This window comes from Somniosus microcephalus, chromosome 13 (assembly GCF_052327205.1).
Source record: "Somniosus microcephalus isolate GS21.2 chromosome 13, FLI_Smic_1.0, whole genome shotgun sequence".
NCBI classification, from domain to species: domain Eukaryota; kingdom Metazoa; phylum Chordata; class Chondrichthyes; order Squaliformes; family Somniosidae; genus Somniosus; species Somniosus microcephalus.
The window spans coordinates 183,654,825-184,148,729 of NC_140999.1; the positions used below are offsets into that span (position 1 = coordinate 183,654,825).

The 493,905-nt window shown below is 48.4% G+C and overlaps 4 protein-coding genes across 5 annotated transcripts; all 4 read left to right on the forward strand.

The window, feature by feature from the left end:
- The first annotated feature begins 122,651 nt into the window (after positions 1 to 122,651).
- id1 (inhibitor of DNA binding 1, HLH protein) lies at positions 122,652 to 124,259 on the forward strand. Its single transcript, XM_086005776.1, has 3 exons — positions 122,652 to 123,154; positions 123,334 to 123,395; positions 123,691 to 124,259. Exons 1-2 carry the CDS (start codon positions 122,789 to 122,791, stop codon positions 123,373 to 123,375), a joined length of 408 nt encoding a protein of 135 aa, XP_085861902.1. The 5' UTR covers positions 122,652 to 122,788; the 3' UTR covers positions 123,376 to 123,395; positions 123,691 to 124,259.
- A 65,922-nt stretch (positions 124,260 to 190,181) lies between these two features.
- On the forward strand, positions 190,182 to 206,268 carry pxmp4 (peroxisomal membrane protein 4). Of its 2 annotated transcripts, XM_086005777.1 has the most exons (4): positions 190,185 to 190,398; positions 194,906 to 194,968; positions 199,811 to 200,009; positions 202,872 to 206,268. In XM_086005777.1, exons 1-4 carry the CDS (start codon positions 190,286 to 190,288, stop codon positions 203,130 to 203,132), a joined length of 636 nt encoding a protein of 211 aa, XP_085861903.1. In that variant the 5' UTR covers positions 190,185 to 190,285; the 3' UTR covers positions 203,133 to 206,268. The 2 variants fall into 2 exon arrangements, with proteins under 2 accessions (XP_085861904.1, XP_085861903.1); XM_086005778.1 differs by lacking the exon at positions 194,906 to 194,968 and having other exon boundaries at positions 190,182 to 190,398.
- A 12,527-nt stretch (positions 206,269 to 218,795) lies between these two features.
- On the forward strand, positions 218,796 to 259,858 carry LOC147108861 (transcription factor E2F1-like). Its single transcript, XM_086005779.1, has 7 exons — positions 218,796 to 219,369; positions 235,189 to 235,279; positions 238,741 to 238,960; positions 248,461 to 248,619; positions 251,280 to 251,394; positions 254,301 to 254,517; positions 257,284 to 259,858. Exons 1-7 carry the CDS (start codon positions 219,064 to 219,066, stop codon positions 257,532 to 257,534), a joined length of 1,359 nt encoding a protein of 452 aa, XP_085861905.1. The 5' UTR covers positions 218,796 to 219,063; the 3' UTR covers positions 257,535 to 259,858.
- An 11,177-nt stretch (positions 259,859 to 271,035) lies between these two features.
- On the forward strand, positions 271,036 to 486,964 carry LOC147108862 (N-terminal EF-hand calcium-binding protein 1-like). Its single transcript, XM_086005780.1, has 13 exons — positions 271,036 to 271,424; positions 378,217 to 378,241; positions 379,462 to 379,570; positions 393,054 to 393,079; positions 396,439 to 396,536; positions 441,449 to 441,585; positions 448,190 to 448,311; positions 460,706 to 460,785; positions 462,686 to 462,739; positions 472,946 to 473,058; positions 475,043 to 475,120; positions 476,554 to 476,645; positions 486,168 to 486,964. Exons 1-13 carry the CDS (start codon positions 271,317 to 271,319, stop codon positions 486,197 to 486,199), a joined length of 1,074 nt encoding a protein of 357 aa, XP_085861906.1. The 5' UTR covers positions 271,036 to 271,316; the 3' UTR covers positions 486,200 to 486,964.
- The last annotated feature ends 6,941 nt before the right edge of the window (positions 486,965 to 493,905 follow it).

Consider the following 493,905-nt stretch of genomic DNA (forward strand, 5'->3'; position numbering starts at 1 on the left):
GTGGGTGATCGGGTCCAACAAGGAGGAATACCAGCCAGTCGACTACCTTTATACCTGGGCAGGTAGGTGGAGCCATGGGCGGAGTCGGAGGTGGTCAGCCCAGGTATAACAGCGCGACAAGAGGCGACCTCGTATCGTGATACAACAGTGATAACGGTGATAACAATACAACAGTGATAACTATAGTGTAACGATAAAAGTGGTTTACCACATTCACCCCTTGTTTAGATTTGAGTCCGGCGGGGTGAAGTGTACTACCAGTTCTGGTATGTCAGTCTGTCCGGAGGCCTCGTAAGCCTCTCCGATCGTCGCAGCGGCGGTGCTGCATTATCCGGTGTTAGTGCTGGTGTCTGCGTGGTCGGCGAAGGCTCGTGGGGTTCCGGCATGCCGTCTACCTGGGCTGGAATTGGGGGGGTGGTGGGGGGGGGTAAAGGTGGTGTCTCCGGAGTGCCCGAGGGTGCGAGGTCTCGTAAGGAGACAGTGTCCTCCCGCCCGTCTGGGTAAGCCACGTAGGCGTACTGGGGGTTGGCGTGCAGGAGGTTCACCCTCTCGACCAGGGGGTCTGTTTTATGGGCCCTCACGTGCTTTCGCAGCAAGACGGGCCCCGGAGAGGTCAGCCAGGTTGGTAGAGTGGTTCCCGTAGTCGACTTCCTGGGGAAAACAAACATTCGTTCATGGGGGGTGGCGTTAACGGCAGTGCAAAGTAGTGACCGGATGGAGTGCAGCGCAGTCGGGAGGACTTCCTGCCAGCGGGAGGTTGGGAGGCCCTTAGACTTTAAGGCTAAGAGGACGGCCTTCCATACCGTCGCGTTCTCTCTTTCCACCTGGCCGTTCCCTCGGGGGTTGTAGCTGGTGGTCCTACTTGCTGCAATACCTCTCGCTAGTAGGAACTGACGGAGTTCCTCGCTCATGAAAGAGGAGCCCCGGTCACTATGTATATAGTTTGGGAACCCGAACAAGGCGAAGAGGTCGTTCAGGCATTTAATGACTGTGGTACTGGTCATGTCTGGGCAGGGGAAGGCAAAGGGGAAACGGGAGTACTCATCAACAATGTTGAGGAAGTACACATTACGGTCAGAGGACGGGAGGGGCCCCTTAAAGTCGATGCTCAGGCGCTCGAAGGGGCGGGTGGCCTTGATCAGGCTTGCTCTGTCCGGCCTATAGAAATGCAGTTTGCACTCGGCACAGGTCTGGCAGTTCCTGGTTATGGTCCTGACCTCCTCGATGGAGTAGGGCAGGTTGCGGGCCTTAATGAAGTGGTAAAGTCTGGTGACCCCGGGGTGGCAGAGGTCGTTGTGGAGGGTCTGAAGTCTATCACTTTGCGCGCTGGCGCATGTAATTCGTGACAGAGCATCGGGGGGTTCGTTCAGCTTACCTGGCCGGTACAAGATATCATAATCGTAGGTGGAGAGCTCGATTCTCCACCTCAAGATCTTGTCATTCTTGATTTTGCCCCTCAGCTTGTTATTAAACATAAAAGCGACCGAACGTTGGTCGGTAAGGAGGGTAAATCGTTTGCCTGCCAGGTAGTGCCTCCAGCGTCGTACCGCCTCCACAATCGCCTGGGCCTCCTTCTCGACCGACGAGTGTCGGATCTCAGGGCCCTGTAGGGTCCTTGAGAAGAAGGCCACCGGTCTCCCCTCCTGGTTAAGGGTGGCGGCTAGGGCGAAGTCGGATGCATCGCTCTCGACTTGGAAGGGGATGGACTCATCCACTGCGTGCATAGTGGCCTTGGCAATGTCTCCCTTAATGAGGGAGAAGGCTGCGCACGCTTCCTCCGTAAGGGGGAAGGATGTGGACTTCATGAGGGGTCTGGCTTTGTCCGCATAATTGGGCACCCATTGGGCATAGTAGGCGAAGAGCCCCAGGGTTCTCTTAAGTGCCTTAGGGCAGTGGGGGAGGGGTAGCTCCATGAGGGGGCGCATTCTTTCGGGGTCGGGGCCGATGAGTCCGTTCTCTACTACACAGCCAAGGATGGCAAGGCGCGAGGTGTTAAACACACATTTCTCCTTATTGTAGGTGAGGTTCAGCCGTAGGGCTGTACGGAGGAATTTCTCCAGATTCACGTCGTGGTCCTGCCGGTCGCGGCCGCAGATGGTGACGTTATCTAGGTAGGGGAATGTGGCCTGCAGTCCGTTCTGGTCAACCATCCGGTCCATCTCCCTTTGGAAGACCGAGACCCCGTTGGTGACACCGAACGGGACCCTAAGGAAGTGGTATAGGCGCCCATTCGCCTCGAAGGCGGTGTACTGGCGGTCCTCGGGGTGGATAGGGAGTTGGTGGTAGGCCGACTTAAGGTCGATGGTCGAGAATACGCGGTATTGTGCAATCTGATTGACCATGTCAGATATGCGGGGAAGGGGGTATGCGTCCAGCTGGGTGTATCTGTTTATGGTCTGGCTGTAGTCGATGACCAGGCGATTTTTATCGCCGGTCTTAACGACCACGACCTGGGCACGCCAGGGGCTGTTGCTCCCCTCGATGATGCCCTCCTTCAGGAGACGCTGCACCTCAGAGCTAATGAAAGCTCTGTCCCCAGCGCTGTACCGCCTGCTCTTGGTAGCGACGGGTTTGCAGTCGGGGGTGAGGTTAGCGAACAGGGAAGGTGGCGGCACCTTGAGGGTGGATAGGCTGCAGGTGTTACGCGGTGGGCGGTTTAACCTTCGCTGGTTGTCGACTGTAAGTGGGGGGAGGGGTCCACCGTATGCTAGGGTTACACTTTGGAGGTGGGATTGGAAGTCCAGCCCTAGTAGGACGGCAGCGCAGAGCTGGGGGAGGACGAGGAGTTTAAAATTTTTATACTCTGTACCCTTAACCGACAAGGTCACAGCACAGTAGCCGCTAATGTCCGTGGCGTGGGACCTCGATGCCATCGAGATTCCGTTGCGCGTTGGCAGGACAGGGAGGGAGTAGTGGCTCACCGTGTCTGGGTGGATGAAGCTCTCCGTGCTTCCGCTGTCGAACAGTCAGGTCGTGGCGTGGCCGTTTACTTTGATGTCCATCATCGACTTGGACAGGTGGTGTGGGCGGGTTTGATCCAGAGTGACGGAGGCTAGTGTGTAGGTAAGCGAGTCGTTGTCGTCTGCGGGCGAGGCGGTCGTCGGGTCCGGGGGCCCGGTGGCAGTCGGGCGTGGTGGGTAAAATGGCGTCTCCCACGAGGTAGGACAAAATGGCGGAGAAGATGGCTGCCCCCATAACTCACATGAGGCACTATTGGGGTCGGTTGCCTTGATCAAAGATGGCCGCCCCCATGACTCACGTGTGGGGATGCTGGCCTCAGTTGCCGTGAAAGAAGATGGCCGCCCCCACAGTTCGCATGAGGCACTGCTGGCCTCTGAAGATCTGCTCCTGCAGGCCTTAGAGAAGTGGCCTTTCTTCCTGCAGGTTGCGCAGGTAGAGTTCCTGGCTGGGCAGCGCGACCTCGGGTGCTTCTCCTGGCCGCAAAAGAAGCAGCCGGCGGCCCGATCGCAGGTGCCCGATGTCGGAGCCGGTACCGGGGGTGGCGGGCCCGGTCGGGTCCGGGACGCCGACGCTGAGGTAGGTCCCGGGGGCGGCGCTGCGAAGGGTATTGCGGTAGGGGTCGGGCCCGAGTCCCAGGGTCGCGAGCAGTACCTGGAAAACGCCTCCTGGTCCTGATGGGCCACCTCCAGGGAGAGAGCGAGGGCTTCAGCTTTGTCCAGGTCGAGGTCTTTAGCTTCAAGCAGTCTTTGCCGTGAGTAGTCGGACCGTAGGCCTTTCACAAAGGCATCGCGGATATTATCTTCCGTATTTTCAACAGCCGTCACCGCTTTAAAGTCACAGTTCCTGCCGAGTGCTCTTAGCGCCCGTAAAAATTCAGCTACAGACTCTCCTGGCTGTTGCGGGCGGGATCTTAGGAGGTGCCTGGTGTACATGTAATTTACCGGGCTGCGGTACTGCTGTTTCAGTAGGTTGATAGCGGCCTCGTATGTAGTCGTGTCCTGGATGAGTGCGTATACTCTCGGGCTCGCTTGGGCGTTCAGAAGTCTTAGTTTGGATCTCTGCGGGACGCCGGATTCTTCCAGGTAGGATTCGAAGCAGTCCAGCCAGTGTTTGAAGTTGAGGGCTGAGTTTGCTGCCTGTGGGTTTAGATCCAGGTACGGTGGTTTGAGGGCTTGCAGCCAAGCCGGCTGGTGTGGCTGGCGTAGCCCGGTGTCTGAAAGCTGCTGTGGCTGTGCTTCTGGGAGGGCTTCTGGCTGGCCAGTAGTAGACATCTTTAAAATTTAGTCAATAAAATTGATATACCTATCAATTCGTCCAATAAAAGGCGACGAGTTAGGAACGTAACTAAAGGTTTTTATTGACTAAATAACAGAGCCCACCCTCGTGGGTGATCGGGTCCAACAAGGAGGAATACCAGCCAGTCGACTACCTTTATACCTGGGCAGGTAGGTGGAGCCATGGGCGGAGTCGGAGGTGGTCAGCCCAGGTATAACAGCGCGACAAGAGGCGACCTCGTATCGTGATACAACAGTGATAACGGTGATAACAATACAACAGTGATAACTATAGTGTAACGATAAAAGTGGTTTACCACAGAGACGAAGTCCTGTCTTAATGTTGAGGATACCCTCCACCGTGTTGTGTGGCACTACCACCGTGCTAAATGGGACAGATTTCGAACAGATCTGGCAACTCAAAACTGGGCATCCATGAGGCGCTGTGGGCCATCAGCAGCAGCAGAATTGTATTCAACCACAATCTGTAACCTCATGGCCCGGCATATCCCTCACTCTACCATTACCATCAAGCTGGGAGATCAACCCTGGTTTAACGAAGAGTGCAGGAGAGCATGCCGGGAACAGCACCAGGCATACCAAAAAATGAGGTGTCAACCTGGTGAGGCTACAACACAGGACTACTTGCATGCCAAACAACGGAAGCAACATGCGATAGACAGAGCTAAGCGATCTCACAACCATCGGATCAAATCAAAGCTCTGCAGTCCTGCCACATCCAGTCATGAGTGGTGGTGGACAACTAAACAGTTAACAGGAGGAGGAGGCTCCAAAAATATCCCCATCCTCAATGATGGTGGAGCCCAGCACGTGAGTGCAAAAGACAAGGCTGAAGCATTTGCAACTATCTTCAGCCAGAAGTGCCGAGTGGATGATCCATCTCGGCCTCCTCCTGAGGTCCCCAGCATCACAGATGCCAGTCTTCAGCCCATTCAATTCACTCCATGTGATGTCAAGAAATGGCTGAAGACACTGGATACTGCAAAGGCTATGGGCCCTGACAACATTCCAGCAATAGTACTGAAGACTTGTGCTCCAGAACTAGCTGCGCCCCTAGCCAAGCTGTTCCAGTACAGCTACAACACTGGCATCTACCCGGCAATGTGGAAAATTGCCCAAGTATGTCCTGTCTACAAAAAGCAGGACAAATCCGACCCGGCCAATTACCGTCCCATCAGTTTACTCTCAACCATCAGCAAAGTGATGGAAGGTGTCGTCGACAGTGCTATCAAGCGGCACTTACTCAGCAATAACCTGCTAACTGACGCCCAGTTTGGGTTCCGCCAGGGCCACTCAGCTCCTGACCTCATTACAGCCTTGGTCCAAACATGAACAAAAGAGCTGAACTCAAGAGGCGAGGTGAGAGTGACTGCCCTTGACATCAAGGCAGCATTTGATCAAGTGTGGCATCAAGGAGCCCTAGCAAAACTGAAGTCAATGGGAATCAAGGGGAAAACTCTCCATTGGTTGGAATCATACCTCGCACAAAGGAAGTTGGCTGTGGTTGTTGGAGGTCATTCATCCCAATCACATGACATCACTGCAGGAGTTCCTCAGGGCAGTGTCCTAGGCCCAACCATCTTCAGCTGTTTCATCAATGACCTTCCCTCCATCATAAGGTCAGAAGTGGGGATGTTCGCTGATGATTGCACACTGTTCAGCACCATTCGAGACTCGTCAGATACTGACGCAGTCCGTGTCCATATGCAGCAAGACCTGGACAACATTCAGACTTGGGCTGACAAGTGGCAAGTAACATTCGCACCACACAAGTGCCAGGCAATGACCATCTCCAACAAGCGAGACTCTAACCATCTCCCCTTGACATTCAATGGCATTACCATCACTGAATCCCCCACTATCAACATCCTGGGGGTTACCATTGATCAGAAACTGAACTGGACCAGCCATATAAATACTGTGGCTACAAGAGCAGGCCAGAGGCTGGGAATTCTGCGGCGAATGTCTCACCTCCTGACTCCCCAAAGCCTTTCCACCATCTACAAGGCACAAGTCAGGAGTGTGACGGAATACTCTCCACTTGCCTGGATGAGTGCAGCTCCAACAACACTCAAGAAGCTCGACACCATTCAGGATAAAGCAGCCCGCTTGATTGGCACTCCATCCACCACCTTCAACATTCACTCCCTCCACCACCGGCGCACTGTGGCTGCAGTGTGTACCATCTACAAGATGCACTGCAGCAACTCGCCAAAGCTCCTTCAACAGCACCTTCTAAACCCACGACCTCTACCACTTAGAAGGACAAGGGCAGCAGACGCATGGGAACATCACCACCTACAAGTTCCCCTCCAAGCCACACACCATCCTGACTTGGACCTGTATCGCCGTTCCTTCACTGTCGCTGGGCCAAAATCCTGGAACTCCCTTCCTAACCGCATTGTGGGTGTGATATACCTATCAATTCGTCCAATAAAAAGCGACGAGTTAGGAACGTAACTAAAGGTTTTTATTGACTAAATAACAGAGCCCACCCTCGTGGGTGATCGGGTCCAACAAGGAGGAATACCAGCCAGTCGACTACCTTTATACCTGGGCAGGTAGGTGGAGCCATGGGCGGAGTCGGAGGTGGTCAGCCCAGGTATAACAGCGCGACAAGAGGCGACCTCGTATAGTGATACAACAGTGAGAACAGTGATAACAATACAACAGTGATAACTATAGTGTAACGATAGTGAACGATAAAAGTGGTTTACCACAGGGTGTACCTACACCATATGGACTGCAGCGGTTCAAGAAGGCGGCTCACCACCATCTTCTCAAGGGCAATTAGGGATGGGCACTAAATGCAGGCCTAGCCAGCAACGCCCACATCCCATCAATGAATAAAAAAAATAATTAAAAAAATCTCTCCTCATAGGACAATCCCCCCCCCATCCCAGGAACCAGTCTGGTGAATCTTTGTTGCACTCCCTCTATGGCAAGTGTATCCTTCCTTAGGTAAGGAGACCAAAACTGCACACAATACCCCAGGTGTGGACTCACCAGGGCTCTATATAATTGCAGTAAGAATAAAGGCGCTATATAAATGCAAGTTCTTCTTCTTCTTCTTGTTAGCTAACTCTGCCCCGACTGGGAATTGAACCTGAGACTGTGTGTCGCGAAGTGAAAAGATGCAGATTCACTGTGGGACCAACCCCTATAGTTTCATCCAGCAGACTGCTCGGGTGTGCCGAGTGGAGGGAAGACACTTCCACTGATTGGGGTGGAACATTACAGCAGAGGTAAACCGGTGCGGGTCCCTCGTGAAGCACCAAAGTCTCGTTCAGGGAGTGGCATAGTCTAGAGATGAGTTTGTGGGCAATTCCTGGGGGGATGGTGCGCTGGGGTTGGCGAGAGAGTGTGGAATAAATCTAAAAGAGGCATAAGGCTAACAGTGAAGAGAAAGGCACAGTATTGACAGAATGACGAGGGGAATCCAACACTGGATGGCTTATATTGTGTAATTAAAACCACGTTATGTTGAAAAATACAAAAATAAATTCAGTAAGTGAAAGGTTAAGGCGACCAGATGCTGATTGAGTCTTCCATCTCCTCCACCCGCCCCTCTCTGTATCAAGTGATTTTAAAAAAGGGTGAACCTTAGATATTAATAAAAAAAAACAGAGTAAAGCAGAAATAGATGGTTTCCTGAGTATATTTGGAATTCATTGCTCTTGGGACACATTTTTTTATATAAAAAGGAAAATTTTCAGGCTAGATTACAGTGTGTATTTACACAGAGAGGTTCTCCGGGATCTGGAGCCTTACAGTGTGGGTCAGCACTGAAAGGATTGCCAAGGAACAAATCATCCTAATTTATTCAAGAAAATATGAACTTGGTCCAATTTTATTTGCTGTGTCTTATTTCAGGACCCTTAATGTCTCTGTTTATATTATTTTTGTCTTCCCCTTTCCTTCTAAAGTGTCATGGAGTCATCGAGTTCTACAGCACAGAAAGAGGCCCTTCGGCCCATCGTGTCCGCGCCGGCCATCAAGCCCTGTCTATTCTAATCCCATTTTCCAGCACTTGGTCCGTAGCCTTGTATGCTATGGCGTTTCAAGTGCTCATCTAAATGCTTCTTGAATGTTGCGAGGGTTCCTGCCTCTACCACCCTTTCAGGCAGTGAGTTCCAGATTCCAACCACCCTCTGGGTGAAAAAGTTTTTTCTCAAATCCCCTCTAAACCTCCTGCCCCTAAACTATGCCCCCTGGTTATTGACCCCTCTACTAAGGGGAAAAGTTCCTTTCTATCTACCCTATCTATGCCCCTCATAATTTTGTACACCTCAATCAGGTCCCCCCTCGGCCTTCTCTGCGTCTGTGTCTGCGTCAAAGTGTCTGCATCCAACAATTCTTTCAAAACAGGGCAACACCCCTCTGCTTTAGCAGTTGCCTATTGGGGGTAATTTTACCTTTTGCCATGTCCCAACTGGCATCAGGCCCCGTTCTCCCATCACCCCGCCGTGCTCGCTGACCTACATTGGCTCCCGGTCCGGCAACGCCTCGATTTTAAAATTCTCATCCTTGTTTTCAAATCGCTCCACGGCCTCGCCCCTCCCTATCTCTGTAATCTCCTCCAGCCCCACAACCCCCCGAGATCTCTGCGCTCCTCCAAGTCTGGCCTCTTGCATATCCCCGATTATCATCGCTCCACCTTTGGCGGCCGTGCCTTCAGACGCCTGGGGCCCCGAGCTCTGGAATTCCCTCCCTAAACCTTTCCGCCTCTCTCTCCTCCTTTAAGACGCACCTTAAAACCTACCTCTTTGACCAAGCTTTTGATCACCTCTCCTAATATCTCCTTCTGTGGTTCGGTGTGAAATTTTGTTTGACAATCGCTCCTGTGAAGCGCCTTGGGACGTTTTACTACGTTAAAGGCGCTACATAAATGCAAGCCGTTGTTGTTGTGTAAAACAGGCGATATTGGATTGTCTGCCTGTTGTAAACCTTGTCCGATTTTTCTTTCCTTTGACCGTGATCCTGCCTCATTCCCCCCGTGCTTGGTTCAACAGCCCACTGACACTGCCAAAGGCCACACAGCAAGAACAGTCACTTAAGCCAGGGCGCGTGATGCCTGAGGAACTGTACCCCAGCAAGGAAGCAACACCGAGAGCACAGGAGGGACAGAAGATGGAGAGAAAAAGGAGGGGGAGGGAACTGGCACAAATTATAGGAACAAAAAGAACTTGTAATAAAGGGAAAAGAAAGTGAGCATCAGTAGTAAGTGACACTGACAAATTAGCGTCCTGAATTTTTAAAAATTCTTTCTTGGGATGTGGTGTCGCTGGCATTTATTGCCCAACCCCAGCTGCTATGAGAAGGCGGTGGTGGGCCAACTGACTAGCTTGCTAGGCCGCTTCAGAGGGCAGTTGAGAGTCAACCTCGCTGGTGTTGGTCTGGAGTCACATATAGGCCAGACCGGGTAAAGGATGGCAGATTTCCTTCCCTAAAGGACCTTACTGAAGCAGTTAGTGACATTAGTGACAATCCGACAGCTTCATGGTCGCTTTCACTGATATCATCATGGTCAGTTCTATGGCGTGAGTTGGTGTCCACCAGGAACTGCAAGGAGACTGTCAGACGTCAAATGGGACTTAAATTCAGGGAACTTCTTGACAAAAGGACCAGAGGCGGCATGAGGAAACATTTTTTTTACGCAGCGAGTTGTTGTGATCTGAAACGCACTGCCTGAAAGGGCGGTGGAAGCAGATTCAATGGTAGCATTCTAAAGAGAATTGGAGGGAAATACTTGAAGGGAAAACATGTACAGGGCTGCGGGGAATGGGATTAATTGGATCGCTCTACCAAAGAGCCTGCACAGATACAATGGGCTGAGTGGCCTCCTTCTGTGCTGTATCATTCTATGATTCGAAAATTGTGTCTCCTGTTTCGGTGAATATAACCTGAACTGGACAGATCCAAGGTGACCACTGGGTCCGAGTGAACTGCCTGGTGTTCTGGACCCGAGACCAATTCGAGGCACTTTTTATGTTGAAAGATGGCAAGCGCCCGGTTCCCCCACCATCAACAGAAACTCGTTGGTGTAAAGCCAGGGACCTCCGGCTGGGCGCATGTTTCAGGGGGGTCTCACAAGCTGCCGTCAGATCTAAACTTACCCGCGCGGGCCCCAACTAGAAGTGGCAGCAGAAACCAAACAGGGGAAAGCAGTGGACAGAGGTTACGGATTTCCCTTTGAGCGTCCCTCTCCTAGGAACCCCCTCCTTGAGCTACAGAAGCGCTTTGAAGTCCTGTCACTCGGCGACAGGTGTCTGTCGTCCAGACTCCTTCAGCACCACGCTTGCAGAATCATTTTGGCCCTGGGGGTTGAGCCTATCACTAGACAGACTTCCGGTGGCCTCTGCTTGAAAGTCCGCGGGTACGCCAGAGGGCTGCCGGCACCGGTGGAACTGTCCAGCCACGGGAGTCATCACCATTCAAGAGAGGAATGGGGAATTCAATTTTTAAATGCTGGGAAGAGTTAGTAAAGAAAGAACTTGCATTTCTGGAGCGACCTCGGAACGTCCCAAAGTGTTTCACAGCCAATGAAGCACTTTTTGAAGCGTAGTCGCTGTTGTAACGTGGGAAGCGTGGCAGACAATTTGCGCACAGCAAGATCCCTGAACAGCAATGTGATAATGACCGGATAATCTGTTTTTGTTATGTTGATTGAGGGATAAATGTTTGCCAGGGCACCGGGGAGAACTCCTCCTGCTCTTCTTCGAAACTTCGACAAGAAGTTGGTGAATTGACTGTCAGTGATAATTGACCGGTTGTTTATGTTTGCTGACAATGTGTGGAATTCAAGACCCATTATTACCTCATAATCATTGTCACACATGCTGTTATCAGCTGAAGAGAGACTGCCTAATTTCATCAATTAAAAATATCAAACCAGAAGTGACAACCTTGTGTACAGGATCTCTAACGTGATGTTCTCATTTCTGTCTTCATTTTCCGTTTTCTTTGCTTGTGTCAGCCAGTGGCTCAGTGGGCAGCACTCTCGCCTATATGAGTCAGAAGGTTGTGAGACTTGAGCACAAAAATCCAGGCTGGCACTCCAGTGCAGTGCTGAGGGAGCCGCTGCACTGTCGGAGGTGCCGTCTTTCGGATGAGACGCTAAATCGAGGCCTCGTCTTCCCTCTCAGCTGGACGAGAAAGATGAATTTGCGCACAGCAAGGTTCCACAAATAGCAATGTGAAAATGGCCAGTTAATCTGTTTTAATGATGTTGTTTGATGGATAAATATTGACTCAGGAGAATTCCCTGCTTTTCTTTGAACAGTGTCAGGGAATCTTTTAACTGGGAGGGCAGATTTGTTTAATCACTCGTTAGAAAGGGAGCACCTGTGACAATACAGTACTCTCTCTGTACTGCACTGGAGTGTCAGCCAGGATTATGTTGCTAAAATTCTGGAGTGGGGCTTGAACCTCCTGACTTAGAGGTGAGAGTGCTACCACTGAGCCAAGGCTGACACCATCACCCAACTCAGCACAGACTGGGGATCACACTTGGGCCTTTTCCTGTTTGCATGGCTCAAAGACAAAGGGGTAAGAACATAAGAAATAGGAGCAGGAGGAGGCCATTCGGCCCCTCGAGCCTGCTCCACCATTCAATGAGATCACGGCTGATCTTCTATCTCAACTCCACTTTCCTGCACTATCTCCATATCCCTTCATTCCTTTAATGTTCAAAAATATATCGATCTCTGTCTTGAATATACACAACCACTGAGCCTCCACAACCCTCTGGGGTAGAGAATTCCAAAGATTCACCACCCTCTGTGTGAAGAAATTTCTCCTCATCAGTCCTAAATAGCCGACCCCTTATTCTGAGACTGTGACCCCTGGTTCTAGACTCCCCAGCCAGGGGAAACATCCTCCCTGCATCTCCTCAAAGGAGAATCCCCCCATCCCAGGAATCAGTCTGGTGAACCTTTGTTGCACTCCCTCTATGGCAAGTATATCCTTCCTTAGGTAAGGAGACCAAAACTGTACACAATACTCCAGGTGTGGTCTCACCAGGGCCCTATATAATTGTAGTAAGACTTTACTCTTATACTCCAATCCTTTTGTAATAAAGGCTAACATACCTTAATTTTGACTTTGGGCTGTGTCGATACCTCTTTAAATAGTAGGTAGAGTATTAACATTTTATTAAGTATTTAAAATAACAAGTAAACTTACAGGAGTTGCATGAGCTCCACGAGGCTGCTCTTCAACTGGACCACACACGCACACAGGAGAGAGAGAGAGAGGATAAAGGAATCACATGACGAATCACATGATGACTCAGACACCATGCACGTACAGCAAACATGCGCCCCCGCGTCACACAGGCGATAGTGTAAAACCGGCGATATCGATTCAGCCGCCCGTTATACATCTTCGCCCATTTTCATTTCCGTTGAAGTCACGAGTTGAGGGATGTACAACAGGCGGCTGAATCGACATCGCCCGGCTTCCGCTATCGTCCAAAGTCAAAATTACCTCCAACGTCTTGACCTCGAAGCCCCATGGAGACACTCTGAGAGAGCGGCAGACACATACAGCACCAGGCACAGCAGTTCAGTTAGAGACTACAGCACAGAAACAGGCCATTCGGAACGACAGATCCAGGCTGATGTTTATGCACCACACGTGCCTTCTCCCAGCCCTCTTCATCTCATCCCATCAGCATATCCCTTCTATTCCTTTCTCCCTCATGTGGTTAGCTAGCTTCCCCTTAAATGCATCTATGCTATTCACCTCAACCACTCCACGTGGTAGCAAGTTCCACATTCCAATCACGCTCTGGGTGAAGAAGTTTCTCCTGAATTCCCTATTGGATTTATTAGTGACTATCTTATATTTATGGCCCCTAGTTCTGGTCTCGCCCGCAGTGGAAACATCTTCTCTGAATTTGGATGATCAGCCATGATCGCATTGAATGGCGGAGCAGGCTCGAGGGGCTGAATGGCCTACTCCTGCTCCTATTTTCTATGTTTCTATGTTTCTAGAAGCAGGAAGGATGTTCCCGATGGTCGGGGAGTCCAGAACCAGGGGTCACGGTTTAGGGATGGGGGGTGGGCCATTTAGGACTGAGATGAGGAGGAATTTCTTCACCCAGAGAGTGGTGAACCTGTAGAATTCTCTACCACAGAAGGCAGTTGAGGCCAATTCATTAAATATATTCAAGAAGGAGTTAGATATATTTCTTAAAGCTAAAGGGATCAAGGGATATGGGGAGAAAGCGGGGACAGGGTACTGAATTTGAATGATCAGCCATGATCTCATTAAATGGCAGAGCGGGCTCGAGGGGCCGAATGGCCTACTCCTGCTCCTATCTTCTGTGTTTCTATGTTTCTCTACGTCTACCCTATCGAACTCCTTCAGAATTTTAAAGATCTCTATCAGGACACCCCCTCAGCCTAATCTTTTCCAGAGAAAAGAGCCCCAGCCTGTTCAATCTTTCCTGATAAGTATATTCTCTCAGTTCTGCAATCAGTTGCCACCATCTTATCAGTTTTTGTGCTAATTCTGTTCCTAGGACACCCTCAGCAGTTGAGAAATCAATCAATCCGTTCTTTACGGACTGCGGACCGTCGTGGCATTTCCTGGACTAAAGGGAGTCGTTATTTACAACAAAAGAAAATACACAACATGTTCAGGAAATATTTTTATAAATATAAAGGCTTCTTCACGGCCTCCCTCCCCTTCAGGAAATGCCAGCAGATGGTGTTGAGCTCGCAGAGAGCAAGTTTATTTAATTTTTTTCTGCAACTGAGAGGATCTCGGTGTTTGCGGTTAATACTCTCCGTTCCTAAGGTAGCTGTGGCTTGACTTCACGAGCTCCCCACCCTCCCCAACCAGTCCTGTTACAATCAGGCTAAGTGATTTGATGAACTGCAACGCAGCCCGTGAAAAATTCCCCCTCAGTCCCCCGTATAGCAGAATTTTTGCAGCCAGTGAACTTCAGTCTTCTTGGAAGAGAAGCTGCCGTATTTCTGAGCAATAATTGGTTGTCGTTTATAATATTTGTACTGCAGTGGGCTAGGCCATAGTTTTGCCTAGTAATCTGCAGGAATCTTGCTTCTGCGCTTGCTGACCTACATTGGTTGCCGGTCCACCATCGCCTCAATTTTAAAATCCTTATGCTCTTGTTCATATCCCTCCATGCAATGTTCCCTGTAAGCTGCACTTTATTCTGCGCGGCCTGTTTCTTTTAATGCGTGGTCCCTTTAAATTTCTGCACATGCACGGTATTTACAATGAAATATCTGGTGAGCGGCCCCACACGGGACCTTTGAGATTATTGCGTGGCCACACGGCTCCGCACCTTAGTGAGAACATTGCCTCTATGGCCTGGACCCCTCCTTATCTCTGCAATTCCCTTCAGCCCTAAAACCCTCCGTGAACTCTGGCCTCTCGCGCAGCCCCCACTTCCTTCGCCCACCAGTGGCAGCCATGCCTTCAGCCGTCCAGGCCCTAAAGCTCTAGAATTGCCTCCCTTAGCTCTCCACCTCTCTTTCCTCCTTTAAGACGCTTCTTAAAACCTACCTCTTTGACCAAGCTTTTGATCACCTGTCCTAATGTCTCCTTATGTGGCTTGTTGTCAATTTTTGGCTAATGTCGCTCCTGTGAAGCGCCTTGGTAAAACGTCCCAGGGCGCTTCACAGGAGCGTAATCAAACAAAAATTGAACCGAGCCAAAGAAGGAGATATTAGGACAGGTGACTAAAGTTCGGTCAAAGAGGTAGTGATGTAAGAAAAAGGAGTCTCACACATTAAGTAACTTTAAGGTAAGCTTTAAGCAACTTATAATCACACTATATACAGGAGAGGTCTTCACCATGCCTCTGGTAGAAGCCCCTTACAATACTGAGGAGTTCACTATTTATAGCAGTCCAACAGGAAGTGACATATGACAGGAAGTGATGTATGTACAAAGTTCGCAGTTCATAGTTCACAGTTCACAGGAAGTGATGCACATAACTTCCCGGAAGTTATTATTATCATCACAGGTAGGTTTTAAGAAGCGTGTATTTTAAAAACCTGGGTGTATTCATTATGGAGGACTTAACGTGGTCCCATCACATCGACGTTGTAACCAAGAAGGCATGCCAACGCCTGTTCTTCCTCAGGAGACTGAAGAAATTTGGAATGGTCCCCAGATTCTCACCAACTTCTACCGGTGCACCATCGAGAGTATCCTGTCTGGCTGCATCACTACCTGGTATGGCAACTGCACCGCCACAGACCGCAAGGCTCTACAGATGGTGGTGAAAGCTGCACAACATACTATAGGAATTAAACTACCTGCTGTGCAGGATATCTACCCCGAGAGGTGCCGGGGGAAGGCCCTGAGAATCATCAAAGACGTGAGTCACCCCAGCCACAACCTCTTCGCCCTGCTCCCGTCCGGTAAGAGATACTGAAGCATACGGTCTCATACCAACAGATTTCGAAACAGCTTCTACCCCCAGGCCATAAGACTCATGAACGATTAATTTATTATTATTTATTACTGTTGTTTTATTTATTATTACTGTCTTTCTATTAGTATTTCTATTAGTATTTTTATCATTGTTATGCCATATTTATTCCAATGTTGGGAGGACTTGTAAAAATCAACATTTCATTGTGCAGTACACACGTCTGCTGCATATATGACAAATAAAATTGAATTGAATTGAATTGAATTGAATTGACAAGGTAGGTTTTAAGGCGGGATCATAAAGGAGGAGTGTGAGCTGGAGAGGTTCAATCCTGAGCAACAGAGACCAGAAGATCCCAGGTTTGAGCCCTGGCCTGTGCTGAGTTAGCTGATCATATGCGGGGCAGCGATGGAGGCGCTACAATTGGCCTTAGCAGCCTGGGTTGGGGAGAGGAAAGATTCGCCAGGCATCGTATTCACCTTCGCTATCCCGTGACCCATGCGGGCAAAGTGCACGTGTGGGCAGGATAGGTGTGATGCCTTCAATAGCCCACAGACACTCACCGCCGAAGCTCAGACAAGAGTGGAAACTTGGGAGGAATTGCTGGAGGGCGATGGAACCATATCCCAGCCAGTGCCAGCACCTCAGGAGCGGAGAGGAGAGACCATTGGAAAATAGAATTTTAGAAGGTTAAGGGGTGATCTGATTGAAGTTTTCAATATATAAAGGGGCACAGATGGGGTAGATAGAGAGAAACTATTTCCGCTGGTTGGGAAGTCTAGGACTAGGGGGCAGAGTCTAGAATCCAGACCTTTTAGGAGTGAAATTAGGAAACACTTCTACACACAAAGGTAGGAGTTTGGAACTCTCTTCCGCAAACTGCAGTCGATGCTAGTTCCATTGTTAATTTTAAATCGGAGATTGATAGATTTTTGTTAACAAAAGGTATTAAGGGATATGGGCCAAAGGCGGGTATATGGAGTTAGCTCACAGATCAGCCATGATCTCATTGAATGGCGGAACAGGCTCGAGGGGCTGAATGGCCTCCTCCTGTTCCTATGTTTCAAGAATGTTGTGTTTGAAAGTAATGTATCTCCTGTACTTAATCTGGGCCAATGGATGGGACGTACCTTGCTGCCTGCATAATACTAAAAGGGAAAATGAAGATCTGTAAAATTGATTTAAGGTGGTTTCCTGATCATTTTTCTCTTAAAACAGTCAGGGGCTCATCTTGACTCCCTGCTCTGTATCGCTACTCATGCTGGGAAGGATTGGGTTACTCACTGAGTACAAGCAGAGGCGTGGGAACCATCCTGAGCCTCACCACAGGCGCCTGCATTCAGTAGCATTTGCAGGTCCAAGCAGATCCCAACAACACGTATTAAGATGTTGCTATGTGTGGTTACACTGATAATTCACAGCAATTAGCTTAATTATTGGAATTCAGCCGTGCAAGAGGAAAATTAAATACGGTGTAGACGATTGTGTAAGATATAGACAGCAACCGGGGTGGGGGGGAAGGTGGCGCCAGTGGGTAAAAGGCTGGCACCAGAGTTGTCAACTGTCTGAAAGTTTTCACGGAATGCGGAATGCATGTAACTAGATTTGGTTCAAGAAAGTGAAGCTCTGCGTTTGTATGTTGCGAGAGTCTATTATTACCGAGTGTGTCAGCCTGGCTCAACTAGTAGCACTCAGCTTTGGGTCAAAGGATTGCAGGTTCAAGCACATAATCAGGGGTAACACACCTATGAGGGAATGCTGTATTTGGCGTGTTAGCTGTGGCTCATTGGTAGCAACCTCGCCGCTAAATCCGGGGACTTCGACACAAAAATCTAGGCTGACACTCCAGTGCAGTGCTGAGGGAGCGCGGCGCTGTCGGAGGTGCCGTCTTTCAGATGAGACGTTAAACTGTGGCCCTGTCCGCCCTCTCAGGTGGATGTAAAATTTCCCACGGCGCTATTTCGATGAAGAGTAGGGGAATTCTCCCTGGTGTGCTGGCCAATAGTCACCCCTCAATCAACATCACTATCACATTGCTGTTTGTGGGAGCTTGCTGTGCACAAATCGCCTACCTCGTTTCCTACAACAGCGACTTCACTTTCATTGGTTGTAAATCATTCTGGGACGTCCTGAGGCCATGAAAGGCTCTTCATAAATGCAAGTTCTTTCTTACATTATTGCAGTTGCTGTCCCTCGAATGAAATGGCAATTTGAGGTGTTTGTCATCAGAGCATAGCGTTACTGGAAGAAGCGATTGTTAGAACATAAGAAATAGGAGCAGGAGTAGGCCAATCGGCCCCTCGAGCCTGCTCCACCATTCAATAAGATCATGGCTGATCTGATCCTAACCGCCAATCCACTATCACAGAACCATCTCCTGAATCTAACAGAATTAGACACACGAAATAGGAGCAGGATCAGGCTACACGGCCCCTGGGCCCGCTCCGTTACCCACAGGGCCATGACCGATCCGAACCTAGACTCATGTCCAAATTCCTGCCCGCTCCCCGTAACCCTTAATTCCCTTTACTTCTAGGAAACTGTCTATTTCTGTTTTAAATTTATGTAATGATGTAGCTTCTACAGCTTTTTGGGGCAGCATATTCCATGGACCTACCATCCTCTGAGTGAAGTAGTTCCTCCTCATCTCAGTTTTGAAAGAGTGTCTTGGCCAATATTCTTCCCTCAACCGTTGGCACCGAAATGAAAACAGATTATCTGGCCATTATCACATTGCTGTTTGTGGGAGCTTGCTGTGTGCAAATTGGCTGCCGCGTTTCCCACATTGCAACAGTGACTACACTTCACAAAGTACTTCGTTGGTTGTAAATAAAGCGTTTTGGGACATCCTGAGGTGGTGAAAGACGCATTCTTATTACATAAGAACTGTCACAACATTTCAACACAAATTCATTGTGCCAAAAGTTTGTGCCATGGTATGGGTGGCATATAAAAAAGCAAGAACTTTTAACCTGTGCCAAAAGGGACAGAATAAGAGTGATGGCACTTGCCAATCTGAAAAGGATGAGGAGCTTGTATTTGTCCATTTTTTTAAAATTTGCTCTGGGCAACACCATCAAGGCAGTATTTATTGCCCATCTCTGATAACCCTGAGTCCGCCACATAGTGTGGGACTGGAGTCACGTGTAGGCCAGACTGGTCGGGGTGGCAGCTTCCCTTCCCAGAAGAGCACACCGACCGAGAGAGAAAGAGCTACACGCTAGGGTTGCCACCTCTGATTGTTCCATATTCCAGGAGGTTTCATCACACAGAATCATAGAAATTCACAGCACAGAAGGAGGCCATTCGGCCCATTGCGTCGCGCCAGTGAAAAAGAGCTCTCCAGCCTAATCCCACTTTCCAGCTCTTGGTCTGTAGCCTTGTAGGTTACGGCACCTCAAGTGTGTATCCAAGTACTTTTTAAATGTGACGAGGGTTTCTGCCTCTACCACCCTTTCAGGCAGTGAGTTCCAGACCCCCACCACCCTCTGGGTGAAAAAAGTTCTCCTCAACTCCCCTCTAAACCTTCTACCAATTACTTTAAATCTATGCCCCCCTGGTTATTGATCTCACTGCTAAGGGAAATAGGTCCTTCCTATCCACTCTATCTATGCCCCTCATAATTTTATACACCTCAATTAAGTCTCCCCTCAGCCGGCTCTGTTCCAAAGAAAACAACAACAATTATAACTTTAGAATTCAGCAACAGAGGACCAAGAAATTGATAAGGAAAGAGAAAAAAGAATATGAGAGTAAATTAGCAAGAGACATAAAAACAGATTGTAAATGTTTCCATAGGTATGTAAATAGGAAGAGATTAGTGAAAGTAAACGTGGGCCCATTAGAGGCAGAGACAGGAGAAATTATAATGGGCAATAAGAAAATGGCAGAGACATTAAACAAATGTTAAACACGGTGGCATAGTGGTTAGCACTGTTGCCTCACAGCGCCAGGGACCTGGGTTCAAATCTGGCCTCGGGCGACTGTCTGTGTGGAGTTTGCACATTCTCCCTGTGTCTGCGTGGGTTTCCTCCGGGTGCTCCGGTTTCCTCCCACAGTCCAAAGATGTGCGGGTTAGGTTGATTTGGCTATGATAAATTGACCCTTAGTGTTAGGGGATTAAATACGTGGGGTTACGGGGATAGGGTGGGATATGTGTCGGTGCAGGCTCGATGGGCCGAAATGGCCTCTATCTGCACTGTGGGGATTCTGTGATTCTGTGAATACTTTGTATCTGTCTTCACAGTAGAAGACACAAAAAACATTCTGGAAATAATGGAGAACCAAGGGTCTAGAGAGAATGAGAAACTTAAAGAAATCAGTATAAGTAAAGACACAGTACAAATTAATGGGACTAAGTGGCGACAAATCCCTTAGACCCGACGACCTGCATCCTAGGGTTATAAAAGAGGTAGCTGCAGAGATTGTTGATGCACTGGAGTACTGTGTGCAGTTTTGGTCTCCTTACCTAAGAAAGGATATACTTGCCATAGAGGGAGTGCAGCGAAGGTTCACCAGACTGATTCCTGGGATGGCAGGACTGTTGTATGAGGAGAGATTGGGTCGATTAGGTCTGTATTCACTAGAGTTTAGAAGAATGGGAGGGGATCTCATTGAAACATATAAAATTCTGACAGGGCTAGACAGACTGGATGCAGGGAGGATGTTTCCCCTGGCTGGGGGGTCTAGAACGAGGGGTCACAGTCTCAGGATACAGGGTAGGACATTTAGGACAGAGATGAGGAGAAATTTCTTCACTCAGAGGTTGACAAACCTGTGGAATTCTCTACCACAGAAGACTGTGGAGGTCGAGTCACTGAATATATTCAGGAAGGAGATAAATAGATTTCTAGACACAAAAGGCATCAAGGGGTATGGGGAGAGAGCGGGAATATAGTATTGAGATAGAGGATCAGCCATGATCATATTGATTGGCGGAGCAGGCTCGAAGGGCCGAATGGCCGACTCCTGCTCCTATTTTTCTATGTTTCTATGTAATTCTTCCAGAATTCCTTAGATTCTAGAACAGTCCCCAAGGATTGGAAGGTAGCAAACATAACCTCGATATTTAAGAAAGGAGGAAGAGAAAAAACGGGGCACTATAGGCCCGTTAGCCTGACGTCAGTAGTAGGCAAAATGCTAGAATCTATTATTAGGGATGTGGTAACAGGGCATTTAGAGAATCATAATCTGATTAGGCAGAGTCGACATGGTTTTATGAACGGGAAATCGTGTTTGACAAATCTGTTAGAGGTTTTTGAAGATGTAACTAGTAGAATGGATAAGGGAGATTCACTGGATGTAGTGTATTTGGATTTTCAAAAAGCATTTGATAAGGTGCCACACAAGAGGTTATTACACAAAATTAGGACTCATGGTATTGGGGGTAATATATTAGCATGGATTGAGGATTGGTTAATGGATGAAAAACAGAGAGTAGGAATAAGCGGGACTTTTTCAGGTTGGCAGGCTGTAACTAGTGGGGTACCACAAGGATCAACTATTTACAATCTATATTAATGACTTAGATGAAGGGACTGAGTGTAACGTATCCAAGTTTGCTGATGATACAATGTTAGGTGGGAAAGTAAGCTGTGAGGAGGACACAAAGAGGCTGCAGAGAGGTATCGGCTGCTTGACTGAGTGGGCAAGAACATAGCAAATGGATTACAATGTGGGGAAGTGTAAAGTTAGCCACTTTGGTGGGAAAAACAAAAAAGCAGAATATTTTTTGAATGGTGAGAGAGTGGGAAATGTTTGCACTCAGAGGGACCTGGGTGTCCTTGTACCTGAATCACAGAAAGTTAACATGCAGGTACAGCAAGCAATTGGGAAAGCAAATGGTATGTTAGCTTTTGTTACAAAGGGATTAAAGTATAAGAGTAAAGAAGTCTTACTTCAATTATACAGGGCATTGGTGAGGCCACACCTGGAGTACTGTGTACAGTTCTGGTCTCCTTACCTAAGGAAAGACATACTTACCTTAGAGGGAGTGCAGCGAAGGTTCACTAGACTGGTTCCTGGACGAGGGGATTGCCCTATGAGGAGAGAGTGAGTAGACTAAGCCTACATTCCTTAGAGTTTAGAAGAATGAGAGGTGATCTAATTGAAACATATAAAATTCTTAAGGGGCTTGACAGGGTAGATGCTGGGAAAATGTTTCCCCTGGCTGGGGAATCTAGAACACAGGGTCAAAGTCACAGAATAAGGGGTCGGCCATTTAGGACTGAGATGAGGAGAAATTTCTTCACTCAAAGGAAGGTGAATCTTTGGAATTCTCTACCCCAGAGAGCTGTGGATGCTCAGTCGTTGTGTATATTCAAGACAGAGATTGATAGATTTTTGGGAACGAAGGGAATCAAGGGATATGGGGATTGGGCGGGAAGGTGGAGTTGAGGTAAGAGATCAGCCGTGATCTTGTTGAATGGTGGAGCAGGCTCGAAGGGCCAAATGGCCGACTCCTGCTCCTATTTCTTATGCATGTTCTCACACACCGACTGAGCACTAAACAGCGAATGAGATGCCTTTGCCCAGTAAACCATCAGGGAATCAGGAGACAGGAACATAGGAAGAACATAGGAACAGGAGGAGGCCATTTAGCCCCTCGGGCCTGTTTCACTATTGATGCGCTATCAATTACTCATAAAAGACTAAGAGTTAAGAGAGTAACTAAAGGCTTTTATTAACAAAAGAATGAAGGTCTGCCTCGAGTGGTCGACCGGTCCAGAAATACAAAGGGCTGGGGAGCAGTCACCTTTATACTAGGACTTGTGGGAGGAGTCAGCCGAGGCATGTCCAGGCATGTACACAGTGGAATACAAACAGTGGTTTACCACATTCACCCCTTGTTTAAAATTGAGTCCGGCGGGGTGAAGTGTATTAAAAGTTAGTGTATTGGAGTCTCTCCGGAGGTCTTGTCTGCCGCTGTGATCGGCGTGGCGACGGCAGGGGTAGTGGAGCTTCCGGCGTCGAGTCCTGCGTGGGCTGTGGCACAGGCGTGTAGTCCTCGTAGATGTCGAGCGGGGCCCAGGCCTGCCGTCTGCTGGGGCTGGATATCGGATCGTGGGGGGGGGTGGTAGTGAGTAGTGGGTTACTGCGGCCCCCAAGGGTGCAAGGTCTCTTATGGAGACTGTGTCCTCCCGCCCGTCCGGGTATGCAATGTAAGCATACTGGGGGTTGGCGTGGAGGAGGTCGACCCTCTCGACCAGGGGGTCCGTTTTATGGGTCCTCACGTGCCTTCTCAGTAGGACCGGCCCTGGGGACGTCAGCCATGGCGGTAGCGATGTCCCCGATGTGGACTTCCTTGGGAAGACAAACATTCTCTCATGAGGGGTGGCGTTAGTGGCAGTGCAGAGCAGTGACCGAATAGAGTGGAGCGCATCGGGGAGCACATCCTGCCAGCGGGAGGTTGGAAGGCCCCTAGACTTTAAGGCTAGCAGGGCGGCCTTCCAAACTGTCGCATTTTCTCTTTCCACCTGTCCGTTCCCCCGGGGGTTGTAACTGGTGGTCCTGCTTGTGGCAATACCCCTAGTTAGCAGGTACTGACGGAGTTCGTCGCTCATAAACGATGAGCCTCGGTCGCTATGGATATAGCTGGGGAAACCGAACAGGGTGACGAGGTCGTTCAGACATTTAATGACCGTGGCACTGGTCATGTCCGGGCAGGGGATGGCGAACGGGAAACGGGAGTACTCATCAATAATATTGAGGAAGTACACATTGCGGTCGGAGGAGGGGAGAGGCCCTTTAAAATCAACGCTCAGGCGCTCGAAGGGGCGAGTGGCTTTTATCAGGTGGGCCCTGCCTGGTCTATAAAAGTGCGGTTTGCACTCAGCGCAGACTTGGCAGTTCCTGGTCATGGTCCTGACCTCCTCAATAGAGTAAGGCAGGTTGCGGGCCTTGATGAAGTGGAAGAACCTGGTGACCCCCGGGTGGCAGAGGTCATTGTGGAGGGCCCGCAGTCTATCGATCTGCGCGCTGGCGCAGGTGCCACGCGATAGCGCATCCGGGGGTTCATTGAGCTTCCCGGGCCGGTACAAGATCTCGTAATTGTAGGTGGAAAGTTCGATTCTCCACCTCAAGATCTTGTCATTTTTGATTTTGCCCCTCTGCTTGTTGTTAAACATGAAAGCAACTGAACGCTGGTCAGTGAGCAGGGTAAATCGTTTTCCGGCCAGGTAGTGCCTCCAATGACGCACAGCCTCCACAACCGCCTGGGCCTCCTTCTCAACAGCGGAGTGTCTGGTCTCCGGGCCTTGGAGGGTTCGTGAAAAGAAGGCCACGGGTCTCCCCGCCTGATTGAGGGTAGCGGCCAGGGCAAAGTCGGACGCGTCGCTTTCCACCTGGAAGGGGATGGATTCGTCCACTGCGTGCATGGTGGCTTTGGCAATGTCCTCCTTGATACGGTGGAAGGCTAAGCGGGCCTCTGCCGTCAAGGGAAAAGAGGTGGACTTGATCAGCGGATGGGCCTTGTCCGCATAGTAGGGGACCCACTGGGCGTAATAGGAGAAAAACCCTAGGCACCTCTTCAGGGCCTTGAGGCAGTGGGGCAGTGGGAGTTCCATAAGGGGACGCATCCGGTCGGGGTCGGGGCCGATGACCCCGTGTTCCACAACACAGCCAAGGATGGCGAGGCGGTTTGTGCGGAATATGCACTCCTCCTTGTTATATGTCAGGTTCAGGAGTTGGGCGGTGCGGAGGAATTTTTCGAGGTTTGCGTCATGGTCCTGCAAGTCATGGCCGCAGATGGTCACATTGTCCAGATATGGGAAAGTGGCCTGCAACGCATTTTGATCTACCATCCGGTCCATCTCCCTTTGGAAGACGGAGACCCCGTTGGTGACGCCAAAGGGAACCCTAAGGAAGTGATAGAGGCGGCCGTTTGCCTCAAAGGCAGTATACTGGCGGTCCTCAGGGCGGATAGGGAGCTGGTGGTACGCTGATTTCAGGTCAATGGTCGAGAAGACGCGGTACTGCGCGATCTGGTTGACCATATCAGCTATGCGGGGGAGTGGGTAGGCGTCCAGCAGGGTGTAGCGATTTATTGTCTGGCTGTAGTCGATGACCAGGCGCTGCTTCTCGCCGGTCTTAACGACCACAACCTGGGCTCGCCAGGGGCTGGTGCTGCCCTCAATAATCCCTTCCTTCAGGAGCCGCTCCACTTCGGTTTTAATGAAAACCCTGTCCCCGGCACTGTATCGCCTGCTCTTTGTGGCGATGGGCTTACAGTCGGGGGTGAGGTTAGCAAACAGTGGGGGGGGGGGTGACTCTGAGTGTGGAGAGGTTGCACCTGGTGCGCGGCGGGCAATTTGGAAGCTGCTGGCTGCGGACTGTGAGTGGGGGTAGGGGTCCACCGTACGCCATCGTAACACTTTTAAGGTGGCACTGAAAATCTAACCCCAGCAGGACGGCAGCGCAGAGGTCGGGCAGGACCAGAAGTTTAAAATGATCGTACACAGTCCCGTCTACTACGAGTGTCACCACGCAGTAGCCGCCGATGTCCGCCGACTGGGACTCGGAGGCCATAGAAATCCGCTGGTGCGCAGGCAGGACTGGGAGAGAGCAACGCCGCACCGTGTCGGGGTGGATGAAGCTCTCCGTGCTCCCAGAGTCAAAAAGGCAGATTGTATCGTGACCATTTACCTTAATGTCCATTGTGGAACTGGCCAGCTGGTGCGGTCTCGCTTGGTCCAGTGTAACGGATGCCAGCGTAGGGGTCGGTGTGTCGCTGCGGGTATCAGATGAGGCGGTGTTGGGGGCCTGCTGCGTTCCGGCTGTCGTCCAAGATGGCGGTGTCCATGATCCCCATGTGGCTGGAGGCGTCCAAAATGGCTGCTATACCGGTGGTTCGCACATGGCCGGGGAGGCCCAAGATGGCGGCCCGCATGGCCCACACGCGACGCTGCTGGGGTTCGGGGTGGCTTTGGCCCTGCAGACGCTAGCGTAGTGTCCCTTCTTCCCGCAGCCCGAGCAGATCGCGTTTTTCGCCGGGCAGCGCGCTCTGGGGTGTTTTGCCTGGCCACAGAAGTAGCATTTCTGGCCTTGGGGGACTGCTGTCTGGCCTTGGGACACTGCTGCGGTAGTTGGGCCGTTGCTGGGGTGTGGCTGGGGTGGCACGGCGCTATGAGGCGGTCCTACCGTGTCCCAGGCTGTCATTCCCCGCGGTGTCCACGGTGCAGAGGAGTAGGCATCCGTGCCCCGGTAGGCTGCATCCAATGATAGTGCGAGTTCAGAGGCCTTGTTGAGGTCGAGGTCACTCTGCTCCAACAGTCGCTGTCGGGTGTAATTGGATCTGTGGCCCGCTACAAAAGCGTCCCGGATAAGTTCCTCTGTGTACACGGCGGCCTTTACATCCTTACAACCACAGGCCCGGCCAAGCACAGACAGTGCCTGAAGGTATTCCACGGTCGATTCCCCAGGTTGTTGTTTACGACTCCCCAGAAGGTGCCTGGCGTACACTTCGTTCACTGGGCGCGTGTACTGGTCCTTGAGGAGCTTGATAGCGTCCGCGTACGAGGTCGCGTCTTGGATGACCGAGTACACTCGGTGGTTCACTTTGGAGGTCAGGACATCCAGTTTGTCCTCGTCCGATTTGATTGCTGCGGAGGCGGTCAGGAATTTTTCGAAACACTTAAGCCAGTGAGTAAACTTGGTGGATGAGTCCGCCTCCCGATGATCTAAGTCCAGGCATGCTGGTGTGAGGATCTTCTCCATTATAAAAATTTTGTTAATAAAATTGATGCGCTATCAATTACTCATAAAAGACTGAGAGTTAAGAGAGTAACTAAAGGCTTTTATTAACAAAAGAATGAAGGTCTGCCTCGAGTGGTCGACCGGTCCAGAAATACAAAGGGCTGGGGAGCAGTCACCTTTATACTAGGACTTGTGGGAGGAGTCAGCCGAGGCATGTCCAGGCATGTACACAGTGGAATACAAACAGTGGTTTACCACAACTATTCAATGAGATTATGGCTGATCTGCGACCTAACTCCATATACCTGCCTTTTCCCCATATCTCTTAATACCTTAGGTTAACAAAGATCTATCAATCTCAGATTTAAAATTAACAATTGACCCAGCATCAATTGCCGTTTGCGGAAGAGAGTTCCAAACTTCTACCACCCTTTGTGTGTAGAAGTGTTTCCTAATTTCACTCCTGAAAGGTCTGGCTCTAATTTTTAGACTATGGCCCCTAGTCCTAGAATCCCCAACCAGCGGAAATAGTTTCTTTCTCTATCTACCCTATCAGCCCCCCTTAACATCTTAAAATCTTCGATCAGATCACCCCTTAACCTTCTAAATTACAGGGAATATAACCCTAATTTGGGTAATCTCGCCTTGTAATTTAACCCTTGGAGTCCGGGTATCATTCTGGTAAACCTACGCTGCACTCCCTCCAAGACCAATATATCCTTCCTAAGGTGTGCTGCCCAGAACTGCTCCCAGTGCTCCAGGTGTGGTGTAACCAGGGCTTTGTATAGCATGACTTCTACCCCCTTGTACTCTAGGATAGACTAGGGATCGGTGCCCTTACCCATTGAACCCGCAGAGGGAGACTCACTAAAAGAAGGATGACTTCTGTTGGGTTTTGTGGGCCTTGCTTGGCGGAGTGCTTGTTGGGTTGTTCGTCCAGTGACGTTTTGCACCTGTGGGCTGACAGTGGGTTAATTGAATATTGTAACATTTTATTGTAACATTAAGGCACCAAGCGTTCTGAGCATTACAATTTGATCCATTCAATACAAGGTACCTGGAGTAAGAGGGAGGGTGGGGGAATGCCCTCTGTTGACGGCGAGGGCTTGTCTCTTCAAATCTCCGTCATGCCGATGTAAACTCATTTCTCTCTGTGTGTCCAAACAAGTGAACATTTTGGCTGCCGCTCCAGTTCGAGACCAGTACTGTACTTTGATCTCCTTTTCTTCCTCTCTTGCCCCCTTTTGGGCTCTTCACCCCTGTGTCCAACTCTTCCTGTTGTCCAGTCATGCCATCTATCCTCTTGGGTACAGGAAACTTTCTTTTATCCGGCACGGACGGGACCGACGTGGTGCCGGTTCATCAAAAATTCCGGATAACCGAACGCTATAGTAAAAGATACGGAGAGCTGAGAGCTCCATATAAAGCAACAAACCCTGTTGCTTAGCAACAAGTGCAGAACAATGGCCACAAGTTGCAAGCATCTCTGTAGCTTAGCAACAGCTGCAGCCACACCCTTGCACAGCAACAGATGGAGAAAGGCAAGTCAATATGAAGTAAAACCTACTCCTGAATTTTGCCGGTTAACTGAGATTTCCGGTTATTTAGGTGCCGGTAAATCGAAAGTTTCCTGTGCTTTGCCTTCCCCAATAAACAACAACTTATATTTATATCGCGTCTTTAATGTAGTAAAACATCCCAAGGCGCTTTTTTTGTTTTTTCTTCCCTCCCAAGGCAGCTGTCCTTCATTCTGCCAGCGCAATTCACACTCCATCTAGAGCCATCCTTATTCTGTCCCATTACCATCTCCTCTTGCCTTGAATATCTCTTAATGCCTCTTTACTTCTCCTGCCTTCCAGCCTATCACTGACCTTCCCTTTTGTTCTTTCATCCCCTCCCCCATTTCCCAGCCCCTAAACTTGCTTTAAAATCTGCTCCCTTTCCTGCTTTTTTTCCAGTTTTGACGAAAGGTCTTCGACCTGAAACGTTAACTCCGTTTCTCGCTCCACGGATGCTGCCTGGCCTGCTGAGTTTTTCCAGCGTTTTCTGTTGTTATCGCAAGGCGCTTCACAGGAGTGTTATAAGACAAAACATTGACACTGAGCCACATAAGGAGAAATTAGGGCAGGTGACCAAAAGCTTGGTCAAAGAAGTAGGTTTTAAAGAGCATCTTAAAGGAGGGAAGAGAGGTAGTGAGGTGGAGATGTTTAGGGAGGGAATTCCAGAGCTTAGGGCCCAGGCAGCTGAAGGCACGGCCACCAAAGGTTGAGCGATTATAATCAGGGATGCTCAAGATGGCAGAATTAGAGGAGCGCAGATATCTCGGGGGGTTGTGGGGCTGGAGGAGATTACAGAGATAGGGAGGGGCGAGGCCATGGAGGGATTTGAAAACAGGAATGAGAATTTGGAAATCGAGGTGTTGCTTAACCGGGAGCCAATGTAGGTCAGCGAGCACAGGGGGTGATGGGCGAACGGGACTTGGTGCAAATTAGGACATGGGCAGCCGAGTTTTGGATGACCTCAAGTTTACGTAGGGTGGAATGTGGGAGGCCAGCCAGGAGTGCGTTGGAATATTCAAGTCTAGAGGTAACAGGCATGGATGAGGGTTTCAGCAGCGGATGAGCTGAGGCAAGGGCGGAGATGGGCGATGTTACGGAGGTGGAAATAGGCGGTCTTAGTTATGCCACGGATATGTGGTCGGAAGCTCATTTCAGGGTCAAATGTGACACCAAGGTTGCGAACAGTGTGGTTCAGCCTCAGACAGATGCTAGGGAGAGGGATGGAGTCAGAGGCTAGGGAACGGAGTTTGTGACGGGGACCCAAGACAATGGCTTCGGTCGTCCCAATATTTAATTGGGGAAGATTTCTGCTCATCCAGTACTGGATGTCGGACAAGCAGTCTGACAATTTAGAGACCGTGGAGGGGTCGAGAGAAGTGGTGCTGAGGTAGAGCTGGGTGTCGTCAGCAGGTTAAAGGCGCGATATAAATGGAAGCTATTGTTGATAGCAATGAGATGTCTGCATGAAACAGTCGGGTTGCTCTCTTATTAGACCTTCCTGATGCAATGTTGCACATGGGCAAAGCTTAGTTCACACCAGGGGAATTTCCCGGTGTTTCACTTGTCGAAATGTTGGAGCTGTGACTTATGTATTATTAATGCCACAATGATGTGAGCTATTTCATTCAAAGCTAATAAGCAGTTGCTGTCACATTATCTAGTTTCTACGTACTGTTAACAATGAGCCCATGTGTAACTTAATTAGTACCTTGAGAGAAAAACCCCTGTATCCTGACTCATTTCCAGATCAATCAATCTGGCTTGGTCCCGTACACAGTTTCTCTCTGACAAGCGAGTTCTATACGGCACTAAACTTGGCCTTGCTTAGTTTCGTGTGGTGTGATTTTAATTGCTCCACCATCGGTGGCTGTGCCTAGGGTCCTAAACTCTGGAATTCCTTCCCTAAGGTTCTCCGCCTCTCCGCCTCTCTCTCCTCCTTTAAGACGCTCCTTGAAACCTCCCTCTTTGACCAAGGTTTTGGTCACCTGTCCTGATATCTCCTTATGTGACTTGGTGTCAAATGTTGTTTGACAATCGCTCCTGTGAAGCACCTTGGGACGTTTTACTAGTTTAAAGGCGCTATCTAAATACAAGTGGTTGTTGTGTGGCCCCATGTTTTGTGTGGTTGGGATTATTTCCAATATGGCTATACTGATGGATAGTCTCCATAAAACAGCTCTTGTTCTATTCTGTCTTGTGCTTCTTCCAAACCTTGTGACTATATGGGTATCAGATTCTATCCTGACAGAGTAAGCTTTGCAGGGTTCCCCAGTACATTTTTCCAACTGGTCACGGTTGAAGAATATTGACCGATATAATTGAGTTTTCGCTCAATCGCGTTGGGAGTCTGGGGGGCAACTTAACATTGTCTGCGTTGTGAGGCCCTTGAAGGAGGAATAGCCAGCGGGCACTCACTGTCAAGGGGGTTCACACATGGACGCAGGGCTGAGGCTGCACAGCAATGCTGGTGCTAATGTAACGGTGTCCTAACAAAACTTCGCACCTTTAAGAGAGGAGGGAAGGAAGGATAGGAAAAAAAAATGGCACCGGCAGCAACCAAGCAAAGGAACTCATGCCTACAGTAGGGACTTTAACAAGTTGTCAGCCGCGGCTCAGTTGGTAGCACCCTTGCCTCTGGTCTACAGGGCAGCAGTGATACCCGCCCTGCTGTATGCCTCAGAGACATGGACCATGTACAGCAGGCACCTCAAAGCACTGGAGAGGTACCACCAACGCTGCCTCCGCAAGATCCTGCCAATTCATTGGCAGGATAGGCGCACCAACGTCAGTGTTCTTGCTCAGGCCAACATCCCCAGCATCGAAGCTTTGACCACGCTCGATCAGCTCCGATGGACGGGTCACATTGTCCGCATGCCCGATACGAGACTCCCAAAACAAGTGCTCTACTCGGAGCTCCGGCGCGGCAAGAGAGCCCCAGGTGGGCAGAGAAAACGCTTCAAGGACACCCTCAAAGCCTCCTTGAAAAAGTGCAACATCCCCACCGACACCTGGGAATCCCTGGCCCAAGACCGCACAAAGTGGAGGAGAAGCATCCGGGAAGGCGCCGACCACCTCGAGTCTCTTCGCCGGGAGCAAGCGGAAGCCAAGCGCAAGGAGCGCAGGCAGCGCACGTCAACCCAAGCACCCCACCCACCCGCCCCTTCAACCACCGTCTGCCCCACCTGTGACAGAGACCGTAGGTCCCGCATTGGACTCATCAGTCACCTGCGAACTCATTTTTAATGTGGAAGCAAGTCATCCTGGGTTCCGAGGGACTGCTGAAGAAGAAGAAGAAGAAAAAAAAAGCAGAATCATTTAAATTTTCCAAAAATAATTCACTCACCAGCAGACCCTGTTTATTGTGCACTGGGAGTCTCGCCGCCAAGTTGTGCAAAGGCTGCTTGTGCTTTTGGCCATTGCAGGAGATGAACCCAGGCTTAGTCAGCTCCTGTGCTCAGGAACTCGCTTGTCATTAACAGAGATAATGGCTGTCGGTTGCCATTTACCGGGAATTGGGACACAACATGTTCCTGTTACTATCGATCCCTCTGCAACCCTGCAGTAAACATGCCCTGCGACACAGTTTTCAGGAAAGCATGCATAACATGACGTTTTTATCCGTGGTTTGTTTTACTGGTGGATTAGGGTTTAACCGCAGGCACCTTAATCCTGCCCTCGAGTCAGCCTCGACCGCAGCGCTTTACCTGCTATTTGTGAGGTAAATATTGGAGGAGGGCCCATCAGCAACCTGCCTGCCTGCAGACTCGGTGATTCTCTTATTGCATTACCCTCCGCCCTCTATTGACACACCGCCCCATTACAGACAACCTGCCCAAGCAAGACAGCAAGTTGGGAAAGAAAGGACAAACGAACAAATGTGCATTTATATAATTCAGGCCTTTCAGGATGTCCCAAAGTGCTTTACAGCCAATTAATTACTTTCTGAAGTGTAGTCACTGTTGTAATGTAGGAGACGCGACAGGCAATTTGCGCACAGCAAGCTCCCACAAACAGCAATGTGATAATAAGCAAATAATCTGTTTTAGTGATGTTGGTTGAGGGATAAATATTAACCAGGACACCGTGGAGAACTCCCCTGCTCTTCTTATAGTACTGTGGGATCTTTTATGTCCACCTGAGAGGGCAGACGGGGCCTCGGTTTAACGTCTCATCTAAAAGACGGCATCTCCGACAGTGCAGCACTCCCTCAGTGCAGCACTGGAGTCTTACAGCACAGAAACAGGCCGTTCGGCCCAACTGGTCCGTGCCGGTGTTTATGCTCCGCACAAGCCTCCTCCCACCCCCTCTTCATCTCACCCCATCAACATATCCTTCTATTCCTTTCTCCCTCCTTTGTTTATCTGGCTTCCCCTTAGCCTAGGTTTTGTGCTTGGGTCTTTGGAGCGGGACTATGAACCCACAATCTTCTGACTCAGAGGCAAGAGTGCTACCCACTGAGCCACTGCTGACACTTTAGGGCATTCTAGTAATTACTAAAGCTTTATTTACTCTTCAAACAGGTTCAATAACAATGCCAGGAAGATCCTGGATTTGATCCCAGGAATGTGCTGATTTAGCTGATGTGGGCTGAGGGCAGGCGACAGCCAGCTACAGTTAGCATCAATATGCCTGGGTTAGAGCGGGGAGGGGACGGGAGGAGTGGGGTGGGGACGGGGGCAGTGGGGGAGGGGACGGGGGCAGCGGGGTGGGGACGGGGGCAGTGGGGGAGGGGACGGGGGCAGCGGAGAGGGGACGGGGGAGTGGGGGAGGGGATGGGAGGAGCGGGGTGGGGACGGGGTCAGCGGGGTGGGGACGGGGGCAGCGGAGAGGGGACGGGGGCAGTGGGGGAGGGGACGGGGGAGTGGGGAGGGGACGGGGGCAGCGGGGTGGGGACGGGGGCAGCGGGGAGGGGACGGGAGAGTGGGGGAGGGGACGGGGGAGCAGGGAGGGGATGGGGGAGCGGAAGTGGGAGTGGGGGAGGGGAGGGGGGAGCGGGGGAGGGGAGGGGGGAGCGGGGAGGGAACGGGGCAGCGGGGGAGGGGACGGGGGAGGCGGGGAGGGGAGGGGGGAGGGGACGGGGGAGAGGGGAGGGGAGGGGGAGGGGACGGGGGAGAGGGGAGGGGAGGGGGAGGGGGGAGGGGGCAGGGGAGCGGGGGAGGGGACAGGGGGGCAGGGAGGGGACGGGGGAGCAGGGAGAGGACAGGGGAGTGGGGAGGGGATGGGGCAGCGGGGGAGGGGACGGGGAGCGGGGAGAGGACAGGGGAGCGGGGGAGGGGACAGGGGAGGGGACAGGGGAGCGGGGGAGGGGACAGGGGAGCGGGGAGGGGATCGGGGAGGGGACGGGGGAGGCGGGGAGGGGACAGGGGAGCGGGGGAGGGGATGGGGGAGTGGGGAGGGGATGGGGCAGCGGGGGAGGGGATGGGAAGCGGGGAGAGGACAGGGGAGTGGGGGAGGAGGCGGGGAGGGGACAGGGGAGCGGGGGAGGGGACAGGGGAGCGGGGAGGGGATCGGGGAGGGGACGGGGGAGGCGGGGAGGGGACAGGGGAGCGGGGGAGGGGAGTGGGGAGGGGATGGGGCAGCGGGGGAGGGGACGGGGGAGCGGGGAGAGGACAGGGGAGGCGGGGGAGGGGATGGGGGAGTGGGGAGGTGACAGGGGTGCGGGGAGGGGACGGGGGAGGCGGGGGAGGGGATGGGGGAGTGGGGAGGTGATGGGGCAGCGGGGGAGGGGACGGGGGAGCGGGGAGAGGACAGGGGAGGCGGGGAAGGGACAGGGGAGCGGGGGAGGGGACAGGGGTGCGGGGAGGGGACGGGGGAGGCGGGGAGGGGACAGGGGAGCGGGGGAGGGGATGGGGGAGCGGGGAGGGGACAGGGGAGCGGGGGAGGGGACGGGGGAGCGGGGAGAGGGCAGGGGAGCGGGGGAGGGGACAGGGGAGTGGGGAGGGGACGGGGCAGTGGGGGAGGGGACGGGGGAGCGGGGAGAGGACAGGGGAGCGGGGGAGGGGACGGGGGAGTGGGGAGGGGACGGGGCACCGGGGGAGGGGACGGGGGAGGCGGGGGAGAGGACAGGGGAGCGGGGGAGCGGGGAGAGGACAGGGGAGCGGGGGAGGGGACGGGGGAGTGGGGAGGGGATGGGGCAGCGGGGGAGGGGACGGGGGAGCGGGGAGGGGACAGGGGAGCGGGGGAGGGGAGTGGGGAGGGGACGGGGGAGCGGGGGAGGGGACAGGGCAGCGGGGAGGAGCGGGGAGGGGACAGGGCAGCGGGGAGGGGACGGGGCAGCGGGGGAGGGGACGGGGCAGCAGGGAGGGGACGGGGCAGCGGGGAGGGGATGGGGGGAGCGGGGAGGGGATGGAGGAAGCGGAGGAGGGGGCAGGGGAGCGGATGGGGAGGCGGGGAGGGGAGGGGGAGTGGGGAGGGGAGGGGGGAGTGGGAGAGGGGACGGGGGAGCGGGGAGGGGACGGGGGAGGCGGGGAGGGGAGGGGGAAGCGGAGGAGGGGGCAGGGGAGGGGATGGGGGAGGGGACGGGGAGGCGGGGAGGAGGTGGGGAGGGGACAGGGGAGGCGGGGAGGGGACGGGGAGGTGGGGAGGGGACGGGGGCAGCAGGGAGGGGACAGGGGAGGCGGGGAGGGGACAGGGCAGCGGGGAGGGGACGGGGGCAGCAGGGAGGGGACGGGGCAGCGGGGAGGGGACAGGGCAGCGGGGAGGGGACGTGGGGAGCGGGGAGGGGAGGGGGGAGCGGGGAGGGGACGGGGGAAGCGGAGGAGGGGGCGGGGGAGGGGATGGGGGAGGGGACGGGGAGGCGGGGAGGGGAGCGAGAGTGGGGAGGGGAGGAGGGAGTGGGGAGGGGACGGGGGAAGCGGGAGAGGGGATGGGGTAGCGGGAGAGGGGACGGGGTAGCAGGGGAGGGGACGGGGCAGCGGGGAGGGGATAGGGCAGCGGGGAGGGGACGTGGGGAGCGGGGAGGGGAGGGGGGAGCGGGGAGGGGACGGGGGAAGCGGAGGAGGGGGCGGGGAGGGGATGGGGGAGGGGACGGGGAGGCGGGGAGGGGAGCGAGAGTGGGGAGGGGAGGAGGGAGGGGGAGGGGATGGGGGAAGCGGGAGAGGGGATGGGGGGAGCGGGAGAGGGGACGGGGTAGCAGGGGAGGGGACGGGGCAGCGGGGAGGGGATGCCTCTTGCCGGGATCTCCATCGCCAACGCAGAAAATTCTGGTGGCGTTGCGGCAACACTGCCGGTGCAACAAGCGACGAGGCAGCGGGGAATTCTAATGAGGGTGGCGGTTGGATGCAAGCAGAACGATTATGGTAGCCATCGGGACAGCAGTGGTAAGCACCCAAAATCAATGCATGGAGAGGGAGGGTCGAGTAGTGAGTGGCCTCTTCTCCCTCCATAGTGACGCAATAGATTTACCTTTTCAGGTCCTGATCTTTACCGAGGCCTTAAAAAAAGAACCCTGGGTTCCACTTCAGCACTCTTGCAGTAGGTTGGGGGGAGACAGTGGTGGTAAGAAAGAACTTGCATTTCTACAGGATGTCCCAAAACGCTTCACAGCCAATGAAGTACTTTTTGAAGTGTGGTCACTGTTGCAGTGTAGGAAACGCGGCAGCCAATTTGCGCACAGCAAGCGCCCACAAACAGCAATGTGATAATTATCAGATAATCTGTTTTAGTGAATTTGGTTGAGGGATAAATATTGGCCAGGACACCCCTGTTCTTCTTCGAAACAGTGCCAGGGGATCTTTTACGTCTGCTTGAGAGAGCAGACGGGGCCTCGGTTTGACGTCTCATCCGAAAGACGGCACCTCCGACAGTGCAGCCATAACTTTTGTTCCCTCTGTACTGCAGCGGAGCGTCGGCCTGGATTTTGTGCTCAAGCCTCTAGAGCAGGGCTTGAACCCACAGCCTTCTAATTCAGAGGCAAGAGCGCTACCCAGTGAGCCGCGGCTGACACCAGGGAACGAGGCGGCTTGATGGGGGCCCCAACGGCTTTTAAATGCGGCGAAGGGGTAACCAGAGGCAGGGGGCGAGGGGAGAAATACTGAGGTTGGGCGGGAATATGTTGAGTAGGCCTCAGCATCCGACTTTGCCCTGTCGAGCGCCTTTATCATGCTTGATTTTGGGGGAGGGGGGGAAGATAACAGGGGAATATCCTACCCTCAAATCCAGGCTCATATGTGCAAATGATGGCCTAGAAATTTGGGTGTGCAGGAGATGGGGGCTGATAGCCGCCTCAGGGCAAACCAACCTTGAAGTGGGAGACTCAAACCCCGTTAGGCCCCTTATTTGCATAAGCTAAGAGGCTAACACCTGCTTGAAGCGTGGGTAAAGGACGCCTATTTTTTTTCTTTCCCAATATGGCGGGCGGCACACTTCCGGCTGGAAATGCCCACGCAATTCCTGCCCGCCATATTTGTGGTGTATGTAACCGTTCCACCTTTAAGAGAACTATTTTAAGAGTGGCACTACTTTATCTTGGCTGCTGTATACTGTAATACCGGTGGTGACCACACCGGTATATAAGTGCTGTATAATGATTTATTGGGCAGTTCCGCCCTGACCTTCAACTAGTAAAGACCTGTTAAAGTTTACTCTTGTGGTCTGTGTAGTAATTCTCAATATAACACACAGACTTAACAGTGGCGACGAGTACGATCTTACCCTGCGGCAGAGATACATCCAAGGCAGTTTAACGGGCGTCGAGAGGAGGCATCCGCCCTCATCATTCTGCTGAGAGAAGACTCGGGTCTGCAGAGCAAAGGAAGAATTCTGACACGAAGCCTTCCATCAGCAACAGGCAGTGATCATCCCTTCTATCACGGTGGTGGGTAAGCCGATCAGCGACGAGCAGCAAGTCGGCCACGTTGGCTGTGAAGTAGGGGAGGGAAAAACGGAGGATATAAGGGCGGAGAACTCGACCACGGCCGGGGGGGAAAAGAGCCGGACAGAAGTCGGGGCCAGAGGCGCTGAGACTGGGGCAGCGTAAGGCACGGGAGCCGCGGTGAATGCAAACGCAGCCGGTGCGAAAGACCGGGCTGCAAGCGGGCTGGGAGACGCAACAGCGTCGAGAGAGAGCTCGACCGCGACCGGTGAAAAAGGCCGGGCAGCTACCGAGGACGCGAGGCGCAGCGACCAGGTCAGCGTAAGGCGGGAGAAAATTTTAAAAAACCGCGGAGAACTCAGCCGCAGCCGGGGGAAAGGACCGGACTGCAAGAGGGGCTGGGAGGCACGATTGAAAACCGCTGGGGAGGGCGAACGCAGCAATACGGCAATCGCCATTACAGCCAGCGGGGGAGAAAGGCAAACACGGGAAGCCGCCATTTTCGTAGGCGGGGGAAGAAGACAAGCGCGGGAAAACCGCCATTTTGTAAAAAAAAAAAATTCTTTTTGTTTCTCAAGAAGATCGCGAGGATACCTAAGCGGGGTAACATCAACGATTTCGATCCCGATGTTGAAGATTGGGCCACGTATGTAGAACGTATAGAGATATATTGTAAGGCAAATAAAATATCAAATGAAGATAAAGCACTAACCTTACTAAACTCAATGGGTGCGAAGACATACGGGCTATTGAAGCATCTTCTATCACCAGCTAAACCGGCGGATCAGACTTTCGCTAATATTGTTGCTGTCCTGAAGAATCATTTGAACCCCACACCGCTGATGTTAGCGGAACGATTTAAATTTTATGCGAGAACGCAACTGAAAGAGGAAAGCAACGCGGAGTATTTAATTGAACTGCGTAAGCTAGCGAAATACTGTCAGTTTGGGGAAAGTCTGACAGAGGCACTGAGAGACAAATTCGTGTGTGGATTGTCAAAAGAAGGAACACAAAAGCGGCTGCTTGAAGAGAATGATCTTACACTTGATAAGGCTGTCACTATTGCAGCATCGCACGAAGCCGCAGCGAGAGGCACTGCGGAAATGCAGCTGAAGGCAGCGGTACTCAGCGTAGATCAAATGGCTTTGGGTACAACGAAATGTTATCGTTGTGGAAAGACAACACACGATCAGAACCAATGCTGGTTTAAAAACCAGGAATGTAGAAAATGTGGCAAGCTTGGTCACATAGCTAAAGTATGCCGGTCAGGAAAGAAGACCAGCAACAAAAAGTCACCGCAGGAAAAGTGCAGAAAGGTACATAAGGTGGCTGAGAAGAGTTCGGATGAACAGAATTCGGATTCAGACTCCAACAGCAAGGAACTGGGTAGTCTGAGAATTCACAATGTGAGTAAGGAAGCTGACCGACAAACTATCTGGGTCACACTTCAGATAGCAGGAGTCCAAGTGAAGATGGAATTGGACACCGGATCGGCGTTGACGGTCATGAATAAGCAAGATTACAAAAGGTTATTCACACATATTCCCCTACGGGATACGGAGATAGTATTGCAGACATACATGGGGCAAAAAGTATACCCCATCGGAAAGATAAAAGTCAAGGTGGTACACAAGGGCAAAGAACACCAAGGAATGGACATATATGTACTACCTGAGGGAGGTCCACCACTTCTGGGACGGGAGTGGATCAGGAAAATAAATATGGACTGGCACTCCCTAAAAGCAATGACGGTAGATTCCGGAAAAAAAGAAGTCAAACCTGAACGATTGTCCAGAATATTGGATGAGGCTAAAGAGGTGTTCCAACAGGGACTGGGAACACTAAGAGGAAATAAGGCAAAAATCAAGATTGCAGAACATGCAAACCCAAAATTTTTCAAAGCCAGACCGGTACCTTATGCGATACGACCTGCTGTGGAAGCTGAGCTGGAAGGGCTAGAACGTTCAGGAGTACTGTCTAAGGTGGACTGGAGTGAGTGGGCCACGCCCATTGTTCCCGTCATGAAGCGTTCATCGAGTAACAAGCCAGGGGAACCGGGGAAGGTCCGCATCTGTGGAGACTTCAAGATCACAGTTAATCCGGTGCTTCACACGGTGCAATATCCGCTTCCGCGGATTGAGGATATCTTTGCTTCATTGTCTGGTGGGAAACACTTCACCAAGATAGACTTGGCGCAAGCGTACTTACAGATGGAAGTTGAGGAAGAGCCGCGCCAGTATCTCACAATCAACACGCACAGAGGCTTGTATCGATATAATAGACTGGTTTTTGGAGTGGCTTCGGCTCCAGCCATTTGGCAGAGGGCCATGGAGCAGGTATTACAGGGAATTCCAAGCACTCAATGTTACTTGGACGATATCCTGATTACAGGAGATGACGATGAGGAACACCTTGCAAATTTGAAACTGGTGCTCACCAGGTTGAAGGAATATGGCCTTCGAGTTAATCGCCAGAAATGTGAGTTCTTTCAGAAACGGATCTCATACTGTGGTCATGTCATTGACCAGGAGGGGCTGCACAAGTCACCTGACAAGATCGAAGCTGTTGTGAAGGCTCCCGCTCCGGAAAATGTATCCCAGTTGAGGTCGTTCCTAGGGTTGATTAACTATTACCATAAGTTTCTGCCAAATCTATCCACGGTGCTGCACCCGCTGAATGCTCTTTTGCAGAAAGAAGTACCATGGAAGTGGAGCGAGGACTGTAAGAAGGCCTTTCGCAAAAGCAAGGCATTGATCACCTCAGAGGAAGTGTTGGCTCACTTCAACCCAACACTACCCATTCGTTTAGCTTGTGATGCTTCTCCTTATGGTATTGGAGCAGTACTCTCACACAAGTTGCCAAATGGCTCGGAAAGGCCAGTCGCATTTGCATCCAGATCATTGACCTCCGCTGAGCGCAACTATGCTCAGATAGATAGGGAGGCTCTCAGCCTGGTGTGGGGAGTAAAGAAGTTTAATCATTACCTGCAGGGCCAGAAGTTTACACTGCTGACAGACCACCAGCCGTTGGTATCCATATTCAACCCTAAAAAGGGCGTTTCCATTATGACAGCGCAAAGGCTACAGAGGTGGTCCCTTTTCCTAGGGGCACACCAATATGACATAGAATACAAAGGATCAAAACAGCATGGGAATGCTGACGGTTTATCGCGCCTACCGTTGCCAACGGTAGAAGAGGCGCCTACAGTGGACCCAGTGGAGATGTTCCACTCAACCATAGTGGAATGTCTACCAGTAACAAATTCTACCATCGAAAAGGAAACGAGAAATGACCCGACTCTCTCACGAGTCTACGATTTAACGGTGAAGGGATGGCCAGCACATGGCGAACCACTGTTGCCAGCATTCTCGCAAAGAAGAGAACAGCTGTCAGTGTGCCGAGGAACTTTGATGTGTGGATCCAGAGTGGTGATTCCACCCAAACTCCAGCATAAAGTGCTAAAGGAGCTTCACGAGGGGCATCTGGGTGGAGTGAAAATGAAGAACCTAGCCAGAGCGTTTGTATGGTGGCCAGGTATTGATGGAGACATCGAAGAAATGACCAAGAGCTGTCTAGGATGCCAGAAGGTCCAAAACGCCCCACCACAAGCTCCTCTACATCCATGGGAGTGGCCCTCATCTCCATGGCAAAGGGTACACATCGACTTTGCTGGTCCATTTATAGACTCAATGTTCTTAATCGCGGTGGATGCACACTCCAAGTGGCCGGAGGTAATAAAGATGTCCTCCACCACCACGGAAAAAACCATCACAGTATTAAGGACCATATTTGCCAGGAATGGGCTGCCGGAACAGATCTGTTCTGATAATGGACCGCAATTTGTGTCCGAAGAATTCAGGAAGTTCTTAAAAAACAATGGGGTTAAGCACTACACGTCCGCCCCATACCATCCCGCCACCAATGGATTAGCTGAAAGGTTTGTCCAGACCTTCAAGAAGGCCATAAAGGCCATGGGTAATGAAGACATAAATCTACAACATAAGGTAGATAACTTCTTGTTGGCGTACAGGAATGCAACACATGCGGTTACAAACCAAACTCCCACCATGATGTTTTTCAATAGAAGACTAAGATGCCGGCTGGATTTGATCAAGCCAAACATCAGAAGGGACGTGGAGAACTGGCAATTTCAAGGCATGAATGAAAGGCCAACTAGAACCTTCCAGATAGGTCAACAAGTTTTGGCCCGAGACTACCGTACCGAGAAATGGCAGCCTGGAACTATTTGCACACGACTAGGACCGCTGATGTATACCGTGGACATTGGTGAAAGCATAATAAGGCGCCATGTTGACCAGATCATAGAGTCATCCGAAAAGGGACAGCCTACTCCACAACTCTATACGCCTAACGATGAAGCAGAGATACCCATAGTATCTACCTCCGATCCGGTGATACTGGAATCAGATGAACCCGACACAGGCATTCAAGCCGAATCGACCTTGCCAAAAGAACCTACTACACCACCGAAAACTACTACACCACCGAGGCGTTATCCGGACCGAGTCAGGAAGCCTCCAGAGAGACTGAATCTGTGAACTGTTTTTACATGAAGTTGTGTATATATGTTCTTATGTTATGTTAATGGGGAATATATACTGTTAAGCTAAAAAGGGAGGATTGTGGTGTATGTAACCGTTCCACCTTTAAGAGAACTATTTTAAGAGTGGCACTACTTTATCTTGGCTGCTGTATACTGTAATACCGGTGGTGACCACACCGGTATATAAGTGCTGTGTAATGATTTATTGGGCAGTTCTGCCCTGACCTTCAACTAGTAAAGACCTGTTAAAGTTTACTCTTGTGGTCTGTGTAGTAATTCTCAATATAACACACAGACTTAACAATATTGGGGGTAGTAGGCCAGTTAGCGCCTGAGGAACGGGCGCTGCGCTGCTGAATTTATAGACCCATGCCACTCGGTGGTGGCATTGCCTGGCTACTGGCGCCCATGAATTCGTCCTTCAGCAGAGGTTGGCGCCAACAGTGGAAAATGGGAGAAGGGGCATGAAAACTAATGAAAAAATCTCTCGCCTCTGAGTCAGAAGTTTGTTCAAGTCCCACTCCAGAGACTTGAGCACAAAAATCTAGGCTGATCCTCCAGTGCAGTGCTGAGGGAGTGCTGCACTGTCGGAGGTGCCATCTTTCAGATGAGACGCTAAACCGAGGCCCTGTCTGTTCTTTCAGGTGGACGTAAAAGGTCCCATGGCCACTATTTTGAAGAAAAGCAGGGGAGTTATCCCCGGTGTCCTGGCCAATACTTATCCCTCAATCAGCATCACTAACAACAGATGATCTGGTCACTATCGCATTGCTGTTTGTGGGAGCTTGCTGTGCGCAAATTGGCAGTCGCATTTCCTACATTACAACAGTAACTACACTTCAAAAAGCACTTCATTGGCTGTAAAGCGCTTTGTGACATCCGGTGGTTGTGAAAGGCGCTATATAAATGCAAGTCTTTCTTTCTTTTTAAAAAATGTGTCCAAAATTGCCATTCCAAATTTCTACACCCCTCCCCCCCTTTTCTCGCTGGGGTACAATCCAACATTAATTGTCGCAAAAGTGTCATCCTAAATATTTAGTACCAGCAAGCTATTCAACAGGGAAGTGCATCGCAGCCATGTTCGATCCTGATTTCACCCCATGTCCCACCCACGCGTGTACTTTGCAGCAGGTATGGAGGTGTTATAGTGGCGTATTATGGCACGACAATGATATATATATATATATATATGGTGAGTTGGTGGACAGCCCAATAGATTAAAATGGAAAAATACTGACCTCATTACGAACCTCTGCGCTGCTGAAAGACTGCTGTAGTCACCCAGCATTACTAATGAGATGGATGTTGCATTGTTAAACGGAGCATTGGGATGACATAGTGTGTGCCAGATGTTGACTCGGGCTTTTTCTCTTAATAAGAAGTTACAGAAATACACACACACACACACACACACACACATACATACACACACAGCTGGCGCAGGTCGGATCTCTCACCCTGGGAAAATGAGGCGAGCTCTTGTGATAAATTCCAGCCTCGCGGACTCCTTCCTCTCTGCTGGCTCCATCCTTTCGCAGATCAGACCAGTTGGAGCCACAAGCTACTTCCTTTGATTTTTCTCTCGCATCCTGCCACACCTCACTGATTGGGTTTTTTACAGCCTGCAGTTTCGGCTGACTTCCTGTAGGGCAGATGCCTCATGGAACTTCACTGAAAACATCTGGTCAGAAAGAGAGTGTCTCTCTCTGTGGCGTCAACATCTTTTTTTTGTGTGTCTGATTATGGCTTTTTTTTTTGTTTTGTTTTGGTTTCTGTGTCTTCCCTTTTCCCCTTCTCTTCTATTGAAAGCTCTGCGTCTTGCAAGGGCGCGAGGCCACGGACACCAGCTGCCATCAGATGCCACCCGTCAAAGTGGCTTTTGGTTGTTCAAGACAACAACAACAACCACTTACCATTTATTTAACGTCCCAAGGAATGTTATCAAGCAAAACGTGACACCGAGCCACATATTAGGGCAGATGACCAAAAGCCTAGTTAAAGAGGTAGGTTTTAAGGAGCGACTTAAAGGAAGAGAGAGAGGTAGAGAGGCAGAGAGGTTTAGGGAGGGAATTCCAGAGCTTAGGGCCCAGGCAGCTGAGGACACGGCTGCCAGTGGTGGAGCGATGAAAATCAGGGATGTGCAAGAGGCAAGAATTGGAGGAACGCAGAGATCTCGGGGGGTTGTAGGGCTGGAGGAGGTTACAGAGATAGGGAGGGGCGAGGGCCATAGAGGGATTTTAAAAATAAGTATGAGAATTTTAAATTCGAGGCGTTGCCGGACCGGGAGCAAATGCAGGTCAGCGAGCACAGGGGGTGAACGGGACTTGATGCGAGTTAGGATGCGGGCAGCAGAGTTTTTAGTTGAGATCTGGTGATCTGGTTCTCACCCAAACCCTCTTCTCTTCTTGTCCCTCGGAACCGAGGATGATTTACTTCTACATTAAAAATGAGTTCTCAGGTGACTGATGAGTTCAATGCGGGACCTACAGTCTCTGTCACAGGTGGGGCAGACAGTGGTTGAAGGGGCGGGTGGGTGGGGTGCTTGGGTTGACGTGCGCTCCTTCCGCTGTTTGCGCTTGGCTTCCGCTTGCTCCCGGCGAAGAGACTCGAGGTGTTCGGTGCCTTCCCGGATGCTTCTCCTCCACTTTGTGCGGTCTTGGGCCAGGGATTCCCAGGTGTCGGTGGGGATGTTGCACTTTTTCAAGGAGGCTTTGAGGGTGCCCTTGAAGGCGTTTCTTCTGCCCACCTGGGGCTCTCTTGCCGTGCCGGAGCTCCGAGTAGAGCGCTTGTTTTGGGAGTCTTGTATCGGGCATGCGGACAATGTGACCCGTCCATCGGAGCTGATCGAGCGTGGTCAGAGCTTCGATGCTGGGGATGTTGGCCTGAGCAAGAACACTGGTACGTTGGTGCGCCTATCCTGCCAATGGATTTGCAGGATCTTGCGGAGGCAGCGTTGGTGGTACTTCGCCAGTGTTTTGAGGTGCCTGCTGTACATGGTCCATGTCTCTGAGGCATACAGCAGGGCAGGTATCACTGCTGCTCTGTAGACCATGAGCTTAGTGCCGGGTTTGAGGTCCTGGCCTTCAAACACTCTCTTCCTCAGGCGACCGAAGGCTGCACTGACACACTGAAGGCGGTGTTGGACTTCTTCATTGACGTCTGCCCTTGTTGACAGTAGGCTCCCGAGGTATGGAAAGTGGTCCACGTTGTCCAAGGCCTTGTCATAGATTTTGATAATCGGGGGGCAGTGCTGTGTGGCGGGGGCAGGTTGTTAGAGGACCTTTGTTTTACGGATGTTTAGTGTAAGGCCCATGCTCTCGTACGCTTCGGTGAAGGTGTTATCGATGGTTTGGAGTTCGACCTCCGAGTGTGTGCAGACGCAAGCGTCGTCCGCATACTGTAACTCGACGACAGAGGATGGGACGACCTTGGATCTGGACTGGAGGCGACCCGTTTGTTCTGTGAATTAGCTCCACTCCAGCGGGGAGCTTACTGAGGGTAAGATGGAGCATTGCCACAAGGAAGATCGAGAAGATCGAGAAGAGCCCAAACCCACACACACTACGGCCTCGGCTTTTACGGGGAAGGGGTGGGGGGAGGCAGGAATGGTGTCCGCGTGGTCCCGATAGTAGGTGGCGCACCTGGAGAGTTCGAGGCTGGGGAGGCCCAAGGACTCCTGAGGGGCCTGGGGTGGGAGGTGTGAGTGCACTCCTGCTCCTCCTGGCCCACAAGGAGTTGAAAGAGAAGAGCATTTTTCAAACTTACCATGGCCTCTTCTGGTGAGTCGCCATGTTTCTGCTGCCAGGTATCGGGCGGTACGGGCCTTCCCCTGGCTTGATGTTAATACTACATCGTGGCGCCGATGACGTCATCAGACCGTGAATTTTGTATGTTAAGTAGCCTGCTTTTAGAGGGTGCCTCGTCTAGGCTTGAATCGCCCCCTTTAATATTACGGCGGTTGGGAACACGGTGGGTTAGAGGCGGGACTTCGATTCTCAAGATTTTTAACCCCTTGCCCGACCCTTTCCTGCCCATCGGGAGTGGTGGAGGGGGCGGGGGGGGGTGGATTTACAATCGAGGCCTATCATTCTAGTGGGGGGGTGGGTGGTGGGGTGGCGGGGGTTCACTGAAGAGCACTCAGGAGCTGATTCTCTCCGCCCTCCCCATAAATTTTGAATCGTAGAATCATAGAAGTTTACGGCACAGAAGGAGGCTATTCGGCCCATCGCGTCTGTGCCAGCCGAAAAAGAGCTCCCCAGCCTAATCCCACTTTCCAGCTCTTGGTCCCTAGCCCTGTAGGTTCAAGTACATATCCAAGTACTTTTTAAATGCGATGAGGGTTTCTGCCTCTACCACCCTTTCAGGCAGTGAGTTCCAGACCCCCACCACCCTCTGGGTGAAATAAGTTCTCCTCAACTCCCCTCTAATCCTTCATTACCAATTACTTTAAATCTGTGCCCTCTGGTTATTGACCTCTCTGCTAAGGGAAATAGATCCTTCCTGTCCACTCTATCTAGGCCCTGCATAATTTTATACACCTCAATTAAATCTCCCCTCAGCCTCCTCAGTTCTAAAGAAAACAACCCCAGCCTGTCTGAATGTTACTTTTTATTAAAACTATTTAACAAAATCAAACTCTGGCACCAGACGTGAGTAGTGACACCAGCATCTTATTGCTGCGACCTGCTTGCAGTCACGGTGAAGAGTTTTGAAGGCACATTATCAGGGCAGCAATAGCTCAAGGACCAATTGTTGGGGAGTGAAAAGTTAACTCTGATAAGTTCAAGAACTAGTCCTACTTGGCAAGCAGAGGGTAACTTGAACCAGGTTCCAGGCCTGAATTACTGCAGACAGTTTTTGTCATCGGACATCTGCAATAGGGATCGTCGGAACATTTCTTTTTTTGTTCAAAAAAATAATAATTTCTCGCTTCCACAACTCCTCTTTAACTCCACAGATGCCACAGATCATTCTCCAATCCAACGGTCTCTTTGTCAGCAGGATTTTATGATTTATAGATTTTTCTTAGGTAAGGGTATTAAGGGCTACGGAACCAAGGCGGGTCGATGGAGTTACGATACAGATCAGCTGTGATCTAATTGAATGGCGGATCAGACTAGGGGGGGCTGAATAGCTCCCTCCTGTACCTATTTTCCTATGTTAATCCATGCACTTTCCCCATTTTTATATTGTCATAAGGGATGGTGAGGGCAGTAACGATGGTGAGGGCAGTAAGGATGGTGAGGGTAGTGAGGATGGTGAGGGCAGTGAGGGTGGTGAGGGCAGTGAGGGTGGTGAGGGCAGTGAGGATGGTGAGGGTAGTGAGGATGGTGAGGGCAGTGAGGGTGGTGAGGGCAGTGAGGATGGTGAGGGTAGTGAGGATGGTGAGGGTAGTGAGGATGGTGAGGGTAGTGAGGATGGTGAGGGCAGTGAGGATGGTGAGGGCAGTGAGGATGGTGAGGGCAGTAAGGATGGTGAGGGCAGTGAGGATGGTGAGGGTAGTGAGGATGGTGAGGGCAGTGAGGATGGTGGGGCAGTGAGGATGGTGAGGGCAGTAAGGATGGTGAGGGCAGTGAGGATGGTGAGGGCAGTGAGGATTGTGAGGGCAGTGAGGATGGTGAGGGCAGTGAGGATGGTGAGGGTAGTGAGGATGGTGAGGATGGTGAGGGCAGTGAGGATGGTGGGGCAGTGAGGATGGTGAGGGCAGTAAGGATGGTGAGGGCAGTGAGGATGGTGAGGGCAGTGAGGATGGTGAGGGCAGTGAGGATGGTGAGGGTAGTGAGGATGGTGAGGGCAGTGAGGATGGTGAGGGTAGTGAGGATGGTGAGGGTAGTGAGGATGGTGAGGGTAGTGAGGATGGTGAGGGCAGTGAGGATGGTGAGGGCAGTAAGGATGGTGAGGGCAGTGAGGATGGTGAGGGTAGTGAGGATGGTGAGGGCAGTGAGGATGGTGAGGACAGTGAGGATGGTGAGGGTAGTGTGATGAAATATGCCATTCATCACTCATCTGTATTCTCTGTGTGATTGTGCCTGTGACTGTGGTTTAGTTTCAGTTTCATTTCCCTTACCTCAGTTCCGTTTCCTCGCCTTGTATTGTATTGTGTGTAGGGCTCCGCCCATACCTGGCCCCTATGTAAGCAGGCTCAGCGTGCCTCACATCCAGTACTGCAGACCTCTGGATGGAAGACACCTCTCCACTGTGTGTTACCTTCTAAGTTAATAAAAGCCTTGTTTTGTTCCGCTAACATTGAGTCTCTGATTTATTGAGGCACATCAGGCAGTAAGGATGGTGAGGGCAGTAAGGATGGTGGGGGTAGCTGTGCTCGAACGGAGTCCCTTGTTATCCATGGCCCGTGCATTCTTATCTGCTGCTGGTCTACTCAAGGCCCATTGGAGGCCAGAGACCCACGATTCCCACAGCCGGAAGAGAGGGATTCAGCTCTGTGCATTTGGTTGGGTGACGGGAGCTCACATATAGATCAGGGTCTCTGGTGGCATCAGGTTTCCAGTGGCCTGATCCTTTACGTTAATGTTTGCTGTGAACGGACCATGTATCGGCCATCAAAGGCATGCCCTCATTGTAAAGGTAGCTTCATTTCCCAGAATTCAATGTGGCTGGGCACAACCCAGAACCATTGCTGACATCATTATCTTGTCACTGTTCGTGGGAGCTTGCTGTGCGCAAATTGGCTGCCGCGTTTCCTACATTGCAACAGTGACTACACCTCGTAAAGTACTTCATTGGCTCTGAAGCGCTTTGCGATGTCGCCTTATAAACGCAAGATCTTTCTTTCCTTTTATAAGCGGAGGCCAGACAGCAGATTACTCATCCTGCCCTCATTGATAGAAAATTTCTGTGGTGCAAGGGGGACTTAAAGAGAGGGTGAAAATTCAACCTCGCAGTTGGGTGGGAGAACACACACAGGCAGGAGGGCCGTGATTCCGGGGGCAAGTACCTACGGACTAGGGTCGCCAACCCTCCAGCGTGGCTCTGGAGTCTCCAGGAATTGAGTAGACTCGGCCTATATTCTCTAGAGTTTAGAAGAATGAGAGCTGATCTCATTGAAACATACAAAATTCTTACCGGGCTTGACAGGGTAGATGCAGGGAGGATGTTTCCCCTGGCTGGGGAGTCTAGAACCAGGGGTCACAGTCTCAGGATAAGGGGTCGGCCATTTAGGATTGAGATGAGGAGAAATTTCTTCACTCAGATCACTCAGAGAGTGGTGAATCTTTGGAATTCTCTACCCCAGAGGGCTGTGGAGGCTCAGTCATTGAGTATATTCAAGACAGAGATCGATAGATTTTTGAATATTAAGGGAATCAAGGGATATGAGGATAGTGCAGGAAAGTGGAGATGAGGTAGAAGATCAGCCATGATCTTATTGAATGGTGGAGCAGGCTCGAGGGGCCAAATGGCCTACTCCTGCTCCTATTTCTTATGTTCTTATGTTCTAATTAAAGACTAGTGACATGAATCTTGTCATTCATGTGGAAATGACTTATGAAGTAATACTGGGTGGCCTGCTGGTGGCGCTGTCCAGGGAGAGTATAAATACTCAGGCATGGGCCCAGCTTGTGCAGGACATTCTTTAACAGGAACTAGTGAAGGACACAACTAGAACTCCATGTTGAAAAACAGTTGATTAAAGCTTTGTTTAATACTCAGACCAAGTGCCTAGTAGTTTTCTTACGTCAACTAGTCTCCAAGTCACTGCTGCGAGCAGCCCCGGAGAAAAATCATAGGTGCACTAAAAGAAATGGACCTAGAAATTCAGTATAGCCACGTTTGGGGCGCTACAGCCGGGCGGCCGCTAAAGTTTGCGCCCGGTGCAACTTCGCGCCACCTTCACCGATATTCAGTGGCATCGCCCCAAGAGGTTGCTGCTGCGCTAAAACAGGCGATGCACGACTATCATTAGGCGCTAAGCCGGCGGCCCGGGGCGATACCCCCGAGGGCGGGCGCAGCGCAGGTGCAGCGAGTTGCTGATTGACGGCAGACACTCTGGCGCCGGTGAGCTCTTAAAGGGGGAGGGTGGATTTGTTTGACTGCCACTCTCTCACGGCGTCTCTGAGTCCTTTGAATGCAATGGAGAAGGCCAACGTTTGCACCCATTGCAGCCCCCATTATATGTTTCCAATCAATGATATGGCTCTGAAGTTAAAGACAAGTGCAAAGCTGTGGCCTGAAGCCACAAGTACCTGTGCGAGTGTTGAGCCAAACCAGAAAGCTCTCTACCTTTGTCTCTCTGCAAAGATCCGTCTCTCACAAAGAAGGAGTGTTGCAAAATGGCTGCCTTTTCTACTGCAGGAGGAGTGCCCTTTCATTTGCGCCCCCCGCGCCCCGCAGCGACTGAGAACCGTTCCCCTCTACCAGTCGCTAGGGGCGCCAGGCGCACAATAGGCCGGCGCCACTGAATTTCCGGTTTGGGGCGAACAAAGGGCGTTGCACAATAAAATGACGTCAGGATCTGCGCGCGCAGCTGAGCGCGCGCAAAGGCTTTGCGCTGCCGCTAAATCTTTACTGAAGTTGGGGAGAGGCGCAGATCGCGCTGCGCCCGGCCGCTAGCCACCTAGCGCCCAACATCTCCTCCTCCTAAGGCGCTAGCGGCTGGCGCAAACAACTGAATTTCTAGGCCATGGTGTTTTTAAAAAAAAAAATGTTTTGAACACTTCTGTTTACTCGTTATAAAGGTATTGGACATGAGAATAAAGGCTGTTGCCTGACCGTCAGGAATCGTCCAATCGGGTAATGAAGAGTCCATTCGCTTTGCGATTGTTGAAGGAAGGCGGTGCGCTGTGAGGATGGACATGTTGGGCGTCCAATGGCAGGAGTATGAGGGGGCGGGACTTGGAGGCAGTAGGTCATGTGATGATACCTCCAGGAATATGTCCAGCCAGAGTTGGCGACTCCTACCGCCCAGGTTCTCCCCCCGTCGGGCCCAAGGTAATGACAAAGAGATCGGACAGACTCGGTCTGCCATGGTCTGGTAATTTGCCGTGAGTGCGTACAGCCCAGTATGTTTGGCACAGCACCCACAACTTTGCCAGGCACACGTGTGGCAACTTTGCCACGCAGCCCGGGGCAGAGAAAACCCACTGAATCTTCTGCTTCTTCTTCTTTCGTATGGTAGTTGCAAAGCAAATCAGATGTCAATCTCTAAGTTGGATATCCAGGCCAAAGCTTCCGGTGTAACAGCGTGGATATCTTGTAGGCTGCCTGCGAATTTCCTCTGAGGGCAGTGCTCAATGATGGGCTCTAGGGTCTGATTAGGAGCTCCACAGTCGCATGATGGGGGATGCTTTAATCTTCCATCTGTGGAGAAGGTGGCAGCATCCACCATGACCAGTTCTGAGGCGCTTGATAGTTGTCCACTGTTTGCGAGGAAGGTTTGATCCTTCAGGTTGTACTGTGGGTGACGCAAGAAAACTACTAGACACTTGGTCTAAGCGTTAAACAAAGCTTTAATCAACTGTTTTACAACATGGAGGTCTAGTTGTGTCCTTCACTAGTTCCTGTTAAGAATGTCCTGCGCAAGCTGGGCTCGTGCCCGAGTATTTATACTCTCCCTGGATAGCGCCACCCGCAGGCCGTTCAGTTGATTCATGTCAGTGGGGTCCTCTATAAGGAAACTATCCATTGAATGAAAGCTGCATAGTCATGCTGCAGTTTCTCAGTTCCCCAGAATTCATCGTCTGCCAGCACAACCCAGAACCACTGTTGACGCCACAGTAAACCCAAAGTCCCCCTCAACATCGCCATATAAGGAAGCGCCGTTGCCGGCTCCTTAGAGATACGAATGAATGTAAACAAACAGCAGACAGCAAGGGAGTATCAAAGATGGAAGCAGTCATGCAAGTAAGACTCCAGTAATCTTTTTTTTGTACAGTAGTGGTGATCTTGGCTGTTCTCCTTGTTTCTTAAAATATACAGTGAGCTCACAGCAGCAGCACATCACTGCAAACACCAGAATTCCTCAAATGTCTAATTTTAAAGGGACACTCGCATCGTGGCTGACAGGAGGGTCGATCACCAGAGGACACAGATTTTTTTTAAAATTGGCACAAGAACCAGAGGGGAGATGAGGAGAATTTTTTTTTAACAAAATGTTATGTTCTGGAATGTGTTGCCCGAAAGGAATTGTATAAATACTTGAAGGGGAAAGATTTGCAGGGCTATGGGGAAAGAGCAGGGGGGAGCGAGACTAATTGGACAGCTCGTTCAAAGAGCCAGCACATGCACGATGGGCCGAATGGCCTCCTTCTGTGCTGTATCATTCCATACAGCACAGAATGATGTATGAGGAGAGATTGGGTTGATTGGGCTTGTACTCGCTGGAGTTTAGAAGAATGAGAGGGGATCTCATTGAAACTTATAAAATTCTAACAGGACTAGACAGACTAGATGCAGGAAGGATGTTCCCGATGGTCGGGGAGTCCAGAACCAGGGGTCACAGTCTAAGGATAAGGGGTAAGCCATTTAGGACAGAGATGAGGAGTCTTAGACTGGGTATTATGTAACGAGAAAGGATTCATTAGCAATCTTGTTGTACGAGGCCCCTTGGGTCGGAGTGATCATAATATGATCGAATTCTTCATTAAGATGGAGAGTGAAGTCGTTAACTCAGAGACTAGGGCCCTCAATTTAAATAAAGGAAACTACGATGGTCTGAGGAGCGAGTTGGGTAGGATTCATTGGAGAATGGCACTCAAAGGGTTGACAGTGGATAGGCAATGGCAAACATTCAAAGACCGAATGGATGAGCTACAGAATTTGTTCATCCCAGTTTGGCATAAAAATAAAACAAAAAAGGTGACTCAACCGTGGCTAACAAGGGAAATTAGGGATAGCATAAGATCCAAGGAGAGAACATATAAATTGGCCAGAAAAAGCAATAATCCTGAGGATCGGGAGCAGTTTAGGATTCAACAAAGGAGGACAAAGGGATTAATTAAGAAAGGGAAAATAGAATATGAGAGTAAGCTTGCAGGGAACATAAAAACTGACTGTAAAAGCTTTTATAGATATGTGTGAAGAGAAAAAGATTGGTGAAGTCAAGCGTAGGTCCCTTGCAGTCAGAATCAGGGGAATTTATAATGGGAAACAAAGAAATGGCAGACCAACTAAATTCATACTTTGGTTCTGTCTTCACAAAGGAGGACACAAATAACCTCCCAGAGATGCCGGGGAACATAGGGTCTGATGAAAGGGTGGAACTGAAAGAAATCAGTATTTGTAGGGAAATGGTGTTAAGAAAATTGATGGAACTGAAGGCCGATAAATCCCCAGGGCCTGATAATCTACATCCCAGGGTACTTAAGGAAGTGGCCCTAGAAATAGTAGATGCATTGCTGGTCATCTTCCAGAACTCGATAGACTCTGGAACAGTACCCATGGATTGGAGGGTAGTTAATGTTACCCCACTATTCAAAAAAGGTGGTAGAGAAAAAGCGGGGAATTATAGACCGGTAAGCCTGACATCGGTAGTGGGGAAAATGCTAGAGTCTATTATAAAAGATGTAATAGCAGAGCACTTGGAAAGCAGTGACAGGATCGGACAAAGTCAACATGGATTTACAAAAGGTAAATCATGCTTGACTAATCTACTGGAATTTTTTGAGGGTGTAACTGGTAAAATAGATAAGGGAGAACCAGGGGATGTGGTGTATTTGGACTTTCAGAAGGCTTTCGATAAGGTCCCACATGAGAGATTATCGTGCCAAATTAAGGCGCATGGGATTGGGGGCAAGGTATTGACTTGGATAGAGAACTGGTTGGCGGACAGAAAGCAAAGAGTTGGAATAAACGGGTCATTTTCCGAGTGGCAGGCAGTGACTAGTGGGGTACCGCAAGGATCGGTCCTAGGACCCCAGCTGTTCACAATATATATTAATGATCTGGACGAGGGAATTGGATGTAATATCTCCAAATTTGCAGACGACACAAAGCTGGGTGGGAGGGTAAGCTGTGAAGAGGATGTTGTGAAACTCCAGTACGATTTGGACAGGTTGGGTGATTGGGCAGAAACATGGCAAATGCACTATAATGTGGATAAATGTGAGGTTATCCACTTTGGTGTCAAAAACAGGAAGGCAGATTATTATTTGAATGGCAATAGATTGGGAGAAGGGGAAGTGCAAAGAGACCTGGGTGTTCTTGTGCACCAGTCGCTGAAGGTAAGCATGCAAGTGCAGCAGGCGGTTAAGAAGGCAAATGGTATGTTGGCCTTCGTAGCAAGAGGGTTCGAGTACAGGAACAAGGATGTCTTGCTACAGTTGTACAGGGCCTTGGTGAGACCGCACCTTGAGTATTGTGTGCAGTTTTGGTCGCCTTACCTGAGGAAGGACGTTCTTGCCATGAAAGGAGTGCAGCAAAGATTCACCAGGCTGATACCTGGGATGGCAGGAATGACGTATGAGGAGAGATTGTGTCGATTGGGCTTATACTCACTGGAGTTTAGAAGATTGAGAGGGGATCTCATCGAAACCTATAAAATTCTGTCAGGCCTGGACAGACTAGATGCAGGAAGGATGTTTCTGATGGCCGGGGAGTCCAGAACCAGGGGTCATAGTCTAAGGATAAGGGGTAAGCCATTTAGGACTGAAATGAGGAGGAATTTCTTCATCCAGAGAGTGGTGAATGTTAAGTATGTGTATTGTATTGAACAATTAACACAAGACTTAAATGTATAACTCAAACAGGTCTTTACTGGTTGGAGGTAGGGACTATACATAGGTCTTTACTTCATGCCCACAGGCGGGAACTGAGGGGAGATCAGTACCCACAGTACTATTTATACCCCTATGGCCAGGAGTGGTACTGCGTATCACTACGCCCAACAAGTAGTGCAGTCCTGTCCATAGGTTCAAAGTAGCACACATATTACATACACAACATTCCTCCCTTCCTAGCTTTACAGTCATCTCCCCATTTAACATAACGTAATAACATATATACATATATAACTTCAGGTTTACATAACAGAATAACATAGATACATAGATAACTTTATGTCAAAACAGATCACAGATTCAGTCTCTGCGGAAAACAGTTCACAGATTCAATCTCTGTGGTGGAGTCGGTTCACGTTGCTGGAGTGACTCATTCAATAGTCCTTCCATGGATTTAACAGTTTGAACTTCCGAACTGAATTGGCTCCGTTCGGAGGGACCACGTGTGTGATCTGGTAGAGGTAATAATGGTTCAGATGGGTCATCTTCTGTTTCGACTTTTCCTTTTCTGCTTCTTGGAGACTCTCTGGGCTCCACTGTCAGCTGCCAGCTGCATGCGCAGTTCCTCCTTCTCTCCCTCCTTTTTCCGTAGTAGAGCCACCTTCTCCCGATGTCCGTAGACTTTCGGTGCTCCTCCATGATTTCTGTATGGTGGGAGTCGAAGTTACAAGTTGGGCAGGACAGGACATAGTAATATTCGGTGTCGTCCTGATCTAGGCCAGCGAGAGGGTCTTCTATTTCCTCCATACCCAGCTGGGCGTTAGCCAGCTTTTGTTCCAAGTCCAGACATCTTTCCTGAAGAGACTTCTTCATGCGTACCTCTTCATCCAGCTTTTTCTGGGCTTTCAGCAAGTCGTTTACTAATGACCTCATTTGAGATTTTACTACTTCAACTTCTTTTGGAGATTGATTGATCGGACTATTCAATCCCTCTACCGGAGCAGCTGTTTCAGCGGTCTGTTGTTCTACGTTGACGTGAGTCAGCGTACTTTTGGCATCCAAGGGCTGCTCTGTTGCAGTCATCTCAGTCTGTGTTGCCACCTCAGCTCTTCCAATAACCTTTGAGAGCTCCGAACCCCTTTCGTTTGAATATTGAAGTTCGTGTTCAAGTTTTTCCCATTTCAGAGTCCTGTCCTTCAGCATATGCAGGAGTTGGCTGACCGTTAACTCCTCTGACATCAGACGTTTTGTGTGCTCCTGCTCCATTTTCTCCATCAGCTGCTTCTGTTGTCTTTCCAGATTCTCCAACTCTATATCAAAGAACTCTTTCGTTGCATTCAACTCTTGCTCACAACGGCGAAGCATTTGTTCTAATTGCTGTTGTAGTTTGAAATGGAGTTGAGTTCGAGCCCGGTGTCCCTCAGAAATGGGCACATCAGTAGACTTGCCAGACTCAGAATCCACAGTTAAACTATGTTGTTGTTGCTCAGTGGAATTCTGTGCTGAAACTTTGTCTTTTGCACCTGAGTTGGGCTTACCATCATCCGTTCCAGAGTCTGGGCTGATTATCTGCACCGAGTTCTCACTCTTTATGGCTTTTAGCGAATGCCAGTCCATATTTATGTTTCTAAACCACTCCCGGCCTAGTAGTGGTGGACCTCCCTCCGGTAGCACATATAAGTCCATTATTTGACTTCCTTCGCCCTTGTTGGCCACTGCAACCTTTATTGTCCCGATGGGGTACACTCTCTGCCCCGTGTAGGTTGTCAATATAATCTCCGTATCCTGTAGGGGAATATGTTGGAATAACCTTCTGTAATCTTTCTTATTCATGACCGACAATGCCGATCCAGTGTCCAATTCCATTTTTACTTGGACTCCTTCTATCTGAAGAGTAACCCAAATTGTCTGGAGGTCTGCACCCTTACCAACGTTGAGTACCCTTAAGCTAGCCAGTTCAATACTGCTTGCGTCTGAATCGGACTCCTGTTCGGCCACCTTGTGTACCTTTGCGTATTTCCCTTGCGGTGACTTCTTGTTGCTGGTCTTCTTCGCTGACCTGCATACTCTAGCTATATGTCCAAGCCTACCACAAGTTCTACATTCTTGGTTTTTAAACCAACACTGGTTCTGATCATGCGTTGTCTTTCCACAACGATAACATTTGCCAGAACTCACACCCAATTTGTGTGCACTGAGCTCCGGTGACCGTAGCTGCATTACTGCCGTGCCTCTCGCTGCGGCTTCGTGTGCTGCTGCCATAGTGACCGCCTTCTCAAGCGTCAGCTCATTCTCCTCGAGCAGTCGCTTTTGTGTATCCTGTTTAAATAAACCACACACAAATTTGTCTCGAAGTGCCTCTGTCAGTCCCGTTCCAAACTGGCAATATTTAGCTAATTTACGCAATTCCAGCAAATATTCAGCATTGCTTTCATGCTGTAGCTGCCTTCTGTCGTAAAATTTAAATCGTTCCGCTAGCATCAGCGGCGTGGGGTTTAGATGATCTTTCAGGACAGTAACAATCTCATCGAACGTCTTATCCGCCGGTTCATCTGGTGATAACAGGTGTTTCAATTGCCCGTATGTCTTCGCACCCATTAAATTTAATAATGTTAGAGCTTTATCTTGGTCATGAATTTTATTGGCCTTACAATAATTTTTTACTCTTTCAACATATATGGCCCAATCTTCGAGGTCACTATCAAAGGTGCTAATATTCCCGTGTTTAGGCATTGTAGATTTGCAATTTCTCAGATTTTATTTTCTTTACTTGTTATCAAAGATGGCGGCTTCCCGCTCTTGCCGTCGTCCTCCGCCCACAAAATGGCGGTTTTCCCGCGCTTGGCGGTCTTCACCCGTCCCCCGACGCCGTCTCCCTTCAGCCCCCGAGTGCGGCCCTTATCTTTGGTTCCGATCGCTGGCCCGCGCTGCGCCTCGCACTTGAAGCGGCTCCCGGCCTCTGGCTCACCCGCTCGCGCGGCTCTTGCTCGCTCCCTCCCGGGCTCTGGCTTACCCGCTCGCGCGTTTCACCGCGGCTCTTATCAGGGATTGCGATCGCCCTTATCTTCTCCAACTTCCCCAGCCCTGTCTTTGCAGCCAACACTGCACGGCTTACCCCACCACCTAGGTTGAACAAGGAAACTGCAGAAAGACTTCTGTCAGTCGCTGGAAGCTGTCAGGATGTTTGCTGCACTCCAGTGCTCAGTCGCTGATGGAGGCTTCAGAGTCCTAAAGCCTGTCGCTTCTAGTGGGGTGGTGATGTTTGAAACCTCTCTTCAACTGCCGCAGGGTAAGAACCTGACTCGTCGCCAGTGTTAAGTATGTGTATTGTATTGAACAATTAACACAAGACTTAAATGTATAACTCAAACAGGTCTTTACTGGTTGGAGGTAGGGACTATACATAGGTCTTTACTTCATGCCCACAGGCGGGAACTGAGGGGAGATCAGTACCCACAGTACTATTTATACCCCTATGGCCAGGAGTGGTACTGCGTATCACTACGCCCAACAAGTAGTGCAGTCCTGTCCATAGGTTCAAAGTAGCACACATATTACATATACAACAGTGAACCTGTGGAATTCTCTGCCACAGAGGGCGGTGGAGGCCAGTTCATTAAATATATTCAAGAAAGAGTTGGATATATTTCTTGAGGCTAAAGGGATATGGGGAGAAGGCAGGGACAGGGTACTGAATTTGGATGATCAGCCATGATCGCATTGAATGGCGGAGCAGGTTCGAGGGGCCGAATGGCCTACTCCTGCTCCTATCTTCTATGTTTCTATGTTTCTATGAATTTCTTCACCCAGAGAGTGGTGAACCTGTGGAATTCTCTACCAAAGAAGGCAGTAGAGGCCAATTCATTAAATATATTCAAGAAGGAGTTAGATATATTTTTTAAGGCTAAAGGGATCAAGGGATATGGGGAGAAAGCAGGGACAGGGTACTGAATTTGGATGATCAGCCATGATCTCATTGAATGGCGGAGCAGGCTCGAGGGGCCGAATGGCCTACTCCTGCTCCTATCTTCTATGTTTCTATGTTTCTATGAACTTGGATCAGCAATTTTATTCTCCTCAATTTCCTCCACTCCTCTCCTGAAGGTGCGGACACACACTGAGGTATGGGCCTAAGGGCATCGGGGGCCATCCAGCATCTGCATGCGAGGTGTCCGGTGAGGGTGGAATTGGGCCTAGATGTGCTGCCGTACACGGTCAAATAGCCTGCCGACACTCACTGACTGGGCTCACGTATGAACGTCTGAGGAGGGGCCACTTGGCAGGCACCCGTGGTGGGCGGGGGTGCCTGGAATACGGGAGAAAACTGCTGGCAAAGATACATATTGAAGCAGTGTGTGGCAGGAGAGGACTCAGCCAGAGTACACGCAAAGAAGGCTGTACTTGCTGCGCGTGGTGTCACCTGAACCCCGAGATTAAGTTACCACCTGGCAATCTCTTCCGACCTTTCATTATGCTGGAAGAAGCTGCAGGGTATCGCTGCTCCGTTAACACCTTATTCCCTCTGCGTAATGAATGAAATTCCATATCTGTGGGACAGAGCTGTTTGTTATCAGAATGGGAATGAGCTCAGTGGGCAGGCGGATGTTCAGAAAGACCGAGGAGCCTGTTTCCATTTATAAGATGCAACCTCACTCTTAATTGTTGCGCAAACAGGCTTGAGGAGAAAGTAGAAATTTGCATCGCAGATGAGCAACTACCATTTCATCAGTTCCCCCAAAACAACAACAACTTGCATTTATATAGCGTAGTAAAATATCCCAAGGCGCTTCACAGGAGCGTTATCGGACAAAAATCTGACACCGAGCCACATAAGGAGATATTAGGAGAGGTGACCAAAAGCTTGGTCAACGAGGTAGGTTTTAAGGAACGTCTTGAAGGAGGAGAGAGAAAGAGAGACGGAGAGGTTTAGGGAGGGAATTCTAGAGCTTAGGGCCCAGGCAACAGAAGGCACGGCCACCAATGGCGGAGCGATGAAAATCAGGGATGCACACAAGGCCAGAATTGGAGGGGCGCAGAGATCTCGGAAGGATCGCCAAAGGTGGATCCTGAATCTACCTCCGTTCCACTTTGGGTTGAATACGTTGCTGCTTGGCTGGATACCATACTGCCTCAGAAAGCGACTGCTGCTCCCCTCCCCCCCCACCAGGGTTCAGCTATTTTATCTATTGAATAGCAGAGCCATACAGATCAATGGGTTCCCAGATTGAATCGTCAGTTTATGCTAAGTCAGAAAAAAAAAGAAAGACTGGCATTTATATAGCGCCTTTTCAAGACCTCAGGACGTCCTGAAGTGCTTTCCAGCCAGCGAAGCACTTTATGAAGTGGAGTCGCTGTCGTACTGTCGGGGGACGCGGCGGCCAATCTCAGGACGCCAGGTAAGCTGAGATTCAGCCTCCACTCCAATGCTACCCACGGTTGGATAGCCTGCCAACAATCACTATCGGCGCTCGTATGTGAGTCATGACCATGTGTATGAAGCACCTAAAGGCGGCCGTGCAATGGGTATCCCAGCAAGGAGTCGACATGGCGGGGCGGGGAAGAATTGGCAAGAAAAGAAACACACAGAAAATCTAAAATTAATCGGCTGAAAAAGTTGTTGCAGTATCAGAGCTGGTACCGCAGCACACATCCTGTGAAAGGAGCAGCACTCCTTCCTGACTCAGCCTAAGAATACACAAAATTTAAACAAATCTGCTCCAATAGTCTCTGACTTACCAGATCCAATTACAGACCCTCAATGCAGATCAGCACTTAACTCTTTATATTATTATTTTTTTCAATTGTGATTCGATAAATTCAGCATAATGTATCGAGGAATCATGAATAATTATCGAGCCCACATTTTAAGAAAGCTCATTGCGTGTGATGTTTTTTTTTACAATTGCGTCTCTGTGACTCGGTAGTGGTAAATATGGTAAACATGGACCATGTACAGCAGGCACCTCAATGCACTGGAGAGGTACCACCAACGCTGCCTCCGCAAGATCCTGCAAATCCATTGGCAGGATAGGCGCACCAACGTCAGTGTTCTCGCTCAGGTCAACATCCCCAGCATCGAAGCTTTGACCACGCTTGATCAGCTCCGATGGATGGGCTACATCGTCCGCATGCCTGATACGAGACTCCCAAAACAAGTGCTCTACTCAGAGCTCCGACACGGCAAGAGAGCCCCAGGTGGGCAGAGGAAACGCTGCAAGGACACCCTCAAAGCCTCCTTGAAAAAGTGCAACATCCCCACCGACACCTGGGAATCCCTGGCCCAAGACCGCACAAAGTGGAGGAGAAGCATCCGGGAAGGCGCCGAACACCTCGAGTCTCTTTGCCGAGAGCAAGCGGAAGGCGCGCACGTCAACCCAAGCAACCCACCCACACCCGCCCCTTCAACCACCGTCTGCCCCACCTGTGACAGAGACTGTAGGTCCTGCATTGGACTCATCAGTCACCTGAGAACTCATTTTTTTAATGTGGAAGCAAGTCATCCTCGGTTCCGAGGGACTGCCTAAGAAGAAGGAGAAGAAGTGGTAAATTGTACAGCTTATGGGCTGGATTTTCATTGAGGAGTCGGGTAGGAGGCGGGACTACAACTTTCGGGGTTGTAGTCCCGCCTCCATCGAGTTCTAGCCAACCCACGCAATCTTGACTTGATTGACCTTTTTGAGCCCACCCAGCAGGCTCAGCAGGTCAATTAAGGGCCTCCCGGCAACAGGTGACGTCACAGATTGATATTTCATCTCAAGACCTTTTGACAGATGAAATATCAGTGTTTCACAGCTGTTTGAAGCTAACTTGGCATGGTTTGGAGCCGTCGGGAATCCCACATTTCAACAATGAAAATAGGGATTAGGCTAAAAACTGCCCGTTAACTACCTGTTAACAGGCAGTTAATTGGCACTAATCCCCTTCCCGCCTCGGGGAGGCGGGTCCCAGTGCGGGGCGGGTACCCACCTCCTTTGAAACTGGCATGGAGGCGGGTTGGGGGCGGGATGGGTTTGTGCCCCCCCCCCCCCGATTTCGGGATTTTAACCCCCCCCACACGCCTCCAATCCCGCCTCCACGGCCCAATGAAAATCCTGCCCATTGTGTTTTTATCAAGCTGAAATTGAACATACTTTTCTGACTTTAAAACTGCTGATCAGTGGTAGTTAACAGTCAGTGGGTACCTGATTAGCTGTTAATTGCTGGGGCTGGCTGCTAACTGACTAGAATCATAGAACAGCACAGAAGGAGGCCATTCGGCCCAGCGAGTCTGTGCCGGCTCTTTCAAAGATCAATCCAGTTAGTCCCACTCCCCCCCCCCCCGCTCCCCTCCCCCCGCTCTTTCCCCATATCCCTGCAATTTTTCTCCTTCAAGTATTTATCCAATTCCCTTTTGAAGGCAGTTTCCACCCCCCTATCAGGCAGTGCATTCCAAATCCTAACCACTCGAGTAAGAAATGTTTCCCTCACGTCGCCTCTGGTTCTTTTGCCAATCACCTTAAATCTGGGTCCTCTGGTTATCGACCCTTCAGCCACTGGAAACAGTTTCTCTTTATTTACTCCATCTGAACCCTTCATGATTTTAAACACCTCTGTCAAATCTAGTTGTAACTCGCGTGTTGGTAAATGGTATAAGAGGGGTATCTGTGACACACGAGGTGTGCGCACAGAGTTGGGAGGATCTACTAAACAGTGGCTTGCTAAACAGAGTGGCAACGGGAATTCGGTGAGAGGGGGCATTTGGTGAAGGAGGAATTTGGTGAGGGGGGACTTTGGTGAGAGCGGGAATTTGGTGAGAGGGGGAATTTGGTGGGAGGGGGATGTCGGTGAGATTGGGAATTTGGTGAGAGTAGGAATTTGATGAGAGGCGGAATTTGGTGGGAGGGGGAAGTCGGTGAGATTGGCAATTCGGCGAGAGTGGGAATTTGGTGAGGGGGAAGTCGGTGAGAGTACGAAGTCAGTGAGATTGGGAATTTGGTGAGAGTGGGAATTTGGTGAGAGTTATAATTCGGTGAGAGGGGGAATTTGGTGACAGTGGGAATACAGTGAGAGTGGGAATTCGGTGAGAGTGGGAATTTGGTGAGAGTGGGAATTCGGTGCTGAGGGGGAAGGAGGTGCTAAGAGCTAGGGGAGCGGTTTAAACTAAGAACTAGGAACCTGTAACTTGCTAATACTTTATTACATTAACACTCCACATTATTAAATTAACATCCGCTCCATCAACTCTCTGCTCTTTTCCCTCCGTGCTCTAGGAAGGGCAGTATGCTGAATGCTCTTATAGGGGCTTTTCTGCCCCCTGGTATTGAGCAATGTGGCCCCAGGATTCCAGAAAATGCCGGAAACCCAGGGTGGGTTTCCCCTGGTCTGAATATTAAAAGAAAAAGACTCCAGGACCCCGGCAAAGAAATCAATTCAAGTCAGGCCTTCACTCTGCCTGACTGGAGCAATCCATTAAGTTGTTCCCAGCATATCGCAGCGCCGGCTGAATTCTTGACTTTATTCAATTATTGTTTTTGGAAGGGTTTCTTGGATCCTTCTTTTAATTTGCAGGAGATTGATCCTCACCAGGGGCAGCCCTGATTCAGAACCTGTGATGTTGAAAGGGGTGCAAGTAGAGTTGCCAATTCTCCAGGATTGCCCTGGAGTCTCCAGGAATTAAAACTAATCTCCTGCGAGCAACCCGGGAGATAAATCATAGAAAATGTTGCGGGTTTTTTCATTTCCTTTGGACACTTTGGTTTATTAGTTATTCAAATAGTGGAGATGGGGGGAAAAAAAGTTTGATTGGGCAGTGCGGGTTGGATACGGGAGGTCATGAACCTCCAGGAATACATCCAACCAGAGTTGGCAACCCTAGGTGCGAGACAATGATTGCTCATTTACTCCCCACCGTCCTGATCGTGTCTTTCAAACAACTGAACGTGGCAGATTTTTTACATGCATGGTTGTTGACGTAAGAAAACTACTAGGCACTTGGTCTAAGCGTTAAACAAAGCTTTAATCAACTGTTTTACAACATGGAGGTTTAGTAGTGTCCTTCACTAGTTCCTGTTAAGAATGTCCTGCGCAAGCTGGGCCCGTGCCCGAGTATTTATACTCTCCCTAGACAGCGCCACCCGTAGGCCGCTCAGTATTATTTCACAAGTCTTTCTTTCATGAATGACTGATTCATGTCAGTTGTTTTAGAATCATAGAACAGTACAGCACAGAAGGAGGCCATTCGGCCCATCGAGTCTGCGCTGGCTCTTTCGAAGAGCAATCCAGTTAGTCCCACTTCCCCGCTCTTTCCCCATATCCCTGCAGTTTTTTCTCCTTCAAGTATTTATTCAATTCCCTTTTGAAGGCTACTATTGAATCTGTATCCATCGTCCTATCAGGCAGCGCATTCCAAATCCTAAGCACTCGAAGCGTAAAAAATGTTTTCCTCACAGCGCCTCTGGTTCTTTTCTTAGTCTGACTTTAGAAGTTAATATTCTGAGGTTATCATCTTAGCTAAACCTTACGCTGATTTAGTCCCAGCTATGGAGGAATGTTGCTATTGTTGACCCAAGTTTGACTCTTGTTCCTATTTCAACTGCTCCAACTCCGCACTTTTCACACACTCCACGGGGCCATCTAGCCAGGATTTGAGGGACAGTTCCGTTCACCCAACGCCTGTGTTCACTGGCCTACACTGGCTCCCAGTCCGGCAACGCCTTGATTTTAAAGTACTCATCAGTACCTTCCCTTCCCTACCGTGGGGGCAATGAGGCTAATTGTAGCAGCCCCCCCCCCCTGCTGTTCTGCCCCTTGCTGAGGTGGCCTAACTCAGCACAGACCAGCGAGTGAACCTGGAGCCTTCCTGGTCTTTATCCCTCCGCCAACCTCGCCAAAAAACAGATTAACCGGTCATTGCTGCTGTGGGAGCTTGCTGTGCATAAATTGGCTGCCATGTTTCCCTACCTCACGACAAGTGACTACCAACGTTCCACCTAAGGTGCGCGGCCGCGCATCAATCCGGAGGTCCCGCGCGGGCCGTTCACAAGCTGGAAGAGATACCGCCCAGCACATTTAAAGGGACCACGCACGAAAAAAAATTTAGAGGGAACATTAGTGACTATACTTCAAAAGTACTTCATTGGCAGTAAAGCGCTTTGGGATGTCCTGAGTTCGTGAAAGGCGCTATAAAAATGCAAGTTCTTTCTTTCTTTTAGAGAGAAAAGGCCTATCTCAGAGCCAGCGGAGGAGAGTACAGGAAACTCTCTTTTAACCGGCACCTAAATAACCGGAAATCTCTGTTAACCGGCAAAATTCAGGAGTAGGTTCAGGTAAGTTTTACTTCATATTAGTGGCAGTTCCTGGATCTGTGGCCGTGTAACTGGGGTTCGTGCACTTGTTGCTAAGCAACAGGGACACTTGGTCTGTGACCGGAGTTCATGCACATGTTGCTAAGCAACAGGGAAGCCTGGATTTGTTGCTGTGTACGGAGCTCTCGTACCTTTTAACTATATCTCTCTGTAATCCGGACTTTTTGATAAACCGGCACCACGCCGGTCCCATTGGTGCCGGATAATAAAGAGTTTCCTGTACATAGAATTACATAGTAAGTACAGCACGGAACCAGGCCATTCGGCCCAACTGGTCTATGCTCAGTTTATGCTCCACACGAGCCTCCTCCCACCCTTCTTCATCTCACCCTATCTGCATATCCTTCTATTCCTTTCACCCTCATGTGTTTATCCAGCTTCCCCTTAAATGCATCTACGCTATTCACCTCAACTACCCCTTGTGGTAGCGAGCTCCACATTCTAACCCCTCTACTCTTGGTTTTTTGGGGGTTTTTTCTGGTCCTTCGAAGCTCTCAAAATGTCATTAGTGAGGAGGAGAAAGCTATCGGAAAATTAAATCAGGTTACACAAAAACAACTGCAGCAGTGGGAAGATCTACCAGCCTGACCTAGATGCTCACCTGCAGAATCGGAACAAGCCCTACATTCACAGGACAGGCAGCGTCTCCAGCACAAACAGTATAATGTTACAATAAGCTGAATACAGATTGAAGCATTATTGTGACATCAAATCCCCCCTCGCCCAGGGACACGTTGAGGAAAATACATGAAATAAAGCAAGCTGTTTCTAGTTTCATGTCTCCTGTGAAATGCTGAGTGCAGCCCCCTCCTCCCCTGGAAATAATCCATGCCGTGCCTCACAGGTGGAATCAGCAACTCTATAACAACAACAACAACAACAAATGCTTGTATTTATATAGCGCCTTTAACGTAGTAAAACGCCCCCAAGGTGCTTCACGGGAGCGTTAACAAACAAAATTTGACACCGAGCCACATAAGGAGAAATTAGGGCAGGTGATCAAAAGCTTGGTCAAAGAGGTAGGTTTTTTAAGGAGCATCTTAAAGGAGGAGAGAGAGGCGGAGAGGTTTAGGGAGGGAATTCCAGAACAGCTGGAATACTGTGTGCAGTTCTGGTCGCCACACTATAGGATGGATGTGATTGCATTGGAGAGGGTGCAGAGGAGATTCACCAGGATGTTACCTGGGCTGCAGCGCTTCAGCTATGAAGAGAGACTGGACAGGCTGGGGTTGTTTTCCTTAGAACAGAGAAGGCTGAGGGGGGACCTGATTGAGGTGTGCAAAATTATGAGGGGCATAGATAGGGTAGATAGAAAGGAACTTTTCCCCTTAGTAGAGGGGTCAATAACCAGGGGCATAGTTTCAAGGTAAGGGGCAGGAGGTTTAGAGGGGATTTGAGGAAAAACTTTTTCACCCAGAGGGTGGTTGGAATCTGGAACTCACTGCCTGAAAGGGTGGTAGAGGCAGGAACCCTCACAACATTCAAGAAGCATTTCACTTGAAACACCATAGCATACAAGGCTACGGACCAAGTGCTGGAAAATGGGATTAGAATAGACAGGGCTTGATGGCTGGCGCAGACACGATGGGCCGAAGGGTCTCTTTCTGTGCTGTATAACTCTATGAGCTCGATTTTGTCAATGGGGAGCTTTTGGAGGCGGGACTCCCACTTTTTGGGTTGTAGTCCCGCCTCCATCGACTTGTGGCCAACCCACGCTATTTTCCCTTGATTGACCTTGTTAAGCCCGCCCAGCGGGCTCAGCAGGCCAATTAAGGGACACCCGGTTACAGGTGACGTCAGCGATTGACATTTCATCTGTCAAGAGCTTTTGACAGATGAAAAATCAGCGTTTGACAGCTCTGTGAAGCTGTCAAACACTGACAATCTGTCTTCTAACTTGAGTCCTTCTCCACAGACTCAGTTAGAGAGCTCTCCAGACCAGAAAGCAGAGGCTGCAGCTTTTGACAGTTCAGCGGCCATTCTGCTTTCTGTGCCGGTGAGCTCAGGGACTCCCGAGAACTGAAGGAAGGAAGCCTGCAGGAGAAAGTAAAGGTAAGGAAAACTTATTAAAACACTTTACACTTACCTCACACACTTACCCCTGCACACATGCACCCATCACTCACCTGCACAATGGACATCTCGACCCCTCCAAACCCTGCAGACCGACGGTCCGCCTCGCTAACTTGGCATGGTTCAGAGCCGTCGGACAGCCCACACTTCAGGGCTAAAAATAGGGATTAGGCAAAAAACTGCCTGTTAACTACCTGTTAACAGGCAGTTAATTGGCACTAATCCCCTTCCCGCCTCGGGGAGGCGGATCCCAGCACAGGTCGGGTACCCGCCCCCTGGGACATTGGCACGGAGGCGGGTTGGGGGCGGGATGGGTTCCTGCCCCCCGAATCTGCAATTTTCCCACCACTCTCGCCTCCAAACCCGCCTCCTCAGGCTTGGAAAATCGAGCCCTATGACTCTATAACTTAGGGCCTAGGCAGCTGAAGGCATGGCTGCCAATGGTTGAGCGATTATAATCAGGGATGCTCAAGAGGAGAGAATTAGAGGAGCACAGATATCTCAGAGGGTTTTAGGGCTGAAGGAGATTACAGAGATAGGGAGGGACGAGGTCATGGAGAGATTTGAAGACAAGGAATTGAATTTTAAAATCAAGGCGTTACTTAACCGGGAATTTTCAGGGAATTTTTCTTTCCTTCAGGGTTCCCTCCTCCCCTCCTGTACTGTGGCTCAGTGGGTCGCCTCTGAGTCAGAAGGTTGTGGGTTCAAGTCCCACTCCAGGGACTTGAGCACATAAATTTAGGCTGACACTCCCAGTGCAGTGCTGAGGGAGTGCGGCACTGTCGGAGGTGCCGTCTTTCAGATGAGACGTTAAACCGAGGCCCTGTCTGCTCTCTCAGGTGGACATAAAAGATCCCACGGCACTATTTCGAAGAAGAGCAGGGGAGTCCTCCCCCGGTGTCCTGGCCAATATTTATCTCTCAATCAACATCACTAAAAAACAAATTATCTGGTCATTATCACATTGTGGGAGCTTGCTGTGCGCAAATTGGCTGCTGCGTTTCTTACATCACAACAGTGACCGCACTTCAAAAAGTGCTTCATTGGCTGTAAAGTGCTTTGAGACGTCCGGTGGTCGTGAAAGGTGCTATAGAAATGCAAGTCTTTTCTCTTTGAGGGCCAGAGAGATGTGCTCGGGTTAGGGTTGCCAACCCTCTGCCCAAATTGGGCGGGATATTGCCAGAAAACGGGGTACGGGCAGGCGGGCAGCGAGGCCTACAGCCGCATTGCTAGCCGAAGCTGGATCTTCCTACCGCCCGCCTCCCGCCCCTGTAGGTGGGGCTGCCGCTTCTCCGCCCACCACGTGTTAATGCTGGCGGGGGGGAGGCCAGCGGTCCCAGTCGACTTCCCTCCTTGCCGCCGCTGCCTCCGCCGGCCTCAGGGGACAGCCAGGAGAATGGTGGAGCTGGGCATCTTGGGATAACACCAAGCAGCTCCTTGGGAAGTTGGATAAGCAGGGAAAGGATCAAAGCAGCGAGGAGCAGAGAGATTCAGGTGTCCCTGTACACAAATCACAGAAAGTTAACCTGCAGGTACAGCGAGCAATTAGGAAGGCAAATGGTATGTTAGCTTTTGTTACAAAGGGATTAGAGTATAAGAGTAACTACAATTATACAGGGCATTGGTGAGGCCACACTTAGAGTACTTGACATGAATCAACTGAGTGGCCTGTGGGTGGCGCTGTCCAGGGAGAGTATAACTACTCGGGCATGGGCCCAGCTTGCGCAGGACATTCTTAACAGGAACTAGTGAAGGACACAACTAGACCTCCATGTTGTAAGACAGTTGATTAAAGCTTTGTTTAACGCTTAGACCAAGTGCCTAGTAGTTTTCTTACGTCAGTACTGTGCCCAGTTTTGGTCTCCATACCCAAGGAAGGATATACTTGCCTTAGAGGTGGTGCAACACAGGTTCACTAGATTGATTCCTGGGATGCGAGGGCTGTCCTGTGAGGAGAGATTGAGTAGGTTGGGCCTATATTCTCCAGAGTTTAGAAGAATGAGAGGTGATCTCATTGAAATGTAGAAAATTCTTATAGAGGGATCGACAGGGTCGATGCTGAGAGGCTGTTTCCCCTGGGCTGGAGAGTCTAGAACTAGGGGCCATAGGCTTAGGTTAAAGGGTCGGCCATTTAGGACTGAGATGAGGAGAAATTTCTTCACTCAGAGGGTGGAGAATCTTTGGCATTCTCTACCCCAGAGGGCTGTGGAGGCTCAGTCGTTGAGTATATGCAAGACAGAAATCAATAGATTTTTGGGCACTAAGGGAATCAAGGGAATAACAACAGAAAATGCTGGAAAAACTCAGCAGGCCAGGCAACATCCGTGGAGAGAGAAACAGAGTTAACGTTTCAGGTCGAAACCCTTCGTCAGAACTGAGAAAAAAGCAGGAAATGAAACAGATTAAAAGGCCAGTTTGGCGGCTGGGAAATGGGGGAGGGGATGAAAGAACAAAAGGGAAGGTCTGAGAGGTGAAGAGACATTAAGAGATATTCAAGGTGAGACGAGATGGTAATAGGACAGGTAAAGAGACAAAGGACGGCTCTAGATGAAGTGTGAAAGGCGCTGGCAGAGTGAGAGACAGTTGCCATGTGGGAGAGAGAAAAAAAGGAAAAGGCACAAACCAAAGGTGTGGATAAAAAATATATAAAAATATAATAGGGGCCGAGGTTATGATCTGAAATTGTTGAACTCGATATTGAGTCCGGAAGGCTGTAAAGTGCCTAATCGGAAGATGATCGCAATCAAGTGATATGGGGATAGGACGGGAAAGTGGAGATGAGGTAGAAGTTCAGCCATGATCTTATTGAATGATCATATTGCAGACAACAGAACTGAATATCAGGCACTGCTTATAACGGGCGGTCGGCCCGATGCCGCCCGTTCTGCGTCATCGCCCGAGACGAATTTCTAGGCCTGTGTTTTTTTTGCAAATAAAACAATGTAAATTGCAGCCTGTGAGCATCAGTGCGGGGCACCAGTCACTCTCCGACATAGACAGAAAAGCTGCAAGTGCTGGAACTCTGAAATAAAAGCAGAACAAAACCCATCTGAAAGGTGTGGAGCCAGTTCTAACAAAGGGTCCACACTTGAGATGCTGACCTGTCTCTTCCCTGGACAGATGCTAAAGAAAGATTTGCATTCATTTAACACCTTCACGACCTCCGGGCGTCCCCAAAACACTTTACAGCCAATGAAATACTTTTGAAGTCAAGTCCCACTGTTGTAGTGCAGGAAACGCAGCAGCCAAGTTGCGCACAGCAAGCTCCCACACACCATAATGAGATATCTGACCAGTTTTTTAGTGATGTTACGTAGAATTTTACAGCACAGAAACAGGCCATTTAGCCCAACAGGTCTATGCCGGTGTTTATGCTCCACACGAGCCTCTTCCCACTCCTCTTCATCACATCTTATCAACATATCCTTCTATTCCTTTCTCCCTCAAGTGTTTATCTAGCTTCCCCTTAAAGGCATCTCTGCTATTCGCCTCAACTACTCCCTGTGGTAGCGAGTTCCACATTCTCACCACTCTCTGGGTGAAGAAGTTTCTGCTAAGTTCTTTATTGGATTTATTAGTGACTATCTAAGGATAAATATTGGCCTGGACACCGGGGATAACTCCCCTGCTCTTCTTCGAAATAGTGCCGTGGGATCTTTTACATCCACCTGCGAGAGCAGACGGGGCCTCGGTTTATTGTCTCATCCGAAAGACGGCACCTCCGACAGTGCAGCGCCCCCTCAGCACTTCACTGGGAGTGTCAGCCTAGCTTTATGTGCTCAAGTCCCTGGAGTGGTACGTGAACCCACGACCTTCAAACTCAGAGGTGAGGGTGCGGCCCACTGAAAGAAAAAAGAACGACTTGCATTTATATAGCGCCTTTCACGACCACCGGTCAATTACAGCCAATGAAGTACTATTAGAAGTGGAGTCACTGTTGTAATATGGGAAACGCAGCAGCCAATTTGCGCACAGTACAGCAAGCTCCCACAAACAGCAATGTGATAATGACCAGGTAATCTGTTTTTGGTTATGAGCCACGGCTGACTGATCTGCTGAGTATTTCCAGCCTTTTCTCTCTTCAGTAGAAATACTGATGCAATCAGACCAATGGGCAGAGAAGCTCAGTGACGTGGAGCGCACATTGTCCCAAAGGGTACGATAGCAAAATACTGCAGATTCTGGAAATCCGAAATAACAACAGAAAATGCTGGAAAAACTCAGCAGGCCAGGCAACATCCGTGGAGAGAGAAATAGAGTCAACGTTTCAGGTCGAAACCCTTTGTCAAGACTGAAAAAGCACAGGAAATGAAACAGATTAAAAGGCCAGTTTGGGGGCTGGGAAATGGGGATGAGAGAACAAAAGAGAAGTGAAGAGACATTAAGAGGTATTCAAAACCAGACGAGATGGTGGTAGGACTAGTGGAGACAAAAGACGGCTCTAGATTAGGTGTGAAATGCGCTGGCAGAATGGGAGACAGCTGCCATGTGGGCGAGAAAAAAAAGGGGGAAGGGCCAAAACAAAAGTGTGGATAAAAAATATATATAAAAATGTAATAGGGGCCGAGGTTATGATCTGCAATTGTTGAACTCGATATTGAGTCCGGAAGGCTGTAAAGTGCCTAATCGGAAGATGAGGTGCTGTTCCTCGAGTTTACGCTGAGCTTCCGTGGAACAATGCAAGAGCCCGAGTACGGTGAGGTCTGAGTGGGAATGGGGCGGTGAATTAAAATGACAGGCGACCGGAAGCTCGGGATCACCCTTACGGACTGAACGGAGGTGTTCCGCAAAGCGTGATTCCGCAAAGCGTGTCCCAAAGGGTGATTGAGTATATTGGAGTTTAACAAACCGGTATCATAGCCCATGTGTGCTATCAACGCAAGACACATCCTCCCAATCATCACCAGATGTCAAACACATCTGCATGGCATAGTCACTTAAATTGGAGGATGCTAAAAAAAAAAGGTGGATGCTTCCTCACTTATGGTGAAGATAAACAACTTGTCTAAAGTGTGAAAAACATTAATTGGAGATTGGTAGCTAATGACTGCGCACTTGAACAGTGTTTATCAAAGCAACAGGAAATGCGGGCCAGTCCACAACAGTCAGTAAACACTTAACATTTGTAGCTTGTTGTCTGTTGTGCCTTCAGACAATACCAATGAAATGAAATATCAGTTATTTTAGTCTTATCGGATACTCAACGTGTTTATAAATAGCTTCCGCACTTGTTCCAGTTCCACTGGGCGCCGTGTGTCTCAGGTCTTGTTCACTCAACAGTCCAATTAGTTTGTGCTCTTCCGTCTTAAAGGGGAATTGTCTCAGGGCTGACAGGATGGAGTTCCAATGGCCACGCCGTGAAGTGGTGGTAACGCCGAGTCAACAGAAACTTGCACTTATATACAGGAAACTCTTTTTTATCCGACACCGACGGGACTGGCGTGGTGCCGGTTTATCAAAGAGTCCGGATTACAGAGAGGTATAGTAAAAGGTACAGAATGGTGCAAGTACAACAACCTCTCCCTCAACATCAGCAAAACAAAGGAGATGATCGTGGACTACAGGAAGCGGCAGGGGGAGGGACACACCCCAATCTTCATCAAAGGGGCTGAGGTGGAGAGGGTCAGCAGCTTCAAATTCTTGGGTGTATTCATTACGGAGGACTTAACGTGGTCCCATCACATCGACGTCGTAACCAAGAAGGCATGCCAACGCCTGTTCTTCCTCAGGAGACTGAAGAAATTTGGAATGGCCCCCCAGATTCTCACCAACTTCTACCGGTGCACCATCGAGAGTATCCTGTCCGCCTGTATCACTACCTGGTATGGCAACTGCACCGCCACAGACCGCAAGGCTCTACAGATGGTGGTGAAAGCTGCACAACATACTATAGGAATTAAACTACCTGCTGTGCAGGATATCTACTCTGAGAGGTGCCGGGGGAAGGCCCTGAGAATCATCAAAGACACGAGTCACCCCAGCCACAACCTCTTCGCCCTGCTCCCGTCCGGTAAGAGATATCGAAGCATACGGTCTCGTACCAGCAGGTTTCAAAACAGCTTCTACCCCCAGGCCATAAGACTCATGAACGAATAATTTATTATTATTTATTACTGTTGTTTTATTTATTATTACTGTATTTCTATTAGTATTTTATCATTGCTATGCCATATTTATTCCAATGTTGGGAGGACTTGTAAAAATCAACATTTTATTGTGCAGTACACATGTCTGCTGCATATATGACAAATAAAATTGAATTGAATTGAATTGAATTGAAAGGTACTAGAGCCCCGTACACAGCAATAAATCCAGGCTTCCCTGTTGCTTAGCAAGAGATGCAGGCACCCCGGCCACAAGTTCCAGGCGTCCCTGTTGCTTAGCAACAGGTGCAGGAACTCCGGCCACAAGATCCAGGCGTCCCTGTTGCTTAGCAACAGGTGCAGGAACCCCAGTTACACAGCCACAGATCCAGGAACGGCTACTAATATGAAGTAAAACTTACCTGAACCTACTCCTGAATTTTGCCGGTTAACAGAGATTTCCGGTTATTTAGGTGCCGGTAAATCGAGAGTTTCCTGTAGCATCATTAACACGGTAAAATGTCCCCAACGTCAGCTGTGGCTCAGTGGGTAGCACACTCACCTACTGGGTTAGAAGGTTGTGGGTTCAAGTCCCACTCCAAGGACTCGCTAGCACGTACATCTAGGCTGACACTCCCAGTGCAGTGCTGAGGGACTGCTGCACTGTCGGAGGTGCCGTCTTTCGGATGAGATGTTAAACCGAGGCCCCGTCTGCTCTCTCAGGTGGAAGTAAAAGATCCCGTGGGCACTATTTCAAAGAAGAGCAGGGGGGCAGTTCTCTCTGGTGCCCTGGCCAATATTTATCCCTCAACCAACATAACAAAAACAGATTATCTGGTCATCATCACATTGCTGTTTGTGGGAGCTTGCTGTGCGCAAATTGGCTGCCGCGTTTCCCACATTACAACAGTGACTCCACTTCAAAAAAGTACTTCATTGACTGTAAAGCGCTTCGAGACATTCGGTGGTTGTGAAAGGCGCTATATAAATGTACATCTTTCTTTCAATCAAGGCGTTTTACAAAGAGGGTCCATATACCCTACATAAACTTGAGCTCATCCAAAGCTCGGCTGTTCCGTGTCCTGACTCGCACCAAGTCCCGTTCACCTGGCACTCACTGACCTACACTGGTTCCCAGTCGAGCAATGTCTCCATTTCAAAATTCTCATCCTTGTTTTCAAATCCCTCCATGGCCTCACCCCCTCCCTATCTCTGTAACCTCCTCCAGCCCTACAACACCTTCGAGATCTCTGCGTTCCTCCAATTCTGGCCTCTTGCGCATCCCTAATTTCAATCGCCTGGGCCCTAAGCTCTGGAATTCCCTCCCTAAACCTCTCCGCCTCTCTACCTCTCTTTCCTCCTTTAAGACGCTCCTTAAAACTTACCTCATTGATCAACCTTTTGGTTATCTGCCCTAATATCTCCATATATGGCTGGGTGTCAAATTTTGCTCCTGTGAAGTGCCTTGGGATGTTTTACTATGTTACAGGCGCTATATAAATGCAAGCTGTTGTTGTTATTGAGGGTCGGGGAGGTGACTGAGGGTCCATACACCCAGTAGGAGTTTGCGAGGCGGGTAGGGGAGGTGACTGAGGGTCCATACACCCAGCAGGAGTTTGCGAGGCGGGTAGGGGAGGTGACTGAGGGTCCATACACCCAGCAGGAGTTTGCGAGGAGGGTAGGGGAGGTGACTGAGGGTCCATACACCCAGCAGGAGTTTGCGAGGAGGGTAGGGGAGGTGACTGAGGGTCCATACACCCAGCAGGAGTTTGCGAGGCGGGTAGGGGAGGTGACTGAGGGTCCATACACCCAGTAGGAGTTTGCGAGGCGGGTAGGGGAGGTGATTGAGGGTCCATACACCCAGCAGGAGTTTGCGAGGAGGGTAGGGGACGTGACTGAAGACACGGTTGAAGGGGTTGGTTACGAGGAAGCTTTTGAAAATGGGGGAGAAGTGGCACTACGGAGTGCTTTGGGAAGGGAGTTCTAGAGTGCTGTGGTGTGATGACTGAAAGCTCTTCCACCAGATGTGGAGTGGAGGGAATGGGCTACACACAGGAGGCCAGAGTCAGAAGAGCAGAGGGCATGAACTGGCATATGTGGCTGGAAGTTGCAAAGGCCGTGAGGATCGAGGGAACCTGTAAACAAGGATGTGAATTTTGAATTCAATGAATTGGAGGACGAGGAGCCAAAAGGGGTTGGGAAAGTCAGGGTGATGAGTGAGTGCAAGTTAGTGTGGGATAGGATATGGAGGATAGAATTAGGAAGTTGGGAACATAGCAGGAGTAGGCCATTCAGCCCCTCGAGCCTGTTCCGCCATTCAATGAGATCATGGCTGATCTGTGACCTAACTCCGTATACCCGCCTTTGCCCCATATCCCTTAATACCTTTGGTTAACAAAAATCTATCAATCTCAGATTTAAAATTAACAATTGACCCAGCATCAACTGCCCTTTGCGGAAGAGAGTTCCAAACCTCTACCACCTTTTGAGTGTAGAACTGTTTCCTAACCTCACTCCTGAAAGGCCCGCCTCTAACTTTTCGGCTATGTCCCCTAGGCCTTGACTCCCCAACCAGCGGAAATAGTTTCTCTCTATCTACCCTATCAGTTCCCCTTAATATCTTGAAAACTTCGATCAGATCACCCCTTTTTCTGGATGAGTTGGAATTTATGTGAGGCGGAGCTCGAGAGGCTGGTGAAGAGAGTGCTGGAGAGGTCAAAGTCTGAAAGTGATGAAGGTGGGATAAGGGTTTCAGTGGAATTGGAGTGAGGTAAGAGTGCAGGCGAGCAATGGTGTGCAGTTGGAAATAGCCGGCCGCGGATGTATTTGGAGCTCAGTTCAAGTTCATATTGGACAATGATGTTGTGCACCATTAGACTCAGTTTGAGTCAGCGGCTTGGGACGGGATGGAGTTTGGCTTGAAGTTGGACAAGCAGGTAGACAGCACAGGGATGGTCAGGGAGTCGCAAATGATGGCAGAGCGTGGTGTTGTCAACATACATAGGGAGGCTGATCCCCTACCCACAGATGATGTCACCAAGGAGCAGTTTGTAGATTAGGAGTAGGGGCGAGAGGATCAACCAAGGATGGTGCTGCCGAGCTATACTGTGAAGGAGACACTGGAAGAGAATGGAGTGGTAGACCAAGGATTCCTGCTGGAGAAGTGAGCCTGTGTGTAGGGAAAGGATCAGGTTCAACTGAAGGCTCCGACTATAGTTGAATAGCTTGTTGACATTCCCTGCCCAGTCTCACATGTGGGGAATGACCACTTGGGCAAGATGGTGGAGGACCACAATCCCACCCCCCCAAAACCCCACCCCCACGCACAGCTCCCCCCACAACCCTACAACCCCACCCTCACAACCCCACCCCCATAACCCCACCCCTCCACAACCCCACCCCCATAACTCCACCCCCCACAACCCTACAGCCCCACTCCTCCATAGCCCCACCCAACCCTACAATCCCACCCTCACAACCCCACCCTCACAACCCCACCCCCATAACCCCACCCCCCACAACCCTACAACCCCACTCCTCCAAAACCCCACCCCCACGCACAGCTCCCCCCACAACCCTACAACCCCACCCTCACAACCCCACCCCCATAACCCCACCCCTCCACAACCCCACCCCCATAACTCCACCCCCCACAACCCTACAGCCCCACTCCTCCATAGCCCCACCCAACCCTACAACCCCACCCTCACAACCCCACCCCATAACCCCACCCCCATAACCCCACCCCCCACAACCCCACCCCCATAACCCCACCCCCATAACCCCACCCCCCACAACCCCACCCCCCAAAACCCCACCCCATAACCCCACCCCCACAACCCTACAACCCCACCCTCACAACCCCACCCCATAACCCCACCCCCATAACCCCACCCCCCACAACCCCACCCCCATAACCCCACCCCCCACAACCCCACCCCACATAACCCCACCCCCCACAACCCCACCCCCCAAAACCCCACCCCATAACCCCACCCCCACAACCCTACAACCCCACCCCCACAACCCTACAACCCCACCCCCACAACCCTACAACCCCACCCTCACAACCCCACCCCATAACCCCACCCCCATAACCCCACCCCCCACAACCCCACCCCACATAACCCCACCCCCATAACCCCACCCCCCACAACCCCACCCCCCAAAACCCCACCCTCATGCACAGCCCCCCCCACAACCCTACAACCTCACCCTCACAACCCCACCCCATAACCCCACCCCCCACAACCCTACAACCCCACTCCTCCAAAACCCCAACCCCACGCATAGCCCCACCCAACCCTACAATCCCACCCTCACAACCCCACCCTCACAACCCCACCCCCATAACCCCACCCCCCACAACCCTACAACCCCACTCCTCCAAAACCCCACCCCCATGCATAGCCCCCCCCACAACCCTACAACCCCACCCTCACAACCCCACTCCATAACCCCACCCCCATAACCCCACCCCCCACAACCCCACCCCCCATAACCCCACCCCCACAACCCCACCCCCATAACCCCACCCCCACAACCCCACCCCCCAAAACCCCACCCCATAACCCCACCCCCACAACCCCATAACCCCACCCCCATAACCCCACCCCCCACAACCCCACCCCCCATAACCCCACCCCCACAACCCCACCCCCCACAACCCCACCCCCCAAAACCCCACCCCATAACCCCACCCCTCCACAACCCCACCCCCCAAAACCCCACCCTGACGCACAGCCCCACCCCCCCACAACCCCGCCCCATAACCCCACCCTCCACAATCTCCCCTCCCTCCCCCCCCCCCATTTCACGCAAAGGCTGGTAGAAGTTTGGAACATTTACCATTGTAATTGCTATGTCAACATGTCCCATTCAATGTTGCCATGTCATCCAGCTGTCACAATGTAGCTGAAGGCTCTGGCCACTAGATGACTCTGCAGAATGAGTTTCTGAAGTCTCACTCCCAAAGCCGTTGGTTTATTCTATATATATATAATAATTAAAAAACGTATATCCATCAACTAACAATAATAATAATAATAATAATCAACTTTATTGTCATTGTTAGTGCACAAGTGCAGTACAACGAAATGTAGGCTTGCGGCTCCCGAGAGTGTACATTTAGATTAAGACATTTAAACATTCAACATTCATTTGGCTTGTAATACATAAACATAAACACAATAAAGGGCAACACTAGGGGCAATTTGCTAGTATTTTGTAAAGTTCCAGACAGCCCGCCCAAAATCTAACAGGCGGCAGCCCTGATCATTGTACTTTCAATACATAAAGAAAGGAAACACTGACATGTATATAGCGCCTTTCACAATCTCTGGACGTCTCAAAGCACTTTAGAACTATAATTGCTTTTGAAATGTAGTCACTGTTGTAATGTGGGAAACACAGCAGCCAAATTGCACACAGCAAACAGCAATGTAATAGTGACCAGACAATCTGTTATGCGTGAATAAAAACAGATAATGCTGGAAATACTCAGCAGGTCAGGCAGCATCTGTGGAGAGAGAAACAGAGTTAACGTTTCAGGTCTGGGACCTTTGAAGGGTCATCGACCTGAAACGTTAACTCTGTTTCGCTCTCCACAGATGCTGCCTGGCCTGCTGAGTATTTCCAGCAATTTCTGCTTTTATTTCAGATTTCCAGCATCCGCAGTATTTTGCTTTTGTAAATCTGTTTTAGGGATAAATATTGACCAGAACACCTGGGAGAACTCCCCTGCTCTTCTTCATAATACAGGAAACTTTGGTTTATCCGGAGGTTGTATGTCCGGAATACTCGATCTAACGGCAAAAATCAGGAGCCGTTTTCTATAAGTTTTTTTAGATCTCGTTCTTTTCTTTTCCCAGTCAGGCACTGCAAGGTCTGTAGCTATAGCAACAGCTTCAGCTAGAGACGCTTGCAGCTGCAGCCGACTCTTTAGAAGCTGTTGCTAAGCAACAGTGTTTGTTGTCAGATACGGAGATGAAAACCTCCGTATGCTTCAACATTAACTTTGTATGTCCGGCAGTTTTGATAGATCGGCAACACGCCGGTCCCGTCGGTGCTGGATATCACAAAGTTTCCTGTAGTTCCGTGGGATCTTTTACATCCAGCTGAGAGTGCAGACGGGGCCTCGGTTTAACATCTCATCTGACAGACAACACCTCCAACAGTGCAGCACTCCCTCATTACTGCACTGCAGTGTCAGCCTAGATGCTAATGTCTCTGGAGTGGGACTTGAACCCACAACCTTCTGACTCAGAGGCAAGAGTGCTGCCCACTGAAACACAACTGCCACATAGAGGCCAGGTCACCTATGAAGAGCACATGAAGACTGTAGTGTAACCAAGCTGGAGATTTTAGCTCCTGTGGGGGGAAATCACAGTTGCACTGCTTCCTGATCTCTGAGAATATATCAACAACAACTTGCATTTATAAAGCGTCTTTAATGTAGTAAAGCATCCCCAAGGTGCTTCACAGGAGCAATATCAGACGAACTTTGACAACGAGCCACATAAGGAGATATTAGGACAGGTGGCCAAAAGCTTGGTCAAAGGGGCAGGTTTTTAAGGAGCGTCTTAAAGGAGAGAGAGAGATAGAGAGGCGGAGAGGTTTAGGGAGGGAATTCCAGAGCTTGAGGCCTATACTCAGGCATGGCCACCAATGGTGGGGTGAAGGAAATCGGGGATGCGCAAGAGACCAGATATGGAGGAACGCAGAGTTCTCGGAGGTTTGTAGGGTGCCTGGAGGAGGTAACAGAGATAGGGAGGGATATGAACACAAGGGATGAGATTTTTACATTAATCAACTCCTACCAATTGTTCGTGACCTTCTAGGAAGGGGGACTATCCATTTATCAAGCTCCTGTTGACTTCAGTGCTGAACAGTTTATCTATAAGAATATGATGGCTGCTAAGGTCAAACACCTGTTTGGAATGAAATTGGCTTGGCTGAATCACCAGTAGATGATCCAAGCTTTTCCAGGTCAGGAGTCCAGCTGGGGATAAGATCCAGGAGATTCATCATGGTTGAAGAACTTTGGTTTACTCTGAAGTTGATTTGTGGTGGGATGACTGGACTTTTGTGCAGCTGGGGTCTCTGACTGGAGATGGAGAGAGATTGGCCTCAGGTCAGGATGCTCAATTTCTCTGGCGGGAGGGAAGTGGGATCACATTTGTCATCTTTCCCGTCAGTGGTATTCAGTCATCAATCAGCAGTGGTGGCTTGGAATAAGCCTGGGGGTGGGGGGAAGATGAAGATAGCTGCAGGATGATTCATGGTGCAGTGTTAATGCCAAGAGCTTGTGGCTTATTCACCTGTTTCTCCAGCTGAAGTGCTGTGGCAAAGAGAGAAGGAATGCAAGGGAGAGTGACAAATGATGCACCTGACTAGCAATTAGAGGCAGAACGAGACAGTAAAACAGGGCGTCATCACCAGGATTCCCCATTAAGCAGGAAGCCTTACCTTTTGAATCCTTTTTTAAAGTGGGAAACCTATCATCAGGATCTCTCAGCACCAGAACCCCTTTTACAGGGGGTCTCAGCAACTGGACTTCTTCCACACGGGGTCTCATCATCAAGGGGCAACCAAACCCCTTTTGACTTTTAGGTCTCCATTTAAAAAAGAAAACCAAAGTTACAAAAAAAAAGGGTAGGGATTAGCTTTGAGATCAATTTGTTTTTTTATTACGATAGCAAAATACTGTAGATGCTGGAAATCTGAAATAACAACAGAAAATGCTGGAAAAACTCAGCGGGCCAGGCAACATCCGTGGAGAGAAAATAGAGTCGACGTTTCGGGTCAAACCCTTTGTCAAGACTGGACGTGCACAGGAAATGAAATAGATTAAAAGGCCAGGCTGGGAGAGAACAAAAGAGAAGTGAAGAGACATTAAGAGGTATTCAAAACGAGATGAGATGGTGATAGGACTAGTGGAGACAAAAGACGGCTCTAGATTAGGTGTGAAATGTTCTGGCAGAATGGGAGACAGCTGCCATGTGGGAGAGAAAAAAAGGTGGAGGGGTGGGAAAGGGCCAAAACAAAGGTGTGGATAAAAAATAAGTAAAAATGTAATAGGGGCCGAGGTTATGATCTGAAATTGTTGAACTCGATATTGAGTCCGGAAGGCTGTAAAGTGCTTAATCGGAAGATGAGGTGCTGTTCCTTGAGTTTACACTGAGCTTCCGTGGAACAATGCAAGAGCCCGAGTACACTTCTTGCAATCTAGTATACTGTATTCGCTGCTCACGATGTGGTCTCCTCTACACTGGGGAGACCAAACGCAGATTGGGTGACCGCTTTGCGGAACACCTCCGTTCAGTCCGTAAGGATGACCCCGAGCTTCCGGTCGCCTGTCATTTTAATTCACCGCCCCATTCCCACTCAGACCTCACTGTACTCGGGCTCTTGCATTGTTCCACGGAAGCTCAGCGTAAACTCGAGGAACAGCACCTCATCTTCCGATTAGGCACTTTACAGCCCTCCGGACTCAATATCGAGTTCAACAATTTCAGATCATAACCTCGGCCCCCATTACATTTTTACTTATTTTTTATCCACACCTTTATTTTGGCCCTTCCCCCCCCCTTTTTTTTCTCCCCCACATGGCAGCTGTCTCCCATTCTGCCAGCGCATTTCACACCTAATCTAGAGCCGTCTTTTGTCTCCACTAGTCCTATCACCATCTGGTCTCGTTTTGAATACCTCTTAATGTTTTTTCATTTCTCTTTTGTTCTCTCCCAGCCCGGCCTTTTAATCTATTTCATTTCCTGTGCTTTTTCAGTCTTGACAAAGGGTTTGACCCGAAACGTTGACTCTATTTTCTCTCCATGGATGTTGCCTGGCCCGCTGAGTTTTTCCAGCATTTTCTGTTATTTTTTTTTTTTATTACTCTGTTCTTGCTGATTTAAAAACATAATGCTGGTCAATCTCTGGCACAGGGGACGTCAAGACCAAATGTAGTCTTCAGGTGAAGTGGTTAGAAGTTGAGGATAATTAGACAAGGGCGAAGACAAAATTTAGTCCCCGGTTAAAAGTCATAGGGGGAGAAATTCGGTATCGCCCCGTGACGTAAGAAAACTACTAGGCACTAGGCCTAAGCATTAAACAAAGCTTTAATCAACTGTTTTACAACATGGAGATCTAGTTGTGTCCTTCACTAGTTCCTGTTAAGAATGTCCTGCGCAAGCTGGGCCCGTGCCCGAGTATTTATACTCTCCCTGGACAGCGCCACCCGTAGGCCGCTCCAGTATTATTTCATAAGTCTTTCTTTCATGAATGACTGATTCATGTCACCCCGTTTGGGGCGCTAATTTTTGAAATGATGAAGTAGTGCCAGGCGCTATGGAGTCTGAGCTTCTCCTAAATTGGCTGGTAGCGCTCCAGAAAAGACCCGGAGCGCTAAATCAAGCGCTAATGACCTCAGTAGGGCGCTACAGGGGCGCTACCAGCTGATCAATAATGAGTTTCAGGTGCAATGCAATCGGGAATGATCCTTCACACTGGCTCCTTCCAGCTCTTAAAGGGGAGGTTGCATCATTGTGCAGGTCCTCATTATCAGCAGTGCTGGCTGTGAAAGCGACCTTCAACCAACTCAATCTCCCGGTCGTGATTGGCTGATCCCAGTCCCAGGGAAAGAGCTCGTCGTTTCACGGACGAGGCATTGGGTCGCGGGATTGGAGCGAAGGAGGGCAGTGCTGTTCCTGGACACTGGAAGGAGGCCATTGCCCCAGGTCTTCAAGGGCAATGTGGAGGGAAGTGGCCCAGGAGGTCTTGGCCAGTAGTGTGGTCGTACGCAGTCTGACACACTGGCGGAAGAAATTCAACCACCTCACTCGGGTGGTCTCCCCAGTTCTGACGAAGGGTCATCGACCTGAAACGTTAACTCTGTTTCTCTCTCCACAGATGCTGCCTGACCTGCTGAGTACTTCCAGCATTTTCTGTTTTGATTTCAGATTTCCAGCATCCGCAGTATTTTGCTTTTGTATCCACATCTCACGCCTTGCCTACAATCACAGCTATTCAACTATGACAGGCATATCTCCCAAACACATAGTTGGACCAAGATGGCCCACAATAGGAGGGAGCAGCAGAGAACAGGCAGGGGTGATGCGCAGCTCCAGCAGCTCTCAGATCTTGAGGAGCAAGTGCTGCGACTCATTGGGCAGCAGGTGGTGGGTGCCATGGCCCTCAGCAACGTCGACCCCCTTGGAGGCAACAAGGGTATGTTCATCCCCTCACCTTCTCTCATCCCACTTCCCCCTCACACCACAAGCTTTTCCCACTTTCCAGCTCCTGATACTGTCTGCATTCCTTGCTCCCTTCCTGCCCCCCTGCCCCCCCCCTGCTCTCACCTTATCATGAGTCTTGTGCCTTTATGCTTTCAGAGAATCAACAACCAGATGACCAGCCTGTCCCTGAGCCCCCCACTGAAAGTGAGGAAGGAGAAGGGGAGGAGGAGCAAAGCACCGCGTCACTGCATCTCTCGCCCGCAGACAGCACCTCAGATACTGGCACTACACGATCTTTAGAGGCAAGTTTAGTAGAGGGGTCTGCACTGGGTGATGCACCGGGGATGAATGGGCTGCAGCAAGGCCAGGGGGAAAGGGTAGCTCGGGAGCCAGCTCCCCGGCGGGCGAGTTCGCACGTGTGAATTTTCCTGCACAGGACTCAGATGAGGACCTCGATGAGGAGGCGTTCACAAGAAGGGTGATGGGCATGCACTCCGAGATGATAGGTGCAATGGCAAGGGTGTCTTAGAGCCTCTCGCCTTGGTTTCATCACATGACGTACCGCCTCACCCAGTCAAAACAGCCGTTTTTCCCCATCTTCAATATTTTTATAACTGATCGACAAAAGTGTTCAATAAAAATGAAAAAATACACCCTTTTCTTTAAACACCCCTCTGATTTTTCTCCCAGGTGCTGCTCGCAGCCGTGCGTCTGGGAGATTAATCTTCAATTCCTGGAGACTCCAGGGCAATCCTGGAGACTTGGCGACCCTAAACCCCATGTCGCCTCCCAAATCCGTGCCCATCTTTCCCGCAATTCCAGGTTTGGATCCCTCCAAGCAGGTTTCCGCCCCTGCCACAGTACCAAAACGGCTCTCATCAAAGTCACAAATAACATCCTTTGTGACTATGACAAAGGTAAACTATCCCTCCTCGTCCTTCTTGACTTGTCTGCAGCCTTTGACACGGTTGACCACTCCATCCTTCTCCAATGCCTCTCCACCGTCGCCCAGCTGGGTGGGACTGCACTCGCCTGGTTCCATTCTTATCTATCTAATCGTAACCAGAGAATCACCTGCAACAGCTTCTCTTCCCGCTCCCACATCGTTACTTCTGGTGTCCCCCAAGGATCTATCCTTGGCCCCCTCCTATTTCTCATCTATATGCTGCCCCTTGGTGACATTATCCGAAAACACAGCGTCAGTTTCCACGTGTACGCTGACAACACCCAGCTCTGCCTCACTACTTTTTCGCTCGACCCCTCCACGGTGTCTAAATTGTCAGACTGCTTGTCTGTCATACAGTTCTGGATGAACAGGAATGTTCTCCAATTAAATATTGGGAAGACCGAAGCCATTGTTTTCGGTCCCCGCCACAAACTCCGTTCCCTAGCCACTGACTCCATCCCTCTCCCTCTCTCCCTAACATCTGTCTGAGGCTGAACCACACTGTTCGCAACCTTGGTGTCATATTTGACCCTGAAATGAGCTTCCGACCACATATCTGCAGCATAACAAAGATCTCCCACTTCCACCTCCGTAACATTGCCCGTCTCCGCCCTTGTCTCAGCTCATCCGCTGCTGAAACCCTCATCCATGCCTTTGTTACCTCTAGACCTGACTACTCCAACGCACTCCTGGCTGGCCTCCCACATTCCACCCTACGTAAACTTGAGGTCATCCAAAACTCGGCTGCCCGTGTCCTAACTCGCACCAAGTCCCGTTCGCCAATCTCCCTTGTGCTCGCTGACCTACATCGGCTCCCGGTTAAGCAGCACCTCGATTTCAAAATTCTCATCCTTGTTTTAAAATCCCTCCGTGGCCTCGCCCCTCCCTATCTCTGTAATCTCCTTCAGCCCCACAACCCCCCGAGATATCTGCGCTCCTCTAATTCTGCCCTCTTGAGCATCCCTGATTATAATCGCTCAACCAGTGGTGGCCGTGCCTTCTGTTGCCTGGGCCCTAAGCTCTGGAGTTCCCTGCCTAAACCTCTCCGCCTCGCTACCTCTCTTTCCTCCTTTAAGACGCTCCTTAAAACCTACCTCTTTGACCAAGCTTTTGGTCACCTGCCCTAATTTATCCTTATGTGGATCGGGGTCAAATTTTTTGTCTTAAAATATTCCTGGGAAGCGCCTTGGGACGTTTTACTACGTTAAAGGCGCTATATAAATACAAGTTGTTGTTGTTGATTTTACCCTGTGTGACGCTTTGATTTGGTCACAGGCTGACTCTTGCTGGTGATTTCGCAGAAAGCTGTGGTTTTCGTTATCCTTTCAAAGGTTAAACATTTCAAAACCACTTCTGATTGTCCCAGGCAGCAGCCAAACTCTGCGAAACCTTCATTAACAAAAAAAAAGAAATGTCCCTCAAGGGGTTGGTTGGGGGGGGGGGGTTGGTGGGTGGTGGAGGATTCATTAATAAAAGATCGGAGCCCTCCATTGCACACCTTAATTCGAAGTTGCGCTGCTTTTCACAGTGTCTCTCCCTCATTTAAATCTGGCAGGGTAAAAAGAAGACTCACCACTGGTTCCTTGGCTTCTGATATTGTGAACCTCAAATTCTTTCATTATGTTGATAAAGGCCAGTTTGTGTCTCCAGCTTTCCCATCATTGTTATGCTAACAGAGCAGTGAAACTTCCCCCATTTGCATTTGAAGTGAGCTTAGCATCTGAAGAATAAAACTTCCTTGTGGTGGAGGCATGAGAAAATATTCCCTCCTTTGGTTATCGCCATCTGGGAAAACCTCTTGTCAGTTTCACAGGCGCTCAAAGAGAAGGGGGAAAGAAAAGATATTTCAGTGAGTAAATGCTTCTGAACTTAAGAAAGAGTGAGAGAGAGAGAGAGGGGGACAGAAGGGGAGAAAGGAAATAGAAATTTTGGCGAAAAGAAAAGGTGAGGCAGCTCTTCAGCTCAGGCCAGTGGATCTCCCACATGGATTTTTTTTAACAAGCAGCAAAAATAGTTAGTTTAAAGAGAGAGTCACAAGGCCTGTAAGTGAAGGATGGCTACTCGGGTGAGGAACCAAACACTGCTGCGCCCTGTGGAACCGGGCCTGCGGCCTGTGGAACCGGGCCTGCGCCCTGTGGAACTGGGTCTGTGGAACCGGGCCTGCGGAACCGGGTCTGCAGCCTGTGGAACCGGGTCTCCCGCCTGTGGAACCAGGCCTGTGGAACCAGGTCTGTGGAACCAGGTCTGCAGCCTGTGGAACTGGGTCTCCCGCCTGTGGAACCAGGTCTGTGGAACCAGGTCTGCAGCCTGTGGAACTGGGTCTGTGGAACCGGGCCTGCGGCCTGTGGAACCGGGCCTGCGGCCTGTGGAACCGGGTCTCCCGCCTGTGAAACCGGGTCTGTGGAACCAGGTCTGTGAAACCGGGCCTACGGTCTGTGGAACCGGGTCTGTGCCCTGTGGCACCGTGCCTGCGCCCTGTGGAACCGGGCCTGTGCCCTGTGGGACCGGGCCTGCACCCTGTGGGACCGGATCTGCGCCCTGTGGAACCGGGCCTGCGGTCTGTGGGACCGGGCCTGCACCCTGTGGAACCGAGTCTGCGCCCTGTGGAACCGGGTCTGTGCCCTGTGGGACCGGGCCTGCACCCTGTGGGACCGGATCTGCGCCCTGTGGAACCGGGCCTGCGGTCTGTGGAACCGGGTCTGCGCCCTGTGGGACCGGGCCTGCACCCTGTGGAACCGAGTCTGCGCCCTGTGGAACCGGGTCTGTGCCCTGTGGAACCGGGCCTGCGGCCTGTGGACCCAGGCATGCGCCCTGTGGACCCAGGCATGTGCCCTGTGGACTCAGGCATGCGCCCTGTGGAACTGGGCCTGCGGCCTGTGGACCCAGGCATGCGGCCTGTGGAACCGGGCCTGCGGCCTGTGGAACCGGGCCTGCGGCCTGTGGAACCAGGCCCCAGCAGGAGTCAATGCCTTCGGGAGATGAGCGGAAGGGGGTGGAGTCAGAATTATATTTTAAATACCAATTTTCTTTATCGAGGCAGTTAGCTAAAAATTCCCTTATGAAAACACTGTGAGCCTAACATCATTTGCGGCTCCCTCAGTTTTTAGGGCTTTGCTAGACAAGAGTGCAGGTGTCAGTGCTCTTACACTATAGGAGCGATTCTGTGACCCACTCTTCAGTCTAGTGAAGCTCCTCACTGGCATAATTACCTTTTATCTTTCAAGGTATGTTGAGACTATTAATATTCACTCAAATATGCTTTGCCCGAAGACTTTGCTAATTCTCTGATAGTTATTACACTTCCAGAGAGGTCTGGAGCTCCTCTGAGAGTTTAGTGGGTAAATCAACACTCATTGAGGTACTGAGCCCTGCAGACCAGAAGATCTCAGGGTCAGTTTCTCTTCTGTGCTGATCATTTGGGCCAGTATAATTGAGCCAAATTTCCCCACACTAGGGAGGGAGAAAAATCAGCTCACGTCCCTGCTCCTAATCGTTATCCAATGACCCCCCTCACCATCCCACTGGGAATTGTGTCTGTGTTCGCAACCTTGACGTCCTACTTGATCCTGAGAAGAGCTTCCGACCACATATCCGCTACATCACCAAGACCGCCTACTCCCACCTCTGTAACATTGCTTGTCTATCCCCCCCTGCCTCAGCTTATCTGCTGCTGAAATCCTCATCCATGCCTTTGTTACCTCTAGACTTGACTATTTCAACGCTCTCCTGACCGGCCTCACATCTTTCACCCTCCATACTCTTGAGCTCATCCAAAACTCTGCTGTCCTAACTCGCACCAAGTCCCGTTCACCCATCACCCCCTGTGCTCACTGACCTCCATTGGCTCCCGGTCCGGCAACGCCTCGATTTGAAAATTCTCATCCTTGTTTTCAAATTCCTCCATGGCCTCGCCCCTCCCTATCTCTGTAACCTCCTCCAGCCCTACAACCCCTCGCGATCTCTGTGCTCCTCCAATTCTGGCCTCTTGCGCATCCCCAATTTTCGTCGCTCCTCTATTAGTGGCCGTGCCTTCAGCTGCCTAGACTCTAAGCTCTGGACTTCCCTCCCTAAACCGTAAGGATCGTTCGGTTGCATTTCATTCAAATCTAAACTCAAGCTTTTATCCCTACATTAAAGGCGTTATATAAATGCAAGTGGTTGTTGTGTCAATGTTGGATATGGACAGCATCAGGCTGTGATAATCTCCTTGGTTGAATAGCCTGCCTAGTACACATTTACAAAAGGGCCTGCAAACTGTTTACTACATAAATCTATTTTTTTTTAAATCTACACTTTAGAATATGTACTAATTGAGAATCATAGAATGGTACAGCACAGAAGGAGGCCATTCGGCCCATCGTGTCTGTGCCGGCTCTTTGAAAGAGCGATCCAATTAATCCCACTGCCAATTATAAGTTTGCGTAAAACTTGCCTAAATGCTGGTTCCCTTGGTTGAAGAATGGAGCCTGGCCTGGGATGGATGACATGAAGGCAGAAGAAAATAACAATAAGCAATACGGATAACAAATGAAATACAATCTCCCCTGGTGACTCAGGCGTAAATGTACCATCCGATGTGATATTGAGCTAAATAATCCAGGAGGTCCCGCGCTCAATCCTCAGCCTATTGGATGGCTGATCGCAGCTTGGGTGCTTATTAGGGAGCTACAATTAGTCTCACTGCCCCATGGCTAGAGAAGGGGCAAAAGTCAGCCAGACATACCACCCCTATCTAAAAAGAAAGACCTGCATTTATATAGCACCTTCCACAACCTCAGGATGCTTTACAGCCAATGAAGTACTTTTGAAATGCAGTCACTGTTGTAATGTAGAGAATTCCCCTGCTCTTCTTCAAATAGTAGCCATGGGATATTTTACGTCCACCTGAGAGAGCGGAAGGGGCCTGGGTTTAACGTCTCATCCAGGGTTGGAGGATACTACAGAGAGATCGTTTGAACATAAAAATTAGGAATTTATTAATAGAAAAGAAAGAACTTGCATTTTTTGTGTCTTTCACGACTTCAGGATGTCCCAACAGCTAATTACGTCGTTTTTTGAAGTGTAGTCACTGTTGTAATGTTGGAAACGCAGCAGCCAATTTGCACACAGCAAGCAGCAATGTAATAGTGACCAGATAATCTGTTTTAGTGATGTTGATTGAGGGATTAATAGTGGCCGGGACACCGGGGAGAACTCCCCTGCTCTTCTTCAAAATAGTGGCCATGGGATCTTTTACGTCCACCTGAGAGAGCAGACGGGGCCTCGGTTTAGCGTCTCATCCGAAAGACGGCACCTCTGACAGTGCAGCGCTCCCTCAGCCTGCATTATGTGCTCAAGCCTCTGGAGTGAGTGCTACCCACTGAGCCGAGGCTGAGACACGCGAAGGTCCCCGGTCAGTGCTGAGTAAGAAAGAAGAAAGGAGGACTTGTGACATGAATCTTGTCATTCACGGGAAATGACTTATGAAATAATACTGGGCGGCCTGCTGGTGGCGCTGTCCAGGGAGAGTATAAATACCCGGGCATGGGCCCAGCTCGCTCAGGACATTCTTTAACAGGAACTAGTGAAGGCTCACAGCGCCAGGGACCCGGGTTCGAATCCGGCCTCGGGCGACTGTCTGTGTGGAGTTTGCACATTCTCCCCGTGTTTGCGTGGGTTTCCTCCGGGTGCTCCGGTTTCCTCCCACAGTCCAAAGATGTGCGGGTTAGGTTGATTGGCTATGATAAATTGACCCTTAGTGTTAGGGGAATTAAATACGTGGGGTTACGGGGATAGGGGTGGGATATGTGTTGGTGTAGGGGTTACGGGGATCGGGTGGGATATGTGTCGGTGCAGGCTCGATGGGCCGAAATGGCCTCTATCTGCACTGTGGGGTTTCTGTGATTCTGTGACACGACTAGATCTCCATGTTGAAAAACAGTTGATTAAAGTCTTGTTTAATACTCAGACCAAGTGCCTAGTAGTTTTCTTACGTCAACTTGCATTTCTATAGCGCCTTTGCATGACCACCAGATGTTCCAAAGCGCTTTACAGCCAATGAAGTATTTTTTGAAGTGCAGTCACTGTTGGAATGTAGGAAACGCAGCAGCCAATTTGCGCACAGCAAGCTCCCACAAACAGCAATGTGATAATGACCAGATAACCTGTTTTAGAGGTGTTGATTGAGGGGTAAATATCGGCCAAGACACCAAAAACAGCACCATGGGATCTTCTACATCCACCTGAGAGAGCAGACGGGGCCTCGGTTTAACGTCTCATCCGAAAGACGGCACCTCCGACAGTGCAGCACTCCCTCAGCACTGCACTGGAGCGTCAGCCTAGATTTTTGTGCTCAAGCCTCTGCCGTGGGACTATGAACCCACAACCTTCTGACTCGGAGGTAAGAGTGCTACCAAACTGAGCCACAGCTGCCGCTGAGCTGATCTCAGGGAGGGCAGCAGTAGGGATGCTCAGTGTCTCCATGATCCTTGCTGGAAATTGCGTGTGTGTGTGTACATTGAACGAGATTCAAGTTAGCTCTGAATCTACCTCTTCTGTGGGCAAATAGCCGCACTGTGGAGGCCTACACATGAAGAATGGCCACTTGTGTGAGTTATAGGAAAGGGTGTCCCAAGCAAGAGATCAACACCATGAGGAGAGGAGGGGAGACGAGGTGAAAGGAATAGAGGGGAGAAGAGAAATGGGAAAGGGGGCGAGAGGAGAAAAGAGGATGTTTTAAAATAAATCAAAGATTTGCTCACTGTTTAAATTGTTCTCTCTTCTCTTTTAGTATCGCTCGCCTTTCCTTTGACATCCCTCTCTCCCTGTACAGAATTGGCACAGCTTTTCCTGACTTGATAACCCATCCAAGATCAGAAGCGTAATAGTGAAATAGCGAGCACACACATATCATCACACTCCATGTCACACTCCACCTGATCTGCGGTCCTACTGTGTGTCACTTGTGTGCCAGCTTTCCCCCAACCTCTGCTGTATTCATGACTTGTGCTGGGATACTATTTCGCCTTCCTCTGATTCCCTGCCCAAGTGGCCATGCGTGAACCTAAACACTGAATGTTGGCAAGCTATTCGGCAGTGTAGAGCATCACGGGTGAGCTCACCTAACATCCAACAACAACACCAACAACTCGCATTGATATAGCACCTTGGTAATGCAGTCCCACGGCGCTTCACAGGAGCGATTATCAAACAAAATTTGACACCGAGCCACAAAGGGAGATATTAGGTCAGGTGACCAAAAGATGGGTCAAAGAGGTCGGTTTTAAGGAGCGTCTTAAAGGAGGAGAGAGATGCGGAGAGGTTTAGGGAGGGAATTCCAGAGCTTAGGGTCTAGACCGCCAATGGTGGAGTGAAGAAAATCGGGATGCGCAAGAAGCCAGAATCCATGGATGTTAACAGCAGTGGTCACCAATGTGCTCATTAAGGCCGCGCAACGATCTGGAGGTCCCGCGCAGACCGCTCAATGGCTTTATAATGGAAAAAAACGCGCATGCGCGATAATTTGAACGGGCTGCACAGCCCCGTAAAAGGGCTGCACACCCCCAAAAAAATGAGTGGGAGCATTGGTGATCACATGACTAGCAACCAAGAGCAGGAAAACCTGGTTAATTTCACCCCCGCCCCCACACCTCCCCCCCCCACCCCTGTTTTAGAGGAAAACGCCCAGAGCCGCTAAAGCCACCCGTAGCAGCCCAATTAGCAGAATGAGCTCGAGGGGCTGAATGGCCTACTCTGGTTCCTGTGTGCCTAATTTCCTCTGCCGAGACCAGTTAACCCAGCGCAGTCCAGGAATCGAACCTACAATCGTGTGCATTGAAATTTTTTTGGGTCCCAATTCATACTTATTTTTATGTGGGGGGAGGGGTTTACTTGGTGGAGAAGCAAAATTAGAAATAAATGGGGCAGGGGGGGGGAAACACACACTTAAAACCTGTCACAAGTTCCAATTAAAAAATCACAGTGCCTGAGAACCAAAGGGCTTGTCCTGTGTGGTCCAGACTGGTAATGAAAGGGGCAAGTTACTAAGCTGTAAGTTCCATTGGATGCGGTTTACTCAAAGGCTTTAGAATCAATAGCCAGCTACCAACCTTTCCACTGGGAAAAAAACTATGATCTCCCTTTTGGAGCAGAGCAAGTGCCATATGGAGTGGGACTGCCGCTCGCCACTGGGATCAGGCAATCCTTTCCCAGAATTCAGATGGTAATTAAGCCGTTAGTCTTTCGCACCGAGGAAGTCCCCGAGCCTCAGACCCGTGCCCCATCAACCCCACCCCCCTCCCCCAGCGCCTTCCTGCCCCTGGCCATCTCCGACAGATTGCTCAACTCTGCCTTGAACACCTGTTCCATTTTCCCAGGGTTTGCCTGAGCTGGGTGGGGTTCCCCCATCAAAGGCAGTGATCTCACATTGTGTGTGTGTGTGTGCGTGTGTGTGTGTAAAAAAAATAATTCAATCAGTTACCAGCTAAAAGGCAGGTGGCTGCAACAGATGATACACGTAAGAGCTGTAAGAATGCCTAGTCACTGGCTTTGTTTTGATTGCAATGCAGATGCTGAAACCCAGGTTTAACGTGTCACCGACTCACAACCACAGTGTGAAGCCGTATAGTTTTAACCCTTTCATTGCCAGAGCATTTACCTTATTCGCCAATCCCATTTTTTTAAAACTTCCGAACGATTGGCCACTTTTTCAGTTTTGAGGTTGCGGTATTTTGGGGGTACAGACTACTCCGCAGAGCCCTAGTGGTGCCCTGGTGTGGTTGCCTGATGGATACGTTCAGTGGCATTTTACTACGATAAAAGTGATATCATAAAGGGCATGGCTGAGGTACTAAATGAGTACTTTGCATCGGTCTTCACTAGAGAAGAAGATGCTGCCAATGTAGCAGTAAAGGAGGAGGCAGTAGCGATATTGAATAGGATTAAAAATAGATGAAGAGGAAATACTTAAAAGGTTGGCGGTCCTCAAAGTAGAAAAGTCATCTGGTCCGGATGGGATGCATCCTAGGTTGATGACGGAAGTAAGGGTGGAAATTGCAGAGGCTCTGGCCACAATCTTCCAATCCTCCTTAGATATGGGGGTGGTGCCAGAGGGCTGGAGGATTGCAGATGTTACACCCCTGTTCAAAAAAGGGGAGAGGGAGAAACCCGGCAAGTACAGGCCAGTCAGCCTAACGTCAGTGGTGGGGAAACTTTCAGAGTTAATAATTCGGGACAAAATGAATTGGCATTTGGAAAAGTATGGGCTAGTAAATGAAAGTCAGCACAAATTTGTTAAATCATCTTTGACTAACTAGATCGAGTAACGGAGAGGGTTGATGAGGGTAGTATGGTTGATGCTGTGAATATGGACTTTTAAAAGCCGTTTGACAAATTACCACATAATAAACTTGTTTGCAAAATTAAAGCCCAAGGGATTAAAGGGACAGTAGCAACATGGATACAAAATTGGCTAAGGGACAGAAAGCAGAGAGTAGTGGTGAACGATTGTTTTTCAGACTGGAGGGAGGTTTACAGTGCTGTTCCCCAAGGGTCGGCATTAGGACCACCGCTCTTTTTGAAATATGTTAATGACCTGGACTTGGGTATACAGGGCATAATTTCAAAGTTTGCAGATGATACAAAACTCGGAAATGTAGTAAACAACGAGGAGGACAGTAACAGACTTCAGGAGGACATAGACAGACTGGTGAGATGGGCAGACAGATGGCAGATGACATTTAACACAGAAGTGTGAAGTGAAGCATTTTGGTAGGAAGAATGAGGGGAGGCAATGTGAACCAAATGGTCCAATGTTAAAGGGGATGCAGGAACAGAGAGACTTGGGGGTGTACGTACACAAATCTTAGAAGGTGGCAGGACAAGTTGAGAAGGCTGTTAATAAAGCATATAGATCCTTGGCTTTATTCATAGAGGAATTGAGTACAAAAAACAAGGACGTTATACTAAACCTTTATAAAACACTGGCTAGGCCTCAGCTGGAGTATTGTGCCCAATTCTGGGCACCGCACTTTAGGAAGGATGTCAAGGCCTTGGAGAGGGTACAGAAGAGACTTACTAACTAGAAGTCCAAGGATGAGGGACTTCAGTTATGTGCAGCAATTGGCGAAACTGGGGTTGTTCTCCTTAGAGCAGAGAAGGTTAAGAGGAGATTTGATAGAGGTGTTCAAAATCATGAATGGTTTTGACAGAGTAAATAAGGAGAAACTGTTTCCAGTGACAGAAGGGTCGGTAACCAGAGGACACAGATTTAAGGTGATTGGCAAAAGAACCAGAGGCGAGATGAGGAAACTTTTTTACACAGCGAGTTGTTGTGATCTGGAATGCACTGCCTGAAAGGGCGGTGGAAGCAGATTCAATCGTAACATTCAAAAGAGAATTGAATAAAAACTTAAAAGGAAAAAATTTACAGGACTATGGGGAAAGAGCAGGGGGAGTGGGATTAATTGGAGAGCTCTTTCAAAGAGCCGGCACAGGCACGATGGGCCGAATGGCCTCCTTCGGTGCTGTATCGTTCTATGATTTTATGATTCTATATAAATGCAAGTTATTGTTGTAGCAGGACTGGATCTGCCAGATTTCTCTTCCCCGACCAAGTGATGGAATGAGCTGTGCTCCATCTGGTGAGCTGGCAAACTCCCCTCACATGGCAAGCTGCCCTAGCAAGAAAGAAGCTGAACTTGAATGTGGTTCGAGCAGGGTAGCCAACTCTGGTCGGACATATTCCGAGAGGTTTCATCACATGACCTCCCCAACTCCAACCACCCTACCCACACGATCATGCCATCTGTCCATCCTTGTGGCACACGCCAATCGGAAAGCGAACTGTCTCTTTGTTATCCGATTGCATGGTTCTCGACTGTCGGTCAAACATCCTCTTGTTCCCATCTCCGGTTTGTTTGTTGCCTCTATGACTTTTCTCCCTGGTTGCTCACTGGAGGGTCTAGGAGATTAGTCTTTAAATCCTAGAGACGCTAGGACAACCCAGGAAGGTTGGCAAGTTACCCCAGGTTGGCGGCTGGGTCTTAGGCTTGGATCCTCCAACCAGGGCAACAAGGGGCTGAAAGTGCAGAGTTCCCTATTCCCAGGCACTGTGACTCAGTCTTGCTCTGTACAGCCCAATTTCGCATTGAGCAGTGCGTTTGCCCACCAAACCAACAGGGGGACTTCTCTGTATGTGCAGACCATAATACGCAGCCATTGCATTGGTCAGTATTCAAATCTGTCAAGTCTTTCCAATATTAAAATGGCATGATGTGTGCTGAGTTAGCTGACCTTCTGCCTGGGTAGCATTCGGGATACTGCAATTGGCCTTAGCATCCCTGGGCTCGCCAGGGGAACAGCAAACTGCCTTTTATCCCATTTAAATGAATTCCCAGGATCTGGGCGCCGCTGGCAAGGCTAGCAATAATCGCCCATCCCTAGTTGCCCTGGGAAGGTTGTGGTGGTGGGCCTTCTTTTTTGAGATTTGGTACGAATGAGTGTCTCGCTCGGCCACTTCAGAGAGCAGTTAAGAGTCAACCACGTTGGTGTGGGACTGGAGTCACATCTAGGCCGGACCGGGTAAGGACAATAGTGAAGTAACAACAGAAAACGCTGGAAAAACTCAGCAGGCCAGGCAACATCCGTGGAGAGAGAAACAGAGCCCACTGTCCAGGGCCCCAAACACCCCTTCCAGGTGAAACAGCGATTTACTTGTACTTCTTGCAATCTAGTATACTGTATTCGCTGCTCACGATGCGGTCTCCTCTACATTGGGGAGACCAAACGCAGATTGGGTGACCGCTTTGCGGAACACCTCCGTTCAGTCCGCAAGGGGGACCCCGAGCTTCTGGTCGCCTGTCACTTTAATTCACCGCTCCACTCCCACTCAGACCTCACCGTCCTCGGCCTCTTGCATTGTTCCACGGAAGCTCGGCGTAAGCTCGAGGAACAGCACCTCATCTTCCAATTAGGCACTTTACAGCCTTCCGGACTCAATATCGAGTTCAACAATTTCCGATCATAACCTCGGTCCCTATTATATTTTTATATTTTTTATCCACACTTTTGGTTTGTGCCTTTTCCTTTTTTTTCTCTCTCCCACATGGCAGCTGTCTCTCACTCTGCCAGCGCATTTCACACTTCATCTAGAGCCGTTGTTTGTTTCTTTACCTGTCCCATTACCACCTCGTCTCACCTTGAATATCTCTTAATGTCTCTTCTTTCATCCCCTCCCCCATTTCCCAGCCCCCAAACTGCCTTTTAATCTGTTTAATTTCTTGTCTTTTTTTCTCAGTTCTGACGAAGGGTTTCGACCTGAAACGTTAACTCTGTTTCTCTCTCCACAGATGTTGCCTGGCCTGCTGAGTTTTATCCAGCGTTTTCTGTTGTTATTTCGGATTTCCAGCATCCGCAGTATTTTGCTATCATAATAGTGAAGTAGTTGGGTTTTTAAGGACAATTTGACAGCGTTGTGGCCACTTTTACTGATACCAATTCTCAAACTGCCGTGGTGGGATTTGACCTCATGCTCTCAGGATTATTAGTCCAGGCCTCTGGATTACCGATCCAGTAACATAACCGCTACCAATACTCCCTTTAAGCACCGCGGCCGCGCAGCGCTCTGGACCTCCCGCGCAGCCGGTTCACCGGCTTTTCAATGGGAATAACCGCACATGCGCGGCGTTTTGAATGGGCCGCGCACCCAAAAAAAAAATTAACGGGAACATTGACCGCTACCCTGCCGGACAGTCCAGTGACCCCTGCTGGATGACAGGCGAGGACAGTATCGGACTCAGCTGCGATGCAGCCCACGGTCGAATAGACTGACAGAACCTAATCACACGTGAAGATTAGCCACTTGAGTGAGGTACTGGAGGACTCCTGTCACGCGTGGACCTGTACCCCTTCGAGGGCATGCAATCAGGAGAGAAGGGAAGGAAATTTGTGGGTGGGTGTGGGGGGGGGGGTGGTGCCGGGGGGGGGGGTGGTGTGTGGGGGGAGGCGGGCGGGAAACACAGAAAAGAAAAAAAGAACTTTGTAGAACATTCCGCAAATCAGAAATAATGACTCATGATAAGCAGGTGCGAGATTAGTTTAACTGTGCAATGAATATGAAAAAGTTTCCATATTGCTTTGACCAGCCATTGTACGAAGATCACTGCCTATGTGGTAATGAGTACATTTAACTCAGTCATTAAGCTGGTATTAACTAGATTCAGTGTTGTTTATGGCGCTGAAGAGTGCAGTTACTGGGCTGTCTACATGCAATGACACTGGGTCTCATTGTACACAGATCCCCCTGATATTGTATTAGCACCAATTCTCTAGGCAATGGCCACTGGAGTGTAAAGCATTCCATTGCACAATATCCCTCCTCTCAATAGATCTGGGCATACCATCAGTGCACAGCTACAGAGTCCTGCTACCAGATGGCGAGCTAATTATAAGCTATTAAGAGCTTTGATAGCTGTGTGGGAACTGGGCTCAATGAAGGTGCTGTGAATAGGGATGCAAGCTGTTGAACCACCTACCCTGGGACTCTTGTGTGCGAGGGGTCAGCCTGACTGAACCGTTGCTCAGCGCAGTACACAGTACAGTACGGAAGGACCGCTGACTTTGTGACACGAAGGGGGGTGGGTGGGTGTGGGGGGCACCTACTAAACCCTTCCTTGGTCCAGTTTGTACTTTAGTTCAGACGATTCCACAAAAAAATCGAACTATTGTCAGCTTGTTTTTTTGGGGGAATTAAGACTAAAAGAAAAATACATGTATACATAAAAGGATCTGGATTGCTGCCAAAGAAACACAAGGCGGTAATGGGATGGTGGTTTCATGTAGCTGTTTATACATCGCCCCCGAGAGTGCCGCTTGCGCGTGATTTGAGCAGCCAGCACCAACTCCGATGTAAACCTGTCCACCTCGCTAAGACCCGCCACTGGGAAAACCCGTAATCTCCTAGGAAGGTTGGCTGTGTTGGGGTGTTGTCTTCTCCTAACCCTAACCCTAACCCTTTTCCAAACACTTGTCTGTTGCACCAGGTGAGGTGTGGGGGCTTAGAAAGGATGTTAAGCAAGCCAGAGAAAATATATCTCCAGTAAAACCAAATGGAAGGAGAAAGTAGTAATAGAAAAAGAGAAAGAAATAATTGCATTTCTATAGCGCCGTTCACGACCTCAGGGCATCCCAAAGCGCTTTACAGCCAATGAAGTACTTCTTTTTTTGAAGTGTAGTCAGTGTTGTAATGTAGAAAACGCAGCAGCCAATTTGCGCACAGCAAGCTCCCACAAACAGTAATAAGATAATGACCAGATGTTTTAGTGATGTTGGTTGAGGGATAAATATTGGCCCCAGGACACTGGGGAGAACTCCCCTGCTCTTCTTCGAAATAGAGCCGTGGGATCTTTTACGTCCACCTGAGGGGACAGTTTGTTTGTTCTTTCTTTAAAAGCAACCCTAAAGTTAATTTCTAATTATCAGTTGCATTATTTTGTCAGCTATTGTAGGATTAATGGGTCCGCAGTTCCGCAGGTTTATCGTGTCACCTTTTAAAAAAAAATTAAATATATATTTTTAAAAATAGGAACAATTTATCAGGAATGAGGGTGTCATCCTTAAAATCAAGTTGGCTGAGTTCGAAGGTCTGTCAACAGTCCTGCTTGGAGCTGGTTTTTTAGCATATCTCTCTTCTTCTTAGGCAGTCCCTGGGAACCGAGGATGACTTGCTTCCACATTAAAAATGAGTTCTCAGGTGACTGATGAGTCCAATGCGGGACCTACAGTCTCTGTCACAGGTGGGGCAGACGGTGGTTGAAGGGGCGGGTGGGTGGGTTTCTTGGGTTGACGTGCGCTCCTTGCGCTGCCTGCGCTTGGCTTCCGCTTGCTCCCGGCGAAGAGACTCGAGGCATATCAGAGACATAGAAACATAGACATAGAAGATAGGAGCAGGAGTAGGCCATTCGGCCCCTCGAGCCTGCTCCGCCATTCAATACGATCATGGCTGATCATCCAAATTCAGTACCCTGTCCCTGCTTTCTCTCCATACCCCTTGATCCCTTTAGCCTTAAGAAATATATCCAACTCCTTCTTGAATATATTTAATGAATTGGCCTCTACTGCCTTCTGTGGTAGAGAATTCCACAGGTTCACCACTCTCTGGGTGAAGAAATTCCTCCTCATCTCTGTCCAAAATGGCTTACCCCTTATCCTTAGACTGTGACCCCTGGTTCTGGACTCCCCGACCATCGGGAACATCCTTCCTGCATCTAGTCTGTCTAGTCCTGTTAGAATTTTATAAGTTTCAATGAGATCCCCTCTCAATCTTCTAAACTCCAGCGAGTACAAGCCCAATTGACCCAAACTCTCCTCATACGTCATTCCTGCCATCCCAGGTATCAGCCTGGTGAATCTTCGCTGCACTCCCTCCATGGCAAGAACATCCTTCCTCAGATAAGGCGACCAAAACTGCACACAATACTCAAGGTGTGGTCTCACCAAGGTCCTGTACAACTGCAGCAAGACATCCTTGTTCCTGTACTCGAACCCTCTCGCTACGAAGGCCAACATACCATTTGCCTTCTTAACCGCCTGCTATTGATGTATATGCTTTGGTGAGGTTGTTTAAATCACAGGTCGTTGTATATCGAAGGGGTTAACCCCATTGATGTCAATGCTGAGCATCTTATCCAGACACAATCAGACTGCAGTGTTAAAGCAGTTAAGTCATCCACTAATGGCATTTGTATGATGGACATTGAACAATTGAGGTTGGAAATGCAAGAATTTTGCTTTCTTTTTTGACCTTCGTGGTTTCTTCTCATTTTGGGGAAGCGTTCCAAGGTTTTCTGTTCTTTTATTTATTTAAGGTAAATGTAAGAAGTCACACAACGCCAGGTTATAGTCCAACAGTTTTATTTGAAATCACAAGCTTTCAGAGCGCTGCTCCTTCGTCAGGTGAAGTGGAGAGATGCCTTGTTCCACAGTCGATCTCTGGAAGCTCTTTGAATCGGAAGGGTTCTCTCTGGTTGGTGCTCACAATCCTGTGCTGGTTCACTTACTGTTGTTGCTCAGTCTACAATCGCTGTTTACTTCGAGCTGAGCACCTTCCTCAATCACAACATCATTCACCGGGAGATCGATCAACCCGCGCCGCCCAGCACTGTAAGGTAGCGGAAGATTGTGTGTGGGGGTGGGAGGGGGGGGGCGGTGTTTAGGGAATCTTTTTTAATGAATTAATTCACGGGATGTGGGCGTCGCTGACAGGGCAGGCATTTATTGCCCATCCCTAATGACCCTCGAGAAGGTGGTGGTGAGCCGCCTTCTTGAACCGTTGCAGTCCGTGTGGTGAAGGTACTCCCACAGTGCTGTTAGGGAGGGAGTTCCAGGATTTTGACCCGCCGACAATGAAGGAACGGCCGATATATTTCCAAGTCAGGATGGTGTGTGACTTGGAGGGGAACTTGGAGGTGGTGGTGTTCAACATCCCCCCTGAGCTGCACTGCCCCCTGACATGAATCAGTCATTCATGAAAGAAAGACATGAAATAATACTGAGCGGCCTGCGGGTGGCGCTGTCCAGGGAGAGTATAAATACTCGGGCACGGGCCCAGCTTGCGCAGGACATTCTTAACAGGAACTAGTGAAGGACACAACTAGACCTCCATGTTGTAAAACAGTTGATTAAAGCTTTGTTTAACACTTTGACCAAGTGCCTAGTCGTTTTCTTACATCATCCCCTACGCGGCCTGCCTCCCCAATGCGCGGCTCATTCAAATTTTTTGCGCGGAATCTACAATGGAAAAGCTGGTGCGCAGCCTGCGCGGGACCTTGCGGATGACTGCGTGGCCGCGCAGCTTAGCGGAAACATTGGTGGTGTTCCCATGCGCCTGCTGCCCTTATCCTTCTAGGTGGTGGAGGTCGTGGGTTTGGGAGGTGCTGCCGAAGAAGCCTTGGCGAGTTGCTCCAGCGCATCTTTCAACGTTTTATGAAAGAGGTGGTCTGATGTTAAAATAAATTTTTTTGGACCTTCCAAATTCTGGTTTAAACTAACGTGACCTGTGCAGGACCACGCTCTGAGTTGTGCTGGCAAAGGCCCCTCTTTTCCTTTTGGCCAGGACCCAGCTTCCGCCCACATCTGAACGCTGGATATTGGGCCTAAGAGGCGCCTCCAGCATTCGAAGAGTGCAAATGGTGGGAAATACGGTGCAGGCTGTGTTTCTCTCATTTGCGTGGACTTTTCCACTCACCTGCCCCATTTGGTGCGTCCTGATGGGACCGGCCTGTGGAAAACGGCTGGGAAGTGGGAGAAGCGGTGAAGCGCAGGACTGAATGTTGACAGTCTAGTTAAATGTGGGATGGGGAATCATCTGACGTTCACACTCATTTTCCAGTAAAGGTAGGAAATAAAAGAAGGAACCTTGGCATTGGACAGGGGCCGAATGGTATGTTGGCCTTCGTAGCGAGAGGGTTTGAGTACAGGAACAAGGATGTCTTGCTGCAGTTGTACAGGGCCTTGGTGAGACCGCACCTTGAGTATTGTGTGCAGTTTTGGTCACCTTATCTGAGGAAGGATGTTCTTGCCATGGAAGGAGTTCAGCGAAGATTCACCAGGCTGATACCTGGGATGGCAGGAATGACGTATGAGGAGAGATTGGGTCGATTGGGCTTGTACTCGCTGGAATTTAGAAGAATGAGAGGTGATCTCATTGAAACTTATAAAATTCTGACAGGACTGGACAGACTAGATGCAGGAAGGGTGTTCCCGATGGTCGGGGAGTCCAGAACCAGGGGACACAGTCTAAGGATAAAGGGTAGGCCATTTAGGACAGAAATGAGGAGGAATTTCTTCACCCAGAGAGTGGTGAACCTGTGGAACTCTACCACAGAAGGCAGTAGAGGCCAATTCATTAAATATATTCAAGAAGGAGTTGGATATATTTCTTAAGGCTAAAGGGATCAAGGGATATGGGGAGAAAGCAGGGACCAGATACTGAATTTGGATGATCAGCCATGATCGCATCGAATGGTGGAGCAGGCTCGAGGGGCCGAATGGCCTACTCCTGCTCCTATCTTCTATGTTTCTATGAACTGTAGCTCCTCACCACTGCACAGCCTGCGGTCAATGGCAGCCAGTGGCTCTTGCCTCTGAGTCAGAAGGTTGTGGGTTCAGGTCCCCACTCCATTGAAACTTGAGCCCACAAATCTAGGCTGACACTCCCAGTGCAGTGCTGAGGGAGTGCTGCACTGTTGGAGGTGCCGTCTTCCGGATGAGACGTTAAACCGAGGCCCCGTCTGCGCTCTCAGGTGGCCGTAAAAGATCCCATGGCACTATTTTGAAGAAGAGCAGGGGAATTGTCCCTGGTGTCCTGGCCAATATTTATTCCGCAACCAACATCACTAGAACAGACTGCCTGGTCATTATCACAGTGCTGTTTGTGGGAGCTTGCTGTGCGCAATTTGGTTGCTGCGTTTCCTACATTACGACAGTGACTCCACTTCAAAAAATGTACTTCATTTGCTATAAAGCGCTTTGGGACATTCGGTGATTGTGAAAGGCGCTGTAAAAAGGCAAGTCTTTTACTTTTTTCAATCAACACGGCTCAGGCCTGGGCTCCTCCTGGTCCATGTGCCTTGGCCAATCATCCAGGATTGGCCTGGAGTCTCCAGGAATTGAAGATTAATCCCCTGGACACTGCTGCGAGCAACACCCGGGGGAGAAATCATAGGGTGTTTCTTTTCCATTTTCTTTGAACGCTTTTGTATATTGAATATAAGATTATTGGAAATGGGGAGAAAAAGCTTGTTTTACTGGGCAGGGCTGTTGGAGGCAGGAGGTGATGTGATGAAAGAAAGAAAGACTTGCATTTATATAGCGCCTTTCACGACCACCGGACGTCTCAAAGCGCTTTACAGCCAATGAGGTACTTTTTGAAGCGTAGTCACTGTTGTAATGTGGGAAACGCAGCTGCCAATTTGCGCACAGCAAGCTCCCACAAACAGCAATGTGATAATGACCAGATTATCTGTTTTTGTTATGTTGGTTGAGGGAGAAATATTGTCCCCAGGACACCAGGGAGAACTCCCCCTGCTCCTCTTCAAAACAGTGCCGTGGGATCTTTTATATCCACCTGAGAGAGCAGACGGGGCCTCGTTTAACGCCTCATCCGAAAGTCGGCACCTCAGACAGTGCAGCACTCCCTCAGCACCGCACTGGAGCGTCAGCCTAGATTTATGTGCGTAAGTCCCTGGAGTGGGACGTTGAACCCACAAACCTTCTAACTCAGAGGCGAGTGTGCTACCCACTGAGCCACAGCTGAAACCTCCGGGACTATGTCCAACCAGAGTTGGCAACCCAAGCACCACACCAGGTGGCACACTTACCAACTCGACCATCAGGGGATTCCAGTTGTTATGTTTTAGAAACTCCATGGCATCACTGTTGCTGAGCTGCAAGAAGTAAACATATATAAAAATTACGGACGCCTATACAACAATAAGTTATATACTGTAAATAGATTTCCAATCAACTACTTCTGCACTTGATAAAACTGTCAATAATTGACTAACTGGAAAGGTTCCCACAGCTTGTTAAGAAGGAAGCTCCTGATGTTTGGACTTTTGGCCCTGATCTCCACACCTGCCTGTCACTGGCATTTACTGTATCTCTACCTTTATCGCAAGGATGGTTGGAGTTTGTAACATAAACAGTTGTAATCACTGTACTCTGTGATACACTCGAGCGCCTCTGCGACCTGGAATGTTGTGGGCTGCCCGAGAGACTCTAAAATGATTGAAAGAACTGATCAGGGTGCAGCGGCTAACAACGCACATTAGGGAGAACGAATTTCCGATTTTACTACTGAAAGAAAGAAAGACGTGCATTTCTATAGCGCCTTACACGACCACCGGCCGTCCCAAAGCGCTTTACACCCAATGAAGTACTTTTTGAAGTGTAGTCACTGTTGTAATGTTGGAAACGCGGCAGCCAATTTGTGCACAGCAAGATCCCACAAACAGCAATGTGATAATGACCAGATTAATCTGTTTTTAGTGATGTTGGTTGAGGGATAAATATTGGCCAGGACACCGGGGGTAACTCCCCTGCTCTTCTTCGAAAGAGTGCCATGGGATCTTTTACGTCCACCTGGGAGCGCAGACGGGGCCTCGGTTTAATGTCTCACCCGAAAGACGGCACCTCTGACAGAGCAGCACTGCAGTAGTGTACTGGAGGGTCAGCCTACACATAACGCACAGATGAAATCTCCCACACAGCTCTTGCAAACGGGGTTTTGAAACAGATGGCATTTGCTTCAAAAGATGGCTTCTGGTCTTTGTTATTGGGAATCTAATCCTAAGTAATTAGTCTAAAATGCTAAGTGCATATGGCAGGTCCTGTTACGATAGCAAAATACTGCAGATGCTGGAAATCCGAAATAACAACAGAAAATGCTGGAAAAACTCAGCAGGCCAGGCAACATCCGTGGAGAGAGAAATAGAGTCAACGTTTCGGGTCGAAACCCTTTGTCAAGACTGGAAAAGCACAGGAAATGAAATAGATTAAAAGGCCGGGCTGGGAGAGAACAAAAGAGAAGTGAAGAGACATTAAGAGGTATTCAAAACCAGACGAGATGGTGATAGGACTAGTGGAGACAAAAGACAGCTCTAGCTTAGGTGTGAAATGTTCTGGCAGAATGGGAGACAGCTGCCATGTGGGAGAGAAAAAAAGGGGGGGGAAAAGGGCCAAAACAAAGGTGTGGATAAAAAATAAGTAAAAATGTAATGGGGGGCCGAGGTTATGATCTGAAATTGTTGAACTCGATATTGAGTCTGGAGGGCTGTAAAGTGCCTAATCGGAAGATGAGGTGCTGTTCCTCGTGGGCCATCGTGGGACATCGTGCTCTCACTGCCACTGGAAGCCATTGTATTGACTCTCTGAACGCGGCGTTGTATGAATAGCTGACGCGTCCCTACGGGGAGTAAGCATTTCATTGTAATTGTACTTGTACTGGTTACATATGGCAAATAAAATTCAATTGAATTGAATTGTTCCTCGAGCTTATGCTGAGCTTCCGTGGAACAATGCAAGAGCCCGAGTACGGTGAGGTCTGAGTGGGAATGGGGCGGTGAATTAAAATGACAGGCGACCGGAAGCTCGGAAGGATCCTTACGGACTGAACGGAGGTGTTCCGCAAACAGGTCCTGTTTTTGTGTTTAGCAGGTGTTAATGGGATGAAACTCTGTAAATTGACCTCAGTCATTCTATTCAGATTAATGTAAGAAGTCACACAACACCAGGTTATAGTCCAACAGCTTTATTTGAAATCACAAGCTTTCGGAGCGCTGCTCCTTCTTCAGGTGAAGTGGAGAAATGCATAAAGACACAGCTTATATAGTCAGAGAATCATGTCAGATGTTTACAGGTAACCTTTCCAACTGCCATTTATCGCACCTCGGCAGAGAGATAATCACAGCAGTCAAAGGTGTGAATGGTGTCCAAACAGGTCAGTCAGGGAAACATTACATCAAAGAACAATGAGGTGGGGTCACAAGGGGTCAAATATTGCAGATGCTGGGGTCTGTATGAAAAACAAAAAAACAGACAAAAAACATTTTTTTTGGCTGGAAATCACAGCAGGTCCGGCCGCATCTGTGTAGAGAGAACAAGCCAATGTCGACTCGAGTCTGGATGACCCTGCATCAGGTGGGGTTACATGTAGCGTGACATGAACCCAAGATCTCGGTTGAGGCCGTCCTCATGAGTGCGGAACTTGGCTATCAGTTTCTGCTCGACGATTTTGCGTTGTCGTGTGTCTCGAAGGCCACCTTGGAGAATGCTTACCCGAAGATCGGAGGCTGAATGTCCTTGACTGCTGAAGTGTTCCCCGACTGGGAGGGAACACTCCTGCCTGGTAATTGTTGCGCGGTGTCCGTTCATCCGTTGTCGCAGTGTCTGCATGGTCTCGCCGATGTACCATGCTCCGGGGCATCCTTTCCTGCAACGTATGAGGTAGACAACGTTGGCCGAGTCACATGAGTATGTACCATGTACCTGGTGGGTGGTGTCGTCACGTGTGATGATGGTATCTGTGTTGATGATCTGGCATGTCTTGCAGAGGTTGCTGTGGCAGGGTTGTGTGGTGTCGTGGTCGCTGTTCTCCTGAAAGCTGGGTAATTTGCTGCGAACGATGGTCTGTTTGAGGTTAGGCGGCTGTTTGAAAGCAAGTAGTGGAGGCGTGGGGATGGCCTTAGCGAGGTGTTCGTCGTCATCGATGACATGTTGAAGGCTGCGAAGAACATGGCGTAGTTTCTCCGCTCCGGGGAAGTACTGGACGACGAAGGGTACTCTGTTGGTTGTGTCCCGTGTTTGTCTTCTGAGGAGGTCTATGCGATTTTTCGCTGTGGCCCGTCGGAACTGTCGATCGACGAGTCGAGCGTCATATCCCATTCTTACAAGGGCGTCTTTCAGTGTCTGTAGGTGTCCATCGCGTTCCTCCTCGTCTGAGCAGATCCTGTGTATTCGCAGGGCTTGTCCATAGGGGATGGCTTCTTTAACGTGGTTAGGGTGGAAGCTGGAGAAGTGAAGCATCGTGAGGTTGTCCGTGGGCTTGCGGTAGAGTGAAGTGCTGAGGTGTCCGTCTTTGATGGAGATTCGTGTGTCCAGGAATGAGACTGATTCTGAGGAGTAGTCCATGGTGAGTTTGATGGTGGGATGGAACTTGTTGATGTTATCGTGTAGTCTTTTCAGTGATTCTTCGCCGTGGGTCCATAGGAAGAAAATGTCGTCGATGTATCTGGTGTATAGCGTTGGTTGGAGATCCTGTGCAGCGAAGAAGTCTTGCTCGAACTTGTGCATGAAGATGTTTGCGTATTGGGGTGCGAATTTGGTCCCCATGGCTGTTCCGTGTGTTTGGGTAAAGAACTGGTTGTCGAAGGTGAAGACATTGTGGTCAAGGATGAAGCGGATGAGTTGTAGGATGGCATCTGGAGATTGGCTGTTGTTGGTGTTGAGTACTGAGGCTGTCGCAGCGATGCCGTCATCGTGGGGGATACTGGTGTAGAGTGCCGAGACGTCCATCGTGGCGAGGAGTGTTCCTGGTTCAACTGGTCCGTGGGTGCTGAGCTTCTGTAAGAAGTCTGTAGTGTCGCGACAGAAGCTGGGGTTTCCCTGTACGATGGGTTTCAGGATGCCCTCGACATATCCAGAGAGGTTCTCACACAGGGTTCCGCTGCCTGATGCGATAGGACGTCCAGGTGTGTTGGCTTTGTGTATCTTTGGGAGGCAGTAGAAGTCTCCCACGCGGGGAGTACGTGGGATGAGAGCATGTAGGATGCTTTGAAGGTCTGGATCGAAGGTTTTGATCAGTCTGTTGAGTTGGCGGGTGTGTTCTTTGGTCGGATCTGCGGGTAACTGTCTGTAGTGTTCCTGGTTGTCCAGTTGTCGGTATACTTCTTTGCAATAGTCCGTTCTGTTCTGTATGACGATGGCACCTCCTTTGTCTGCTGGTTTGATGACGATGTTGCGGTTGGTCTTGAGAGCGTGGATGGCGTTGCGTTGTGCTCGGGTGACATTCTGGACTGTCTTGTGAGTGCGGCTGATGAATCTGGCATTGATGCATCTCCTGACAGCTTGAGCATACATGTCAAGCTTAGGGCAGCGACCCTCCGGAGGGGTCCAATTTGACTCTTTCTTCTTCGGTTGCTGCACTGCGGATCCCTCTGTCTGCTGTTCCGGATCATTGATTGTCTCATTGGGTTCGCTGCTGACATCTTGGGATTTGTGGAAGAATTCCCGGAGCCTCATTCTCCTGATGAATTCCTCTGTGTCTGCCGCGAGACCGATGGGGTCCATTTTGGTGGTGGGGCAGAAATTGAGCCCTCGGCTGAGAACTTCAATTTCGTCTGGTTGAAGGGTGTGGTCGGACAGGTTGACGATGGATTTCCCTGTGGTTTCAACCGTGGTACCGGGGGAGGTTTGGTTGCTGCTGCTGGTGATGCCAAGTTTCTCAAGCTTCCTGTTCTTGGTGTGCATGTAGGTAGCGTAGTTCCGTTGCCTTGTTTGTTTGGCGGTGTCTCGTAGCTGGTCTGCTGCGTCCTGAGCACAGGCTGAGAACATGGACTCCATCTCGGTTTCGGGGTTGCGGCGTCTGCTGTAGAGCTGGTGTATGAGATGGTTGAGGAGTGTGCGAGAGGTACGACGGCAGAGTCTCTCAGCGTAGTCTGTGTTGTAGGTCGACTTGAGTGGGTTAGTGATCTGTAGTCCTTTCGGGATCTTGTCTGCTTTCTTGCATCTCTGTAGAAACTTGATGTCTGTGTCGATATGCGCGATCTTCTTGGAGATCCTCTCCACTTTGAGCCGGCAGTTTGTGGTGTCGATAGTAGCCATGGTGTGGAGATGCCGGAGTTGGACTGGGGTGGACAAATGTAAGAAGTCACACAACACCAGGTTATAGTCCAACAGCTTTATTTGAAATCACAAGATCATCAACACAGATACCATCATCACACGTGACGACACCACCCACCAGGTACATGGTACATACTCATGTGACTCGGCCAACGTTGTCTACCTCATACGTTGCAGGAAAGGATGCCCCGGAGCATGGTACATCGGCGAGACCATGCAGACACTGCGACAACGGATGAACGGACACCGCGCAACAATCACCAGGCAGGAGTGTTCCCTCCCAGTCGGGGAACACTTCAGCAGTCAAGGACATTCAGCCTCCGATCTTCGGGTAAGCATTCTCCAAGGTGGCCTTCGAGACACACGACAACGCAAAATCGTCGAGCAGAAACTGATAGCCAAGTTCCGCACTCATGAGGACGGCCTCAACCGAGATCTTGGGTTCATGTCACGCTACATGTAACCCCACCTGATGCAGGGTCATCCAGACTCGAGTCGACATTGGCTTGTTCTCTCTACACAGATGCGGCCGGACCTGCTGTGATTTCCAGCCAAAAAAAATGTTTTTTGTCTGTTTTTTTGTTTTTCATACAGACCCCAGCATCTGCAATATTTGACCCCTTGTGACCCCACCTCATTGTTCTTTGATGTAATGTTTCCCTGACTGACCTGTTTGGACACCATTCACACCTTTGACTGCTGTGATTATCTCTCTGCCGAGGTGCGATAAATGGCAGTTGGAAAGGTTACCTGTAAACATCTGACATGATTCTCTGACTATATAAGCTGTGTCTTTATGCATTTCTCCACTTCACCTGAAGAAGGAGCAGCGCTCCGAAAGCTTGTGATTTCAAATAAAGCTGTTGGACTATAACCTGGTGTTGTGTGACTTCTTACATTTGTCCACCCCAGTCCAACTCCGGCATCTCCACACCATATTCAGATTAAGGGATTGTTTATATGAATGGCGTCATTGTGCAACATCAACCTCCAAAATGTAGTTTTTTTGCAGTTGCATGTTAAAACTGGTAAAGTGGTACGTGTGAAAATGGTTTGGATTGGTCTTAATGTATGAGGTGTTAGTCCATTGTGTGTTTGTCTTGTCTGTTTTCCTCCCTCGAAGAAATTAAACAAATAAAAGCAATTTCTACCTGCATGCTGTAGTTCTTGCTGGATTTTGAAGGATGTTCAGTCTAAAACGAGCCATGATTTACATATTTCATGTGAAACTCCCTACCTGAAGAATGAGAGGGGATCTTATTGAAACATAAAATTTTTAAAACAGTGTCAGCTGTGGCTCAGTGGGTAGCACCCTCGCTTCTGAATCAGAAGGTTGTGGGTTCATAGTCCCACTCCAGGAACTTGAGTACAGAAATCTAGGCTGACACTCCAGTGCAGTGCTGAGGGAGTGCTGCACTGTCGGATGGTGCCGTCTTTCGGATGAGATGTTAAACCGAGGCTACGTCCGTGCTCTCGGGTGGATGTAAAGGATCCCATGGCACTATTTCGAAGAAGAGCAGGGGCGTTATCACTGGTGTCCTGGCCAATATTTATCCCTCAACCAACATAACAAAAAACAGATTATCTGGTCATTATCACATTGCTGTTTGTGGGAGCTTGCTGTGCGCAAATTGGCTGCTGCGTTTCCCACATTACAACAGTGACTAAACTTCAAAAGTTCTTCATTGGCTGTAAAGTGCTTTGAGATGTCCGGTGGTCATGAAAGGCGCTATATAAATGCAAGTCTTTCTTTTTTTAAGGGGCTTGACAAAGTAGCTGCTGGGAGGTTGCTTCCTCTGGCTGGGGAATCTAGAACTATGGGTCACAGTCTCAGAATAAGGGGTGGGCCATTTAGGACTGAGATGAGGAGAAATACCTTGACTCAATGGGCTGTGAATCTTTAGAAATTCTCTACCCCAGAGGGCTGTGGAGGCTCAGTAGTTGAGTACATTCAAGACAGAGATCGATAGGTTTTTGGATACTAAGGGAATCAAGGGCTTTGGAGATAGTGTGGGGAAGGTGGAGTTGAGGTCGAAGATCAGCCATGATCTTATTGAATGGCGGAGCAGGCTCGAATGGCCGACTCCTGCTCCTATTTCTTATGTTCTTATATGGTTCTAATGGGACAAGAAAAAAACTGGTCAGTTAGCATTTGTTGTGCTAGTTCTCAGGGTTTTGAAACAGTTTTTAAATCCAAGTCCATTCTAACTGTTAAATGAGGGATAAAGAAAGACTTGGGGGGAGAAATTCGGTTGTTAGCGCCACCGATTAACGCCTAAAGAGGCCGAGAAGTGGGGCGCTAGCCAATTTCCGGGCGGGCGCAGGGCGCCTAGCGCCTCACCCCATATTGAGCATACATTTAGCGCCGGCGCTAGCGCCCGCTCATGGGCGCAGGCTGATTATGACGTCATTTGAGTGTGCAACGCCTTTTGGGCGCCCCGGACCGGAAATTCAGTGGCGCCCCCCTCCGTAGTGCCTGGCGCTAATAGTGACAGCTTACCTGAAACCTTACCAAGTCGCTCTCGGGCTGGAGGAGCGTTATTTTAAAGGGACTGGTGTGGTTTAAAAGCGGCAGCCATTTTTGGATCACAACTACCTCGAGAGCTACAAAGAGTTGCTGAGCTGCACACTGAGAGCCATTTGACCACTGAGCCAGCGCAGGCAGACGATCATCAGCCTTCTGACCATCACCTTGCTGTTGGTGAGCCTTGATAATGGGGAACCTTCCTGTGGGCACTTATTATGGGGGCTGCATTGGAGGGGAACGTCCTGCTGCTGAATCATCTGGAAAGGGCACTGAGACGCTGGGAGAGGGGGGCGGGCATGGCCAGACGGAGGAGGGCCAACAGATGTCGCCACAGCAGACCTTACGCTGGCAGGGTTTTCTGACAGCAGTTTTCCAACATGAACATGCCGGAGGAGCAGTGTGTCAGAAGGCTGCGATTTAGAAAGGAGGTGGTGACTGAGCTGTGCCAGCTGCTTCAGCCAGATCTGCAGCCTCAGATAAGATGCAGGACATCTCTGTCGGTGGCTGAGAAGGTGCCTGCTGGCCTGAACTTCTACGCGAGCGGCTCTTCTCAGGCTGCGCGTCAGAGGCTGATCAGAAGTAGCTTCTAGGCCCCTCTCACGGAATGCTTGCTGCCATTCCAAGAACAGGAATGGAACCGGTCTGATACCCCCAAGCCTGTGAAGGGCAAGATGCATGTAAATAGCAGGCATGGCCATTGCAAATGAAGGAAGTGTTTCATTACACAAAATGTGGTTCCTTCAAACATGAGAAAGCTATGGCAACAGAAAGCAAAACTAATACACTGACACCTAACTGCTTCTCACACCCGGGAGACTGTCCAAAACATAAATCACATTCCAACCATCTTCCTTGGCCTTGATTCCACTGCGCCAACCAAAGCATCCAATGCCCCATCAGTGAGGCGTTCTGCCCTCTGCCTCACCCTTTCCATGTCTTGCTAGGCTGGTGCGCCACAGGTAGGCTCCCACCGCTTTGAAGGCCTACAAGGCAGTGAGTGTGTCTGGTGATGCCAATTGACCTGCCCCTTTAAGAGCTGGCCGGCGCCAGTGTGTCTCAGGGAAAGTGATTATTGACAGCACCCTCGCTGCGCCCCGCCGTGGCGAAATTGGGTTTGCGCTGCCGGGTTAGCGCCTTAAGAGTAGCGTGCAGCGCCTGATTTAGCGCCGCAATCACCTTTAGGGGCGTTGCAACCCAATATCGCGCTAGGTGGCGCTAAATTGCACCGGGCGCTAAACTTTGCGCATCGCCAGGACTAGCGCCCCAAACGCGGCTATACCGAATTTCTAGGCCTTGCGTTTATATAGCGCCTGTCACGACCAGCGGAATTCTCAGCGCTTAACAACCAATGAAGTACTTCTGAAGTGTAATCACTGTTGTAATGTGGGAAATGCGCCAGCCAATCTGCACACAGCAAGATCCCACAAACAGCAATGTGAGAATGACCAGATAATGTTTTTTATGCTGGTCGAGGGATAAATATTGGATGATGAAAATCCCAATGAACTGGACATTATAAATCATAGATATTTTATCCTCTAGCATTATTCTATTCATTGTATTTATTACTCTGCCTGGTTTGATTTAGTTATAGAGTCATGGAAACTTACAGCTCAGAAGGAGACCATTCGGCCCATCGTGCCTGTGCCGGCTCTTTGAAAGAGCTCTCTAATTAGTCCCACTCTCCCCTGCTCTTTCCCCATAGCCCTGCAATTTTTTTTCCTTTTCAAGTATATATCCAATTCCCTTGTGAAGGTTACTACTGAATGTGCTTCCACCTCCCTTTCAGGCAGCACATTCCAGGGGAAAAGTGGCCACGGATCCTGCTCTTGGTCTCTTTCCCGATCAGGTATATGGATACGATAGCAAAATACTGCGGATGCTGGAAATCTGAAATAACAACAGAAAAACGCTGGAAAAACTCAGCAGGCCCGGGCAGCATCCGTGGAGAGAGAAACCGAGTTAACGTTTCAGGTCGATGACCTTTCGTCAGAACTGGAAAAAATGCAGGAAATGGAAAGCAGGTATGGGGGCTGGGAAAAGGGGGAGGGGATGAAAGAACAAAAGGGAAGGTCAGTGATAGGATAGAAAGCAGGAGAGATTAAGAGACATTGAGAGATATTCAAGGCAAGAGGAGGTGGAAATGGGACAGGTTAAGGAACAAAGGATGGCTCTAGATGGGGTGTGAATTGCGCTGGCAGAATGAAGGACAGTTGCGTGAGGGAAGAAAAAACAAAAAGGGCCAAACAAAAATTGTGGATAAAAAAAAAGAAAATATTTATATGTGATAGGGGCCGAGGTTATGATCTGAAATTGTTGAACTCTATGTTGAGTCCAGAAGGCTGTAAAGTGCCTAATCGGAAGATGAGGTGCTGTTCCTCGAGCTTACGCTGAGCTTCCGTGGAATCCGTGGTATATGGATCTCGGGCGAGGTCTGCATTGGTTCACCTGTGGTGCCCTCCATGGTCAAATAGTTTGCAGGCGCCTACTGTCAAGCCTAGGACATGACTAATAGGCAAAGTACAGGAGAGTTCCTGACTGCTGTGGAACCATACACCAACAAGGAATCCACGCCTTCAGTATAGGAGAAGAGAGGCGAAGTTTAAAAAATAAATTGATTCTTTTTAAAAATGTCCTTGTCCCGTCCAGTGAGTAGCTGAATAAGACAGACCAGGAATGTCATAGAAACAGAAACATAGAAGATAGGAGCAGGAGTAGGCCATTCGGCCCCTCGAGCCTGCTCCGCCATTCAATGCGATCATGGCTGATCATCCAAATTCAGTACCCTGTCCCTGCCTTCTCCCCATACCCCTTGATCCCTTTAGCCTTAAGAAATATATCCAACTCCTTCTTGAATATATTTAATGAATTGGCCTCTACTGCCTTCTGTGGTAGAGAATCCCACAGGTTCACCACTCTCTGGGTGAAGAAATTCCTCCTAATTTCTGTCCTAAATGGCTTACCCCTTATCCTTAGACTGTGACCCCTGGTTCTGGACTCCCGACCATCGGGAACATCCTTCCTGCATCTAGTCTGTCCAGTCCTGTCAGAATTTTATAAGTTTCAATGAGATCCCCTCTCATTCTTCTAAACTCCAGCGAGTATAAGCCCAATCGACCCAATCTCTCCTCATACGTCATTCCTGCCATCCCAGGTGTCAGCCTGGTGAATCTTCGCTGAACTCCTTCCATGGCAAGAACATCCTTCCTCAGATAAGGTGAACAAAACTGCACACATACGTTCAATTCCCAGTCTGTAGTAAGTTAGCTGACCTCTTCCGAAGTGCGAGTCGGGCCACAATTGGCCTCAGCACCCTTGGGCTAGTGAGGGGAAATTCCGTCAGGCTTCCCACTCAGTGAACCACTGATTGAAGTATTCATGTGTGGTCAACAACAACTTGCATTTATATAGCGCCTTTAACATAGTAAAACATCCCAAGGCGCTTCACAGGAGCGTCATCAAACAAAAATGTGACACCGAGTCACTTAAGGAGATATTAGGAGAGATGACCCAAAGCTTGGTCAGAGAGATAGGTTTTAAGGAGCATCTTAAAGGAGGAGAGGTACAGGAAACTCTTTTTTATCCGGCACCGACGGGACCAGCGTGTTGCCGGTTTGTCATAAAGTCCGGATTACAGAGAGTTATAGTTAAAGGTACGAGAGCCTCATACACAGCAATAGATCCAGGCTTCCCTGTTGCTTAGCAACATGTGCAGGAATCCCGGTTACACAGCCACAGATCCAGGAACGGCCACTAATATGAAGTAAAACTTACCTGAACCTACTCCTGAAGTTTGCCGGTTAACAGGTGCCGGTAAATCGAGAGTTTCCTGTAGCAAGGTTTAGGGAGGGAATTCCAGAGCTTGGGGTCTGGACAGCTGAAGGCACGGCTGCCATTGGTGGGGTGAAAGAAATCGGATGCGCAAGAGGCCAGAATTGGAGAACATTAAGTTAGACTGTAATACTTCCCACTGTTAAATTGCCTGCCAACATTCAGTGTCGGGGCAGCAGAGAACCCCCTGGCACCTATAGAACCCAATGCCAGCAAAAGGTCAATTGCCTTCTGGGGGGCAGATAAATACGCTTCCTCCTCTCTCCCATCCCTCAGATTTTCTACACTCCTCTCCTGAAGCTGCTGAGTTCACGCTGGGGTTCTGTTTAACAAGCACTGGCAGCCCTCCAAGATCCCACCTGATTTGGCCATTCTCCCTGTGCAAGGCCAGACAGTGGTGGCTGTGCTTTCCAACAATTGACATTTTGTACAACGCTGCTCAGATAGAGGGCAGGGGCTTCGGAGCACTTTACAGCAAAGGTGCACACCGAGCATCAGAGGAAGAAGGTGCGGGGGGCAGGGGGGGGCGGTGCGCAGGGGCGGGGGAAACAGGCGACAGGGATGCGAGGAGAAATCACAACACAATCAAAGAGAAGGACTTTAAGGAAGCATTTGGAAGCAGGAAATAGAGTCATAGAGTTATACAGCACAGAAACAGGCCCTTCGGCCCATCGTGTCCATGCCGGCCATCAAGCCCTGTCTATTCTAATTCCATTTTCCAGCACTTGGTCCGTAGCCTTGTATGCTATGGTGTTTCAAGTGCTCATCTAAATGCTTCTTGAATGTTGTGAGGCGGAGTGACATGGGATGGGGTTAGGCGGGATGGGCGTATTAGTGGCTGCAGGAACAGCCACCGGGGTGGAGGGGAGGGAACAGGGAATGTGAAGTAGTCCATTCCAAGGAGCGGAGGATGCATCCGGGGCTGGAGGATACTACAGAGAGACCAGTTGAACATAAAAATCTTATTAAGTGAAAAGAAAGAACTTGCATTTGTTGTGTCTTTCACGGTCTCAGGACGTCCCAGCGCGCTTTACAGCCAATGAGGTAGTTTTTTGAAGTGTAGTCACTGTTGTAATGTGGGAAACACGGCAGCCAATTTGTGCACAGCAAGCTCCCACACACAGCAATAAGTTAACAACCAGATAATCTGTTTTAGTGACGCTGGTTGTGGGATAAGTATTGGTCAGGACACCCGGGAGAACTCCCCTGCTCCCTTCTCTCCTTCGTAATAGTGCCGCGGGCTCTTTTACACTTATCTGAGAGGGTAGATGGGATCTTGGGTTAACTTCTCATCCGAAAGGTCAGCACCTCTGCCGGTGCAGTGTTCCCTCAGCACTGTGCTAGTGTGTCATCCATGGATTAAGACTACTACCCACTGGGCCATGGTTGGCACAATGCAGGGCAGCAAGGAGAGAGTTTGAGGTCAAGCCTTGAGGTGATGAAAGCATAGACTAGCATCACTGCAGCAGAGGAAGAAGTAGTTTGGAGGCAGGAATTATTTCAGAGGTGGAAAAAGGCAGTCTTGGTGATTAATTGGACTTGGCGAAAGCACGATATTGAGGCTTTGCTCCTCTGGTCTAGGCCTGAGGTGACAAGTAGGAAGGTTGGGTAGCGTCCAGTGTCACAGTATGGAGGTGCACAGTTTGGGTCTCCTTATCTGAGGAAGGATATACTTGCCTTAGAGGCGGTGTAACGAAGGTTCACTAGATTGATTCCTGGGATGAGAGGGTTGTCCTATGAGGAGAGATTGTGTAGAATGGGCCGATACTCTCTGGAGTTTAGAAGAATGAGAGGTGATCTCATTGAAACATATAAGATTCTGAGGGGGATTGACAGGGTAGATGCTGAGAGGCTGTTTCCCCCTGGCTGGGGAGTCTAGAACTAGGGGCCATAGTCTCAGGATAAGGGGTCAGTCATTTAAGACTGAGATGAGGAGAAATTTCATCACTCTGAGGGTTGTGAATCTTTGGAATTCTCTACCTCAAAGGGCAGTGGATGCTCAGTCATTGAGTAAATTCAAGGCTGAGATCGCTAGGTTTTTGGACCCTGGGGATTCAAAGGATATGGGGATTGGTCAAAGATCAGCCATGATCTTATTGAATGGCGGAGCAGGCTTGAGGGGCCGAATGGCCGACTCCTGCTCCTAATTCTTATGTTCTTATGAGAACCAAAGAGCATGGCTTTAATTTTACTTAAGCTTACGACTCATCCAAATCTTAATGCAGAGCTTAACTTGTGCAAGCAATCGTGGTGGAGACAAAGGTGCAGATGGAGCTGTAAAGTGCTTGCACGGGAGTTCATGGCATACTTATAGATGATGATGCTGCATGTAAACTCAACCATCAGGTGCATCTCAGCTAAACCTAAGCCCAAATCCACATGGACATCCTTCAGCAGGAACCCCTGAACACTGGTCAGGAGTGAGAGTTGCGGCTAGGTTGCCCCCTCCCAGCCCGGAGACTCTGAGACCACTCACGTTGCCACCCCAGCTAAGATTAATTTACGTGCCATAGAGGGAGTGCAACGAAGGTTCACGAGTACGATAGCAAAATACTGCAGATGCTGGAAATCCGAAATAACAACAGAAAATGCTGGAAAAACTCAGCAGGCCAGGCAACATCCGTGGAGTGAAAATAGAGTCAACGTTTCGGGGCAAACCCTTTGTCAAGACGGTTCACGAGATTGATTCCTGGGATGGTGGGACTGTCGTAAAGAGAAGAGATTGAGTAAACTAGGTCTGTATTCTCTTGAATTCAGAAGAATGCGAGGGGATCTCATTAAAGCATACAAAATTATTACAGGGTTTGATAGGGCGGATGCTGGGAGAATGTTTCCCTTGGCTGGGGAGTCTAGAACCAGGGGCCACAGCCTCAAGATAAAGGGTAGGCCATTCAGGACTGAGATGAGAAGAAATTTCTTCACAGAGGGTGGTGAATCTTTGGAATTCTCTACCCCAGACGACTGTGGAGGTTCAGTCATTGGGTATATTCAAAACAGAAGTCGATAGATGTCTGACTGGTAAGGACATCAAGGGATATGGCGATAGGGCCGGTGAATGGAGTTGAGGCAGAAGATCAGCCATGATCTCATTGAATGGCAGAGCAGGCTCGAAGGGCCGAATGGCCTACTCCTGCTCCTATTTCTTATGTTCTATTGTTCTTAGACCAGAGTCAAACCCGGGACCTTCCTGAACCACGTGGCTACTAAAAGAAAGAAAAGAACTTGCATTTCTACAGCGCCTTTCATGACCTCAGGACGTCCCAAGGCGCTTTACAGCCAATGAAGTATTTTTGAAGTGTGGTCACTGTTGTAATGTGGGAAACACAGCAGCCAATTTGCACACAGCAAGCTCCCACAAACAGCAACGTGATACTGGCCAGATAATCTGTTTTTTAGTCGTCGTCGTACGTGTCTTCATACTGTTCCCTTTGAGGAACTGTATGAAGTGGTGGAAGGATTTCTGGCCGCGATTAACGCTCCTTCTGTGACCGTAACCATCTTCGTACCAGCCATTAGGGTGGTTAGTCCTATGGCGGGAGGGTTTTACGGGCTCCCACAACCCATACGAGGGGGGGGGGCCACCCACACCCACAGACGCGAGTATCCCGCTGGATGTCAACCCAGAATTTAGAGCCGGAGCTCCGACTCCACTTGCCGGGACTGTCTGGAGCGGGGCTCGAAACCCTACGCCTTCTGGCCCAGCGGCGGGGATGCTACCGCTACACCAAAGGCCTACTCCACCATCTGTTTTAGTGATGTTTGTTGAAAGCTAAATATTGGCCAGGACACTGGGGGGGGGGGAACTCCCCCGCTCTTCTACTCTCAGGGACACAGAAGCAAAATACTGCAGATGCTGGAAATCTGAAATAAAAACAGAAAATTGCTGTAAACACTCAGCAGGTCAGGCAGCATCTGCGGAGAGGGAAACAGAGTTAACGTTTCTGGTTGATGACCTACTCTCGAGACTAGGCTAATGATATCCTTGACTCAGCTGATGGGAGATCTGTGACTCCGGTGTAGTGTGACCACTCTTCCTGTTAAGGTGCGTGGCTGCGCCGTCATCTGCAAGGTCTCGCGCAGGCCGCTTTTGCACTGGAGATACCGCGCCTGTGCAAAAATGTCAATGGTGCGCGCAGTGGGGGAGGCGGGCCATGCAGGAGGTAGTGCGGTTTCCGGGGGAACATTGAATGTGACACGCCCTCAAACTGATGATTACAGTTAGGTGGTGGGCGAAGCATTTCGCCACAGGGTCAGAGGTCACATGAATGCCCTTTTCATTAATTCGTCCTGACCCCCCCACCCCGACCAAAATTTTCTCCCCTGCTCTCCTGCAGTTGCTGACATTTGTGGGGAGTCAACAACAACAACTTGCATTTATATAGCGCCTTTATAATGTAGTAAAACTTCCCACGGCTCTTCATAGGAGCGATTATCAAACAAAATCTGACACCAAGCCACACAAGGAGAAATTAGGGCAGGTGACCAAAAGCTTGGTCAAAGAGGTGGGTTTTAAGGAGCGTCTTAAAGGAGGAGAGAGGTAGAGAGGCGGAGAGATTTAGGGAGAGAATCCCAGAGCTTAGGGCCTAGGCAGCTAAAGTGATATATTCAGGGATGCTCAAGAGGGCAGAATTAGAGGAGCGCAGATATCTCGGGGGGGTTTGTGGGACTGGAGCAGAGTACAGAGCTGGGGAGGGGCGAGGCCATGGAGGGATTTGAAAACAAAGGATGAGACATTGCTGATATTCGACCATGGAAGGGGGATTCGCAGCCACCCCAGTCCTGCCCTGAAGTTTGTCTAGACCCAGCAGCGGGGAGGGGGGGGGTGGTCACCGGATAGCAGTCAGGAGTGGGAGGCCTTGGCTGATTTCCACCTACCCTTCCAGCATAGGGCCGCTGATGCCAATCGTAGCGCCCGAACTGCTAACTCAGCATAGGAGCAGGATTGAGCGAGGAGGCCTTAGCAACCAGTTCTGCTGGAGCATTGCCAGAGACCTTGAAGCTTGTCTACAACATGTCCTTCTTGGCTGGGGAAGGTGCATATAATGTATTTCAGGAGAGGGAAGAATCATTATTTATATATATTTTAAAAAGTTTTTTTCCCCTCTCTCTAGGTAACAGGGCACTATAACTTTAAGAATAATCCAACCATCACTAATTAGCCTTCCTAATAGGTGTGCCTGCAGAACTTTTTCCTCTTGCCTCTGTCAGACTAAAGTGTTTCATTTTTTTTTATTTTGTCTGATGTGCTGTAAACAAGATTAGTTTGGAGAGGGAGACCCATCTGGCTGGGTCATTGTTAAAGGGCAGTAGGAAACGCTGATAGTTTTTGCAGTTGAACAAAGAAGGCTGAGGAGAGCAAAGAGGAGGCTCAGACAGAGCGTCGCCAGCCTGAAAATCTCCCACAAACTCGCTCCTTATCCCCTATTGTTCTAACTGCCCTGCAGTCCCGGGCACAGCCTGTGAGCTATGACCTGAAACAGGGCTAGCAAAATGCAACCGGACGTGAAAGTTAAGATTTAAGTTTTCAAAGCTGGAAGTTACCAAAAAAAAACTTTGAAGAAAACTGCAGTGTTTTCACGAATTAATAATACATTTTCTTATTAGCCAGGTCAAATCCTATTAATAAATGTTATCTTTTTTAAAATTCGTGTCAATTTTAATAATAGAACTACTAATATAATCATACAATAAGTACCACACATTCTTGTGATTTTTTAAGGATAGACCCGAAGTAGATTTGCAAATAATATTAAATAGCGAAAGATTTGACAATACAGTTTTGAAATTCAATGGGAGAAAGGTCTAAAGATAACTAAAGGGAGACACTGATGTCAATTTAAGGTAGCATTTTTGTCAATTTTAACTCCCCTGTCTGATTTTATACTTTTAATCTAAAATACTAACTTTTAACTTTCTGTTTTGGTATTCAATTTGATTGCGACACATGCTGCATTAAAAAGTTTGAACCATATTGTTACTACTTCTGTCTCTCAGTTGTGTTGCAATCATATTTGGAAAATATGATTTCCACATTGACTCAATACAAAAAAAAGAACTGTCATTTCAACGATACCCAAAAAAAAAGCTGAAAATGCTTTTCGTAAAACTTAAATGTTTTATTTTTCACGCGCGATATATATAGGGTTCCCCCCATCCCCACACACACACATTAACACTCAGGGCTATTCTATAACGAGTACATTCCATGTTCACAGATGTAGGCAAAGCAAACAGATGTGTTCTAAATATTCTTCCCTCCCAACGTGTTTTCAATTTGTGTCTGTATTGGAATTGTACAGTTGCACGAATCGTATTATAGAATATTATATATATATATGTTGCAGTATTGCCTTTAATTTACGGTTTAAAACGTACAGCGGACTGCAAAGAAATAAAAAAAAGGGTAATCTCTTTATAATGTGTTAACTGCTGTCCTGCAGTGCGAGGTTCTGCAGCTGGTTTATGTATTGCAATGCAAATTGAACCATAAGCTTTCAATTGAGAATGTCTCTCTTCCCACCACCACCCCCCCTTTTCCCCGTCTAGCTGCAAGCATTTAGCAACTGCAAAAGCATTCGAGTCATGCGAACTCTTGCAGCCCAAAACACAAGCAACAATACGGCTTTGCAGGTGTGCGGGGTGTAAACTTTTTAAGAGGGGTTAAGGTGACAAATTAAAGGGCGATTTATCAGGGTGCAGATGATTGCCAGTTAATTGCTGGCTGCGCGGCGCCCTTGTAGTGCGGTTGATTGGCGTGCGGGTCGCCATGGTGACCGCCTGCGCGGCGCCAGCTTGACAGGCGTCAAGGCTGTATGAATGGGTGACGTCACGGGGCTGGCGCCTGCCAGTCTGGAGGCACTCGGGCTTGTTTGGACGCTGTTAAAGGGAAACAGGCTGAGAGTGGGAAAATGCTGCTTTTCCCTCGAATCTGCCCCCAAAAAATTGCTTAATTTTTGCAACACAAAAAAAAAATCACAAATTTGCAACAAAAAAATTAAAAGTAATTAGGTCTGCCAGTTACTCTAACGACCCCCCTCATTAAAAGTCTTTATTACAAATTGCAAAAAATTGCCTGAAAACTGATTAGATCTAACGCGCCCCTAAAAGCCTTACTGATTCGAAATTGCAAAAAATTGCCTTACAAGTAATTAGATCTGCCAGTTACTCGAATGCATATCACTGTTTAATAAATTATATTCCCTCTAAAAACTTTTGCTACCGTCTCCCAACTCTGGTATTACGAGAACAAGACAAAACATATTTTGTTTTGAGGTCTTTAGTTCAGTTTTAATTCTGAAATAGAAGTTTGCAGTTTTGCTCACAATTTTACAATAAATACCAATTTACTTACCTATTAACATCGTTATTATTAAAGGTATTTATTTATAATAGAACGAAGTTATCCGTAACAAAATGACCCATTTCTGGAAAACGGCAAATCGTGTTAAGACTCCCATTTTCCCACATGGTTATTTTATTAAATCTGTTGTGCTCAATTGCTGAACATGAATCTTTAAGCAAACATTTTTAAACAATCTCAACTGAGTTTGTAAATGGACCACATTTTTCATTAAAATGCCCAGTCTTTCAAGTGTATAGAAGACCAAATGATAGCAGAGCTATTCTCGAATTCCTTCATATTCTGGTTTGTAACATTCCGTTACATTTCAAGCCACTTTCAAAATTCCTCCAGTCTGAGATGAATTTGTAATGCAAATACTGTGTTATGCACTAATTACATTAAAGTTATGTTATGTGTGGGGGGGGGGAAGAGAGATATCAATCTTGCATTTTAATTTATTAAGAGTATCTTTCTGAAAAAAAATGAGTCCCAGTTGGGATTTGAGCGAGTTATTTTTGGCCCTCCTGGTAATGTGAAAAATAAGAGAGATCTAGAAATAATTCGAAAACCTTCATTGCACATCTGATGAGTGTACATTCTCATGAATTATTTCTCCACCCACGCCCCGGAGCGACCCCCACCTGCAAACACAAACAGCTGCATTCCCACATCTTCACCGACATATGTACATTTGTTTCCATTTGCGAGTTCTCGCTGCTTCCCTCCCCCCCCCCCCCTCTCTCTCTCTCTCTCTCTCTCTGCTTTGACAGATTTCAAACCCTGATACAGCCAGGGATTTCCATTGGCCGACTAGGGCCAGTAAGCTCCACCTAGTCCTGTTCCTGAGCCCAGATGTGATTTGCTGGAGACAAACGCCTTGGCTCCTGGTTTGGAGCCGCCCACTTTGCAAGCAATGACCATAAAAGCTGGCGTACAACAGCCAGAGTTGCCACAGCAATTTTTGTCTTCCTTCCCAAGTTGCCTTCTTGCAAGATAAAAAAAAGGCTTAAAGTCAAGACCCGTAAGGACGTCTGGTACAATTTTGTGTTCCCACTCTTCAGCCAGAATGAAAGTTGTGAGCGCCGCCTGTTCTTTGAAACGCCAGGCATGCAACGAGGACGTGGTGAGGTGTCTCTCGGAGCAAAGCATCACCATCGCCAAGTGCAAGATGCCCCCGCTCTTGGACGAACAGATGAGCATGTTCCTGTACGACATGAACGGTTGCTACAGCAAGCTGAAGGAGCTGGTGCCCACTCTGCCCCAGAACAAGAAGGTCAGCAAGGTCGAGATTTTGCAGCATGTCATCGACTACATCTGGGACTTGCAGCTGGAGTTGGACGACCAGCCAGGCATGGGCTGTCAGCAAGCCGCCGGTAGCACAGCCCAGTCCCGGACTCCGCTCAACACAGATGTGGCTGGAATCACCGCAGAGGTAAATACAGTACTGCCACTTTAGAACTCTTTCTATTCATCAATCTTAATGAATTTCATAATCTGCATTGCAAGTCTTTAAAAATTCACATTATTAACTGAAGTGAAAATATCTTAATTGTGTCTGCGATATGATGGAAGGTTTGGTTTAACCATTTCTCCCTTTTTTTAAATCTATAGGCTCCCTGTGTTAGCAGTGATGACAGAATCCTGTGCCGCTGAAAGGATTAACTGACTTACAGGTATGTACAATAAGTTAAGTCACTTCCAAAACAAAACTCAACTTGTCTAGTGTGAGCGTCAGGTTTCTGTCGATTGCCCAATGTTTACAAGATGTTGCTCATTGCAGTCAATTTAAACCCAAAAGTTCTTCTTTAAAATGTTGGGGCTGATTTTAATTATTGGGGATGTAAATATTAAGCATTTGTACATGTCCCAGTTTTGCTATATCTAGCAAATGTGCTAGGTGGGTTATTTCTAAAAGTTTTGTGAATGGAAAATTAATGGATGTCTTTCCCCCCTCCCATTCTGCTGTAGGTATTCAGATGACAAGTACTAGATGATGCTGGAGTAACAGTACATCCATCCCGCAGTCCCTGGGAGGAAAAAAGAGGAGCACCGCCAGAAACACAAACTCCATGTTATTGGGACTCGTTCGCGCCTTTGATTACGGCGTCAGCAGAGCGGGCATTGCAGTGATCGCCAGGCTTCAGGAACCTCGGGGGGCCCCTTTTTTTTTAGTCTCCATCCCATCCAGGTGGACGCGGAAACTAGGAGGAAGCAAAGCAGTTTAGTAACTCTCCTAGCGACACGCCTAGCGACAGATTTAACAGCGATTAGCCACGCCATCCTTCAATGTGTGTGTGTCCCTGAGGCCTGATGCCAACATCACACCACAGGCTATTAACAAGAGACATTTGTTGGGGAGTCTAGAATTGTGAGATTGTATGTAAACATCCTTAGAGATCTATGGGTGATTCAGTTGTAAATCTTATACTTTGTAAGTGTGTATTGAAATGTTGACAACAATGTTGTACTAAAATCGATTTTTTTTTTTAATTATGATTTTTTTGGGAACTTTTGAATAAAACTAGTCAAATGATAAATCTTGCTTGCCTTGGTGTATTTTCTAAAAGATTTGGATAGGTATGAAAAGGGTTTGGAAGCTGTGGACAGTGACCAGACTGAAAACTTGAATTTCTACTGTGTCTTTCACATCAGGATGTCCCAAAGCACTTTCAGCCAATGAAGCACTTTTTTTTGAAGTGTCACTGTTGTTAATGGAGGAAAAGGATGTCTAGATTCCTGCAGTAACTGCAGGGGAGTATTAACTGGCCTGGATCCTATATATATGAATGTTGAAAGAGCAGAGGGTAAATTCAAGACCATAATATCCCCAATTTCGATTTATTTCTGGTAGATAACCTACTTTCGATGAATCGAGGGTACAATTGAAATAAACAATTTCTAAATAAAACGGTAGTTTTCCAGTGATGCATTCCTCTTTCATTTTAGTTTTAAAAAAAAAACAAATTTAGTAAAATAACAAGGCAAAAACAAATTTAGTAAAATAACTGAAGGCGGGGGGAGCAGTTTATAAATCCATGCGGTAGCGGGTAGTCAGATCAGTGAGTAATGTGTGTGTGTGACGATAATATTAGCAACATAATGATCAGCGGTTCTAAATACCTGGGCACCCAGAGACCGGAAACATTCACTTACAATGGCTGAAAGCAGTTTCAACAGATGTGAGAAAGGGGCGGTGCTACAATCCAATCTGCCAGAGACCGACCATACATAATTATTTTGCACAAGATTACTGTGGGAAGGGAGTTAATGCTCCATGTAATTGATTCATGGTTTTCCTCCCCTTGTATACAGTGTATATGTTTCAAGGGGGGGAGGGGCTAATCAAGATTAGAATTTCTCTAATGACAATTATGAATGCCTAATAACTGGTGTATTAGAGGAATTTGCATCGATGGAACAAGATTTTCAAACGCCCATTAGTTTAGTAAATCTTTTTGACATCCACAACTTTCTAGAAAGAAACCGGGACATAAAAGGTGGCCCTTCATCGCGAATGGGGAGTTAATTTGGATTGCTCACATGTAGCAAGCTCATACAGTTATCCAGGCAAGGAATTTGTCTCATTTTGACCCATTTCTAAGAATGTTATGAAGTGGGTAAATTCGGGGCCATAATATTCCCCACACCTTAACTGGCCACTTGCCTTTTCAATCCTAACCCGACAGGTCAGAAGAAATTTCCCAAAAAAAAAATCGGGGAAATAACGGTAAATACGTTTTAAGATTCGGTGCAAGATCGACAAGCAACAAAAACTTAATCGAACATCTGATTCAGAACACGGGGGGAGGAGGGTGAACGTTTTGATACCATTAAACTGCTGGTTGAGTGACAAGGGCTCACACACACACCCCACTGACACAATGGTAAGGGACTGTTATAAAGACTACGTAATCTATGTAATATATCAATACGTGTGTACATATATATATTATTACTGTGACTTTGGCGAACCCCGTGACCCTTGTACCTTTCTAATATCCAGAGATAAAGTCGAAACAACATCTAATCGCATCACAATTGTAACAATGAAAGTATCGTGTGGTGGCATCTGCTGCAATCTCTCTTTCTCAACTTTTATTCCTAAACTTTTTGAGCGTTTTAAAAGTTTAAAAGCATAATCAAATGCTCTGATTATTTGGTTTATCTTCAACCCCCCCCTTAAAGAATTTAATGACAACACAGGTACAAATATGCCCATCAATGAATTTTTGATCACAACTTTGTCCAAATTTTAAAAAAACTGTTAAAACAAAACTTCCTTCTCCAGTCAAAAAGGTTTAATAATCTTTTTCCACCACCCTTCCCGCCACGGGGTTCGCCAAAATCACTAATATATTTATTGCCTTTACGCGAACACTTCTGGGAAGTGTGTTAAAAAAATACATTTGACCTTATATATTCAATATAGACATTAAAAATTAATTAAAGCGGATTATTTTGTTACAGCCAGCCCCCTTCCATCAAAAAAACGAGATAATTGGTTAAAATTCTGTGCAAATCCTTCACAAAATTGCAATTCATATTTTTTTAAATTATGCATTTATGTATTGCTAAAATCTTAATGAACTTTCACGTATTTTATTAGATCATAAAACAATACATTTCTCCTTCCTACTTATTCTTTGCGAGAGAGAGAAAGAGTGGGGGGAAAAAACGGTTCTAATTGTTTTAAAAAAGAAAACTTTTTAAAAAAATGTGCCGCAGGCTGATTTGAGCCGGGCCTGGTGTCACACTAGGACCACATCTGCTGACAAAAGATTAGTATATTTAATCCTGTGAATCAGCTGTGTGTATAGGAATGCAGTTAACCTGAACTTCTCCAGGTGTTCCTCGGCGCCAGCCAGTCTGGCCTTGCCTGCCCTTCCCTGCCCTTGACACAAGCACAGAGCCAACGGAGCGTTGACTCTACCACTCGCTGACGACCAGCTGCAGTCCCAACACTCCCAGCAAAGCATGGGAACTCCCTTAAAGCGAGATTGCACCATGGAGATAACCGGGCGGCCAAAAAAAAAGTTTTTTTTTTCCTTTCCTCCAGATTTTAAAACAAAAGAAATCACGATTTGGAAATGTTTTTCCTTTTATTTCCCCCTCCTTTCAGACAAGACACAGTAATATTTTACAACTGCCTTATAGTTTTCTATACATTTAACCCTTTGGAGGACTGAAGTGTATTTTAAAGTAAAATAAATCCAGTGGCTACAATTTGCTTTCAAGTGCCACTGGGTTAATATTTACCCCCTCAATCAACACAACAAAAACACATTATCTGGTCAAAAACACATTAAATGTATTCAAGAAGGAGTTAGATATATTCCTTAAGGCTAAAGGGATCAAGGGATATGGGGAGAAAACAGGGACAGGGTACTGGATTTGGATGATCAGCCATGATCTCATTAAATGGCAGAGCAGGCTCGAGGGGCCGAATGGCCTACTCCTGCTCCTATCTTCTATGTTTCTATGTCATTATCACATTGCCTTGTGAGTGGGAGCTTGCTGTGCGCAAGTTGGCTGCTGCGTTTGCCGCGTTTCCCACATTACAACAGTGACTACACTTCAAAAAAAAAGTACTTCATTGGCTGCAAAGCGCTTTGGGATGTCCTGTGGTCGTGAACGGCGCTATATAAATGCAAATTCTTTCTTTTTTTTCTGGTCTAGGGATAGGAAAATCCACCAGGGTTCCTGTTCCTGGCTGCTTCCAATCCAGTGGAGAATTAAAAACTCTCCAGTGTGCGACTATGGTCACCCGGAACAGAGCATGGAACATATAAACGACCCAACGCCCCATTCACAAATACGAAGGAGGTATTACAACAACAAGAAAAGTGTGTTTTACAACAACAACAACTTGTTATACTTGTATAGCGCAGTGCTATACTTGTATAGCACATAGTAAAACATCCCAAGAAGCTTCACAGGAGCGTTATCAAACAGAATTTGACAGCGAGCCACATAAGGAGGTTTTAGGACAGGTGAGCAACAGCTTGGTCAAAGAGGTAGGTTTTAAGGAGGGGGTCTTAAAGGAGGAGAGAGAGGTAGAGAGGCGGAGAGGTTTAGGCAGGGAATTCCAGAGCTTAGGGCCTCGGCAGCTGAAGGCACGGCCGTCAATGGTGGAGCGATTATAATCAGGGATGGTCAAGAGGTCAGAATTAGAGGAGCGCAGATATCTCGGGGTGGGGGTGGGGGGTTGTAGGGCTGGAGGAGATTACAGAGATGGGGGGGGGGGGAGGCCGTGGAGGGATTTGAAAACAAGGATGAGAATTTTAAAATCGAGGCGTTGCTGAACCGGGAGCCAATGTAGGTCAGCGAGCACAGGGGTGATGGGCGAACGGGACTTGGTGCGAGTTAGGACATGGGCAGCCGAGTTTTGGATGGCCTCAGGTTTACGTAGGTTGGAATGTGGGAGGCCAGCCAGGAGTGTGTTGGAATAGTCAAGTCTAGAGGTAACAAAGGCATGGATGAGGGTTTCAGCAGCGGATGAGCTGAGGCGGGGCGGAGTTGGGTGATAAGTTAACACCACACCACAACAACAACCTGCATCTCTATAGCGTCTTTAATGTAGTAAAAGGTTCCAAGGTGCTTCACAGGAGCATTATCAGGCAAAAATTGACACCAGAGCCAAAGGAGATAGTAGGACAGGGCTTGGTCAAAGAGGTAGGATTTAAGGAGCGTCTTAAAGGTGGGGAGAGAGGTAGAGAGGTTTAGGGAGGAAATTCCAGATGTTTGGGCCTCGACGGCTGAAGGCACGGCCGCTAATAGTGGGGGCGAAGGATGTGGGGGATGTACTAGAGGGACAGAGTTGGAGGAACGCAGAGTTCTCGGAGAGTGGTAGGGCTGGAGGAGGTGACAGAGATAGGGAGCCCAGGGAAGGAATTGAAAACGGGGGTGAGTCTTTTAAAAAGCGAGGAGTTGCCGAACCGGGAGCCAGTGTAGGGCAGCGCGCACAGGGGTGATATGGGCGAATGGGATTTGGTACAAGTTAGGATACGGGCAGCAGAGTCTTAGATGAGCTTAAGGGAGAAAACTAAAAAAAAAAATTGCATTTGCTCATTTCTTTTTCTCTCTTGCCTTTATCTTACTTCCTCTCTCCCTCCAGCGGCTCTATCAGTGGTGGGGAGTACTGGATGTACTTGTCCTCCAGTTTCCCCACAAACAGCTGATTTGGCAGGAAGCAAACTTTTTGCTGGTGTGCAGCGATCGGCCGTGCAGCTCTGCTGATCTCCGCACAGCCCAGGACTGGCTTTTTACAATGTAAAATTCCACACCATGCTGTGAACGGGCTGCGCAGCCCCCTTAAAAAGGCCGCGCACCCCCCCGCCCACACCCCCAAAAAATTAGGGGGTGCATTGAGGGTGTGGTATAAAATGGATAAATTACTGGCCGCACTGTGACATCAGCAGCCCATTACGTTTTTACCCACCCGCCGTGAGCCCGAGCCAAAGGAAATGGTGTCAGCCCAGGCTCAGTGGGGTCGCACCCTCGTCCTCGCCTCTGAGTCAGAAGGTTGTGGGTTCAAGTCCCCGCTCCAGAGAGCTGAGCACAAAATCCATGCTGACACTCCCAGCGCAGTGCTGAGGGAGCGCCGCACTGCCGGAGGTGCCGTCTTTCAGGTGAGACGTTAAACCGAGGCCCCGCCTGCCCCTGTCAGCTGAACATAAAAGCTCCCACGGCCACTATTTCTAAGAAGAGCAGTGGGAGTTCTCTCCGGCGTCTTGACCAATATTTATCCCTCCAACAACATCACGAAAACTGATGATCCGGTGGTTATCACATTGCTGTTTGTGGGAGCTTGCTGTGCAGAAATTGGCTGTCGCGTTTCCTGCATTACAACAGTGACTACACTTCAAAAGTACTCAATTGACTTTGGGACGTGAAAGGCGCTAGATAAATGCAAGTCTTTCTGATTTTTTTTCTCTCCGAGGCCCAGCTAAAAGCAGCTATCGGGCACACCAGCAGTTTAACAATGGGACAGGGCCAGTCGTCCCAGTCTGCTCCTGTGATTGAACGCTCCACTGCCCCAGTGCGCCATCTGCTGACGATGCTGAGTACTTTCTGGACCTTGCCCCCTCGGAAACTGACAAATAATAAATTGCTATAAGCAGTCAAAGTGAGGATGCGAAGTTAGAAATCTCACACACTCCTCTCCAAAAGCTACCGACCGGGCTGGTCGTAGCTGGACGGACTCCGGGCGGGTTACCGGGTGCTCTGTGCCGGTTCAAGTCCTGCATTTCCCCTGTGCCCATTTGAGAATCCCGACTCTTTTTTAAAAATCTTGCCAGCTTGCATCTAATTCTCTGAATTTAGACAAATGGGAAGTGTCCCTACGGGGAGAGCGAGCATGCACTGATAGGAGAAAGCAAACACTCCATATTAGGCAAACTGAGGTGTTTGCGATGATTAAAGGAGTTGATAGGGTAGATACAGAGAGACTATTTCCTCTGGTGGGTGGGGGGAGTCCGGAACAAGGGGGCATAACCTTAAAATTAGAGCCAGGCCGTTCAGGGGGTGATGACAGGAATCACTTCTTCACACAAAGGGTAGTGGAAATCTGGAACTCTCGCCCCCAAAAACCTGTTGAGGCTGGGGGGGCAATTGAAAATTTTTAAACTGAGTTTGGTAGGTTTTTGTTAGGTGAGGGTATTAAGGGATATGGAGCCAAGGCGGGTCGATGGAGTTAAGATACAGATCAGCCATGAACAAATTGAATGGCGGAACAGGCTTGAGGGGCTGAATGGTCTACGCCTGTTCCTATGTTCCAAACGGAAACTCTATTTATGTGGATTCCAGTGCGGTTCAGTTTGAAGACACTGACACACGGTCATTACATAGAATTGCACACAGTCTGCAGCACAGAAACAGGCCATTCGGCCCAACTGGTCCGTGCCGGTGTTTCTGCTCCACACGAACCTCCACTCGCCCCATTTCATCTCACCCTATCAGCATAACCTTCTATTCCTTTCTCCCTCCTGTGCTAATCTAGCTTCTCCCCTTAAAGACATCTTTGTTATTCGCCTCAACTACTCCATGTGGTAGAGAATTCCACATTCTAATCACTCTCGGGGTAAAGCTGTTTCTCCTGAGTTCCCTATTGGATTTATTAGTGACTAGCTTATATTGATGGCCCCTAGTCTGGACTCCCCTGCAAGTGGAAACATCTTCTCTACATCTATCCTATCAAACTCCGTCATAATTTTAAAGACTTCTATCAGGTCACCCCTCGGCCTTCACTTTTCTAGAGAAAAGAGTCCCAGCCTGTTCAGCCTTTCCTAATAAGTATATCCTCAGTTCTGGTATCATCCTTGTGAATCTTTTTTGCACCTTCTCCAGTGCCTCTATATCCTTTATATAATATGATGGGGTTTGTGTGTGTGAGTCTGTGTGTGTCTGTTTGTGTGAGTCTGTGTGTGTCTGTGTGAGTGTGTGTGTGTGTGAGTGCGTGAGTGTGTGTGTGAGTGAGTGCGTGAGTGTGTGTGTGTGTGTGAGTGTGTGAGTGTGTGTGTGAGTGAGTGCGTGAGTGTGTGTGTGTGTGAGTGTGTGTGTGTGTGTGTGTGAGTGAGTGCGTGAGTGTGAGTGTGTGTGTGTGTGAGTGTGAGTGTGTGTGTGGGTGTGTGTGAGTGTGGGTGTGAGTGCATGTGTGTGGTGGTGAGTGTGAGTATGGGTGTGAGTGTGTGTGTGAGTGTGTGTGGGTGTGAGTGCATGTGTGTGGGTGTGAGTGCGTGTGTGTGAGTTTGTGTGTGAGTGTGAGTTTGGGTGTGAGTGTGTGTGTGTGGGTGTGTATGTGGGTGTGAGTGCATGTGTGTGGATGTGAGTGCATGGGTGTGAGTGAGTGTGTGTGTGTGTGGATGTGAGTGCGTGTGTGTGGGTGTGAGTGTGTGTGTGTGAGTGTGAGTGTGGGTGTGAGTGCGTGGGTGTGAGTGTTTGTGTGTGAGTGTGAGTGGGTGTGAGTGCGTGGGTGTGAGTGCGTGTGTGTAGGTGTGTGAGTGTGGGTGTGAGTGCGTGTGTGGATGTGAGTGTGTGTGTGAGTGTGGATGTGAGTGTTGAGTGTGAGTGTGAGTGTGGATGTGAGTGTGAGTGTGGATGTGAGTGTGTGTGTGGGTGTGAGTGTGGGTGTAGGTACGTGTGTGTGGGTGTGAGTGTGTGTGTGAGTGTGGGTGTGAGTGCGTGTGTGTGGGTGTGAGTGCCTGTGTGTGTCTGTGTGTGAGTGTGAGTGTGTGTGGGTGTGTCTGTTTGTGTGATGTGAGCTAAAAAGAAAAATCGCTAAACTTGCGTTAGTTCACAATGAGGAACACCCACCTGGAGCCGATCCCAGAGGGCTGCAGGTCAGTGCAGCGTGATTGAGCACTTTATGTCTTCATGTCGAAAACACAACTCACTGTGTTCTCATTAAAACTATTTTTGTTGCGTTTAACTTTTGATATATAGTAGGTGAGGGAAATGGCAGAAGATCACGAGTCCTATGCAGCTGTTTGGAGCACACTAAGCAATGGGAGGGGTAGATTCGGTAATGAGGGGCACGGAATGGGACATGGCAGCATATTTTTGGGAGCGGCTGTGCCAATATTACCATACATTTTCATACACCTGATGACGTAATAAAGACTCACTACGCACTGGGTTGTACATAAAGCAAGGCTTTAATCGACTTGTAACAAAACATGGAGGTCTAGTTAGTAGTCACTAGCTTCCTGTTTCCAGATTGTCTCTGGCCAAGGTGGGCCCACGCCCGAGTATTTATACTCCTCGGACGGCGCCCTCAGCTGGCCATTCAGTAGTACTTCCTGAGTTACTTCTTGTAGAAGTTGCGATTTATGACACCTGATTTTTATTTACTTTATCTTCTCTGCAATTTTTCTCTGGTCATTTGCTCTGCCCCCACCCCATCTCTCATGAAGGTGTTGACTCCTTGTTGGCAAGGCGACCGTGTTGCCCCTCCAGTGCTTCAGCCAAGTGTGTGAGCTGTGACAGTGAGTGCCAGCAAACTATTTGACTGCGAGAGGGGTGGGAGTGGTGTATTAGTGTCAAGCCCTCTCCTGTCGGGCACTGTCCAACAGCGTGCTAGATAGGAGCAGGAACCCTGATCGATCTTGCCTTCTCTGACCCAGGAGTACCGAGACCAGTTGTACATCCCTGCCTCCCGGAGATCCAACCTGGAACCTCCCTGGTCATTACATGACGTATCCATGTGATGACAGAGGGCACACACTTACTGACGTAAGAAAACTACTAGGCACTCGGTCTAAGCGTTAAACAAAGCTTTAATCAACTGTTTTACAACATGGAGATCTAGCTGTGTCCTTCACTAGTTCCTGCCAAAGAATGTCCTGAGCAACAGAAAATGCTGGAAAAACTCAGCAGGCCAGGCAACATCTGTGGAGAGGAAATAGAGTTGACGTTTTGGGTCGAAACCCTTTTTCAAAACTGGAAAGGAAATGAAATAGATCGAAAGGCAGGGCTGGGAGAACAAAAGAAGTGAAGAGACATTAAGAGGTATTCAAAACGTGACGAGATGGTGATAGGACTAGTGGAGACAAAAGACGGCTCTAGATTAGGTGTGAAATGCTCTGGCAGAATGGGAGACAGCTGCCACTGGAGCCGTCTTTTGTCTCCACTAGTCCCATCACCATCTCGTCTGGTTTTGAATACCTCTTAATGTCTCTTCACTTCTTTTGTTCTGTCCCAGCCCTGCCTTTCGATCTATTTCATTTCCTATCCAGTTTTGAAAAAGGGTTTCGACCCGAAACGTCGACTCTATTTTCTCTCCACGGATGTTGCCTGGCCTGCTGAGTTTTTCCTGCATTTTCTGTTGTTATTTCAGATTTCCAGCATCTGCAGTATTTTGCTAATGTCCTGAGCAAGCTGGGCCCGTGCCCGAGTATTTATACTCTCCCTGGACAGCGCCGCCAGCAGGCCGCCCAGTATTATTTCATAAGTCATCTCCACATGGATGACAAGATTCATGTCAGTCACTGTGACTGTCTCGATGTTCCTTGTCCTTATTATGGTGTCAGCCGTGGCGCAGCGGCTGAGTCAGACGGCTGTGGTTTCAAGTCTCACTCCAGAGACACGAGCACAAAACCCAGGCTGACGCTCCCGGTGCCAGTACCGAGGGGAGTGCTGCACCGTGGGAGGTGCCGCCTTTTTGGATGAGATGTCAAACCGAGGCCCCATCTGCCCCTCTCAGATGGACATGAAAGATTCCCACAGCACTATTTGAGCAAGTTCAGGGGAGTTATCCCCGGTGTCCTGGGCCAAAACTTTATCCCTCAACCAACATCACTGACATGAATCAGCCATTCATGTGGAAATGACTTATGAACACGCGCGGAAACGTCAGGACGGAAGACCAACCAAGTCGCGAGATCACGCTCAGGGTAAAGCTAGCGAAGTCAACAACGAAAGCCCACCTTGCCGGGCTCACGACCAGGCCGACCGTCCAAAACAATTGAAACAACACAACTCGGACTTTCAGCACACCACTTTGTGTGAGGCCTACAGGGTTTTTCGGTGTTTTTGCATCAGGCTGAGCTTGCGCACGCACACACGCGCGGAACCGTCAGGACGGAAGACCAACCAAGTCGCGAGATCACGCTCGGGGTAATGCTAGCGAAATATGACCTTTTTTTTATTAGCCACCACCACCACCAACAATCGCTTTGTCTTGCTGGGCATATGGTCTCCCCATGACAGGGAGGTTGGTGCCGGGTAGACTAGACTGATACCTGGGATGGCAGGAATGACGTATGAGGAGAGATTGGGTCGATTGGGCTTATACTCGCTGGAGTTTAGAAGAATGAGAGGGGATCTCATTGAAACTTATAAAATTCTAACAGGACTAGACAGACTAGATGCAGGAAGGATGTTCCCGATGGTCGGAGAGTCCAGAACCAGGGGTCACAGTCTAAGGATAAGGGCTAAGCCATTTAGGACAGAGATGAGGAGGAATTTCTTCACTCAGAGAGTGGTGAACCTGTGGAATTCTCTACCACAGAAGGCAGTTGAGGCCAATTCATTAAATATATTCAAGAAGGAGTTAAATATATTTCTTAAGGCTAAAGGGATCAAGGGATATGGGGAGAAAGCAGGGACAGGGTACTGAATTTGAATGATCAGCCATGATCTCATTGAATGGCGGAGCAGGCTCGAGGGGCCGAATGGCCTACTCCTGCTCCTATCTTCTATGTTTCTATGCTTAGACCAAGTGCCTAGTAGTTTTCTTACGTCAATCACTATAAACAGATTATCTGGTCATTATCACATTGCTGTTTGTGGGAGCTTGCTGTGTGCAAATTGGCTGCTGCATTTCCCACATCACAACGGTGACAACACTTCAAACGTACTTCACTGTAAAGCGCTTCGGGACGTCCTGAGGTAGTGAAAGGTGCTGTAGAAATACAAGTCTCTCTCTCTTAGTGACATGCAGTTCCTTTGCGGGACCTCAATAAGGCCTCACGAACAGCAACACTGCCGGCTGCACTTCAACCAGCTCTGTCCTCCATCAGCTAGCCCAGCATTAAGGACCCTAAAACATCATTGCAATTGCAATATTTGAATGAGTGCTGTGTTGTGTATGTGAAGCATTATTCAGAGGTGCTACAATTAGCCTGTCTGCCTCTGGGCTAGCTAGGGTGAAATTGGCCAGGATTTCTGCTGCTAATTACTATCTGACAAACCCTGCTGGAAACTCCTGTGTGTGAATGTCAGATGCAGGCCCGAGCGGGGTCGTCGGTGATGCCCCTCCTGACTGGATAGCCTGCTGACAATTAATGTGAGTTAAGACTCACATGTGAGGTGACAATTTGGACAAGGCAGTGGAGGGTGCACCCCAGCAAGAACCCGATTTTGACCTTGCGTGCTAGTGTAAAGCGGGCGGTAGCGAGTCGTCAGCCCGTTTTACTTCTGTCCCCATTTTTACTTCCATTTTACTTCTGTCTTTCGGATGAGACGTTAAACCGAGGCCCCGTCTGATCTCTCTCAGGTGGACGTAAAAGATCCCATGGCCACTATTTTGAAGAAGAGCAGGGGAGTTCTCCCCGGCATCCTGGGGCCAATATTTATCCCTCAATCAACATTGCTAAAAAACAGATGATCTGGTCATCATCACAGTGCTGTTTGTGGGATCTTGCTGTGCCGCATTTTCCATATTACAACAGTGACTACGCTTCAAAAGCACTTCATTGGCTGTAAAAGGCTTTGGGATGTCCTGAGGTCGTGAAAGGTGCTATAGAAATGCAAGTCTTTCTTCCTTTCCATTGGAGAGATGTAAAACAGGATCCCAACTCGCTGTCGCCCCGTTTTACACTGCCGTGCAAAGTCAAGATCTCCCCCCTGTGTCTCTGGGAGTGGAGGCGAGGGGAAGGGGAGTAAATCGATGAGAGAGAGAGAGAGAGGGAGAAATAAAAACCCCACAGCCGGCATGGCATGTATCCTTGGATGTCAACTTGATTCCTCGCGTTTTGCTGTTAAGGTGTCTATTGCTAGCTGGCCTCCACATACCAAGATCTGGCTCAGCCCCTCATCTATACTGTGTAAAACCCCCTGGACGGAGCCAAGCGATTGGGAAATGTGTGCTTCAGTTGTCTCCCAGTGATGCCATGGCTCACTGGTAATGTTTCAAATGTGGCTCGACCTCTGTTTGTGTGCACTCAGTATGGTTATTTTCAGAGGGTGTCACTGGGTGGGAACTTTGACCTCACTGAAACACGCCCAGAGGACGGCGATATTTTATTGGAACCGGTTGTTAGTTTTTTTCTTGGGTAAAACAACTTGTGTTATTATGTCTCCAAGGTTTCTGAGCAGACACTCACCAGCTCATTGCACCAGACACCTTCTCAGACTGAATTACACGCTGGGTGCAGGTTTGAAATTGTTTATATGATTTAGTTAAACACAGATGCCACCGTTAGATATATTGTCGATTTTCTTTTTCTGTTACATTGGCTCCCGGTTAAGCAACTCCTCGAATTAAAAAATTCTCATCCTTGTTTTCAAATCCCTCCATGGGCCTCGCCCCCCTCCCTATCTCTGTAACCTCCTCCAGCCCCGCAACCCCCCCCGAGATCTCTGCGCCCCTCTAATTCTGGCCTCTTGAGCATCCCCCGATTTTAATCGCTCTACCATTGGCGGCCGTGCCTTCAGCTGCCTCGGCCCTGAGCTCTGGAATCCCCAGCCGAAACCTGTGTGGCTTGATGTCTAATTTTGCCTGATTTACTCTCCTGTGAAGCACTTTGGGACGTTTTACTATGTTAAAGGCGCTACATAAATGCAAGTTGTTGTTATTGACGGTACTACCAGTCAACACTGAGAGCCGCTTAGCGATTAAGTAACCAAGCCATCCCCAGAAAGTGCCCACGGCTTCGGGCAGATGAGCACTGGGAGGAAAGAAAGAACTTGCATTTCTATAGCGCCTTTCACAACCTCAGGACATCTCAAAGCGCTTTACAGCCAATTAAATACTTTTTGAAGCGTAGTCACTGCTGTAATGTAGGAAACGTGGCAGCCAATTTGCGCACAGCAAGCTCCCACAAGCAGCAATGTGATAATGACCAGATAACCCATCTTTTAATAATGTTGATTGAGGGATAAATATTGGCCCAGGACACCGGGGATAACTCCCCATCTCCTCTTCAAAATAGTGGCCACGGGATCTTTTACGCCCACCTGAGAGAGTAGGCGGGGCCTCGGTTTAACGTCTCATCCGAAAGGCGAAAGGGAGGGTAGTCGGACTGTTGGTGGAGGAAATGCCATCAAAAGGTGATTCTTGAATTAGTAAACAACGCCCGCAGGCTGCAGGCCGTGACGCAGTCACAGTACAGAACAAGTCAATGAAAGAGCGACCATGGACAGTCTGAAACACAACATCAGGGTTCAAGCCCCTGACTTAAAGAGGTGCGGAGAGCAGTCACAGGAGCTCCGACCATAGTCGAATGATGATGAAATGGGAGTCTGCCCGTGTAGGGCATTGGTTCCACGGGGAGGCATAACTTGGGTTCACACCTGTAATTCAATACAAATTGTGTTCCTGATCTTGGTTGGGCTGCGTGCATGTTTGTGGGAGTTCGGCATGATAGTGGTAAGAAAAGTTAGGAATGAAACCGTTTCTTATTTTAAATTAAGGAACAGAAGTGTAGGGTGAGACTCACCATAGAGGAGAGCAGGAATGGAACGGAAAGACAAGAAGGAGCTTCTATTTATATAGCGCCTTTCACATCCTGAGGGCGTCCCAGATCGCTTCACATCTCATGAATCACTTTTAAAGTGTAGTCACTGTTGTATGTGTAGACAAACGAGGCAGCCAGATTGTGCGCAGCACGATCCCACAAACAGTAAATGAGTTAACCAATTGATCTGTTTGGGTGGTGTTGGTTAAGAGAGGAATGTTGGCCAGGACCCTGGGAGAAGTGCAGTCGGACAAATACCATGGGATCTTTTACATTCACCTGAACTTGCAGACAGGGCCTTGTCTCATCCAAAGGACAGACAAGAAGAAAAGACAGGACAAGAAGCACTGTCAAGCTTGAATCCTCAAAGCCTGTAGAGATACCTTCAGATGCCTGGGCCCGAAGCTCTGGAATTCCCTCCCTAAACGCCTCCGCCTCTCTCTCCTCCTTTACAGACGCTCCTTAAAACCTCCCTCTTTGACCAAGCTTTTGGTCACCTGCCCTAATATCTCCTTATGTGGCTCGGTGTCAAATTCTGTCTGATGACGCTCCTGTGAAGCACCTTGGGATGTTTTACTACGTTAAAGGCGCTATACAAATGCAAGTTGTTGCTGAGAGAGAGACTGGGTGAAGCTGTTTTTAAAAAAAATGTTGCCGCTATTTTAGTTCGGACTCCAGCAAACTGGCATGTGCGGGCCGGCTCCTGACTCGTACGTTTACTGAATCCTCTCCCTTAGGCCGGCGGCATCTTCATGGACCCCGCCCACCCCCTCCCCTCCCCTTGGTCCCTTGGAGTCCAGACTAAAGCAGCAGCTGTATGCAAGCAAATGCAGTCTGTCTCGCAGAGCCTCCTAGTGGTCAGACGCAGAACAGTGGGGGTTCATTTCCAGAGGGATAGAATTGAAAAGGGGAGAAGTGACGTTAAGCTTGTGTAAAACCTTGGTTAGACCACACTCGGAGTGCTGTGTGCAGTTCTGGTCTCCATGTATTAAAAAGGACATAGAGGCACTGGAGAAGGTGCAAAAGAGATTTACCAGAATGGCACCATAGAAACATAGAAGATAGGAGCAGGAGTAGGCCATTCGGCCCCTCGAGCCTGCTCCGCCATTCAATGCGATCATGGCTGATCATCCAAATTCACCCTGCTTTCTCCCCATATCCCTTGATCCCTTTAGCCTTAAGAAATATATCCAACTCCTTCTTGAATATATTTAATGTATTGGCCTCTACTGCCTTCTGTGGTAGAGAATTCCACAGGTTCACCACTCTCTGGGTGAAGAAATTCCTCCTAATTTCTGTCCTAAATGGCTTACCCCTTATCCTTAGACTGTGACCCCTGGTTCTGGACTCCCCGACCATCGGGAACATCCTTCCTGCATCTAGTCTGTCCAGTCCGGTCAGAATTTTATAAGTTTCAATGAGATCCCCTCTCATTCTTCTAAACTCCAGTGAGTACAAGCCCAATCGTCCCAATCTCTCCTCATACGTCATTCCTGCCATCCCAGGTATCAGCCTGGTGAATCTTCGCTGAACTCCTTCCATGGCAAGAACATCCTTCCTAAGATAAGGCGACCAAAACTGCACACAATACTCAAGGTGTGGTCTCACCAAGGCCCTGTACAACTGCAGCAAGACATCCTTGTTCCTGTACTCAAACCCTCTCACTACGAAGGCCAACATACCATTTGCCTTCTTAGCCGCCTGCTGCACCTGCATGCTTACCTTCAGCGACTGGTGCACAAGGACACCCAGGTCTCGTTGCACTTCCCCTTCTCCCAATCTATTGCCAGAACTGAGAGGTTATACCTAGCGGGAAAGATTGAAAAGGCTGGGGGGCTCTTTTCTCTAGAAAAGAGAAGGCTGAGGGGTGACCTGATTGGGGTCTTCAGGTTTATGAAAGGGTTTGATCGGGTAGACTAGAGAAGATGTTTCCACTTGTAGGGGGAGACCAGAACTAGGGGCCATCAATATAAGATAGTCACTAATAAATCCAATAGGGAATTGAGGAGAAACATCTTTACCCAGAGAGTGGTGAGAATGTGGAACTCGCTACCACAGGGAGTGGTTGAGGCGAATAACATAGATGCATTTAAAGGGAAGCTAGATAAACACACGAGGGAGAAGGGAATAGAAGGATGAGGTTAGATGAAGAGGAGAGGGAACATAAAATCCAGGATGGACCTGTTGGGCCGAATGGGCTGTAAATTCTTTGTAATACTTTGTAAGTACAATGAACGAATTTACCTATAATGTCACGAATGAGTTGTGTAGATGATCTTCACTAGCTGTTGTGGATTCCGTCCATACTACCAGCAATTTTTAGTAGCACCGTAAATTCTTTCGTATCCGGCATCTACGGGACCGGGATGGTGCCGGTTGATGAAAAATTCCGGATAACAGAGAGGCAGGCAATTTTTAACAGAAAAAAAAATAAAAACCACGGCCTAACTCGGCCACCGCGGGAAACACGGGCTCGGAAAAACGAAAAATTGATGGATTCGGCCAGATTACCGGTTATCTATTTTGCCAGTTATTAAAGGATGATTAAGTGCCGTTTAAACCAGAGTTTACTGTAGTGAGTTTTAATGGTGAATTTTGTGGACACCGAGGCGGAATGATGGCGAACGCTGCCAGCTCGCTGTCATTCCGACTGCAAATTCCGGGCCAATAGGTTAAAGGTAGCTGTTAATACTGTAGTGATATAAACCTGTTCGTGAGTACGGTGTATTTTACCTATAGCGCCCTCTTGTGTTAAGGTTTCTCCAGCAGGGAGGATGCTAAACTCTTGTCCAGGACCTATTTAGCTCCCAATTTTCAAGAATCTCCCTGTATTTCCTTAACTGTCTTAGATTCTGGACTGGTCTAGTTTTCTTCCCCCAGTCAGTGTTAACTGCAAAAATAAAATGTTGTGCCTGATTTAGGTCGAGCTCAAAACCTTTGCTCTTTGAAAGTGTCGTTCATGATTTTCCAGTGCACTGAATATGAGCAACATTTCATACAGTGGTAGGAGCAGGTCTGGAGGCGCTGCTCATGTGCAATTGAGATGTCATGAAGACAATTTCAACAATTCCGTTTGCTGTGGGTTCATGTCCCACTCCAGCCGCTACTACCACAGCACTGAAACGGCCCTTATCAAAGTCACAAATGGCATCCTGCGTGACTGTGACCATCATCAACTGTCCCTTCCCATCCTTCGCGACCAGTCCGCAGCCTTTGAAATGATTGACAATACCATCCTCCTCCAAAGCCTCTCCTCCGTTGTCCAACCTGAGAGGGGCAGACGGGGCCCTGGTTTAACGTCTCATCCGAAAGACGGCACCTCTGACAGTGCAGCGCTCCCTCAGCACTGTACTGAGACTGTCAGGCGAGATTATGTGCTCAGGTCTCTAGGAGCGGGACTTGAACCCACAACCTTCTGACTCAGAGGCGAGAGTGCTATCAAAAACCAAGCTCGGTCTTGTCCTCACCTTGTGGGGGACTACGGTCTCCCGCGTAAAGAAATAGGCAACACAGCGAGCTACAAGAAATAGGTCTTTACTCCAACTCTCACAATACAGTACTGAATTCGTGAAGCCCGCGAACCTGTGATGACTCACGGATTGGTCACCTGCTGGAACCTGATTGGTTTTCCTTCTATCAGCAGCAGGCAAGTCTGAACGTGCCTTATTCCTCTCAGCTTGCAACTGTCTTGCGGGGGGAGGGGAATACAGCAGTTAAAAGGGGATTATACAGGTTTATCTACATAATACACACAGTGTTTCCCCAATGTGGCAACGCCACAACCTGACATCTAGGCACATGCACTTCCAGTTGCGGGGGGTCAAAGGGTAGCAATCAGGAGTGGGTACCCGAACTGGTTCTCAATCGGCCGTGCTGAGGACAATTATAACACCTCTACTGCTTTCCCAGTTAAGGTCAGCTAACTCAGCACAGCCCAAAGATTACCTTAGCAAAATACTGCGGATGCTGGAAATACGAAATAACAACAGAAAACGCTGGAAAAACTCAGCAGGCCAGGGCAGCATCCGTGGAGAGAGAAACAGAGTTAATGTTTCAGGTCGAAGACCTTTCATCAGTGTCCAGATTAGGCACTCTACAGCCCTCTGGACTCAACATAGAGTTCAACAATTTCAGATCATAACCTCGGCCCCTATCACATAAATATATATTTTTTTATCCACACTTTTTGTTTGGCCTTTTTTTCTTCCCTCCCACATGGCAGCTGTCCTTCATTCTGCCAGCGCAATTCACACTTCATCTAGAGCCATCCTTTGTTCCTTAACCTGTCCCATTACCATCGCCTCTCGCCTTGAATATCTCTTAATGTCTCTCAATGTCTCTTAATCTCTCCTGCTTTCTATCCTATCACTGACCTTCCCTTTTGTTCTTTCATTCCCCCCCCCTTTTCCCAGCCCTTAAACCTGCTTTCCATTTCCTGCTTTTTTTCCAGTTCTGACGAAAGGTCTTCGACCTGAAACGTTAACTTTGTTTCTCTCTCCACGGATGCTGCCCTGGCCTGCTGAGTTTTTCCAGCGTTTTCCGTTGTTATTCCAGAGATTACCTTTATGACCTGTAGAGTTACTAATCAGGTAAAGCTGTTGGGCCATATAGGGAATCAAGGTGAGGTTTTCAGTTGATATTGTGTATTCAGTGAATTCCAAATCTCGGTGTTGGGAGGGGAAAGGCAGATCTAATACGGCGGGAGGGGGGGAGGCGGGTAGATCTTGACTGCATATAGTGTAAAACATCCACTAACGAATCGGCAGCCCGCTTTACATCATGTTCGATTTTTATTTCCGCTAACTTTAGTGGGATGTAAAACGGGCAGGCGATTGGCTATCAGATGTTTTACACCACCGCACAAAGGCAGAATGACCCCCAAGATCTTTTCCAAAAAGCAAAAACACCAGGGATGCTGGAAACCCTGAAATAAAAACAGAAAAGTTTCAAATACAAACAGGACCTGAAACGTTTGATTCTGTTTTCTCGCTCCACAGAGGCTACCTGACCCTGCTGAGTATTTCCAGCATTGTCTGTTTTTTTTTTACCCCAAGATCATTTCGCTGGGTGCAGGGGGAGAGAGAACCCACATTGCACATCTCCCAGGGGCTGAATTCGGACCACTGTCGGCAGATGGGGAGGGGGCAGGCCAGCCAACCGACCCTAGGGCGAGAGAGATGCACACGGCAAACAGAATGGGGAACGACAGACCTTAGAAGCAGGGGAACCTTTTGGAATAACAACAGAAAACACTGGATAAAACTCAGCAGGCCAGGCAACATCCGTGGAGAGAGAGAAACAGAGTTAATGTTTCAGGTTGAAACCCTTCTTCAGAACTGAGAAAAAAAAGCAGGAAATGAAACAGATTAAAAGGCCAGTTTGGGGGCTGGGAAATGGGGGAGGGAATGAAAGAACAAAGGGGAAGGTCTGAGAGGTGAAGAGACATTAAGAGATATTCAAGGCGAGACGAGATGGTAATAGGACAGGTAAAGAGACAAAAGACGGCTCTAGATGAGGTGTGAAATGCGCTGGCAGAGTGAGAGACAGTTGCCATGTGGGAGAGAGAGAAAAGGAAAAGGCACAAACCAAAGGCGTGGATAAAAAAATATATAAAAATATAATAGGGGCCGAGGTTATGATCTAAAATTGTTGAACTCGATATTGAGTCCGGAAGGCTGTAAAGTGCCTAATCCTCGTGCTGTTCCTCGAGCTTACGCTGAGCTTCCATGGAACAATGCAAGAGGCCGCGGACAGTGAGGTCTGAGTGGGAATGGAGCGGTGAATTGAAATGACGAAATTGCATTTCAAAGCCGATTTTACGTAAGATTCAGTGAAATGCTTGGAAAGATTATCAGCATCAAACGTGTAACGCGATAACGACGAGGATGGGATTCAAACCGACGCCTGCAGCGCACAATCGATTAGCAGTCCAGCGCCTTAACCTCTCGGCCACCTCGTCTCATGGAGCGGTGAATTGAAATGACAGGTGACCGGAAACTCGGGGTCCCCCTTACGGACTGAACGGAGGTGTTCCGCAAAGCGGTCACCCAACCTGCGTTTGGTCTCCCCAATGTAGAGGAGACCGCATCGTGAGCAGCGAATACAGTATACTAGATTGCAAGAAGTACAAGTAAATCGCTGTTTCACCTGGAAGGAAACGCATAACGGACAGGAACTAGGCTCAGGAGCAGGAGGCAGGATTCTGATTTTAATATCCTCTTAACATAAACCCAATCAAATAAACCCTGGTTAAAATCTACTGCAGCTGTAAACCTGATGCTTTCGTCTTTTGAAAATCACAGTGGAGTGACTGATGAGTCTCTATTCTGCTCAGTGAAGCCCATTGACGTTTTAATGAGAATGCAGATACCAAGGTACAGACTGAAAGGAAATTTAATTAATGAAGTGTCAGGTTCCTGATGCAGGTTGGAAGTCATTCTTCCTAGAAATCTCACTATGTTCTTATCATTAGGACAGAATATTGTGTATAGCAAAGTGTTGCTTCAGCACAAAGTACAAGAAACATAGAAACATAACATAGAAACATAGAAGATAGGAGCAGGAGTAGGCCATTCGGCCCCTTGAGCCTGCTCCGCTATTTAATGAGATTATGGCTGATCATCCAAACTCAGTACCCTGTCCCTGCCTTCTCCCCATATCCCTTGATCCCTTTAGCCTTAAGAATGAACAGAGACCTTGTTAAGATACTTGATAACATTTCTTCAGGTAAATACAAGTCTTGCACATTTTTACTCTCCCACTCTTTGGGCGGGGACGTGCTCTCATCTTCGCTTAAATCCCAAATCCCAATGTTCTCCTCTCCTCTCCTCTTGTTTATAGAAAGCGGTGTCAGCTGTGGCTCAGTTAGTAGCACTCTCGCTCCTGAGGCAGGAGGTCGCGGGTTCCAAGCCCCACTCGCGCAGACGTCTGCACAAACTCTGGGTCGACGCTCCCAGTGCGGTGCTGAGGGAGTGCGGCACTCATGTCAGCTTTGGGATGAGACGTTAAACCGAGGCCCCGTCTGCTCTCTCGGGTGGACGTAAAACATCCCACGGCCACTATTTCGAAGAACAGCATTAAAAGTGAGCTCGCATGTGACTGATTAGTCCAATGCGGGACCTACAGTCTCTGTCACAGGTGGGGCAGACGGTGGTTGAAGGGGCGGGTGGGTGGGGTGCTTGGGTTGACGTGTGCTCCTTGCGCTGCCTGCGCTTGGCTTCCGCTTGCTCCCGGCGAAGAGACTCGAGGTGTTCGGCGCCTTCCCGGATGCTTCTCCTCCACTTTGTGCGGTCTTGGGCCAGGGATTCCCAGGTGTCGGTGGGGATGTTACACTTTTTCAAGGAGGCTTTGAGGGTGTCCTTGAAGCGTTTCCTCTGCCCACCTGGGGCTCTCTTGCCGTGCCGGAGCTCCGAGTAGAGCGCTTGTTTTGGGAGTCTCGTATCGGGCATGCGGACAATGTGACCCGTCCATCGGAGCTGATTGAGCGTGGTCAGAGCTTCGATGCTGGGGATGTTGGCCTGAGCAAGAACACTGACGTTGGTGCGTCTATCCTGCCAATGGATTTGCAGGATCTTGTGGAGGCAGCGTTGGTGGTACCTCTCCAGTGCTTTGAGGTGCCTGCTGTACATGGTCCATGTCTCTGAGGCATACAGCAGGGCGGGTATCACTGCTGCTCTGTAGACCATGAGCTTAGTGCCGGGTTTGAGGTCCTGGTCTTCAAACACTCTCTTCCTCAGGCAACCGAAGGCTGCACTGGCACACTGAAGGCGGTGTTGGACTTCGTCGTCGATGTCTGCCCTTGTTGACAGTAGGCTCCCGAGGTATGGAAAGTGGTCCACATTGTCCAAGGCCTTGTCGTGGATTTTGATAATCAGGGGGCAGCACTGTGTGGCGGGGGCAGGTTGGTAGAGGACCTTTGTCTTACGGATGTTTAGTGTAAGGCCCATGCTCTCGTATGCTTCAGTGAAGGTGTTTACGATGGTTTGGAGTTCGACCTCCGAGTGAGCGCAGACGCAAGCATCATCTGCATACTGTAATTCGATGACAGAGGATGGGGCGACCTTGGATCTGGACTGGAGGCGACGGAGGTTGAACACTTTCCCGTTTGTTCTGTAAATTAGCTCCACTCCAGTGGGGAGCTTACTGAGGGTGAGATGGAGCATTGCAGCAAGGAAGATTGAGAAGAGCGTTGGTGCGATGACACAGCCTTGCTTGACCCCGGTTCGTACGTGAATTGGGTCTGTGGTGGAGCCATTGGTCAGGATCACAGCTTGCATGTCATCGTGAAGCAGGTGGAGGATAGTGACAAACCTTTGAGGGCAGCCGAATTTGAGGAGGACACTCCATAATCCCTCACGGTTGACAGTGTCGAAGGCCTTTGTGAGATCAAAGAAGGCCATGTACAGCGGTTGGTGCTGTTCCCTGCATTTCTCTTGTAATTGACGTGCGGTGAAGATCATGTCCATTGTGCCCCTTAGTGGGCGGAATCCGCATTGCGACTCTGGGAGTCATAACCAACACCTTGTTCCGTCAGAGAGACAAGTACAAGGCTTCATGGCAGTACCCTCGTTCCAAGCACTGGCATCTGCTGGACTACGTCATCGTCCGAGTGAGGGACCGCAAGGACGTCCGCATCACCCGCGTCATGACAGGAGCTGATGACTGCTGGACAGACCACCGCCTAATCCGCTCTGTCATCTCCATCAATGTAGCCCCAAAACAGCGGCGGCAACAGAAGCAATGCCGCAGGAAAATTAACGCTGGGGCACTCAAAGACCCCGCTAAGAAAGCCCTATTCAGCCTGTGCCTCACAAACAACCTGTTGACTCCCAGTGATGCAGAGACACAGAGTGTCCACAGCGTCTGGTCTGCACTCAAGGCCTCCATAATCAGCACCTGTGAAGAGACGCTCGGTCACTCAACCAAGAAACACCAAGACTGGTTCGACGAGAATGACCAGGAGATCCAGGAGCTAATAAGCCGCAAGCGCAAGGCATTTCTGATCTGGAAACAGCAACAGAACTTGAGAGCAAGAAAGCAGCTCTACAGGAGCCTGAAGGCCGAGGTCCAACAAAAAACTCGCGACCTAAAGAACAGATGGTGGGTGGAGAAAGCGCAGGAGATCCAGCAGCTAGCCGACAACCACGACGTGCGTGGATTCTTTAGCACAGTCAAGACCATCTACGGCCCAAGCACCCAAGGCCCTTCCCCACTGCAGGCCAAGAATGGAGAGGTACTCATCAAGGACAGGGAAGCAGTCAATGCCCGCTAAAAGGAGCACTTCGAAGATCTCCTTAACCACGACTCTGTCTTCGACACGAGTGTCCTCAACTCCATCCCAGAGCATGCTACCCGCCACCATCTCAGCACAACCCCAGCCTGGCATGAGGTTGAAAAGGCCATCCGACAACTGAAGAACAACAAGGCCTCAGGAGCAGATGGAATCCCCGCCGAGGCACTAAAGCATGGCGGAGAAGCACCACTGGCGCGAATTCATGAACTCATTTCTCTTATCTGGAAGGAGGAGAGCATGCCAGGGGATCTCAGAGATGCCGTAATTGTGACCATCTTCAAGAAAGGTGACAAGTCCGATTGCAGTAATTACAGAAGAGTTTCCCTGCTATCTGCTACAGGGAAAGTCATCGCAAGAATCCTCCTCAATCGCCTTCTCCCAGTGGCTGAAGAGCTCCCCGGTATAACAACAGAAAACGCTGGAAAAACTCAGCAGGCCAGGCAGCATCTGTGGAGAGAGAAACAGAGTCAATGTTTCAGGTCGAAGACCTCTCGACCTGAAACGTTAACTCTGTTTCTCTCTCCACAGATGCTGCCTGGCCTGCTGAGTTTTTCCAGCGTTTTCTGTTGTTATTTCGGATCTCCAGCATCCACAGTATTTTGCTGTTGTATTAGTTCTCCCGGTGTCCTGGCCAATATCTATCCCTCAATCCACATCACTCAAAGAAACAGATTATCTGGTCATTTATCTCTTGCTATTTGTGGGAGCTTGCTGTGCGCAAATTGGTTGCTGTGTTTCCTACATTACAACAGTGACTACACTTCAAAAGACTCTTAGGGCTGGATTTTCATTGAGGAGGCAGGTAGGAGGCGGGTCTACAACTTTCGGGGTTGTAGTCCCACCTCCATCGAGTTGTAGCCAACCCACGCGATTTTGACTTGATTGACCTTGTTGAGCCCGCTGGGTGGGCTCAGCAGGCCAATTAAGGGCCACCCGGCAACAGGTGACGTCACAGATTGATATTTCATCTGTCAAGACCTTTTGACAGATGAAATATCAGCATTTGACAGCTGTTTGAAGCTGTCAAATACTGACAATCTGTACTCCAGGTTAATTCCTTCCTCTCAGGATGATTTAGAGATCTCTCCAGAACAGAAAGCTGAATGCTGCAATTTTTGAAAGATCACGGCCATTCTGCTTTCTGTGCCGGTGAGATGAAGGACTCCCGAGACCTGAAGGAAGGCTGTAAAGGTAAGTAAAACTTCTTTAAACACACCAAACACACTTACCTCTGCACTCATGCACCCATCACTCACCTGAACACCGGACATCTTGAACCCTCCAAGACCTTCAGCCCGACGGCCCGTCTCGCTAACTTGGCGTGGTTTGGAGCCGTTGGGAATCCCACACTTCAAGAATGAAAATAGCGATTAGGCTAAAAACTGCCTGTTAACTACCTGTTAACAGGCAGTTATTTGGCACTAATCCCCTTCCTGCCTCGGGGAGGCGGGTCCCAGTGCGGGTTGGGTACCCACCTCCTTTGAAACTGGCATGGAGGCGGGTTGGGGGCGGGATGGCTTCGTGACCCCTGATTTCAGGATTTTAACACCCCACACGCCTCCAATCCCACCCCCACGGCCCAATGAAAATCCTGCCCTGAATGTCTCTTAATCTCTCCTGCCTTCCATCCTATCACACACCTTCCCTTTTGTTCTTTCCTCCCCTCCCCCCTTTCCCTGCCCCTACACTTGCTTAAAAACCTGTTCCATCTCCAGCTTTTTCCAGTTCTGACGAAGGGTCATCGACCTGAAACGTTAACCCTGTTGCTCTCTCCACAGATGCTGCCTGACCTGCTGAGTATCTCCAGCATTTTCAGTTTTTATTTCAAAAAAGTACTTCATTGGCTGTAAAGCGCTTTGGGACATTCTGAGGTTGTGACAGGCGCTGTATAAATGCAAGTCTTTCTTATAGATAGATAGACAGATAGATATAAAAAATCTTATTAAATCAGTGGCATTACAGGTTAAAAAAAAACCTGCCAAAAGGTTAAATTTATATGCACATGATGATAATTACATAAACTGGCAACGGCAATGATTAGGTGTCAGCGCTGAGTGAAGAATTTCTCTCCAACCTCCACTCGCTAATTCAATTTAAATGCTTAGTTCACTCAAGCAATAAGCTGAACATCAGACTGACAAATATTTCCACAACACATGAATTTTACAACCTTCTCACACAGAGAGAAAAAAAAATCACTTTGACACCTTGCCTGGGACAGCGAATGACGAGCACGTCTTTAACTAAAAGAGCCAAATTCAAAAGCTCTACCCTTCAATTCTTGAGTGTCACCACCGCTCCCCCCCCCCCCACCCCCATCTCTGGAAAGAAGCAAGTGCAGAAAATGGTCTCCGAGTGTGCACTCTATATCGGGCAAGCAGAAACTGCGGATTTTTCAATAAATTGGTTAGGAGACACTTGAGCTTGATGATGGGTTTGCGTGTGTGTGTGAGATACCTCGGTAATCAAAAAAAGGGTCTATCGTTTAAAACTGAGGTTCAGTAATTTGATTTTAGCATCATAGACCACTAAGCTCCTGATCATTTTTAATCATTTCATTTATTTAAATTCCTTACACAGGTTATTAATCAATGCGGTTGAAAACAGATGGTTTGCAATGGAGCTATTTAAGTGAAGCCATTGTGAATCAACTCACTTCATGTCAACAGTTTTTGTTGATTACTTATTTAGTCCTTTGAATAAATTGCCAGAGGCCAGCTTGTTCACCAAGCTAACGGTAAGTGACCAATGCTTTGGTCTGGTCAATCTTCTTCTTCTTCTTCTTCTTCTTCTTCTTCTTAGGCAGTCCCTCGGGACCAAGGATGACTTGCTTCCACATTAAAAATGAGTTCTCAGGTGGCGGATGACTCCAATGCAGGACCTACAGTCTCTGTCACAGGTGGGGCAGACGGTGGTTGAAGGGGCGGGTGGGTGGGGTGCTTGGGTTGACGTGCACTCCTTGCACTGCCTGCGCTTGGCTTCCGCTTGTTCCCGGCGAAGAGACTCGAGGTGTTCGGCGCCTTCCCGGATGCTTCTCCTCCGCTTTGTGCGGTCTTGGGCCAGGGATTCCCAGGTGTCGGTGGGGATGTTGCACTTTTTCAAGGAGGCTTTGAGGGTGTCCTTGAAGCATTTCCTCTGCCCACCTGGGGCTCTCTTGCCGTGTCGGAGCTTCCATACCTCGGGAGCCTACTGTCTGGTCAATAAACTGGTTGTTAAGGTGGTTGTCACCACCTTCACTCAGAGCCACCTTCACTCAGAGGTTGGTGAACCTGTGGAATTCTCTACCACAGAAGGCTGTGGAGGCCAAGTCACTGAATATATTTAAGAAGGAGATAGATAGATTTCTAGACACAAAAGGCATCAAGGGATATGTGGAGAGAGCGGGAATATGGCATTGAGATAGAGGATCAGCCATGATCATATTGAATGGCGGAGCAGGCTCGAAGGGCCGAATGGCCTACTCCTGCTCCTATTTTTCTATGTTTCTATGTTGATAGAGTCAGCCATGGCTCAGTGGGTAATCCTCCTGCCACTGACGTAGAAGGTTTGTGGGTTCAGTGCCCCACTCCAGAGACTTGAACACAAAATCTAGGCTGACACTCCCAGTGCAGTACTGAGGGCTGGGCGCTACACTGTCGGAGGTGCCGTCTTTCAGATGAGAGGTTAAACCAAGGCCCCGCCTGCCCGGTCAGGTGAAGGTAAAAGATCCCACAACACTATTTTGAAGAAGAGCAAGGAGGTTCTCCACGGTGTCCTGGTCAATATTTATCTCTCAACCAATATCACTAAAAGGCAGAATGGCCCAGAAATTCGGGTCGGGGGCTTCCCGCGGGTGCAAGCCCCCGACCTACGCTTACATAGCGCGCCGACAGTTGAGGCCTGGGCCTGCATGGATTTCCGGTCTGTGGCCCGGTTCAGCTCCCGGCGCGCTGTGCTTGCGTGATCCAGCGGCGTACTTAGTTTGATGCGTCGGCTGGGATCACGTGAGCACTGGGCAACCAATCGGAGGATGCAAAAGTCCATTCATGAGTTAGACATAAGACCTGTCAAACTCATGAAAACTCCGGGCGCCCAAAACAATACATAACCTTAAAATAATTTTTTTTTTAAATCACACTATTTAAATCAACTATAAATAACATTAAATAACCATTTTAAACAATAATTTTAATTTTTGAAAAAAATAATTTAATAAAAAATCGGAGCTAAAAATACACTTACCTTACTGTAAAGTATTAAAAAAAAATAAACCTGTGGAAAAAATGTTCTAATTTTAATTAATTGACCACTTACCTTTTAAACTGAAGTCCTTACGTCTGCTTTCTTAATGTGTAAAAAGTGCAGGCCTTCATGCACGGGTAAACCTGTCAAAAAAACGGAAGTTCAACGCGCACGCGCTGCCTCATACGTCGCACGCGTTTCACCTCTTAACCCCTCCTTTCGAGATTTTAACCCCCCCCCACACGCCTCCAATCCCGCCTCCACGGCCCAATGAAAATCCTGCCCTATGAGTTCAAATCCCACCACAACAACTGGGGAATATTAAATAAATCTGGAATAAAAAGCTAGTATCAGTAATGGTGACCATGAAACTGTTGGATTTTTGTATAAACTCATCTGGTTCACTAATGCCCTTTGGGGAAGGAAATCTGTCGCCCTTACCCGGTCTGGCCGATATGTGACTCCAGACCCACAGCATTGTGGTTGACTCTTAACTGCCTCTCTGAAATGGATTAGCAAGCCACTCAATTGTACAAGGTGGCTCACCACCATCTTCTCAAGGGCAATTAGGGATGGGCAATAAATGCTGGCCTTGCCAGCAATGACCACATCCTGTGAATGAATTAAAAAAAATAAGCTGAAACACATTTAATGTTCCACGTATTAGATTATATCAAGCTATTTTTCATTCTTGGAACACAGGCAGCCAAGACTTGAGCTGTGCCAAGATGGTGCGAATGATCAGAAGAAATGCAGTTCAATCCCTGTTGTCTGTTGATTTAACTGATACGAGCAGGAGTGGACTATTCAGCCGCTCGAGCCTGTTCTGCCATTCAGTGAGATCATGGCTGATCTGTATCTTAACTCCATCCACCTGCCTTGGCTCCATATCCTTTTATACACTCAGCTAGCAGAAATCTATCGCTCTTAGATCTCTGCGCTCTTAATTCTGGCCTGTTGAGAATCCCCGATTTTAATCGCTCCACCATTGGTGGCCGTGCCTTCAGCTGCCTGGGCCCTAAGCTCTGGAGTTCCCTCCCTAATCCTCTCCGCCTCTCTACCTCTCTCTCCTCCTTTAAGATGCTCCTTAAAACCTACCTCTTTGACCGAGCTTTGGGTCATCTCCCGCTATGTGGCTCGGTGTCAAATTTTGTTTGATAACGCTCCTGTGAAGCGTCTTGGGACGTTTTACTACATTAAAGGTGCTATATAAATACAAGTTGTTGTTGTTAAAATTATTAATTGAGCTAGCATCTACTGCTTTTTGTCGGAGAGAGTTCCACACTTCTACCACCCTTTGCGTGAACTGTTTCCTAACTTCTCCCCTGAATGGCCTGATTTTAAGGTGATGTCCCCTTCTCCTGGACTCCCCTACCAGTGGAAAAAGTTTCTCTCTCTCTACCCCTATCAATTCCTTTCAAAATCCTAAAAACCTCAATCAAATCACCCCTTAACCTTCTCTATTCCAGGGAATACAAGCCTAGTTTATGTAATCTCTCCTCATAACATAACCCTTACAATTTACTATTATACATTACTTTGTAATTTACCCTTCAATTGCATCTTTTAAGATCGAAGAGCTAAAGTTTCGACAGTCTTTCCTCATAATTCAATCCTTTGATACTCTTCATGGGGTTGGCTGTATCGCCGGTGTTAACAGGGCGGTAAGGCTACCGACTCCATCTGAGGCCGTTAATGCCCTGACATGAATCCTGTCATTCATGTGGAAATGACTTATGAAGTAATACCGGGCGGCCTGCTGGTGGCGCTGTCCAGGGAGAGTATAAATACTCGGGCATGGGCCCAGCTTGCTCAGGACATTCTTTAACAGGAACTAGTGAAGGACACAACTAGATCTCCAAGTTGAAAAACAGTTGATTAAAGCCTTGTTTAATACTCAGACCTAGTGCCTAGTAGTTTTCTTACGTCATGCCCCATTAACAACAGGCGAGGGTAGTCAAAATCACCCCCGTGTGTGTGTGTGGATACTGGGTGAGGACACATCTGGGCTTGGAGGTAATGACTCCCATAGGGATACTCACCTTCGAGGTTCAAATGTTTGAGTGAGTGCATTCGTGAGGTAACTGTTGCCTATATTTCAGAATGCTGCAGTGGAGCGATGCTGCAGATTGGGTAGGACATGCCTTCACTGATGTGCAGCACGTTCCTGACTCGAAGCCGGCCCACAGAAAAGTAGGGAAATCCCGATGACCTAGCAACGGATCCCTTAACCCGGGCTTGAAGTTGGAGAGAGTGGTGCGTGGGACTTGAAACAGCAAAGGGGGCTAAAAAAAGAAAATGGGCATTCAACAAATGAAAGAAAGAAAGAAAGACTTTCTATAGCGCTTTTCACCACCATCGGATGTCCCAAAGCGCTCTACAGCCAATTAAGTACTTTTCTTTTGAAGTGTAGTCACTGTTGTAATGTAGGAAATCGCCACAGCCAATGACCTTCCCTCCATCATAAGATCAGAAGTGGGGATGTTCGCTGATGATTGCAGAGTGTTCAGTTTCATTCACAACTCCTCAGATAATGAAGCAGTCCATGCCCGCATGCAGCAAGACCTGGACGACATTCCGGCTTGGGCTGATAAGTGGCAAGCAACATTCGCGCCACACATGTGCCAGGCAATGACTATCTCCAACAAGTGAGCGTCTAACCAACGCCCCTTCACATTCAAAGGCATTACCATCGCCGAATCCCCCACCATCAACATCCTGGGGGTCACCATTGACCAGAAACTTAACTGGAACAGCCACATAAATACTGTGGCCACAAAAGCGGGTCAGAGGCTGGGTATTCTGCGACGAGTGTCTCACCTCCTTACTCCCCAAAGCCTTTCCGCCATCTACAAGGCACAAGCAAGGAGTGTGATGGAATACTCTCCACTTGCCTGGATGAGTGCAGCTCCAACAACACTCAAGAAGCTCGACACCATCCAGGACAAAGCAGCCCATTTGATTGGCACCCCATCCACCACCTTAAACATTCACTCCCTCCACCACTGCAGCAACTCGCCAAGGCTTCTTCGGCAGCACCTCCCAAACCCGCGACCTCTTCCACCTAGAAGGACAAGGGCAGCAGGCGCATGGGAGCACCACCACCTCCAAGTTCCCCTCCAAGTCAAACACCATCCTGACTTGGAAGTATATCGGCCGATCCTTCATCGTCGCTGGGTCAGAATCCTGGCACTCCCTCCGTAACAGCACTGTGGGAGCACCTTCGCCACACGGACTGCAGCAGTTCAGAAGGCGGCTCACCACCACCTTCTCAAGGGCAACTAGGGATGGGCAATAAATGCTGGCCTTGCCAGCGATGCCCACATCCCATGAACGAATAAAAAAAAGCTCATTTGTGCACAGCAAGCTCCCACAAACAACAATGTGATAATGACCAGATACTCTGTTTTAGTGAAGTTGATTGAGGGATAAATATTGGCCGAGACACCGGGGAGAACTCCCCTGCTCTTCTTCGAAATAGTGCCATAGGATCCTTTACATCCACCTGAGAGGAGCAGACGGGGTCCTCAGTTTAACGTCACATCTGAAAGCCAGCACCTCTGACAGTGCAGCACTCCCTCAGTATTCCACTGGAGTACAACACAGACAATACAACATAGCTGATTACCTGACCATGGTAAAGGATAACAAACTGAGAAGAACCTTGACAAGGTACAGACTTAGCGAACATAGCCTAGCGATCGAAAAAGGCAGACACAGGCAGACCAGGCTGCCAAGAGAAGACAGGATATGCTCTCACTGCAGTCAGGGAGTAGTTGAGACAGAGATGCACTTCCTCACAGCCTGTGGAAAATATCAGGGCATCAGAGAGAATTTCTATCAAAAATTCTCACAAATATGCCCTGAATTCAGAAATCTGACTGACAACCAAAAACTCCCATTCCTACTGGGGGAGGAGAGAAGCTGTGTAACACTGGCGGCACACTATGTTACAGCTTGCCATGAACAGAGGGACAACCAGTAAACTAAGACAAGAGTATATATAAACAAGGCGAAAATATATTTATAAACTCAGGGATATACCTGTTTATACACTGTATGAATGGAACCGCGTTTATGTGTTCAACCATAAATGTATTTTGATGCTTTGGCAACATAAGATGTACCTTATCATGCCAATAAAGCGATTTGTATTGTATTGTATTGTCAGCCTAAATTTTTGTGCTTAAGTGTCTGAGAGTGAGACTTGAACCCACAACCTTCTTGCCTCAGAGGCAAGGGTGCTACTCACTAAGCCACATATTTATCAAGTTCCAAAGAGTAGGAGGAACACACATAGCTACATCACCCCTCCTTGCCGTTAATATCAGTATCTTGAAATAATCCAATTTAAATGACTAAGTCATTTTAGTGAAGGTGTCTGGTGGGAATTAATTAATTATAATGGGTTTATTTTATCACAGCACAGCTGGGTCACAACAGTAGCCAAGCATAAATTCATTAAAATGAGATGTTAAGATCATTATGTATGGGGAATATTAACTCAGTGAACTGTACTGTAAACAGCACAGCAAAGACCGGGTTCTATTCATCGTGCCAGAATGAAACACGGGCCCCAATTTTCTGCCAGCCGTCGGGCGGCTTTTCAGGCGGGCGGGGGCCGAAAATCGCCGAAATAGGGGGTCGCGACCCCCCCCCCCCGCCTGATTCCCGGCCCCATCCGACTTTCGGACCGCCGTTTCTCTCCGACCCGAATCAGTCCCGCCCGCCGCTGGCGGGACTGGCCGTCGGGACCCTAATCTCCAATTATTGGCATGTTTAATGCCATTTTAGGGTGCCCTTGCGATTTTCAGGGGTTCCCCATGCTAAACACGCCTGCGGGGAACCCCGCTGATGAAAGCTGGCATGAAGCTTGCCGGCTTGCTTGCTCTCAGCTGCAGGTCATTCGGGAAAGCTGCGATTTAATCGGAGAGCATTTGTATGTTGAAGGACCTTGTTGTTGCAGGCTTGGGGCTACTTCTTCAAGGCTTAGGCACAGCTGTGGAAGGTTGGAGCCTCACACACTTCTCCAATGTGATCTCCTGGGAAGCCCCTCTCGCCACCCTCACTCAGCGCTTCCTCAGCGAAGGCATCTACTAGAAGCATGGGACGCCTTTTCTTCCTTCCCTTCTTGCCATTAGAGGATCTCCAGCAGCAGAGGCGGCAACAGCAGAACCAGGAACAGCAGGATGAGCACCAGGAGCACCAAGCTGCTGCTCACTCACCTGAAGCTGCACAGGCCAGAAGGGGCCAGCGCTTGGAAGTGGCTTGAGAGCACCTTGCTGCGCTTTAGGGGGCCAGTGGGACCCGTATCTGCACTGGCAGTCCTACTCAGAAGGACTTCCATGAAGGTCTGGTTTCTCTGTTCAATAGATGGCCAACGCTCCTTAAGAGATGTCATTCTCTTATGAGCACTCACCATGTTTTCCGTACCCTGGCGAGTTATCTCCTCCATGGAGGTTGCCAACCTTTCCATGGTGATGCGTTCCTGCGCCAATGACTCCACAAAGGCTCTGCTCATGGTCGCTATGGACTCCTCCATTCGCTCCACACTCGCAGCGACCCTGGAGACAAAACCTGCCAGAGACTCCTGCATCTGTGCATGGAGATCCATCACCTCTTCTCTTGCGGATGGACCCAGAGGCAGAGGGTCGACATGCAGCGCAGCTGAGCTGAGCTGGCAGAGTCCTGCGCCCTCCGACGAGGACTCTCCACTGCTGTCCCTGTCTCCAGAATCTGCTGAGGCTCACTTGTGAGCTGTGAAACACCAGGTGACAACACTACTCTATGTCCCGAAGGTCCCCCTGAGGTGTGAGTGTCTGCGCTGGTGCTGGGTGCGCTTACTTCTGCTGACGCTGCGCCCTCAGAGGTTGGAGCTTCCTCTGAGGAGTCTGGCTGCACAGCCTCTTCCTCCTCCACAGTGGGGACGGGGGTTCTGGATGGTCCTGTGGGGGAGTAGAGGAAGGAGGTAGAGATGTGATGCCAAGGTTACATGCACATTCGAGTTGACATCTGCTGACACCTGCATCCATGCAGCCTTGGTCTCAGTGGGAGGCCTTTTCCTGCCTGACCTAGGGAAGAGGACCTCCCTGTGGGCCCTAACCCCATCTAACAATGCCTGCAGTGAAGCTTCGTCGAATTTGGAGGCAGCTCGGGGTCTGGCACTGGCCACAGCTGCTGCAGGCTCCTCTGCCATCCTGTATGGTTCGTTTGGAAACCAACAGAGGAAGCAATGCTTGCTGTGGACCTTGAAAGCACCATGAATGATGACATCATACTGTGGGGCTTCCTGACTGGAAATGGACTAATTAGCAAGGCTGCCCACACGCTGGGAATTAATTGGTCACTTGAGGGAAAATTGCGTGCAGCTGGCTGACACATTTTTTTGTGGGTCAGAACCCCACATTCGGGGAACCCGACCATTTCCCACACAATCCACAAAATCGGGCCCACGGACTTCAAGGGTTAAGTTACGAGGAGAGATCACACAAATTAGGGTTGTATTCCCTAGAATTTAGAAGGTTAAGGAGTGATCTAATCAAAGATTTCAAGATATTAAGGGGACCAGATAGGGTAGATAGAGAGAAACTATTTCCGCTGGTTGGGGATTCTAGGACTAGGGGACATAGTCTAAAAATTAGAGCCAGACCTTTCAGGAGTGAAATTAGGAAACACTTCTACACACAAAGGGTGGTAGAAGTTTGGAACTCTCTTCCGCAAACGGCAATTGATGCTAGATCAATTGTTAATTTTAAATCTGAGATTGAAAGTTTTTTGTTAACCAAAGGTATTAAGGGATATGGGTTAAAGGCGGGTATATGGAGTTAGGTTGCGGATTAGACGTGATCTCATTAAATGGCGGAACAGGCTCGAGGAGCTGAATGTCTTCCTCCTGTTCCTATGTTCCTATGTGCCACAGTTTAAATTAACACCCATTCGAAGGAGGTTGGGGGCAGGGGGGAGTTTTTCCCTCTGCAGCAGACAAATTTCAGGACTTGTTACTTGTTTGCTTTTCCTTATCCCTTTGGAATCTCTCACATACTTTCCCTGACAGTTAGGTACCTCCCCAGATAGGGAGTCTCAGAGAGGGTTTAGAGGGGCCTCCCTGATACAGGAGTGTGAGAGAAGGGTTAGAAGGACCTCCCCAGATACGGGAGTGTGAGAGAGGGGTTAGAGGGGCCTCCCCTGATACGGGAGTGTGAGAGAGGGGTTAGAAAGATCTCCCCAGATACGGGAGTGTGAGAGAGGGGTTAGAAGGACCTCCCCAGATACGGGAGTGTGAGAGAGGGGTTAGAGGGGCCCTTCCCAGATACGGGAGTGTGAGAGAGGGGTTAGAAGGACCTCCCCAGGTACGGGAGTGTGAGAGAGGGGTTAGAAGGACCTCCCCAGGTACGGGAGTGTGAGAGAGGGGTTAGAAGGGCCCTTCCCAGATACGGGAGTGTGAGAGAGGGGTTAGAAGGACCTCCCCAGATACGGGAGTGTGAGAGAGGGGTTAGAGGGGCCTCCCCTGATACGGGAGTGTGAGATAGGGTTAGAGGGGTCTCCCCAGATATGGGAGTGTGAGAGAGGGTTAGAGGGGTCTCCCCAGATATGGGAGTGTGAGAGAGGGGTTAGAAGGACCTCCCCAGATACGGGAGTGTGAGAGAGGGGTTAGAGGGGCCCTTACCAGATACGGGAGTGTGAGAGAAGGGTTAGAAAGATCTCCCCAGATACGGGAGGGTGAGAGAGGGTTAGAGGGGTCTCCCCAGATACGGGAGTGTGAGAGAAGGGTTAGAGGGGCCTCCCCTGATACGGGAGTGTGAGAGAGGGTTAGAAAGATCTCCCCAGATACGGGAGTGTGAGAGAGGGTTAGAGGGGTCTCCCCAGATACGGGAGTGTGAGAGAGGGGTTAGAAGGACCTCCCCAGATACGGGAGTGCGAGAGAGGGGTTAGAAGGACCTCCCCAGATACGGGAGTGCGAGAGAGGGGTTAGAAGGACCTCCCCAGATACGGGAGTGTGAGAGAGGGTTAGAGGGGCCTCCCCTGATACGGGAGTGTGAGAGAGGGTTAGAGGGGTCTCCCCAGATACAGGAGTGTGAGAGAGGGGTTAGAGGGGTCTCCCCAGATACGGGAGTGTGAGAGAGGGGTTAGAAGGACCTCCCCAGATACGGGAGTGTGAGAGAGGGGTTAGAAGGACCTCCCCAGATACAGGAGTGTGAGAGAGGGGTTAGAAGGACCTCCCCAGATACAGGAGTGTGAGAGAGGGGTTAGAAGGACCTCCCCTGATACAGGAGTGTGAGAGAGGGGTTAGAAGGACCTCCCCAGATACGGGAGTGTGAGAGAGGGGTTAGAAGGACCTCCCCAGATACGGGAGTGTGAGAGAGGGGTTAGAAGGACCTCCCCAGATACGGGAGTGCGAGAGAAGGGTTAGAAGGACCTCCCCAGATACGGGAGTGTGAGAGAGGGGTTAGAAGGACCTCCCCTGATACGGGAGTGTGAGAGAGGGGTTAGAAGGACCTCCCCTGATACGGGAGTGTGAGAGAAGGGTTAGAAGGACCTCCCCAGATATGGGAGTGTGAGAGAGGGGTTAGAAGGAGCTCCCCAGATACGGGAGTGTGAGAGAGGGGTTAGAAGGACCTCCCCAGATACGGGAGTGCGAGAGAGGGGTTAGAAGGACCTCCCCAGATACGGGAGTGTGAGAGAAGGGTTAGAAAGATCTCCCCAGGTACGGGAGTGTGAGAGAGGGTTAGAGGGGTCTCCCCAGATACGGGAGTGTGAGAGAGGGGTTAGAGGGGTCTCCCCAGATATGGGAGTGTGAGAGAGGGTTAGAGGGGTCTCCCCAGATACGGGAGTGTGAGAGAGGGGTTAGAAGGACCTCCCCTGATACGGGAGTGTGAGAGAAGGGTTAGAAGGACCTCCCCTGATATGGGAGTGTGAGAGAGGGGTTAGAGGGGTCTCCCCAGATACGGGAGTGTGAGAGAGGGGTTAGAGGGGTCTCCCCAGATATGGGAGTGTGAGAGAAGGGTTAGAGGGGTCTCCCCAGATACGGGAGTGTGAGAGAGGGTTAGAAAGATCTCCCCAGATACGGGAGTGTGAGAGAAGGGTTAGAAGGACCTCCCCAGATACGGGAGTGTGAGAGAGGGGTTAGAAGGACCTCCCCTGATACGGGAGTGTGAGAGAGGGTTAGAGGGGTCTCCCCAGATACGGGAGTGTGAGAGAGGGGTTAGAAGGACCTCCCCTGATACGGGAGTGCGAGAGAGGGGTTAGAAGGACCTCCCCTGATACGGGAGTGTGAGAGAGGGGTTAGAAGGACCTCCCCTGATACGGGAGTGTGAGAGAGGGGTTAGAAAGATCTCCCCAGATACGGGAGTGTGAGAGAGGGGTTAGAAGGATCTCCCCAGATACGGGAGTGTGAGAGAGGGGTTAGAAGGACCTCCCCTGATACGGGAGTGTGAGAGAGGGGTTAGAAGGACCTCCCCTGATACGGGAGTGTGAGAGAGGGTTAGAGGGGTCTCCCCAGATATGGGAGTGTGAGAGAGGGTTAGAGGGGTCTCCCCAGATACGAGAGTGTGAGAGAGGGGTTAGAAGGACTTTCCCAGATATGGGAATGTGAGAGAGGGTTAGAGGGGTCTCCCCAGATACGGGAGTGTGAGAGAGGGGTTAGAAGGACCTCCCCAGATACGGGAGTGTGAGAGAGGGGTTAGAAGGACCTCCCCAGATACGGGAGTGTGAGAGAGGGGTTAGAAGGACCTCCCCAGATACGGGAGTGTGAGAGAGGGGTTAGAAGGACCTCCCCAGATACGGGAGTGTGAGAGAGGGTTAGAGGGGTCTCCCCAGATACGGGAGTGTGAGAGAGGGGTTAGAAGGACCTCCCCAGATACGGGAGTGTGAGAGAGGGTTAGAGGGGTCTCCCCAGATACGGGAGTGTGAGAGAGGGGTTAGAGGGGTCTCCCCAGATATGGGAGTGTGAGAGAGGGTTAGAGGGGTCTCCCCAGATACGGGAGTGTGAGAGAGGGTTAGAGGGGCCTCCCCTGATACGGGAGTGTGAGAGAGAGTTAGAGGGGTCTCCCCAGATACGGGAGTGTGAGAGAGGGGTTAGAAGGACCTCCCCAGATACGGGAGTGCGAGAGAGGGGTTAGAAAGATCTCCCCAGATACGGGAGTGTGAGAGAGGGGTTAGAGGGGTCTCCCCAGATACGGGAGTGTGAGAGAGGGGTTAGAAAGATCTCCCCAGATGCGGGAGTGTGAGAGAGGGGTTAGAAGGACCTCCCCAGATACGGGAGTGTGAGAGAGGGGTTAGAGGGATCTCCCCAGATACGGGAGTGTGAGAGAGGGGTTAGAAGGACCTCCCCTGATACGGGAGTGTGAGAGAGGGGTTAGAAGGACCTCCCCTGATACAGGAGTGTGAGAGAGGGGTTAGAAGGACCTCCCCTGATACGGGACTGCGAGAGAAGGGTTAGAAAGATCTCCCCAGATACGGGAGTGCAAGAGAAGGGTTAGAAAGATCTCCCCAGATACGGGAGTGTGAGAGAGGGGTTAGAAGGACCTCCCCAGATACGGGAGTGTGAGAGAGGGGTTAGAAGGACCTCCCAGATACGGGAGTGTGAGAGAGGGGTTAGAAGGACCTCCCCAGATACGGGAGTGTGAGAGAGAGGTTAGAAGGACCTCCCCAGATACGGGAGTGTGAGAGAGGGGTTAGAAGGACCTCCCCAGATACGGGAGTGTGAGAGAGGGGTTAGAAGGACCTCCCCTGATACGGGAGTGTGAGAGAAGGGTTAGAAAGATCTCCCCAGATACAGGAGTGTGAGAGAGAGGTTAGAAGGACCTCCCCAGATACGGGAGTGTGAGAGAAGGGTTAGAAGGACCTCCCCAGATACGGGAGTGTGAGAGAGGGGTTAGAGGGACCTCCCCAGATACGGGAGTGTGAGAGAGGGGTTAGAGGGGTCTCCCCAGATACGGGAGTGTGAGAGAGGGGTTAGAGGGACCTCCCCAGATACGGGAGTGTGAGAGAGGGTTAGAGGGGTCTCCCCAGATACGGGAGTGTGAGAGAGGGGTTAGAGGGACCTCCCCAGATACGGGAGTGTGAGAGAGGGGTTAGAAGGACTTTCCCAGATACGGGAGTGTGAGAGAGGGGTTAGAAGGACCTCCCCTGATACGGGAGTGTGAGAGAGGGTTAGAGGGGTCTCCCCAGATACGGGAGTGTGAGAGAGGGGTTAGAGGGGTCTCCCCAGATACGGGAGTGTGAGAGAGGGGTTAGAGGGACCTCCCCAGATACGGGAGTGTGAGAGAGGGTTAGAGGGACCTCCCCAGATATGGGAGTGTGAGAGAGGGTTAGAGGGGTCTCCCCAGATACGGGAGTGTGAGAGAGGGGTTAGAAGGACCTCCCCAGATACGGGAGTGTGAGAGAGGTTTAGAGGGGTCTCCCCAGATATGGGAGTGTGAGAGAGGGGTTAGAGGGACCTCCCCAGATACGGGAGTGTGAGAGAGGGGTTAGAGGGGTCTCCCCAGGTACGGGAGTGTGAGAGAGGGTTAGAGGGGTCTCCCCAGATACGGGAGTGTGAGAGAGGGGTTAGAAGGACCTCCCCAGATACGGGAGTGTGAGAGAGGGGTTAGAAGGACCTCCCCAGGTACGGGAGTGTGAGAGAGGGTTAGAGGGGTCTCCCCAGATACGGGAGTGTGAGAGAGGGTTAGAGGGGTCTCCCCAGATACGGGAGTGTGAGAGAGGGGTTAGAAGGACCTCCCCAGATACGGGAGTGTGAGAGAGGGGTTAGAGGGGTCTCCCCGGATACGGGAGTGTGAGAGAGGGTTAGAGGGGTCTCCCCAGATACGGGAGTGTGAGAGAGGGATAGAGGGGTCTCCCCAGATACGGGAGTGTGAGAGAGGGGTTAGAGGGACCTCCCCAGATACGGGAGTGTGAGAGAGGGGTTAGACGGACCACCCCAGATACGGGAGTGTGAGAGAGGGGTTAGAGGGGTCTCCCCAGATACGGGAGTGTGAGAGAGGGTTAGAAGGACCTCCCCTGATACGGGAGTGTGAGAGAGGGGTTAGAAGGACCTCCCCTGATACGGGAGTGTGAGAGAGGGGTTAGAAAGATCTCCCCAGATACGGGAGTGTGAGAGAGGGTTAGAAGGACCTCCCCTGATACGGGAGTGTGAGAGAGGGGTTAGAAAGATCTCCCCAGATACGGGAGTGTGAGAGAGGGTTAGAAGGACCTCCCCTGATACGGGAGTGTGAGAGAGGGGTTAGAAAGATCTCCCCAGATACGGGAGTGTGAGAGAGGGTTAGAAGGACCTCCCCTGATACGGGAGTGTGAGAGAGGGGTTAGAAAGATCTCCCCAGATACGGGAGTGTGAGAGAGGGGTTAGAAAGATCTCCCCAGATACGGGAGTGTGAGAGAAGGGTTAGAAAGATCTCCCCAGATACGGGAGTGTGAGAGAGGGTTAGAAGGACCTCCCCTGATACGGGAGTGTGAGAGAGGGGTTAGAAAGATCTCCCCAGATACGGGAGTGTGAGAGAGGGGTTAGAAGGACCTCCCCAGATACGGGAGTGTGGAGAAGGGTTAGAAGGACCTCCCCAGATACGGGAATTTGAGAGAGGGGTTAGAAGGACCTCCCCAGATACGGGAGTGCGAGAGAGGGGTTAGAAGGACCTCCCCAGATACGGGAGTGTGAGAGAAGGGTTAGAAAGATCTCCCCAGATACGGGAGTGTGAGAGAGGGTTAGAAGGACCTCCCCAGATACGGGAGTGTGAGAGAGGGTTAGAAGGACCTCCCCAGATACGGGAGTGTGAGAGAGGGGTTAGAAGGACCTCCCCAGATACGGGAGTGTGAGAGAGGGGTTAGAAGGACCTCCCCAGATACGGGAGTGTGAGAAAAGAAAGAAAGAAAGAATGATTTGAATTTCTACAGCGCATTTCACAACCTCAGGACGTCGCAAAACACTTTACAGCCAATGAAGTATAGTCAATGTTGTAATGTAGGAAACGCTGCAGCCAATTTGCGCACAGCAAGCTCCCACAAACAGCAATGTGATATTGACCAGATAATCTGTTTTTGTGATGTTGATTGAGGAATAAATGTTGGCCAGGACATCAGGGATAACCCCCTGCTCCTCTTCAAAATAGTGCCATGCGATCTTTTATGTCCACCTGAGAGCAGACAGGGCCTCGGTTTAACGTCTCGATCCGAAAGACGACACCCCGACAGTGCAGCACTCCCTCAGCACTGCAGTGTCAGCCTAGATTTATTGTGCTCAAGTCTCTGGTAGTGGGACTTGAACCACACAACCTTCTGACTCAGAAGCAAGAGTGCGACCCATTGAGCCACAGAGCTAACGGAATTGAATGGGTATTGAATTGTACCATGAGTATTGAGGTGACGCTGCGGCCTGTCAGTGTAATAATAGCTGCGTGGTAGGCACAAGGGCCTGTGTCTGTATTCCAGTCAGGTCTCAGGTTGCAGGCTGAGATTCCATTTCGCATTTATTAGATAATATCAGAAATTTAATTTCCTGCTCGGTCTCTGCACGCCCGCTGACTGTAAACTTGGAGCAATTACAGTGAGGCTCTGCGCTCCTTAGTACCGGCCCCACAGACCCCCTTATTGTAAGCTGGTGCTGGTAATGTCTGCTAAGCTGATTACAAGTCTAACATTACGACTTAGGTCTGCTCATATATATATATAATAAAATTATATATATATATATACTGTATATATATTATCCGGACGTTGCTTAATGTTTGTTTTCTGATCCTTAGGAACTGAAATGAAAGATAAAATGGCACTGAACGATTTTCAATTGATCCGCAGGTTCCCATGATAGATGGAATAACAAGATAGTAGCGAGTGAATTACAAGACTGTAAAATCGCCTTGACTGATGATTACACCTTCAACCCCCACGTGTTAGGCAAGGCGGAGCGGCGCTGCAATTTACCCGAAGGGGATAGTCAAATTCTGTTCACATGCCACATGTCGATGAAACAGCCATCATTTTACTGAGCACACCAGGGCTGGGGCTCTTTTCTCTAGAAAAAGAGAAGGCTGAGGGGGCGACCTGATAGAGCTCTTTAAAATTATGAAAGGGCTTTAGTCGGGTAGACGTAGAGAAGATGTTTCCACTTGTGGGGGGGCGGGGGGGGGGGATTCCAAACCCAGAGGCTATAAATATAAGATAGTCACTGACGTGAATCAGTCATTCATGAAAGAAAGACTTATGAAATAATACTGAGCGGCCTACGGGTGGCGCTGTCCAGGGAGAGTATAAATACTCGGGCACGGGCCCAGCTTGCGCAGGACATTCTTAACAGGAACTAGTGAAGGCCACAACTAGACCTCCATGTTGTAAAACAGTTGATTAAAGCTTTGTTTAACGCTTAGACCAAGTGCCTAGTAGTTTTCTTACATCAGTCACCAATAAACCCAATAGGGAATTCAGGCAAAACCTCTTTACCCAGAGAGTGGTGAGAATGTGGAACTCGCTACCACAGGGAGTGGTTGAAGCAAATAGCATAGATGCATTTAAGGGGAAGCTAGATGAGGGAGAAAGGAATAGAAGGATATGCTGATGGGGTTAGATGAAGATGGGTTGGGAGGAGGCTCGTGTGGAGCATAGGGTACGGTAGCATAGTGATTATGTTATTGGACTAGTAATCCAGAGGCCTGGGATAATAGATCCAGCGACATATAGTTCAAATCTCCACCATGGCAACTAGGGGAATTTAAATTCAGTTAATTAAATAAATCTGGAATTTTAAAAACAAAAGCTATCAGTCATGATGATCATGAAACTTACCAGATTGTCATAAAACCCACCTGGTTCACTAATGTCCTTCAGGGAAGGAAACGCTGCCACCCTTACCCGCTCTGGCCTATATGTGACTCCAGACCCACAGCAATGCGGTTGATTCTTAACTACCCTCTGAAATGGCCGAGCAAGCCACTCAGTTGTACCAAACCACTGTGACAACGTCAACACTGTGGAAATACCTTCAGCTCCACAAGGACTGCAGTGGATCAACAAGGCAGCACACCGCCACCTTCTGAAGGGCAATAAATGCCGGCCTTGCCAGCGATGCTCACATCCTGCGAACAAATAAAGACCAGTTGAGCCGAATGGCCTGTTTCCGCGCTTTACATTCGATGTAAATAAAACACGCTTTTAAAAACAAAACAAACCGGGAAGCGGTTCCTGTCGCCGCTGCAGGTCTGTTTCAGTGAGGTGATACGGTGGGTGCAGAGTGTCAGAGCCGCGACACTCTGCACCGCAGATGCACCGCAGAACCTGTTCCGTTGGGGGAAATGATTGATGAAGCGTCCCCAGAAATTCGGTGTCTGCCTAAAAAGGAACCTGCCCTTCTATAGCGCGCCTTTCACCACCTCAGGACGTCCCAAAGCGCTTTACAGCCAATGAAGCACTTCCTTGAAATGTAGTCATAGAAACATAGAAGCTAGGAGCAGGAGTAGGCCATTCGGCCCTTCGAGCCTGCTCCGCCATTCAACGAGACCATGGCTGATCATCCAAACCCTAGCACCCGGTCCCTACACCGACAGCCATCCCACCCAAGCCCTATCCCCGTAACCCCGTAACCCCACGTATTTAATCCCCCTAACACTAAGGGCCAATTTTTATCATGGCCAATCAACCTAACCCGCACATCTTTGAACTGTGGGAGGAAACCAGAGCACCCGGAGGAAACCCACGCAAACACGGGGAGAATGTACAAACTCCACACAGACAGTCACCCGAGGCCGGATTTGAACCCGGGTCCCTGGCGCTGTGAGGCAACAGTGCTAACCACTATGCCACCATGCTGTTGTAATGTAGGAAACGCGGCAGTCAATTTGCGCACAGCAAGATCCCACAAGGAGCAATGGGATAACGACCAGATAATCTGTTTTAGTGATGTTGATTGATGAATAAATGTTGGCCCCAGGACACCGGGGGGATAACTCCCCCACTCTTCTTCGGAATAGAACCATGCTCATTTTTTACGTCCACCTGAGAGAGCAGACGGGGGCCTCGGTTTAACGGCTCATCCGAAAGGCGGCACCTCCGGCAGTGCTGCACTCCCCTCAGTACTGCAGTGGACTGTCAGCCCAGGTTATGTGCTCAAGTCAGCACATGTGAAACTATGTTCTAGGATGAGTCTTATGGAGAGGAGCAGAAAAAGATGGAAAAATTGGACAGGAAATAAAAGTACTGTACTGTACTACTATTCTGGAGGTAGTAATGGGGAGGGAATGTTAAATGTTTCCCTTTCGTCCTCAGAAAAATAAACTGCCTCAAATACTAAACCAGCTTTCTAAAAAGACAAATACCTTAACACCAGGTGTCGGTGTGTTGGTCGTGTCACCAGAATGAATTGTGGGTTCAAATAACAAACCCAAAGAACCTGCTATAATCAGATGTGAGTCAGCTTACGCCACATTAGCTGCATTTGATGAACTACATGAATGTTACAGCTCAATATATCCCTTTTCTGTAATGAGCTAGGTGAAGGTCATAGATGAATGGGTGCCAATATATCTCATGTCTTGGTGTTTAATGATCTACCTGAAAATTATGGGTCAACAAGAAGGCATGGATTTAATGGCCTTGAGAGTTAGATCACTCTCCAGCAGCTTAATGATCTTGACGTTACTTAGACTCAGCTCTGAGGCTTATTAATTAATGCTCTTAATGTACGAGATACGATTGTTTCAGCTTACGTTTTTGAATATGTGCAGGAACAGAGAGACCGGGGTGTGGGGGGGGTGGAGTTATACACACAAATCTTTGAAGGTGGCAGGACAAGTTGATAAGGCTGTTTAAAATAAAAGCGTACAGAATCCTTGGTTTTATAAATTGAGGAGTAGAGTACAAAAGCAAGGAAGAGATGCTAAACCTTTATAAATCACTGGTTAGGCCTCAGCTGGAGTATTGTGTCCAATTCTGGGCACAGCACTTTAGGAAGGATGTCAAGACCTTGGAGAGGGTGCAGAGGCGATTTATTAGAATTATACCAGGGATGAGAGACTTCAGTTATGTGGGGAGACTGGAGAAGCTGGGGTTGTTCTCCTTAGAGCAGAGAAGGTTAAGGGGAGATTTAATAGAGGTGTTCAAAATTATGAAGGGTTTTGATAGAGTAAATAAGGAGAAACTGTTTCCACTGGCAGGAGGGTCGGTAACCAGAGGACACAGATTTAAGGTAAAAGAACCAGAGGGGATATGAGGAGAAATTCTTTTACGCAGTGATGTTATGATGATCTGGAAAGCGCTGCCGGAAATGGCGGTGGAAGCAGATTCAGTAGTAACTTTCAAAAGGGAATTGGATAAATACTTGAAAGGGAGCGATTTGCAGGGCTACGGGGAAAGAGCAGGGGGGAGTGGGACTAATTGGACTGCTCTTCAAAGAGCCGGCACAGGCACGATGGGCCGAATGGCCTCCTTCGGCACTGTGTGATTCTATGTGAAAATGAAAAGGAAGCTGTTTTAAAAAAAAAAAATGAGCAGATCCTGTTGAAAGAGCCAACAGCTGTAGTTCTGGCTGAGGAATCGGCACAGGCTCAAATAAACTCCTTGACTGAACTGTGCCTTTATAATTATCTTCACAGCGGCCATTATTCTTCGTATAATGCTGGCGGGATAGCGTTTGCTCGCTGCTCCAGGCTACAAGTGTACGATGGGGTTTAATTTCCTCTCTGGCGCTATTTTTGATGCGCTGGTAAAGGTGTTCAACATAAATTCCTGACTGCGCTATTTTAAGAGAAGTTCACAAGGGTGTTGAAACAGCGCATTTAATTCAAATGTGTTAACATGTGTGCTAAAAATTGAGTCAATTAAACCCCAATGTGTTTTATAATGTACGGGCCGGTACATGTCTGAGGAGGCCTGATTGTGTCAGCCCCGGCATATATATTAATTATAAAAATTTGACCCTCAAAATCTTTTATTATTTTCTTCCCTGTCTGACTGGTGACCTATTTCTAGGCCACCGCTAACCCTAATCCGTGGTGAGGTGCCTCGATGTATGCGAGTGGAAGCAAGCCATTTGGTCTCCAGTTTTTAACCTCTGTTATGTCTGAATAAGCACTCAAATTGGTGTGGTAATAACTAGCTGCTTTTATTTCCAGACCCTCTCACATCTTCCCATCAATGAATATCCAAGCAATGCCCAAGAGACCATGCACTGTAACTACTATAATGTGCATACTCCCAACAGGGCCCCATCTAGTTTTCAGTTAACAAATCCGCAAGTGCCATACACATCAACCTCAATCTCTGCGTTAGGAGACACGAGACTGGATTTCCCTCCTCCCCCAGAGGGGGCTAGGGGTGGTACTTGCGCTCGCTGCCCCCAACCCCGACTTATTTTCCTTGGTCAGGGTGGTTTGTCGGTGGAGGGCAGGGTCCCTGTGGGATCCCCGTCTGCCAGAGGGAGTCGACCACAGATCAGGGAGCAACACTCCCCTGGATATTCGCTGCAGCACCAGTAGAGGTGGATCATAGAATCATAGAATAGTACCGCACAGAAGGATACTGGAGGGAACATCCATTCTATCATCTCAGCCTAGGGACAACTTGAATTGGGAAACTGGCCACTGGACAATAGCGGGCATTCATGTTGCAAACCTTCGTTTATTTGATCCATCGAAACATGTAATGTAGCGCTGCTTTGATGCATTTCAGTGAGGAACTTGACAGGGTAGATACTGAGAGGCTGGTTTTCCCTGGCTGGAGAGCCTAGAACTAGGGGGCACAGTCTCCGGATAATGGGTCGGCCAATTAGGACTGAGATGATGAGGAATTTCTTCACTTTAAGGGTTGTGAATCTTTGGAATTCTCTACGCCAGAGGGCTGTGAATGTTCAGTCGTTGAGTATATTCAAGACAGAGATTGATAGATTTTTGGACTTTGGGGAATCAATGGATATGGGGATAGGGCGGGAAAGTGGAGTTGAGGTCGAAGATCAGCCATGATCTTATTGAATGGCGGAGCAGGCTCGAGGGGCCGTATGGCCGACTCCTGCTCCTAATTTTTATGTTCTTATGAACCTCTTAACCCCAGAGGCCTCCAAAGCCAGTTCTTTTTTAAATCTTTGTTTACCTCTTTAATTGTCTCTCTCGCTCCTCCTCTTGTGAACGCATTGACTCTCTCACTGGGTCAGGTTCCACAAGCAGAGCCATGGACCAAATGGCTATTATCCATGTGTACGGCTTGACAGCAAGTGCTGGCAGCCCGCGGGGGGATTTCCAGCCAGGTCTGAGCCTGTCCTCACCCAGTATCCACAGGCACTTCCAGCTGGCATCACGGTTACAGTGAGTTGGGCGCTCTGGCCCATTGAACGTGTCCCTATCACTGCCTTGGCTAAGATTAGTTTATTCAGTGATGGCTCAAAGCCACTTCTGTGGTAAGCTTCCAGTTTTCTCTTTTCTTTTATACCCATTTATCTTTGGTTCTAAATCTACATTTATCTTTTGCTTCTGTATTAATCAGATTGATTTTACTGACTTACTCCTCTCCTCCCCTCCCTTCCTCTCCCCTCCCCTCCTCTCCCTTCTCCTTTCCTCTCCCCTCTCCCCCTCTCCTCCGCTCCTCTCCTCCCCTCCTCTCCTCCCCTCTCCCCTCTCCCCCTCTCCTCTCTTCCCCTCTCCTCTCCTCTCCCCTCTCCTCCCCTCTCCCCGCTCCTCCCCTCCCCTCTCCCCCTCTCCTCTCTTCCCCTCTCCCCTCTTCTCCCCTCTTCTCCCCTCCCCTCTCCTCCCCTCTCCTCTCCTCTCCTCCCCTCTTCTCCCCTCCCCTCTCCTCTCCTCCCCTCTCCTCTCCCCTCTCCTCTCTTCCCCTCTCCCCTCTCCTCTCCCCTCTTCTCCTCTCTCCTCCCCTCTCCTCCCCCTCCTTTCCTCTCCTCCCCTCTCCTCCCCTCCCCTCTCCTCTCCTCCCCTCCCCTCTCCTCTCCTCTCCTCCCCTCTCCTCTCCCCCTCTCCTCTATTCCCCTCTCCCCTCTCCTCTCCCCTCCCCTCTCCTCCCCTCTCCTCTCCCCTCTCCTCCCTCCCCTCTCCACTCCACTCTCCTCTCCCCTCTCCTCCCCTCCGCCCTCCCTCTTCTCTACACCATACGCTGCTTCTCGGTCAAGAGTCAGGCAGGTGCTGTGCTCCAAACCTCTCTCTTGATCTGATGGTGAGGAATTGCATGACAACGGGCCCAGGGCGGTGAGTACCCTGATTTTACCTCTTCAAGTGAGATCCTGATCAAGAGACTCTAAGTTTGTAAAAAGAAATTCTCACTTCCTTCCAAGGTGCTAGTCCTGCGGGTTCCAAGGGTGTCAGCCACAATGCAGCTCCCTCACTGGCCCAGAGGTAAAACCAGTTCTCTGAACTGTGCAGATTAGGAGGGTCTGACATTTCATCTCCACTCTATACTGGGATAACTGATCTCAAATTGGGGCAATGGAAGGGGAGCTCAGGAAGGATAAGGTGATTCTGAAGGGGCTTGGCAGGGTAGATGCAGAGAGGATGTTTCCCCTTGTGGGGGAATCTAGAACCAGAAAACATAATTTCAGAACAAGGGGGCACCCATTTAAATCGGAAATGAGGAGGAATTTCTTGTCTCAGAGGGTCGTGAATCTTTGGAATTCTCTTCCCCAGAGAGCTATGGAGGCTGGGTCATTGAATATATTTAAGTTGGAGATAGACCGATTTTTGAATGATAAGGGAGTCGAGGGTTATGGGGAGCGGGCAGGGAAGTGGAGTTGAGGCCAAGATCAGATCAGCCATGATCTTATTGAATGGCGGAGCAGGCTCGAGGGGCCGAATGGCCGACTCCTGCTCCTACATCTTATGTTCTTTTGTGATAGGGAAAGACTATTCACTCTGGTTGGGGAGTCAGTGACAAGAGGTCATAATAAGATTGGGAGAAATGTCTTTATACAGAGGGTTGTTGGAGCATGGAACACTTTGCCACAGGTAGTAGTTGAGGCAGAGACCATTACGTCCTTTAAAAGAAGAATAAACGTTTGAAGCAGTGGAATATATTGTGAGAGAACCGGGCAGTGGGATTAGTGTTGGATTGCTCTCGCAAAGAGCCAACACAGGCATGATGGGCCGAATGGCCTCATTCTGTGCTATAAAATCCTATGGTTCTGTTCCATCGTGCCTGTGCCGGCTCTTTGAACGAGCTCTCCAATTAGTCCCACTCCCCTGCTCTTTCCCCAGAGCCCTGCAATTTTCTCCCTTTCAAGAAATTATTCAAATCAAATCAAATCAAAATCAAATCAACTTTTATTGTCATTGTTAGTGCACAAGTGCAGTACAACGAAATGTAGGCTTGCGGCTCCCGAGAGTGTACATTTAGATTAAGACATTTAAACATTCAACATACATTTGGCTTGTAATACATTAACATAAACATAACCATAATAAAGTGCATTGGCAGATGTGCAGGCTTTAGAGTTTATTTGTGGAGTTCAGTAGGATGACAGCCCTGGGAAAGAAGCTGTTCCTAAATCTGGTCGTTCGGGTGTGAATGCATCTGTAGCGTCTCCCAGATGGCAGGAGGGCGAACAGACTGTGGCTGGGGTGGGTAGGGTCTTTGATGATGGACCGTGACCTCCGTAAACAGCGTTTCTGGTATATGTGCTCTATGGTCGGTAGCCGGGTGCCGGTAATGCGTTTTCACTTCCCTTTTGAAAGTTACTGTTAAATCTGTTTCCACCTCCCTTTCAGGCGGCACATTCCAGGTCATAATAACTCGCTGCGTGAAAACAATTTTCCTCATCTCACCCTCTGGCTTTTTTGTCAATTACCTTAAATCTGTGTCCTCGGGTTACCGACCCTCCTGCCAGTGGAAACACTTTCTCCTGACTTACTCCAGCAAAACCCTTCATGATTTTGAACGCCTCCATTCAATCTCCCCTTAACCTTCTGTGGTCCAAGGAGAACAATTCCAGCTTCTCTTGGCTCTCCACGTAATTGAGGTCTGAAACCCTGAGTTGGGGAGGGGAAAGTCAGCCAGGGTTCCCTCTCCTGCTCACTGTAATTTTGTGTGTGTTTGGAAGTTGGGTGCGGGTGGGATTTGGCTCACCTGTGATACATAGAAACATAGAAGATAGGAGCAGGGGTAGGCCATTCGACCCCTCGAGCCTGCTCCGCCATTCAATGAGATCATGGCTGATCATCCAAATTCAGTACCCTGTCCCTGCCTTCTCCCCATATCCCTTGATCCTTTTAACCTTAAGAAATATATCTAACTCCTTCTTGAATATATTTAATGAATTGGCCTCCACTGCCTTCTGTGGTAGAGAATTCCACAGGTTCACCACTCTCTGGGTGAAGAAATTCCTCCTCATCTCTGTCCTAAATGGTTTACCCCTTATCCTTAGACTGTGATCCCTGGTTCTGGACTCCCCGGCCATCGGGAACATCCTTCCTGCATCTAGTCTGTCCAGTCCTGTCAGAATTTTATAAGTTTCAATGAGATCCCCTCTCATTCTTCTAAACTCCAGTGAGTATAAGCCCAATCGACCCAATCTCTCCTCATACGTCATTCCTGCCATCCCAGGTATCAGTCTGGTGAATCTTTGCTGCACTCCCTCCATGGCAAGAACATCCTTCCTCAGATAAGGCGACCAAAACTGCACACAATACTCAAGATGTGGTCTCACCAAGGCCCTGTACAACTGCAGCAAGACATCCTTGTTCCTGTACTCGAACCCTCTTGCTACGAAGGCCAACATACCATTTGCCTTCTTAACCGCCTGCTGCACCTGCATGCTTACCTTCAGTGACTGGTGCACAAGGACACCCAGGTCTCGTTGCACTTCCCCTTCTCCCAATCTATTGCTGTTCAGATAATAATCTGCCTTCCTGTTTTTGCCACCAAAGTGGATAACCTTGCATTTATCCACATTATACTGCATCTGCCATGCTTCTGCCCAATCACCCAGCCTGTCCAAATCATACTGGAGTTTCTCGGCATCCTCCTCACAGCACACACTCCCACCCAGCTTTGTGTCGTCTGCAAACTTGGAGATATTACATCCAGTTCCCTCATCTAGATCATTTATATATATGATGTGATGATCTCCACAGTCAGATAGGCTGCCAGAATAATATGTGAATAATGGCCACTTGGGTGAGTGCTTTCTGTTTTTTTATTTATTCGTTCACGGGATGTGGGTCTCGCATCCCTAATTGCCCTTGAGAAGGTGGTGGTGAGCTGTTTTCTTGAACCGCTGCAGTCCGTGTGGTCAAGGTCCTCCCGCAGCGGTTTGGTACAACTGAATGGCTTGCTAGGCCATTTCAGAGGGCAATTAAGAGTCAACCACATTGCTGCGGGCTTGGAGTCACATATAGGCCAGACCGGATAAGGACGGCAGATTTCCTTCCCTAAAAAGACATTAGTGAACCAGTTGGGTTTTATACGACAATCCAATAGTTCATGGTCACCATTACAGATACTTGCTTTTTAATTCCAGATTTATTTAATGAATTAACTGAATTTTAATCCTCCAGTTGCTATGGTGTGATTACTAATCCAGTAACATAACCACTAGGCTACCGTACCCCTTGTGAAACCATAGCCCAGTAAATAAGTTAGTGGCTCTAGGAGAAGAAGGGATGGGGCGGGAAGAATATTGGAGAGCAAAAAAAAAGAGATGAGTTAATCATTTTTTTTTTAAATGGCTGAGCTCGGGGCCTGGGGCAGACACTGTAGCTAGTCAATAAAACACAGTAATTTAAGAGTACTGGCTGAGTCAGAACATTAGGGGGAAAATTCAGTTGTTTGCGCCTCCTGTTAGTGCCTTAAGAGGGCACTAATGGGGCACAAAGCAACTAGCGCCCGGGCGCAGTGATGTTTGCACCGCTCGTGAAATTAACTAGACATTTTGTGGCGGCGCTAAACACTACCGCCACGATCTCCTGCGCCGGCAGATCGTGACATCAGTCGAGTGCGCAACGCCCCGTTAGTGCCCCGGACCGGATATTGAGTGGCGCCCCCTGCCTTACCGCCTGCCGCTAGCAATGACAGGTTGAGGGGAGCGTTTTGCTGTCAGAAAGGGACGGGGGGAGCGCTATTTAAAGGTGACCGCTTCCTGCCTTTTTTTGTCGGTGACATTTTTGCACCACGCATTCTGAGAGAGAGAGAGAGAGACTTCTGGAGAGATTCAACGCTGTGTGAAGGAGTTTTGGGGACTGAGCAGCACTTTGAAGGTTTATTTTGATTTGCCCTTCCTTGCTTCGCCAGTGCTCTGAGGTAGCACCTCGCTCCTTGGCCTTTGCACCTTACGACAGGTGTGAAGTGCCTGATTTAGCGCTCCAATCACCTCCAGGGGCGATAAAAGCCAAGTATGCTGTCGGAGGTGATAATTAGCGCCAGGCGCTAAACTTTGCGCACGGCCGATAATGGCGCTCCAAACGGGGCGATAATGAATTTTTCCCCCATTATGTTTAATCGAATGAGACTGAGGCCAAGGAACCACACACACAACATCTATCAAACTCATCGAGGTGAAAAAATAAACAACCACCAGAAAAAAAAATCCTCAAATGTAAGGGAGAAAGTAAAGTTTATAAAGTCAAATTATGAATCAAGGGTAACATTTTTTTTACAAGATCACAAAATAGACCTGGACCAGGGAAGTCGATGGCTTTATCTCTGCTCATTCATCCAACAAACTCCAGTGGTTTTAACTAATTAAACTCCAGCAAAAGCACTGTGGTGGGTCACCAACCTTTGAGGATTGCCCTGGAGTCTCCAGGAATCGAAGATTAATCTCCTGGACACGCTGCTGTGAGCAACATGAGAAAAATCATAGGGCGATTTAAAAAAAAATGTTTTTTTAATTTCCTTCCTTATCTGAGGAAGGATGTTCTTGCCATGGAGGGAGTTCAGTGAAGATTCACCAGACTGATAACTGGGATGGCAGGAATGACATATGAGGAGAGATTGGGTCGATTGGGCTTGTACTCGCTGGAGTTTAGAAGAATGAGAGGGGATCTCATTGAAACTTATAAAATTCTGACAGGACTAGACAGACTAGATGCAGGAAGGATGTTCCCGATGGCGGGGGAGTCCAGAACCAGGGGTCACAGTCTAAGGATAAGGGGCAAGCCATTTAGGACAGAGATGAGGAGGAATTTCTTCACCCAAAGAGTGGTAAACCTGTGGAATTCTCTACCATAGAAGGCAGTTGAGGCCAATTCATTAAATATATTCAAGAAGGAGTTAGATATATTTCTTAAGGCTAAAGGGATCAAGGGATATGGGGAGAAAGCAGGGACAGGGTACTGAATTTGGATGATCAGCCATGATCGAATTGAATGGCGGAGCAGGCTCGAGGGGCCGAATGGCCTACTCCTGCTCCTATCTTCTATGTTTCTATGAACAGTTTTGTTTATCAGTTATAAAAATATTGGAGACAGGGAAAAAGAGGCTGTTTGACTGACGGTCAAAGGAGTCATCCAGTCAGGCAACAGAGAGTCTGTTCGCTTTCCGATTGGCCGTCGGCAGGCGGGGCGCAGCGAGGATGGACCTGTCGGGCGACCAATGGCGGGAGTGTGTGGGGGCGGGACAAGGAGGTCATGTGATGAATCCTCCAGGAATACGTCCAACCAGAGTTGGCAACTCAACGCTGTGCACACTTAGTGATGGGTGTGTGTTGGACAGCTGGCTAAAAATTACCTCTACTGTCTTACCTATCAGCTTGTTCCATGTTTTTATCCAGTCTTTGTATGATGAACTTCCTAACATCATCAGTCCTAAATTTGCCTTTTGTCAGTTCAAACTTGTGCCTCCTTCACCTACTGTCACAGTTTGATTTGAAGTCATGTTTTTGCATTGATCTTTTTTTCTATACTCCCTGGTTCTCTTCTCTCCTCTCCTGAATGCACTGACCCTTTTTGGGATATGGCTGCACAGACAACAGGTGCCCTCCTATAGCCTGTCCAAGTAGCCATTCTAGACAGTGAGTCTTGGCAAGCTATTTGGCTGTGGGGAGCACCACAGCTGAGCCCGTGGGATCACAGAAATCACAGAAACCCCACAGTGCAGATAGAGGCCATTTCGGCCCATCGAGCCTGCACCGACACATATCCCACCCGATCCCCGTAACCCCACGTATTTAATCCCCCTAACACTAAGGGTCAATTTATCATAGCCAATCAACCTAACCCGCACATCTTTGGACTGTGGGAGGAAACCGGAGCACCCGGAGAAAACCCACGCAAACACGGGGAGAATGTGCAAACTCCACACAGACAGTCGCCCGAGGCCGGGATCCTGAGGAAAAATACAGATTTGTTTTTTCACCCGTGTGTATCTCTAACAAAGCCTACAGGGGAGAGAGAGAGAGAAAGAGAAAGGTCAATTATTGAACAGGTTTTATTGCAGCCTTGACAATCAGCTGAGTAAAGTGAATCACTGAACGACTCTCTTATCTGTTCCTCGTAGCTGTGCTTGGCCTTTGTCCCCAGCTACACTTTCAAGCAGATCACTTACACTTTCATTCTGAATCCACGGTGCACAAGAATTCCAATCTGAGTAGAAAGGGTTTATACTGCTCGAAGGAATGGGCCAGATGATGCTGTTGATTAGATATGAGCGTACCTGCAGTGATCCCCGAGCTGAGAATATGGCCCTAATTCCTTGTTTTAGCACCTTAGAGCAGAGAAGGTTGAGAGGAGATTTGATAGAGGTGTTCAAAATCATGAGGGGTCTAGACAGAGTAGATAGAGAGAAACTGTTCCCATTGGCAGAAGGGTCGAGAACCAGAGGACACAGATTTAAGGTGATTGGCAGAAGAACCAAAGGCGACATGAGGAAAAACATTTTTACACAGCGAGTGGTTAGGATCTGGAATGCACTGCCTGAGAGGGTGGTGGAGACAGATTCAATCATGGCTCTCAAAAGGGAATTGGATAAGTACCTGAGGGGAAAAAATTTGCAGGGCTACGGGGAAAGGGTGGGGGAGCGGGACTAGCTGAAGTGCTCTTGCAGAGAGCCGGCATGGGCTCGACGGGCCGAATGGCCTCCTTCTGTGCTGTAACCATTCTATGATTCTATTGATAAATTCTTTTCCTGTAAATGAATACAGGATGCATGAGGCGCGCTTTCGTGTCAGCACATTATGGTCGTGCAGCATTCCCTTCCCTTCCCGTTTCCCAATTTTCTCCCTCTTCTCGTTATGCCGGATTACGGTTCTCACAAGTTCTGGTCACCCTCCAACACCTCACTCTCGTGGCCATTTTTCACATGTGATTCCAGACAGTGCGTGATGATGTGCTATTTTACCATGTGTGGCATCACAGCCGCGCCCAATCCTGCCCTCACCCACAGATGCAGTTTCCAGCAGCGATCATATGAATAGCGATCAGGAGCAAGAACCCTGTGTGACTCTCCCTCCTTCATTCCCCAGCCAAGCTACACCGAGGGCCATTGAAGCAAACCTATTAGTGCCTCAGCTGTGATCACCACTTTTGTATAGAACTTAATAGTATTTTACGGCAATTTATTTGGTCAGTTCTTTGCCCAATCAGGAATGTGAGTTGCCCGTGTGAGACATAGAAAGAGGGAAGGAACTTGCATATATATAGCATCTCATTACATCCTTAGAGTGTCCCAAAGTGCTTCACAGTCAATGAGGCAATGTTGTTCCGTTGGCAAATGTGACAGCGAAACATGCACCCACATATAGAAATGTGATAGTGACCAGTCAATATATTTAAATAATCAGAAATTGAAAACAGTACATTTTTACACTTACAACTTATCCTAAAACCATCAAACTTTGAAAAGACAAGTATTTTTAAAACAAAACAGGCACTCTTTTGACTCCAGGATGCAGTTGGGTTGCCAACACTGTTTGGACATACACAAAAGCAAAATAATGTGGATGTTGGAAGTCGGAAATAAGAACAGAAAATGCTGGAAATACTCAGCAGGTCAGGCAGCATCTGTGGAGAGAGAAACAGAGTTAACGTTCCACGATTACAGTTATTTAAGAGTGTGGTAAACCAAAGCTCTTCGTCCTGCCACATCTCTGGGCTGCCGTTCTGCTGGGGTTGGACTTTCATTGTCACTTTAAGAGTGTCACCTTGACATACGGTGGACCTCTTCCCCCACTCACTGTCTGCAACCAGCAGTTTTTAAATTGCCCACCGCGCCCCACCTGTAGTCTCTCCACCCTCAAAATCACCCCCCCCCCCCCGTTCGCTAACCTCACCCGCGACTGCAAGCCTATCGCCACAAAGAGCAGGCGATACAGCACCGGGGACAGATCCTTTATAAGATCTGAGGTGACGCGGCTCCTGAAGGAGGGGATTATTGAGGGTAGTACCAGCCCCTGGCGAGCTCAGGTGGTAGTCGTTAAGACCGGCAACAAGCAGCGCCTGGTCATCGACTACAGCCAGACAATCAACAAGTACACCCAGTTGGACGCATACCCTCTCCCCCGCATAGCCGACATGGTTAATAAGATAGCGCAATATCGCGTTTTCTCGACCATTGACCTCAAGGCAGCATACCACCAAATCCCTATCCGCCCTGAGGACCGCCAGTACACAGCTTTCGAGGCAAACGGCCGTCTTTTTCACTTCCTCAGGGTTCCTTTCGGCGTCACCAACGGTGTCTCCGTCTTCCAGAGGGAGGTGGACCGGATGGTCGACGAGAATGCGTTACAGGCCACGTTTCCCTACCTGGACAACGTGACCATCTGCGGCCATGACCTGCAGGACCATGACGCCAACCTTGATAAGTTCCTTCGCACGGCCCAACTCCTAAACCTCACGTACAACAAGGAAAAGTGCATATTCCGCACAACCCGCCTCGCTATCCTTGGCTGCGTGGTGGAACACGGAGTCATCGGTCCTGACCCTGACCGGATGCGCCCCCTGATGGAACTTCCCCTGCCCCACTGTCTCAAGGCCCTCAAAAGGTGCCTGGGCTTCTTTTCCTATTACGCCCAGTGGGTCCCTCATTATGCGGACAAAGCCCATCCACTTATCAAGTCCACTTCCTTTCCCCTGACGGCGGAGGCCCGCTCAGCCTTTCACCGTATAAAAGATGACATTGCCAAGGCCACCATGCACTCGGTGGATGAGTCCATCCCCTTCCAGGTGGAGAGCGATGCATCCGACTTTGCCCTGGCCGCTACCCTTAACCAGGCGGGAAGACCCGTGGCCTTCTTTTCACGAACCCTCCAGGGCTCCGAACTCAGACACTCCTCTGTGGAAAAGGAGGCCCAGGCCATTGTGGAGGCGGTGCGCCACTGGCGGCACTACCTGGCTGGAAAACGATTTACCCTGCTTACTGACCAGCGTTCAGTCGCTTTCATGTTCAATAATAAGCAGAGGGGCAAAATCAAAAATGACAAGATTTTGAGGTGGAGAATTGAACTTTCCACCTACAATTACGACATCTTGTACCGGCCCGGGAAACTCAACGAACCCTCAGATGCTCTATCGCGAGGCACATGTGCCAATGCGCAGATCGATAGACTACGGGGCCTCCACAACGACCTCTGCCACCCGGGGGTCACCAGGTTCTTCCACTTCATCAAGGCCCGCAACCTGCCTTACTCCATCGAGGAGGTCAGGACCAGGAGCTGCCCAGTCTGTGCAGAGTGCAAGCCGCGCTTCTATATGCCTGACAGAGCAAACCTGATCAAGGCCACCCGCCCCTTTGAGCGCCTGAGTGTCGACTTTAAAGGGCCCCTCCTCTCCTCTGACCGTAATGTGTACTTCCTCAACATAGTTGATGAGTACTCCCGTTTCCCTTTCGCCATCCCCTGCCCGGACATGACCACCGCTACGGTCATTAAATGCCTGCACAACCTCTTTGCTTTGTTCGGTTTTCCCAGCTATATTCATAGCGACCGGGGCTCGTCCTTCATGAGCGACGAACTCCGTCAGTACCTGCTCATGAGAGGTATTGCCTCAAGCCGGACCACCAGCTACAACCCCCGGGGGAACGGACAGGTTGAAAGAGAGAACGCGACGGTCTGGAAGGCGGCCCTCCTAGCCTTAAAATCTAGGGGCCTTCCGGCCTCCCGTTGGCAGGATGTCCTACCTGATGCGCTCCACTCCATCCGGTCACTGCTGTGTACTGCCACCAACGCCACCCCCCATGAGCGAATGTTCGTTTTTCCCCGGAGGTCCACATCCGGTACCTCACTACCACACTGGCTGACGTCCCCAGGGCCCGTCCTGCTGAGGAAGCATGTAAGGTCCCACAAAACGGCTCCCCTGGTAGAGAAGGTTCACCTCCTCCATGCCAACCCCCAGTACGCCTACGTGGCATACTCGGACGGGCGGGAGGATACAGTCTCCATTAGAGATCTGGCACCCTCGGGGTCCACTGACCCGTCACCATTGCCCTCCACCACGACCCCCTTCGACACGGCCCAAAATTCAGTAGACCCAATTCTCACCCCTGTCCATTCCACCCCAGTAGACGGCATGCCGCGACCCCAGGACCCGCCGGAGTCCACTCGCCCACCCAACACCAAAGGGGACGATACGCCGGTGCTCGATCCCGTTCAAGATGCGTCGTTGGAAGGTGTACCATCTCAACCGTCGCCACGAAGATCTCGACGGCAAACGAGGCCGCCCGACAGACTCACCTACTCGAACTTTTGATACACTTCACCCCGCCGGACTTAATTTTAAACGAGGGGTGAATGTGGTAAACCACTGTTGTTCACTGTGTTCACTATTGTTGTTGTTGTTGTTGTTGTCGTTCACTCTTGTTTCACTGTTATACCTGGCTATGCCTCAGCTGACTCCGCCCTTGGCTACCTGGTATAAGGACGGCTGCATGGCAGCTCTCTGCCATTCGGTCGTCCACTAGAGGCATAGTCCTGATCTGTTTGTAGTTGCATTCAGTAGTTAATAAAAGCCTGTTGTTCTGAACTCTACTCAGCCTCTTATTAGAATCGATAGCGCATCAAAGAGTAATTAAAATACATTGTTAACACTGTGTCTCTCTCCATGGATGTCGCCTGACCTGCTGAGTAGTTCCAGCATTTGCTATTCTGATTTCTGTTTGGACGCTATTACGATTACTATGTAGGAATGGTCAAATTCCTATCTAGAGATTGGGTTCGACGCAGGCAATCAATCAAAAAGGTTTTTAATGTCAAACTAACGAGTTTAAACAGATTGATGCAAGAGAACTATGAATACAGGTCTTAACAGGTCGGAGGCTCCACGAGGACTGCCTGGGCGGTCCCGTGGATGGCGTCATGACGTCATCACGTTTTTCCAGCGTTTGGGTGATCATGTGATTAGCGACATGACGTCATCGCGTTTGCCCGTGCTTTTAAAGGGACCGCGCACTGTACATGCAAACAGTATATACAATGGTACAGATTTAGTCTGTAGCTAACACATCGTTAAAGGGAATTATGTACAGTTGTTCAGAGTCCCTCAGTGTCTCTGCCACATGCGCCCCCCCAGAATTGTCTTTAACGGAAAAAGTCAAACGGTGAGGGGGTCTGACAAGCCTGTCAGAACAACTCCTGTATTCCCGAAGCGGAAGCTGTTGGACGGCGGGCGGTCTGGCGGGTGGTTGCACTTGTTCTGGCGTGACGACGGTGGGCCGACCTCGTCTCGGTGGCTGTGCGGTCTCGACGGGACGGTCAAGGTCCAGGTGTGCTGGCTTCAAATGGTCGATCGAAATGTGGTCCGGTTTACCACCGACATCCACCTTGAAGGTTTTGTCTCCTGCCTCTAACACATGGAAAGGACCAGTGTATGGGGCCTTGAGCGGATCCCGGTGAGCATCGTGGCGGATGAACACGTAGTCGGCTTGTTTCAGCTCCGCTGGAACGTGAGAGCCCTGAAACCCGTGATGCGATGTGGGAACCGGCGCGAAACATCTGGCTGCTTCCTGGTGACTGATAAGCTGGCGTGAGGCGGACCATGGCTCCGTTGGTGTTGGCAGGAACTCCCCTGGCACTCGCAGCGGCTGACCATAAACGGGCTCTGCCGCGGAAGAGTGAAGATCTTCCTTGGGGGCCGTGCGAAGGCCCAACATGAGCCACGGCAGCTTGTCCGCCCATCCAGCGTCTTGGAGGCTGGCCCTCAGTGCGGCCTTAAGCGATCTGTGAAAACGTTCGCACAGACCGTTCGCTTGTGGGTGGTAGGCTGTGGTGTGGTGTAACTTGACACCGAGTCGTTGAGCCACCGCATTCCAGAGTTCGGAGGAAAACTGCGGTCCCCGGTCCGAAGAGATGTCAGCAGGCACTCCAAAACGGGCGACCCATGAAGAGATGAACACCCTAGCCACGTCCGCCGAAGTAGTAGATGACAGGGGAACCGCCTCCGGCCATCTGGTGGTGCGTTCTACTATGGTCAGGATGTGCGTAAAACCATGGGAAGGTGGAAGTGGTCCTACCAGGTCCACATTAACGTGGTCAAACCGTCGCTCAGGAACTGCAAAGGTGGCCAATGGAGCCTTGACGTGGCGCTGTACCTTGGCCTTTTGGCAGACCACGCAGGTGTTGGCAGATTTAGTCTGTAGCTAACACATTGTTAAAGGGAATTATGTACAGTTGTTCAGAGTCCCTCAGTGGCTCTGCCACAACTAATACTATTATTTTATTCATTTATGGGATGTGGGCGTTGCTCTGTTCTTTTGTTTATTAGTTATATACCTGGAGGTGCCATCACATGGTCTCCTGCTCCCAATTGCCCCGCCCCAAGCTCCTGCCATTGGTCTCCCGACAGGTCCATCCTTGCAGTGCCCTGCCTTCCCACACCAATTGGAAAGCAAATAGACTTCATTAATACGGGCTCGGCTTTTAAAGTCAGAGATGAGGAGAAATTTCCTCACTCAGAGGGTGGTGAATCTTTGGAATTCTCTACCCCAAAGGGCTGTGGATGCTGAGTCGTTGAGTATATTCAAGGTTGTGATAGATAGATTTTTGGACTCCTGGGGAATCAAGGGATATGGGGACAGGGCGGGAAAGTGGAGTTGAGGTCGAAGATCAGCCGTGATTATATTGCTTCTAATTCTTATGTTCTTATTAACTGATTGGATGATTCTTGACTGTCGGTCTAACAGCCTTTTTCCCCATTGCCAGTATTATTTTACAACTAATAAAAAGAGTTCAAAGGTTTTTTTTTTTAAACGCAATTTTCAAATGCCCCCTCCCTATGATTTGTCTCCTTGGTTGCTTGCAGCAGGAGATTAGTCGTTAATCCCTGGAGACTCCGGGAGGGTTAGCAAGCTTGGGATGCAGCAGCTTCTGTAAAGTCTGTGGGTTGTGCAGTTAATAAATACACAGACTTCAGAAGTAACAAACAAACAGGTCTTTACTATTCGAAGGTCCGGGCGAATCTGCCCCAGCAATCCTGCCACAACACTTATATACTGGTGTGGTCACTATCGGTATTACAGTATACAGAAGCCAAACAAATAGTGCCACACCTAAAGTAGTTCTCTTAAAGGTGAACGGTTACATACAATAGTTTCCTTAAAGGTAGACGGGTACATACACTACAATCCTCCCTTTTTAGCTTTCAACATACTAAGTCCATAGTGAACATACATTCTAACATATATACAGGTTTATGTAAGACAGTTCATAGATTCAGTCTTTCTGGGGGTTTCCGGATTCTGTCCGGATAACGCCGCAGTGGTGTCGTCATTTCAGGCGGGCTAGGAGGTGCTTCTGGCAAGGTCGATTCGGCTTGAAAAGCCGTGTCAGGTTCAGCTGACTCCATTATTATTAGATCGGAAGTAGGTGTTCTGGGTATCTCAGTCTCGACCTTACCCGGATAAGGTGGTGAAGTCGGTTGCCCATTTGTGGCGGACCCTATGATTTGGTCAACATGGCGCCTTATTATATTGTCTCCAATGTCCACGGTGTACATCAACGGCCCCAGCCGTTTCCCAATAGTTCCAGGCTGCCATTTCTCAGTACGGTAGTCCCGGGCCAAAACTCGTTGACCGATCTGGAAAGACCTAGTGACCCTGTCGTTTATGCCCTGGAATTGCCGGTTCTCTACGTCTCTTCTGACGTTCGGTTTTAGTAAATCCAGCCGGCATCTTAGGCGTCTATTACAAAACATCATTGCGGGAGTTTGATTTGTGACCGCATGTGTTGCATTTCGGTATGCCAACAAAAAGCTATCCACCTTATGTTGTAGACTTATGTTTTCATTACTCATGGCCTTTACGGCCTTCTTGAAGGTCTGGACAAACCTTTCAGCCAATCCATTGGAGGCGGGATGGTATGGGGCTGACGTGTAATGTTTAACCCCATTGCTCTTTAAGAATTTCTTGAATTCTTTGGACACAAATTGTGGTCCATTATCAGAACAGATCTGTTCCGGCAGGCCATTCCGAGCAAACATAGTCCTTAATACGGTAATGGTTTTTTCCGTCGTGGTGGTGGTCATCTTAATTACTTCCGGCCACTTAGAGTGGGCATCCACCGCTATCAGAAACATCGAGTCCATAAATGGACCAGCAAAGTCGATGTGTACTCTTTGCCAAGGCGATGAGGGCCACTCCCATGGATGCAGAGGAGCCTGGGGTGGCGCGTTCTGAACCCTCTGACATCCTAGGCAGTTCTTCGTGATCTCCTCTATGTCTCCATCAATGCCTGGCCACCACACAAACGCTCTTGCTAGATTCTTCATCTTTACTCCACCCAGATGTCCTTCGTGCAGCTCCTCTAGCACTTTCTTTTGGAGTTTGGGTGGAATCACCACTCTAGATCCACACATCAGGGTTCCTCGACACACTGACAGTTGTTCTTTCCTCTGTGCAAATGCTTGCAGTGTTGGTTCGCTCTGTGCTGACCATCCCTCCACCGTTACATCATAGACTCGTGAAAGAGTCGGATCATTCCTTGTCTCATTCTCAATCATTGAGTTTGTTATCGGTAGACACTCCACTATGGATGAGTGGAACAACTCTACTGGGTCCACTATACTCGCTTCTTCTACCATCGGCAATGGCAAGCGTGACAACCCATCAGCATTTCCATGCTGTTTAGACCCTTTGTACTCAATTTCATATTGGTGTGCCCCAAGTAACACGGACCACCTTTGTAACCTTTGTGCTGTCATGGTGGAAACGGCCTTATTTGGGTTGAATATGGACACCAACGGCTGGTGGTCTGTCAGCAATGTGAACTTCTTACATTGTAGGTAATGGTTGAATTTCTTCACGCCCCACACAAGACTGAGGGCCTCCCTATCTATTTGGGCGTAATTTCGCTCCGCGGGTGTCAATGATCGGGACGCGAAAGCCACTGGCCTTTCCGAGCCATTTGGTAGCCTGTGCGAGAGTACTGCCCCAATTCCGTACGGGGAAGCATCGCAAGCTAGACGAAGGGGTAATGCTGGGTTGAAATGAGCCAGCACTTCTTCAGAGGTAATCAACTCCTTGCTTCTGCGAAAAGCCTTTTTGCATTCTTCACTCCACTTCCATGGTGTTTCTTTCTGCAACAGGTCATTCAGCGGATGCAGCACCGTGGATAAATTTGGCAGAAACTTGTGATAGTAATTAATCAACCCCAAGAATGATCTTAACTGTGATACGTTTCCTGGAGCGGGGGCCTTCACGACCGCTTCTATCTTTTCAGGTGACTTATGCAGTCCCTCTCGGTCAATGACATGACCGCAGTATGAGATCCGTTTTTGGAAGAACTCACACTTCTTGCGATTAACCCGAAGGCCATACTCCTTCAACCTGGTGAGTACCAGTTTCAAATTCGTGAGGTGTTCTTCCTCATCTTTTCCCGTGATTAAAATGTCATCTAAGTAGCACTGCGTGCTTGGAATTCCTTGTAACACCTGTTCCATGGCCCTCTGCCAAATTGCTGGCGCCGAAGCTACCCCAAAGATCAGTCTATTGTAGCGATACAAGCCTCTGTGAGTGTTGATGGTAAGGTACTGGCGTGACTCTTCCTCGACCTCCATCTGTAGATATGCTTGAGCCAGATCTATTTTCGTGAAATGCTTCCCTCCAGCCAACGAAGCAAAGATATCTTCAATCCGCGGAAGCGGGTATTGTACCGTGTGAAGCACCGGATTCACAGTAATCTTGAAATCTCCGCAGATACGGACCTTCCCCGGTCCCCCTGGCTTATTACTTGGTGAGGACTCCATGACGGGAACAATGGGCGTGGCCCACTCACTCCAGTCCACTTTTGACAGAACCCCTGATCGTTCAAGTTCTTCCAGTTCTGCCTCCACAGCTGGTCGTATTGCGTAAAGTACCGATCTGGCCTTAAAAAACTTTGGGCTTGCATTCTCTGCAATCTTAACCTTTGCTTTAATTCCTCGCAGTGTTCCCAGTCCTTGCTGGAATACCTCCTTAGCTTCGTCCAATATTCTGGACAACCGTTCAGGTTTGACATCCTCTTTTTCGGAATCCACCGTCATGGTGTTTAGTGACTGCCAGTCCAACTTTATTTTTCGGATCCACTCCCGCCCCAGAAGTGGTGGTCCTCCCTCAGGCAATACATACAGGTCCAACCGGTGATGATCTTTATCCTTGTATCTCACCTTGACTTCTATCTTTCCGATGGGGACTACTTTGTGCCCCGTGTATGTCTGTAATACTAGTTCCGTATCCCGTAGTGGAATATGCTTGAAAAATTTCTTGTAGTCATGCTTATTCATGACCGTCAACGCCGATCCGGTGTCCACTTCCATTTTTACTTGGACCTTTGCAATCTGTAGCGTTATCCAGATAGTTTGTCGGTCAGCTTCATTGCTCACGTTGTGAATTCTCAGACTGTCCAGTCCTTTGCATTTGGAGTGTGAGACCGACTTCTGTTCCCTCAGACTCTTCTTAGTCACCTCTTGCACCTTTCCGTACCATTTTTGTGGTGACTCCTTATTGTTGTACATTGCTCCTGACCGGCATACCTTAGCTATGTGCCCGATCTTGCCACATTTCCTGCATTCTTGGTTTTTAAACCAGCATTGATTCTGGTCGTGTGTTGCCTTCCCACAATGGTAGCATTTTATTGTGCTCGACGTAATTTGGTCCACCCCTAGTGCCGCCGCCTTTAGCTGCATTTCCACCGTTCCTTTCGCTGCGGCTTCGTGCGATGCAGCTATGAGGACAGCCCTGTCCAGTGTGAGGTCATTTTCTTCCAGTAGTCGCTTCTGCGTTCCTTCTTTGGACAATCCGCATACGAACTTGTCACGCAGTGCCTCTGTCAGATTCCCTCCGAACTGGCAGTATTTCGCTAGCCTACGCAGTTCGACCAAGTATTCCGCATTGCTTTCGTCTTTCCTCTGCGTTCTTGCGTAGAATTTGAATCGTTCAGCCAGCATCAACGGTGTGGGGTTCAAGTGATCCTTCAGCACTGCTACCACATCATCGAAAGTCTGATCTGCCGGTTTAGCTGGTGAGAGAAGATGCTTCAACAACCCGAATGTTTTCGCACCCATCATGTTAAGTAAGGTTAAAGCTTTTTCATCCTTAGCTATTTTGTTAGCCTTACAATGTATCTCAATACGTTCTACGTACGTGGCCCAGTCTTCTATCTCCGGATTGAACTCATTGATGTCCGCCCGCTTAGGCATCTTCCTTTCCTTGGGTACAACACAAGTATTTCTTTAAATATTCTTATTTATTTGTTTATTTCTAAGATGGCGGTTTTCCCGCGAAAATGGCGGTTTCCCGCTCTTTCCTTCTCGCCCCGCCCACTTCAATGGCGGTTTCCCGCTTCTGTCGTCTTCTCCGCCTAATGGCGGCTTCCCGCGTTTCTTCCCGGTGGAAGGGGTACGCTTCCCCCACAGCGGACAGGTTCAGCCGCTGGCTGGCCTCCGCACAGCTCCCCTTACTCGGCTCTGTCTTTTCCTCCCGCCCGCACGGCTCTACCGGCGCTGGGTACACCCCGTTAACGGAGGACAGTTCAGCCGCTGGACTGGCTCTCGCGCAGTCTCTCTCTCCGTACCCGGCTCTGTCGCTCTCTCTCCCGCACGTTCGGTTCCACCGGCTCTGGGTACCCCGTTGGTGGAGAACAGCTCAGCCGCTGGACTGGCTCTCGCGCAGTCTCTCTCCCCTTGCTCGGCTCTGTCTCTCTCTCCCACCCGCACGGTTCCTGTTCGCCTCCCAGCCCCCTCGCAGACCGGTGTTTCCCTCCCCGGCTGCGGCTGGGTTTCTCTTCCCGCGCCTACTCCCAGTCTCAGCGCTTCGTGGCTGTGGTCGCTGCCCGGCTTTCCCCGCCGATCGCGGTCCGACTGTCTCACGACGCCGTTGGACCCGACTTTCTGACCGGCTCCGTTCCCCCTCGACCGTGGTCGAGTGCACAGCCCTTATCCTCCGGATATTCTCTACCTCTTCCCCTACTCACAGTCTCCGCGGCCGCCTTGTTTCCTGCTGATCGGCTCACTCCACACCGTGGTAAAAGGGTAGTCAGTGCCTGTTGCTGATGAACTTTTGTTGCTAGTCTGCTTCCTTTCTGTTGCTGCCGCCTCGTGTTTTCTCCCAGCAGCACGACGAGGGCGGTTGCCTCTCTTCGACGCTCTTCGCTGCTTTGGTAGTCTTGCCGCAGGGTACGATCGGACTCGTCGCCACTGTAAAGTCTGTGGGTTGTGCAGTTAATAAATACACAGACTTCAGAAGTAACAAACAAACAGGTCTTTACTATTCGAAGGTCCGGGCGAATCTGCCCCAGCAATCCTGCCACAACACTTATATACTGGGGTGGTCACTATCGGTATTACAGTATACAGAAGCCAAACAAATAGTGCCACATCTAAAGTAGTTCTCTTAAAGGTGAACGGTTACATACAATAGTTTCCTTAAAGGTAGACGGGTACATACACTACAGCTTCTGACAGCAGCAGGGGTTAGGGACCAGGAACTATTGTTCTGGGCAGTTGTGTTCCAGTCGGAGGAGATTGGGGGCTGGACCGATTTCCGGTCCGCCGCTGTTACTGGTCCGCCTGTGATGGGGAATGAGGAGCTGCTGCTGCGGGTGATCCGGGCGGTGAACCGGCTGCTGAGGGAGCGTCGGCTCCGCACCGCCTTGGCGGCCGTCAAGGGATTCCGCAACGGGGTGGTGTGAGTGCGGGGGACCGGGGGAGGGGAGGCGGTAAAGGCTGGAGGTGGTTTATTACTGGGCTCAAACCTACTGTAATGGATTGAGGTGGTTTATTACTGGGCTCAAACCTCATCTAATGGGTGGAGGTGGTTTATTACTGGGCTCAAACCTCATCTAATGGGTGAAACTGGTTTATTACTGGGCTCAAACCTACTGTAATGGGTGGAGGTGGTTTATTACTGGGCTCAAACCCCCTGTAATGGATTGAGGTGGTTTATTACTGGGCTCAAACCTCCTGTAATGGATTGAGGTGGTTTATTACTGAGCTCAAACCCCCTGTAATGGGTGAAACTGGTTTACTACTGGGCTCAAACCCCCTGTAATGGATTGAGGTGGTTTATTCCTGGGCTCAAACCCCTTGTAATGGATTGAGGTGGTTTATTACTGGGCTCAAACCCCCTGTAATGGGTGAAACTGGTTTATTACTGGGCACAAACCTCCTGTAATGGGTGAAACTGGTTTATTAGTGGGCTCAAACCCCCTGTAATGGGTGAAGCTGGTTTATTACTGGGCTCAAACCCCCTGTAATGGGTGAAACTGGTTTATTACTGGGCTCAAACTCCCTGTAATGGGTGAAACTGGTTTATTACTGGGCTCACACCCCCTGTAATGGGTTGAGGTGGTTTATTACTGGGTTCAAACTCTCTGTAATGGGTGAAACTGTTTTTTTACTGGGCACAAACCTCCTGTAATGGGTGAAACTGGTTTATTACTGGGTTCAAACCCCCTGTAATGAACGAAGCTTCACAGACGTAATCAGACTAAAATGTACACCAAGACAAAGAAGATATTCGGAGGGATAACCATAAGATTGGCAGGTTTTAAAGGAGGAAATGGAGGTGGAGAAGAGGTTATAAAGGAGGGATTTCCAGATTAATATGACTAGGCGACTGATGGCGAGGGATGCACAACCTAGGTCCCTTATTATTGCTCGTGCTCCTACTAGCTTAACATCTTCTGGGGATCAAACACGCCATCCCTCTGACCTATATGGCTTCGCTACTTGCTCGGTAAAGGCGCTGCACCATTGCGGGAGCAGGCGGTGTTTTTTGTTGATGAATCAAGTTTAAAATGTTACGTTGATTGTGGCTGTGTTCTGCCAGGATTATTTCTGATGAATTGGTTGAGCTCTGCTTTCTCGTTCATTGGTAGTTGGGTTGTCATGGGAATGGCATGTGGGTCAATACACTCTGCGGGTTTATTTATTGTAATTGGGGGATAATGCTGCCACTCCATGGCGCGGCAGGGGCCTGTAAAGCTGCTGGAGAATGTGCACTAATCTGAGGTAAGTCTCCTCTGCAGCTGCAGTCCTGCTGGATTAAATTTGGGGTCTTCTGTGCTCGACTACCAGGGGGAGTGGGTCATGATGGAAGCTGCAAGACATTGTGGCAATCACTGGGCTTTTTTCCTAGTATATTGGCACCATATTCTGCAGGAGATTGTACTTTTATGTCACTACATTTTAATGTAGCAGTCGGCTTCTAAATTCATCAATTCAATTTGTTTCCATCACAGCCACAACCTGTGTTAGCTGTGGCTCAGTGGGTAGCACTCTCGCCCCTGAGTCAGAAGGTTGTGGGTTAACTGCGGCAGGCAATTTGCTAACAGCAAGCCCCCACAAGCAGCAATGTGATAATGACCAGATAATCTGTTTCTCGTCATGTTGATTGAGGGATAAATACTGGCCAGGACACCGGGGAGAGCTCTCCTGCTCTTCTTCAAAATAGTGCAATAGGACCTTTTACGTCCAACTGAGAGCAGACGGGGACCTCGGTTTAACGTCTCATCTGAAAGACGGCACCTCCGACAGTGCAGCGCTCCCTCAGCACTGCACTGGAGTGTCAGCCTAGATTTTTGTGCTCGGTGTCAGCTGTGGCTCAGTTCGTAGCACCACTGCCTGAGTTAGAAGGTTGTGGGTTCAAGTCCCACTCCAGAAACGTGAGCACAAAATTCTAGGCTGACACCCCAGTGCAGTGCTGAGGGAGCGCTGCACTGTCGGAGGTGCCGTCTTTCGGATGAACCAAGACCTCGTCCTACAATAGCTGACAAAATAATGCAAATGATAATTAGAAATTAACTTTAGGGTTGCTTTTAAAGAAAGAACGAACGAACTGTCCGCTCAGGTGGACTTGAAAGATCCCACGGCTCTATTTTGAAAAAGAGAAGGGGAGTTCTCCCCGGTGTCCTGGTCAATATTTATCCCTCAATCAACATCACTAAAACAGATTATCTGGTCATTATCACATTGCTGTTTGTGGGACCTTGCTGTGTGCAAATTTGCTGCCGCATTTCCTACATTACAACAGTGACTTCACTTCAAAAGTACTTCATTGGCTTTGGGGAAGGCTTGGGTCATTAAAGGCACTATATAAAAGTAAGTCTTTCTCTGAGAGAGACTTGTAACCCCAGACTCTGTTAGAGCTATTGTCAGGCAGTTCAAAGTGTGCTTCCACACGCAACTCGGGGTAATATAATCTGTAACGTAAATGTACAGTTTAAGTGAATGCAGTACAGGTTCAGCGTCCCAAATCCGGAGTTCTGGAATCTGGAATGTTCCGGACTCCGGGACGATTGGTGGCAGGGGTCTGGAATCCGGACACCCTGAGGGAGGCTTACCAAAAACGCAACCTGGGCACCAGGCATTTCCGGACTCGGCACGTGTTTCTGACGTCTGAAGTCCGGAAATATTGCAACCTGGGCTCGGGCGTTTCTGGACTTCGGATATCAGAAACATGTTCCGAAGTCCAGGAAAACCCGAAAGCCGGCTCGGCCTCGGTCCCGAGGTTGCCGGACTCGGGACGCTCAACCTGTACAACAATTTTGCAATCCCCCCATTACACTTTATTAAAACCTGAGTGACAGTGCTGAAGTACCTAATGCAAACCTGGATGTGCAGGAATTGTATTTTTTTTATTTGTTCGCAGGATCTGGGCGTCACCGGCAAGGCCAGCGTTTATTGCCCGTCCCTAATTGCCCTCGAGAAGGTGTTGGTGAGCCACCTTCCTGAACCGCTGCAGTCCGTGTAGCGGTTTGGTTTAACGGAGTAGCTGGCTAGGTCACTCCTAACGAGATGGGTTTGGAGACTAATCGCTCTGTTAGCTGTAAAGAAAATGGAGCTCACTAACTGGAACTTCAGATTTTATTTAGTATTCACTGCCTCCCTCTGCCCCAACATCGCCCCCCTCTCTCCCATGCCCATACCTTTCTCCTTTATCCCCCCCCCCCCCCCTCAGTCTGATACAAACATGATTGACAATTATCTAACTGGTAGAAGTGGGAATGGGGAGCCGCTGAAGTGTTTGGGAGTGTACAAACCCCAAGTTTCAACTAAAAATTTGTTCAGATCCAATTGTTAAGAATGAGATGTATTTTTACCTTCACTGAAGTCAGCCTGTCCACGTGCCTGTCTGGCAGCATCTGCGGAGAGAGAAACTGAGTTAACGTTTCAGGTCAATGGCCCTTCGTCAGAACTGGAAAAAAGCTGGAGATGGAACAGATTTTTAAGCAAGTGTAGGGGCTGGGAAAGGGGGGAGGGAGGAAAGAACAAAAGGGAAGGCCTGTGATAGGGTGGAAGGAAGGAGACAAAAGGGATGATGGTGCAAGGCAAGAGGAGATGGTAATGGGACAAGTTAAGCAACAAAAGATGGCTTTAGATGAAGTGTAAATGGCACTGGCAGAATGAAAGACAGCTGCCATGTGAGAGAAAAAAAATGATGATAAAAAAAGATAGGGGCCGAGGTTATGATCTGAAATGTTGAACTCGATGTTGAGTCCAGAAGGCTGTAAAGTGCCTAATCGGAAGATGAGGTGCTGTTCCTCGAGCTTACGTAAGCTGTTTTTATTTCAGATTTCCAGCATCCGCAGTATTTTGCTTTTGCCACGTGTCTGCCTGTCTGTCCTTTTTTTGTTAATAAAGGAATGACGGGTTTAAGTGGCTCTCACAAACCTGGTATTTCTGTGAAACCCCACTTCCATTTTTGAGATTGTGTTTCACCTGTTTCTTTTTCCGTACTGGTGTTCTTTTGAGATGACTGGTTTTAGGGTTGGCTATTTTTTAAAATTTCTTGCCCCTTCCCATCCCTTCCCCTAGTTATTGATTGCATGCACTGGAGGGGGTGGTTGGGGTGCCCCAGACATTCCAGGAGAGCTGGTTGACCCGAGGTCAGGGCTGCTTCAATCGGAGGTCCTCGTGAGTGGCAGGAGCAGAGATGGGCTGACGATTCTGGATATAGTCAACAATTGTATGCGAAGAAAATAGGGGCCCTGACGGCTGTAGTAGGTGATTTTTCTTTTGGAGGAAGGTAGATGAGAATCAAGCCGATACCTTGAGTATTTATAAAAAGTACATTCTCGGGATGTGGGTGTCGCTGGGAAGGTCACCTTCACGCTAAAGGCTTCTTCACAGTGGCTTTCCGATCCCGTCAGGTTTGTGAGCACATTTTCAATTATGCGCATTTTTTTTTTTAGGTATGGAGCCAAAATCCGAGCCCCACATGCTCTTGTGATGACATTCCTGTTCAAAAGTGGAAGGTAAGGGCAGCGTGCACGCTGTCTTTATACATAGAAGATAGGAGCAGGAGTAGGCCATTCGGCCCCTCGAGCCTGCTCCGCCGTTCAATGAGATCATGGCTGATCATCCAAATTCAGTACCCTGTCCCTGCCTTCTCCCCATACCCCTTGATCCCTTTAGCCTTAAGAAATATATCTAACTCCTTCTTGAATATATTTAATGAATTGACCTCCACTGCCTTCTGTGGTAGAGAATTCCACAGGTTCACCACTCTCTGGGTGAAGAAATTCCTCCTCATTTCTGTCCTAAATGGCTTACCCCTTATCCTTAGACTGTGACCCCTGGTTCTGGACTCCCCGACCATCGGGAACATCCTTCCTGCATCTAGTCTGTCCAGTCCTGTCAAAATTTTAAAAGTTTCAATGAGATCCCCTCTCATTCTTCTAAACTCCAGCGAGTATAAGCTCAATCGACCCAATCTCTCCTCCTCATACGTCATTCCTGCCATCCCAGGTATCAGTCTGGTGAATCTTCGTTGCACTCCCTCCATGGCAAGAACATCCTTCCTCAGATAAGGCGACCAAAACTGCACACAATACTCAAGATGTGGTCTCACCAAGGCCCTGTACAACTGCAGCAAGACATCTTTGCTCCTGTACGCGAATCCTCTCGCTATGAAGGCCAACATACCATTTGACTTCTTAACCGCCTGCTGCACCTGCATGCTTACCTTCAGCAACTGGTGCACAAGGACACCCAGGTCTCGTTGCACTTCCCCTTTTCCCAATCTATTGCCGTTCAGATAATCTGCCTTCCTGTTTTTGCCACCAAAGTGGATAACCTCGCATTTATCCACATTATACTGCCTCTGCCATGCATCTGCCCAATCACCCAACCTGTCCAAATCATACTGGAGTTTCTCTGCATCCTCCTCACAGCACACACGCCCATCCAGCTTTGTGTCGTCTGAAAACTTGGAGATATTACATCTAGTTCCCTCGTCTAGATCATTAGTATATATATTGTGAATAACTGGGGTCCTAGCACCGATCCCTGCGGTACCCCACTAGTCAGTGCCTGCCACTTGGAAAAAGACCTGTTTATTCCAACTCTTTGCTTCCTGTCTGCCAACCAGTTCTCTGTCCAAGTCAGTACCTTACCCTCAATCCCATTAACTTTACACGCTAATCTGTTATGCGGGACCTTATCAGAAGCCTTCTGAAAGTCCAAATACACCACATCCACTGGTTCTCCCTAATCTATTCTACCAGTTACATCCTCAAAAAATTCCAGTAGATTAGTCAAGCATGATTTACCTTTTGTAAACCCATGTTGACTTTGTCCGATCCTGTCACTGTTTTCCAAGTGCTCTGCTGTTACATCTTTTATAATGGACTCTAGCATTTTCCCCACTACCGATGTCAGGCTTACCGGTATATAATTCCCCGTTTTCTCTCTACCACCTTTTTTAAATAGTGGGGTTACATTAGCTACCCTCCAATCCATGGGAACTGTTCCAGAGTCTCTAGAATTTTGGAAGATGACCAGCAATGCATCTACCATTTCTAGGGCTACTTCCTTAAGTTCCCTAGGATGTAGATTATCAGGCCCTGGAGATTTTTCGGCCTTCCATCCCGTCAATTTCCCTAACACCATTTCCCTACAAATACTGATTTCATTAAGTTCCTCCCTCTCATTAGACCCTATGTTCCCTGACATCTCTGGGAGGTTATTTGTGTCCTCCTTTGTGAAGACAGAACCAAAGTATGTATTTAATTGGTCTGCCATTTCTTTGTTTCCCCATTATAAATTCCCCTGATTCTGACTGCAAAGGACCTACGCTTGACTTCACCAGTCTTTTTCTCTTCACACATCTATCGAAGCTTTTACAGTCAGTTTTTATGTTCCCCGCAAGCTTATTCTCGTACTCTATTTCCCCCCTCTTAATTAATCCCTTTGTCCTCCTTTGCTGAATCCTAAACTGCTCCCAATCCTCAGGTTTGCTGCTTTTTCTGGCCAATTTATATGTCCTCTCCTTGGATCTTATGCTATCCCTAATTTCCCTTGTTAGCCACGGTTGTCACCTTTTTTGTTTTATTTTTATGCCAAACAGGGATGAACAAATTCTGTAGTTCATCCATGCGATCTTTAAATGTTTGCCTTTGCCTATCCACCGTCAATCCTTTAAGTAATGTTCCCCAATCCATCCTAACCAAATAGTGCCTCATACCATCGTAGTTTCCTTTATTTATATTCAGGACCCTAGTCTCTGAGTCAACTAGTTCACTCTCCATCTTAATGAAGAATTCTATCATATTATGATTGCTCCTCCCCAAGGGGCCTCGCACAACAAGATTGTTAATTAATCCTTTCTCATTACATAATACCCAGTCTAAGATGGCCTGATCTCTAGTTGGTTCCTCGACATATTGGTCCAGGAAACCATCCCGTATACACTCCAGGAATTCCTCCTCCACAGTATTGTTACTAATTTAGTTAGCCCAATCTATATGTAGGTTAAAGTCACCCATGATAACTGCTGTGCCCTTATTGCACGCGTCTCTAATTTCCCGTTTAATGCCATCCCCAACCTCAGCATTACTGTTTGGGGGTCTGTATACAACTCCCACTCACGTTTTCCGCCCTTGGTATTTCTCAGCTCGACCCATACAGATTCCACATCATCAGAGCTAATGTCCTTCCTTACTATTGTGTTAATCTCTTTAACCAGCAATGCTACCCCACCTCCTTTTCCTTTTTGCCTGTCCTTCCTGAATATTGAATACCCCTGGATGTTGAATTCCCAGCCTTGGTCACCCTGGAGCCATGTCTCCGTAATCCCAATTATATCATATCCGTTTACGTCTATTTGCGCAGCTAATTCATCCACCTTATTACGAATGCACCTCGCATTAAGACACAAAGCCTCTTCAGGCTTGGTTTTTTAACACTCTTAAACCTTTTAGAATTATTATTTACTGTGGCCATGTTTGATTTACACCCTTGATTTCTCTGACTGCCACTTTTGCTTTTTTCCTTCCTGTCTTTTGCTTCTATCCTTGCTTCCCTTTCCTCTGTCTCCCTGCACAGGTTCCCAACCCCCTGCCATTTTAGTTTAAACCCTCCCCAACAGCACTAACAAACACTCCCCCCTAGGACATCAGTCCCGGTCCTGTCCAGGTGCAAACTGTCCAGTTTGTACTGGTCCCACCTCCCCCAGAACAGGTTCTAATGTCCCAGGAATTTGAATCCCTCCCCCTTGCACCATTCCTCTAGCCATGTATTCATCTGAAATATCCTTCTATTTCTACTCTGACTAGCACGTGGCACTGGTAGCAATCCTGAGATTACTACTTATAAGGTCCTACTTTTTAATTTACCTGCTAACTCCCTATATTCAGCTTTTAGGACCTCATCCTGGTTTTTACCTATATCGTTGGTACCTATATGCACCACGACAACTGGCTGTTCACCTCCCCCTCCAGAATGCCCTGCAGCCGCTCAGAGACATCCTTGACCCTTGCACCAGGGAGGCAACATACCATCCTGGAGTCTCGTTTGCGGCCGCAGAAACACCTATCTATTCCCCTTAAAATAGAATCTCTTATCACTGCAGCTCTCCTCTTTTTCCTCCCGTCCTGTGCAGCAGAACCATGCATGGTGCCAGGAAGTTGGCTGCTGCTGCCATCCCCCGATAAGCCATCTCCCTCAACAATATCCAAAGTGGTATATCTGTTTGAGAGGGGGGTGGCCACGGGACCCCTGCACTACCTGCCTGCGCGCACTACCTGCCTGCGCTTACTACTCTGCCTGGCGGTCACCCATTCCCTTCCTGCCAATGCAGCCTTTACCTGCGGTGTGACCAACTGATCAAACGTGCTATCCACGACGTTCTCAGCATCGCGAATGCTCCAATATGTATCCATTCGCAGCTCCAGCGCCGCAATGCGGTCTGCCAGTAGCTGCAGCTGGATGCACTTCCCACACACATGGTCGTCAGGAACACAGGAAGTGTCCCTGATTTCCCACATAGTGCAGGAGGAGCATGCCACGGGGCCGAGCTCTGCTGCCATGACTTACCCTTTAATTAATTCAAATTAAATTAAATCAAATCAATACTGCTAATTACACTACAATTAAATGATATACTCAAGGGCCCTTGTTTACTAGCACTCCCCGCTACACAACAGAGACCGTAGAAACTATAACCACAAAAATTAAGACCTTCTAAACTTTATAAACTATTAACCTTAACTGTCAAACTATAGAGTAGTATAAATACTCACCCAATCAGCTGCTTCCTCTTGCCCACGTCACTTTGAATCGTGACGTGGCTCTGGAAAACCGCCGCCGGTCTGCGAGATTGGTAAGCCTCTGAAAAAACCCGCGAAAGTGAGTTTGAATACTCACTGTACTCTCCTGCTGCTCCCGACACCGGCCTCTTCCTACAGGGTGAATAGTTAGGAAAAACAAAGGCGAAGCAAGGGAGCTCCTCCTTCCACTCCTCACCTAGCTCCGACTCACCCAACTCGCAGCACTCTGTTCAAACCACACGTTGGCATTGCTGTGCCCATTTCTAATCGGAGAGCATTGTTCCAAAACTGAAATTGCCAGTGATTCAAAGGGGTTTTATTCCTCACAAAAATGTGAATGTATTTCACCCTGGTGCACATAACTCTGCCAGAGCTTATAGTGTATTTTGATCATAAATATTGAATCTGCCCTGCACACGAGTCTCGTGCAGACGCTGGACCTGCCCCGCGCGCGAGGCGAGATTAGGATGCAGGAAATGAGGAGAATTGAGGGGGGAGGGGAGAAAATGTGCTGGCAGTAATCCTAATGTATGTTTGTTGTGCGTTCAGCCTATTAGACAAACTGAAAGCCATCGCACAAGCTACGTACACTCATTCCCGCAACCTGGCCATCTTCGTCTTTACGTACAAGGGACTGCAGGCAGCACAGCAATGGCTGCAGGGTGAGAAGGCGCAGTTCCATTCGTTCTTGGCAGCTTGTGTGGGGGGCTGGTTAGTGTTTGGAGACAACAACCACATCAACAGCCAGGTAAAAGGGGAAAAAAAAAAAAAGTTCTGTTTTTTTTTCCTGCCCTTCCCACGCCTGTAGAAGTGGGGAGGACAACCTGCACTTGGGCCTCTTGGCAACTGTACTTTGGATCTGGCTGCTGGGGAGGGCCCGAGAACTGCGCGTACCACCTCCGCATTACCCTTCTTTACCTGAAGGTGGCGGCTTGTGCTGCCGCACAGTTCTGCCAGCTGAGTCATCTCATCCAATTGGCCATTTTATGTCTGAATCGATGTTCCTGCTAAGGTGCGCGCACGGCCGCACAATAATCTGAAAGGTCCCACGCAGGCCGCTCACCGGTTTTTACGTTGTAAACACCGCGCATTCGCAGAAATTTAAAGTGACCGCACATTGAAAGAAACAGGCCACACAGAACAAAGTGCAGCTTACAGGGGACATTGGTCTGAATGTTTAATTATACAGTGGTATAATATATATTTATGTATATGTCATGTGTATATGTGTTATATAAGAAATAGGAGCAGGAGTAGGCCATTTGGCCCTTCGAGCCTGCTCCGCCATTCAATAAGATCATGGCTGATCTTCTACCTCATCTCCACTTTCCTGCACTATCCCCATATCCCTTGATTCCCTTAATGTTCAACAATCTATCGATCTCTGTCTTGAATATACTCAACGACTGAGTCTCCACAGCCCTCTGGGGTAGAGAATTCCAAAGATTCACCACCCTCTGAGTGAAGAAATTTCTCCTAATCGCAGTCCTAAATGGCCGACCCCTTATTCCGAGACTGTGACCCCTGGTTCTAGACTCCCCAGCCAGGAGAAACATCCTCCCTGCATCTACCCTGTCAAGCCTGGCAAGAATTTTGTATGTTTCAATGAGATCAGCTCTCATTCTTCTAAACTCTAGAGAATATCGGCCTAGTCTACTCAATCTCTCCTCATAGGACAATCCCCCCATCCCAGGAACCAGTCTGGTAAACCTTCGTTGCACTCCCTCTATGGCAAGTATATCCTTAGGTAAGGAGACCAAAACTGTACACAATACTCCAGGTGTGGTCTCACCAGGGCCCTATATAATTGCAGTGAGACGTCTTTACTCTTATACTCAAATCCTCTTGTAATAAAGGCCAACATACCATTTGCTTTCCTAATTGCTTGCTGTACCTGCATGTTAACGTTCAGTGATTTGTGTACAAGGACACCCAGGTCCCTCTGAACACCAACATTTCCCAGTCTCTCACCATTTTAAAAAATACTCTGCTTTTCTATTTTTCCTACCGTATGTATGCATGCATGCATGCACTGGCCAATATTTATCCCTCAACCAACATTACTAAAAACAGATTATCTGGTCATTATCGTAATGCTGTTTGCGGGAGCTTGCTGTGTGAAAATTGGCTGCCGTGTTGCCCACATTACAACGGTGACTACACTTCAAAAAGGACTTCATTGGTTGTAAAGCACTTTGGGATGTCCTGAGGTCATGAAAGGCGCTATATAAATGCAAGTTCTTTCTTAATGGTTTAACCAGTGATGCCATTAGTGTTGATCTTGCTTGGTTTTTTTACACAGTTGCTGTAAGATCTGATGTATCCGGCATGTGGCTGTAAAAGATATACCCAAGGATTCTTGCGCTAGTTGGACAATCTCACGGTCACTCCAGCTGTAGCTCTTGGTTTACAGCTTCTGAAAATCCGTGTGAATCCACGGGCTGGACCCTGGATTTTGTACACCCTTCAATCTTTCCATTTCTCCTTTCCTGGCAGACCTTCGCCACCATGGGTGCCAGCATCCCCTTCAATACGGAGGGTGGGGAGGGGTTTATTTGTGAACCTAGACAGCAAGTGCAGTCGGTGGAGGGTCTCGCACCTGAGCCTGATTCTGTTCTTGTTGGGTGTCCATTTTAGACAGGACAGCTGTTGCGATTGGGATCTGCACCCCAACAGGAATCTGCACCTTCAGGAAGGAAGGAAAAATTGGGGGGAAGAGCAAATTAATAAGAAAAATGGCAATGGTTGGGCGGGTTAGGGGTGGGGAATAGTTGTATTGTGCTGTTGTATAACATTTTAACCATTCTGGACAATTTAATAGACTTATATCCAATGTTCCCGTTTAGCTGCGTGGCTTCGCAGCTGTCTGGAGCTCCTGCACAGGCCGCTTGCCAGTTTCTCGATGGAAAAACTGCGTGTGCATGGAAATGTGACTGGGCCGTGCAGCCCGGCTGCACACTCCAAAAAAATATTAGAGGGAACATTGCTCTTATTTGCCCTTTAGGCAGTTTGTCTAGGTGCATTTGGATCTGTTGGATGAGATTTTAGGACCAAAGTTAAATGTTACTGCCTGGAAGGTGTGATTTCAGGAGAATCTTTACATTCCGCTCAAATTAAAAGTCGCTTCATTGGACACCAAAATGGTCGCCGAGTACAGGCCCCCTGCAGCTGTGGTAAGATGTCTGTCTTTTGACAACCACCGTCGTCTCTCTCGAACAAAAGTCTAGGCTGACACTCCAGTGCAGTGCTGGGGGAGTGCTGCACTGTCGAAGATGCCGTCTTTCGGATGAGACGTTAAACCGAGGCCTCGTCTGCTCTCTCAGGTGGACGTAAAAGATTGCATGGCACTATTTTGAAGAAAAGCAGGGGAGTTCTCCTCGGTGTCCTAGCCAATATTTATCCCTCAATCAACATCACTAAAACAGATTATCTGGTCATTATCACATTGCTGTTTGTGGGAGCTTGCTGTGCGCAAATTGGCTGCCACCTTTCCTACATTACAACAGTGACTACACTTCAAAAAGTACTTCATTGGCTGAAAAGCGCTTTGGGACGTCCAGTGGCTGTGAAAGGCACTATATAAATGCAAGTCTTTCTTTTTTCCCTACAGATAAATATGTACCTGTTGTCTCGCGTTCTCTTTGGCCTTTCACGACTGGCGGTCGAAAAGGGTTACTTTCCGGAGCCAAAGCGAGACACTTTCCCGCTGTTCGCCATGTTGGTGTGGGGTGTCGTGCTGTGGCTGTTTGAGCACCATCCACACACACTACAACCATCACTGCAGTCTTCCATGACCTACCTCTACAATGACAGCAACGTTTGGCACGATATATCGGACTTTCTCGTTTATAACAAGAACAGTGGTAAATGAGTAGGTTTTTGAAAAAAAAGTAAAACAACTTTTTTTTTAGCAAGGTGATATTAATTCAGCTTTCCATTAATTTTCTCTTCTGTCCTGAAGACCCCATTTGCTGTAAGTGATTTAGCGCTTTGACCACATGCTCAGCGGAGTCTCTGGCAGTCGGAGGTGATGTATCAGTGAGGTCAGAAGCAGTCGTTCTGTGCGTTTTTGTAAATAGACTTTCCCTTTCAGAAATTGAACCAAGCACAGTGGACGACGAGCTTCCCTTGTCCTCGATTTAAAACGGTTACCAGTCTACTGGAGTGTTCCGACCAGCCTGGCAGGCTCCTGCTGCTGTAGTTGAAGAGGAGGGTAAGAGATGGCTAACGACTCCGTTGGACCTGGACTCTTGCTGCTAGAACTCTGGAGTTGTTCTGCTTTACCTAGCCGAGCCTTTTAACATTGCTAGCAGAGAAACCCGCCAGTCTCTCTGGGAGTTCTTTGTAGCAAGAGTGCGGGCTGTGTGCGAGAGAATTGATATGAGAGATGGCCTTGCAATCCTGTGATTCTTGCCTACCTAATTAAAACATGTACATCTCCCGTCACTTTTAATCCAGCCTGCGTTTTTTGATTGCCTGAAAAATAACCTGTTAAGTTAACCGTGCGGAAATACAGACAGATAGAAAAAAAGTAAGCTAGCAGCTGACACAACCAATCTAATTGTAGAAACAACTTGTTCCCAGTTTTTGGCGGGGGGGGGCAAGTTCTTTCCTGGGCCGTGCAAAGGCCCTCCAGCTGAGTTTTAAGCTCCCTCAGAGGTATTTTTTGTCAAATGCCTATTTGCAGCCCCTGCTGTTCGCAGTGAGTTCCCGGCCTGACCTCTCCCAGTTTTTCCCCAGCTCCGAGTACTTCCTGGTGTGTCACAGTTTGGGTCCGACCACATTCTTTCTCCACCTGCCCCCACCCCCATACGCACGGGCACGCAATGTTTCCTGGCCCATCTTTACTTCTTCCCAAGCCTCCCCCGTCTCCCATCACCCCTGTGCCTGCTGACCTCCATTGGCTCCCGATGCAGCAACACCCCAGATTAAAAAATTTTCATCCTTGTTTTCAAATCCTTCCATGGCCTCGCCCCTCCCTATCTCATTATCACATTGCTGTTTGTGGGAGCTTGCTGTGCGCAAATTGGCTGCCGCGTTTCTTGCATTACAACAGTGACTACATGCCAAAAAGTACTGAGTCATAGTCATAGAGTTATAAAGCACAGAAAGAGGCCCTTCGGCCCATCGCGTCCGTGCCGGCCATCAGACCTTGTCTATTCGAATCCCATTTTCCAGCACTTGGTCCGTAGCCTTGTATGCTATGGCGTTTCAAGTGCTCATCTAAATGCTTCTTGAATGTTGTGAGGGTTCTTGCCTCTACCACCCTTTCAGGCAGTGAGTTCCAGATTCCAACCACCTTCTGGGTGAAAAAGTTTTTCCTCAAATCCCCTCTAAACCTCCTGCCCCTTACCTTGAAACTATGCCCCCTGGTTATTGACCCCTCTACTAAGGGGAGAAGTTCATTTCTATCTACACTATCTATGCCCCTCATAATTTCGTACACCTCAATCAGGTCCCCCCTCAGCCTTCTCTGCTCTAAGGAAAACAACCCCAGCCTGTCCAGTCTCACTTCATAGCTGAAGTGCTCCAGCCCAGGTAACATCCTGGTGAATCTCCTTTGCACCCTCTCCAATGCAATCACATCCTTCCTACTGCACACAGTATTCCAGCTGTGGCCTAACTAGTGTTTTGTACAGCTCCACCATAACCCCCCTGTTCTTGCCTTCATTAGCCGAGGCATAGAATATAAGTATCTCATATGCCTTTTTAACCACCTTATCTATCTGTCCTGCTGCCTTCAGGGATCTCTGTACATGCACACCAAGGTCCCTCTGATCCTCTGTCCTTCCTAGGGTCCTACCATTCATTGTGTATTCCCTTGCCTTGTTAGTCCTCCCAAAATGCATCACCTCACACTTTTCAGGGTTAAATTCCATTTGCCACGGTTCTGCCCATCTAACCAACCCGTCTATATCGTCCTGTAGCCTGAGGCTTCCCTCCTCGCTATTTACCCCTCCACCAATTTTCGTGTCATCTGCGAACTTACTGACCATACCTCCTACATTCATATCTAAATAATTTAATTACACTTTATTGGCTGTAAAGCGCTTTGAGGCGCCTGGTGGTCGTGAAAGGCGCTATAGAAATGCAAGTTGTTGCCCCAACTGAATCCTGGTCTTGCCAGGCTGACTGAACCGCTTGCTCTTCCTGGGAAAGCCCCCTCTGTGCCTGCCCACCTCACCCCACTCTCCCACCCCATTCATTGCAATCCCCCTCCAGTGCTGCGGCTCTGCTCCCAGCTGATGTCCACGACTGGTCTTTGTGATGATGTGCAACTACTGTACCAACCAGAGAGGCATTTCGATTTAAAGATGAACTCCACGGGTAAACTGTGCCCAAAGAAATACAGATACAGCATAAAAATTTCTGTTGTTCTTAGTGCAAAGTAGGTCCTCCAGTGATGTATACAATTTATTTCCTATCCCCATTTTCTTGCTCTTCGTATCCCTCAGCGAAGCAATTCTGACTCTAATAATTTCATTAGTGCTCGAACTGCTGAACTGGATTTAATAGCAGTCTATATATTCCTCCCTTCCGCCAGTACACACATTACTCTGAGACATTACGGCCTCTGTAATTTCACTTTTTTCTTTAACCGAATAACCTCTTGCAACTCTGCCATGTCATTTATTGGATTAATGCCGGAGTTTCCCTTTAATAAAAAAAACTAAAAGGTAAAGTCGTGTAAGTTGAAGCATTAAAATTCTGTCACACTTGCAGAAAGTTAGGGTGAAAATGTCACTTCCTGCTACCACATGATTGCAAGCCACACATGAAACTTCAGCGTGGTTCTCCTGTCCATGTATTTTAATTTTAAATCTTAAAAACTGAGCTGTTGCAAGATATTTACTGTAATATAAATTGCATATTCAGGTCACCGAGGGGTGGCTTATATACGGAGCCTATCATAACAATCAAATCTGCCTCTCTGGATTTTTTCTGTTAAACTACTGTTTTCTGTTGCTTGTCCTAATATTTAATACAGATTATTATTGCAGTGAAAATGGTTTACGAATTTTTCTTGTGTTTTTGGCTAACTGATTAATGTGGTTGATTTATTGGCAGGGCTGATGGTAAAAGCTTCCTGGGTGTGCATTTTACAGGCTGTGACTTTCAGGGTTGGTGGTCCTGATTTTGGCCGGGTTGGGGGGGGAGGGGCGATTGGGAGGGGGCGGGGAAAGGGGACAGAAGGAGACTTCCTTTCCGAAAAGAATGATGGTGCTCGATGCCCAGTCTGTGCTGAGTTCACTCATCTCAGCCATGGTGTGAGTCAAGGTGGCACCATTGGCTTTTGCTCGCCCTCGAGTTGCCAACCCTTCAGGATTGCCCCGGAGTCTCCAGGAATTGAAGATGAATCCCCTGGACACTGATGCGAGCAACACCTGGGAGAAAAATCACAGGGGCCATTACTAAAAAAAAAAAAAAAAAATCGTGCATTTTCTTCGAACATTTTCGTTTATCAGTTATAAAAATGTTGGCAATTAGTAAAAGGCTGTTTGACTGAATCATCCAATCAGATAACGAAGAGTCCGTTTGCTTTCCAATTGGCTTGGAAGGCACTGCCCCATGAGGATGGTCGTGTCGGGGGACCAGTGACGAGAGTGTGGGGGTGGGGTGGTTGAAGGTGGGTGGTCATGTGATGAATCCTCCAGGAATAATTCCAGCCAGAGTTGGCAACTCTAGCTGCCCCAGCTTAGGGAGAGGAAAGTTGAGCAGGGTTCCCCCTTTTGACCGTCATTCAGTCAAACTTGCTACAGCCGCACGTACGGATGTTGGGTGAGGGCAGGTTTGGCCGCGGTTGTGACGCACCCCATGGCCCAATAGCCTGCCGACACTAAATGTCGAGGCTCACGGGTGAAGTAACCATTTGGGTGAGGTGCCGCAGGAGACTGATGCCTCTGGCACTGCTCCTCAAGCAACTTGAGAAGAGAACGGGGATTTTTGAGAGTTTGGGCAGTGTAGCGATCTTTCACAGAAACCCCACAGTGCAGATAGAGGCCATTTCGGCCCATCGAGCCTGCACCAACGCATATCCCACCTGATCCCCGTAACCCCTACACCAACACATATCCCACCCTATCCCCGTAACCCCACGTATTTAATCCCCCTAACACTAAGGGTCAATTTATCATAGCCAATCAACCTAACTCGCACATCTTTGGACTGTGGGAGGAAACCGGAGCACCCGGAGAAAACCCACGCAAACACAGGGAGAATGTGCTTTCCCTCGTGTTGGAATCCACTTCAAGCTGCTGGGAGGAAGTTCTCGGCTCTGGATGTTTGAAACTCATTACAATCCTTTGCATCCGCGCTAACTCTTCCCAGCGGGCATGTGTCTGCAGGGTAAGAGGTCATTAAAATGGCACCAGGGAAGAGAGGCTATAGCTATGATGAGAGACTTAGACAAACTGGAGCTGTATCTAGTGGAGCAGAGAAGGTTAAGGGGGGATCTAATAGGAGTGTTCAAATTTATGGAAGGGTTTGTGAGGTTAAATAGTTTAAGGGTTGTTTCTAATGTAACCAGGCGTAAAATTAGAATTAAAGAGCAAGGTGAGCAATGTTCCCTCTAAGCTGTGTGGCCGCGTAGCAGTCCCGCGCAGCCCGGGACCGACTTTTTCAATGTGAGATTTCGCACATGTGTGAAACTTTGAATGGGCCTCGCAGCCTGTTAAAGAGACCGCGCACCCAAATTTAAAATTGAGGGGAACATTGGAGGTGAGTAGAACTATTTGTACGCCAAGGTTTGTTAGTATATAGAAACATAGAAACATAGAGATAAGAACAGGAGTAGGCCATTCGGCCCTTCGAGCCTGCTCCGCCATTCAATGAGATCATGGCTGATCTTCGTCTGAGATCATAGCTGATCTTACCAGTTCAGTACCCCGTCCCCGCCTTTTCTCCGTAACCCTTAATCCCCTTAGCCTTCAGAAATATATCCAATTCTCTCTTGAAAATATTTATTGAATTAGCCTTCACAGCCCTCTGTGGCAGGGAATTCCACAGGCTCACCACTCTTTGAGTGAAGAAATTCTTCCTCATCTCTGTTTTAAATGATTTGCCCGCTATTTTTAGACTGTGGCCCCTGGTTCTGTGCTCCCCGGCCATTGGAAACATTCTCTCTGAATTCAGCCTGTCCAGGCCTGCCATAATTTTATATGTTTCGATGAGATCCCCTCTCAATCTTCTAAACTCCAGTGAGTACAAGCCCAAACTATTTAATCTCTCTTCGTAGGTCATTCCCGCCATTCCAGGTATCAGCCTGGTGAATCGCCGTTGCACTCTTTCCATGGCAAGAACATCCTTCCGCAGATGGGGCGACCAAAACTGTACACAATACTCCAGATGCGGTCTCACCAGCACCTTGTACAGCTGTAGTAAGGTATCCCTATTCCTATACTCGAACCCCCTTGATATGAAGGCCAACATACCATTTGCCTTCTTGATCGCCTGTTGCACCTGCATGCTCTCCTTCAGTGACTGGTGCACAAGAACACCCAGGTCCCTCTGCACTTCCCCATCTCCCAATCTATTGCCATTTAGATAATAATCTACCCTCCTGTTTTTACCCCCAAAGTGGATAACCTCGCATTTATCCACATTATAGTGCATCTGCCACGTATCCGCCCATTCCCCCAACCTGTCCAAATCGCACTGTAGCCTCCTGACATCCTCATCAGAGCCCACCCCTCCTCCTAGTTTAGTGTCGTCAGCGAATTTGGAAATATTGCATCCAATTCCCTGATCCAGATCATTTATATATATTGTGAACAGCTGGGGTCCCAGGACAGATCCTTGCGGCACCCCGCTGGTCACTGCCTGCCACTCCGAAAACGAGCCGTTTATTCCAACTCTCTGTTTTCTATCCGCCAGCCAGTTCTCTATCCACGTTAATACTTTGCCCCCAATCCCATGAGCCTTAATTTTGCATGATAATCTTTTGTGTGGAACCTTATCGAAGGCTTTCTGGAAGTCAAGGTACACCACATCCACTGGCTCTCCCCCATCTATTTTACCAGTTACTTCCTCAAAAAATTCCAGCAGATTAGTCAAACACGATTTACCCTTTGTAAATCCATGTTGACTCTGTCCGATCCTTTCCCCATTTGTCAAGTGCTCCGCTATTTTATCCTTAATAATGGACTCTAGCATTTTGCCCACAACCGATGTAAGGCTTACTGGTCTATAATTCCCTGCTTTCTCTCTACCCCCCTTTTTAAATATTGGGGTAACATTAGCTACCCTCCAATCCACGGGTACTGTTCCCGAGTCAATGGAGTTCCGGAAGATGATCCTTAGAGCATCTGCTATCTCCAGGGCCACCTCCTTAAGTACCCTAGGATGTAGTTTATCAGGCCCCGGGGATTTGTCGGCCTTCAGTCCCCTCAACTTACCCAACACCATATCCCTAGAGATACTAATTTCTGTCAGCTCCTCCCTCTCATTAGTCCCTATGTTTGCCGATATTCCTGGGAGGTTATTTGTGTCCTCCTTTGTGAATACAGAGCCAAAGTATGAGTTTAATTGGTCTGCCATTTCCTTATTCTCCATTATATATTCTCCCGAATCGGACTGCAAGGGACCGACTTGGGATTTTACCAGTCTTTTCCTCCTGATATACCGATAAAAGCTTTTGCAGTCTGTCTTTATGTTTGCTGCAAGTTTACTTTCGTATTCTATTTTCCCCTTCCTGATTAATCCCTTTGTCCTCTTTTGCTGTATCCTGTACTGCCCCCAATCTTCCGGTCTGGTGCTTTTTTTTGCCAGTTGATATGCCCTTTTTTTTGATTTTATGCTGTCCCTAATTTCCCTCGTTATCCACGGTTGAGTCACCTTTTTAGGTTTATTTTTATGCCAAACCGGTATAAACATGTTCTGGAATTCTTCCATTCTATCTTTGAATGCTTGCCATTGTCTATCCACTGTCAATCCCCCCAGAAACACCACCCAATCAATCTTACCCAATTCCCGTCTCATACCCTCGTAATTCCCTTTATTTAAGTTCTGGACCTTAGTCTCTGATTCAATTTCCTCACTCTCCATCTCGACTGAGAGCTCGATCATATTATGATCGCTCTGACCCAAGGGGCCTCGTACAAGAAGATTGCTGATAAGTCCCTTCTCATTGCACAATACCCAGTCTAAAATGGCCTGATCTCGAGTCGGCTCCTCGACATATTGGTCCAGATAACCGTCCCGAAAACATTCCAGGAATTCCTCCTCCTCAGAATTTTTACTAATTTGGGTAGTCCAATCAATATGTAAATTAAAGTCACCCATGATGACAGCTGTGCTCTTATCGCACGCTTCTCTAATTTCCCTTTTTATGCCTTCCCTCACCTCCATATTACTATTTGGAGGCCTATATATCACACCCACTAACGTTTTCCTCCCCTTGCTATTTCTCATTTCTACCCATACAGATTCCGTTTCATCCGAGTTAATATCCTTCCTTTCCATTGCATTAATCCCCTCCTTTACCAGCAATGCTACCCCACCTCCCCTACCTTTTTGCCGATCCTTCCTAAATATTGTATATCCCTGGATGTTAAGTTCCCAGCCTTGCCCACCCTGCAGCCACGTTTCTGTAATCCCAATCAAATCATACTTGTTTACCTCTATTTCCACAACTAATTCATCCACCTTGTTCCTAATGCTTCTAGCATTAAGATACAAAGCCTTCAGGCTTGCTTTTTTCACACTCTCATTATGAATTAGTTTGGCCCTTTGTGTTTCTCTCCTTTGCTTATTGCTTCTCACCTTTCTACCATCTATTTCTGACTTCATATGACTTCCCTCTTTTCCACTACCTAGGTTCCCATCCCCCTGCCAAATTAGTTTAAATCCTCCCGAACCGCCCTAGAAAATATTACCCCGAGGACATCGGCTCCCTCACAGTTCAGGTGTAGACCGTCCCCTTGGTACAGGTCACTCCTCCCCAAGAACTGGTTCCAATGCCTCAAGAATTTAAATCCCTCTCCCTTGCACCACTGCTCAAGCCACGTATTTAGCTTATCTATCTTTCTCTAAACTTATTAGCTCGTGGCACTGGTAGCAATCCAGAGATTACTACCTTTGAGGTCCTACTTTTCAATTTAGCTCCTAACTCCCTAAATTCAGCTTGTAGGACCTCCTCCCTCTTTTTACCTACATCGTTGGTACCTACATGTACCACGACAGCTGGCTGATCCCCCTCCCCCTCCCCCTTCAGAATGCTCTGCACCCGCTCCGAGAAATAAGTAGCTTACCTTATGAGTTGGTCACTGTTCTAAATCATAAATCATTCATGATCACTCCTAACTCATTAGGATGTAGTGTTTACAGGTGTCAAATATACCACATGCTTGGAGCACACAATTTTAAAGTAGTTTTATTCTTGCCTAATGTCTTATTTAAGGAAGCTGTTGGTAAAGATCAATTGGTGTTTGTTTTCAGGATTTGTTACAGGCATGTGGTGTTCAAGGTGGAAGATGGACTAAAATGCACTTTACCATAATGCAATTTTTCAGGCTTTACATCAGGATAATGTAACCTGAATGCAGGAGAGATGAGGCACTTCTTGTCCCCAAACTGGGAATGGAAAATGAAGAATACCTGCAGAGATGATGGTACTTTTTGGTAGTGAATGATGAGCAAGGTTGGACACGGGGAAACTATCTTCCCTAAAGCATACTTGTCGTCCGCTTCCAAGATTTGAGAGATTCGCTCTAAATTGTGAGGTTTTCAGCCTCTTAAGGACTGGTGAAAGATAGTCAAAGCAGCTTCTAATACTGGACCCAATTCAACCGTCCCTCGGGTGAAACACAGCCCCATGCCACAGCTCTCCAGGTAAGCTGGAGTAGTGGAACACCACGTTTGCAAGTAGTTCATCTGCAATGTAAGGTCAGCTGCTAAATTTCTAGTGCAGTTGCCTAATTGGCCAACTCGAGCACAAGAACAACTAAATATGAAAGCCTCTGCTGGTGAATCTATTAATTAGCACCACTGGCACAAGTCTTGCCCCAACCGTTGAAATCCTGAGGCTTTGAGTTATTGATACGACTAAGCGTTGTGTACAATTTCTCTGGGCAAAGTGTTTTCTGAGTTGGGAATTGGCTGAGAATAGCACGCAATGTATTCCAAACTGGTTGGAGCCCATTAGGTAGGAAGGGTGAGCGGCATGCAGTTCCTCCCGCACTTTACCCAGAGAAATTGTCTATAACACTTCGAGAGAAAGACTTGGGGTTAGATACAACACTACGGTGTTTAGCAGCAAGTAGGTATTAAGGAGCAAGAGGCCAACTGGGGGTGATGATGTGATTGAATTTCAAATCATGCAATGGGCTGACTGTTCTTACTTCCATGGTTAGAATCATAGAAATTTATGACACAGAAGGAGTCCATTCGGCCCATTGTGTCTGCGCCGGCCGAAAAAGAGCTATCCAGCCTAATCCCACTTTCCAGCTCTTGGTCCGTAGCCTTGCAGATTCCGGCACTTCAAATGCATATCTAAGTGCTTTTTAAATGCGATGAGGGTTTCTGTCTTTACCACCCTTTCAGACAGCAAGTTCCAGATCCCCACCACCCTCTGGGTGAAAATAATTCTGCTCAACTCCCCTCTTCTACCAATTTTTTAAATCTATACCCCTTTGGTTATTGACTTCTCTGCTAAGGGAAATAGGTCCTTCCTCTCCACTCTATCTAGGCCCCTCATAATTGTTATACACCTCAATTATGTCTCGGAGAATCCTGAGTATATTTCCAAGTTTCTCCAAAGGCAGAAATTCAAATGCTCCTGAAAGGATTATTTTTTTGTGGAAAATTCTGAGCATACAGTAGTTTCTCCAATATGGCTGTGCATATCCAGTGATTATCTGAGCCAGACACGCCAGGAAAGCCCCAAGTTCAGTCCCTGTCTTGTGCTGATGCTGGCTAAGGCAGCAGTACAGCACAATAAGTGCCTTCGGCTCCTTTGGGTTAGGGAGGAGAAAATCAGTCACCGTACCTGGTCACTGTCCAGCGAGCTACTGGAAGTGCGCGTGTAGATGTTGGCCGGGAGAACTTCCCTGCTCCTCTTTGTGAGATCTTTTGTCCCTCTGAGAGGGCCTCAGTTTAACATCTCATCCGAAAGACAGCACCTCTGACGGCGCTGCACTCCCTCAGTACTGCACTGAAGTATCAGCCTAGATTATACGCTCAAGTCCTGGAGTAGGGCTTAAATTCATGACCTTATGATTCCAAGGTGAGAGCACTGCCACTGAGCCAAGGCTGTCACTAATCCCAAATCGGAGTTTCCTTCCCCCCCCCCCCCCCCCCCCCCCCGCTTTCCCAACTCAGTGGGGGAAAGTGCTTGGTGAAAAAGAGACACTTGTTCCACTACTTGGTGATGCAGTACGATGGAATACCATCATGGATCCCAAACGATACTTCCTTTAAAATCCTTAACTCAAAGTCCATCCATTTATTCCTTTTGACTTGTTTTACTGTCCTCCGTGTTGTGTGCTCAGCTGCTGCCTGAACCTTAAAACGTTTACGCGCCCTAGCTGGGGAGGCCGAGGCACAGACTTTCATATCGTGTCTGTTGCCCAGTTGCAGCGGTGTGCACACACCGCCCATGCCTCAATCAGTGAAGCTACAGCTAGCCTGTGCAAAAGTGAAAGAAGATTAGAGCTGCTGTTGCTGAACTATACACCAGATAACGCAGTGTCCTTTCCAAGGGCTCAGCCTAGCAACAGCCAAGCAGGTTTTTATCGGCGAGCAATGATCTCTAACAGCTGACCTACATCAGCTGTGGGCTTGTGGGTGATGCCCAAACCCAACCAGACAGTGCTGTTCAGTTAGTAATCATAGAAGAATCATAAGAGGCGGCCTTTCGGCCCCAGCTTTCTCCCCATAACCCTGCAAATTAATCCTCTTCAAGTACATGTCCAATAGCCTTTTGAAATTTCCTGTGGTATTTGTTTCCACCGCCCTTAATATTTTTAGGATCTCTCTGGTGGATTTTTAAAAATATCTTTTGTGCAAAATTATTGGATGTGAATGGCTATGCTGTTGGTAGATTTACTGCGTTGTTCCTCCAATAATCTGACGTAATTAGCAAGTGGAGCTGCATTTATAAATAGAGGCATAGAGTGCAATAGTCAGGAAGTCACGCTAAACCGATATAAAACACTAGTTCGACCCCAGCTGGAGTATTGTGCCCAATTCTGGGCACCACACTTTAGGAAGGACGTGAAGGTTTTGGAGAGAATATAGAAGAGATTTACAGGAATGGTTCCAGGGATGAGGGATTGCTGTTAAGTGGATAGACTAGACTAGAGAAGTGGGGGGTTGTTCTGCTTGGAGCAGAGAAAGCTAAGAGGAAATTTGATAGGTGTTTAAAATCATGATGGGTTTAGATAGAGTAAATAAAGAGAAACTGTTTCCAATGACTGAGGGTCAATAATGAGAGGACCCAGATTTAAGGTGATTGGCAAAAGAACCAGAGGCGAGATAACACGAGGAAAAACCTTTTTACGCAGCGAGTGGTTAGGATTTGGAATGTGCTGCCTGATAGGGCGGTGGATACAGATTCAATAGTAGCCCTCAAAAGGGAATTGGATAAATACTTGGAGAAAAAATTGCAGGGATATGGGGAAAGAGCGGGGGAGTGGGACTAACTATTCTATGTTTGAGCAGAAAATGGGGCAGTTCCACGAGAAAAAGGATAGAGATTCAAGCTCCCACTTTAGCATCCTGCACAGGGAGGTGGTGGCGGGAGTCTCTGGGCTCGGAAACGTGTAAAGCTGGTTAGGGCAGAGGGGGCAAACCTTTTGAGATAAAAAGGCTGGAGGGTGAGGGGGCTGGGTAAAAGGGTGCCTGTCCCCATTGGGTATATGGAGTTAGCTCACAGATCAGCCTCATGATCTCATTGAATGGTGGAACAGGCTTGTCGAGGGCTAAATGGTCTCCTCCTGTTCCTATTGGAAAGTAACAAATAAACCCACCACTAGAGCAGCCACGGCTAGACGGAGAATCCTGATTGCAAGTTCCACATTTGTAAGCTGACCACTTATTTCTGGCATCGAGCGATGAAGCGTCGGATACAGACGGCGCACTATTGCTTTGGTCATCCTTACCCAGACTGAAGAGAGTTGTTAGGAATGCAATTTTAAAATGAAACCAATGCCTGCTAGAAGGTGAGGCGATACAATGAAACTCTGTTCCTAATTTACTAAATACTATTTTAAAGTGTTCTTATATTGGAGGCTAAGTTCCTAATCTAACTGTGAAACTCCATCTTAATCAGCTTGCACTGTATCTGATTCTCTCCCTGCTGCAGCTTGAACCCTTCTGCTTGAAAAATCTTCAGTAAAAACTATACTTCAAAGAAGTTGTATAGTTTGTGAATTTTTTATCAACATCGATATTCAGTGGACAATGCGATGACGGAATGTACACCCTTGCTAATAAACTTGATCAAAGTGGCCTTCAGAGTCTTCTTTTTCCTCGCGATAATCAACCGCCTTAAATCTGGTGTCTGTGAAAGGTACAGTACGTAGAATGTACCCCTCCAGAACTGGAGTTGCGTTTGGGTACGTGGGATATTTTATTGCTTTTCAGGTCTCCAAGGCACCAGTAGCAGTCCACTAATGAATGCAGCTCCTGAGGTAAGTGCTTGGAGGTGTGCAAGAATTGCTGATGTGTAAGCTTCTCCCTCCTCTCGGGTTATTCCCTGTAGTCAAGCACACATGCTGCACCTCCCATCCCGAGACTGCAAATTCACCATCTTTGAATCCCTGGTGTTAATCTACAATCCAACATTATACCAGCCAGCTGTCTCATTGGGAGGCCTAGAGATGGGAGTCTCATTTTAAATCATTCTTTTTGAGCTTTTTTCTTAAGCCAGTGCTGTAGAGTCTGAGCAAATATTTCAACATTTCTCTTAACATTAGAATCAAAGCAGAGACATCATAAGTAAAGATGGCTATTTTGAATATTTAAGTTTTATAATGATTGGCGCTCCATTGTTTGCATATTTGTTCACAAGCTATTAAAACATTACGTACAGGGTCTCTGCATCTTATGCATAAGACATGATCCTTGCCTGTGGTTTAATGTGTTGAGCAAGCCAACTGTGGAGGAAACATCTGGCCCTGCACCCTGCACAATTGTTGCAGAATGTCAGAGTCTGCACTATAGGCTAGGTTGGTGTGGAGGGAAAGTGATTAGTTTTTGAGGAATGGGCCACAGCTCTGTTACATGACATGCTGCTCTGCATTGCAAACAAACATTTGGAGGGGACAGAATCTAGGGTTATTATACTAGTCTACCTAAGAGAAGTGAAAGATTGTAATTCTAATAGTGTCAGCCAGCTCAGGTGGTAGCACCCTCGACTCTGAGTCAGAAGGTTGTGGGTTCAAGTCCCACTCCAGAGACGTGAGCACAAAAATCTAGGCCGACACTCCCAGTGTAGTAGTGAAGGAGTGCTGCACTGTTGGAGGTGCCGTCTTTCGAATGAGACCTTAAACAGGTGGATGTAAAGATCTCGTGGCACTATTTCGAAGAAGAGCAGGGGAGTTATCCCCTGTGTCTTGGCCAATATTTATCCCTCAACCAACATCACTAAAACAGAATATCCGGTCATTATTACATTGCTGTTTGCAAATTGGCTGCTGCATTTCCTACATTACAATAGCGACTAAAGTTGGCTGTAAAACGTTTTGGGATGTCCGGTGGTCATGAAAGACGTTATATAAATGCAAATCTTTCTTTGAGAGTTACTTTAAAAAAAATCAGAATATAGAAATTGTAGTAATTGCATATATAATCAAAGAACAAGTGCAATAAAAGGCGATTATATAATTATAAAATAATCACTGGTGGAAAGTTACAGCCACTTGTATTCAGTCCAGCAGGCTTTTAGAAAGAAAGACTTATATTTCTATAGTGCCTTTCACGACCTCTGGATGTCTCAAAGTGCTTTACAGTCAATGAAGTACTTTTGAAGTGTCGTCATTGTTGTAATGTGGGAAATGCGGCAGGCAATTTGCGCACAGCAAGCTCCCACAAACAGCAATGTGATAATGACCAGATAATCTGTTTCTCGTCATGTTGATTGAGGGATAAATATTGGCCAGGACACCGGGGAGAGCTCTCCTGCTCTTCTTCAAAATAGTGCAATAGGACCTCTTACGTCCAACTGAGAGCAGACGGGGACCTCGCTTTAATGTCTCATCTGAAAGATGGCACCTCCGACAGTGCAGCGCTCCCTCAGCACTGCACTGGAGTGTCAGCCTAGATTTTTGTGCTCTGTGTCAGCTGTGGCTCAGTTTGTAGCACCACTGCCTGAGTTAGAAGGTTGTGGGTTCAAGTCCCACTCCAGAAACTTGAGCACAAAAATCTAGGCCGACACCCCAGTGCACTACTGAACTGTCGGAGGTGCCTTCTTTCGGATGAGACGTAGGAACAGTAATCCATTCGGCCCCTCGAGCCTGCTCCGCCATTCAATGCAATCATGGCTGATCATCCAAATTCAGTACCCTGTCCCTGCTTTCTCCTCATATCCCTTGACCCCTTTAGCCTTAAGAAATATATCTAACTCCTTCTTGAATATATTTAATGAATTGGCCTCCACTGCCTTCTGTGGTAGAGAATTCCACAGGTTCACCACTCTCTGGGTGAAGAAATTCCTCATCTCTGTCCTAAATGGCTTACCCCTTATCCTTAGACTGTGACCCCTGGTTCTGGACTCCCTGACCATCGGGAACATTCTTCCTGCATCTAGTCTGTCTGTTCTATGTTTTCTATCTCTCTACCACAGAAGGCGGTGGAGGCCAGTTCATTAAATATATTCAAGGAGTTGGATATATTTCTTAAGGCCAAAGGGTAACTTTTGTCCGAACAGAGGGTAACTCTTTTGTTAGGGATCAAGGGGTATGGGGAGAAAGCAGGGCCCGGGTACTGAATTTGGATGATCAGCCATGATTGCATTGAATGGCGGAGCAGGCTCGAGGGGCCGAATGGCCTACTCCTGCTCCTATCTTCTGTTTTCTATGTCTATGTTTTCCGATGTAGTCCTGTTAGAATTTTATAAGTTTCAATGAGCTTCCCCTCTCATTCTTCTAAACTCCCGCGAGCATAAGCCCAATCGACCCCTCGTACGTCATTCCTGCCATCCCAGGTATCAGTCTGCTGAATCTTCACTGAACTCCTTCCATGGCAAGAACATCCTTCCTCAGATAAATGGAAGTCTTTCCCTACCCACCCTAGTCTCTGCAGTGGGACTTGAACCCACCCAGGATCTTCTGATGCAGAAGGCGACAGAGAGAGAGAGTGCTACCCAATGAGCCATGAGGGGTGAGGAGGAGGGGAGGGCTGTGTGCTCCACTTCCTGGTTTTCCCCTCACACGCTGATTGGACGGAGCCGGCTGCCTATCCGCGGGCGCGCCGTGGGGTCGCAGCCAATGGGCGGCGGGGGGCGGTCGGCCGCTGGCCAATGGGGCGGCAGGGGGGCGGGGCCGGCCATTGTTACGCAGCCGGGCGCTGTTTCGCGGCAAATATTTGGCGCGTAAAAAGCTCGCTGTTCTGTGCGGCTTCCTGGACCCAAGTGTCCTTTTAACCTGCATCAGTTACCCGGGATAACTACTGCATCGCCCCGGGGGGGAGCTGCAGAAGCACCCGGGACACCTCTCTTTTAAAAAAAAAAAAATTAATAACTTGCTGCTGGAAAAAAATAATATTTTAAGACTTCTTTTTTCTTTCTCTCTTGCAGTGGGAAACCAGGACAAAACAAAAAAATTGCAACAACAGCAAAAAAAAAAAAAAATCTATATATATATAAAATGTCCAAAGGAATGGTCCCGGTTGCGATAAAGCCGGAGCCCGGGACGGGCACAGTGACTGTGTCTTGCTGCGGAGCCGAGGGGCTGGTCGGGCCGGGGCCAGGGCCGGGGCCGCCGCCGTCGCTGCTGCTTTTCTCTTCCCCAGAAAGTGGCCGAGCTGAACCTGTGCAGAAGGCAGAGCGGACGGGGGCGGCGGAGGAGGAGGAAGAGGAGGCGGCGGTTCACAGGGTGCTGCTGTTTGCTGCGACTCCTCAGGGTGCCGGGTCAGCCGAGTGGGGGCAGCGGCCGTCTCTGGGACGCCCACCGGTAATCTGATCTGGTGATATTTGGAGTGTGTGTGTACAATGCTGGCTGCACCAGCATCCACCAAAGGGAACATACTTACATGTAGATGTATGATTGATTGTGGCTGAATATTATTGTACCTTTTAGTTACACTTGACTTTGTGTGTGTGTGTGTGTATGTATACTGACTTATGTGCCCTATCTATATGCGTGTGTGTGTGTCCCTATCTATATGCGTGTGTGTGTCCCTATCTATATGCGTGTGTGTGTCCCTATCTATATGCGTGCGTGTGTGTGTGTCCCTATCTATATGCGTGTGTGTGTCCCTATCTATATGCGTGTGTGTCCCTATCTATATGCGTGTGTGTGTCCCTATCTATATGCGTGTGTGTGTCCCTATCTATATGCGTGTGTGTGTCCCTATCTATATGCGTGCGTGTGTGTGTGTCCCTATCTATATGCGTGTGTGTGTCCCTATCTATGTGCGTGTGTGTGTGTCCCTATCTATGTGCGTGTGTGTGTGTCCCTATCTATATGCGTGTGTGTGTGTCCCTATCTATATGCGTGCGTGTGTGTGTGTCCCTATCTATATGCGTGTGTGTGTCCCTATCTATATGCGTGTGTGTGTCCCTATATATGCGTGTGTGTGTGTCCCTATATATGCGTGTGTGTGTGTCCCTATCTATATGCGTGTGTGTCCCTATCTATATGCGTGTGTGTGTCCCTATCTATATGCGTGTGTGTGTCCCTATCTATATGCGTGTGTGTCCCTATCTATATGCGTGTGTGTGTCCCTATCTATATGCGTGTGTGTGTCCCTATCTATATGCGTGTGTGTGTCCCTATCTATATGCGTGTGTGTGTCCCTATCTATATGCGTGTGTGTGTCCCTATCTATATGCGTGTGTGTGTCCCTATATATGCGTGTGTGTGTCCCTATATATGCGTGTGTGTGTCCCTATATATGCGTGTGTGTGTCCCTATCTATATGCGTGTGTGTGTCCCTATCTATATGCGTGTGTGTCCCTATCTATATGCGTGTGTCCCTATCTATATGCGTGTGTCCCTATCTATATGCGTGTGTCCCTATCTATATGCGTGTGTCCCTATCTATATGCGTGTGTCCCTATCTATATGCGTGTGTCCCTATCTATATGCGTGTGTCCCTATCTATATGCGTGTGTCCCTATCTATATGCGTGTGTCCCTATCTATATGCGTGTGTCCCTATCTATATGCGTGTGTGTCCCTATCTATATGCGTGTGTGTGTCCCTATCTATATGCGTGTGTGTGTCCCTATCTATATGCGTGTGTGTCCCTATCTATATGCGTGTGTGTGTCCCTATATATGCGTGTGTGTGTGTCCCTATATATGCGTGTGTGTGTGTCCCTATCTATATGCGTGTGTGTGTGTCCCTATCTATATGCGTGCGTGTGTGTGTGTCCCTATCTATATGCGTGTGTGTGTCCCTATCTATATGCGTGTGTGTGTGTCCCTATATATGCGTGTGTGTGTGTCCCTATCTATATGCGTGTGTGTCCCTATCTATATGCGTGTGTGTGTCCCTATCTATATGCGTGTGTGTCCCTATCTATATGCGTGTGTGTCCCTATCTATATGCGTGTGTGTGTCCCTATCTATATGCGTGTGTGTCCCTATCTATATGCGTGTGTGTGTCCCTATCTATATGCGTGTGTGTGTCCCTATCTATATGCGTGTGTGTGTCCCTATCTATATGCGTGTGTGTGTCCCTATATATGCGTGTGTGTGTCCCTATATATGCGTGTGTGTGTCCCTATCTATATGCGTGTGTGTGTCCCTATCTATATGCGTGTGTGTCCCTATCTATATGCGTGTGTGTCCCTATCTATATGCGTGTGTCCCTATCTATATGCGTGTGTGTGTCCCTATCTATATGCGTGTGTGTCCCTATCTATATGCGTGTGTCCCTATCTATATGCGTGTGTCCCTATCTATATGCGTGTGTCCCTATCTATATGCGTGTGTCCCTATCTATATGCGTGTGTCCCTATCTATATGCGTGTGTCCCTATCTATATGCGTGTGTCCCTATCTATATGCGTGTGTCCCTATCTATATGCGTGTGTCCCTATCTATATGCGTGTGTCCCTATCTATATGCGTGTGTCCCTATCTATATGCGTGTGTCCCTATCTATATGCGTGTGTCCCTATCTATATGCGTGTGTCCCTATCTATATGCGTGTGTCCCTATCTATATGCGTGTGTCCCTATCTATATGCGTGTGTGTCCCTATCTATATGCGTGTGTGTGTCCCTATCTATATGCGTGTGTGTGTCCCTATCTATATGCGTGTGTGTCCCTATCTATATGCGTGTGTGTGTCCCTATATATGCGTGTGTGTGTCCCTATCTATGCGTGTGTGTGTCCCTATCTATGCGTGTGTGTGTCCCTATCTATATGCGTGTGTGTGTCCCTGTCTATATGCGTGTGTGTGTCCCTGTCTATATGCGTGTGTGTGTCCCTGTCTATATGCGTGTGCGTGTCCCTGTCTATATGCGTGTGCGTGTCCCTGTCTATATGCGTGTGCGTGTCCCTGTCTATATGCGTGTGCGTGTCCCTGTCTATATGCGTGTGCGTGTCCCTGTCTATATGCGTGTGCGTGTCCCTGTCTATATGCGTGTGCGTGTCCCTGTCTATATGCGTGTGCGTGTCCCTGTCTATATGCGTGTGCGTGTCCCTGTCTATATGCGTGTGTGTCCCTATCTATATGCGTGTGTGTGTCCCTATCTATATGCGTGTGTGTGTCCCTATCTATATGCGTGTGTGTGTCCCTATCTATATGCGTGTGTGTGTGTCCCTATCTATATGCGTGTGTGTGTCCCTATCTATATGCGTGTGTGTGTCCCTATCTATATGCGTGTGTGTGTCCCTATCTATATGCGTGTGTGTCCCTATCTATATGCGTGTGTGTGTCCCTATCTATATGCGTGTGTGTGTCCCTATCTATATGCGTGTGTGTGTCCCTATCTATATGCGTGTGTGTCCCTATCTATATGCGTGTGTGTGTCCCTATCTATATGCGTGTGTGTGTCCCTATCTATATGCGTGTGTGTGTCCCTATCTATATGCGTGTGTGTGTCCCTATCTATATGCGTGTGTGTCCCTATCTATATGCGTGTGTGTGTCCCTATCTATATGCGTGTGTGTGTCCCTCTCTATATGCGTGTGTGTGTCCCTGTCTATACGCGTGTGTGTGTCCCTGTCTATATGCGTGTGTCACTGTCTATATGCGTGTGTCCCTGTCTATATGCGTGTGTCCCTGTCTATATGCGTGTGTCCCTGTCTATATGCGTGTGTCCCTGTCTATATGCGTGTGTCCCTGTCTATATGCGTGTGTGTCCCTGTCTATGTGCGTGTGTGTCCCTGTCTATGTGCGTGTGTGTCCCTGTCTATGTGTGTGTGTCCCTGTCTATGTGTGTGTGTCCCTGTCTATGTGCGTGTGTGTCTCCCTGTCTATGTGCGTGTGTGTCTCCCTGTCTATGTGCGTGTGTGTCTCCCTGTCTATGTGCGTGTGTGTCTCCCTGTCTATGTGCGTGTGTGTCTCCCTGTCTATGTGCGTGTGTCTCCCTGTCTATGTGCGTGTGTGTCTCCCTGTCTATGTGCGTGTGTGTCTCCCTGTCTATGTGCGTGTGTGTCTCCCTGTCTATGTGCGTGTGTGTCTCCCTGTCTATGTGCGTGTGTGTCTCCCTGTCTATGTGCGTGTGTGTCTCCCTGTCTATGTGCGTGTGTGTCTCCCTGTCTATGTGCGTGTGTGTCTCCCTGTCTATGTGCGTGTGTGTCTCCCTGTCTATGTGCGTGTGTGTCTCCCTGTCTATGTGCGTGTGTGTCTCCCTGTCTATGTGCGTGTGTGTCTCCCTGTCTATGTGCGTGTGTGTCTCCCTGTCTATGTGCGTGTGTGTCTCCCTGTCTATGTGCGTGTGTCTCCCTGTCTATGTGCGTGTGTGTCTCCCTGTCTATGTGCGTGTGTGTCTCCCTGTCTATGTGCGTGTGTGTCTCCCTGTCTATGTGCGTGTGTCTCCCTGTCTATGTGCGTGTGTGTCTCCCTGTCTATGTGCGTGTGTCTCCCTGTCTATGTGCGTGTGTGTGTCCCTGTCTATGTGCGTGTGTGTCTCCCTGTCTATGTGCGTGTGTGTGTCCCTATCTATATGCGTGTGTGTGTCCCTATATATGCGTGTGTGTGTGTCCCTATATATGCGTGTGTGTGTGTCCCTATCTATGCGTGTGTGTGTGTCCCTATATATGCGTGTGTGTGTCCCTATCTATATGCGTGTGTCCCTATCTATATGCGTGTGCGTGTCCCTATCTATATGCGTGTGCGTGTCCCTATCTATATGCGTGTGCGTGTCCCTATCTATATGCGTGTGCGTGTCCCTGTCTATATGCGTGTGCGTGTCCCTGTCTATATGCGTGTGCGTGTCCCTGTCTATATGCGTGTGCGTGTCCCTGTCTATATGCGTGTGCGTGTCCCTGTCTATATGCGTGTGCGTGTCCCTGTCTATATGCGTGTGCGTGTCCCTGTCTATATGCGTGTGCGTGTCCCTGTCTATATGCGTGTGTCCCTGTCTATATGCGTGTGTCCCTGTCTATATGCGTGTGCGTGTCCCTGTCTATATGCGTGTGCGTGTCCCTGTCTATATGCGTGTGCGTGTCCCTGTCTATATGCGTGTGCGTGTCCCTGTCTATATGCGTGTGCGTGTCCCTGTCTATATGCGTGTGCGTGTCCCTGTCTATATGCGTGTGCGCGTCCCTGTCTATATGCGTGTGCGCGTCCCTGTCTATATGCGTGTGCGCGTCCCTGTCTATATGCGTGTGCGCGTCCCTGTCTATATGCGTGTGTCCCTGTCTATATGCGTGTGTGTCCCTGTCTATATGCGTGTGTGTCCCTGTCTATATGCGTGTGTGTCCCCCTGTCTATATGCGTGTGTGTCCCTGTCTATATGCGTGTGTGTGTCCCTGTCTATATGCGTGTGTGTGTACCTGTCTATATGCGTGTGTGTCCCTATCTATATGCGTGTGTGTCCCTATCTATATGCGTGTGTCCCTATCTATATGCGTGTGTGTGTACCTGTCTATATGCGTGTGTGTCCCTATCTATATGCGTGTGTGTCCCTGTCTATGTGCGTGTGTCCCTGTCTATGTGCGTGTGTGTGTCCCTGTCTATGTGCGTGTGTGTCTCCCTGTCTATGTGCGTGTGTGTCTCCGTCTATGTGCGTGTGTGTCTCCCTGTCTATGTGCGTGTGTGTGTCCCTGTCTATGTGCGTGTGTGTGTCCCTGTCTATGTGCGTGTGTGTCCCTGTCTACGTGCGTGTGTCCCTGTCTATATGCGTGTGTGTGTCCCTGTCTATATGCGTGTGTGTCCCTGTCTATATGCGTGTGTGTGTCCCTGTCTATATGCGTGTGTGTGTCCCTGTCTATATGCGTGTGTGTGTCCCTGTCTATATGCGTGTGTGTGTCCCTGTCTATATGCGTGTGTGTGTCCCTGTCTATATGCGTGTGTGTGTCCCTGTCTATATGCGTGTGTGTGTCCCTGTCTATATGCGTGTGTGTGTCCCTGTCTATATGCGTGTGTGTGTCCCTGTCTATATGCGTGTGTGTGTCCCTGTCTATATGCGTGTGTGTGTCCCTGTCTATATGCGTGTGTGTGTCCCTGTCTATATGCGTGTGTGTGTCCCTGTCTATATGCGTGTGTCCCTGTCTATATGCGTGTGCGTGTCCCTGTCTATATGCGTGTGCGTGTCCCTATCTATATGCGTGTGCGTGTCCCTATCTATATGCGTGTGCGTGTCCCTATCTATATGCGTGTGCGTGTCCCTATCTATATGCGTGTGCGTGTCCCTATCTATATGCGTGTGCGTGTCCCTATCTATATGCGTGTGCGTGTCCCTATCTATATGCGTGTGCGTGTCCCTGTCTATATGCGTGTGCGTGTCCCTGTCTATATGCGTGTGCGTGTCCCTGTCTATATGCGTGTGCGTGTCCCTGTCTATATGCGTGTGCGTGTCCCTGTCTATATGCGTGTGCGTGTCCCTGTCTATATGCGTGTGTGTGTCCCTGTCTATATGCGTGTGTCCCTGTCTATATGCGTGTGTCCCTGTCTATATGCGTGTGTCCCTGTCTATATGCGTGTGTCCCTGTCTATATGCGTGTGCGTGTCCCTGTCTATATGCGTGTGCGTGTCCCTGTCTATATGCGTGTGCGTGTCCCTGTCTATATGCGTGTGCGTGTCCCTGTCTATATGCGTGTGCGTGTCCCTGTCTATATGCGTGTGCGTGTCCCTGTCTATATGCGTGTGCGTGTCCCTGTCTATATGCGTGTGCGTGTCCCTGTCTATATGCGTGTGCGTGTCCCTGTCTATATGCGTGTGCGTGTCCCTGTCTATATGCGTGTGCGTGTCCCTGTCTATATGCGTGTGCGTGTCCCTGTCTATATGCGTGTGTGTGTCCCTGTCTATATGCGTGTGTGTGTCCCTGTCTATATGCGTGTGTGTGTCCCTGTCTATATGCGTGTGTGTGTCCCTGTCTATATGCGTGTGTGTGTCCCTGTCTATATGCGTGTGTGTCCCTATCTATATGCGTGTGTCCCTATCTATATGCGTGTGTGTGTCCCTATCTATATGCGTGTGTGTGTCCCTATCTATATGCGTGTGTGTGTCCCTATCTATATGCGTGTGTGTGTCCCTATCTATATGCGTGTGTGTGTCCCTATCTATATGCGTGTGTGTGTCCCTATCTATATGCGTGTGTGTGTCCCTATCTATATGCGTGTGTGTGTGTCCCTATCTATATGCGTGTGTGTGTCCCTATCTATATGCGTGTGTGTGTCCCTATCTATATGCGTGTGTGTGTCCCTATCTATATGCGTGTGTGTGTCCCTATCTATATGCGTGTGTGTCCCTGTCTATATGCGTGTGTGTGTCCCTGTCTATATGCGTGTGTGTGTCCCTGTCTATATGCGTGTGTGTGTCCCTGTCTATATGCGTGTGTCCCTGTCTATATGCGTGTGTCCCTGTCTATATGCGTGTGTCCCTGTCTATATGCGTGTGTCCCTGTCTATATGCGTGTGTCCCTGTCTATGTGCGTGTGTGTGTCCCTGTCTATGTGCGTGTGTGTGTCCCTGTCTATGTGCGTGTGTGTGTCCCTGTCTATGTGCGTGTGTGTGTCCCTGTCTACGTGCGTGTGTCCCTGTCTATATGCGTGTGTGTGTCCCTGTCTATATGCGTGTGTGTCCCTGTCTATATGCGTGTGTGTCCCTGTCTATATGCGTGTGTGTGTCCCTGTCTATATGCGTGTGTGTGTCCCTGTCTATATGCGTGTGTGTGTCCCTGTCTATATGCGTGTGTGTCCCTGTCTATATGCGTGTGTGTCCCTGTCTATATGCGTGTGTGTCCCTGTCTATATGCGTGTGTGTGTCCCTGTCTATATGCGTGTGTGTGTGTCCCTGTCTATATGCGTGTGTGTGTCCCTGTCTATATGCGTGTGTGTGTCCCTGTCTATATGCGTGTGTGTGTCCCTGTCTATATGCGTGTGTGTGTCCCTGTCTATATGCGTGTGTGTCCCTGTCTATATGCGTGTGTGTGTCCCTGTCTATATGCGTGTGTGTGTCCCTGTCTATATGCGTGTGTGTGTCCCTGTCTATATGCGTGTGTGTGTGTCCCTGTCTATATGCGTGTGTGTGTGTCCCTGTCTATATGCGTGTGTGTGTCCCTGTCTATATGCGTGTGTGTGTCCCTGTCTATATGCGTGTGTGTGTCCCTGTCTATATGCGTGTGTGTCCCTGTCTATATGCGTGTGTGTCCCTGTCTATATGCGTGTGTGTCCCTGTCTATATGCGTGTGTCCCTGTCTATATGCGTGTGTGTCCCTGTCTATATGCGTGTGTCCCTGTCTATATGCGTGTGTGTGTCCTTCTATATGCGTGTGTGTCCCTGTCTATATGCGTGTGTCCCTGTCTATATGCGTGTGTCCCTGTCTATATGCGTGTGTGTCCCTGTCTATATGCGTGTGTGTGTCCCTGTCTATATGCGTGTGTGTCCCTGTCTATATGCGTGTGTGTGTCCCTGTCTATATGCGTGTGTGTGTCCCTGTCTATATGCGTGTGTGTGTCCCTGTCTATATGCGTGTGTCCCTGTCTATATGCCTTTGTGTCCCTGTCTATATGCGTGTGTGTGTCCCTGCCTATATGCGTGTGTGTGTCCCTGTCTATATGCGTGTGTGTCCCTGTCTATATGCGTGTGTGTGTCCCTGTCTATATGCGTGTGTGTCCCTGTCTATATGCGTGTGTGTGTCCCTGTCTATATGCGTGTGTGTGTCCCTGTCTATATGCGTGTGTGTGTCCCTGTCTATATGCGTGTGTGTGTCCCTGTCTATATGCGTGTGTGTCCCTGTCTATATGCGTGTGTGTCCCTGTCTATATGCGTGTGTGTGTCCCTGTCTATATGCGTGTGTGTCCCTGTCTATATGCGTGTGTGTCCCTGTCTATATGCGTGTGTGTCCCTGTCTATATGCGTGTGTGTCCCTGTCTATATGCGTGTGTGTCCCTGTCTATATGCGTGTGTGTCCCTGTCTATATGCGTGTGTGTGTCCCTGTCTATATGCGTGTGTGTGTCCCTGTCTATATGCGTGTGTGTGTCCCTGTCTATATGCGTGTGTGTCCCTGTCTATATGCGTGTGTCCCTTTCTATATGCGTGTGTGTGTCCCTGTCTATATGCGTGTGTGTGTCCCTGTCTATATGCGTGTGTGTGTCCCTGTCTATATGCGTGTGTGTGTCCCTGTCTATATGCGTGTGTGTGTCCCTGTCTATATGCGTGTGTGTGTCCCTGTCTATATGCGTGTGTGTCCCTGTCTATATGCGTGTGTGTCCCTGTCTATATGCGTGTGTGTGTCCCTGTCTATATGCGTGTGTGTGTCCCTGTCTATATGCGTGTGTGTGTCCCTGTCTATATGCGTGTGTGTGTCCCTGTCTATATGCGTGTGTGTCCCTGTCTATATGCGTGTGTGTCCCTGTCTATATGCGTGTGTGTCCCTGTCTATATGCGTGTGTCCCTGTCTATATGCGTGTGTGTCCCTGTCTATATGCGTGTGTGTCCCTGTCTATATGCGTGTGTCCCTGTCTATATGCGTGTGTGTGTCCCTGTCTATATGCGTGTGTGTCCCTGTCTATATGCGTGTGTGTCCCTGTCTATATGCGTGTGTGTGTGTCCCTGTCTATATGCGTGTGTGTCCCTGTCTATATGCGTGTGTGTCCCTGTCTATATGCGTGTGTCCGTGTATATGCGTGTGTGTGTCCCTGTCTATATGCGTGTGTGTGTCCCTGTCTATATGCGTGTGTGTCCCTGTCTATATGCGTGTGTGTCCCTGTCTATATGCGTGTGTGTGTCCCTGTCTATATGCGTGTGTGTCCCTGTCTACATGTGTGTGTGTGTCCCTGTCTACATGCGTGTGTGTGTCCCTGTCTGTGTGTGTCCCTGTCTACATGCGTGCGGGTGTCCCTGTCTACATGCGTGTGTCCCTGTCTACATGCGTGTGTCCCTGTCTACATGCGTGTGTCCCTGTCTACATGCGTGCCCCTGTCTACATGCGTGTGTCCCTGTCTACATGCGTGTGTCCCTGTCTACATGCGTGTGTCCCTGTCTACATGCGTGTGTCCCTGTCTACATGCGTGTGTGTCCGTCTACATGCGTGTCCCTGTCTACATGCGTGTGTGTGTGTCCCTGTCTACATGCGTGTGTGTGTCCCTGTCTACATGCGTGTGTGTGTCCCTGTCTATCTGTGTGTGTGTGTGTATCTGTGTGTGTGTGTCCCTATCTGTCTATATGCCTGTGTGTGTCCCTGTGTGTGTGTCCCTGTGTGTGTGTCCCTGTGTGTGTGTCCCTGTGTGTGTGTGTCCCTGTGTGTGTGTCCCTGTCTGTGTGTGTGTGTCCGTCTGTCTGTGTGTGAGTGTGTCCCTATCTATCTCTGCAACCTATACATTTATCTAATTCATAAAAAATCCATATGTACATAGCTTTCTATATGCTACATATACTCCTGTACTGACCAAAATATATAACTTTTGGTATTTTTTCATTGAATTTATACTATTTTAAGTTGATGAGGGCAGCACTATTTAGTGGTTTAATATGTTTGCATTCAAACTTTTTCTAGAGTATTCTACATGATTAGAGCTGGGTGTTTTAGGTGCTGTAAAGTTTGTATTTGGTCATTTTTTTTCAGATGATCTGAGTTTTTTTAGAATAAGTTTTGTCTGTTAGCGGGTTGGTAAATTATCTCCCACCAGCATTTTAAGCATGTGACCTCATGTCATTAAGTGTGTGATAATGGCCTTGCCTCTAATCTTGCAGTGAAACTGTTTTGGGGTTCAGTGTTGCCGTACAAGCTGCCCGTCTAATCTAATAGCAGATCATGCCTACCTATTCCCAGTTAATCCCCTTGGCTGCAAAATCCCCTGATGGTGATTGCAGCAGTGCCACCTCACATAAAAAACCTGATGGCAGTGCATTCAGGTGCTAGAGAGAGCAGCACTGACCAGGACACCATGGTTCAAAACCCTTGTCCCTGACCCTTCCTTTCAATCATACACACTTCCCCCCCCCCCCCCCACCAAAAAAAACCTGGGGACCTCAAGTTATGGGTCTTTGGTCACAGAATCTAGAGAAGCAAAAGTTCTGGATCACAGAATGGAAAACGTTCTGTGGGTGCCGGTGGCCCAGATACTGTTTAGGCCCTAAGCTCTGGAATTCCCTCCCTAAACCTCTCTACCTCTCTCTACTCCTTTTTAAGATGCTCCTTAAAACCTACCTCTTTGAGCAAGCTTTTGGTCACCTGTCCTAATATCTCCTTATGTGGCTCGGTGTCAAATTTTGTTTGATAATCGCTCCTGTGAAGCACCTTGGGACGTTTTACTACGTTAACGGTGCTATCTAAATGCAAGAAGTTGTTGTTGAGGCGATTGCTGTCCCCGGATACCATGCACTTTGAATTCTCATCTCTGTAAGGCTAGCTAGACAACAGTAGAAATTTGTGGCCTGAGAGCTAGTTACAGAACTGCATTCATAGAGGCCTAACAGCAGGCTGGCTGCTGCGAGCACTGAGCTGAGAATCGGTGCCTCACAGACAGGGAAAGTAAACAAAGAGCCCTCGATATAACAGTTATGTAGGGGGGGAGGGACGCCCAGGAGAAAAAGTACATCCCTTTCCACTCTGCTCCCCCGGTGATGTGCCTGAGAATCAATTGGCTATCATGGAAGGAAACACACACACAGACACACACACTCCTGCTTTGTGGCATAGCGTGCTTTGAAATAAAATAAAATTCATTTTAAAAAGGTTATTCAGTCACCATCAGTTTTATTGCCAAAAAAAAAAATTTGATCATTTACCCAGCGCTTCAACTTATTAATTGCCGCAGTTTTTCCCTTTTTAAAAAGCGACCCCACCCCTTCCCCAGTTTACTTATCGAATTGTTTTAGTCTAATTCCAATTATTTACCGTTTAAATGTTAAGAGCTAGTGCACTGTGTACAGTTTTGGTCGCCACATTACAGGAAGGATGTGATTGCACTAGAGAGGGTACAGAGGAGATTTATGAGAATGTTGCCAGGACTGGAGAGATTGGATAGGCTGAGGTTGTTTTCTTTGGAACAGAGGAGGCTGAGGGGAGACCTAATTGAGGTGTATAAAATGATGAGCAGCCTAGAGTGGACAGGGAGGACCTATTTCCCTTAGCGGAGAGGTCAATAACCAGGGGGCATAGATTTAAAGTAATTGGTAGAAGGCTTAGAGCGGAGTTGAGAACTTTTTTTCACCCAGAGCGCGGTGGGGGGGCCTGGAACTCACTGCCTGAAAGGGCGGGAGAGGCAGAAACCCTCATCACATATTTAAAAAGTACTTGGATATGCACTTGGAGTGCCGTAACCTACAAGGCTACGGACCAAGAGCTGGGAAGTGGGATTAGGCCGGATCGCTCTTTTTCAGCCGGCACAGACACGATGGGCCAAATGGCCTCCTTCTGTGCCGTAACTTTCTATGATTCGATGACCTGGTTCGTAGGAGTTCCTGAGACCATCTCTCAAATCCCTGGGCTAATGATGCCTCCTTGACGTTGAGGCCTTGGTAACTCCTTCCTGTCACTTCCTCTGGTGTTGTTGGCAGCACTTCTTTTTGGTGGGGGGGGGGATATTTTCCTTTTTAATTGGTGAAATAGGCTGTTTTATATATTTTTTTAAAGTGCCCTCGGGCTTTAAAGTGGTTGAGTGCGTAAACTGCATGGCGTGGGCCTGAGTCATGCAGACCTGGAAAGGGACCCATGTTTGATGACTGACGTGCCGAGGTCGTTGAATTCAGCCAGCGGGGGCGAGGGTTGTAATTTGCTGCTGGGCTCGGGAGGAGACAGATCGGCCAGTGTTCCTGTTCCTGACTCTTTTTTTCCCCCCCCTGTGAAGTCTGCTGGAAAGTGCATGTGACTTTAGCGTGAGGCCTTAGCTGTGACATCCTCACGGCCGAATAGCAGGCTCGGGCACAGGCCCGACGGGCCGAATGGCCGCCTCCTGTGCCGTAAATTTCAATGAGTCCATGATTCAGACACTTGTCGGGCTAGGCTCACGTTAACAGAATACAAATGGTCATTTCAATTACGTAGCGGACGACCTGTGGTATTGTATCTCAATATATTCATGACCTAAGAAATAGGAGCAGGAGTAGGCCATTCGGCCCCTCGAGCCTGCTCCGCCATTTAGTAAGATCATGGCTGATCTTCAACTTCAACTCCACCTTCCTGCACTATCCCCATATCCCTTGATTCCCTTAATATCCAAGAATCTATCGACCCTGGGCGGGGGGGGCGAGGGGAGAGTTAGGAGTCAGGATAGGAGTGGTTTGTTTAACTGGAGCTAATATTGCATGTCTATGGCCCAGAGTTTGAAAAGAAAAGTCTTGTTGGCGGAATACTTGCAGTCTTCGAGACTCCCAAGAGTCAGCTGTTGTTTTGAGGGCTCGTGGGCATTTTGACAAGGTTTCTGATTGACACCACTCTAGCCATAGGATACTCATCATGTATTTAACAGGGACTAATGAGATGCTGGACCCATAAGAACATAAGAAAGAGGAGCAGGAGTAGGCCATACGGCCCCTCGAGCCTGCTCCACCATTCAATAAGATCACGGCTGATCTTCGACCTCAACTCCACTTTCCTGCCCGATCTCCGTATCCCTTGATTCCCCTAGAGTCCAAAAATCTATCGATCTCAGCCTTGGATATACTCAAAGACTCAGCATTCGCAGCCCTCTGGGGCAGAGAATTCCAAAGATTCACAACCCTCTGAGTGAAGAAATTCCTCCTCATCTCAGTCTTAAATGGCCGACCCCTTATCCTGAGACTATGCCCCCTAGTTCTAGACACTCCAGCCAGGGGAAACAACCTCTCGGCATCTACCCTGTCAATCCCCCTCAGAATCTTGTATGTTTCAATGAGATCACCTCTCATTCTTCTAAACTCCAGAGAGTATAGGCCCAATCTATTCAATCTCTCCTCATAGGACAATCCTCTCATCCCAGGAATCAATCTAGTGAACCTTTGTTGCACCGCCTCCAAGGCAAGTATATCCTTCCTTAGATAAGGAGACCCAAACTGTGCCCAGTACTCCAGGTGTGGTCTCACCAAGGCCCTGTACAATTGTAGCAAGACTTCCTTACTCTTATACTCCAACCCCCTTGCAATAAAGGCCAACATGCCATTTGCCTTCCTTATTGCTTGCTGTACCTACATGCTAGCTTTCTGTTTCTTGCACGAGGACACCCAAATCTCTCAGAACACCAACATTTGAAAGTTTCTCGCCATTTAAAAAATATTCTGTTCTTTAAGAAAGTGGCCCTGTAGCCCCTCGCTCCCCAGGAATGTAGTCATACTTCTAGTAATTTAACCTTTTACGCAGCGAGTTGTTGTGATCTGGAATGCGCTGCCTGAAAGGGCGGTGGAGGCAGATTCAATAATAACTTTCAAAAGGGAATTGGATCACTACTTAAAAATGTGAAGGGTATGGGAGTAGAGCGGGGGGGAGTGGGACTAATTGGATAGGTCTTAAAGAGAGCCGGCACAGACGCACTGGGCCGAATGGCCGCCTCCTTCTGTACTGTAAAATTCTGACCTCCGTTCCGCTGCCCGCACGGCCTAATTTAATCGCAATAGACTTGAGCTGTGTGTTATCACCCGCCGCGACCTCCCGGGTGAGGTTCGGGACGGTGACGGATTGGCTTGCTGCCCCATCTGTATCTCCCTGCGGACTGGGCAGGAGGTGGGGCCTGCTGGGTTGGGGGATGTGTGGCTGAAGCGCCGATATACTAGGCTGCAACTTGGTGGGATGTGGAATTGGTTGTGTGGTCTTTCCCACTGGTGACTCCGACCCCTCTCTTTTCCCCCCCCCCCCCGCCCCAAAAGACATTGCCATGCAATGAATTTTCAACCATGCCAAAACGGAGTGCAGATGTTTGAAGGGGTCGGGGGGGGGGGGGCGGCAACGACTGAGCGGAGGTTGTACTAGGCTGTGCTCTAGCCTCTGGTTGGCGTGGCATCAATAGAAGCCAAGAGTAGAGCAGCCACCAGCTGCCTCGGGGGGTGAGTGATAAGATGCTCGGCAAAGCTTAGCATGGAAGGAGCAGGGAGAAGCATTGCCTGAGTGACGGAAATCAGCCCCTCCGTAAGGATAAGATGACACAGTTTAAAAAAAAACATATGCTGTAAATCCCTTTTTTTTTAAAAGAAACACGTTGCACACTCCTTTTAATATTTAAACAATTTAGCCACTCCCTCTGGCGATGTCACTGGAGTAGCTCCATCCTGACGGTGCTGCCATCTCCTCAGCCTGCGACATCTCTCAACACGGTCTCCCTTCCCATTCATGTGAACTGAGGCCAACAAAGGGGGGGAATTCCTTCTCCGCTCTTCAGTACTGGGTGCTCAGAGAGATTCTTTTTGAAGCTGCGGTTTTGACACAATTTATCAGCGTCTGCTGAAGGGTATCCCATCTCGGATACCTTGGGTGTGTGTGGGTGGGGTGTGCTGGGCAAAGTCGGAACCATTTGATACCAACTTCTTTCTACCCTCAGTTTACCAGCTGTGAAATGAGGTGCACAGGATTCGATTCCCACGCAGTGAGTTCACCTCTAAGCGATGAGGGGAGCTGCCTGTGTCGTTAACATGCGGGCACCCGCAAAAGTAGCGGGTTGGTTTGCACACACTGTTTTACAGTTCGCAGTTGCAATGATGGAGTTCTCTCTAAGGTGCTTGGCCAAGAGGTATGAATTCAGAAGAATGCGAGGGGATCTCATTGAAGCATACAAAATTATTACAGGGCTTGATAGGGTGGGTGCTGGGAGAATGTTTCCCTTGGCTGGGGAGTCTAGAACCAGGGGCCACAGCCTCAGGATAAAGGGTAGGCCATTCAGGACTGAGATGGGAAGAAATTTCTTCACACACAGGGTAGTGAATCTTTGGAATTCTCTACCCCCAGAGGGCTGTGGAGGTTCAGTCATTGGGTATATTCAAAACAGAAGTCGATAGATTTCTGACTAGTGAAGGCATCAAGGGATATGGCGATAGGGCTGGTGAATGGAGTTGAGGCAGAAGATCAGCCATGATCTCATTGAATGGCGGAGCAGGCTCGAGGGGCCGAATGGCCTACTCCTGCTCCTATTTGTTATGTTCTTATGAATCCAAAAACAGCGGCCGTCATTCTCGGTGTCCACCCCCCCCCACCCCCGGGTATCCATGAGTGGGCTTTGACGGAGTTTCTTTTGATGCTCTGCAGGTGAAGAGGAAATTGGAGTTGGAGAGCGATCATCAGTATCTGGCTGTGGAGATGGAGACCCCCAAAGGGAAAGGGAAGTCGTCTGGGCGAGGTACGGTGCGATGTCGCAGAACTGTGACCGTGCCATTTCAAAACTTCTTTTTTAAACGCACTAAATTCCCCTGTCCAGGAGGACTTGAGCCCGCCAGTCTAAGCTCCTCCTCTCCTCGAACAAGCCATGGAAAGCACATGAACATTATCTTGGCTCTTTGCAGCACTCAGCCACAAAGCCTCTATGGCGAAGGCCTGGGATTGGGCGAGCCTGGCTGCCCTTCTGATTGGGGCGTGCAATGTGGTTGGGGGGGGGGGGGGACTTCGTAAAATGGCCAGCTTTGTTTCCCTGGCAGATGTGAGTGGAGCGGACTTGTGTACGATGCCAGCTCTGCTTATTCTATTCCACGATAGTTTGCCAGCTTCGAGGGCTGATATCCTCTCTGACGGCCCTTGTACCACTCCTCCAAGAATCTGCTGCTGAAACCCTCAGCCACGCCTTTGTTACCTCTGGTCCCGAATCCCACCTACCCCCCCCCCGCCCCCTCCGTAATCTTGAGCTCATTCAAAAACTCTGCTGCCTGTATTCTAACTCGCGCCAAGCCCCGCTCACCCATTGCTGCTGAGCTGCAGTGGATCACGGTCCACACCAACGCTTCTATTTAAAATTCTCATCCTTGTTTTCAAACTACTCCATGGCCTCGCCCCACCCTATTTCTGTAACCTCCTCCGGCCCTACAACCAACGTTCCCGTTAAGCTGTGCGGCGGTGTGGAGGTCCCGCACAGGCCGCTCACTGGCTTTTCAGTGGGAATAACCGCGCACGCGCGAAGATTTGATTGGGCCGTGCAGCCAGTTAAAGGGCCCCGTGTGCCAAAAAAAAATACAAGTGTGAACATTGCTGACAACCCTCTGAGATCTCTGCGCTCCTCCAATTCTGGCCTCTTGAGCATCCCCGATTTTCTTCACTCCTACCATTGGTGGCCATGCCTTCAGCTGCCTAGGCCCTAAGCTCTGGAATTCCCTCCCTAAACCTCTCCGACTCTCCACCTTTCTCTCCTCCTTTAAGACGCTCCTTAAAACCTACCTCTTTGACCAAGCTTTTGGTCACCCGTCCCAATATCTCCTTATGTGGCTCGGTGTCAAATTTTGTTTGTTAACGGTCTTGTGAAGCACCTTGGGACGCTTTACTATGTTAAAGGCGCTATATAAATATAAGTTGATCGATTTTGCACGGTGGGATATTTTTCCCCCCTCCTCTCCTGAGGCTGTAGAGTTGTGTTGGGATGGGGGGTTCCCTGGGGCACCAGCCACTTTGGTCCCTGAACCAAAGTGTCCAACAATGGGGAGCGTCGGAGCCGAGCCCGACCCTGTTCACGCGTGACAGCTGGACACATGCACTTTCCATTGGGTGGTTGTTGCATCGTGATCGGGAAACAAAAAAAACCCCATTCTTCCCCCTAGCCCAGGGATATTGAGGAAAATGATCGCACTCTTACTACTACTACTGCCCTTGCTAAGGTTCTCGGGGACGTTGGGTTCAACCTGGTCTGGAGGATTCAGTACCACATTACATGGTGGATTTACCTCCTTTCAAACTATTCTTTAAATCGGAGTGACGCTGGTAAGGACACGACCTGCCCTTCCCTAGTTACCCCGAGTAGCTTATAGAATAGATTCATATAAACTTGCAGCACAGAAGGAGGCCATTCGGCCCGTCGTGCCTGTGCCGGCTCTGTGAAAGAGCAGTCGCGCTCAGCCCCACAAACCCCCCGCTTTTTGTCCGTAACCCTGAGAGCTCCTCATCCTCCAGAACCCGTCCAACTCCCTTTTAAAATTATTTATGGAATCAGCTTTCACCACATTTTCAGGCAGAGCGTTCCAGATCCCGACAACTGAGTGGAAAAAAAATTCTCCTCATCTCCCCTCTCGATCTTTTGCTGATGATTTTAAATCTGATCATCTCTGGTTATTGACCCACTCGCCAGAGGGTATAGTTTTTCTCTCTCTACTCTATCAAAACCTCTCATCTTGAAAACCTCGATTAGATCACCTCTTAACCTTCTCTGTTCCAAGGAGAACAGTCCTAACTTTTCCAACCCCTCCTCATAACTGAAGTCCCTCCTCCCTGGTAACATCCTGGTGAACCCTCCTCTGCACCCTTTCTAAGGCCTTTACATCGTTCCTGAAAATTAGTGCCCAAAATTGCCCACAATAATCCAGCTGAGGCCTGACCAGTGATTTATAAAGTGCGAGCATGATCTCTTTGCTTTTATATTCTATCCCTCTATTTATGAAACCGAATAACCCAAATGCTTTTTTGGCCATATTAGTCCTCCCAAAGTGCATCACTTCACCCTTCTCCACATTGAACTGCATCTGCCGTGCCTCTGCCCATTTCACCATCCTGTCTGTCATCCTGAAGCCTCTAACTCTCCTCATCATGATCTACTACTTTGCCAAGTTTCATATCATCGGCAAACTTTATAATGTTGCTCCCTACCTCCGAATCTAGGTCGTTCTATAAAAATTGCAATAAGCAATAGCTTGTTAGGCCACTTCAGAGGGCATTACTGGCCAATCATATCCAGGCCAGACTGGGTAAGGGTGGCAACTCCCCAATCTGGAGGACATTAGTGAACCGGTTGGGTTTGACCTCGCGACCTCTGGGTTGCTAGTCCAGTTCCATAACCACGACACCACCTATTGGCCCATTGGGGAATCCGTAAAGGTTTTTAATTTGGTTGCTGAATGAACAATTTAATGAACTGCAATTCACAGATCGGGAGTGCGCCTGTGGTCCTGGTACGAGGGTGGCAAGATTCTTGTCCTCTCTTCCTCAGAACTTGCCAGTTACAGTTGCAAACAGGGGGTAGCACACTCGCCTCTGTGTCGGAAGGTGGTGGGTTCAAGTCTCACTCCAGACATTTGAGCCTATAATCCAGGCTGACAGTGCAGTGCTGAGGGAGAATTGCACTGTCGGCGGTGCCGCCTTTTAGATGAGACGTTAAACCGAGGCCCTGTCCACCTTCAAAGGTGGACGTAAAAGATCCCGTGGCCACTATTTCGAAGAAGAGCAGGGGAGTTCTTCCCGGTATCCTGGCCAATATTTATCCCTCAAACAACACTTAAAATCAAACAGATTATCTGGTCATTATCACATTGCTGTTTGTGGGAGCTTGCTGTGCACAAGTTGGCTGCCGCGCTTCCTACATTACAACAGTGATTACACTCCAGAAAAGTACTTCATTGGCTGTAATGTGCTTTGAGACGTGCTGAGGTTGTGAAAGGTGCTATGTAAATGCAAGTTATGGAGTAGTTGAGGCGAAATAGCAGAGGTGCATTTAAGGGGAAGCTAGAGAAACACATGAGGGAGAAAGGAAGAGAAGGTTATGCCGATGGGGTGAGATGAAGTACGGTGGGAGGAGGCTCGTGTGGAGCATAAACACCGGCATGGACTAGTTGGACCGCATGGCCTGTGCTGTAAAATCTGTGTAATTCTATGCAAGTTCTTTGGTCTTAGGCCTGAAGTCCCCAGTGGAGAAGACTCGATATGACACATCCCTGAGCCTGATCACCAAGCGATTTATCCAGTTACTGGGGCAGTCTTCGGATGGCGTACTGGACCTGAATTGGGCGGCACAAGTCCTCGAAGTGCAGAAGCGCCGAATCTACGACATCACCAACGTACTGGAAGGCATCAAGCTCATCACCAAGAAATCCAAGAATCACATCCAGTGGCTGTAAGTGTTGCAGCCGGCGCAGAACAAGCGGCATTTAAAGCGGCGGAACCCTAGCATGATACGGCACCGAAGCAGGCCGTTCGGCCCATCGTGCCCGTGCCAGCCCTTTGGTAGAGCTGTCCAATTGGTCCTGCTCCCCCTGCCCATTCCCCACAGCCATGCAGATTTTCCCCCTTCAGGTATTTCTCCAATTCCCTTTTGAAAGTTACTATTGAATCTGCTTCCCGATCATCATAAGTCGCTGCGTTTATAAAAAAAAAAAAAGTTTCCTCGTGTCGCCTCTGGTTCGTTTGCCAATCACCATAAATCTGTGTCCTCTGGTTACTGATCCTCCTGCCACCGGAAACTGTTACTCCTCATTCAGTCTATCAAAACCCTTCATGATTTTCTCTGCACCTGGCCTGTGGCTGAGCATAAGAACATAAGAAATAGGAGCAGGAGTAGGCCATTTGGCCCTTCGAGCCTGCTCCGCCATTCAGTGAGATGGAGTCATAGAGTTTTACAGCACAGGAAGAGGCCCATCGTGTCTGCTCCCACCATCAAGCCCTGTCTATTTTAATCATGGCTGATCTGCCTCGACTCCATTCACCGGCCCTATCGCCATATCCCTTGATGCCCTTACTAGTCAGAAATCTATCGACTTCTGTTTTGAATATACCCAATGACTGAGCCTCCACAGCCCTCGGGGGTAGAGAATTCCAAAGATTCACCACCCTCTGTGTGAAGAAATTTCTTCCCATCTCAGTCCTGAATAGCCTACCCTTTATCCTGAGGCTGCGGCCCCTGGTTCTAGACTCCCCAGCCAAGGGAAACATTCTCCCAGCATCCACCCTATCAAGCCCTGTAATAATTTTGTATGCTTCAATGAGATTCCCCCTCATTCTTCTGAATTCAAGAGAATACAGACCTAGTTTACTCAATCTCTTCCCATACGACTGTCCCGCCATCCCAGGAATCAACCTCGTGAACCTTCGTTGCACTCCCTCTATGGCAAGTATATCCTTCCTTAGGCTTAGGTTGGTCCCCAACCCGAGCAGCACCATAATTGGCCTTGGATGCCCTGGGTTTGGGGGAAGGGAGGGTGGGGGGAGAATCGGCCACGCTCCTGCGCAGTGCCCAGTAGCTACTGCTGGATAATGTGTGGGAGAATGTCTGACGAAACTAGACTCGCCTGCGATTGCGCCCCCCCCCACCACCCTCACCCAAGGTCAAGTAACCTGCTGACATTAGGCTATTGTATGAAGAATGGCCAGTTGTGTGTGGCACCGGAGAGCTTGCTGCTGCTGCATCACCCAGGAGCTGTGCCCCAGGAAGATGAGGTCACCGCTGGGGAGGGGGGGGGGGGGGGGGCGAACCAAATCAATACTAAATGATTCAAAATGGCAAGAAGCTAGGAACTGTGGATGATCAGAGAAAAAAAAAAAATACTTCATTTCTATAGCGCCTTTCACAACCCCTGGACGTCCCAACCAATGAAGTACTTTTTTGAAGTGGAGTCACTGTTGTAATGCGGGAAATGCGGCAGCCAATTTGCACACAGCAAGCTCCCACAAACGGCAATGTGATAATGACCAGATCATCTCTTTATAGTGATGTTGGTTGAGGGATAAATATTGGCCTAGGACACCGGGGAGAACTCCCCTGGTCGTCTTCGAAATATGATCACCATGGGATCTTTTACATCCACCTAAGCGAGCAGATGGGGCCTCGGTTTAATGTCTTATCCGTACAGAAATCACTAAAAGCTGGTGGACAGGTACAAAAGATAATTAGAAAAGGCTAATGGAATGTTGGCCTTTATCTCACGGGGGCTGGAGTACAAAGGGGTTGAAGTTATGCTACAGTTGTATAAAGCTCTGGTCAGACCCTATCTGGAGTGACTGCGTTCAGTTCTGGGCCCCGTACCTCAGGAAGGATAGATTGGCCTTGGAGAGGGAGCAGCGCAGATTCACCAGAATGATACCGGGATCAAAAGGGTTAAATTATGAGGACAGGTTGCATAGACTGGGCTTGTATTCCCTCGAGTACAGAAGATTAAGGGGTGATCTGATTGAGGTGTTTAAGATGATTAAAGGAGTTGATAGTGTAGAGAGAGAGAAACTCTTTCCTCTAGTGGGGGGAGTCCAGAACAAGGGGGCATAATCTTAAAATTAGAGCCAGGCCGTTCAGGGTTGAGGTCAGGAAGCACTTCTTCACACAAAGGGTGGTGGAAATCTGGAACGCTCTCGCCCCCAAAAAGCTGCTGAGGCGGGGGGGGGGGGGGGGGGGTCAATTGAAAATGTCAAAACTGAGACTGATAGATTTTTGTTAGGCAAGGGTATTAAGAGTTACGGAATCAAGGCGGGTCGATGGAGTTAAGATACAGATCAGCCATGAACAAATTGAATGGCGGAACAGGCTCGAGGGGCTGAATGGCCAGCTCCTGATCCTACATTTTTTAAATGCCCATACAATGGGAATGAATCAAAACGGGGAATAATTTGTGATACTTTTTTTTTGTCTGTAAGCTTCTTGGGAGCTGTTGTCACTAAAGATTGAGGTCAGCTGTGGCTCAGTGGGTCACACCCTCGCCTCTGAATCAGAAGGTTGTGGGTTCAAGTCCCACTCCAGGGACTTGAGCACAAAAATCCAGGCTGACGCTCCCAGTGCAGTGCTGAGGGAGCGCTGCACTGTCGGAGGTGCCGTCTTTCCTATGAGACATTAAACCGAGGGCCCGTCCGCGCTCTCAGGTGGACGTAAAAGATCCCGCGGTGATCATTTTTCGAAGAAGAGCAGGGGAGTTATCCCCGGTGTTCTGGCCAATATTTATCCCTTAACAAAAAAAACAGATGATCTGGTCGTTATCACATTGCTGTTGGTGGGAGCTTGCTGTGCGCAAATTGGCTGCCGCGTTTCCCACATTACAACAGTGACTACACTTCAAAAGTACTTAATTGGCTGTAAAGCGCTTTGAGATGTCCGGTGGTTGTGAAAGGCGCTACATAAATGCAAGTCTGTCTTTCTTTCTTATATTTTGCTCCTTTGAGTGCTGCACACAATTCTGTGGCCACAGGATGGCAGATGGTGTTCTCCTAGGCCCGGTGCTGAGTCACATACGTTGGTGTTTCTCCTCTCCTAGCTTTGGAAACTCTTCTCTTCTGCCCAGTCCAGCACTTGCTGAAATTGAGAATCCTCCATTAGGAAATTAGCACAATACAGGAAACACTTTTTTTTATCCAGCACCAACGGGACCGGCGTGGTGCCGGTTGATCAAAAAGTTCGTATTACAGAGCGGTATACTTACCAAGGTACTAGAGCCCCGTACACGGCCACAGATCCAGGCGTCCCTGTTGCATGGCAACAGGTGCAAGAACCCCGGTTACACGGCCACAGATCCAGGAACCCCGGTTACACGGCCACAGATCCAGGAACCCCGGTTACACGGCCACAGGTGCAGGAGCCCCGGTTACACGGCCACAGGTGCAGGAGCCCCGGTTACACGGCCACAGATCCAGGAACCCCGGTTACACGGCCACAGATCCAGGAACCCTGGTTACACGGCCACAGATCCAAGAACCCCGGTTACACGGCCACAGATCCAGGAACCCCGGTTACACGGCCACAGATCCAGGAACCCCGGTTACCCGGCCACAGATCCAGGAATCCCGGTTACACGGCCACAGATCCAGGAATCCCGGTTACACGGCCACAGATCCAGGAATCCCGGTTACACGGCCACAGATCCAGGAACCCCGGTTACCCGGCCACAGATCCAGGAACCCCGGTTACCCGGCCACAGATCCAGGAACCCCGGTTACCCGGCCACAGATCCAGGAACCCCGGTTACCCGGCCACAGATCCAGGAACCCCGGTTACCCGGCCACAGATCCAGGAACCCCGGTTACCCGGCCACAGATCCAGGAACCCCGGTTACCCGGCCACAGATCCAGGAACCCCGGTTACACGGCCACAGATCCAGGAACCCCGGTTACACGGCCACAGATCCAGGAACCCCGGTTACCCGGCCACAGATCCAGGAATCCCGGTTACCCGGCCACAGATCCAGGAACCCCGGTTACCTGGCCACAGATCCAGGAACCCCGGTTACACGGCCACTAATATGAAGTAAAACTTGACCGGCAAAATTCAGGAGTAGGTTCAGGTTAAGAGAGATTTCCGGTTATTTAGGTGCCGGTAAAAAGAGAGTTTCCTGTACAAAGCTCCCTGGTGCCAGCCTGTGGTGCAGTGTGTTGCCACGGAGATGCCCTGCACTGCTAGGCTTTTGTTCCCAAACCATCGGAAGTTCCTGCAATGAACCTTCCCACCTCTCTCTCTGCACCCCTGCCAATAGAATGGGGGTCCTCCCTGTCCCCTTTCCCCTATGCTTCTCCTCCAATCATTTGGGTTTTATCTTAGTCTAACCACAGCACCACCCATTCTACACATGGGCACTCGGATGCAGAGAGTTTGTAATAAAGGGGCACTTTCTGGCCTCGCCAATGCTAAATACGGACCTCTTAATGTATTTGAGGGTGTTGAGCTTTTTAAAGTATGATCATAGGAACAGGAGGAGGCCATTCAGCCCCTCAAGCCTGTTCTGCCATTCAGTGAGATCGTGGCTGATCTGTATCCTAACTCCAGCCACCCTCCATGGCTCCATATCCCAAAATAACCTTAACAAACAAAAATCTATCGCTCTCCGATTTAAAATGATTAATTGAGTTCGCATCTACTACTATTTGTGAGAGTGTCCAACACTACTTCTACTCTTCGCGTGACGAAGTGTTTCCTAACTTCTCTCCTGAATGGCCCGGCTCTGATTTTAAGGTGATGTCCCCTTGTCCTAGACTCCCACCCCCCAGCTGAAAATTATTCTGTCTATCCACCCTATCAATTCCTTTCACAATCCTAAAATCCTCAATCAAAGCAGGGAATACAAGTCTAGTTTATGTAATCATTTAATAGGATCAGTAAACTGCGCAGTGCTGATTGGAAATAGAAATCATCACTAAGCCAATGAGGATACCTAAGTGTCAGCCTTGGCTCAGTGGTATCACTCGTTGAGGTCGTGTGATGATGCCCAACTGGAGCACCTAATCTCGGCTGACACTGAGGGAGCGCTGCACTGTCGGAGGTGCCGTCTTTCAGATGAAATGTTAAACCGAAGCCCCGTCTGCCCCCTCGGGTGGACGTAAAAGATCCCGCGGCCACTGGAACAGGGAAGTTCTCCTGGTATCCTGATCGGCATTTATCCCTCGACCAGGATGATGCCGGGGATGAGGGACTTCAGTTATGTGGAGAGACTGGAGAGGCCGGGATTGTTCTCCTTAGAGCCGAGAAGGTTAAGGGGAGATTTAATAGAGGTGTTCACAATTATGTGGGGTTTTGTTCGAGCAAGTGGGAGAAACTGTTTCCTCTGGCAAGTGGGTTGGTAACCAGAGGTCACAGATTTAAAATAATTGGCAAAAGAACCAGGGAGAAATGAGAAATTTTTTCACAGAGGGTTGTTATGATCTGGGACGCTCGACCTGAAAGGGGGGTGGGAGCAGATTCCAGAGGCACTTTCGAAAGGCAATTGGATATGTACTTGAAGAGGACTAATTTACAGGGTTATGGGGAAAAATTTGGGGTGTAAGAAAGACAGACTTGCATTTCTACAGCGCCTGTCACGACCACCGGATGTCCCAAAGTGCTTTACAGCCAGTGAAGTACTTTTTGAAATGTAGTCACTGTTGTGATGCAGGAAACGCGGCTGCCAATTTGCGCACAGCAAGATCCCGCAAAGTGGGACTGAATTGGACATCTCTTTCAAAGAGCCGGCACTGGCATGATTGGCCGAATGACCTTCTGCGCTGTAAGGTTCTAATAAAAAAAAAATCTAATTGATCCCATTGATGTTTGTGGGAGCTTGCTGTGCCCAGATTAGCTGCTGCTTTTCCCTACATTACAACAGCTTCAAAAAGTACTTCATTGTAAAGCTCTTTGGGACGCCCCGAGGTTATGAAAGGCGCTCAAAACTCGAGCACAAGTTTGATCTTCCTTTTGATGTTGTCGTGCTTTCTTGGGCTGGTTTCCTCTCCGACCCCAGACATTCAACTGGTCCAGGAGAGAAGGCAGAAGAGGGAGGGCTGTATAAAACCCAATTCTGACTGGCAGCGATGGACAAAGTGCAGAGTCATAGTGGGGTGAGGCGGCAGAGATTCTGTGAACTTGCCAAGTGGGCAGTAGGTGAAGGGTTGTCATTTGACCTTGCCATTCAGCTTGTGTGCTTGTTTGATTTTTTTTTTTGCTGAATCTAAAATTGTGACTAGCCTGTCCCTTCGTTTAGACTGACTCAGCCTGTGTGTCCTGGTTAACTGCAGTGCTGTTGTGCAGAGGACTTTATTGATCGATTTAATCTTTTTCGTTGAAGGGGGTGGGGAGAGGTATGGGGCAATAGGTTTACCAGTCTTAGCTGGGCCATTGAGGGAAGAAAAAAAAGCATTGCCCGGGTGGCTGCAACCCTTGACGTGGCCATCTCCCTGTGTTGAGCAAGGAGCATTACTGACAGGGCTGTGCGAAGATAACCCTGGGGTTGAATCATTCCCGATCCTGGAGAGATGTGTAAATGCAAAGGACAGGAGAGAAAAAGATTCAGGGAAGCCTGCTGAGATCTCTGCGCTCCTCTAATTCTGGCCTCTTGCGCATCCCCGATTTTAATCGCTCCACCATTGGCGGCCGTGCCTTCAACTGCCAAGGCCCTAAGCTCTGGAATTCCCTCCCTGAACCTCTCCGCGCCCCTCTCTCCTCCTTTAAGACGCTCCTTAAAACCTACACCTCTGACCGAGCTTTTGGTCACCTGTCCTAATATCTCCTCATGTGGCTTGGTGTCAAATTTAGTTTGATAATTGCTCCTGTGAAGCGCCTTGGGACGTATTACAGCGCTAAAGGCGCTATCTAAATACAAGTTGTTGTTGTATTCTGGCAGGAGTCTTAACATGGGCGCTTAAAGTGACAGCATCACCGGGCAGCGTCTGTGACTGACGTGCTTTTGAGGTTTTGGAAAGCCAGTTGCACAAGCGCTTCCTGAATGAAAACGGAAGTCCCTTTCTCACTGGGATTACGCCATTGTGTGTGTGCTCGCTCCTTGTGACCCTGCACTCGCAATGTTAATAACCTTCAGTTTCTGTGTCATTGCCCATTTTGTACATTGAGGGGGGGGGGGTGGAGGTCCAATTAACCGGCTCCCTCTCTGGTATCTGCCAGTGACGCTTGTTCCCAGGCACAGGGCAGAGCAATTTTCAATCCTGCTTTCACCTTCCTGTGCCTCAGCAGGGACTGAAATAGGAAACTTGGAATGGCGAGACTGAACACCAACGGCCCCAGGCTCTTCACAGGGAGGGGGGGCGTTAGCAAACAAAACAGGGTGGACAAAGGTGAGCCAGTGGATGTGGTGTATTTGGATTTCCAGAAGGCATTTGATAAGGTGCCACATAAAAGGTTACTGCATAAGATAAGAGCTCAGGGAGTTGGGGGTAATATATTAGCATGGATGGATAGAGAATTGGCTAACTAACAGAAAGCAGAGTTGGGATAAATGGGTCATTTTCCGGTTGGCAAACGGTAACTAGTGGGGTGCCACAGGGATCAGTGCTGGGGCCTCAACTATTTACAATCTACATTAATGACTTGGATGAAGGGGCCGAGTGTAATGTAGCCAATTTTTCGGATGATACAAAGATGGGTGGGAAAGCAAGTTGTGCAGAGGACTCAAAGAATCTGCAAAGGGATATAGACAGGCTATGTGAGTGGGCAAACTTTTGGCAGATGGAGTATAATGTGGGAAAGTGCGAGGTTATCCACTTTGGCAGGAAAAATAAAAAAGCAAACAATTATATAAATGGAGAGAGATTACAAAATACTACAGTTCAGAGGGATCTGGGTGTCCTTGTACATGAAACACAAAAGGTTAGCATGCAGGTACAGCAAGTAATCAAAAAGGCAAATGGAATGTTGGCCTTTACTGCAAGGGGGTTGTAGTATAAAAGCAGGGAAGTCCTGCTACAACTGTACAGGGTATTGGTGAGACCACACCTTGAGTACTGCGTACAGTTTTGGTCTCCTTATTTAAGGAAGGATATACTTGCATTGGAGGCAGTTCAGAGACGATTCACTAGGTTAATTCCAGAGATGAGGGGGTTAACTTATGAGGAAAGGTTGAGCAGGCTGGGCCTATACTCATTGGAGTTTAGAAGAATGAGAGGTGACCTTCTTGAAACATATAAGATACTGAGGGGGCTCAGTGAGGTAGATGCAGCGAAGATGTTTCCCCTCGTGGGAAAATCTAGAACTCGGGGGCATAGTTTCAGAATAAAGGGTCGCCCTTTTAGAACAGAGATGAGGAATTTCTTCTCTGAGGGTCGTAAATCTGTGGAATTCTCTGCCCCAGAGATCTGTGGAGGCTGGGTCATTAAATACATTTAAGGTGGAGATAGACAGATTTTTGCAAAATAAGGGAGTGAAGGGTTATGGGGAGCGGGCAGGGAAGTGGCTTTGAGCCCAAGATCAGCCATGATCTTATTGAATGGCGGAGCAGGCTCGAGGGGCCAAATGGCCTATTCCTGCTCCTATTTCTTATGTTCTTATTTGGCTGAGTGTTCACCCTCATACAATTCCTCTCATGTTGGTGGGCCGTGGATTTCCATTTCCTGCACAATAGTCACATTGACGTGGCAGCCTTTGAGTCCGAGGTTGTGGGTTCAAATCTCACTCCAGAGTCTTGAGCAACGTTCCCGCAAAGCTGCCTGGCTGCGCAGCGGTCTGGAGGTCCCGCGCAGGCCGCTCACCGGCTTTTATATGGGAGAAACCGCGCACGCGCAAAAGTTTGATTGGGCCGTGCACCAAAAAAAAAAGAGGGAACGTTGGTCTTGAGCACATAATCGAGGCTGACACTTGAACGTAGTATTGAGGGAGTGCTGCAGTGCCAGAGATGCCGTCTCTCTTTAGATGAGATGTCAAACCAAGGCCCCCCTGTCTGCCCCCTCAGGTGGATGTAAAAGGTCCCCTGGTGTTATCTGAGAAGCAGGGGAGTTCTCCCCGGCATTATGGCCAACATTTATCCCTCAACCAACATCACCAAAAGAAGAATATTTGGTCACTTATTCCACTGGTGTTTGTAGGGGCTTGCTGTGCACAAATTGGCAGTCACGTTTGCCTACATTGCAACAGGGACTACACTTCAAAAGCACTTCATTGGCTGCGAAGTGCTTTGGGACATCCAGAGACGATATAAATGCAGGTTGTTGTTGTAATGCACTGCCCAGGGAGCCAGTGCAGCCGGATTGTGTTGGTAAATTCAAGAAGGGGGAAGCCGGACGGACGTTTGGTGAGGGAAACGATTGGGAGGTGATGAGTGGTTGGATGCCTTTTGGCCGTCGGGTGCGGAGCGATGACTGCTAATCGTCTCCTCCGCTCCTCCTATATTCTTGCTCCCGCCCGAGGCGGTTGTGTGGTGACTCTCTCGTGTTCCTTTGTTCCCCCAGGGGTGGGAATCAGTTCCTGGACAGTGCGATGGTTGCCCAGTACCAGGCCCTGGTGAAGGAAATTGCTGAGCTGGACGACAGCGATCGGAAGCTGGAGGAGCTGATCCAGAGTTGCACCCTGCAGCTCAAGTTACTGACCGAGGACTCGGAGAGCCAGAGATATCCTTATGCTGCTGCTCGGGAGAGCCGTACCAGCCCCCCAATCAATGGCATTGGCTCCCACGTGCTCGTGGATACTTCGTCTTCTGTCACCGCGATTGTGTGCTTCGCCCAGAGTGTCCCTTCTTCAGCAGCGCAACCGACGGTTTTAAAATTCATTCTCTGGGATGTGGGCGTCGCTGGCCACCTCTAGTTGCCCCTTGAGAAGGTGGTGGTGAGCCGCCTTCAAGAACTGCTGCAGTCCGTGTGGTGAAGGTACTCCCACAGTGTTTTTGGGTGGGAAGTTCCAAGATTTTGACCTAACGGCGGCACATTTCAAAGTCATGGTAATATGTGACTTGGAGGTGATGGTGATCCCATGCACCTGCTGCCCTTGTCCTTCTAGGTGGTAGAGGTCGCGGGTTTGGGAGGTGCTGCCGAAGAAGGCTTGGCAAGTTGCTGCAGTGCATCTTGTAGATGGTACACACTGCAGCCACGGTGCGCTGGTGATGGAGGGAGGGAATATTTAAGGTGGTGGGTGCGGCGCCAATCAAGCAGGCTGCTTTGTCCTGGATGGTGTCGAGCTTCTTGAGTGTTGTTGGAGCTGCACTCATCCAGGCAACTGGAGAGTATTCCATCACACTCCTGACTTGTGCCTTGTAGATGGTGGAAAGGCTTTGTGGAATCAGGAGGTGAGATACTCGCTTCTGAACTCTGACCAGGACATCTGTGCCAGCGAGGTGCGGATCAGGGGGCCGCTCTCGAGCTGCCAACTTGCGCCCTCTGCTAGTAAAAAAGAAACAAAAGTCAGTTCAGACCATCCTTGAGTTTTATTAGAGCAGAATTCAAAGCCAGTGGTTTAGAGGGCAAGGGGCTGTGGAGAGAGAAGCCTGTTTTCTTCTGTATCTTCCATCTGCACACAAGCGCCTGGCGCATCCATGTGGGCTGAAAGCGTTCTAGTGCCACAGAATTTACAGCACAGAAACAGGCCGTTCGGCCCAACTGGTTTATGCTTCACACAAGCCTCCTCCCGCCCATCTTCATCTAATCTTACCACCATATCCTTCTACTCTTTTCTCCCTCATTTACTTATCTAGCTTCCCCTTAAATGCATCGTTACTATTCGCCTCAACTACTCCCTGTGGTAGCGAGTTCCACATTCTCACCGCTCTCTGGGTAAAGAAGTTTCTCCTGAATTCCCGATTGGATTTATTAGTAACTACCTTACTGATCCCTAGTTTTGGACTCCCCTCACAAGTAGAAACATCGTCTCTACTTCGACCCTGTCAAACCATCCACAGGGACTTGCGCTGGATGGGGTGAGGTTTGTGTGACTGTTCAGTCAAAGTGAGGGGGGGGGGGGGGAGGGGGAGTAAAATAAATTGGCGGAGAGAAACGAAGGAAAATACCGGTTTAGTAACGCTGGTGGAAAATCTGATTGTACCTAAGCAGCAGCTGTACGAAGCACCGAGAATCTGAAGACTGGCCTGGGGCACATCTGTGTGAGTGGGAGGGCGGAGGATTGGGACAGAAAGAAGCACAGTCAGATAGGAGGCTCTCAAAATCAGCTGCGTAGCAGTAGATTAATGGTCTGTTTGAAAATCAGAAAAGTAAATCTCCGCCATCCCCCTGCCGTGCGAACCCAGAGTCACTGTTTCGCAGTGAACTAAAGAGAGATCTGATGTTTGAGGTCAACAAGGTGAGAAATCCCTGAGGTGACAACAGTAGGGGTGCGGGCAAGTGCTGTGCCAGAGATGGGATGTGATGGGCTGGGATTGGAGTTTGAAGCTGAACTCCCGATGGGTTGAGTCGGAGCGAATAGCCGGGGAGGGAGATGGATTCGGTGCCTGGAAATGGAGTACGACATTGATGGGAGGAGTGGGATGGAAGAAGAGGAAGCAACGTTCCCTTCAGCGCATCTTTGGCAGTTAATAGAAACACTTTTGGGGGGCGGGGGGCAATTTGAAGCTAACCCACCTGCCAGGGATCTGACGGGATCGGGCGCGACGCTGGGTTTTACTCTCCGCCTGATTCCACTCACCATTGAAGTCAACAGAGTATTATTGGGCGGGGTGTAAATCCCGTGGGATTCCCGCCCGGCGAGTTAAGTTAAAGTTCCCCACGGAAGTGTGAGCGGTAAAACTGATTCCATCGAATGTTCGGAAGGTCTCGGGGGTCCACAGGTGTAACCGGATCCAGAGCAAATGCTGGATTTATAGAGAGGCCGAGTTCTCCTGTCTAATCCTTGAATCTCGAATGTGGGTCGAAACCTCAGCCCTAACTGCTGGGATGCAAAATTTCCCTCTTCTCCTCCTCGTCCGCCCCCCTTCGTCTCCAGACAATGCACATTGTCACGTTGGCCCAGTTACCGTCACTCTGCATCGACCCTGCGCTGTAACACCCCCCTGCCCCGATGCTGATAATCAATGCAAAGCACTCCATTCCCCAGTGCTGATGTTACTCATTTTGATGGAATCACTTCTGTGTTTTAACCAGAGCACAGTAAGTGCTACTGGGACTTGTTGGCACCACACGGGGGGACCTCCGTTAGATGCCGTGTTGGGACCAAGGCTGCGTTTGGTTACGGTGCAGAGGTGGTCGTGTAGGCTTCAAAAAGCACGGGTACAGAACATATTGTTTCTGTCGTACCAAGATTATTCCTTGACCTTTCCTTATCGCACGTTTGCCTACGTAACTTGCCAAGACTTGCGCAGCATTGAAGACTTGGCTGAAGAGATGGTGATGGTGATTAAAGCCCCAGCGGACACCAAGCTGCAGGTGACGGATCCCAATGAGGTAAGGAATGCTAACGGAAATCACTCGAGTACTTCGAAGGGTCAAATTCAACCAGCACTCTGGCCCAAACCCTAACTCACTAGGGTTGCCATCCCTCCAGGATTGGCCTGGAGTCTCCAGGACACTGCAGGGAGCAACTCCCGGGAGAAAAATCATAGGGACTTTTTTTTGCATTTTTTTGAACATTTTCATTTATTAATTATAAAAATATTGGAGATGGAGATGGGGGGTGGGGTGGAAGAAAGGCTGTTTGATTGACAGTCAAGAATCATCCAATTGGGTAACGACGAGTTTGTTCGCTTTCCAATTGTCCGTGGGAAGGTGGGGCACCGCGAGGATGGGCGTGTGGGGTGACCAATGCCGGGAGGATGGGGCGGGGCAATTGGAGGTGGGAGGTCATGTGATTAAACCGCCAGGCACCAATGCATCCAACCAGAGTTGGCGACACTAATCCCCTCGCATTCCCACAACTCGGTCCCCCATCTCCCCCCCCCCCCCCCCCCCCTCCACAGCCGGAGAAGGGGGAGTGGGCGGGGTGGCGCGAGCTGGTAAATGCCTGTGTGCTGTGCCTCAGCCATACTGTGACTAACCCCCACCCTAGTGTCTGGACCAGGTAAGGCAGATGCTCAGTAATGGTGACTAGCTGCTGCTTGTTGGGAGTGGGAGAAATGGTGGCCGAGTCACTCTAGACCCTCACCACCGCCCCCCCTCCTGGCACACAGTTCTGGAACAGCACCGGGCAAAGCAATGGTGCAAACCAGAAGGTGGGAGGGGCGAGGGAGAATCGCAGAGTTGACGGACTGTAATGTTTCTGATGCAAAAATGCTGCAGCAGTCATTAGGTTAACCGTAATCCAGTGTGTGCGTTGCGAGCTCGGTTTGTGACGTTCCATGTCTGATGGATTTTATTTGGAGCGGTGGAGGAGATCAAACTATTTTGCGGGGGTTTTTTTGCCTCCCACCCCAAGGTTATCTGGCTCTCCTTATCCCATCTCCATTCGATTCCTATCTGAAAGGTGACCAACATTTGGCACTAATGCTGCCCGATTCCCCTCCTGTTCCCTGCCTTTTATAAAAAATTAAAAAAAAATGTCCCGCAATGTGGGCGTCGCTGGCAAGGCCAGCATTTATTGCCCATCCCTAGTTGCCCTTGAGAAGGTGGTGGTGAGCCGCCTCCTTGAACCGCTGCAGTCCGTGTGGTGAAGGTACTCCCACAGTGCTGTTAGGGAGGGAGTTCCAGGATTTTGACCCAGCGACGATGAAGGAACGACCGATATATTTCCAAGTCAGGATGGATGGTGTGTGACTTGGACTTCTCAAGCGCCTGCTGCCCTCGTCCTTCTAAGTGGTAGAGGTCGCGGGTTTGGGAGGTGCTGTCGAAGAATCCGGCCTCGGGCGACTGTCTGTGTGGAGTTTGCACATTCTCCCCGTGTTTGCGTGGGTTTCCTCCGGGTGCTCCGGTTTCCTCCCACAGTCCAAAGATGTGCGGGTTAGGTTGGTTGGCTATGATAAATTGACCCTTAGTGTTAGGGGGATTAAATACATGGGGTTACGGGGATAGGGTGGGATATGTGTTGGTGTAGGGGTTACGGGAATCGGGTGGGATATGTGTCGGTGCAGGCTCGATGGGCCGAAATGGCCTCTATCTGCACTGTGGGGTTTCTGTGATTTCTGTGAAGCCTTGGCGAGTTGCTGCAGTGCATCTAGTTGGGGTATTGGCAACAGTTGCCCTCTGGTCTCGCCCAGTTGACTACTCGTCAGGTCCTAGCCTGGACTGAGAGCGTCAGCAGGCTAGTGGGACCCGCGGGGTGCTTTGTGGCCAAGGTTGGTACTGTTGCACTGGTGTCACCCACCCTCTGGTAGCTTACCCAGGTGATGGTGGATTAGAGCCGGGCCTTTCAGGAGTGAAGTTAGGAAACACTTCTACACACACACAGGGCGGTAGGAGCTTGGAAAACCCTTCCACAAACGGCAGTCGATGCTAGGTCCATTGTTAATTTTAAATCGGAGATTTAGATTTTTGTTAACCAAAGGTATTAAGGGATATGGGCCAAAGGCGGGTATATGGAGTTAGGTCACAGATCAGCCATTGAATGGCGGAGCAGGCTCGAGGGGCTGAATGGCCTCCTCCTGTTCCACTGTTCCTATCACATGGCAGGCAGTGTCAGCTGATGCCCGTATACCAGTAGAGGGTCATTGGATCGTGATCAAGAGTAGGCTGAATATTTTTCTTGTCCCCTCCCTCAACCCCCCCTCGCTTCTTCTCTTCTCCCACCCCCCCCCCCCCCCCAAAAGCATTGAAGCCACTTGTAATGTCCCGAATACAGCCTTACCCGAGATCAGATAACTCCGGAACATAGGAACAAGAGGAGGCCATTCAGCCCCTCGAGCCTGTTCCACCATTCAATGAGATCATGACTGATCGGTATCTTAACTCCCATCTACCTGCCTTGGTTTCATATCCCTTAATAACCTTTTCCTGACAAAAATCTATCAATCTCAGTTTTGAACTTTTCAGTTGCCCCCTCAGCCTCGGCAGCTTTTTGGGGGAGAAATTTCCACCACCCTTTGTGTGCAGAAGCGCTTCCTGCCATCACCCCCGAACGGCCTGGCTCTAATTTTAAGGTTCTGTCCCCTTGTTCTGGACTCTACCACCAGAGGAAATAAGTTTCTCTCTCTCTCTCTCCTTACCCTAACAAGCCCTTTAATGATCTTAAACACCTCAATTAGATCACCCCTTAATCTTCTGTACTGAAGAGTAGGGGTCGGACTTGGCAACATTCCTGCTCGCTCGCTCTCGCACTCTCTCTCTCTGGCTCTTTTCCACGTTGAGCCACTGATGTAACTTGTGGTAAATTGGTTCACCTGGTGCAATGTGTAACCGTGTGTTTGTGTCTCTGTCTGAAGGCACTGCAGATCTCGTTGCAAAGCAGCAAAGGACCCGTGGATGTGTTCCTTTGCCCCGAGAGCGGCTCAGGCACCTGCAGCCCTGTGAAGACCCTCAGCAGCCCCGTGAAGGTCAGTCCCATCAGGACCGGCAGCCTTTGTAAAGTCACCCATCAGGAGCTGTTGGGAAGCACTTCCCAGGGCACGACCCTCTCGTCGTCTTCGAGTCATAACCAAGGTCTGTATAGTTCTTCTTTTATCTAAACCCCCCCTCCTCTTTAGATCCTCACACCATGCCTTGTGGCTCAGTGGGCAGCACTCTCTCATCCTGCGTCAGAAGATCGCGGGTTCAAGTCCCACTCCAGGGACTTGAGAGTACGTAATCCAGGCTGACACTCCAGTGCAGTGCTGAGGGAGTGCTGCACTGTCGGAGGTGCCGTCTTTCGGATGAGACATTAAACCAAGGCCCTGTCTGCTCTCTCAGGTGGACGTAAAAGATCCCAGGGCACTATTTCGAAGAAGATGAGGGGAGTTATCCCTGGTGTCCTGGCCAATATTTATCCCTCAACCAACATAACTAAAAACAGATTATCTGGTCATTATCACGGTGCTGTTTGTGGGAGCTTGCTGTGTGCAAATTGGCCACCGCGTTTACTACATTACAACAGTGACTACACTCCAAAAGTAATTCATTGGCTGTATAGCGCTTTGGGGCATCCTGAGGTCGTGAAAGGCGCTATATAAATGCCAGTCTTTCTTTCTAAAAGTGCCTTATGTCAGGGGTTCTCAACCTGGGGTCCTCGGCCCCCTAGGGGGGAACCACGTGAGGGTTTCAAGGGGTTCGCCCAAAGTAATTACAGGATATAGATCCTCATTTGAAAATGGAAATTCCCATCAACGAGTCCCGGAATCTGTTACACCGTAACTTCGTGTCTCTCTGGCTACAGGAAGTGTCTCTTTTTTTTAAATTTGCCAAACTGCTATATTTCCCTCGGTGATCTTTCTCCAATCACCAGAAATATCCTCAGTAAAGCTGTTCCGATTGTTTTCGATATTACTCGAGCACCTTTTCCCCGTCTCCCTCCCCCCCCCCCCCCCCCACTACATTTACTGTTTCCTGTAAGTTTATCAAAACCCAGCCACCTCTGCTTTTTAAAAACAAAAACAAAAATGTTGGATTAGTTGTACCCCCTCTAAAACTTGCTTTTAACTTGTGCCTTTTTTTTATCAAATCATTTTCTTCGGGAGGGAAACGTGCTCTTTCCCCTCCTTCCTTCCTTCCTTCAGCTCGCAGCCGAGTGTTCCCACACTTTTAATCTGTGTCTAGCGATCTTTGATCACGAGTTTCATCGCTTTTGTCGCCGCAGACACTTTTTTGGTTTCAAGAATCTGAACGTTGTCTCAGAATTTACCTGTGTGAGAATAAAACTCAACACGGGGGGGACCAAGCCCAACAAATCTGTCGATCGATTTTTAGTTCTCATTGCCCCAAAGTCTGGCTCCTGTTATATATTTTTTCTCAATCCAATTCATTTGTTCTTTTCCCAGATGAAACAATCTCCCCTTTCACTCATTCTCTTTCTCTCATTGGGTTTTCTCTTTCACTGCCGCCTGAATTAACACGAGCAGCTTTCGCTGAGTTTGTATTTGCTTTGAGGCGTGCCCAGTAAACAGTCGACTACATATAAAATATACGTAGGGGATAAAGATGGGGCTTAACTACTGGTACAAACAATGCCAGATGTGATCTAGGAGCTCCTGGCTTGATGGGGAATCTATGCAAATGGGTTTAAGAACATCAGAAATAGGAGCAGGAGTCGGCCATTTGGCCCCTTGAGCCTGCGCCGCCATTCAATAAAATCATGGCTGATCTTTGACCTCAACTCCACTTTCCCGCACTATCCCCATATCCTTTGATTCCCTTAATAACCAAAAATCTATCGATCTCTGTCTTGAATATACTCAACGACTGAGCCTCCACAGCCCTCTGGCGTAGAGAATTCCAAAGATTCACCACCCTCTGAGTGAAGAAATTTCTCCTCATCGAAGTCCTAAATGGCCGACCACTTATTCTGAGACTGTGACCCCTGGTTCTAGACTCCCCAGCCAGGGGAAACCACCTCTCGACATCTACCCTGTCAAGCTCCTTAGGAATTTATACGTTTCAATGAGATCGCCGCTCCTTCATCTAAACTCTAGGGAATATAGGCCTAGTCTACTCGATCTCTCCTCATAGGACAATCCCCCCCCTCCCCCCCCACCAATCCCAGGAATCAGTCTCCTGAAAGTTTTCATAGAAGGTTGTGTGTGTGTGTATATAGGTTAGGCACATATTTTTGCATAATTTTGGTAACAAAAATCGAAGCCGCTTGTTGTGATAGTCCAACCAAAGTAATGCTTGGCAATGCATCCTGTTCTTCTGCAGCACTGTCCTGCCTCAGTAACACCCAAACATAATAAGTATATATGTGTTCAATTGTATAACTAATCTTTATACAGGAAAAAAATACTTGTGCCATTTTACAGGCTGTCCGTGGACTTTTTATAACACGGGAGGGGAGCCTCCGAAGCAGAAAGGCTGATAATCCCTTGTGTGATATTTCCAACCTATGCAAATTATGGGATGCTTTGGATCAGTGCAATGCAAGTCTTAGACCAGCCCTTGCCCCAAGCATTGACTTGTAAAGGTGTCTTTGTTTCCTTTTTGAAAGTTTACTTTTTAATTTTGGTTCGTTGCAACTGTCAACACTTTTTTTTCAACTTGATGATTTCTCCTTTTTTTTAGGTGTTTATGGGATGCTGGGGCGGGGCTGCGGAAGGTCCAATCAAGGGGGGTGAAAGGTTATCGGGGGTAGGCGGGAATGTGGAGTAATCGGATCAGCCGTGATCTTACTGAATGGCGGAGCAGGCTCGAGAGGCCGAGTGGCCGACTCCTGCTCCTAATTCGTATGTTCGTATTTCCATTACTTTCTACCGACGCCTAACTTTTTTTTTGTATTCGCAGGGTCACACCTCGCAAGTAATACATCCTCGCCATTAGCGGGCGTTGTGGACATTAACCTTTCACCTTTGACCTCGGCTGCCACCCTACTACAGCAGACGGAAGACGTCCTTCCCTCGATCCCGTTTGACGACACGTTTGTCAACCTCTCCCCCCCGCTCTTTCAGGACTACCATTTTGGTTTGGACGAGGGCGAGGGGATCAGCGAATTGTTTGACTGTGACTTTGACACGCTGCACCCTTTGGAGTTCTGAAGGCGAGTGTTTGTAGGTAAGTTAAACGCGCGTCTGTGTGGCGTCCCTGCGCCTGGAATGTTCGAGAACACTTTCCCACCCCCCCCCCCCCCCCCCATTCCCTCACGTTACCCCCATCCCCACCTCTCGGCATTGGCTGGATTCACCCGAGTTGCTCTGTAGACCACTCCAGGACAAAGATTCCTTGCTCTGTATCTATTGCAGCCTGTGCCTGTCGAGGGCGTCTGAGGAGCTGTTGGATGAATATTTCTGGTTGGCGAGATGCTTTCTTCTACGTACAAAGGAGCCCCTCCCAATTATGTGTCTCTCTTTTTCCCCCCCCCCCCCCCCCCAACCTCACAGGAGCACAAAGAGCATTTCTTCCCCTCCCTCCCCTTTCCTCGTCTCTCCCCTCCCCGATTGTCTTCACACCATCTGCACGGAAAGGCTCAGCCTCACTGAACGCCGCCACGCTCCGAGGCTGGGACTGGCTGTGGAAGCAGGAGCCTCGCTCGTGGTGAATTCCTCCCCCCCCCCCCCCCTTGTGGGGACAGGCTTGACCTCTGCTCAGCACCTTGAGGGAACTCTGCATGTAAACGATGGGTAGAGGGGGGTGGGGGTATTGCAGTACGTGTGCATGTGGTGGTGTAAACTAAAAATTACTTTTAAAGGTGCCTGGTTCAACGTTGCCTGCTCTCGAACCTATTCCCTTTTAAGCCCCTGCTCCGGATTCCCCGCCCCTGCTCCGGATTCCTCGCCCCCTGCTCCGGATTCCTCGCCCCCGCCCCCTGCTCCGGATTCCCCGCCCCCTGCTCCGGATTCCCCGCCCCTGCTCCGGATTCCTCGCCCCCGCCCCCTGCTCCGGATTCCTCGCCAATTTTTAACTGGCTGCCTGGAGCTTGTGGAGTTGCTGATTTTTTTTTAATTAAAGTTTTTTGAATTATGATAAAACGTTTTGGGGAATTTAAAAATTGAAAATATGCAAGAGGAAGCAAAACCAAAAAAAACAAACCCTTCCGCTGATTGCTGTGTCTCTTTCCCCCCCCTACCCACCCACCCACCCACATGGCGAAGCTCCGGCCTCCCTACATGTCCCGTTCACACCTGAGAGCAGCGGTGACCATTTACGTGATGTCGGTGCTGAATTTGGTGTGAGCCCTCGCTGGAAACTGGTGGAGACTGACTTAACTTGTTCTCACTAATGCTGCTTCCGTTACGTGGCGAGATCTGGGTGTGGGAGCCTTGTGTCAAACTTCAGATGTTTTGAGCCCTTTCCAAACCCCCCACGGCCCCCATTCCACGTGCGCGCCCCCATTTTCTCACGCACACCCTGTTTTCACACGCCCCATTCTCCCCTCCACACACAATGGATTGCTCTTTGTGCTTGTGTGGGGTCGATTATCCTGGTGGTTCCCCCTCCAGAGACCCAGGGGTATTAGCCCAGGCGCCAATGCTGGAAGGGCTGCCATTATCGCCACTGGCTGCACTTCACATGAGCGTGGACGTATTGACGCGCAGGACCCTGGCGCGCAGCAGGAGCGCCGATGCCTTTCCGTGGAGTCAAGCAGCCTTCCCCCGCACCAAGGGAGCAACCCAGCGAAGGACGGCAACAGACAAACCCGATCGTTCAACAGCCAGCGTTTACTGGCTTGACTCCCGAAACGACTCGACGGGCCCTGCAGTCCGGATCGTCGCAGGTCACGCCGACAGATGCACCGGGATTGGCGCAGGTCGATGGGCAGCTCGCCATTCACTGAGGGCACTGAAAGCAGGTCTCCTGGACTTCGCACGTTGACACGAACTTTTTGTTCTGTGAGTCTTTTTGTTGCGACAGTGGTTTTTTAAAACTCCCCGACAAATCCCATTTTATTTTTCCTGCTGTTTATTCTCCATCCAGTGACTGATGTCCCCCCCACCCTCCCCCTCCCCCCAGGTGCTAAGCGAGTTTCCAAATTTTCCTGGTGTATATTTTTCAGGAACTGTCCCGCGAAACGGCTTGACTGGGGACTGAGTCCCAGAAACACAACGATTCACTTTATCAGGAGAAAGCTGTTCCTGTTGCCCAATGCACTTCAATCTTTATAACAACAGCAAACGCTGGAAAAACTCAGCAGGCCAGGCAACATCCGTGGAGAGAGAAACAGAGTTAACGTTTCAGGTCGAAACCCTTCTTCAGAACTGAGAAAAAAGCAGGAAATGAAACAGATTAAAAGGCCAGTTTGGGGGCTGGGAAATGGGGGAGGGGATGAAAGAACAAAAGGGAGGTCTGAGAGGTGAAGAGACATTAAGAGATATTCAAGACGAGACGAGATGGTAATAGGACAGGTAAAGAGACAAAAGATACAAAAAAATCTACTTTGAGTTGGGGCGAGATGGGAAAGACTGCTGCGCCGCTTACCCTAGCAGTGCTGATGCTGCGTTGCCGTGGTAATACAGCTCGAGCGGCCTGCTGCTGAGGGAAGCTGCCCCATCGGCGTGGTTGGGCCCCCAGTCACCGCGGTAACCACGGCGCTTTAAAAGTTCCGATTGGAAGCCTGCTCGGTGGAGGGAGGGCAGTCGCCTGTTTCCAGCGGCAACACCTGGTTATCGCCTCCGGAGGCTGTGACGGACATAGAAGATAGGAGCAGGAGTTGGCCATTCGGCCCCTCGAGCCTGCTCCGCCATTCAATGAGATCATGGCTGATCATCCAAATTCAGTACCCTGTCCCTGCCTTCTCCCCATATCCTTTGATCCCTTTAGCCTTAAGAAATATATCCAACTCCTTCTTGAATATATTTAATGAATTGGCCTCCACTGCCTTCTGTGGTAAAGAATTCCACAGGTTCACCACTCTCTGGGTGAAGAAATTCCTCCTCATTTCTGTCCTAAATGGCTTACCCCTTATCCTTAGACTGTGACCCCTGGTTCTGGACTCCCCCGCCATCGGGAACATCCTTCCTGCATCTAGTCTGTCTAGTCCTGTTATTAGAATTTTATAAGTTTCAATGAGATCCCCTCTCATTCTTCTAAACTCCAGCGAATACAAGCCCAATCGACCCAATCTCTCCTCGTACATCATTCCTGCCATCCCAGGTATCAGCCTGGTGAATCTTCGCTGCACTCCCTCCATGGCAAGAACATCCTCAGATAAGGCGACCAAAACTGCAGCCCTTGTGTGGTGGGGGAGGGGGCGGGGGGGTGGGCCCAGCCCCGCCCCTGTCCCCACCTATCTGCCAGGCCTGATGAGGCGGTGGTGGCAGCGCCCGAGGCTTATAGGCAGTATCCCGTTGCGCCCGGGGGGGTGGCGATGGCCTACAGACCGTTGCGGTTCTGCCTCCGAGCTTGTGCCGGATGTGTTTTAACCGGCGAGCTAGAGAGAGAGAGAGAGAAACGGAAATAACAACAGGAAAATGCTGGAGATACTCGGCAGGCCAGGCAGCATCGGTGGAGAGAGAAACAGAGTTATGTTTCAGGTCGATGACCTTTCGTCAACTGGGGGGAAAAAGCAGGAAATGGAACAGGTTTAGGGGCTGGGAAAAGGGGGAGGGGATGAAAGAACAAAAGGGAAGGTCAGTGATAGGATAGAAAGCAGGAGAGATTGAGAGATATTCAAGGCGAGAGGAGGTGGTAATGGGACAGGTTAAGGAGCAAAGGATTGCTCTGGATGGGGTGTGAATTGCGCTGGCAGAATGAAGGGCAACTGAAGGGAGGGAAGAAAAAACTGGATTAAAAAAAGAAATATATATATATATATAGGGGCTGAGGTTATGATCTGAAAAGAGAGAACCGGAACTCGCCTTTAAAAGAGCGCCTCTCAGGATGTCTCCACGTGCTTTACAACCAGTGAAGTACTTTTTTCCAAGTGTAGTCACTGTTTTACTGTAGGAAATGGCAGCAGCCAATTTGCGCACAGCAAGCTCCCGCACACCACAACGTGATAATGACCAGATCATCTGTGTTAGTGGCATTTGGTTGAACGATTTTTTAAAATATTGGCCCTGAGCTTCCGAGTGGCGGAACGTTCTGGAGTGGCTCAGCGTGACTGCCCGGTGCTGAGCTCGCCTCTGTTTTCTGCCTTGAGTGATTTTTACAGTTGTCTCTCTTTTTCTTTCTGTTTTTCCTGTTTTAAGCGAGGTGCGGAGAGAGAGAGAGAGATCAAAATCCAAGCAGAACCTTTCCTGGCCTCCTTGACTGATTAAAAATCTGCCTGGTTTCCGATATGCTGCTTTATCCAGCCGGAGTCCGCAGGATCTCAAAAATACCAGACACCTCCCTGCAAGGTTTCTGGTTTCTAACCGTGTTGCAAACTGACTGGATTTAAGTATTTATTTATTTTCTCTTTTTCCCCGCTAACTTTTAAAATAGTGAGGGGCACTTCTCCCATCTCTCTCTCTCTCTCTCTCTCTCTCTCTCCGTTCCCTGGCAACAGCAGTAATGCTCTCTTTTCGGCCCCCCCCCCCCCCCCAAGGCAGCTCCTGGGTGATAGACGCCAAGCCCGTTTCCTCAACAGTATTTCTCGATGGAGCGGAAGCTATTTGGTGGAGGGGGGGGGGGGGGGGGGCATGGGATTCTCGAACGGTGCTTCAGTATTGTTTGGGAAGAGCATATTCAATGGATGCACTTCCAGCACAGGCACAACGGGCCGAATGGCCTCCTCCTGTGCTATAAGGCCCTATGATTCCATGTTTAACTGATGGCTTCCAGGTTTGGCGATGTGTCTCTCCCACTCAAGCTGGCCTGCCCCTTCCAAATGACCAATAATTCAACCCCTGAAGTCTCTCCGCTCCCTGCCCGCTTGTCACGCACTCGCCACTTTAGAGAAATGATTATTTTGGGATGCGTAGTCTTGAATAACATCAGGTTGGTTTTATGGTGTAATTGCCGCCTGTCTACCCCGGTGTCTTGCGTCGTCTCCTGTCCGTCCCCTATGATTTATTTAATGGGCATTTCTTGTGAGCTTTCATCTGAATTTCATTTTCTTGCACTTTAACCTGAGAGAATGCTTCCTAAACTGCTTCCTACATCGTTTCCCACAGCAGCTGGTCTGTGGAGTGACAGCAAGGCGCTCCCTGTACTTCAGTTAGGAAAAAGTCGTGGAATATCACTGACCCCACCCTCGATTAGACTTGAGGGGAAAGTCCAGAGCACAAACTGTGATGGCAAGCCTGTCTTGGACAGGTTTTTAAAAAAAATCTTCCTGCTCAATCAATCAATCATCAGTCCATTTTTTCCTCCTTCCTCCTACTCTACTGAAGGAAGTGACTCCTTTATTAAAGTCCATTTTCATAGCAGGACATTCCACTGTGGGGAAAAGCATTACAGCTGAGCCCCCCGCTCATGTAAGGGTCCTCGCACGTACACTTTCCAGCAGAGATGGCTGGATAGCAAAGGGGACTGGGGATCCCTCCACTCCCTCCTGCCCCGGCTCCGAGGCCCATTGCGGTATCCCAAACTGAACGGTTAACCTCGCGCAGACTGGGGGACCAAACCAGTTGGGGGGGGGGGGCCGTCTTTATTCGAACCGTATGGCTCGAATAAAGAGAGAGGCGATGTTTCCACTCGCGGGCGAGACCCGAGCTAGGGGCCACCAGGATAAGATAGTCACTAATAAATCCAACAGGGAATTCGGGAGAGACTTCTTTGCCCAGAGAGCGGCGAGAATGTGGAACTCGCTACCACAGGGAGTGGTCGAGGCGAATAGCATTCAAGCATTTAAGGGGAAGCTAGATAAACACATGAGGGAGAAAGGAATACAGGAAGCTCTCGATTTACCGGCACCCAAACAACCGGAAATCTCGGTTAACCGGCAAAATTCAGGAGTAGGTTCAGTTAAGTTTTTCTTCATATTCGTGGCCGTTTCTTGATTCTTGGCTGTGTAATCCGGGCTTCTTGCAACTGTTGCTAAGCAACAGGGAAGCCTGGATTTGTTGCTGTGTACGGAGCTCCCGTACCTTGTAACTATAACTCTCTGTAATCCCGACTTTTTGATAAACCGGCACCCCGTCGGTGCCGGATAAAAAAGAGTTTCCTGTAGAAGGATATGCTGATCGGGTGAGATGAAGAGGGGTGGGAGGAGGCTCGTGTGGAGCATAAACACTGGGAAGAATGGCCTGTTTCTGTGCTGTACACTCAATGTAGTCGGTGGAAATCCACAAACCAGTCTTTATGAGCGGGGAGTAGGCCGTACGGCCCCTGTAGAATTGGGTCGAGCCGCAGAGGCTTCAGGTTTTTCCTTTTATTATGGAGCAGATCCTCCTTTTCGTCTCCTGTGTCAACGAGGTACAGGATGTCGTCTGTCTTTACAGACACAAGACCATCGACTGTCCGCTCCTTTTTAAGAAGTGTTCAGCTCTACAGACAAGTGGTATTAACCAGCTATTCGCTAATACCCAATGAAGCCTGTAGGGGAAGACAGTGAATGACGTTGAAGTGGTTGCCCTTGTAGGATCCAAATGACTACATTACATAGAATTTTACAGCACCAATTTTGGCCCAACTGGTCCGTGCCGGTGTTTATGCTCCACACGAGCCTCCTCTCACCCGACTTCATCTCAACCCTAACAGCATAACCTTCTATTCCCTTCTCCCTCGTGTGTTTATCCAGCTTTCCCTTAAATGTGTCTACACTCTTTGCCTCAACCACTCCCTGTGGCAGCAAGTTCCACATTCTCGCCACTCTCTGGGTAAAGAAGTTTCTCCTGAATTCCTTGTTGGATTTATTAGTTATCTGTGGCCCCCTAAAATAATGATGATCTGTTTTGTGTTACTGACCTCTGTTGGCTGAAACCCGGCACTGCAATGCTGAGTTTGGCTGCTTTTTCCTTTTGCCCTGGAAGCACTGACTTGTGTACAGTGCCATGGCTCCCAGTAAACCCTCTGCTACTTGGTTGGGCTGCCTGTTCTCCGTTTGTCAGTCTGGACCGCGAGTGATGGAGGGTGTCATGGCTAGTCCTGTTCTCGCTTGATGCACGCACCCCACCCACGCACGCACCCTGCGCGCCCGCGCCACACGCACGCACCCCACCCCCACCAAACGCACACGCACCCCACCCTGCCCTGCAGGTACAGCACAGGTTTAGATACTGAGTAAAGCTCCCTCTACACTGCCCCATCAAACACACCCAGGGCAGTAAAACATCCCAAAGCGCTGCACAGGAGCATTATAAAACACAACTTGACAGCGAGCCACATAAGGAGATATTGGGGCAGATCTTGGTCAAAGAGGTAGGTTTTAAGGAGCGTCTCAGAGGAAAGTGAGGCGGAGAGGTTTAGGAAGGGAATTCCAGAACTTGGGGCCCAGGCAGCTGAAGGCACGGCCGCCAACGGTAGTGTGATTGAAATCAGGGATGTGCAAGAGGGTAGAATTGGAGGAGCGTAGCGATCTCGGGAGGGGTTGTGGGGCTGGAAGAGATTAGAGATAGGGAGGGGCGAGGTGATGGAGGGAATGGAAAACAAGGATGGGAATTTTGAAATCGAGGTGTTGCTTAACCGGGAGCCAATGTAGGTCAGCGAGCGCAGGGATGATGGGTGAATGGGACTTGGTGCGGGTTAGGACACGGGCAGCCGAGTTTTGGATGACCTCAAGTTTATGTAGGGTGGAATGTGGGAGGCCAGCCAGGAGTGTGTTGGAATAGTCAAGTCTAGAGGTAACAAAAGCATGGATGGGGGTTTCCGCAGCGGATGAGCTGAGGCAAGGGCGGAGACGGGTGATGTTCCGGAGGTGGAAGTAGGTGGTCTTTGTTATACAGAGTGAAGCTCCCTCTACACTGTCCCATCGACCACTCCAAGGGCCAAAGATTATTTGAGGCAGGCTACCAAAAATAACGACCAAGTCATCAGACTGAACAATCTCCAAAACTGATTTTGACCCCACTACTGCTGCTGTCCTGAGGTTTAAAATCCCTGCCCTGCTGCCGATGTTCTTGATCTGGCCACTAGGTGGGGCAAACGTGCAGCCTGGGACCAGGTGCCTCGTACATTTTATTTTATGCAGAAATTTGCTCTCGCTCTCGCTCTTTCTCCTTTTCACTTTCTCTCCACCCAACCCATTGGAATTTCTTACTAGCTATTTACTATGTTGCCATGACTGCTGTCGTGTTTAAAGAACCAAGTCGAGATTCTTTGTGACTTTATTGGGCCTTAATAATAGGAAAAAGAGATTAAAAAAAATATATATATATATATATAAAACCAGTGTTAAATGCATCCAGCAGCAGTCGGCTGCTGATTTCCCCCCCCCCCCCCCGCCCCTCCTTTAGCCCAGGCTTACTGAGACCAATTGCGGGGCCGTGACTGAGATCAGATAACTCAGCACATTGAACCTATGATCTGTGGATCAAGACTGCTAGACCGTGCACCCGTCGGTGAGCCACTGTGGGTTTGGCTCTGTTGGAAAGTGCACAACCCATTGTTGAGCTCCTCGTTAACCTTAACTTATTCTGTTGTAAATTTATACGCGTTATACCTCATCGATGCCTTGAACTGACTCGAAGGGAGTTGCTGCAACGTCGTAAGTGCCGTCTTTCAAATGAGACGTTAAACCGAGGCCCCGTCTGCCCCCTCAGGTGGACGTGAAAATTTGGGGCTTCAGAATGAAGGGGATGGGTTTGTAATCCTGCACTGGGCAGTGAGGGAGGGAAGTGACATTAGGAAGTGTGTATGTGTTTCAATTTTCTCTCTCTCTCTCCCTCCTTTCTCTCCTTCCGCCCGCCCCCCCCCCCCCACCGCAACCAGTAGGTGCTGACTTTTTGTGCCTGGGTACAGTTTCATGGGGCGGCTGGCTGCCCTCTTGTGCCTCGCCCAGGTAGGCATTCTTCACGTGCCAAGCGCAGGCGGTGGGGCTATTCGACTGTGGAGTGCCACCACAGTCCTTGTCCTTGCCCAACATCTGCCCGCATGCTTTTCGGGAAGCCCAGTTGTTTGCTAAGTATATTTTTGTTGTCTCCCCTGCTCTTTTCCCTCCTCTGCTCATCGACCTAATGGGCTTGACGTCATTATCCCAGACCTAAAAAGTGCAGCTTTCTCCCCCCCTGCCCTCCGTGTATTGCAGCTTTCACCGAGGGTCTGTAAAGCAACGGGGTCTGTTTTTGGACTTGGGCGTCTGTGTCGTCGGGCTGCTTGTCCGACATCCAGTTCTGGATGAGCAAAAATGTCCTCCAGAAATATTGGGAAGACCGAAACCGTTGTCTTTGGGCCCTCGCCACAAACTCCGTTCCCTCTAAGCTGCACGCGTGCGTGGCCGCGCAGTAACCTTCAAGGCCCCGCTCGCAAGCTTTTCCGTCGAGAAACACCGCGCGTACGCAGAAGCTTAAAGGGACTGCGCATTGAAATAAACAGGTCGCGCACAACAAAGCGCAGCGTAGAGGGAACTTTGGTCTGAACTGAGTGGCAGCGAATGCTCACTGACTATCTGTGTTCTTTAGAACGATCCATGCGTATCTCGATTAACTGACTCTCTCTCTCCCCAAAGTTTTATTTTCCACGAGTCACTGATTGAAGCTGACAACTTGACTGTTCTCATCCGAGTTGATTCTTCTGCCTTTGTTGAGATAAGAAAAAATCTGTTGCTTGTGTATGTTTGTGTGTGTGTGTTTATGAGTGTACATGTACATATATAATATATTTTTGTTTGTATAAAGTTTTAATATGAAAATTAAACAAAAACAAAGTGAAAATGAAATCTGTCTTGTATTTTTAACACTAATTTGCAGACAGCAAGCTCCCAAAAACAGCAGTGTGATGATGATCAGATAATCTTTTTTTAGTGATGTTGATTGAGGGATAAGTATTGGCCAAGACACCAGGGGTAACTCCCCTGCTCTTCTTCGAAATAGTGCAGTGCGATTTTTATTTTAATTTTTTTTACGTCCACCTGTTTAACACCTCATCCGAAAGGCGGCATTTCCGACAGTGCAGCGCTCCCCTTGAGGGGTCAGCCGAGATTATGTGCCCAAGTCTCTGAAGTGGGACTTGAACCTACGACCTTCTGACTCTGAGGCGAGAGTGCTACCCACCGAGCCAAGTCTTGACGCGAGGACCGTGGCTCGTGAAACCAGGCCAGCACTTGCTGGGCCTGTTCACTGGAGATCAAGGGCTCGGCACAATTAGTAGACTAGCACGACCTCCACTATTGTAAGGTATTTGTCAGTCTGTACAGGTGCCGTAACCTCTGGAGTCCCCCAAGGATCTATCCTTGGCACCCCCCCCCCCTCTATTTCTCAACTGTATGCTGCCCCCGTCGGCGACATATCCGAAAATATGACATCAGGTTCCACATCTACGCTGACGTCACCCAGCTCTACCTCACCACCACTTCTCTTGACCCCGCTGTATCGTCAGGCTGCTTGTCCAACATCCAGTTCTGGATGAGCAAAAATGTCCTCCAGAAATATTGGGAAGACCGAAACCAATGGGCCAGAACTTCGGGTCCCCACGGGTGAGTACGCGCTGGGCACTCGCGCATAGGCCCAACGAAAGTGGCAGTTCCGTGCATGCACTGCGCATGCACGGGAAACCGGAACTTCCGTTCCCTTAAAGGAAGGGGTTCACAGGTCGAACGCGTGCGCCGGAGAGGCAGCGCGTACGCCTGGAACTTACGTTTTTTTTGCAGGTTTCTCCGGGAGGGTAAGTCTCCAGGAGCTACGCTTGTAAAAAGCAGTCGCAAGGCCTGCTTTTAACCAGGTAAGTGGTGAATTAAGTAAAATTAAAACATTTTCCTCACAGGTTTATTATTTTTAAATACTTTAAAGAAAGGTAAGTTTATTTTTAGCCCCGTTAGAAACTAATTAATTTTTTCAAAAATTTAAATTATTGTTTAACATAGTTATGTAATTTATAGTTATTTTAAAAATGTGATTTAAAAAAAATTGATTTGCAGTTTGTTTTGGGGCTGAATTGTATTCATAGATTTGACAGGTCTTCCTGTCAAATCTATGAATACAGATTCCCTGCTACCATTGGCTCTCCATAGCCCACTTGATCCCAGGGGACGCTTCGAACTAACTGCGCCCCTGGGATACGCAAGCACTGCGCGCCGGCAGTTGGAGCAGGCCCAGGTTCGGAATCCCACGGGGGCCCACAGCTCAACGGCGGGCGCGCTAGGTAAGTGCAGGTCGGAGGCTTGCGCCCGCGGGAAGCCCCCGACCCGAATTTCTGGGCCATTGTTTTCGGGTCCTCGCCACAACCTCCGTTCCCCGAGCGCCGACTCCATCCCTCTCCCTAACATCTGTCTGAGGCTGAGCCAGACTGCTCGCAACCTTGGTGTCGTATTTGACCCTGAAATGAGCTTCCGACCCCATACCCTCACCAACACCAAGACTGCCTACTTCCACTGCAACCCTCATCCATACTTTTTGTTACCTCCAGACTCGACTATTCCAATCCTGTCCCGGACAGCCTCCCGTCTTCCACTTTGCATAAACTTCAGCTTCTCCAAAACTCGACTGCCCGTGTCCCAACTCGCAACAAGTTCCGTTTGCCCATCACCCCCTTTGCTTGCTGACCTACACTGGCTCCCGGTCCAGCAACCTCTCCACTTCAAAATGATCACCGTGTTCAAATCCCTCCATGGTCTTGCCTCTGTAACCACGTCCAACCCTACAATCCTCCTAGAACTCTTATCCATCCCCCACTTCTTTTGCCTCGCCATTGGAGGTTGTGCTTTCAGGACCGCCTACTTGGGATGGGCAATAAATGCTGGCCTTGCCAGCGACGCCCATATCTCATAAACCAATAAAAAAAAACCTCCACCTCCGTAACATCGCTCATCTTCGCCCCCGCCACAGCCCATCTGCTGCTGAAACCCTCATCCAGGCCTTTGTTACCTCCACACTCGACTATTCCAACGCTCTCCTGGACGACCTCCCATCTTCCCTCCCCCCCCCCCCCCCCCCCCCCCCGTAAACTTGAGCTCATCCAAAACTCTGCTGCCCGTGTCCTAACTTGCACCCAGTCCCCTTCACCCCTCACCCCTGTGCTCACTGCCCCGTGTCCTAACTCGCACCAAGTCACATTCACCCATCAGCCCCTGTGCTCACTGCCCCGTGTCCTAACTCACACCCAGTCCCATTCACCCATCACCCCCTGTGCTCACTGACCCGTGTCCTAACTCGCACCAAGTCACATTCACCCATCACCCCCTGTGCTCACTGACCCGTGTCCTAACTCGCACCAAGTCACATTCACCCATCACCCCTGTGCTCGCTGAACTACATTGGCTCCCGGTTAAGCAACGTCTCGATACTAAAATTCTTATACCTGTTTTCAAATCCCTCCATTGCCTCACCCCTCCCTATCTCTGTAGCCTCCTCCGGCCCCCCTCCCCTGCGAGATATCTGTGCTCCTCTAATTCTGGCCTCTTGAGCATCTCCCATTTTCATCGCTCCACCATTGGTGGCTGTGCCTTCAGCTGCCTCGGCCCTAAGTTTTGAAATTCCCTCCTTAAACCTCTTCGCCTCTCTATCTCTCCACTTTTAAAATGCTCCTTTAAAACCTGCCTCTTCACTATCCTAATATCTCCTTATGTGGCTCGTGTCAAATTGTGTCTGATAACGCTCTTGATAAAGTGCCTTGGGTCGTTTTTACTAGGTAATGATGCTATATAAATGTAAGTTGTTACGTACTACCCTCACGTTCATCTTGCGTAATTAACCATATAAAAGGTAGTGCACACCGGTGCACTTTAGGAACTGTACCTCGGCTTGCATAGGGTGGTCAGTGGATGCAGATTGCAAACCCTCAAGAGTTCGTGAGTATGAGCGATGTCGACCTCCTGACCACGGCATGTAATGAGTTGTATTCGGGTGTTTATTAATAAAGGTTATTAATCAGACGTATCTCCAGCTCTTGAGTCCATGTGCCTGTTTTGAAGTGAAGAGTAAAGAGTATCCTAAACCCAACACTGACTAAGGCCGGGGAGACAGTCCCAAAGATGCAGATAATTCTTTTACTTCACCCCAGTGGCTATTCCTCATGGGTGACCCCAGACAGTGAGGTCCAGTGAGCTATTTTACTATGTCCTCACCTAACATCCACACAAGTCTACTTTCTAGCACTGGACAATGATCAGGATGGGGAACTCTGATATCTCCCCCCAACCTCAACCCCACCCCCCGAAGCTTGGAGAAAGGTTAATTGTAATGCTCCCAGCACTGTTTTCTGTGGGCTGAAGTTTGTAACATTACACAATTTTTAAAAAAAAAAAGTGGGTTTGGGGAATAAATAAAATGGTCAGTCTCTGCATTTTATGTTTCTTGTCTGGCATCAGGCTCTCGCTGAGTGCGTTGTTTAATATCTGATGTTTCTGTGTCGGTAGGAATCCTCTCCCTTTAAATGTCTTCGCAGGAGGCAGTTAAATCCTATAATCAGATGCACCAGCCAGTGTGCCGAGAGCTAGGATGATTGACAGTCAAAGCAAAGCATTGGCCATCCAGAACTGCATCTAGAGTACAAAGGGAGAGCCAATCAGCACGGCCAGGGAGGATGGGCATTGAGCCTGAAAGTTCTACTGATGCTGAGTGTTTTGAAGGTGGATGTGAGGGAGAAGAGAGCGAGAGAGAGAGTGTGTGTGCAGTGATCAGCAGCTCACACTTCATTCTCTACACAAACACACACACACACACACACACACACACACACACACACACACAATAGCCAGGAAAGGCTTCTGAACCTGAAGAGTTGCTGAAAATAGAAGAGGGGGAAAAAAAATAATCCAGGGGAAAATTGATCTGATTTTATTTTTTAAATTGGGAGGGATTTCTTGTGGGTTTTTTTTTCCGAAGGCTCTTTTCTTTGCCTTTGCTTTCCTTCGATTCGGTCCCGAGATGATGGCTTGTACTGAAATGATCACGCGGTGTCTCCAGGCAGGGAAATACGCAGAAAATAACTCTGCCAGCAGCCAAGCCGTCGCGGGTGTGCCAGTGTTCATCGACGTGAGTATAACTGCAGGTCGCCACGGGTCTTGGAACCGGTCGACATTCTTATTTCTAAGTAATCTTTTGGTATTTTCTTTTAACCAAAAATGACTCCGAGTTGATTTAAAGGCGTGCGAAGCCTCGTTGATATTCCCAAAGCGTTTGAACAATTTCGTCTGGTTGTAAATCAATGTGGTTGGTACAGTCGGGAAACATGTACTGATCCCGGTTTCTTTTCTCTTCATCTCTGCGTTGCGTCTGACTGAACTCTTCTGAGCTGCGTTCAAAGCACTTGCAACTCACGGTGAAAGTTGCATCCACAAGGGGTGGAACTGTTACCAAAATGTAATAACTCACTTTCTTCAGATGCAGTCATAGCTTAATATCAATCTTTAAGTTTAAAAAAAATTGACACTTTTCGGGGCTGTTTTCTGTTCCTCCGCCACACCCCAGGATAAGGTGTTGGAGAAAGTGACGAGCCGGAGGACCTGGTGTTTGTTTGTCTGACCCCCTTGGGTGAAACAGTGTATTTATCTCCCACTGCCACACATCTAGTGTGCTTGCATGACGCTGTGACTATTTGATTTAATGCAGCATTTACTGTGAAAGTGCCTATGGGCAGCCAGTAAGGAAAATATTGTGGCAGATTTAACCGTACCCTGTTAAAGGATCCAGGAATGTTGCCCAGGAATTTTTCTTCTTTCGAGTCAGCTCTCCTATCTCTTTGCTCAGTGTCAGCACTCTCGCCTCGGAGTCAGAAGGTTGTGGGTTCAAGACCCACTCCAGAGACTTGAGCACAAAATCTAAGCTGACGCTCCCAGTGCGGCACTGAGAGAGTGCTGCACTGTCGGAGGTGCTGTCTTTCAGATGAGATGTTAAACAGAGGCCACATCTGCTCTCTCAGGTGGATGTAAAAGATCCCGTGGCACTATATCAAAGAAGAGCAATGGGAGTTATCCCCGGTGTCCTGGCCAATATTTATCCCTCAACCAACATCACTAAAACAGATTATCTGGCCATTATCTCATTGCTGTTTGTGGGAGCTTGCTGTAAGCAGATTGGCTGCTGCAATTCCTTATATTACAACAGTGACTATACTTCAAAATAAGTGCTTAATTGGCTGTAAAACACTTTGTGACATCCTGAGGTTGCGAATTGCACTATATAAATGCAAGTCTTCTCTCCCTGGTTTGTACTGATCTCTGAAAGCAGCTGCAATCTGTCCTGCGTCATGTGTAAGGGTGAGATTTAAGTGAGAAGGAACGGAGGGGGGAAGATGGTCAAAAAACCCTCCACGACTTGTCTTCCAGCCTTGCAAGACGCCACGTTCCTGACAGGCCCGACGCCACGTTCCTGTCAGGCCCACCCCCCCCGCCCAGGACATCCATGACCTGCTCTTCAAGTGGGGATAGTACATGGGTGAAGAGTGGGCTTCCTCCGGTGGCTTCTTGCTCCCTGAGCGGCCTCAACCTTCAAGGAAGAAGGAAGCGTGTCAGTAGTGAGATGTTTTGAGGACGTGCAAGTGAAGGTAGAAATAGTGTTGCTGGTGTGTGCAAGATGGCTGAGGTATGAGGAGGTGAAAGCAGTAAGAGTGAGGAGAATATCAGTTGGAATGGGAACAGAAGGAGGCGGAGTGAAGCATGGTCCGGTGATTATAGCAGAGCGCTGGTCACCGAGGGAGAGAAGGGGCAACAGGCTACTAATAATGATAGCTACGAGGTAAGAGGCTTACCTTGGTTATCCTCGTAAGGTCGTTGATCCTCTTCATGCATTGCAGCCATGCGGTAAAGGCGATAGACCTGGCACTGACCCGCTCTGCCACCTCTGCACTGTTCTGCCGGGCAGCTTGCCTGGAAATCCTCCTGCCGCCTGGTAGCGAGAAGATGTCCCTCCTCCTGCTGACTTCCTTCACCAAAAGCTCCAAAGCAGGGTCCGAGAACTGGAGTGGGAGTGGGGGCTAACAATTTCTCCTGTGCAATATATAGATTGACATATATAGATAGACAGTTTTTTGAAAGGTAAGGGAGTCGAGGGTTATGGGGAGCGGGCAGGGAAGTGGAGTTGAGGCCAAGATCAGATCAGCCATGATCTTATTGAATGGTGGAGCAGGCTCGAGGGGCCAAATGACCTACTCCTGCTCCTACGTCTTATCCTTTTACAACTGTATAAGAACATAACTGTTAGTTCTGTAACGTGCCACCCACAAATTTTTCAATAGAGAAAAGAAAGAACTTGTATTTCTTTCGCACCTTTCACAACCTCGGGACATCCCAAAGCACTTTAAGTCTTCTTACATAGCAACATAGAAGATAGGAGCAGGAGTAGGCCATTCGGCCCCTCGAGCCTGCTCCGCCATTTAATGCGATCATGGCTGATCATCCAAGTTCAGTACCCTGTCCCTGCTTTCTCCCCATATCCCTTGATCCCTTTCGTCTTAAGAAATATATCCAACTCCTTCTTGAATATATTTAATGAATTGGCCTCTACTGCCTTCTGTGGTAGAGAATTCCACAGGTTCACCACTCTCTGGGTGAAGACATTCCTCCTCATTTCTGTCCTAAAAGGCCTACCCCTTAGACTGTGACCCCTGGTTCTGGATTTCCTGACCATCGGGAACATCCTCCCTGCATCTAGTCTGTCCAGTCCTGCCAGAATTTTATAAGTTTCAATGAGATCCCCTCTCATTCTTCTAAACTCCAGCGAGTACAAGCCCAATCGACCCAATCTCTCCTCATACGTCATTCCTACCATCCCAGGTATCGGCTTGGTGAATCTTCTCTGAACTCCTTCCATGGCAAGAATATACTTCCTCAGATAAGATGACCAAAACTGCACACAATACTCAAGATGTGGTCTCACCAAGGCCCTGTACAACTGCAGCAAGACACCCTTGTTCCTGTACTCAAACCCTCTCGCTATGAATGCCAACATACCATTTGCCTTCTTAACCGCCTGCTGCACCTGCATGCTTACCTTCAGCGACTGGTGCACAAGGACACCCAGGTCTCGTTGCACTTCCCCTTCTCCCAATCTATTGCCATTCAGATAATCTGCCTTCCTGTTTTTGACACCAAAGTGGATAATCTCACATTTATCCACGTTATACTGCATCTGCCATGCTTCTGCCCACCCAACCTGTCCAAATCATCCTGTAGTTTCTCGGCATCCTCCTCACAGCACACATGCCCACCCAGCTTTGTGTCGTCTGCAAATTTGGAGATATTACATCTAGTTCCCTTGTCTAGATCATTAATATATATTGTGAGTAGCTGGGGTCCAAGGACTGATCCCTGCGGTACCCCACCAGTCACTGCCTGCCACTCTGAAAAAGACCCGTTTATTCCAACTCTTTGCTTTCTATCTGCCAACCAGTTCACTATCCAAGTCAATACCTTGCCCCCAATCCCATGTGCCTTAACTTTACATGCTAATCTCTTATGTGGGACCTTATCGAAAGCCTTCTGAAAGTCCAAATACACCACATCCACTGGTTCTCCCTTATCTATTTTACTAGTTACATTCTCAAAAAATTCCAGTAGATTAGTCAAGCACAATTTACCTTTTGTAAATCCATGTTGACTTTGTCCGATCCTGTCACTGTTTTCCAAGTGCTCTGCTATTACATCTTTTATAATGGACTCTAGCATTTCCCCCACTACCAATGTCAGGCTTACCGGTCTGTAATTCCCTGTTTTCTCTCTACCACCTTTTTTGAATAGTGGGGTAACATTAGCTACCCTCCAATCCATGGGTACTGTTCCAGATTCCATCGAATGTTGGAAGATGATCAGCAATGCATCTACTATTTCTAGGGCCACTTCCTTAAGTACCCTAGGATGTAGATTATCAGGCCCTGGGGATTTATCGGCCTTCAATCCCATCAATTTCTCTAACACCATTTCCCTACAAATACTGATTTCTTTCAGTTCCTCCCTTTCATCAGACCCTATGTTCCCTGACATTTTTGGGAGGTTATTTGTGTCCTCCTTTGTGAAGACAGAACCAAAATATGTATTTAATTGGTCTGCCATTTCTTTGTTCCCCATTATAAATTCCCCTGATTCTGACTGCAAGGGACCTACGCTTGACTTCACCAATCTTTTTCTCTTCACATATCTATAAAAGCTTTTACAGTCAGTTTTTATGTTCCCTGCAAGCTTACTCTCATATTCTATTTTCCCTTTCTTAATTAATCCCTTTGTCCTCCTTTGTTGAATCCTAAACTGCTCCCAATCCTCTGGATTACTGCTTTTTCTGGCCAATTTATATGTCCTCTCCTTGGATCTTATGCTATTCCTAATTTCCCTCGTTAGCCACGGTTGAGTCACCTTTTTTGTTTTATTTTTATGCCAAACTGGGATGAACAAATTCTGTAGTTCATCCATGCGGTCTTTGAATGTTTGCCATTGCCTATCCACCGTTAACCCTTTGAGTGACATTCCCCAGTCAATCCTGCCCAATTCGCGCCTCAGACCAACCAAGTTTCCTTTATTTAAATTCAGGACCCTCGTCTCTGAGTCAACTACTTCATTCTTCATCTTAATGAAGAATTCGATCATATTATGATCGCTCCGACCCAAGGGGCCTCGTACAACAAGATTGCTAATTAATCCTTTCTCGTTACATAATACCCAGTCTAAGATGGCCTGATCTCTGGTTGGTTGGTTCCTCGACATATTGGTCCAGGAAACCATCCCGCAAACACTCCAGGAATTTCTCCTCCACAGTATTGTTACTAATTTGGTTAGCCCAATCTATATGTAGATTAAAGTCACCCATGATGACTGCTGTGCCCTTTTTGCACGCTTCTCTAATTTCCCTCCTTGAAGTGTAGTCACTGTCGTAATGTAGTTGAAACGTAGCAAGGTCCCACAAAAAGCAGTGAGACTGAGAATTGGTTTTAGTGATGTTGGTACAGGGATAAATGTTGGCCAGAACACCTGTGATAATCCGCTGCTCTTCTTTGAAATAATGCCGTGGGATCTTTTACGTCCACCTGAGGGAGCAGACGGGGGCCTCAGTTTAACATCTAAGAACATAAGAAATAGGAGCAGGAATAGGCCACTTGGCCCCTCGAGCCTGCTCCGCCATTCAATCGTAATCATAATCAACTTTATTGTCATTGTTAGTGCACAAGTGCAGTACAACGAAATGTAGGCTTGCGGCTCCCGAGAGTGTACATTTAGATTAAGACATTTAACATTCAACATTCATTTGGCTTGTAATACATTAACATAAACATAACCATAATAAAGTGCATTGGCAGATGTGCAGGCTTTAGAGTTTATTTGTGGAGTTCAGTAGGATGACAGCCCTGGGAAAGAAGCTGTTCCTAAATCTGGTCGTACGGGTGCGAATGCATCTGTAGCGTCTCCCAGATGGCAGGAGGGCGAACAGACTGTGGCTGGGGTGGGTAGGGTCTTTGATGATGGTCCGTGACCTCTGTAAACAGCGTTTCTGGTATATGTGCTCTATGGTCGGTAGCCGGGTGCCGGTAATGCGTTGGGCAGTTTTGACTACCCGCTGCAGGGCTTTCCGGTCATAGTAGCTACAGCTGCCATACCATACTGTGATACAGTTCGTCAGGATGCTCTCTATTGTGCAGCGGTAAAAGTTAGAGAGGATCAGGGGTAACAGGTTACATCCCTTCAGCCTCCTTAGGAAATATAGTCGCTGCTGGGCCTTCTTCACCAGAGAGGAGGTATTGAGGGACCAGGAGAGGTCTTCCGTGATCTGGACTCCGAGGAACTTAAAGCTGTCCACCCTTTCCACCACAGCCCCATTGATGTGGATGGGGATGTGACTTCCGCCTTTGGACTTCCTGAAGTCCACAATGATTTCTTTGGTTTTCTTGATGTTAAGGGCCAGGTTGTTATCGGCGCACCACTTCACGAGATGCTGGACCTCCTCCCTGTAGGCTGACTCATCGTTGTTGGTGATCTGGCCTACTACCGTGGTATCATCCGCAAACTTGATGATGGTGTTGGAACCATGAATAGCCACACAGTCGTGGGTGAAGAGGGAGTAGAGGAGGGGGCTCAGCACACATCCTTGTGGGGCCCCCGTGTTCAGGGTCATGGGGGGGGGGGGAGGTGTGGTTACCTAATTTGACAGACTGGGGTCTGTTTGTTAGGAAGTCCAGGGTCCAGTTGCAGAGGGAAGTGTTCAGGCCAAGAGTGTGGAGTTTGGTGGCCAGCTTGTTGGGGACGATAGTGTTGAATGCTGAGCTGTAGTCTATGAACAGCATTCTGATGTCGGTCTCTTTACCATCTAAGTGATTCAGTGCAGAGTGTAGAGCAGTTGTGATTGCATCCTCCGTTGATCTGTTTGCACGATAGGCAAACTGGTGTTGGTCAAGAGAGGCGGGAACACTGGCTTTGATGTGGGCTAAGACCAGTCTCTCGCAACACTTCATTATGATGGGTGTGAGTGCGACAGGTCGATAGTCGTTCAGGCACGTCACAGCCGTTTGCTTTGGCACAGGAATAACGGTAGCGGTCTTGAAGTATGTAGGGACTACTGCCTGGGCCAATGACAGATTGAAGATGGCGGTGAAGACATCAGCCAGCTGATCAGCACATTCCTTGAGTACCCATCCAGGGATGCTATCCGGTCCAGCAGCCTTTCGTGTGTTCACTCCGCGTAGAACACCCCTTACGTCGGAGGTCGACAGAGTGAGCACCTGGTCTTCCGGGGGTGGCAAGGCTTTGGTAGCCGGCTCCCTGTTGTCCCTGTCGAAGCGAGCATAGAAGTTGTTAAGCTCCTCCGGAAGGGAGGCATCACTAACCGGGGGGCTGGTGTTTTTGCTCTTGTAGTCAGTGATGGACTGGATGCCTTGCCACATGCGCCGGGGGTCCGAGTTGTTGTGGAAATGATCCTCTATCCGCAGTGTCTGTTTCCTTTTGGCAGTCCTGATACCCTTTTTTAGGTTGGTCCTAGCTGCACTGTAAGCCGCCGCGTCACCAGCTTTAAATGCTGCGTCGCGTGCTTTCAACAGCGAGCGGACCTCTCCGTTCATCCAGGGTTTCTGGTTGGGGTATGTCCTGATATTTTTATGGGTCGTGACGACCTCGACGCAACTGTTAATGTAGAATAGCACTGTGGATGCGTATTCCTCGGTCATTATGGGCAAACATGCCCCAATCAGTGCGTTCGAAGCAATCCTGAAGCTCCGAGACTGCCCCCTCTGGCCATACTTTCACTGATCTCACTGATGTTCTCACTCTTTTGATGAGCGGTTTGTATGCCGGGGCTAGGAACAGGGAGAGGTGGTCAGACTTCCCAAGGTGGGGGCAGGGAATGACCTTATAAGCATCTACAATGCTCGTGTAGACTTGATCCAGAGTGTTCTCCCCTCTTGTGGGGCAGGAAACATTCTGGTGGAATTTCGGTAGTACAGATTTTAGGTTTATGTGATTGAAGTCCCCCGCAACGATAAAAGCTCCGTCTGGGTGCGCAGTTTGTTGTTCGCTGATGGCCCTGTAGAGGTCTTTCAGTGCTAGTTTGGCATTAGCGTGTGGTGGGATGTAGACCGCAGTGATGATAACAGCCGTGAATTCCCGAGGCAGGTAGAAGGGTCTGCACCTTACCATGAGGAATTCCAAATCAGCCGAACAGGATCTATCGATTATGTCAGTGTTAGTGCACCAGGCATTGTTAGTGTAAATGCACAAACCGCCTCCCTTGCTCTTACCGGAGTCTGCAGTTCTGTCAGCGCGGAAAACCGTGCGTCCTTCTAGCTGGATGGTGGTGTCAGGGATGCCGTTGTTCAACCAGGTCTCTGTGAAGATCATGGCGCCGCATTCCTTTGTCCTTTTCTGTGAGGAGAGATCAAGTTTGATCTCATCCATTTTATTTTCTAGTGACCTGACGTTGGCCAGGAAAATACTTGGGAGGGAGGGTTTGTGTGGGGCCCTCTTCAGCCTATTTTGGATTCCGGCCCTCTTACCCTGCTTCTGCTTGCGTTCTCTGACCTACTTCTTTGTCAACGTCTTTGACCATGGCTGATCTTGGGCTCAAAGCCACTTCACTTCACTGCCTGCTCCCCATAACCTTTCACTCCCTTATCTTGCAAAAAATCTGTCTATCTCTGTAAAGTCTGTGGGTTGTACGGTTAATAACGACACAGACTTCAGGAGTAACAAACAAACAGGTCTTTACTATTCGAAGGTCAGGGCGAATCTGCCCCAGCAATCCTGCCACAACACTTATATACTGGGGTGGTCACTATCGGTATTACAGTATACAGAAGCCAAACAAATAGTGCCACACCTAAAGTAGTTCTCTTAAAGGTGAACGGTTACATTCAATAGTTCCCTTAAAGGTAGACGGGTACATACACTACAATCCTCCCTTTTTAGCTTATTACTTAGAGTCCCCGTTAAACATGCATATCTTCAACTTCCTATAAAACAAATTACAGATATAATCTCGGTGGAGTCAATGTCATATAAAACAATTTACAGATATAATCTTGGTGGGAACAGTTCACAGGTTCAGTCTCTGCGGAAACAGTTCATAGATTCAGTCTCTGATCTTGACTCGTTCCAAACAACATCTCTTTGGTGTAGCCGGTTCACATGGCTAGCGTGACTCCTCCATAGCCTTTTTCTTGACGTAACAGCTTGAACTTTCGTCCTGTTGAACCAGCAGTGCGGACTTTTACAACCAACTGGCTGTCTTGATCTTTTCCAGTTTTTCAACTAATTTAGTTCCTTTCGTAGTGTCCCGCCTGAGATGGTAGAAGTGCTAATATTTTAGACAGTTATTATCTTCTGCTTCTTCTTTTCCTTTTCTGCCTTTTTGACACTCTCGGAGCTCCTTTCTCGGCTGCCAGCTGTAGCGCCACCAACTCTCTATGTTCCTTAGACCTTAAGTGCTTCATCCGGATTTCAGCACTTTGGGAGTTTTCATCACAAACTGAGCAGACCAGATCCTCATAATATTCAGTGTCACTCAACAGGTCATGGTAATATTCGGGGTCGTCCTGAGTTAGGCCAGTGAGAGGCCCTTCTACTTCCTTCTTATCCATCTGGACGTTAGCCGACGGTGGTTCCTTCCCTAACCATCTTTCTTGAAAAGACTTCTTCAAACATTCATATTCATTCCGCTCTTCCGGGGATGTCTGCCATTCCTTCACTGCTGGCCTCATTTGTGAGTTCAATACCTTCCCTTCCATCGGGGATGTCGTTGTCAGGCTATTTAATCCTTCTACTGGAGTATCTGTTTCCACCCCCTTCTGTTCCCCTTGACGCAATTCAGCGTACTTTTGGCATCCTTGTAACAGCTGTGTTGCCACCTCAGCTATCTCCGTGACTTTTCTCCGAATTCTTTCCCTTTGAACCCTGAAACTCGTGTTCCCATTTTGGAGTCTTGTTCCTCAGCGTGTGTAAGAGCTGGCTGGCCGTTAACTCTTCTACGGGGACACTGTGGATTAGAGTCTTCTCCATTTCATCCACCTTTCCCTCCAATGTTTTCACCTTCCTTTCCTCCGGTACTTTGGTTTTAAGCGCTCGAAGAAGTTGTGCCTTGATGTTCTCTAACTCCTGTTCAGGGGCCATTCCTACAGTCTCTGTGATCCTTCCAGTTGCCTTTCCTTCCACTGCCCGGATTCCTAGTTGAATATGTTCTTCAAGTTGTTGAACCTCGGCCATTGCCGCCTCATATTTGTCCTGGGTTGCCTTCAATAATTTAATGAGTTCTTGGACATCTTGAATTTCATGTTCTGCTATGTCTTCCACCTCTAATTTTTCCTCGATGGATGGAATCTCTACCGATGAGTCTGTCTTGGCCTGGAGCTCCTCAAACATTTCCTGCAGCCTTTGTAATTCTCGCTCATGTTCAACCTTTAGCTGTTCAGATGCTTTCACTAAAACTAGCTTTTCGGAGGTTGCCGAGTTAACCCCTTCCAGGATTGTAGCCTGGGCCTGTTCATACTGTTCTTTCAACTTGTTACACTCTGCTTGCAACGAGTCGTAGAGATGAACTGGGATAAAATCCTGGCTTCCTGAAGATTCCTCTTCCTTTGGTTCGTTCTGTAAATATTCTAGTTCCTGAACAGCATCAGGGGAATGTGATTGGTATTTGGCCACGATGGCTCTATGGTCGCTCTCTGCTTGAGCTAGCTGTCTCTGATGTCTTTCCAGGTTCTCCCATTCGGTGTCCCAGAACTTTTCCATATTTTTCATCTCTTGTACGAGACGGTCACTCAACTGTTCTAATTGTTGTCGTACTTTGACATAAGTTTGAGTCCGAACTCGGTGTTCTTCCGTCGTGGATGAATCCTTTGCTTGAACAGGCTCAGAATTCTCTGTCAACCTGGAGTTCTGCTCTGCAGCTTTATTCTTCTTGGTAACATAAGTCCTTCTGCATGTCTTCGTTTCCTTCCCCATCGTCGGCAAGTCCCTTTTAGCCTTGTCTTCCATATTTGAATTGGTCTTATCGTCATCCATTTCAGAATCTGAGCTGATAGCTTGCACCGAGTCCTCCCTCATTATGGCTTTTAGGTAGTGCCATTCCATATCTATTTTCTTAATCCACTCCCGTCCTAGAAGTGGTGGTCCTCCTTCAGGTAATACGTACAAGTTCATTCTTGGGTGTTCTTTACCCCTATCTCTCACCTTGACTCTTATTTTCCCCATGGGGTATACGTTATGCCCCGTGTATGTCTGTAATACGAACTTGGTATTTCTTAAAGGTATGTGAGAGAATAGCCAGTGGTAGTCCCTTCGGTTGATGACTGATAGAGCTGATCCAGTGTCCAGCTCCATCCTTACTTGGACTCCAGCTATTTTTAGTATGACCCAGATGGTTTGTAGATCCATTTCTTTACCCACATTGTGGATTCTCAGACTACCCAGCTCCTGGTTGTTTGGGTCTGAGTCTGAATTCTGTTCGTCTGAACTCTTCTCAGCCACCTTGTGTACCTTGTTGTACTTTTCTTGTGGTGGCTTCCTTTGATTGTTGGTCTTCTTCCCTGACCGGCATACCTTCGCGATGTGACCCAGTTTGCCACATTTCCTACACTCTTGGTTCTTAAACCAGCATTGATTCTGGTCATGCGTTGTCTTCCCACAACGGTAGCATTTTGTTGTGCTTGAAGTAATTTGGTCCACCCCGAGTGCCGCCGCCTTTAGTTGCATTTCTGCCGTTCCTTTCGCTGCGGCTTCGTGCGATGCAGCTATAAGGACAGCCCTGTCCAGTGTGAGGTCGTTCTCTTCCAGTAGTCGCTTCTGCGTCCCTTCTTTGGACAATCCGCATACGAACTTGTCCCGCAGTGCTTCTGTCAGATTCCCTCCGAACTGGCAGTATTTCGCTAGCCTACGCAGTTCGACCAAGTACTCCGCATTGCTTTCGTCTTTCCTCTGCGTTCTTGCGTAGAATTTGAATCGTTCAGCCAGCATCAACGGTGTGGGGTTCAAGTGGTCCTTCAGCACAGCCACAATCTCTTCGAAGGTCTGATCCGCTGGTTTATCTGGTGCTATTAGATGCTTCAAGAGCCCGTATGTTTTTGCCCCCATCGAGTTTAGCAAGGTTATCGCCTTGTCGTCTTCCTCTATTTTGTTGGCTTCGCAATAGATCTCTATGCGTTCCACGTACGTGGCCCAGTCTTCTATTTCAGAATTAAAGTCGTTAATATTCCCTCGCTTAGGCATCTTTCTTCCCTTGGGAGCAGCACCAGTATTTCTTTAAGTATTCTTATTTATTTGTTTATTTCTAAGATGGCGGTTTTCCCGCGAAATCGGCGGTTTCCCGCTCTTCCTTTCTCTCCCCGCCCACTTCAATGGCGGTTTCCCGCTTCTGTCGTCTCCTCCGCCTAATGGCGGTTTCCCGCGTTTCTTCCTGGTGGAAGGGGTACGCTTTCCCCACAGCGGACAGGTTCAGCCGCTGGGCTGGCTCTCGCACAGCTCCCCTTACTCGGCTCTGTCTTTTCCTCCCGCCCGCACGGCTCTACCGGCGCTGGGTACACCCCGTTAACGGAGGACAGTTCAGCCGCTGGACTGGCTCTCGCGCAGTCTCTCTCTCCGTACCCGGCTCTGTCGCTCTCTCTCCCGCACGTTCGGTTCTACCGGCCCTGGGTACCCCGTTGGTGGAGAACAGCTCAGCCGCTGGACTGGCTCTCGCGCAGTCTCTCTCCCTTTGCTCGGCTCTGTCTCTCCCTCTCCCGCACGTTCGGTTCTACCGGCTCTGGGTACCCCGTTGGTGGAGAACAGCTCAGCCGCTGGACTGGCTCTCGCGCAGTCTCTCTCTCCTTGCTCGGCTCTGTCTCTCTCTCCCACCCGCACGGTTCCTGTTCGCCTCCCAGCCCTCTCGCAGACCGGTGTTTCCCTCCCCGGCTGCAGCTGGGTTTCTCTTCCCGCGCCTACTCCCAGTCTCAGCGCTTCGTGGCTGCGGTCGCTGCCCGGCTTTTCCCGCCGATCGAGGTCCGACTGTCTCACGACGCCGTTGGACCCGACTTTCTGACCGGCTCCGTTCCCCCTCGACCGTGGTCGAGTGCACAGCCCTTATCCTCCGGATATTCTCTACACCTTCCCCTACTCACAGTCTCCGCGGCCGCCTTGTTTCCAGCTGATCGGCTCACTCCGCACCGTGGTAGAAGGGTAGTCAGTGCCTGTTGTAGATGGAAGCTTTTATTGCTAAAGTCTTCCTCCTTCCTCCTGCTGCAGCCTCGTGTTTTCTTTCAGCAGCACGACGAGGGCGGTTGCCTCTCTTCGACGCTCTTCGTTGCTTTGGTAGTCTTGCCGCAGGGTACGATCGGACTCGTCGCCACTGTAAAGTCTGTGGGTTGTACGGTTAATAAATACACAGACTTCAGAAGTAACAAACAAACAGGTCTTTACTATTTGAAGGTCAGGGCGAATCTGCCCCAGCAATCCTGCCACAACACTTATATACTGGTGTGGTCACTATCGGTATTACAGTATACAGAAGCCAAACAAATAGTGCCACACCTAAAGTAGTTCTCTTAAAGGTGAACGGTTACATTCAATAGTTCCCTTAAAGGTAGACGGGTACATACACTACAATCTCCACCTTAAATGTATATACATTAATGACTTGGATGAAGGGACCGAGTGTAATGTAGCCAAGTTTGCAGATGATACAAAGGTGGGTGGGAAAGCAAGTTGTGCAGAGGACCCAAAGAATCTGCAAAGGGCTATAGACAGGCTAAGTGAGTGGGCAAACATTTGGCAGATGGAGTATAATGTGGGAAGTGCGAGGTTATCCACTTTGGCAGGAAAAATAAAAAAGCAAATTATTATTTAAATCGAGAGAGATTACAAAATGCTACAGTTCAGAGGGACCTTGTGCATGAAAAACAAAACGTTAGCATGCAGGTACAGCAAGTAATCAAAAAGGCAAATGGAATGTTGGCCTTTATTTCAAGGGGTTTGGAGTATAAAAGCAGGGAAGTCCTGCTACAACTGTACAGGGTATTGGTGAGACCACACCTTAAGTGCTGAGTACAGTTTTGGTCTCCTTATTTAAGGAAGGATATACTTGCATTGGAGGCAGTTCAGAGACGATTCACTGGGTTGATTCCTGAGATGAAGGGGTTGATTTATGAAGAAAGGTTGAGCAGGTTGGGCCAATAATCATTGGAATTTAGAAGAATGAGAGGTGATCTTATTGAAACATATAAGATACTGAGGGGGCTCGACAAGGTAGATGCAGAGAGGATGTTTCCCCTCGTGGGGAAATCTAGAACTCGGGGGCATAGTCTCAGAATAAAGGGTCGCCCTTTCAGAACTGAGATGAGGAGGAATTTCTTCTCCCCGGAGGGTCGAAAATCTGTGGAATTCTCTGCCCCAGAGAGCCGTGGAGGCTGGGTCATTAAATACATTTAAGGTGGAGATAGACAGATTTTTGCAAGATAAGGGAGTGAAGGGTTATGGGGAGCGGGCAGGGAAGTGTCTTTGAGCCCAAGTTCAGCCATGATCTTATTGAACGGCGGAGCAGGCTCGAGGGGCCAAGTGGCCTATTCCTGCTCCTATTTCTTATGTTCTTATGAACGAGAACCAGATCTGAAACAGTAACAATCCGAAGTTGGCAGCTTTGCTTAATGGAGTCCTCGTGGAATGCACATAATATTGATCAAAGACGTTGACAAAGAAGTAGGTTAAAAAATCTAGGTCTGCAGGTAGGACCTATTTGAGCAGGATGGCAATATTCTAAGAGACAGTTTTGGTCACCATATTGTAAAAAGGTATAGAGGCACTGGAGAAGGAGCAAAAAAGATTTACAAGGATGACACCAGAACTGAGAGGTTTTTTTTATTCATTCGCGGAATGTGGCTGTCACTGGCTAGGCCAGCATTTATTGCCCATCCCTAATTGCCCTGGAGAAGGTGGTGGTGAGCCGCCTTTTGAACCGCTGCAGTCCGTGTGGTGAAGGTACTCCCACAGTGCTGTTAGGGAGGGAGTTCCAGGATTTTGACCCAGTGACGATGAAGGAATGGGCGATAGATATACTTCCAGGTCAGGATGGTGTGTGACTTGGAAGGGAACTTGGAGGTGGTGGTGTTCCCATGCGCCTGCTGCCCTTGTCCTTCTAGGTGGTAGAGGTCGTGGGTTTGGGAGGTGCTGCCGAAGAAGCCTTGGTGAGTTGCTGCAGTGCATCTTGTAGATGGTACACACTGCAGCCACGGTGCACCGGTGGTGGAGGGAGTGAATGTTTAAGGTGGTTGATGGGGTGCCAATCAAACGGGCTGCTTTGTCCTGGATGGTGTCGAGCTTCTTGAGTGTTGTTGGAGCTGCACTCATCCAGGCAAGTGGAGAGTATTCCATCACACTCCTTACTTGTGCCTTGTAGATGGTGGAAAGGCTTTGTGGAGTCAGGAGGTGAGACACTCGCCGCAGAATACCCAGCCTCTGACCTGCTCTTGTTGCCACAGTATTTATGTGGCTGGTCCAGTTAAGGTTTTGGTCAATGGTGACCCCCAGGATGTTGATGGTGGGGGATTCGGCGATGGTAATGCCTTTGAATGTCAAGGGGCGGTGGTTAGACTCTCGCTTGTTGGAGATAGTCATTGCCTGGCACATCTGTTGTGCGAATGTTACCTGCCACTTATCAGCCCAAGCCTGAATGTCGTCCAGGTCTTGCTGCATGCGGGCATGGACTGCTTCATTATCTGAGGAGTTGCGAATGTCACTGAACACTGCAGTCATCAGCGAACATCCCCATTTCTGACCTTATGGTGGAGGGCAGGTCATTGATGAAGCAGCTGACGATGGTTGGGCCTAGGGCACTACCCTGAGGAACTCCTGCAGCGATATCCTGGGGCTGTGATGATTGACCTCCATCCACCACAACCATCTTCCTTTGTGCTAGGTATGACTCCAGCCAGTGGAGAGTTTTCCCCCCAATTCCCATTGACTTCAGTTTTACTAGGGCTCCTTGATGCCACACTTGGTCAAATGCTGCCTTGATGTCAAGGGCAGTCACACTCACCTCACCTCTGGAATTCAGCTCCTTTGTCCATGTTTGAACCAAGGATGTAATGAGGTCTGGAGCCAAGTGGTCCTGGCGGAACCCAAACTGGGCGTCAGTGAGCAGGTTATTGGTGAGTAAGTGCCGCTTGATAGCACTGTCGAAGACACCTTCCATCACTTTGTTGATGATTGAGAGTAGACTGATGGGGCAGTAATTGGCCGAATTGGATTTGTCCTGCTCTTTGTGGACAGGACTTTCCACATTGTTGGATAGTTGCCAGTGTTATAGCTGTACTGGAACAGCTTGGCTAGAGGCGCGGCTAGTTCTGGAGCGCCAGTCTTCAGCACGATAGCTGGGATGTTGTCAGGGCCCATAGCCTTTGCTGTATCCAGTGCGCTCAGCTGTTTCTTGATATCACGCGGAGTGAATCGAATTGGCTGAAGACTGGCTTCTGTGATGATGGGGACCTCAGGAGGAGGCTGATATGGATCATCCACTTGGCACTTCTGGCTGAAGATGATTGCAAACACTTCAGCCTTGCCTTTTGCACTCGGGTGCTGGGCTCCACCATCATTGAGGATGGGGATATTTATGGAGCCTCCTCCTTCCGTTAGTTGTTCAATGGTCCACCACCATTCACGACTGGATGTGGCAGGACTGCAGAGCTTTGATCTGATCCATTGATTGGGGGATCTCTTAGCCCTGTCTATAGCATGTCACTTCCGCTTTTTAGCATGCATGTAGTCCTATGTTGCAGCTTCCCCAGGTTGGCACCTCATTCTTATGTACGTCTGGTGCTGCTCCTGGCACGCTCTTCTACACTCCTTATTGAACCAGGGTTGGTCCCCTGGCTTGATGGTAATGGTAGAGTGAGGGATATGCCGGGCCATGAGGTTACAGATTGTGGTGGAATACAATTTTGCTGCTGCTGATGGCCCACAGCGCCTCATGGATGCCCAGTTCTGAGCTGCTAGATCTGTTCGGAATCTGTCCCATTTAGCACGGTGGTAGTGCCACACAACACGATGGAGGGTGTCCTCAGTGTGAAGATGGGACTTCATCTCCACAATGACTGCGGTGGTCACTGCTACCAATGCTGCCGTGGACAGATGCATCTGCGACAGGTAGACTGGTGAGGGCAATGTCGAGTAGGTTTTTCCCTCGTGTTGGTTCTCTCACCACCTGTCGCAGGCCCAGACTGGCAGCTATGTCCTTCAGGACTTGGCCAGCTCATTCAGTAGTGGTGCTACCGAGCCACTCTTGGTGATGGACATTGAAGCCCCCCACCCAGAGTACATTCTGTGCCCTTGCTACTCTATCAGGAAAGATTGAACAGGCTGGGGCTCTTTTCTCCAGAAAAGATAAGACTGAGGGGTGACCTGATAGAGGCCTTTTAAAATTATGAAAGGGTTTGATAGGGTAGACGTGGAGAAGATGTTTCCACTTGTGGGGGAGACCAGAACTAGGGGCCATAAATATAAGATAGTCACTAATAAATTCAATCGGGAATTCAGGAGAAGTTTCTTTACCCAGAGAGTGGTTAGGATGTGGAATTCACTACCACAAGGAATAGTTGAGGTGAATAACATAGATACATTTAAGGAGAAGCTAGATAAACACATGAGGGAGAAAGGGATAGAAGGATATGTTGATGGGGTTAGATGAAGAGGGCTGGGAGGAGGTTTCACAGAAATCACAGAAACCCCACAGTGCAGATAGAGGCCATTTCGGCCCATCGAGCCTGCACCGACACATATCCCACATGGACCAGTTGGGCCGAATGGCCTGTTTCTGTGCTGTACATTCTATGTAAATCTATGTAAATGATGTGCATTGATCAAAGTGACCTGGAGCCATTGATGAACTGGACGTACGAATTGCGAGTGGCGTTTCGTACTGAGAAATATGAAGTCATTTGTACTGGTGCCATAAATGGGACATCTGATGACACAACGGTGGGGGTGGGTAATATTCCACATGACCGCCCGGGCTATAACCTTGGAGGAGCAGCTCGCCCGAACATCCACTGAGTTACCGCCCAGGTGGGGGAATTGGAAATGACCACCACCACCACCCCCCCCCCACCCCCCCCCCCCCCAACCAATGAATCATTAAAGAGGAGTGGCAGGGAGACATTGTTAGGTGTGGCTGATTGGTCAAATGTTGAGAGCGTCATGACGCTTTAGGGGATGCCAAGGCAACGGAATATTTGGGGAGGTCACAGTGTGCATGTCCAAGGAGGTCAGGCTGCCCTTTGAGAAGAAGTAGCACCTGGTCAGACTGTTATCTAACCTTGGCCACCATAATACTGACGAGATAGAGAGGCAGGCCGAGAGTTTCCACTTTGGACGCAATCGGCAAGCCTGGCGCAAATTGCGCTCAAATTTGGTCCCGTTTTGAGAAGTAATTTCCCCCCCCCCCCCCCCCAAGTTTCCGCTCAAACTCATTTGCATATCGCCAGGGCAGTTGGGCAGCGTTTTATGACCTAATTTTTAAAAAACAAAACAATTTTGCATTAAAAATACGTTCCTTGATATATTTAAGAGTGGTAACCTGGTAGATTTTCATTAATGCAGCTGAAAATGGGCTTATCACAAAAAAAACAAGCATTTTAGTCACAGTCCAGTCCACCACCTGGGAGTAACCCGATATTAAATGACTGAAAATGACATTAAGAAACTATACAGGATCATTTCCTAGTTACATTGGTGTACTGTAGTCAGTTTCTTAGTAAGTTTTAAAAAAAATTATTTAAAAGGTGTCCTTGCACCTCAAAAAAAAAGCTTAATTTTAGGAGCCTCCTCGAAGGCCCGCAAACGGGCGCGATTAGCGGAAACTCGCCGCGGTGATTAATTCGATCCGGGGGCGCGGCCAGTTTTGTGGGCGGGGCCGGCTTCTCGCGCGATTTTTTTTTTTTTTAAACTAGTGCAAAAGAGCGGGGACACTCGATTCGCGCTGGACATGCGTCGCGCTTAAAATTCCGCGAGTTTGTTCTGCGCTGGTTTGGCCGATTTCGGGCGAGTTGCGCTGAAAGAGCCCGCGCAACCCGCCGGAAACTCCAGGCCACGTTGTTTATGATTCCGCGGCCAGCAAGTTTAGGAAAGCCCTGAGCCCCTGCATCCAGGGTTGTGTAGAGGCCCGTCACACACAGTCTGTTTTTGGAGTAAATTGTTCGTTATTTTAATTTCTAATTGATCTGCACCACTGCTGTGGCTAACAGTGGTGCTGCTAAAAACACTAGAAAGTCATAGAATCATAGAATGGTTACAGCACAGAAGGAGGCCATTTGGCCCATCGAGCCCGTGCCGGCTCTCTGCAAGAGCGCTTCAGCTAGTCCCGCGCCCCCGCCCTTTGTAAGGTCTTAATGATCTCTGAGGTCTTGGGCAAGACACCAATAGGCAGCAGCCAGTATGTTGGAGTAATAGATCAAGATTGATTAAGCATACAGCGTAATATACTTAATATTAGGCGATAGTTTTAACGAGTAGCTCACAGCCCTTGGTCCCTGGAACCTCTCGGACACAGATGATGTCGTCTTAAGCCTGTTCCTTTGTTCTCGCAGTACGTCTGTGTAAAGTTGTTCTTTGAGTATCGAGGTTTTAACCCATTTCTTATCAACAGTTCGTTTGGCCAGTGTCCATATATGGTCTTTAACAAAATCACCTTTATCGTGATTGCAAATTTTTTTCTTTCAGATGCTTATACAATTCCCTTTTGAAAGCCGCTAAAAAAAGGGGGATTGGATAAGTACCTGAAGGAAAAAAATCTGTAAATGTCATATGTAAATGTGTAAAAACTGTATGAAGGCACGGTGTGGAACGTTTCTGACAGTTTGATGGTTAACAGTTAAGTCTTTAGGCAGTTTATATGAGGGCAGCCTGTCGTATGTTGGCGTTATGTAGTAATTAGTTATCTAAATTACTGATTACTGATTGAATGTTCAGCATTAGAATTTTGAACGTCTTGTGATGAAAATGATTTTACAAAAGCAGAGTGATTATACTTCTGGAAATGTAATTCTGCACTCCAGAAATAAGTGAGTTGTTGGGGAAAAAAATGTAAAATCTTACTAAAGGGGTCAAGAGGTATAGAGTACAAAAGCGTGGAAATTATGATGAGCCTTTATAAAAAAAATTGGATTGGCCCCTGGAGTAATGTGTCCAATTCTGGGCACCGCGCTTTAGGAAGGATGTGAAGGCCTTAGCGAGGGTGCAGAAAAGATTTATGAGAATGGTTCCGGGAATGAGGGACTTCAGTTACGTGGATAGACTGGAGAAGCTGGGGTTGTTCTCCTTGGAGCAGAGAAGATTGAGAGGAGATTTGATAGAGGTGTTCAAAATCATGAGGGGTCTAGACAGAGCAGCTAGAGGGAAACTGTTCCCATTGGCGGAAGGGCCGAGAACCAGAGGACACAGATTTAAGGTGATTGGCAGAAGCACCAAAGGCGACGCAAGAAAAAACTTAATTACGCAGCGAGTGGTTAGGATCTGGAATGCACTGCCTGAGAGGGTGGGGGAGGCAGATTCAATCACTGCTTTCAAAAGGGAATTGGATAAGTATCTGAAGGAAAGAAAGTTACGGGGAAAGGGCGGGGGAGTGGAACTAGCTGAAGTGCTCTTGCAGGGAGCTGGCACGGGCTTGACGGGCCGAATGGCCTTCTTCCATGCTGTAACCATTCTATGATTCTATGAAATCCCTTCCCAGTGAACTGAGAAGAGACTGGGAGACGAATCTTTTATATTGGGGGAAAAAAGAGTTGGTGGAGGGGATTTGACCCAATCTTTATTGGGCAGTGGTCAGATGGAAATGGAGGAATTGTTTGTGCCAGGAAAAAAGCTAAAGAAATGTCAAGCTGATCTTCATATAGGTTTGTCCCCTCACCCCTCACCAGCTCCTGTACCATCTGACCTAGAGAGGCCAGGCAATCTCTTCCCAGGGGTCTTGTCAATTGTCTTCCCAGGGGTCTTTGCAGCTAACTACAGGAAACTTTTTTTTTATCCGGCACCGACGGGACCGGCGTGGTGCCGGTTTATCAAAAAGTCCGGATTACAGAGAGGTATAGTAAAAGGTACGAGAGCCCCGTACACGGCCACAGATCCAGGCGTCCCTGTTGCATGGCAACAGGTGCAGAAACCCCGGCCAGAGATCCAGGCGTCACTGTTGCATAGCAACAGGTGCAGGAACCCCGGTTACACAGCCACAGATCCAGGAACGGCCACTAATATGAAGTAACACTTACCTGAACCTACTCCTGAATTTTGCCGGTTAACAGAGATTTCCGGTTATTTAGGTGCTGGTAAATCGAGAGTTTCCTGTACTACAGGTGAGCATCAGTGGCCAGGGAACTGATCGTTCTTCCAATTCTGCCTCCCCCCCCCCCCCCCCCGGCCTGTGAGGAGGTACCGTGCCTCATAGGCCAGGATCTGTGGTGCCCCATGATTCTGCAGTCATGGGAATTACCATGGGATTTAGTGCCCACTGTGGAATTCAACCCCTGCCATTTTATTACCTTGCTTTCGTTCCAATTGGAACCAGTGCCTGGCGTATCAATACCAGTATCAATATTAATACCAATATCAATACCCGTTGTTTGGATTCCAAAGGGTGTCAATCTTCTAATTGCCAATCATATGGGGTTACATACTCCTCCATGTATTGCAGTCAATTTTTATCTTCTGCCTAACATTCACTCTGCACACAAACAGAAGCTCATGCAGAGAACTGAGCGAGCCTTTCACTGCTGGATAAGAGTGGATTATCTGCGCTGACCTGGTGTGTACATTGAATATTAATTAATTGCTCAAAAACTACCATTAAATTCTCCACTAATTGCCACTGACTCAGCAATTCCCACTTGGAAGCTATAACGGTAACCAACGTGGGAAGTGGAAATGTCAGACAGTGATGCGATATCAAAAACTCTCTGGAGGTTAATTGGTAAGACATGTAATGGAGTTAATGAAAAGGAGCTCCGCATTGCATTCAGCTCGCACCGTGTCTGGTGCACAAATACAGGATTTGTCAGTTGGTTGAGAGGGGAACAAAGATGTACTTCAGAAGCTTGTCAAAAAAGGGATTTAAAAAATGGGGACAGATTGACAGGAAGAGATTTATCGAGATGGATTCATAGGAACAGGATTAGGCCATTCAGTCCCTTGAGGCTGCTCCACCATTCAATTTGTTCGTGGCTGATCTGTATCTTAACTCTATCTTCCCGCCTTGGTTCCGTAACCCTTAATACCCTTACCTAACAAAAATCTATCAATCTCAGTTTTGAAGTTTTCAGTTGACCCCCAACCTCAACAGCCTTTTGTGTGGGTGGGTGGGGGGGGGAAAGAGTTCCAGATTTCCACTACCCTTTGTGTGAGGAAGTGCTTCACAGCTGATGTATTGTCAGCTGTGGCTCAGTTGGCAGCACACTCGCCTCTGAGTCAGAAGGTCGTGGGTTCAAGTCCCACTCCAGGGAATTGATCACACAAAGCTAGGCTGACACTCGAGGGAGTGCTGCACTGTCGGAGGTGCCGTCTTTCGGATGAGATGTTAAACTGAGGCTCTGTCTGCTTTCTCAGGTGGACGTAAAAGATCCCATGGCACTATTTCGAAGAAGAGCAGGGGAGTTATCCCTGGTGCCCTGGCCAATATTTATCCCTCAACCAACATAACAAAAAGAGTTTATCTGGTCATTATCGCATTGCTGTTTGTGGGAGCTTGCTGTGCGCAAATTGGTTGCTGCATTTTCCACATTACAACAGTGACTCCACTTCAAATAGTACTTCATTGGCTGTAAAGCGCTTTGAGACGTCCGGTGGTCATGAAAGGCGCTATATAAATGTAAGTCTTTCTTTCCTGACATCACCCCTGAACGGCTGAGCTCTAATTTTAAGGTTATGCCCTCTAATCTTCCATTGAGAATCTCTGAGGGGCCTTGGGTACTGTAGAGTGGGGACATAGCGCACAGGAACCTCTTTCTATGCCTGCGATTTTTATAAATCATTTCTAGTTTACTAATGCGCTTCACCCCATAGGGGGGACCTGATTGAGGTGTACAAAATTATGACGGGCGTAGATGGGGTAGATAGAAAGGAACTTTTCCCCTTAGTAGAGGGGTCAATAACCACGGGGCATAGTTTCAAGGTAAGGGGCAGGAGGTTTAGAGGGGATTTGAGGAAAAACTTTTTCACCGACGGTGGTTAGAATCTGGAACTCACTGCCTGAAAGGGTGGTAGAGGCAGGACCCCTCACAACATTCAAGAAGCATTTAGATGAGCATTTGAAACACCACAGCATACAAGGCTACGGACCAAGTGCTGGAAAATGGGATTAGAATAGACGGGGCTTGATGGCCGGCGCAGACAAGATGGGCCGAAGGGCCTCTTTTTGTGCTGTAAAACTCTATGACTCTATCTATGACTCCGTTTTAAGAGGAAGTTTCCACACCGGATAGAAAATGTGCACCGTTCCCTTCCAGAGTCAAAGGGCAAGCGGCTAAAGGAGGAAAATATTACTGAAAGGAAAAAAAATAGTGGTTTAAACATTGAATTTTATTTGCAAATCACTTTTATGGGTTAGCTTTTTATTTTCTAAAAAATATTTATCTGACAGTTGATGTGGGTTTTGATGGTGGCGTTCTCCATCTTGATGAGCACAGCTGGGAAAGGTCAGCCTAATTCTGACAAAAGGTCATCGACCTGAAACGTTAACTCAGTTTCTCTGTCCACAGATGCTGCCTAGCTCGGTCCTGAATTTGAGTTTGAAACTGTGTCCCATTAGCAGCATGTCGGGTCATTCTTTAGACATGTACCAGACTGATACCTGGGATGGCAGGAATGATGTATGAAGAGAGATTGGGTCGATTAGGCTTATATTCGCTAGAGTTTAGAAGAATGAGAGGGGATCTCATTGAAACTTATAAAATTCTAACAGGACTAGACAGACTAGATGCAGGAAGGATGTTCCCGATGGCAGGGGAGTCCAGAACTAGGGGTCACAGTCTAAGGATAAGGGGTAAGCCATTTAGGACAGAAATGAGGAGGAATTTCTTTACCCAGAGAGTGGAGAACCTGTGGAATTCTCTACCACAGAAGGCAGTGGAGGCCAATTCATTAAATATATTCAAGAAGGAGTTGGATATATTTCTTAAGGCTAAAGGGATCAAGGGATATGGGGAGAAAGCAGGGACAGGGTACTGAATTTGGATGATCAGCCATGATCTCATTAAATGGTAGAGCAGGCTCGAGGGGCCGAATGGCCTACTCCTGCTCCTATCTTCTATGTTTCGAGAGTCCAGAACAAGGGGGGCATAACTTTAATTTTTTTTTAAATTCATTCACGGGATGGGGGCGTCGCTGGCAAGGCCAGTATTTATTGCCCATTAGAGTTAGGCCGTTCAGGTGTGATGTCAGGAAGCACTTCTTCACACAAAGGGGTAGCGGAAATCAGGAACTCGCTGATGAGGCTGGGGGTCAATTGAAAATTTCAAAACTGAGTGATATTTTTGTTAGGTAAGGGTATTAAGGATTAGGGCATCAAGGCAGGTAGATGGAGTTTAGATACAGATCAGCCATGATCTAATTGAATGGTGGAACAGGCTCGAGGCCTACTCCTGTTCCTATGCTGTACTGGGGGAGTGCTGCATTGTCGCAGGTGCTATCCTTCAGATGGGATGTTAAACTGAGTTCCTGTCTGCCATTTTTCGGTTGTTCCAGTATGTGCCAAAGATCCCCAAAAAGAGCAGCGTTTTCATGGTATCCTGACCTGCATTCCTCCCTCAACCAACACCAAAAAAAAGAACGGTTTTGATAGACTAAATAAGCAGAAACTGTTTCCAGCAGCAGTAAAGGTCAGTAAACAGAGGACACAGATTTAAGATAATTGGCAAAAGAACCAGGGGCGACACGAGGAAAAAAAACAGTGAGTTGTTGCCATCAAGGGGGGAGGTATAAGGGCATGTGTTGCATCTTGCAACACCTGCCCTTTTACCTCCTCCCTTCCCACTGTCCAGGGCCCCAAACAACCCTTCCAGGTGAAACAGCGATTTACTTGTACTTCTTGCAATCTAGTATACTGTATTCGCTGCTCACGATGCGGTCTCCTCTACATTGGGGAGACCAAACGCAGATTGGGTGACCGCTTTGCGGAACACCTCCGTTCAGTCCGTAAGGGTGACCCCGAGCTTCCGGTCGCCTGTCATTTTAATTCTCCGCTCCATTCCCACTCGGACCTCACCGTCCTCGGCCTCTTGCATTGTTCCACGGAAGCTCAGCGTCAGCTCGAGGAACAGCACCTCATCTTCTGATTAGGCACTTTACAGCCTTCTGGACTCAACATAGAGTTCAACAATTTCAGATCATAACCTCGGCCCCTATCACATATATATTTTTTATCCACACTTTTTGTTTGAGCTTTTTCTTTCTTTTTCCCACATGGCAGCTGTCTTTCATTCTGCCAGTGCAATTCACACTTCATCTAGAGCCATCCTTTGTTTCTTAACCTGCCCCATTACCATCTCCCGTTGCCTTGAATATCTCTTAATGCCTCTTTTCTTCTCCTGCTTTCCATCCTATCACAGACCTTCCCTTTTGTTCTTTCACCCCCTCCCCCATTTCCCAGCCCCTAAACTTGCTTTTAAATCTGCTCCATTTCCTGCTTGTTTCCAGTTTTGACAAAAGGCCTTCGACCTGAAACGTTAACTCTGTTTCTCTCTCCACGGATGCTGCCTGGCCTGCTGAGTTTTTCCAGCGTTTTCTGTTGTTGTTTCAGATTTCCAGCATCCGCAGTATTTTGCTATTGTGTTGTCATCTGGAATGCGCTGCCTGAAAGGGCGGTGGAAGCAGATTCAATAGTAACTTTCAAAAGGGAATTGGATAAAGACTTGAAGGGAATTATTTTTCCAGGGCTATAGGGAATGAGCAGGGGGGGTGGAGTGGGGCTAATTGGACAGCTCTACCAAAGAGCCGGCACAGGCACGATGGGACGAACGGCCTCCCTCTGTGCTGCATCATTCCATGACTCGATGAATATCTCGGCAATCGTCTCATTGCTGTTTGTGGGATCTTGCTGTGGACAAAATGTTTGCTGCACTTGCCGACGGAACAACAGTCCCTACAGTTAAAAATAATTCATTGTATGTGAGATGTGCTGAAATATTTTTAGAAGGATGTGATTTCTTAAAAAAATACTGGATATGTGAATTTTTTTTAATGACTCATTTGGTAAATTTTTGAATGCTCCTGACCCTGTGACACTGGTAGGCGTGCTCCAGAAGTGCTGATGGTTGTCCCTGAAGGATTAATTAAACCTTCTGTTTCTACAGGCACTATTTATGGAGCCCGCACTTCCACGCTCCAGCAACTCTAAAGCTAATACAAACATGATTCAGCTCTGTTAAAATGCGATTTATTCTATTTTACTTTTGCTGTCAAGTTCTTCTGTGAGAATTATGACTTCTCATCAATAAATGCTTAACATCTGATCTATATATACACACTGCGGCAGAGCCAAGAGCAAGTGTAGTGTTCAGGTGAAATTGCAGTTAGTGGGCGGGATATGGTTGGAAAAAGGTGCACAGATATGATTCGATCACTCGCTGCAGAATACCCAGCCTCTGACCTGCTCTTGTAGCCACAGTATTTATGTGGCTGGTCCAGTTAAGTTTCTGGCCAATGGTGACCCCCAGGATGTTGATGGTGGTGTATTCGGCGATGGTAGTCATCCATCCTGTCCTTATTTTTTTATACGATACTTTGATTTTATATTAAGTAGTTAAACAGCAAAAGGGGAAGCAAAGAAGTGAAATTAGTTGAAGCATAGAGGGCGGAGGAGCTGGGTGATGCAAAACTGAGTCATTGTGTTCAGTTCCATTCGCAACTCCTCAGATAATGAAGCAGTCCATGCCCGCATGCAGCAAGACCTGGATGACATTCAGGCTTGGGCTGATAAGTGGCAAATAACATTCGCGTCACACAAGTGCCAGGCAATGACTATCTCCAACAAGAGAGAGTCTAATCACCGTCCCTTGACATTCAACGGCATTACCATCGCCGAATCCCCCACCATCAACATCGTGGGGGGGTCACCATTGACCAGAAACTTAACTGGACCAGCCACATAAATACTGTGGTAACAAGAGCAGGTCAGAGGCTGGGTATTCTGCAGTGAGTGTCTCACCTCCTGACTCCCCAAAGCCTTTTCACCATCTACAAGGCACAAGTCAGGAATGTGATGAAATATTCTCCACTTGTCTGGATGAGTGCAGCTCCAGCAACACTCAAGAAGCTCGACACTATCCAGGACAAAGCAGCCTGCTTGATTGGCATTCACTCCCTCCACCAGCGGTGCACCGTGGCTGAAGAGTGTACCATGTACAAGATGCATTGCAGCAACTTGCCAAGGCTTCTTCGACAGCACCTCCCAAACCCACGACCTCTACCAACTAGAAGGACAAGGGCAGCAGGCACATGGGAACACCATAACCTGCAAGTTTCCTTCCAAGTCACACACCATCCTGACTTGGAGATATATCGCCGTTCCTTCATCGTCACTGGGTCAAAATCCTGGCACTCCCTCCCTAACCGCATTGTGGGAGTACCTTCACCACACAGACTGCAGCGGATCAAGAAGGGGGAGTCCAGAACCAGGGGTCACAGTCTAAGGATAAGGGGTAAGCCATTTAGGACTGATGAGGAATTTCTTCACCCAGAGAGTGGTGAACCTGTGGAATTCTCTACCACACAAGACAGTTGAAGCCAATTCATTAAATATATTCAAGAAGAAGTTAGATATATTTCTTAAGGCTAAAGGGATCAAGGGACATGGGGAGAAAGCAGGGACAGGGTACTGAATTTGGATGATCAGCCATGATCTCATTAAATGGCGGAACAGGCTCGAGGGGCCAAATGGCCTACTCCTGCTCCTATCTTCTATGTTTCTGTGGCTCAGTGGGTAGCACCATCGCCTCTCAGTCAGAAGGTTGTGGGTTCAAGTTCCACTCCAGAGACTTGAGCACAGTCCTGGCCGACAGTCCAGTGCAATACTGAGGGAGTGCTGCACTGTCAGAGGTGCCATCTTTCGGATGAAATGTTAAACTGAGGCCCCGTCAGCCCTCTCAAGTGGACTTAAAAGATCCCATGGCATTATTTCGAAGAAGAGCAGGGGAATTGTCCTTCCCAATATTCCTCCTTCAACCAACATCACTAAAACAGATTAGCTGGTCATTATCTCATCGCTGTTTGTGGGAGCTTACGATGCACAAATTGGCTGCTGTGTTTCCTACATTACAACAGTGACTGCACTTCAAAAATGTACTTCATTGTCTATAAAACGCTTTGGCAAGTCCTGAGGTTGTGAAAGGCGCTATAGAAATGCAGGTTCTTTCTTTCCTACTTATGTGGAGTTTTCAGCAGTTTGATTTGGAAACTCCTAATCACGGCGATAGGCTTCTGCGAGCTGGACACCTGGCTGACCAAAAACATTAAAGAGATACACCTCGTAAAGTACAACATTTATCTGACTGACAGACTTGGAATAGCTCGCAAATGATAAAGTAAGCAGCAAGAGTTACATCAATAGGCTTCCTCCCTGGCTACTTTTTCCCATGTTTCTCTTTACCTCGTGCATGGCATCAACTGTTGTGCTTCACCTAGTCACATCTGAAGACATCTTTCTCTACATAAGAATCCCAAAGGGAAGCAAGTTGTTGCTGGGTTGCAAACCAAAATGAATCTGGCAAAGGAGCCAGAAGTGAGATGGGGAGACTTTTTTTTGCACAGCGAGTTGTTGTGATCTGGAATGCGCTGCCTGAAAGGGTGGTGGAAACAAATTCAACAGTAACTTTCAAAAGGGAATTGGATAAATACTTGAAGGGAAGAAAATTGCTGGGCTGTGGAGAAAGAGCAGGAGGGAGTGGCACTAATTGGATAGCTCTGTCAAGGAAACAGAACAAGCACGATGGGTCAACTGGCCTCCTTCTGTGCTGTAAGATTCTATGAACACAAGTAATAAATTTTATAGCTTACAGAGCACAGCAGTAGGAGCGAGGTGAACCTATTGTTCATTCCAATGCTGTAAGACATAGTGAGGTCAGGCTATGCTCAACCAAAGCAGCAAATGTAATCATTGCTCTAACAATGTCACAGCTGTGAATACAGAGGACCTGTTAATTGGCTGGTTCAAGTCCCCTGCTCATTGGTGGCAATGTGGTTGCTAAGGCAACGTTTGTTCTGTGCAGGAATTTTTTTGTGTGTTTTGCAGATGAATGGGAATCAGTTGCTAATTTAAATATTCACTGCTTTGTTATACTCCTAAAAGGAACAGAAATTGTGCTGTAGAAATCCGTCCTTGACAAGTGTTATCTCATGGGTTGAACAATGCAATCTGTGCTCTAACTTGAGCTGGTTATAGATTAGAAACATAGAAACATAGAAGATAGGAGCAGGAGTAGGCCATTTGGCCCCTCGAGCCTGCTCCGCCATTCAATGAGATCATGGCTGATCATCCAAATTCAGTAATAACAGAAAATGCTGGAAAAACTCAGAAGGTCAGGCAACATCCGTGGAGAGAAATTTGAGTTGACGTTTCGGGTCGGAACCCTTTTTCAAAACTGGAAAGAAAAGAAAATAGATCGAAGGCAGGGCTGCGATCGACAAAAGAAGTAAAAGAGACAATAAAAGGTATTTGAAACCAGACGAGATGGTAATAGGACAGAGGAGACAAAAGACAGCTCAGATTAGGTGTGAAGTGTACTGGCAGGATGAGAGACAGCTGCCAGAAACAAAAGGAAGGGGGGGGGGGAAGAAGGACCCAACACAAAGGGGTTGGAAAAATTTTTAAGTAAAAAAAGTAATAGGGGCCGAGGTTATGATCTGAAATTGTTGAACTCGATATTGAGTCCGGAAGGCTGCAAAGTGCCTAATCAGAAGATGAGGTGCTGTTCCTCGAGTTTACGTTGAGCTTCCGTGGAACAATGCAAGAGGCCAAGGACGGTGAGGTCCGAGTGGGAGTGGAGCGGTGAATTAAAATGACAGGCGACCGGAAGCTCGGGGTCACCCTTACGGACTGAACGGAGGTGTTCCGGAAAGCGGTCACCCAATCTGCATTTGGTCTCCCCAATGTAGAGGAGACCGCATCGTGAGCAGCGAATACAGTATACTAGATTGCTAGAAGTACAAGTAAATCGCTGTTTCACCTGGAAGGGGTGTTTGGGGCCCTGGACAGTGGGAAGGGGGAGGTATAGGGGCAGGTGTTACATCTCCTGCGCTTGCACGGGAAGGTGTCAGGGGAAGGGCTGTTTGGGGTGATAGAGGAGTGGACTAGGTTGTCTCGGAGGGAGCGGTCCCTACGGAATGCTGAAAGGGGAGGGGAAGATATGTTTGGTGGTGGGATCACTTTGGAGGTAGTGGAAATGGCGGAGGATGATCCGTTGAATGTGGAGGCTGGTGGGGTGAAAGGTGAGGACAAGGGGAACCCTATCGTGGTTCCGGGAGGGAGGGGCAGGGGTGAGGGCAGAAGTGTGGGAGATAGAATGGACACGGTCGAGGGCTGTGTCAACCACGGTAGAGGGGAATCCTCGGTTGTGGAAAAAGGAAGACATGTCGGAAGCACTGGTGTGGAAGGTGGCATCGTCGGAGCAGATACGGCGGAGATGGAGAAACTGGGAGAATGGAATAGAGTCCTTACAGGAGGCGGGGTGGGAGGAAGTGTAGTCCAGGTAGCTGTGGGAGTCAGTGGGCTTGTAGTGAATATTGGTCGATAACCTATCCCCAGAGATGGAGACAGAGAAGTCGAGGAAGGAAAGGGAAGAGTCAGAGATGGACCATGTGAAGGTGAAGGAAGGGTGGAAATTGGAGGCAAAGTGAATGAAATTGTCTAGTTCGGGGCGAGAGCAGGAAACGGCACCGATACAGTCATCAATGTATCGGAAAAAGAGGTGAGGGAGGGGACCTGAGTAGGACTGGAACAAAGATTGTTCGACATATCCCACGAAAAGGCAGGCATAGCTAGGACCCATGCGGGTACCCATAGCAACACCTTTGATTTGAAGGAAATGGGTGGAGTTAAAGGAGAAGTTGTTCAATGTGAGAACAAGTTCAGCCAGGCGGAGGAGGGTGGTGGTGGATGGGGACTGGATGGGCCTCTGTTCAAGGAAGAAGCGGAGCACCCTCAGGCCATCCTGGTGGGGGATGGAGGTGTAGAGGGATTGTACGTCCATGGTGAAAAGGAAGCAGTTGGGGCCTGGAAACTGTTAAAGTGGCGGAGGGCGTCCGAAGAGTTGCGGATGTAGGTGGGAAGAGACTGGACAAGGGGAGAAAAGATAGAGTTGAGGTAGGAAGAGATAAGTTCCGTGGGGCAAGAACAGGCTGAAACGATGTGTCTACCAGGGCAGTCCTGTTTGTGGATCTTGGGAAGGAGGTAGAAGCGGGCTCTGCGGGGTTGGGGAACGATGAGGTTGGTGGCAGCGGAGGGAAGATCTCCAGAGGAGATGAGGTCAGTGACAGTCTTGGAAACGGTGGTTTGATGTTCGGTAGTGGGGTCATGGTCCAGGTGGAGGTAGGAGGAGGTGTCGGAGAGTTCAACAATTTCAGATCATAACCTCGGCCCCTATTACTTTTTTACTTATAATTTTTTCCACCCCTTTGTTTTGGGTCTTCCTTTCCACCCCCCCCCCCCCCCGCCTTTCCTTTTGTTTCTGGCAGCTGTCTCTTCAATTCAATTCAATTCAATTCAAATCGCTTTATTGGCATGACAAGGTACATCTTCTGTTGCCAAAGCATCGAAAAACATTCATGGTTGAACACATAAATACAGATGCTAGTACACTTCACACCTAATCTCAGCTGTCTTTCGTCTCCACCGGCCTATTACCATCTCGTCTGGTTTTGAATACCTTTTATTGTCTCTTTTACTTCTTTTGTCGATCGCAGCCCTGCCTTCGATCTATTTTCTTTTCTTTCCAGTTTTGAAAAAGGGTTCCGACCTGAAACGTCAACTCAAATTTCTCTCCACGGATGTTGCCTGACCTGCTGAGTTTTTCCAGCATTTTCTGTTATTTCGGATTTCCAGCATCTGCAGTATTTTGCTATCATCCAAATTCAGTACCCTGTTCCTGCCTTCTCTCCATATCCCTTGATCCCTTTAGCCTTAAGAAATATATCCAACTCCTTCTTGAATATATTTAATGAATTGGCCTCTACTGTCTTCTTTGGTAGAGAATTCCACAGGTTCACCACTCTCTGGGTGAAGAAATTCCTCCTCATCTCTGTCCTAAATGGCTTACCCCTTATCCTTAGACTGTTCTGGACTCCCCGACCATCGGGAACATCCTTCCAGCATCTAGTCTGTCTAGTCTGTAATGATATCAGCAAATAGTGATGTTATTTGCCTGTTTGATTATGATGCCTTATCAGCATGTTTGCATGTATTGATTACTTATGCCTGACCAGCAGAGGTCATGTGAGAGACAAGCAGTTTGGTTTAGTTTCAGTTTCGCTTTAGATGGATTTCTAACATGATGTCTCCTGTAATGCTGTTAAAAGAGTTGAACAAGACTTTAGATTAAAAGACATTCTCTTTCATAAATGTCTCGTCATTGAACGCACAAAGAAATCAAGACATGGTGTCAGAAGTGACTGAAAGAGATGAAGAGGAAAAATCTGAAGTTAAATCAGCTCTCCACATATTAGCAAGCCAAAAGAGAACATCGTTACTTACCATTAGAGAATAGCTAACGAAGTGAAAAATGGAAGGTTTACTCCCACCGGCGAAGCTTCAGTTGACAGGTAATGTGGCTGAAAATTGGAGGAGATTCAAACAACGTTTACAGTTGTATTTAGCGGCAATCGGAGCTGACGAGAAAAGTAATAAAAGGAAATCGTCACTGTTCTTACATGTCGTGGGTGATGAAGCGCTGGAGGTGTATAATAACTTCACATTCGCTGCTGATGGAGACAAAATGAAGCTAGATAAAATAATGGAACAGTTTGAGGCCTACTGCATACCTAAACGTAACGTGATGTTTGAGAGGCACAGATTTTTCACATGTGTACAGAAAACGGGAGAGACTATTGATCAGTATGTGACTGAACTGAGAAACCGAAGCAAATCGTGTGAATTTGGGGGACTGACAGACTCGCTGATAAAAGACAGACTGGTGTGTGGTATTCCAGATAATGGTCTAAGGGAAAGACTGCTAAGAGCAAGATCTAGACCTGGGGAAAGCCATAGCACTGTGTAGGGCTACAGAGACTGTGAAGTTGCAGGCAAAGGAGCTGTTCAGTGACGATAGCTGCAATGTGGATGCAGTGAGAATGAACGGACACAAACCGGTTAACAAAAAGAGCGCCAATGTGAAAAAAGAGGCGTGGCCAGCGAACGAAAATGAAAGGGACAATCGAAAGTCATGTAGTCGATGCGGTACACAGCATCCACCAAAAAAGTGTCCAGTATATGGTAAAACATGCAATAGTTGCAACAAGAACAACCATTATGCCCGTTGCTGTAAGAACCAAGCACAACAAAGCAAGGTCCATACAGTAGATGAAAGCGAGATAGAGGAGTTCAATGTAGATGTTGTGTCTGAAAACAAAAAAGAAGAAAGAGACTGGATGTTGACACTAAAAGTGAATGACATACACATTCCATTTAAATTGGATACTGGAGCATAAGTTAATGTGATATCAGAGACTGATTTTAAGAAAATTAGACCCAGACCAAAGATACATGGAATAAAAGTGAAAGTGACAGGATACTCAGGTACTGATATACCAGTGAAAGGAAGATGCATTGTCAAAGTAACACACAAGGACAGAGAGCACACGCTAGCATTAATCATGGTGCCAAAGGATGTGCAAGCCATACTAGGTTTAAAAGCCTGTGAGAGACTGAACCTGGTAAAGAGAGTCCTCGTTGTGGAAAGCGAAGGAGAGACAGTCTATGATGAACTCATGAAAGAGTACAAAGACCTATTTAAGGGTCTAGGCTGCATTCCAGGAGAACACACGATCAGAGTAGATAAAAGTATGACACCGGTCATACATCCATGCAGAAAAGTTCCGTTTGCTCTTCAAAAGCAACTGAAGGCAGAGTTGGACAGGATGGAAAGCCTGAACGTGATTCGGAAGATGGATGAGCCAACTGAGTGGGTGAGTTCCCTCGTCGTTGTGGACAAAAAGAATGGAAAGCTCAGAATTTGCCTGGATCCAAGAGATCTAAACAGAGCAATAAAGAGAGAGCACTTCAAGCTTCCGATACGCGAGGAAATCATGTCACAGTTTGCAAATGCAAAGTATTTCAGTAAGTTAGATGCATCATCAGGATTTTGGCAGATGAAACTGAATGAGGCAAGTTCAAGACTGTGCACGTTCAACAGTCCATTTGGCAGATACAGATTCCTAAGGTTACCATTTGGCATTGCCTCAGCTCCTGAAGTGTATCACAAAACTATCCATATGATCTATGAGCACCTGGAGGGAGTTGATACATCAATGGATGACATCATAGTATGGGGAACCACGAGAACTGAGCATGACAAGAGAAAAGTGCTGGAAGCAACAAGGAAAACAAACCTGAAGCTGAATAGAGAGAAATGCCAGCTCGGGGTGACAGAACTGACATTCGTGGGAGATATCCTTAGCAGTGAGGGCATCAGACCAGATCCCAGAAAGGTGTCCGCCATTGAGAATATGCCAAAGCCACAATGCAAAAAGGACGTGCAGAGGTTTAATGGAATGATCAACTACATGGGTAAATTCATATCCAACCTCTCAGAAAAGATGGCGCCACTGAGAAGACTAACTGAAAAGAACATAGAATGGGAATGGAATCATGAGCATGAGAAGTCATGGAGCGATCTGAAGAAACTGCTCACAGAGGAACCAGTTCTGAGGTTTTATGACCCAGCGAGACCCATCAAGATATCATCAGATGCATCACAGAGTGGGCTCGGTGCCGTTCTTCTGCAAAAATATGACTACTGGCAACCTATTGCATATGCATCGCGCTCAATGACAGACGCGGAGACGCGATATGCTCAAATAGAAAAGGAGCTGCTCAGCATCACATACGCCTGTGAAAGATTTCACCAGTTTGTGGCAGGACAAGCAATCAGTGTAGAGACTGACCATAAGCCCTTGATTGCATTGTTCCAAAAGCCACTAAATAGCTGTCCGCTTAGAATACAAAGAATGATGATCAGGCTGCAACGCTATACACTGAATGTTGCATACACACCGGGTAAGTTGATGTATACAGCAGACACGTTGTCCAGAGCTGTTGACCCAAGTGAGCCCGCAAACACCACAATGGATGAAAAAGTGAACGCCTACGTGGACATGATCACAAGTGCACTGCCCATAGCAGATGCAAAAATGGAGCTCATAAAGACTGAGACAAACAAAGATGAAACAATGAGACGACTGAGGAAAAGCATCTTGGATGGATGGCCCAACATGAAGCAAGACTGCTCACCTGACATGGCAGAGTACTGGAACTGCAGGGCGGAACTATCAGTGGTCGAAGACATCATCTACAAAGGAAGTAAAATAGTTATCCCAAAGAGTCTGAGAAAAGAAATGCTAAAAAGGATCCATGGAGGACATCTGGGAATCAAAGTGTAAGAAAAGAGCACGAGAGGTGATGTACTGGCCACGAATCAACCAAGATGTGACAAATGAGGTGTCAAACTGCACAATATGCCTGAACTATCGAGCAAGCAATCCTGTAGAACCACTAAAGCCACACCCAGTGCCAGACAGACCTTACCAGAAGGTAGGCGCTGACCTATTCGTATGTCAAGGGAAGGACTATCTTGTAGTCACAGACTATTACTCCCTGTATCCAGAGGTTTGTAGACTGTACACCAGCACTGCAGATGCTGTGATAAGATGTATGAAAGCCATATTCTCCAGACATGGCGTGGCAAGCGAGGTCTTCACAGACAACGGACCCCAGTTTTACAATGCAAGTTTCCGACACTTTGCCAAAGAGTGGGTCTTTGTCCACACAACGTCAAGTCCTCACTATCCACAGTCCAATGGACTAGTGGAAAAATCGGTCCAGACAGTGAAAAGACTGATGTACAAGGCAAAAGACAGTGGAACTGACTTCTACCAAAGCATGCTTGTATACCGCACAACACCGCTCGAGTGTGGTAAGTCACCAGCCCAACTCCTGATGGGACGTCGGCTAAGGTCAAACCTACCCATCCCAGAGAACCTCCTGAAAACAAAAGAGGGGGAGAAAGTGAGGAAGTTCAAAGAACAACAGAAAGAAAAGCAAAAGTACTACTATGACAGAGGAACACAAAACCTACCTGAACTCCACACTGGTGACCAAGTAAGGTTCAAAGACAAAACAAACACATGGACTCAGAAGGGAACTGTCCTGAGTGAAGTTCAACCAAGATCATACACCATTCAGACAGATGAGGGTGCTGTTCTGAGAAGAAATCATTGAGATCTTCTCATGGGACCAGCCACAGCAGGTCAAGAGACTGATACTGTTGAACAACCTGATCACACAGCTGAGAACCAATCATCTGAGGCAACAACTCAGATTCAAGGACAATCAATCAGAAAATCCTCAAGACACGTGAAGCCTCCTGAGAGACTCATTGAGCAAATTTAAGGACTATTGTTAAAGAAGGAAGTAATGTTATCTTATTCTTTCTTCAAGTTCTAGTGTATTGACATATTTCATGTGGACACACAAAGCAAGGTTAAAAAACCTTGATCATGATAATGTTAATGCAAGTTCATTAAGTGTTACAGTTAAAATGCAGATTAATACAAAGAAAACATGTTAGTTAAAAGTAAAATACTTTTGTTTTAAGAAAAGGAGATGTAATGATATCAGCAAATAGTGATGTTATTTGCCTGTTTGATTATGATGCCTTATCAGCATGTTTGCATGTATTGATTACTTATGCCTGACCAGCAGAGGTCATGTGAGAGACAAGCAGTTTGGTTTAGTTTCAGTTTCGCTTTAGATGGATTTCTAACATGATGTCTCCTGTAATGCTGTTAAAAGAGTTGAACAAGACTTTAGATTAAAAGACATTCTCTTTCATAAATGTCTCGTCATTGAACCCACAAAGAATTCAATACATAGTCCTGTTAGAATTTTATAAGTGAGGTGAGATCCCCTCTCATTCTTCTAAACTCCAGCGAGTACAAGCCCAATCGACCCAATCTCTCCTCGTACGTCATTCCTGCCATCCCAGGTATCAGCCTGGTGAATCTTTGCTGCACTCCTTCCATGGCAAGAACATCCTTCCTCGGATAAGGCGACCAAAACTGCACACAATACTCAAGATGTGGTCTCACCAAGGCCCTGTACAACTGCAGCAAGACATCCTTGTTCCTGTACTTGAACCCTCTCACTACGAAGGCCAACATACCATTTGCCTTCTTAACCGCCTGCTGCACCTGCATGCTTACTTTCAGCGACTGGTGCACAAAGACACCCAGGTCTCATTGCACTTCCCCTTCTCCCAATCTATTGCCATTCAGATAATACTCTGCCTTCCTGTTTTTGACACCAAAGTGGATAACCTCGCATTTATCCACGTTATATTGCATCTGCCATGCTTCTGCCCAATCACCCAACCTGTCCAAATCATACTGGAGTTTCTCGGCATCCTCCTCACAGCACACACGCCCACCCAGCTTTGTGTCGTCTGCAAACTTGGAGATATTACATCTAGTTCCCTTGTCTAGATCATTAATATATATTGTGAATAGCTGGGGTCCAAGGACCGATCCCTGCGGTACCCCACTAGTCACTGCCTGCCACTCGGAAAAAGAGCCGTTTATTCCAACTCTTTGCTTTCTGCCTGCCAACCAGTTCTCTATCCAAGTCAATACCTTGCCCCCAATCCCATGTGCCTTAATTTTACACGCTAATCTCTTATTGCAGACCTTTTGTCACATTTTTTTTGGGACAGTGATGCCAAACCAACCTCTGGGCGTCGTAAGGGTTGGACTGAGGGTTCGGGATGGGCTGAGGGTTAGGGTACAGCTAAGGATTAGGGATGGGCTGAGGGTTAGGGATGGGCTGAGGGTTCGAGTTGGGCTGAGGGTTAGAGTTGGGTGAAGGTTAGGGATGGGCTGAGGGTTCGGGTTCGGGATGGGCTGAGGGTTAGAGTTGGGTGAAGGTTAGGGATGGGCTGAGGGTTAGAGTTGGGCTGAGGGTTAGGGTTGGGCTGAGGGTTAGGGTTGGGCTGAGGGTTCGGGTTGGGCTGAGGGTTCGGGTTGGGCTGAGGGTTAGGGTTGGGCTGAGGGTTAGGGTTGGGCTGAGGGTTAGGGTTGGGCTGAGGGTTCGGGTTGGGCTGAGGGTTCGGGTTGGGCTGAGGGTTCGGGTTGGGCTGAGGGTTCGGGTTGGGCTGAGGGTTCGGGTTGGGCTGAGGGTTAGAGTTGGGCTGAGGGTTAGGGATGGGCTGAGGGTTCGGGTTGGGCTGAGGGTTAGGGACGGGCTGAGGGTTCGGGTTGGGCTGAGGGTTCGAGTTGGGCTGAGTGTTCGAGTTGGGCTGAGGGTTCGAGTTGGGCTGAGGGTTCGGGTTGGGCTGAGGGTTAGGGACGGGCTGAGGGTTCGGGTTGGGCTGAGGGTTCGAGTTGGGCTGAGGGTTCGGGATGGGCTGAGGGTTCGAGTTGGGTGAAGGTTAGGGATGGGCTGAGGGTTCGAGTTGGGCTGAGGGTTCGGGATGGGCTGAGGGTTCGAGTTGGGCTGAGGGTTCGGGATGGGCTGAGGGTTCGAGTTGGGCTGAGGGTTAGGGACGGGCTGAGGGTTCAAGTTGGGTGAAGGTTAGGGATGGGCTGAGGGTTCGGGATGGGCTGAGGGTTCGAGTTGGGTGAAGGTTAGGGATGGGCTGAGGGTTCGAGTTGGGCTGAGGGTTCGGGTTGGGCTGAGGGTTAGAGTTGGGTGAAGGTTAGGGATGGGCTGAGGGTTCGGGATGGGCTGAGGGTTCGAGTTGGGTGAAGGTTAGGGATGGGCTGAGGGTTCGGGATGGGCTGAGGGTTCGAGTTGGGCTGAGGGTTAGGGATGGGCTGAGGGTTAGAGTTGGGTGAAGGTTAGGGTTGGGCTGAGGGTTCGGGTTGGGCTGAGGGTTCGGGTTGGGCTGAGGGTTCGGGTTGGGCTGAGGGTTAGGGATGGGCTGAGGGTTAGGGATGGGCTGAGGGTTCGAGTTGGGCTGAGGGTTCGAGTTGGGCTGAGGGTTCGGGATGGGCTGAGGGTTCGGGTTGGGCTGAGGGTTAGAGTTGGGTGAAGGTTAGGGATGGGCTGAGGGTTCGGGATGGGCTGAGGGTTAGAGTTGGGCTGAGGGTTCGGGTTGGGCTGAGGGTTCGGGTTGGGCTGAGGGTTCGGGATGGGCTGAGGGTTAGAGTTGGGCTGAGGGTTCGAGTTGGGCTGAGGGTTCGGGTTGGGCTGAGGGTTCGAGTTGGGCTGAGGGTTAGAGTTGGGCTGAGGGTTCGGGTTGGGCTGAGGGTTCGGGTTGGGCTGAGGGTTCGGGTTGGGCTGAGGGTTAGAGTTGGGCTGAGGGTTCGGGTTGGGCTGAGGGTTCGGGTTGGGCTGAGGGTTCGGGTTGGGCTGAGGGTTCGGGTTGGGCTGAGGGTTCGGGTTGGGCTGAGGGTTCGAGTTGGGCTGAGGGTTCGAGTTGGGCTGAGGGTTCGAGTTGGGCTGAGGGTTCGAGTTGGGCTGAGGGTTCGAGTTGGGCTGAGGGTTCGAGTTGGGCTGAGGGTTAGAGTTGGGCTGAGGGTTCGGGTTGGGCTGAGGGTTCGGGTTGGGCTGAGGGTTAGAGTTGGGCTGAGGGTTCGGGATGGGCTGAGGGTTCGAGTTGGGCTGAGGGTTCGAGTTGGGCTGAGGGTTCGAGTTGGGCTGAGGGTTCGAGTTGGGCTGAGGGTTAGGGACGGGCTGAGGGTTCGGGTTGGGCTGAGGGTTCGGGATGGGCTGAGGGTTCGGGTTGGGCTGAGGGTTCGAGTTGGGTGAAGGTTAGGGATGGGCTGAGGGTTAGAGTTGGGCTGAGGGTTCGGGTTGGGCTGAGGGTTCGGGTTGGGCTGAGGGTTAGGGACGGGCTGAGGGTTCGAGTTGGGCTGAGGGTTCGGGATGGGCTGAGGGTTAGAGTTGGGCTGAGGGTTCGAGTTGGGCTGAGGGTTCGAGTTGGGCTGAGGGTTCGAGTTGGGCTGAGGGTTCGAGTTGGGCTGAGGGTTCGGGATGGGCTGAGGGTTCGAGTTGGGCTGAGGGTTCGGGATGGGCTGAGGGTTCGAGTTGGGCTGAGGGTTAGGGACGGGCTGAGGGTTCGAGTTGGGTGAAGGTTAGGGATGGGCTGAGGGTTCGGGATGGGCTGAGGGTTCGAGTTGGGTGAAGGTTAGGGATGGGCTGAGGGTTCGAGTTGGGCTGAGGGTTCGGGTTGGGCTGAGGGTTAGAGTTGGGTGAAGGTTAGGGATGGGCTGAGGGTTCGAGTTGGGCTGAGGGTTCGGGATGGGCTGAGGGTTCGAGTTGGGCTGAGGGTTCGGGATGGGCTGAGGGTTCGAGTTGGGCTGAGGGTTAGGGACGGCTGAGGGTTCGAGTTGGGTGAAGGTTAGGGATGGGCTGAGGGTTCGGGATGGGCTGAGGGTTCGAGTTGGGTGAAGGTTAGGGATGGGCTGAGGGTTCGAGTTGGGCTGAGGGTTCGGGTTGGGCTGAGGGTTAGAGTTGGGTGAAGGTTAGGGATGGGCTGAGGGTTCGGGATGGGCTGAGGGTTCGAGTTGGGTGAAGGTTAGGGATGGGCTGAGGGTTCGGGATGGGCTGAGGGTTCGAGTTGGGCTGAGGGTTAGGGATGGGCTGAGGGTTAGAGTTGGGTGAAGGTTAGGGTTGGGCTGAGGGTTCGGGTTGGGCTGAGGGTTCGGGTTGGGCTGAGGGTTCGGGTTGGGCTGAGGGTTAGGGATGGGCTGAGGGTTAGGGATGGGCTGAGGGTTAGGGATGGGCTGAGGGTTCGAGTTGGGCTGAGGGTTCGAGTTGGGCTGAGGGTTCGGGATGGGCTGAGGGTTCGGGTTGGGCTGAGGGTTAGAGTTGGGTGAAGGTTAGGGATGGGCTGAGGGTTCGGGATGGGCTGAGGGTTAGAGTTGGGCTGAGGGTTCGGGTTGGGCTGAGGGTTCGGGTTGGGCTGAGGGTTCGGGATGGGCTGAGGGTTAGAGTTGGGCTGAGGGTTCGAGTTGGGCTGAGGGTTCGGGTTGGGCTGAGGGTTCGGGTTGGGCTGAGGGTTCGAGTTGGGCTGAGGGTTAGAGTTGGGCTGAGGGTTCGGGTTGGGCTGAGGGTTCGGGTTGGGCTGAGGGTTCGGGTTGGGCTGAGGGTTCGGGTTGGGCTGAGGGTTAGAGTTGGGCTGAGGGTTCGGGTTGGGCTGAGGGTTCGGGTTGGGCTGAGGGTTCGGGTTGGGCTGAGGGTTCGGGTTGGGCTGAGGGTTCGGGTTGGGCTGAGGGTTCGGGTTGGGCTGAGGGTTAGAGTTGGGCTGAGGGTTCGAGTTGGGCTGAGGGTTCGAGTTGGGCTGAGGGTTCGAGTTGGGCTGAGGGTTCGAGTTGGGCTGAGGGTTCGAGTTGGGCTGAGGGTTAGAGTTGGGCTGAGGGTTCGGGTTGGGCTGAGGGTTCGGGTTGGGCTGAGGGTTAGAGTTGGGCTGAGGGTTCGGGATGGGCTGAGGGTTCGAGTTGGGCTGAGGGTTCGAGTTGGGCTGAGGGTTCGAGTTGGGCTGAGGGTTAGGGACGGGCTGAGGGTTCGGGTTGGGCTGAGGGTTCGGGATGGGCTGAGGGTTCGGGTTGGGCTGAGGGTTCGAGTTGGGTGAAGGTTAGGGATGGGCTGAGGGTTAGAGTTGGGCTGAGGGTTCGGGTTGGGCTGAGGGTTCGGGTTGGGCTGAGGGTTAGGGACGGGCTGAGGGTTCGAGTTGGGCTGAGGGTTCGGGATGGGCTGAGGGTTCGAGTTGGGCTGAGGGTTCGAGTTGGGCTGAGGGTTCGAGTTGGGCTGAGGGTTCGAGTTGGGCTGAGGGTTAGAGTTGGGCTGAGGGTTCGAGTTGGGCTGAGGGTTCGAGTTGGGCTGAGGGTTCGAGTTGGGCTGAGGGTTCGAGTTGGGCTGAGGGTTCGAGTTGGGCTGAGGGTTCGAGTTGGGCTGAGGGTTAGGGACGGGCTGAGGGTTAGGGACGGGCTGAGGGTTCGAGTTGGGCTGAGGGTTCGAGTTGGGCTGAGGGTTAGGGACGGGCTGAGGGTTAGGGATGGGCTGAGGGTTCGGGTTGGGCTGAGGGTTCGGGTTGGGCTGAGGGTTCGAGTTGGGCTGAGGGTTAGGGACGGGCTGAGGGTTAGGGATGGGCTGAGGTTCGGGTTGGGCTGAGGGTTCGGGTTGGGCTGAGGGTTAGAGTTGGGCTGAGGGTTAGGGATGGGCTGAGGGTTAGAGTTGGGCTGAGGGTTCGGGATGGGCTGAGGGTTCGAGTTGGGCTGAGGGTTAGAGTTGGGCTGAGGGTTAGAGTTGGGCTGAGGGTTCGGGTTGGGCTGAGGGTTCGGGATGGGCTGAGGGTTCGGGTTGGGCTGAGGGTTCGAGTTGGGCTGAGGGTTCGAGTTGGGCTGAGGGTTCGAGTTGGGCTGAGTGTTCGAGTTGGGCTGAGGGTTAGAGTTGGGCTGAGGGTTAGAGTTGGGCTGAGGGTTAGAGTTGGGCTGAGGGTTCGAGTTGGGCTGAGGGTTCGAGTTGGGCTGAGGGTTCGAGTTGGGCTGAGGGTTCGAGTTGGGCTGAGGGTTCGAGTTGGGCTGAGGGTTCGAGTTGGGCTGAGTGTTCGAGTTGGGCTGAGGGTTCGGGTTGGGCTGAGGGTTCGGGTTGGGCTGAGGGTTCGGGTTGGGCTGAGGGTTCGGGTTGGGCTGAGGGTTCGGGTTGGGCTGAGGGTTCGAGTTGGGCTGAGTGTTCGAGTTGGGCTGAGGGTTAGGGACGGGCTGAGGGTTCGAGTTGGGCTGAGTGTTCGAGTTGGGCTGAGGGTTCGAGTTGGGCTGAGGGTTCGAGTTGGGTGAAGGTTAGGGACGGGCTGAGGGTTCGAGTTGGGCTGAGGGTTCGAGTTGGGCTGAGGGTTAGAGTTCTCCTGTGTTTATACTATCCAGATCATTTGCTCTCTCGTAAGACTGTTGGAGGGTGCCCAGCTAGCTCAGTCGGTCGAGCATGCGACTCTTAATCTTAAGATCGTGCGTTCGAGCCCCACGCTGGGCGAATGTTTTGTTTTATGTTATATGTTTCTTTCTTGGGTGAAACCCAGCTCCGAATTTCTGCGGCAATACCACCACGCTGGAAATGGGTTTTTGAAAAGGCTATGGCCACACTAGTCTGAAAATGCCTGATCACGTCTGATCTTGGAAGTTAAGCAGAGTCAGGCCTGGTTAGTACTTGGAATGGGAGACCCCCCTGGGAATAGCAGGTGCAGTAGGCTTTAGAAAGAAAAATAAAGACTGTTGGAGACCACTATTTGTAATAGAGACACGAGGTTGATAGTTTGCAGTGTGTGCAAGTGGCAGAAAGCCAATACTGAATCAAAAATTTACTTTTGTTATTGGCAGACTGTCAGAACCCATGGTGCCTAATTGAAGTGTTAATACTGAGTGCCACAAGGACTAAATTTAATGCTTATCTATTAGCCATCTAATGAAGCTAATCCAATTAAGTCAATCAAAAAGAAAATTGGGCAGTGTGGGTGTAAAACGGGCTGCTGATTCGCTATTGCCCGCTTTGCGATATCGCTGAAGACCAATTTCAGCCTCTCTCCTAGAGTGAGATGTTCATCCTGTCTGTCTGAGCTGATCCCAAGTTCCAGAGGTGAAAGGCCAGTGTTATCAATACATTGTAGTTCTCTCGTCAAAGAGAGGACATCTTGTGCCGGGAATTTCCTCGGGGCTTGTCCCGCTCCGCCGCCAAGGCGTTGGCAAAAACCCATGTCCGACGGCGTGGGCAAAGCATAGAAACATAGATAGGAGCAGGAGTAGGCCATTCGGCCCCTTGAGCCTGCTCCGCCATTCAATGCGATCATGGCTGATCATCCAAATTCAGTACCCTGTCCCTGCCTTCTCCCCATATCCCTTTAGCCTTAAGAAATATATCTAACTCCTTCTTGAATATATTTAATGAATTGGCCTCAACTGTCTTGTGTGGTAGAGAATTCCACAGGTTCACCACTCTCTGGGTGAAGAAATTCCTCCTCATCTCAGTCCTAAATGGCTTACCCCTTATCTTTAGACTGTGACCCCTGGTTCTGGACTCCCCCGCCATCGGGAACAGCCTTCCTGCATCTAGTCTGTCTAGTCCTGTTAGAATTTTATAAGTTTCAATGAGATCCCCTCTCATTCTTCTAAACCAAGGTGTTGGCGTCCACTTTTTGGATTGGATTATAAACTGGATCCCAAAAGCGACAAGACAGTGGTGATGCGCACACCATGCTGTCCTAATGACTTCAACGGAAATTAAAATCAGAGAGCTGTGTAATGGGCGGCTGACCGATATCAACAGTTTTACACTATCACACAAAGTCACAATGACCCCGCTAGTCTTTCTGTGGAAAAGAAAAGAAAGACTTGCATTTATATAGCTCCTTTCACGATCACCGGACGTCTTAATGCGCTTTACAGTCAATGAAGTACTTTTGAAGTGTAGTCACTGTTGTAATGTGGGAAACGCGGGAGTCAATTTGCGCACAGCAAGCTCCCACAAACAGCAACGTGATAGTAACTAGATACTGGTGTTGGTTGAGGGGTAAGTATTGGCCAGGACACCGGGGATAACTCCCATTACTCTTCTTCGAAATAGTGCCCTGGGATCTTTTACGTCCACCTGAGAGAGCACAGAAACATAGAAACATAGAAGATAGGAGCAGGAGTAGGCCATTCGGCCCTTCGAGCCTGCTCCGCCATTCAATGAGATCATGGCTGATCCTCCAAATTCAGTACCCTGTCCCTGCCTTCTCCCCATATCCCTTGATCCCTTTAGCCTTAAGAAATATATCTAACTCCTTCTTGAATATACTTAATGAACTGGCCTCCACCGCCCTCTGTGGCAGCGAATTCCACAGGTTCACCACCCTCTGGGTGAAGAAATTCCTCCTCATTTCAGTCCTAAATGGCTTACCCCTTATCCTTAGACTATGACCCCTGGTTCTGGACTCCCCAGCCATCAGAAACATCCTTCCTGCATCTAGTCTGTCCAGGCCTGACAGAATTTTATAGGTTTCGATGAGATCCCCTCTCAATCTTCTAAACTCCAGTGAGTATAAGCCCAATCGACACAACCTCTCCTCATACGTCATTCCTGCCAACCCAGGTATCAGCCTGGTGAATCTTCGCTGCACTCCTTCCATGGCAAGAACGTCCTTCCTCAGGTAAGGCGACCAAAACTGCACACAATACTCAAGGTGTGGTCTCACCAAGGCCCTGTACAACTGCAGCAAGACATCCTTGTTCCCGTACTCGAACCCTCTCGCTACGAAGGCCAACATACCATTTGCCTTCTTAACCGCCTGCTGCACCTGCATGCTTACCTTCAGCGACTGGTGTACAAGAACACCCAGGTCTCTTTGCACTTCCCCTTCTCCCAATCTATTGCCATTCAAATAATAATCTGCCTTCCTGTTTTTGCCACCAAAGTGGATAACCTCACATTTATCCCCATTATAGTGCATTTGCCATGTTTCTGCCCAATCACCCAACCTGTCCAAATCGTGCTGGAGTTTCACGACATCCTCCTCACAGCATACCCTCCCACCCAGCTTTGTGTCATCTGCAAATTTGGAGATATTGCATCCAATTCCCTCGTCCAGATCATTAATATATATTGTGAACAGCTGGGGTCCTAGGACCGATCCTTGCAGTACCCCACTAGTCACTGCCTGCCACTCGGAAAACGACCCGTTTATTCCAACTCTTTGCTTTCTGTCCGCCAACCAGTTCTCTATCCAAGTCAATACCTTGCCCCCAATCCCATATGCCTTAATTTTGCACGCTAATCTCCTATGCGGACGGGGTCTCGGTTTAACGTCTGATCCGAAAGACAGCACCTCCAACAGTGCAGTGCTCCCTCAGCGCTGCACTGGGAGTGAGACCAAATCACCTAGAATTTACAGCACAGAAACAGGCCATTCGGCCCAACTGGTCTATGCCGGTGTTATGCTCCTTCCATCCTTCTGTTCCTCTAGAAATGAACCACAGTGCTTTGTTTGCAATTTTCCTCCTACCAAAATGCACCACCTCACACTTATCTATATTGATCATCTCTGTTGCTGAGAGTTGCGTTATTTCGGAGTGTTGTTGAATAATCCGTGTGATTTATTTACCTACTCATCTGCCTGGAGTGGCAATGAAAGGTACTAAATATTTGTAAATGAAGAAAACCTTGGTAGCAAAGCAAAAGAAATGAGTGGTAAGTTAGAATGAAAGGAACGTGCGCTGTTGTTTGCTTCTGCTGCAGTGCGACACAAGAGCAGATTAAATCACGTAAAATAATGATAGACTGCAGGCTAGGGGGGATGTTAAGATATGGAAAGCCCATGCGAATGACGGCCACTAAATGGATTGTGGTGAGTTTTGGGGTAAGCTGGTACTTCGCTCCAAGAAAGATATTGGACCCGAGCAGGAGTCTGTAACAATCCTGCACAGTTTTGGTTGCCAGGTAACGGAGATCTGGGGATAGGAGGTGCAAGGTTAACTTAAAACCTGTGGGAAATTGGATGTGCTCTTAGAATTGAAGAAAATGTGATTAGAGATAAGGAATTCCAGTTTAGGGCAACAATTCCAACAGTGAAGTCTTTGGTCGTGAGAGTACCTTCTGACTCTTAAAATCCATTCTCCCCCACTCCTGTAGGCCAGTCTACTCCAAGCACCATCCATACCCCTAGACACCTGACCACGGTGCTATTGAGCTGAATGTGAATAAGTGAGAAGGGCCCAGGGTGACTTGCCCTCTAATATCTATGTTTTCTCCCCTCTCCTTCTGGGTGGTAAGGGGCATCTCCTGACCCTTTATTCGGTACCTTCCCCTCATGGTATTGTTGGGATCAGGGACTCACTGGGGTCGGTTTTCACTGCCCTCGCCTGACGGTAACGAGGTGGTAACGGCCTCGGAATGGGGTCGGTGGCCTTACTGGCCCGTTACCGCCGGCGATGCAGCCGACGCCATTTTGAAAGGGGCCTACTGCCGGGTGTCCAAAGCGCCCGCCTGTTTCAGGCGCTAGGCCCCTTTTAATCTAGAAATCCTACAACAACCCCGATTGCCATTTTAGGTCGGAGCTGGTCGGAGCTTGCGTAGCGCAGCCTTTGACCAGTGCCACAGGCGATGGAACCAAAGTGGCCGGCTGAAGGGAAGAGTCCACTTATTTTCTGTGGGCCACAGGGGAGCAGGAGTGCTCCTCCATGACCAACAAAAATAATCTGGGATGCTGCCTCCCCAGGAACCCAACCCTCCAAAATCGAAACCCACCCTCCCTCACCCTGCCCCCGCCCCCCCACACACAAATTACCTTGCTGCCAGCCAACCAGCCCTGATCTTGAGGCCTCAATCTGGAAAGCTGCATCGAGGCACCTGTTTGGCGCTCCGCAGCTCGTCTGCCAGATTTAGATGACAAAATGGCAGCCAGGGGGCCTCTTTGCCGCGGGAATGGGCGACCAACCAGTGCACTCCACCGGTCTCTCACCCAAGAGCCAAAGTAGGGCTCACCGTGTGAAGTGTAAATCCTTCTGCTCTGTGCAATGGCGTGTTAAAATATTAGGATGACATCTTTCAAAGTTCATCTGAAAACACAATCCAAAAAGGTTCTGAAGTTAGTCTTGAGCTGATCATCAGCAGCTGGTTAGCTCACCTTCCAGCTTTCCTTCATTCCTTACATGACCACCACTGCACACTTCCCAGGATTGGATGGTCAAAGATGAGGAAGTTTACTTGGCCTTTCCAATTCCCCACATCATCTTTCCTTAGAGATGCTCGGATCATATTCCTTAATTAGGGTCTTGTTTTACGCTGTGATGTCAACACCTGTAACATAAGAACATTAGAATTAGGAACAGGAGTAGGTCATATAGCCCCTCGAACCTGCTCCCCCAATAAATAAGACCACGGCTGATCTTTGACCTCAACTCCACTTTCCCGCCCGATCCCCATATTCCTTGATTTCCCGTTAGAGTCCAAAAATCTACCACAGCCTTGAATATACTCAACAATTCAGCATTCACAGCCATGTGGGGTAGAGAAATTCCAAAGATTCACAACCCTCCGAGTGAAGAGGTTCCTCCTCATCTCCGTCTTAAATGGCCGAGCCCTTATCCTGAGTCTATGCCCCCGAGCTCTAGACTCTCCAGCCAGGGGAAACAGCCTCTCAGCATCTATCCTGTCAATCCCCCTCAGAATCTTATATGTTAACAATGAGATCACCTCTCATTCTTCTAAACTCCAGAGAGTACAGGCCCAATCCACTCAATCTCTCCTCATAGGACAACCCTCTCATCCCGGGAATCAACCTGTAGGAACTGAAGGAGAGAAAACCTGAGTAATGTAATTTTGGATCCAAAGCAGCTACAGCAATCTTCTAAAGGAATGTTGGCCTTTGTTTCAAGGGGCCTGGATTACAAAAGGGAGGAAGCGATGCTTCAGTTGTACAGAGCTCTTGGAGTAACTGTGTTCAGTTTTGGGCACCGAACCCCAGGAAAGATGTATTGGCCTTGGAAGGTGGTGCAATGCAGATTCACCAGAATGATAGCGGGGCTTAAAGGATAAAGGGTAGGCCATTTAGGACAGAAATGAGGAGGAATTTCTTCACCCAGAGAGTGGTGAACCTGTGGAACTCTCTACCACAGAAGGCGGTGGAGGCCAGTTCGTTAAAAATATTCAAGAAGGAGTTAGATATATTTCTTAAGGCTAAAGGGATCAAGGGATATGGGGAGAAGGCAGGGACAGGGTACTGAATTTGGATGATCAGCCATGATCGCATTGAATGGCGGAGCAGGCTCGAGGGGCCGAATGGCCTATTCCTGCTCCTATCTTCTATGTTTCTAAATTATGAGGGTCGGTTACATAAACCTGGTTTGTATTCCCACAAGTTTAGAAGGTTGAGGGGTGATCTAATCGAGATGTTTAAAATGATAAAGTGATTTGATAGAACAACAGAAAATGCTGGAAAAACTCAGCAGGCCAGGCAACATCCGTGGAGAGAGAAACAGAGTTAACATTTCGGGTCAAAACCCTTCCACAGAACTGAAAAAACACAGGAAATGAAACAGATTAAAAGGCCAGTCTGGGGGCTGGGAAATGGGGGATGAAAGAACAAAAGAGAAGTGAAGAGACATTAAGAGGTATTCAAAACCAGACGAGATGGTGATCGGACTAGTGGAGACAAAAGACGGCTCTAGATTAGGTGTGAAATGCACTGGCAGAGTGAGAGACCGCTGCCATGTGGGAGAGAAAAAAAGGGGGAAGGGCACAAAACAAAGGAGTGGATAAAAAATATATATAAAAATGTAATAGGGGCCGAGGTTATGATCTGAAATTGTTGAACTCAATATTGAGTCCGGAAGGCTACAGAGAAACTATTTCCTCTGGTAGGGGAATTCAGATGCAAAGCTCATAATCTTAAATTTAGAGCTAGGCCATAGAGGAGTGAAATAAGGAAGCACTTCTCCCACACAAAGGATAGTGGAAATCTGGAATTCTCTCCTGCAAAAGGCTGTGGGTGCTGGGGGTCAATTGAAATTTTCAAAACTCAGATCGATAGATTCTTGCTGGGTAAAGTTATCGAGGGATACGGAGCTAAGGCGGGTAAATGGAGTTGAGGAACAGATCAACCATGATCTAATCGAATGGCGGAACAGGCTCGAGGGGCTGAATCTTCCTACTCTTGTTACTATGTTCCTGACGTAGGAAAACTCACTAAGCACTTGGTTGAGTATAAAACAAGGCTTTAATCAACTGTTTCACAACCATGAGATTCTAGTTACATCACTAGTTCCTGCTTACAAAAACGTCCTGGGCAAGCTGGGCCCACACCCGAGTATTTATACTCCTTGGACGGCGCCACCAGCTGGCCGCCCAGTGTTATTTCATGAACCATTTCTTCATGAACGATGAGATTCATGCCAGTATCTATTCTGATCTAACTTTAAACCCATCTCCCAGACACAAGAGGGAGGTGACCTAACAAATTCACGGCACCATCATGTCCTCCATCACAGAGAGAGAGTAGAAATGTAGGCCTCAGATGTTAAAAAGAGTATACATCATGACTTCCAGCCTCTAACAAAGAGAGGAAACATAAGAACATGAGAAACAGGAGCAGGAGGAGGCCATTCGGCCCCTCGAGCCTGCTCCGCCATTCAATAGGATCATGGCTGATCTTTTACCTCAACTCCACTTTCCTGCACTATCCCCATATCCCTTGATATTCAAAAATCTATCGATCTCTGTCTTGAATATACTCAACGACTGAGCCTCCACAGCCCTCTGGGGTAGAGAATTCCAAAGATTCACCACCCTCTCAGTGAAGAAATTTCTCCTCATCTCAGTCCTGAATGGCCGAGCCCTTATACCCTTCATAGCCTCAGCCCACATTGGATTTGAACCCAGAACCTGCAAGCGAAAGGTCAGTGTTGTAAGCCCACTGTCTCTGCCTTCACCCTCCTCGTCCCGTCCCCCCAACACACAACTTGGGCAGTGAAGCATTTTCCGTTTTGGATGTGCATTGTCAGTCTCAAGCGCTGTCTACTCAGATAGAGCACTGTTAGATGCAAAGTAAAACCTATACACTGCCCCCAAAAAATGTGCCTCGGCCCCAAGCTTGGAAGAATACCTCCTACTGCACCTGCTTTTACCCGGCAATCAATTTGTTCAACAGATTCTATTTTTTATTGTAAACTAAGCAACAAAAGTTTGTTTTAAACGTGTGTCCTGGTATTTCTGTGTGTGTCCTGGTTTTTGTATGTAAGGCCTGGTTTTATTCTTGGGTTGTGGGCGTCGCTGGCAAGGCCAGCATTTATTGCCCATCCCTAATTGCCCTCGAGAAGGTGGTGGTGAGCCACCTTCTTGAACCGCTGCAGTCCGTGTGGTGATGGTACTCCCACAGTGCTGTTAGGGAGGGAGTTCCAGGATTTTGACCCAACGACGATGAAGGATCGGCGATATAATTCCAAGACAGGATGGCGTGTGTGACTTGGAGGGGAACTTAGATGGCATTCCCATGTACCTGCTGCCCTCGTCCTTCTAGGTGGTGCAAATTGCAGGTTCGGGAGATGATGTCAAAGAATCCTTGGCGAGTTGCTGCATTGCGTCCTGTAGATAGCACATACTGCAGCCACGGTGCGCCGATAAAACGTGTGGCCTGGATTTTGTATTGTGGCCTGGTTTTCCATTTGTGGCTTAGTTCTTGTATATTTGGCCTAGTTTTTCACTGTGTGGCCTGGGCTTTCACTGGCTCTAGGCAGTACAGCAGCTTGTTGCAGTCAGTGCTAACGTAGAGGCATCTGTCCAATTAGCCTCAAGTCAGCCAGCCAGCCACATGCACTAGCAAGCACATGACAGAAGCATCCTAAGTGAGTGCGTGCCTAGAGCTTAAGGCAGCCGTGAGCTGCCTCTGAGAGAAGTGACTACAATTCCCATGTTGCTGCTTTTCAGTGTGTTTGCCGAATGACTCCTCACTTTGCAATCCGAAGACCTCCATCTGGAATTTGTGAAGCCTCTGCATTAATGACTAACTAGCAAACAGTAACTGCCGTGCTGTAGCGATGAGGTTTTTTCTGTTAGTAACTAGTGTCAGTAGGAGAGCATTTTGGTGACAGTGACCATAATTCGGTGAGATAGACTGGAAATAAAGGTTCCAAATTGGGGAGAAGGCCGATTTTAATATGATAAGGCAGGATCTGGCCAAAGTGGACTGGGATCAGCTACTTGTAGGAAAATCCACATCAGAGCAGTGGGAGTCATTCAGAAAGGAAATAGAGAGAGTACAACGCCAACATGTTCCCGTAAAGGTCAAGGGTGGGACCAGCAAGTCCAGGGAACCCTGGATGTCAAGGGATATACAAGAATGGATTAGGAATAAAAGGGAGGCTTTTGGCAGATACAAAGGACTAAAAACAGTGGAAGCCCTAGAGGAGTATAGAAAGTGCAGGGGGGTACTTAAAAAAGAAATTAGGAGAGCGAAGAGGGGGCATGAAAAAACACTGGTGGGCAAAATAAAGGAAAATCCCAAGGTGTTTTATAAGTATATTAAGGGCAAGAGGATAACCAGGGAAAGAGTAGGACCCATTAGGGACCAAAGTGGCAATCTGTGTGTAGAGCCGGAAGATGTAGGTGAGGTTTTAAATGAATATTTTGCATCTGTGTTCACTATGGAGAAGGACGATGTAGGCATAGAAATCAGGCAGGGGGATTGTGATATACTTGAACAAATTAGCATTGAGAGGGAGGAGGTACTAGCGGTTTTAGCGGGCTTAAAAGTGGATAAATCCCCAGGTCCAGACGAGATGTATTCCAGGCTGCTGTGTGAGGCAAGGGAGGAGATTGCAGGGGCTCTGACACAAATTTTCAAAACCTCTCTGGCCACAGGGGAGATACCAGAGGACTGGAGGACAGCTAACATAGTACCATTATTCAAGAAGGGTAGTAGGGATAAACCAAGGAATTACAGGCCAGTGAGCCTAACATCAGTGGTAGGGAAATTATTGAAAAAAATTCTGACTGACAGAATTAGTCTCCACTTGGAGAGGCAAGGATTAATCAAGGATAGTCAGCATGGCATTGTCAGGGGGCGATCATGTCTAACCAGTTTGATTGAATTTTTCGAGGGGGTGACGAGGTGTGTGGATGAGGGTAGTGCAGTTGATGTAGTCTACATAGACTGCAGTAAGGCTTTTGACAAAGTCCCGCATGGGAGACTGGTCAAGAAGGTAAGAGCCCATGGGATCCAGGGCAATTTGGCACATTGGATCCAAAATTGGCTTAATGGCAGGATGCAGAGGGTGATGGTCGAAGGTTGTTTTTGTGACTGGAAGCCTGTGTCCAGTGGTGTACCACAGGGATCGGTGCTGGGTCCCTTGCTGTTTGTAGTGTACATTAATTATTTAGATATGAATGTAGGAGGTATGATCAGTAAGTTCGCAGATGACATGAAAATGGGTGGAGTGGTAAATAGCGAGGAGAGAAGCCTCAGGCTACAGGACGATATAGATGGGTTGGTCAGATGGGCAGAACAGTGGCAAATGAGATTTAACTCTGAAAAGTGTGAGGTGATGCATTTTGGGAGGACTAACAAGGCAAGGGAATACACATTGGCCCAGTAATTCCTGTCACAACGCGTGAGTACGGACGGGGTACTCACGCGTGTGCCCGGAGGAATTGCTGGTTTTCAGCATGCACAGCGCATGCGCTGAAAACCAGCATTTCCTGCCCTCTGACCCAAGGGGTTAAGAGGCAGAGCGCGCGCAACTGCACAGGCAGCGCGTGCGCAGTGAAATTCCTTTTTTTTTCCAGAGTTGCGCACGTGTAAAGGCCTCCGGTCTTTACGCGTGGAAAAACCAGACGTAAGTATTTAGTTTTACAGGTAAGTGGGCTTTTAGTACAATGTAGAATTTTTTTTCCACAGGTTTGTTATTTTTAAAGAATTTACAGTAAGGTAAGTTTAGTTTTAGACCCTATTTTTAAAAAATTTATTTTTTTCAAAAAATTGATTCATTGTTTAAAACATTTTTTAAAACTTATTTATAGTTAATATAATCAGTGGGATGTTTTTTAAAATTTTATTTAAAGTTAAAGTAGTGTTTTGGCAGCCCATACTTTTCATGAGTTTGACAGCTCTTACTATCAAACCCCTCCCCTGATTGGCTGCACAGTACTCACCTGATCCCAGCCGGCACATCGCACTAACTACGCCGCTGGATCAGGTAAGCACAGCGCGCCGACATCTGAACCGGGCCTGTGACAGGAAATGCAAGCAGGCCTGGGCTTCAGATGTCGGCGCGCAGGGTGAGTGCACATCGGGGGCTTGCACGTGCGGCAAGCACCCGATCCTAATTTCAGGGCCAATGAATGGTAGGACCCTAGGAAGGGCAGAGGATCAGAGGGACCTTGGTGTGCATGTACATAGATCCCTGAAGGCAGCAGGACAGGTAGATAAGGTGGTTAAGAAGGCATATGGGATACTTGCCTTCATTAGCCGAGGCATAGAATATAAGAGCAGGGAGGTTATGATGGAGCTGTACAAAATGCTAGTTAGGCCACAGCTGGAATACTGTGTGCAGTTCTTGTCAACGCACTATAGGAAGGATGTGATTGCATTGGAGAGGGTGCAGAGGAGATTCACCAGGATGTTACCTGGGCTGGAGCGTTTCAGCTATGAAGAGAGACTGCACAGGCTGGGGTTGTTTTCCTTAGAGCAGAGAAGGCTGAGGGGGGACCTGATTGAGGTGTACAAAATTATGAGGGGCATAGATAGGGTAGATAGAAAGGAACGTTTCCCCTTAGTAGAGGGGTCAATAACCAGGGGGCATAGTTTCAAGGTAAGGGGCAGGAGGTTTAGAGGGGATTTGAGGAAAAACTTTTTCACCCAGAGGGTGGTTGGAATCTGGAACTCACTGCCTGAAAGGGTGGTAGAGGCAGGAACCCTCACAACATTCAAGAAGCATTTAGATGAGCACTTGAAACGCCATAGCATACAAGGCTACGGACCATGTGCTGGAAAATGGGATTAGAATAGATAGGGCTTGATGGCTGGCGCAGACACGATGGGCCGATGGGCCGAAGGGCCTCTTTCTGTACTGTATAACTCTATGACTCTAGCTATGACTCTAACTAGTAACTGGAAGTAATCATGGAAATATTTTCTGAGGCCAGGGTTGCCAACCCTCCAGGATTGCCCTGGAGTCTCCAGGAATTGAAGATTAATCTCTAGGACACTGCAGTGAGCAACACTCGGGAGAAAAATCACAGGGGCACTTTCTTTGAACACGTTTGTCTTTTAGTTATAAAATTATTGAAGATGGGGTAAAGTGCTGTTTGACTGGCCGGGGTTGTTGGAGCTGGGAGGTCATGTGATAATTGGCTATGATAAATTGACCCTTAGTGTTAGGGGGATTAAATACGTGGGATTACGGGGATAGGGTGGGATATGTGTTGGTGTAGGAGTTACGGGGATCGGGTGGGATATGTGTCGGTGCAGGCTCGATGGGCCGAAATGGCCTCTATCTGCATTGTGGGGTTTCTGTGTGATTCTGTGTGTGAATACGCCCAACCATAGTTGGCAACCCTCTCCGAGGCCCCGATTCATTCCCAATATATTTAAATCACTACTGATGGCCTTTTGCTAATGCGGGCAACTTGAGAAGTTGGATATCTTCTATTTCCAACTAAAAGAGTATCTGCGTATTAATTGCTTCTGTTTATTATCCCCTAATGTTGCCGTCAGTCACCTTAAGCCGCACTTGTCCTCAACCCCATCCTCGCTGCCTTTTGGACTCAGCAAAGGTTGCCAACCCTATGCTGTGCCAATGTGACATTCTCCTAATAATCATAGCACACATTCTGTGGAGCTGTAGTGTCAGCCCTGGCTCAGTGGGCAGCAGCCCTCGCCTCTGAGTCATGAACGTTGTGCGCTTCAGGTCCCACTCCAGGGACTTGCTGTGTGTGGGATCTTGCTGTGCTCAAGTTGGCTTCTGCCTTTCCTATGTTACAACAGTGACTACACTTCAAAAGTACTTCTTTGGCTGTGAAGTGCTTTGGGAATGCCCTGAGGTTGTGAAAAGGTGCTATATAAATGCAAGTTCTCGATTTCAAAATTCTCATCCTGGTTTTCAAATCCTTCCATGGCCTCGCCCCTCCCTATCTCTGTAATCTCCTTCAGCGCCTGCACCCCCCCGCCGAGATATCTGCGCTCCTCTAATTCTGCCTTCTTGAGCATCCCTGATTATAATCGCTCAACCATTGGTGGCTGTGCCTTCAGCTGCCTAGGCCCTAAGCTCTGGAATTCCCTGCCTAAACCGCTCCGCCTCTCTTTCCTCCTTGAAGATGCTCCTTAAAACCTACCAAGCTTTTGGTCACCTGCCCTAATTTCTCCTTATGTGGCTCGGTGTCAAATTTTTTTTTGTCTTTTAATACTCCTGTGAAGCACCTTGGCACGTTTTACTATGTTAAAGGCGCTATATAAATACAAGTCGTTGTTGTTGTTGTTGAGAGTGCGCACCAATTCGTGCGGTGCGATGATCTCACGTCAACTGAGAAGTGGGATGAAGCTTGCCCAAACTCACTGTACAGCCAGCAGATAAAGCAATCGTGGGTTGGATATGAGTCCTGATCTCAGAACTGCGTCATCCCCTTCTCACGCGCTCTGCCAGTCGCAGATGAAGCAATCTCCGAACCACAGTGTTCAGAGTTCCCCAAGGACCGAGCAGCAGTAATGACTGTTGTGGAGTTGTTCAGTGGCAGGGTTTGAATCACATCCCACCCACGCCCTCCCTGACCAAGGAGGGGGGAAGGTCAATGAATGAGCCAGCCTGCTGGGTGAAGAAAATGAGAAAACAAATTGGATGTAAACTTTGTCCTAGATTCTTTTACCAGGTGATATTTAAAGTATAGAACTAGTCTTCCTTTGAAGCTTCCACAGCTGTATTGTTCTATTGTTTGCGTACACAATGCAATATTAAAGAAAGGATCAAAAAGCCCGAGCAATCTTCTGGAGTGTTATAGACATGAAACACGGCAAGATCCTTCGAAGGTCACTGGTGCGAGCAATCTCCACATCTTGAAGTTGTCTCTTGGGTTTTATATTTTGCCTATTCTACAGGGGCAGGTTATTTTTAGTCTTACTGCTACAGTGCTATTGAATTCCACCCTTTCCGTCTGCATTTTAGTCGCAGAATGATGCGGCCGTTGTAAGGTTTATGTAATTTTTCTGGGAGTGTGGTGCCACCAATGCTGGCAGCACACCCAGTCCCTCACCCACGCAGCTTTTCTTCATGCATGAGTGTAGGCGGCAAGCATTGGCACGACTTGGAGGGCATCAATCCTGCTCTCACTGGATGTTCACACACACACTCTCTCACTTCCCACCTTCGTGCATGTGTCAGCCGTGGCTCAGTGGGTAGCGCTCTTGCCTCCGAGTCAGAAGGTTGTGAGTTCGAGTCTGACTCGCAAAAATCTCGGCTGACACTCCAGTGCAGTACCGAGGGAGTGCTGCTCTGTCGGATTAGACATTAACCCGACGCTCAATCTGCCGTCTCAGGTGGACGTAAAAGATCCCATGGCACTATTTCGAAGAAGAGCAGGAGAGTTTCTCCTCGGTGTCCTGGCCATCATTTATCCCTCAACCAACATCACTAAAAGAACAGATTATCTGGTCATTATCTCATTGCTGTTTGTGGGAGCTTGCCGTGTGAAAATTGGCTGCTGCCTCTCCTACGTTACAACAGTGACTACACTTCAAAATATACCTAAGGTGGAGATAGACAGATTTTTGATCGATAAGGGAGTCAAGGGTTATGGGGAGCGGGCAGGGAAGTGGAGTTTAAGGCCAAGATCGGATCAGCCATGATCTTATTGAATGGCGGAGCAGGCTCGAGGGGCCGAATGGCCGACTCCTGCTCCTATTTCTTATGTTCTAAAAATAAGAGTTCTTCGTTGGTCGTAAAGGACTTTGGGATGTCCTGAGGTCGTGAAAGGCGCTATATAAATGCAAGTATTTACTGGTGGCACCAGCAGGCAGTGGGACGGAGCAGTACGAATCCCTGTCCTGCATCCCTTCACCTTCCACTAATTGTAGGGGGTAGAGTGAAGAAAGGTCCCGCTCCAGGACTGTACAGCTCATTACCACACTGGTAGTGCCTTCACCCACTGAGCCATCAGGCAGTACCTGTGCTGTAAAAAAATTCAGTTTTTACCATGCTTGTGTGTGTAGGGGATCAAAGCTGTCATTGGGATAAACCTGAGATTAAAGACAAAACTGACAGCAGGTTTACTGTCAGCAGAATTCTTTTAATAAATATTTGCAGGGTAAAAAGGTAATCAGCTTTCCGCTGGGCTGTGTGAAGAGAGACTTTATTTTTTCAATGCATTGTGCATCTTAAGATGCAATAAGTAGGTCAGGCTCTCGAGGTTTGAACAGAAAACAAGCTGCCAGTGAACATTCTCATACGGCAGAGCAACAGGGGTCCTTCAGCACAGAGGACGCGCTGAGGTACCGTCGACAGGCAGGTAATTAGCTATTACGGGGGTGGCTGCAAATTAAAGGCAAACTTTTGTCCAATATTCAGAAAAGAATTCTTCGGTTCCTAATCGCGTTGTTGTCCCTCTCACTTCCCACATCAGAAAGAAAGAACTTGCATTTATATAGCGCCTTTCGCCACCTCGGGACGTCCCAAAGCGCTTTACAACCAATGAGGTACCTTTTTTTGAAGTGTAGTCACTGTTGTAATGTGGGAAACGCGGCAGCCAAATGGCGCACAGCAAGCTCCCACAAACAACGATGTGATAGCTCTCAGGTCATCTGATTTAATAATGTTGGTTGAGGGATTAATATCGGCCAGAACACCGGGGAGAACTCCCCTGCTCTTCTTCGAAATAGTGGCCTGAAGTCTTTCACGTCCACCTGAGAGGGCTGATGGGGCCTCGGTATAACGTCTCATCCGAAAGACAGCACCTCAGACAATGCAGCACTCCCTCAGTACAGTGTTTCTCCGAGTTACATAAGAACACAAGAAATAGGAGCAGGAGTAGGCCATTTGGCCCCTCGAGCCTGTTCCGCCATTCAATAATCTGATCTAATCTTGGCTTCAATTCCACTTTCCCGCCAGCTCCCCATAACCCTCGACTCCCCTCTAGCTCAAATATCTGTCTATCTCCACCTTGAATATATTCAATGACTCCGCCTCCACAGTTCTCTGGGGTAGAGAATTCCAAAGATTCACGACCCTGAGAAGAAATTCCTCCTCATCTCCGTTTTAAATGGGCGATCACTTATTCTGAGACTATGCCCCCTTGTTCTAGGTTCCCCCACAAGGGAAAACATCCTCCCTGCATCTACCCTGTCACGCCCCCTCAGAATCTTATATGTTTCAATAAGATCCCCTCTCATTCTTCTAAATTCCAATGAGTATAGGCCCAACCTGCTCAACTTTCTTCAAAAGACAACCCCTTCATCTCAGGAATCAACTTAGTGAGCCTTCTCTGAACTGTCTCCAATGCAAGTATATCCCTCCTTAAATAAAGAGAGCAAAACTGTACGCAGTACTCTGGGTGTGGTCTCACCAGTGCCCTGTACAGTTGTAGCAAAACTTCCCTACTTTTATCTTCCCTACTCCATCCCTCTTGCAATAAGGGCCAACATTCCATTTGCTTTCTTAATTACTTGCTGTACCTGCATGCTAACTTTTTGTGTTTCATGTACGAGGACCCCCAGATCCCTCTGTATCGCAGCAGTTTGTAGTCTCTCTCTAATTAAATAATAATTTGCTCTTTTATTCTTCCTACCAAAGTGGATAACCTCACATTTTCCCACATTATACTCCATCTGCCAAATTTTTGCCAACTCACTTAACCTATCTATATCCCTTAGCAGACTCTTTGGGCTGGATTTTCATTGAGGAGGCGTGTGGGAGGCGGGACTACAACTTTCGGGGTTGTAGTCCCGCCTCCATCGAGTTCTAGCCAACCCACGCGATTTTCACTTGATTGACCTTGTTGAGCCCGCCCAGTGGGCTCAGCAGGCCAATTAAGGGTCACCCAGCAACAGGTGATGTCACAGATTGATATTTCATCTGTCAAGAGCTTTTGACAGATGAAATATCAGTGTTTGACAGCTCTTTGAAGCTGTCAAACACTGACAATCTGTACACGAAGTTAATTCCTTCCTCTCAGGATGATTTAGAGATCTCTCCAGAACAGAAAGCTGAAAGCTGCAGATTTTGACAGATTGCGGCCATTCTGCTTTCTGTGCCGGTGAGATGAGGGACTCCCGAGACCTGAAGGAAGGAAGGCTGTAAAGGTATGTAAATGTAAGTAAAACTTCTTTAAACACTTTACACACACCAAACACACTTACCTCTGCACTCATGCACCCATCACTCACCTGAACACCAGACATCTCGAAACCTCCAAGCCCTTCATCCCGACAGTCCGCCTCCTCTAACTTGCCGTGGTTTGGAGCCATCGGGAATCCCACACTTCAGGAATAAAAATAGGGATTAGGCTAAAAACTGCCTGTTAACTACCTGTTAACAGGCAGTTAATTGGCACTAATCCCCTTCCCGCCTCGGGGAGGCGGGTTTCAGCACAGCGCGGATCGGGAACCCGCCTCCTTTGAAACTGGCATGGAGGCGGGTTGGGGGGCAGGATGGGTTTGTGTCCCCTGATTTCAAGATTTTAACCCCCACACGCCTCCAATCCCGCCTCCACGGCCCAATGAAAATCCTGCCCTTTGTGTCCTCCTCACAACTTACTTCCCCACCTATCTTTGTATCATCAGCAAATTTGGCTACATTACACTCGGTCCCTTCATCCAAGTCATTAATATAGATTGTAAATAGTTGAGGCCCCAGCACTGATCCCTGTGGCACCCCACTAGTTACAGTTTGCCAACCTGAAAATGACCCATTTATCCCGACTCTCTGTTTCCTGTTAGTTAGCCAATCCTCTATCCATGCTAATATATTACCCCCAACCCCGTGAGCTCTTATCTTGTGTAGTAACTTTTTATGTGGTACCTTATCGAATACCTTCTGGAAATCCAAATACACTACATCTACTGGTTTCCCTTTATCCACCCTGCTCGTTACATCCTCAAAGAACTCTAGTAAATTTGTCAAACACGATTTCCCTTTCATAAAACCATGTTGACTCTGCTTGATTGTATTATGATTCTCTAAATGTCCTGTTATTACTTCCTTAATAATGGATTCCAGCAGTTTCCCAATGACAGATGTTAGGCTAACTGGCCTATAGTTTCCTGCTTTCTGTCTCCCTCCTTTCTTGAATGGGGCGTTACATTTGCGGTTTTCCAATCTGGCTGGGACCTCTCCAGAATCCAGGGAATTTTTGGTAGATTACAACCAACGCATCCACTATCTCTGCAGCCTTAGCCTTGGCTGGGCTGTAATAAAGCTCGAGGAAGGAACGAGGTGGATCTGTCAGTCTGAATGCTGTGCACCAACTCAGACTGGGAGGAGCTTGAGATTCCCGGTTGAGGGTCCACGCTGATTTGACAGATTGATCTATTCGGTATTTATTTTCAATCAGGCGATGGTGAGGAGGGCGGGAGGGGGTGAAAATTAAAACCCCACATTGAAGTGCCACTACTGAGGTGGTTTGTACTGCATCTTAGTTCCTGTAATTGAGCACAAGTTGCCAAATCTTATTCTCCCCAGCGGAAACACTTTGCTGTCAGGTACTCAGAGATAGCACAGTGACACTGACAGAAACTCATTTTACTTCAGATACCAATGGCTCTGTTTCCACTCTCGATTGAAGCTGAGGATTTGAGAGATCAAAGTGGCAGCTGGTGCACGATCTATATCTATCTGATTATTCCCTGAGCAATATGAAACATTGCTGTTAATTCCTCTGTTTTAAAAAAAAATTATTCTATCCTAAGCACTAAAGCTTCAAAGCATCAAGGCTTTTTTTTTAACCACCTTCATCTTGGCAGTTTTCCTTTTAAATTTTTACTTAAAACCAGCTCAATGGCTTTGAAGTAATGCCTCTATCTCCAGTAGGATCATAGGTTCAATCGATGGTCTACGCTGTGTTAGTTTACCTCAACAACAATAGCTTGCATTTATACAGTGCCATTAACATAGTAAAATGTCCCAACCCGCTTCACAGGAACGTTAATCAGACAAAATTTGACACTGAGCCACATAAGGAGACAGGGGTGCAAAAGCCTGGTCAATTGAGGTAGGTTTTAAGGAGCGCCTTAAAGGAGGAGAGAGAGGTAGAGAGGTAGAGAGGTTTAGGGAGGGACTATCAGAGCTTAGGGTCCAGGCAGCTGAAGGCACAGCCGCCAATGGTGGAGCGATTAAAATCGGGGATGCGCAAGAGGCCAGAATTGGAGGAGCGCAGAGATCTTGGAGGATTATAGGGCTGGAGGAGGTTACAGAGATAGGGAGGGGCGAGGACATGGAGAGATTTGAAAACAAGGATGAGAATTTTAAAATCGAGGCGTTGCCAGACCCGGAGCCAATGTAGGCCAGCGAGCACAGGGGTGATGGGTGAATGGGACTTGGTGCGAGTTAGGACATGGGCAGCAGAGTTTTGGATGAGTTCAAAGTTTATGGAGAGTGAAAGATGGCCGGCCGGCCTGGAGAGCGTTACAATAGTCAAGTCTAGAGGTAACAAAGGCATGGATGAGGGTTTCAGCAGCGGATGAGCTGAGGCAGGGGTGGAGATGGGCAATGCTACGGAGGTGGAAGATGGCGGTCTTGGATGATGGAGCGGATATGTGATTGGAAACTCATCTCAGGGTGAAATAAGATGACAAGGCTGCGATCAGGGTTGCCAACACTCCGGGATTGTCCTGGAGTCTCCAAGAATTGCAGATTAATCTCCAGGACACTGCTTCAGCTGTTTAAACCCTAAGCTCTGGAATTCCCTCCCTAAACCTCTCCGCCTCTCTACCTCTCTCTCCTCCTTTAAGGTGCTGCTTAAAGCCGACCTCTTTGACCAAGCTTTCGGTCACCTGTCCAAATATCTCCTTATGTGGCTCAGTGTCAACTTTTGTTTGATAGTCGCTCCTGTGAAGCGTCTTGGGACATTTTACTATGTTAAAGATGCTATATAAACGCAAGTTGTTGTTGTTGCATATATATAGCGCTTTTCACAACCTCAGGACGTCCCAAAGCGCTTTACGGCCAATGAAGTACTTTTGTAGTGTAGTCACTGTTGCAATGTAGGAAACCCATTCGCACACTATCACAGTACCAGACTTATGCAGATTGTTCCTTTCTAATCATTGTATACTATGAATGTACACGAGCTGTTACTGGGACTTCCACAAGGCACAGGGAACCAGACCTGAGTAAAGTGTTCCCTTTTACCTAGTGTCTACTGAAAACATACAGGGCCTTGACACTGAGACATACGCAAGTGATATAGGACCAGACATGAGTGAATTGTTCCCTTTTACCTGGTCTGTATATGTGCAGGAGTTGACACCAAGGCACAGAGGAGCTGCACAACGCCTAACATGTAATCAGTCTATACCCGGCGGAGTGTACTATGATCTAAAAGAAAGGCTTATATTTATACAGTCCCTTGTCACATCGGTCAGAAACATCTCAAACACTTCACATACGATACAGCAGTTTGAAGGACTATGTACAGTGTCTGCTGTGGCTCAGTAGGTAGCACCCTCGCCTCCTGAGTCAGAAGGTTGTGGGTTCACAGTCCCACTCCAGAGAGTTGAGCACAAAAATCTGTGCTGACGCTCCAGTGCAGTGCTGAGGGAGTGCTGCACTGTCGGAGTTGTGTCTTTTGGATGAGATGTTAAACCGAGGCCCCCTCTGCTCTCTCAGGTGGATGTAAAAGATCCCATGGCCACTATTTCGAAGAAGAGCAGGGGCGTTCTCCCCGGTGTCCTGGTCAATATTTATCCCTCAATCAACATTGCTAAAACAGATTATCTGGTCATTATCACATTGCTGTTTGTGGGAGCTTGCTATGCGCAAATTGGCTACCGTGTTTCTTACATTACAACAGTGACTACAAAAACTACTTCATTGGCTGTAAAGCGCTTTGGGATGTCCTGAGGCCATGAAAGGGGCTGTATAAATTCAAGTCTTTCTATGTAGGCAAGCACAGTGGCCATTTTGCACACATAGAAACATAGAAACATAGAAGATAGGAGCAGGAGTAGGCCATTCGGCCCCTCGAGCCTGCTCCGCCATTCGATGAGATCATGGCTGATCATCCAAATTCAGTACCCTGTCCCTGCCTTCTCCCCATATCCCTTGATCCCTTTAGCCTTAAGAAATATATCCAACTCTTTCTTGAATATACTTAATGAACTGGCCTCCACCGCCCTCTGTGGCAGAGAATTCCACAGGTTCACCACTCTCTGGGTGAAGAAATTCCTCCTCATTTCAGTCCTAAATGGCTTACCCCTTATCCTTAGACTATGACCCCTGGTTCTGGACTCCCCGGCCATCAGAAACATCCTTCCTGCATCTAATCTGTCCAGGCCTGACAGAATTTTATAGGTTTCGATGAGATCCCCTCTCAATCTTCTAAACTCCAGTGAGTATAAGCCCAATCGACACAATCTCTCCTCATACGTCATTCCTGCCATCCCAGGTATCAGCCTGGTGAATCTTCGCTGCACTCCTTCCATAGCAAGAACGTCCTTCCTCAGGTAAGGCGACCAAAACTGCACACAATACTCAAGGTGTGGTCTCACCAAGGCCCTGTATAACTGCAGCAAGACATCCTTGTTCTTGTACTCGAACCCTCTTGCTACAAAGGCCAACATACCATTTGCCTTCTTAACCGCCTGCTGCACCTGCATGCTTACCTTCAGCGACTAGTGCACAAGAACACCCAGGTCTCTTTGCACTTCCCCTTCTCCCAATCTATTGCCATTCAAATAATAATCTGCCTTCCTGTTTTTGCCACCAAAGTGGATAACCTCACATTTATCCAAATTATAGTGCATTTGCCATGTTTCTGCCCAATCACCCAACCTGTCCAAATCGTACTGGAGTTTCACGACATCCTCCTCACAGCATACCCTCCCACCCAGCTTTGTGTCATCTGCAAATTTGGAGATATTACATCCAATTCCCTCGTCCAGATCATTAATATATATTGTGAACAGCTGGGGTCCTAGGACCGATCCTTGCGGTACCCCACTAGTCACTGCCTGCCACTCGGAAAACGACCCGTTTATTCCAACTCTTTGCTTTCTGTTCGCCAACCAGTTCTCTATCCAAGTCAATACCTTGCCCCCAATCCCATATGCCTTAATTTTGCACGCTAATCTCTTACGCGGGACCTTATCGAAAGCCTTCTGAAAGTCCAAATACACCACATCCACTGGTTCTCCCTTATCTATTTTACCAGTTACATCCTCAAAAAATTCCAGTAGATTAGTCAAGCATGATTTACCTTTTGTAAATCCATGTTGACTTTGTCCGATCCAGTCACTGCTTTCCAAGTGCTCTGCTATTACATCTTTTATAATGGACTCTAGCATTTTCCCCACTACCGATGTCAAGCTTACCGGTCTATAATTCCCCGCCTTTTCTCTACCACCTTTTTTGAATAGTGGGGTAACATTAGCTACCCGTCAATCCATGGGTACCGTTCCAGAGTCTATCGAGTTCTGGAAGATGACCAGCAATGCATCTACTATTTCTAGGGCCACTTCCTTAAGTACCCTGGGATGTAGATTATCAGGCCCTGGGGATTTATCGGCTTTCAGTCCCATCAATTTTCCTAACACCATTTCCCTACAAATACTGATTTCTTTCAGTTCCACCCTTTCATCAGACCCTATGTTCCCCGGCATCTCTGGGAGGTTATTTGTGCCCTCCTTTGTGAAGACAGAACCAAAATATGTATTTAGTTGGTCTGCCATTTCTTTGTTCCCCATTATAAATTCCCCAATTCTGACTGCAAGGGACCTACGCTTGACTTCACCAATCTTTTTCTCTTCACATATCTATAAAAGATTTTACAGTCAGTTTTAATGTTCCCTGCAAGCTTACTCTCATATTCTATTTTCCCTTTCTTAATTAATCCCTTTGTCCTCCTTTGTTGAATCCTAAACTGCTCCCAATCCTCAGGGTTATTGCTTTTTCTGGCCAATTTATATGCCCTCTCCTTGGACCTTATGCTATCCCTAATTTCCCTTGTTAGCCACAGTTGGGTCACCTTTTTTGTTTTATTTTTATGCCAAACTGGGATGAACAAATTCTGTAGTTCATCCATTCGGTCTTTGCATGTTTGCCATTGCCTATCCACCGTCAACCCTTTGAGTGCCATTCCCCAATCAATCCTACCCAACTTGCTCCTCAGACCATCGTAGTTTCCTTTATTTAAATTGAGTGAATAAGCAGTAATGACCAGTTAATCTGTTTTTGGTGGTGTTGGCGAAGGGAGGAAGGTTGGCCAAGACACTGGGAGAACCTGGAGCAATTCTTCTTTGGAAAAATATTAGGGGATCTTTGATGTCCACTTGATCAGCTAGACAAGACGTTGGCTGGACACCTCATCTGAAGGACAACATCTCCAACAATGCAGCACTCCCTTGGTACGGTACTGAAGTGTCCGCCTAGATTATGTGTTCAAGTCTTGGAGTAGGGCTTGAAAACCATAGCCTTCTGACTCGAAGACAAGCTAAAGTATTTTATTATGCTATTCATACTTCTAATTTCCATCATTTTGCAATAGAAGCATTCAGGAATTAATTTTCACAAGTGTCTAGTGTATTTTGAAAGCAGCAGCGGGATTTCTATATCTGTTGTGATTCATTATGGAGTAATGAGTAGAACGTTTGTTGAGTGGATTTAATAATGGAATATTAAATTGCAAAGGCAATCAAGTGGCACCAACGTGCCTAACATTATATTGTAATGCAAAGGAGAACCGTCTTGTCATCGAGTGAGGAGCATGCCTGTGGTCCAGGGCCGCCTGTCACTGACTGCCCGTCACAGGACCGACTTTGCTTGACCTGGTCCAAGTCATGGCAAGACTGTGGGTACTAATGTTCAAAGTCCAATTCCAGCCATTAATTTTTCAAGTCCCACTCCAGAGCCTAGGCTGACAGTCCAGTGCAGTACTGAGGCAGTGCTGCTCTGTCGAAGGTGCTGTCTTTCGGATGAGACGTTAAACCGAGGCCCCGTCTGCTCTCTCAGGTGGATGTAAATGATCCCATGGCCACTATTTCGAAGAAGAGCCGGGGAGTTCTCCCCGGTGCCCTGGCCAATGTTTATCCCGCAACCAAAATCACTAAAACAGATTATCTGGTCATTATCACATTGCCATGTGTGGGAGCTTGCTGTGTGCAAATTAGCTGCCAACACGTGATAAGTCACCCACCTCAGAATCCACTGGCCTAGGTTTTCCAATCGTAATGCTGATGGTAACTCTTTAAAAGTAATGGGTTAACTTCAGCATTATGATTGGACAACCTAGGCCACAACGACTAAAGCAACATTACCATCAAAAGCTTTCCTCTCAAGCCCGAGCAGTGACAAGGAGTTTCACGTAGGGTGACTGTATGGCCCCCGTTTTCCAGGTACAGACCCCGAATGTGGTACTGCGTCCCCGGGCAATAATGTCCCAGGAAGAGTCCCCAGTTCACGAAACTCGTCCCTGAATAGACTAGAGCCATAGGACAGGATTTTCATTGGGCCGTGGAGGCGGGATTGGAGGCGTGTGGGGGGTTAAAATCTTGAAATTGGGGGGCACGAACCCATCCCGCCCCCAACCCACCTCCATGCCAGTTTCAAAGGAGGTGGATACGCGACCTGTGTTGGAAGGTGATTAGTGCCAATTAACTGCCTGTTAACAGGTAGTTAACATGCAGTTTTTAGCCTAATCCCTATTTTTATTCCTGAAGTGTGGGATTCCCGACGGCTCCAAACCACGGCAAGTTAGCGAGGCGGACCGTCGGGATGAAGGACTTGGAGGGTTCGAGATGTCCGGTGTTCAGGTGAGTGATGGGTGCATGAGTGCAGAGGTAAGTGTGTTTGGTGTGTGTAAAGTGTTTAAAGAAGTTCTACTAACCTTTACTTACCTTTACAGCCTTCCTTCCTTCAGGTCTCGGGAGTCCCTCATCTCACCAGCACAGAAAGCAGAATGGCTGCGAGCTGTCAAAAGTTGCAGCATTCAGCTTTCTGTTCTGGAGAGATCTCTAAATCAGCCTGAGAGGAAGGAATTAACTTAGTGTACAGATTGTCGGTGTTTGACAGCTTCAAAGAGCTGTCAAACGCTGATATTTCATCTGTCAAAAGCTCTTGACAGATGAAATGTCAATCTGTGACGTCACCTGTTGCCGGGTGGCCATTAATTGGCCTGCTGAGCCCGCTGGGCGGACTCAACAAGGTCAATCAAGTGAAAATCGCGTGGGTTGGCCACAACTCGATGGAGGCGGGACTACAACCCCGAAAGTTGTAGTCCCACCTCCTACACGCCTCCAGGATCAAAATCCAGCTATTTTCATTGGATTTGATGCATAGTTTCAGGTCAATGGACTGAACAGTGTTATTGTGTTATTTATAAACAGCGTCTGAAAGTGCATCAATAGTGTGACGTCACATCCGCGGTAATTATATGCACATTTGTTTTGCATTTTGCAGTGTATTTGTGCAACTGTTAAAATACAGCTGCTAAAAATTTTTGCCTCGCTACGCCGCGCAACCTACATTGTCCGTGCTGGCCTCCTTTGCTGCGCTCCCACCCTGCGTGTCCCCCGCATTTGGTTTAGAAAATATGGTCACCCGAGTTTAACGACGATTTGTATTGTCGAAGGTTTAATTTTTTTGGAGCTGCAATGCGATTGAGCAGATTCTCTCAAAGTGGAAGGTGGTCAGGATCAAGATTTTGTTTAAGTTGGATTGGCAAATAATAAAAGCAGGAAATTCTCAACTGGAAAAGGAGAAGCTCATCGAACGAAGAGGATGGAAAATTGGCACTCGACAGTCACACAAGAATTTTATCATAAAGGTTAATTAAGTTTGCAGGAGGACAAGCGCATCGGGAGTCAACAGATTAAAAATTTACATTAAATATTAAAACGCACCATTTCAACTGACAGTGGTTGCCATGGTTACTTGACACATGAGGCATTCTGGGTGGTGCACTCTATAAATTAGATATCATACTTTTGTGTACATGATCTTGGTGAGTCAGGAATAGAAGGGTATTTGAATATGGTGCAGTTTACTAGGTTGTTAGGGTGTGGACTGCTCTGCCTGAAAGGGCAGTGGAAGCAGATTCAATAGTAATTTGCAAAAGGGAATTGGATAAATACTTGAAAAGGAAAATTTTGCAGGGCTGTGGAGAAAGAGCAGTGTAGCAGGACTAATTGGATAGCTCTTTCAAAGAGCCGGCACAAGCACAATGGACTGAATGGCGTCCTTCTGTGCCTGTAAGATTCTATGATTCCACAATAAGAATAAAAACCTGCCTTTATATAGCGCCTTTTATGACCACCAGACGTCTCAAAGTGCTTTACAGCCAATGAAGTACTATTTGAAGTGGAGTCACTGTTGTAATGTGGGAAACGTGGCAGCTAATTTGTGCACAGCAAGGTCCCACAAACATCAATGTGAAAATGACCAGATCATCTGTTTTTGTTATGTTGGTTGAGGAAGAAATATTGGCCAGGACACCGGGGAGAACTCCCCTGCTCTTCTTCGAAATAGTGGCCGTGGGATCTTTTACATCCACCTGAGAGAGCAGACGTCTCATCCGAAAGACAGCACCATCTGACAGTGCAGCGCTCCCTCAGAGTGTCAGCCTAGCTTTATGTGCGCAAATCCCTGGAGTGGGACTTGAACCCACAACTGTCTGACTCAGGGGCGAAGGTGCTACCCACTGAGCCACGCCTGACACTAATTAAAGAGCTTCAATATACGAATCACACTGCATTCACTATCGTTTCTCCGTGTATTGGTCTCTTCACCATTAACACCTTCAGAGTGGAGCATTGTGACGGTGGTGCATGAAGAGCTGGGAGGTCCCCAAAGCTCTGAAACATTTACGACCTGACTTTTATCTGCTTCTGGGTGGGTGCTGGTGAGTCACCGACGACCTTCAGAATCCACAGCCGACCTCGCCAGCATCTTTCTCCATGGCAGGAGATTCTTTTGTCGAATTTTAATTAACAATCGCGTGGCCTTTCTCAACAGCTCAATAGCAGTGACAGGCTCCAAGAAAAGAGCCTGCAACCCTCCAACCTGCATCCTGTCGGGGTGGCCCCAGGGATGCAGGAGAATATAACAGCAGGGAGGTTATGATGGAGCTGTACAAAACGGTAGTTAGGCCACAACTGGAATACTGTGTGCAGTTCTGGTCGCCACACTATAGGAGGGATGTGATTGCATTGGAGAGGGTGCAGAGGAGATTCACCAGGATGTTACCTGGGCTGGAGCGCTTCAGCTATGAAGAGAGACTGGACAGGCTGGGGTTGTTTTCCTCAGAGCAGAGAAGGCTGAGGGGGGACCGGATTGAAGTGTACAAAATTATGAGGGGCATAGATAGGGTAGATAGAAAGGAACTTTTCCCCTTAGTAGAGGGGTCAATAACTAGGGGGGCATAGTTTCAAGGTAAGGGGCAGGAGGTTTAGAGGGGATTTGAGGAAAAACTTTTTCACCCAGAGGGTGGTTGGAATCCGGAACTCACTGCCTGAAAGGGTGGTAGAGGCAGGAACCCTCACAACATTCAAGAAGCATTTAGATGAGCACTTGAAACGCCATAGCATACAAGGCTACGGGCCAAGTGCTGGAAAATGGGATTAGAATAGACGGGGCTTGATGGCCGACGCGGACACAATGGGCTGAAGGGCCTCTTTCGGTGCCGTATAACTCTATCTATGATGCGAATTTCCATTCAGCCTTTGTTAAAATGGAGGTGGTGGGGGGGGAGGGGGGCGGGGAGTGGAGGTGAGGACAGCGTGGTCTTCAGGTTAGGACCCGTTTGAAGGGACAGTTCCTCTGTAAGGATCTTAACGATATAATACAGCTTCATCACCTAGTTGGTTGCTGCCGGCAACTTAAGAGATAATTGTGTATTGTTAGTCAGTAATGGCTGACCTGCTGTGCACGGCGGAATTCAGGTTAAACAGGTCAAACTTTATTCAGAGAGCACAGCTGTGATTCACGAATCAGCCGTCTGGCCTCAAATCCCCGATGCAGTACTATGGGGATTTAAAAAAAATATATATAAATAAATATAGCAAAGGCTGGAAATTGTAAATCAAGGCAGAAACTGGCGGAGATGCAGTACGGTTGCCAACCCTCTGGGAGTCTCCAGGAATGAAAGATTAATAAAAAGAAAAGAAAGACTTGCATTTCTACAGCGCCTTTTGTATCGATTTGTATGTGGGTTCAATGATGACACATTCATGAAAGAGAGTGACTTTTTATCTAAAGTATGTTCATCTAAGTTAACAGCATTACAGGAGACACCATCTTAGAGATCCCTCTAAAACAAAACTAAAACTAAACTGCTTGTCTCTCACATGCCCTCTGCTGGTCAGGCATAAGTAATCAAACAGGCAAATATGCTGGTAAGGCATCATAATCAAACAGGCAAATACGATCACTATTTGCTGATATCATTACATCTCCCTTTCTTAAAACAAAAGTATTTTACTTTTAACTAACAACATGTTTTCTTTGTATTAATCTGCATTTTAACTGTAACACTTAATGAACTTACATTATCATTATCATTATCAAGGTTTTTTAACCTTGCTTTGTGTGTTCACATGAAATATGTCAATACACTAGAACTTGAAGAAAGAATAAGATAACATTACTTCCTTCTATAACAAGAGTCCTTAAATTTGCTCAATGAGTCTCTCAGGAGGCTTCACGTGTCTTGAGAATTTTCTGATTGATTGTCCTTGAATCTGAGTTGTTGCCTCAGATGATGATTTCTCAGCTGTGCGATCAGGTTGTTCAACAGTATCAGTCTTTTGACCTGCTGTGTGATCAGGTTGTTCAACAGTATCAGTCTTTTGACTTGCTGTGGCTGGTCCCATGAGAAGATCTCGACGATTTCTACGCAGAACAGCACCCTCATCTGTCTGAATGGTGTATGATCTTGGTTGAACTTCACTCAGGACAGTTCCCTTCTGAGTCCATATGTTTGTTTTGTCTTTGAACCTTACTTGGTCACCAGTGTGGAGTTCAGGTAGGTTTTGTGTTCCTCTGTCATAGTAGTACTTTTGCTTTTCTTTCTGTTGTTCTTTGAACTTCCTCACTTTCTCCCCCTCTTTTGTTTTCAGGAGGTTCTCCGGGATGGGTAGGTTTGACCTTAGCCGACGTCCCATAAGGAGTTGGGCTGGTGACATACCACACTCGAGCGGCGTTGTGCGGTATACAAGCATGCTCTGGTAGAAGTCAGTTCCACTGTCTTTTGCCTTGTACATCAGTCTTTTCACTGTCTGGACCGATTTTTCCACTAGTCCATTGGACTGTGGAAAGTGAGGACTTGACGTTGTGTGGACAAAGACCCACTCTTTGGCAAAGTGTCGGAAACTTGCATTGTAAAACTGGGGTCCGTTGTCTGTGAAGACCTCGCTTGCCACGCCATGTCTGGAGAATATGGCTTTTATACATGTTATCACAGCATCTGCAGTGGTGGTGTACAGTCTACAAACCTCTGGATACAGGGAGTAATAGTCTGTGACTACAAGATAGTCCTTCCCTTGACATACGAATAGGTCAGCGCCTACCTTCTGGTAATGTCTGTCTGGCGCTGGGTGTGGCTTTAGTGGTTCTATCGGATTGCTTGCTCGATATTTCAGGCATATTGTGCAGTTTGACACCTCATTTGTCACATCTTGGTTGATTTGTGGCCAGTACATCACCTCTCGTGCTCTTTTCTTACACTTTTCGATTCCCAGATGTCCTCCATGGATCCTTTTTAGCATCTCTTTTCTCAGACTCTTTGAGATAACTATTTTACTTCCTTTGTAGATGATGTCTTCGACCAGTGATAGTTCCGCCCTGCAGTTCCAGTACTCTGCCATGTCAGGTGAGCAGTCTTGCTTCATGTTGGGCTATCCATCCAAGATGCTTTTCCTCAGTCGTCTCATTGCTTCATCTTTGTTTGTCTCAGTCTTTATGAGCTCCATTTTTGCATCTGCTATGGGCAGTGCACTTGTGATCATGTCCACGTAGGCGTTCACTTTTTCATCCATTTTGGTGTTTGCGGGCTCACTTGGGTCAACAGCTCTGGACAACGTGTCTGCTGTATACATCAGCTTACCCGGTGTGTACGCAACATTCAGTGTATAGCGTTGCAGCCTGATCATCATTCTTTGTATTCTAAGCGGACAGCTATTTAGTGGCTTTTGGAACAATGCAATCAAGGGCTTATGGTCAGTCTCTACACTGATTGCTTGTCCTGCCACAAACTGGTGAAATCTTTCACAGGCGTATGTGATGCTGAGCAGCTCCTTTTCTATTTGAGCATATCGCGTCTCCGCGTCTGTCATTGAGCGCGATGCATATGCAATAGGTTGCCAGTAGTCATATTTTTGCAGAAGAACGGCACCGAGCCCACTCTGTGATGCATCTGATGATATCTTGATGGGTCTCGCTGGGTCATAAAACCTCAGAACTGGTTCCTCTGTGAGCAGTTTCTTTAGATTGCTCCATGACTTCTCATGCTCATGATTCCATTCCCATTCTATGTTCTTTTCAGTTAGTCTTCTCAGTGGCGCCATTTTTTCTGAGAGGTTGGATATGAATTTACCCATGTAGTTGATCATTCCATTAAACCTCTGCACGTCCTTTTTGCATTGTGGCTTTGGCATATTCTCAATGGCGGACACCTTTCTGGGATCTGGTCTGATGCCCTCACTGCTAAGGATATCTCCCACGAATGTCAGTTCTGTTACCCCGAGCTGGCATTTCTCTCTATTCAGCTTCAGGTTTGTTTTCCTTGTTGCTTCCAGCACTTTTTTCAGTCTCTCGCCATGCTCAGTTCTCATGGTTCCCCATACTATGATGTCATCCATTGAGGTATCAACTCCCTCCAGATGCTCATAGATCATATGGATAGTTTTGTGATACACTTCAGGAGCTGAGGCAATGCCAAATGGTAACCTTAGGAATCTGTATCTGCCAAATGGACTGTTGAACGTGCACAGTCTTGAACTTGCCTCATTCAGTTTCATCTGCCAAAATCCTGATGATGCATCTAACTTGCTGAAATACGTTGCATTTGCAAACTGTGACATGATTTCCTCGCGTGTAGGAAGCTTGAAGTGCTCTCTCTTTATTGCTCTGTTTAGGTCTCTTGGATCCAGGCAAATTCTGAGCTTTCCATTCTTTTTGTCCACAACGACGAGGGAACTCACCCACTCAGTTGGCTCATCTATCTTCTGAATCATGTTCAGGCTTTCCATCCTGTCCAACTCTGCCTTCAGTTGCTTTCGAAGAGCAAACGGAACTTTTCTGCATGGATGTATGACCGTTGGCATACTTTTATCTACTCTGATCGTGTGTTCTCCTGGAAGGCAGCCTAGACCCTGAAATAGGTCGTTGTACTCTTTCATGAGTTCATCATAGACTGTCTCTCCTTCGCTTTCCACAACGAGGACTCTCTTTACCAGGTTCAGTCTCTCACAGGCTTTTAAACTTAGTATGGCTTGCACATCCTTTGGCACCACGATTAATGCTAGCGTGTGCTCTCTGTCCTTGTGTGTCACTTTGACAATGCATCTTCCTTTCACTGGTATATCAGTACCTGAGTATCCTGTCACTTTCACTTTTATTCCATGTATCTTTGGTCTGGGTCTAATTTTCTTAAAATCAGTCTCTGATATCACATTAACTTGTGCTCCAGTATTCAATTTAAATGGAATGTGTATGTCATTCACTTTTAGTGTCAACATCCAGTCTCTTTTTTCTTCTTTGTTTTCAGACACAACATCTACATTGAACTCCTCTATCTCGCTTTCATCTACTGCATGGACCTTGCTTTGTTGCGCTTGGTTCTTCCAGCAACGGGCATAATGGTTGTTTTTGTTGCAACTATTGCATTTTTTACCATATGCTGGACACTTTTTTGGTGGATGCTGTGTACCGCATCGACTACATGACTTTCGATTGTCCCTTTCATTTTTGTTCGCTGGCCACGCCTCTTTTTTCACATTGGCGCTCTTTTTGTTAAACGGTTTGTGTCCATTCTTTCTCACTGCATCCACTTTGCAGCTACTGTCACTGAACAGCTCCTTTGCCTGCGACTTCACAGTCTCTGTAGCCCTACACAGTGCTATGGCTTTTCCCAGGTCTAGATCTTGCTCTCTTAGCAGTCTTTCCCTTAGACCATTATCTGGAATACCACACACCAGTCTGTCTTTTATCAGCGAGTCTGTCAGTCCCCCAAATTCACATGTTTTGCTTCAGTTTCTCAGTTCAGTCACATACTGATCAATAGCCTCTCCCGTTTTCTGTACACATGTGAAAAATCTATGCCTCTCAAACGTCACATTACGTTTAGGTATGCAGTAGGCCTCAAACTGTTCCATTATTTTATCTAGCTTCATTTTGTCTCCATCAGCAGCGAATGTGAAGTTATTATACACCTCCAGCGCTTCATCACCCACGACATGTAAGAACACTGACGCTTTCATTTTATCACTTTTCTCGTCAGCTCCGATTGCTGATAAATACAACTCCAAACGTTGTTTGAACCTTCTCCAATTTTCAGCCACGTTACCTGTCAACTGAAGCTTCGCCGGTGGGTGTAAACCTTCCATTTTTCACTTCGTTAGCTATTCTCCAATGGTAAGTAACGATGTTCTCTTTTGGCTTGCTAATATGTGGAGAGCTGGTTTAACTTCAGATTTTTCCTCTTCATCTCTTTCAATCACTTCTGACACCATGTATCGATTTGTATGTGGGTTCAATGACGACACATTCATGAAAGAGAATGACTTTTTATCTAAAGTATGTTCATCTAAGTTAACAGCATTACAGGAGACACCATCTTAGAGATCCCTCTAAAATGAAACTAAAACTAAACTGCTTGTCTCTCACATGCCCTCTGCTGGTCAGGCCTAAGTAATCAAACAGGCAAATATGCTGGTAAGGCATCATAATCAAACAGGCAAATACCATCACTATTTGCTGATATCATTACACCTTTCACGACCACCGGACGTCCCAAAGCGCTTTACAGCCAATTAAGTTATTTTTGAAGTGTATTCACTGTTGTGATGTAGGAAACACGGCAGCCAATTTGCGCACAGCAAGCTCCCACAAACAGCCATGTGATAATGACCAGATAATCTGTTTTTTGTGATGTTGGTTTGAGGGATAAATATTGGCCAGGACACCGGGGAGAACTCCCCTGCTCTTCTTCGGAATAGTGCCATAAGATCTTTTACGTCCACATGAGAGAGCAGACGGGGCCTCGGTTTAACGTCTCATCCAAAAGACGGCACCTCCGACAGTGCAGCGCTCCCTCAGCACTGCACTGGAGGTTCGGCCTAGATTTTTTGTGCTCAAGTCCCGGGAGTGGGACTAGAACACATGACCTTCTGATTGGATGATTCCTGACTGCCAATCAAACAGCCTTTTATTTTTTCCCGTGTCCAATATTCAGTGTTCAAAGAAACATTTTAAAAAACCACAACTTTTTTATTGCCCCTATGATTATTCTCCCGGGTGTTGTGTCCTGGAGTGTCAGCCGTGGCTCAGTGGGCAGCACTCTCGCCACCGTTTCAGAAGGTCGTGTGGTTCAAGTCCCCACTCCAGAGTTTTGAGCACATAATCCAGGCTAACACAGTGCAGTGCTGAGAGAGTGCTGCACTGTCGGAGGTGCCGTCTTTCAGACAAGACGTTAAGCCGAGGCCCTGTCTGCTCCCCCAGGTGGACGTAAAAGATCCCGCGGCACTGTTTTGAAGAGGAGCAGGGGAGTTTTCCCTGGTATCCTGGGCCAGTATTTATCCCTCAACCAACATCACTAAAACAGATTATCTGATCATTATCACACGGCTGTTTGTGGGAGCTTGCTGTGCGCCAATTGGCTGCCACGTTTCCTACATTACAACCGTGAGTACACTTCAAAAATAACTTCATTGGCTGTCAAGCAATTTGGGGCGTCCTGAGGTCGAGAAAGGCGCTATATAAATGCAAGTTTTTCTTTCTTTACAAATAATAAAATCCAGCGTCTAAATCTTCGGCGGATAGTCGGGGGTGGGGGGGTGGGGCGTGTGATGAAATATGTCATTCATCAGACTCTGTAGTTAACTACATATATTGTATTGCCTGCTCCGGTGTTTTACCTTGTATTGTGTATAGTGCACCGCCCCCTTTGTGTGTCGGCTCCGCCCATACCTGGCCCTACTTAAGACAAGCCCAGGCTTGTCTTGCAGCAGAACAGCAGCATGCTAGGTGAAGCCACAGGCATCTTTTCTTTGCTAATAAAAGCCTTGTTTTATTCAGTTACCTTTGAGTCTTGAAGTCATTGAGGCGCATCAATTTTATTAGCAAACTTTAACGATGGATCAACTTTTGAAACCAGAACGCTTGGATTTGGACCCGCATGCTTCGGATGCATCGGCACGGTTTGGACACTGGTTCCAGTGCTTGGAATTCTTTATGGCCAACTCCGAAGCCGTCACAGCCTCTAAAGCCACCGGAGATGTGAAACTCGGGATCCTGCAGAATCGGGTAAGCCACCGGGTTTTTCCACTCATCCAAGACGCCGCCACCTACCTGGATGCCTGCAACATTCTAAAGGCCCACTATCAGCGGCCTACCAACGAGGTGTACGCCAGGCACCTGCTTGCTACCTGCACACAGCGACCCGGAGAGTCGCTAGAGGACTTTCTAGTCACCCTAAAAGTGCTTGGCAAAGACTGCAAATGCAAAGACGTGAAAGCCACGGTATACACAGACGAGCTTATTCGGGATGCCTTTATCGCAGGCCTTAGCTCTAATTACATCTGGCAGAGACTGCTAGAGAAAACGGGCCTAGCTCTGACACAGGCTGTGGACACAGCGCGATCGCTGGATGTGGCTCAGAAGAACTCTGACTCCTACTCGTCAGGCCGCGCGGCCCACGCCGCCTCTGCTTCCCCGCCCGGTAGCCCAACACCGTCGGGGCCCTGCTATCCCCCCAGAAGCCCTACGACCGCCGCGACGCATCGGGGCCCGAAATGCTACTTCTGCGGGCAGCCGAAGCACACCAGGAACCTGTGCCCGGTGAAAGGCACCACCTGCTGTAAGTGCGGTAAGAAGGGGCACTTTGGGAAGGTGTGCAGATGGAACGCCGCAGGCAAAACCGCCACCGCCGCGTGCGCGCCGTGGGAGCGGCCATCTTGGACGCCATCTTGTCCGACCTCGTGGGGTCCGCCATCTCGCGAGCATTGAGGCGCATCAGGGGGGTGGGGGGGCGGTGGGTGGCAGGGGAGGGGAGTGGGTCAACTCTTGTACTTTCACATGGATTTTACTTTCTATGTGGAGCTCAATCCCAATATCAGCTCTGATCCTGTAACTGCTGTAAGAACGCACAGGGCATCTGAGTTTCAAATTGGGGAAGGCAGGTTTGTGGTAGTTAAGAAACCTCTCAGCTTTGCCTTAACTCATCAAGCAGACTTGGTCTGGCTCACTGTCTGCGCAAGCTGAGAGGCTGCCGATAGCAAGAGAAATCTGATTGAAAGCCTTCACCAACCTCCACCGCTTCCCCCCCCCCCCCCACTGCCCAAACTCACACCAGCAAAGAATTCAATTATTTAAATGTGATCTCCATCATCTTCGCAGCATGTCTGGTGCCATCCAATTTCCAGTCGGATTGGATCACAGTTAAAAATTAAAATGAGATGAGCCTCACACGGCACATTTATCACTATATCGGGACTGCTGCTGAGACTTGGGATTGAATAGGTACCCAGGGAAAATGGGATGTTCTGGCTGCTGAGGAGACCACATCTGCTTTTAAGGCTTAGGAGTGCCAGGGCCGGTAAAAGCACGCTGTGGCACATTATCGACAGGCTTTTTTGGTTCATAATTCATGGTTACACGAGGCGGAGGGCCAGGAGTTTATATGAAAAGCGCGTTCCTTGTCAAAGAGGAACTATTTTGAACTGTGTTTAGACATTTCCCTGAAAGTTATGAAATCATTTAAGAGTTTTAAATCCGAGGATTAGAAAGAAAGATGTTGCATTTTTTTGGGCACTTTTCACAACCTCAGGACGCACCAAAGCGTTTTACAGCCAATGAAGTATTTTTGAACTGCAGTCACTGTTGTAATGTAGGAAACACAGCAGCCATTTTGCGCACAGCAAGCTCCCACAAACAGCAATCTGAGGTTGGTTGAGGGATAAATATTGGCCAAGACTCCACCCCCCCACCCCACTCTACTTCAAAAAATAGTGCTGTGGGATCCTTTATGTCCACCCGAGAGGGCAGACGGGGCCTCGGTTTAACGTCTCATCTGAAAGTCGGCACCTCCGACAGTGCAGCACTCCCTGAGCGCTGTACTGAAGTGCAGGCCTGGATTACATAGAAACATAGAAGATAGGAGCAGGAGTAGGTCATTCGGCCCCTCGAGCCTGTTCCACCATTCATGGCTGATCATCCAAACTCAGTACCCTGTCCCTGCTTTCTCCCCATATCCCTTGATCTCTTTAGCCTTAAGAAATATATCTAACTCCTTCTTGAATATATTTAATGAATTGGCCTCAACTGCCTTATGTGGTAGAGAATTCCACAGGTTCACCACTCTCTGGGTGAAGAAATTCCTCCTCACCTCTGTCCTAAATGGCTTACCCCTTATCCTTAGACTGTAACCCCTGGTTCTGGACTCCCCTGCCATCGGGAACATCCTTCCTGCATCTAGTCTGTCTAGTCCTGTTAGAATTTTATAAGTTTCAATGAGATCCCCACTCATTCTTCTAAACTCCAGCGAGTATAAGCCTAATCGACCCAATCTCTCCTCATACGTCATTCCTGCCATCCCAGGTATCAGTCTGGTGAATCTTCGCTGCACTCCCTCCATGGCAAGAGCATCCTTCCTCAGATAAGGCGACCAAAACTGCACACAATACTCAAGATGTGGTCTCACCAAGGCTCTGTACAACTGCAGCAAGACATCCTTGTTCCTGTACTCGAACCCTCTTGCTACAAAGGCCAACATACCATTTGCCTTCTTAACCGCCTGCTGCACCTGCATGTGCCCAAGTCTCTGGAGTGACACCTTCTGACTCAGAGGCGAGAGTGCTACCCATTGAGCCACGGTGGACTCTCCAAAAGATGAATTCCAAAAGAAGGGTCACACCCATTTCAAACCCACCGGCGCTTCCGCAGGTCTGGCGTGGCACGTGTTGCCGCTTCCCCTGTTGTGGTGCAGTAGCTACACTGTTGGACAGAGTATAAATCAAGAAATAATGGAGGCTTGTAAGAAAGGTACAGCAATAATCATGGGCGATTTTAATCTTCATATTGATTGGACAAATCAAATTGGCCAAGGTGGCCTCGAGGAAGAGTTCGTAGAGTGTATCCTGGATGGTTTCCGAGAACAATACATTGTGGAACCAACCGAGGAGCAGGCTATCTTAGATCTGGTACTGTGTAATGAGACAGGATTAATAAATGATCTCATTGTAAAGGATCCTCTAGGAAAGAGTGATCATAGCATGGTTGAATTTCAAATTCAATTGGAGGGTGAGAAAGTTGGGTCTCAAACCAGTGTCCTGATCTTAAATAAAGGCAATTACAAAGGTATGAAGGCAGAGTTGGCTAAAGTGGACTGGGAAAATAGATTAAAGGCCTACTCCTGCTCCTATTTCTTATGTTCTTATGTTCACCGCCTCTCTGCGCCGATGGGCATGCACCGTTGCGGGGGCGGATCTTCCATCACCTGCGTCACATAGAGCTCGATGGCGGAGGAGGCACTGAGGGTGCGCCCCGAGGATGCAGGCTCACGGCAGACCTGAGCCCGCCGGGGGGGGGGGTGGGGGGGGGGGGCGCGGTGCTTGGCTCGACTCCCGGATCAAGCTCTCCCGGCGAGGAGCGGCACTCACAGGGAGCCCTGCGCCTGAATCTCCGCACTTCTGACCCGTAGCGAGATCTGTTCTGTGCACCGCAGGTTTGCAGGAAAAAGTCTGACTTCAGAGCAGATCTGAATGATAAATCACTTGCTGCTAAAAATCACTTACCCGGCGCAGAATGTGGAGCTCATGCTTATTGCAGCAGCTCTAAATTCCATTTCACGCTCAAGGGCCAATTGTAAATTGGAGAAACCTAAATATAGGTGACTGAAGGCATTTTGCTCCAATCTATACATTGAACCAAAGGGTTAATTATCAGCTCAGTTTCGCACTTAGCTGAGAACAAGAGATATATGTGCTGTTTATTCAATTTTGTTTGTATCCTTGAGGCAATATAAATGATTAATATGACAGGAGGAAATTGGGATTTATTATTTGCAACAGCTATGAGGCTCAGAAATTTGCAAGTTGAAATGATCTGCCGTTCGTATTTATTGCAATCTATTAATAGCTTCCACGAAAAGCAGATGCAAAGAGCTTGAATTAGCTGAGCTATTCTCAACGCCCAACTGCACTATTTCTGTTTGCCTTCCTGCGTCTGTGGGTGTTGGGGAAAGGAAAGAATGGCTTCAGCTAATGGTGGTGATTGGGAATGTTGGCTGTCTTAAATATTGTTGGGATGCGGAGAAAGGAGTAGAAAATTAGAAGAAACTTTTTAGGCTGCATATGGTGACGCCACCTGTCCCGGGCCAGAATGGAGATGATTGGGTAATTCCCCTGTCAATCACGCTGTAAGTGACTGGGATTGATTTTACGCACATACTTTGTATTGTGTAACTATCCTGCACTCACTGCATTTTGGTGGAGAAATAATCCTGCTTTTATCGGGAGACTCTTATCGGAGTGTTTTGGTCATGAGTTCTGTTTGCTGCAGTGCAGAGTGACTCCATTTAAATAGACTCTGTTTGCTGCTTGCTTAGTAAATAGATTCTGTTTGCTGTAAAATAGACTCTGTTTGCTGTGAGTCCTGCTATAAGTCCCGCCCCACCTCCAACTCATTGGCTGACACAGAGGTGTCAATTCTCTGAACTTTTTTTTATCATCGTGTGGCACTGACTCCCAGCAAAAGAGTGATACATGTTTGGAATAACCACAGGGACCTTAGGTGAATTCAACAATGCAGGACTGGAGAATTAGTGTATTAGTGGGATAAGTTTCAATGGACAAATAGTCTTTCCTTGACCTTGAGTGTTCTCAAGTAAAAGCAGTTGAGATTTAGATGATTGACTCCTTCAAAAAGGATGGAGAATTGAACTGGTGATTAAGAAAACAAGACTTGCATTTATATAGTGCCTTTTTGGACATCCCAAAGCAATCTATTTTTTTGTTAATGGAAAAGTGATCCCATTTTTTTGATTGGGCCCCAGGCAATTGACTATACTTCTCCTGTCTACTATTTGCCTCAAGACTTGTGGATCAGAGAGTAGACCGAGGGTCAAGATGTAAGTGTTACCTTTTTGGGTTTCTTTAATATTTTGCTTTGGATATTTTGGCTCCCTATGTGCCAGAGAGAGTGATTTAATTTGCCCAGATAGCTAACTAAATTCGTAGCGTGCCTAGGGAATGAAGGAGAAGTCTGTTTCAGCTACCAATTTTATCATATGATCCTCCATTTGTCTTTCTTTCTTTCTTTCTCCAATATTTATCCCTCAGCTAACGTCACAAGAAAACAGATATCTGGTCATTATCACATACAACAACAACTTGCATTTATATAGCGTCTTTAACGTAGTAAAACATCCCAAGGTGCTTCACAGGAGCGATTATCAAACAAAATTTGACACCGAGTCACATAAGGAGAAATTAGGGCAGATGACCAAAAGATTGGTCAAAGAGGTAGGTTATAAGGAGCGTCTAAAAAGAGGAGAGAGAGGTAGAGAGGCAGAGAGGTTCAGGGAGGGAATTCCAGCACTTAGGACCTTGGCAACTGAAGGCACGGCCGCCAATGGCGAAGTGATTAAAATTAGGGATGTTCAAGAGGCCAGACTTGGAAGAACGCAGATATCTCGGAGGGTTGTAGGACTGGAGGAGATTACAGAGATAGAGAGGGGGCGAGGCCATGGAGGGATTTAAAAACAAGGATGAGAATTTGGAAATCGAGGCGTTGCTTAACTGGGAGCTAATGTAGGTGAGCGAGCACAGGGGTGATGGGCGAACGGGACTTGGTGCGAGTTAGGTGCTGTTTTTGGGAGCTTGCTGTGCACAAATTAGCTGCTGCGTTTCCTACACTACAACTGTGACTACAATTCAAAAGTACTTCATTGGCTGTAAAGCGCTTTGGGACATCCTGAGGTCGTGAGAGGCGCTATAGAAATGCAAGTCTTTCTTGCTTTCCTTGTTTTTAGAAGGTGGCACTAGACTTTGACTTAGACTTGAACTGTCAAACAAATTTGTTAAGCAGTGAAATAACACGGAAATAGTAACAGTAACACAGCATGTACGTTTACAGTAACTGCTAAGCTTGGCTAGCTCCTCATGTAACAGAAAATAAAGAGTTTATAACTCCTGTGCTAAACTAGGATATAAGTGATAGTCTTCTTTTCCTTTTCTCGCTGTCTATGGAAGCAATCCAGACTGAATATCTCTCTTTAAGGTTTGAGGCAGATTCACAGATTTGAAGAAGACGAGTTAATTAATATTTTCAAAAAAGGGACTGGGACCAAATAGGTTTAAGTAACAACTGCTAATTAAACACATATTTGAACAAATCCCACAAGATGTTTATATTTGAATTGAATATCCTTCAGGCCCAGACTAAAAGTTCTAACCTATGTGTATTATATTAAGCTGATATACAATTTATGTGAGTAAAACTGGTTTTAACCCCTTGTATACAATGACACAATTAAAGAGGCCAATACCATTCTAAATTTTGGACAAATATTGTTCATTTTGAACAAAGTATTGATCTACTGCAGGGACGATATTGACCCCTGTCAAGGGGGGGAGGGGGAAGGTTTCCCCCGATCTCCCACCGAAAATAAGGCAGGAAATTGGGGAAAACCGCCATGGAAATTCAGGGCAAAATGTTTTTCCTTGCAGAATGTCGCAAACTTGAGGTGTGGCCTTTAATCCAGAGGGCTTATATGCACGTCTTTTTCTTAATCGTTCTTCCCCGCTCTCCGAGGAGGAAGCTCCCTGGGTTCCAGCAGCAGCTCAGTTCCCCAGCACTAACATCCCTCAGCTGTGGCTCACTGGGTAGCACACTTGCCTCTGTAGTCCAAAGGTTGTGGGTTCAAGTCCCACTCCAGGGACTTGAGCACATAAATCTAAATTGATACTCCAGTGCAGTGCTGAGGGAGTGCTGCACCATCTGAGCTGACCTCTTTTGGATGAGACATCAAACTGAGGCCCCGTCTGCTCTCTCAGGTGGACGTAAAAGATCCCACGGCCACTATTTCGAAGAAGAGCTGGGGGAGTTATCCCTGGTGTCCTGGCCAATAATGCCTCAATCAACATCACAAAAAGAAACAGATTATCTGGTCATTATCACATTGCTGTTTGTGGGAGCTTGCTGTGCGCAAATTAGCGGTCACTTTTCCTACATTACAACAGTGACTACACTCCAAAAGTACTTCATTGGCTGTAAAGCGCTTTGAGACGTCCGGTGGTCGTGAAAGGCGTTATATAAATTCAAGTCTGTCTTTCTTTCATCTTAATAAGCATAAAAAATTGAAACTGAAACATCACAGGAAAGATGCGATTGCACTAGAGGGGGTACAGAGGAGATTTACGAGGATTTTGCCAGGAATTTTAGCTATGAGGAAAGATTGGATAGGCTGGGGCTGTTTTTCTTTGGAACAGAGGAGGCAAAGGAGAGACTTGATTGAGGTGTATAAAATTATGGGGGGCATCGATAGAGTGGATAGGAAGGACCTATTTCCTTCAACCCTGAGGTCAATAACCAGGGGGCATAGATTGAAAGTAATTGGTAGAAGGATTAGAGGAGAGTTGAGGAGAACTTTTTTCACCCAGAGGGTGGCGGGGGTCTGGAACTCACTGCCTGAAAGGGTGGTAGAGGCAGAAACCCTCATTATATTTAAAAAGTACTTGGATATGCACTTAAAGTGCTGTAGCCCACAAGGATACGGACCAAGTGCTGGAAACTGGAATTAGGCTGGATAGCTCTTTTTCGGCCGGCACAGACACGATGGGCCAAATGGCCTCCTTCTGTGCTGTAAATTTCTATGATTCTATGAAACTGTACATATCAGGGGCTGAATCTGAAGTAACTTCCAAAAGTAGGATGGGGACCTACAGTCCTGTGGGTCTGTGGAGAAACATCTTTGGCCTGCATTAGTGGGCCACCAGGAGGGAAATATATCTTTTACAAAACAAATGTGAGCTGCGTGTAAATGGCCGAACAGCTGAGAGGTAAAGGGCGAAACTGTGGTGTCCTTTTATGTCATTCCCAGCTTCAGGATCCATGCTGTGTCTGTCGCCAAAGCTCTGCAACTCCTGTAAGCTTGTGCGGAAAGCTGCTTGAAGGAGCTCTGGACCATAATTAAAATCAACAATCATCAACTCTATATTTGGACTTCTGGGGGTGTCGCAATTTGTGTAATAGGGTATAATTTGTACAGTTAGGTTTCAGCCATGTGACTCAGTGGGTAGCACTCTTGCCTCTGAATCAGAAGCTGGTGGGTCCATGTACCACTCCCGAGACTTGAGCACAAAAACTAGGCTGACATTCCGGTGCAGTGCTGAGGAAATGCTGCGCTGTCAGAGGTGCCGTTTTTCAGATGAAACTTTAAACTGAGGCCCCCTGACATGAATCAGTCATTCATGAAAGAAAGAGATGAAATAATACTGAGCGGCCTGCAGGTGGCGCTGTCCAGGGAGAGTATAAATACTCGGGCACGGGCCCAGCTTGTGCAGGACATTCTTAACAGGAACTAGTGAAGGACACAACTAGACCTCCATGTTGTAAAGCAGTTGATTAAAGCTTTGTTTAACGCTTAGACCAAGTGCCTAGTAGTTTTCTTACGTCACCCCCCCCCCCCCCCCCCCCGTCTCCTCTCTCAGGTGGACGTAAAAGATCCCGTGGCCACTATTTCGAAGAAGAGTAGGTGAGTTCTCCCCGGTGTCCTGGGGCCAATATTTATCCCTCAATCAATACCACTAAAACCAGATTATCTGGCCATTACCACATTGCTGTTTGTGGGAGCTTACTGTGCACAAATTGGCTGCTGCGTTTCCTACTTTACAACCGTGACTACACTTCAAAAATACTTCATTGGCTGTAAAGCGCTTTGAGACTTGAGGTCGTGAAAGGCGCTATATAAATGTAAGTTCTTTCTTTAGTGTATGGTACTGGAGTGGCAACCCAGAGGTCATGAGTTCAATAAATCTGGTAATTTATGAGCTAGCACCTAAAATAAACGCTGGCTGGGAATTTCCTCGGAGCTGCTCCTATTCCCCCACTAACATTTTGGTGGAATCCACGTTTACAACGTCAATATCTGCCACATCTTCCTGCGAAATTACAACAGTTTCTAGGAGATACCCTATTCATGAAAACTAGCAGATTGTTGTAAAAAAACACCCAACTGGAACACTGATATCCCTCAGGGAAGGGAACCTGTCATCCCATCCTGGTCTCGCCCACACGTGACTCTGACCCACACGTAACTCTGACCCACACGGGAATCTGGCCCACACGGGAATCTGACCCACACGGGAATCTGACCCACGCGGGACTCTGACCCACGCGGGACTCTGACCCACGCGGGAATCTGACCCACGCGGGACTCTGACTCACGCGGGAATCTGACCCACACGGGACTCTGACCCACACGGGAATCTGACCCACACGGGAATCTGACCCACACGGGACTCTGACCCACATGGGAATCTGACCCACACGGGAATCTGACCCACACGGGACTCTGAATCACGCGGGACTCTGACCCACACGGGAATCTGACAAACGCGGGACTCTGACCCACATGGGAATCTGACCCACACGGGACTCTGACCCACACGGGAATCTGACCCACACGGGAATCTGACCCACACGGGACTCTGAATCACGCGGGACTCTGACCCACGCGGGACTCTGACCCACGCGGGAATCTGACCCACGCGGGACTCTGACTCACGCGGGAATCTGACCCACGCGGGACTCTGAATCACGCGGGACTCTGACCCACGCGGGACTCTGACCCACGCGGGAATCTGACCCACGCGGGACTCTGACTCACGCGGGAATCTGACCCACACGGGACTCTGACCTACACGGGAATCTGACCCACGCGGGACTCTGGCCCACGCGGGACTCTGACCCACGCGGGAATCTGACCCACGCGGGACTCTGACTCACGCGGGAATCTGACCCACGCGGGACTCTGACCCACATGGGAATCTGACCCACACGGGAATCTGACCCACACGGGAATCTGACAAACGCGGGACTCTGACCCACATGGGAATCTGACCCACACGGGACTCTGACCCACGCGGGACTCCGACCCACACGGGACTCTGACCCACGCGGGACTCTGACCCACACGGGAATCTGACTCACGCGGGAATCTGACCCACACGGGACTCTGACCCACACGGGACTCTGACCCACACGGGACTCTGACCCACGCGGGACTCTGACCCACACGGGAATCTGACCCACGCGGGACTCTGACCCACACGGGAATCTGACCCACACGGGAATCTGACCCACGCGGGAATCTGACAAACGCGGGACTCTGACCCACATGGGAATCTGACCCACACGGGAATCTGACAAACGCGGGACTCTGACCCACATGGGAATCTGACCCACACGGGACTCTGACCCACACGGGAATCTGACCCACACGGGAATCTGACCCACACGGGACTCTGACCCACACGGGAATCTGACCCACACGGGAATCTGACCCACACGGGACTCTGACCCACACGGGAATCTGACCCACACGGGAATCTGACCCACACGGGACTCTGACCCACACGGGAATCTGACCCACACGGGAATCTGACCCACGCGGGACTCTGACCCACGCGGGACTCTGACCCACGCGGGAATCTGACCCACACGGGACTCTGACCCACACGGGACTCTGACCCACACGGGAATCTGACCCACACGGGAATCTGACCCACACGGGACTCTGACTCACACGGGACTCTGACCCACACGGGAATCTGACCCACACGGGAATCTGACCCACACGGGACTCTGACCCACGCGGGACTCTGACCCACACGGGACTCTGACCCACACGGGACTCTGACCCACGCGGGACTCTGACCCACACGGGACTCTGACCCACGCGGGACTCTGACCCACGCGGGACTCTGACCCACGCGGGACTCTGACCCACACGGGACTCTGACCCACGCGGGACTCTGACCCACGCGGGACTCTGACCCACGCGGGACTCTGACCCACGCGGGACTCTGACCCACACGGGACTCTGACCCACACGGGACTCTGACCCACACGGGAATCTGACCCACGCGGGACTCTGACCCACACGGGACTCTGACCCACACGTAACTCTGACCCACACGGGAATCTGGCCCACGCGGGAATCTGACCCACACGGGAATCTGACCCACACGGGACTCTGACCCACACGGGAATCTGACCCACACGGGAATCTGACCCACGCGGGAATCTGACAAACGCGGGACTCTGACCCACGCGGGAATCTGGCCCACACGGGAATCTGACCCACACGGGACTCTGACCCACACGGGAATCTGACCCACGCGGGAATCTGACCCACGCGGGAATCTGACAAACGCGGGACTCTGACCCACGCGGGAATCTGACCCACGCGGGAATCTGACCCACGCGGGACTCTGACCCACACGGGAATCTGACCCACACGGGACTATGACCCACACGGGAATCTGACCCACACGGGACTCTGGCCCACGCGGGACTCTGACTCACGCGGGACTCTGACCCACACGGGAATCTGACCCACGCGGGACTCTGGCCCACACGGGACTCTGACCCACACGGGAATCTGACCCACACGGGACTCTGGCCCACACGGGACTCTGACCCACACGGGACTCTGACCCACGCGGGACTCTGACCCACGCGGGACTCTGACCCACATGGGAATCTGACCCACGCGGGACTCTGACCCACACGGGACTCTGGCCCACACGGGACTCTGACCCACACGGGACTCTGACCCACGCGGGACTCTGACCCACACGGGACTCTGACCCACACGGGACTCTGACCCACACGGGACTCTGACCCACGCGGGACTCTGACCCACATGGGAATCTGACCCACGCGGGACTCTGACCCACACGGGACTCTGACTCACGCGGGACTCTGACCCACACGGGAATCTGACCCACACGGGAATCTGATCCACACGGGACTCTGACCCACACGGGAATCTGACCCACGCGGGACTCTGACCCACACGGGAATCTGACCCACACGGGACTCTGACCCACACGGGAATCTGACCCACACGGGACTCTGACTCACGCGGGACTCTGACCCACGCGGGAATCTGACCCACACGGGACTCTGACCCACACGGGAATCTGACCCACGCGGGACTCTGACCCACACGGGACTCTGACCCACACGGGACTCTGACCCACGCGGGAATCTGACCCACACGGGACTCTGACCCACACGGGAATCTGACCCACACGGGACTCTGACCCACGCGGGACTCTGACCCACACGGGACTCTGACCCACGCGGGACTCTGACCCACGCGGGAATCTGACCCACACGGGACTCTGACCCACGCGGGACTCTGACCCACACGGGAATCTGACCCACACGGGACTCTGGCCCACGCGGGACTCTGACTCACGCGGGACTCTGACTCACGCGGGACTCTGACTCACGCGGGACTCTGACCCACGCGGGACTCTGGCCCACGCGGGACTCTGACCCACGCGGGACTCTGACCCACACGGGACTCTGACTCACGCGGGACTCTGACTCACGCGGGACTCTGACTCACGCGGGACTCTGGCCCACGCGGGACTCTGGCCCACGCGGGACTCTGACTCACGCGGGACTCTGACTCACGCGGGACTCTGACCCACACGGGACTCTGACCCACGCGGGACTCTGACCCACGCGGGACTCTGACCCACGCGGGACTCTGACCCACGCGGGACTCTGACCCACGCGGGACTCTGACTCACGCGGGACTCTGACCCACGCGGGACTCTGACCCACGCGGGACTCTGACCCACACGGGAATCTGACCCACACGGGACTCTGACCCACGCGGGACTCTGACCCACGCGGGACTCTGACCCACGCGGGACTCTGACCCACGCGGGACTCTGACCCACGCGGGACTCTGGCCCACGCGGGACTCTGGCCCACGCGGGACTCTGACTCACGCGGGACTCTGACCCACGCGGGACTCTGACCCACGCGGGACTCTGGCCCACACGGGACTCTGACCCACACGGGAATCTGACCCACGCGGGACTCTGACCCACGCGGGACTCTGACCCACGCGGGAATCTGACCCACGCGGGACTCTGACCCACGCGGGACTCTGACCCACGCGGGACTCTGACCCACGCGGGACTCTGGCCCACGCGGGACTCTGACTCACGCGGGACTCTGACCCACGCGGGACTCTGACCCACGCGGGACTCTGACCCACGCGGGACTCTGGCCCACGCGGGACTCTGACTCACGCGGGACTCTGACCCACGCGGGACTCTGGCCCACGCGGGACTCTGGCCCACGCGGGACTCTGGCCCACGCGTGACTCTGGCCCACGCGTGACTCTGGCCCACGCGTGACTCTGACTCACACGGGACTCTGACCCACACGTGACTCTGACTCACACATGGCTCTGACTCACACGGGACTCTGACTCACACAGGACTCTGGCCCACACGTGACTCTGGCCCACACGTGACTCTGGCCCACACGTGACTCTGACTCACACGGGACTCTGACCCACACGGGACTCTGACCCACACGTGACTCTGACCCACACGTGACTCTGACCCACACGTGACTCTGACTCACACAGGACTCTGGCCCACACGTGACTCTGACCCACACGTGACTCTGACTCACACAGGACTCTGACCCACACGTGACTCTGACCCACACGTGACTCTGACTCACACGGGACTCTGACTCACACGGGACTCTGACCCACACGTGACTCTGACTCACACGGGACTCTGGCCCACGCGGGACTCTGGCCCACACGTGACTCTGACTCACACGGGACTCTGACTCACACGGGACTCTGACCCACACGTGACTCTGACTCACACGGGACTCTGGCCCACGCGGGACTCTGGCCCACACGTGACTCTGACTCACACGGGACTCTGACTCACACATGACTCTGGCCCACACGTTTCTCTGACCCACACGTGACTCTGACTCACACGGGACTCTGACTCACACGTGACTCTGGCCCACACGTGACTCTGGCCCACACGTTTCTCTGAAGTGACCCAGCAAGCCACTCAGCAACTTTGTTCTGCTGGCTCACCATCACCCCCGCCCCCCCCCCCCAACCCCGGCCCACCTCTCACAGTTTTCTGTAATTTTCTGCCACTTTCGGGCCTCTGTTATTCTTCGGGCTGTACTTTAATTCATGGAATCATGCAGTGGGCGCCTTGGCTTGTGCCAGTGAAAACATAATAAATTATTAGCTCCACAAAAATGTTGCAAAGTACCCTGCAGGATGCAGTAAAATAAAATTTAACACCAATGGACTCACAACGTACGTTGGAATAAATTGCAGTATCCAAAAAAAAGCACATTTGCAATGCTTTGCGATGAATCATAATGCATCAGTCAAGTTTGAAAGCTCATTTTATATTGCAAATTATCATGAATGTTTTTTTAAAAGTCTGCCAACAGTAATAAAACTTGATTCAAAGTTGATTCATAATACTGATGGTGACAGGGGGGTTTGAAACATTGGAAAATTCCCGAGTAAATGAAATTAATTGAATCAGCTTAGTGTCGGGTGATGTTGGTGGGTTTTTCTTTTAGTTCAGGCGCTGTAAGCATTTACCACTACTGGAATATTGGAAAGTGGGTACTGTAGTGTAGTGGTGATCCTGCTAGACTAGTAATCTCGGGTAGGTTCAAATCCCACCATTGCAGTTTGAGAATTTGAATTCAGTTTAAATAAATTCTGGAAATAGAAAGTAAAAGTGCCCGTGAAGCTGTTGGATTGTTGTTAAAAACTCAACTGATTCACTGACGCCCTTTTAGAGAAGGAAATCTGCTGTCTTTACCCGGTCTGGCCTATATGTGACTCCAGTCCCACACCAACGTGGTTGACAGCATCAGCCATGACTCAGTGGGTAGCACACTTACCTCTGAGGCAGACGGTTGTGGGTTCAAGTCCCACTGCAGGGACTGGAGCCCATAAAGCTAGGCTGACACTCCCAGTGCAGTGCTGAGAGAGTGCTGCACTGTCGGAGGTGCCGTCTTTCAGTTGAGACTTTAAACCGAGTGGGCCAGAGTCTGTTCTCTCTGGTGGACGTAAAAGATCCCACGGCACTATTTTGAAGAAGAGCAGGGGAGTTCTCCCCGGTGTCCTGGCCAATATTTATCCCTTGCTGTGCGCAAATTGATGCCGTGTTTCCCACATTACAACAGTGATTCTACTTCATTGGCTGTAAAGCGCTTTGAGATGTCTGGTGGTCGTGAAAGGCGCTATATAAATGCAAGTCTTTCTTTCTTTTTTCTTTTTCTTTGACTGCCCTCTGAAGTGGCCTAGCAAGACACTCAGTTGTGTCAAAAACTGCGGTTCACAAAGAATTAATATATATTGTTCCTTCCCTAACCCTGCGGGCTGAAGCCAATTGTAATGTCCCGACCAATGTCTTGTGTGAGATCAGATAACTCCGAACAGACTTGGAATCTAATCTGACCCTGTTCTGTATGGGTCAGCTGTTCATTAGACCAACTCGCTGAGCCATGAGCGAATCCTCATTGAATAATTGTAAGCAAAAGCAGCCAGTAGTGTTCGTGCTGTGTGTTCCCTGAAACAATAGTGTTCGTGCTGTGTGTTCCCCGAAACGATAGTGTTCGTGCTGTGTGTTCCCTGAAACGATAGTGTTCGTGCTGTGTGTTCCCTGAAACGATAGTGTTCGTGCTGTGTGTTCCCTGAAACGATAGTGTTTGTGCTGTGTGTTCCCTGAAACGATAGTGTTCGTGCTGTGTGTTCCCTGAAACGAGTGTTCATGCTGTGTTCCCTGAAACGCTGGTGTTCGTGCTGTGTGTTCCATGAAATGATAGTGTTAGTGCTGTGTGTTCCCTGAATCGATAGTGTTAGTGCTGTGTGTTCTCTGAACTCAGTAGTGTTCGTGCTGTGCGTTCCCTGAAACAATAGTGTTCGTGCTGTGTGTTCCCTGAAATGATAGTGTTAGTGCTGTGTGTTCTCTGAACTCGGGAGTGTGAGCGCTGTGTGTTCCCTGAAACAATAGTGTAAGCGCTGTATGTTCTCTGAACTCAGGTGTGTTAGCGCTGTGCATTCTCTGAACTCAGGAGTGTGAGCGCTGTGTGTTCCCTGAACATGGTAGTGTTAGTGCTATGTGTTCTCTGAACTCAGGAGTGTGAGCGCTGTGTGTTCCCTGAACATGGTAGTGTTAGCGCTGTGCGTTCTCTGAACTCAGGAGTATGAGCGCTGTGTGTTCCCTGAACATGGTAGTGTTAGTGCTGTGTGTTCTCTGAACTCAGGAGTGTTAGCGCTGTGCGTTCTCTGAACTCAGGAGTGTGAGCGCTGTGTGTTCCCTGAACATGGTAGTGTTAATGCTGTGTGTTCTCTGAAACAATAGTGTTAGTGCTGTGTGTTCCCTGAATCGATAGTGTTAGTGCTGTGTGTTCCCTGGTGCAAGGGTCAAGGATGTCTCAGAGTGGCTGCAGAACATCTTGGAAGGGGAGGGTGAACAGCCAGTTGTCATGGTGCATATAGGTACCAACAATATAGGTAAAAAATGGGATGAGGTCCGAAAAGCAGAATATAGGGAGTTAGGAGGTAAATTAAAAAATAGGACCTCAAAGGTAGTAATCTCAGGATTGCTACCAGTGCCATGTGCTAGTCAGAGTAGAAATAGAAGAATATTTCAGATGAATACGTGGCTAGAGGAATGGTGCCAGGGGGAGGGATTCAAATTCCTGGGACATTGGAACTGGTTCTGGGGGAGGTGGGACCAGTTCAAACCGGACGGTTTGCACCTGGGCAGGGCTGGGACCGATGTCCTAGGGGGAGTGTTTACTAGTGCTCTGGGGGGAGGGTTTAAACTAAAATGGCAGGGGGTTGGGAACCTGAGCAGGGGGACAGAGGAAAGAGAAACAAGGATAAAAGCAAAAGATAGGAAGGAGAAAAATAAAAGTGGCAGTCAGAGAAATCAACGGTTTAAATCAAACATGGCCACAGTAAATAATAATTCGAATAGGTCTAAGAGTGTTAAAAAAACAAGCCTGAAGGCTTTGTGTCTTAATGCGAGGAGCATTTGGAATAAGGTGGATGAATTAGCTGCACAAATAGAGGTAAACGAATATGATTTGATTGGGATTACAGAAACATGGCTCCAGGGTGGCGAAGGCTGGGAACTCAACATCCAGGGGTATTCAATATTCAGGAAAGATAGGCAAAAAGGAAAGGGAGGTGGGGTAGCATTACTAGTTAAAGAAGGGATTAACACAATTGTAAGGAAGGATATTAGCTCTGATGATGTAGAATTTGTATGGGTAGAACTGGGAAATGCCAAGGGGCAGAAAACATTAGTGGGAGTGGTATATAGACCTCCGAACTGTAATGCAGAGGTTGGGGATGGCATTAAAAGGGAAATTAGAGAAGTGTGCAATAAGGGCACAGCAGTCATCATGGGTGACTTTAATCTTCATATAGATTGGGCTAACCAAATTAGTAACAATACTGTGGAGGAGAAATTCCTGGAGTGTTTACGGGATGGTTTCCTGGACCAATATGTCGAGGAACCAACCAGAGATCAGACCATCTTAGACTGGGTATTATGTAACGAGAAAGGATTAATTAGCAATCTTGTTGTACGAGGCCCCTTGGGTCGGAGCGATCATAATATGATCGAATTCTTCATTAAGATGGAGAATGAAGTAGTTAACTTAGAGACTAGGGTCCTGAATTTAAATAAAGGAAACTATGATGGTCTGAGGCGCGAATTGGGTAGGTTTGATTGGGGAATGTCACTCAAAGGGTTAATGGTGGATAGGCAATGGCAAACATTCAAAGACCGCATGGATGAACTACAGAATTTGTTCGTCCCAGTTTGGCATAAAAATAAAACAAAAAAGGTGACTCAACCGTGGCTAATGAGGGAAATTAGGGATAGCATAAGATCCAAGGAGAGGACATATAAATTGGCCAGAAAAAGCAGTAATCCAGAGGATTGGGAGCAGTTTAGGATTCAACAAAGGAGGACAAAGGGATTAATTAAGAAAGGGGAAATAGAATATGAGAGTAAGCTTGCAGGGAACATAAAAACTGACTGTAAAAGCTTTTATAGATATGTGAAGAGAAAAAGATTGGTGAAGTCAAGCGTAGGTCCCTTGCAGTCAGAATCAGGGGAATTTATAATGGGGAACAAAGAAATGGCTGACCAATTAAATACATATTTTGGTTCTGTCTTCACAAAGGAGGACACAAATAACCTCCCAGAAATGACGGGGAACATAGGGTCTGATGAAAGGGAGGAACTGAAAGAAATCAGTATTTGTAGGGAAATGGTGTTAGGGAAATTGATGAGATTGAAGGCCGATAAATCCCCAGGGCCTGATAATCTACATCCTAGGGTACTTAAGGAAGTGGCCCTAGAAATAGTAGATGCATTGCTGATCATCTTCCAACATTCGATGGAATCTGGAACAGTACCCATGGATTGGAGGGTAGCTAATGTTACCCCACTATTCAAAAAAGGTGGTAGCGAGAAAACGGGGAATTACAGACCGGTAAGCCTGACATCTGTAGTGGGGAAAATGCTAGAGTCCGTAATAAAAGATGTAATAGCAGAGCACTTGGAAAACAGTGACAGGATCGGACAAAGTCAACATGGATTTACAAAAGGTAAATCGTGCTTGACTAATCTACTGGAATTTTTTCAGGATGTAACTGGTAGAATAGATAAGGGAGAACCAGTGGATGTGGTGTATTTGGACTTTCAGAAGGCTTTCGATAAGGTCCCACATAAGAGATTAGCGTGTAAAGTTAAGGCACATGGGACTGGGGGCAAGGTATTGACTTGGATAGAGAACTGGTTGGCAGATAGAAAGCAAAGAGTTGGAATAAATGGGTCTTTTTCCGAGTGGCAGGCAGTGACTAGTGGGGTACTGCAGGGATCGGTCCTTGGACCCCAGCTATTCACAATATATATTAATGAACTAGATGTAATATCTCCAAATTTGTAGATGACACAAAGCTGGGTGGGCGTGTGTGCTGTGAGGAGGATGCCGAGAAACTACAGGATGATTTGGACAGGTTGGGTGATTGGGCAGAAGCATGGCAGATACAACATAACGTGGATAAATGTGAGGTTATCCACTTTGGTGTCAAAAACAGGAAGGGAAATTATTATCTGAATGGCAATAGATTGGGAGAAGGGGAAGTGTAACGAGACCTGGGTGTCCTTGTGCACCAGTCGCTGAAGGTAAGCATGCAGGTGCAGCAGGCGGTTAAGAAGGCAAATGGTATGTTGGCCTTCATAGCGAGAGGGTTTGAGTACAGGAACAAGGATGTCTTGCTGCAGTTGTACAGGGCCTTGGTGAGACCACATCTTGAGTATTGTGTGCAGTTTTGGTCGCCTTATCCGAGGAAGGATGTTCTTGCCATGGAAGGAGTTCAGTGAAGATTCACCAGGCTGATACCTGGGATGGCAGGAATGATGTATGGGGAGAGATTGGATCGATTGGGCTTATACTCGCTGGAGTTTAGAAGAATGAGAGGAGATATCATTGAAACTTATAAAATTCTGGCAGGACTGGACAGACTAGATGCAGGGAGGATGTTCCCGATGGTTGGGGAATCCAGAACCAGGGGTCACAGTCTAAGGATAAGGGGTAGGCCTTTTAGGACAGAAATGAGGAAGAATTTCTTCACCCAGAGAATGGTGAACCTGTGGAATTCTCTACCACAGAAGGCAGTAGAGGCCAATTCATTAAATATATTCAAGAAGGAGTTGGATATATTTCTTAAGGCTAAAGGGATCAAGGGGTATGGGGAGAAAGCAGGGACCGGGTACTGAACTTGGATGATCAGCCATGATCGCATTGAATGGCGGAGCAGGCTCGAGGGGCCGAATGGCCTACTCCTGCTCCTATCTTCTATGTTTCTATGTTTCTATGTTAGTGCTGTGTGTTCCCTGAAACGATAGTGTTTGTGCTGTGTGTTCCCTGACTCGATAGTGTTAGTGCTGTGTGTTCCCTGAAATGATAGTGTTAGTGCTGTGTGTTCCCTGAAACGATAGTGTTCGTGCTGTGTGTTCCCTGAATCGATAGTGTTAGTGCTGTGTGTTCCCTGAAACGATCGTGTTCGTGTTGTGTGTTCTCTGAAACGATAGTGTTTGACATGAATCAGTCATTCATGAAAGTAAGACTTATGAAATAATACTGAGCGGCCTGCGGGTGGCGCTGTCCAGGGAGAGTTTAAATACTCGGGCACGGGCCCAGCTTGTGCAGGACATTCTTAACAGGAACTAGTGAAGGACACAACTAGACCTCCATGTTGTAAAACAGTTGATTAAAGCTTTGGTTAACGCTTAGACCAAGTGCCTAGTAATTTTCTTACATCAGTGTTCGTGCTGTGTGTTCCCTGAAACGATAGTCTTAGCGCTATGTGTTCCCTGAACACAGTAGTGTTAGTCCTGTGTGTTCTCTGAAACTATAGTGTTAGTGCTGTGTGTTCCCTGAAACAATAGTGTTAGCACTGTGTGTTCCCTGAACACGGTAGTGTTAGTGCTGTATGTTCTCTGAACTCAGTAGTATTAGCGCTGTATCTGAACTCGATAGTGTAGGAACAAAATAGTTTTTGCGCTATGCAGCAATGAACTTGGTAGTCTTAGCGCTGTGCCTTGTCTGAACTCAGGAGTATTAGCGCAGTGCATTCTCTAAACTCGGTAGCCTGCCTGACAATGACTGGATCATTTCACACATTCCAGACAAAGTATTTGGTGTGTATTGTCCTCCCAAAGCCTGTGTCGTTGGCATTAGGAAGTCTGCTCCTTCCACCACATGGTGCAAATACATGCCGCACAGCACTCTGAAGATCCCGCGCAGCCGGTTTGCCGTCTTTTAAAAAGAAAAACCGCGCATGCCGCGGTATTTTGAATGGGCTGTGCAACCCGTTAAAGGGGTCGTGCGGCCCCCCAAAAAATTACAGGGAACATCATCACACTAGCATTTCCGCAGCAACCCCATTCCTAGCCTTTAGCCTGCCTTTAATCCTTTTCTTTGAAGCAGCAACCTCTTTTAATAAGCGATACTCTTCTGCATTTCCTACCCAATCACTTTTAATATCCTGTGTAAATAAGTTATATTACCAGTCTCTCTGCAACCCAAAGATTAACAAAATCTTCAAGCCAGCTGCTCCTTTAGCCCTGTCCAATCAAATGCCTTGCTCCCGTTGTCGTGCAAACAGTCAAACCAATCACGAGTAGAGTGACAGTCGGAGAGAGGTGCAATTGTTGTGAGTGAAGACTGATCTGAACAAGGGTAACGGGGTAGATCATAGAATTATAGAATCATAGAAAGTTACAGCACGGAAGGAGGCCATTTCGGCTCATCGTGTCCGCGCCAGCCAACAAAGAGCTATCCAGCTTAATCCCACTTCCCAGCTCTTGGTCCGTAGCTCTGCAGGTTACAGCATCCCAAGTTCACATCCAAGTACTTTTTAAATGTAGTTAGGGTTCTTGTGAAGGGATAATTACTAGTCCTAGCCCTTTTCGGGCTACCCCAGATCAGGCGTGTGATAATAATAATAACTTCCGGGAAGTTATGTCATCACTTCCTGTGAACTGTGAACTATGAACTGTGAACTATGAACTGTGTACATACCTCACTTCCTGTCATATGTCACTTCCTGTTGGACTGGTATAAATACTGGACTGTTCAGTATTGTAAGAGGCTTCTACCAGAGACATGGTAAAGACCTCTCTTGTATATAGTGTGTTTATAAGTTACTTAAAGCTTACTTTAAAGTTACTTGATGGTAAGACTCCTTTTTCTTACATCAAGGCATATTCCCCAGACGTTCACCTTCAACTAAAGTTAGAGATAGCTGAATTATATAAGGTGCTTAATTGGGTCTAAAGGTCCAGGCTATCTCTCTCTAAAGGAAAGGAATGACTTGAAGATGTTACCGTCTTCCAGATAGCACTTTTAATAAGTTTAACTAGACTGTAACCTTCCGGATATTATGAGGGTCTGAAAACCCCCCCCCCCCCACCCAGAATTTTGCAACTCCTCACAAAAAGAGTGTACAGAAATTGAGTTTGCGAGTTTGATACAGAAATACTATTTGAGGCAATTCTAAAAATATATAGATTTATTTAAGAGCCAACATACAGTTAACAGCTGGTGAGTCAATCGCGACTTTAACAGTTCAAAATACAAATAGCTTACATTTCTTATTCTCAGAGATCGTTATTCTCAAATCTTAACTTCGTACATTTTTACATTTCTTATTATTTCTAATCCAGAATATCCACCAAAATCAAATCAGAGTACCTCTTGATCCCCGAGACTCAAAGAGTTAAAAACTTACAGAGCCTGCCTCTGAAGTTGAGAACCGCTTGCCCCTTCCAGCGACTTCTGACTTTCTATTTGAAAGCTCTATTTTTATACTCTTTTTTAGTGGTTTATTCTTTGAAGTTTTCTGCTGATGTAAGGTAATTATCTCTAGTCATCTTCTGTTGAATTCTTTCTAATCTTACTGTCATTTCAGCTGTTAACTTTCAGAATCCTGTCTGCTGTGTAAGTGTTTCAAAAACTTATCATAAAAAATGGCTATTACAGATTTATCTCTTTGATGCCATTCTTACAAAGGACTTCAATTCAATTCTTAATATTGGCTTAACTAGTTATAATCAGACGTTGTGTCTCCTGTTTCATTTCCAATACAAAAACCATGTGATTGCTTGGTGTCATCTATTGAAGTCATATTTTCAAAGTCTTCTGTTTTGTACCTTTTACAATATGTAAATCAAAAACACTTCAACTAGGGTGTTTGTTGCATTTCTTAGCTACTTCAATTGGTTGTATATATAATCGTGTTTCCTGTTTCTCATTTGATGTTACTTTTATCAAAGGCACATGGTTTTTTAATGTTCTGTGTTTCTGTTCAAAGTATTAGTTTTTAACACTTTACTTGGGCATTGCTATTGTGCTGGTTCCAAACTGCAGACTCCTTGGAAGCAAGCCTTTGCTTCTTCAATAGGGCCTTTGTCTCAGTATTAACAATCAATTCCCATTTCAAAAGCTTATGTGGTGCTTACAACGTTTGTGTTAACACTTCATCTTATCTCAGAAGCCTGTATTGACAGCTTATGTCATTGAGGCTTTTTAGATTTTTAAACCCAGTATGTCATGTTTTAATAATATCAGAAATCTGTTCATAGAATGGTGTATTTTTCTGAAATATGGCTTTTCCTTTACACCTGCCTCTACCACCCTTTCAGGCAGTGAGTTCCAGACCCCCACAACTTTCTGGGTGAAGAAATTTCACCTCAAATCCCCTCTAAACTTTCCACCAATTACTTTAAATCTGTGCCCCCTGGTTTTTGACCCCTCTGCTAAGGGAAAGTTCTATCCACTCTATCTGTGCCCCTCATAATTTTATACACCTCAATAAGGTCTCCCCTCAGCCTCCTCTGTTCCAAGGAAAACAGACCCAGCCTATCCAGTCTTTCCTCATAGCTAAGATTCTCTACTCCGGCAACATTCTTGTAAATCTCCTCTGTACCCTCTCTAGTGCAATCACATCTTTCCTGTAATGTGGTGACCAGAACTGCACGCAGTACTCTAGCTGAGGCCTAACTAGTGTTTTATACAGTTGAAGCATAACCTCCCCTGCTCTTGTATTCTGTGCCACGGCTAATAAAGGCAAGCATTCCGTATGCCTTCTTAACCACCTTATCTACTTGGCCTGCTACCTTTAGGAATCTGTGGACATGCACTCCAAGGTCCCTTCGTTCCTCTACACTACTCAGTGTCCTACGATTTAATGTGTATTCCCTTTCCTTGTTAGCCCTTCCCAAATGCATTACCTCACACTTCTCCAGATTGAATTCCATTTGCCACTGTTCTGCCCACCTGACCAATTTATTGATATCTTCCTGCAGTCTACAGCTTCCTTCATCAGTATCAACAACACAGCCGATTTTAGTATCATCTGCAAACTTCTTTAATCATACCCCCTATATTCAAGTCAAGATCATTGACAGATACCACAAAAAGCAAGGGACCTAGTACTGAGCCCTGCGGAACCCCACTGGAAACGGCCTTCCAGTCACCAAAACTGGCGTAAATCTGGCACTCTGAGGATCGGCCGCCCGTTGTGGAAACCGCCCAGTTTTCATCTCCGTTGACTCCACCGAAAGTGAAAATCGGGCGGTTTTTCTAAAACTGGCGGACGGTCCACAGCGTCAAGTCAGAAATCTCACTTGGAGCGCAGCGAGTTGTTGTGATCTGGAGCGGGCTACCTGAAAGGGCAGTGGAAGCAGATTCAATAATAACTTTCAAAAGGGAATTGGATAAATACATGGAAGGGGAGAAAATTTTGCAGGGCTCTGGGGAAAGAGAAGTGGGGGGGGGGGGCGGTAGTAGGACTAACCGGACAGCACTTGCAGAGAGCCGGCACAGGCACGATGGGCAGAATGGCCTCCTTCTGTGCTGTAAGATTCTATTCTATAAGACAAAGACAGCGACTGGAACATTACAAAAAAAAAGCAAAGAGATTGACAGTAATTGCAATGATAAACACAGTGAGAACAATTCTAAATGACCATGGTTGTCCTGGTAACGGGCCCTGCAAGATGCAGTTGGAGTGTTGGTTGCAGAAGAACGTGCAAAGTAATAATTGGTGACATGGAGCGAGTTCCTGCTGTCTTCACCGTGTGAGAGAACTGATTTCACATGTGGCTGGAACAATAAGAGGGCTGAAGCACTCAGAGTTAGCAGCTATAGCGCTGAAGTCGCACTGTGAGCTATCAGTCATTTTTAAATATTTGTTCTCGAGATGTGGGCGACGCTGGTAAGGCCACATTTTCTTGCCCATCCCTAGTTGCCTCGAGAAGGCGGTGATGAGCCTTCTCAAACCCCTCCGCTGTCCTTGTGACGGCTCTCCCACAATGGGAGAAATCCAGGCTATTGTCCCAGGGCCGATGAAGGAACGGCGACGTATGTCCAATGTCGGGATAATGTGTGACTTGGAGGGGAACTCAGAGATGATGCGGTTCCCAAGACATTGCTGCTTCGATTCTGCTCTGTGGTAGAGGCTGCAGGGGGCTGTCGAAGTAACCCTAGTGAGTTGCCATAGTGCATCCTGTAGATCGTACGTACCGCAGCCACAACAACAACTTGCGTTGATATAGCGCCTTTAACAGAGTAAAACGTCCCAAGGCGCTTCACTCGCGCGCTATCAGTTTTGGCCTCTTGCAGATCCCCGATTTTCATCGCTCCACCATTGGCGGCCGTGCCTTCAGCTACCCAAATATTGCTGTCAAAATAACAGTGAGGTGAATGGTGCTGCCATTATTTATGCACAAATGCCACAGCGACTTCAGGCGAGGGAAATGCGCAGTTAAGCGTGGAAATCGACTAGTTGCTGTCCGAGATGCGCCACTCTGCCGTTAGCTTCAGAAATACAGTATCTCGCTCTCTGGATCCCCATTCAAAGCATTGAGCGGCGTGAGGTTCCTGTACTTGCACTGTGGCTACGAACTAAACTCACAGCAGAAAGTTGAGTCAAGTCATTTTACTCTAAGCATCTTTTTAACAACGTGATAACTGTTATTTACTGCCAGTCAACCTCTCTGGTGCTGAAAATTAATTATTGCAAGTATGGAATTTCATTCCTTCAAGTTTTAGTTGTTGGAGATTTTAAAAAAATTAAAATTATTTTTCTTTTTAACTTTTTCTTTCTGTCTGTCTTCTCTCTCTTAATCCAATCTTTCTTTCCCTCGCTTTATTTTTCTTTCTGTACTTGATTTGACAAGTGAAATTCACCCACTATAGCTTACCCTTCCTGCTCAGTCCTTGCGCTGTTAATTTCACCATCCTGCAATCTGATTGGTTAAGGAGACACACAGTTGCTTGCCCTGTTCACTGGGATCCCAGGTGCCCTGTCGAGGGCGCCGTGCTCTTCCCATCTCCCACTCTCGGCAACTTGCAGCGCGAAATATCCACGACATTGAACGGGCAAGAGCAAGCTGGGGTTGTTCTTAGAGCAGTGAAGGTTAAGAGGAGATTTGATAGAGGTGTTCAAAATCCAGAATGGTTCTGATAGAGCAAATAAGGAGAAACTGTTTCCAGTGACAGTAGGATCGATAATCAGAGGACACACGTTTGAGGGGATTGGCAAAAGAACCAGAGACGATGTGAGGGAAAACCTTTTTTTTACATAGCGAGTTGTTGTGATCTGGAATGCACTGCCTGACGGGCTGGTGGACACAGATTCAATAATAACTTTCAAAAGGGAAATGGATAAATACTTGAAGGGAAAAAATTAGGGCTATGGGGAAGAGCGGGGGAGTGGGATTAATTGAATAGCTGTACCAAAGGACCAGCACAGGCTCGATGGGTCGAATGGTCTCCCTCTGTGCTGTTTCATTCTATGATTATATGATTCTATGAAGTCTAACTAACTGCAGGCGTCGTCCGTTGACCAGTTACAGCAAATTCTGGGTCAATGAAAATATTCAGAAGGTGACAAGAAGCGATTACAGAGCATGGACATGGGTTTGAGCTGGGTACAGGGGTACAGAAGTTTAAGCTGCCCTTTAGGGTAATATACTGTCAAAGTACAGTAATTAATGAAGCTTTGAGATATCAGTGAACAATTAACCACAATGTTTAAAAAGTAAAGCTTGCACATTCATTTAGAAAGAAAGAAAGATTTGCATTTATATAGCGCCTTTCACGACCACCAGACATCTCAAAGCGCTTTACAGCCAATGAAGTATTTTTTTGGAGTGGAGTCACTGTTGTAATGTGGGAAACACGGCAGCCAAGTTGCGCACAGCAAGCTCCCACAAACAGCAATGTGATAATGACCAGATAATCTGGTTTTGTTATGTTGATTGAGGGATAAATATTGGCCAGGACACCGGGGATAACTCATTAACCTCATACAATATCTTTAACTATTCAAGCAAAAAACTGCTTTGCAATTAGAAAGGGAAGAATGTAGAACTTCCAAAATAAAGTCCCTCATGAAGGGGGAATAAAGTTAAAGTGAACAGGGAAAGGCTGTTCTCACTAGTTGATGGTACAAGGACTAGGATTTAAGTTTTTGGGCAAGAGATACAGGGGGGATGTGAGGAAAAACATTTTTACGCAGCGAGTGGTGAGGACCTGGAACTCGCTGCCAACGGAAGTGGTGGAAGCGGAGACACTCAATGTTTTCAAGGGGAGACTGGATAGGCACTTGAGGGAAATAAACTTGCAGGGCTACGGGGGATAGAGCGGGGGAATGGGACTGACTGGATTGCTCTACAGAGAGCCGGCACGGACTCGATAGGCTGAATGGCCTCCTTCTGTGCCGTTATGACTCTATGAACGAGTTTCTATTACAAAGTGCTTTGAGAAACAGGCCATTCAACCCAACTGGTTCATTCTCCACACGAACCTCCTCCCACCCTCCTTCCTCTAACCCCATCAACATATCCCTTCTATCCCATTCTCCCGCATGCGTTTATCTAACTTCCCCTTAAGGGCTTCTATACTATTCGCCTCAACCACTCCCTATGGTAGCGAGTTCCACATTCTCACCACTCTCTGGGTAAAGAAGTTTGTCCTGAATTCCCTATTGGATTTCACAGAATCACAGAAACCCCACAGTGCAGATAGAGGCCATTTCGGCCCATCGAGCCTGCACCGACACATATCCCACCCGATCCCCATAACCCCTACACCAACACATATCCCACCCTATCCCCGTAACCCCACACATTTTAATCCCCCTAACACTAAGGGTCAATTTATCATAGCCAATCAACCTAACCTGCACATCTTTAGACTGTGGGAGGAAACCGGAGCACCCGGAGGAAACCCACGCAAACACGGGGAGAATGTGCAAACTCCACACAGACAGTCACCCGAGGCCGGATTATCTTATCTTATATTTATGGACCCTAGTTCTGGTCCCCCCCACAAGTGGAAACATCTTCTCAACATCTACCCGATCAAAACCTTTCATAATCTTAAAGGCCTCTATTAGGTCACCCCCTCAGCCGTCTCTTTCCTAGATTCCATTGTATTACACCAACCTTTTAAATAGGGAATTAGATCTTTATTGCTTCACTCCCTCTTTAAACCCATTCAATTCCTCTGGGAATTATTTAATTCTATCAATTGCTGTGAAGGCTTTGCCAACTCTTTCATCCTCCTCTGGCCTGCTCCTGGTGCTCAGATAAACCGGCCTCCCCCGCAGTTGCCATGGCAGCCTTTTCCGATTAAGAATTATGGGTCAGTTATTTACAGTGAGTAATGTAATTTTACCACTAGATTGAACGAGCCTTCAATGGAAAGTATTTTTTTAATAGATGAATTGAAATTGATATTCAATCTTAAAACTGCTTCACGAGGCAAATCGCTCCTGATGTAAAACACATTTGGTGTTGGGTGAATTCAGCCGCTGTAATGCGGGTTGAATCGGGATTCAGTGCACTCAGCAGTGGTTGCGTGTGAGCCAAACCGGCTCTTAGTGAAAGCTTTTCCCTTGGAACTGCATCAGATCCTTGAGGACTATCCTGATGCCGGGGCCCAACGCCCTGGAAACGTGATAAATCCATTTTACTTGAGTTAGGAATTCTGTATGATCGGAGTGAACGAAAATAGGGCATGAAAGTTTATGCATGAACCAGAGTTACATGTAGATATCATAAGAAAGAAAGAACTTGCATTTCTGTAGCACCTTTCACGACCTCAGGACATCCCAAAACATTTTACAGCCAAGGAAGTACTTTTTTGAACTGTAGTCGCTGCTGTAATGTAGGAAACGCAGCGGCCAATTTGCATACAGCAAGCTCCCACAAACAGCAATGTGATAATGGCCAGATAATCTGTTTTTATTGATGTTGGTTGAAGGATAAACATTGGCCAGGACCAACATTCCCCTTTAGCAGTGCGGCTGTGCAGCCACGTGACTGCGCAATGATCTGCAGGTCCCGCACAGTCGGCTCCATGGCATTCTAATGTCAAAAACTGCACATACGCGGTAATTTGACTGGGCTGCCCGCGCAGCCAAAAAAAAATTACTGGGAGCATTGGCCAGGACAGCAGGGAGACCTACCCTGCTCTTCTTTGAATAGTGCCAAGGAATCTTTTACATCCTGAGAGAGCAGACGGGGCCTCGGTTTAACGTCTCACCCGAAAGACGGCGCCTCCGACAGTGCAGCACTCCCTCAGCACTGCACTGGGAGTGTCAGCCTAGATTTTGTGCTCAAGTCTCTTTAGTGGGGCTTATATGTTGACCAGGGGTATGTACACCTGCCTAGTGACCCACATGACCCCTCCAGGCCTATATTCTCTGGGACTCGAGCACAGACACCAACCTCCTGGCTATTGCTGTACAAGCTGCTTCCTATCCCCTGGCTCCGCATTAAAAACAAAATGGTGACTGAAAAACAAAATGGCATCCATCAAGCGAGGCTCCATTTCCCTCCAATTGATTTCCTTGCTGCTGATGCTGAGATGACACAGGTGTCTTCCAACACCCATGATAAAACACAACATAGAAAATAAGCAATGAGAAAAGGCCCTTTAACCCGTGAAGACTTCTCATTTGAACAGACCATGTCCAATTTGCCCTGTCATGGTCTCTTATTTAATTCCCTAATGGAGGTACATTACCGCAGAGAAAAATTCTATAATGCCATGTAAATCTTCCTGACTCCACTTTCCCATCCCTCAGCCACCCACAGAGGTAATGGAAGGGAACTCCGGGATATCAGTGTAACGTTACAAACCACATCACTGAACTCTGACCTGTTATATTCAACAGGTGACATTCCCATGAACCCAACAAAATTTCCCTCTAAAGGACATCTGTGCTTCTGATACCTTTGTTAGGCCAGGGTATTAAGGGTTACAAAACCAAGGCGGGTAGATAGAGTTAAGCTACAGACCAGCCAGGATCTAATTGAATGGCCGGACAGGCTCGAGGGGCTGAATGGCCTCCTCATATTCCTAAGTCCCTAGGATATTCTTCAATCCCATTCTTTATGAGACATTCAACCAGCTCCATTTTTTAAACAAAAAAAGCTGATTGACAAACCACAACTACTTTTGGTGATTTTGCATTCTGAGAGGGATGTTATCAGAGTCCAGTTGTACTCTCAGGGAAGCTTCATTGCTCCCTTGAAGGCAAAATAGGAAATGTTACATTGTTGTGCTCTTCATGATCTTCCTGAAGGTATACTATCCAAGGATTACAGTTAATGTTTGCATTTTAATCTTTCTGCTTTCAGATATTCCGGCGAGCAGACAAGAACGGTGAGTCAACAAAATATCATATTTTAATAGTTTCTGTCGGTGTCCTGTGTGTCTGATGTTACAGGGGCAATTGACAGTAGAACTATGGGGAGCTGTATACTAACTCTAGAGGGCCTGATTTTAATTCCTCCCCCCCCCCCCCGTCCCCCCCCCAACCAACCTGTCAGAAAGTGGGCAGGAAGCCAGTTAAAATGAGGCCAGTCAGCTACCCACCCCCCCTCTTCCCGCCGTGTCCCGATCTAAAACTACTCTTTTGGGTAGGCAAGCGGAACACCCGCAGGAAGGAAACGGGGCTGTTTCTTAAAATATGCCGAGCGGGGCCCGATTATGTCATCAGGCTTCCACTGCAATCTTAGTCGGAGGCCTGAGTGGAGGAGCAGTGACGGCTTCACCGTCAGGTCTGGCCTGCCGGGAGGGGGGATTCCTGAGCCGGAAGAGGTCCAGGAAGGTAACATTTTTTTTTAGTTTAGGTTTACTTGTGGGCCAGGAGGAAGAGGAGGAGGAGTGCCCTTCTGGGCCTCAGAAGGAAGCTTTGGGCTTTCCCTTGGCCTGGGCTCCCCCCCCCAACCCCCTCCTTTCCCCGATCACCTCCAGAGCCTCCCACCCCTCAAATGACTCCGCCTGAATTCCCGCTCCCGCCCGCCGGCCGGCCGGCCAGGTAATGGATCTGGCCCAGTTCGGGCGGGACTCAGGGAACATTTATGGAAATGAGGACTGGCCGCTTCGGGGCTCACAGGCATTGTACCCGCCTCCCCCTCCCCCACCCTCAACACCCCACCCCCGCCATTTAAAATCAGATCCTATGTGTATTCTTTTTTTATTATTCGTTTATGGGATCAGGGCGTCGCTGGCAAGGCCAGCATTTATTGCCCATCCCTAATTGCCCTTGAGAAGTTGGTGGTGAGCTGCCTTCTTGAACCGCTGCAGTCCGTGTGGTGAAGGTGCTCCCACAGTGCTGTTAGGGAGAGAGTTCCAGGATTTTGACCCAGCGATGATGAAGGATCGGCTGATATATTTCTAAGTTAGGATGGTGTGTGTGACTTGGAGGGGAACTTGGAGGTGGCGGTGTGCCCATGCGCCTGCTGCCCTTGTCCTTCTAGGTGGAAGGGGTCACGGGTTTGGGAGGTGCTGCCGAAGAAGCCTTAGATCGTTGTAAAGTCTACCAAACACTCTGAAGACATCGGGATAATTTGACGGCCTGGCTTGTCTTCTTCTTGCAGATGATGGTAAATTATCCTTTGATGAGTTTAAGGCCTACTTTGCGGATGGCGTCCTGAGCACTGATGAGCTGCAGGAGCTGTTTCACAAGATTGATAAGCACCGCACTGAGTAGGTACCACCCTTGCTGACAAATTGGCAGCAGCGAGCCTGGCGAGTTTGGAAGGGGATTTGTTGCGCATTGTCCCTGAGCCACTACTGCACACAGTGGTAGTACTGGGGGGGCGCGGGGGGCATGGGGGTTGATGTAATAAAACTCACTACACACTTGGTTTGAGCATAAAGCAAGGCTTTAATCAACTTGTTTCAGAACATGGAGGTCTAGTTGTACTTCACTAGTTCCTTGTCTTACAAAATGTCCCTGGGAAAGCTGGGGCCCACGCCCGGGTATTTATACTCCTTGGATGGCGCCACCAGCTGGCCATCCAGCGTTATTTCACGAGTAGTTTCTTGATGAATGATGAGATTTATAACAGGGGGCGTGGGGTGCGCGGGGGGTAATTTGGGGGGGAGTCGGTGGTTGGATGAAACACCCACCCACCCAGCAATGTTCCCTCTAAATATTTTTTTGTGTGTGGGTGTGTTACCTTTCAGTTTGCTGCCACACGCACACAGCTTAGAGGGAACATTGCTAACCACAACTAATTCTAATTCCCACCTCCCTCCTTTCAAGACAAAGATCAGTAATATAAATCGATAAACGGGTTTGGGCATCCTTTGTTTTTCTGTCTCAGGCATGGAGTACATAGGATATCCGGCACAAAAACAGACCATTTGGCCTAACCAGTCCATGCCGGCGTTTATGCTCCACTCGAGCCTCCTCCCGTCTTTCCTCATCCAACTCTATCAGCATAGCCCTCTATTCCCTTCTCCCTCATATGCTTGTCTAACCTCCCCTTAAATGCATTTATACTATTTGCTTCAACCACTCCTTGTGGTCGTGAGTTCCACATTCTCACCTCTCAGCCTTCTTTTTTCAAGAGAAAAGAGACCCAGCCTGTTCGTCCTTTCCTGATACATATACATAGAAACATAGAAATATAGAAGATAGGAGCAGGAGTAGGCCATTCGGCCCCTCGAACCTGCTCCGCCATTCAATGCGATCATGGCTGATCATCCAAATTCAGTACCCTGTCCCTGCCTTCTCCCCATATCTCTTGATCCCTTTAGCCTTAAGAAATATATCTAACTCCTTCTTGAATATATTTAATGAATTGGCCTCCACTGCCTTCTGTGGTAGAGAATTCCACAGGTTCACCACTCTCTGGGTGAAAAAATTCCTCCTCATCTCTGTCCTAAATGGCTTACCCCTTATCCTTAGACTGTGACCCTTGGTTCTGGACTCCCTGATCATCGGGAACATCCCTCCTGCATCTAGTCTGTCTAGTCCTGTTAGAATTTTATAAGTTTCAATGAGATCCCCTCTCATTCTTCTAAACTCCAGCGAATACAAGCCCAATCGACCCAGTCTCTCCTCATACGTCATTCCTGCCATCCCAGGTATCAGTCTGGTGAATCTTCACTGCACTCCCTCCATGGCAAGAACATCCTTCCTCAGATAAAGCGACCAAAACTGCACACAATACTCAAGAGTGTTCCACATATCCCACGAAAAGACAGGCATAGCTAGGATCCATGCGGGTACCCATAGCAACACCTTTGATTTGGAGGAAATGAGTGGAGTTAAAGGAGAAGTTGTTCAATGTGAGAACAAGTTCAGCCAGGCAGAGGAGGGTGGTGGTGGATGGGGACTGGTCGGGCCTCTGTTCAAGGAAGAAGCGGAGCGCCCTCAGGCCATCCTGGTGGGGGATGGAGGTGTAGAGGGATTGTACGTCCATGGTGAAAAGGAAGCGGTTGGGGCCAGGAAACTGGAAACTATTAAAGTGGCGGAGGGTGTCCGAAGAGTCGCGGATGTAGGTGGGAAGAGACTGGACAAGGGGCCTCTTGCATTATTGTTCCACGGAAGCTCAACGTAAACTTGAGGAACAGCACCTCATCTTCCGATTAGGCACTTTGCAGCCTTCCGGACTCAATATCGAGTTCAACAATTTCAGATCATAACCTCGGCCCCTATTACATTTTTACTTATATATTTTTTCCCACCCCTTTGTTTTGGGTCTTCCCTTCCCCCCCCTTCCCTTTTTTTTTCTCTCTCCCACATGGCAGCTGTCTCTCATCCTGCCAGTACACTTCACACCTAATCTGAGCCGTCTTTTGTCTCCACTGTCCTATTACCATCTCGTCTGGTTTTGAATACCTCTTAATGTCTCTTTTACTTCTTTTGTCCTATCGCAGCCCTGCCTTCGATCTATTTTATTTCCTTTCCAGTTTTGAAAAAGGGTTTCGACCCGAAACGTCGACTCTAATTTCTCTCCACGGATGTTGCCTGGCCTGCTGAGTTTTTCCAGCATTTTCTGTTGTTATTTCGGATTTCCAGCATCTGCAGTATTTTGCTATCCCCTTTTTACCTCGCTGTCTTTTCTAAATATGTTATACCCTACAATGTTTAATTCCCAGTCCTGATTTTTCTGCAGCCATGTTTCAGTAATCCCTACTATGTCTGGTTCCTCGCAATGCATGATTGCCTCCAGCTCCCCTCTTTTATTACAGACACTGGGTGCATTGCTGTACAGACAGTTTAACACATTTTTAATAGGATTTCCTCTCACTTTATGTTTAACCATCTTTTTAGACTCCTGTTCTATAACTCTATTTCTTCCCTTGCCATCAATGTCCTCCCTTACTTTATTCTTTCCTATGCTCTCTTTTCTTGTTTTGTTTATAATTATGTTTCTTGTAGATCCCTCCCCACATCTTACTAGTTTAAAGCTTTTGCCACCTCCCTATTTATCCTTTCTGCTAGGACTCGGGACCCATCCCGGTTCAGGTGGAGCCTGTCCCATCGGTACAGCTCCTTCCTGTCCCAGAACAGGTGCCAGTGTCCCATGAAAAGGAACCCCTCTTTCCCACACCAGCCCTTTAGCCACGTGTTTTCCTGATCTGTCTGCTTCTTTGCCAATTTGCACGTGGCTCAGGCAATAATCCAGAGATTATTACCCTCGAGATCCTGCTTTTTAATTTAGAGCCTAACTCCAGATACTCTTTCAGCAGGACCTCCTCCCTGTTCCTACCTATGTCGTTTGTTCCAACATGGACCACGACAACTGTATTTACCCCCTCCCTTTCCAAGTTCTTCTCCAGCCGCCATGAGATATCCCTTACCCTGGCAACACACCCTTCGGGATTCTCGTTCTTGGCTGCAGAGGACGCTATCTATCCCCCTAATTATAGAGTCCCCTATCACTACCACATTTCTATTCTGCTCTTTTCCCCCCTTGGACAGCCTTCTGAGCCACGGTGCCTTGGCCTGCAATGTGGCTGTCCTCCCTGCAGTCTTTCTCCTTGTTCTCACAGGTAGCGAGTACTTTGTACCTGTTGGGCAGGACCAGTGCCTGCAGGACCTCCTTCTCAACCTCTCCTAAATCCCCGCTACCCGGCTCCCAAACAGTCACACCCTCCCTTTCCTGAACCTGTGCTTTCCTCTGGGGTGTGACTGCATTCTGGATAAAACTGTCCAGAAATTCCTCCCCCTCCCTTACGTGTCGGAGTGTCTCCAACTCGCACTCCAGCTCAATGACTCTGAGCCGGAGAGATTCGAGACGGAGACATCTCCTGCAGATGTGCTCGCTCCGACAGTCTCGCTGTCCACAAAGTCTCACATACTGCAGTCCAGACACACAACCTGCCCTGCCATATCTTAGTCTAGCCTTATTTTAATTATTTAATTAGCTAAAGTCTTTATTTAACGATTATTTATAGTTATATTAATTAGTGTAACTAGTCAAGCTATAAAGTTAATACAGTACTTTGTAGTTTCCCGCTCCTAGTTTAAACCACTGTCCTAGGTTAGAGAGGAAAGAGAGGAAAAAAAACCTTAATACTCACCAACCAATCACCTGTGAAGGAATAGCCATGATTCAGAGAAATACACGATACCATGAACAGAATTCTAATATTATGAATAAAAGACATACTGGGTTTAAAAGCCACAAGTCTCAGCAGACAAGGCAGTGAACTGAAATACAGGCTTCTGAAAAAAGATCAGTTGATAACAAAGTTGTAAACAAGCTTTGAAATGGGAATTAGTTAAATATACTAAAACAATGAAAGATTGAAGCAAATCATTGATGCTTCCGAAAGGTCTATGGTTTGCAACCAACACAATGAGAATGCCCAGTTTAAAGCGTGAAGAGCTAACACGTAAAACAGAAATACAAACATTAAAAGAGGCATGTGCCTTTGAAAACATGACATCAAGTAAAGAAACCTGCTGGTCAAATAGTTTTATGTTAAACTTGGATGACAGGAAACACGATTAAATATGCAACCAATTGAGATAGCTAGAAAACAAGTAAACACACAGTTAAAGTGGTTTTGATTTACATATTGTAAATATAATACCAACAAGAAGGCTTTGAAAATATGACTTCAATAGAGACACCAAGCAATTGCATTGTGTTTGTATTAAACTTGGAGCAGAGCGGGGGTCACAATGTCTGCTAAAAACCAGTAAAGCCAATATTAAGAGTTGAATGAAGAATCTTCGATAAGAATGACACCAGCTGTCCTGTGACGTCACTCCTTGTTTTTTTGGAAATCGTCGAAGTTTCGGCCGCTGCTGATTCCGCCTCCAATTAGGTCCGCGCTGCCCGCTCTCCCGCTGTTTTAAGTACCGCCGCCGCTGGTACCGCCTCCAGTTATGAGTTCAAATACCACTAAATGTGACTTGTATGTGCGAAGCAAAATATAGATTCGGTGGGTCTCAGAGGTTAATTGAATGGAACGTGGCATCTCCTCAGTACAGGCGTGACTTGATAGCATCCCGTCCCGTCTCTTGTCGTCTTCACTTGGCTGGATCCTCACCATGGTAAATGTTTCCTCAATTTGTTTCAGCAGCTCTAGGTTTTGGATATTGAAAATGCTTCCTGATGGTGTGGCTTTCTCTTTAAACTTATATTTTTGATTATTAGCAAGGTCAGAATGATCTGAACATCGTGCTTTCCCCCCCCTCCACGCCCCCCACCCCAAATGTCACGATAGCAAAATACTGCGGATGCTGGAAATCTGAAATAACAACAGAAAACGCTGGAAAAACTCAGCAGGCCAGGCAACATCCATGGAGAGAGAAACAGAGTCAATGTTTCAGGTCAAAGACCCTTCGTCAGAACTGAGAAAAAAGCAGGAAATGAAACAGATTAAGAAGCAAGTTTGGGGGCTGGGAAATGGGGGAGGGAATGAAAGAACAAAAGGGAAGGTCTGAGAGGTGAAGAGACATTAAGAGATATTCAAGGCGAGACGAGATGGTAATAGGACAGGTAAAGAGACAAAGGATGGCTCTAGATGAAGTGTGAAATACGCTGGCAGAATGAGAGACAGCTGCCATGTGGGAGAGAGAAAAAAGGAAAAGGTACAAACCAAAAGTGTGGATAAAAAATATATAAAAATATAATAGGGGCCGAGGTTATGACCTGAAATTGTTGAACTCGATATTGAGTCCGGATGTCTGTAAAGTGCCTAATCGGAAGATGAGGTGCTGTTCCTCGAGCTGACGCTGAGCTTCCGTGGAACAATGCAAGAGGCCAAGGACGGTGAGGTCTGAGTGGGAATGGGGCGGTGAATTAAAGTGACAGGCGACCGGAAGCTCGGGGTCACCCTTACGGACTGAACGGAGGTGTTCCGCAAAGTGGCCACCCAATCTGCGTTTGGTCTCCCCAATGTAGAGGAGACCGCATCGTGAGCAGCGAATACAGTATACTAGATTGCAAGAAGAAAAATAATAAATTGCAGGACAACGGAGTATTACAATTTAAACTATTTTAATGAAGCATTAGGTCTGATCTGACTCACAGCAGTACAGCCCCGTGTGGACAAGATGGAGTCAGGACCCCCTGGGTCTTCTAAACAATAGCAGTCCTTACAGATGCCTGCAGGCCAATGACAACCCAGCATGTGATCACATGTGAATATAATAGGTATTCCTTACAGATGCCTGCGGGCCAATGATAAATCAATATGCAAATGTTACAAGAAGTACAAGTAAATCACTGTTTCACCTGGAAGGGGTGTTTGGGGCCCTGGACAGTGGGAAGTGGGGAGGTATAAGGGCAGGTGTTGCATCTCCTGCGCTTGCACGGGAAGGAGTGCTGGGAGTGATAGAGGAGTGGACTAGAGTGTCTCGGAGGGAGCGGTCCCTACGGAATGCTGAAAGGGGAGGGGAAGATGCGTTTGGTGGTGGGATCACGTTGGAGGTGGCGGAAATGGTGGAGGATGATCCGTTGAATGTGGAGGCTGGTGGGGTGAAAGGTGAGGACAAGGGGAACCCTATCGTGGTTCCGGGAGGGAGGGGTAGGGGTGAGGGCAGAAGTGCAGGAGATAGAACGGACACGGTCGAGGGCCGTGTCAACCGCGGTAGAGGGGAATCCTCGGTTGAGGAAAAAGGAAGACATGTCAGAAGCACTGGTGTGGAAGGTGGCCCAATGTCATATGCCAACAGAATCCACCCACGTGGGCGAGGTATTTGAGGCTGTCGCAGATGCAGGTTTACACTGACTGATGGACCGGCCGATCATCTTCTGAACAAGCCCTTCCGCTTGTCATAAGAACCAAAGAAGCAAAGGGAGGAAAAATGTCTTTATGATGACCTTCAATATATTAATAACTCTGCCAAAAAAATAACAGTCGTTGAAACGCAGGCTGTTCCGTGCGAGACTAGGAAGAAAGAGTTAACAGCTATCTGTGACATTGTGTCGGGCAGTTGCTCCCCTGCTCCAACACAAATCAATCCTGTCAGCCTCTTGCCTTTTGGCATGTAGCCCACTGGTAAACCCAGCTGGCCTGTCCCCCACCAGGCAGGCAGCACCACTTGACAGTCCTTGACCTCAGGCACCGCGTTCCTTTGTCAGTTCAGAGGTCAACCCTATATTTTTTTTAACGCTTCAAACCGTGAGCCAGGAAATCATTTGCACTTTGGATGCTGCCTGCCCCGGTCGCGCTGGGCAAATTGAAGTGAAGTAAATTAACAACATGGAAACTGTCTGCACTTGCCTCGTGAATGAAGCCACGCAGATAGCTAATTGTGTAACTGCAGGGTAAATCTAATCAGCCCATTATTATTACCCTGACACCAGAATTAGACAGTAGTTCATTACTGGTGAGAACTGAGAGTGCTGTTCGAGGTCAGAGGCTACAACTATTAGGAGCCCGTTGGGGGCCTGAGGACACTGATTTGGATGAGACAACAACAACAACTTGTATTTATATAGCGCCTTTAACGCAGTAAAACGTCCCAAGGCGCCGCACAGGAGTATTTTAAGACAACAAATTTGACACCAATCCACATAAGGATAAATTAGGGCAGGTGACCAAAAGCTTGGTCAAAGAGGTAGGTTTTAAGGAGGGTCTTAAAGGGGGAAAGAGAGGTAGCGAAGCGGAGAGGTTTAGGGAGGAAATTCCAGAGCTTAGGGCCTAGGCCACCAAAGGTTGAGCGATTACAATCAGGGATGCTCAAGAGGGCAGAATCAGAGGAGCGCAGGTATCTCGGGGGGGGGTTGTGGGGCTGGAGGAGATTACAGAGATAGGGAGGGGTGAGGCCATGGAGGGATTTGAAAACAGGAATGAGAATTTGGAAATCGAGGTGTTGCTTAACCAGGAGCCAATGTAGGTCAGCGAGCACAGGGGTGATGGGAGAACGGGACTTGGAGCGAGTTAGGACACGGGCAGCCAAGCTTTGGATGACCTCAAGTTTACGTAAGGTGGAATGTGGGAGGCCGGCTACGAGTGCATTAGAGTCGAGAGAGGAAGTGGGAAGTGTAGCGCCAAGAGAACACAGATAGAAGGAAGACTAGAATTTATACAGCACCCTATCAAGCCTCTCAGAAACACCTCAAAATACTTCACACAGAGTGAATGGCGTAATCAAGGCTGATACTCCCAGAGCCAGTACTGAGGGAGCGCTGCACTGTCGGAGATTCCGTCTTTCAGATGAGATGTTAAGCCGAGGCCCCGTCTGCTCTCTCAGGTGGATGTTAAAGATCCCATGGCCACTATTTCAAAGAAGAGCAGGGGAGTTATCCCCGGTGTCCTGGCCAATATTTATCACTCAGCCAACATATAAAACAGATGATCCGGTCACCATCACATTGCTGTTTGTGGGAGCTTGCTGTGCACAAATTGGCTGCTGCGTTTCCTACATTGCAACAGTGACTCCACTCCAAAATGTATTACACAATATTTACAGCACAAGAACAGGCCATTTGGCCCAACTGGTCCGTGCTGGTGTTTATGCTCCGCACGAGCCTCCTCCCACCCCTCTTTGTCTCACCCCATCAACGTACCATTCTATTCCTTTCTCCCTCATGTGCTTCCAAAGTACTTCATTGGCTGTAAAGCGCTTTGGGCATCCAGGGGTTGTGAGAGGCGCTAAATAAATCCAAGTTCTTTCTTTCGCAAGAGAACTGCTTTGGGATGTTTTACTCTGTTAAAGGTGCTATCTAACTGCAAGTGCTTATTGTTGTGAAAGCTTATGTGGCAGCCATTTTGCCCACAGCAGACAAAAGCGGTGATGTTGGTTCTGGGAGGAACGTTGATCAGGACACCTGGAGAACTCATTGCTTTTCCTTGAATTGTGCCATGAGTCTTTGACCACCCACCTGAATGAACCAATACAGGTAGACAGGTCCTCACCGCAACGTCTCTTCCGAAGGACGGCACCTCTGACCATGCATTACTCCCTCAGTGCTGCATTGGATTGGCACCGAAGATTATACAGTTACATCAGCACAGAAATAGTCCATTCGGCACATCTGGTCTATGCCTGTGTTTATGCTCCACACGAGCCTCCTCCCGCCCTACTTCATCTAACTCTATCAGTATATCCTAAGAACATAAGAATTAGGAGCAGGAGTAGGCCATATGGCCCCTCGAGCCTGCTCCTTCATTCAGTAAGATCATGGCTGATCTTCGACCTCAACTCCATTTTCCCGCCCAATTCCCACATCCCTTGATTCCCCTAGAGTCCAAAAATCTATCGATCTCTGTCTTGAATATGCTCAACGACTGAGCATCCACAGCTCTCTGGGGTAGAGAATTCCAAAGATTCACCACCCTCTGAGTGAAGAAATTCCTCCTCATCTCGGTCTTAAATGACTGACCCCTTATCCTGAGACTATGAACCCCTAGTTCTAGACTCTCCAACCAAGGAAAACAACCTCTCAGCATCTAGTACGATAGCAAAACAATCTTTGTTCCAGTCCTACTCGGGTCCCCTCCCTCACCTCTTTTTCCGATACATTGATGACTGTATCGGTGCCATTTCCTGCTCTCACCCTGAACTAAACAATTTCATTCACTTTGCCTCCAATTTCCACCCTTCCCTCACCTTCACATGGTCCACCTCCGACTCTTCCCTTCCCTTCCTCGACTTTTCCGTCTCCATCTCTGGGGATAGGTTATTGACCAACATTCACTACAAGCCCACTGACTCCCACAGCTACCTGGACTACACTTCCTCCCACCCTGCCTCCTGTAAGGACTCTATTCCATTCTCCCAGTTTCTCCATCTCCGCCACATCTGCTCCGACGATGCCACCTTCCACACCAGTGCTTCCGACATGTCTTCCTTTTTCCTCAACCGAGGATTCCCCTCTACCGTGGTTGACACGGTCCTCGACTGTGTCCGTTCTATCTCCCGCACTTCTGCCCCTCCCTCCTGGAACCACGATAGGGTTCCCCTTGTCCTCACCTTTCACCCCACCAGCCTCCACATTCAACGGATCATCCTCCGCCATTTACGCCACCTCCAACGTGATCCCACCACCAAACGCATCTTCCCCTCCCCTCCCCTTTCAGCATTCCATAGGGACCGCTCCCTCCGAGACACCCTAGTCCACTCCTCTATCACCCCCAGCACCCCTTCCCCTTCGCCCGGCACCTTCCCGTGCAAGCGCAGGAGATACAACACCTGCCCTTATACCTCCCCCCTTCCCACCGTCCAGGGCCCCAAACACCCCTTCCAGGTGAAACAGCGATTTACTTGTACTTCTTGCAATCTAGTATACTGTATTCGCTGCTCATGTTGTGGTCTCCTCTACATTGGGGAGACCAAATGCAGATTGGGTGACCGCTTTGCGGAACACCTCCGTTCAGTCCGTAAGGGTGACCCCGAGCTTCCGGTCGCCTGTCATTTCAATTCACCGCCCCATTCCCACTCGGACCTCACCGTACTCGGGCTCTTGCATTGTTCCACGGAAACCCAGCGTAAACTCGAGGAACAGCACCTCATCTTCCGATTAGGCACTTTACAGCTTTCCGGACTCAATATCGAGTTCAACAATTTCAGATCATAACCTCGGCCCCTATTACATTTTTACATATATTTTTTATCCACACCTTTGTTTTGGACCTTCCCCCTTTTTTTCTCTCCCACATGGCAGCTGTCTCCCATTCTGCCAGCACATTTCACACCTAATCTAGAGCCGTCTTTTATCTCCACTAGTCCCACCACCATCTCGTCTGGTTTTGAATACCTCTTAATGTCTCTTCACTTCTCTTTTGTTCTTTCATCCCCATTTCCCAGCCCCCAAACTGGCCTTTTAATCTGTTTCATTTCCTGTGTTTTTTCAGTCCTGATGAAGGGTTTCGACCTGAAATGTTAACACTGTTTCTCTCTCCACGGATGTTGCCTGGCCTGCTGAGTTTTTCCAGCATTTTCTGTTGTTCTCTCAGCATCTACCCTGTCAATCCCCCTCAGAATCTTATGTTTCAATGAGATCGCCTCTCATTCTTCTAAACTCCAGATAGTATAGGCCCAATCTACTCAAACTCTCCTCATAGGACAGCCCTCTCAACCCAGGAATCAATCTAGTGAACCTTTGTTGCACCGCCTCTAAGGCAAGTATATCCTTCCTCGGATAAGGAGACCAGAACTGTGTACAGTACTCCAGGTGTGGTCTCACCAAAGCCCTGTACAATTGGAGTAAGACTTCCTTACTCCAATCCCCTTGCAATAAAGGTCAACATGCCATTTGCCTTCCTAATTTTCTATCCTAATCCTTTTATTCTTTTCTCCCTCATGTACTTATCTAGCTTCCCCTATGCAATTTGCCTCAACCACTCCCTGTGGTAGCGAGTTCCACATTGTAACCACTCTCTGGGTAAAGAAATTTCTTTTGAATTCCTTATTGGATTTATTAGTGACGATCTTATATTTATGACATCTAGTTTTGGACTCCCCCACAAGTGGAAGCATCTTCTCTACGTCTACACTATCAAACCCTTTCATAATCTTAACGGTCTTTCTTAGGTCACCCCCTCAGCCTTCTCTTTTCCAGAGAAAAGAGCCCCAGTCTATTTGGTCTTTCCTGATAGTTAAAACCTCTCAGTTCTGGTACCATCCTTGTAAATCGTTTTTGCACCTTCTCCAGTGACTCTATATCCTTTTTATAATATAGAGACCAGAAACATAGAAGATAGGAGCAGGAGTAGGCCATTCGGCCCCTCGAGCCTGTTCCGCCATTTAATGAGATCATGGCTGATCATCCAAACTCAGTACCCTGTCCCTGCTTTCTCCCCATAGCCCTTGATCCCTTTAGCCTTAAGAAATATATCTAACTCCTTCTTGAATATATTTAATAAGTTGGCCTCAACTGCCTTCTGTGGTAGAGAATTCCACAGGTTCACCACTCTCTGGGTGAAGAAATTCCTCCTCATCTCTGTCCTAAATGGCTTACCCCTTATCCTTAGACTGTGACCCCTGGTTCTGGACTCCCCGACCATCAGGAACATCCTTCCTGCATCTAGTCTGTCTAGTCCTGTTAGAATTTTATAAGTTTCAATGAGATCCCCTCTCATTCTTCTAAACTCCAGCGAATATAAGCCTAATCGACCCAATCTCTCCTCATACGTCAGTACTCCATACTGTGCTCAGTACTCCAAGTGTGGTCTAACCATTATGTGCTCAAGTTCTGGCTAGAACCCTCGACCTTCTGACCTAGCGAAGAAATGGGGGAAATTCAGGGAGACATTACAACTATTGCTTGCAGACGTTCTGAATGAATGAGCTTTGTTCCAGCCAACTGCCATGACATGGAGAGGAACTTTCACAGTTGCTCTTGGTGTTCAGTGTGTTCATAAACAACTCTCCGGAACATGGGTCTTAGAGTATTTTTACACAGAGTTCCAAATTTTAAATGGCATTGTCTCCAAAACTCTAGCACATTGACTCCCGGTCCAGCAACACCTCAATTTTAAAATTCTCATCCTTGTTTTCAAATCCCTCCATGGCCTCGCCCCTCCCTATGTCTGTAATCTTTACCACAGAAGGCGGTTGAGGCCAATTCATTAAATATATTCAAGAAGGAGTTAGATATACTTCTTAAGGCTAAAGGGATCAAGGGATATGGGGAGAAAGCAGGGACAGGGTACTGAATATGTATGATCAGCCATGATCTCATTGAATGGTGGAGCAGGCTCGAGGGGCCGAATGGCCTACTCCTGCTCCTAGCTTTTATGTTCCTATGTTTCCAGCCTATAACTCTCTGCGCTCCCTTGATACCCTTACCGAACAAAACCCTATCAATCTCAGTTCTGAAATTTTCAATTGGCCCCCGGCCTCAACAACATTTGGGGGAGAGAGTTCCAGATTTCCACTACCCTTTGTGTGAAGAAGTGCTACCTGACATCACCCCCTGAATGGCCTCGCTCTAATTCTACGGTTACGTTCCCTTGTTCTGGACTTCCCCCACCAGATTTAATACATGGCAGTATTAGTGAGCCATGCCACTCAATATGTACATCTAAAAGCGTAAAAAGTACATTTTTCTGTCAGTACTGACAAGGTTAACATTATTAGTCTGTAGGAGGATATACTCCAGACAAATAAGCCACCAGATTCGGGCAGGCCATCTAAAGATTAAGATGAAGTACCCTTATAGAATGATCTGAGAAACTCCAAGGTCTTATCATGTGAAGAATCAATTTAAATTGATTTTTTTAAGCATCGAGAATCCTTTGCTTTTGATATCAGGCATCACCTCAACAACTACAACTTGTATTTATATAGCGCCTTCAACGTAGTGAAACATCCCAAGGCGCATCACAGGAGTGTTATAAAACAACATTTGTCACCGAGCCACATAAGGAGATATTAGGACAGGGTCAAAGTGGTAGGTTTTAAGGAGCGTCTTAAAGGAGGAAAGAGAGGCGAAGAGATTTAGGGAGGGAATTCCAGAGCTTAGGGCCTAGGCAACAGAAGGCACGGCCACCAATGGTGGAGCGATTAAAATCAGAGATGCTCAAGAGGCCAGAATTAGAGGAGCACAGATATCTCGGGGGGGTTGTGGGGCTGGAGGAGATTACAGAGATAGGGAGGGGCGAGGCCATGGAGGGATTTGAAAACAAGGATGAGAATTTTAAAATCTCTGTACTTACACACCACTGTATAAGATGCCTATGATTGACATTTATGGATATTTTTTAATAATTTTAGCGACCGCTAAAAGCATCATTCTAATCCAGTTTTACTTTCTCCTTAAAACAGCAACTTGGACACAGAAGAATTGTGCGGTAAGTCAGCAATATCATTGTCCCTTTCCTGTCCTGCCATTTCTTTTTAGTGCTGAATTTCACTTAGCCTTTCCCGAGATTTATGCCTGGGTAATCTCAAGGGAGCTGTGACAGCAATAACTTGTGTACTCAGGCACTTTAACAACCCTCAGATTCCTTGTTGTTTCCTCTGAAGGGGCACATCCTCCATGTGCTAGGTTAATCTGCGCTGTCTCTGTCAAATCTGATCCTTCAACTTTAAAGATAGACATGGCTACCGGCCATTTTGTTGGGACCCGTTGAACAAGGTTGTGCGTCAATAGTCTGGAGGCTGTTGATGATGTGAAGTACAAGCAATGTCGCAGAAAGTGAGTCAGCTCTTCCCTGTTCCTTTCTCCTTGTCAATCACGCGTAGAGGTCTCTGTCCCTTGTTAAAGTTCACTGAGACTATTCATTCGGTTTTTAAGGTGAACGTGCCCAGAATGTCACAGCGCTTCATGGGACACAGGCATTTGTGTGCTTGTCTTTTCTTTCCAATACTCACTGTTTCATTGCTCAAACTGACTTTACAGCAAGAAGAACAAAGTAATCAACAATGTGGGATATGATAACGTGTTCCAATAGATAGTGGGTGGCATATTACAGTAAAATAATAGTGTGTATATGTGTTAATCTGTATTTCTGTATATGTGTATATAATGAAAATGATATACTTGCATGTGAAGTTGTGACGTTCTGGGATTTTTTTGACCATTTTTCCACAGAAAGGATTTGGAAAAAAGAAGTGGCTTCTAAATGCTGGGCTTTAAAGCAAAGTCGATATGCACAGGCACAGAGGCAGAAAGTGGTTACAATGCTAATAAACTAATCTTTGACCTTACAAAGACTGTAAACAATAAGAGAAAAAAAGATAGAGAGATATAGAAAGAAAGAGAAAGAGAGAGAGAGAGAGAGAGAGGGAGGAAGGAAGAGAGAGAGAAAGAGAAAAAGATAGAGAGAAAGAGAGAGAAAGAGAAAAAGATAGAGAGAGAGAGAAAAAGAGAGAGAAAAAGAAGAGAAAGAGAGAGAGGTGGAAAGAGAGAGAGAGAGAGAGAGAGAGAATGAAAGAAAGAACAAAAGAAAGAACGAATGAATGAATGAAAGAAAGAAACACTTACATTTATACAACGCCTTTCATAACCTCAGGACGTCCCAAAGCGCTTTACAGCCAAATTCAGACTAGTTCTCTAAGGCTGGGTGAATCACTCCGCCAGATTACCAGCCACTCAGTGAAGATGATTTAGCTCCGGGTGTGTTTTAGGTGGGTTGGGTGCAACCCTCTGTTCTACCAGTGTCTGCTCGTGACAAAACCGCAAAAGAGGAAAATCAGCCGCTGACTTAACTCAGCCAATCTACTGTCCCACTCCTCTTCTTGCTTCATTCAAAGAGTGCCTGCCTTTTGTAGGGATTGCTTGTCCATGTATAGGGCTGGGGAGATTAATTTTTGCCACTACATTCATGTTGAAGATTGTTAGACCTTTAAAACCACTCCTGGATCCTGCTGCAATGGAATCCAGCTCTTTATCTGTATCCATGTAAGGATCATGTAAGGAGTGAAACTAGCAACTTGCTGGCAGTAGCAATGAACATTGTAATGAATTTTCTCTCATCGGGATTGGACACACATACACACTCAGCTATAAATACCATGATCCTATAAATTTATAACCCGTAATTAGTTACCTTATAATAAAAAAATAACAAATTACTCACAAACAACCGAATTGTGGAAGGAAGTTTACTTTTGTGTTTTAGGAGGTTGGGGAGTGAGGTTCAAGCAATCGTGGCGATTCATTGATTTTTAAAATGAATTGCGTGCTGATAGACTGGGAATAAAATGGATTCCTCCCATTGCCTGTTAACATTGAATTGAAAAGACCTAGTTTAGCGGGGTATTAGAAAACAACTTTTTATTGATATATTTTTCCCCACTAATCTACTCCTGAAATATTTCCTGGAGCATGGATCAATGGGCAGTGACAAGCCTCCAGTAACTTGCCCCGTGGTCATTGTACATGCATGATCCTTGCCTGTGAGCGTTGATTGACTATTCGACCACAGAAGTTTACTCCGATTGTGCGTTAATCTATTGGACACACATACACGCGCACACGCAAGAGCCACTTAGTAAGGATCAGGAGTGGCAACCCTTGCTCAGTTCACACCTGCTTAGGCCAAGGGCACTGAGGCTAGTTGTAGCATCCCTTTTGCTACTCAACTGACAGAATCATAAGATGTTACAGCACAGGAAGAGGCCATTCGCCCCATCAAATTTGTGTTTGTTTCCATGGCTGCTGCCGAATTTAATCTCACTTTCCTACTTGCTGCTCAGACTCTTTACTATTAGCATTTGTCAAGCTGCTATCTAAGTCCCGAAAATAGAACAGGGCCGGAAAAGAGTCTGTGGTCCACCTGACTGGACACAAAATCTAAAGAGGCAACCTTAACCTACCTTGCCGAGCGGGAACCCTGCGGGATCGGATGGAACGCCGATTTTACACACCGCCCAATATTACTCTCTGTTGACTTCAAAGAAGAGTGAAATCGGGCAGAGTGTAAAACAAGAGTTGCATCCAATCCATCAGTATCCCAATGGGTGGGTCAGGTTAAAATTGCCCTCTACGTCTCAGTTGCCCACAGCTTCAAATATCAATCCAATTCTCTCTTAAATTTGCTCAGACCAGGGGTTGAACCTGGGACCTTTTTTGTCTGTACGGCTTAACTGTACAATTGATAAACTTGCCGAACCATCATTTATTTTGTGACTTACGATGCTATCTGGACCACTCAGCCCGATTCCAGTCTGTAACTTACTCCCACGTATCCATTATTCTCTCTGTGGTATATATTGAGCCTTGAGTCAGAAGATTGTGGGATCAAGTCGCATGTCAGAGACTTGAGCACCTATTCTAGTGCTGAGGGAGCGCTGCACTGTCGGAGGTGACGTCATTCGGCTGAGGCGTTAAACCGAGGCCCTCGTCTGCTCTCCCACGGCACTATTTCGAAGAAGAGCAGGAGAGTTCTCCCCAGTGTCCCGGCCAATTTTTATCCCTCAACCAACATCACCACAGATGATCTGGTCATTATCACATTGCTGTTTGTGGGATCTTGCTGTGTGCAAATTGGCTGCCACGTTTCCTACATTACAACAGTGACTACATTTCAAAAAGTACTTCATTGGCTGTAAAGCGCTTTGGGACATCCTGAGGTCGTGAAAGATCTTATTTAGATGCAAGTTCATTTTTCTTTTATAATTTGGTATTCTGTGGTAGAAATAAATTAGTTGCCCTGAGGCTTTGTGGAAGAGAAGATTAAAAATTCTTATTTTGTTGTTTCTCTAGAGTATTTTTCTGAGCATCTAGGGGAGTATGAAAGTGTCCTGTCTGCTTTGGAACAGCTCAATATCTCCATTCTCAAGGCCATGGACAAAACCAAAAAGGTACGTTACAATCTGACCAGGGTGGTAGCAAACACGGGGTACGGTAGCACAGTGATTATGTTACTGGACTAATGATCCAGTGAAGACGTGAGTTCAATTCTCACCATGGCAGCTGGGGAATTTAAATTCAGTTAATTAAATAAATCTGGGATAAAAAGCTAGTAGCAGTAATGGTGTCCATGAAACTACCGGATTGCTGTAAAAATCCATCTGGTTCACTCATGTCCTTTAGGGAAGGAAATCTGCCGCCCTTACCCGGTCTGGCCTATATGTGACTCCAGGCCCACAGCAATGTGTTTGACTCTTAACTGCCCTCTACGGTTCAAGAAGGCGGCTCACTACCACCTTCTCAAAGGCAATTAGGGATGGGCATTAAATGCTGGTCTTGCCAACGATGCCCACATCCTGTGAACTAATTAAAAAAATCAAATGTCAAAGGGGCTGTCTCTATTTAAAAGTATTCACAAACCTTTTCAATTTGACAAGCACTCTCCATGCTAACACAATTCACATCCAAATAAAACTTTTTGCCCAACATCTAATTAACAAGAACAATACACAGAATTACACAGAATTTACAGCACAGAAACAGGCCATTCAGCCCAATTGATCCCTGCCGGTTTGTATGCCCCACACAAGCCTCCTCTCTACTTCATCTCACCCGATCAGGATAACCTTCTATTCCTTCCTCCCTCGTGTACTTATCTAGCTTCCCCTTAAATACACCGACGCTATTCACCTCAACTATTCCATATGGCAGCGAGTTCCACATTCTCACCACTCTCTGTGTGAAGATGTTTTCCCTGAATTCCCTATTGGATTTATTAGTCACTGTCTTATATTTATGTCCTCTAGTTTTGGACACCCCCACAAGTTGAAACAGAATAAATGTTATTTTGGCTTCTCCTCGTGGTTAAATATTCATCAATGGGCCGTGAGGCTGAGCCTTCAAGTCTGAGAGAACTTCCATTGATTGACATTATCACCAAATTGCAGAAATTTCGAGGCAGAAGGCCGCCATTTGGCCCATTATGCCAATGCTGGAGATACGTCCATATTGTATCTCCTTACTCTAATTTCCCCTTACCCATTTGTATCTTAATTTTTCAGATGCTTATGTAATTTGGTCTTAAATGTTGTTCTTGACATGGCTTCAATAGCCACATGTGGTAAAGTAATCCGTATCAAATTTCCCTTTACATGAAAAAAATCCTACTAATCTATTCCTAGTACTAATCCTGAGTTTATACCCCCTTGTTACCAATACACCAACCCATAGAAATAATCCTTCACTGTTTGCCTTCAATCCTTGCATCACTTTGAGCATTTCTACCAGATCCCTCCATTAGTCAGAAAGTTATGAGTTCAGGCCCCACACCAGAGACTTGAGCACATAATCTAAGATGACACTTCCGTGCAGTACTGAGGGAGTGTTACTTTGTAGAATGTGTCATCCTTTGGTTGGGACACTTACTCGAGGCCTCATCTGCCTGTTCAGGGACACATGAAAGATTCTATGGAACTATTCAAAGCAGAGCAGGGAATGCTTCTGGTACCCTGGCCAACATTTATCCCTTAACCAACACCACCAAAAACAGATCAATTCAGCATTCATTTCAATCCTGTTTTTTGGGATCTTTCTGTGTGCAAAATGGCTGCTACATTTGACTACAGGCAATCAACAGCAAAAAAAAAATCATGGTATGTGAAGTACTTTAAGACACAACAAAAACTTGCATTTATCTAACATTGCAAAATTCCCCAAGGCATTTAAAAGATGGAGATCAGACCCAAACCTGGACTTAAGGGAGGTGACTAATAGCACGGTTTAAAAGGTCAGTTTTACAGAGCATTTCGAAGGTGGGACGAGACCTCAGAGGGATTTAGAGAGAGAATTTCAAGGTCTGGGGGCAAGACGGCTGAAGACTCAACCATTGGTGGTAGAGATGATGCAGTAGATCAGAGTTGGAGGAGCAAGGGTGTAAGCAGCGTCGTAAGTAAGGCAATGGAAGGATATCTTAAGACAAAGATTTTGAAGTTAACACACCGAAGGACGGAGAACCAATGGAGGTCGGCAAGGACAGAGGGGATGGGTGGACAGGACTTAGTGTGGGATAAGATGATGAACAGCAAAGCTCCAGCTGAGTTGGAGTTTGTGTAGGCCAGAGCTCGAGAGGCCAGTGAGAGAAGCACCTTTAAAATAGTAAAACATCCCAAGGCGCTTCACTGGAGCGATTATCAAACAAAATCTGACACTGAGCCACACATGGAGATATTAGGACCGGAGATTTAAAGGAACATCTTTAAGGAGGTAGAGGGGCGGAAAGGTTTAGGGAGGGAATTCCAGAGCTTAGGGCCTAGGCAGCTGAAGGCACGGCCACCAATGGTGGAGCGATGAAAATAGGGGATGTGCAAGAGGCAAGAATTGGAGGAGAACAGAGGCTTGTAGGCCTGGAGGAGGTTAGGGAGATATTTCTTCATGGACGCAAAAAAATAGGATAACTTGTAAAGTGCTTAGTCGAAAACAGGAAGTAGTTAAATGGCAGATGTGATAATACCCTGAGACAATGAGAGAAATCAAAGAAGTGAAAGACAGATACGAGACAGAGAGTGTGTCAATAGCTGAAGGAGGTGGTAGGGATGGGGGGGGGTGGTGCGGTGCGTGGGGGGTTGGTGAGGAAGCAGGTAGAAATAGAGGTTACAAAACGCTGGCAAAGCGGAACAGCCCAGGAGCCGAGGAAAAGAAATAAGGAATAAAAACAGAAAATGCTGGAGAAACTCAGCAGGTCAGGCAGCATCTGTGAAGAGAGAAACAGAGTTAATGTTTCAGGTCGATGACCTTTCGTCAGAACTGGAAAAAAGCAGGAAATGGAACAGATTTTTATGCATTGAAGAGGCTGGGAAAGGGGGGCGGAGATGAAAGAACAAAAGGGATAGAAGGCGGGAGAATGTCTCTTAATCTCTCCTGCCTTCCATCCTATCACAGACCTTCCCTTTTGTTCTTTCATCCCCTCCCCCCCTTTCCCAGCCCCTACACTTGCTTAAAAATCTGTTCCATTTCCTGCTTTTTTCCAGTTCTGACGAAAAGTCATCGACCTGAAACGTTAACTCTGTTTCTCTCTCCACAGATGCTGCCTGACCTGTTGAGTTTCTCCAGCATTTTCTGTTTTTATTTCAGATTTCCAGCATCTGCAGTATTTAAGGAGGTCGGCACCAAGGGTGCAGCTGCAGACTATCCCACCAACATGGTGCTCCGATGGAGTGCCCCCATCCCAGGCACCAATTCGTTCCCTCCCCACCTCCCCCGCCCCTCCCCTGGAAACACCAGCACGCCCATCCCCCAGCATTAGCACTTCCTGCTGTATAGTAAATGGGAGCTAAAGTTAAGGTCTGAAGTTATTGAAGTTGATATGAAGGCCAAAGTGCTTAATAGAAAGATACGGTTCAGTTCCTTCTATAGAAGGCCAAAAGAAAACTTGCATTTCTATAGCGCCTTTCATGAGCGCCGGACTTCCCAAAGCACTTTACAGCCAGCAAAATACTTTTTTGAAGTGTAGTCACTGTTGTAATGTAGGAAGCGCGGCAGCCAATTTGCGCACAGCAAGCTCCCACAAACAGCAATGTGATAATGACCAGATAATCTGTTTTAGTGATGTTCATTGAGGGATAAATAATGGATTCCTCCCCTGCTCTTCTTCAAAATAGTACCATAGGATCTTTTACATCTACCTGAGAGAGCGGACGGGGCCTCACAGTTAAAACATCTCATCCGAAAGACGGCACCTCCGACAGTGCAGCCCTCCCTCGGCACTTAGTACTGGAGTGTCAGCCTAGATTTATTTTGTGCTCAAACCCTCTGGAGCGGGACTTTGAACCCACAACCTTCTAGGCTCAGAGGCGAGGGTGCTACTAACTGAACTGCAGCCGACACAGCCAAAGATAGAGAGGCCAAGAGTGGGACTGAGAATGGAACTCTCCCTATTTTTCTCTGAGGCGATAGCTTTGGCTCGGCACCTTCTCAGAGCAGCGTGCGAAAGACGAGGACTCAGTAGGGCTGGAGGGAACAGCACGAAATTAAAGTTGTGTCCCTGTAACTATCTGATGCTGCATTATTAGCGCTCTAGAGTGGCATGCAATTAACTCGAATGCCAACACAGAGCAGCCTTACCCTGGTTTTGCTTCACACGACTGTCTGGAGCTGTCCATTGGTGTGGGAGAGGTAATAATACTCGTGTCTACCTCTGATTGACTCACATTGTTTAATGCTCAGCTGGCTCAATCCCTAGAGGAGCATAAGTGTAAAGATTGCTTTGACTGTAATCGCTGTAAATGGTGCCGAGAAAAGAAACCTTTGGAGCTGTGCCAAAAGAGACAAATGTGCTATTTGTATTGTGATAAATGGACTAATTCTGCTGCTGTACATTTTTAACATGAATTGAAATACTATAAATGATAGATTTCAATCGGAGCTGCTCTTGACTTTATTTAACTGATTTTTGCACTGGAAGAAGCTGCTTTTAAAATGGTTCTCTCTCTTCCCCCGCCCCCCACCCCTCACCTTCCTAAAATCAGCCAGTCTCTGCTTAAAATTAGAGCCAGGCCATTCAGGGGGTGATGTCAGGAAGCACTTCTTCACACAAAGGGTAGTGGAAATTGTAAAGTCTGTGGGTTGTGCAGTTAATAAATACACAGACTTCAGAAGTAACAAACAAACAGGTCTTTACTATTCGAAGGTCCGGGCGAATCTGCCCCAGCAATCCTGCCACAACACTTATATACTGGTGTGGTCACTATCGGTATTACAGTATACAGAAGCCAAACAAATAGTGCCACACCTAAAGTAGTTCTCTTAAAGGTGAACGGTTACATTCAATAGTTCCCTTAAAGGTAGACGGGTACATACACTACAGAAATCTGGAACTCTCTCCCCCGAAAAGCTGTTAGAGGCTGGAGGTTCAATTGAAAATTTCAAACCCGAGATTGATAGATTTTTTTGTTGACTAAGGGTTACCGAACCAAGACGGGTAGATGGAGTTGAGATACAGATCAGTTATGATCTCACTGAATGGCGGAACAGGCTGGAGGGGCTGAATGGCCTTACTCCTGTTCCTATGTTCTCAGCCTACAACAGTAGAATTTTGTCAGGCCGTGAATTTAGTTTTTTGATTCTTTTTGGCTGCAGCGGAATGTCAATGAGCAGTTTCCTTAGAATTCGCACGAGTTCAGCTTGTCGTCGTCCTAATTGGCTGCAGTCTCTCAGGATTTATGTGCACATCGCTGTTTACGCCCGTCAAATTTTGGCCGGTGAAGTTGCACGGGCTGTCCCTGCACTCCATTGCCAGTACTGAGGGTGTGCAGCACTGTCAGAGGTGCCGTTTTTCGGATGAGACGTTAAACCTGCCATTTGACTATCTTATTTACTCAGAGAATGGTTAGAATGTGGACCCTCGCTACCACACGGAGTAGTTGAGTCAAATAGCATAGATCCATTCAAGGGGAATCCGGATAAGCACATGAGGTAGAAAGGAATAGAAGGATATGTTGATGGGGGTGAGACGAAGAGGGGTTGGGAGGAGGCTGGTGTGGAGCATAAACACCGGCATGGACCAGTTGGGCCGAATGGCCTGTTTCTGTAATAACAACAGAAAATGCTGGAAACACTCAGCAGGCCAGGTAGCATCTGTGGAGAGAGAAATGGAGTCGAAGTTTCAGGTCTGTGACCCTTCGTCAGAACTGGAAAAAGTTAGGGATGTAACAAGTTTTAAGCAGGTTCAGAGGCAGGGAAAGGGGCGGGGGGGAGGGGAGGAAGGAATAGAAGGGATGGTCTGTGCTAGGATGGAAGACAGGAGAGATTAAATGCTGCAAATGGGGATGGCAGAATCATCAACTGCCGCCGCCTGAAAAAATGGGAGCAGAGGTTATGATCTGAAATTGTTGAACTTGATATTGAGTCTGGCAGGCTGTAAAGTGCCTAATCGAAAGTGCCTGTAAAGAGCTTACGTTTCTGTGTTGTAGATACTTTGTAATAAATCTGCAGTCAGTGTGCAGTAAAGTTCTATTAAAATATGGACAGCCTGAGACACTGTTTCCCAGCCACTCTGGTTATGAACTCTATTACTTGATACATATCGACAGGCTTCCATTAGGTCTTTTTATTTAAAAAAATGTTGCTGTAATGTCATTGCTGTGGATTTCTGCAGCAATGAGAAACTTAATGGGCACATCGTGGCACAGTGATCCAATAGCTTCCAGCACTTAAACCGCGATGTGCACATAAATGCCGGTGTTTATGCTCCACACGAGCCTTCTCCCACCCTACTTCATCTAACCTTAGCAGCATATCCTTCTATTCCTCTCTCCCCTCTGTGTTTATCTTAAATGCATCTATGCTACAGGAAACTCTTTGGTATCCGGCACCGACGGGACCGGGACGGTGCCGGTTGATTAAAAATTCCGGATGACGGAGAGGGTTATCTACTGAGGCTATTTTTAACAAACAAAAATAAAAAAATCAAGAAATGTGCAGTATACAGTAATTGGGTACTCGCCTACAGAATGTTGTGTTAAATGGATGGTGGAAGATGCTTGATTAAGTACAGTACTGCCAGTTGCGGGTAATCCATAACTACCCCCACTGACTAATTCGGCCACCGCGGGAGACTCGGACTCGGCAACATTTCCGGTTATTGAGGTGTTGTTTTCGGAGTGAGAATTTTGCCGGTTAATAGAGAATTCCGGATATTTAACGAGGTTTAAACGAGAGTTTCCTCTCAGCCACTCCCTGTGGTAGCGAGTTCCACATTCTCACCACTCTCTGGGTAATGAAGTTTCTCCTGAATTCCCGATTGGATTTATTAGTGACTCTCATATTTATTGGCCTCTAGTTTTGGACACCCTCACAAATGGAAACATCTTCTCTATCTACCCTGTCGAACCCCTTCATAATTTTAAAGGCAGGTCTCATCTCAGCCCCCTCTTTTCTGGAAAGAAGCGCCCCAGCCTGTTCTACATTTTCCTGATCGTTATAACCTTTCAGTTCTTTATGATCCAAGGAGACGAATGAGGATTGGAGTGAAAAGAGGCACCCAGAATGCCAAAGATGAGCATTGCGGTCAGAACCTAACTGCAGGCAGTGAGGCTGCAGTCAGTCTAAGGCCTGTTGTCACCACAGTTTACAGACATTAGTTTCAACAAATAGCTTCTGGCCTCTGGCCGCAGTCCTCTCCTGAAATGCACTGACAGCAAGAAATGGCTGTCGAATCACATCAAGAACTAAATCAAGTGCGCGCACGTCACACACGCACAGATTATAAAGCGAGGCGCTATTTCTAATGTGCTGTTCTTTACGGCACCTGGATGTCTATTAATGACGCCAATAATGATCTGAAATGACACCCATTGTGACGCAAGTTAACCTCACCTACTTTCGAGCTCGTACCTGCCGCGCGGTCTCGCCTGGTTTTGGGACAGTAATTGCGGGGGGCAGGTCAGGCTGCACTGGAGGTGCTCTGTGCCCACTGTCCAGGAGCCTCGCGGTTAGCACGTGTGGAGAGGCCATCCGCCTTGCATTGGCCTCATGCGGCACCGCCTCCACTTCAGTGGTTAACAAACATAGAATCAGATGCTGGGTTGCTCCTCACTTGCCTGCTGACTCGTGCCCACACTTTGGGTTACCTTTCTCCTCATTTTCATCTGAAAGGGGCCCAGACTAATCTCCACCCCAAAATATTTTTCCCCCACAGAGAATCAAGATAAATAACATTTTTTTTTAAATGCAGGCTATTTTTGATGGTAAGGGTCCAGATTTAGCTGAAAAGAGTAACGGTGTCTGAACGATGTATGCCGTTATTAATGCGCAAATCACCCAGCAACTTATGGCGAGGAAGAGGTACCCTGTGAATTGCGAACTGCCGTACATTGCTGGCCGATTTGCACCGCTCTGCCGTTAGCAGAGGCCCTTAGCCTCCCCGTGATTTTCATGAAGTTGCTGCATTTATACATTAATTGCCCGTTAAACTCTTCACAGAAAGTTAAGCCTAGTAATCAACAGCGTAAGTACCCTTTCAATGACTTGATCATTTTTAATGACAGCCAATCAACCTCTTTGGCCCCAGAAAGCGAACAATTATAAATGTGGAGTCTCATTCCTTCAGGTTGTGAATTGTTGTTGGAGATTTTAATAATGTCAAATATTTAATTTTAAATTCTTTTTCTTACTTTTCCTTTCTGTCACTTTTTTCTCTCTCTCTCTCTTAAGCCAATCTTCCTTTCTCTTTCTTTATTTCTCTTTTTGTACCTGATTTGACTTTGAATTAACCCACTCATTTTCACCCTCCTTCTCAGTCCTTCCTCTGTTTATTTCTCAATCCTTTAATCTCGGTAGTTAAGGAGATAGACTGTTTGTCTCGCTGTTCACTCAGGTCCCAGATGCCCGATTACCCTCGCTGCACTGTTATCAGCTCGCACTTCCAGGAAATGTGTGGGCAAAAAATTATAACATCTAAATGTGCATGAACAAGTCTAACTAACGGAGCACGCTGCAAGATCCAGCAAAGTATGGCCCATTCATTTTGTTGCAAAACATGTGTAGATGTGGTTTGTGGTACTGATGTTGGTGGAGGCCTGGTCTGACACTGAGACCTCACACGCGCTGATCCAGGAGTGCACACAGGCTTTTACAGACGCTATCAGCATGTATGGTATTGTCAGCCAGCATTGGATTCTGTGTGAGACGCTAAGAGATGTCACTGTCATACACACTCTGGTGAGCAGCCCTGACACGAAAGGCTCCCTTTTCCAATACTTTACCAGGGAGCAATAAAAAAAGCTCAAACTAATGATTCAGTCAGCGTGGGTTTGGATCATAGGAGATGCGAGGACACAGAGAGGTCAGTAAGCCATTATTCGTTCTGAAATTGTTTTCTAAGCGAGGTTTAGATTGACTCTGGTTTTTGTAAATCGCTCAAGCAGGATTCCACGACACATGGACTGGTTAGATCCCGCAGATGATAGCTGACTCTACCGGGCGGGGGGGGGTAGCGGCATATTTGTGCTTGTGCCTTGGTCAATGGCCCTCCTTACACGCAGGAGTATTCTCCATCGAAGACAAAAGATATTGGGGTAGATCTTGACTTTGTGTGTTGGCAGTGGCTCAGTCGGGTAGCTCTCTCGCCTCAGAGTCAGAAAGTTGTAGGTATCACGTCCTACTCCAGAGACTTGAGTACAAAAACCTCAGCTGACACTTCAGTGCGGTACTGAGGGAGTGCTGTACTGTCAGGGGTGCCGTCTTTCAGTAAACCGAGGCCCCCAACTGCCCTCTGAGGTGGACGTATTTGTGAAGAAGAGCAGGGGGAGCACGCTCTGGCCAACTTTAATCCCTCAACCAACAACCATTAAAACAGATTATCTGGTCATTATCTCATTGCCGTTTGTGGGAGCTTGCTGTGCGCAAATTAGCTACCGCGCCTCCGACATTACAGCAGTGACCACAAGAGCAAAAAGCAAAATACTGCGGATGCTGGAAATCTGAAATAAAAACAGAAAATGCTGGAAATGCTCAGCAGGTCAGGCAGCATCTGTGGGGAGAGAGAAACAGAGTTAACGTTTCAGGTCGATGACCTTTCGCGACTCCAAGTGACTTGGCCGTAAAGTGCTGTGGGATGTCTCGATGTTGTGAAAGGTGCGATATAAATGCAATGTCTTTGTTCGTGCGTGATAGCGTAAAATGGATGATAAGGGAAACAGCAGCCCGGGGAAATAAAAACGGAGAGAGATGTAGAACCGGCTGCCGATTCACTTTCACTGTGGCACAAAGTCAAAATCTCACCCGCTGATAGCAAATAAATACCGTTTTTTTTAGGTTAAACAAAAAAATGCTAGAAACGCTGAACAGGTCTGATCAGGGGTCCGTGCCTGAAACATTGGCCCCTAATTTCCGACAGGAGGCTTCCTGCGTGCGGAGGCCTCCTATCGGAAACAAACCTACGCCCTTACCTGAGGTCTCCCGAGGTGCGGACACTTCCGATCCTGGGCCTGTCCACAGTCGGAATGCGCAGGGCCCACGTATCCCGGGGGGCGCAGGCGGTTCGCAAGCGCCCCTGGGATCATGTGGGCCAGGCCAGCCAATAGGAGAAGGGAATCTCCCTTCATACTTTTGACAGATCGACCCGTCAAATATATGAATGGAGATCACCCCAGAAAGACACTAAAACATTCAATAAATTTTTTTTTTAATCTTGTTTTTAAAATGAGTTAAAATTACATTCTATTAAATATTTTAAACAAAAATGTAATTTTTTGAAAAAAACAATTAAAGTTTTTTATGGAGCTAAAAATAAATTTACCTTTTTTAAAAGTATTTTTAAATTATAAATGAGTGAAAAAAAATGTTTTTTCTACTTTTTTCAGCTCTTATGCTGGTAAAAGCAGGCCTTATGCCCCTACTTTTACCAGGCGTGAGATTTCTAGTGTTTTCAGCAGGCGGAGGTTGTGCAGCAAGCGGAACTCTTCCCCCCACCGCAGAGGCCCTTCTCCAGGGCAGACGTCCGATCTGCCAAGAGCATTCTTAACAGATTGGAAATTACGGTTTTCAGCGCATGCGCTGTGCATGCCTGAAGCCGGCATTTCTGATGTCCCTACGGGTGTGTACACAGCGCGTACCCACCCGTAGGGATCGGAAAATATGGGCCATTAGTTCCTCTGTTCTCGCCACAGATGTTGACTGACTTGCCGAGCGTGTCTACCATTTTGGGTTGAGACGAGTTTTCTGCACCCTGTGATTTGAGGGCTTTCAGTGCTGCAGCGTAAAACTCGTCTCCACTATGGCGCAGCAGGAGCTCATCTGCCCTTTGTCAATGATTCGGACTCCGCAGAGTCAGGCTGGGGCAGCACACAATTGATTGGGCGGTTTGCTAATAACATACCCCCCCCCCCCCCCCCACTGCACTGTCGCTCCAGGACCCGCGCTTCACCAGCCAGGGGGGTTGGAGTGTCTTGGCACTCCTTCACTTGGCCACAATTCTGGGTGCCTGGCTCCACAATTATTGTACTTTAGTCCACTGTATTCGCTGCTCACGATGTGGTCTCCTCTACATTGGGGAGACCAAATGCAGATTGGGTGACCGCTTTGCGGAACACCTCCGCTCAGTCCGTAAGGGTGACCCCGAGCTTCCGGTCGGCCTGTCACTTTAAGTCTCCGCTCCACTCCCACTCTGACCTCTCCGTCCTTGGCCTCTTACACTGGTCCAATGAAGCTCAGCGTAAGCTCGAGGAACAGCTCCTCATCTTTCGATTAGGCACTTTATAGCCTTCTGGACTCAACATCGAGTTCAACAATTTCAGACCATAACCTCTATCCCAATCTTTTTTTTCCATTTTTTTTCTCTCTACCTCACATGGCAGCTGCCTTTCATTCTGCCAGTGCCATTTACACTTCATCTAGAGCCATCTTTTGTTTCTTAACTTGTCCCATTACCATCTCCTTTTGCCTCGCACCATCATCCTTTTTGTCTCTTAATCTCTCCTGCCTTCCATCCTATCACAGACCTTCCCTTTCGTTCTTTCCTCCCCTCCCCCTCTCCCTGCCCCTACACTTGCTTAAAAACCTGTTGCATCTCCTGCTTTTTCCAGTTCTGACAAAGGGTCATCGACCTGAAACGTTAACTCTGTTTCTCTCTCCACAGATGCTGCCTGACCTGCTGAGTATTTCCAGCATTTTCTGTTTTTATTTCAGATTTTCAGCATCTGCAGTAATTTGCTTTTTGCATTAGTCCACAATTATTGTGCCAGCCGTTAGATTTTGTTACCCAAACAACCTCTGCAACAAAAAAAAACTCCTGCTGCTACTTTCATCCCATACCCACTCCCGTGGATTTGCAATGCTTTCAGTTTCAGTTTTATGAGGGAGTTTGTGAATGGCTTTTAGGAAATCTCAAGTGCACCGTGCTATCTGGTTTTCCACTATTCACTTGGATGTCATGTCCTCAGAATAGTCAAGGGAGGCTGAGTCAGGCAACATCTTCCCCTTCTGAATCCATGGACACATGCTTTTGTGATTCTCCATTAGGGCGAGATCCTGACTTGGGCCAAGAGAATTGCCAAAACAGCACCTAGGTGTTGGGCAAGTAACAGGGTGGAAGAGGCAGAAACCCTCATCGCATTTAAAAAGTATATCCGGAAATCTCTCTTAACCGGCAAAATTCAGGAGTAGGTTTAGGTAAGTTTTACTGTATATTAGTGGCCGTGTAACCGGGGTTCCTGGATCTGTGGCCGTGTAACCGGGACTCCTGCACAAGTGCTGTGTAACCGGGGCTCCTGCACCTGTGGCTGTGTACGGGGCTCTCGTACCTTGGTAAGTATACCTCTCTGTAATCCGGACTTTTTGATCAACTGGCATCACGCCGGTCCCGTCGGTGCCAGATAAAAAAGAGTTTCCTGTACTTGGATTTGCACTTGAAGTGCGGACCAAGAACTGGAAAGCGGGATTAGGCTGGATCGCTCTTTGTCGACCGGCACGGACACAATGGGCCGAATGGCCTCCTTCTGTGCTGTAAATTTCGATGATTCTATGATTCCGGCATATACAACAGTTGTCCCGGTGGGGGCAGGGGGGTGGGAAATTTAGCCCAGGCTGGGAATACCATAGTAGGCCTTCCTGCTATTGCTGCTGTCTTTCTGCGAGCTCTACCGTGGCTCAGTGAGTAGCACCCTCATCCTTCTGAGTTAGAAAGTTGTGGGTTCATCGTCCCACTCCAGAGACTTGAGCACAACAAATCTAGGCTGACACTACAGGGTGGTACTGAGGGAGGGCTGCACTGTTGGATGAGATGTTAAACCGAGGCCCCGTCTGCTCTCTCAGGTGGATGTAAAAGATCCCACGGCCACTGTGATAATAATAATAACTTCCGGGAAGTTATGTGCACATCACTTCCTGTGAACTGTGAACTCTGTGCATACATCACTTCCTGTGCATACGTCACTTCCTGTGTTTGGACTAGTATAAATACTGAACTGCTCAGTATGGTAAAAGGGCTTCACCTAGAGGCATGGTGAAGACCGCTCTTGTATATAGTTTAATTATAAGTTGCTTAAAGCTTACTTTAAAGTTCCTTGATGTGTGAGACTCTTTTGTTACATCAATTTAAGCAACTTAGTATTTACACTCACAAATACTAGACCTTCGGACAAACTCGGAGTTAAGGATCCAGGGAACCACCCATCATGGAAAACATCCTTAAACCTACTCGTCTGGACTTGGACCCAAACGCACCAGCAGCTGGCAGGGTATGGAAGCATTGGTACCGTACTTTTGAGAATTTTCTTGATGAATGTAAAGCGAATGCTTCTACTAAACTGAGGATACTTATCAACTATGTGACCCCAACAGTGTTTGAATATGTTGATGAATGGGATAATTACGATGAGGTGATCCGGGCACTTAAAAAACTATATGCCAAGACCGCAAATAAGGTCTATGCTAGACATCTACTGGCCACAGCCCGACAAGGGCCAGGGGAATCGATTAACGAATTCCTTCAAGAACTTCGCAGGCTCAGCGTAGATTGTAACTTTCAGGCAGCCTCGGCTGAGCTGTACCGCGAAGAAATGATTTGTGATGCTTTCATCTGCGGGATTGCCTCTCCATTTATACGCCAGCGTCTACTGGAAAGTAAAACACTTGAGCTACAAAAGGCTTTTGACCTGGCTTGTTCTCTGGATTTGGCAAAGAAAAATGCAGACCTCTATCAGCTGCCCAGATCTCGATCTGCTGCTGTAACTGCAACCAGACGATTCAAGTGGCCTCAGGTGAACCCTATCATGGAGGAATCTAATCCTGATGATACTTCTGATGAAGAAGAGGAGTATGACCCCACTTTAGCAGCCTCTTGGCAATCTAGGAAGGAATGCTTCTTTTGTGGAGATTCTTTTCACCCTAGGAAATTCTGCCCTGCTCGCAATGCGATCTGCAGTCACTGCGATAAAAAGGGACACTTTGCAAAAGTTTGCCAATCAAGAGCCTCTACGAGGGCCTATCCAGCTAAGGCCTACCGAACTGCCCCAATTAGGGCCTATCAAGATGCTCCGGCTAGGACCTATCAAGCTTCCTCTCGAGCTCTCTCCCGAAGAAGCACACCGAGAGTTTCAGCCACTCTCTGTGCAACCACACCAATTACAGCTGCTTGCCCACAGAACCTGTTTCATGCAGCTACAAAAGTTTCAATTAATGGGCATGCCTTAGGTGCCTTAATTGACTCAGGAAGTACTGATAGTTTCATTAGAGAACAGATTGTTGCGAAATTGAAACTACATATCTTCCCATCGGACCAGGCAATTGCGATGGCTCAGTCATCACTTAATACCAGAAACTCCGGCTTTTGTATTATTGATATGACACTTAATGGTCGCATGTATCCCTCCACCCGACTTTCGGTGCTCAAGGACTTATGTAGTGATCTCATCTTAGGGCTGGATTTTCAAAAACAGCATAAGAAACTCACCATTGAGTTCGGCGGATCCAAACCTGGACTTACTATTTCTAATATACTGTCTAAATTACCGTTTTGTGCATTATCAGCAGCTTCACTTGATGAACCCTCATTTGCCAGTATTCCTCCTCGATGCAAACCAATAATAACGAAATCGCGGCGCTTTAGTCAGGAAGACCAATCTTTTATTGAGGCTGAACTCTCTCGACTTTTAGCAGAGGATATCATCGAACCATGTTCGTCGCCCTGGCGGGCTCAAATCGTCATCGTCAAGAACACTCTAAAACCTCGCAAACAACGACTATGCATTGATTATTCGCAAACCATCAATCAATATACTGACTTGGACGCCTACCCATTGCCACGCATTGATGATATGGTTAATAAACTGGCCGAATACAAAGTGTTCTCAACTTACGATTTAAAAAGTGCCTATCATCAGGTACCCTTGAAGGTCTCAGATAAGCAGTAGACGACCTTTGAGGCTAATGGACGGCTGTACCAATTTCGTCGCCTCCCATTCGGGGTTACTAATGGAGTGGCTGTCTTCCAACGGGCAATGGATGGCCTGGTTAAGCAGGAAAACTTAAGGGACACTTTTCCCTATCTTGATAACATTACTATTGCAGGTCACAATCAACAGGAACACGACGCCAACCTCCAAAAATTTCGGGATGCCCTCCATCACCGTAACTTAACTTTGAATGAATCTAAATCTGTTGAGTCGCAACCGACCATCAACATCCTTGGCTACTGCGTAGGCAATGGTATCATTAAGCCAGACCCAGAAAGACTTCGCCCGCTCCAAGAGCTCCCGTCACCTAAGAATCCGGCTTCTTTACGTCGGGCTCTCGGTCTGTTTGCATACTACGCTAAATGGATTCCTCATTTTTCAGACGAAATCCAACCCTTGCTGCATGCTCGATCATTTCCATTGGAAACAGCGGCTGTTGCAGTCTTTAACCTTCTCAAAAAACAGTTGGAGAAAGCGGCTCTTCACTCCATCGATGAGAATCTCCCTTTCATAGTCGAATGTGATGCCTCGGAGGTGGCGATCTCGGCTACTCTAAATCAGGAAGGTCGTCCTGTAGCATTTATGTCCAGGACCTTGCAAGGTGCCGAGCTACATTATCCTCCGGTTGAGAAGGAAGCCACAGCCATCATAGAGGCGGTACGGAAGTGGAACCATTTCCTAGCTCGCCAGCACTTTACATTAATCACGGACCAGCGATCAGTCGCCTTCATGCTCGATAATCGAAAACGAACCAAAATTAAGAATAATAAAATACAGCTTTGGAGGATGGAACTGGCCTCTTTTGGTTACACCATTCACTATCGACCTGGCAAGGAGAATGTGGCCCCGGATACCCTCACACGAGCATTCTGCTCCACTATGTCATCCTCTACTCTCATAGATGTCCATAATGGATTGTGTCATCCTGGCGTTACGCGCATGCTACATTTCTTACGATCACAGAATCTCCCTTTTTCTACTGGAGATGTAAAGAAAATGTGCTCAGAATGCTGGCTTTGTGCGGAATTAAAACCTCAGTTCTTCCGCCCCTCAGATGGTATGCTCATACACGCAACCCAACTGATGCAACGACTTAGCATCGATTTTAAGGGCCCAGTACCCTCTTCAACTCGGAACACATATTTGCTCACCATGATTGATGAATATTCACGTTTTCCGTTTGCCTTCCCCTGCTCCAATATGCTGGCGTCCACAGTAATCTGCTGCCTTGAGCAGGTATTTTCTCTCTGTGGCATGCCGGCTTACATTCACTCGGATCAGGGTCCATCCTTTATGTCAAGGGAACTCAAGGACTACCTCTCAGAACGGGGAATTGCTACAAGCAAAACGACGCCATATCATGGGCAGGTGGAGAGGTATAATGGTATCATCTGGAATTCCGTACATCTTGCTTTAAGATCTCGGGGCCTACCAAACCAGCAATGGGAAACAGTGCTTCCGGATGCATTGCACTCTATACGGTCCCTTCTTTCTACAGCCACAAATACTACACCTCATGAGCGGTTCTTTGGATTCCAGCGTCGCTCATCTTATGGGACATCCCTCCCGTCATGGCTAACTACTCCTGGACCTGTACTACTCCGAAGATACGTTCGGACGTCTAAAAATGACCCTCTCGTAGACGAGGTCGAACTAACCGATGCCAACCCCACCTATGCATACATACGATATCCTGACGGCTGAGAATCTACCGTATCATTACGGGATCTGGCTCCCTGCCCACCAGGACCTAGTGGGACATCGAGTGATGGTATTTTACCAGGAGCCTCTTGGAACCTACCGGGTACCCCTCTCCAGGATCCTGATCTGACACCAACTAGCTGGGTGCCGGTAGAACCCCGCACTCAAAGTTGCGACCCTCCCAGTACCGCGCACCAAAGTACTGATCCGCCACAGACCAGCTTTGCACCTCCCTCTGAACAGAGACAGACCGACTCTGCACCTATTGGGACTCGTACACGAAGCCATGATCTCCCCGACCCTTCACAGGGTAATCCAGGCCACACAGACTCTGACCAATGGCCAACAGCATGTAAGCGGACCAGCGACCCTCTACGACGGGAACCCAAACGGGTGCGACTCTTCCTCGTTCGGCGGCTGCGGAATAAAAGGAAGACCACAGCCTTCTTATCTCGCAGGAGGGAAGAATGTGATAATAATAACTTCCGGGAAGTTATGTGCACATCACTTCCTGTGAACTGTGAACTGTGAACTCTGTGCATACATCACTTCCTGTGCATACGTCACTTCCTGTGTTTGGACTAGTATAAATACTGAACTGCTCAGTATGGTAAAAGGGCTTCACCTAGAGGCATGGTGAAGACCGCTCTTGTATATAGTTTAATTATAAGTTGCTTAAAGCTTACTTTAAAGTTCCTTGATGTGTGAGACTCTTTTGTTACATCAGCCACTATTTCGAAGAGGAGCCGGGGGGTTATCCCCGGTGTCCTGCTCAATCAACATCACAAACAGATTATCTGGTCATTATCACATTGCTGTTTGTGGGAGCTTGCTGTCTGCAAATTGGCTGCTGTGTTTCCTACATTGCAACAGTGACTACACTTCAAAAAAGTACTTCATTGGCTGTAAAGCGCTTTGGGATGTCCGGTGGTCGTGAAAGGCACTATATAAATGCAAGTTTTTCTTTCTTTTACTTTAATAAATGAATACTCAAGCACTGCTAAAGATGACCTGCAGTGTCATCTAGACTCTACAGGAAACTTTGTGCTATCCGGCACCGACGGGACCAAGCTGTTGCTGTCCCATCAAAACTGCCGGACAAACCAGCGCTAATGTTGAAACATACGGAGATTTTGAGCTCCGTATCTGGCAACAAACCCTTCTAAACAGTCGGCCGTACCTTGCAAGCGTCTCTGTAGCTTAGCAACAGCTTCAGCGAGACCTCGCAGAGCCTGACTGGTGAAAAAAAAGCAACAAAAAGAAAAAAAACTAACGAAACGGCTCCTGATTTTTGCCGGTGGCTCGAGCATTCCGGACAGTTAACCTCCGGATAAACCAAAGTTTCCTGTACCAAGAATCCATGTAATTCTTAATGAGCAGCTTGCCTCAGACACCCTTTCCATTCATTAGTTCTGGTCGGGACCTCACTCTATGTTCCGATCAATATAAATATCAATAAAATTAAGCTTTGTGCTTCTGGGTTTGCCCTTTTTTTGTAGAACATAATCCTATCACACTCCTTAGATTACCTTCAACTTTAAGGCTTTACCCTATCAGTGTCTGATATACTTGGATTAAAAAATCAGTGCCATATCAAAATCTAATAGTGAAAATCCTCCTTAACTCACTCTCTAACAGTAATTTAAAAATCTTTTGTTAAGCAACTCCCCAGCCGTGACTTGTAATTTATATTCAGTGCTGTACCGAGGGAGTTCTGCACAGTCAGAGGCACCATCTTTCAGATGAGATATTAAACAGATTGCCTTCTCAGGCGGACATAAAAGATCCCACGGCACTATTCAAAGAAGAGCAGGGGAGTTCTCCCCGGTGTCCTGGCCAATATTTACCTCTCAATCTCCAGCGCTGAAAGAAATCGGATTATCTGGTCATTATCTCATAGCTCTTTGTGGGCACAGTCATGTAGTGGTTATGGAGAGTGGTCTAGTGGCCCAGAGGTTGCAAGTTTAAATCTGTTCGTGGCAAATTATGATGCTGAATTCAATTCATCTTGTAATTTGTGGACTAGAGCCAGAAAAGATGTCATATAAAACTCAACTGGTTCCTTCTGGGAAGGTCTCCTGCCACCTCCATCTGGTCTGAATATTAATGAGTTTAAACTCTTGGGCCTAGAAATTCACTTTGGGCCCGCCAGCTGGCGTGTGCCCAAAAGTTAGCGCTGAGTGCGGAGCCAGTTGCGCCCGTCAGATATTCAGTTTTTGCGCCCCAAGTCGGAACCGGGCGCTATTCCAGGGTGTGCCCGCCCCCGCTTGGGGCGCTGAAACTGAATTTCGGCGCTCTAGGCGCCGCTGCGCCACCCGCTGCGGAGCGGCAGGCTGCGGTACTGCAGGCCTCCTCCTTCTCTCAAGGGGGAGGTGCCTGCAACGGGGAGATCGCCGCTGGATAGTGCCGGCAAATGAGCCCGGCACCACGGAGAAGTGCCGGGTTCGCGGAAAGCAGCCGGCAATGCCGCGGGGTTGGGGGTGGAGGAGGCCGGGGAAGGAGGTGCGGGCAGGCGGCCGCCGAAAAAGCGGCCGGCCGCACCTCCACCTTAAAGCGCCCCACTAAGGCTACAGGACGGCCCCGTTTTCTGATCGCTGTTTGCGGCCACTGCGGAAGAGGCGGCCGCAACTAAATATGGCGGTCGGGCCGGTAGCGGGGCGGTAGCGGGGCACTGCGCACACTGATGACGTCATCGGTGGCGGCGCAGCGCTACTGGCTAACGCCGCCATTACCGCAGCGCTGAATATCGGCGAAAGCTCAGCAAGTGGCGCAAAAGCCCTCTTTCGGCGAAAACTGGGCGCAAAGCCTACTGAATTTCTAGCCCTTGAAGTGTTATTAATGGTTATTAATGGTTAAGTGAACCTTAACATATATAATCACAGTAAACACCGAGATTACGAAGGATGCTTTGCCACACTACACTACAGTCGGGTGAGTTCGACCCTCCAGATGACTCCATTTTTCTCCACACACTGTACAATGTTTTTGCTTTTAAGCTGAGCTAAAGGACCATTTCGCCAGCTCCTTCACGGCCCTTCCCTTCTCCCACTCTCAGGGCTCGATTTTCATTGAGCCATGGAGTCGGGTTTGGAGGCGTGCGGGGGGTTAAAATTGCAAAAACTGGCGGGCGGGGGTGGGACCCCCCCATGCTGCCTGGCTCCCGACTCCGAGCAATTTTAACTCAGGCGTGTCTGATGGTCCCGACTCCGTCCCGCACCCAACAGGCGGGACTAGTCTTTAAGGCCCTTAATCACCACTAAATAGCCTCTATAATGCCATTTTAACAGGCCCTTGCAACTTTAACCCTTTTCCCACGTAAAACATGCCTGGTGGGAATCATGAATGTGAAACCTGACGGGAGCACTATTGGATTGCTGACTATCAACTGCAGGTCAACCATTAAAGAGGAGATTTGATCAGCCATCATTTGCAGGTGGCAGGACTTAGTGGTCTCAGGTCTGGGGCAACTTTTACAAGGCTTAACCACACCTGTGGAAGGTTGGAGCCTCACACCCATCTCCAGTGTGGCCTCCTGGGAAACCCCTCTCTCCACCTTCACTCAGCGCTTCCTCAACGGAGGCATATACCAGAAGCATGGGAGCCATTTATTTCCTTCCCATCTGGGCATTAGGGGAGCTCGAGCACCAGCCACGGCACCAGCAGAACCAGGAACAACAGCAGCACCAGCAACAGCAGCAGCAGCAGGAGCGCCAGCCTGCTGCTCACCTACCTGAGGCTGCACAGGCCAGAAGGGGCCAACGCCTGGAAGCCCGTTGGCGCAGGAGATATCCCCCAAACAGGGTCTACAGACAGAGGGTCACCTATCTCAACATGTCTGAGCAGCAGTGCCAAAGGCGGCTCCGACTTTCGCGAGAGGTAGTGACTGACATCTGCGCAATGCTACAGCAAGACCTGCTGCCCAGAGGACCAGGTGGGCAAGCATTACCAGTGGCCGTCAAAGTCACCACCGCACTCAACTTTTTTGCCTCAGGTTCATTCCAGGGATCAGCAGCAGACATCAGCGGCATCTCCCAGGCGGTCGCACACACTTGCATCACACAGGTAACCGATGCCCTCTTTGCCCTTGCGCACAATCACATCCATTTCACCAAGGATCGAGCAAGTGTCACAGCGTGAGCGGTTGGATTAGCTCATCTGGCAGGCTTTCCAAGTGTGCAGGGCGTCGTTGACTGCACACGTGACCCTTAGGGCACCCCATCGCAATCCAGGTATTTTTGTCAACCGCAAGGGCTTCCACTCCCTTAACGTTCAGCTGGTGTGTGACCACAAGAAGGAAATTTTGCATGTTTGTGCCATGTACTCTAGCAGTTGCCATGACTCCTTCATACTGCGCCAGTCTAGTGTGCCTCCGCTATTCAGTCCGCCAGACCAACTTAATGGATGGCTACTTGGAGACAAGGGCTATCCCCTGAGGACGTGGCTGATGACGCCGTTCAGGAGGCCAGCCAACGAAGCTGAGGAGCGCTACAACTCCAGCCACATTTCCACCAGATCCATTATCGAACAAACCATCGGTTTGCTGAAGATGTGCTTCAGATGCCTGGATAGATCAGGTGGAGCCCTGCAGTACTCAGCAGCCAGGGTCTCCAGAATCATCGTGGTTTGCTGTGCACTTCACAACATGGCACAGCGTCGTGGCTTGCAGATTCCTGAGGACCAAGTGGCTCCTCACATATCCTCCTCAGATGAGGAGGAGGAGGAAGAGGAGGAGGAAGAGGGCGAAAACGAACATCCTGCAGAGGCCCATCAACCAGCGGCAGCATTACTCGAGAACATTGCTGCCCGGGATGCAAGGAACGCACTCATCCTGGCCAGATTTGCTTAGCCTAGTCAATCAAAACACCTTTGCCTCGCAGCTTCTTACCTGAGCAGTGACAATGGCCAAGACCCTGCGGATTCCTAGCTATTTGACCAGCATACTGACATTTGCAAGTAATCCTAAGCCCTCAATGTGAAAGTCCCATTCGCGAAATGACACATGCCACAACTACAGCAGTAGCCATCAGATTTTTTATTAACATTATTAATCTGATGGCTTTTTCTAATACATCAAATTTCACCCAAGTGACTACCCTTGTGACTACTTGTGCTTTATCTTCCTCTTATGCGTGCTCCTACGTAGTGGTTCCCTTGTGGCTTCAGCAGATGTGGAGGCCCCTTGCTCACCTTCCTGCTGCTCCTGTCTCGACACCTTTGGCGGGCGTCCTCTGGGGTTGCGAGCCTGTGAGGGCTCGTCAACAGTCTGCTGCTCCTACGGCTGTGCAGAAGTTGAGACGTCTATCTCACTTGGGTGTGGACTCCGGTGGGGCTCTGACCAAGGGCTCTGCAGTGGCTTGGAAGTATGCGCGCTTGGAGAGGAACCCCCACTTCCTTGAGGTCTGTCACCAACCTCCCTCTCATGGGTCAGGTCCCCCTCCGCGCCTGCAAGTGGCTGGAGAGCACCTAGCTGCACATCAGGGGGGCCATGGGGACCCGTATCTGCAATGGCAGTCCTACTCAGAAGGACTTCCGTGAAGGTCAGGTTTCTCTGTTCAATAGATGCCCATCGCTCCTCAAGAGATGTCATTCTATTCTGAACAATGACCATGTTTTCCATACCCTGGCGACTAAGCTCCCCCATGGCCGTAGCCCTCCACTCCTCTACCATAGCCATCCTCCTGTACGGTAGCCAGCCTTACCACGGAGGTAGCAATCGTTTCCACTGAGGTAGCCATCCTTTCCGTGTTGATGCGTTCATGCGCCAATGACTCCACAAAGGCTCTGCTCATGTTCGCCATGGACTCCTCCATTCGCTCCACACTTGCAGCGACCCAAGAGACAAAACCTGCCAGAGACTCCTGCATCTGTGCCTGGAGTTCCATCACCTCTGATCTTATGGACGGACCCAGAGGCAGAGGGTCGACATGCTGCTGAGCCGAGCTGGCAGAGTCCTGCGCCCTCCAACTAGGACTCTCCACTGCTGTCCCTGTCTACACAATGTGCTGATGCTCACTTGTGAGCTGTGATACACCAGGTGACAACATTACTCTAGGTCCCGAAGGTCCCACCGAGGTGTGAGTGTCTGCGCTGGGTGCGCTGAATTCTGCTGACGTTGTGCCCTCAGAGGTTGTAGCTTCCTCTGAGGAGTCTGGCTGCTCAGCCTCTTCTTCCTGGCTAGGGGGGATGGATGCTTGTGATGGTCCTGTGGGGGAGTAAAGGAAAGAGTCAGAGATATGATGCAAAGGCTACATGCACATAGCTTTCTGCAGATGCTCATAAGTGCATCTGTTACAGCTTCACAATCATTATCAGCGACTCATGCAATGTCAAAGAGAGAGATGGGAAACTTTTCTGTCACCAGCTTGCTGTGTTGCACCTGTCTGTCCGTCCCCAACGTGTGAATCATCCTCAATGCCGATGATTTCCAGGGCGGCCTCCTCCCAGGGGGTCAGGTGGGCTATTGAGGGTGGCCCTCCTCCTGTCCTGGCTCGCTCTCTCTTGATGTGAGCTCTCTTTTCCTGCAATGAGGGGGACAAGTGGAGGTTGATTGAGAATGAAGGAGTGAGTGTAGAGATTGCATAGCATAGATACTTAGAAGGAGACAAAGATGGTGTGAGGTTGCAAGACCAAGGGCCCTCCCTGTGTGTTGTCAGTTGTGTTCAAAGCATCAGAGTGATAGGGAGTGTGAGGGCTGCATGGTGGAATAGTTATGTGAATGTGAGCATAGAGAGAGAGGGAATGGGTAAGGGTGCATGGATGTCAGTGTCAAGTGGGATGTGGAGGAAGAGATTGCTAAAGCTGAGTGTACTGGCCGCGCTAGGCGTGCTCCTATCTAGCTATCCAGCAAGTTAAACACTCATTCAAAATAATTCTTCCTGAAGCGGTTGCTGTTTTGAAGCTTTTACTTGAACGAATTTGTGAAACTGTAAACAAAGACAAAGTATGTTTTGTACATAAACTGAGTACTACACATTTGATATTACACAAGATATAAACATATTTACAATAGTAGAATAGACTAATTGTATAACTAACTAACGTTTGAACTAACTTCTGTAACTATTAAATATTAACCTTTTATAAACATAGTATTATCAAAATATTACTCTGACAATGTTGCTATTATGCTAAGAACTAAAGATACTCACAGATATTGCGCTTGGCCTAACATATGAAGTCAGATTACACTGGATTGTAATGGAACCTCTCATAGCAAATTCTCCATTACTCAAGTCAGGTTCTTCCTGGTAAAACTGCTTCCTGGGGTCAACAGGAAGAAAGGTAAGAAGGTCAAATGACCTCTCACAGGAAGAAAGGAACAAAGGTCAAATGACCTCACACAGGAAGAAAGGAACAGATGACCTTTCCAGCTTACAAACTGTTAACACAATAACCACCACCAGAGGGTGCTATTGCATGTAAAAATGTCCAGAATGTCACAAAATGTCCATCGGTCCAGAACACTGAGTGCTGGTGAGGAAATGCAATGGGGATCAGGTTGAGGGTGATGGGAAATTCATACTCACTTTTCCAGTGCGCTGAAGGTCATGAAATCTTTTCCTGCACTGTATCCAGGTTCTGCGGGTGACTCCCAAGGAGTTGACCTCCTCAGCCACCTGCATCCACACTGCCTTGGTCTGAGTGAGAGGCCTCTTCCTCCCTGATGAAGGGAACGGGAGCTCCCTGTTGGCCCTAGCCCCATCCACCAATGCCTGCAGTGCCACCTCATCAAAACGAGGAGCTGATCTTGCCCTCCCACTTATCATCTTTCCTGCAGGTCCCTCTGACACCAAATGGAGAAAGCTTGGAAGCCTGCAGAAGAAGCAAGGCTTGCTGTGGACCTTAAATGCAGCAGCAATGATGACGTCATCGGAGGGGACTTTCAGTCATGAAAATACCATTTGCAAAGGCTTCCCACCCGCTGGAAATCAATTGGCCACTTAAGTTAAAATTGCATCAATCTCCCACATCTATTTAGATTTGTGTGGGAAACACGAAATTCGGATAACACGACACCATCCCGCACCTGAGTTAAAATCCCCCCCTCAATCTCCATTCTGGCGTCTTATGCTCTCGAGTTGGACGTGAAAAAAACATGGGTGTTTTAGGGTCAGCACTGCACAAAAAGAAGCCCATGCCCCCCCCCCCTCCAAAACCACGATATTGAGTCTCGAGTTTAGAGTGATGAAGCGAATCTGAATGTAAACAATACCAGCCTTGGCCTTCCAGAATGCCTTTTCGAGGCTGTCAGTCTTTCAATTTTAGGGTTTGTAAACTGCAGAAATAATGTAAGAAAGCGGAACCTAACACAAATGATTCTTTTGCGTAAAATTGGTTTCCCTTTACTATTTCGCCATCTTAATCGCTAGCACGTCCTACAAGTGACTCCAGTCCACAGTAGTTGACTCTTGGTGGTGTGCAAGGCACCCAGTTATACAAATAATTGCTACATTAGGAGATCCACCACTACCTTCTCCTTCTTGGGTCAAGTAGGGATGTGTACAAATTTTAAAAAACCCTGCGACCTTCTGGTACGGATGATCAGTTAGTGTACCAGGTATTGTATAGTGCTCACCCACTATGTCAGCGAAGAGTGTCTAACATATTCCTGCAGTTCACTCAGAGTGGCATGGTAATTGTTTTAAATTTATACCTTTCTTTAACATGTGAAATTGGTTTCTATTTGAGCTCTGTGGCGTGGCAAATCACTTTTTAAAAAACACATTTTAAATGTAGTGCCATCTCTAAGTAGAGCAGTTCGAGAGTGTTAAGTTTAAATTGGATTGACTAAATTGCAAAATTTCCATAATGATTTGCAATGGCTCATTGTATTCTTAGTTTGTCTACATTTATTTTCATTTGTTTTTCTATTCTTCCGACGCAGCTGTGTTTGGAAGTAAGCCTGGAGCCAGGTTCGGCTTCAGCACTCAGTGATGTCTTATTGAGGTGATGGATTGCCCTGTAAAACAATCTAATTGAACATTGCCACAGGAACGGAAAAGATTGACCGTTGAGAGTGAGCGTCGACCTTTGTGGCTCAGTCGGCAGCACTCTCGCCTCCGAGTCAGGAGATTGTGGGTTCGGTAGCCCCACTCCAGAGACTTGAGCACAAAACCTAGGCTGACACTCCAGTGCAGTGCTGAGGGAGCGCTGCCGTCTTTTGGATGAGGCTGAACATTTTCTGAATGGCTGTTCTTACCTCCCCACAGGCTTTTGGCTGAAGACCTCAAATCCATTTCCACCAGGGGAACAGCATTGTCTGTACCGGTCCAGGTCATCACTGCCTTACTCCTCTTTGCATCTGGATCCTTCTAAGCAAAATCAGGTCACCTGTGCCACATTAGCTAGCCCGCCCCTCACCGCTGCATCTAGGAGGTCTCTTTAAGTGGGCTGCACAATTCACTTCTTTCCCAATGGAACCAGAGAAGCAAAGACAGCGCTATCCAGTTCTATAGGCTGGCTGGATTTCTACAGGTGCAGGAACTCATGTGTCATTCAAAGTCCCCTAAGAAAGGCCTTTCTAGTTTATGAAAAGAAAGAGCATCCATTCCATCAGTGCTAATCACCTGATCCTGCGTGTCAATGCCGGATGCCATGGCTCTTTCATCATGCGACAATCCACTATTCCAGCCCTCCTGACTCAAGGCCATTTATCAGGGTAGTTCATTGATGACTAGGCTATCCACTCCACTCATGGCTGATGACTGCAGTGAGGCTGCCACAGACAGATAGGAAGAACAGACATAAAGAGGACCATGCAACCAGAAGTGTCATAGAGCAGATTATAAGCATTCTGAAGTCTTGTTTAGGTGCCCGGATTCATCTGGTGGAGTACTGCCATACAGGCCAGTCAGAGTTTCTAGGACCATTACATGCCTTTATCAGATTGGTGTGAAGTCTGCTGTGGCTCAGTGGGTAGCACTTTCCCCTCTGGGGCAGAAGGTTGTGGGTTCAAGTCCCACTCCAGAGACTTGAGCACAAAAATCTCAGCTGAAGCTCCAATGCAGTGCTGAGGGAGTGCTGCACTGTTGGAGGTGCCGTCTTTCGGATGAGACGTTAAACCAAGGCCCCTTCTGCTTTCTCTCAAGTAGACGTAAAAGAACCCATGGTACTATTTCGAAGAAGAGCAGGGGAGTTATCCCTGGTGTCCTGGCCAACATTTATTCCTCACTCAACATCACTAAAACAGATCATCTGGTCATTATCACATTGCTGTTTGTGGGAGCTTGCTGTGCACAAATTGGCTGCCAGGTTACCTACATTACAACAGTGACTACACTTCAAAAATACTTCATTGGCTGTAAAGCGCTTTGGGACGTCCTGAGGTTGTGAAAGGCGCTATAGAAATGCAAGTCTTTCTCTTTTTTTGAAGAAGGGCTTGCTGCTTCTGGAACCTGAAGGTGACGCTGATGACAAGTGGGAGAAAGCGCATACAGCTCTAAAGCACGAGGAGAATGTGCAGGAAGGAGAGGAAGTGGGGCAGGAGAGCCAGCAGCCAGCTACCAGAGCCAGAAGAGCATAACTGATAGCCCAGTGCTTGCGAACAATAAAGCTTGTCTCTAAATAAAGTCGCTTCACACCTGGCCTTTTCTCCCACGTTCACACAAAGTCCCTCACTTTCCATGCCTGCTGCCAAGTTCCCTCATAAGACAGCAGTTTCCATTTCTCCTGTCATCAATCAACTTCCAAAAGTTGAAACCGTGCACAGACAATAACTCTCAACTCCACATGATCAAGCTGTGCTTACCTTAAACAGCAACGTTCAGCAGGAAGTGCCACAAAAATCCATTCTCCCAATCGACAACTACTTCTGAACACTGCCACTACCCTTGTTCTGGTTCTAGTTCCTACTCCTACGAGGTGCTCCCCGAGTGAGATAAGGTTCAGTGGTGAGAGGCTGGGATTGGTCCGCTGTAGCTGCAGGAACCTGCGGTGACTCTCCTCTCAGGTTTGCTCCTGTCCTAGAGGGACCAGCTTCTAGCAGCCTGTTTCTTGTGGTGTCGAGGGGTGCCAGGCTTATTACCGAAGCTCCCTGATGAAGGCATTGGAGGGACTCTTAAGGGTGGAGGCTCATTGCAACCCCCTAGAGGGACAGCGTCATCTGCGCCTATTCCTTGTAGCCCACTGATGCAACGCATGGGCTCTGAGGTACTCCTGGTTGGTGCCATCACAGATCCAATAGTCCCAATCCTCTCTTGAAACCCTATGGCATTATCCTGCTGAAGGAATCTATGGAAGCAATGGCGGCTGCCACCTAGAAATGAACCAATGTTCTTAAGAGCTCTTGGTGGCATCTTGACATCACAGCATTCTCTTGGGCTGTCACTATCTCCAAGGTGTTCTGCAGCTCATGAGGAACTTCTTGCAATGTGTAGTAGATGCTGGTAGTGGACTCCTTCCACTTATTCATCCTCTCAATCGTATGCATGGCCATCTGTTGGCACTGCCTCCACATGAGATCTATTTGCAGATCCTGGTCATGTAAATTTAACTCCTGTCCAAATGAAGGCCTGAAATTCCTCAAATTCTATTGCCAGGTAACTTATTTGTTTGAAACTGAGAAGTTGACACTGCTAAACTTGAACAATAACAACTTGCATTTACATAACATCTTTAACATAGTAAAACGTCCCACGGCGCTTCACGGGAGCGAGTATCAAACAAAATTTGACACCGAGCCCCATAAGGAGATATTAGGACAGGTGACCAAAAGCTTGATAAAAGAGGCAGGTTTTAAGGAGCGTCTTAAAGGAGGAGAGAGAGGTAGAGGGGCGGGGAACTGCCCCAAATGGTGCTAAAAACATTCAAAATCTATCCTGCTGTTCAGCTGATCAATCCAGAGTTTCTCAACTTTTATACTTCAACAACAACAACAAAATCCGCACCTCAAACCAAAGACAAGCTCTCACTCCCCAGAAAGTAACTTTGTACCTAAAGTGCCGTCCACGGTGTCTGGAACTTGTAGCCTTTCAACCTCCTCCTGCAACCGTGCAGACCAGGACCCTTCCAGCATTCAGACGCCACCCTGCTGTTCAGCTGATCAATGAATGGATCAGTGAGGAATTACAATATATAATTCTCAGTTTCCATAAAAAGCTGCTGTTGAGCACACGGGGGGAAGCAAAGGAGGTCAGGGAGGTTTAATATGTCCGTCCCTTGGTGGCGGATGAGGGAAAAATAACCTATTAATAAATTTACATTAAAACTCATGCCGGGACTGTCCATTCAATCAGTATTTGTGGGTGAGCAGAAGCAGGCTGAGTGCACGAGAGTGTTGGGCTTTCAATCCCTCATAGCGGCTGAATGATTAATGAAGTTTTAATCAAGAGAAAGACACGGTGGATAAACATTGGCGAGATGTAATTTAGAAGCAACACAAGACCTGTAGACCCATGAGGGCTTGCAGCTGAAGCTGTCGTGATGATTAGTTTATTCAGCATTAATTATTTGATTTCTAGTCTACTGGATCTGTTCAACTGAACAGCTCTGCCACACGTAGCTGTTGATTTGAGTCACCTCTCACTGCGCATTTTTGATTGGGGGATTGTTGCAAATTTTACGACTCTACATGATTATCTCTTGAATTTAGTGTCACTGGTCACTCCCATAAGCAGACCTTAGTCACCCTATGACCTGGAGTACATCTTTATTGCCCAATATCTAGTTACATGATCGCATGACCTGGGGATTGTAACATAAAGAAAGACTCTCATTTCTATAGTGCCTTTCACGATCTCAGGACATCCCAAAGTGCTTTTACAGCCAACAAAGTACTTTTAAAGTTTCATCACTGTTGTAATGTAAGAGCTCACGGGATTGGGGGTAGTATATTAGCATGGATAGAGGATTGGCTAACTAACAGAAAACAGAGAGTCGGGATAAATGGGGCATTTTCCGGTTGGCAAACTGTAACTAGTGGGGTGCCACAGGGATCAGTGCTGGGGCCTCAACTATTTACAATCTATATTAATGACTTGGATGAAGGGACCGAGTGTAATGTAGCCAAATTTGCTGATGTTACAAAGATAGGTGGGAAAGCAAATTGTGTGGAGGACGCAAAGAATCTCCAAAGCGATATAGATAGGCTAAGTGAGTGGGCAAAAATCTGGCAGATGGAGTATAATGTGGGAAAATGCAAGCTTATCCACTTTGGTAGGAAAAATAAAAAAGCAAATTATTATTTAAATGGGGAGAGATTAAAAAATGCTGAGGTACAGAGGGATCTGGGGGTCCTTGTACATGAATCACAAAAAGTTAGCATGCAGGTACAGCAAGAATTAGGAAGGCAAATGGAGTGTTGCCCTTTATTGCAAAGGGAATGGAGTATAAAAGTAGGGAAGTCCTGTTACAACTGTACAGGGCGTTGATGAGACCATGCCTGGAGTACTGTGTACAGTTTTGGTTTCCTTATTTAAGGAAATATATACTTGCATTGGAGGCTGTTATAGCCAAGTAGTAAGGTCCAATAACTACGATAAGTGAGACTTCAGGAACTCAAAACTTTACTTTTAATTACACAGAATAAGGAGAGAACAGAGCTCTTACAAGCTACAGGCATGCACTTCTAATTCTACTGCATGAGCAAACCAACATGGAGGATGCTATGAGTCATTCTACCCATAATGCAATTTTACCTTAAGACTAGTAAATATAATCCCTTTGCATTTGTCTCCCTCTGGTGGATAACTTAAGCATTACATCCGAGATTACTATAGAGGCAGCTCAGAGATGATTCACTAGGTTGATTCCAGAGATGAAGGGGTTGTCTCATGAAGAAAGGTTGAGCAGGTTGGGCCTATACTCATTGGAGTTTAGAAGAATGAGAGGGAAACTTATTGAAATATATAAGATTCTGAAGGGGCTTGACAGGGTAGATGCAGAGGGGATATTTCCCTCGTGGGGAAATCTAGAACTAGGGGGCATAATTTCAGAATAAGGGGGCACCCATTTAAAACAGAAATGAGGAGGAATTTCTTCTCTCAGAGGGTCGTGAATCTTTGGAATTCTCTTCCCCAGAGAGCTGTGGAGGCTGGGTCATTGAATATATTTAAGTTGGAGATAGACAGATTTTTGATCAATAAGGGAGTCAAGGGTTATGGGGAGCGGGCAGGGAAGTGGAGATGAGGCCAAGATCAGATCAGCCATGATCTCATTGAATGGCGGAGCAGGCTCGAGGGGCCAAATGACCTACTCCTGCTCCTACGTCTTATGTTCTTATGTAAGCAACACGGCGGTGAATTTGCGTGCAGCAAGCTCCCACAAGCAGCAATGTGATAACGACCATATACAGGAAACTCTTTGGTATCTGGCACCGACGGGACCAGCGTGGTGCCAGTTGATTAAAAATTCCGGATGACGGAGAGGGTTATCTACCGAGGCTATTTTTAACAAACAAAAATAAAAAAATCAAGAAATGTGCAGTATACAGTAATTGGGTACTCACCTACAGAATGTTGTGTTAAATGGATGGTGGAAGATGCTTGATTAAGTACAGTACTGCCAGTTGAAGGTAATGCAATGCAATGACTACCAGCAGCGTGGGAGACACACAGTACCCCTGTAAAATGGCGGATTGGAAGAGACTACCGGCAGTGCGGGAGAGTCAGACTCCTGTTATTGAGGTGTTCCGACTTCCAACAGCGCCAAGAAGCCGAGTAGTGGCAGTTTGGAGAACTACCCCCACTGACTAACTCGGCCACCGCGGGAGACTCGGACTCGGACTCGACAACATTTCCAGTTATTGAGGTGTTGTTTTCGGAATATGAATTTTGCCAGTTAATAGAGAATTCCGGATATTTAGGTGCCGTTTAAACGAGAGTTTCCTGTAATCTGTTTGTGATGTTGTTTGAGGGATAAATATTGGCCAGGACCCCTGGGAGAACGTCCCTCTCCTACCACTGAACCATGCTGATGCTCAAGCTTTGTGGTCCAGTTCTTGCTCCACCTCTTTCATGCCCCCTATCCAGCTTTGGAATTGGCAAAGGGAGGAAACCCTAGGTTACGTAACTGTTTTTTTCCCCCTTATCACACAGATAGTATTCATTCATTCTAGATTGTTCAGCTTTAAATCTTTGGTAGAGAGGTCGGGCACCACCCCTGTGATAAGCATTCTTCTCCAAGCCGATAAGATAATAAAATGGCGGTGCTACATTAGACACTGAGATTGATGATGGCGAGGGATAGATTTACAGTGACTGCTCGGTTCCAACCCTTATCCCATTATTATCAGAATGAGATAGGTTGCACTGGCTCACTCAGTAAAGCTGCAATTCCGACAGGTTGTGAGTCTAATAGAATCATTACAAAAAAAATAAAGACAGCTGGAGGATGTCACAATGGCAGGTTTCAAAGAGCTTGGCTCCTCTATTATTAAGTTCTGAGCACAATCTCCACACTGTATAACCACCTTTCAAAGCAAATTGCTCAACTTTCCTGGCAACTTCCATTAACTGTTTGTTTAAGTGACCCCCTTGGGAGGTTGTTGTTGCCGCACAATTTTGTAGATTATAGGAATCTTGGGGGGGGGGGGGGAAATATGGTCGGATCCTAGTTGAAGTGGACTAAGGTATTTTTCCTCATGCCTCTCAATTTCCTCAACAAGAGATTGACTGGTGTCTCATCTCCTGCTGCATGTCAGTCACTGTTGTTACAGATCTTCTGTTCAAGATGTCATGATCAGCTTGAGTCGACTTCATGTGTCAGCCAATGGCTCAGTGGGTAGCACTCTCACCTCTGAGTCAGAAGGTTGTGGGCTCAAGTCCCACTTCAGAGACCTAAGCACAAAAATTAAAAGCTGACACTCCAGTGCAGTACTGAGGGAGTGCTGCACTGTCAGAGGTGCTGTCTTTCAAATGAGACGTTAAACCGAGGCCCCGTCTGCGCTCTGTCTCGGGTGGATGTAAAAGATCCCATGGCACTGTTTCAAAGCAAGAGCAGGGGAATTCGTCCTGGCCAATATTTATCCTTCAATCAACATCACTAAAACAGATTATCCAGTCATTATCACATTGCTGTTTGTGGGAGCTTGCTGTGCGCAAATTGGCTGCCGCGTTTCCTACATTACAACAGTGACTCCACTTCAAAAAGTACTTCATCAGCTGTAAAGCACTTTGGTTCGGTGGTCGTGGAAGGCGCTATATAAATGCAAGTCTTTCTTCATATTGACAGCACTGCGCGACATTTTTAACCTGAGATGAATATACCCGCTGCGCGCACACATTCCTTTCCTCCTTTCATGTATCCCTTTTGATCTTTCCTGCATCCTTTTTTTTCTACTATCTTTTTGCTCTCGTTTGGTTGTTGATAGCGTTCAAAATTTCTGTCCGTCTGTCTACTCTTTGCATCTGTTAACTTTCTTCTCTGCAGAAATTTCCTATTTCATCCTTTACTCGCAGTAGAATTTACCTAAGCTCGTTAGTGCAGGGGTGCAGGCCAATCTCTAAGGGGAACTTGAAGGTGATGGTGTCTCATCTCCTGCTGCATGTCAGTGACTGTTGTTCAGATTTCTGTTGTTCACTTGATTAGTAACAAATTCAGTCTTATGGTTATAATCAATTTATTCTTTTACTTCAGCGTAAAAAGCAATTTACAAGTGGAGTATAGTCACAGATAGATTACGTGATCCTAGGCATGGGTCTTTTCGTGCTGCTTGAACAAAGGAAAGAACATATATTCATACACTGTTTTCTTATCAAATTGGAGTCGGCATTGCCTAATATGGTAGTCTCTGGCTACTGCATAGCCCAGAGACACAAGTCTACATTTTCTTCAACATACATCAACAACATTAGAAGCACATAAAAACACTGTGGCCTTGCTGTGGTAAGCATAACCCTTCTAGTCTCTAGACATTCTTATCATAACGTAACACTTCTAATCTAAACATTCTATTATGAAAATATCCAAGGCTGGTTGGTTGCGAACACTGGCTGTTACTAAGTGAAATCTGTATCTCTCTCTCTCTCTCTCTAATGATGCCAACCACATTTTTTCCCCCTATATTGAATGAACTAAACATGAACACCTTTCAGAAGCTGAATTAACCGAGTTTCATATGCCAACAATCTAGAACAGTTATGTGTAATCTATGGAGTAAGGATAAGATAAATTACAGTACAAACCTAATGCAGTTAAAATTACAAACAAACATTATTTAAGAAAGAACTTGTATTTCTGTAACGCCTTTCACCACCTTAGGACGTCCCAAAGCGCTTTACACTACTTTTGTCATGTAGGAAATTGCAGTCTGAACATTATTTAAGAAAGAAAGAGTTTGCATTTATATGGTGCTTTTCACAGCTTCAGGACATTCCAAAGTGCTTCGTAGAATTACTTTTGAAGACACTCACTGCTGTTGTATAGGCAGCTGCAGCAGCCAATTTGCACACAGTAAGGTCCCACAAACAGTAAATGACTGGTTAATCAGTTTGATTGAGTGATGCACGTTGGTCAAGTCATTACCCCTACCAGGGTATCTTTTACATCCACCAGAAGAGATCGACAGAGGCTTCAGTTTATTGTCTCCAACCTCCACATGTATTGGGGCTCAAGCCCTGGTATGGGGCTTGAATCACGTGACCTTCTGACTCCATGGCGAGGGTGCTACCAACTGACACTTAAAAGTGAGAGAAGGGTGGCACGTTACTTAAGTGAAATCTAGAACTCTCTCTCCCTAAAATGCTGTGGAACCTGGGATAATTGGAGCTTTCGACACTGATTTTTGTTAGGTAAGAGGATCAAGCGATATGGAGCTAAGGCGGGTAAATGGAGTTGAGGAACAGATCAGTGATCTAATTGAATGGCGGAGCAGGCTGAATGGCCTCCTCCTGTTCCTGTGTTCCTATGGATGGATTAGAATAATGGATTTAGCGAGTGATTATTGCTGAGAGCTGTGCCACCACATATGATTTGTGTGTTTGCAAATTATTACAGGAAAGGTTTGCCTGCTACATTTCAGAGCTAATTGCACCTTTTAAAAATAAATTACTGTATTTAAGATCGCACCTCAAGGTTTGACAACAGCTCAGCCTTTGTAACTGACACGTAACTCCCTCCTGTAAAATCTACAGACATTTAAAAGCCAGGGTCGGTATCATCGAACCATCCCTCTCTTGTACTCTTTTCAGCCTTGTTTGCTTTCTGCTGTATGGGTCAAGGCTCACCTATCAATAATGACTACCTGGGCAAGGCACCAGAGGGCAGCTGGTATTGTGGGAACCGTACCCGCCTCAGCAAAGAGTCAACACAGGGATGAAAATAATTGGTGCAAGGGGGAAAAAAGTCTTTTTTTTTTAGTACCAAATGTCTGTATCAAAAACTTCTGGTCATAAGAACATAAGAAATAGGAGCAGGAGTAGGCCATTTGGCCCATCGAGCCTGCTCCGTCATTCAATAAGATCATGGCTGATCTTTGACCTTTCCCACCCGATCCACATATCCCTTGATTCCCCCTAGAGTCCAAAAATCAATCGATCTCAGCCTTGAAAACACTCAACGACTGAGCATCCACAGCCCATATACCTGGTCAGGTATATCTTGGGTTAGAAGCGGGGTGCTTCGATGGGTTCAATCCCTGACATGGCTATATCGGACCACTTCCTTGTATCCCTCACCACCCACATCTCCCTTCTCCCTTCCAACCTCACTTATTTCTGCATCTGCCCCACCCCCCCGCCCGGGAAAAAATAATTTCTACCCCGCGTCATTTACAATTGTAGAATGAAACCTATAAATTATGGTGGCCTTAGGGACTGGCATCAGCTGTCCTTTCTTTGCAGGCGTCCTTATTTTCAAAATGGCCATTGTATGTACTGTCAAAATTTTTCAGTGGAGTGGGGGGTGGGGGGGGGTTCGTTACCCCAGCATCCACAGCGGCAGAGAAACGGCTCTATCCCTGCAGGCGTTCAGTCCCAGAGATAGAGCGGTTTCTCTGCTGCTAGGGATGCTGGGTAAAGAGCTCCCCATTCCACAACAGTCCTTTCTGTCGCAAAACCCGCTGTCGCCTCGAGCTGACCTGCGGGTCCCATGTGTTAACTTGTAAATGGGCTTGGTGCATTGAAGGCTGTCCGCAGTCCATAATTTGCCAGTGTCTGTGGTTTTAGAGTGCCTCTTTACCATGTAAGTTACTTGGGTCTCTCAATTAGTGTCCCGTTTTTTGGCAGGTGCCCGTTTTTTTGGGAGAGTCCGTTTATGCAGGTTTCACCATAATTTCAAACTCCCAACTGTCCAGTCTTTGTCCCTCCATTTGTCATGATACTTCTGCAGCTGTTAATTTACTAAACCATTTACACACCTCCAACATTGTTCCTACTTTGTTCCCCATGGTACAACCCCCATATTCACTCACTCAAGTGCAAAGGGCACAGACTTGAGCACGTTTGGCATATAATTGGCTTAGCCATCCATCACCAGATATGACTGGACCGCATCCAGCTCTACCAGGTCTCACACTCCTCTGCCAAAGCTGGCCAGTAATCTAGGGTCATTCAGTAGAGCAAAGATTACCACTATCAGTGGCCTCCCTATCTCTGTAACTGTCTCTAACGCTACAGAACTCTGTTCCTTTGCCAGCGGCTTATGAGGCAGCATTTCCCTTCTCCGCACCCAGTATTGGTGGTCATGCCTTCAGCCATCTAGGACATATGCTCTGGAATTCCAGCTCTTTGACCAAATCTTTGGTCCCCGACACAAAGCTGGGTGGGCGTGTGTGCTGTGAGGAGGATGCAGAGAAACTCCAGTATGATTTGGACATGTTGGGTGATTGGGCAGATGCATGGCAAATGCAGTATAATGCGGATAAATGCGAGGTTATCCACTTCAGTGGCAAAAACAGGAAGACAGATTATTATCTGAACGGCAATAGATTGGGAAAAGGGGAAGTGCAACGAGACCTGGGTGTCCTTGTGCACCAGTCGCTGAAGGTAAGCATGCAGGTGCAGCGGGCAGTTAAGAAGGCAAATGGTATGTTGGCCTTCATAGCGAGAGGATTCGAGTACAGGAGCAAGGATGTCTTGCTGCAGCTGTACAGGACCTTGGTGAGACCACACCTTGAGTATAGTGTGCAGTTTTGGTCGCCTTATCTGAGGAAGGATGTTCTTGCCATGGAGAAAGTGCAGCAAAGATTCACCAGACTGATACCTGGGATGGCAGGAATGACGTATGAGGAGAGATTGGGTCGATTAGGCTTATATTCGCTAGAGTTTAGAAGAATGAGAGGGGATTTCATTAAAACTTATAAAATTCTAACAGGACTAGTCAGACTAGATGCAGGAAGGATGTTCCCGATGGCGGGGGAGTCCAGAACCAGGGGTCACAGTCTAAGGATAAGGGATAAGCCATTTAGGACAGAGATGAGGAGGAATTTCTTCACCCAGAGAGTGGTGAACCTGTGGAATTCTCTACCACAGAAGGCAGTTGAGGCCAATTCATTAAATATATTCAAGAAGGAGTTAGATATATTTCTTAAGGCTAAAGGGATCAAGGGATATGGGGAGAAAGCAGGGACAGGGCACGGAATTTGGATGATCAGCCATGATCTCATTAAATGGCGGAGCAGGCCTTGCAATGTATTTCTACATTAAGGATGCTGTATGTTGTTTGTTGACGACTAAAGCTCTCTTAGCTCTGCCTCAACGATGTACCTCAGCCCAACCCCAGAAGAATGTGGCACTTCTGCTTCTCACAGTAGCTATCCTTAGGGGTATCTGCATGAGGCAGCTCATTTTTCCAAAGATCTGTGCCCACTGGGATCTGTATTTAGACTTGACCCCAGGCTCGTTTCATCAGTCTGGGCTACATTAAAACTAAAAAAAAAAGTAAGATGAGAAGTCTCCCCACCTCTGTAACCTCCTCCAGCCCTACAACCCTCCGAGATCTCTGCGCTCCTCCAATTCTGGCCTCTTGCGCATCCCCCGATTTTAATCGCTCCACCATTGGTGGCCGTGCCTTCAGCCGCCTCGGCCCTAAGGTCTGCAATTACCTCCCTAAACCTCTCTGCCTCTCTCTCCTTTAAGACGCTCCTTAAAACCTACCTCTTTGGCCAAGCTTTTGGTCACCTGCCCGAATATCTCCTTATGTGGCTCGGTGTCAAATTTTGTTTGATAATCGCTCCTGTGAAGCGCCTTGGGACGTTTTATTTTGTAAAAGGTGCTATATAAATACAAGTCGCTGTTTGATGGTGGATAGGCAATGGCAAATATTCAAAGACAGCATTGATGAACTACAGAATTTGTTCATCCCAGTTTGGCATAAAAATAAAACAAAAAAGGTGACTCAACCGTGGCTAACAAGGGAAATTAGGGATAGCATAAGATCCAAGGAGAGGACATATAAATTGGCCAGAAAAAGCAGTAAACCTGAGGATTGGGAGCAGTTTAGGATTCAACAAAGGAGGACAAAGGGATTAATTAAGAAAGGGAAAATAGAATATGAGAGTAAGCTTGCAGGGAACATAAAAACTGACTGTAAAAGCTTTTATAGATATGTGAAGAGAAAAAGATTGGTGAAGTCAAGCGTAGGTCCCTTGCAGTCAGAATCAGGGGAATTTATAATGGGGAACAGAGAAATGGCAGACCAATTAAATACATATTTTGGTTCTGTCTTCACAAAGGAAGACACAAATAACCTACCAGCGATGTCGGGGAACATAGGGTCTGATGAAAGGGAGGAACTAAAAGAAATCAGTATTTGTAGGGAAATGGTGTTGGGGAAATTGATGGGATTGAAGGCCGATAAATCCCCAGGACCTGATAATCTACATCCTAGGGTACTTAAGGAAGTGGCCCTGGAAATAGTTGATGCTTTGCTGATCATCTTCCAGCATTCGATGGAATCTGGAACAGTACCCATGGATTGGAGGGTAGCTAATGTTACCCCACTATTCAAAAAAGGTGGTAGAGAGAAAACGGGGAATTACAGACCGGTAAGCCTGACATCGGTAGTGGGGAAAATGCTAGAGTCCATTATAAAAGATGAAATAGCAGAGCACTTGGAAAACAGGGACAGGATCGGACAAAGTCAACATGGATTTACAAAAGGTAAATCGTGCTGGACTAATCTACTGGAATTTTTTGAGGATGTAACTGGTAAAATAGATAAGGGAGAACCAGTGGATGTGGGGTATTTGGACTTTCAAAAGACTTTCGATAAGGTCCCGCATAAGAGATTAACGTGTAAAGTTAAGGCACATTGGATTGGGGGCAAGGTATTGACTTGGATAGAGAACTGGTTGGCAGACAGAAAGCAAAGAGTTGGAATAAACGGGTCTTTTTCCGAGTGGCAGGCAGTGACTAGTGGGGTACCGTAGGGATCGGTCCTTGGGCCCCAGCTATTCACAATATATATTAATGATCTAGACAAGGGAACTAGATGTAATATCTCCAAATTTGCAGACGACACAAAGCTGGGTGGGCGTGTGTGCTGTGAGGAGGATGCCGAGAAACTCCAGGATGATTTGGACAGGTTGGGTGATTGGGCAAAAACATGGCAGATGCAATATAACGTGGATAAATGCGAGGTTATCCACTTTGGTGGCAAAAACAGGAAGGCAGATTATTATCTGAATGGCAATAGATTGGGAGAAGGGGAAGTGCAACGAGACCTGGGTGTCCTTGTGCACCAGTCGCTGAAGGTAAGCATGCAGGTGCAGCAGGCGGTTAAGAAGGCAAATGGCATGTTGGCCTTCGTTGCGAGAGGGTTTGAGTACAGGAACAAGGATGTCTTGCTGCAGTTATACAGGGCCTTGGTGAGACCACATCTTGAGTATTGTGTGCAGTTTTGGTCGCCTTATCTGAGGAAGGATGTTCTTGCCATGGAAGGAGTTCAGCGAAGATTCACTAGCGGCCGTGGGACTGAAACCTGGGATGGCAGGAATGACGTATGAGGAGAGATTGGGTCGATTGGGCTTGTACTCGCTGGAGTTTAGAAGAATGAGAGGGGATCTCATTGAAACGTATAAAATTCTGACAGGACTGGAGAGACTAGATGCAGGAAGGATGTTCCTGATGGTCAGGGAGTCCAGAACCAGGGGTTACTGTCAAGGCGAGGCTGGTTCTGGACCCGAGTGCAGACAGACGAGGCGAGAAGCAGGTATGCAGTCTTAAATAATAGTAGTTACAAACATAGGAGCTCAAGACAAGCTTCCACTAGGCAAACAGCTTGTCAAGACTGAGCACAGAGGGAAGAAACCACAGAACTTAAATACAAGCAAAAACAGGTGAAACCAATAAACCTGATAAAAGGCAATTAAGTAATAAACACAGGAGAAACTAGTAACAATTAGCAAAGGGAAAAAAACAAGTGAAGGTGCCATCTAGGGGTTACTGAGGGAACTAACCAGCACCCTCACAGTCACAGTCTAAGGATAAGGGGTAAGCCATTTAGGACAGAAATGAGGAGGAATTTCTTCACCCAGAGAGTGGTGAACCTGTGGAATTCTCTACCACAGAAGGCAGTAGAGGCCAATACATTAAATATATTCAAGAAGGAGTTGGATATATTTCTTAAGGCTAAAGGGATCAAGGGATATGGGGAGAAGGCAGGGACAGGGTACTGAATTTGGATGATCAGCCATGATCACATTGAATGGCGGAGCAGGCTCGAGGGGCCGAATGGCCTACTCCTGCTCCTATCTTCTATGTTTCTATGTTTTCATTTTTGGTACTCAATTTCTTTTGTAACACAGGGTGACCTATGGAATTTCACCACCCGCTGCCCTTGCCCTGCCTATGCCTAATTCACTGGCACTGCACAGATAAATAAAGATGTAATTCAGGTGTAATGGAGTGTGTATGTCCGAGTTATCACTTTATCACTTCCGGTTGTGCAACACCTGAGGCACAAGTTACCATTTTACTTTCACATTAAAATTAATTTATTTCATAAGTTTACGCACACATATTTTGTAAAGCAATTTTTTTTTAAACTGAGAAGGATGTGAAGGCCCTTGAGAGGGTGCAGAGGATATTTACCAGAATGGTTCCAGGGATGGTGGATCTCAGCTACAAGGACAGGTTGGATTTGTTTTCATTAGAGCAAAGGAGGTTGAGGGGTGATTTGATAGAGGTGTACAAGATTATGACGGGTTTGGATAGGCTAGACGGGGAAAAACTGTTCCCACTAGTTGATGGTACAAGGACTAGGAGACACAGATTTAAGGTTTTGGGCAAGCGATGTGGGGATGTGAAGCAAAACTTTTTTACGCAGCGAGTGGTGAGGACCTGGAACTCGCTGCCGACGGAAGTAGTGGAGACACTCGATGTTTTCAAGGGGAGACTGGATAGGCACTTGAGGGAAATAAACTTGTAGGGCTACGGGGATAGAGCGAGGGAATGGGACTGACTGGATTGCTCTACAGAGAGCCGGCATGGACTCGATGGGCTGAATGGCCTCCTTCTGTGCCATTATGACTCTATGGGCTGGATTTTGCCAATGGGGAGTTTTTGGAGGCGGGACTCCCACTTGTCGGGTTATAGTCCCGCCTCCATTGACTTCTGGCCAACCCACACTATTTTCCTTTGATTGACCTTGTTAAGCCCGCCCGGCAGGCTTAGCAGGCCAATTAAGGGGAAGCTGGTTACAGAGAACGTCAGCGTATGACGTTTCATCTGATGAATTGTCATCGTTTGACAGCTCTGTGAAGCTGACAAACACTGACATTCTCTGTAGTTTGATGAGTCCTTGTATTCAAGACTCATCAACCCTCTTTCTTTAGCAGAAATTAGAAGGTTGTTGCATTGGAGAATGCAGCAGCCATCTGTCATCTCTGCCGTGGAGATGCAAGACTCTCCGCATCCCCAACGATTGAAGCCTGCAGGAAGAAACAAAGGTAAGGAAACATTTTCTATCACTTTCCACTCACCTCACATACTTACCTCTCCACACTTGCACCCATCACTTACCTCCACAGTGCACTTTTGCACCCCATGACCCCCGCAGACCCACTGCTCGCCTCGGTGACCCCGGCGGGGTTCGCAGCCTTCGGGAAGCCCACACTTGTGTGGATAAAATGGGGACAATCCTCTTATCTGCCTGTTAACTACCTGTTAACGGGCAGTTAAGTGGCTGTAGTCCCCTTCTCGTCTCCAGGAGACGGGACCCGGCACGGGTCGGCTACCTGGGAAGATGGCACGGAGGCGGGATGGGGGCGAGATGGGCACCCACCCCCAGATTCTGCCATTTTCCTGGCAGTCATGCCGCCAAACCCGCCTCCCCAGGGCTGTCAAGATCGTGCCCTTATGACTCTAGGACCACAGCACAGTGCAGGACCACCACCAAGGCTGAAAATAGTCGGAGAGAAGGTGAGATAAATCAAGAAACGGTGAGTTGATGAGGTGACAGTGCTAAGAAGAGCTCTTTTCATACCTCGAGTTGGGTCGGCAACCCTCCAGGAATTAATCTCCTGGATTCTGCTGCGAGCAGCGCCCAGGAAAAAAATCGTAGGGGACATTAAAATAAAACAGTGTATTTTTTTTTCCATTGTCTTTGAACACGCTCGTTTATTAGTTCTAAAAAATATTGGAGATGGGGGAAAAAAATGTCTGTTTGACCGGGCGGGGCGGCTGGTCATGCGATGCAACCTCCAGGAATACATTCAACCAGAGTTGGCAACCCGAACGTCAAAGCCCACAGAATTCAAACAACATACCAGTGAATAAGGGACATAAGCACAAATAAGGCTCTGTGGCTGGCTCGCCAGGGCTAGTAAGAAAGAAAGAAAGACTTGCATTTATGAAGTGCCTTTCACAACCACCAGATGTCTCAAAGCGCTTTACAGCCAATGAAATACTTTTTGAAGTGGATTCACTGTTGTAATGTGAGAAACACAGCAGCCAATTTGCGCACAGCAAGCTCCCACAAACAGCAATGTGAAAATGACCAGATAATCTGGGCTGGATTTTCATTCAGGAGCTGGGTTGGAGGCGGGACTACAACTTTCGGGGTTGTAGTCCCGCCTCCATTGAGATGCGGCCAATCCACATGATTTTAACTTGATTGACCTTGTTGAGCTCACCCAGCGGGCTCAGCAGGCCAATTAAGGGCCACCCGGCAACAGGTGACGTCACAGACTGAAATTTCATCTGTCAAGAGGTTTTGTCAGATGAAATATCAGCGTTTCACAGCTGTTTGAAGCTGTCAAACACTGACAGTCTTACTTCTAACCTGAGTCCTTCTACACAGACTCAGTTAGAAATCTCTCCTGCACAGAAAGCTGCAGGCTGTCACTTTTGACAGATTGCAGCCATTCTGCTTTCTGTGCCGGTGAGATGATGGACTCCCCGAACCTAAAGGAAGGAAGGCTGAAAAGGTAAGAAAATGTATGTAAAACTTATTTCATCACTTTAGACACACCAAACACACTTACCTCATGCACACATCACCCACCTGAACACCGACATCTCGACCCCTCCAAGCCCTTCAACCCGACAGCCCGACTCCTCCAACCTGGCGTGGTTTGGAGCCGTCGGGAATCCCACAGATCAAGCTTAAAAATAGGGATTAGGCTAAAAACTGCCTGTTAACTATCTGTTAACAGGCAGTTAATTGGCACTAATACCTTCCCGCCTCAGGTAGGCAGGTTCCAGTGCGGGTCGGGTACCCGCCTCCTTTGAAACTGGCATGGAGGCGGGTTGGGGGCGGGATGGGGTCGGGACCCCCGATTTCAGGAAATTAACCCCCCGCGCGCCTCCAAACCTGACTCAACGGCACAATGAAAATCGAGCCCTTTGTTTTGGTGATGTTGATTGAGGGATAAATATTGGCCCAGGACACCGGAGATAACTCCCCTGCTCTTCTTCGAAATAGTGCTGTGGGATCTTTTACGTCCACCTGAGAGAGCAGATGGGGCCTCGATTTAACGTCTCATCCGAAAGACGGCACCTCTAACAGTGCAGCACTCCCTCAGCACTGCACTGGAGTGGCCAGATGCGGCCCTTGGGCCTACATTTGGACAATCCCCTGGTACCGATTGTAAGAGGACGAGAAGACTGAGGGCAGTCGGGATTTCCACAGCTGTGAAGCCCCGGGAAAGAGTCAGTTACAGATGGTGATCATAGAATCATAGAAATTTACGGCACAGAAGGAGGCCATTCGGCCCCTCGTGTCCGTGCCGGCCGACAGAGAGCTATCCAGCCTGATCTCACTTTCCAGCTCTTGGTCCGTAGCATTGTAGGTTATGGCACTTCAAGTGCGTATCCAAGTACTTTTTAAACGCGATGAGGGTCTCTGCCTCTACCGCCCTTTCAGGCAGTGAGTTCCAGACCCCCACCGCCCTCTGGGTGAAAAAAAATTCTATAAAAAATGCAGTGATGACCTGATTTCAACACAGTGGGGTTGCAAAGGAGGGGGGGGGGCGGTGGGGAAGAGTGGATAACAATGTTTCTCTTTAAGCTGCGTGGCCGCGCTGATCTCGGGACCTCCCGCGCAGCCAGCTCGCCGACTTTTCAATGCGGAAAAACCGTGTATGCGCGCGGTATATTGAATGGGCCAAGCAGCCTCTTAGACGGGTCGCGCACCCAAAAAAAGGTAAGGGGAACGTTGGCCTATAAGGGCTGCATATTTGTAGCTTAGGAGGAACAAGAAAAGAAAATTACACGGAACAATTTGATTGCAGGATACTCACGGGCGAGTGCACTAGGTTTATTGGCATGTTGATGCATATACTGAAAGGAGGAAAGAACTTGCATTTATATAGCACCTTTCACCAGCTCAAGACTTCTCAAAGCGCTTCACAGCCAATTAAGTTACGTTTGAAGTGGAGTCACTGCTGTAATGTAGGAAACACGGCAGCCAATTTGTGCACAGCAAGCTCCCACAAACAGCAATGAGATAATGACCAGATAATCTGTTTTAATGATGTGGGTTGGGGGAGACTTACCCTGAGAGAACAATAAAATTGATGTGCCTCAATAAATCCGAGACTCGATGTTAGCGAAACAAAACAAGGCTTTTATTGACTTAGAAGGTAACACGCAGAGGAGAATGTATCTTCCATCCAGAGGTCTGCCGTACTGGATGTGCTGCAGGCTGGGCCAGCTTACATAGGAGCCAGGTATGGGCGGAGCCCTACACACAGTACAATACAATGGAAATGAAACTGAAACCAACCACAGTCACAGGCAGAGAAATACTGATGAGTGATGAATGGAATATTTCATCACAGGAACAGCAATGTTTTTTTTCTGGACAAGTGTCTGATTGATTCTTTCTGTTGTTGCCAGGAATACCAGAGCTCCTCGACGCTGGAACAGTTTGTGACCCGCTTCTTGCTGCGAGAGACCGTGGAGCAGCTGCAGTCGCTCCAGAGCTCTCTGGAGTGTGCGATGGACGCCATCGAGGAGCAGACCAGTCGAGAGAGGTGGGCCCTGCCTCCTTTACATTCCTGCTACTCAAAAAAAAGCTGCAATACGTCAAGAATGAATGGGCGGACGGACCTTGTTCCTTGGTTGTTTGGTTGTTTTAACTCAGCCCCTCCTTTTAAGTTACTCCCGGCATCTGCCATGCACCACTGCCTAACCAAGAGAGTTACCATGGTGCCAATACCTCGCTCGCTGAGCAGCTACTAAAGGGTATCCCATAACGTCCTGAATTAACTTTCTATAGAGATAGAATTGAAAAATTACGTTAAACTTATATGGAACCTTGGTTAGACCACACATGGAGTACTGTGAACAGTTCTGGTCTCCATAATATAAAAAGGATATAGAGGCACTGGAGAAGGTGCAGAAAAAGATTTATTAGAATGATACCAGCACTGAGAGGTTATACCTATCAGGAATCATTCAACAGGCTGGGGCTCTTTTCTCTAAAAAAGAGAAGGCTGAGGGGTGACCTGATAGAGGTCTTTAAAATCATGAAAGGGTTTGATAGGGTAGACGTAGAGAAGATGTTTCCACTCGTGGGGGAGACCAGAACTAGGATCCATAACTATAAGATAGTCACTAATAAATCCAATCGGGAATTCAGGAGAAACTTCTTTACCCAGAGAGTGGTTAGAATGTGGAACTCGCTACCACAGGGAGTAGTTGAGGCGAATAACATAGATGCATTTAAAGGGAAGCTAGATAAACACATGAGGGAGAAAGGAATAAAAGGATATGTTGATGGGGTGAGATGAAGAGGGCTGGGAGGAGGCTCATGTGGAGCATAAACACCGGCATAGACATTTTGGGCAGAATGACCTGTTTCTATGCCATAAATATTTTGTAATACTTTGTAATACTTTGTAACCTCCCTTCTGATTACCCCTCTTCCTTTGGTAGGGGCGAGAGGGATGTTACATGATCTGTTTTTATTGCCTCCTCTCAGTCAAGATCAATAATTCACCTGTGGGAAGTTAACACTCTATGGCACTCTGAATGACAGAGAGTAAAAATACTCAAAAATGTGTTATTTATTCTGGGCACAGTACTACGATTACTGTATAGCGCTTGAATGGTATATTGGAGAAAGAAGTGGGGTAATAGTAATGCTACTCCAGGCCACTAGGTGGGGTGGGAGTATGTGGCCGACAATGGCCCCGAAACTGTGGTCAGCAGTGAAGCGATGGCGCTCGCCGCTGACCTCGAAGAAAGCTGCCCACAAAGATCCTGCAATCTCTGTGGTGAAAACTTTAGCTTTCTTGACCTTAATTTGATTGTTGCACTGTCAAAAGGAGATCCCCAGCATACATTAGCAGTGATGTCATCAAGATGTCTAATCAGTCAATCACATTGAAGAATTCTCACAGGCAGCAAACCAGGAAGTAAAAAGCACTGATTATCATTTCACTTAAAAAAAAATTTTACAGAGCGTGAAAAAAGATTGGGACAAACACACGGAGTTAAAGTAGAAGCTGAAATGTCACAATCATTTATTATTTTAAAAATCTTGGAGCTGCTGCTCCTTACCGAATGAATTGAGGAAATCCGCAATCTTTTTGATACGGCTGGTGATGACTTCAATGTACTCCTTGTTGGCCCAGTCCTGGTGTACCTCTCTCTGCTCAGGAGCACCCTGCCCCGCCATGTCTGAAACACAACGATGTCCCCCGACCCGACCCCACCTGTAATCGCTGCACCGATTGGCTTCGCATCGCCCGTCCAAAACGCCACGGACCCTCCGGTTGAGAACCTCTGGTGCAGATGATTCTCAAGCTTGCTCTTGAAAATCGATTCCATTATTTTACATGGAGCAGAAGTAAAGCTAATGGGTCTGTAGCAGCTTGTGCGGGATTTGTCGCACTTTTTGAATAGGAGAGCTAAACATTAGCCTGTTTCCAAACTACTGGTGCCTCCCCAGTGTCTATTGACCCTCTCAGAATAATGGTCAGAACTTCACAAATCTCCTCCCTAGTCTCTCTCAGCACTCTGAAATAAATAACATCTGTTTTGAGTCCTTTTAGCCTATCTAGGACTTACTTCTCATTTATAGTGACGTCGATGATTTTCCTTGGGATATCTTTGCTTAGACAGGGGATGTAGTCCACCATTCTAATGGCTTTATTGATCACCTGCTCTGTATTGATTGGGCATGTTTAGTGTTGAGGCTACTAAGACCATCCCCCAGTTCTCTTTCAGCTTCATCCGTAGCTTTTTCCGCATCATTCACGGGGTGTGCATGTCGATCATTGTTCCTTCCTACATTGTAGCACATCACACTTGTCTGTGTTAAATGTAATCTCCCACTGTTCTGCTCACTTACATATTTTGTGCAACTCATTCTCTTGCGATCCCACTGCCTCTCCTAGTTTGGTTTCTTCTGCAAATGTTATCACTTTGCAATGAGTTTCTGAATTAAAAGTGATTGATGTAAATTAGAAGCAGTATTAACATCTTTCTGCTTCTCACCGAACGAAGGAATTGTGATGCTTTCTTGAAACATCTGTCGGATCTTCTGTTGGTTCAAGAAAATATATAACATTGTTTTGTCCTGCTTTATATATATTTTTTAAAATCTTATCTGTGGAGCATCACAACTGTACCAACAGGGAATTTAGTGTCAGCTATGGCTCAGTGAGTAGCACTCTCACTTCTGTGTCAGAAGGTTGTGGGTTCAAGTTCCACTCCATGAGGCTTTGAGCACAAGAAATCTAGGCTGACACTCCAGTGCAGTGCTGAGGGAGGTGCTGCCTTTCAGGACGAGATGTTAAACTGCGGCCCTGTCTGCTCTCTCAGGTGGATGTGAAAGACCACATGGCACTATTTCGAAGAAGAGCGGGGGAGTTCTCCCCGGTGTCCTGGCCAATATTTATCCCTCAATCATCATCACTAAAGCAGATTATCTGGTCATTATCACATTGCTGTTTGTGGGAGCTTGCTGTGCGCAAATTGGCTGCCACATTACAACAGTGACTACTCTTCAAAAAGTACTTCATTGGCTGTAAAGCGCTGTGGGACGTCCTGAGGCTGTGAGAGGCGCTATACAAATGCCAGTCTTTCTTTCTTTTCAATTTCACTGTTCCTCTTGAAGCAGATTACCCATCTCATCGTTGCCACGAATAGCTTGGTGGCACCGCTACCCTTATTCCACTGGGCACTGAGGGGTAGATCGTGGCTTTGTGAGATAGTGTGAAACAGGTGATAGCGAGTCGGCAACGTCTTTTACATCTTTCCCGATTTTTATTTACGTTGAAGTCAATGGAGAGAGACGGGCTGCCGACTCGCTATCAACCGTTTTTGCACTGCCGTGCAAAGTCTAAACAGTGTCAGCCGTGGCTTAGTGGGCAACGCAGGAGGGGCCAAGTTGGATCCCTAGTCCACGCGCCGGCTGTGGCTCAGTAGGCAATGCAGGAGGGGCCATGTTTGATCCCTAGTCCACGCGCCGGCTGTGGCTCAGTAGGCAATGCAGGAGGGGCCATGTTGGATCCCTAGTCCACGCGCCGGCTGTGGCTCAGTGGGCAATGCAGGAGGGGCCAAGTTGGATCCCTAGTCCACGCGCCGGCTGTGGCTCAGTGGGCAATGCAGGAGGGGCCATGTTTGATCCCTAGTCCACGCGCCGGCTGTGGCTCAGTGGGCAACGCAGGAGGGGCCAAGTTGGATCCCTAGTCCACGCGCCGGCTGTGGCTCAGTGGGCAATGCAGGAGGGGCCATGTTGGATCCCTAGTCCATGCGCCGGCTGTGGCTCAGTGGGCAATGCAGGAGGGGGCCATGTTGGATCCCTAGTCCACGCGCCGGCTGTGGCTCAGTGGGTAATGCAGGAGGGGCCATGTTGGATCCCTAGTCCACGCGCCGGCTGTGGCTCAGTGGGCAATGCAGGAGGGGCCATGTTTGATCCCTAGTCCACGCGCCGGCTGTGGCTCAGTGGGTAGCACACTTGTCTTTGAGTCAGAAGGTTGTGGGTTCCAAATCCCACTCCAGGGATTTAAGCACCTAAAGACTAGGCTGATAGTTATCCCCGGTGTCCTGGCCAATAGTTAGTCATCAATCAACGTCACAAAAAAAATTACAGGAAACTCTCGATTTACCGGCACCTAAATAACCGGAAATCTCTGTTAACCGGCAAAATTCAGGAGTAGGTTCAGGTAAGTTTTACTTCATATTGGTGGCCCTTCCTGGATCTGTGGCCGTGTAACCGGGGCTCCTGCATCTGTTGCTATGCAACAGGGACGCCTGGATCTGTGGCCGGGGTTCCTGCACCTGTTGCCATGCAACAGGGATGCCTGGCTCTGTGGCCGTGTACGGGGCTCTTGTACCTTTTACTATACCTCTCTGTAATCTGGACTTTTTGATAAACCGGCACCACGCCGGTCCCGTTGGTGCCGGATAATAAAGAGTTTCCTGTATCTGGTCATCATCACATTGCTGTTTGTGGGAGCTTGCTGTGCGCAAATTGGCTGCCGCATTTCCCACATTACAACAGTGACCACACTTCAAATAGTACTTCATTGGCTGTATAGCACTTTGGGACATCTGGTAGTTGCGGAAGGCGCTATATAAATGTAAGCCTTTCTTTTTAAATCTACCCCTTATTCTTAAAGGAAAATTGGAATTAAAGCAACTCTACATAGACCGCAGAGCTGGCTTTTATTTGGAGAAAAGAAGATGGATGGGTGGCAGTTCTTTTAAGTGTTGAGAGGCACAGACAATGTAGGTGTAACAAGGCTATTTGGCTTAGATTGAGAGTATTTATGTAGGAGGTTTTACTCTGGAGTGTAAATGGATGCGGTAGCGTGTCATTGAAGGGGCGGATTGCTCTTGGCCTGTAAAAGGAGTGGGCTCATTGAACCAAATGTTCTTTCTCCTGTTCCAATGCTGTCTCATCAAACTCTCCTTTAGTATCGGGTTCGCAGCACTAATACCTTACTCAGAACGACAGACAGGAGTCAAGTCAACACGAAGGCTCCTGCTGAGCAATATCCAAATCAAAAGGCAAATTTAACAGCAAGAACAAAACTCCCTTTTTAGGCTCCGTCTTATATAATCAGTACTGGGACAGTAAGTCATAGAGTCATAACGGCACAGAAGGAGGCCATTCAGCCCATCGAGTCCGTGCCGGCTCTCTGTAGAGCAATCCAGTCAGTCCCATTCCCCCGCTCTATCCCCGTAGCCCTGCAAGTTTATTTCCCTCAAGTGCCTATCCAGTCTCCCCTTGAAAACATTTAGAGGTCGATTTTCGTGGAGCCGTCAGGCGGGGTTTCAGGCGTGTTGGGGGGGGGGGGAAAATCCCGAATTTGGGGGTCCCGACACCATCCCGCCCAAAACCCCGCTCCACGCAACTTTCAGAGGCGGCGGCTACCTGCCCCGCACTGGGACCCGCCGACCCCAGGCGGGAAGCGATTAGTGCCAATTAACTACCTGTTAACAGGTAGTTAACAGGCAGTTTTTAGCCTAATCCCTATTTTGAGGGGTTTCGTGTGGGTTTCCCCGACGGCTCCAAACCACGCCAGGTAGAGCAGGTGGGCCGTCGGGTTGAAGGAGTTGGAGGGGTCGCGATGTCGGTGTTCAGGTGAGTGATGGGTGCATGAGTGCAAAGGTAGTGTGTTTGGTGTGTCTAAAGTGTGTAAAGAACTTTTACTTACCTGTACTTACCTTAACAGCCTTTCTTCCTGCAGGCGTCGGGAGCCCATCACTCAGCCGGCACTGAAAGCTGAATGGCTGCGATCTGTCAAAAGTGACAGCCTTCAGCTTTGAGTGCTGCTGAGAGTTCTAACTGAGTCTTTGCAGAAGGACTCAGGTTAGAACTGAGACTGTCAGTGCTTCACAGCTTCAAACAGCTGTGAAACACTGATATTTCATCTGTCAAGAACTCTTGACAGATGAAATTGCAGTCTGTGACATCACCTGTTGCCGGGTGGCCCTTAATTGGCCTGCTGAGCCCGCTGGGCGGGCTCAACAAGGTCAATCAAGGGAAAATCGCGCGGATTGGCCGGACGTCGATGTAGGCGGGTCAGAAACCCGAAAGTTGTAGTCCCGCCTTCTTCCCGACAGCTTAATGAAAATCGACCCCTTAGTGTCTCCGCTTCCACCACTTCTGTCGGCAGCGAGTTCCAGGTCCTCGCCACTCGCTGTGTAAAAATGGTTTCCTCACATCCCCCCTGTATCTCTTGCCCAAAACCTTAAATCTGTGTCCCCTAGTCCTTGTACCATCAACTAGTGGGAACAGCCTTTCCCCGTCTAGCCTATCCAAACCTGTCACAATCTTGTGTACCTGTTACAGATGACAGGATACTCATCCATACAAAAGCAAAATACTGCGGATGCTGGAAATCTGAAATAAAAACAGAAAAAGCTGGAAATACTCAGCAGGTCAGGCAGCACCTGTGGGGAGAGAGAAACAGAGTTAACATTTCAGGTCGATGACCTTTCGAAGTGGGAGAAGTTAGGGATGTAAACAGATTTTAAGCCAGTACGGAGGCAGGGAAAGCCTTCCACCCTATCACAAACCTTCCCTTGTGTTCTTTCCTCGTCTCCCGCTTTCCCAGCCTCTGCACTTCCTCCTGTGCTGTATGATTCTATGATTCTACATTGTGCTCACTTCAACAGGCAGGAGCTGGAAACGCCGGAGACCCCATTTGTCCACCGGCCAGGGAAGCGATGTGGTCGCAGAGCTCCGAAGAATATCTGCCTGTCTCCCAGTGACCCTTACTCCGGGATCCTTCACTCAGGTATTTGACAGCCCATCCCGTCCACCTGGATTTAAAAAAAAAGGAATTGAATAAAACCTTGCAGTGAAGGCGTTACGATACGCTGCCAGAATCTTCAGGTTCACCCTAGAGATGAAATAATTTACAGAAGTTCCAGCAACACATGCCAGCTTTCACTTGACGTGATCCGTGCCAATTATCTAATGTGTTGCCGGCTGGTGTGGAGGGTGCTGACCAACGCTCCACCCCCTAAGGTGTGCGGGTGCGTGGCCAAGCATCAGTCTGGAGGTCCCGCGCAGGCTGACCCACAAGGTGAAAGAGGCATTGCGCAAATTTAAAGGGACCGCGCGTGAAAAAAAAAATTAGAGGGAACATTGGTGTTGACTCTCTGCCTTCAAGAGGGTGCTGGACCAGTTCCTGACTGGACCGGGACAGAGATCGCATCATATAGAAGGTAAGTGGTTTTACAGATCACACATGGACCATGTGATCTCCTGGACTGGTCTCCATTGCTTGTGGGGGGATTGGAGAGGAATTTTCCAGTTTTTCCCTTATTGACCCCGTTTTATATTCCTGTTTTATTTTACCTCTCCGTGGCGATTACATGGCTGCGGACTGGGGACGGAGTTGGGGGGGGGGGAGAGTGGGGGTGGTAGGAAGTGTCTAGTCATGATACTCCAGAGTGTGGGGCAGGCTTGATGGATCAGCTGGTCTTTTCCTGCCCGTCATTTTTGTACGTCCGTATGTAACTTGAGGAGTGAACTGAGCGCTGCTTTAAACATCCATTTCCAGCTCCTCACCCACACCCCACAAATGTCTTTTAATTGGACGTGGGCGTCGCTGGCAAGGCCAACATTTATTGCCCATCCCTAATTGCCCTGGAGAAGTTGGTGGTGAGCCACCACCTTGAACCGCTGCAGTCCGTGTGGTGAAGGTTCTCCCACAGTGCTGTTAGGGAGGGAGTTCCAGGATTTTGACCCAGTGACGATAAAGGAATGGCCCATATATTTCCAAGTCAGGATGGTGTGTGACTTGGAGGGGAACTTGGAGGTGGCGGTGTTCCCATGCGCCTGCTGCCCTTGTCCTTCTAGGTGGAAGAGGTCGCGGGTTTGGGAGGTGCTGCCGAAGAAGCCTTGGCGAGTTGCTGCAGTGCATGTATTGGCCAGTGATAAGTACGCATGGCAGCAGCTGCAACACCTGCTGCTGTGGGGAGCTCCTTGTAGTGCTGGATGTTAATTATTACATAAAGACACAGATTAAAACAACGATTTATTTTGCAGGACCAGTTGGGGCTAGCAATGCCCCATCACTGCAGGCAACCCCGAGCCCTGCTCGACAAGAAGCAACAAAAAGAACAACTTGCATTTGTATAGCGCCTTTAATGTGGTAAAACGTCCCAAGCAAGCCGCTTCACGGCAGCGTAAACAGACAAAAATTGACACCGAGCCAAAGAAGGAGACACGGGCAGATTTGAAGGGGGGTGGGGGGGGACGGTACCTGAGGAGAGGGAACCGTTAACAATGTCAGGTAACACGGGGGGCCAGGAAGGGAAGTTGGGTGGTCAGCAGTTTGGTGGGAATAGGGCCGAGGGAGCAGGAGGTGGGTCTCACGGACAAGATGAGCTCGGAGAGGGCACGAGGGGAGATGGGATTATAACAACTCACTGCGTAAGTAAAATGTCACCTCATTCCCCCACACCCCTCCCCCCTCCCCGGATCTTATGCCTGGTTATTTCTTATTTTGTTTACTTTTTTTCTAAATAAAATCCACAGTAGCTCTCAGACAACCATTTGTGCCATAGGTTGTCAACCTGCAAGAGGATCCTGGGGGGTTCACGGGGTCACGAGATTTCTGTCTATTTTGTGGAAGACACATTGCAGTATTGACAAATTCCCAGCAATCCACTGCCCTAACTCCCAAACCACAGTGCGAGTTGTCGAAAGGAAAATAGATATATTATATTATATTTATGACATGCGTAATGCTGAGCCCAGATGGACCAGAATCTCATATCCTTGAAGCCGCAGTTTGAAAATCTATTGCATAGACGATACTTCAATGAAAGAAAGAATTTGCAATTATATAGCGCCGTTCACAATATCAGAACGTCCCAAAGCACTTTACAGCCAATAGTTTTTTTTAATATTCGTTCATGGGATCTGGGCGTCGCTGGCAAGGACAGCATTTATTGCCCATCCCTAATTGCCCTTGAGAAGGTAGTGGTGAGCCGCCTTCTAGAACCGCTGCAGCCCGTGTGGTGAAGGTACTCCCACAGTGCTGTTAGGGAGGGAGTTCCAGGATATTGACCCAGCGACGATGAAGGAATGGCGTGTGACTTGGAGGTGGTGGTGTTCCCATGCGCCTGCTGCCCTTGTCCTTCTAGGTGGAAGAGGTCGCGGGTTTGGGAGGTGCTGCCAAAGAAGCCTTGGCGAGTTGCTGCAGTGCATCTTGTAGATGGTACACACTGCAGCCATGGTACGCCGGTGAATGTTTAAGGTGGTGGATGGGGTGCCAATCAAGCGGGCTGCTTTGTCCTGCATGATGTCGAGCTTCTTGAGTGTTGTTGAAGCTGCACTCATCCAGGCAAGTGGAGGGTATTCCATCACACTCCTTACTTGTGCCTTGTAGATGGTGGAAAGGCTTTGGGGAGTAAGGAGGTGAGACACTCGCTGCAGAATACCTAGCCTCCTGACCTGCTCTTGTTGCCACAGTATTTATGTGGCTGGTCCAGTTAAGTTTCTGGTCAATGGTAATCCCCAGGATGTTGATGGTGGGGGATTCGGTGATGGTAATGTCGTTGAATGTCAAGGGGCGGTGGTTAGACTCTCGCTTGTTGGAGATGGTCATTGCTTGGCACATGCGTGGCGTGAATGTTACCTGCCAGTTATCAGCCCAAGCCTGAACGTCATCCAGGTCTTGCTGCATGCGGGCATGGAGTACTTCATTAGCTGAGGAGTTGTGAATGGCACTGAACACTGTGCAGTCATCAGCGAACATCCCCATTTCTGACCTTTTGTTGGAGGGAAGGTCATTGATGAAGCAGCTGAAGATGGTTGGGCCTAGGACACTGGCCTGAGAAACTTTGAACCACCACAACCATCTTCCTTTGTGTTAGGTATGACTCCAGCCAGTGGAGAGTTTACTCCTGATTCCCATTGACTTCAGTTTTACTAGGGCTCCTTGATGCCACACTCTGTCAAATGCTGCCTTGATGTCAAGGGCAGTCACTCTCACCTCACCTCTGGAATTCAGCTCCTTTGTCCATGTTTGGACTAAGGCTGTAATGAGGTCGGGAGCCGAGTGGTCTTGGCGTAACCCAAACTGGGCACCAGTGAGCAGATTATTGGTGAGTAAGTGCCGCTTGGTAGCCCTGTCGATGACACCAATAGTGCCATGGGATCTCTTACATCCACCTGAGAGAGCAGACGGGGCCTCAGTTTAATGTCTCATCCGAAAGACGGCACCTCTGACAGTGCAGCGCTCCCTCAGCACTGCACTGGGAGTGTTAGCCTACATTTTCTGCTCAGGTCTCTGGAGTGGGGCTTGAACCCGTGACCTTCTGACTCAGAGGTGAGAGTGCAGTGCTGAGGGAGCGCTGCACTGTCAGAGGTGCCATCTTTCAAATAAGACATTAAACCGAGGCCCCATCTGCCCTCTTTAGCTGGATGTAAAAGATCCCATGTCACTCTTCAAACAAGAACAGGGTATATTGGTATCCTGGCCAATATTTATCCCTCAACCAACATCAATAAATACAGATTATCTGGTTATTATCACATTGCTGTTTGTGGGAGCTTGCTGTGCGCAAATTGGATGCTGCGTTTCCCACATTACAACAGTGACTATGCTTCAAAAACACTGCATTGGCTGTAAAGTGCTTTGAGACATCCTGAGGTTGTGAAGGGTGCTATATAAATGTAAGTCTTTCTTTCTTTCTGTTACTCCAAGTGTTACCTTTCTTTAGTTAAAAAAAAATAAGTAAAGAAAGAAGAAGTAAAACTGACTCTGGCTGTCTGGGCTGGTATTGCGTCAGGACAATCACGAGCGATAACATTCAGATTCAGTTAATTTTTCTCTTAATTTCAGAAGAATGAACGAATGGTTCAGGACAGTGTTAAAACTCCGCCGCAGCTCTGTGAAGCCAGTGCCACCTGGTGGATTTGGAAACACATTGCAACAAAAAACAAGTGAACCTTAATCCAGGACTGAATTACATACAGGCGGTGCTCAAGTTGTCTTAATCGAGCACTTTCCTTAGAACTGAATGAGGAAACTGCAGACACAAGTTAAACACAGAAAAACGACTGGAAAACATGTTTACACGTTCTCGGCAGGAATTATTGTGTGACATTGTCAATGTGTCAGCTGTGGCTCAGTGGGTAGCACTCTCGCCTCTTGCGTCAGAAGGTTGTGGGTTCAAGTCCCACTCCAGGGACTTGTGCACATAAAACTAGGCTGATATTCCCAATACAGTGCTGAGGGAGTACTGCACTGTTGGAGGTGCCGTCTTTCGGATGAGACATTAAACTGATGGGTGAGACTAGAACTAGGGGGCATAATCTTAGAATAAGGGGCTGCCCTTTCAAAACTGAGATGAGGAGAAACTTCTTCACTCAGAGGGTAGTAAATCTATGGAATTTGCTACCCCAGAGAGCTGTGGAAGCTGCAACATTAAATAAATTTAAAACGGAGATAGACAGTTTCCTAGCAGATAAGGGAATTAGGGGTTACGGGGAGAGGGCAGGGAAGTGGACGTGAGTCTAGATTCGGATCAGCCATGATCCTATTGAATGGCAGAGTGGGGCTGTATCTCCTGCTCCTACTTCTTATGCCCCGTCGGCTCTCTCAGGCGGACGTAAAAGATCCCATGGCACTATTTCGAAGAAGAGCAGGGGAGTTCTCCCCAGTGTACTGGGGCCATCATTGATCCCTCAACCCACATAACAAAAACAGATGATCTGGTCATTATCACATTGCTGATTGTGGGAGCTTGATGTGCGCAAATTTGCTGCTGCTTTTCCCACATTACAGCACTGACTACACTTCAAAAAGTACAGCATTGGCTGTAAAGCGCTTTGAGACGTCCGGTGGTCGTGAAAGGTGCTATATAAATGCAAGTCTTTCTTTTAAATGGGTTTACACACTGTCGGTTACTGATTGCTAAAAATAAGGATTAAAATAGCAGAAAGTGAAAAGCAAACTTAACGGGGGTAATTTGCAAGGTCACTGTCTGGGCCGTAACCTCCTGAAGCTGGAATCTTGTCCCCAACTCCAACCACAGCTGGTAGTGATGCCCTAATGACCAGTGAAGAATGTATCATTCAGTGACAATTATAGTCAATTAACTTCAACTCATCCAAAATCTCTGCTGCCCCGTGTCCTAACTCACACCAAGTCCTGTTCGTCCATCCCCTCGGTGCTCACTGACCTACAATGCCCCGTGTCCAAACTCGCACCAAGTCCTGTTCGTCCATCACCCCTGTGCTCACTGACCAACATTGCCCCGTGTCCTAACTCGCACCAAGTCCTGTTCGTCCATCACCCCTGTACTCACTGACTTACATTGCCCCATGTCCTAACTCGCACCAAGTCCTGTTCGTCCATCCCCCCGGTGCTCACTGACCTACATTGCCCCGTGTCCTAACTCGCACCAAGTCCTGTTCGTCCATCCCCCCTGTGCTCACTGACCTACATTGCCCCGTGTCCTAACTCGCACCAAGTCCTGTTCGTCCATCCCCCCGGTGCTCACTGACCTACATTGCCCCGTGTCCTAACTCGTACCAAGTCCTGTTCGTCCATCACCCCCTGTGCTCACTGACCTACATTGCCCCGTGTCCTAACTCGCACCAGGTCCTGTTCGTCCATCACTCCCTGTGCTCACTGACCTACATTGACCCGTGTCCTAACTCGCACCAAGTCCTGTTCACCCATCACCCCGTGCTCACTGACCTACATTGCCCCGTGTCCTAACTCGCACCAAGTCCTGTTCGTCCATCCCCTCCTGTGCTCACTGACCTACATTGCCCCGTGTCCTAACTCGCACCAAGTCCTGTTCACCCATCACCCCTGTGCTCACTGACCTACACTGCCCCGTGTCCTAACTCGCACCAAGTCCTGTTCGTCCATCACTCCCTGTGCTCACTGACCTACATTGCCCCTGGTCCTAACTCGCACCAAGTCCTGTTCACCCATCACCCCTGTGCTCGCTGACCTACATTGCCCCATGTCCTAACTCGCACCAAGTCCTGTTCGTCCATCCCCTCCTGTGCTCACTGACCTACATTGCCCCGTGTCCTAACTCGCACCAAGTCCTGTTCACCCATCACCCCTGTGCTCACTGACCTACATTGCCCCGTGTCCTAATTCGCACCAAGTCCTGTTCGTCCATCCCCCCCATGCTCACTGACCTACATTGCCCCGTGTCCTAACTCGCACCAAGTCCTGTTCGTCCATCACCCCTGTGCTCACTGACCTACATTGCCCCGTGTCCTAACTCGCACCAAGTCCTGTTCGTCCATCACCCCTGCGCTCACTGACCTACATTGCCCCGTGTCCTAACTCGCACCAAGTCCTGTTCGTCCATCACCCCCTGTGCTCACTGACCTACATTGCCCCGTGTCCTAACTCGCACCAAGTCCTGTTCGTCCATCATCCCCTGTACTCACTGACCTACATTGCCCCGTGTCCTAACTCGCACCAAGTCCTGTTCGTCCATCACCCCCTGTGCTCACTGACCTACATTGCCCCGTGTCCTAACTCGCACCAAGTCCTGTTCGTCCATCACCCCTGTGCTCACTGACCAACATTGCCCCGTGTCCTAACTCGCACCAAGTCCTGTTCGTCCATCACCCCCTGTGCTCACTGACCTACATTGCCCCGTGTCCTAACTCGCACCAAGTCCTGTTCACCCATCACCCCTGTGCTCACTGACCTACATTGCCCCGTGTCCTAACTCGCACCAAGTCCTGTTCGTCCATCCCCCCGCTGTGCTCACTGACCTACATTGCCCCGTGTCCTAACTCGCACCAAGTCCTGTTCGTCCATCCCCCCCCGTGCTCACTGACCTACATTGCCCCTGGTCCTAACTCGCACCAAGTCCTGTTCGTCCATCACCCCCTGTGCTCACTGACCTACATTGCCCCGTGTCCTAACTCGCACCAAGTCCTGTTCGTCCATCCCCCCTGTGCTCACTGACCTACATTGCCCCGTGTCCTAACTCGCACCAAGTCCTGTTCGTCCATCCCCCCCTGTGCTCACTGACCTACATTGCCCCATGTCCTAACTCGCACCAAGTCCTGTTCGTCCATCCCCCCCTGTGCTCACTGACCTACATTGCCCCGTGTCCTAACTCGCACCAAGTCCTGTTCGTCCATCCCCCCCTGTGCTCACTGACCTACATTGCCCCGTGTCCTAACTCGCACCAAGTCCTGTTCACCCATCACCCCTGTGCTCGCTGACCTACATTGCCCCGTGTCCTAACTCGCACCAAGTCCTGTTCGTCCATCACTCCCTGTGCTCACTGACCTACATTGCCCCTGGTCCTAACTCGCACCAAGTCCTGTTCACCCATCACCCCTGTGCTCGCTGACCTACATTGCCCCATGTCCTAACTCGCACCAAGTCCTGTTCGTCCATCCCCTCCTGTGCTCACTGACCTACATTGCCCCGTGTCCTAACTCGCACCAAGTCCTGTTCACCCATCACCCCTGTGCTCACTGACCTACATTGCCCCGTGTCCTAATTCGCACCAAGTCCTGTTCGTCCATCCCCCCCATGCTCACTGACCTACATTGCCCCGTGTCCTAACTCGCACCAAGTCCTGTTCGTCCATCACCCCTGTGCTCACTGACCTACATTGCCCCGTGTCCTAACTCGCACCAAGTCCTGTTCGTCCATCACCCCTGCGCTCACTGACCTAGATTGCCCCGTGTCCTAACTCGCACCAAGTCCTGTTCGTCCATCACCCCCTGTGCTCACTGACCTACATTGCCCCGTGTCCTAACTCGCACCAAGTCCTGTTCGTCCATCACCCCCTGTGCTCACTGACCTACATTGCCCCGTGTCCTAACTCGCACCAAGTCCTGTTCACCCATCACCCCTGTGCTCACTGACCTACATTGCCCCGTGTCCTAACTCGCACCAAGTCCTGTTCGTCCATCACCCCCTGTGTTCACTGACCTACATTGCCCCGTGTCCTAACTCGCACCAAGTCCTGTTCACCCATCACCCCTGTGCTCACTGACCTACATTGCCCCGTGTCCTAACTCGCACCAAGTCCTGTTCGTCCATCACCCCCTGTGTTCACTGACCTACATTGCCCCGTGTCCTAACTCGCACCAAGTCCTGTTCGTCCATCATCCCCTGTACTCACTGACCTACATTGCCCCGTGTCCTAACTCGCACCAAGTCCTGTTCGTCCATCACCCCCTGTGCTCACTGACCTACATTGCCCCGTGTCCTAACTCGCACCAAGTCCTGTTCGTCCATCACCCCTGTGCTCACTGACCAACATTGCCCCGTGTCCTAACTCGCACCAAGTCCTGTTCGTCCATCACCCCCTGTGCTCACTGACCTACATTGCCCCGTGTCCTAACTCGCACCAAGTCCTGTTCACCCATCACCCCTGTGCTCACTGACCTACATTGCCCCGTGTCCTAACTCGCACCAAGTCCTGTTCGTCCATCCCCCCGCTGTGCTCACTGACCTACATTGCCCCGTGTCCTAACTCGCACCAAGTCCTGTTCGTCCATCCCCCCCCTGTGCTCACTGACCTACATTGCCCCTGGTCCTAACTCGCACCAAGTCCTGTTCGTCCATCACCCCCTGTGCTCACTGACCTACATTGCCCCGTGTCCTAACTCGCACCAAGTCCTGTTCGTCCATCCCCCCTGTGCTCACTGACCTACATTGCCCCGTGTCCTAACTCGCACCAAGTCCTGTTCGTCCATCCCCCCCTGTGCTCACTGACCTACATTGCCCCATGTCCTAACTCGCACCAAGTCCTGTTCGTCCATCCCCCCCTGTGCTCACTGACCTACATTGCCCCGTGTCCTAACTCGCACCAAGTCCTGTTCGTCCATCCCCCCCTGTGCTCACTGACCTACATTGCCCCGTGTCCTAACTCGCACCAAGTCCTGTTCGTCCATCCCCCCCTGTGCTCACTGACCTACATTGCCCCGTGTCCTAACTCGCACCAAGTCCTGTTCGTCCGTCAGCCCCTGTGCTCACTGACCGACATTGCCCCGTGTCCTAACTCGCACCAAGTCCTGTTCACCCATCACCCCCTGCGCTCACTGACCTACATTGCCCCGTGTCCTAACTCGCACCAAGTCCTGTTCACCCATCACCCCTGTGCTCACTGACCTACACTGCCCCGTGTCCTAACTCGCACCAAGTCCTGTTCGTCCATCACTCCCTGTGCTCACTGACCTACATTGCCCCGTGTCCTAACTCGCACCAAGTCCTGTTCACCCATCACCCCTGTGCTCGCTGACCTACATTGCCCCGTGTCCTAACTCGCACCAAGTCCTGTTCGTCCATCCCCTCCTGTGCTCACTGACCTACATTGCCCCGTGTCCTAACTCGCACCAAGTCCTGTTCACCCATCACCCCTGTGCTCACTGACCTACATTGCCCCGTGTCCTAACTCGCACCAAGTCCTGTTCGTCCATCACCCCCTGTGCTCACTGACCTACATTGCCCCGTGTCCTAACTCGCACCAAGTCCTGTTCGTCCATCACCCCTGCGCTCACTGACCTACATTGCCCCGTGTCCTAACTCGCACCAAGTCCTGTTCGTCCATCACCCCCTATGCTCACTGACCTACATTGCCCCGTGTCCTAACTCGCACCAAGTCCTGTTCGTCCATCACCCCCTCTGCTCACTGACCTACATTGCCCCGTGTCCTAACTCGCACCAAGTCCTGTTCACCCATCACCCCTGTGCTCACTGACCTACATTGCCCCGTGTCCTAACTCGCACCAAGTCCTGTTCGTCCATCACCCCCTGTGTTCACTGACCTACATTGCCCCGTGTCCTAACTCGCACCAAGTCCTGTTCACCCATCACCCCTGTGCTCACTGACCTACATTGCCCCGTGTCCTAACTCGCACCAAGTCCTGTTCGTCCATCCCCCCCTGTGCTCACTGACCTACATTGCCCCGTGTCCTAACTCGCACCAAGTCCTGTTCACCCATCACCCCTGTGCTCACTGACCTACATTGCCCCGTGTCCTAACTCGCACCAAGTCCTGTTCGTCCATCCCCCTGTGCTCACTGACCTACATTGCCCCGTGTCCTAACTCGCACCAAGTCCTGTTCGTCCATCCCCCCCCTGTGCTCACTGACCTACATTACCCCATGTCCTAACTCGCACCAAGTCCTGTTCGTCCATCCCCCCTGTGCTCACTGACCTACATTGCCCCGTGTCCTAACTCGCAGCAAGTCCTGTTCACCCATCACCCCTGTGCTCACTGACCTACATTGCCCCGTGTCCTAACTCGCACCAAGTCCTGTTCGTCCATCCCCCCCCTGTGCTCACTGACCTACATTGCCCCGTGTCCTAACTCGCACCAAGTCCTGTTCGTCCATCCCCCCCCTGTGCTCACTGACCTACATTGCCCCGTGTCCTAACTCGCACCAAGTCCTGTTCGTCCATCCCCCCTGTGCTCACTGACCTACATTGCCCCGTGTCCTAACTCGCACCAAGTCCTGTTCGTCCATCCCCCCCTGTGCTCACTGACCTACATTGCCCCGTGTCCTAACTCGCACCAAGTCCTGTTCGTCCATCCCCCCTGTGCTCACTGACCTACATTGCCCTGTGTCCTAACTCGCACCAAGTCCTGTTCGTCCATCCCCCCCTGTGCTCACTGACCTACATTGCCCCGTGTCCTAACTCGCACCAAGTCCTGTTCGTCCGTCAGCCCCTGTGCTCACTGACCTACATTGCCCCGTGTCCTAACTCGCACCAAGTCCTGTTCACCCATCACCCCCTGCGCTCACTGACCTACATTGCCCCGTGTCCTAACTCGCACCAAGTCCTGTTCGTCCATCACCCCCTGTGCTCACTGACCTACATTGGCTCCCGGTCCGGCAACGCCTCGATTTTAAAATTCTCATCCTCCTGCTCAAATCCCTCCACGGCCCTCACCCCTTCCCTATTCCTGCAACCCTCCGAGAACTCCGCGTTCCTCCAACTTTGGCCTCTTATCCATCCCCCACTTCCTTCGCTCCACCGTTGGCAGCCGTGCCTTCAGCTGCCTGGGCCCGAAGCGGTGGAATTCCCTCCCTAAGCCTCTCCACCACTCTCTCCTCCTTTAAGACGCTCCTTAACTCCTTAACACCTGTCCTAATAGCCCCTCATGGGGCTCGGTGTCAAATTCTGTTTGATAATCGCTCCTGTGAAGCGCCTTGGAACACTTTTGCTACGTTAAAGGTGCTATATAAATGCAAGTTGTTGTTATATGAGGAAGGAAAGAAATCCATGTGCATTGCTGGGGTGGGGGAGGGCAACGGGGACGAGAAGGGAAAGATTTCCCTTCTTGCCTCAGACTGGTATAGTTTCCTGTTGGCTTTCGGCATTAATTGTGTTGCTTAAGGTGTTGATGGACTCTTGTCCTTTTGAATAAGGAAGATGAGGACGTGAATGTAGAGGAAGCAATGAGGTAGGAAAACATTACCACCAACAACAACAACAATTTGTATTTATACAGCACCTTTAATGTAGTAAAACATCCAAAGGTGCTTCACAGGAGCGATTATCAGACAGAATTTGACATTGAGCCACATCAGGAGATATTAGGACAAGTGACCAAAAGCTTGGTTAAAGAGGTAGGTTTTAAGGAGCGTCTTAAAGGAGGAGAGAGGGAGGTAGGCTTTGACAGGGCGGACCCCTCCATCCTCCTCCAATGCCCCTCCTCCATCCTCCAACTGGGTGGGACTGCACTCGCCTGGTTCCATTCTTATCTATCCAGTCGTAGCCAGGGAATCGCCTGCAATGGTTTCTCTTCCCACTCCCGCACCATTGCATCTGGAGACTCCCAAGGATCGATCCTTGGCACCCCCCCCCCCCTCCTATTTCTCATCTACATGCTGCCCCTCGGCGACATCATCCGAAAACACAGCGTCAGGTTCCACATGTACGCTGACGACACCCAGCTCCGCCTCACCACCACCGATGTACCAATTATGAGGAAATGATGTAAAGTTCATTCAAAATAAATAATGAAAAAAAATAGAAAATACCACATGTTCTTTTTATGGCAGGAGGAAGGAGATAATGTGATGATTGTTGTTGGCTGTTTTGAGGGGGGAAACAGCACTACCAGTTTACATGGACTTTACTCAAAGATAGCGCTGCATTTATGACCTGACGGTAACCAGAATTACCTTTTGAACGATTCCTTTCCTCATTCTAGGTGTCTGCGTTGAACCCGAGAGTCAGTGGGTGACTCAGGTTAACAGACTGCAACAGCTGATTGACCGGTTGGAGTGCAAGGTACAAGGCTGTTATTCGTAGCGGCTCCCAAATCTAGGCTGACACTCCAGCGCAGCGCTGGGGGAGGGCTGCACTGTCGGAGGCGCCGTCTTTTGGACGAGACGTTGAACCGAGTCCCGTCTGCCCCCTCGCAGGTGGATGTAAAAGCTCCCACGGATTATATCGAAGAAAAGCAGGGGAGTTATCCCCAGGTAACGACAGGAAATGCTGGGAGAACTCAGCAGGCCAGGCAACATCCGTGGAGAGAGAAATAGAGTCAACGTTTCGGGTCGAAACCCTTCTACAGAACTATCCCCGGGTGTTCTGGCCAAACTTTATCCCTCAACCAACATCTCTTTAAAAAAAAAGCAGATGATCTAGTCATTTATTTCATTGCTGTGTGCGGGACCTTGCTGACGCCAGGATGTCCCAAAGCGCTTCACAGCCAATGAGGTACTTTTTGAAGTGCAGTCACTGTTGTACTGTAGGAAACCCGGCAGCCAACGAGTGCACAGCAAGCTCCCACAAACTGCAATATGACAATGGCCAGATAATCTGGTAACACCCCTATTCTAGCTGGTAGTCACCTTCCAAGCTGTTTTTTTATCCTCCGGACAATAGCACATGCCAGGTATCAAGGCTTTGCCCCCCTTAGGGGACCACCCACGTGGGAGGCTGCCCAGGCGTAAGCTTCCTCCCAGGGGCCAGCTGCCATAGAGGAGAAGGTCGCCTCATTCACATGAGCCTTTTGTACCACAAGGAGCGTCCAATCACCTCTCGCGATACTGGCCCTTAGTTTGCAGCCAAGAGACGCGCTAGAGTAGGAGAAAGAAGGACGCGTTTAGTCACCCAGGGGAAGCACAGTGTGAAGAAAGAGTAGGTTGGCTTAAGGCCACTTTTCAGATCCTTTTATCAAAGGACAATGAGCATTTCTTTTTTTGTGTTCTGTTATTCTGATTATAATGATATACACGAAACTGTGCACTTACTTAAGGCTGACTCATCAATCAGCTGATTAAGGCTTGTATCGTGAAGCTTATCGTTCATGAAGAAATGACTCATGAAATAACACTGGGCGGCCAGCTGGTGGCGCCGTCCAAGGAGTATAAATACTCGGGCGTGGGCCCAGCTTGCCCGGGACGTTTTTGTAACCAGGAACTAGTGATGTAACTAGAATCTCATGGTTGTGAAACATTTGCTTAAAGCCTTGTTTTATACTCAACCAAGTGCTTAGTGAGTTTTCTTACGTCAGCTTGCATGACAATGAGGCCTGCGGGATGATCTAATCGAGTAGCTTAAAATGATAAGAGTATTTGATAGGTTAGATAAAAAGGATCTATTTCCTCTGGTGGGTGATATTCCAGGACTAAAGGCTATAATCTTAAAATTAGAGCTGATGAAATCAGGAAGCAGTTTTTCACACAAAGGGGAGTGGAAATCTGGAACTCCCTCCCCTAAAAGTCTATGGACGCTGGGTCAATTGAAGCTTTCAAAACCGAGATCGATAAATTTTTGTTAGGCAAGGGGATCACCGGATAGGGAGCTAAGGCGGGTAAATGGGGCTGAGTTACAGATCAGCCATGATCGAATTGAATGGCTCAACAGGCTCGAGGGGCTGAATGGCCTCCTCCTGTTCCTGTGTTATAGGTTGGGTGCAGGACTGAAGGATTTGCCATGTATTTGAAGGTGGGGGAGAAGGAGTTATGACAGTGGTAACAAAGGTAGATTGTTAAATAGATGAGAGCGGTTCATTGATAAGTTGAGTTCTGATGTCCCTCGATGCTGGTCACTGAAAGTGGAAAACATTCCGTTCACTAGCGCAGACTTCCCTCACCACGATGAGCATAACATTTCACTGTATTTACTTAACTAACTAACTAACTAACCAACAAACCTTTTTTTTTTGTTCTGTTTGCTGTAGACTCCAAGGCTGGAGCCCTTAAAGGAAGAAGTCATTGAGGGAGCAACTAAATCTGTAAGTTTAGCGTGAGACCTGACTCCCGGTAGATTGGTTCATGGACTCAGTGGTACTGCCTGACTGAAAGTTGTGGTAATACATCAACATGTAAGGACGGGGCAAGCCTGCATCTGAACTGTACCAAACCTGCGGAAAGCACGGTCTGTTTTGCTCACAGAGAGGGCTACCCGTGGAGTTCCAGGAAGACACAATCCCACTTGAGTTAGCCAAGCATAAACCCGTAGCATGAATGCAACAGTTTCGAAGACTGAGGACTCCCATGCTGTGCCCGGTAGACGCCCATACAGGGCCCGCGCTTGGCAGACTCAGCTCAGGTAGCATGAATCTGGAACAGATACCCCTTTGTAGCTACTGCTGTCACAATTGCTTGCCAATCGTTAGCCAAGTTGGCACCCAGGAAAGCACAGGCCTGTGACGGGACAGCCTGTTGGTGAAAACGTTAATTTGAAGGGATCATTCGCTCTGGCTCGTGCTCCAAATATCCTACAGCACCCACTGTGACACCAGCAGTTGAATAAGGAGAATGTTTTGGTTGATATGGGCACCATTCCCCTAAGAGGCACCTACTATATCAGATGTAGTGGATGGGTCACCGGCAGCAATGTGATACAGTCGATATCTGCCCCAGCAAAACTGACTAAACAGCCCGGAATTTGCAGTCAGCGGCGAAGCAAAGGACTGATACCTGGGATGGCAGGAATGACGTATGAAGAGAGATTGGGTCGATTGGGCTTATATTCGCTGGAGTTTAGAAGAATGAGAGGGGATCTCATTGAAACTTATAAAATTCTAACAGGACTAGACAGACTAGATGCAGGAAGGATGTTCCCGATGGCGGGGGAGTCCGGAACCAGGGGGTCACAGTCTAAGGATAAGGGGTAAGCCATTTAGGACTGAGATGAGGAGGAATTTCTTCACCCAGAGAGTGGTGAACCTGTGGAATTCTCTACCACGCAAGGCAGTTGAGGCCAATTCATTAAATGTATTCAAGAAGGAGTTAGATATATTTCTTAAAGCTAAAGGGATCAAGGGATATGGGGAGAAAGCAGGGACAGGGTACTGAGTTTGGATGATCAGCCATGATCTCATTGAATGGCGGAGCAGGCTCGAGGGGCCGAATGGCCTACTCCTGCTCCTATCTTCTATGTTTCTATGTTTGCCGCTGGCCCCGAACAAAGCTGCCCGCAAAGATCTCGCGATCTCTGCGGCGAGAAGTTTGCCTTTTTCGACGCCCAAGTGATTTCAGCGTAATGTAATGGGGATCCCCTAGAGCGCGCTGCTGTGACGGCAACAAGCTGTCTAAGCAGCCAGTCACATTGCAGAATTCTCACAGGCAGCGAACCAGGAAGCAAAGAAGCTGCTTTTATTCAAACATTTTTATGTTAGAGAGAGCAAAAACAAATATTTGGGGCCTCTCACCTGGGGAAAAGGTAAACCTAAAATAAAGATGATCAAACTTTTTTTTTTTTAATTATGTTTTTTGAAGTTACTTAAAAATTGTAATTTTCATCATAATGAAGAAATTTGACACTCCGCAAAATTAAAATTAGTTTTTCAGGGCCATAACGGTTGTTTAGCAGTCAATACGCTGTTAAAACCCCACTTACACCTAATCCAACAAGGCCTAACATTTAATGGGGTATTTAACAACGATATTATCGTGGAAAAGCCCAAGTCTTTGTCAGTTTCACTGATTACACTGATTACACTGATTGCTGGCGTTAGACTGCAGCACCACATCCTCATTAAGCCCTGCTGTGAAATGCAGCTACTATGTTGTAATCATGCCCCGCAGTCTAACGAGATTCATACCTCATTTCAAACAGCATAAAATTGTACCCGTCAGGAACTCCCAGTCCAGCTAGCAAACATGCCCCCCACTGCAAACCGACCCTATTTGGGGAAGTGGGGGGGCACAGCACAGCCAGTGTCGGAGCAGTGAAAGACTGTCCGCAACTTCAGGATTTCCGCGTTTGGATGCGCATGCGCTACATCCTGAAGTTGCGGTCAGTTTCAAAGGGGTAATAACGGCAAAGGCTGACAGTTCGCCGTTATTACCCCCACCGCAAATTCCGGGCCCATAACGCCCAATAAAGGAGTCAGAAGTGGGTCAGTTTCAGAGGGGGAGATGGTTACTATACCACGTGAACTGGACAGAAGGTGTTTGCAGTGGGGACGCGGGGGGGCATGTATGCTAGCTGGACTGGGAGTTCCTGATGGGTGCGGTTTGATGCTGCTCGAAATGCGGTACGAATCTCGTCAGGCCGCGAGGCGTGATTACAACATAGTACAGGAAACTCTTTGGTATCCGGCACCGACGGGACCGGCGTGTTGCCGGTTGATCAAAAATTCCGGATGATGGAGAGGGTTATTTACCGAGGCTATTTTTAACAAAGAAAAATGTTTTAAAAATCAAGAAATATATGCAGCATACAGTAATTGGGTACTCACCTACAGAATGTTGTGTTAAATGGATGGTGGAAGATGCTTGATTAAGTACAGGACTGCCAGTTGAGGGTAATGCAATGCAATGACTACCAGCAGCGTGGGAGTCACACAGTACCCCTGTAAAATGGCAGATCAGAAGAGACTACCGGCAGTGCGGGAGAGTCAGACTCCTGTTACAGGGGTATTGAGGTGTTCCGACTTCCGACAGCACCAAGAAGCCGAGTAGTGGCAGTTTGGAAAACTACCCCCACTGACTAACTCGGCCACCGCGGGAGACTCGGACTCGGCAACGTTGCCGGTTATTGAGGTGTTGTTTTCATAGAAACATAGAAACATAGAAGATAGGAGCAGGAGTAGGCCATTCGGCCCCTCGAGCCTGCTCCGCCATTCAATGCGATCATGGCTGATCATCCAAATTCAGCACCCTGTCCCTGCTTTCTCCCCATATCCCTTGATCCCTTTAGCCTTAAGAAATATATCCAACTCCTTCTTGAATATATTTAATGAATTGGCCTCTACTGCCTTCTGTGGTAGAGAATTCCACAGGTTCACCACTCTCTGGGTGAAGAAATTCCTCCTCATTTCTGTCCTAAAAGGCCTTATCCTTAGACTGTGACCCCTGGTTCTGGATTCCCCGACCATCGGGAACATCCTCTCTGCATCTAGTCTGTCCAGTCCTGCCAGAATTTTATAAGTTTCAATGAGATCCCCTCTCATTCTTCTAAACTCCAGCGAGTACAAGCCCAATCAACCCAATCTCTCCTCATATGTCATTCCTGCCATCCCAGGTATCAGCCTGGTGAATCTTCGCTGAACTCCCTCCATGGCAAGAATATCCTTCCCCAGATAAGGCGACCAAAACTGCACACAATACTCAAGATGTGGTCTCACCAAGGCCCTGTACAACTGTAGCAAGACATCCTTGTTCCTGTACTCAAACCCTCTCGCTATGAAGGCCAACACACCATTTGCCTTCTTAACCACCTGCTGCACCTGCATGCTTACCTTCAGCGACTGGTGCACAAGGACACCCAGGTCTCATAAGAGCATAAGAACATACCCATTGCACTTCCCCTTCTCCCAATCTATTGCCATTCAGATAATAATCTGCCTTCCTGTTTTTGACACCAAAGTGGATAACCTCACATTTATCCACGTTATATTGCATCTGCCATGCCCAATCACCCAACCTGTCCAAATCATCCTGTAGTTTCTTGGCATCCTCCTCACAGCACACACGCCCACCCAGCTTTGTGTCGTCTGCAAATTTGGAGATATTACATCTAGTTCCCTTGTCTAGATCATTAATATATATTGTGAATAGCTGGGGTCCAAGGACCAATCCCTGCGGTACCCCACTAGTCACTGCCTGCCACTCTGAAAAAGACCCGTTTATTCCAACTCTTTGCTTCCTGTCTGCCAACCAGTTCTCTATCCAAGTCAATACCTTCAATTCAATTTCAATTTCAATTTTATTGGTCACATAACTAACTACAAGAAGTGTAATCTAGTCAGTGAAATGTTTTTTTCTTGACGAGCCGAAAGCACCAAGCAGCAAGAACACTGAGCTGCCTGGTATGCACGGAGCTCACAAGGACGGCAGCCATCTTCATTGGCGCCATCACAAAAAAACACATACCGACATATACACGCATACATACTTTAAATATAAATAAAGCAGACATAAAATAAATAAAAGACATGAAAAAGACAGCACATAAAATGAACAAGCAATAATGTAAAAAAAGTAATTTCTACAGTAATTACATTGATATTTCTACCCAGGCTTCTAGAATAATCTCTGGTTACAGGGTGGCCGCACTGGGAGAGCATCGTGAGGAACTCACAACTTATAATTAAATCAATTTAATTAATTAATTAATAATTAATTAATTAATTAATAAAATAAAATAAATAAAGTGCCCCCTCAGTCTTGCTCGATGTTTCCATCTTGGTCTCTCTCGATGTTTCCCCTCTCTCTCTCTCGATGTTTCCTCTGTCTTTCTCGATGTTTCCTCTCAGTTTTTCTCGATGTTTCCCCTCGGTTTCTTCCACACACCTGGCCTGCACATTACCCCTGGCTGTCCAACTTGGCGTCCTGGTAACCGGGTTCCGCTCCAGCTCTCGTCTTTCAAACTGTCACTCCAGCTCTCGACCTTCAAACCTTGCCCCCAATCCCATGTGCCTTAACTTTACATGCTAACCTCTTATGTGGGACCTTATCGAAAGCCTTCTGAAAGTCCAAATACACCACATCCACTGGTTCTCCCTTATCTATTTTACTAGTTACATCCTCAAAAAATTCCAGTAGATTAGTCAAGCACGATTTACCTTTTGTAAATCCATGTTGATTTTGTCCGATCCAGTCACTGTTTTCCAAGTGATCTGCTATTACATCTTTTATAATGGACTCTAGCATTTTCCCCACTACCGATGTCAGGCTTACCGGTCTGTAATTCCCCATTTTCTCTCTACCACCTTTTTTGAACAGTGGGGTTACATTAGCTACCCTCCAATCCATGGGTACTGTTCCAGATTCCATCGAATGTTGGAAGATGACCAGCAATGCATCTACTATTTCTAGGGCCACTTCCTTAAGTATCCTAGGATGTAGATTATCAGGCCCTGGGGATTTATCAGCCTTCAATCCCATCAATTTCCCTAACACCATTTCCCTACAAATACTGATTTCTTTCAGTTCCTCCCTTTCATCAGACCCTATGTTCCCCGACATTTCTGGGAGGTTATTTGTGTCCTCCTTTGTGAAGACAGAACCAAAATATGTATTTAATTGGTCAGCCATTTCTTTCTTCCCCATTATAAATTCCCCTGATTCTGACTGCAAGGGGCCTACGCTTGACTTCACCAATCTTTTTACAGTCAGTTTTTATGTTCCCTGCAAGCTTACTCTCATATTCTATTTTCCCTTTCTTAATTAATCCCTTTGTCCTCCTTTGTTGAATCCTAAACTGCTCCCAATCCTCAGGTTTACTGCTTTTTCTGGCCAATTTATATGTCCTCTCCTTGGATCTTATGCTATCCCTAATTTCCCTCGTTAGCCACGGTTGAGTCACCTTTTTTGTTTTATTTTTATGCCAAACTGGGATGAACAAATTCTGTAGTTCATCCATGCGGTCTTTGAATGTTTGCCATTGCCTATTTTGGAGTGAGTATTTTGCCGGTTAATAGAGAATTCCAGATATTTAGGTGCCGTTTAAACGAGAGTTTCCTGTAGCTGCATATCACAGCAGGGTTTAATGAGGATGTTGTGCTGCAGCCTAACGCCAGTTTCTGAAAAGATTAAGAACCTGGTGTGTATGAAATGGTTATTAGCTCCACTGGTATTTATTCACGGCAGTGCTGTGCATTGTACCACGCTAGTCAAACCTCCAGCGCCATTGCACATGGGAAGTCAAAACTAAACCGTAGTCTTCAGATGAACCGGGATTACAGGGTATGGACAATTGGATCAGGTCACTCAGATGTAATTCAATCACTATTTTAAGGTCACTTTGGGCACAATCGGGAAATTGCGGCCAAAATGCGCTCGAAATTGCGCTGATTAGGCCAGGCTTCAAGTTTCCGATAAAATTTATTTGCATAATCACAAACGTAAAATCTTCCATGAACCGCCACGACCGGGCAGCGGAATAGAAGGTAATCGTTTCCCATTTTTTTCTTTCTGTTAAAAAGTATTCCTTGATGTGTTTAAGAGCAGTAACCTGGCGCAGTTTTATTAATACAGCTGAAAATGGGTTTATCGCCAAAAATACGCATTTTTAGTAAGGGTGTCTGGTCCTCCGCCTGTGAGTAACCGGGTTTAAAATCACTGAAAATTACTTTAGAAAACTGTACCGAACCATTTAATGTTGATGTTCAGAGGGACCTGGGTGTCCTTGTACACGAATCACTGGAAGTTAACATGCAGGTACAGCAAGCAATTAGGAAAGCAAATGGTATGTTGGCCTTTATTACAAGAGGATTTGAGTACAGAGTATAAGAGTAAAGACGTCTTACTGCAATATAGGGCTCTGGTGAGACCACACCTGGAGTATTGTGTATAGTTTTGGTCTCCTTACCTAAGGAAGGATATACTTGCCATAGAAGGAGTGCAACAAAGGTTCACCAGACTGGTTCCTGGGAAGGGGGGATTGTCCTATGAGGAGAGATTGAGTAGACTAGGCCTATATTCTCTACTGTTTAGAAGAATGAGAGGTGATCTCATTGAAACAGGGTAGATACAGGGAGGATGTTGCCCCTGAATTTGAAGAGCCTTTCCGAACCAACGCAATGGGCGGAATCTCGCAGTTTCGACCTGGGGGAGGCGTGGCCAGGTTTGTGGGCAGGGCCTGATCCGTCAAATTGAATCTGGAACCAGTATAAAATATTGTGGAAAACACGAACGTAAGTGGTTTCGGGCAAAACTCACTTATTTTTAAAGTGCCCCAATCTTTGGCGCTGGTTTGGCCGATTCCACCCGGATTGGGCTGATGTTACTGGCGTTAACAAGTGGAAACTTGAACCCTCAGTACTTATCTTTATATAATACTTTTATTTCGTACGATTATTAATAACAAGACTTATGGTGGTTTGGGAAGTAGAGCTGGTTGAAGCAGCGGAGATTTTCGCTAGTACAGGCTGAGCTACTGGGAGTTGCAAAACTGAGGTGCTACAGCACCGCCACTGGCAGGAGTAGTGTAATTGCAGCATGACAAGTTTACATAGGCAGTTCTCAGTATAAATGCAAGGGCATGCAGACATAAGGGCCCGGATATTCCGGTCCCTACGGGTGGGTTCGCACTGTGTACACACCCGTAGGGACATCGGAAATGCCGGTTTCAGGCATGCACAGTGCATGCGCTGAAAACCGGCATTTTCGATCTGTCAAGACGCCTGCCCTGGAGAAGGGCCGCTCCGGGCGGAGAGTTCCGCTTTCTGGAGACCCTCCGCTCGCAGAAAACCTTTAGCATTCTTACACCTGGTAAAAGCCTGCTTTTACCAGGATAAGAGTTGAACAAAAGTTATAAAAAATAATAATTTTTTTCAGTCATTTATCATTTAAAAATACTTTTAAAAAAAGGTAATTTTATTTTTAGCCCTGTAAAAAACTTGCAAAAAATTTAATTTTTGTTTAAAATATTTAATTTATTGTAATTTCAACTCATTTAAAAAATGTGATGTTTTTTTTAAATTTATTTAATGTTTTAAAGTGTTTTGGGGTGATCTCCATTCACATATTTGACAGGTCTATCTGTCAAGTGTATGAAGGGAGATTCCCTTCTCTGATTGGCTCCCCATGGCGAACCGCCTGTGCCCTGGGATACGTGGGCCCTGCACAGTTGGAGTTGGAGAGGCCCAGCATTGGAACTATACGCACCCCGGGAGCCCTCGGGTAAGTGCATAGATTTTTTCCTGATCGGAGGCTTCCGCACGTGGGAAGCCTCCGATCGGAAAATACGGCCCAAGGTTTTTTTAATACCAATATTGACTTTGGGCCTGAAAATCTGTGCGGTTCCTCTGGTCTCTCACTATATTTCTGTGAGAAGTCACACAACACCAGGTTATAGTCCAACAGCTTTATTTTCTAACTGCCCTTTATCACATCACTTAACTGCAGTCAAGGACATTCAGCCTCCGATCTTCGGGTAAGCATTCTCCAAGGTGGCCTTCGAGACACACAACAATGCAAAATCATCGAGCAGAAACTGATAGCCAAGTTCCGCACTCATGAGGACGGCCTCAACCGGGATCTTGGGTTCATGTCACGCTACATGTAACCCCACCTGACGTAGAGTCATCCAGACTCGAGTCGTCATTGGCTTGTTCTCTCTACACAGATGCGGCCAGACCTGCTGTGATTTCCAGCAAAAAAAAAAAATTTTAATATTGTTTTCTGTTTGTTTTTTGTTTTTCATACAGACCCCAGCATCTGCAACATTTGACCCCTTGTGACCCCACCTCATTGTTCTTTAATGTAATGTTTTCCTGACTGACCTGTTTGGACACCATTCACACCTTTGATTGCTGTGATTATCTCTCTGCCAAGATGTGATAAAGGGCAGTTAGAAAGATTACCTGTAATCATCTGGCAGTGTTCTCTGACTACATATGCTGTGCCTGTATGCTTCTCTTCACTTCACCTGATGAAGGAGCAGCGCTCCGAAAGCTTGTGATTTCAAATAAAGCTGTTGGACTATAACCTGGTGTTGCGTGACTTCCTACATTTGTCCACCCCAGTCCAACACCGGCATCTCCACATCATGGCTATATTTCTGATGGGAGATCAACGGTACCTATTGGAAAATGACAGGGACCCCCCCCCCCCCGTCCCCGTCCCCATTGTGCCGGTATTTTCCAATGGCAATGCAGGGAGGAGTCAGAGGCGGGGACTCCCTACACTGAGAATTGGGAGCTACACAGTTGTTTCTTAGTTTGTTTTAACTTAGAAAATGTGATGAATATTTGAAGCAGAGGAAGACACAGGGCTTTGGGATTAGTTTTGGAGCGCCCTAGCAAAGAGCTTGCACTAACATGATGGGCCGAATGGTCTCCTACTGTGCTGTAAACTGCTATAGTTCTACTTCTCTTGGAGTGATACCGTTCTTACAAAAGTGGAAGTCAGGATTATGAGTCTATTGTGTGGAAAGAATGACGCAAGTAGAATAAATTTGCTTATTAAGAGTGACAGGGTGTTACAAGACGTGTTTATGAACCATGTGATAGTACTGTACACAAGATATGTAATACATTATATAGATAGACATGTTCTCATCCTGCAAGGAATAGGTCCAACTCATTAATACTGAATATACTGCTGAGAAAATCTCCACCTTCCTCTGTTGCCACCTTGCGCAGTCGCCTTCCTTCCTTAGCCTCTTGTGATATTGCCTGACTCTTTCCCTTGCATTCCTGCTCTATGTCCTGTCTTTCCCCAGTCATAACCCTCTATGTTCTCCTCTTTGGCCATCTCCACCCCCACCCGCCTTCCTCCCCATCATGACCCTGTCTACCTTTCATTCTCCAGACATAACACCAGCTATTTGCGTCCCCTCCCCTCCCCTCCTCCCCAACATATCCCTTGTCCTAGTCTTGCCCTTTCTCCCCCTTGAACTAAACTCTTGCCTGGACTCCTTTTCATCAGCCTGCACACTCTCCCCTCCGTGACCCTTCCCCAGGCTCCATTCTCTGTGTCCGGTCTAGTCTAGTCCGTTTCTGACATTGCCTGGACTCCACGGCCTCTATCAGGTGAGACAATGGGATAGACTGTGGACCTCTTCACATCCAATCAATGATCAGCCATCTCAAGCCAACAAAAAGGAAACAGATATTAATTTTCACCTCCCTCATCTCTCCCTCCAAGGTGGATTTTCCTGTTCCTGCGTCTGGGTGTGTTGGCTGGCCTGGGCACAGCATATAGAGGAACATCAGACAAGGAGGAGCGTACACTTGTGCTGGAGCCAGTCTGATCTTCTGTTCATTCATTTGAAAGAATGAAACATTAGCCAGGCTCCCTTATGGGGAACGCGGTCCTACCCTCCTCTCCCAATTTTCCTCTATTCACTGCACCCAGGCAACCCAATACCCCGGAACAGAAAGATCTGCCCCCACGCGTCCACAAAGTTGGCATCTCAACCAGCCCACCCACCTTCATCAAAAAAAGAGCTTGGCCAAGCTGATTGTACGCAGTAGGTTTAATAGCACCGTAACTTTATCACAGGGGAACTAAAGACCTTCCCTTTCCTGTCCCCCACACAGCGAATTCTGGTGGTGCAGCGACAGATGTCAGTGTTGGAGGAGGAGGTGGAGGACTTCCGCCAGGCTTTGAAACGATATGTGGAGTCTGCGGCCAGTCAGAGTGGCAGCTTGCAGTAAGTTGGAGTATGTGCTTGTTCTAAGTCCTCATCACAGGAAGGTGATGTTGGACAACGTAGGGTCTCACTATTGTAAACAATAAAAAAATAAACTGCTCGAGACTACAAAGATCCAGATGGCACAGATGTGGCGCTCTGGACAAGTGTCAGCCAGTGGCTCAGTGGGTAGCACTTGCTCTCGCCTCTGAGTCAGAAGGTTGTGGGTTCACAATCCCCACTCCAGAGACTTGAGCACAAAAATCTAGGCTGACACTCCCAGTGCAGTGCTGAGGGAGCGCTGTGCTATCGGAGGTGCCGTCTTTCAGATGAGATGTTAAATCGAGATCCTGTCTGCCCGCTCAGTTGGATGTTAAAAGATCCCATGGCACTATTTTGAAGACGAGCAGTGGGGAGTTATCCCCGGTGTCCTGGGGCCAATATTTATCCCTCCACCAAGATCACTAAAAAAACAGATTATCTGGTCATTATCACATCACTGTTTGTGGGAGCTTGCTGTGCGCAAATTGGCTGCCGTGTTTCCTACATTATAACAGTGACTACACTTTAAAAAGTACTTCATTGGCTGTGAAGTGCTTTAGGATGTCCGGTGGCCATGAAAGGTGCTATATAAATGCAAGTCTTTCTTTAGTGTTGTCCATTCACAGTGCCACTGGAGTGCATCAAATTTATTTGGGTGGTTCTTATTTATGTATTTTGTTTCTCTCTTTTCTCCAGTCATTGGGGTGCAGTTCCATAGGTGCTAGCTGCCCACTGATAACTCTCTCAAGTAGCCAGCGTGAGCCTGGATGCTGAGCATCAGCAGGCTATTTGACTGTGGGGCCATCACAATCCTGTACGCACCCAATGTCCACACGTGAGCGGTTGCCAACTGGCTGATTTTATTTCCCCCTCCCTAAGCTGAGGGGCTGAGGGCAATTGTAGGGGAGTCCAAAACTAGGGGCCATAAATATAAGATAGTCACCAATAAATCCAGTAGGCAATTCAGGAGGAACTTCTTTACCGAGGAATTGGTTAGAATGCAGAACCAGCTACCACAAGGAGTAGTTTGGGTGAATAGCATAGATAAGCACATGAGTGTCTCACCTCCTGACTCCCCAAAGCCTTTCCACCATCTACAAGGCACAAGTCAGGAGTGTGATGGAATACTCTCCACTTGCCTGGATGAGTGCAGCTCCAACAACACTCAAGAAGCTCAACACCATCCAAGACAAAGCAGCCCGCTTGATTGGCACCCCATCCACCACCTTAAACATTCACTCCCTCCACCACCGGCGTACCGTAGCTGCAGTGTGTACCATCTACAAGATGCAGTGCAGCAACTCGCCAAGGCTTCTTCGGCAGCACCTCCCAAACCCGTGACCTCTACCACCTAGAAGGACAAGGGCAGCAGGCGCATGGGAACACCACCACCACACACCATCCTGACTTGGAAATATATCGGCCGTTCCTTCATCATCGCTGGGCCAAAATCCTGGAACTCCTTCCCTAACAGCACTGTGGGAGTACCTTCACCACACGGACTGCAGCTGGTCAAGAAGGCGGCTCACCACCACCTTCTCAAGGGGCAACTAGGGATGGGCAATAAATGCCGGCCTTCCCAGCGATGCCCAAATCCCGAGAATGAATAAGAGGAAAAAAAACAAATGAGAGAGAAAGGAATAGAATGATATGCTGATAGCAATAGGTGAAATAGGGGTGGGTGGAGGCTCGTGTGGAGCATAAACACCAGCATGGACTAGTTGGCCTGAATGGCTGGTTTCTGTGCTGTACAGACTATGTAAACCTGTGTAGCCCTTCAATTGCTTGACTGAGCTGAGATCAACAAACACAGCATTAGTTGAACTTATGGCCCTCTGGTACAGCAGAAGGTGCCTGTACCTACAAGTGCATTGGGTGGTTTTTGTGAAGAGATAATTTTGTTTTGCGAGGAGCATTGGTGTCCTGTCCTAATTTCATATTTGATGTATTCTTCCTTATCCAGCATCTCAGTTCAGAAGCTGGGGAATGAGACCTGCTTCATAGTGTATGAGTTCTGGCAGGACAGGACTTCATGGAGGAGGTAGGGATCGTGTTAGATTATTGCTAATAGAGTTCATAATTGCTTCCGGGTTGCCTAAAAGTGGTGCAAGTTGTACTGCTAGTGGCAGATAGAAAGACCTGAGATAATTATCAGCTTCCACAAGTCAAATACCAGACCTAAAATAAAAGGGGGCCAAAAATACCACACACATGGACCCAGACACCAGACACACACATGGACCCAGACACCAGACACACACATGGACCCAGACACAGACATGGACCCAGACACCAGAAATACACATGGACCCAGACACCAGACACACACATGGACCCAGACACAGACATGGACCCAGACATACACATGGATGCAGACACCAGACACAAACATGGACCCAGACACCAGGAATACACATGGACCCAGACACCAGACACACACATATAGACCCAGACACCAGACACACACATATAGACCCAGACGGCAGACACACACATGGACCCAGACACCAGACACAGACATGGACCCAGACACCAGACACACACATGGACCCAGACATACACATGGACGCAGACACCAGACACAGACATGGACCCAGACATACACATGGACCCAGACGGCAGATCCACTTGGATCCCCCACCTACGCGTGAACACAGACTCCAGATGCAAAAGGACACATACATCCTTCACTTGCACGGAAGCACAAATCTATCCACACACAAAAGATTTATGTGCACGCACACATCCACAAGCAAGAGTGGTTTACAGCAGGACCGAGTCGGCAAAGGGCTCATTAAAGTGATGGTGTTATTTGTGTCCCTGTAACCGTGGCAGCGGACAGGTGAGGCAGATGCTATACACACTGAACCAAGCCAGCTTGTTTCCAGGGCGATGGTCTCTTCACGCACCTGCCTATACCTTATGGCACAGTCCAGGGCAACAAGCTGCTAATCTGTCTGCCATTTCCTGGTAGTTTTCGCGATGAAACATGAACATGAAATAGAACTGACCGCACCATCAAAAGGCGGAGCGGTCAGCCACTCTGAGTCTGGGGTTGCCAACCCTCCAGGATTGCCCTGGAGTCTCCAGGAACGAAAGCTCTATCTCCTGGACACTGCAGCGAACAACACCCGGGAGAAAAATCATAGGGACATTCCAAAATTCGTGTGTTCTTTTCATTTACTTTGAACACTTTTGTTCATTAGTTGTAAAAATGTTGGCGAACAGGAAGTAAAAGCCTGTTTGACTGGGCAGGGGTGGGGGGAGGGGAGGTCATGTGATAAAACCTCCAGGACTATGTCCAACCAGAGTTGGCAACCCTATCTGAGTTCGAGACATAAATACAACCGCTGCACTGAAAATCCGGGTGAGGCAGTGCCTCTGCCCTGCTTATATGTAACATCGCATTGTGTAATTTAACAAGCTGTACCTCTCTCACTGTGGAATGCTAACTCGCTGTGTGCAAACCCTCAGCCACTTGCAAGCAAACTACAGCAAGACCTTCCAGAGGAACAACGTAGACTTTCTGGAGACCCCAGAGCTCATGACAACCATGCTGCTTCCTGGTAAGGGCGGATCACATGACAGGATTAAATGCTGAGGCGTGAGCGGGAGGGTGAATTCTAGAGTCAAGGAGAGCCCTATGTCGGCCTTACGGGCCAACCGAGGGAACGCTGCACCGTCGGAGGTGCCGCCTTTCGGATGAGATGTTAAACCGAGGCCCCGTCTGCTCTCTCAGCTGGGTGTAAAAGATCCCGCAGCACTATTTCGAAGACGAGCAGGGTCCAACTCCCCACCCTCCCAGAGATACTGTACCCCATCCAAAGAGGCTTCCTGCCCAAGTCAGCCATAAGAATTTCAGGGCCAGTCTCTCCTCCTCGCACTCTACCAGTTCATATTGACACTCCTCTCTCCCTTTCAATTCAGCTTGGCACTCTTCGCTTCCTCCAATCCAGTTGCAGCTGGTACTCTTCTTCCAATCTCCTCCTTCAAGCTGGCATTAGTTTTGACTTCCCATTCAAGCTGGCACTCATTTTCCCCATGAAGACTGCCTGCACACAGACCTGTGGCAATGCCCTCGGTAGCCAGTTATTAGAAGGCATGAATTACTGCCTATGTTGGACTACCCTCTCTGATTTCCACCAGCCAGAAGATGCCGCAACTCCCCAGACATTGTTCAGGCTTGTGAGTTGAGCAGAGAAACAAACCAGTTAATTTTCCTTTCCGTTCCATTGATGCCATTGTTTTAGCACGGTCCTGGCTGAAATCACCTAACAGTACAGTCCAGGGACCGAAGCTAGGACCTTCCTGGTTTATAAGGCCAAATCTATTTAAACTCAGACCCACTGGGAGAGCCATGAAAATCTCTGGTGTGAGTAATCTACAACTGGCACCACCAGAGCTTTCTCAGAGATACCTTACCTAAGAAAGGATGTTCTTGCCATAGAGGGAGTGCAGCGAAGGTTCACCAGACTGATTCCTGGGATGGCAGGACTGTCGTATGAGGAGAGATTGGGTCGACTAGGCTTGTATTCACTAGAATTTAGAAGAATGAGGGGAATCTCATTGAAACGTATAAAATTCTGACAGGGCTAGACAGGCTGGATGCAGGGAGGATGTTTCCCCTGGCTGGGGGGTCTAGAACGAGGGGTCACAGTCTCAGGATACGGGGTAGGACATTTAGGACTGAGATGCTGTGGAATTCTCTACCACAGAAGGCTGGTGGGTCCATATCTGTGTCTGGTGTCTGGGTCCATGTCTGTGTCTGGTGTCTGGGTCCATGTGTGTGTCTGCCGTCTGGGTCTATATGTGTGTGTCTGGTGTCTGGGTCCATGTGTGTGTCTGGTGTCTGGGTCCATGTGTATGTCTGGGTCCATGTGTGTATCTGGAGTCTGGGTCCATGTGTGTGTCTGGAGTCTGGGTCCATGTGTGTGTCTGGTGTCTGGGTCCATGTGTATGTCTGGGTCCATGTGTGTATCTGGAGTCTGGGTCCATGTGTGTGTCTGGAGTCTGGGTCCATGTGTATGTCTGGTGTCTGGGTCCATGTGTATGTCTGGGTCCATGTGTGTATCTGGAGTCTGGGTCCATGTGTGTGGAGGCCAAGTCACTGAATATATTTAAGAAGGAGATAGATAGATTTCTAGACACAAAAGGCGTCAAGGGGTATGGGGAGAGAGCGGGAATATGGTATTGAGATAGAGGATGAGCCATAATCATATTAAATGGCGGAGCAGGCTCAAAGGGCCGAATGGCCAACTCCTGCTCCTATTTTTCTATGTTTCTATACTGGTTGGCATCGATTACTCTACGCTCTTTGAGTTGGTCAAGCTGTTTAATGGAATGGGTGGCAAGGTAGACAGGGGCAGGGATGCAGCTATTGCAAAGAACAGAAGACAGGAGAAAGCTCTCTGGCACATCCTGGTGGTGTGGACATGGGGAGATCTAGGGCAAAGGGAACGTTTAGGATTCTTTTGATTTACTCCTCCTGCTGCTGAAGCCCTCATCCATGCCTCTAGACTGAACTAATGCTCTCTGGGCCGGCCTCCCACCTTGCACTGTCTGTAAACTTCAGCTCATCCAAACCTCTGCTGCCTGTATCCTAACTTGCACCAAGTCCCGTTCACCCGTCGCTCGCCCCTGTGCTCGGCTCCAGGTCCAGCCACGACTCGGTTTTAAAATTCTCATCCTTGTTTTCCAATCCCTCCACGGCCTCGCCCCTCACATCCCTGTGTCACCTCCTCCATCCCTACAACCCTCCGAGATCGCTGCACTCCTCCAGCTCTGGCCTCTTGCGCAACCCATGATTTTAATCACTCCACCATTGACGGCCGTGCCTTCAGCTGCCAAGGCCCTAAGCTCTGGAATTCCCTTCCTAAACTCCTCCACCCCTCCATCTCTCTCCTCCTTTAAGACGCTCCTTAAAACCTATCTCTTTGACCAAGCTTTTGGGCACCTGTCCTAATGTGGTTTGGTGTCAAATATTGTTTGATAATCGCTCCTGTGAAGCACTTTGGGACGTTTTACTACGTTAAAAGGCTGTTCCACTAGTTGATGGTACAAGGACTAGGGGGACACAGGTTTAAGGTTTTGGGCAAGAGATACAGGGGGGATGTGAGGAAAAACTTTTTACGCAGCGAGTGGTGAGGACCTGGAACTCGCTGCCGACGGAAGTGGTGGAAGCGGAGACACTCAATGTTTTCAAGGGGAGACTGGATAGGCACTTGAGGGAAATAAACTTGCAGGGCTACGGGGATAGAGCGGGGGAATGGGACTGACTGGATTGCTCTACAGAGAGCCGGCACGGACTCGATGGGCCGAATGGCCTCCTTCTGTGCCATTATGACTATGACTAAAGGCACTATATAAATGTAAGTCTTTGTTGGAATCAAATACTTATTAGAGAATGGACTATCCCCTATGCTGATTCTAAGCCAGGCAGTTTGTACCCTTGTCTATAAGCCAACACATCTGTGGAGAGCTGTACAGCATGGCTACTGCAGCAATGGAGGGAGGGGAGGTACTTGTGGACAAGGACCAATGGTCAGGAGAGTGAATTGGAGTTTAGGAGCAATACGGGTTCGGGGGGACGAGACCAATTGCCAGGTTCTATTGACCAAAAATAAATAAATCTGCATGTGTCTAAACTGCTCCCTTACATCGGGCGTGGGTCCAGTCTGTTAGAGTGGAAGATGATGGCTAGTCTTGTAGGTACATAGGAACAGGTGTTGGCCATTCAGCCCCTCAAGCATGTTCTACCAATCAATGGCCGATCTGTATCCTAACTCCGTCCACCTGCCGTGGCTTCATATCCCATAATACCCTTGGCTAGCAAAAATTTACCGATCTCAGATCAGGTAACCACACCTAAAGGACTAGATTACTGTGCATTATCGCACAAAGACATTTGCATTTTGTCAACTGATTAATGGCTATATCATTTGGATGGCTATGTTTTACATAAGATGTGCTTGTTGCTTCCAATTTCTATTTTGATTCCCATGCAGTCGATGATGTTATTGATAAGAGTTTGCATTATTTTTATCTACACCCCTCTGCTTTAAATTGCTCTCTGTGTCACAGATACACGTCTCTATTGTTAAAACAGTTGTCAAAAACTGTAGTGAGCACTGCTCAATCTCCTGAGCTCTTCCCACATTCTAAGACATCCCACTCGTGTTATCCGCCACAGAAGGATGAAAGGCTGAGTGAAACGCTGTCAGGCTTTCAACCGAAGCACTTGAGTCCAGTTATCAACAGACCGAGCTATCCAACCTTTAGGGATAGAACCTCACTCCAAAAAACAGCTATTGAGGCTTGGTTTGAGATTGGGGCTAAGAGACACTGTAGGGCAAGAGCAGAGGCAACTTTACTCATATCTTGTGTCTAACCACGCTGTACCTGACCTGCAAGTGCTTTGCTGTCAGCATTCAGCTGTAGTTGCCCAAAATGGAAATCTGGAACTTTCTCCCCCAAACAAACCGTGAGGCCAGGAGTCAATTGAGAATTTCAAAACTGAGATTGATAGAATTTTGTTAGGCAAGGCTATTAAAGGTTACGGAACCAAGGCGGGGAGATGGATTTAAGATACAGATCAGCCATGATCAATTTTCCCTCTAATTTTTTTTTGGTGCGGGGGTGGGGGGGGGCATGCGGCCCTTTTAATGGGCTGAGCGACCCCTTCAAAATTCCGTGCAGGCGTGGTTTTTCCCTTTAAATCCAGTGAGCAAGCTGCGGGGGCGCTGCGGGGCCACGGGGCCGTCCGGTCACACGTCTTAAAGGGAGCACTGGCCATGATCAAATTGAAGGGCAGAGCAGGCTCGAGGGGCTAAATGGCCTACTCCTGTTCCTATGAATGTAACTGTATAATATTAGTTGGAACAAACTGATACCTGGGAGCTTCCGCTATACATTTTGCGGATAGACTTCTCTCTTCCCATAAACTTTTCTTGTTGTTCATCTCTTTAGGGGAGATTTAATAAATTTCCCCCCCCCCCCCCCCCCACCACGTGCCATCTCCCATGGCTCAGTTTGTCAAAGTAATGCCCAGAATGGTACAGGAAACTTTCGTTTAATCGGAGGTTAAATGTCCGGAAAGCTCTATCTACCAGCAAAATTCAGGAGCCGTTTCCTATAAGTTTTTTTACTTCTCGTTGCTTTTTTTTTCCAGTCAGGCTCTGCAAGGTCTAGCTGAAGCTGTTGCTTAGCTACAGAGACGCTTTTAAACTGCGGCCGACTGTTTTGAAGCTGTTGCTAAGCAACAGGGTTTGTTGATTCACACGGAGCTGAAAAGCTCCGTATGTTTTAACATTAGCGCTGGTTTCTACGGCAGTTTTGATGGTACGGCACCAGCTCGGTCCCGTCAGTGCCGGATACCAGAAAGTTTCCTGTACTGAGCCATGAAGGCCAGAAAGATTCCACGTTGTATCCTCAGTCTAAGCTGTTAGCTCTGAGAGACGGGAAAGTAGAAAAGGCATCACACTTACCATCAGGATCCCTGGACAGTCCCAGTTGTGGCTCAGTTGGTTGCACGCTTGCCGCTGAGTCAGAAGGTCGTGGGTTCTAAGTCCCACTCCAGACACTTGAGCTCAAAATCTAGGCTGACACTCCCAGTGCCAGTACTGAGGGAGAGCTGTACTGTTGGAGGTGCCGTCTTTTGGATGAGACATTAAACCGAGGTCCCGTCTGATCTCTCAGGTGGGCATAAAAGACCCCAAGCACTATTTTGAAGACGAACAAGGGAGTTCTCCCTGGTCCCTCAACCAACATCAGTAAAACAGATTATCTGGTCTTTATCACGTTGCTGTTTGTGGGAGCTTGCTGTGCGCAAATTGACTGTAATGTTTCCCACATTACAACAGTGACTACACTTCAAAGGCACTTCATTGGCTGTAAAGCGCTTTGGGACATCCTGAGATCATGAAATGTAAGTTCTTTCTTTTTCTTTTTTGGATTAAAAGAAAGAAAGACTTGCATTTATATAGCGCCTTTCACGACCACCGGACGTCCCAAAGCGCTTTACAACCAATGAAGTACTTTTGAAGTGTAGTCACTGTTGTAATGTAGGAAACGCAGCTGCCAACTTGTGCACAGCAAGCTCCCAACACACAGCAATGTGAGAATGACCAGATCATCTGTTTTTTTTAGTGATGTTGATTGAGTGATAAATAGTGGCTGCAACACCAAGAAGAACATTTATCTTTAAGATTCAGTACCCTGTCCCTGCTTTCTCCCCATATCCCTTGATCCCTTTAGCCTTAAGAAATATATCTTTAAGAAAAGATATACTTGCTCTCGAGGCGGTTCAGAGAAGGTTCACTCGGTTGATTCCAGAGATGAGGGGGTTGACGTATGAGGAAAGGTTGAATAGGTTGGGACTCTACTCATTGGAGTTCAGAAGAATGAGAGGCGATCTTATCGAAACATATAAGATTGTGAGGGGGCTTGATCGGGTGGATGCGGTGAGGATGTTTCCACTGATGGGTGAGACTAGAACTAGGGGGCATAATCTTAGAATAAGGGGCTGCCCTTTCAAAACTGAGATGAGGAAAAACTTCTTCACTCAGAGGGTAGTAAATCTATGGAATTTGCTACCCCAGAGAGCTGTGGAAGCTGCAACATTAAATAAATTTAAAATGGAGATAGACAGCTTCCTAGCAGATAAGGGAATTAGGGGTTACGGGGAGAGGGCAGGGAAGTGGACGTGAGTCTAGATTCAGATCAGCCATGATCCTATTGAATGGCGGAGCAGGCCCGAGGGGCCGTATGGCCTACTCCTGCTCCTATTTCTTATGTTCTTATGTAACTCCCCATCTCTTCTTCAAAATAGTGCCATGGGATCTTTTACATTCACCTGAGAGAGCAGATGGGACCTCGGTTTAATGTCTCACCCGAAAGATGGCACCTGGAGTGTCAGCCTAGCGTGGGACTATGAACCCACAATCCTTCTGACTCAGAGGCGAGAGTGCTACCCACTGAGCCACAGCTGACACTATGAAATTAGGAAGGGAACATTAGCCAAGGAACCATGTTGCAAATGGGATTACGGCAACAAAATAAAATTGAACAAGCTCAGGGAGCCCACCCCCCTCCCCACTGCAGTCAAATCACCTGCTGTCATGAACCAAGGCAGATGGGCTGTTACAATGGGCCGGGAGATTTACCCGCCGACCTCCCGCTTTGTTCCTGTTGTCTTCTATTTCAGCCTGCACTTCTGAGCAGGCAGAAAAGGACATCCGGCGGAAACGGGTGGGGTCCTTCTTTCATAGAGGATAGGAGCAGGAGTAGGCCATTCGGCCCCTCGAGCCTGCTCCGCCATTTAATGAGATCATGGCTGATCATCCAAATTCAGTACCCTGTCCCTGCTTTCTCCCCATATCCCTTGATCCCTTTAGCCTTAAGAAATATATCTAACTCCTTCTTGAATATATTTAATGAATTGGCCTCAACTGCCTTCTGTGGTAGAGAATTCCACAGGTTCACCACTCTCTGGGTGAAGAAATTCCTCCTCATCGCTGTCCTAAATGGCTTACCCCTTATCTTTAGACTGTGACCCCTGGTTCTGGACTCCCCCGCCATCGGGAACATCCTTCCTGCATCTAGTCTATCTAGTCCTGTTAGAATTTTATAAGTTTCAATGAGATCCCCTCTCATTCTTCTAAACTCCAGCGAGTACAAGCCCAATCGACCCAATCTCTCCTCATACATCATTCCTGCCATCCCAGGTATCAGCCTGGTGAATCTTCGCTGCACTCCCTCCATGGCAAGAACATCCTTCCTCAGATAAGGCAACCAAAACTGCACACAATACTCAAGGTGTGGTCTCACCAAGGCCCTGTACAACTGCAGCAAGACATCCTTGCTCCTGTACTCGAATCCTCTCGCTATGAAGGCCAACATACCATTTGCCTTCTTAACCGCCTGCTGCACCTGCATGCTTACCTTCAGCGACTGGTGCACAAGGACACCCAGGTCTCATTGCACTTCCCCTTCTCCCAATCTATTGCCGTTCAGATAATAATCCGCCTTCCTGTTTTTGCCACCAAAGTGGATAACCTCGCATTTATCCACATTATACTGCATCTGCCATGCATCTGCCCAATCACCCAACCTGTCCAAATCATACTGGAGTTTCTCTGCATCCTCCTCACAGCACACATGCCCACCCAGCTTTGTGTCGTCTGCAAACTTGGAGATATTGCATCTAGTTTCCTCGTCTAGATCATTAATATATATTGTGAATAGCTGGGGCCCTAGCACCGATCCCTGCGGTACCCCACTAGTCACTGCCTGCCATTCGGAAAAAGACCCGTTTATTCCAACTCTTTACTTCCTGTCTGCCAACCAGTTCTCTATCCAAGTCAGTACCTTATCCCCAATCCCATGTGCTTTAACTTTACACGCTAATCTCTTATGCGGGACCTTATCGAAAACCTTCTGAAAGTCCAAATACACCACATCCACTGGTTCTCCCTTATCTATTCTACCAGTTACATCCTCAGTATGCAGCTTGGGATCTGATGCCATCATAGAATCTTGCAGCACAGAAGGAGGCCATTCAGCCCATCGTGCCTGTGCCGGCTCTTTGAAAAGCCTGTCCAATTTAGTCCAACACCCCAGCTTTCTCCCATAACCCTGAAAATTAGTTTTCTTCAAGTACATGTCCAATTGCCTTCTGAAAGTTCCTATGGAATCCGTTCCCACCTCCCTTTCAGGTAGTGCATTCCAGATCCTAACAACCCTTTGTGTGAAAAAAATCTCTCCTCATTTCCTCTTTAGGTCTTTCACCAATTATTTTAAATCCATGACCTCTGGTCACCGACCCACTTGCCAGAGGAAACAGTTTCTCCCTACTTGCTCTATCAAAACCCCTCCTAATTTTAAATACCCCGATTAGGTCTCCCCTTCACCATTGAGCCCCGACTGCTATTTTAACCACTGGCCTGAGCGGGGAAGCCATTGTAGAAGTTCCCGCCAAGGTGAAGTGAGCGGGATGAGGAGCCGAACAGGTGCGTTTTTGAAATTTTTTCTTTTTTTACTTTCCTGGTGGAGCCAGGAGGAGCTGGGACAGGAATGCTTCTCCGGGCTCCACGAGGAAAGTTTAGGCCTCGCTTGCCCCAGGTTCCCACTCCCGCTCCGATCACAAGAACCCTCCCGTAGCCCTCCTTCCCATGACCGGACGTTCCTGCCGCCCAACCACTCCCCTGCCGGCCTGCTTCTGCTTCCCCGCCAGTTTGGGGAGGCAGACAGCTGACCAGGAGCATCATGCAGACCAGGCCCCGGAGTTAAAAATCGCCCGGGGCCTCATGCTGCTGAGGTCAGGAGGATTTGGCGCTCTCCTCGGCCCCCTTGCCTGCCCGATTGCCGCTCCGAGTCAAAATCAGGCTACGGTCATAGAATCATAGAATGACCCGTCGAGCCCGTGCCAGCTCTCTGCAAGAGCACTTCAGCTAGTCCCACTCCCCCGCCCTTTCCCCGTAGCCCTGCAAATATTTTTCCTTCAGGTAACGTATCCAATTCCCTTTTGAAAGCCACAATTGAATCTGCCTCCACCACCCTCTCAGGCAGTGCATTCCAGATCCTAACCACTCGCTGCGTAAAAAAGTTTTTCCTCATGTCGCCTTTGGATCTTCTGCCAATCACCTTAAATCTGTGTCCTCTGGTTCTCGATCCTTCCGCCAATGGGAACAGTTTCTCTCTATCTACTCTGTCCAGGCCCCTCATGATTTTGAACGCCTCTATCAAATCTCCTCTCAACCTTCTCTGTTCCAAGGAGAACAACCCCAGCTTCTCCAGTAACTGAAGTCCCTCATCCCTGGAACCATTCTCGTAAATCTTTTCTGCACCCTCTCTAAGGCCTTCACATCCTGCCTAAAGTGCGGTGCCCAGAATTGGACACAATACTCCAAGTTGAGCTTGGACCAGTGTCTAGGCACACACATGGACATTGACCATGGAATCATGTCCCAACATGGATAGGCACGTTGAGAAGAGATGGGGAAGGGGGGAAATTGGAGGGGGGGTGTTGGAAACCAGTTCCTCACTCTCTCCAGTTTATATATTGTTTTAAAAATTCTGTTCATTGTTTTTAGCATCCTGGTGGATCATCAACAACAACAACTGAGCCCCTTGGCTTTTGGAAGCAACGTCACTCTTAAGGACCTTCAGTAAAGCATCGTCCTCAAGCCTGGCTGATGCTGCCTCAGGATCCAGTGGATATCGTTCAAACCGCTGCCAAAACGGTTTCTTTAGACAAGTCGCATACTTGATGACAAATAGCTACAGTGTATTTTGATTGCTAAAATATTTATTGTGACATGCAGATGGGGTGCAGTTGACCTGTGAACCCCCGTGTGACTAAAGATGAGTTTATGTTTGCCTGTACTGTATGCAGTAATCCCCCAACCTCTGCTGACTCCCTCCCATGGCACGACACTAATTTGCTTAGTAATGTAATAAAAATGAAGTGAACGCATCACGTATACTTAATGAGCCAAAACTTGCCCAATTGGATGCATACTTGAAAAGGAATAGTTTGCAGGGCTATAGGAAAAGAGCAGGGGGGAGTGGGACTAATTGGAGCGCTCTTTCAAAGAGCCGGCACAGGCACGATGGGCCGACTGGCCTCCTTCTGTGCTGTATGGTTTTATGATTCTATGATATATTTTATCTTGGTGTAACTGTTGGTTGGAAAGTTCCTCCTTGGTTATGTGTGCAGACAGTAGTACTCTGTACATTTGTATTTTCCCCTTTGTTTAATGTGTGTTGGGGAAGACCCTTGTTTGACTTCTGTACTGACACAGATCCCAACTGATATCTGTACCGAAAAGGCTCACTCCTTCATGCTGGGTTTAATGCATGTGAGCCAATGACAGAAGGGGGGGGGGGTCGGGGGTGGTTGGGAGTGGGGTTGCCAGTGGAGCGGGTGGGATTTGAGGGTTGGTCCCTAAGCCCTTTGTTTTTGCTCTGCTCAAGTGCTTTTTGTGTGCAGTGACCCCCAGGCTTTACCTGTGAGAATTGGGGACACAACTATTTCTATGGATATCAAACCCAGAAACAGACTGCGCCAAAGCCTTCCTACCCTCGCCCCCGCCCTGCCCAAAATTGTGCGCTCATTGTGTCCACCATGGCATCATGAGATGGAGAGAAGCAACTTAATGCCAGGTGCTTCCCCACAACCAGTGAGGTTGTGAAGGGGTGAGACTCACCCTCAACGCCCATGGCACACAGGTTTCTCTCGTGCACACTCCTCCTGACAACTCATTGTAGAGTGGCACTGGGACAGGCCTGAGAACCCAGTCGGTGAATAGCATGTTGCACAGGGAGAACCAAACCAGAGAAATGGAAGGTAATGGAAAGTCATTTCGGTTTTTTTCCCCGCCTGCAAATGAAACACGTTGAGAGTGGACCTTTTTTTGACAGGAGTTCCTTGAGTCAACAACCAGCTACAGTGGAGACTAGACCTAAACAAAAGATTCATTAATTATGTTGAGTGGTTTAGAACCACCTAGAAGCTCTTTATGATACATGATGATGCACATTTGTTCCTTGAGGAGAAGGGTTGCCGTATCCTAACTCGCACCAAGTCCCGTTCACCCATCACCCCTGTGCTCGCTGACCTACATGGGTTCCCGGCCCATCAACACCTCGATTTTAAAATTCTCATCCTCGTTTTCAAATCCCTCCGAGATCTCTGCGCTCCTCCAATTCTGGCCTCATGCGCATCCCCGATTTTCATCGCTCCACCATTGGCGGTCGTGCCTTCAGCTGCCTGGGCCCTAAGCTCTGGATTTCCCCATCCTAAACCTCTCCGCCTCTCTACCTCTCTCTCTTCCTTTAAGACGCTCCTTAAAACCTACCTCTTTGACCAAGCCTGTCCTAATATCTCCTTATGTGGCTCGGTGTCAAATTGTGTTTGATAATCGCTCCTGTGAAGCGCCTAAGTTAAAGGCGCTATATGAATGCAAGTTGTTGTTGCTGCCTGTGAACATGGAGGGAAAACTTCCCTCCACAGTTGTATATTTAATTTAGGTTAAACCATGTGGAGTGAGGAGCCTAAGCAATGCAGTAGAATAGAACACTGTCTGTAATTAGGGCTTGAACCCACTCCAGATCGATGGGATGAAAGTCAAATAAATTTGGGAGAACCTCCCAGTTTCCAGGGTACGTGGTTCCACTGCACTAAACTGTCCATAGTTGGATACAAACTGGCACTAAATTGCGAATCTCACTCAGTGAGACCACAAGGAAGTACCACCCAAGTAGAGGATATCCCTCTGTAAATAGTCTCTCTCGTGTTCCACGCTCTGCTCTTGCTCACCATAACTCTGATTAGGAACTGAGCCCCGAATATACATCCTTCCAATAATACTGAACTTCAGAGAACAAATACTCAGCACCAAAGAGACACTCTTTGGAGTGTGGGGCTAAGAGACATTGTAGGGCAGTTTTACTCGTATCTTGTCTCTAACCACGCTGTACCTGACCTGTAAGTGCTTGGTGTCAGCCGTAGTTTCCCAAAAATGGAAATGTGGAAATCTGGAACTCTCTGCCCTAAAAAGCTGTTGAGGCTGGGAGTCAATTGAAAATGTCAAAACTGAGATTGATAGATTTTTGTAAGGCAATGGTATTAAAGGTTACGGAACCAAGGCGGGTGGATGGAGTTGAGATACAGATCAGCCATGATCTAACTGAATGGTGGAACAAGCTCGTGGGGCTGAATGGCCTCCTCCTGTTCCTGCGTTTCCCAACACTAACATTTGTCCCTTCAATGAGCAGAAAATTTCACCCAAGCAAATTGACGTAAGAAAACTACTAGGCACTTGGTCTGAGTATTAAGCAAGGCTTTAATCAACTGTTTCACAACATGGAGATCTAGTTGTGTCCTTCACTAGTTCCTGTTAAAGAATGTCCTGAGCAAGCTGGGCCCGTGCCCGAGTATTTATACTCTCTCTGGACAGCGCCACCAGCAGGCCGCCCAGTATTATTACATAAGTCATTTCCACATGAATGACAAGATTCATGTCACATATAAATAAAGACTCATGGTGGAGTACTGCGCAGGACAATGGGTTATCCACTTAGGGCTGACATTAAGAGGGCAGTATTCTGACTTTGTGCTCCTGGCAATGAATATTTGAAGTCTGGGCACTATATTCTGACTGTTAATTCAGTCAGTGCATGCCCGAATGTTCGATACGTGTTGCCGGTGGGCAAGACTCCCAAGCGAGAGAGTGAAGTCAGAAAATTAGCTCTCAAGTGGAAACCACATTCAGGTCATGACGTGGGGCCTGTGAGCAGAGGAAGATATTTAGGATTAATAGAAAAAAATTAAAAAGTGCAAATGACAAAAGATTCTTAAGGGAAGCATTGCAAGAGACCTTATAACATGACAAGTGGGTTTCTTTTCCTCATAAACATGTTTAAATTTGTGGATTATTTAGAACATTACTGTATTGCTGTGAGTGAAGCGTTGTCATGTAAGTAATAAACCACAGGTAGATCTATGAGGATATCTGTCTCCTTATTTAACCCTGAACGGGTCTTTGGTTAGATCTACTTTTTAAGTTTTCAGCCTAAGCCATAGCGTGCTGAAGCGTTTGTACTACTGCCTATCAACATCCATTAACATCCCACTTCCCCAACTGCTCTGACCACGCTCAATCAGCTCCGATGGACGGGTCACATTGTCCGCATGCCCGATACGAGACTCCCAAAACAAGCGCTCTACTTGGAGCTCCGGCACGGCAAGAGAGCCCCAGGTGGGCAGAGGAAATGCTTCAAGGACACCCTCAAAGCCTCCTTGAAAAAGTGTAACATCCCCACCGACACCTGGGAATCCCTGGCCCAAGACTGCACGAAGTGGAGGAGAAGCATCCGGGAAGGCGCCGAACACCTCGAGTCTCTTCGCCGGGAGCAAGCGGAAGCCAAGCGCAGGCAGCGCAAGGAGCGCACGTCAACCCAAGCACCCCACCCACCCGCCCCTTCAACCACCATCTGCCTCACCTGTGACAGAGGCTGTAGGTCCCGCATTGGACTAATCAGTCACCGGCGAGCTCATTTTTAATGTGGAAGCAAATCATCCTCGGTTCCGAGGGACTGCCTAAGAAGAAGAAGAAGACTTCCCCAACTGTCCGCCCCAATCGAGCTTCCAGAGCCAGCGCCTCAGCTTTGGGCCTCTGAAGATCGGGCAGCTTAGAGTCCACCAGTCAAGTGGGTTTCGTGGATCAGAAGCAGGAGGGGGGGGTGGGGTGAACCCGGGACAGCAGCAACCCAGGTTTTTTTGATGGGGCCCACAGAAGCACTCCAGCTGCTCCTGGCCCTACACACAGAGATCGGTTTTAAACTTTTCTGACTGGGCCTCCGCTGGGCAATGTTCCCGCTAATTTTATTATGGGCCACGCCCATTCAAAACTCTGCGTACGCGCGGTTTCTCCACTTAAAAGGCTGGTGAGCCGGCTGCGTAGGGAAGCTCCGAGGTGCAGCTTAAAGGAAACAGTGCCGCTGGGTGCCTGCCAGGTTTTACTGAGGAAGGTGTCCGTGGTGGATGTTCTGCTCAGTAGACCTAGGCCCAACCATCTTCAGCTGCTTCATCAATGACCTTCCCTCCAACATAAGGTCAGAAATGGGGATGTTCGCTGATGACTGCACAGTGTTCAGTGACATTCACAACTCCACAGATAATGAAGCAGTCCATGCCCGCATGCAACAAGACCTGGACGATGTTCAGGCTTGGGCTGATAAGTGGCAGGTAACATTCGCGCCACACAAGTGCCAGGCAATGACTATCTCCAACAAGCGAGAGTCTAACCGCCTACCCTTGACATTCAACGGCATTACCATCGCCAAATCCCCCACTATCAACATCCTGGGGGTCACCATTGACCAGAAACTTAACTGGATCAGCCACATAAATACTGTGGCTACAAGAGCAGGTCAGAGGCTAGGTATTCTGCGGCGAGTTTCTCACCTCCTGACTCCACAAAGCCTTTCCACCATCTACAAGGCACAAGTCAGGAGTGTGATGGGATACTCTCCACTTGCCTGGATGAGTGCAGCTCCAGCAACACTCAAGAAGCTCAACACCATCCAGGACAAAGCAGCCCGCTTGATTGGCACCCCATCCACCACCTTAAACATTCAGTCCCTCCACTACCGGCATACTGTGGCTGCAGTGTGTACCATCTACAAGATGCAGTGCAGCAACTCGCCAAGGCTTCTACAGCAGCACTTCCCAAACTCGCGACCTCTACCACTTAGAAGGACAAGGGCAGCAGGCACGTGGGAACAACACCACCTCCAAGTTCCTCTCCAAGTCACACACCCTCTTGACTTAGAAATATATCGGCTGTTCCTTCATCGTCGCTGGGTCAAAATCCTGGAACTCCCTCCCTAACAGCACTGTGGAAGCACCTTCACCACACGGACTGCAGCGGTTCAAGGAGGCGGCTCACCACCATCTTCTCAAGGGCCATTAGGGATGGGCAGTAAATGCTGGCCTTGCCAGCGACGCCCACATCCCGAGATTAAATTTTATTTAAAAAAACTCTCGATAGCATCAAGTACTTCCAGGTCGGGTTTAAAGTGAGGTTGGACGCACAGATGAGTGATAACCTCTCTCTGCTCTGCCTGAATACATTGCCATAGCCCCAATCTCAGAAGACTCTCCCCACCCACTCCACCAATTGCACCAGTGTGAGAAGTTTCCATTTTCCACCCACTCGGAATGAGATCATCAATAAGTGCCACCTTAACGCGCATTTCCTCTTCAAAGGCGTAAACATGATCAGGCAAAATCCATGGGGCGGGGGAGGTAAGCTAACAAAGGGAGATCATATTGGATCTCTGCAGAGTTCGAATAGTATTGGACCTAGTAACCCAGAGGCCATGTGGTCCAATCCCACCATTACAAGTTGTGAAACCGAATTCAATAAATCTGGTCATTTGTGGACTGGCAACAGATATTTTAAAAAATGATTACAAAGGCTGCCGGATTGTCGTAACAACCCTACCCGTTCACTCAATGTCCTTCAGGGAAGGGAACCTGGCACCTCTTCCCGATCTGGCCTACGTGTGACTCCAACCCCACACTCCGTGGTTGACTCTTAAATGCCCTCAGGGCATATGAGGAATGGGAGATAATTCCTTACTTGCCTGCATCACTCACATCCCAAGAACCAAGAGATTAAAAAAAACACCTCCTGGCAGTGTGAGAGCGCGTGCTGGTGTGAGTGCAAGCCTGAGAGTGCGAGAGTGCCTGTGAGAGTAAGAGTGCGAGAGTGCCTGTGAGAGTGCAAGAGTGCTTGTGCGAGTGCGAGAGTGCCTGTGAGAGTGCGAGAGTGCCTGTGCGAGTGCGAGAGTGCCTGTGCGAGTGCGAGAGTGCCTGTGCGAGTGCGAGCGCAAGAGTGCCTGTGCAAGTGCGAGCGCGAGAGTGCCTGTGCGAGTGCGAGCGCGAGTGCCTGTGCGAGAGTGCCTGTGTGAGAGTGCCTGTGTGAGAGTGCCTGTGAGAGTGCTTGTGCGAGCGCGAGAGTGCCTGTGCGAGCGCGAGAGTGCCTGTGCGAGAGTGCCTGTGCGAGCGCGAGAGTGCCTGTGAGAGTGCGAGCGCGAGAGTGCCTGTGAGAGTGTCTGTGAGAGTGCAAGCACGAGAGTGCCTGTGAGAGTGCGAGAGTGCCTGTGCGAGTGCAAGCACGAGCGTGCCTGTGAGAGTGCGAGAGTGCCTGTGCGAGTGCAAGCACGAGAGTGCCTGTGAGAGTGCGAGAGTTCCTGTGCGAGTGCGAGCGCAAGAGTGCCTGTGCGAGTGTGAGCGCGAGAGTGCCTGTGCGAGTGCGAGCGCGAGGGTGCCTGTGCGAGTGCGAGCGCGAGAGTGCCTGTGTGAGCACGAGAGTGCCTGTGAGAGTGTGAGCGTGAGAGTGCCTGTGAGAGTGCGAGAGTGCCTGTGCGAGTGCAAGCACGAGAGTGCCTGTGAGAGTGCGAGAGTGCCTGTGCGAGTGTGAGCGCGAGAGTGCCTGTAAGAGTGCAAGCGCGAGAGTGCCTGTGCGAGTGCGAGCGCGAGAGTGCCTGTGCGAGTGCGAGCGCGAGAGTGCCTGTGCGAGTGCGAGCGCGAGAGTGCCTGTGCGAGCACGAGAGTGCCTGTGAGAGTGTGAGCGTGAGAGTGCCTGTGCGAGCGCGAGAGTGCCTGTGCGAGCGCGAGAGTGCCTGTGCGAGTGCGAGAGTGCCTGTGCGAGTGCGAGCGCAAGAGTGCCTGTGCGAGTGCGAGCGCAAGAGTGCCTGTGCGAGCGCAAGAGTGCCTGTGCGAGAGTGCCTGTGCAAGAGTGCCTGTGCGAGTGCGAGAGTGCCTGTGCGAGTGCGAGCGTGAGAGTGCCTGTGCGAGTGCGAGCACGAGAGTGCCTGTGAGAGTGCGAGCGTGCGAGTGCTTGTATGAGCGCGAGAGTGCCTGTGCGAGTGCAAGCACGAGAGTGCCTGTGAGAGTGCGAGCACGAGAGTGCCTGTGCGAGTGTCTGTGAGAGTGCGAGCGCGAGAGTGCCTGTGCGAGCACGAGAGTGCCTGTGCGAGTGTCTGTGAGAGTGCAAGCGCGAGAGTGCCTGTGCGAGCGCGAGAGTGCCTGTGCAAGAGTGCCTGTGCGAGAGTGCCTGTGCGAGTGCGAGCACGAGAGTGCCTGTGCGAGTGCGAGCGCGAGAGTGCCTGTGCAAGTATCTTCTCCACATGGATTGCAGCGGTTTAAGAAGGCGGCTCACCACCACCTTCTCAAGGGCAATTAGGGATGGGCAATAAATGCCGGCCTTGCCAGCAACGCCCACATCCCATAAGAAAACTAATTTAAAAAAAGACGGT

What these genes read in the sequence shown, in the direction of transcription:
- LOC147108861 (XM_086005779.1), top strand. Translation starts at nt 219,064, where the DNA reads ATGTCCAAAGGAATGGTCCCGGTTGCGATAAAGCCGGAGCCCGGGACG. An exon ending in CGTCTCTGGGACGCCCACCG is followed by an intron (nt 219,370 to 235,188) that starts GTAATCTGATCT and finishes GATGCTCTGCAG; the next exon opens with GTGAAGAGGAAATTGGAGTT. An exon ending in GAGGACTCGGAGAGCCAGAG is followed by an intron (nt 248,620 to 251,279) that starts ATATCCTTATGC and finishes TCCTTATCGCAC; the next exon opens with GTTTGCCTACGTAACTTGCC.
- pxmp4 (XM_086005777.1), top strand. Translation starts at nt 190,286, where the DNA reads ATGGGGAATGAGGAGCTGCTGCTGCGGGTGATCCGGGCGGTGAACCGG. An exon ending in GGATTCCGCAACGGGGTGGT is followed by an intron (nt 190,399 to 194,905) that starts GTGAGTGCGGGG and finishes TTTTTTTTTTAG; the next exon opens with GTATGGAGCCAAAATCCGAG. An exon ending in ACAACCACATCAACAGCCAG is followed by an intron (nt 200,010 to 202,871) that starts GTAAAAGGGGAA and finishes TTTTCCCTACAG; the next exon opens with ATAAATATGTACCTGTTGTC.
- id1 (XM_086005776.1), top strand. Translation starts at nt 122,789, where the DNA reads ATGAAAGTTGTGAGCGCCGCCTGTTCTTTGAAACGCCAGGCATGCAAC. An exon ending in TGGCTGGAATCACCGCAGAG is followed by an intron (nt 123,155 to 123,333) that starts GTAAATACAGTA and finishes TTAAATCTATAG; the next exon opens with GCTCCCTGTGTTAGCAGTGA.
- LOC147108862 (XM_086005780.1), top strand. Translation starts at nt 271,317, where the DNA reads ATGATGGCTTGTACTGAAATGATCACGCGGTGTCTCCAGGCAGGGAAA. An exon ending in CCGGCGAGCAGACAAGAACG is followed by an intron (nt 378,242 to 379,461) that starts GTGAGTCAACAA and finishes TTCTTCTTGCAG; the next exon opens with ATGATGGTAAATTATCCTTT. An exon ending in GACAGGACTTCATGGAGGAG is followed by an intron (nt 475,121 to 476,553) that starts GTAGGGATCGTG and finishes GCAAACCCTCAG; the next exon opens with CCACTTGCAAGCAAACTACA.